This window comes from Mugil cephalus, chromosome 12 (assembly GCF_022458985.1).
Source record: "Mugil cephalus isolate CIBA_MC_2020 chromosome 12, CIBA_Mcephalus_1.1, whole genome shotgun sequence".
In the NCBI taxonomy this organism is placed as follows: Eukaryota; Metazoa; Chordata; class Actinopteri; order Mugiliformes; family Mugilidae; genus Mugil; species Mugil cephalus.
The window spans coordinates 11,221,467-11,753,674 of record NC_061781.1 but is presented as its reverse complement, the minus strand read 5'-3'; the positions used below and the strand labels follow the sequence as shown (position 1 = coordinate 11,753,674).

Sequence of the window (532,208 nt, the reverse complement as noted above, 5' to 3'; positions counted from 1 at the left end):
GTTCGTGGCTTGAAATCCCAGACGATAACACCACCTTCTTGAAAACACCACTAGTACATTTTTACTGTGACAAATGTAATCCTTGGCTTGAGCTCCTGCAATCCCCCGCTGATATGAGTGTGTAACAATGCGAATCCGCGTCTGATCCGCGCGCTACTTAGAAAGAAGGGGGAAAAAAAAATATTGCTGAATCTACTTTGAGTCGGCGAAGTCGTTTAATCATCTCATTATGACGAACGCATTAGCTCACGCATCCACTCGATTTCATAGAAATGTCCTCCCACACCGTTAAGCGCGGTAGCCGGATTCATGGAGATTTGTGGTCCCCAAAATTTCACAGTGTATAAAATATATCAGGCTAAATTTGAGGAAAACAGACACTGTAATGATATTGTCAAACTAGGTGGAATAAGTAGTTGAGCCACCTTAAAGCTAATAGGGAAGCAAATGTTGAAAATCTATATGTTAAGTGGATAAGGAATGCATAAGGCGGTGTAATAAATTGAAACGGCTGAGTTTTATTAGGCCGTGTGCGGTGTGAATTGTATGCCTAAGTGTTTCAATTCAAGCCTGCCTTCCAGAGAGTGCGTCTCAAAGGCCCACACTGTTTCACCCCATCCACTTTGCCCCGTGGTCCTATAAACCACATCCTGTATTACATGGCACACTGATTCAGGCATTTAAATAGCCCTGCTACAGCAAGGGGGGGAAAGGGATTCATTGGCTTTTTTGGGATGAGTCAGCTCGGTGGCAGTGGGGAAGAAATCCATGCGCTGGTCTCAGTTTGCTGTTGGGCCGCGGGTCTCCCTGTGATACTTATTATCCCAGCTGTGTGTAACGGTGCCCCTGTGGGTGCTGGCATTTTCCACCAAGTTAGAATAAGAGCTCTTTTCTCCTCCCATAGGGGACCTGTAGAGACTCTGTGATTCGCTTTTCTCCGAAGGCTGACGGTGCTTCAGCAGCTCCAGGGAGGTACTCAGCACCGAGACTCTGTCGCCGTGGTTGGTTGCCTTTTAATGACTCTGCTGCCTTAGACATGCAAATGGAGCTGAAGTGGAGAGAAGGCCTAGAGGGACACTTTGGCATATGAATCAAATGCAATATTCTGGATTTTATGGTGTAATATGGGACTAAGTTGTATGAATGAATGACTGCATTAATTGAATACCAACAACGTGTTCACGGTGGTTATGACGTAATAGGGTTATGACAGGTCTGCGTTTGCATGAGGAGAGAAATGCTGCAAATTTCATGCATTTCCTGATACCGTACACCAGGGCTGGGCAGTTAATTTCTACAGGGGACCACATGAAAAATCTAAACTGTGTTGGAGGGCCGAATCAACGATAACTTGCTCGATATTAATTTTCTCCGCTGTTACTGCTAATTTTTATTTAAATTCATCAATTTTGGTGTAGGTCCAAGAGGAAAATAAAACACAGTCGATCTGTAGTTTTGTATATAACGCACTGGAATGTTGGAGACTTTGTGCTCTTTGGAAAGAGCTTTGGTGGACCAAGGAGGGACCGTGTAGCTGCATGAGTTATTTTCTGTATCTCAATAAATCTCAATAAATGTTTAATAGAGAGCAAGAAGCTGTTTCAATCACCCTTTTGAAGAATTAACGAACGCAGATTCTAACAGCGCGTGAATAATTCATCATGTCTTTTCAAAATAAAAGCAGCACAGTTATATTGCATGCGCAGCATAAATACTTGTTCATTTGTGCTTATGACTGACATACCGCGGGCCAGACAGGGATGCCCAAAGGGCCACATGTGGCCCGTGGGCTGTAAAATGCCCAGGTCTGCCATAAACAGTAATATCTACTAATCCCAAGCAGTAATTAATATTTAAAACACTGTTTTCAGGAGATAAAATGTGAAGAAATGACAGCTGCAGTACGTCTTGAGTTGTAGAGATAGCTCCTGATATTAGCATGCTAACCAGCTAACCCTCCAAGTACAGTTCAACTGAAAGTACACGGCTGACCAAGTCAGGCCCAAATAACTGAATGTGTTCTTGCATCTTGTCTGTTCCTAAGTACAGATATGAGAATTGTTTTCTACAGAAATCAAATAAATAAAACATTTCAAAAGTATTGAGTGTTCATCCCTGCGAATGAATTCTCCTGGGGACTGGAACTCAAATCTCACTGGCTTAAGTAACAATAACTAGAAATCCAGGCTCGCAAGAGACTTTTCCAACAATATGCCATGTCTTCATATCTTTATATGTTTAGATTAATACAGTATATCTACTAAAATCATTGTTTATTTCTTAATGAGAACCCTCGAGGACCATGGTTGAGTTGAGAGGTCACAGCTGTCTCTGATTTGAACACTTTATGAGCAACAGAAGACAGCTGAAATACTTGAAATGATGAATTTTCTGGACAGTGGAGTGGATGATGTAGGTACCTGCCCTTGCTGCTCACATTGCATGTCACACTGTAGTGGATGCAGGTTTTTCACAGAGCGAGGACAGCAACTGCAGGAAGACGCTTTGTTTGCTTCTGACCATAGAAACAATGGATAAGAGTCGAAGCCAGCGAGCAGGACTTTTACCCATACATGAACGTCCATTCAAGCCCCTGCCAAATGATTTCACTCAGTGCCAATTAGGCCCATGAGCACCAGGTACAATTCTCTGCATATGCGCGGTGTACTGGAGTGTTTAATCAACCGACAGTGATTGGTTTGCCAGAGCTGAAGAGGAGAGCGGTTGTGAAATTCTTCTGAAACAGAATAGCCTACAGCAACTAGAGTATGATGGAAAAACTACAGGTAGAGCTCAGGAAAGGTTTCCGATGCGCAAGATTGAAGCGAATTTCCCCGTTTATTACAGTATATGTAATCAGGAATGTCATACCAAATATAGTGATATTAATCACTGCGTGTCTGCTCTGGAACTAGTTGTCGGACATACCAGCTAATGCTACCAACCTCAGGTAGGAGTATAAGAGATTAGCTTTGGGTTCATGCCTTTCAGGGTTCTGAGGTGTTGCTGTTGCTTGTTTCTTGTGTAAGACATCTCTCACACGTTGCTATTTTGGAACATGCATTTGTTTCAGTCCTTGGAGCGAACTTGGCCACATAACCATGCGAGCCAGCCAGGTTTTGGTTATCTTTCTTTCTGTTTTTCGAGTTGAAGACCACTTGCCAGTTCTTCGTGTAAACATCTGCCTGGATGCTTACACAAAGAATCTCCTGGCAGCGCAAATATTAACATGCAAACGGCATATGTTGAGTGGCAAACACAAAGTATTATCAATAATGTACAGTCTTAACCGTAATTTAAACGGCTCTGCATGGGTGGCCCAGCCACTTACAGTAGACTCTGAGCACTACTGCTGCACAGGGAGATGTCACGACGGCTGCCATCAACTGCTTTGAGTAAGGTATTAAATGATTCTGCTTCGGCTCTACACGGGAACACGATGTGATACCACACGAACTTTCTCCAGTTCCACAATACTCACAAGGCACTAGGGAGGTGTAGTGCTTTCCAGCATTTCGGCAGCCAATTACATTGATTGTCTCAACACACAAAGGGTGTCAGTCATGAGCGTAATGTATTCTGTAGACTGTAATCACCTACAATTACACTAACCCCCGGGGATGCGGGAACTACTCGATTGTGGTCTTGGTACAGTATATGTGACAGAATTCTCACCGTTACAGAAATAATTACAATGCCCGTCAGGGCAAAAAATAAAATAAAATTGGAAACCATTTCAACTTTTGATTCTCTGTAAATTTTACTAAACACCAGTGTTATTAACCGCCAATGTCAGTGCCTCCTAATTATAACTGAGCGAAACCTTTGACCTTTGAATGCTCCTCATAACAAGCATTATGCGTGCATAATGTATAAAATAGGTCATACTATGTCATGTGGTCTTTATTGATACATACAGTATGACGTATGGGAGTGTTGGTAACCTCCCTGCGGACTGACATCTGATCAATTCCTGTCCACATGGCAGTTGCGATGACGCGATTAAGGCATTAGGCACGTGTCTCCTGCTATCAGGAAAATCTTGCACAAACAGCAATTAGGTGATACAAACAACAATTAGGTGATCCCAGGTTCCGCGGGACCTAGGAAAAGATGTGTAACTCGTTCACAAAACACTTAAAAACATGGTTACTAGGCAATCAATACTGTACTCATATCCCATCTCAATCCTCAACCGGCCACTATGCTTTTATTTTATGTGTTTTGATGTGCTAATTTTCTGTCACCTTCTGTCTAGTTCTGATTCCGTCTTGCTTTGTTTGTTCTCATGCGTCATACGGTTCTGTGTTCTGTGTGATGCCATGAACCGGGAGCGTATGTATGTTCCCTGGGTCCCTAACCCTAACCTTTTTTTTAAAAAAGGGTCCTATGTTCCCCGGTCACGTACAAAGCAGGGAACATAGGACCCAGGGAATATAGGGATGATCCCCCATGAACCTACCACGGACTACAGATGAAAATTAGAAGGCCCCCCTTTCCTATCCTGACTTTGGTGCCACTGGTCACAGCATCTACCTGTGGACTAGTTTCCAGTAATCGATCCATCCATCCATACATCCATAGAGCATTTCCATGGCGTGTCATCAACGTGTCATCAATCCGGAAGCCACCATGTTGGAAGCACTCGGCAAGGCAAACAAAACGCACAGACTAAAGTAGATTTTGGAAAATGGTGAATTATTGCCACGTTTTTGGCATTTTATAGAATTTTATAGACTGACAAATGTTATTACAAATCAGCGACAAAAATGCTAAAAGTTATCAGAGGAAAGCAGGCACTTGTGGTTAGCGAAGCTAAACCGAGATCTACAGGCTGAAGTCTGGACGACATCTAAATTTGTTGAGCCCATTTCTTGACAGGTAATTGAAACGTCGATAGCAGAGGTTCTTAACTAATGTTCTACTATAATGATAATAATATCATTCTTATTAAGCTACAACATTACAAGCTTCTATCTGATTCTGATCACATTTGAAGGCCTGCTACAGTAGCAACGCTGTTTGTAGAGCTAAAATCTGGCAAAAAGTCTAACTTTTATCAAAAGCATGAACCACATTGGGTGTTCGAATAACAGGTCAGCAAAGAAACCAGTCAATAATTCCACATGTGGTAGCTTGATATGAATTATATTATTATCATTACACTAGATTAGTTTCTATCAAAGTTTCACTGACCTGACGAGAAGTTCTAATGTCTTCCAGACTTCTGCCTCGTAGATCCTCATTTAGCTTCATTAACCACAAGTGCCTCCTTTCCTCTGATAACTTTTGGCATTGTTCTCCATGGTTTGTAATAACCTTTGGCAGTCTATGACATTCCGCATGATTTTCACAGTCTGCCCAATTGGTACAGACAAAAATGCGGCAATAATTCACCATTTTCCGCAATCTGCTTTATCCGGTGTGGTTCGTTTGCTTTGCCGAGTGCCTCCAACATGGCGACTTCCAAATTGAATTCCGAATTGAAAACCCTCTATTGTCTTCCACTTATCTAGAGGATGAGTCACGGTGGCAACAGGCTAGTTTCCACCAATGTAACAATCAAGAATCAACCTGCAGTTGGAAATCTCTCTTACCACTTGGCAGCCATCTTAGTAACACTCCTGAGCGGTTATTTCAGACCGGTTATCCTTGTACTAAAAATGCACAAGGGTCATCATCAACATAATTTAGGACCCACCCCAATGTGTTGCATGTGACCAATGTCTCGAGCACATCCCACCGGAGAAACTCCACACTGTCATGACTCTCCACTGTGCGATAGCGCAACAATATGATTGGCTTGCTCTGTTCACTGGTTTGACTGTAAATCTAGTGTTTGGCTTTTTTTATTTGTGGATGGGACAGTATATGTGTAATGCAGTGGCCATCTGTGAAATTCTAACATTTTACAAAAAAAGATTTTCATTCAGGATTCTTTATGTGCCGTCTCTCTTCTTCATATCATCTCTTTTTATGCTTCAAACCTGTAATGACAGCGTCAGTGTCTGGTTTCCCCCGCTCAGCATGTGTGAACCACAGAATATTCAGAATACTACTTCGATTAGGCTTTTTGTAAGACTAAAGCTAAAACATTTTGTATCAGTTTACCCATCAGGTGTTATGGATGCTATTATTTTCTGTGTTTGCAGTTGAATATTCTCCACGCTAATGTGTGGCATTAATCTAATGGTGTGTGGCAGATGCGAACAGCTGGCTATTCCTTGCTGGACTGATAATTAGCCAGTAGCATACTGAAGAGTAGTCGCTGCACATGGCCCCTCTCCATCCTTCGTCCCATTTCTGCCGCTCCGAGCGTCCCCAGGGAGCCTCCAGCAGTATCAAACCCCTCTCGCTGCAGGGATTTTCGCCCCCTCCATCTCTCATTCTGCTCACCCCCTTCTTCATCAGCTCTCATTCTTCCAGCTAACATCAGATGTAGAGGTGGGAATAGTTACCCGCCGAAGTGCTGACATCACCGCTGCAGATGGCAGACTGTGGATTTCTGCGCTGTGCTAATAAGACCAGGTGTTCCACCGCAAGAGACGCTGCATTTTAAGTGGGACTGCGAATGAAATGCAAAGCCATTTAACTGTTAAGCGCGTGTAAGGTGCAGCGAGCCTAGCATCTGGGACGCTTTTTATTATTCATGCCCCTCTCCATTTGTGAAAGTACTTTCCAAACATACACACCCACTGATTCCTGGCTTGTTGACTAATTGTTTAGCGAGAAGAGCAATGACAAGAAGTGGAGAGCAAACTGTGACAAATAGAATTTCCCCAGGCGCCACATACTCTATATACATTATGAACAAGGTCAACATGCATCCCGATTTGTTATTGTACAAATACAATAGCTGCTGGGCTGCTCTCCACTGCTGTATGTTATCACCCAGGACATGAAACAAACTGCTGTTTTTGCGGGCGCTGTGGCAGCGGAGTCAGAGAGTTGGTGTTATTTACTGTGGTGCATAATGCAGAGTAATTTAATTAAAGTGGCTGCAACTGGAATTTTTATAATTACAACGGATCAAATAAAATTAGTCATATTAGTGAGAATTATCAGTCTAGTCAACTGTTTTGCTCAATGAAGACCAAAATCAGAATAATGGTGCAAAACACCACACCAAAAGAATGAATGAATGAATGAATGAATAAAAGCTACATGGGGAAAATGTGGCCCTACATCTTAAAAGGTGAGACTATGTTAATGTTTATGTTAATGTCCTAAGATAATAAAGCACTGCAGTGAGATTTCACTCATTTAGAATCAGATCTCAGTCACAATCGATGCAGGTCAAACTTCAAGGTTTGCTTCCACGGTGACAAGAAGAGGAAACACTTGCTTGGAGAAAACGTAAATAAGATTCGAGGTTTATTATTGTTGATGACGAAATACTAATCTGCCTCGATTCTGTCAGTGGTTTTTCTTGCAATTTACATTTGTTAATGAGACGCACAATTAATACTCGATAAGCCGCACATTACAGTTCATGATGGTTCATAAAATCATTATACAAATGATTCATTCTTCAACATTCACCCAGCTTTTCACTAATAAGTATGTTATTAGTGAAAAGAGATGGGAACGCACGTTGAAACACGGTGCTTCGTGCTGCAAGGCAATACCTCACGTAATCGGGTTGATGGTATTCAGAACGCAGCAACAGGATTTTCATCCCGCTCGTGTCGAGGAGATATAAACAGGCATATAGTTGATTATGTTTTCCCAGAGCTAAAAATGTATCCTCAGTGTGCAAATGTCCTCCGGCTGAAATATGAGAACTGACACAGCCTAAAAGAAATTCGTCTGACATTCTTATTTCTTCATGATTACATTCACTGTGATCGAGCGGAAATGTGTGCATGTGGTAAGCGTTTATAGACGAGGCAAAACAAGCTTAGACAAGATAAGTTGTACCTTTATTGATCCCCTGGCTAGTTTTTTGATTGGATCTTTTTTGTCATAATAACTTAAACACTTCCTCATAATAGTGAGAAACCAGAAGGCCGTCAGAGCCTGTTCTACTATTTGCCGAAGCATTTTACCTCTTAGTTCGCCATGAAATCTATGATTCTGCATGTGAAGAAGTGCCTCCTAGCAGGCGACACACCCCCTCGCAAAAAGACGAGCCTGCTCTGATTGGCCAAACAACAGGCTAGCACATCCCTCTCAGTGCAGGATGTGTCATCAGCATTTTGGAATCATTTTCCACTTTAACCACATCCCTGCAAGTCCGTACTGCAAGACAAGAACACAGTGCCACAGTGTGATTTCAGAAATAGGTCATTCTGAAGCTATTTTTAGTCAATAGTACCAAACAAATCACTTTTCATAAAAATGTGCAATTCTGACAAAAACAGCAGTTACAGTGTGCTTTAAGTACAAACCCAGGCACTCCTCGTTGCTCCAAATTGATGCTTTGTCGAAACCAAATGGAACGGAACATTTATTATGTTTCAAAGCCAACCAATTTTTTAAAGCCAACTTGATTTTTTTTTTTTTATTATTATTAAGCTGTGCCTGTACTTCAAGAACATCTATTTTAATGTTCAGCTGACACATTGATAACTCATCCTCCTTTCGTTGGAAAGCTGAAGCTTAATCAAACAATAACGACGAAAAATTGTCTTTTAATCAGCAATTTGATTATATATTCATTTTCAATATAATTATGATCGTACGCTGTCAATGGTAAGTTGAAAGAAACAAGTAAAGCATAAATATCTTTAAGCTGCATTCAAGAACATTTTTGTTTGGAAGATACTTCATCATGCTGTTACTTTGTAGGGGCCGCACACTGACTTACTTTGTTGAACTTCTAGCGCTGCTCTGCTTTGATTATACAGAAATTCTGTCTTTTCTTTAAGTGGCAGTAGAAATATTCTGCGATCATTTTAGCCTTCTGAATAACACATTCATAGAAGTTTCGCTTGTAGTTTCCAGAAGTTTGATCTTGATGATATTTACTGTGGAAGACATCTAACACATTTGAGTTTCTTTATCCTGCAGCTGCTGTTCCTAATCCCCCATACGTAGTATGCGTTCCAATCATTTTTACTGCACAGCGCAGAAAAAAACAAAAACAAATATGATTAATGGATGTTGTTTGTTTAATAAATGTGTGTGCATATGTTAGTACAGCAGCTAATAGAGTGAACGTGTAGTTTGTACAACAAGCTCCTTATGCTGTGCCTGTGGTGAATAGTTTTTCGCGTGACTTGCATACTAAAACCACACGAGACAGTCTTTCTCTTAAATCCGCTTTATTAATTGAAAGCACGCCTCAAATTAATTGCCTTTTTCTGAAACTGGGGGAAATCAACACTAACCCATCCCTAAATATCCCTAATAATCACCAGTGGTGGTGAAAGAGAGAATGTTTCTTTCAGGCATAAACCGCATCACTCTTAGCCACTCAAGCCTATCATGAGAATGGGAAATGTGAGGTAGACATCTGCCTTAATTTGCATCACAATCATCCCACAAATTATTTGTTAATTCATATTTTGGCATTCCACAGGTCCTGTGTTTGCGCCGAATAAATTGATGCAGGACCATTAACAAGGCTCTAATAAGAAGCCTGCATGGGAATAGGGCAGACCTAATGTTTTGAAGTCGGCTGAAATGAGAGAGCGTGTTATAAAAGCCCGCCTGGCTGCTTAATTATTCACAACTTTATCATGCTAATGAAATAAAGCACTCACAGCTCCTACCATATAGCAGTAATGAAAAGACACGAATCAGTTGTTCCCTTAGAAACGTTTTAGGAAGACACTCGCTAATACAACGGCCTGCATGAATAATAAAAATATATGTTGCATTGACGAACGCATTAAATAGTCATTTAACAATTAAATGTTTGTTTAAGCAATTGTCAGGTCCCTGAATTTTGCAAATACATCTACCTATGCTATATTGTTCCATAGTGATGCATAGTGCCTTGCAACTTAAGCTTTGTGTTCCGTATTTATATGTTTAAAGCTCACGATAAACAGCATCTCACAGTAAAAACAGAAGAAAACATGAATGATTAAGACCCTCCGTGGTCTAGAAACCTTTGCATCCGTGATTTATTGCATGATCCGACCACTCACGGAAAAGATAACATAGTGTTGCCCTGAACAGCGGCTATGTGATGGATTTCTAGGTATGCCGCCTTCCATTCCAGCAGCGTAGTTTTTATTGGTCCTGACGAAACACAAAGAACAAACAGATGAGGCGGCCCCGAAATGAGAGTGTGCTTTGACGTAGGCTCATCTGCAGTCAACAGATTGAGCTTCCAAAGCAACAGCCTCATCAAAACAAACAGAAAAGGAAGATTGGCTCCTCATCTGAACAATCTCCTAATGACAAACCGGATGCTTTATTGCAGCTTTTATTCTCACCAGTCTTTGTTGGGACACGGTCCATTCAGCCAAGTAAATTCAGCTCAGTTGAAGGGCTATTAATTATATAAATGTGATGACCAACCAAGTCCTCGCAGACAGAGCAGTCACAATAGTGGCCCCGGCTGGCTGACTCATTTGAAGGAAAACCTGCTGACTGGAGGCTTTTTCACTTCACACGTTGCAAAGGTGCCCAACTGGAAGCATATCAGAAATGGCTTATTGATGGAAGCCAACCAAGAGCAAGTTCAGGCAAGTGAGAAGAAATACACAGATGTTGTGTGCCGACTCTCCGGGGATCAGGCACAAATTTATTTTGATTGAACACATTTCAGGAAAATGTGAGATTCCTAAGACGTAGTCGAGGCTTTGATGCTGTTGCGACAGAGGGAACAAACCCGAATCAAAAGCAGCAAAAAAAAGAGAAAAAAAGCCAATGGACGTGTGGTTTAGATATCCTTTCAGTTACGATGGTTAGGGCGAGTAGATGGAAAAACCCCACAAACATATAGAGCTCACTAAATAACTGAGACAACATGCGACGGGGAAATTCAATAACTGATAATTAAATGGGAGCCACCAGTGAAACATCTACTATTTTACATGCTGATTTTTATTGGTTATCAATAAGCTCTCTGGCCTTTGGTCCTTATCTTATCTCTCTACTTACCAGTTTGCTTCACATGTGCATACATAGCGATGAGAAGACCACGATACGACCAGCGGGAGAAAACCAATCCCCCAGAGGATGAATTTGCAAATTACAAAATGCGGAAATTACATGGAAAACTACTTAGGTGGTATTCCTAAAGGTTCTTAGTGCAAGGAGTTGCTCCCAGTGGCTAAATTCTAAGACAATTCAATCATGATGTTTTCTAAGAATTTCCCGTCAAAGTTAAGAGTAGATCCCGGTAAAGGTAAAAGGTATTCCTAAAGAATTGTAGCTCCTCAGGTGAGATCTGTTAAGAGCAGGGACTTTGGACTTCTAAGAGGCTTAGGAGTTTCTTAAGCAGAGGAGAAAATGGCGTAAAGAAGAGGCAGGAGAGATTTTCTCCAAATACTGAATGACAGTGAATGTATTAAATGCTACAGATTGGATCCTGCAGGAATCCGGCCGGTTAGCAATCGCAGAAACCGATGAAAGCTGAGCCATTAATGCCAAATGGATGAAGTGCAAAAATTACCAGCATGGTAAATGAATGTAAGCAAATAAATAGAACTAACAGCATGTGAATACTGAGCAAGTGGGCCCGACTTTTCACACATTTTGTAGGATAATATAAAAGTATAGCTTACTATTTATTTAATAGAGATTTTCTTTTCATGTGGAATATTATTTATAACTACACAGTCTTCATAGTGATTACATTCTATGATTAAGTCTACTGATTTGATGGTTCATTCTATGCCCATTATACCAAAAGTGTATTTTTTTTAACTTATTCTTTTTTATGTTTCTCTTCCCCTTTTACACCAAGAGGGGTTATTTCATGACAAAGTATGTTTACATTTTACAAATAACCATATTGTTTGATTTGTTATTTAGCTTAGTTCTGGCAAATCAGAACAAATCAATATATTAGATACTAAAAAGAAAGACAAGACCAACAATAATAAAAAGTAACTAGAACACAAACGGTACCAATATATCAATGAAAATGAATAAAACAAAAAGATAAATAAAACTCCTGGATTATGGGCTCACCCTGTATTGTCACACGCTTTGTATGTCCTTGTATGACATGTATAATAGCTGCATATCTCTATCCAACAACACAGATAGGAAAAGAGATCAACTGAACATCTCGTAAAGAAGATAACTATCAGTTGCAGACCAACTGATAGTTAAATCAAGTGTAATTTTATCTAGCTGTTACGATTAACTAATCACACCTTTTGAAGTGATGACTCACACGTAGCAACAGGATCAACTACACCTCCTCACTAAGATCAGAGCCTCTGAGAATGTGCTGGAATCACTCGAGGAATTTAGGAGCTGTCTGAGGGGATCCTCAGGAATACGGGCCCTGGTATTTGGGGAGGTTCGTTAAATACCTGGAATGTCTTATGTTGAACACAGTTCGTGAACGCACCACAGTCTTGTGACGTAACCCCTATGGGCTGGTGTCAGTCTGTTTGATTGGCCAATTAGTGACGTTCAAGTCAACCTTGAGGGTTTCCAGGTGGGTGGGACTCAGATAGGACTGAACGAGAAAGAAAAAAAAAGCACCGCTAAAACTTAGTTCAGTTAGTTTTATAGTGTTTTAAGTTAGTGTGATTTAGTTACGTGTCCGCCTGCACGATTTAGCGTATTTGTTAACTAGAGGATTCTACTTGATTGATGCTAAACCGTATGCACGCAGTGGACTGTTGCTCCTCGTGCTAGCAGTACCAGAGACCTGTTTCTTCACCATAGTGACGGGACATTGTTGGAGGACGGTTTTGACAAACTATTTCAAACAGCATTCTTGATCCCAGGAACTGTGAGTACTGTAACTGTAAACTGGATTCAGATGAGCTCCAATATGCCAACGGTTTGGTACCATTGACCAATTAACCAAGCATCTATTCACAATAATTTACCCGTAATTCAAATTTAGTTGAGTTAATTTTTTTTAATTTTTTTTTTTAAATTTGTATTCAAAAGTAGAGACCACCTGGCCAACAGCACATGTTGTGTGTACTTCCCCCTTTAATTTTACATTCCAAATCTACTGACTGTTTATATTTTATTTTTCTGTATTTATACTTATTTATTATTATTTCAGTATTACTTTTTTTTTTTTTTTTTTTTTTTTTTTTTTTACCAAAGGCTGCAGGTACCAACATACATTAAAAAACTGTCTCATCTTATATGTATGTAATTCCTGGTAACAAATAGGGAACTGTGTGTTTCCAGTGGTTTTGTTGATGCATGGGAGGCTGATCTCTCATGGGCAGCATAGCTGTATATGAAGCTGCACGTCTCTCTGCACCCTAGAAAGACTCACACATTTCAGCAGCTGGTATGCACACATCCCAGATTTAATACTTTAGTAGACCTGTCACCCGTTCACCTCCCATGCAAAGTATGATTCGTTTTACGGCGGATTAAGTGACTGCTGCTCCTCATTTGTCCACTGTTTTAATAAGAGTAACGGCGGAACGCAACATCCAGACCTAAACATCAGGCGGCACTAAAATTGCACTTTTTTCCCCAAGACATTAAAAGTTGTTAACACAATATTTGTTAGTTTGTTTTAAAAAATAGCTCAAAATAAATGTAAACCTTTTTTAATAATAGAATATATATATATATATATACATATAGTTTCTGGTCTGCTTCAGATCCAGCTGTAGGTGACTCCTGAACTAAAATGAGTTTGACACAGGGAATTCCATTCATGGATCCTTTTGTCACCATCTTTGCTTTTGGATTAATTTTTTTTCCTTTCTATATCAACAGCTGTCAGATGAACTGATGAGCTATTTTAGCACGTACATCATTTTCACTGAAAATGTCCACAAAAACAAGCAACAGTCAGGCCAAGGACTTCCAAACAGATGGAGACATTAAGTAGGGACCCCCTACCTACTATGTGTGTTCTATATTAAACTCGGCCTAGTGCTATTTATAAATATAAATCATTATTGTCATTTTGCATTTAATATAAAGCTATTCAAATAATACACAGGTGCAAATATTCATTTTTCTATTTCAAACATGTGCAACAGTAAGGTGGCCGTGCAGCTGCCGTGAACATAAACATATCTATGTACAATCATGCGCTGCTAGCTTCTCTTCTGCTAATACTGCAGCGTGCGTCTGGGTTTACACCTGGGGACTGAATAGGCTGTAACTGACAGAGTCGGCGTGTAACATGCAGCCTCATGGTTGGCTCAGCGACGGTGGGGGCCGGTCCTATTGTGTACAGGAGGCTTAGACTGACAGGTTTCAGCTATTGTGGCGCTCTGTGTGAAATGGCAGCTCCTGTAACGCTGAATGTAGTGAAGTGCTGACTGAAAGATAACGTTTTCTGCCTCCATTTATCCCTTTACTAAAATATGTTGGATTCACATTTAGGTGTATTTAAATTAATTCAAATTTGTGCGGATAATACTAATCAACCAAAGAGTTTGCGACCCCACTGCAGTACCTCTGTTGAAGACCTGTGCACCAAATCCTTCCGGTCCGGAACAGCAAAACAAGACCTGGTGAGATCTGTTATCTGTGAAATTCCCGTATTATTTCGGGGCAAATACTTTTTTCCTTTTTTAAAAAAAAATAAATAAAAAATGTGATTACTACAGCAAATACATTAGGACGTGTTCTCCACCAAGCTTAAAGAGAATTTCAGCTCTATTACCCACAGATGTTCAGTCTATATTTGTGATGGGAGAAGACAGGCGTGTGAAAGTGACTTGGGCCGTTAGAGCAGATGCCAGCACTCCCCTGCATTCACATGCATAATACATCCCAGCCCCATCTTTCATTCCCTTGTCTAAATAGGAGGCTTGCCCTCATGACACAAAGAGCAGGATGGAAACAGGCTGAGCTGGCAGGCCTTGGCAGTGGACACCTTGGATCTATCTAATATATGCCTGAACTGTGATCCTGTCAGCTTCACTGAGCCTCCCAGGTAGGGATACAATATATCAAGCTACTGACACTCACTGCTGTAAGCCCACAGCACATATGGAGAGCGGAGTTACCAAAAGTATAAATAGACACAACAGTTCAGAATCGCCTATGTTAGAGCATGTGCAATTATTACAACAATTACCTCCTTAACAGAGCAGTGCCACCTTCTCTGAACATTACAGGGGTAATCATAGTTATTACCAGGATACAGGAGAGACCTGGGTAGGGTTAGGATATGATTTTAAGCTGACAGTGAAGTAGAAGATAGTGGACTGTTAGCTAAGACACGCACTTATGAAATAACTCAGCCTAAGCATGGAGCTATTAAGGAAGCACTGTCCTTAATTAGATGAAGACATAAACTCTTTAGATGAGTCGATAAGAAGCAGCCGCCTAATGTGATCTCCAGCAGATTGAAAAGCATTTAAGGGAAAGTACCAGTGACTGCTCAAATGGGATTGCGGCCACCGCTTGGTCCCATCAGCATTTAGCCGCTCTACCCCCTGCATTGTGGCTGACCCGGGGAAAAAAAAAAAGAAGAACGACAGAGTGATTACTGATTCACAAGGAAATTCTTTTAGTAACTGGGAGGGTTTTTTCCTTTCTTTCTTTCTTTTTTTTTTTTAATGTTAATTCCACTCAAAGAATGGATAAGGGAGCACATTCGACCTATTTGAAAATCTTCACCACAGCCTTGTGCTAAAATTCAACAACAATTCCACTTCAGTTTAAATTAGAGTCGGGGCGTGTCATGTCTTAACATAGTGTGTATTTTACCAAACTCCCTGAATAAACTCCTGAATGTCTCCGATGTAATTGAGAAGCTGCTCTATCAGTGAGTCCCTATAAATGTATATTCACACAGCTTTAAAATACCTACCAGTGCTATCTAAAAAGGTACTTAGCAGATGTATGGCAGGTTGAATTATTGTCTTTACTGTTAAATGTTACTTAACCTGCCAGTAAAGACAACAAGAGTACAGCTGCGCTAACGTCTCCGAACAGATGTACTTAAGCGCATTGTGTCGCCGTGCTCACAAATACGGGAATGATTTAGCATCTAGCAGTTGCAGCCTATATTTCTGAGTTTGTGGTGCAGTCAGCAGCTACCTGGGCCAAGCCCGTCCGTTCAGCGTGCCAGCTAAAACGTAGACTTAATTGCTGCAATTCTATTGATGTTTCTATGAGCAGACAGTTTATATTTATTTACCGCTTCAGAACCACCACACAGCTTTAAGGTATCTTGACAAACACAACTTTTAACCTGCTTGTTGACATGGTGTGACATGTGTTCCACCGCCTTTTCTCTCTACATAGAGACAACGTCTTTGGTCAAATACAACTCTAACTGAAACCACAATGATTCAGCTCAAATCTTGTCCCTTCCCTAAAGAGTCTGCACAGTCATATATGCACATATCTGTTTATCAAGATTCCCCCGCAGACAAGGCAAGGCATAGCGTTGACAGTGTTCACCAGCTTGTTTGGGTTGGCTAACTGGGCATAGAGCGAAGTATTTTCAAACATGTCAAACTTTTCACTTGATCATGGTGCCAGAAGAAGACTCGGTTTACCCTCATAGCATGAATGTGTGGTTTGCATGGTGGTGTATTTATAGACTCAACAACTATCTCTGACTTTAGCGCATAATGCGGTTGGTTGGTCCACTCCAGCCAGTAGATGTCAAGGTATTTTACAAGATAAGCAAATACCTCTATCTACTGGCAGTATCACAATAAAAATGTTAATTATTACAGGTTTGGGAGTTCATCCATGGGCACCATAAATATCTGTAGTCATGGGAATCTTTCTAGTGGTGTATTTAACTGAAAGCCAAAAATGTCAGCCTGGTTAAACGCAAAACACGCCTGAGAGCTTCATATATTTGCAGATGTGTTCAAAGTCTGCTGTAACTGTTAGGACAGCATGAGTCAAACCAGAGAATGTTTCAGGGAAATTAAATGAGAAATCCAGGAGAGAAATCTAATCTGTTATATTATCAGCGTGACAAATGATTGATTTGCATGCTTGTTTATCCATCTACAGGAAGCTGCACAGGCCTCCTGAGTGTCTTTGTCTGACAGCTTTGCAGCCTGTCATGTCCCCTACGAGGATATACAGTTGTAACCTAATCTACAAATAGTTCACACCACAGTTCACACAAAATACTGACACCACTGAACTGAATACAGTGCAGTATTAATCAGAAGTGCCACACTTATCTCATACCAGACAAATGTTTCCAGTGGCATGACTCAGTATTTTTTAATGTACCGGTTTCAACTGAACCTGAGCGATCACTTTAGTCTTTTAACGGTAGATTTGTCAGCATGTCATGTTAGGAATAACCATCTCACAATGGAAAAAGGGGCTGTTGAGCTGTGTCCAAATTGTTTAATGTTATTCTCTCAATGCTGCCTTATCTGATCTGTAGTGTTTCCTAAATTGGAAAATGCATCTTTGACAATATGAATGTATTTAATCTCAGCCCAAGTTCATGAATTAGAATTGAAGGAAGGAAGAAAAAAAAAAAGAAACGTTTTATTATCAAGCTCAGTGTGGCTGGTGAAGTGTTGTCAGGGCAGCTGAGTAGTTCTGATAAAACTGAGTGGCAGCTCAAAAAAAAAAAAATAGAAATACAGACACATTTTTCATTTTTGGTGCCGCTAGAGATAAATCTGAGATACTGTATATCAGGTGGATGTGGTGCATTAGGAACGAAGGAATATTGCCCCTACTTCAGTGTAATGGCGGTTTTAAAAAATACTCTCAGAGTGGAAGGACAGAGAGGAGTGCGAGAAGGACATTTTAAAGACCACAGTTTTATTCATGAAGCATGCAGCTCAGGCCGATGAGCACCGACATTGCATGGAGATTTTTTTGAGTACACAGCAAGGAGCCGTGTGAGAGACGTCCTTTTCTTGTTCAAACACTGAGGATGATTGCATTTATTTCTGATAGCATTCATTCTCTCCCATCCTTGCCAAGGGGTTGTCAAGCGTTACTTAAAGCTATATTGCAGGACTTTTACATATAAATGAACAGCCGTCAATGTTGAAGCCTTGCCCAAACGAGTTTGCACAGCTCTGATTAAACAAATAAAAGCAAGGTAAATCTCTCAGTATACTAGAGTTTCAAATCTGTAATCTGTGGTGACATTCACACGCTTGGTTAGGCATTGTTGCTGTCAACCAGCAATTATTGATTTCTTACAAAGATGCAGTGGCCTACACTTGTGATGCTGAGGCTTATGGATGCAAGCAATAATTACAATCTGAAAAAGAAAGTGATCAACAGCGAGGATAAATAGGTATCACAACTGTGTGGCTTTTTGTTGTTGAAAAGTACTCAAAGAACAGAGGGGACTGAGGACTGATTGTAGACTGCAGGCATAAATCATGCATGACATCAACAGTGTTTGTGTAATTACTCGCAATGCCAGAAGGGGTAGACAAAAGTTCTACACAGTAACTTTGTTAACAACTTTGTTGTTGATGTTTAATTTATTTTTTTCATTATTATTATTATTATTGTTGTCACAGAACTTTAATTTTGCTTCCTCGGTGTAAGCGGGGATGTTCTCCAGCCCCTCCATGAACCTTTAAGGATAAGCGGTAATAGATAATGGATGAGTAGATTGTCCCTCTTGGTCAGTATAATGAAATTTTTTTTTCTGTTTTCTGTAGAGAGTGTTTTATTTTCTGGCTTCTCCTACTATATGCAAAGAAAAGAGACCATAAACCCACACTATGCCTATCACTTTGTTTCCCTTATGATTTGCATTTATTATTAAAGCATTGCTTGGATCCTTATAGATTGTCATCATTCCACATGTCTGATCCACTGTAAAGTGCGAGAGCGCTGTTGTAATATTTATTAGCATATTAGTGTCAACGGAGGTGGTGGGACTGATAAACAGCAGGCGGCTCCAGATGCCGTTATTGTCAGACCGATGCTGTTTCACTGATATGAGTGATGGGGAGTGCCGTGGCAATTGTGTGCGGACGTAGATCTGGTGCAACAACTTCTCACCACTAGGGAATGCCAGGTAATATTTCCTCCTCCTGGATCATGGATGGTACATTCCTCCATGCTACACTGCCTCCTCTGCCAGAGCTCAATAATAAGTCTGTCAGCTTGATTTAAAAAGCCCGTGGCAGTATTATGAGAGACACCATCAGATTTATAATAATTCATAAATCTCCAGCAATAAAGGATAAATCAATAGAGGTGTGCGTTTAAACTGTTTTCAGTTTCCTTTCTCTCTGTGTCATAGCTCAGAGGAAAGACACAATTCAATTGCAGACGCATTGCCTCACATTTCACAGTACACTTCTGCTGCTGTTGGTGCAATGAGACGTACCCAGTTTGTCCGTAAATTGGCAGGATAATACTTTTAAATCTTTGGATGTGATTGGAAAAGTGTTGATTGTTGGACTAACTGGATCACACTTACTGGAATCACATCATAAGCTGTGGGAACTATGTGTTTCACATCCCCTGCCCACACCTAAAAGAAGGAATGATTTTTCATGCTGCATGTATCAGTTTTCTTAGTATTATGATCTCAGAAGGGTGGTTTTGATCTGTGTGACTGTTGGAAGGTTTCCAGCTGAACAAAAAAACAAAATCACTGTCCATCTGATACAACTTATCTGGGGCCTCTCTTCTATTTTGTGAATTTTCTTTTCTTTTTGGCTTTCTGACAAGTTGTTAGGGAGTTTAAGCTACGGTAGGGTAGTGATGTGTGTTGGTATCTATGTGGTTATGAATGCTACATTTCATTGCCTGGTAATTGTTGGGAAGGAGCAGCCATATCAGAGTCTCTCTTTTGTTTATTTCATGCATCGGTTGTTTTTTTTAATTCCAGAGGTGCAGTAAACGCACTTATCAAACACAAACACGATCATTACCCGCGCCGATGAGCAACCTGGGCTGCAGAGAGAGAGAGAGAGAGATGAAAGAAAATAAGCAAATAATTTTGTACCTTATACTCAAGATGTTCAAAATTATTCATTTATTTTTAGCAGCGTATGATTAGGGCATATTTTGCATAGCAGTACATCATTTAATACCATGTTAACAAAACACATTTATCATCACCAAACTTGGCTTCTGATATGATCTTGCCAACGCTTAGCTTTGTGACAAACAGTCTTTCTTTCCACTTATTTTTGCTTTGGTCCTAATTCAAACAACATCTGATCTTTACTATTGCGCATCACATATTGGAAGTACAAAAAAGGAAAGAGGGTGAAAGCTGAATTCATTACTAACCCATAACCTGTGATGTGTGAAATACCAAAACCAAGCTAATTTTGATAAAGGCTCTAACAGATCCTTCAATATGCACTTCCTGCAGCATTGGTTATAGTCTGGCCTTCACCAAAAACCTCTGATTCTGTTTTTGTCAGTGAACTGGCACCATTAAGTGGCATCTATTGTCTGTCTATTTCTGCCTGGCAAACCATCTATTCCTACATAGCCAGCAGTCTGTCGCCTGATTACAACTTGCATACAATGTTACAAATTTAAATATACATAAAACCCGCAACAAAGTTTGAAATAATGAGGGTAAACCTATAAAAATGATCTCTTTAAACGGTCAACTGCTCCAGACAGAGTCTGCCCAAAAAATCAAGCTGCACCCTTTTTACTAGATGCATTTAATATACAACCAAGCCGTAATGGTGGGTGTTGAATCTACACAAATGACCACTGTTATGTTGTACAGCCATAGACTTGTAAAGATTATAGATTATATACAGTCAACATTCACAACATGCAAATAATGAGCATAATCTCTACGAAACAGACGTCCTGTTGTAATCATTGTACCTGCATTTGTTTGTGATGTCCATTCTCGTGTTCCAAACAAGATTCAAACCTGAAAATATGCACATAGATGGTTGCTAAAAATAAGGAATTATTGTATTTTTGCTTTCAGAACTTCCATGTGGGCGTTGGGGATTTCGTTTCTTCATTAACTTGTGACTTTTAGCTGAAAGCAAAGGCTTCCACAAAGCCTGCCAATCAGAAGAAAGCGGCCTTTTAAGAAGCGGGGGCTTCAAGAGACAAGACCTAAAACTGCTAGACAGTGATTGAACTGAGCGGGCTGCATAAAGGCTCGGTGCAAGATAAATAAAGATTATCTTGTGCTGTAAGCCATGCATAACTACTTCAGTGTACACCCCGAATTACAATATAGAGCTGGAAACAAGCCTAACGGATCCACTTTTACAAAGTTGTTGTTGTTGAAAAAGTTACATAATGTCAAATGGAATTACATGCTGTTAAACATTTGTAACTGCAAGACTACACACTGCAGCTACAACAAAGCAGTATGACGTTTTGTGCTAGTTACGAATGCAAAGTTACGAACATGAAAAATCATAAATATTTTACACCCTACAGTTACATTAATTAATACAACAAACTCCAAACTGGCAAGCCTGCGATGTACCACTCAGTGGGTTGCCATTGTCGCTTTAATAACTGTAGTCAACACAAGCATCATCTTGACTGAGCGGCCATCACTTACTGACTGAGTGATTTTCCTGATGATGAAGAACAGAGTCATGGACAGCTTTTATTTTTATCAAATTAATGAACATTTACTTGACAGTTTATTGCATGTCCATTTTCTTTGTCAATCAAGTTGGAAACGCAACCCTTTTCAATTACCTGCTAAGACAGCACTGTCGACTTTGTCTGTCTTGTGTGCGCGTGCTAAAGTAAGTGATGTCTTCATATACTTGAAGTGGACTCTCTCCACATGCGAATAAATTATTATCCACTGTTGATTGGATTTCTGTCAAGCGAGTGGGCAGGAAATGAAAGCCTTTGCGTGGGAAAGGGTTACAGTTGGGGAGAAAATTGTACACTGTTATTAATGGTTTTATGCATTCATGCAGCTGTTTTTTAGCTCAGGCTCCACGATGTAAACAAGGCCATGGCCGAGCCTGCTAATCCTCTGCATCATTCAGTTCTTGGTATCCGCCTGAAAGGGTCAATGATTGAGTCTGATTTAGTCTGTTCCCAGTTCAGAGGAAATGAATAGATGCCAATCGCACTCCTGCAATTCTGTCAGCAGGACTGCCCGTCTATGAATAGATGCTGCACAATACCAATCCTGACTTATAATTAAATGCTACATGCTATGCAGGATATACAACTATATAAGTCCCTGTAATTTGTTATATTAATATAAAATGATGGGTGTAGCATCATCTGGTATTTTGCGCTTGAAAAAGATGTATAAAATCATTAGTCAGTAAAACCGCATTCAGTTTTTCAGTGAATTTTTAAGTTAGGGAAACACTGAGCCCTGAGGGTTGAGCCCTTCCTTTTATTTAAATTTCAAGTGAAAGCCACTCAGCTTACAGTGAATGACTTTTCAAGGAGACACGACTGCACACCAACACGAGGACCAGCCCCTATTGCGTACTTCAGCATACTTTCATGTTATGAGGAGCTGTTGGAATATCTAATGTCTGTACTCTCTGTGTGAGAGTAGGAGTTATGTGTCCTGAAAGAGATGCAATCAGCAAACAACCTCACCATGCCTGCTAATGTTCGTTGGAATGCCACTTTTCTGCCGTCACATCACATTCAGGCCACTTTGATGTTGCTTGAAGTGTTGAAGGACATGCACTGCTGCATCCCTCTCCAGGAGGCTGTCCTCATCCTTCATGTTTGTTTTCTGGGATGCATCTGAGAGAACCACCACATACAAGGAGTAGCAGGGGATGCTCCTGAGAAAAGAACACATGAAAACCCAGAATTGTTGTTGCTTGTTAGCTAGAAATGAGTACATTTCTATGTCTGTGCCTGTTTCTAATACACAATTGTGAAATGTCCTAGCATGTAGCTAGCACCAGAGAAATCAGTGGATCACCATCCACCTTAATAGTTTGCATTTTGAATAATAATTTCATCAAAATGCACAAAGGTTACAAACCTCAAGTGCAAACAGTGGTAGGGCTCAGCTCCATTCATGTTCAATGCCCGCAGGCTGGGCAGTTGATTGAACTGGGTGAGGTGCAGCACAAAGTGGACTGTGTGGAGCATCTCTACTACAAAGCCTGAATCATAATGATACGGTTTTCTAGATAAAAGATTCTCATCACAGTGGCCATGGAACCTTTGCCAAAGGGCCAGTGTTTAGCTGAGTGAAAATGTATTGTATTCAAAAGATTAAAAAAGCAGAGGAACCTCTGTGAGTCACCAGAAGATATAAGTTAGCATCTATGTAGCCACATAAGCCACTGTGAGTATGTAGGACATCCTTCTACTAATTAGAAATACTAAAAAAAAAACAAAAAAAAAACACTTTTACTATACACCTACAGACATAACATCATGACCACCTTCCTACTATTGTGTAGCTCCCCCTTTGCCTCCAAAACAGTTCTGACTCATCAGAGAATGGACATGGGCCTCTGAGGGAGTCCTGTGGAGTATCCAGGTGGCTGGTACATGTCTAAGTAACATCCACACAAATGGCAGATCATAAAGTTTCCCAGCAGCACATTGTATTGTCGCAACATCGTCGATGTTATTTACTTTCAGTGGCAATCTTGTTTTGGAAATTCTGGTGGGGACATGCAGGACAAGCTTATAATGCAACCTATAAATACCACAACCAATACCCTCACAATAAAAACTGTAGCAAATGAGCGATGGGACCACCGCACCCGACAACAAACAGGTGATGACAAAATTGCAGCCGAATAATGCCATCACACAAACAATGCCAGCCTGATGACATATATTACCATATCAATAGCACCACCAAACAGTAGTGTTTAAGAAACTATAATGTGACAACAATAAAAAAAACACAATGCATGGCTCGTGGCGTGAATGGTGCACATCCAATACAATCAATATACATCCAATACAATCAATATACAAAGTCACCACACACAATATACCACAACCAAGCAGCCATTTCAGCTCCACAGACAGATGAAGAGGTCAATAAGGTTGTGTCCCCCACACACATATTGCCAGTTATGCATTCCACAAATGCCATTATAATTCAAACAATATGTAAACTACTTTATCAATTCCATTTATATTAAAACTAAATTAGACTCAAACTTACCAAGTTTTCTGCTAAACTACTGGTTAAATTACCTAGTTTTGTCTGTTCCATCTTGATAACTGATTAAATCCTCCAGTCAATGTGGTCCCAAACATTTTATCTCCAACTTCTGCTCAAGTGTTAAAGTCCTAAATTGCACACTAGCCAGGTAGGCAAATCAATTCATTGTGTAATTTATGAATGAAACATGAATTAGCTCTTATGTTACATACGTGAGAGGAGCTAGCAAGACCTGTGCAGTGCCCGCCTGCGCTTCATATCTGCCAATGAGAAGCCCTCTGGGGCTCCACTGGCCCCTAATGCAAAGACGCCACTGTTTACTTCACCTGTCAGCGGTCATAATTGTGGTTTATTGGTATGTAGTGGTGGTTGAATTTTCTCTTTCCCAGCAGCAGTGGCAGATGTAGCACCCATTGACTTATCAGTCCTCACGATTAATCCCACATCTCTTTACATCACCTCTTGGATTGAATGTCTTTAAACATATTAAATCCAACTTGTTTCAATGAAGTCAGGCCTGATTGAACTCATGCAAAGAAGAAAACAGTGCCAAAGCAAATCACCTTGTTTATTCTCTGTCCAAGCCACTTTGTGTTATTACGTGTCATCTCTGCAGCGAGGAGCTGACTTCATACAGCCTTTATTAGGAGTCTCATCACTGTGAGTCTGCGTGCTCCACCCCATTGTGATTTTCAGTGAAAATCTTTGTGTTCCAAGTTCTCCAGTATTTTGTATTCTGGTCCTGCCAAAGAACCTCATGCATATATTATGCCCAGACAATTGCAGGCATACATATTTAAAAGAATAAAATACTGAGTCTAAGGTTATTCCAGATTCTCATTTGAGTCTTTAAAATGTAAATGTAAAATTACATGCACCATCAAGAAACTTTAAAGTGCAACTGATGCATGAATGCATAATTTGATGCATGTATTTAGGGCTGGGCGGTATGACCAAAAATGTACATCATGGTATTTTTAAAAATTCTGACGGTATTTTTTTTTTCATACATAGTTACGTGTTCACAACATTTACTACTGGATGAGAGAAGAATTAATGCAGTAGATTGACTAAGGATGGACTATTTTACTATAATGATGAGTAAATATTGTAGAAGAGTCCCGTACCAGTAGTAAAACAGGTTTGCATTGCCCCATGTTACTGCTGCCTGCTGATGTGAAAATCCAGAGATTGCAGTTGCACCATGCGTGTTTAGAAGCGCTACATTGAAAATGGTGTAGTCTGAAACAGTGTCTTTGTGACGCAACGTTCCAAACGCTGTGTAATCAAATACACCAGTATGTTACAAATTCATATAAGATAAGATAATACTTTAGGCAGCAAACACAACAGGCAACACAAAGTACACAGTTTGTAAGCAGTCCAAGTTCAATCCCACCACTGAGCAGGCTTTCCTCGACTGTTTGTTTAGTCTGTTGACCTCACCACTCTTGGCACCACCCCACCAGCACACCACAGCAAAGCAGAGCGGGCTGGCAACCATAGACTGGTAGAAGGTCTTGAGGAGTCTACTACAGGCACCAAATGACCTCAGTCTCTGTAGAAGGAACATCCTGCTTTGTCCTTTCGTGTAGAGGGCGTCTGTATTGTGTGACCAGTCCAGTTTATTGTTGATTTGGACCCCAAGGTACTTGTACGAGTCCACAATCTCCACCTCCTCACCCTGGATGGTGACTGACACAGGTCTCCTCCGGTTCCTCCTGTAGTCCATCACCACCTCCTTAGTCTTCCTGTTGTTGAGTTGTAGGTGGTTCTGGTAACTCTACTCAACAAAGCTCTCAATCAGTCCCCTGTAATCCTCCTCGTCATCATTGGCAATACATCCAACTATGTAAGAGTCATCGGAAAACTTTTGGAGGAGTTGTAGCGGAAGTCGGAGGTGTAGAGGGTGAAGAAGAATGGTGCTAGTACCGTTCCTTGGGGCATCCCTGTGTTGCTTGTCAGGACCTCAGGTCCACCCTGACATACTGCGGCTGTCCTGTGAGCTAGTCCAAAATCCAGGCAGCAATGTCAGGGTGAAGTTGCATATCCAGTACCTTGTCTGTCAGGAGGATGGGTTTGATTCTGTTGAAGGCACTGGAGAAGTCAAAGAAAGTGACTCTCGCAGTGCTTCCTGCACTCAGATGAGACGGGGCTGGCGGGGTGAGTGGGGACTGTCCGCTGAAACCGGTGATGAATTTTGTTGGGGAGGGGAAGCAGAACCCACAGCAGAGGTGTGAATGGGCACCGTAGTGGGGGATGGAGACACAGATTCACTGTCAGAGCTTGCAAGGGTGGTGTCAAACCTATCGAATAGATTTAGCTTGGATGCAAATTCAGGGCCACCATCAGTTCCAGACGAGGCTTTCCCACAGCCTTTACCTTTTTCCCCTCTTTCCACACCTCTTTTGTGCTGGTCTGTCCCATCTTGGCCTCAATCTCCTCCTTATAGCTGTTCTTGGCCTCTCTCAGTTCCCTCTTCAGCTCCTTTTGAACAGCTCTGAGCTCCTCACGATCTTTGGCCATAAAGGGTCTCTTCTTCCTGTTTAGAAGGCCTTTAATGTCTTTGTTTATCCATGGATTGATATTGGAAAAAACAACTGACCTTTTTTGTTGAGACAATGTTGTTCTCGCAGAATTTTATGTAGTCCGTAAAACACTCCTGCAGTGCCTCTTCTGATTCTCTAGACCTTACCTTTACAGGTGCAAGGTTGTGTCAGGGTATACTAGGTTATGGTCTGGCATGTGTTCCTCCATATCTCCTCAGGAATCTGCACAGCGGGAAGTCCATTGTTGAGACGGAGTAGTTCCTTTCAGGTGTATGTTAACATTGTTAACAACAACAGAACGAGAAAAGTACTTCAAAGATTACTACAACTAGAACGCTGCAGTATAGAGTAGTTAACGCACAAATTTAAAGTTCAAAAGGAGAGAAAAAGGAAAAAAAAAAAGTCAGACCTGCTGCAACAGGCTGCTGCCTCCCTGCGCCATTTTGGATAAAAGGAAAATCATAACGGGGAAAAAAATTCCAGTATTCAGCATGAACCAACAGAATCGGAAAAGAACTATACGCACACTTTTTTATACTATAGCACCTCTAAGCAATAATTTCAAATTTGAAATTATTAATTGAATGATAGCCTTTGTTTCGAACATATAAGTAATGAAAACAATGGTATTAAAGATATAAGGTGTTGATTTGAGTGTCCAGAACTTTATTCCTCAAGCAGATTCCAACAAAGAAATTTCACGAGAAAAAGCAAATGTATAATAAATGCCCATACCACTACAGTATTGACATAAACATTTTAGCCACATTTATTTGGCAGTACTGAGTGCTGTGAGGAATCACTGGATGGGTTGCTGCGATAATCTTGGACGCTATTCAAATCTGGGCGTACAAATCTGTTACATTTTCGTCCCAGTGATGTAAGTTTTAGACAGCACGGGGTAATATTGCTGTTGGAGGTGAATCAAATTGTCTTCAAAACTTGCTGTGCCCTGCCTTCTTCCTTCTCTACTTGCTTCATTATCACATCCTGTTAAAACACTAATGGGAATGAGCAATGGATGGAATTGCTGCCATTCATGTCCCCTTTCCTTTTTTTTCAGGAGGATGAAAAACTCTAAAGCTAATATGTGACTTCTGAGTTATGGAAATTACACAGCTTTACACTAAGAAAATGTGTGGCTTAAAAAGTAATTCTGACAAGGTAATACACAGAAACAAACACGTATTAAGATTGAAATGCTGGAATTACACCAAAATTATGGTTTGATGAAAACGAGAAATGGCTAGACCATGAGGTTTAGTGTTCCCCTTTAACATGGCTTCGTGTTAAACTGTAAGATAAGAATAAAAGAAGGGAATTTATTGAAAAAAAGACTGTAAGACTAAAATCTATAATGAGCAATATTTGTTATCATAAGTCAGTGAGAGGGCAAGGGAAAGTCTGTTAGTATGTGATACCTCTGAGAATCAATTATCTAGCTCTGGTCTGTTATGCTGAAGCAACACTGATGTTCCAGTTGGTTTGTGATGTAAGTGAGCAGAGATTTCTTTCATTTTATTTTGGGACTTGTTGTTGTTTGGCTTTTGCTTGCGTGCCTACTGTGGTTTGGATGTTGTTTTAGTCTCATGTTACAGTGGCGTTTTCTACATGTTTCAAGATGGAAATCAGGAAACAATCCTGGTTGAACTTCAGTGTTGGTTATTTCAGTCCAAAATAATGGATGTTTGTATCCATAGACACATTGCAGTTGACTCATTCCTGTGATAGTTGGCAACTAGTCCAAATGTTAAAAGTAAATAAATTAATAAAATTGTAGTGTTTTGCACACTTTTACTTTTTGGACCTATAGAGCATGTATGCTGGCTGAGGCATATGATGTCATACAGCGTGTTGCATTCATGTGTGCAGAAAGCCAAAAAAAAGAGAGAGAAAATGAAAGAATTTAACTTAACTTTCCAAATATTATTCGATTGAATATATCACTTTCTGAAAAGAGACTGATTTCACAGGGAGTGCAACTGAGAAAAATGTACTCACTATTTCATGGCCGCTCTTTTTTCCAGTGATTGCAATGGGGAATAAAAAACTTTTTGAAACAGTATGCATCATGTGATGAATGCAGAATCTGAGCCCAGCTCCCTTAGGCTTGGACAAAGACACCATCTTTACATGAAAGTCATATAGGTATACTTCCATTAGAAAAGAAAACAAGTGTAGTGTTTATTAATTCTAGACTGCGTGCTAATGTTGCTTCAGATAATGATGCAAAATGTATTTATTTTGAACACTTCTTCCATGTTCACCGGTAGCCCCTTCTGTGGACTAGACCATTCATACCTGTCAGTGGGCCATAGTAACCCAATAACTATCAAATACATTGCCTTTGTAATTTTCCATGGCATTCTATGAAATATTGACAAAAACAATATAAATTTCGACAGTTCAAATACATCACCCAAACCATGAAACCTAATACTAGTGTGCTCTACACAGTGATCACCTACCCATATTAAAGGGAAAATATTGCTAAAAATTAAACCTGCTGTGCAATAACTCAGATTGCCTCTGATGTCTTCAAACAAAAAAACGAAAAAAACAAAAAACATGTCAGTTCAACTTTCAGAAATCGGAGTGCACCTTTCGGGGCTCTGCTTGTGTATTCAGCTTTGGCTCAACTATCAAAGAGAGCTAAGCCAGCTGATGATTTAGCCATCGGCTATGAAGACACTGTAGAACTTCATTTTCCTCAGTTCGACAATCCTTTAAAGTCCATTACAACGTCTGTGTGTACTGGGCAAAGCAACAGCAAGGCGGCGCGTGGGGGGGCATGAATGCTAAGTCTGAATTACGCAGTGACACTTTTGTTTTGTTTTCCTATTTTTGTGTGTTGTTTGTGACTGCAAGACCTTCACACTTCTGCTGGGGGTAAAATATTCCAAGAGGATTTATTTAAGAGGTAATGCTCTGGTTGAGGGTAGGGGGGAAAAGAACCTGAAGCCTTCCTTTACTTTATATGTGCTTTGATGAATTCCGTTCTAGTGCTGCTGTTTTGCGGCAATTTAAGGATGGATGGATTTAAAGGCCTTAAACACTAAGAGCACAGATTTTCGACCAGGCATCTCCAAAATAGATTTATTGTATTTTTTTTTTAACCATTGCTGGAATCCATACAGTATGCATCAAAAGCCCAAAGAATACCAAAGGAGGACTTATAACTTGTGTATCTAAACTCTCACAAGTTTCTTATTTTAATATGTTTTAGTGATGTTCACCGATCAGGCATAACATTATGATGACCTTCCTAATATTGTGTAGATGTTCCTTGTGCCTCCAAAACAGTTGTGACTCATCAGAAGGTGTCCTGTGGTGTCTGGAAACATAATGTTGTTAGTGGGGGGCTGTCTAACATCCACATGAATGCCAGGTCCAAAAGTGTCCCAGCAGAACATTGTTGTTGAAGATGGTCATCTCGTGACAGTACAATATTCCTGTATGTCTCCTGTCGGTGATGTGGTTTGTTAGAATATGTGACATTGGATCCAGAAAATGTTATAGTAAACAGAGGGCACAAAAAAGAAGGTACAATAGGTACAAATCTGGATTTCCAGCTGAAGGTCATGCAGCAAACACAATGGTTTTCCTGCCTTTAACCTGTTCACCTTGCCCAAAGAATTATATATATATATATATATATATAAAATGCTTTGGAGAGCAGCATATTCAATTCATGAGGGTCACTGCCCCAGCATTTCAGCAGAACAGAGGAATATCACAACCCTTTTGCCCTCTTTTTGCCCTGCTGTGTTTGTGCAATTGTCCTCCTATGGTAGCCTACATGTTAGTCACTCCAATCTGCAATGGCCAGTCAACTGCTTACAAGCCAACCTCTAGGGGAGACTGCAAAGCACACATGGGAGACCTGTGGTGTTTGTCTGGACCTTGAACCAACAGCCTAAGCTTTGCCTTGAGGTTAGCATTCACTATTAAAGTATATACTTAGGATTTCACTGCACATATACATGCACTACATTCTAAAATGTTAAAATTTAATGTGATGTGTGGTTGTGAATCTAAGACAATTAAACCCACTACATTAAATATGAGCTGCTATAAAGCAGCCATTGTAAACACATATATCAACATGAAAATGCTAAATGATTCTAATGAGACATTAATATGTCATTAAATCTGCAGCACATGCTGAATCCATTTATAAAATGATACACTAAATTCTTAATGTGATTGTTTCTAAGTTCCATTAACTGATGGACAGAGGCGCCCCAGGGGATCGACAGAACAAGAGACTGCACTGACCTCATTCCCACACGGCTCGAGCTGAATGAGCCACACACCATCTCCTCCCCACGGATGTTTAAAGAAAAGTTGTTGTTTTTTACCGCAGCCTTGGCTTTGACGTTTGATTTCTTTGGGATTCCGATTTGTATGCAAATGGGATAAATGTTTGATATCAAAGCATTGGTGCCGCATAGAGATTAATGACAGCTTGGCAGCGCAATGCCTTGTGAATTAATATTCCCACTCCTCTTGGCTCCATCCGGCTCCTGTCTGCCTGAGAGATGATATGTCTGGCAGACAGGGACATCCCTGAAAATGTGACACAGGCATGTCGGCATTAACTGTTAATGCCCGACAAAGGTTCATTTTGAACTTAGTACATCTGCATTGTATATTCATGTCAATGAAGCACTCAGCAACATATGCCCATGTTAGAAATGGGCCTGGTGCTACTGAGTGAGTGCATTAGTGACATTACTATTAAAATACAACCAAACTGCATTAAGATGGCCTTGTCGTGAGGTCCCATTTGGAATTTGTCTTTTTTAAAATTCAATTTTCTAAAGCAATGTTAGATAGACCGGTATATAAGTGAGATTTACTTTTTGTGGAGTGCAACAAAAGTTTAAGAAAGAAAAAGTCCATTACACTGGTCACTTAGAAAGCCGTACTGAAGATTTTATTCAGTCTTTCAGTCCATATTTATTGTCTGAATCCCCCTCTCTTATTAGACACGTGGGGCTCTTTGGGACATTTCTTTTGTACAAAATATTCCTTTTGTGTTTGCTGGGGATTTGGTACTCTGGTGTATATGTATAGGTATACACATATGTCCTTATATATTTTATATACACTATTTATGTTTATTTCTGTCTGTTGACTTGTGATTCCTTCTCTTTCTGTGTACTGATGCTGCTGGATACCAAACTTCCCATGGGATCAGAGTCCATGAATCTATCCATCTTCTGTAGGCCACTAGTATGTTTCAGTCGTCCTTTGCATGCACAACATATATTTTTACTTTAATTTGTGAGTCAGCTTTACAAAACTCCCTTGCTAAAGATTTCCCCATTTGAGATAAACCCAAACCTGCATCAGCCCTGCCACATGCCGTAGACAAAGGCAACCTCACAGTCCCCTCTTTTCTGTTACCGCTCATCACTGGATTTACATCATTACATGGTATCCAGACACCGTGTAGTCTATACAAAAGCCTTTATAGCGCAGCGGAATTTATGGTTGTCAATTAGCTGCTAATTTCCAATGTCTTTTCTTTCCAGCCGTGTGAGTCTTTTTGAACCCACTGTACCCTCTTTAATTGCACACTCTGTAAAATCTTCAATCCTCGATTCTTCTGTTAAAAGCCAATTAAGTTCAACAATAGACTTCATGTGACAAACATGATAGTGTCCATCTTCTATAAAGGAAGTCTTGGACAATTCAAATGAGAATGCTGCTGCTCACGAGTCAAATTTCTGTTGGTTCTTTGGACTGGAAAGTAAAGACAAGACGCTCTCCGCAAAAATGGTCGCCTCTGAGTGCGATAGGAAAGTGCTAGTGATGAGATCTGTGTGAGAGGACTGAGAGAACTTGTCTTGACAGGTATGTGACACAAGCCATGAGAATGAGCAATAAGAAATAAATAACACATATGCTATACACTGTACCTGGAAAGCATGTGCACCTTATATATATACACACCTCTCTAGTTATTGTTCCCTGTCCTTGTCCACACAGTTCTCAAGCAATGTTTACTCTCTTTCAGTATTAATATGTCCCTCTAGTCCTACTGGCTTTTGCAGTTGCTGTGTCTTTGTGTGGTGCGTGGAATTCATTTTCTTAACAGTCCACACCTGATAAGGTGACAAAAGACATGTCTTGGCTGGCTTGTGCGGCCACCGCTCTGTTGGTGGTAGAACTAACAGTGCTTTCATGGTTTCAAGGTTTTGCGTGTTTCTCCCCAGATCCTAACTGAGAATATTTGTTCATTAAGATAAAAACTTTACTTTGTAAACACTAATCTGAGCCTCATCTTTATGCTGCGACCCCTAAACTGGATCATAACGATACAACAAAGGAAACTGTAAAACCCCAACCATGATAAAAAAATATATATTGAGATAGAAATAGTAATAAGGAATTTCTTTGATATCAAGATAAAGGGAGCATTAAGATATTTATGAGTTTAACTTTTATTTTGTATCTGTTCTTTTCTTAAGTAGTTAAAATTCTATGTTTATGTTTAATAAATGGCCAGACATTGATCTGGGTCTGCGGGATAAATAAAAGAATCATCTTATCATGTCTTTGAAATAGCCTTAGTCTTTGAGTATTTCCTGTAGCTGGAACAAGTTCATCTACTTCCTTTAAATCTAGTCCTCGCTGACGTAGATGCTGCTTGGCATTAAATAATAACTGTGTTGCTAATTTTATCTGATATGTATTTCCCATTTCTGTGGGCTTATTAGGTTCCAATGATTTTCAATTCCAGCTGTTGTTCTTTATGTTCTCTGTCAATGCTTCTGAAGGTCCCAACCTTCAGACATAACGTACTTTTTGTATGGTCTGGTTTTCAAGGTTAGCATTTAACAGCTAGGATTTCTGCAGCTGTCATCTAACTAGATAGTCACTTCACTTAGTTCTTAAAACTGTGTCTGTGGTTCAAGGCTTTGGGAAGCTAAACTGTTGAATGGGATTACTTTGATGCCACCAAATCATCTACAGCAGCGGTTCCCAACCTTTTTTTCTTGGAGCCCTCCCTAGTTGTATCTAACAAAAGCAGGGCCCCCCCATCCCATACAAGCTGAACTATTCTGGTGGGCAGGCTAAACTGCAAACTTTACATCCTAACATTTTACATTAGTTATTATTTTCATCATTTTGAGTCTTTGTTTGTAGGACACATTCTCTTAGCTTCATAAATAGCTTCATAAATTTACTCTCCATCTTGCTGACAACAGGTACTTCGATGAAAAGAAATGCTGCCTTAGATGGTGCCTTCAGGAAAATTTGGCAATCCCACACAGTGCTGGAATACTTGAAGACTGGTGAAACAGGTGAAAATAGATGGTAAACTCGGATCAGACAGGTTTTGGTGCACCCCCTGTGATATCTGGCGCCCTCCTTGTTGGAGCGCTGATCCCAGGTTGGGAACCACTGACCTACAGGACAATCTGAAGGTTGACACTGTTTTAATAGTGATATGGTAGATACTTGACTGAAGGTAAAGTTATCTTTACATCCAAAGCACCTCACAGTCACATTGTGATATAGAATGATATAGAACTAACTTCACTGAATAAAAGATCCGACCGATTTATGAGCAAAATACACTTTTTTATACTATTATCATGTAGACGCATGAAGGATGCTGAATCCAACCTTGCGTTTGCTTGTACAATGATCAGGCGTAACATTATGACGACCTTCCTCATATTGTGCTGGTCCCTTTTACTGCGAAAATAAGCAAAAGGGACCAACCTTGACTTTGAAAGGTATAGACTCCACTACACTCCTAAAAGCGTGCTGCGATATCTGGCACCAAGATGTTAGCAGTAGATCCTTTAAGTCCCGTAAGGTGTGAGGTAGGGCCTCCATAGATCAGACTTGTTTGTTCAGCACATCCCACAGATGCTTGATTGGATTGAGATCTGGGGAATTAGGAGGTCAAGCCAGTACCTCAAACACGTTGTTGTGCTGAACCATTTTTGCCTTGTGGCAAGGAACATTATCCTGCTTAAAGAGGCCCCAGCCACCGGGGAATACCATTTCTTTGCAATGGTATATATGGTCTGCAACAATGCTAGGTAGGTGGTACGTGTCAAAGTATTATCCACATGGATGGCAGGATCTGCAGTTTCTTAGCAGAACATTGCCCAAAGCCTCACACTGCCTCCTCCTTCTTCCCATAGCGCATCCTAGTGCCCTGTAAACGACGCACACGCAGGTCTTTAAGGAATACTTTTAGATATATGTTTTGTCAACACATCAAACACTTTGTCAGAGGTCATTTTGAGAATGTCTGTTTTACACTGCTACAGCTTTCACCATTAAAAGGCAGCTGAAAAGACTGAAAACTCAGGGCCGCTACATTGTATGTATACTCTGACCAGTGCAAACACGCTCTGTCCTCAGAGAGTTGGCATCACAGCGCAATAATCCTGAATGCATTACATCGATCCTCAGGCTTGGCTGCAAGGAGCAGAACTGGAGACTGCAGCAGAGGGGCAGGGAAAATATAGATGCTATGCTGAGTGTTTTCTTAAAAGCCATCTGAAAAGTTTGATGGACTAAAACACTACTTTTTAAACGTGAAACTAACAGTCACAATCATGTCCCTTGACTATGCAAAAACGTCCCCTGAGGAAACTATGTCTTGATGAGTTGAAATCCATTTGATACAGGAAAAAGGAAATTATAAACAGGCTTTATTCCTCAACCATTTAGTCTGTGGTTCCTCTACCACCAAAGACCTTAATAAGCTCCTCTTTGGGACAGGTGCTGTGCAAATTGCTGTTACTAAATGATTAATGAGGGAACCTCAGTTCATGTTGTGGCTGAGAGACTGAACCTTGCGTGATTAGATCCAGGAGGGGGAAGAAAACACACTTTCTTTTTTTTTTTTTACGTAAAGGATCATCAAATGTGTACAAAGCTACCTCAGACTAATTAACCTCAGCTTAGGTAATTGACTCAGCTGACGGGTCCCTGGTGCAGCCCACATCCTATAAGGCACAGAGGTGTGTCATTGACATAAAAAAATGTCAGTATTAAAGTCAGAGATGAGTTGGCTAGCTAATTAGAAACAGAGACTTTCTCGGTCGGTTAAGATGTTACTTCCAGAGTTTTGAAGTTGAAAGAAGTACAGTACCACTCAAGTCACTGACTAATCTCATTTTGTGATAAACAGGAGGTTCAAATCTGTTACACCTGTAGTGATGCATTTTACGTTAAAGTAGCAATGAGTGGTTTCCAGAGCTGAGGGGAGCAATCGAAGTGATGAGATAAAGGCTGCAGCAACTTGGGCTGTGATAGAGCCAGTGGTAGGAAACCTAAGTAGCACTGAAGAACTTCTTTTATAACTAGATATAAAAGAAACTTGCACTTAAGCATAATTTAGGCTTCTGCGTGAAAGTGTTGCAGAGGCTCTGGTGTTAACGCACACCCTTTCATGACACGTCCCTCCCCAGAAATGTAACTGTAATGTAATTTACTGTAGCGACGCAGAGAACAAGAGCTGGGATTGGTCCGCTTGGTAGTCACGTGTTTCTGGGGAGGTCTGTAGATGCAGACATTTGAATAACTTGTGTTTGGCACAACTTTCAGTCACTATTGTTGAAAGTGAAGCAGGAAGTAGAAAGTGAAGTGGATAAATTATCACACCAGCGTAGGCTACGTGCGCCAGGTCTTTGCTTCGCCGTGGAACATGGAAGTGCAGTTCCTCCAATGGCCACTAGAGATCAAAAAGTGTTTTTCCCCATGGGGACAGCCTGATTCCAACTGAATGGCTATTTAAATTATATTGGTATCATCTGTCCCCCCTCTTTGCTCATTTTTTTAATAGCAGAAAGTTAAAAGGAGATGGTGATAGACAAGATGGAGACAGCTGTCGCTACCCAACTTCAAAAACACTCATTAGAAGTGAGTGTTCAAATTTGTTTGTGACTTGTCCTCATTGGAAAACGCTAAAGGTATATTTATCGTTACTGTAGTTAATTTCCCAACCTATATTTATATTCAACATAAGAAAAATAAGTTTACCTCTTCACATGTATACCCAGTAACTGTATTATCCTCCAAACCACAGTAACGCTGACCCCTAAACCTAAAACCACAGCCATCAGCTCTTTCTTTAACATTAGGCGAGAGAAGAATTCCCCTTCAAACTTCAATGTACTGTAGGACCAAGGGTATATCACATTTGTATTCCTCCATTATACCATGAGAATTGAGGTTATGTCTCCCATCAAGTACTCGTCACCCCTGCTGTCCTCAACACCTCCATTTCTGCGACAACAAGAGGGCAGACTCTGACCATTACCCCCGTTTTTTTTGTTTTTTTTTTATGTGTGTGTCTTTTCTCAAATGTGATGGTTTTGTAAATACTGTCATTCCTCTTTGGCGGGGTTTTTATCTCACAGACACAAGCCATGAGCGCAGTCCGATCTGGTCGCACCAGTGCAGCTCTGCAGCACAGCAGTGACCAGCTGCGTTTATTTCCTCAAATATTGACATATTGGCATTTATATGTAGACAATCTGCTGTAGGAAACCTTACATTTTGTTTCTCCAAAGCCTGCCACACTCGCCATAAAAATCTGTAGTAATAAAGGTGTTTCCAATTCATAATAACTAGTAACGGAGGCTAACAGAATGGCTCTTCCTTGGTGCAGTGGCATAACTTTTTTTTTCTCCAAAAAGACACACATCTTCAGGGAAATATTGTCCTGGTCATAAGCTGTCGAAAACATGAGTGAAAGTTTTTAAAGGAAATGCTGCTCCTCACAAAATGACTTGTCAAACCTGGTAAATCATCTCCATTGCCCTCAAGGTCTCAAACAACCTAGGTACCACGGAGCAACGACCCTCCATATATTGAGAATGTCATACTTTTGACATGCACACTCTCGGAGATGAGTCAAGGCTGTAAGACGTCTTGTTCCTTTTTATTACACCCCCCTCAGAAAAGCAATATCAAATACTGTATATCTCAGTTATTAAGGGGGAAGATTCTTAGACAGGCAACAGTTCTGTTTTCAGGCTGCGCAAAATATTGTCTCTTAAGTAAGCAATGTAAAAAAATAATCTTATAAATGTCTTCTCAATGAAAATGAAATGCTATTAAGCAAATGCTGTGTAGGCTAAAAGATCTGAGTACCAGTCACATTAAGTCAAAGACAACTCAGCAGAGCAGGAAAACCACAGCTCACCACAGTCCAGCTGTGCACATTGTAATCACTTTCAAATGGCATTTATGATTACAGGGAGTTACAGACACCATGACACTCATCATCTTCATCATAATCGTTAGTATTTCCTACGGTTTTCAAAGTACAACTGTCAAACTAGAGTCAATTGTTGAATACCGTGTACTGACTTCTCACCAATCTGTAATCTAAACAACACTCTCACCTCACTGCTCGGAAAGCCTGTTAGAGAAAGTCAGAAATAGACAATGCTCAAGGGCAGGGGGAAGTGTTCGTGCTGATGTCAGACATGGATGTGTTTCAGTGCATATAATGTCTTCTCTCGGACTGGTAATTATGGCAGTGTGTGACTGGGCGTTATGGTAGGGGTGAGGTTTTTCTTCCTTGGGCTGGTAATCACGGGATAATTACTGGCTGGCTACATCAGCCCTGTTTATCTACTCCTGCCAGCCCCAGGAAGCCGTGATGACTCACTACTGAACAATAAGTCATAGACGAACAACCCTGCATCTCAAGTCGATGTCGATGTGAGTCACGGGGGATGAAATTTCTTTGAGTCAAATCTCAGTCTCTCCGTTTGGCTTTTAATTTCAAAACTATCAGGGGTTGCACAAAGTGTGAAGAAAATGGAAAGAACCACACCAAATTCCATTTTATTTCAATTAAATATTTCTTGAATGGAAATGTAACACTGATGAACACTGAGGGGGGACGGGGGGGTACGCTGGCAGTTTTTCTTACAGTTTTTTTTCTGAACACTAGGATGTTTCAGTGGGATTTACTGCAGGTAATGGCATTCCATGGATGATTCTCCTAATTGATGATTCTCTTAATTGTTGCTTTCACAACAATTAAGGCTTTCTTCTTGATCAACAACATTTAGAGCAGATTTTGAATCACACCGTATGTACTTACACCGTGGTTTGCAGGGCAAGAACGTAGGACAACAATTCTATTTGGATTTAAACAGCATTTTCCAATCCAAATCAGCTTTTGCTCTTTGTTTAATGTTACTGACTCTCAGAAAAACATCCTCAGGTGAAAAGAAATCTTCCCAGTCAGTTTCTTTTCAGTCACAACAGGCTTCTGTAGGAGATTAGACTTTTGTTTTCGAAAGAGACAATTTTCAATTCATGATTAATTCCAGCTGGTTGCCAGTAGAGGTAAAATGCATTGCTTTTGATAAACATGGAAAAAGGTTCTGTGCAATCTTGAAAACCATTGTTATGGGTGTGCCTTAAGCCTGGTTCACGCAGGACTAGTGTTATCTGGGGACCTCTGGTAATTTGTAATAACGTCGGAGGTCATCTGTCACAGTGGTCCTCGGCATCGGCATCTCTGTGATTTAGGGGTGCATTTTTACTTTTTAAAGACTTTTGTTTGATTCACTTCACTTTTACCTCTTGTCACTTAAGAATTATGAAGCAAGAGATCAAAGTTTGGACAAACGTTTGGGTGCAAAATTGAAACCCGTTTAGATGGGTAAAATCAAGCATGAATGTGTTCATCGGCAAAGATGGGTCTGATTTAAATACCGACAGGTCGTTTGTAAACTCTTCTCTGGGATCAATAGTATCAAAACTATATTTCTTATTATACATTAGAATTTGGAAAGTAACTAAAGCTGTTTCTTCTTCTTGTGAGTTTCTCTCCCAAGTCTGCACGGCAGGAGCTTCTCCATCCCTGCCTGTAGCAACAGCAGCATTACACAGCTGGCACAGACCCACTTCTTTGGCGGGAAATGAATGAGCAATTTTTATTATTGTTACCTGTTCTGATATTTCAAGTAAAAGTATCAATATCGGCATCGGTGATACTAGCCCTGTGTTTACTTGGTATTGGATCGATGCCAAAATTCCCAGTATTGCCCACCCCTACTGGCTTCCTTTTTGTTCCTTTTTTGGGATTAAAAAGTAAGAGAGGTCAGGAGTGTTGACAAAACAGCTCCATTCATCAGATCATGTGTAATTTAAAATGCACTGACATTTCTGAGCAGCCTTTAAGAACCACAGAGGCGCCAGTCATCCGATTCAGCTGTTTGTTCTACTCATTTCGAGGCAGGGTCCGAGATGTCTGGTCACATCAAAGAAGTGTCTGGATTAAAGTCTGGTGATCAGAACTACTGAGGATTGCATGCAAACTGCGGCGAGCAGTAGTGAAATCGCACAGAATTGTCGCCAAGAGAAGAGGCTTTGAAAAACAGACGCATATTAAACCGAGGACAAGGGATGGGTTGGGTCTGTGATGCTAAAATAACAAATAGGCCAAATATATGAAAAAGTTTCTCCTCTCTGTGCTTCTCTCTACCAATTCAAAGCATGAACATAATTATTAACTAATTAGTCTTCAAAAACATATCATAAACATCCTTCCTAAAAGTCTAAATTTGTCCTTGTGCCTGTGTCTGCCCTGAAATGACTGCACACTGTGAACGTAACAACACTGGTGCAATGTGATGGATATAACGGGAAGTGCTGAGACGGCAAGATTAAATATGAATCCCTTCCAAAGCCGGTGAATCCTGGCACCTGAAGATCTCTAGTGTGTAAAATCCAGCAAGTCTAGCAACTTTATGCGCGGTTTCCCCTCCTTAATACATTACTCAGTCCACTCTGATCTGTCTTTGGTGCTGTGCAACATGCAGCCTCGGGGAGGGGATCTGCAGGGATGGGATCCAAAAAGTTGCAGTCCAAGTGTCAGTGTAATTCTTTCCTACTTGCCTAGTATTGTGAGCAGTGTGCATGCATCTGACTGATAGCAGGTATGTGATGAGACTTTATACAGTAGTATAACCCTTTCATGGCCTACGTCACTGTGACGCCATAATGTTAGCTGGAGGCAAAAGAGGGAATTTTGAGGTAAACATTGTCACTTTCAACCACAAAAATGTCATCTTGCTTTATTTTTTGGGTGCCAAAACCAGAAAAGCAAAAACACTAACTTGAAGTTTTATTGTATACCAGCTACTGGCAGTTGTAGACGACTTTGGTTGAACTCAATTAAAAGATTGGAGTGAGACAGTCACAACAGTCACAACAGTGCTTGTGTTTGCAGTTTACACCTCATATCAGGTCAGATTAATATGTAATGTATCTTCAGTTTCAGCCTGGATAACATTATGGGTTAGACTAAATTGTGACTGATATTATGTTAAGTTACAGGTTAATGCTAACAGCTAGGCTCGCAAACGCAGTGTTAGTTGTATGTTTCAGGGTTATCCAAGCAGAAGTTGCATTTGCTACGTTACCCTCCAGAGTGGTTCTGCTTACTTCTTGTAATAACTTTGCAGGAGAGGCTTCATTTGATAAAGAGGAGTGAGTGAAATATCAAATACCATTGAAATATGCTAACCAGCGTTTACAGGCTATGGCATTTGAAATGTTTTGCCTCCAGCTAAGCCCCGTCCCTCGGAACGTCACATTGTTTACAAACCGTGAAGGGGTCTATATGGACTAAATGAAGAACACATTATGCTGTTACCTCATACTTCAGCTAATAATTCCTCTCTTAGCTTTTGCCTTTAACATTCACAACCTAACATATCAGCAACCCTTGCTTGATCATTTATCTCCCACTATACATAAGCTGCATTAGAGTGTGTTCTTGTTGCTCTTTTGAATTATCAATTATTTGTTATATGTAGTACAAGGGGTCATTTAACTCTTAATGAGATTTTTTTTATTCTGTTTTATTATCAAATTGAAGTGAACATGCTAATGTTTTGGACATTTTTGGTATCAGGTGGTTTTCTGAAAAACTGGCAGTTCTCTGCCTCCTCCAACAACTACTGCATGTTCCTCTGATAAGGGTTGGAGCAGCTCAAGGGTGAATTTAGTGTCTTTTTTACTTTTTTTCTGTACAAGCTTTTTCCTGGCAATATTACCCCAAGGACAGCCTAGGTGATGCACAAAAGTGTATTGCACATACATTTTTTATTTACACTCTATCAAACGGGTATACTCGACTTGAAAGCCAATTCTGAGATTTTACCTTGTAAATGAAAAATATGAGTTCGCTATGTGATTCCAGCTTAAATTTTAATCATGGATCCCATGGCCTGCGAATTGCACATCGACGCCTCATTTGTTCTTATGAAAACAAATGGACTGGGTGTATGGGGAGCCACAGTAGCGTCTGTAAGTATCTAAACTGCAGACAATCCTGCAGCACAGCTGAGTCTTTGCAGAGCAGCAGGTAAGTTTTTACTCAAGGCAGTCTCACTCCCTGTGAGACATGGAACTGTAACTGCACTCACTGCTGCTGAATGCCTCTGTCTGTGCTCCGACTGTGCTGTCATCTGAACCTACCCTTCTCAAAAACAGAGCATTATTAAAATATGCTACCTCCCAGCACGCTGGCTGTTGCGCGACAGTCACCTTCCTAACCTGGTGGCATTTTCTGAATATGACACAACAGGGAACGAACATTGGTAGTCATGCATCACAAATTATGAGAATGAGAATTTATTTAATTATTCCAGCGCCTTATCAAGGAGATTTCTCATTTTACGATAATTTCTTGAGCAATTTGATCATTTAGTGACAGCTCTGTTTCTGCGTTTTCAGATACGTCGTGCTGAAATTCTCGTGGTGACCCGCTTTGCTTGGGAACATATTGCATTGGATCCTCAGACTTGACAATTGAGCAATGTTCAGTTTTCTTCCACTTTTTGTGTTGTTGCCATGGAGCCTGTCAATCAGAGCCCAGCGAAACAAACCTGTGAATCCATGTTCAGAAACTGAATCCAACCTTTTTTTTGTCTGTTTATGCTGTCAGCTGCTTTGGCATATGGTCTGTCAAGCGTTTCCCCAAGTGTCTGCGAATAGCTCAGCAGCTGTATACAGATAGCGGCGGCCTTGTATAGTCGCCTGAGCCATGTGTCGATGAAGACACAATTATAAATGTAAATAAATTTCCTGAGAATTTGGACATTTGTCACTATCAAGTATGTGAACTTCAGAGTTCGGTACTTAGCTCACTACAGAAGTACTGACTCTGGAGGACAATCTGGGAAAAATTACCTTGCAAAGCATCTCATAAAAGGGGCAAGTCAGGTGCATAGTTAGTATTGGAACAGTACTTGTTGTTTTTTAGTGTTGTAGTGTAGAAATTGAAATGACATTACAAAAAAATTTCATCTATTGAAGGGGACTGTTAAGGCTAGGCGTCCAATATCTTAAAATTATATCTATATTTGTTTCAAGTGACGTTGTGGGGTTTTTGGCTTTCTTTATAGTGTATATAGGCAACAGTATATACATTGCATTACACACTCACTGAGCACCTCATCAGAATCCTAATACCAGTTTCAGCGTGACATTGCTCTCAAAACATCCTTAGTTCTGCCGCACACGACTTCCACAAGTCGTCGCACATGGTCAAGAACGGTATTCAGGATCACTCGGGATGCGATTCAAATGCTGATTGATTTATTGATCAAAGTGTTCCACAGAAAAAACCTTCCAGTCACCATTACATCTCCTCCCCTTGCCTTGATCACATTATGAGCCTACAATCTGCATCCCTCTCAGAAATCAGGATTCACCAGACCGGGCTACATGTTTACATTCTTGAGCAGTTTCTAAAAGCCTACTGCGACACGGGTTGAACCCAGCGTGGTCTTCGGCCACCAGGCTGAGCTGTGCATTCTGAGTCGATTTTCTCAGTTCAGTTATCTGGTTATCTCAGTTACCATTTCTCCTTGATTTTCTGCTCTGACCTCCCCCATCGACGAGGCTTGTCGGAGGTTTTTCTTTTTTCCTGATTATTTTTGCCGCAACTTTCCAAGTAAACTATAGAAACTGTCGAGGTGAAAATCCCAGATAACAAACAGTTGCAGGAAAATGGCCCCACTAGCACTAAATCATTTTTTTCTTCCTTTGCTGCACTGCTGCCACATCAATGTCTGGTTGTATTGTCTGATTTATATTAAATGTCTGGTGAACAGGTGCTCCTAGTGAGCGTACATTTTATACATTCTATACAGTACATCTTTGTTATAAACAGTGCAGAGACTTCAATCATCAACTCCCTTGCTTCAGCCTGGAATGCAAAACAGTTTTCTGTTTAATAATACAGTACACAAATAACATAAGCCTTTATATAGAGCTCTGTGGTCATTCATAATTCATAGTGTAACGGTAATAAGGCGTCATGCACCCAGCTCCAAGGGGAAGAAACTAAATTCTAGCTGTAAAGTAAAGAATGTGACACTCTCAGTCAGAATGAGTCATAATAACTTGCATTAAATAGATACCACATTTAGCATTGATAGAAATGAAAAGAAAAGCAAGTTTTTTGAAAAAGTCATTGATATGCATTGTCGTACTTTTATATATTCAATTACATAGAATTAGAATTATCATTGTCACATAAGGCAAGTAATGCAACAATTTAATTAGCAGCTGTTAGTGTAATTTTGAGTAAATATTTCCTTGAATGTGTTCTTCTTTCTTAGACCTGTGAAACTAACATTTAAAGCACAGGTCTTCAAGCGGAGGCGGCAAAATCTTTGCTTGATTAGACTTTTTTTTTATATATTTTTTTAAAATTTCCCCCCACTAATTTAAATTTCTTTAAATACACATTAGCATGAATCCAACATATTTTAGTAAAAGTATAAGGGATAGCTTAACATTGAATGCAAAATGATAATAATATTGTATATTTGTAAATAGCACCATTCTGTGCAAACTTTGCACAAAATATTTGCCCGCGCTTTATTAGTTGAGGAAAATCCAAACCAATTCCATATAATGGAAGTGTTTTTTTTTTTTAGTTATCAACTTTCAGCCCAACTTTCAGCCATGGAGCCATACGGCTACCGCTACAGGGTTCTTGACCTGAAAAACGCTGAAGACCTCTGATATAAAGCAACTAAAACCTAACTGGATAAGAATAATTAGAACTGCAAAAATTAGGATTCTAAATGACATTGCTATAGGGAGAATCAGAATATGAGTCTGGTAGCACGCTGTTGGGATTTCATCATGGGGCATGCTTTAACTCAGGGAAAACATATAACTCGCTCAACTGTGAAACCAATCGGAGGCATTTTGTTGCAAACTAATTCAACTTAACAGTGCTTAAATGACATATCTCTGTTGGCTTCTGGCTATCCCTGGATAGAGCCCACCCGAAGTATTTCCCCAGGTTTTCCCAACGGAGTGACGCCAGACCAACGTTCCACTGAAAAATAGTGGGAAGTTGGGGCTGGATTCCAGGCTGTTTTATTTATCGATTGAACACATGCCTTGGTTATTATAGTAGGATTCTATGTAACTATATTAATAGTAACTGCGTCTGCTTACATTGCTTGGTTCTGCATAAACAAGCCTTTAACAAATAGCCCACTGCTCTGTATAACATAGCAGATGTTAAATATTACTGTTAAATTCGCACTCATGTCTAAAACTACCGTAATGTACTACAAATCCACCTGAAACTCCCCGGCAGCTGTTCTCATCTCATGCAGGCAGTTGGCAACGCTTATGTGATTCTGATCAACAGTGGTTGTTTTGCTTTGAGCAGCCGGGACTGAAATGAGAATGTGCGCATCCTTAATTCAGAGCAGATGGAATCTAAATGAATGTGCCATGGACTGTACAGGGTCACATTGAAAGACTCAATTGGAGTGTTTGGCTTATTCAATTAGCTGACTCCTCTGAGTCTCACAACAGCCAGGTGGGACTCTTGTAATTCTATTTCAGTCAGCGGTGAAACCCAGCCGCATTTAGTTGATGTGAGGGGGGAAAAAACAAACAAAAGAAAAAACAGAAAAATACATTATTAGAAATTTTAAGTTTAGAGCATTTGCAGCATTGTACAGCAACGTCTGGTGATTACAATAGTAATGACTTTAATACAGTTTTTTGCGACTTACCAATGTTGTTCATCCAATATGCTCATGTTTAGGTGCTGCAGTGCACCTGTCTAAAAATATAAAAATAAAACATAACATGAGCATTCCAGCCCTTGCGCCCCATTTTTTCATTCTACCTTAAACCACAAGGTGAATTAATCTGGTATGTATTTATTTTAGACTGCAGTGAATTCTGTGGAATCGTGAACAACAACAAAAAAGTAATAGCAGTAATTGTGTTTAAGCCTTCCTCCCAAAGATCTTTTATTCACACTGCAGTTATCACAGGAGGCAACGGAGCGTGACAGGCTTTTCTATGGATTTTACTGGCTATCAGGAGCTCTGATCACACCAAGAATTTATTACTGGACATAAGGTGCGTTAAATAAGACGGAGAAAAAATACAAAACTATTTCCCGCCCAGCAGTTAAGACGCAGAAATTAGTAAAACATTCTCGTGACATAATGTGAGGAAATCCAAGGAATAATACACAGTACTTTTAAATATCCAGTCATAAAAGTGGATTAATGGATGTATCTTGGTGTTTTTTTTGTAGTCATTTGATTGAGTATGTGACAGATTTGTGATTATAAATCGGCTCTATATGCTTTGGTCGGATAGTTTTTTTTTTTAACGGTATTTTATTCGTTGTGAAAAATGACTGTACATGCCGGTTTTTACAGCTGAGTACCTTGTGTCGCTTTCAGAGCTCATAAATATCAAAGTGCATTTCATTGCCGCTCATTTCATCTGACCTGATTCCAAGCTTAATAATAAAACAGTGCTGTCTTGCTTCTCCAAACATTTCCTACCCATAAATCTAATTAGAACAAACATCCACCATGGCTAAATATATGCGGCAACCCTGGAGCTAGCTCCTGAATGGTATATGCAAAGAGATATCTGGGCTGCTAATGGGGAAGGTTAGAGAGCTTAGGTCAGCAGCTTTAGCTGAACTCCACTCTGCTCTGTGCTTTAAAACATTCACTGGAAGCTGGACTGTAGCCTTTAGGGACTTCCACAAAGTGCTTAGAGAGGTGATGACTGAAGGATTGCCCTTGCTGCCGATTGGAGAAAGAGAACCCTTTGACTTTCTACTTTTTATGAGACTGTATAACTTTTGAATAGATGCATGCATGTCACTGTGGGGGAGACAGTCATGAGGCATGAGGAAGACATTAACGGACTTGCGACAATGATGTGAACATGAACAACTGTATCCATGCAATTACTATCATTGACACATTTGTCTACACATGGAACAAATTAGTAAATAAATGATAAAATATAAAGTGAATTACACAGAAGAAGAAATAATAAAAAAAACAACAACAGGCCTACTAGAAAGCTATAGATACACCAATCAGCCACAACAGTAGAACCACTGACAGGCGAAATGAATAACAATGATCACTGTCAGTGTCCCTGCAAAACATTCGGCATTCGTGTGAATGTTACTTATACATGTACCACCCACCCAGACCAGACCAGGCACCCCCACCCCATAGCAATGACAAACACAAAAACAGTGTAGGAGCAAAGCACAAAGTGTTGACGTGGCCTTCACATTCACTAGATCCCAAACTGATCAAGTATCTGTGGGATGATCCACAGAGGCCCCTCCCCTCAACCCACAGGACCCAAAGACCCCCACTAGACTCGCTGTAGCATGTAATCCATTTCCATCTATTTGTTATCGGAACGGCTAAAGGACTTTGACATAAATACATAAACAAGGGCAGAATGTCAAAATCCCCCCGGACATCCGTCCGTACAGTTGGCTCGACAAACCGCTCCACGAGGCACATGGACGTGTCAGTCATTAGTCCACAGCGAGCACTGCACTCAGTTAGCATCGTGTCAATACATAACACCCCTCTGATATTATTGGTGACATAGAAGAATCAAGATACTTCAGTTGCAATCCCATAGGGCTTAAATCCAGATACAAACCAACCTTCCTTTTGAACGGCTGTTGAAAGTTGGAGGAATTTTCGCATTTGTGGACCATAACAAGTAAATAAATAAATAAGGCACTGCGAATTTCGCCCAAGAAATCAATCATCAGCCCACATTTATCAAATGAATCTGCTGTGTGAATGTGTACACTGAGGGAGATGGCTCAGGTCATTGATCAGAGGATTTTGTACAAGAGTTAAGTAATTTTTAATTAGATTATTGATTTTTAGCTTGCTTTTAACATTATTCCCTTTTATTTCTAATGTCCCCACTATATCAATAGCCTATTATTCACTGTGCTTAGTCGCTAAAAGCCACTGAGAGCCTTCCATGGTGCTTAGTTGAGGGTATAAGCTGTTATATTTGCCAGTGAACCCGCAGAAACCAGAGATGCTGTATATAGCGATACAGGGTTGCTTTGCATCATTTCGTTCAAGGCTGCAATGTACTTTGGCGTTAACAAATGTGACTGACAGTTACAGGCAGCCGCAGTAATTATGGTCTTTGATTTATTTATTTATGTTTTCATTGATTGGCTTATGTCAACCAGCCACTAGCGACGGGACTGATTAATTTTAATTCTTTTCAACAGATATGCTACCATACGCTGATCAGGTATGACATTAATATATCATCTCATCACACGTTACAGACATGGCTGACCAGGCACCCACACACCACAACAATGACACACCACATATTCTTGGGAAAAGCTAAAAATAATTTGGATAATAGCCCAAGGTTCTGCCACGGCCTCCAAATTCCCCAGATCCCAAAGTGATCGAGTTACAAGATGATATGGGTGTGGATTACAGTATACATGTTTAATGTGCAAAAGCACTATGGGCTAAAACATAAGAGGTCATTTATTCCATGCTCAAGATTTGAGTAAAACATTTTTTTTAAAAGATAATTTTGCAATGCCAGAAGTGTTCAGGAGTCAGGTTAGAGCATTAATGGTTTCCTGTCATGCAGACAGTGAAGCAGTTCAGCATTTTTCTTTCTTTTTTCTTTTTTCTTTGTCACATATGATACCATATTACTGTTTCTGTCACAAGCATGTGGCAGACAGTGCAGAACACAGTCGAGAGGTGTTGTGAATACTGGAGTTAAGATGACTTGATGTGATTTGCAGCAGGCAGTGAAGCAGGTAGTGGCGCTGAAATGGAGTCTGATGTGGGTGTCTAATGGCTGAGAACTGGCAGTAGAGGTGATAGGATAGGATAGGTAATGATCCTGGGACACAGAGACAGACTGGTTACAAAAACTGGACACAAAGACAAGTTCCAAACTCTAAATGAGAGACCAGAACAGATGTAGTGCAGAACTCGATGGATACATAGGATTCAGGTGTGCAGGCTGATGACAGCGCAGGAGCCGACTGAATTGCCACACACAAAACAAAGACAAGAGACATGAGGGAGAAGGAGCACACCACAAAGACAAGAAATAGGACAGAGAAAACAAAAAGTTCAGAAGCACATTGAATTGTTTTTTTTTTCTTCTGAACTATTACAACAGATCAATAGAATTTAGACTAGCTATCAGCACTACTTTGTGCCAACATTGCCGATATTTTCACTTACTAAATAATATGTAGCGTGTTTCCGTCACAAATATAACAGCTCAGTTGCAGGTCCACTCCATAGCATATTTTTGTGTACTTGCCTGTGTGCACAAAGTGTGTCCTATAGGTTTGTGTGTTCGTGCTCCAATGAAAACTCGATTACATCCCGGAACTTGACATGGCTAGTATATTGATATTTCTGTGTATAATCATGATGTGAAGTTTTCATATATAATTCTGATTCATTACACGATGCTGTCAAAAATAAAATAGTCTTAGACTTCCTACGTAAAGTGCGGAACTAAAATGTTAATTTTATTAAATGAATTCACAATGACAGAAATGTCAAAACCAATTATCTCACAGCAATAAATTCCTGTGTTCAAATAAATGTGCATTGAGAGTAGCCTTTTCATGATTCATAAAAGATCATAGAAGTGAGTCATCACTTCACCAGAACTGTAATATCTTGTCTTGAGTAGCCATAAATACTCTTTAGTTTTTATTTTATGTGGCAATAATGCATCAAACATGTCAATACAAAATACAAAAATCCCCTAGGGGATCCGCAGAGGTACTGCAGGGGGAAAAATCTTTGGTTGACTGGACATTTTTCATATATTTTTCGAATTTTCCCCCATAACTTTCTCTCACAAATTTAAATTTCTTTAAATATAAGTTAACATGAATCCAACAAGACCCGCCCCTTTCACTGCTCAGCCAGTTACGACTCTGTCAGTTTCCCGCGATTCGCAGAGGGCCTTTTCAGATCTATTAGCAGAAGAGAAGCTAACAATGCAGCGCACTCCCATCAGCAAACCACTGAGGCCAAAATTGCTGGTGATTCAAGGTCGATATTAAATTTAGCTATGGTAAAAGCTAATTTAAAACTTGAATCTGTCAGATATTTATACATACACCAATTAGGTATGTTTATGTCAGGTATGTTTACAGCAGTTGCACATGTTTGAAATAAAAAAATATATATATTTGAACCTGTATATTATGAGAATAGCTCGAAACTGAGTGCAAAATGACAATTATTATGTATATTTATAAATAGCACTAGGTTGAGTTTAATAAAGAACACATATAGCAGGTAGGGAGTCCCTGCTTAATCTTTCCATCAGTTTGAGGGTCCTTGGCCTGAAAAATGTTGAAGACCCCTGCCTTAAGGTTAATACCAAAGGTATCAACTGGTCTGATCTACAGTCCTGATTAATCTACTGGTCCTCAAACAATCCTGAGGTTGACTGATCTGAAACCATCGAGATAATTTCAGAACTGTCATTAACGTCCACTTATGTCCTCAAGGTCACCATGAAAAACAGATGGCAGATTAAAAGATGAACCTGAAAGTCAAGCATCACAGAATATTTGCTTTCTCACAATCAAGGTGACGTTTTCTCCAATTTGCTGGTCGCGTGCCAGTTTCTTTGATAATTGCAGCTCTTTATATTCAGCTTCTGAAGAGGCGGGGGTGGTACAAGTCATGGAGCCAGGCGCTGCATATTAGCCTTGTGTGTGGGATGTGGTGAGGTGGCCATTGTCATCACAGGGAAGTCAGAGAACTGTTTTAACTTAGCGTATCATATTACCCCAAGCAGGCGCGAGCATGAAAAGTCAGTTCCCATATGTAAAAAAGCACTATGCTGATAATTAAAGTGTAACTGTACTTAGCCAGTATAGTATAGCTGACCCATGAACAACAACATCTAAATGAGAGGTTAAAGGAAACAAATATATTTAATGTTTCCTTGTTCACATGCATAGAAACAAGAATTATCATTACATGCACACAATATCTGTTTTTTTGACCTCCTTCCAAAAGAGACAACATTTCTATAAGGCTGAAAATTAATATTCCACTAAAATGACTTAAAAAGCAGCTGGATCTTTACCACCTACGGCAGACTCCTTCTTCCACATGAACTCAACCTCCCTCTTTTATTCCTTTTGAAAAACAACGGTGATAGGCATCCAAAAAAAAAGGTGATATTCATAATGTTTGACAGTAGCTGTATTTCTCCTTCCAACCTTGAATGTGGACTTATGTTTGGGGCATGCATCTCTACCTCAGCCTCACAGACTGCAACAGAAACAGGCCAGACAACGCCACCGTCAGTGTGTCACAGTATGAAACCCTAAACGAATTCAGAGTTGATTTAAATTCAAATCGCTTTATTTGTCTCCAAGGGGCAATTTAAAAGGGCATAAAGCGGCTAAAAATAGACACTATCGCAATCAATAGGCACAAAAAAGAGACATAAACGGCACACACTGTACGACATCCAGCAGTCCCAAATAAATTACAAAATGTTTCAATTGTAACATGCATTTGTAAAAACGGTTTACAGTGTTTAACATGAGACGCACATTCTCAGTGAGTTGCACACACGTCCGTAATATTGCCACAAACCACACGTCCAGACACACCAAGGATGCTAATAGAGCCTCTCAGCTGTCACCATGATGCACAGACACACATCAAACGAATCTAAAATGACTGCAACTACCCCAGATGCTCAGAAGGAAGACATAAAACAGGAACTGAGTGTGGCGCAATTTGTGGTGGTGAAGGTGGATGAAAATACAGTCGTACCAAACAAGGCGTACGTCTCAGTCGCAAACACTGGCATCAGTGAGCCTGATAAGAAAAATACGTATGCTTCAAATAAAAAACAGTAGGTAAATGCATTCCGATTGCAATTGTTTTTACAAGGCTTCCAATAACAGCCTCAGTTTATCTAGTGCCATTCGTGTTTTGACACCAGCGAACTCAGCTTTGTGTTAGTAAGTAAGTATTCTAGCTCAGTTTGTTGATGAGATGACAGAAGGATTTGTTAAGAAATATTGTTTTTGGAAATGTACATACTATTGTGAATCCAGAAGCCCATTTGTTGTCTTGCTGTTGTTGTTGTTTTACATGCTATCATCTGCCAGTTTGTCTCATCCCACAATCTCACAATCCCCCGTGGTTGTGAAATGTACCAGGCTTTGTAATAAGTTAAATAGTGATATTATAAGTGCTTGAAATTCTCTCGCCAGTAATGCATTCACCTACGACACGACGTAGCAGTTTGAAAAGTTAAACTGTGCTTTAAGCCTCTTATTCTTCTCCCTTCTGCTTTTTGTCACTTCCATTCCAAAATTTGATTGTAGGTCTTCAGGTCTCTCGCCGCCGTCATAGTCTGATACTTTCAAACACTGCTCGAATTTGTCACAAAAAGACTGTGGAGGTTGGGGATGTAAAGCTATCTAATTTCTGACTAGTATTCAGTGACAGTGAGTTTCATCATTTAACAATGCCATCTTTTAATTGCTTAACCTTCGCTGCATCAAAATCCCACACGCAGACTCTCAGAAAGTCATTTAAAAAAAAATGCTGCCACTAGTTCTGAAGAATGACAATGACAGCATTGTTCCTAGACAATGGGTTGATTTACTGGTAATTCAAACTAGCCTGCAAGTTTCGCTCGATTTGCTAAATAACTCTCTGGCATCTCATTAGAGGATGCACAACAACACAGACGCATACCTTTTCCGTAGCTTCGCCTGTCTGACGTTGACAAAAACCTACTGCAGTCTGAAGGGATAAAAGCGATAAATTAAATTACAGTAACCGGAGGAACAAGGAGCTAAGGCTTCCTGAAATGTGTGGTTAAAAGAACAGTGGAATAGCATTTACAATATACATGAATCTACAAGGCATATGCACTTATACACTTTTTCATGTCTTCATACATTATGTTACCTTGTATAGTATTGCAGTCAAATTTTAATGGTTTAATTCATTTATTTTATCTTTGACAGGACGGCAATCTCGTCTTTCACATCTTTTTGCTCCTGCAGCCTAGTTATGCTAGCGCAGTGGCCTCTCACGGTAACAATGAATGAGAGGGCTGGGATTCTTTTTCATGCAGTGTTAATGTCTTTGTGAACACAACCTCAGAAGTGTAAGGCAATGACAGAAAGGGGTGAGAGGAGCTCTCTTGAGACCGGCCGAGAATTAATTATGTAATTATCTTCAAGTGTACTGGAATCTCCAGGCATAATTACAAAGTCCCTTCATTTTTCTTTCTGACACTGTTTCCACTCATTTTTAGTTTGCTTGTTTTTTCTGAAGGAATGGAAGACATATGGCTGGAACTGAAGAGCATTTCATTTTTGGAAATATACCAAGTGAGCCAATGCAGACCTCCATGGAAATACACAGATTAGGCAAAACATTATGGCCACCTGCCTAACATTTTGGATTTTCAGACCTGGGTCGACTCGCCTTTGATGTGCTTTCACACCGCCAGCAGTCCCAAGTCTGAACTCCCACTATGAGAACTGTGAGCCTGTTTTTTCCTCCCCCCTCACATGTCATTTTCGACAACATCATTATTATACATTGCCACCAAATCTCCTCTTTTCTATGTGTGCAGAGCAGCTTGCGGATCTCATGGTCTTCCCAGTGCGCTGCCATGATCGATAAAAAGGGGTGCCATATCGCTCTACAAGCTGTATATAAACACAGCCACGCATGTGCAGTTCACTATACCTATGCGCTTCCATTAACAATTGTGTAGTAGCACATTTGATTCGTTGATTGAAAAAAATGGGCAAAAAATGTCTGCCCTTAAGAGATCCTTTGGGAGTAGACCAAAACTTTGCTCTGTTTTTGAACCGCTCGCAGCCCTGGAGCTTCTACAGTGATACAGTCTGACAGGCCGTCCAGTGACATCAGTGTACAGTGTTGATGTACAGTGTACATCGACGTCATTGTGTAAATTAGTGGGTCGACGTGGCATTCCTGTTCACATTGAAGTCGAGCCAAGCCAATAAAATCCCGGGTCAATTGCTGGGTCATTCGTTCCGAAACCTGGGTCAACCCTTTCACATCGCACAAAAAAACCATGAGAGGGGATTTAGTAAAATCCACACAAATGCCAGGTCCAAAAGTTTTTGTTTTTATTTACATGACGGCAAAGAATATATATATTTTTTTCTTTATCAGCCAAGTTAATGTTGCTGCATGTTTTGCATTTCTTTTTATGGAAAGATCAAGTTGAAGATCTTGGGGCATTATATCTGACTTTATTTACAAGTCAACCACAGAGACTCTTTAGTCATTCTCAGGCTTCTTTTGTGAGGCCGCGCGGTTTGGGGAGCACAAACAAAACATGACTTGTGTGAGCTCTGTAAACCCAGGTAGCTGCTCATTAACTCCCATTCTCTTTCATCCTACCAACTCCAGGGCTTGTTTCTCTTGTCGGCCTCTGCCCCCCTGGCAGTCCCCACCTGCTGTGCTGACGGTGAAGTTTCTTTGGAGTGAAAGTCTCGCACTCATCTCTCTGACATCTCTGGGGGTTGGAGCTTTGCAGAGAGAGTGTAGTGAAATACTGAAAAGGGAGCTGTGGAAAACATGTGTCAAATATTAATTCTTTTATATTTTAATCTAGCGTCCTCTTGAAAAGTCAGAAAACGTTTTAAATATTCCACTATATTGCTTTATTAGCTGTGGTGTTTCTGCTGCTAGAGCAGATGATGCTTCTGTCAAATAAACAAACACACAGACAGAGGGCCGTCTGTGTCATCCTAGTCCCCAGACTTTAAACAACAAGACATTATTTCCATCATACAAATTTTCTTTTCTTCCCTCACATAAGTAGTGATGGCAAGCTGCCAATTACCCGAGTGTAGATATAGATAAATGTCAGTTCAAAGGCTAGTACAGAAGTAACCTTGATTAGTTGTAGGTCATCTTCATGCCATCCCAGGGGCAAAGATCTCCACGAGAGCCTTACCACACTGCCAAGTATCCACAGCAATTATCCAACAAAGGAGCCTCTCCTTCAGAGTTGTCATCCGTCCTTCATTAATTGGGCCTGTGATGGGCATTCTCGTATTGAGTGCTCTTTCACCTGTCTCTGCTGTGGCAAGGTCACTGTCAGTCACACACTGACTATAAAAGCCTCTATGACATTAAAGGCACATTTAGCATTACATCACAGGAAACGTGCTTCCTTCTGCCATTTAATAACTGACTGACTGGTAGAATGTCAAATATTAATGGAATGGAAGTGACGTGGTTCTTTGACGCAGAGTTGGGGACGAATGAGTCACCATGTTCTTTGACAACTCCGACACCCAATTTTCACCAAAATAACACCTTGCTCTACCTCCCACAATAATTCTTCTTCCACCTTTGCACCGTGCATGCTGTGCAAGGCTCAGTGTACCACAGGGAGGGGCAACCTGCAGTCCAACAGGCTTCATTATTTGCTCTGGAGTTTTCTCAGTAATGGAGTTAGAATCAACCAGCACTAACAGGTAACAGGCACAAACATGCCTACCTTTGATTTCTTAATGCAGTCTGTAATGTTTTGCCAAACATGCACTTGCCAAAGATACTTCAGGATTCCTGTTACATTATAGTAGCAACATTATATTAAATTAAAGTGCCAATCTTTCAGTTTTTTCATTCAAATAAATGTCTGGTAAGTCACTATCTAATTGAGCCTAAAGCCCACTGTTGAAATCATTACAATATCTACATAGTGGTGACACTCATGGAAAATGTCTTATTATTGCTGCTTAGATACACAGATCACTGTCAGACCATAGCTGATGGTTTTTCAAGATTGACATTATGAGCATTTAACTCCCCATATAGCCTGACATCTGTAATACAACAACTACAGTTTGCCTTGCTGGCCCAGGTATTAAATCCTTAGCTGTTGTCAAATACACCAGGATCAAAATGTTCAAGATGAATTCAAATTTATGTTGTTTTGTTTCTTTTAATTTAATTGCGGACTCGGTCACAGTCATATGACATAATAAGAAAGGAATATTAGACATTGCAAAATGGGCCCAGCCAGTGTAAATATGACAAGATGGAATTTATAGAAGAGCATCCTATAGGCTTATAAGGAAAGTAAAGCAAGCAGTGTGGCATTTTTACACTATGCTTGCAATAAATTAATCCAAAAATACGTTTTTGGATCTAATAAAATCTCATGCAACTATCCGGATGTTGTCTTCGAGAAGTTGTTAATTTCACACTTCAATGCATCCTTCTCTTGGCATTATTCAAATTTGAGGTGAGAGTGTCCCTGTTTTGGTCAAATGCTTCCTACCAGAAACACAGTGATGTGGACAAACAATGCAATAAAATTCACCGAATACCCTAATTCTTCAAGAAAAGAAAAAGATTATATAATTACTGGAGAGTGGAGCACCACTGCAACAACCATGGTAGAACTAGACTTATTTATCTCATGGGGCAGTTGCAGTGTCAGAAAAATATATAAATAAATTTTTAAAAAGTTTTTAATTTGTAAAATAAGCATGCTGTCGCATCTCTGGTTTGCGTAATGGTTTTGTGGAACTAAATGAAGAGGTCTCATAAAATGCAACTTGATCAATGCTCATTTGGAGTACTGCGTTACTAGACGCCATACCCTACACACATAGCCTACACCAGTGCAAGGAAGTGCTAGGAAAAATATCTAAGTCAGTAGCAATCCTGTATAAATGTAGAGATGTATTAAATTGTAAGACATTACATTTAATTTATTGTTCACTAATACCACCTGACATGCCATTGGTTTTATGGGGCTCAACCTATAAAACAGTTATAAACTTAATAGTTCAAAAGTGCAAACAAAAGCCATACCTGTCGGTAATAAAACTGATTATTATGCTCACACAAGTTTGTTGTTTCTAAATTCTCATGTTATGAAATTTAATGATTTACTCTATTACAAAATAATGCAAATAGTGTTTAAAATCAAAATCACTGTCAGACCCCATACATAAGTTCTTTTTAATACTGGAGAGCAACTGTAACTGGAGTTAAAGTTTGGAATGACGGAAGTATAAACTTAAAAATGTGCGGCTCATTTTTTGTTTATAAAAGAATGGTTTGTGAAGCTGTTTTTGAGAGCTACAAATGTGAGTGATTTATCTTTTGAAAGGTAGCTTAAATTGTTTACGGTGTAGGTTAGGCTAGGTTGATTTACATATTTATTGTGCTGTGGCTGAATAAAAACACTATAATAATTTTCGTTTCTATTTCACTTACAACAACGGCGACTGAAAGACGAAATTTCGCCGAAGACGATTCATACAAATATTTCTATCTTCGAACCTCCTCAGTTAACCTTTCCTCCATGTGTTCCATATCCCATTCTTAGCCAGGGACCACGTATTCCAATACGCTAATTAGAGGTATAAGTTATCCAAAAACATAATTTTTTTTTTAAATAAAGTAAATGTAGTTACAAACAGGACTGAGCAAAGCTAAAAAATGTTGCTTGGTTTATCATGATAGGGGCAACTCTGTGTTTCACTATCCACTGCGCCTGTTGTGATACGTTATGATACAGCTCATAATTGCAACATCACCGTTGAGAGTTTTGGCACCGCTCTTATTTAAACCAGAACCTCTGGGGGAACCAAATTAAATGTCAGAAGACTCACATTCAGACCGAAGCCATTTCATTGATAAGGACAGCCCTTCCCTTAGAATTACCCAATAATTTAAAACGCTTTTGAATAATCCTGTACAGAGCTGTCCCCCAGAGGTTCTTTATGATCCTTTAAAAGTCATCACTCTCCCCACAACCTCCAGTCCGCTCTGTCTTGTGTTTCACAATGATCCATCCGTCAGACTGTAGAAGACATATTTGTCAGCAGAAAATGAAAGCCCCTGAAAAAAAAATCCATTCCAGTATGACAGAAAAGCACAGGAACACGTCTGTTTGTTTGGAGGGTGGTCTTGTTTTTGAAGAAAAGTCCAAATTGTATTAAACATATAAATACGCGATGAATAATGCAGCCCTATAAACACAGTTTATATCTGCATATCAATGAAAAGTGTGTGGTTACTGCGGCTCTTACGGGTCATGCTTACTAAGCAGGGAGACTTTCTTGAAATGTCACTTTCCGAATAAAGTGTTCTTTTTCTCCTCAAGAATCATTAGATTCTTGTGTTCTGATACAAAATAGCTTGATAATTCAAATAGAAAAACCTTCGTACTGATGATATATCGACATGTTGACCAGTCAGAGGACAGAAAATGGCCACAGACAATACATGCAACTATTTTTTCCCCTTTAATGATGCGTGTGTTCAAATAATATCACGTTCAGCATCGCTGATGTGCAGCGTGACCTGTGCTTTGGAGATAAAATGCACAAATAGCTCGGGGCGGTAGTGGATTTAATGAATCACCCGCCGCTCATTTGTGTGTGGGTACGCGAACCATCCAACACTCCGGACCCACGTTTTCTGAGCCGCGTCTGCGCTCTCGCTGAGAGGTCCGACTGTTAACGCCGCACGATCTGGTGGCGAAAATCTAAATGCAGGTGCGGGCATGTAAACATGAGGCGGATAATCAACCGGCGCTCCCTCTAGTGCGAGAGGAGGCTCACAGTGTGGGAGGGTGGCATCTGTGAAGATCGTGGGCAAATATGTTGTTCATTTATTTTCTCATCTCCAGACATCCAGCCTACAGCTCCCGCAGCTTTGTTTACCTTCGGAGTCCCTGCAGATGGAAGGGAGGCTGTGGTGGCAGTGTGTGGATTTCAGCTGGTTAGATGGAAAGATGTGCTGTAGATTCTCTAGGTAAAGGCTGATCAAAATTACGATATATACGCACTTAAAGAAGCGTACAGCCGCACACATACAGTGCTACATAACGGATAGGATGTTTTGATTATTATTGCTGGCTCTACAGTGTAATGCTACATCAGGCCTTTCATTCTGCAGCAGAAATGGTACACTTAAGTGGCAGGGCACCCAGCCCGATACCACCATCTCCCTCACCATCTGCTCTCTGTTCATTATTAAGCACAAAGAAAAATGAAACACGTACAGAGAGAGGTTCAAAACAGGAGTGCATGGTTTCATGACAACACTATCGAGTTAGGAATACTGTTTCTCTACGGCACTGCTGGTAATTTTGGATCTATTTTCAAGCTGCTGCACAACACTTAATTCATTTCACCAGAATGCTGTTTTGGTGAGTTACCATACGCAGCAGAGGAAGGAGGTGGCGCAACGGAGAGCCCATCCGTTAGAGAGCCAATCCTCGAGGCCTTTAATGCAGCCAGGGGAGTCTCTTTTCTGCTCCATCTGCAGTCTCTCCATGGAGTGACTGGGAAAGCACAATTTTGTACTGCACAGCCATGGGTTAAATGTTATGCCATGCACAGTCTGTTACAATTACCAAAGAAAAAAAAAATAGATCTAAAGGAAATAGAAAACTATCATTGACACATCTCAGACATAATTTCCTCTGAGAAAAATTCCCCACAGAAATGTCAAGCTGTCAGTGTGTCGTGACGAGTGTTTTATTTAAGCCGCAGTTATATAAATAACGTCTTTTTGCTTTAGTGGTTTACCAAACAGCTTTTTCACAGCTCTCCCGTCTCACCCACACGCCAGTGGCAACGGAGCTGCCGAGCAAGGTGGATAAACTTTGGATTCAGTGTCTTGACCAAGGGCATTTGTGGGCAGACAGACTGGAATGTTGAAATAAAGGTGAAGGTCGGTAATGTGACTGACCATTGGCACGATCTCTAACAGGGTTAATGCATGGTAATGTCCTTTCCGAATTCCACCTCATGCTCAAGTGCACCAGGAGTGTGAACTGGACAAAAGAACAAAACATTTGACCGCACTATTTGTCATCTGTCTAGATTTAAGAAAAATCTATGGATGACTCCGGGTCGGATTTGTGCCGATTTCAATATTGGCAGACATTTTCTGTAAGACCTGGGATAATTATTATTAAAAAAAAAAAAAAAAAAAAAAAAGCAGTCTCGCTTCCACTGAATCAATTTTTATTTTTTATTTTCTATGAATGACAGTGGAGGATTACACATTCCTTTAGCGGCTGCAGATATTCATGCTTGGATGCTGCAGATTAAATGTGGAAACAATTACAAATCAAAGTGAAAAGTACACTGTAATGTATGTTGGAATTGGATGGAATTATTGCAGGTGGGGTTCAGGGATGCGACTTAGATTGCAGTCACATCTGAGTCCGGGGGCTTGTCTGCAGGAGCAATTTGTCTTCTGATAAAATGGCCACACTATAGCAGAATCAATAGCGGCTATCAAACGCATTCAATCAGACCTTTGTGCCAGTGAAGGCGGCCATATGTCAGCATTACCTTTCTTTGCATGTACTGGCTTTCTCTAACAATTAGGTGTAGGTGCTTGACCTGTTTTTATGCTGTGTTGTAACACTGCTCTGCACACTGTGTGGTCTTGTTGTTGCAGGTTTTAATAATAATATTAATTTGACTCACCATTCTAGATGATAATTTATATACATGACCAAATCACTTGGCAACTGGTCTCTACCTACTAGTGTGATCACATGTGATTGCTTAAAAGGTTGATAATCCAAGAGTCCTATAGAAAATTATCCCTGAAGAGTCATCTTGTATGCTTTTTTATATATAATGTTACTCATTGTTACATGTATCCTAACATCTTTTAATTTATTTATTTATTTTTATTTATTTTTTTTCTGTGAGAATTTTAGAAGGCTCACATCTACATTCAGTTTCTCTTCTTTGCTGCTTTTCTTGGCTGGTTACCACCACCTGAAGATCAGTGGGATCTTGTGAAATCATTGGCAGGGATGTATTACATCACTGTGTGTGTATGTGTAGCAATCCCGGTATAATAATAATAGGAAAAAAAGAAAAAAACATTTCTCCACACGGCTTAAGTGAAAAACTCCACAACGCAAATGCAACTCCCATGAAATCACTGCACAGAGCTGCTGCCTGCATTTGCTAAAGGGCAAGTACGCCAAGACGCAAAAGGAAAAATGTAATGATTCATGTATTTTTGGGAGCAAAATTTGTCAGGTGATTATGTTTCCCTACATTAACGTCCTAGAACACGAATCAAGCAATTTCCTTGCTTTGTTGACTGGGGCTCAGTCAGACCTCTTCAAATGCAAGTGCAAAAATACTTACAGAATTGTTGTAGACAAATACCTGGAGTTCTTCAGTTTATGAACAAGTATGAAACTTCGAAAAGCTTTCCTTGTTGCAAGAACTATGTATTACCGCAAATCAGATTCAATAAAAGAAAAAGTTTATTGTTGACCTCCGTGCCTTCTCCTGTCACACCGTTCTTGAAGTTTTGCAGAGTTCTGAAACTAATTGTTGATGCAGCTACATACGATGCCGCACCATAAACGCCTGCCATTGTGACAGTCTCAGTTAATATGGCTTTGTGGCCTTTTCCATAGCTGTTATCTAAATAACGCTCTCCATCACTCATCCATTAGTCCCTATTTTCACTTAAGCAAGATTAAAGTGAAGCAGCAAATTGATATTTCCGACGCGTATTAATCATCATCAGCGCTAATTTTGCCAGCCTAAATCACGACGGCAGACTATTTTTCACGTCAAAAACAGAACAAATTAAATAAAACGTGATACGTGAAAACAAGAAAAGGGATATTAAATGTATTTTACCACACTCATATATACACAGGTGTTTGTATGGCTGTCTTTGTGAGGATATTTATTGATAATGCATTCCTTTTTTTTAGACTGTAAGCTAATTGTACCCTTCACCCAAAAACCACGTCTTAACCCTCAAACAGTCTTGTGTAGAAATGTCCTCACTTTGCATCAACTCGAATCGGTCCTCAGAAAGATAGTTGTACAAGAACACACAAACACAGTCAAACACTGCAGCCTAGCCTCTGGTGAACCAGTTCACTCCTCCCTCAGTAATGTTATTTGATCATTCCTTGCTCAATAACAATTTGATGGACAATTCATAAATACACAGGATAAGATGTTACAATCCCTTGTGCCATGATCTGAGGCAAAACACATTTAGAAGCCTAGTCCAGCTGAAAAGCCAACCAGCAGGCTAACAGTCAGCTACCAACAAGCACCCAACAGACACCAGCTCACTAGCCTAACCAAGAGCAGCAGGTAAGAAGTGATGGGACATGCACACTTCAACCAACACTTCTCCCTTTGCCTAAGAATCTCCTCCCACTTCCTAGTTTCAGCTGTGCCTGGCCACTTCTCCCTTGCTTTCTGACCGCTGATTTTCTCCCTCCTTGGACGGAAAGTGTATATATTTTTTTAATTATCATCAGAACCGTCAGCAGTGGTGAAAACTACAATGCGTAAAGAGCACTTCTGCATTAAGCCTGTCTGTCGAATGCCATACTACCTGACTGATCATTGCAAAGATCCAATACATGCAATACATCTGCTCCTTGTTGCTATTTGTGCCTCAGAACCGGCGGTGTTTGTCTCCACTGCCTGCCAGTGACAGGAAGATTCACAAGATGCTTTAATGTGCTGCTGATGTGATGGGGTGACCGAGTGTACAAGAGATGGCCCAGACACTTCCCTCTATCTAAGAAGAGTCTAATGGCTTTTTGACAGCCCGGAGAGGAGCAGCAACGGACACTGTGGTGATTAAAGCTAGATTAATAGCCTGGCAACCTGAGGGAGAGATGAGGGACCCGCTTTGAGTCGAACTGGACCACTTTTCCGCCTTCATCATTTCCTGATTTGCTGTCAATCAATTGATTATAAGTGTTTGTCCAATCATAACAGACTGAAGCCTTTAGACGAGGCGGGAGTTGGCAGACGATAGACTTAACAAATTTTGCATATATTATTTCCATACAAAAAAAAGTAAAACACACACTGGAGTTAATCACGAGAAAGCATTAGGTAAAGACCAAAACTGCTGAAGTGTGTAAACAACCCCACTGCTTTTATTTAAAAAGCACAATCGAAAAGAGAAACTAACTTTTGAAAATGAGTGCATTTTTCAACACCGCGTTGCTTCCAACATACAATTGTGGCCATTTGTAGAGTGCCCGTGGAGGATATTGGGAGATATTGGGAAGATATTCGGGATAAGCAGCTAATCCAGGAGCCAATCTGCACCCTGGGTTCCGGTATGTGATTTGAATTCTCAGCATGACAGTGGTGAAGGTGAAAATGATTTGGAGGCCATTACTATGGCCTCGTGTCGCACTGCCAAAGAACTGAGAGAGCAGGAGGACACTAGGTCAAGATAATTACAGCCTCATTGCCCAGAGATTATGCCTTTTCTTTTTTTTCTTTTTTTTGAAAAAAAAATCTGACATCCATTGGCAATACGCACTTTCTGCCTGTCAATTGTGAACATATGGCTGTTGAGGAAGCGGGGAAATAAGCGCTATTTTGTATTAATCTTTCAAAGCTGTATTTTTTTTTTCTTTCATTGAACAGCATGGTAATGGGAACACTCCTAGCTGAGTAAGCCCACCAATTTCAAAATGTAATCACCGCTGCCTAGCGGCGTACGCCTGGGTCACAGCCATATATACACATTCACAAGTGAGCTTTGGGGAAGCGTCTCCCTTCATTCAGTTCCACAGCAGGGGCTCCCATTTTTCAAAGTGTCTTGAACACAAGCTCCATGTCTGTGAATTGGAGACATGCACATTAAGGAACAGTTCTCCACTAAATTACCTGAAACAAAATGCAACATTAACGAGCCACAGTGGGCTGCCATTGTTGCTGGCATTTCTGTGTGAATTGTGTGGCAGAACTGGCACGCTCTTGCCTAATTCTAAAGGAATAACTGTATTGATGTTGAAAGAATGAAAAGGTATTTTTTATGGGTGTTATCTCGGAATGTCAGGGTCAGAGCTGCTGCGCACGAGGATTTGAGAAGCTATGGCATTTCGGGTTGGCAGTGTCGAAACACTCAGTGAAGGTTGCCTGCTGTCTGATAATATCAGCTTCTGGCCAAATGCCTGATGTTGCACAAAAGAATGGGTGAAATAGTGGCAATCACAGGTGGATCCCACAGGTTAGACTCTTTTAGACATGAAGTTAATTAGTTGACTAAATGTCTAATGGGCTACACGCACAGATGTTCCCCAGCATTCCCTTAGAACTGAAGAAGCTAATGGGATGAGTGGTGAAACGTACTCAAGACACGCCAGTCATTATCATCCATGTCAATATCCAAAATTCTCAGATATAGACCTGGATGACTGACAGTCTCCAACCAACTGCTCTCTACAACCATTCAACCTCTATTCCCTCTTTCCCTCTTCTTTTCAGGCACCTTCTGGGGTCCATATTTTGCTCGGCCAGCCACTGCCCAGTCCGCACTTCTTCCCATAAAACTTTTAAATCTCACTTTGACTGAACTTTGTCAAAAACTGAAATCGAATTCAAGTCGAAAATATTTTAGTGCCATTTCCTAAAAGCTGATGATCTTCCCTTGATTCGTTCATATAAGAAAACGTCCCCGCAATCAGATGTAGAAAACTGTGTACGCCGCCTTTCTGTTGCTTCAGACTCCGGCAAATTGAGTATCCTTTTAGTTTGGTCAAATTGGGTGAGAGTGTCTTCTCGGCAGCAAATTATTGTCACCCAGATGTGCCTGACATTTCTACAGGAGAAAATGAACGCGTTATTGGTTCAGTGATGTCTGAAATTCAATACTGCTATACTTGCATAACTTGGGTAAATTGATGTAAAATGCATCAGAGGGGTTGAGTGCGCCAAGGTTAAAAAGACATAATCTACTAACATATTTGCAAGAACTCATTATTTTCCCAAACAGGCCAAGAAACCTGACAACTTGTGCAAAAGCAGGAAAATCACTAGATTTGACTTTGACGCTAAACGCACTCATTTAACCGGAGAAAATAGACAATATAGTTGTTCATATATCAAGTCACTAATTGTAACTATATGTACTCCGTGAATGATGAACAGGGTTTGAATGTGGATCAGCAAGTCTCTCACTATCCTGTCAACTACTCCAATGCTTGCACACACTCTTCATACATTTAGCCCACACAGTTAGGTTTCCCCTCTTATAAATCTTCACTCATTAATCATTTAGAGGAAGCAATTTGTGGAGCACCTGTCCCAAGCAGAAGGCCATTAGGGTTTTCGATAGAAGGAGCACAGTGGCTCTAATGGCTTTTCAGTGGATCTTATTGGAAGACATATTGGATTCTGTGCTTCACTGTGCGCCGCTAGCTTTAAGATAGTCGGTGCTGAAGCAAGGCCCCCCAGCTTGAAATGCTGCAATACATTAAACAATTACTTTTAGTCAGCATTTTTTCCCAGACATTAAAGGTTCAATTGGTTAATTGGTGAATTGTGGAGAAATGTAAATTGGATTTTCAGCGGTCGAGTTAAATGCATCCATCAGTCGACCTGTGCGGCTGCGTGTGTTTTCCCCAGAGGGCTTCTGAGACAAACCCAAGGCCTTTACTGGGCAAAGCAGTGACACCTTGAACATCTTCCCAATAAGGTGGCAGAGCCAATGTCAACTTGATAAGCTGTTGACAGGCAATAAAGATTTGGCATGACAGACATCATACTGAATCTGTCATGTCATACACCAATTCAGTTCTACATGTTCGCTGCACACGTGTGTAACCTGTGATAAATTCTCCGTCTTGCACAAAATAGCACAAGCATCAGCCCAGTACCAGACCAGACACCGTTCCCGAGCCTCATCAGGTGAGGGGATTTTTGTCGATAAACACCAACGGCCTCATTTTTGTATCAGTATCTCGTTACCAGTTCTTTTTCTTTCCCCAGAGGACTGCTCTACTGGAGCAGCTGGCTGTCAGTTTTGCTGTGCGGCCAAGTCAAAGGGAAGCCCCGGGGAATGCAGTGTAACCATGCACGCCTGTGTGCGAGGTACAGTATCGGCCTGAGCAAGGACAAGACCCATCAATATTAGTCTGTCATCTTATCTGATAGAGACAAGCTCAGTGCTTTGCAGGGTTTTGTAATGCACTCTCCTCCATGAATATGAATGGCCTCCAGACTCCCAGCGTCTCAAACTTTTCTTCTACTTTGCAGAATGTTAAAGTAGAATGTTGACCGAATACATGCGCTAGGTTTGCTATATATGTAGCATAGCTATGCTGCTAAACTCTTATTTTACAAAGAGATTTAGATATTGTTTTACAGCATTGCAAAAGAATGTATGACAAACATATGTGACGGTACCTTACAGCACCATTATACCAGCCTATACTAGTGGAAACCTCAATATAATCCATTCATTGACATCTACGGGGTGGCAAAGTGCAACCAGTGCGCTGCACTCAGATACCATACAAGAGTAATGAGTTGTATTTTGCTTTCAGCTACATTCCACCGTTCCTGACTTCTATGATTAAAAGCTTTCTGTCCCCAGCTTCTCACACCCTTTAAGTTATGTGTCTCTCTTAACAGGGTGACAGAGGAGTTGCCCCGAACACCCAACTTTGTTAAACTCCAGTCCATCACCACCACTCCCCCCCGCCTCGTCATCTATCTTCTCGCTCGTTAAGTACTATTAATTGGCCGCACATGTACCATGGGGCGTTGTTTATTAATTCACATCCTGTGCCCATTAGGTCCCATCTAGCATCTCTAGACAAATGACCACCCATTAAGGAGCTCAGTCTTCAAATGAGAGACAGTGGGGCTGCTGCAGTTACAAACAACTCCCGGGGATGTAACGCTCACATTTCTCGGTTCCCCGTCCCCAGTGGTTGGAGTCACTGCGGTGATTTGTCATCTGGAAGTTAAAGTGTCGATGCACTCAGAGTAAATAAATGCACAAGTGCAACATTCCTGTTTCACAGGGTTCTGTTTGTCTCCTTCGTTTGATGTTTTGAGTCATTTTATACTTTTAAGTGGGGCTGTATATTAATAATAGTAATTATTATTATAATACAGCGATCAGCCACAACATTAAAACCACTGATAACAAAAGTGAATAACATTGACCACCTTGTGACAATGCAATGTTCTGTGGACAAACGTTTGGACCTGGCATTCATGTGGATGTTACTTAGACATGTACCACCCACCTAAATCAGACCAGGCAGCCCTCACCCCATAGAAATGAGACTCCTTGATGGCAGCAGCCATCCCCAGCAGGATGCGGCCTGCAGTTATGTAGGCCTTGTGCAAGCAATGGTGCACAGTTCGATGGTGCACCAAAAACCCTGTTGTGTTTCCACCTAGCAGTTTTATCCCAGAGTTGTCTTGGTCTTCCAGATATTGTCTTTATTTCCACAGTTTTTTTCTGCCTCAATACGTTTCCCCTTGTAAAGCCAGACGACTTTTACAGTGCACCGACATCCTTCAGATTCCATCAGTTCCTCATGCCTCGTCCATGATATATACTGCATATTACTCTGTGCTGCAGAGGCTGTATATACTGCTTTTCTTTTCAGAAATCACAACACATGCCCGTGCGTTTCTAGACTTTTTGAGGTTAAGAGGGATTTAAATGCAAGTCAAGGTGCAACAGTACACTGTATGTGTCTTTTTTGTGCAATTTGTGAGGGTGTTTGATAGAAGACATTTTTCGTCTATGGCTATGCTGTTATTTAAAAAAGAATTTCAAGGCATAGACAAAGTCAGAACAGCTCAACATAATTTCATCAAAATTGCCTTTTAGTACATTGTCTCTGATTTGAGCAACTTGTGAAATGTGTTTTGGGGAAACTGCAGAGGCGTTGCTCTCAGAAAATAATAGCTACTGAGAAGATAAAATATAGGTAACTGAACTTGGTTTAATTGTATTAAAGATAAAGAATTTAATGATGCACGTACATCTCAATTATGCGAGGCTGAAACAACAGGCATGCAGGTTTGTTGAGTCTGATGATGAATCATGAAATGTGTTGTAAAGGATGAGCAGGGGAACGGCAACCAAAGGGAACTCTTAGTCCACTAATTTTTGATGATTAGTTAAATCTGCCCATGACTGCTTAGCTTCAATGGAGCTTCTCTATAAGTAACAATAATGATTATGTAAGTGTCAAATTATACATTTTCATATTCAACCAAGATTGAAAATTGATTGTTATAAAAACAGAAGTTTAGATCATACAATGCAATTCTTACTTTGCAAGTCTCCCTTAATAACAATAGTAAATAATTAAAATAAATGTAAAACCTACAAATAACAAAATATGTAAAACTTTTACTGTTATTATTAATGATAATACTAGTGGTGGAAAACCAATGCTATTATACATTCAGTACTTGTCATGAGCATACCTTACCTTGAGCATACCTTACTGTAGTTATTATTATATTAGTCAGCATAAAATAGAGAATGAAAACATATCTGTTCTTTATGTAATGTCCTGCTGTCCTTCAGCTTGGTCACTCAGTCCGACGGTTTCATCACTTAAAAACTGCAACTCAGGCCATGCTATGACCTCTGCTGTAGGAGTAATTTCACTCGGAATAATAGTTTGGCAGTTTCATTATCTATTCACTATGCAAAAAAAAAAAGCACTGCCGGAATTAGAAAGTGTATAAAATCCCAGCATTTTAACTGTAATGTATTAAATCATTAATCAAACAAATAGCGGCCATTCACAGCTCAAAAGCCAAGCTGGAATTTGCCACCTAAACTATAAATGTTAAATTAATTTAAAGTGAGAATATGATACAAGAAATGATCTTCACAAAGGTTCTGTTATGTGGTGACAGCAGCATGTGGTACCCAAGGACATGAAGAAAAAGGCGTTTAAAAATGAATATTTACTACAGCGCTTGAAATATGCGTGGAATCCTGATTGTCTTCAGAACGGACTTGATGACACAATCTGAATCTCCTGTTCCATCTCATTCGATTGAGATCTGGTGACTGTGGAGCACCGTTAAGTCATTGTCATATTTACGGCACATTATGCTGCTGGAAGTAATATCTCGCAAGATTTACTGTGAGCAACAGTCCTCATGTAAGCTCTGGCATTTCAGCAGTTGTCAGTTGGTTCCAAGGGGCCCAAAAGAGGGCTTAGGAAATATCCTCCACACAGTCACATGACCACCACCAGCAGCAGCCTGAGTAACTGACACAGTGCAAAGTGGACCAATGTTTTCACGTTGGTTACGCCAAATTCTGACCCTATCAACCTAATGACATGGCAGAAATTGAGAGGCTACTTTTTTTTTTTTTTCCCCTTTTTCTATTGTCCAATATTGGTGAGTCCTTTGCAAATGGAAGCCTTGGTTCCTGTTTCTGAGCTGACGGGAGTGCCACTCAACGTGGTTTGCTTCTGTTGCTGTAGCTCTTCTCCTTAAAAGTGGTGAGATGCACAGTATATATCCCGAGGACGCAAGACTATAGTGTGTGTGTGTTATCTATTCTACACTCCGATTTTGTTATATTTTTAAGTTTCTGTTAAAAGGGTGTACAAGAACATGGGGTTTTTGGACCTGGAAATCGTGTGGATGTTTCTTGGACGTGTACCACCAATTTGGACCAGACCGGACACCCCCACCCCACAGCAATGACGCTCCTTGATGGCAGCAGTCATCCCCAGCAGTATGCAGCCTAACACAGGCACACACACGCACACACAAAAAATGGTTTAGGAACAACTCAAAAAGCATGGACAACAGTTCAAGGTGTTTACCTGGCCACCAAATTCACTAGATCCCAAACTGCTCAAATATCTGTAAGATGCAATCTAATCAATATTAGGAGGGTGGTCATAATGTTATGCCTGGTCCGTTAGCACATTTTGTTAACACAAAATAAAACCTGAAACCTGATCAGTGTAAATGCGTGTGTAATGTTTTTTCCTTTGGTGTGGATGGGCCGGGGTGCTACTCCTCAAGCTCAGCAGCACACTAAAAAAAATCGCTTTTAATGTTATTATAATGTAAAAATATCAAGTGTTTACTATTCCATGTTTATTTTTAAATCATGAAATAAAGCCAAAACACACTCACAGTAAGGATGACTAAGCCGGCCATTTCCAGATGGTTCTCATGCAAGTGCGTCTCTGTAAGGATCAGAACTGGACTTTTATAAATGTAAAATGATGGAGTTTGCATAGACCTGTATAGATGTGTTTTTTTTCGTTAAATCACTACAATAAATCCAATATGTCGATTCATTCCAGCACTATCAGCAACAGGAGAGGCACAGAAAACAGATGTAGGTGTCATCGGTCCCATTTCTTTATAAAACAAAGATGCATGTGCCAAATGTCAGGAACTGTTTCTCATGTTTTTTTTCCTCTTGTACTGACCTGAAAAAGATTCATATTCAGAATGAGGTCAGTGCAAAATGCTATTGAACTGATTTCAATGAAACAGTCATTTTGCCTTCGGCTCATCATCTCCGCATTGTTTGAGAGCTGAATGCTGGCCTTGTGGCGATTGTATTCTTATCCAGTGAGTCTCAATAAACCTAACCAGACAGGGAGCTGTTACATGTCTTTACTGTGATTTATCTTCATTGTCATCCGTTGCATGTGGGACACGGCCTATATTTCATGCACCCCCAAAATTGTACCAAGGATGACACAGCAACCTAAAAATATAGAGAATTAGCACTTCAAAGGGAACTCTTCGTTCCCGTAGGTCTCTGATGTGCATTTTCAACTTACACTTTCTAATCCAAACAGACAATCACGAAAGATTTTTGGCCATGTTACAGATGGAAGGTCTTCAATCACATCAATTCGTGACGTTTGTGGAATGTCCCATGTTCAACATGGTTCCTGAACGCACCGCAGTCTTGTCTCATAAACGCTATGGCCAGGTGTCAATCTCTTTGATTGGCCAATTACTGATACTCAGGTTCACCTACCAGGTTGTCGGGTGGGTGACAGGAGAGAGATGGGCAACAAAGAATATGCACCTAAAACTTCGTGCAGTAGAGATATTTTTAAAGTTTGTGTGCTTTGGTTTCGTATCGGCCTGCGCGGCTTAGTGTATCTGGAGAACTGAACGCTACGAAGTTCTACGTAATTGATGCTAAACGTGACCACGCTGTGAACTGTTGCTAGTTAGCATCCTGATGCTAGCAGCGTGAGAGATTGAGTGGGAAACACCAAGCAGCTGAGAACCTATCGGCTGTCTCTGAACGCGGACGGAGCCCGAGTACCAGTTTCTTCACGACACTGACGTGAATCAGCTAAACTGCCTAACTACAGCATTCTGCATCCTAACTGTGAGTACTGCCTGAACACCGGAACCAATGAGCCCCAACATGGGCGCCAACGGTTTTGGTAGCGACCATAGGTTTTCGACAGGGGGTCGCAAAATGTTTGATTAGACGTTTTTTTTTTATATGTATTTTGTAATTTCCCCCCACAAATTTAAATTTCTTTAAATACACATGAATCAAACATATTTTGGTAAAGGGATACACGGAGGCATAATATTTATTTTTATTTATTATGTTTATGGCGGTTGCATACCCACCCTACTGCTGCACACATTTGAAATAAGAAAAAAGAATATTTGAGTATATGTGTATTATTTGAGTAGCTTAATATTAAATGCAAAAATACTTAATCTCTCGATCAATTTAGGGGTCCTTGGCTTCAAAAATGTTGAAGACCTCTGCCAAGTACCATAGGTGGCAAAAGTATTCACATTCTGTGAATCAATGTTGTTTCTTCATTTACTGAAACTGAACAGTGACCCCAAAACTGAGGTACTCTAAAATAATCTCCCTTTAAAATATGATCCAGTTTAGTTTTAACTACACTATAGCATAGTTCAAATCACCCCACATCCAGCAACAACAACGATTGTGAGTTACTTTGGAAATGCGTTACTTATAACAGAATTTGTATCTTTTACACACTTTATATTGTAAAACCAGGAGGTTGATGTCTTGCTTTACTGTGCAAACACAGTTCTATTTCAGCAACAGACCTTGAAATGAAAACAATCAACATGTCTAATCAAGTCTTTTTTCTTCTGTGAGAAATTCACTCATCTCTACAGGACTAGCAAAATCTTTTATTCGGCATCAGCAGAAGCTGGTTCTCAAAGTTCTTTGAATTAAGGCTTGCACGTTTGGGTCTGAAAATTAGTCTTGCAGTGCTAAAAAGCCTCTCGCAGACAGCCGAGGTAGGTAAGGGTGTGTTTAGCTTGTTGCAGGCTGCTGGCAAAGGATTTCCATGGTATCGACTGGGCTATTAATAGGCCTATTGTTTGACCGTGCACTTGAAAAAATGTCACGTTTTCCAGCTTTGCAACTTCGCAATACACTTTATTTTTTACAGCGTTTCAGTTAAGTAAATAGTCCGTTACTTTCAGTAACTTTGACACAAACATACACCACCAGAAAACAATGTAAAATCGAGCACAGTCTGTTTCCACATCAGCATCTTTGTTATAATAATCAATTAATTTAAAACACCTGTAGCGACCCTCATCCTGCAATGTAAACACCACTTGGCTGCCCTCTAGTGGCTCAGAGGAGTCTTGCGCTTAAACATAAATAATGGCTCTCACACCCAATAACCATCACATTTGTTTACATTATTGTCGTGGGTTGAGGAGATGTGAACCTAAATGCAAGACAAAAAGGTGATGGTACCGGGGTCCCAAATAAATGTATTTAATAGAAACAAAAAACAAAACCAACAGAAAACGCTGCTGCGGTGGCAGGATTACAAAAATGGCAAAAACACGGGAGAAAATCACGGAGACTAAAACACGAAGCAACAAGACCGAAACTAGGGAGACGACTTAACAAGACTAATGACACGACAGGGAACAAAGGTAAAGGCAGGGCTATATATGTACACAAGAGGGCTGAGGGATGACGAGACACGCACCGGGGAAAAACCAATGAGCAATCAACGGAAAACACAAGGCGGACAGGAAAACAGACAGGAAACCAAGGACCTTAACAAAATAAAACAGGAATCTCAAAACATAATCACAAATAAAGGACAGACACAGAACCTTGATACATTATTTCAGTCATGTTGCGTCCTTTAAATCATGTCATCCGCAGAGATTAAAAAACTAACGATGTTACTGGCCTGTTTTTCATATGTAAGCAGTAGAAAGTACAGATATGTCAAATAACTAACTGAAACAAAACCGAGCCAAAAAATTGATGGTTAAACATGCAACAGCATTACAATAACTACCTAAAATGAATGAAACCATCCTGGAAAAAAATATTTGACAGGTATTTTAGTGTTTTAGTTTAGCCTGAATCCCATCCACAAAGAGGTAACCTATACTACAGCCAGTCACCAGGGGAGCTCTACCGGTTTGGCTTCACTTTTGAGGAGCTGTTCTGCCATTCACATCTATGCATTTAACCAGAAGCACAAACAACAGAAATACCTTTGTGCTGATGTATTTCCTAGTAACAAGTAGGGAACTGTGCGTTTCCAGTGGTTTGGTTAATGCATGGAGGCTGAGCTCTCATGGGCAGCATAGCTGTATATGAAGCTAACCAAGTCTCTCTGCACCCTGGAAAGACTCACATTTTAACACCTGGTAGATACACATCCCAAATGTAATACTTTAGTAGACCCATCAGCTGTTCACCTCCCATGCAAATAGTGATTTCTCAGAAAAGTTTTGAGGCGGATTGCCTACCCTCCTGTATGAGACTCGATTGGGTCGGCTACGCTGCTATTAGTAATGAAATCATTTTAAGATTTAATCATCTTTAAATGTTTTATTAAAGGATAGTTCATTAAGTGCTTATGCACTAAGACAAGGGAAAAAGTTGGACTTGTTGTTATTTATAGGTTATTGTGCTAATGTGTTACTGATGGAGACCAATTGGGCTGTATCCTATGTGGCCCTTTAACTAAAATGAGTTGGGCATAGAGACACTTGAATGCGGTAAGCCTTATTGTTTTACGAGAGCGGTAACTCGTTTTCTGGTTTTCATCTAGTTTTCATCTAAAGTTGTCTTTGTACTTATCCTTCGAAACTATATTAGTTATTTTCTACTCGATTTTTTTGCTTAATTTCTTTATTAACACTTTGTTGTTATCAAACTCATGCTGATATACAACAAGTATCCTTGTCTAGCACTGAATTTGGTTTGGTACAGGACTGGAATTAATCTTATCCCATAATTGGAAACTGTGCTTGTATATTTGCTTGTTGTCCATGTTTGATCTGTCAAACAATGAAAAAGATACATTTTTGTGAAAAAGTTCTGAAACCCTGAAACTTGACTTTCAAAATTCATTTTTATTTTTTATTTTTTTCCAGTTTCAGAATATGGCCTGATATCAGTCCCACAGTACTGCTGTTCAGCATAGTGCAAATTATGTTTTTGTGTTGTTGGTGATGTTAAAAGAGAGGTCAGGGAAATGGCAATACATGTAATGGATGTTGACATTTTTTAATCTCGACCAAAGTACTGGTCTAACCTACTAACAGACTGGCATTAAAATCTTGACAGAATTTTTTCACGAGAGTGAGCGGTCATGCAACTGACAAAAAAGCAAATGTTTTAAACCTTATTACTTTAAAAGCTGTGACACATTCCTGGTAATACAATAACTGGAACCGGACTTTGCAGCAGATCTCTGCTGTATTTACTTTGGTGGAACCACATATATTATATTATTTTATTTAAGTGTTGTGGAAAAGCTGCCTCTTGAAAACAAATATATACAGAAAACATGACATTGGCATGCTGCAGCAAATAGCTTGATATTCTAAATATAATGAAAACGTTTGGTGGCTTATGGTGAGGAACGAAAACACGTTCTCAGCTTATGTTGACGTGGTCGTGGAATGTGCAGTGGACATTGCAGTGGATTATTACATTCAACCAGTCTCACAGGTTGTATTAATGAACAGAAAGCATAGATAACAAAACTGCTGCAATACTAGAAACCTGATGAAGGATGTTGTGGTTCTCTGTGGATATGGCTCATCAGAGTTTCAAGAAAAAGAATCTGTAAATCAGTGAAATCCAGTCTAAGCGGCTGCATCGTTCCAATTAACTTGGTAAAAAGTGATAATTGATACTGTGCCACCCTCCTCTTTTATTCTCTGTTTTTGGAATTGAATGTTTTTTTATTTGTGTGCAGCATTGGTAGAAGTGTTTTTTTTTTCTTTCAGTTATTGATGTTTAACTTTTTAAACCATGAATTAAAAACAAATTATAGGATGATGATGAAGATGTGTCTGCGAAACACTGGCCTTGAAAATGACCCCTTCATTGCAAGCTGAGTCATGAGCTGACTGAGATTAATGGTGGACGTTATGGACAAGAACGCTGAATGTTCATTTGCTGACCAACATCCTGCCCTTAGCACAGCTCATCCATTACAGTTAGAGAGATGTTCAGAGTAGCAAATCTAATTATGATGAACAACCGTTAATTGAACCTGGTGCGCTATCATTACCGCTACACCACATTGCGTCACATAATATATTAAATCATGCATCACAGGAAGGTTGAAAGTTGCAATCCAACGGATTTGCAGCGTCAGAAGACGGAATTGTGCGAGTGTGGGTTTCATCACTTGCAACACCGCCGCTTGCACTGTGACTTACATGTTGACATGATGACTCTATAAAGATATCATGTACTTATGGAGAGCGAGTGGCATTACTGAGGCCACTGTGAGGAGTATTATTTTATGGAGAGCAGTAAATGCATCACAGAGCTCATTCACATTTCACAACCCCCATTATACTACAAGGCAACTTCCCTTATCCTCTGCCCTTTTCCTGTGATGTGGCCTATCAGTCACGAGGGAGTCCTGAAACAAGGAAAAGATGTTTTATCCCCATCCCCATGATAAGCATAAATGTGGGGGGGGGGTAGGCTCCAGCAACCCCCGCGACCCTAGTGAGGATAAGGGGTAGTAGAACATGAGATGAGACGACTACCTGGAAATTAAAAACAAGTACCAAATTTGAGTAGGAGGCATTAATGTGTAGCAGCACACAGCAAACTAGTTACTGGCAGCAGGCCCGACTAGAAAATCCAGGACATTTTTCAATAAAATACTCCATAAGGAAAAATATCTCCTCAAACAGTGACCTACCTGTCTCCTTATAACATGGAAATACAGGTCAGATATCACAAAGCAGTATGCAGTTTGAACATATCTTTATATACAGCACTTATACAATGCTCCCTGTTTTGTGAATATATGAGTCCCTCAGCAACCACTTTTTTTTTTTTTTTTTTTTTTGGTACGACAGGCTGGAAGTAGCACACATTGTCCTCACTACTTCACTCTTGTAAAGTGTCAACAAAAGGCAGAGGAGTTGAGAGAGGGAGTTGTTGTTTTTATATCTGTGCTGGTTAGAGCAGCAAGAAGTGTCGTAAAGCCTTCTCTGCTGGCCTAAACTTTATCAAAACCACTGACTTACATTTTAATGTTTTTCCAATAATCTTATTAAATTAGTATAGCTAATTCTTTGCATTTTATGGCTTGTCTGTCTCTCAGCAATGGTGCTTCTGGCAGTGAAAATAATCATATTTATATTTTGACATTGATGCTTCTGCTGGGTTTGACATATGGACCACTGCTGTGGGTACAGTGAGTGAGAGGTGAGTTGTTCTAAGTGGGTTTCTTGCTTCAGTAATGGCATTCATCTCACTATATGAGATACCTGTTTACGGTGCAACGTTGAAGGTCATTGAAGGACTGGGTGGAAAATATGTGGCCTGCCAATGATGCTGTGTATGTGATGACTGATGAGAGGACAGTGATGCTGACAGTGGGGCTAGAAGCCACATGGCTACAATCAATGCAATGGTGAGTGAAGAGTAAGTTCTAAATGGAAGAAGACAAGATCTCACCATTGGCCAAACAGCAGACTGGGAGTTCTCTCTCCACCTCACACTGATCAGGCATAACATTATGACCACCTTCCTAATATTGTGTAGGTCTCACTTGTGCCTCCAAAACAATTGTGACTCATCAGAGAATATACATAGGCCATCTGAGGGTGTCCTTTGTTGTCTGGCAACAAAATGCTGTTAGTGGGGGTCCTATAGGTCCTATGGGTTGAGGGGAGGGGCCTCTGTGGATCAGGCTTGTTCCACATATACTTGGTCCGAGGCCAGGTCAACACCTTGTGCTGTTTTGCATATTTTCTTAGTTATTTCTAAACCTTTTTTTGTGTGTATGTGTGTGTCTGTGTCAGGCTGCATCCTGCTGCAGATGGCTGTTGCTATCTGGGAGTGTTGTTTCTTAGGGTGGGGGTACCTGGTCAGGTCTAGGTGGGTACTACATGTCTTAGTAACATGAATTCCAGATCCAAAAGTTTCCCAGCAGATCATTGTATTGTCACAAGCTGGTCAGTGTTATTCACTTCTCCTGTCAGTGGATTTAATGTTGTGGCTGACCATAGTCTACATTTAATGTAATCCATGACACTGGTTGGAAGCCAATAAGATGATCATTTAGCAGAGGTTCTCAAACTGGTCAAATATTTCACCTCACTCTGGAGATCAACTGTTACTGACATGTTGCATCATGCGCCGAATTTAGTTCTTGTTCCAGACAAATCATCTGTAGTTCAGCCTGGATTGCTGGCTACAAACTAAGAAATGAGTCGGCTCCCTCAAGGAATCAGGTGCTGGACATCGACAACCATCAACCACACACTCTTGCTCCCATTGAGCAGCGCACCACTTTCAGCAGCACTTGCTGATGCAGATTAGCTGCATGAGAACATGATTAATCAGAGACGGGTTCGTATAAACATGCAGAATATCAAACAGGGTGCAAATTGCTGAGTCATCAAAATCTGAAGGATGTACGGCCTTGTTGACTTATTCTGTACAAATAAGTCATCACAATATGCTGCGTTAGAAGACCTACCGGGGTATCTAAGAAATTGTTCTAAACATGTTCTAAATTTTGAGCATTTTTGCGCCACTCTTCTGTGTTTTGAATAATTTGCCTGGTCTAGTTTTCACAACTAAAATTACATCACTTCAAGTAACTTTTGTCATTAATGACTATTGCATCATGCTTTGCTTTGTGAATGAAGACACACCAAGAAAGAACTTTATGCAGTCAGGAGGCCAAAGAAACCTGAGGGGTGACTTTATGATTTCTTGGAAGATTTTTCCCTGTAGTGTTCTGAGTCCTGTTTTTGTCCGTGTGTCAGTCCTTCCACCCACCAATCATCCTCATTCTGTCAGTCTGCAGCCAATCACCTTTGTGCCACCCACCTCACCTGCTTTTAATTCCCCCAGTTAACTCCCATTTAGACTTCCTACCTTCCTCGAGTCCAAAAATTAAAAAGGGTGTTATTTAAAATGTGAAACTAAACTCCATATTGTATTGGACACAGCAGTCGGTGGCGTCCACCACAGAGAACACACCCCCTTGTTTTTCTGTTCAACAGGATCAGTTTACACCATTTTACACAGCAACAAACATGGATATTAAGTGTCATGTGAATGCCACAGCGTTCAACCACAGCAACAACTAGTAGAACACAACAGAACTGGACTTAAACACATGAGGTATCAATACTGTGTGCCACACATATGTAGGCTATATAAATCGCCACCGTCAATAGCATATGACTTATTGCGGAACATCTCTTAAGTCTCGTTCGTGTATAAAGGTCAAAGAACTTTGACCAATTCACTAGCAAATTTTGGTGTGCAGCTTCCATCTCTCTGATAATGAGGTTGTTTATCGACTGCCATAGAAGGAATTTGTTCTCTGCTAGCATTAGCAGGAGCTGTTTGTCCTGTGTCTTCTCTGAGGCATCCGTGTTATCGTCATATGATCGGACTCGTCAACTTCCCACTTAAAGTGGCATGACACCACAGTAAAGTTTATTTAAAAAAGGAAACGGTAGTACGCTTTGTATTATATAATACTAAAAAGTTACCCAATCTTAGAAGTCGACATGTTTTTTTGTTTTGTTTTGTTACAGGAGGAAAAAGATCAACAATTTATTTATTTAACAATCCCTTTGCACAGGCTACAAGATATATCGGTCTCAACAGAGCAGCCGTCCTCAAGGCACACTACCTCTGCTTTGGTGACGACGTCTAACATAGTAGCATTGTAATCTTTTGTCAGCCACATCTATAGTCTTATAGATGTATATAACCACTGGAGTCATTTTCAGTGTCACTGCATTTCTTCTGGGCAAGAGAGAGGTGTCTAAATCTGTGTTATGTAGAAAATGTCTGTGAAGCACACTCACTAAAAACGTCCGTCCAGTCACAGAGCACTGTAATAAAACAGCTCTCCTCTGATGAAGCTGTTACTGGTACATGTAGATTGGTAAAATAAGGACTGTTTGAATATATTTGGTACGGTTGAGATGTTTACCATAACTACTGGTTAAAAGTAATTATATTGGAATAACAGGAAAGGAGATTAGGCCACTACTAGAGGCCATAAATCCTCCTCTGTCAGACCTATAGGACCTAGTGTGCAAGTCAGTGTGTATTTGATTCCTGAACTCCTCTCCAACATTGTCAGTCTGTTTGGTGCAGACAGGGATAACACTTTTACTCAGGAATGGGTTAAATTCTAATTTCATGCAGTTATGATATCTTATCTGGCAGGTGTGTCATTTCTCTCAGGCACCAAATCAGTTTCTCTGCTTTGTGGAGCCATTTCAGGTTTTGCACAGATAAATTGATCCATCTAAAAAATTGTTACGTAGAGCATTGTCCCCGGCTGCAGACACCATTGGGAAATCACTGGATTGTCCTCGGCGATGACATGAATGACGGCTCCGGCAGCCACAGTGAGAGAGTTTTAATCAGGCATGATGACAAGGGAGAGATGAAGGTGTGTGGAGGAGAATACAAAAGTAACACGGTGAAAAAAGGCAAAATAAAAATCCTGACACTGAAATGTTTACTCTGACTTATCACTGATTTAAAGATGCAGATACTTTGTGAACCATGTAAGTGCACATTAGCCTTAAGGGGAGAGAAATATGAACTGTAGGTTGTGAGTAAGATATATGTATTTGCTTGCTCACTGAGGGAAATAATTGGAATCGTGTGCTTTTGGGACAGATTTTTGGCAATCTTTGGCTACTGCATCTGAAAGGAGGAGGGGAGGGGGTAGCAGCATTATTTAGAAATTACAATTACAAATTGTTGCTCTAGTTGCGAAATCTGTCTGAAAATACAAGTTTGAGACACTGCATGTTTTCTGGTTTTGTGTCAAATACTTGTTTTAATGTTTTCGACCCATTTTTTGTGTTTTTACTCAATCAATGAAAAAAAAAATATGAACAATCTGTTTAAATTTGAAAGACTGCTTTACAGGATACTGAACAACTATACAGAGAAAGTCAAAAATACTTAGTTGGGTCATCATTAATATGATTTATTTAGAAATATTCATTCACCCTGAGGACGGTTATGGATTTGGGGAGAAATATAATTAATGCTTAAAAAAGAAGATAAAAAGCAACTAACTATGACAAACAAAACAAAAACAGATTTTCTCTTGTGTTGAGCTACAATATATTTAAATTCATGTGTAATGTCTCCACAGCAGAAATGGTGAATGTTCTATTGTTAGAACTTTATAATCTTATATTGGAATAAAGTGCATCTAATTTTCCCTCTTAACACTCGCATACATACAGCGGGTAAAATAAGTATTGAACGCACCACAATTGTTAATAGTAAACATATTTCTAAAGGTGCTATTGACATGGACTTTTCACCAAGTGTTGGTAACAACCCAAGTATTTTACCTTCTTGTTATCCCTCTGTTATTTTACATTATTACACACTTAATTTCTGAACTTATTTGTTTTGGGTTCAATACTTATTTTACCTGCTTTATACGCACACTTAAATTATTTTTGGTTATTACAATATTTATTTAGATAGAATAGTAGGTAGAGCAGGTTGTCCACCAACCAGATGGTTAGTTGAGTACTAATAGGTAAAAAGGCACAAAATACAAAAAAGAACATTTAAATCAGGAAATCTTAATTCCCCTTCAATCGTCTGAGTACCTACAGTATTTAGTTACTGTTGCCACCCCAGCAGTGTCAATGAGCAGCTCTCGTAAACCTTTCTGTGTATCCACATCCGCACTCTGTTGTCGCACAAGATGCATGTAAATTACCCGTTCACAAAACAAAAGGACCCTGCTGCCTTTTGGAAGGAAAGCTCATTATCTATAGAGGACATCTTCAGTGGTATGTTCATGTCCCTCTGTGTCTGTTAGATACTGTGTGTAGGAAAGTATTGTTCGCTATTATATTAACCATATAAATGTCTATGGCTGTAAACAACAACTATATCAATCAAATTGATAAGTTTGTTTTGATTTTACTGCTCTGCCGTGCTTGATTATCTCTTCATGCAGCTTTAATAATGTGTTCAATACATATTCAGGGGACTTATTTGTTTCAGTCGCAGATTGCCGTTTGGAATTTCTGATTAGTTGGTAGTCTCACAATGGCTACTCTCATTATTATTCTAGGACTCGGGGGAGGTGAGTGGTGGTGTCGGTTCAGCTATAGCTTATTTGTATTTCTTTAGGTCTCTTTGAATTAAGATGACGGGGGTGGGGGGACTCCTTGGGACAGGTTTTAGGATTGCATAAAGGTGGATAATGACCCTCGTATGTGCTGCCTTTTACATGTTCATAAGACAAAAGATTGTTGAGTCTGTCGCTAGGATTATTTAATTGTACATTATCTGTACCTGTATGGAGAAACTTGCTAAGCTTGTCATGTACCAAGCCTCTGAAAAACACAATAAAAAAAATAAAAAAGTCTCTTCCGATCGTCTTTGACTGCACTAAACCAAGGAATTATTGACAGAGGTGGGAGCATTTGTACGTAGGGTGGTGAGCACTGCTATTGAAATGGAGACTTACCTGCAAAATAAAACATTACAAAAAACTGAAAAAGCTTTAAACTATGTTATGTATACATACCCACACACACACACACACATAGGGCTGTCAAAGTTAATGTTGATTAATCCATCATCCTGATTAATGTGATTAATGCAATTAACCCATCTGAATGTCTCTGGCAACACATTTTGGGCAATTTGTCCGAGTAGAGTTATCGTTGCGCATGCACAAGGTGTAGGGGTAGTGACAGGCAGTAGAACCGACTGATAAAGATGGAAGAAGCTGAGCTGCATGTAGGCCCTCTCCATGGGAAATTTGAATACAAAAAAAACAAACAAAACAGACAGAATAGTCAGCTGACAAAGTATTATGCACTCTCTGCAAGATGGCGTTTTCTTCACCGAAGTGCTTCCAGCTTGAAATACCACATTAACGCTTCACTTGGGCTAACATCGCGCAACTTGCGACAAACCAACCTGGCTTGCAAATATCCCGCCATTCCTGCAACCGTGAGACTGTTCTCAGTTTCAGGTAACATAAATAAGAAGCAGTCAGCTCTCCTCTCGGACAATGTCAACAAGTTAGGTTGTGTTAGTAGCTGCTGAAGAGGAGTAAGAGGGCCACGCTAATGTGGATAAATTAGTGAGATATAGTTGTTCAGTTGTTTCCAGTTGTTGAAGGTGTTTAGTTAACACATTAAGTACAGATACATAGATTTTTTTCACACAGTTGCTGCAGATTTGTCGGCTGCACATCTATGATGAGAATCCCCTGTTCCACCACATCCCAAAGGTGCTCTACTAGATTGAGATCTGGTGACTGTGGAGGCCATTGGAGTACAGTGAACTCATTGTCATGTTCAGGGAACCAGTTCGAGATGATATGAGCTTTGTGACATGGTGCATTATCCTACTGGAAGTAGCCGTCAGTAGATGGTACACTGTGGTCATAAAGGGATGGACATGGTCAGCAACAATACTCAGGTAGGCTGTGGCATTTAAACCATGTTCAGTTTGTACTAAGGGCCCAAAGTGTGGCAAGAAAATATCCCCCACACCATTACACCACCACCACCACCAACCTGAACTGTTGATACAAGTCAGGATGGATGCTTTCATGTTGTTTACACCAAATTCGCAATGTCACAGCTGAAATCGAGACCCGTCAGACCAGGCAATGTTTTTCCAATCTTCTATTGTTCAGTTTTGTTGAGCCTGTGTGAACTATAGTCTCTGTTTCCTGTTCTTAGCTGACATTAGTGGCACCCGGTGTGGTCTTCTGCTGCTGTAGCCCATCTTCTTCAAGGTTGGACGTGTTGTGCGTTCAGAGATGGTATTCTACATTCCTTGGTTGTAACAAGTAGTTATTTGAGTCACTGTTGCCTTTCTATCATCTCCAACCAGTCTGCTCATTCTCCTCTGACCTCTCACATCAATAAGGCATTGTCGTCCACACAACTGCCGCTCGCTGGATATTTTCTCTTTTCAGGACCATTCTCTGTAAACCCTAGAGATGGTTGTGCATGAAAATCCCAGTAAATTGTCCGTCTAGTACCAACAACCATACCATTAGTTGTCTTGATCACCTCGAATTGCTTAAATGCATTGAATTGCAGCCATGTGATTGGCTGATTAACTATTTGTGTGAACAAGCAATTGAACAGGTGTACCTAATAAAATGGCAAGTGCAACAGTTATATTGTTATTTATAAGTGTTATTATTAATATTGTATTATCACTATTATTAATAATAGTATTTATACTCAGTTGCATTTAATCAAAATGAATCCACAACCACCCTGTGATTAATGTCAAAACACAACCTTCGTGCAATTGAAAACTTCATAGTTTACTGTAATATCAGACTGTTTTTAAATGTCTTCACAATCATGTCTCATCCCTGTTTTCTGCACTGATTAAAAGACGTTGGACATCAAGTCAAGCAAACACACAAGCCTCCTACAATGGTGACTGTATTGTTCCTAGGTGCACAACATCATTTGGACAGTCTGCCCTCTCAGTAAAAGGGGTTAACCTATGGAATACTCTACCCGCTTACTTAAAAATAGAGACTGATGCAAACGCTTTCAACAACAACAATGGTCACATGTATAAATATGGCCGTTTTTCTTATTTTTTTTCTTTCCTTCTTTTCTCTCGTTTTACCATTGTTCTTAATGATACTATTATGTTAATGTATCCTGTGTGTTCCATTTCCCAACATTGATTATTCTGTGTTTTTAGAAAAAACGCCTCTGGACTGGTGTTGAAAATTAGCATATCTGCTGTATACACTCAAGCAAAGCATCTGGTCTGTCCACTGGGACAGTGTCAATGTGTTTGTGCTGTCCACATCAAATAAAATAAACATAAACATGAAGTCAAAGACAAATTGACCACAGATGATTTTTTTTTTACTGAGTGTGAGGTCTTGCTGAAGTGCATTAAACCAATATCACAGAAGCTCTAGTGAAGTGGAACAGAGCCGTACTCTGGTCAAATCACTGTATAAAGATGCCGCAAATAAAATCTGACTGACGGTGGCTGTGTCAGAAAATGTGGTTAGATATCAAATGTTGTAAACAGAATCCTTACAAGCATCCAAGCAGGCCTGAGTTATTACACAATATAAACCTGCTGCTTTCAGTGTAGGTTAGCTTACTTCTCTTGCATTAAGACACTGAAAGAGACAACCATGCGAAATGTTCACCCAATGGCAAGTTTTATCACAACTGTATGTATCTGCATGAGTACAAACATTCTGGTCAGATGGAACAAGGAGCAACTTGTATGATATCTTAATGGGCATCATATGATAACCAAGACAGTGTGCGACAGCCCATTAGTGGCTTGAACAGAGGAAAAGATTTAGCGTTGGTAACTAAATCCCTTTGACCAAATCACATGTAGTACATGTTCCAGGATATTTGGTATTATATATTTTCCTAGTTTACAGATGTAGTCTCGTTTTCCAGCAAATATGCAAAATCTGCTGCAGAGATGCATCTATTACCTATCAAATGTTTAATCTGTCTGCTCTGTCACCTACTCCCTACACATGCTGGAGATCAAAAGTTTCAATGCAAAATACAACATCTACACTGTCCAAATCAAATTTATTCTTAATCTCAAAGCTTCCACCTTGTTTTTTTTTTATTCATGTTAATTGGTGTTTGTTTGAATTGTGTGACGATACTATACACTCCCTGACCAAAAAGTCTTTCTTCTCGATTTTTTGCTGAAATGTCTTTCAGCTGACAACATGTTATTTAACCCCCACTGATGTAACGAGTAGCTTCTCATTTCTTAAACAACCATGTGGAACGACACATTGCGTGGTTGTGGAGAAAATGTTAGTCTGTTTGAGAAGAGTCAAATCATTGGCATCCATCATGCAGGGAAAAGGGAGATTGCAGAAACTAGGTAAAGAACTGTCCAACACATTATTGGAAACATCATCTTTGAGGAAGAAATTAAGTCAGAATGAACAAACATAGTCCAAGATGACAATGCCAGGATTCATAGGGCTCAAATTGTGAAAGAGAGGTTTGGGGAGCTTGAGACATCATCTTCACGCATGGATTGGCCTCCACAGAGTCCAGACCTTAACCCTATTGAAAATCTTTGGGATGGGCTGGAGAAGGCTTTGCTCAGTGGTCAGACTCTCCCAACATCAATACAAGATGTTGGTGAAAAATAAATGCGACACTGGATGGCAATAAATCTTTGTGGAATCATTGTGGAAGCTTATCGAAAAAATGCCACAGCACAGACGGTCCAACAAAATATTAGAGTGTGCGTCCTTTCTTTTGGTGGCGACTTTTTTTTTTTAAATTTTTTGGTCAGGCAGTGTATTTGAAACCCTAAAATCAGATCATTCCACTCTCCTTCTACTGTTGGCTTTGTTGAAAAAGGGGCCAAGTCAGGACTAGGCCAGAGTCACACCTGTCCAGTTCAACCATGCCAAAACGTTTGCGCGCCAACACAATAAATATGTGTAAATTGGCTTTAAGTGCACAGCTCAGAATGTGTGACACGAGTGATGTAGATGTCACAGCACAGACGACCATGACGACAAATAGCTTAGCCCTGCTAAGTCTCCACAGGGACAAAGAGAGGTGAGATAAAGGGTGCGAAAAAAATCTCTATGGAAAGCTTAAGCTTTAGAGACTGATGTCCTATAAGCGTTTGTCTGTCCCACACAGTCTGACTCAGTCAGACACCATGAAAAGCGGCTTAAAGCTATTGTTGCGCTCTCAGCTGTTAAAGGTTGTATGAAAGCCTTGCACAAGGAAAAGCCGGAAAGATGACACCCTGCTCGTGGATGTTCCGCTGAATAAGCCTTAAGTGTACCAAGGTATTTGCTGTTGACATTTAAGCAAAGAGCACGCTTTGAATATTAAATGTCTTCATGTTGTTTTCTGGCGCCAAAACAATTGTTTACAAATGTTCCTTTTCTCATTGCAAGATGTTTTCATTTTTGAAAGAGCTCTTTCAATCACCCATTTGTTCATTCACTCATTCTTTGACACTTTCACAGAGCTAACAGAGGTAGAGTTTGTATTTTTCTGAGTGCTTGTGCATGCATATCACCAATTTTAAGAAAGTTAAATATTATATTTCACTTTGTAGTCAACTCCATGAGTGCCTGTAGCTTTATGACTGTTTAAAGAGAAAGGCTAAAGTGCGGCACTGATGTCACAATAAATAAGGCTGCAGAAGAAAAGTGCTAGACGACTGATTCGAGGGGACAGCTCTGCGCAACTCTTACAGGTCTTCTGCTGCTTACATTTCTTCTTTTCATGAGATGATATGCATTATTTACATAGATATGTAGTACATGATCTGCCCCAGTCACAAACTGCGGGGTTTCTCATTTACGCATTCATACAGAAAAAGCTAGAGTCAAAGGCAAAGGAATATGCCATGTCTACATGAATGTAATTCTTTACAAGACTTGTAAAGACCCTTGACGCATTAATTTCTAATGGAGTGCATCTGTGCTGCCTCTTGCAGTTCACCTTGTGACCAAGAAAGGAGAGCAGTTTACTCTAAGTGAGTTTCTGTAAAATTATTTACTTAGCAGTTGTTACAGTTCCTGGCTGACATGACTAACTTGCATAGCATATACAGGGTGCATTCACAAATTGAAAAAAAATAAAAATAAATTTTTGTTTGTTGACCTACCATCTCCTCTTTGCATCCTCTAAGAGTAGGAGCTAGCATGCAGGGGACATGGATTGTTTAGCTGAATATGTTATTCTAGTGGACCTGACTTAATGACCATCAGTTGTGTTTACATGGACAAGATTTCTTCAACTTGATTGAAATAATTTACAAATAAACACTAAATTAAATCATCCTTTAATGTACATGCTCCAAAACATCAGTCCGACGTTGTCTTGCACAATGTTTGCTGTCACATCAGCTGTAAATGTAATGGAAGATTTTTTTTTTTTATTAATTTTTTTGGGAACACCCCCACCCCATAACAGTGACACTCCTTGATGAGATGTCATGCCTGATCGGTGTAGGTTCTGTCTTGGTTCATCTCTTAATTTGAACGTCCATTTATTTTCTGTAGCGTCTTGTCGTGTGGAGGGGTCTCCAGTCTATCGCAGGGCTAACACAGAGAGACAGGCAACCATTCACACTCGCAGCTACGGCCACATTAGAATCACCAATCATCCTAATGAGCATGCCTTTGGATATTGTGAGGAAGACGGGGCGCCCAGAGAGAACTCGTGCAGGAGAACATGCAAACTCCACGCAGACTGGCCCCAGTCAGCCAATTGCTTTGAATCAGAATCTTTTTGCTGTGAGGCATCGGTGTTAACCGCCGCACCACGCCGCCGTCCGCTTGTTTGAAGCATCACGTATTTAATCCAACCAGAGAGAAATGCCTGTATAAAACATGGTTTAAGCGCTTATTTTCCTATTCAACACATCATCAAAGGTTTACACAGCCCCTCTCGATGAGAATTTCTTGCAGTTGAGCCATGAGTCTGTTCTGATTGAGGCGGTCATATGAGGTATTTGTAATCTGACTGGGATAGTGTTGGGATGACTAGCGTACTACTAGTGCCATGTATACAAAGCCATTGATCCTTTATCTGACTGAGGGTTTGTCCAAGGCAGAATGAATCTATGGTTCCAACTAAAGCTCTGACATATCAGTATCTGGTTGTGCTTCACTGTCCATGGTGCTGAAGTAGCAGATTGATTTGTAACTGCAGTTCTTTTGGAGTAGACTCAAATGTTGCTCTTGTAAACCCTGGCCAGACCTATATTTAGTATCCCTCTGTTTATAGCCCTTCTGCAGACGCATGACATCCTTTATTCCAACTTTAAAATAGCAGTAAATTCGGAGGGTTGTTGCATCACAGAGGAGCAGGATTTCATCTTGATAAAGAATTCAACAGAGTTCTTTTACTGGAGCCACATTTATAGAGGCTGTATGTTTTTTGTGCTCCAGTTAAGGCTTGCATTTTACAAAGTGTAATATCCCATAAATAGCATTACATACTACTACTCTTTGCGCACACACACACACAAGCACGCGCACACGTACTCACCCTCACGAAAGAATAGGACGGAGCGTCGGAGCCAGAGGGACTAACTGTCAGAGGAGGCTCCTACATGCATCAATGCAACCTGATGGTCCAGAACCTACATTTCTTTATGCGGGCCTGCCTGGGAGGAAACAATCTCAGTTCAAGCTGAGACTGTCCCAAGCAGTTAGCGAGAGTTGTTCGTGCCAAGCAAGCAGTAGAGTGACAGGTTAATTTGATCACTCAGGTACAGCAGAGATTGCCGCATTACTACAATCAAATCAATGTTTGAACTAACAGAACACAACGTCTTCAACCAGCCTTCTCCCTCAAACGAGTTGGGCTACTGAAGCACGTATGTTCACGCTCAGACATGGGGAGAAAAGAGTAAAACACAGCAGAGTTGCGTGCAGTAAAGGATTACTTTACACATGCAAAGATTGCACTCATTATTCTTTTAATTCATAGGGCACCCAGCTATTTTAAGTTTCCATCTGTTTACAAGGTGCATGCTTTGAGGAGGATGTGCTGGAGTAATTCATCTACGGTCTGATGGATTCCGTGGCTCCGGGCCTCTATTCCTATGAGACCACACTCTATTTGAAGAATACTCATACTGCTTGTCATCGTCCTCTCAGTGCGCACAGTGTATTTTTCCACACTATCTCATGTGATGTGTGTGCCGGGAATAGGAGCATGAATAAATTATCGATGCCACTCCATTCCGTATTTAGCTATCAGCTCAGCTTAATAATGTCGTCTGCTATTCCGGTTCAGCAGAGGCCTAAATTGAGGTGACTGACTACAAAAAGTAGCAAAAATGGTTATTTTCCACAAAGTGCTTTTGTCTGTTTGAGCCAGTTTGAAAGAAATGTTTATGAACATTGTGGTGCTCGGCGAAAATTTCAGAAGCTTCAGAAACAAATTTCTGTATGAAGGCATGAAACTGTCATATTAGTAATATCAGTGACGGCACAGAAAAGGGAAGAAGAAGAAAAAAGAAAAACGTTGAAAGGGTTAATGTGGTTACTTTTTCCCCCCCAAGATACGAGGAATCAGAAATGAAAAGCTTTTTGAGAGCTTCAGAATGCTACTAACAATTTGCATATTTATATTGCTTGTTATGAGAACAGCAAAGATTAGACCCACTCTAACAGATGGATCTTTTCAGTCGCTGGAACTTGAAATTGTTATGCAGAGAGCAGAGCAAAGTCAATTACTTGAACTTGGATAAGTCTACTCTGGGAAAGTCAGCTGCCACAACAAAGCCGCATAAGTTTTTGTGTTACTTGGTATAAAGGATGTAATTGTATTTCTGGTGCTCAGTTGATGCTAATAAGGGGATGTATCTATAATGGTGAGATTTAGTGGCTTAGAGTTGTAGCTCCTCACATTTCACAGAGCAATAAGAACAACACTTCAACAATTGGTGAGCTGCCATGCATAGCCTCTTTTATTTTACAGTTTTTTGTTTGTCTTCATAAATTACACAATCACCAGGCTATGAAAGCTGATTCCTTTAGCATATGCACAGATTAGTTTTACAGTACTAGAGGTAGAACAAAAATCTCAAATGACGCCGGAGAGTCCTTCACTTTGAAACATAGCGGCGTTCACAATACTTCGGTGATTGGTTTTCCGGCAGAAAAGACGCTTGAATACAGCTGCGTCTTTGATATCAACCTTCCTTTCCAACAGAGGCGCACCATTGTTTGAGAAATAATCATAAATTTCCGTAAATTGCTCCGTGTCCACAGACTCGGGTTTCGCATTTAGTTATGACTCAGATAATACCTGAAAATAATGTATCCCTGTTGGCCGCACCTTCTGTGCATGAGCTGCTTCTTTAAATGTCAACCAGCAATCTCTGAAATAGTTTGTTTAAAAAAAAAAAAAAAATTCAACAGTTTATTTGTGTGTTCGCATTGGCAAATATCTTATTGTTGAGTCACTGTCAGGAAGTTGAAGGTGCAGAACATGAACGGAAGAAATATCAACAGTTTAGGCAGCAAAAACACTTGAGGTTTAGAAAAAGGTCACGGTTTGAGTGAACGTACACCTGCACACTAAAATATATATAATGATCTTTGTCCTGAATAAAGAACGCAGATCACTTTAAATTCTCTTCCTCTTTCAACCATGTCCCTGAGACAGTCATTTTGCCACAAGCATGGATGGATGGGTTATTTATACCGTGCTGTGTCTATGCTTTGCTTTGTAAGGAAAAAAAATAAAATAAATGATCTCATCAATGTCTGCAGAATGGCCGCAGTCCAGTTGGTTCCTCACATTAAGGCGTTGTAGAGTCTTGCGGTCTGAGGCGCAAACAACTTCCTCAACCGACGGCAGCCTGTCACTGATTGAGCTTCTCCTCTGCCTGACTACGGGGACGTGTAGAGGCTGGTGGACATTGTTCAATCTAGTGATTTTGATGTCATTCAGGGAAAGAAACAAACAAATTACCAGGAGAGGAGAAAGTTAACTACCCTCCACCTTCGCCATTGGAGGTAATTACACATGTTTTTCAGAACATGCAGATTTATAACTTGCGCTACAATTATCCATCGATGAGTCATTTTTCAAAGAAAGATAATCATTACCACATCTCTGTAGGGAGGTTCTTTATTTTTTCTCTGTGCCTTTGATGCCCCGTGCTTGGTAATTGTAATTCAGTTTATCCTGAATCATGTAAAGCTGGTAATACAAATGTTAAACAATAGAGCTCTGTTTGTGGTGTGGTAGCCGGTAGCCATCATCTGCAATAATTTTGTAGTTAAAGGGTTTTTACAATAACATTTAGATAGCTTGATTTTTACCATGGCACCCAGATGTTCAGCTCTAAGTATCAGTGACTCAGTGACACAGGATTAAATTAAAATAAACTATGGGAGCAGATATGCGCTTGCGATAGAAAACATTTATTCCAGTTATCTCTTCTCTCATATCCAAGTGAGCGTCCCAGATGAGCAGTAGACTACTCTTACATCATATATTACTAAAGGGGCAAAACAAAACTCCCAGTCTTCCCATTGTAGCGGCCTTTGAAAGAATGTTCAATTGTATTAAACATGAACTCCCTTAATTGCCATAAAGGGAGCAGTATACAGCCAGTCCTGCATGACCCTTGTTTGGTGAGTTTTTTTTTTTTTTGCATTTCGTGCATGTGTCTGAGCTTCCCATTAAATGGAGCTCCTGAATAAAATATTGATGAACATGCTCAGAGCGGATTTCGCCTACACACGTTTACTGCACTGCGCACTAATTTTTATATTTAATACAAATGAAAGCGGACTAAAATAAACTGTTTGGACCAACATGAGAAGCCATGCATTTTTAAATAACACTTAGGCAGAACAAAGGAGGCGGTTCCAGTCATTGCCAGTTCATGGTAAACAACTTTCTATCGCCTCCTTTAAATGGCTCCTCGAAGACGGTGGCCGTTTCCACAGTCATCACCAGGATTGTCACTCGTGGCTGCCTTTTCAAATTATGATGGATTTGCATCTGGGACTGAATAATTGACTGAGGGGAACTCTTTTGGGGTCAGTGCATTTGAAATATGATGACTACACAAAGTAATTAGGGAAAATACCATCAACCTCTCGTCTTTCCTTTGGACTCTCATTGCACATGATAAAATGTGACAAAATGCCTTTTCATCCATGGCAGTCATTTCCCCTTTATGTATAATTTCACTTTGTGGTATCACTGGCAAACAAAGGCTGGCTAAAATAAAATACAAAAAAATGAAGAAAGGGAAAAAAGACCTGAGATATTTTTTAACACCATTTTTTGAGGAAGAATCTTCATCTTCTTGACCGTTCCCTGGCCCTGGTAGACACTTGAGATCGCTCCTGTCCAATTCCAAGTGCATTTGAAGTCCCCCCCCCACACCCACCACCCCTCCAGACGAGCCCTGAAGCCAGAGACAGTGGGGAGGCAGCTGTGTAGATAGTGGGTCACCAACCAGAGAAGTGGTGCAGGGTATTAATCACTGAATCAGAGCACAGGCGCTGCAGTGACAGTAATTGGGAGGGAAAGCCTGCTGACAACAGAATGGAAACTTTGTGGACGGACTCATGGCTGAAAAACTCGAGCAAGAATCAGTGGGAATAACAACCACAAGGAGATAATCGACCGTAGGCGTAGGCGCAGAAATAATATGGCGAGTTTAAAAAATTGTTCGGGATAAGTTGCGATGCCGCAGAATCATGAGTTTGTAGGTGATGTAAGTGTTCACTCTACTCCTCTTTAAACAGTTTGTCAGTTTGAAACAGGCCCGAAGGCAAACAACATGCTTTTTATAACACAGTGATATGGTAAATTGAGCCCCGAAGGGCAGAAGGAAATAAGTGTGCGCCTATTTTGTTTGCTTCAGTGTGTGCTCTTGGATGCCTTGCTGTGGATCTTTCCTATAGTATGACAGCTCTTTGCATAATGCATCACTGGCTGCATGTGACATCAATTCCACTTCTTTTTTATTTTTTTTTCTCCCCCCACTCTCACCAGAGCTGGAACCTTATTATTTATGTCACGTCATATATATTTTATACTATTTTAGATTTTCTCTGTTGCACTTTTATTTTCTCAGCGGAGTTCGCATCAATCAGAATTTAAAAGCGCGCCCATACTTGCTGCTTTTTATGTTACAAAGCAGAGCTGATTGGGAACTTTCGCATGTGGACCTGTATTTTTATGTCTGACACATAGAATTTTGTCAAAACTTTGTGAAGATAGATGATCCATAGCACTGTGACATGCTGGTCTGCAGACGAGGCTGAATCCTCAGCTAGGGGCATGTCAGTGGTTCCAGAAGGAAGCATTTCCAGTAAAATTTAGATTGTCATTGTACCTTGATTTGTTCTTGAATTAATTCACCTGGAACTGGAAAAATAACATGATTTACGAGCATTTCTCTCAGACACAACTTGAGCAGTGTCCAAATCCAACGAGGCATTCCGGTATCCCGAATGCTTGTTGTTTCACAAGCCATAGACTTTTTATACTGACAGCTTCTCTAGCATTATATACCATGAGTGAATTAAATGAATGCACCCATCTCCTTTCTGCTGCTGGACCATATTTATTAGTCTGATCTACGCTCATAAGTCTTATTCTGTGTCACAGCTCCATCCTTTATGTTGCCGGTCGAGTGAAAAATTCAATAACAGCTCGCTACTTGTCTGATGAACAGATATGCATATTATTCTCGGGTCTGTGTTGGCCAAAACATTGCCCTGTCAGTATATTCATCATGTTCTGACCTTGACTTTTCTTCTTCTGTCGTCATTCAAGATTTATTATTGAACAGACCATGCCTAGAATAAAACAAAAGCTTCCCATATTGCACAGTGCAGTGCACATTACACCCATTGTACTGTTAAAACAATAAAAGAAAAGAAATAATCATTCTTTCCTTATTATCGTCCCACTGGAGAGCGTTGGCGTGCTACTTTTTGAATGATGTGCACGGCGAATATACTTTGTGACTGCGCAATGAGAACAATGCAGGCCAAGCCTTTTCTTTTGATACATGGTAGTCTACAATCCCATTATCTGCTCTAGGTAAAGATCAGAGGCTCGTCTCAGGAGAATATCCCTTCAGACAGGTGCACAGGAACAGACGCTGGTGTTGATAACCAACACCGACAGCAAATACATTGAAACGGTTTCTGCACCACACAACATGTGACATGACTCCAAACAGGGTCTATTAGAAACCAAGATAGATGTGATGAGATAAGATACCTTTATTGCCATTGTATATACACTAATCAGCCACAACATTAAAACCACTGAAGGGAGAAGTAAATAACATTGACCATCTTGTGACAATTCAATGTTCTCCTGGGAAAGTTTTGGTGGCATTTGTGTGGATGTTACTAAGACATGCACCACCCACCTGGACAACCCACTAACATGCTGCCAGACACCACAGGACACCCTCAGAAGACCCATGTCCATTCTCTGATGAGTCACAGCGGTTTTGAAGGCACAAGGGAGACCTACACAATATTAGGAAGGTGGTCATAATGTTATGTCTGATGGGAGTAGAGTATAATACAATGATAATACAACTTACACAGTGACACACATCACAGTGATACACAAGAGTGCATGTAAAATGTCTATACACTTATATGGAATCAAGAGGTTTGAGTGCTATACAAAGAAAATCTAATAAAGACGAATCATATTAGAACTTGTGCACTGTTGTGTTCCAGATATGTCATACTGTTCAGACATCTCTATTCATGACAATCCTATGGTCTCCCCACAGATATTCTATGGGATTCAGGTCTGGGCTCTGGCTGGATTGTTCCACAACATTAATCTTTCATTGCTGAAGTCATTCAATTGTTGATTTGGATGTGCGCCTCGAATCGTTCTCATGCTTTCTAGCAGACACCAGACGATTTTCATTTAAAATATATTGGTTCACGATTCCCCACATCTTCACCAAAGCCACAATTCTTGGTGTCATCGGACCAGAACACATTTTCCCGCTTGGTTCTGAGAGATTGGATGCATGTGTTTTCAAAGTTCAGCTGGGCTTGGAGGTGTTTTTCATCAGAAAAGATTGCCAACATGCACCATAACCTAGACAGATGAAACAATTAGAGATACATCACATGTGGGGACCAACCAGAGTTGTGTACTACTTCACAATTTGATTCAGGCATTCATGCATTTCTGCTCTGAATGTGTCTTTTGTTGTTTTCAAATAATCAAAAGCTTAGATAAGAGCAATCTACTGGGTGTATATAGTAATTAAGACTCATTTAGGTTTATCTAAAAGTGCTAAATATCAGTAAAGATCCAAGTCTGCATCTAATCAGTTTTGGTACTAGTAAATAGTGTGTGTTCTCAGAGCAAAGACAGCCAGCCACAATTATTTATTCTGCTGGTCCTACACACAATCTTTTATGCGCCCTCCTCCCCAAACAGTGTGTTGCTCCTCTGTTGAAAAATAGATGAATTTGAGTGCTTGGTTTGGCAACGAAATGGATGGCACACATTAACACACATAGTTCCCTGTTTGTCCAATGCATTACAACTGTGCCACATTCATCTTTTGCAGTAACCTTTTCAGTGTAGGAAAATGGAGGAAAAAGGTTGACTTTATTGTGTAATAGAGTGTTGTGTTCAACTTGTACGTGCAAAGGTGAGTATGTGTGCATCTCAGTCGGAAGAGTTCCCATTCAGGAAATTGCACTGCAATACGTTGCATCAAACTTTGCTTTCGCCAAGTTCCAATGTTGGATATACTTCCAGTTCTTTTGCAGTGTCTCCTGTCGTGTACTTCTGAAGGATAGAAGTGGCTTAGCCTCTTGTCTTGCTGCATACATAGGAATGTAACAAGCGTCATGTTTACAATGCCTGTATCCCCTTGATTATGATTAATGACGTTTTCACCAAGCTCCGTTGTGTGAAAAAGCCACAATTACAGAAGGGCTGCTGTGTTAGCTACAGGAGTCCTTTGGGAGATGTCACAAGGTGCTTGGAAAGCAGCTACAAAGAAAAATAATACTTGTCATGCAATGTCATCTGCATCTCAACTAAGTAGTTGTTGGAAACACCGGCGGTAGAGTGAAGAGAAATCACAGTGCTAGTGCATTTTGATCGGCAGTTTGACCTGGCAGGTTTGTTAATCGGCACAAAGTCTTTGCGATTACAATCAGTCATTCGTGCCTCCTGCCGTGGTGATGGCAGATTTATGGAAATTAGGGCATCATAATCCTGATCAGGTTGTGTCGGCTTACTGTGCGCACGAAGCTCCACGACCCTGCAGTAATTGCCTCTTCCAATCTTCTAAATCTTGCTTGACATACCAGCAAATCCACGGGTCTCTGTTGTTTTTTCAGTGGTGACCTTGGCTTGGTGTCAAAGCTTTGGCGCCGGCTTCTTCTGAATGTGAAGGGAATAGGGTGTTCGACTTAAGATTCCATGTGCATTTCACCAGCAGTTGCTGCTCCTTTTATTTCTATATATATATATATATATATATATATATATATACATATATAGATAAAAAAAAAAAAAAAAAACTAAAACGCAACACTGAAACGAAGCAGTGCAATACTGGAATAAAAAACAAAATAATTCAGATTAAGGAGGACCTTTGCAGTGGAGGGATGTGACCTATAGGAACCTGTCCAAATCTTTAACTACAAGATAAATTAGATGAGAGGGAGGAGCTAAAATCTGAGTCCTCAAAAGCAGACTAATTATCCTAAAACAGTGATAACGCTACAATCCTCAGTTTCCTGGAGGCTATGCATAATGGCTTATTAACGCTGCATAATTGACCATAATTAGAAAAGAGGTCTTAGATCCTTTGTGTAAGAAACAGCAGCATTTTGCCATAATGTTGCCTTTTAATGTCAGAGTTGACACTAATTAACTTTTCTTTTATGGAAGTATGAAAGTTAACGGTGTCAGTACAACAAAGCTTTGTCATTGGTGCAACAAAGTGAACTGTTATCTGTTTAGGAAATTATAACAATTTAATTTTGCTTGGTTTAATGATACCTGTTTAGTTTGCGCCAAAACACGCTTCGAGGTCCTGCACGCCTAGACCAGTATTGTCTCTTGTAGTGAGTGATTAGATGTCTCCTCAGTTTGAAGTCTTGCAGGAATTAATCTCATGTAAGTATCTGTAAAGAACAGGACAAGTTGTCTTACCCCAGGAGGTGTAAGAAAACTAACGAGAGTGAGGAAGATGTCAGTCAGTCTCGGTCTGTCAAACTGTGGCCTTGACAGTTCTGTCAGACAGGGTTTCGTAGTCGAGTAGAATTCACTGAGTCCTCTGTGAAAGGTGGTACAGAAAAATACGTGGCAAGCAAAATAAGTGGCAGGTGGGACACAATATACCAAGAGACTTTTAACAGTTAACTGATGCAGCTTTGTCATGCATGTCTATCAGCATTGCTGTATAGATGCAACCAAATGCCGTCGCTCTCTGACGTCTGGTTTTATTATTTCAGTTGCAGTATCATAAATAACTACTAAGTGAAGCTGTGTCTAGGCCTGCAGTCTTCTGGGACTCAGATATTACTCCTGCAGCCTGCTGGAGCCAGTCACTCAGTTTGGTGCTCAGAGCTTTTAATACTCCTACTCCGACCGGGAGGACTGTGGTCTTCGCCCTCTGTGTCTGTTCTAGTGATTCCTTAATCTTGTGGTGCTTTTTGATCTTTTCAGGCTTCTTCCTCCTGATATTGCCATCATCTGGGATTGCGACATCCATCACTACTGCCCTTGTCTGCTCCTTCTGAACCACCTATATGTGTGGTTTGTTAGCCAGTGGGCGCTTGTCAGTCTGGAATTTTGAAGTACCGATGTGTGTGTGTGTGTGTGTCCCAGTAGGACTTCCACCCTACACTTTTCACGTTTGTTCCTGAACACTTTCCTAGCTACTTTAAGTCTGTCCCTGCCTTTAATTCCATGTATTTATAGATGATAGACAGATGATAGATAATTCTTAGCTAACACGTACGTCACCCTCTAAGAGGTGTAGAATGCTACCTCAGCTTTCTCTTGAAGGTGCATTCAATGCTGTTGTGATTTGGATTCCAAATCCCCCTGACAATGGCAGCAGAGGTTGGACTTGCTAGAATTTGCACTCTCGTCTGGAATAGTGGCCAAGGACCATTTGGCTTTCCACACTGGAAATTACAAAACATCGAAAATGTTTCACTCATTATTTGTCCTAAACTAAACACAGGGATATCATCAAGAGTTGTTGGAGCAAGACACGTTGCCCTTAGGATTTCAACAATGCCTCTGCAGTCCAGTATTTGCTACATGATATAATCTTTACAGTCAAGTCTGAATTGAGTTTAGAGCTTTTTCATAACATCATTTTCATTATTTTCCTTGTACATACTGTCTCAGCATTTTCAGTACAGTGTATAATACTGATGATCTTGGTTAGCTCAGCTTGGTTGCGAGGCGGTTGGACTTGATCTGGACATTAATGAATCATTGTGTGTGGTGTTTGTAATCAAACCTGAATCTGCATAACTCAACATTTTCCAACCTCTGACATTAAACTGTGTCATGGATATCATGGAGAAAAAGACATCTAAGTTTCTAAATCTAAAACTGCCGTAACATAAAATTTGTGATAGCATCTGTTAGGCTGCCTCATGTGTGGGTGCTTTGTCTTTGTTTTGTTGACGTATGTGAAGTGACTGCAGTGCTGAATGTTCAATTGTCTAATAACTAGACAAAGGAAAAATATTAAGCTTTTCACAACCGGTCTTTTGTTTACATTTTCCATTATGCACCTGGAACGCTTGGAGACTGAGAAATTCCTGCGTGTTAAGTCGATCAGCACCGTCATCTACTGAATGGTCCGGGTTGCATTGGAAATATACTGGTTTCCTTGAACTTTCGAATTACCACAACATTAGCAAAAGGCCTGGAGATAGTGCTTTGACATTTTCTATGGTAATGCGGGGCCAAAATTAGTCTTAATCCAGCCAGCAGGGCGTCAATTGTTACAGAAACAGATTCCTTTGTGTGATATAATGGGAGAAAAATATGGCACCAGTTGAAAATAATGTTAGAATCACGTTAGCAGTCAACAATGCTTTTTGGGGTATTTCCAGATTTCGTCTCACATGGGCCTCTCCTTGTGAAGTTCTGATAAAAGCAGGCACTGTGTGTGCAGCACTGCAGTATTAGCTGCCATTATTACTCCCTCCACATCCAAGAATGTCAGCACCCAAAATTAGCTGAACACAACGGTGCCCCTCACAGACTGCGGTTGTGCTGCGATAGGCTCACAGTAGCCCACCGAAAGTATCTCATGTGTGTCTTTATTACGTGGGGGGGGGGGGGGGGGGCAGTCACTCACCTGTGACTCAATTACTAGGAGACAACAAAGAGAGCAGTATGATCAGTTTTGTCTCGAATCCACATAGCAATCATATTTGCTGCTTGTAAATTGAATTACAGGACAGGAATGGGAGCAGGTAAAAGGCAGACACAAGAGGACTCTTTGCTCGTCAAGACTAATTGTGTCTCTGAGTGACACAAAGACTTGAATTGAGAGAGCGCTGGTGTAATCAGGGGGCTGTGTGCTTGTTCATCAGCCCAGAACCTTTCTGCACCATTGGCTTCTCTGTCTGAGCCTGGGACAACAGAGGGAACTGCAGTAGCAGCAAAATACAGTTATTTTAGGCTACATAATGGTCAGGAAAAAAAAAAATGCACCACACAGAAAGAAAGCCATTTTGTCAAGCCTGCTGGGTGACTACCGCAATAATCCTAAACTTGAACAGTAGTCAATCTGATACCAACAAAAAATATAATAGGAGGAAAAGATAATAGGGGTGTTTTTCTGCCTCGCAATCATGTCATTTAATAAGAAACACTAACTCATTTTACCATGAGAAAGCAGAGTTTATCTCATCACAAAGCGATACACTGTTTTTATCTGTTGGCTTACGACATGACTTGCCGTGGCTCTATCTACTGCCTCGATTTATTTTTAGAAGCGCTATTTATGCTGCATTTTCTGCTTCATTGATTTGTGCACAGTAGGTGAAGAACCCAACATGAACTTTCCACAAGGATACATATTGTAAAATCTGTGTAAGCCCAGTGGACCATGGCGCACCCCCGACTGAGTGCAGGGCCAAGATAGAGTAAGCCATCTGAAAACTTTTTTTTTGAGCCCGCATTTGCCTCTGTGTTGGCATTTTCACCTGGCTTAGAGTCGGTGTTGAGGAATCACGGTGTCAGAAACCCAAAGTCATCCAAAGTCTGTGATCTCTTTTCCCTTCTGTGTATGCAAGTGCACGCCTGATTGCAGTGGAAAAAACAAAATCATAGATATGTACAGGAGTGTGCACAACTTGGATAGTGTTGAACAACTCAAACGCCCACAGCATAAGTTTTATATTCCATCTGCGTTTATTTCTGCATACATTATACAGCAGTTTTGCAATATATGGGCACAGTCTCCAGTAAAAACATCAGCAGTAACGGCACTGAATGGAGAGGTGTGCGTCACTCTGCAATTCCTCTGGCAACTCAAATGATTATTGAGGTGGTAATAATCGCATTAGAATCACTGAAGACTGGTGAGGCAGGCGTGAGGGTAGTCAGATACGTGCAAAATATTTCATTATGTTGAATACAGTTGCGTTGTAAGTAGGTGGAAGGTGGTCTGTTTTAACATTACCATTGTGTATGCGCTCCATTATGCGCAAAGCAACAGTAGTAAGAATCAGTAGAAAACAAGTTAGTCCAGAACTGAAGCACATCTCTGGAGGATATGAGTTTGACCTTGTTTCACGGGTTTTTGATTCTTCCAGAGCCTGAATATCCATTTGTATCTATGTGTTTGGCTAAAGGGAAAGTCACGGACTCAGTAGCACAGTGTTCATACACTGTGGGAAGATTGTCCTTTTGTGTAGCCAGTCCTTCCAAGCTTATTGGTCTGCAGGCCATATATCTTCTGTTTTCCTTTGGGCCGGTATATCTCGCCCCAACGTCTTAGGTTCTTGTAGGATAGTACACAGCAAAGAAAGTGAAAGGAGCTATGTGAGACAAAATTAGAGTCGTGTGTTGGGATTGTTTTCTGGCTTGTTATCTTTTCATTTGATCGCTAATGTAAAACTAAAATTTTTCCTCTTCTTGAAACCATCTGTAGGTCAAGTCTTTTGTGCAAGTCTGAATATAAAATAATAAATGTGTATATAATCAAATGTATTTAAATATACGTAGCAAAAATTTGTAATAATAATCTCTTAAAGGCAAGTTGTCTTTTCTTTCTCTAATGAATAAAGCTCTGCTCTTTTAATGTAAACTACAAGCAAGATTGCTTGTCATAAAGAATCTGCTTAATCACTGCTATTACAGTAGCACTCTGTATAATCAGTTTAATTGTGTGATTCAAAACAAAAAAAATGAAACTAGGTGTTTCAGGGGAGAGTGTCATCGGTGTAACCTGTGCACAGAATCCCAAAGGGGCCCAAAAAGAAATATTGAATTTGTTCTTTGTCTTTCTGAGGGATTTAATTCAAAACAGAGAAATGCTGAAAGAACAGTATGGCAGTGAAAACAAACAGACTGGGTGACCTCAGCTGAGAATGACTGCATTTCCTGGGGGACTGCTGTTTCTGATCTGCCTCTCTGTGCTCTTCGCAGTGTGAAAAGCCTTTTATGATTTTTCCCGTTCAATATCTTTGCAAATTATGTTCAGCTCTCCCATACCATAATCCATCAACAGTATTATTTTTCTCCCCTAGTATGCCCCAGCTACATAATGGCATATGAAATTTTGTTGGCATAATAACAATAATAATAATAATAATAATAATAATAATGTTAATGATAATAATAGTTGGTTTCGAGTCCAACTTGGGCCTCTGCATGTTGCTTTGTCTGTGTAGGTTTTCTCTGGGTATTCTTTCTTTCCACCTCCAAAGACATCTTCATTAGATTAATTGGAGATTGTAAATTGACCCTAGGTGAGTGTGACTGGGAATTTTTGTCTCTGTGTTAGCCCTGTGATAGACTGGCGACCTATCCAGGGTGTCTCCCGTTTCTCACCCGATGACAGCTGGGATAGGCTCCAACAACCTCTGCGACCCTGGTGACGATAAGTGGTCATAGAAGATGATTATCAGTAATGTATCCCAGCATAATTCCATGTGCCATGTTGTTGTTGTTATATAACGTAGATAACATATCAGGTTCTGTGTAGAGTCAACAGAACGAGCCCTAGAAATGAGCCCTGTGGGATGCCTTTTACATTTTGCTTAAATTCACATTTGACATTCCCAACAGCCCTGAAAGACTCAAACCACTTATGAGCAGTCTACTTCTACAGACCGCTTATGATCTACTTAAATCAAGTATGTGAAACCTTTTTTTTAAAGCAGAGCATGATTAAATGTATTTAACTGTTAAAACCTTTTTGAAGGACCTGCACACATTCTTTCTGAATATGTTTGTATCAGCAAGAGAGATGTGCTTCTCTAGTGACTCAAACTTGATTGGTGTATAATTTGAATATAATGTCTAGGGAGAAATAATTAGAGCTCTGCACAAGGATTTAGTAGTGCAGTAGGCCAGTCATTGCTTGTGCTGGATATTTCAATTGGGAGCCTCTTAGACCTTAGTAACAGAAAACAGAAAAAGTTACAATTGAAATTCATGTATGTAGAGGTTGTTGGACTAGATGACTAGTCGATTAGAGGACTTATCACATGACAATAACTACATGGTCGCCTCCTAGAAGACAGGTGAGAAGCAAATCAAACTCATTCATCAAATGAGTGGAAATACTTGGCTAAAGATGAAGCCCATACAACTGTGTTAGTCTTGAAATACAACAAAAATACTATTGAGATACACACTCATCTGAAAAGTCATCGCTAACCCTAGCAGAAGAACAGTCCAAATCCTCTCCAAAGCATCAATTAACAACTTCACTAAACACCCTGAGGTTGTAGATCATGTTTTTTTTTTTGTCCTTGCTCTCACCATGCCAGAAGTTATGCCAGAAGTTATGGTTGTGTTGAGAGTTTGTCGAACTAGAGCCACATATTGGGAGTGTCAGACTGACAGCGTTTATGGTTTAGTCTGGGCTACAGCTGACAGTAGCCTGTGTTTAATCTTCAGTATGTTTAAGGCACAAATACAGATTTCATTGTGCCAAAGCATTACTTTCTACTGTGTTTATATTGGTGACATCATCAACGAATAGTCAAAAAAAAAAAAAAAAAAAATCATCCAACTCCTGTGTAGCTGAGTACCCGTGAAGTGGTAGCCTTTAAAGTGTACACATTATATGTATACAGTTGTCTTCTGCTTGTGTGTCATGAAGACCTGTGCTAACCTGGAACACTGCTCTGCTAAGTTAGTCAGTTTTTGCTCTTGTTGCTGATGTTAACATATCGATCCTATCCTGAAATGACAGGAGAAATTTATGGGTTCCAGCAAAGACCAAAAATATTAACCTTAAAGTTCAATTCGGTTCAATTAGAAAAATACAATGTTGATGGATGGATGTCAAGCCAAAGTGGATTGAATTTTCCTGTGCCTCTCAAATTGGAAGAAACTTGCTTGTGTGATAAATGATGACATTTATTTGATTTGGATGATATTACAGTAGGTACTGTCAAGACATATAAATGGATATAGTGCTACAATCATATTTTACCAGAAGACCAATACTCTATTGTGGATGTGCAGCCAAAGGATGGCCAAGATGGGAGCGGCAGACAGTTTTAATCAAAAGGATGCTAGAGAAAAGGGGATATTGCTCAAACAGTAGCTGTATAAAACTGTTATATCCTCAGATGTATAACTGTAAAATCCAGCTATACGATTTACCTGTGCTATATTTAACTGTGCTGCAAATTAGAGTTTCTGAATATGAATAGATTTTAAATATGTGCCTCAAATTAAAGCTACAAAGACTTTTTTTTTTTTTTTTTGCAGGCAGCAACATGTAGTAATTATTAGCTGCAGTGTGCTCCTCTGGTACACTGTGGTTCACAGCTGTCAGTCATTCTGATAAGCTAGTCTGAAACATTTAGCCTGCAGGGCAAACAGTACTCCAGGTATGGTAGAAACACAGACTTTAAATAACTTTTTTTCCCCTTCTATTCTTTGGCCTATTTTGTGGCCAGCTGCTTCACCATTAGACAAATTATCCAGCTCATTCCTTACCAGCTGGACGCGTTCACTTACGAGCACCGCAATCTTCTGGACATTGAAAAAGAATAGTTTAGTTAAATTAAATTCAAGTACACACACTACACCACAGGTCTTAGGTGGACCTTTACCCCTTTAGGCATTTTTTCCATTCGTTTCCATGTTTATGTTAAAAGATTCATTGGTGTCATCAGTCTTTTCAGTTATTTATCCATCAACCTTTTAGTTATGTATCACATCTTTGACAAATACGAAGCTCTCATGCCATGTCACTGCGCATGATAACATGGATTAGCGCCTGTAAGACCACGCGCTTTTAAGGATATGTGCATTCTAATCTCGCAGCAGGACACATGGAAGACTTTGTGCTCTTAATAACGATCATTTGTCTCTGTCTGCTTGATGGCCCATTCTTAATATCCAGTGAATGTATTTAGTTTGAGTTTATGCATATTTTGCAGGCACTGGGCTGTAAAATTTATGGGGTATAATTGCAATTCTTCAAAAGCCGCGGATCAAGGTCACTGAGGTGTTATTCATTCAAAATTTGACACAATAGCATGGTCGTAACTCAATACATTTTTCAAATAGAATTAAATGCGGGGGGTTCTGTGCTGTGGCTGCACTAGAAGAGATGAAGCACCCGGCGGTTGTTTGTAATTGTCCAGAGATTCGCGCAGGATCTTCACCCCTACCTCATCAGACACCATTGTCAAACAATAGCTGCTATGGACGCTGACTTATTGGAGAATGGTTTTGTGTTTTTCTTGCAACATCAAAACCGACATGTAATGTTCTAGACATAGGCCAGTAAATAAGAAAAAAAAAAAGGAAAAAAAGCATTTCAGTGGTGCTCCCCAGGCCACCCTATTACTGTGGGTGCATTCTAGCTTACCCATTTTAAACTCTGATCTCATCAGGATTCCAGTGCGGGGGATGAATATCAGTACTGCAATAGTCTCAAATGATACGCTTTTCATTTCTCCTCTCTGATGGTTGTGAAAAATCTGTCACAGAAAAAGCTGCCAAATCTTCTCAAATGGAGGCATGACGAGGCTCACGGAGATTACTGCTTTAAACTGACGGATTGTATATCCTTGGGGTGCTAATGATGCATTGTTACCGCAGGAAAAAAAAAAATGAAAATGTGTGCGTGTGGTCTATGCCTGTCTGCATGTTTAACGTAATGGTGCTCTATAAATCGTTGGCTCTCAAACGCACATCGAAACTTAACCTTAAGAACCAAAGACCTCCAAAGGGAAAGTGGGGATAATTGAGATTTGACAGCTTTGAGGAACATTTTACCCATCAGAAATGAGCTGCTTCTACTTTGATGATTCCCAGGGGAAGGAGAGTACTTACCAGTAAATCCAGAGATAAATCCAAGGGCATACAATTCTAGCAACAAGTAGAGTACACATTTATTTATTTATTTATTTACAAATAACTGCAAGAATACTTAAAAACAAAAAAAAGAAAACAATCACATAAAACATTTCTCCACTGTGTAGTAAACTGCCTAGGGTAATCTGCACTCTGTACAAAGGAGCAGTGAGCATTAAGAAATTCTCATTTTGCATATAACTAATTAGAAAGTGTATCGGTTTAATGACAGATGAAACCCAGAGAAAGAAGAGAGCAAAGGAAAAAAAGCGGAGAGATAGAAAAGTAAGGAGCCACTGTAGAGGTGATTGACGGCATTAAAACTTGTTTATCGTCAGTCTGCAGATGTGACTGGAGGGCAGCCATTCTCTTATGCTGGTCAGGTATCGCGCTCCATTTCCTAACCTGTCAGCGCGGACAAGCTAAACACAGGGCTTTTTGACATCGGCGTTTTACATCGCTCATTCTCACTGACAACTCCAATCGAAAGGAGGCTTGACATGATGTCATTCCCAGTGGACCCCTCCAGCAACCTATGTGCTGTGCTTACAGTTTGAGAGGGAGATCAGTGCTGTCTATGACAGTTTTGTTTCTCCCAGGTCTAAGAGAGGAAAAATGTCACATTTGGCATCCAGGCTCCAAGCAAAAGTTGTCCTAGCTTATGATTGTTTTTTGATGTGGGAGGAGATCGCCATTTGAATTTTTTTTTCTTTTTCTGAAACCATGAAGGTCATGTTTTCTGATGATTGTGCTGGGAGGGAAAAAGCCAGGAAGCAACGCTGTGATTGGTTTTATTTACTTCAAATATGTGTTTTTCAAGATTAGATAAGGTACAAAATAGTCGACTGTTTTGGAAAATAGGCCTGTTCCCCTTTTCATGTTGAGATTTAGATTAGAAGATTGATACCACTCTCTCAAGTAGAGAGCCAGAGCTGAATTAAGATGGAAAAAGCTAGAATGTGGTCGCAAGATTAAAGCAAACCCAGGTATGATATGTGTGAGGGTGGCTCCGAAATCCTAGCAAAGGTGACCGCAGAGTAATCAAAAGAGGCTGAAAAAGAGAGCGTAGTCCAAAACTAAACACCACAGCGGTGGTTTGGGTGAGGTGAATAAAACACTGGAATGTTTTTATTGCATAATGAAGTTGAGATTAAGACTGAAAATACATGTAAACATCTAGTGGCTGCAACATGTTTTTGGAAGGGTGCCTAAAATGTCAGACAAACAATCTCCAAAAATGTAGTTGTGCAAGGCATGTGACAATTTTCCATTAAGTGCATTTGCTGTGTTACTTGTAGAAATGTGCAAAACCTGAAAATCGCAATAAAAAACTGGTAATGGACACTTTTTTTGCAATTTCCCCATCACCAGCGTCACCGTAGATGACGAAGGGCGTCATGTAAAAGGTTCATTTGAAGTTCATCCTCCTCAAAGATAATTGTGGGATTTTGTGAGACAAGACAAAACACGCACAAAACGCAACTGTACTTTATCAAAATTTCAGGAATATCGTTTTTATAATTTTGCATAATGGAAATGCAGCTACTGCTTATGTCAATTTTTACACGGGTCTTCTTTTTGTTCAGTAGTAAACCATTTTATGCTGTTGCATCTGTCTGTGCATTGTGTGAATGCTTGAGCACCGCAGTATCAACGCTACAGGTGGAAAATAAAGTCCTTTTATATCCAGTTGAAAGATTAAACCTCGGTTGAAGTCATTATGGCTGAACCCAGAGGGGTGAATCAAAGTCCTCAACCTCAAGCAGATGCGAGTACACAAACACACGCACGCTGACATGTGTTTGTCAGTAAATATCGCCCTCCAGGGATCAGGCGAAGCAGCAGGTGAGTCAGCGTGACTTAGAGGTTCTCGGGGAGAAAAGTTTTAGCAACAGGCTTCATCACTTCCATTCTGTATGTAACAACGAAGCACTCAGGCAGTCTGAGTTCTAATGCACCATTGGAAAAACAAAAAAAAAAAGACTCACCTCTCAGCCCAGCATGAAATTTAAAAATGATGGCATCCAGAAATGTACTGGTCCATAGCCGTAATAAGCTACAAAGTAGAGCCCCATTCTGAAAAGGTTTGAGGAATTGTCGAGCATGCTAGGAATTTAAGGGCTGGACGTTTACTAGCTCTTACATTACAAAGTTTTTCGAGAAAGTTAGGGCATTGGGAATGTGGGCGTAAGTGTAGCACTAAAAGGTTTGAATCCACTGCCAACCTTGAAATTTGGTGTTTGCATGTTGTGCCTGCGTGGGTTTCCTCCAAGTGCTCCAGCTTCCTCCCACCAACACTGAGCGATTCCACATTGCATGTGCGTGTGATTGGTTGCTGGTTTCTCTGCGTTAGCCTCGAGATGGAAAGGTTAGCAGTTTATCACAGGGTGCACCTGGACATTCATCCAGTGCCATGTGGGCCATCGGGAAGAGGTAGTTCGAGGAAGGGGGGGAAAAAAAGAGAATCCTTTTAAGTGACAAAGAACATCTGTATATCTCATATTACGCTCATGACAGTGAAAGCTATTTTGCATAAAGGGAGTTGTAGCTTGTCTTAGAGCCTGAAAAAGCCTGTGCCATTGTGAAGGCACAAGGAGGGAACCCCCCAGGCTAATACTACATCGCTACTCACTTCTGCTCTCATCTTATTTGTCACTTTATCATTTGTTGCACATTGTGCATTGCCTGTTTTGGATGTATTCAGTGAGTCATGGTTTACAAATATACACATGCAAATACGCTCACCAGTTCAGTGCGATTTACTGAATAACCCGTCACCCACAGTCATCTGGAAGCATACCATGATGTGTGCTCCCTCTCAGACAGTTGATAAAATCATTAAATGCAATCTCTGCTTTTTAGAGAGAGAGAGAGAGAGAAAAAAGCAATAGGTTTGTTAACTGCTGCCATGACTGTGTAGAATGTCATAAGCCAAAGAAAAGGAGCCAGAAATAAACTTGGCCGTGAACGGCTCCCACGTCAGCTCCCCGCAAATGAAAAATGTCACTTCAATAATTTGACTCCCAGGGGTGAGAGAGTTGGGAGTGAGGGGACCCTTTTCTGTGGACAGAGGGAGTGGGCAGCTGGGAAGATTTCAATGAACACCCAGAATGGGATCCATCTGGGGTGTCAGGGGAGGCCAGAGTGGCGGGACGAAGCAAATGGCCCTCGGGCCTTTGGTGGTTAGCTGGAGCATTTCCCAGGAAGGAGGAGAAGGGACGCGAGACTCAGAGGGTAAGAGAGAGAGAGAGAGAGAGAGAGAGAGGGATGGGGCAGACTCAAGAATTAGTTGGGGAAAAAAAACTAGGGGAAGATTCATCTGTTTAAAGTTTCTTCAAGCTCCGCTGCCTCTTTGTTTTATCGTTGTCTTGATGTTTCCACTCGCTTGCAACACGCAGACAGTGCATGATGCCATTCGCCTTTTCTTAACAGTCAAACGTGATTACGTGTGCTACTCCTCCTAGCTATTTATAGCGCTTCAGCGGTTAACTTGTGGCACTGGTTTAAAAATAGCAGCTCTCTTAGCTCTTTAAGATACATGATGACAATTGTGTTCACTTTATTTTGGTTAATGTCGTGCGTAGCGGTGTCACACTGTTTCCTTGATCTACGAATAGCGGAAACATGTAAAAACGCTGCAATGACTGGCTGCCATGTTAATTTAAGTGCATGTATTCATTCATCACATGTGGCATATTGTAATTGGCAACGGTTACATTCACGTACATGTCGGTTCATCAACCCAATTATAAAAAAAACCCCACACCCCCCCACACACACACCTTAACTGACAACACTGAATTCATTCAAAAGTAAAAGAGAACTGAGACAGAATTATATTTTCAACATTGCTGTCCACTCACTCTGTAAAGGCCGAAACGAAGAGCTTGTTGGGTTTTACTGAAGACATTTAGCCACTCACCCAAGTAGCTTCTTCAGTTCTAAATGATAAAACATTTCGGGGTGTGATGTGAAGTCCCAGCCAGGTATCCCAGAATGGCTTATTAAGCACAGAATGACAACCCTGTGTCCTCCTGAGTCTTTACTTCAGAGTCAGTGTGTCTTCAAAACTGTTGTGACTCATTAGAGAAAGGTCCTGCAGTGTCTGGCAGAATATTCTTCCTGGGGGTCTTTGTGTCCTATGAGTTGAGGGGAGGGGTCTCTGTGGACCAGGCTTGTTCCAGTGCATCCCACAGATAATTGATCAGTTTGGGATCTAGTGAATTTGGAGGTCAGGTCAATCTTTTGTGCTGTTTTTCTTTTTTCTTTTTTTTTTGGAGTTGTTCCTAAACCATGTTTGTGTGTGTCATTGCTATGCGATGGGGGTGTCTGGTCTGGTCTAGCTGGGTGATACAAGTCTAAGTAACTTCTACACCAATGCTAGGTTCAAATGTTTCCCAGCAATATTGTCCTGCCACAAGATGGTCAATGTTATTTACTTCCGTTGTTATTGGTTTTAATGTGACTTATCGGTGTCCATTGAATACTGATACACAAACACACTAAAATTAGTATCTAGCTATGTAAAGGGTGATTGCAAGACATTGTTTGCAAAAATAAAAATGGGAGATGGAATCCCTCTCAAAAGCAGCAAACTACTTTATGCCGTTCTCGCCACAACTAGCAGATTTCCAACAGGGAAAACGAAAAAAAAAATGAATATTTTATCGCTCAGAGTTTTGTAATTACACATAATATACACATACATAATATGGAACATGGCACAGTATGGTGGTTAATTTCCACATAATATGCTGAGGGAGATGGTTTTCCCACAGCACTGCAGGCAGCGCATCACATGCGTCAGCAGTTGACAGGGAAAGAGTTGGCTCCTTTGTCACTGCTGCGCCCGTGCAGAATAGTTTTGTCTGATTAAAAGAGATCCATCTAATAACCCGGGGAAGAGCATTGCCGACAGCGGATTGAAGACCTACTGATGTGATGAGGCTTGCTCCCTTAGTCTCTGGCGCCAGCTCCATTTCTATATTAGAAAGGCAATGGATCATTAGACATGGTGTGGGAAACCACTGCTTTATTGTCAAATTGGATTTCATTACATTTTCTTAAGCCTTAATTAGATTGGGGTCTAACGGACTAATGCAATTTTGAATAATGGAGAGATCAAGACAGGAAATTAGTTAGTGGTAATTTGATCGGAATGGGATAACACAAAATATATCATTAATTGTCGGCCACAAAAGTTTTAAGGGACAGATCCTTACCGCAGTATTAAAATAAGGCTCGGTGTAGCACCTTATCGTGTGAATGAGAAAATAAACCCAAAGCAGAACAGTCGAAGCATTTAATCACAGATATTTTCACCAGACTTAAACGACTACTCCGCGGGGAATGAGCGTATATTTGTGATTCAACTTCGTGAGTCCCAATTAAATAGTGACTTAATTGCAACCTGGTCATATCTCAACGCTTTCAATCTCTTTCGAGGACAGCTGGTGGTGGAAAATCTATTTTACAATGCGCAGCGTGGCGCCCTGCTTTGACAACATGTACTGCATGTTGAAGATGTTTTATGCGAGGCAGCGGCAGCTCTGGGACTCGAGCGGTGGAACAGGCGGTGCGTATTTCAGAGGCTGAATTTGTTTCATGGACAATGAGGCAGTTTTTTTTTTTTTTTTTTTTTTTTTTTTATGAGCAGAAGACTGAGATGAAACGACTGATGTTGGTTGGCTTGGAGTGAGCTTGGAGGGCAGGGGTCCGTGTGGAATAAACTACCCTCTTGGGAGTCCTGATGCAGGAAGAGACGGTACGCAGACGACTCTTGAAGAGGCTGTAGATATAACTCGAGGAGCTCCAGTTTTCTTGGATGAATTTCCGCGTGAATTTTGTCTTGAGGACGAGCCACTGTTGGAACAGCGAGATTAAAAGCTTCCTCGGGTGGAAAGGGCTAAGTGCAGAGCGCATAATAAACTAGATGAGCTGGTAGATCTGTGCAATTTTCAAAAGATGTGACATGAGAAGGATTTCGTGACCATAATTTCATACACACATGTTCTAGAAAGCATAAATCTTTGAACATGGATAATTCCAGAGAACACACATGCACGGCACCACAACAGCAGCACTGATTTATCTTATTCAAACACAAGGTTGCCCTTAAACGGGCCGAAATATTTTCTTATGTTATTATTGATAGCTTTCCGACTTCACAGGGTGCATTACTGATGTAACAATTTGTGCTCCAGGGTCAGCTTGTCTTCTCACTTTTTGGTTCTGCTTGGAATAACAGCATGTGTCAAAACACGATACTGGGTTATCGGGGAGAGATGCGTGTTCGGTCAGGCGGAAATACAAATTCAAACATGGCCAAAAAAAAAAAAAAAACGGCAATCCCTCACATTGATTTGATATGAACCATGCAGGATTTATCATTTTATCTGGGAATGTGTTTCTGTTCCATTCCCATGAATATCCAGTCTAGATTATTCTGTAAAAAAAAAAAAAAAAAAAGAATGAGGAGGTTGAAAGGCGCAGTGGAGAAAGGAATATTTGTTTTCACAGATGCCAAAAATCCCTGGTTCTGTCTTTTATCAAAGTGAATGTTACTAGGCCGTGCGTCCAGTTTTCATATTTGGGAAAAAAAAACAAAAAAACTTTAGACATCGTATAAATAAAGTTTTCACTCGTGTGCACAAATATAACATTTTGTAGTTATTTCATAATTGAGATTATTTAAATCAAAAAGAAAAAAAAACTCTCTCAGGCCTTTAGAAACATAGATTGTCCAGGCATCTGTGTCTGGCACAGGATTTAAGGATATGAAAAATGGAAATGAATAAATAAGTAGAAGATGTTGAGATGGTGAAAACACAGCGGGGGGTATGATTGGCTTGTAGTCAAACAAAGTCTGAGTCTTGCACCGATACGGAAGAGTAGTGAAAAATGTCAAAATCTGGTGCAAACCATATTTGCAGGCTATTCCTGCTGAAGGCTGTTTAAATGCCACAGAACTTAATTTGTTTTCACTAGTGAGCCAATAGACTTGTCTCACGGTGGACAGTCTGCCTCGTCAAAGGGGAAGCACGGGCATAATTAATGAGCTCGGTGATGGCCGAGTTTGTCAGCGGGCACCCAAATGTAATGCGGCAATTATTAGTGTTATCATGTCCTCTGTGCTTTCGCTGCTTGTTAAAATGTCGGCCGTGAGAAAGGTATTTTCAGATGATGAAAGTACGGATTCTCCCAGAGCTCAGTGAAAGCATATACACGCACACTCAAATAAAAGCTGGTGTCTGGGACAGCAGGAGCACATGTTGTGTTGCACTGTGTCCACTTTCTTCATTCCTGCCGTCGCTCCTTCATCGCCAGCCTCCATATCTCTCTTGACATTTCTGCTCGGGACAATGATGAAAGTATCTTTCGGTGAGTGAACGGAGCTCGGAGTTCTCGCTAAGAAAACAAATGAGTGAAACGGAGCCACAGCTGGTGGAAAGGACGCGCTGAACAAATCATCGGTGGCCCAGTCTTGGGTGATAATGCGTGTTAATTAACCAGTGGAATAAATGAATATATAATGTAAAGCATCACGTGATGGGAGTATCGCGGTCTCCGGCAGCCTCAATCATCAAGAACAACTCGATTTCCTCCAGGAAGCTAGACTGTTTTCAGGTGCACCTGTTCCATCACATTTATAACCAAAAATATTTTTATTTGCTCGAGCGCATTTATTTTGATCATTTATTTCATCCCTGACTGCTCTTTTCTGACTCAGCATAGTCGCTGCTATTGTTCTTGCACTTTTTATTCTTCAAGCGACAGCTTGGTTCGGAAAGTTTGTGGGGTCACATCCACTCTGTGTTGCCTTTTGTGTTAGACTTATAGTAGCTGGTCTTCAAGGTTTTCCAGTGGTTCCCTAATTGTTCCACGCTTCGGTCCGTCTCGGCTTCAGTTATTCATTTTTGATGGACCCATTTAAACAGTATTTCTATTCTTTTTTTTTTTCTGCTGTCTAAGCATACAATAATGTCTAATTCTTTCAGAGTTGTAATTAAAAACACTTTAACGTCACTGCGCATTTATATCAAGACAGAGCATGCGCGCCCCTGTGAAGTTTGGGCCTGTTTTGTACCGATTAGGGTGTTTATACGTAGCATTTTCATCTGGTGAACCATTTGTAATCGGATTATATGGCTTTATGTAAATCCAGCTAGTGACACCTGAGGACAGGGACAACATCCATCAACATCCAACAACCATCAAGACATGAGCAATACCTTATCCACAGCTCACTGACAGGAAGAAAAGCCCACTGTACTCCATTCAAATTGCCTCAGTCGGTACCTGAAAGCTTTTAGCATGTTACTCTTGCATGTCCAATTTGCTTTATTTAATGGTTTCAGGGATATGCAGTGACTTTCATTTTTCAATTTTAAAAACTCAATAAAAAACAATAAAAGCAGTGTAACTAAATCCTGCACTGCCTCCTCCTCCCTCCTCCTTTTTTGTGTAAATGCCACACTTCCACTCCCTCCTACTCCCCCTTGATTGGTGGAAAACTCAAAAAAACAAACAAACAAACAAAAAACATGAAAAAAGGTGTTGACCTGACCTCCAAATTCACTACATTCCACACTGACCTACACAATATTAAGAGGGCGGTCATAATCTAATGCCTGATCAGCTTTTGTGTATCAGCTTTGTTATCATCTGGAGTGCTGCAGTGAAATTGTGGTGATTTATTTTCCCATTTATTTTCACACAGTGGGGTGTGAGACATTACAAGTGGCCCTTTTTACTGTGTGGGTAATGATATGCAGGGAGGAGGGCTCTGGCTTGATAAACTGAGGACTTTATTTATTGCACCGCAGAGAAGACAGAAGTATTAATTTCACACTCTGCCTCACAACTCCCCCGTAAGAGCATATTATATATTATTGTTATATTAGGGGGGCGTGTCTAAGTCACTGCAGAAAACAATTACACCTGGCCAGATGATGAGTAAGTGTGTTCTGGTGTAAAGGTCACTCCTTCAAATCAGTCAAAGCGCAAATAGTATATCACAAAATATACTTTATAACAACGATAATTATAACAAGCATATCGCTGTGATTGCTGCGATGTTCCTGTGATGTTTTTTTTGTCTTTGTCTTTTTTTTCTTCCTGTGGATTCTTTGATTATCAGTGCAGCAGGGGGGCTTTTTTTTTCCAGTGCCAGTCTTTGGTTTTCTCCCTCGGCGCAGTTGTTACTTTGTGCCGTGACAATCCATTTCTCTCACAGCAGAAATAAATTGATTTTGTTACATGCTGTTGGGGTGGGTGTTCAGGTCAATTATAGGGAAAAATGGGTGACAAATATAAATCACATCACCCTGGAGTGACTTTTACACCGCCGTGACATGAGTTTATATCGTTCGAACAGTAGCGCTGCTTCACTGTGCCCACACAACATCATCATCATCATCATCACGCCAAACATACTGTGTGTTCGTGTATTTCGTGCCACGTGAATGGTAATATAGTAGAAACGTGTGGAATCTCAGGACAGTGGCCGTCCACTAAACTGTTGTTGGCTCTGAAGCAGGAGGAAGTACAAACAAAAACGTTTGGGTGGGATTTTAACAGGAGCCCACCATACAGCCCAGCGTACACGTATAAATGGCTTTCACCGACGTTGGCTACATTCGTAGGTGTCTGAAGAATAAACCACACTAAAGAGTCTGCAACCACATTAGTGCCTTACCTTGGAGATAAATGCTGTTTACCAAAGAGTGATTATCCACATCATCTGAAGTCCCAGGAACAGTGTGAAATGAGGTAATCTCAGAGACTTGTTGATGTAGTTCATACAGTTTCCACAGAGAATTCTCAATGCCAATTAGCAGCAAGGTGTTGTGTTCGTGTCACGGTGTAGCTGAAGGCGGTGGAAGTGTCACAAGCAGAGACGCTGGATTAATTAGAAGTTTGATCTGATGATGATGCATGATGAAAGAGGGAAGATGGAGTCATTAGAGTTTAGACATTTCAATTCAACAAACTGTATACTCATTGGCTCTGTAAATGGCAAAGCATCTCTGTGCCTTTTCCTCCTCCCCGTGAGCCACAATGAGCCTGATGCTTTGGACAGAACAGATTAACATGTATATTGCAAGAGAATTCCCCTGAACGTGTCCAGTCCCTGTGGGCATACAAAACTTGAGATATGGAGATGGTGACGAGGTGATACGGTTAATTACTGTTCATGTATCTTCTTAAACTGACTAGTGGTGAATGGAATGGATCTGTATATTATTAGTTTTTTTTTTTTTTTATTTACTCCGTCATTAATTAAAAAGTTGTTTATTTCAGTTGGCTGTTCAAACACTCGTGTGTGGCAAGTACATATTTGGTCATTCTGCCTCCTCTGCTGAGCATTTCATGTAGTGTGATGCAGGAGAGCGAGGTACTTTTGATATTTGTCACTCTGTAAAAGGTCAATGAGTCAGATTGGCATATTTTAATGCCCTTATTATCAACTGAGCCAAATTCAACCGAGCAGAGCCATGGAATGAAAGATTGCGCAGCGTGTTGGGAAAAGGTCAGGCTGAATGCGTTTTTCTGTTCAATGCACGGGTGTAACTTTTTCACTTTCCACCCTGGTGACATCTGCACTTCAGGGCAACCTGCTGGCATGGTAAGTATCTGTTATGTGGGGATTTTAATGGTAATCATTAAATCCAAATTATACCAATGCGCATCACGTATGCACATTATTTATCGCCTACAATGTTTTTGAGAAGATTTTAACTATAAAAAAAAAAAGTCTTATTCATAATCCTGAGAGCAGGAGTAAGTCATTCGGATGCTGAAGTCTCATTACTAACTGACTTCAAACTAACAGATATGGATCAGCCACAACATTAAAACTCAGAAGATGTAAAAAAAAAAAAAAAAAAGAGTTCTGCAAGAAACCTTAACCACCCACCAAGACCAGACCAGTCACCCACACCCCAGAGCAGTGACACTCCTTGATCCCCAGCAAGATGCAGCCTGATGACACAGACACACACAAAAAACTGGTTTAGGAAGAACTTAAAAAAAACTGCACAAGGTTTTGACCTGACCTCAAGAAAGACCCAAAGACCCCCACTAACACATGACAGGGCACCCTCAAAAGGTCCATGTCCATCACAGTATTAGGCAGTTGGATGGGTATCCCAGTAGACACATGTCAGTCATATAATTCAGTTGCCCTGTCACGCTATAGATAAAATCATTTTATCACACCAGTTCAAAGTTTGAAGTTTGAAAGATCTCACCGCAGCAATGTCGGGATTATCTAAGCAATCAGTCAGTGAAGAAAATGGGTCAGAAATCATGAAGTTCTATTGGAATCAATCCCAAGCCCGTTGTGCAGTCCTACCAGCCTGAAGCTGCAGTTGCCGTGATACACAACTACCATCAGTCTCCAGTGGAATGGAAAAAGGGCCACATGTTGTTAAAGAAATGGACTAAGACGGGGGCTGTCAGGCATCCTGAGGAGGGAGTCACTCTTCTTATTACCCAGGTAGGGGGTTCAACCCATCTGGCAGGAGACCTGACTTACAGCCACCACAGCTTTTTCCCATCCTCTCTGTGGCCTCTATCACAGTGACTGCTCCCCCTCCCTCTCTCCCTGTGTCATTCTCCTCTCTCTCTCTCTCTCTCTTCCACCTCCGTCTTTTTTCATCTATCCCATGGCAAATGATCTCCTCCTCTTGTCTCTTTTCCCTGTGGTTGCCACTGCTCCACTATGAGGGTATGTTTAATTAGAACAGGTGATGAATGGTCTCCTGTCCTGACTCAGAAAAGAAGCATAAGTTCGAAAGACAGAGAGCGAGGGAGAAGGATGGCAGAACATTCACCAGAAAGGGAAAGGTTTAAAAACTGGGAAATGTTAATGTGTTCAGACAGCAGCCTGCTTGAGTGCTGAAATTTGACATAAGTGGATCTGTAGTGTTTTGTACATGTGGAATTCAGTGCTTGCCATTAATTTAAAAATGGAAGTGCCCTGGAAACAGAATCAAGGCCAAAGCCAGTGAGACAGTTAAAATATTAAACACGTTTGAGATAATTTTGATGTATACCTCATTTTACAAATATAAAATGTACATCCATTATATAAAACATCTATGCTTTTTGATGTGCGGTTAAATGAGGCAGGGCCAGATGACCAACCGTACTAAATGAATGCCGGCTGGAGCTGTCGTTTCTGAAATTGATTACCTATCCACTCGCCGAACATGTCATTCAGATGTCAAAGATAGATAGTTTGAGACTGGTAGGAGATGCAAACTTTTCCGGTCTGGAGAAGCTATTACTCAACAGAGAAGGGTGGGCGCAGGAAAGGTTTCCATTCTTGGTTTGCAGTCATGAAATCTCAGGGCACATAATGAAACGGAGGTTTTAATGTGTGGATGAAAAACTTCCTCAAAGCCAAGTTTTGACCAAGTTTATGACTTAGGTATCCTGCCAGGGGAAAAAGGTGACCAAGAGTCTCCACAAACTTAAATAAAATACTGTTATTCACCATAACTGCATCCTGTATGTCTGTGTGTGATATAGCTAGCATGTCTCCAAAGCCAGAAACACTGCATATGTTGACTGTTGTGTAACCACAGTGCAAAGAGTTCTGCTTCAATGGTTATTTCTGTAGAGCACAGTTTCGGCATCATTATTATCTCCATACCTTATCTGTATGGACTATCTGTAGTTGCTGTAGTTTCCTTCCACAGTTTGTCTCTAGATACATTCTCACCTCTATGTGGAAAGTCTGGTGGACCCTACCGTCTAGTTTATTAAACACTGAAGCTCAGAAGATAATTCGAGGTAGCTGCGTGGATGGAATATTCACTTTACAAATATGCTCAGATATGGCATTAACATACGTCCGTATAAAACTGAATCACAGAAATGATGATTATATTCAGCGAAAGTTAGGACTCTCGGGAGGGAAACCATCCGAAACACTCGTGGTGTACTAGGACATAACATGAAACCAGGTTTGAGATTGGTGGCAATAACAGAAAACGTATTGTTGGTGTTTTAAACCAACTGTGAAACACTGTGGTTGGAATAATCAAGTGCTAGAATGTTTGGGTTTCCAACTCTAGTGTTTTGCTTCTCTGAAGTTGGACCCCTGAAGCACTTTGTGGTGCTGTATGAACTGCTTGAACCTGAAGTTCAGTTAGGTCTTGCAGCAACCGAATAATACCAATGAATTAATGAATAACAATACCTCCACAGTCACATGTTTGAAGATCTCTTGAACACATTTCGGAGTGCAGTTGAGGTCTGAGAAATATGGAGAGGTTCTTTGGAACATAGTCACATCATGGCAGGATAATATTGATTAGGTATTTCAATCAATAAAGGCTTGTGTCATTAAATCAAAACGGGAGTAAAAACAAATGACATATTTTGACAATTGGTTGGCATTTCTGGTTTAGCAAGTTGTTAAACTGATAATTGTACTGAATTGGAAACTCGTACATAATCTCTGCCTTTGGGCTCAGCTCTATACAAATGACCTCAATACTATGTCCATGAATTGCTGGTCGAACTACTCTCAAATTATTGATTTGACATTATCAACTTGTAATTATTATGAACTTGCTCCCCCTCTCTCTCTCTGTATGTAACAGCAACATTAATCTGTATCGACGTTTTGTTTTGTTCTTTTACAGCAGCAGTAACTCTAGTCTACTGCTGGCCATCCATCAATGACAGATAGTGAGCTAATGTTTGCATTCCTGATTGTTTATTGATTTTATAAGACAAGATTATGACTACCCACAGTCTAGCCAGCCGTGTATCGGTCTTGGATGCACTCATTGACTGTGTTTGGGACTAAAACGGCAACTGGACTGCATATGCAGCAATTCAGTGGAACTCATTCATTTTCGGTGAAAGGAGAAACATTCACAACTGGATAATATGTTGTGGCATGCGACAAATTTAGAAGTAGATTTGTTTGAGGTGCACGCGGAATAAGGTCTGTAGCTCTGCAGCAGATGCCTCTACTGATTGCTGTGTATGAACTGCAATGTGACAGTGGGTTTAAGGGCACACTTTTGAAATAACATTCTTTGCAATCTGTGTGCCTGGTGAAAAGCATCAACCACATTTAAGTCAAGAGGTGCTTTTCCAAATGCAGTCACAAATCGTTGGTTTTAAAGTCTCTTTTATACCTCTGCTACTTTCTCTTGCATGAATAAAGTAGCAAACGGGGACTGCCTATGAAGGACTGTATTCACCTCAGTGCTTATGTGACGTAACTAATGTTGAATGCAGTCACAGCACACCTAAGTGTCTTTTTACTGGCCATCGCAGCACACCGCTGGAGCTGCAGAGGTTCTACGTTCCTACATTCAGAGGGTATGGATTACATTACTGCAGCCGTCAGCCTTGTTCCAGGTTCCATCAGTGGCACTAGCTGTGTTAGGCATAACCCAAGCGCACACTCAGTGTACATGTCCTAAGTCACCCCAACGCAACATTTGAACAAGCCTCTGTTCCTAATCTTGAGGCCAGCAATGCTTGTTGCTCACTGCGCTGACTCGTATTTCAACGCAGGCTGTCCAGTTGGGGAATTGCCTCCTCTGCCTTCAGCGGGTGACATCTTCAGTAGATATTAGATATGTTCATAACACGGGCACACAGTTGACTTTAGTAATTTCCAGGAAATGTTCATGATGTTTATGTGATTCATAATTGTAAGCTGATGAGCCCTCATTATAAAGCCAATTTGTCTCAGAGTTTGAGCTCTTCTTCTACAGCATATAATTCCACTCTGTTGTTCTTTGAACTGATGATTCATGAATGCTATTTGAACAGATGCTTCTTATCTGTCAGGGTACAAGTGCTTTGAATTTCACAGCACTAGTTGGATTGAAGCACACAATACGATAGATGGTTGTATTGAAATATATATAAAAAAACTAAGAATGTAGAAGTCTTTATACATAGCAACAGGCTGTATATGCTAACACTGTACTGTGGATCAGCTGAAATACTAAATATTCTCTCTCAGTCAGTGTTGTAGTGTGAAAATGGAGACCGAGTTCGACAGCAACACAAACAACGATCATAATAAGCAGCTATGGTATGCGATTCTCTGTTTGAATTCGCAAGGTTTGAATTTATTTGCAAGTAGGATTTTGCAGCTATCAATTTGATTCTGGGGCTACAGTGTATGAAGGTTTCATCTTTACTGCTGATTGTTCTGTGAGTCTCCCACAGGTTTAAATCTGGCTTCCTTCTCCTTCCTCTGTTATTGTATAGACCCAATTAGAGCCAACTGATTGATCACCACATCAATCGGTATTTCTTCAACCTGAGTGAAACCCTGCTCATCAGATATTCCATCTGAACTGTTTACATGGATGCCAAATAAAACGACCTGATATGATGTACAGGATGTTCACAGGCCCCAACACAACAAGTTAGAATATGATCAGTTTTTTTTTTTTTTACTTTGGCAAAGTGATTCTGTTTGTTGTAGACTGTGGAATCTGATAGAAACAGAAACAGCTGATGTTTCATTGAATCCACACAGTAAAAAAAAAACATCTGCGTTTGTGCCATCAAGTTTTCCCACCTCGATTTTTTTTCTCTCTCTCGCATAAAATAATAAATGCAACAGATTATCAGATAAATGGGTGACACCAGCCCACTCAGCCCGAGTTTTCTTTCTGACTGAGCTATTATTCCGATTATTATTGGAATACTAGACACTAACCATACGTAGCCAGTGACGCTAACCTGCACCTGCTGTGTGTCATGGAATGACCTGTGCCATGTTTTACATACAAGGACCAGGCATAACATGATGACCTTAGCAATATGGTGGAGGTCTGCCTTGTGCTTCCAAAACAGTCCTGACTCATAGACTGGATGAATTCCTTCACTTCCTTCACTTCACTATTCTCTTGTCAGTGGTTTTAATGTTGTTGCTTATTGGCACATGGCTGTAGGGATGTGCTGATTCCACTGTTTCTCAGACCAAGTACTAAGATTTGGGATCTCGCCAGTTCAGATTATTGAAATGAGTACTTAAACAAACCATTAGGGTTTTCATGTATCAACCCATTATTCACAATTGAGAAAGTGATTGTGTCCACAGATCGTGTCATTGCTCAAACTTGCAGTCTCTGTGACCCTCTACTTGATGAAGTTGACACAGCTCAGTAACGGATGGACTGTAGCCTAGTGCAATACACACGATATCCCAAATACCAGTTTCAGCCACATTTGTATTCACTGAGAAATGATGACGTTATGAGGGTGCCCTTTTCGAGTTCAGCCCTTCAGATGATAAGAAAGAGTACCATGTGTCATATTTTTATCAGCTGGTGATATAGAGTGGTGATTTATTCCTCTTCATTTAAGCGTGGCTCCTCATCCCTAACCCACCAAATCGTGTCTACACACCGTGCACGGTCCAGCCAACGTGTACACAGATGTGCACAAGCCTTCTTCCTGTGGTGACAGAAATTAATACTGAAGCCTGGGAGCATGAGAGGGAACAGGTCCTGAAGATTTACTCTCCCTGTAGCTGCAATAATTCTTAGCCTCTCTTGGCATCCTCTGGTGCTATGGTGATGAAGGCGCGATGAGAGGAAGCCTCTTTTTCATCTCTCTCCCGTCTGCAGAGTATTGCCTCCAGCTTTTTTCAGCTGCCAAGCCGGGGCTGTGGGTTCCTCTGCTGAACTTGACTGCTGACTGCTGATTTATTCAGAGACGGATCGGTCGCGCTTTTGAATTGTGTTGACTTGGAGTATATTACAACATGCATGATGCGGTATTTATGAGGGCGAGTCAGCCATAGACTGACTGCACATTGTTTGGCGTGGCAGTTGGTTCGTAGATGCCACCGTGCACTTTGGACCAACAATTTTAAGATTTAATTCACAAAATAATCATGGGCTGTCTGAAGCACATTTAACAACTGTCTCCCACTGGGATTTATATTTAAATCAGGGTTTATGTTTGCCTTCATTTGACTCAAACTATGTGTTGACCTCAACAAAGAACAAAAGTGCTTGTTTATATCCAGATTGAACAATGCATAAAACACGAGGTGGGACCAATTCAAATCTCTGGTCCTCCAAACAGAGGCACTGGTGGGTCAACACAGCTTCCATTGTTGTCGTCCTCATTGAAAAGGGAGGTTACTTGGGATGCACTGCTGGTGTCTGACAGCTGTCTGCTCCCTGGCACCTATCGGCATGTGCTCTCCCAACGGTGCCTAGAGGTACTGAGGATGTGCTATCCACATCTGTCTATCAGAGAAAACAGCATGGTTCATCAACAGATGGGACAAGCACCATGACACTGAGGCAGCTGAGCGACTTGTTAAAGTGATGGACATTTATATAGGTGTGACAGAGGTCATTTGTGATACTTTGTTGTATGTTGTAATAACAAAAGTTGGTTTTCTTTCACTTTTTTGTAATTGTGGTGATTTGATGATTTTTCCAAGTGAAGCCACATGTTGATAAAATTAATGGACTTAAGGGATATCAGTGATGCAATGAACTATAAAAATGTGTTAAATACTGCACCAATTCATGCTCCTGAATGTGAAATTCTGTGATAACGATAAGTTGGACCATGTCCTCCTGATGCTCCGAGTCAAGAGGTGCCAGCTAACTTCCACAAGCGGGGTATAGCCTGTCACGCCTGTAACATCTGTAGCAGCTTGTCTTGCCTGTCTGCCTTTGTTAGTGTGGTAGGGTATACTGTTGTTGACTTGTTGACGCCTTCTTCATATCATTTAAATGCTGGGGAAGAGGTTTGCTGTTGGTGCATTTGATCTTTTGGTGGTTGTTTGGAGGTGGGCATGTGCTGATACGGGAGACAGCGGAGCCGTTCGTTCTTCAACTGTCCAGGCACTTAGACAGTGCTAGTGTTTCAGCGGCTCAGCCATCAGTCTCACTCAAGACAGACTGCACGTCAGAGCTGATAAGATGAATTGTATTGATATTGAAAACAAACAAGTAAGCATTTCATGGACAACGTGGTTCAGCTCTTTTAAATGACCAGGGAATTCAACATGAATCCAATCCATCAAACGATGCATTACTGTAGCACATTAAAAATGGTCATGGTCGTAGCAGGGCAAAAAGCTTTTCTGATTATCCACCGATCCACCATTGATGTTTGTATGAATAATGACTCTCTCAAAGGCAAAAGAGGGAGTAGTTTGTGACTCATAAAGCAAGAGTTTTTCTTAATGTTTAAGCAGTTTAATAAAATGAAAACCTTAAAGGAGAAACGCTTTTAAGTACAGCAACCCTTGTAACCAGCTGACCGTAGGACTGTTGGCCACCCTAAACTAAAATGTGCCTCAATCTGCACATGAAATATAGAGACATGTCCCCTGCACTTGTAATACAATTTCTTCAGGTCAAATGGTCAAATCACACTGTCAGGACCTTTGGACAAAGGGAGAGCTGCCGCAGTTTCATCCCAGAACCAAAAATAAAGTTAACCAGATGACTGTCGGACCTCGGTGAGAATCATGACGCAGTCTGCACCATGAATGGGAATTAACCCCGAATTAACCTGCAAAAGTGAGTTACAAGCGAGCAACTTTTAATGCGGCCATCTGTTGTGTTTTAGCCAATGCTCAAGGCTCCACTCGGAAAAGCAAATGAACTGCAGAACTTTCGAAAGTGTCGGCCAAGTGTGGGTTTAGCCAAAGTTCAGCCACCTGACAGACTGGCGTGAGGAGATGGTCCTGCGGTCTGTTTGCCACTGGGCAAACCTGAGTTTGTGGTTCCCAAGCAGAGTTGATGTATAAATGACAACTAGCCTGGTTTTCTGTTGATCAAAAAGTAACATTATCTATACCTGTAATGAACTTCCGTAATCGTTAACCTTGTTAATTTAAAGGGGTAAAAATATAGTAGTTTTTGTAGTTTTAAATAATAGACTTATAATAAAATAGTAATAATCTGAAAAGCTTAACTATTTTGTATTTCTTTTAGGGCTGTCAAAATTAAAGCGTTAACAGGGATTAATCCATCATCATGATTAATCTGATTAATCGATTGATTTTAATGCAATTAACCCATGACTCTGAACATTGAAACACATTGCTATTGTGCCATAAAGTATTTCATGAAGTAGATAATGTAGTAGTTACTGTCACGCATGCACAAATGAACAGTTGATAAAAACACTAAACAGCACGTTTGCCCTCTCCATGGGACATTTGAGTTAAAACAAAAAAAAAAAAGACGGGACAGTTGAGTGACATAAAATATTATGCACTCTCTGCAGGAAGGAAGGATTTTTCTTTTTGAAGCACTTCCAGCTTATAAAATACCACATTAGCATGAAGCATACATAAGTCTGGGATTCTGATAGCATTTCAGCTAACGTGTCACCCATCTTGCGACAAACCAAGACAAAGACAAGCTGGTAATGATGGCCTGCAAATATCTGACCACTCCTGCAGCCACTGTTCCGTGTGATAGACAGTTCTGAATTGCAGTCAACATTGTAGATAAGAAGCAGTCGACTCTCCTCTCGGACAATGTCAACAAGTTAGTTTGTCTTAGTAGCTGCTGAAAGAGAAGTAACAGGACCACACTAATGTGGATAAGTTTCTTTACTATCCAACGTCTGCTCTCAGTCGCAGTGTGAAGTCTTAATTTTTTTCTGGTGCACGTTATTGTGAGTCATTTTTTTAGCCCACCGCGGAGGTAAAAGACGTTTTCACTCCTTTTTGATTAACTTAAAATACATTAAATTGCCGGTCAGTGCTGCGAAGCCTCGCTGGGTGCTAACCTTGCTCTGGGGAGGTTTGGCTTATACATCTTATTTCTATTAGGCCCTGCGAAACCCAGGCAGTGTTCTAAAGGGGAGATTTGTGTGGCTTTCAGCAAGCCATCATCCTGAGAAGCCCAGTAATCCATGTTGTTTATCTAAAGAGTACTTTTGGCACAACCTTCCAGGGGGGTTGCAAAGCTAATGGAGGTGCTGCAGCATTATTCTGTAGGCAGATATGTTTTGCTCTTTTCCCCTAGCTGTGTAAATTACCCAATTATGTTAATAATGTAAGTTTGGAAGCACAGACTGTTATTCCAACATGAGACGGAAAGAGACGGCCACTGTTTCTGAGGCTGCCGCGTACATTATCCCTCAAAAGTAAAAGCCTTCTTTTGGTTACATATCCTGTGCGTGAATGCACAATTCTTCTGAAAGTTTTTACAGTTTGCATGTGTGCAATTTAATTTCCTCTGTGAGGTGATAGTTCTAGTATTTGCCATCTCGTCCTTGGATGCCTGCCTCACAGATGTGCATTTATCCATGTTCTAGCCAAAAGTGAAAACAACAAAGCAGTACACACAAGAAAGACAATAATAATACCCTCAGACTAATTTCTGTACATTTCCTGGCTTTTAGAGGCAAGTAAGAAACCCTCCTCAGCTCTTCATTAGCTTGTTTTATCAGGGAGTTGTTGCTCAGAGATACTAAGTGGACATTACTTTTGAGTGCAATCACTGCAATATTTAGAGGTTTGTTGAGGCCCTGGAGTGCTTACGCTCTGCCAAGAAAATAAGCCAGGGGACACAGTGGCATTTTACGTGCGAAGGTCAGCTTGTTAACCAAAGTAATTGGATTTTGCAACCCTCTATGTGTGATGGGAGCCTTTAGCCTGCTTTTGCAGCACAATTCTTCCCCAACTCTAATTTTGGTATTGATTCGTCTTCATTTTGGATTCAAAGTGAAGACAACGGCAGCTATCTCTGAAACTCTGTGTCATAAAGAACTCCGACATGTTGATTAATTAGCATCTATTATGGATTTATGTAAAGAGTGAATTAACATTATTCAGTCAGACACTGCAGTAGCATCCAGCATTATCTGTGGTCACTGTACTTGGCTAGAACATTTCTCTGCAGTAAAATATTTAAATAATAAATTGGTTGCAGATTAAGTATTATAATATGAAAGATTAACAAATGAACCATCTGTAGTATATCTCGACAGTCAGGCGTTTTTTTCACATTTTCAAAGTTGTCTAAAAGGTACATGTAATCTCTTGCAGGCACAGAAGAAAGTAAAGGAATGGAAAGGAAGTATCAATAATTCAAAATGCTGAAACGTAAAAAGTTACAGCCACAGCGTGCAACAGAAAAGGAGGAAGTAAATGTTGCCCTTGGCTATTTTGAGCAACTTTGGAAAGCTATTCATTAAACAACAGCTGCTAAGAGGGACAGCTCTGTCTTTAGGTTAAGCGTCTAGTCTCCTCTTGGTTCAAAAACTACAAATCCTCGCTCACTGTGGTTTGTGTGTCTTATTATGCATGTGCAAACCTCAGTGACCTTGGGAGCAAAGCTTATTTCCATAAAATGTGTTTGCTTTGTTGGGTATAATGTTTCTAAAATTTGTGAAGGTCATCAGTCAAGACTATGAAAGCGGCTGGCGGCTGCTGAACAGGTCAAATTCAGTCTGAGCACGGGCCTCCGCTAGAGCTGCGTAATTGTCTAATTATTTTCATTTATATTACACTGACCGGGCATAACATTATGACCACTGACAGGTGAAGTGAATAACAGCCATCCCCAGCGAGATGCAGACATAGACACACACAAAAACAAAAGTTTAGGAACCACTCAAAAAAACATGACAAACACAAGGTGTTGACCTGGCCTCCACATTCGTATCTGTGGGAGGCACTGGAACAAGCCTGACCCACAGAGGCCCCACCCCCTCAACCCACAGGACCCAAAGACCCCCAAGTGTCCTTATAATGATAGGTCTCCTTCGCAAAACAAATGCCATGAAGTTTCACAGGATCACTCAGATTAATAAGTGCATGCGTCTTTAAAAAGTATACCCGTATACGGTAAAGATTGTTGAATAAGTCAGAGGCATGGTGTCTTGATTTCTAAAGTGTGTATAAATAATGTAAGTGCCGACAGCTGCTTTCCTTTTGCACTATTTTGGTGTTTCATATTTACTTCACGGTGCTGAGTCATGCAATAACATCAATAAGATTAATATAATCAAAGCCTAACTTTACCTCCATACCCAGGCTGTAAACCTCCATGCCCCAAGGCTCTTCTTCTTCTTCTTCTCTCCATACAAATCCCAGTTAAACCCCGGGTTACAACACAGACAGTCTGCACCAGACAGAAGCAAAAAGACAGGCTTAGATGGAACACCACATTGGGATACCATAGTTGTAATTGAATGACACACACAACATATGTCGACTTATTACTAAAGAGCAGCTCTGATTCTTTCCTGTGATGACTGGATGTTGCCATCTTGAAACTCTGCCTAATTCTTTTGCCTATTCATAACAGTTTTTCTTCATTATTTCTGTGTTTCTGTTGTTGGTCATTTTAACAAGCGAGCCCATGTTGGTTGACCAGATTATAAAGTCAGAATCAAGTTGCCTTTGCCACTAGTCCCTCTGCTTGTCATCATTTTCAAAATCCTCTACCTGTAAGTTAGCAACACGCACCCCAACAATGGCAAGTTTTGACAACTATTAGGATCCTGGAGTGGGTGCTGCCATTGTACGGGCTGACTCTGAAGTCATAAAAAATAAGAGAAACAAATGTCGGGGCTAACTAAATGCAGAGTTACGAGAACAAAGTCAAAGGAAAATCCTTAAAAAAAAAAAAAAAAAACCTGCAGCCAGATGAATGAAAGCGATGCCAAATTCACTGCATACAGGAAAAAAAAAGGGACTTCAATGTAATGTAGCGTGGTGCCAGGGAAGAGGAAGCCACCAGGCTAATCAGGTGAGGGAGGCTATGTAGCACTATGTAGATGGTGGCCAGCTCCACACACAGGTCATCCAACACACTAAAAACTAACACACTCACAAGACGGCAAGTGCTGTCGGAGAGCCTGGGGCTATAAATATCTATAAAAAAATATGTTTACAACATTAGCTGATTCCCACTGATTATGGAAAAGGGTTATTTTTTGCCGTATGTATTATCGAGCACCATTTTTTGAAAGCACCTAATGAATGCCTGGAGTCTTTCTACGTGGACTCTGATGCCACATGTTTTGCTCCAGTATCACTGACTCGATCCTGAACCCTGAACGTGCTGATCCGCTGCTGCACATGACATGATCTCCTGTGATATCAGTTTAACCAATTACTACAAGACCCCCACACACCCAGGCAGTCAGCTGTGGGTTTTAATCGAGAGAGTGAGCTACTCGGTGCAAAAGCAAAAGGCTTCCCTGTGTGGCACTGATTGCACCAGAGCAAATTATGTCACGATCATGGTCGGCATACTGTAGGTCTTTTACTTTTTTTTCGCACAGGGACGCTCTCTCTGCATCCTGGCCTTGGCCCTGGCCCTGCCCAACAGGAGTGTGATTGGTTACAGAAATAGAAACACTCTGAAGTGTTTTTTTTTTCTTCTTTTTTTTTTATAATGTAGCAGCATGATAATGAGTGCAGCCAGATAATTTTCCAGATAGTGCTCTCTTCTCCGTGCCTGTTGCAAAATAACAAATTTTCCCTTCCAATTCAATAATTCTGTGTGAATAGTAAAACAAAAAAGATCAGGGTGCAGGTCTCCAAAGACTGGTGTGTAGTATTCTCCAACGCTGACATGACATGCAACCCAGTGCCAGTCAGTTTTGTCAATCTTAGTTATTGTAATACATTTTTAGACATCACGGTGTGTTTGGAAGCACAATTCAAATTTGCAACACCTTCCTTTGCTCATTTCCTGCCTTTGAGTATCTGATGTCCTGATGGGCATTAGCTATCAAACGTGTAATCAGGTAAGCTGTTCGGGTACTGCACCATTTTCACACCCCTGCAGGGCACGCTCTCATAGCTGCTGGTGAGGAAGTAAAGTCTCCCGTTTTTTATGTCTCTCCATATGTCTTTTGCTCTATCTCTATCTAGATAGACAAGAGTGAAAGCTCTGTGATTACTAAATGAACAGATGCTTCGGCTAAGTGTCTAAAAACACTTCCTGCATTGCAGAGAATAGGGCCAAACAGCTGCTGCCCAGGGTCCTGACTGCAAGAGATAAGGAGGCACTTTGCCAAAACCACTCGGGTTGCTGCAAACGATTGTGGACAGTACGCGGTGTTCTACAGGTTTTAGAGGAAAACCAGTTTTAGGCCAATCCGCACCCCTTACTGCAGAGAAATGTGTTCAACTTTTTGTTGTAATGACTTTTAGATAACGGTGTCAAAGCAGCAGATGGCAGCAGAAGGTGCGTGGGTGTGTAAGGAGGCACACACCCGCACATGCACATAGATTATACCGTTTATAGTACAATAGCCTACTGTACTGTTCCTGAAGTGTCATACGCCAAATTACATGGGTGGCATTTTCTGTGCTCCCGTGGAATTTCATGGTGTAACCCATCGTCTGAACTGAATGACAAACCGGTTCGATGTGACACAAAGTGCTGTCTGATCTGTGTCTGTTGGCAGGATAACAATCATCTGCCTTGAAAATATGAATCGCTGTTGAAACATAATGCTGTGTCAGCACTGAGAAAACAACTTGTCAGGTTTGAGTTATGGCTCACTTTATTGCTTTTCACTTCTAATGTACCAGTCTTGGTGGAATCTAGCAGTCGATCTCTAAACCTGGTGAAGAAAGCACGGTGGGCATTTTCCAACAGGTGATATAGTGCCACCAAATTCAAAAGAGTCAGCGTTAAGTTTGTCCATTCTGGGCTACTGTAGAAACGTACCTGAAAAAACATTCCCACTCCCTATATACAGACATGAAGGGTTCATTCTTAGCCACAAAAAACACTATTTTTATAGTTACAGATAATTATACAACAAGGGGAAACTAATTACCAATTATATGACTTATTGCTGCTAATAGATCCCCATACCTCTTAGATGCTGTTCCATTAGTCTGAGCACATGTTAGTTTTCCATGAATGTGCAGAAGAGAAGGTTAGCGTGATATAACTCTGATAGTAAAATGTGGTTTCATTTTCATTGAGACTTTTGTGTTTACATTGTTGTCTAATCCATATCCTTGTCTAATCCTTTAAAAAAAAACTCAGTAAATAAAGTTTCAATATGTTCTTATTTGTTTATAATGTATAACAATGCATTCTTGCTTTTTCATATTCATTTGCATAATTATTTATTTTTCTCATTTTTTTTGTAAATCATAACACATCAAATATATTATTGGATACCATATATACATATATATAGAATATTGCACGAGTATCTATTTATATTTACCACATATACACTCACCAGCCACTTTATTACGTACGCCTTGCTAATAAAAGGTTGGACCCCCTTTTGCCTTCAGAACTCCTTTAATTCTTCGTGGCATACTTTCAACCAGTGCACGTCTGGCACCAACAACCATACCACAATCAAAGTCACTTAAATCCCCTTTCTTAACCGTTCTGATGCTCGGTTTGAACTTCAGTAAGTTGTCTTGATCACCTCAACCTGCCTGAATGCATTGAACTACAGCCATGTGATTGGCTGATTAGCTAGTCAACAAGCAATTGAGCAGGTGTACCTAATAAAGTGGCAAGTAAGTGCATATCTCCATACAGATTTCAACAAACTAACCCTAACAAACTCAATAGGCGATCTGATTAGAAATCTCCTAGATATTGCTTATTACATACAAATTCATACAACCACCGCAGCCTTTCACATGGCGATACATTCCTTTGCTTGTACATATAGGGTACATATTTCACAATGTGTAAGTAGTTTTATTGTTTATTGTAGCACTGACAGCAACCACATTCGTTTGGAAAAAGAGAAGGAAAAAAAAGAACTGAACAAAGTGCCCTTTACCCAACTTAAAAGACGTCTAAAAGGCTGTTTAAGGAAGACATCAAATACTTTGTTGCAGTATGCTCTGAGAGAGTTACTCAATGCTGGAGCCAGTGCCATGGGAAAGATTAACGCTTGCTGTAAGGGATGAGACAGCTTTGAAGCAAAGGTTCCCTCAAATCAAAGAGAATCGAATATGCTGTTGTATTGTACAGTGCGTGTCTGTAATTATGACTTAGTCTTCCCTTCACCCACTTTACGAAAGGCCGATAAGATGTTGCATCACCATGTTTTGAATGTCTGGTTGAGTTCCCCATAAAACAGTCAACTGCAGCTGAACGATTGCCCCACAGCGTTCAACACGCCACGCAGACTCAATAAAATTGACGTACATTCAGAGCACACAATCCGCGTACCGTATTTTATTTAATTTAATGTTATTTTGATCTAGCTCCTTTAAGCCCCCTGCTGTTTCAACGCAAACTGAATACCGTTGCTTAATTACCGTCTGCATTCCTGTAGAGATAGTCTGCTTTAAATGCAGAGACACGACATGCCTACCTCTCTAATGCTGGGTTTTATGCGCGATGGAGGAGGAGAGTAATAGTAGCCTGCATGGCATTTCATCTGTCACATTTTGCTGGTGTCACACTGTGCCGTTTACAAGAGTGGGTGCTGAGTTAAATGCTCAGGAAATCTCAGCGCAGGCGAAGTGCTGGAGCTCATAATCCCAACAATAATGACGAACTCCAACTAAGGCAGACAACAGATGTGGCCATGTTGCTCCTTAATAATCGCTGAGACAAACATGGCTGAGCGTTTAGAGTGGGGAACGGCTTCACACTGAGTGTTTCCAGTTCATGAGCACTATTGGGAAAGTAACTGGAATCAATTATTCATTGAAAATGAATCCTCCACACACGCATGTTGCATACTGAATTTAATATGTGGAGAGCAGTGGACAGCGTGGCTTGGCATGCAGGCGTCTCGAATTGGATCCATGCCACGTAAAATGACTACACCTGAATGATTATAACGCCGACTACGTAACTACTCATTTACAGAAAATAATATGGGGACTGATGAAGTAAACAAAAACAATAGTCACACCAAATAAGCAGTGAAAATTCATTCCCTGCAGCAAACATATTCAGATAGTTCACTTCAAGATTCTCCAGAAGGTCAGTTAAATGGTGTCTGGGTTTGCATGTTAGCGATGTACGAGTCCTGTGTCCTGAGTCCAATGAATTGTTCAATACTGAAGAGTCACCTTGAGTCACTGACTCATCCCTGCTACTCCTAGCTAGCTAACTGCAAAGAGGAGACCAGACAACATGTCGCTATTGTGCAATTGCTATTCTGACTGCATTGGTATAAATATATCAAGTTAATCGCTATAATAGCCCTGAGGGAGACACAACAGCTCTGGTTTCTCCACTTCATATGCGAGTTAGAGAGAAAAGAATGTTGAAACTGTTGATCTTTTACTCTTTATTTCACAGTGAAATGGATCATTTTCTCAGTGGGGACTGGGACTGGGTGGAACTTGGGTGCTCATATGAATTTCCACACATGCTGGGTGACTGACTCTGTGACTCAGATGACTCAAAAACCCAATTCTCTTTGGTGAGTCACTCATATAAACTCAAATCAGTAAAAAGAACCGAGATTCCCTATTCCCTATTTTGAAGGGTGGCTGGGCTCGGCCGTAGAGACAGGGTCAGGAACTCGGACATCTGGAGGTGGCTTGGTCCGGTCATCTGGTTCGGATGCCTTCTGGGCGCCTCCCTTTGGAAGTTAACTGGGTGCAGTTTGCCAGCAGGAGACCCCTGGAGTAGACCCAGAACTCGCTAGAGAGGGATTATATGTCCCGTCTGGCCTGGGTACGCCTCAGGAACCTCTAGGAAGAGCTGGGATGTGCTGCTTGGGAGAGGGACGTCTGTAGCCACCTGGTGTCCATGCACTTTTTTTGCCTTAGATGTTTGTTAAATTAATGAAATTTAGCAAAAGCAAAGGGACTTGTGTCGGCTTAGCTTCCTCTATGTGTGCTTTTAATCATGAATTACAATGCCGCAAAAAACGCTCATAGATTCTCCGGAAAACATGCTGCTTTGCGCTGTTGGCACACTTTTTTAAAATTTTGGGCTGCACACAGACTTAAGCACATAACAAAAGCAGACTGACGTGGAAAGCATGACATGACAGGATTCAAGTTCAGTACAGGTGCGTTTGGTGAACTATACCCTTTATGTAGTTCGTTAATAAACGCAATCTTGGAGTCAGTCCAAGACTTCCAAAAAACATGAAAATAGGTCAAAAGAAGGTACACAACATGCACATGAAACTAAAGGAAAAAAGTTTAACTCAAATTAGTTCCCTTGATACAAGGAGGTTTCTAAAACAAGTTTTGTGAAAGCTCCGAGCATTTTCCTGTCTCGACTTGAACATTCTGATGAGTGCCTTTTCTGGAGCTCTGCCTACAGTGTGAATCATTAGCGCTACACAGTGTCAAACTGTAATTTCTGGTCTTTTATTAGAAGCTATTGAGGCCTTAACCGTTTCCTCGACCCTTTTGCCGACTGAATGTGGAGAAGCCGCACTGATATCAAAACCATTCATCGAACTCCAAGTAAGGCGACGTTCTCGCCGCCGTGATCGTGTGCAAGATCAGCGGTTAATGTTTGTCATCTATTAAATTAAAACTGTCAAAACTATCATGGGCGTTTCAATGAGAACATATTTTTTTTGGATTGCGCCTTACCTTGGCAATGACTCCTCTGAAGTGCCTATGAGGAATACTCTCAAAATTACACAAAAAGCTTTGCTTTGGAGCGCCTGACGCTCAATAAAAAATAGCCACACCATACTGTTTAGTGAGCTCAATGAAATCCACAAAGAGGATTGCTCTTCATTTTCTCATCATATATTTGAACATGTCCTAAACCAAATATACGTGTAAAAAATAGAATAATAAAATTCCCCATTTTTCATTGTCATTTGAGGGTAGCTTCCATCCTGGAGGTACAGCAAGGGTAACCAGAGATAAGAGGTCTGACTTCCTCATCTAAAGAAAAATGTAAAGTAGGACAGGCGTTCATTAATTATGGAGTAAACAGATTAAGGAAGAAGACTCAAATGTGATTTAAATGTTGCTGTGAAATCTGAATTAGTTTATATCTGTGCTCTCTCAGGAAGGCACTTCACACAACACTTTAAACGCCATTCAAAATTCTCCCTGAGCTCAGCTCCACTTCGCTACTGGCTTATCAACAAAAACATGGAACTGTATGCATATGTTTTAAGCTGAATCCCCAGGACTGTTTTTTTTTTCTCTCTCTCTCTCTCTTTTTTGCAGGATGTTGAATCTTCAAAAACTACAGCTGCTACTTCAAAAAATATATATTGGGCCTATTGTTGACTGCGTATTGATCATATTTAATGTTAAAGCTGTGCCACACAAACCTATGGGACGGGGACACGCAAGATACACAGCACGTGTTTGTAGTATTTGTAGCTGCCAGTATGTTAGGAACACTAGTGAAGGTAAAGTTTGTTGTGCTTTTAAAGTGGATTTAATTAAACACAAAAGTGAGGCTGAACAAATAAAAGAAACGTGTCGACACAACACAATACAATTCAAGTACTACAGTTCACAGCCTTTGAATTGAAAACATTTTTTTAGATTTTTATCCACATAATCAGGTATTTCTGGTTTACCTGTTTACCTGTTAAATACAAACCACAACACTACCAGAACCATTATGTTCTCTAAAATGACCGGATTCAAAGCTTGTGGAAGGCTTTTAGTATTTTGGAGGGAAAAAAAGAAAAATGCTAAGGTTAAAAGCATACAAATGCAAATCTCCCTTTTCTTTCTGTTTGTCTTTATTCATCTTTCATCCAATTTGTTTGGCAGGTTTTCAATGTTTAAATGTTTGACCTTCTGTTCTACTCAGAAGTCGTATTATGAGTTGTTCTATTACATTATTTGCACAGTGTCTGTAAATAAATGAATAAAGAATTCCTTTATGTGCATAGTTACACATAATACATATATAACCAGTGAGCCTTACTGGTACCCAACAATGTGTTGTGAATTGACCAGCTAGCATCGAGTTTTTAGACTGCTCTGCTACATGCTAGCTTAGCATAAGATTTAGGAGCGCATCGGAGAAGTGCAGTTCCTGGTTTCCTGATTCCTGATTTACTAAGTTTAGCAAGTTAATGTGAATACTTTTCTACTTTTACTTTTAAGTTTCATGTAAATGTCACCATTTTCAAGTACCCTGCCCAACACTGATTGTAAAAAATACAAAAAAAAAAACTACCCTCCATCGTTCCACCCTCAGATACTCAAGCAAAATGTGGACGGCTCAACTTGTACACCCTTGAACTGCATCCAAGCGAGAAGCCGTTAGCGAAATGGAAATCTTTCCCACATCCGTTACATTGTATCATTTCCTTTTTCTCTACAGAGCTCCATCTGTGTCTGTGAAAGGCCCCTATTCTGTTCAATTGGACCCAATGTGCTCATGTTCCTTGGTCACATCTGCCAAGCAAGTCTTGTCAGCTGCCACTCGGACCTTTCCAATTGCTTTCCAATTTGAGGCCAGAAGGGTAGACGGAAGGAAACACGGATGGATCGACGGTCTGGTCGGACGTGATAATGAAACATGTTACGGGCGTTATAGTAGCATGAGAACGATCAGTACCACGCCTTTTAAAGTCAGAGGTTTTACCGCCCTGTGATCATGATATGAGAGGCGCGCATTTCACAAAGATTTAATCTGCGCTCCAACATTATCGCTCTCCCCTGCATCATGTTGAAGACGGGCTTGCAAAGACTAGTGGCTACATTGCGTTTGTCCTAACCATAAATCTGTAAATCCAGGGATGAACCTTTGATACATTTAAGGGGGTTAGTGTATGCATCCAAGACTTAGACCCAGATTTATGGAGGCCAAAGCACTCAGTCCCTGAGAGACACATTTACTTTCACAGAGCCTTTGTCATCAATCACAATGCAACACCAAGGACGTCCTGTTTTCTCTGACATCTGCTGTCTGACAGTTTCAAATTGACTGACACAGCAGACCAGTTTATTACTTTCTCTTCATTTGCAGGTTGCACGTTGAAGACACAGAATACTGATTTGTGTGTTCCTTGGCCCATCTTCTTAACAAGATGATTGTGTCAGGAAAAATGTTTCATTAATTATTTTACATTTGAGGGGGGAAGAAAAAAAAAATCCTTCCGAGAGTTGCATTTGTAACGTTGCTCTTCATTAGAGTGCAACGCTGCCGACTTATTTGCATGAAAAGACGGGCAGACAAGTCCAAGTTAAGAATTTTAAGGATGACTTTCCATCGTTCGGAAAAGCTGAGCTCATTTGTTTTGATGCTATACTATCTGCAGTATTTCTGCTATCGGGGAAGTGCATTAAACGAATGCATCCATCTTCTCGCGGCTGGTGGGCATTATTTATTGGCCTGATTTGCATCTGTATCTCTTATAGTGTCACAAGTCCTTGCTCACTGTACTGTTGTTAATCCCATTTCCTTTTATACTAGTCACATCACATCGCATTATCGCAGTACTTCTTGTAAGACTCCAACTTTTGACGTATTTATCATGAACGCAAGGTTTTTGCCGCAACACAACGTGTCCAAAGTTGTCACCTTATTCACTTGGAAACGCAATTTCAATACATCAACTACAGCTCTCACACACACATAATAACAACCTGAGCAAGACTGGGGGAAAGTTAGCACTTGGGTTTGTTTTTTATTCAGGTCACAGGCCGTCTGCCTTTCATTTTACAAGCTACAGAGGCTTGGAAGAACTTCTCCCTCAGGAGTTTCACGGGTGGCTCATAAATGGAATACTGGGTTTCAGTTTAAACAAAAGAAGCCAAATTAAGTGAATGATTGCTTATGCAAATAGACATGAAAGTCTAAGTCAGCAAACATTATGGTAAGTCATTTATGAATGAGTCTTGAGTGCTGCAGAGGTATTTTGTTCTTGCTGTTGTGGGATTCACTCATGAGAAAGAAAGGGGGGAAAAAAAAAACAAGTTCTAGTTCTTATTTGTTCTGTGGTTCTAGATGGATGATTTAGTGCCTTGGCAGAGGAGACGTGGCTTTTCTAAGAACTGCTTGTGAGTTTTGTGCAACTGTGTATTTAAGCCTGTGTGCGTGTCTGAGTGTGTGTGTGTGTGTGTGTGTGTTTTGTGTGCGATTTCTGTGAAAACCGCTTGGCTCTATCATGCTTCCGATTGGCATTACATTAAAAGACTTGCGGGGATGCGCAGGGGTTCATCAATAACCACCGGCCTCATGAAAATTGAATTCATTCAGGGTTTGAGAACAGACAGCATGTTCCCCTTTGGTATCATGCTGATGTAAGACATCTTTTAAAATCATTCTCTCACACTGTCGCTACTAAAAAATAAATAAAAGAGGGAGAAAAAAAAAGGACAAACAGACACTATTAGAGCACTGCTGTTTCAACGCGCATGTGTGTGTAAAAGGGAATAAGAGGGACCCCAGACATCCCCATCTAGAAATAGCAATAATCCTTCCTCATTAAGTTAATCATGAGGCGTCGTTGTGCATAACTTAATGCACGTTTGGCATGAATTTTAAAAAGGTAAATGCGGTGAGATACAAACTTTCTTACAATTTATGGTTAAAATTTTAATAGCTGTTCAAAGGTGGTAAAAAAAATAAGCATTCACTCTGTCATGATCAGGTTAATTCAAAATTCAGTGTTGAAAGGTGAAATCCACCGTGCATCTACGTCCTGCTGCCTCATAATTAAACCTGTTAGGATTCTCTCTGCTAATGCAACAGTGGAAGCTAGAAAGCTGTTAAATTCATGGAAGATCATCACTTCTACGCCCATTTCCTGCCAAATCGTTCAGGGAGGGCAATGCTGCCAGCGTTGGACAGTGTCGCTAGGGTGGCTTACCATTCAATTAACGACAAGCTCACAAGAAATCGTCAAACTGCAGTGAACAATTAATTTTTGCAGTTTAACACCGGTGGCAATACCTCCAGTAACCACTACATGGATGGAATTGTTATCGTTCAGCAGCTTTGGATGTGAAGACAACTACTTTGGTCAACAGAATAAATAAATTGACTCCTAATAATTATCTTAATTCAGAGCGTCACATTTCAGTTTAGCTGCAGCAGATCCTGAATGAGGAGCGGTGGCAAATAGGTTACAGTTCACCCTTTGCACCTATTGTATAATGAGTACTTAGGTTTAATTACCCTAAATAGTAGTGGTGGGCGATAGTGGGAATTTGGTATTGAACCGATACCAAGTAAATACAGGGAAGCGTCATGATCATTGAATAAGTTTGTAATTTTCCCTTTAGTTAGGCAAATGTTTAGGCAAGTAATCATGCTTTTTTTTAACTACTTACAATGTAAAACAATTTAACAGTGTACAATTTAAATAATTCCTTTTCCTATACACAATTGTTTTTTTTAAAAAAAAGTAATTAGTGCAAAAAGGACCAGTGTAACAAAAATATAACAATGTAAACAACACAACAACAATGGAAAATAAAGTCAGTAATAGCAGTCAGTTGACCAAAATAGTGAACAAAAGCAAAAAAAAATTGCTCCAGGAGGGAAATGTTGACTCATTCATTTTCCACCAAAGAAGTGGATCTGCATCCCATGCAATCGTCTTCTCTTGCAAGTACCGATGCATTTCAAATTGGGATGCTGAGATTTGAGTGTCAAACATTGTCCATTTCCCAACTTTTATCGATCCGATACCGATACAGCCCTACTGGAAAGCAGCATTCAGACATCCCAGATCCATTGTCCATGTCCTTCTGGTGTACACTACGACATAGTTTATGATTTGATCAAATGGGTTGTGTCTAAATTCAAATGGTGCTTTATATTTAAAGAAATGTGAGGATAAAAGAAGGCAAATGCTATTTAAAACTTGTGCAACCATTTCAAGTGGATGTTAATTAGATTAACCAGACTAGAGCTTAGTAGAGCCTTTAAATACAAAGTCAGGCTGAAAATGTTAAATTATATGAATTAGCTTTGTTGCTATCTTTTTGCTTTCCAATGATCGCAGCGTGAGTTTTATTTTTTCCATTTTATAGCAATAAGTTTTGACATGTTTTAAATTTAGCATAATGTTCACCCTCATTAATATGAACAATGAGGGTGAACTGTGCTGTGTTGGCCCAGTTATCATGCACTGCCTGTTCAAGGAAATGCTCTATAGATGCTAGAGGGTGGGGAGATGATGTGACACTTTACATGATGCATTTATTGCTCATTAATCCTTTCAAAAGGCTGAGCTGTGAACGTATACACAGATGCTGGCTGTGAGCATAGCTGCAGCTGCTCTGCTTGACTATAATGGATGAAGCTCTGGATGTGGCAAGTAACACAAAATGTATTGCATGGTGACCCAACAAAAAAAATCATATTTTATCATCATCAGTGACAACAGGTTTACTTCTTGTAATTTGGTTACCTTATATTTTTTTGTTTCACATGAGTTCCATCATCTAATCACCTGTGTGTGTGTGTGTGTGTGTATATGTATATATATATGTATATATATATATATATGTGTGTATATATATATATCCATATCCATATATATATGTGTATATATATATCCATATCCATATATATATGTGTGTATATATATATATATAATATATAATATATATATATATATATATATATAATATATATATATATATATATATATATATATATATATATATATATATATATATATATCCATACACACTGATCAGCCAGAACATTAAAACTACTGATAGGCGAAGTAAATAACATTAACATATAGCATCCATCTTGTGACAGTTAGGTGTTCTGCTGGGAAACCTTTGGACCTGGCATTCATTGGATGTTACTTGAAATGGACCACCCATCAAGACCAGACCATGGCACCTCCACCCTACAGCAATGACACTCCTTGATGGCAGCAGCAGCAGCAGCAATGGCCTCCAAATCCACTATCCCAAACTGATCAAGTATCTGTGGGATCTACTGGAACAAGCTCGATCCACAACCCATTGGACCCAAAGCCCCCCCCACTAAAAAAAACCCTGTTGTCAGACACTTCAGGACACCATCAGAAGGCCCGTCACAACTGTTTTGGAGACACAAGGGAGTCCTACACGAAGGTGGGCATAATGTTACGCCTGATTGATGTACTGTTTTTCATTGTTCAGATACCCATTTCTCTTTGTAGCTTGTCATTAAACCTTCCAATATAAACATTGTATTATTTTCTCCTTTTGTTGAAACCTTGCCTTACCTGACTTGATCTTTGCCCCAACACTGGTAAATGTGCCAGCTGGTTATTTTTATAAGTTCCTGTGACCTGGTTCACACAATATCACCTGTTGTGAACACCATAATCTTTTCAGAGACAGAATAGAATATAAATTAAATAGAGTGGCCACAGTAATGACAGGCTGCAGAAATTGACAAAAGAATTCCATCAGGGGAAGTATCCCAAGACCAAGCCTTTATCATTGCAAAGTCAACTTTTTACTAGATTAGAACATGGAACATACCATTCTTCAGTTCAGTGAAGAAGCTACTCGGATGTGTGGCGCGACGTCTACAAGAAATTCTTCGAGCCCAGTTGCCTTTATTCAATGCCTTTTGGATTACCATGACCTGGATGACTAAGCACCTTCACAGACATACTTGAACATTGTTGTACTTGAACTTGGAACCAGTGGGGCAAGCTGAAATAATTAGTAACAATAGAATGTATTAGTTTAATTTTGCTTCGCTTTGTCTTTCCGACACTAATTGTTGAGTGCAATGTTTATTGTTTTCTAAGCTCATACTTTTGTATAGCTGCCTGCTATCTGTAAGGCAAAGCAGGACGTAATTTTTGCCGTGCGTTGCCATCAGCATCTTGAGCAGAGTTTAATGTCTGCAGGCCTGGCTGCATGGATTCCTCTTAAGTGTCAGAAAATGCCTGAGGCAACTTGTGAAAAGTGCACAGGCCACATTTATTCCAGGTATGACAGCAATAAATAAAACATCAATGAAATATGATGATGAATGCAGGCTTTATTGAGAGTCAAAGAAATTCGGTATTAAGGAAAACAAAGACTGGATGGACCAAAGAAATAGTGGAAGCATGAATTTTCCATGCAATAGAACGGGGAGAAGAACGACATTTGCCTTCTTCAGCTTTCACAAAACCATTATGGTAAGTGATGATTACGGTCACTAACAATTGAATTATTTTCCTTCTGTGCTTTTAGAGTGCTACGGGACCTAGACGCAACCTTCGTACCCGCCTATGCCCGTGTGAGTCATTTATACCTATCTATATCTCCAAACCTCGTTTGAGTTGAGTTAACCTCAACAGTTCCTTTTTAATCCACTTCAAAAACTGCAGAGAAGGAGAAGCAGCGGGAAATACTAAAATGGAAACACACTACTACCAAGCGGGCCAATCACACCTCCTGTGCTCTGCATCACCATGGTTCCTTTTCTGGGGAGGTGTACACCAGCTACAACGCTAGGCTCTGCAAAGACGTCAACTCAACGCTGAAGCCTAAACTGCAGGTCAGTCCAGACTGAATACAGACTGGAGTGTTGAATACATTTGGGCAATCTCTTCACACCTGCATGTGTTGTTACTCTTGACTGCCGTCACCCACTTATCTCTGTCATTTTTGAAGTCATCTTTACTGTTTCTCTACTCTCGCAACACGTTACATTCGTGTGTATTTAACACCTTGACTGACATGTTTTTGCTATTACTGCACTTCTGTGTACAACACTGCAACCTCTCTTCTCCACACTATGCCTATCTGTTCGAGGTGGTCTCCAGAGGCCTGGTGTTTGTGATGCTGCTGCTTGTGACTGTTGACAGTTCAGACTACATGTACTGTACACCAGGCACTAAATGTCTTTTCAAATTGTCAGTTGTCTTTTCCGACTCACCTACAGCTGCAGTATCAAAATGACTACAGAATTGTTACTATGTGTGCATATCTTGTGGAGAAAGGTGGATTTTAGGAAGATTGAGTGTTTCTTTACATAGTTTGCCTGAATCTACTACTCAGCACTATATTGATATGCGTGTCCATAGTGGATTTGGCTGATCGCTAGGATGAAAGCTGCACATTCCATATTCTTTCTCATATGAGAAAGTGACACGCGAATCCTCTGATCTTCCCAGTTTATATTCAGACCATGACGCCTCACCCCAGACCACAAGGGAAATTAATAAATGATTAAAGTCTAGTGGAGTCAAGGGAAAGAATGGTAAAGAGGGATAATGGTGTATTGCTCGATGATGGTATCTCACAGCACTCACGGATATGTCTCTATCTACTCGTGTGTGCTTAGAGGCATCATTGCCTGGAAGTTGTTTTGTTGACAGGTGTCCCGAGCAATAAAAAGGATACTGAACCTGATTACACGAATAAAAAAAATAATAAAAAAAACTCCCATGAGTCTCATTTAAACCTTAAAACTGCAGTACAATTTGAACACGGCACGCACCCAGCGACCACACTACCGACATATTATTATATATTATTATGTTATAGGCTATGCATGCAAATAAAGTGGACAGCATAGTATTGCTAAAAGGTAGTGGCGAAGACTACATTACTCATGGCTGTTATAATTATACAAGAAGAAACATGGGTTGTGAACCAGAAGCTAAACTAAATCTTGAGGAAGAAGAACCAAATCCAGTTGCTTAGCCATTACAAGGCAAAAATAAATGGTAGTTTACATTATTTCCTGACAGTGCCTTGCATTTGGATCTTTCAGGACATTGTAAAAATTGTAATTATGCTTCACCTTCCTTCAACACCCCTTCAATCCCTGAGTGTCCCTTCAGACTCTCATCGTGCTGACCTTTTTGTAACTACGACTTCTTTGCCTTTTTGCATTTCGACCTTGGATTCATTTGCCTAAACTCTGCTTGTGCCAGTGATTGCAAGTGTGCCTACTGACCAGAAGGCCTGCGCGACCTGTCTGCTTAATCTGATTTTGAGCATAGTGCCTTTTCGCACTTCATTTAATTGTAGGCTTTCTAAATCTTCCCTTCTGCAGGGCATGCTATTCCAGTTTGGTGATCAGACGAAGTCCCAGCGGGTTTTGTTTTTAGTATTGATTCAGAATGGAATAGCAATCAGTGATGTTCTAAGACTGCACATGAGCATGCAGGGACTTAGACTGCAGTTAGTGATCTGGCAGGGACGCAGAAGAAACCTCAACACTGATCAATATTGAATCAGAATGTTGCAATGCAAACTATTCAATACGTATAATTACCATAATTGTGGAGCATGAAGTGTTTGCGATCGCGTTTACTTTGAAAGGCCTTTTTTTGACATTATGTACCTGTTGTTTGTTTGTTTTGTTTTTCATTGTGTTAAAAGGATTCAACAGTAAGCAGTAGCCCAGAGAGTTATTGTCTGGGAATCCCCCCATTCAGCGTTTGGAGTCTGATGAGATCTTTTTATCATGTGGAAAGGTCTTGAACATGCTTTCACAGGCATACATAGATCAATAAAGCTGTTTATTAGTCAGGCCAATCCATTAGCCATGGTTGAAAAAGCCTTGTACAGCAGCAGGATATTGTCCAAATCCTCAATATAGATGCTAATGGCCTGAGGCCAAACATTTACATTGTAATTATCCTCTCAGTAAAGACAATACACAAGTGTGTATTCCTGCTTTAAACTCGGAATAGAAATACCCACTTAGTATCTCTAGTATCCCGGCAATAAAATCTGAAAAATATAAATTAGAAGCAATGATTAGGTTCTACAAAGTTGTTCTAGAAGTCCAGCTAAAAAGGATGACCTGGGTTTGGCGACTAAGGGAAAATGCAATGTGACACCACTGACAAGCTGTGCTTCACTTCAAAACAGCACAGAGTCCTCTGGGAGGGGCGGGTTCTGATGCGAAGGCCGGCACACTTCACAGCTAGAAAAGCCTTTTATCAGTCACTCGGGCTGACTTTGAGAACAAGGGGGGCATTTGCAGGCTCTCTAAGCCCTGGAACACACTGGAAGTTAGTATGGAGTGCTGTGCAACAGAGGAGAACACTCATAATAGCGCCGGCTCACTACAGCCTCTCACCAGGAGCCATCTACATCATGTTATTTTGACCTACTTTGAAACCTTTTCACTAATGGGCTGTTGATATCACTTTACATTTGTTTGCATGCATTTTTTCTCCTTACTGAAGTCAATAGTCCTGATAGTGTCCAATCCCTTTCTGGTCAATGCCAAAATAATATTAGCATTACACAATCACTATTTGGCATTGTGAGACTTGACAACTATCCAAACTTCTAGCTTTCTATGCTAGATACTGTAAAATGGTTACAGCCCATAGAGGGCTACATAACCAGAGTGAAGTAAAATCCCAAGGAGGCTTTTGACACAGCCAACTTCCTTAGTTCAGAAAACCTCTTTCTGCATAATCAGAAAAGGCCGTGTACTGTAGCTGCAGCATAAGTACAGTTCATACAGCAGGTGCCATTTCTATTGCACCATCATTTGTAGTCATGGAATCACCACAACCTCAGGGAACCTGACTCAAGGTTATACAGACAAAAGTAGGTCTTTCTTCTTCCTTCTCTGGTTTAAATTGCTCCAGAATATGGGAGTCAACACTATAACAATTGTGAACACTGTTTTCCCCCAATATCTCTAATTAAATCTAGTCATGGGAGTGAATTATTAGAAATGCATAAGTTTGAGATATTAGCTATGGGCTAATAAATCCAACACAAAGCTGAAAAAAACGGTTATGGTTCACCCAGACAGGGACACTGCTGAATTTGAATTAGAAAGGGCTTTAGCTCCCAATGACCTAGTGATCTCTTATTCATAGCGGATGATTATTCACAGGAATGATTCAACCAAAGCTACATAGCTGCTGATACATTCTGAAAAAGAAGATAATTGTGACACTGTTGAGACTAATTATTATTTCATGTTACGGCTGACGAGTGGAGCATATTTTTCTCTAAGGGAGCCAAGCTGGCAGGACACACTGAATAGGACAGCCACTTTCTCCATGCTCAGCCAAAGGCTACTCTGTGTTTAGTTTTTGGAAATGCATCTTGAAACTGGACCAGCTTTGGTCGCATACTAAAAAGAAAAACTAAAAGCGAGGTCCGTAGAGGAAAACATAATCTGTTCTTTTAATTTTTCTGTACTCTCAACATTATTTTGACCACCTGCAGTCTGTCAGTTCTGTGATCTCGCCTTTTTAATTTTTTAGCTGCTGCAAGCTCTGACAATATGTCACGCTGCCATCTTTCCATCTCCCAGGAGATCCAAGATAGCTGAACTGATAATGCTACCATAATATTGTTCTGTTTTAAATCAGTAGTGATTTGTTGGAAATATGTAAAAACCCAAATTAACCACATAAACAAGGTTACATTATGTAACGTGTGGGCCTATATGTATACAACACCCCAACTTATGACACATCAGCTCACTATTTATACATTCAATGGCAGTTTTGACACCCAGCATTTACATGCACAACCTAATCGAGCTATACTCGGAATTTGACTTTCTGAATGTGGTCCCTGTCCCAGTTTACATGCAACAGAGAAAATCAAATAACTGACAGGAACATGTCCTCCTCCTCCACACCAGGTGGCGATATGTGTCTTTTCAGCAGTATAATACCATGTTAATATGGCCCCCTTTCCGGTTGACCTATTACGTCATATATTCATGTGGCAGACCGGCATTACAAACAGCAACCACATGAATAATAGTTCAGCCTTTTTAATTTCGCACGTAATGTGCGCGCTACTTCTGGTGTAGAAAAGATGCGCGCCATCCCTCGGCCGATTCTTCTACTTCTATTCATCTGTTTACCTTCATCTTGTTCTGTGGCTGGATTTCTTGAATGTTTCTGTTCCAGGGTGACACGCCAGCACAGCGGTTCTGGAGAACTCCGATTTTAGTCGGGGTAATGTGTTTATATGCAGTTTTCCAGTTACAGTCCGATTAAGGCAATAATTAGTTTTTTTCTCATGCATTTAAATGTACTGAGTGTGATTCACCAAACTTGGTAATAATACTGTGAGTTAGGGTTGGTCCAGTGTTTGTAGTCCATAATCAAATTCTGTGCAAGTACAATGTACTGTAACTATTGGCGAGCCACACAATGAGTGTACACTAGGGGTTGTACAGACTAGCTCACGAGTCTTCTTTCCTGTGCCATGACGGCGTATTAGCATCATGTCAACTAGTCAATGATAATGTGACAATTACAACATGGGCACCTCCTAGAAAAGGGGTCTTCAACGTTTATGTGTTCTATATTAAACCCAGCCTAGTGCTATTTATAAATATTCATTATTGTCATTATTATTATTATTATTAAGCAAATAATACACAGGTTCAAATATTCTTTTTTTTTCCAAACATGAAACAGTAAGGTGACTGTGCTGGAACAGTGTCAGGCATTTTTAAAAAAAAAAACATATATAAAAAATGTCATAATCAACTAACGACTTTATGACTCCGCTGCAGTACCTCCACAGGGCCTCTAGGGGGCGCTGACCCCCTGTTGGAGACCTGTGTCCTAGAAGACAGGTGAAGAGCAGATGAGGAGCCCAGTCAGTCATTGCAGCGATTCATCAAATGTGTGGAAATACTGAACAAAAGATGAAGTCCATCCTGAAATACAACAAAAGTATTAATATGATGCACACTCGTCTGAAAAGTCATCGCTAATAGTTCCAAATAACTTCACCAAATTCTCTGCAGCAACAGAGAGAATGAGGCAACAAATCAACAATGTGCTATTAGACTTTCATCTGCAGCACACGAAGAAGGCCTCAGAGAAATACTGTAATTTTATCCAAGCTACACTATCCATTACTATTAAACCATTGCTAATAAACGCTGTTGATGGTGCTGAGATATATATAGGCTATGCATATCTGTAGCCCACAGTACTGATAAGCGCACATGTTTATTTTCAGTTCTGTTGTGCTCTTTTAGCTGACATTGTTGCTGTGGTTGTAGCGCATGTTTTAGCCCGTGTTTAAGCTCCAGTATGTTGCAGAAAAAGCGCCCGTGGCTTCTTTTGTGAGCGGCGCTACAATGTGTATTCAGGTCAGTAATATAGATTGCGTCGGTGGAAAGCATAACTTTCTGCTACTGTGTTTTTATGTGTGACGTCATCGGCGACCTGCCCTCCACAGCAGTCTCAATCTAATCCTCAGCATTAATTCACCAAGTCTTTGGAACTTTACTAGAGGGACTGAGTCAGTCTTCTAAGAATATTCCCTTTTTTGATGTTTTGACCGTGGTTGAGGGTGCTGTCTTTTATCTGAAATCTCTTACAGTGTCCAGTGCAGTGTGTTACGCTGAAAGTGCAATGGCGGTACAGATTGACATTAGGGTTTCTTTGTGGTTATTTAGGGTTGACTCTTACTTTGTTTAGAGAATGTGCATCTCCTGAAATCTTCCTGCACTTTGGTATTTTTGCGAGTGTGGATGGAATGCCTCTGAACGCCTCATTTTGATTGACAGATTGCCCGCTTGACTGGAATTCATAAAATATATTTTTTTTTAATAAGAAATTTACATTTCTAAAAAAAGAAATATGTTACACCAATTTAATCTAGCATTGTAAATAAATAAAAAATTCTCTTTCATGGCTGCTACTGTAGACGGTCCTTAGTCTTAAAAGGTGAGATATGATGACATTCTAAAGAGACCAGTAAAACGTTATAGTGTGATAAAATATTCCTTGGCACCATAAAACTAAAGAAAATACGATTACCCTTGAAACCTGCATGTGCTGTAGATCTCCTTGTCCCTTCATTTGCTGCGCTTGCTTCCTGTATTCTTCTCTCACAATCCAATTTGATGTTCGCATCAATCAAATGAATGAATGAGAAAACAGGAGCGTGACGCCTGACATTTCTGCCTTTTTAGACAAATTTCCGAGTTCTAATTTAATTGGTAATTTATTTTTTAATTTTTTCCCAGACAACAGACCAGAAACTGACGAATGTATCCCCGTCGGCTGCCGGATGAGCCCTATTTGTCAGAGCTCCATGACAAGGTGTTTTTGATTCATAACCCTGCTGAAATCTAATTTCATTTAAGTAGAAGTGGAATCTCTTCATTCATCGCGAGCAGCACAAAGAGAAGCGTGGTAATAACAATGTCATCAACACAAGTCTGAGTTCACAAAAACAATGGATTAGATTGAGCTGCTCTGAATAATCTCGTTGCTGTGGCTGTAAAACTTCCCATCCTTTGGTTGCAAAAACAAAACCAAGGCTGCAATTCTCAGTTAAATAATAAATAAATAAATAAATACAATTTTCAGATGATTTAAAAAGACAAAAAAGCGTGAACATCTACAAAAGGCTTCAGTGGCGGATGATATCACGATCATTGGTAAAGAAATACTCCATCACAACATCCAGTCTGGTCAAGAACCCTCTTGAGGAGGTAGACTTATTGTTTTTCCAGTCTACCATAAAGACGAGACTTCAAAAGAGCAAATTCAGAGGGTTCTACTACAAGAAGCAAACCATGCATGAACTTTAAAAATTGAAAGCCCGTATCAGACTTTTCCAAATAAACAAATGCCGGAGCGTTCTGTGAACAGGTTACACTCAGATGAACCCGGGTGGCGGAAGAAAGTCTGGGGAAGCCTTGGGATGGGTCATGATCTGAAGCAACATCATCTATAAAACACAGTGGAGGCACTGTGAGTCATTAGCATGGCTGCCTTCCAGAGCCACTGGGTCACTAGTCTATATTGATGATGTGACAGGAGACGGAGGCAGACGGATGAATTCTGGAGTGTATGGGGATATATACTGTCTGCCCAGATTCCTGCAAATTAAGCGAAGTTGAGTCTGCATGCTTCATGGACCAGATGAAAAATGATCCAAAACATTGGAGCGTTTTTTGATGGTGAGAAATTAGAATATTCTGCAGTGACCTAGTTCGTCACCTGGACTCAAACCCATCAAGCGCGTCTTTCACTCAGCGAAGACAATCAGGTTTACTGTGTGCAAAATAATTTAAAATTTAGAGTACGCACTCTAAGCTTGCATTCATTCATTTTGAATTGGAGGTTTCAACAAAAGGAGTAAATACAAATTTACATTGGAAGTTTTGATGCCAAGCTACAAACAGAATTGGGTATCTGAACAATGAAAAACAGCACACCAATCAGGCGTAACGTGACCACCTTCCTAATATTGTGTAGGTCTCACTTGTACCTCCAAAGCAGTTGGGACTCATCAGAGAATGGACATGGGCCTTCTGAGGGTGTCCTGTGGTGTCTGGTAATACGATGTTGTTAGTGGGGGTCTCTGGCCTCCCCTGGGGGGCGCCAGAGGACTTCAGGGGAGGCGCGGCTTGAGAAAAAATTAACCTGAAACCAAAGTGTTAACGTCATTTTAGTTAACTATAGTAGGCTACCACAAGTGAAACTAAGAGACGACCCAGTGTCTGGGGAAAGCAGAAAACAGAGGAAGTGTGACCCTGATTATTTAAAGTTTGGCTTTTCACGTATTGGTCCTGGCGATGCATGCACAGCTTTATTGAACTATGCTCAAAATTTGACTTTCTGAATGCGGCCCTTGTCCCAGTTTACATGCAACGGAGAAAATCAAATAACTGATGGGAACATGTCCTCCTACACACCAGGAACAAACCATGTCATGCAGAAACATGGGGGTAGTTGGTTAATAATATTTACCTTCTGATTAGCAGATATTTAACTTTTACTGTAAAAATCAATTGAAAACAAAGAAACAACTTATTTTACTACTACATTTTCTGATTATATTACAAAATTATATTTTTATGATGATGATTTAATAATTATCTCCTTCTCTCTCTCTCTCTTTTTTTTTACCTATTTTTCAGGGCCCTTGGAATTGTCCTTACTTCCCCCCCCATTAGGCGCCACTAATTCCAAACAATTTCTATCAGAATTAAACAGATAAAATTAAGGATTCCAGCTCTGCCAAGACATTTGTATTCATCAGTTTCATTGTATTTTTCAGTGGTTTCCATAGCACTTTTAATTTCACTAGTTTTGAAAGTTTTAATTGTATTTGATTGTTTCGTGCCACACAAGAGCCCTTCATATTTGTATTTGTTGTTTGGTTTTACTGTTTGGCACTTAAATGAATCTGTGTGAGGATGCTGCTCTCGGTTTCAAGAAGCCCAAATCCATTTCCCCAAGAGACAATGAAGCATGTCTCCATATCGATATCAAGGCCCCTCAAGACAAAACCAGCTTACTTACACAAACACAGTCAAGCGCAATATTTCTTCCATAGTATTTTTCACTTCCTCCAGGACTACAAGTCAACATTAATATCAGTTCCACAGTATACAGTTTTTTCTTGTGATGGGCAGCTGCTCGGTAGGTAGAGGAGGTAGGGGGTTCAGATTACAGTGGGTAAAGCACACAAGGGATTGTTGATGGCACCATTTGATTAAATGTGCTATTTCAGTGAACCAATATACAATATGAAAGCACAATCTCTCATTAGTGGAATCCAGCCCACCGCCCCATATGCAGGTGGGGTTACAGGTTGTGCAGCTAGTTCTTTCACCCTCAGGTGGTGTACAGTAGTGGTCAGTTGACTGGAAGGAGAAAAAAAAGAAGACAAATGTGGTACTCCACAGCTTTCCTGAACACAGAAAACACTCCTTCCAATTTCGCCTTGTGGCAACCCTCCTCCGCCTGTCAAACATGATTAGCTGCACCTGGTGGGGAACCTGGATAGTTGTTGTTGTAATATCGAAAGTTACCAAATTTAACTATGTTATTAGCATATTTATTTTGCGTGTGCAATTTTCCCAGCATTTTCCGTTTCACATTGATCACTGGTTTATTATCTTTGTTTAGAATAGATTGAAAAAAACGATTGTTGCTTGAATTTATTTTGTGCATTAAAATATGTAGCTCCATGTTACGTTAATATAGTTTTTACTTTGAGATAGTAAAAAAATAAAATAAAATAAAAAAGACCTCTCAATTCATTCTTATGGCCCCTTTCACAGAGATGAAGGAGTCAGATGACATGGAACTGTGTTTCAAAGCATCTGTTTTGCAAGTCCTTACCAGAAGGTCGCCTGGTTACACATGAGGCGGGGGGAACAACACGAGCCCCCCTGCCTGGAACAATGTCCTCCTCAAGTACAAGCACTACATGCTAATTAAGCCTGCTGTCTTCCTCCCCCTCTTCTTTTGCACTCCAGCCTTGTTGTGTGCATGCTGGCCTTCACAAACCATTTGACAACGATTATAAATTTGCTCCATAGTTCAGCTTCAGCTCCTGCCTCATCTACAGTATGGGTCTCCAGGCTACCCTTTAGCCAATAGGCTATAAATCCAGCAGTGGCGTTCTAAAACATTCAAAACACTTTCGCTTGCTTGCTCCCTTCCTTCGTTGCTCCTCCTCTTCTTTGCTCAGTGTTGGCCTACTTTCCCTCTTGGTCGATATTTTTGTTGTTCACTTGCAACCTTGATTACTCTCAAGTACCCTTGCCACTTTAATTGCGCACTTCCTACCGTTTTCTCTGTCGTTTGATTGAAATGGACAAAAACTTCTGCCCTTCAGAGTTCGGTCTCTTATGGGAGTAGACCGAGACTTTGCTCTGTCTTTGAGCTGCTCGCAGCCCTGGAGCTTCTACAGTGGCACAGTCTGACAGACCGCCCAATGACAAAATGTGACAGGCAGGTACATCAACGTCATCGTGTAAATTAGGGGGTTGATGCGGCATTCCACATCAAAGCCGAGTCGAGCTGATAAAATCCCAGGTCAATCGCCGGGTCATTCGACCCGGGTCGAAAACACGGGGCTCTGCTTGGATGCTTGCTTTAGCCCATGCATCTTCCTTACCTTGCTTCTTCTTTTCTCCTTGTTTTTCTTGTTGGAGACTTTCTCTGGCCTTTGGCCTTTTTTTATCCCCTTACTCCCTCTATTCGATGCTCCTTTATTTCTTTTTACATTTAATTGCTTCCTTGTATCGTCCTTGACTGCTCACTTTCTCTGCCAGTCCGGGCACCCTTGCTGGCCCCGTTGTACCCTTGCACACTCTTGTTGGTTTATTATAACAATTACCATAATAATAATAACATAAAGCAACATACAGGGACACAAATAATTTACCAATAGATATTCTAAGTGGTAAAGCAATTGAAACAATTAAGACACATTGAACAATTAAGACAGACTTCCAACGGATTTCTTTTGTTTATCTGTGGGGCGAAAAACTGCTTCGCTTTATAGCCTGACATCTCTAATCGATGGTTCAGTGGACGTATCAGCACAGTCTGCATGCTCTGAAAATTCTTCGGATATGGAAGCCATTCAGTGCCTCTAATGAAGCCATTGATCAATGTCAGCTTAATGGCATTCCCAAAGTGGACTGTATACTCACCCAAATTGATAGTGGTTGTGGAGCTCTCTGACATATTATTTAAAACTGGAAAACCACATTGTATTGTTATTTCCACACCAGAACCGGACGTATTATGACTCTTAAACTACTCATGACAATTTTGCATTTTATTAGAGTTCACTCAGCAGAAACTTTGAATAGGACACTGATGACAAAGCATATTAATCCTCCCCTCATTAGGTAGATTGATCAATGGATTGAAATACCTCCAGCCTCAGACGAAAAGTCCACCAACTCCATCCCTTTTGCAAGATTTAGTCCACTCCATCTGCCAAGGCCAAAATGCCACCGAGCCTATACCTGGAGTATATTTAAACCAGAGGTAGGTAAAATGCCTCAAGAGCCCTTAGCGCTAGCATGCGCTTACTAAATAAATTATAACAATAACCAAAAGCACCTGTCAGTCACTGGTACTACAGTTTAACACAGAAATCTGAAGTAGTAGCTTCAGTCCATGTTGACCACTGATGGTACTCCAAATGTGCAGTGAAAATGAAAGTTTAGTTTTTGTGTTGGACACAACACTTGCTTCAAATATTTGAAAACGCCGTTATACAGGTACGTGGCAACTATGAAACATGGAATCATCTCAGGAGCTGGTTGTGATATAGTGACGGGCTGATGACGGCCCTTCTAACCCTTTTTAACACTAACCATGTCCCTTGCTCGTAAACATGATACAGCATTTGTAATTGTGCAACATTTAGCTGCAGGGCCTTTCTCCCGAGAGCCTCCACCCTGTGGTGAATCTGAAGAAACCAATTAAAGAGCAGCCTCTGGTCACCTGCATGCCAAGAGCTGAAGCACCTACATACAGTATGCGCCAGGTTCCCTCACATAGGAAGTACATGTAATTCATAGAGAAATTGATTACCTGTGGATAATTAAAATGAGATGCTTCCCTGTGCTTTGCAGTGGAATAGATATGTAGGGCCAAATCTATTCATTGTTCCCTTTTGTAATTTTAACACCAAAAACATATCATTAGTACTATTTCAACAAGAGTAAACTAAACCCGAAAGCTTCCAGGATCATATTATTGTCTCTTGCAAACAGATCTTCCATATATATTTGTAGAAATGACCAAGGTGCATGAAATACATGGGGTCCCAATCCTTCATTTACCTTATTGGTCCATGGCGCACCTTTAAAGCTATAGCTATTCTATTATCTCTTTTTGTATTGTTTTTGAATCAAAAATTCAAGTTAAAAAAAAAAAACTTTTTACTGTCCAATTGAAAACAAATATATACTAAGTAATCCCAATTAATGAAAAACATATACATTCGCAGAGGCCTTACTGTGCTCTGAGGGTACCTACTGAGCCTGTGAGGACCCATTTTGAATTTGAGAACGTGGGTATTTGCTCAGTCGTCACTTTCTGACCCATCTTCAAGGGGCAATTTGGGTTAGTCATTGCATTTAGTTGTGATGGTTAAGGACTGGACAAGGACCAAGAAAGGCCACATGTCAAGTGAATGTATGTGTGAACATTAAGATGTGATACTATTTCAAATGTGTGATTGCAAATGTGTTCGCCCACTTTAAAGTGACTGACCTAGTTCCAGACAAGTGGTGCTAGTAGTCTCGTAAAAAATCGTGAAATGGAAATCACTTCAGTGCAGTGAATGTGTTCCAGTGGGAAGACACCTGTGTCTGGGAGGACCAGCCAGTGGTTAATACATAGGCTACAATTACACCATGCAGAACAATCCAATCAACTCAAAGAAAAGGTTATTGGAGCAACAGGTCAGGGGATGGATACAAAAGAGTTTCCATTCTCATTCACATGGCACACCAGCTGAGATATACACCAACTGTTGTTGTTGGGGTTTTCACCAGTGAAAGCTGTATGGGAGGAGAGAAATTCAACCTTGACCAGAGTTCACCCAGAGGTATGTGGGAAGTCACATAGAAGAGGGTTCTTTAGTCTGATGAGGCCGACATTAAACTTTTCAGCCATTGGACTGCAGAATATGACTGGCGGACACCAAAAACTGCAAGTCACCACAAGCACACCATCCTCTCTTGGCGTCAGGCCCTGAATGGCTTGAAAATGCCAAAATACAGGGATATTCTGGAGGGCAATCCAATTCAGTCTGTGAGAGAATTACGACCTTGTGAAGCTGTTCCTTACAAAGAGACGTTATTTTTAAGATGCCAGTCTTTGGGTAACTTGTTTTATCCTCGAAATAACCACAATGATATGGTAAGATTTGGATCAGAAGAGAAATTTGTGAGAAATTTGATACACACCTGGTCCACTACTTTATTCATCACTATACCAACTACAAGACAAGAACATGTGCAACTCTGTTAAACACACAGAACAGAACAGTCGCTTTCAAGAGCTGGTCAATAGATTTTGTTTGTGAACGTCACAGCTCTGCTAATTATGCTCATAGCATTAGCTGCAGCATAGTTACACATTACACAGTTGTATTACAGTAATTTTTTTAAAAAAAAGTTTTTTTAATCCATTTTTATATTTTTTGAAAACATAAAATGTAAAAATTTTGTAAATTTTTATTATGGAGGAACATCAACAGATCATGTAGCGTCGGTCTGATGAGTTTTTCAGTGAGTAAAAGGCAGTGTAAAGGTAAGAGGGAAGGAGTACGTGAATGAGTGCATTAATGGCGAGGGTTATGAATCAGTGGCTGTCTTGGCCTGAATAAGTGTGACAGATCGATTAATGGAGTGAGCGTGTGTGGGATTGATTGAGGAAGAGGAAGTAGACGAGTTAGTGGGTGTGTGAACAGTTGCGTGTGGGAGGCTAATAATTGCGTTTAAAGGGGCAGAAATTTAATATTTGTGTTATTGAATCGCCAGATGACTCAGACCATATGTTGATCCTGAAGTCAATGTGATGAACAACAGCATTAAGAATCTGCGTTTTGCAGATCCAGAACGTTTTCAAGTCTCATTTACAGTCTGTCAGTATGTCTAGCTTGAGGGAGTTGGACTAATTCTGCCGAAAAATTATTCTAAGGAAACTGAAGGTATTGTTGCTCTCAAGCAGGGTTTAGCAAAGATTTGTGGGTAACGGCGGTGTCCAGCTGTCCGGGGGGCAGCTGCCAGTATCTTTTTAATGCAAATGGATCCACATAAATGCTGAGGACAACAGCTGCTTATGTGGGATATAGGGGGTGGAATACAGAGAGATGGCAAAGCATCACCAGGAGAGATGAGCTTTTACTATTCTTGGCCAAGGCGGGGATTTATACGGAGCAATTAAATCGTATTTTGGGGTTAGAAGGAAAAGGCAAGGTTTTTGTATTGATTTAAAGTAGGGGAATGGTAGAGACTGTTAAGGGACATCTCTTTTTTTTCTGTGATGTGCTCTATATCTCTTTGCCGGCATCTTCTCTTTTGCTGTCAATTATTGAGGCCTTCATGCACTCTTATTTTGCCTTAGCTGCTGCCGCTGCTGCTCAAATTGTTCCTGTTGGGACACATAAAACACAGCCTCTGCTATGGAAAGCATTTCATTTGGTACGTGACACGTGTAGCGGCGTGCCTTTAAAATGCACTTGGAGAAACTTTCCTACTTAGGCAAAAATGATGGGAATAACTTTGGGATTCCTGCACTTCTTGTTGTTATTTTAAGTGCAGCAGAAATTGCCCTGTAGAAAAGAATGATCAAACAGCATGGAATCTACACATTACCAGGTGCTATACAACATGACAGTTAATATTAATGTCGACAGTAAAGAAAATCATTCAACTTAAAGACATCACAGGCCCCTGCCGTGATTAGCTCTACTCTCCTCCTCCTCCTGCTTCTATTACGTGACTTCAAATATGATCCCCCTCCCTCCCGACTCCACCACAGCATCCTAGGAGACCAAAAGGGAGGCAGCGTCAGCGGAACATTCATCATGATCAAAGTGGAATCTATGTATCCTTACAATACCCTTTCTTTGACACTCGGCTTCAAAAATCCCTCTGTTCATCTGTACCCAATCCTACACTTTGTCCTGTCTTACAGAGTGCAACCTCGGAGGAGACGCACACAAGGCGAGGATGGATGTCAAACGCAATTAACCCAAAGAGAATCCAACACTTGGTTTTCTCCTTTTATCTCTCCTCAAAGGAAGATTTCTACAAGGTCCCCTCACGCAAGCTGTCACTGTCCCGTACCCTTCTTCGTCCTCGTAAAGAAATCAGCCAGGGAAACTAAATGAAGTTAAGCTCGATCTGTTAGAATGGATTTCATTTAGAGCGTCTGGTTGGCAAAGAAAGGCAGTTATTCATTGAAGATTTTCTTTTTTTTGTGTGTGTGTGTGTCTACTTTAATGAATTGCATTTACATTCACATAGTGTTGTAGCTCAACAATGGCAATGTTTCTTCTTTAGGTAACCAGTTTCACCTGAAAACTTAATATACAGCATATCGTAGCGCCTCACAAAAAGGGAGCTACGGATGATTTTCTGCAAGTTTACTGAAACGTGATCACAGGCTTGTTGCATGGTGCATTCACTAGGGCTGGGCGGTATGACCAAAAATGTATATCACGGTATTTTAAAAAAAATTCTGACAGTATCACAGTATATTACAGTATTCTTTTTTTCATGCATAATCATGTGTTCACAATATTTTCTGCTGGTTGATGGGGGAATTAATGCAGTTTATTGACTAAGGATGGACTATTTTACTGTGATGATGAGTAAATTATTGTAGAATAATCCCACACTAGTAGTAAAACACGTTTGCATGGCCCCGTGTTAGCACTGCCTGCTGATGTGGAAATCTGGTGACATTTACAGCTCGGAGAGAGAAAAAAAGAAAAAAGAATCAAATGTTATCAAGATGAAATAAAGACACAGGGACAATTATGGTTTAATTTATGATAACATATTTAATCATATTTAAACTGCTATGTCTGTAATGTCAATAGCAGCGTGAACGGCTACCGTAATAGTTGTAGTCTGCGCGCAACACTTATTTTCTCATTCATAAAAAGCTAAAATTGGGAACACCTCCGTGGACAAGCTATCACCGCATCGCAGGTCATCCAAAATGGAGAATGTCCCCAGAAATCGGGGACGTCTCGTCACCCTAAAAAAAATACCAAACAACCGACACGTCACCTTTTTTCTTCTCGGTCTGCCGCTTAATTTTTCCGACCTTTCCATCTTCACCACGCCTCGCAGTGAAGCAGTCGCACCATACGCTAAACACACATGGTGCGACTCTGAAAATGGTCCGGGTCAGAAAATGTCTCGAAGCGCTGCGTTCTGAACATTGTGTAATCAAATACACCGGTATGCTGGTATATTAAAAATTCATATCATAACGTTAAACTAAAAAATACCAGTAATCGCTGTGAGCCGGTCATTAGGAACACGGAAACACACTGTCCATAATACAATATTATGCTTATCAAATGTCAGCTGGATCATTACAGTGTGTTTTCTATGTTCTCTTTCACTTCTATGTTATATTGGATATGTTTCTTGAGTAGTATTGGAGAGTTCTTATGTGTGTTTGGAGTTGTCTTTCAGTTACTTGATTACAAGTAACAGTGGCAGACCAATTGACCACGCCAACGTAAAGCTTGAATATCTAAACAAGTCACATGCAGACAAAACGTTATATTACTTCCTTTATTGTTACAAAGGTTTCACTGGTGAGCTTAGTCAAAAACTCTTAGCTTAGCTTAGCTTAGCTTAGTTGCTTCTTTTCAACTTTTTGACTAACCATCTCGACACCTGGCTGAATGCATAATCAATTCAATGAAGTGTTTTTCTGATAGAAAGTCAAGTGTTGTGACTAGCAGATATGTGCTGGTATAAGTTTGTGTCTCCTAGCGAGATGCTTGTCTCCGCATTGTTAAAATGCCGTCAACCTGGCATTTGACCAGGCCTGAATACTAAGTTTGCTGCCTGGTCACTAAATAAATTAGGTGCTTAAATGTCTGACTGGTTGAATGTCACTTAGCTGTTGGTTTGGGTCTCTGCATGGTTGATGAGAGTTTGATTAATTGTTTTCTGGCTAATTGTGGCCCTGGGGTGTATGAAAGAAAGGCACCAGACCATGGCGGGATCCCAAAGAGACAAAACAGACAAGAAATCTTTGAATCAAAGTTTTGAATGTGACATCAAATGAAAAAAAAAAGTCTTAATCTGCAATTAATTTGCTCTCTTTTCAGTTGCTCTTTTTCTATGAGACTCTTTGTCATGTCTGAACCTTCCTCGTCCTTCCTTGAGAAGGATATGGAAGTCTAAATGTCTCTCTCCACTTCAGGTTATTATGAATGCTCAATCATTAGACAGCGATTTGCCCTGTCGGCACAGTTCACACACACAGGTGTTATATTTTACTTCCAATATGGCTCCGCTGCCACTGAATCATGCATAGACCTTCAATAGCGCCCTGAAATATTAACTTTTTTACAATTCATGAGGAAGAAAAATTTATAAAGTCCTTGAGAGGTCAGATGATTCAGTGGCATGAAATGTGTGGTATAATGATTCACATTTGACAGTTTTAACTGTGAAAATCACAAGGTTAAAACATGTGTTTGTGTATATATATATATATATAATCTCACATGGAAAAATGCTTTAGTTTAGATCCAGGTTGTCAAACATACAGATAGCCACGGGTTCTAATCTGGCCCGTAGCATGAATTTAACTTTTTTTTTTCAACACAACTAACATTTGTCTGCTGTTTTAGTAAGTAGCAGTAGCAATGTGCCATAATTTCACTCATTTTACCTAATAAATTTCAGGTTGTTTGTAAGCTGTTCTGTTTGTGGCCCCTGAACTAAAACAAGTTTGACACCCCCGGTTTAGATAAAATCAGACGAGTTGCGACCAAACCGAAAGGCAACCTACAGGACTGAAAAATGAAATCACAGATACACAGATACACAGATTGAAATCTGTGTATCTAATCTGTGTTTCTCACTACACATTTAGCCGTTTTGAATAATGGGTGTCTGCCATCTACGCTTGCTGTCTGTCCGCCCACCTCTGTTCCGTGCCAACTCAGACTCTTTGCCCACTTTTGAACTATACACTGCTTAAGTGCAGTCAGCCAAGATGACACCAGGAGTCATCACACTGTCAAGAAGCCGACAGCTGGTGCGATGCACACTGTGCTCCTTCAGGAATCCTATCGGTTGTGTCACGGAGGGTTTTACCATCTTTATATGCAGTCAGTGGACCAGATAGAAGAGTCAGGTCTCAACGTTCCTCCTTAAGGTCCTGTGCACTTTAAATGCATTAATAAAACTAGCAGCTGTGGTTTTCAGCACAAGCATTAATTATTAAATGATTATGCATAGCCAAGGTTTTTTACTTGGCTATAGTTAGCCCTGATCAAATCAAAACAACATTTATTGCAGAAGCAGTTTGTTGTTTACTTGGGCTATTTCAAGAATGTTGCCAGCGTTAGAGACAGAATACCAGGGGCTTCCTAACTGTTGACTGATGTAGTCTGAAGTACTTAACAGTTCTTTTAAGTGTCGTGCTAATGTTTTCACTAACTCATTGATGCCGTTCTCTCTGTACATACCATCTTTTTGGTGGGACCAACAATAATAAATTTCTGTTTTGGCAGACAGATGTTTTCTGACAAAACTGGCTGATAAACCCACAGTTCACCATCTGTTCAGCACCAAACAGCACAATATAAATGTTGCAGCCTGTTACGTCAACCCCGAACGGCCAAAAAGCTAATGCTGCTTTAAGTGAAACTGCAATAGAAAAAGACTGGACCGTCTGCAATCCTGTTTTAAGTTTGCATTCCAGGCTCCCCTGGCTGCCGATTTATAATGAATCGTGAATCTAAATTCGCCAACTTCGCATCTTGGTGAGAATTGGGGAAATGATGCAAGTCAGGTTCAAACATATGTAGCGGCTGTGATGCAGAAAGGTTAAGGAGACGACGTCTCTCTGTGAGTGTTCATTCTAAATGCCATTTTAAATGTCACTGTCGCCGATAGTTACGGCCTCGGGGGGGCCTTTGGGGGCCTGTTCTGTTGTGGTTCGCTGTGTACTGGTTGTGTGTGGTTTTTCTTTCAAGTGCTGATTGGTAATCAGGTGCACCTGGCTATTTAGGCCCGCCTACCTTGATGCCAGCTCGCTCCTTTGGCTTCCACCATAGCATTCGTTAAACACACACCACTGATACTGGCACTCAAGCTACCGCTTTCATAAAATAGTCTTTGCAAAACCTTCACCGGAGCGTGTGCATCTCCCTCTTTGTCGCTGCTTTCAAGCCGGACTGTTATTAACCTCCTTGCTTATTTTGTCAGACAACTTTGAAATCATATGGAATAGAGTGTAGAATGTATACAGACACACATTCATTTTATTTTTCACCACCTCCGTCGCTGCTAGGTATTGCTAGCGGTCGTACCGTGGGCCCCGATTGATTTTCGTTTGTGGCGTTCACGGCAAAAGCAGCTCCGCTCGCTTTGAATGGCTGTCTGTGGGTAATATGTTTCGGCGAGGCCACAAAACTGGAGTGGACTGAGAGATCTGAAGAGCTGAAAACGTATCTGTTGCTTGAGATGGATGAGTGACTGATGTCTGAGAGTCTCAAACCCTTTTTAAAAAGTTCTAGTGGATGTGGATTGTTTTTAATATGCGGTTTACCAGCATGCTGCCTAAAAGAGAAATGAAGTGTAGGACAGTCGGCATGGGGGATGACTCACTGAGATCTGTTTTTTATTTGATTTTGATGTTGTTATAACAACCCTGATTTCTCCGCCGCTATGACTCTTCCGATTTATACCAGCGTAAACATTGATCTTTGTCATTCCACATTCAGACGGTTTAAGGCAAACATCAATAAGGTGGTGTTATGGTGGGGATACTACACTGACGATTGAAATGCATAAAGCAGTGACGGCACACAAAGCTTTTGCCGCGCCGCACGCACATTGTCCATCCACACACCCCGGGAGGAAAAGCCTGTGTTTCTGTGTATTTCTCTCCCACATCCTCTGCCACATTCTCAATTCATCTCTGCCCTCAAAGTAAAAACTTGGCAGACCGTGGACTTGGTGAGAGTAGCGAAAGTCTCCTGTCCCTGCTGGCTTGTTGTATATTAAAAGGAGAAGTGCATGGCCTTCAGAGATTACTCAGCTATTTCATGAAAAAAAAATACTCTTGAAGGTATTACAGAGGATGGAGAGGATAGAAAAAATAAAATTACAATATAAAGTTCTCAGAAGTGTCTCCTTCTTGTAAACACCAGTGAGCTCAAAATTCTCTGTTCCACAGAAGCAGATTCTGAAGGAATATCTCTAAGCCCAAGTATATGTATGATCTATGCTGAAACGTGTGTCTTTTGAGCTGCCGTTCATTTAACAATCATATGAAAGGCATCTTTGACCAAAGAGAAACAAATAAGAAAAAAGAAAAAATCCAAACCAATTAGCAAGAAAAGCTATTTATGCTTAAGAATTCAGATTTCTCTACAGCTGTTTCATAATAGGTTGAATTAATGTATCTGTCCAATTATTTAATTGGGGGGGGGGGGGGGGAATTGTAGCTTCCTGTGATGAACTCTACTGTTTCATTAATTTTAATAAGATGCTGAAATCTGAAAACAAGTGAGTCTGAACATTTGGAGTGAACTGAGTTAATTAATGAAAAGTGCATATGGTTGGAGAAACGCTTATGCTGATATTATAAAGTTGCATGTTCTGGCAAATAAGATGCAGTTTCCAATCCAAAATAAATAAATAAATATGAGGGTGTTTTTATTTTTTTGAGTTTATCTTTTCGAAAGATTAACTTTTTATTCATTTGGGTCAAGCTCCTCTCGAAAGCAAATTTGTGTGAGCTGAATAAAACTCGGTGACCCCTGCCAGATCTCCCAGATAGGGCGATGCCGGCAGTTTTGGACGGTGTCGCAGAAATTGGTAAGGTAATCCGTTTAATGGGTGAGTTAACAGTGGTCAATTGACAATCTACTCATTGTCAAGCTGCACTGAACAGTTGTTTTTGCAGTTAAACTGAGCTAGCAATACTACCAGTGACCACTAGGTGGCTGTCATTTATCATCACAGGCCTATTGGATGTAAAAATGACATGTCTTCCTAATGTTAATGAAAAATAAACTCATACATGTAATTGTAGATGCAGCAAATGAAGAGGACATTTTTTAAGTTGCATAACTTACTTATTTTTAAACCTTTATCTCATTCCTGTTATATAGCAAAAAAAAAAAAAAAAAAATCCTGCATGTTCCTGACTAGTTCCCTATTTATGGAGCATATGGTCAGTGCTTTCAGGCGTCATTTTACCTTTTCAGTTTGCAGGACTGCTAATGTCAGCTTACATTCTGTCCCAGCGAGCAGAAGAAAAATGTATTTATGACAAAAGTTGATCGCGGCTGGTACTAGACCACCTACAGTCAATTCAGATTACACCGCAGCTTATTTTTCTATGTGAGAATCCATGAGAGAAGATTTGCAGCCGCACTGAAATTAAAATCACCTTCACTCTTTATTTTACATCGCACTATGCTCAGAGGCTCTTGGGGAGTCTGCAACAGTTACAGTCACTGACAAACATTGAGGTTGTATGTGGCAGTAAGTCATTTTCTTTCGTGTTATCAGACCCATAAGAGAAGCTTGTCATGGTATTGACTTGAATCCTATTTGATTTTTCTTGCGTTTCCTGTTTCTGTTTTGCTTTACTTCCTGTCTCCCTGTGTTTTCGCTCCATTGATTATTTGATTGTGTCCTCCGTGTGCGCTCCTCTCTCAGCATCAGCATTCTCACCTGCGCCTCATTAGCCTCAGCATGTATATGGTCCTGCCTTTCCAGTTTGTCCGTTCGTTCGCTGTTCTTACTTATTTTTTTGGTTGGGTTAACCTGTCGCACACTCCTTCTGTTATCTTCATCGTGAGTCCTCATTACACCAAACCTTATTATTTCATCCAGCCCTTTGTTCCTTGTCCGTGTGAATAAATATGCGAGTGCACAGAAGTAGTGGCGGAGAGGTCAATAATCAAAAGTCAATAACAGGGGTTTGTTTCTTTCTAAACATAATATTGAACGTCGCCTTCTATTATTCCTCCCTGTACACACTCTGACCCACTGCCGGTCTCCAAGGATGCAGCGGATAAAACTCCAAGGGTAAATTCTTCCGAATAATCTCTGACCTCTCTACATACTGTAGACCACCTTGAACCGCCCCGCCTTCCCAGTGGATGGCAAGCGTGCAAATCAGTTACTAGCTAATAGCCAACAGCTTTGACCCAGTCTTGTCTTTGAGCTCACATATGTGGCCTTACTTTCTGCCTCTCTTTAGTTATTGCTTTGGGAGGCTACGTAGTAGCAATAATCATGGATTATGATGGAATTCTCCCGACAGTCTCCATCAAAATGACCATAAAAATCGAATGCACCTGCTTAGTGGAGCATAGAGATGTTCAACTTACACAAGGAAAATGAAATGTATAGGATTTGAATAAGATATTCCATTAAAAAAAAAAAGAACAACTTTATTTATAAACCTGCACCGTAAAAAGGGAAATAATATGAAGGAGAAATGTATGTACAGCGTGGCATTTGCTTTACTCTTCATAGGCAAATTTTAGTAAAGGTTAACATACTAGTAGTGACATGCGTGTGATCTCACTGAGCCCGCACAATACACGGCCACAGAATATTCAAACAGGGAAACGTGCATTGACCTTTCTCTTTTCCCTCAGAGTCCCATCCTGGACATGTCTCCAGCAAGCGCAGTCTTAATGAGGCTGCCCTGTGAACATCTCAGGCTGATTGGGTTTGATGCACATTGCACTGATTTATAGCACAGTGAGCACAATGTTTAATTTTTCAACATGAATGGTAAATTTTAACATGGCACCCATGGCACCCATGGCACATGGCACCCCTCGGATACTGCAACCTAAATCTTGGCTAATGGCTGATTAGGCATTTATATATATATATATATATATATATATATATATATATATATATATATATATATATATATATATATATATATATCTTTAAATACACATTAATATGAATCCAACATATTTTAGTAAAGGGATAAATGGAGGCAGAAAATATTATCCCTCTCAACAGCACACTGTTTCACACAGAGCGCCACACTAGACCTATCAGCTAAGCCTCCTGTACACAGTAGACCCCGCCCCTATCACTGCTGAGCCAATCACAAGGCATATTACACACTGACTCAGATTCTGTCACAGAAACTTCAGTGATTGCCACTTGTTCCAACTGGGCCATGCTCAGTTATTATTTGAGCCTTATTGCAATGTTTTCTCTGTGATGTTGTGTTTCTCTGTGAAGCTTTGCTTTGACAGAGAGAGAACAGGCCATGTCACGTGCCACCTGCTGCCTTTAAGTTTTAATCTTTGGTAGCTTTGACATGCACTCTATTGTAATCATTCGAATGTGTCCACATGAAGGAATGAAAATTTTAGTTTTCTTTAGGTTTATAAATCAAATCTCCAGTCTAAAGGGGGCCTGTTCAGACCAACCTGGCCAATATGAACTGAATGTTGTGTGTGTGAAGTAACAGCTAAAACATAAATTAATGTGGGATTCTCAACTGAATTAATTGAATTCTGTTGTCTAGGTGGAAGGCCAAATAACTTAAAGTTTCAGGCTTGTACAAAGTACATTTGCGATTTCACCAGAGACACATTCATTTGATTCTGCACTGGTGGAAACACTCCACATTTGTGTATGTCGATGACACTGTTAAGCTAACGCATTCTCTTTCCAGTAGCATCATGGTCTAATAACCTCCACCTTGTGATTCAGTGGATGCCGAGAGTCAAAAGTCAGATACAGAGCGGCCGGACTCCAGACCAACGGCTAGACGAGGAAAGAACCGAATCTTTGATACTGACCCTTATGAACTCTCCGAGACTGCTGGTTCATCATTTTGGCTAAGCTAATACAGCTGGTGGAAAATTCATCCACCTCCAGATATCTCCTTTGACCCCGTTCAACAAACTGCAGCAATAATCAGCTCCAACAAATATAGGGGTATTGCAGCAGGCCAGAAAATGATTGAAAAGAATTTTTTATTTACAATATATTTAATAATATCTGTTTTTTTGTGTGTGTTTGATCTCTGATGTATACGCCACACTATGGATGACCTTTCACCGAGTTAAATCAGATGTGGCTAATTTGCATTTGCATCTTTCACACAAGCTGAGAATGCGGTTGTAATACAGGCACAGCTTCTGTCATTATAGATACTTATTTTCTAAAAGGCCCTGTCTTCAAAAGGAAGATATGAAGAGAAATAATTATGCAGAACTGAGTTTAAAATTAGTTACTTTAAGCTTTTGATTTTATTTTTCCTTCGGCGATAACATCTGACAAATCACGCTTTGATGATTTGCTATAAAGTTGTTATGCATGACTGCAAACAGTCAATACTATATATTTTTTTCTTCTTAATGTGATTCTAATGTGCCTGTAGAGGGAAATAACTCTGCTTCTCTCTACTCTTTATCCTATAGAGGCCAAGGTAAGCTGCCGCTGGCCATGCTAAGATATGCTAAACCCCCTTCTGGTGTCAGAGGAGCTGATACTCTTGAATTCTATCTTTTGGAAAATGTCCACTCATTTTCCACAGCTTCATAAAGGCGGGGGGGGGGAGGTAAAGCAGAGGTTTACCACACTTTTAATCCACAGTTCTGATTATCTGCATGTTAATTTAGCACCACATATTATCTTTTGCACGAGTCATGGATTCCTTTCAAGGATTTTATTCCATCATTCACAGAGAAGAAAGTACCTGGTACAGATGTATAAAAAATAAATCTGGCCAAGCCACATTATTTATTTACCTTTTTTTTTTCAACAAGGCGTGGGTTGCTATTTACCAGGAAGTGAACCATTGCTGGTATCCAGAATTTCTGAGGATATGAGATGACATGAAACCCAGCACAGTAAACATATAACATTATCATCTATTTCTGTGACATTTACATCTCTCCTTGCTTCAAGTTCCCTCACCACAAGGGGGTGCTTGATGATAAGGATTTTTGAGGAGCTACACAGAGTTTTTTTTCAGAGGAAAAGACACCACTGGTATTACACTTCAGCAGCAACAACAACAGCAAAACTTGTGTGTGACATCTCCGGATTGCTCGGTTGACTCAATTCGTCACTTTAAGGGGGGGGAGTGACGAATGTCTTCAAGGTGGCAGATAAAGTGTCTGCATTCAAAGCCAAACTGGATGGAAGTTTGACATGTGTTGTGATAGCTGTGGTTTTAGGGGAGCCCAGTGCTGGACCTCATCCCAGCTGCTACACAGGCTGCTGACTTTGCCGTTGACAGATCTGATCATTACTTCCCATCTGCCGACGACTCAATAGATGCAAATAAATGGATCCGTAACCAATGCGTAACCAACCCAGTAAATTGTCCATGTCAGAAGAAGAGGAAAAAGATCAACTCCACAAGCTTTCAGATGAAGGCGTTTACCCATATCACTGTTGGCCTTCCCGGATGAAAGTCAGTGTCACCTTTGTTGTTTCATTTGTTTATGACTAGGATGAGGAATAGCAAGCCTCTAACATAAGTTGTGATGATATTCTAATTATAGTGTTGCTCTAAAGTGATACTGGTCTCGTTATAGGTCGCTGGAATGCCATTCGCTGCTGACCCTGCCCCTTTAATGTTGGCTTCTTGGACAGTACTCCTTTCTGAGTCTGGGATGTTCTGACCACCATCTTCTGTAGGTAATACACTAACAATGGCTGAGTACTTCACACAAATGCACTTCAAAGAAATTTGTTCAAGTATTTGTGATCCACAGAGGATGCATCCTAAAGTTGGCCTTTGGTTGACATTCTTTGTTCAGAGTGAAATACCTCAATGACTTTTAGGTGGATTATCAGGACATTTAGTCATCACCCAGGGATGACTTAGACATGATTTTAACCTAGGCCACTAGAAGATCATATTTGTCACTTGCAAGATGGATTAGCACAGAAATTCATGGATCCAAGACAATAATCCTTGTCTCCTTGGAGATGCATTTAAGGGATTAGTGGTTTCATTACAGTTGATTTGCAATGCACTTAAATAATAAGGAAAGAGTGCACTGCATGTTGAAAGAGGCTAATTTAGTGCTTTTCAATTTGTGGGCTGAACGTATGAACTGAAGTGAATGTAATTGCATCTATTATGGTTTGAATTACCATCTTCATCCTAAAAATAGCCTTGCAGATTGTAAGGCTCATCTAGCAATGTCTGCTTACAACCACCTGTTGATTTTTGTTGACACTTGATTATTTGCTCCTCACAGAATTTCCACACACATATCATAAAGGAGCGGGGAAGTAGTTTCAGTATTTCTCAGGAACCACATTCACCACCACATTCTCTCCTCCTTGCCTTTGGCAAATTCAGAGAAAACTATATCCCTGCAACATTATGATGGAAACTGTTCGGCGGGCAGAGGCCTTGTCATTGTGATTCTGAGCAGCGTGCTCAGCCTGATGTCTTTTTTGAACTATAGGATTTTAAGTCTATATTAGAAAATCAGCTTGAGACCCATGGCATTCACAACACAGAGACGTTGTTGTCGACAGTCTCACCTGTGTCCTACAATATTGTGTAATATTAGTACAGTTCTTGTTATAATCCATTTTAAAGGTGTTAAAGTCGTTGGCAGTATGCATTACCGATACAGAGACATTTTTAGACAACGCGCAAGCCTTTTTTCAACTTTCTGTCCTACAATTTCTCAAAGTAAAAAGTGACCTTCAGTTAAGTGAATAAAATTCTTTGATGAGAATGAGGAATGGGAGTAGGGTTAAATGTCACTCACATGACATTAGTTCTCCACAGAGCTCTTCAGTGAGGCATAATTTTCTCCTTTTCCCTGACATTCTCCCTGCACCTTCCACACGACTGGGTATTTCGCACAGCTTGTGTAAGGTCATTGGCTCTGAGATGCTGGAACAATTTTGCCCCCTACTGACACATTCAGAATATGCTCATGTCCTGCAAGTGTTTTGCATTTCATCAAATATGCCTCGGAAGGCTAAATCAATGAGGTTTCTTCATTCAAAATCAGCGTGACGTTCAGATTTCTTTCTCGGTTATATAGTCCTTTATAGTCAATACTGTGTCCTTACGAGGCATTTTGTTTTGCCAGTGCTTTGACTGACTTTGAGTTGGAGGTAGAGTGGAACCTTAAAGGGCAGGATTATAACAAGATCATCAATGCCGGTGCTACTACTGAATTCAAGACACTAAATTATAATTTGTTGTATTTGTTATCCGATGTGAGAGTAAGTGATGTGGAAGAAAAGTGAAAGCGTTTCCTTTCTTTTCCCTAAGTGTTGTGTTAAAGCTATGATATATAATTTTATTCAGTCATCAGCTACTGTACTATTACCATTTAGGAGTTTTACACATAAGCTGCCAATGCTTCTGCTGCAGTGTGTCCTTAGTGTATAACTTTGACTGCACCCTTGATGACAGTGTCCTGGAGCTGCTGGTTTGGGGTCCGGCCGTTTAACCGTGAAATGCACATGTAGCACCAAATCCAGGAGGAGCATGACAACAGCGATACATCATGTACTAACAACCAGGACAGATGAGATGAGTCTGCCCCGACCCGATCTTAACAATGATGTATGTGTGCTTCGAGCTATGACAAGAGTCATTATCAAGGAGTAAGAAGTCTCTGTGGGGCACTCAAGGATATGCCGCACCTGGGACTGAAGCAACTCTTTTCGATTTAGCAACAGTATCCGTTGCTGTGCTGCGAGAGGAATGGTTTGGCTTAGACCAAATGGTAACAGTCTGCTGATTGAGTCAATGTTTTAATTTTATTCTAAGTGGGGTCATCAGTGTCGCCCGCCATCTGGTCTGCAGCAGCCCGGAACAGATAAACCAAATATGTTTTTACATTGAAGCGACATTGTCGGTCCAGTGGTCTGCTGGTTTCTGGTGTCAGAGTGTTGTGAGAGCTTGTGGCCCTAGTTTTTCCAATGTCTCCAACACCGTTGACACAAGTGGAACCTTTATTATTGCTTCGGCAATCTCTTTGATTGGATGTTCAGCTTAAGCAACATTCACACTACACGATTTTAGCCCAATTGGCTGGTCACCCACTGGTTTTTGCTCACATTACTCGACTTCCAGGGTTGTCGGGTTGCCGACCTCACGCTACGCGACTTTTTGTCATCTGGTGGGGAGCCTTGAGGTCTGCGGTGTGTTGACAGTGGTTGGCAAAGAGCGTATTCACACTATACAGTTCTCCATCAGTGTGGCCGACACCTGTATTTGGTCTCCAAAAAAACGTTTTGCATCAAAAAATCACACCAGAAGTGACACAGGAAATGCGTGAACGCAATGCATGAGCTGATGTTTTCATTGTAAGCACGGACGTGGAGCAGGAAGGAGCCCTCCAGGTCATATGTGCGCTAATATCTAGTGAAAAAAGAAAGAGAATGAATGGATGAGGACACGCGGCCAGCACAGACTACCTGATCTTGCTTGCAATGTTGCTGTGGTTCTGGTCTGTCTTAAGTTAAACTTGCCCAGGAAGAAAAACAACACACCAATGTGATGAAAACTACAAGTCTAAAGGGCACGCAGAAGGATCTCCTGTTACATCTTCACATAATCTGAACATTCAAATATTTTCACAAAAACACGATCAGCTAAAATGAATAAAATGAAGACCAAGTGATCTCCATGATTCAGGAGAGACAGTTTGTCGCTCTTCCTAGCTCCCTTGTCTCCCTGCTGATAATAGCTTTTCGAGCTGGCCATTGCCTTTGCTGTGTGTTCAAGTGCAACTTTTTGGCCCAGACAAAGGTAATGTGAGAAGACCAGTAGAGCATAAAACCCTGAGAGCAAGGTGGTAAAGAGTTTTACAAAGACCCACTACACTAACTAAAGCCCACCAGGAGTAGATATTTGGCTCACTGAAAGAGCGAAAGCTGTGAAAAACCACAATTACAAAGAATACTTAGTAAAGTAGCTTATCACCTTAAAGTAACCCTTTTAACCCTTTGTTTAGATTAAAATATGTGCAAGTGGTGTAAATTTTGCAAGAAGTCAAGGCTGACAGGGTGGTACTGATAGGAATTTCAAGAAATCCGAGCCAGTGAAGAATAAAGACAGTAGTGTGTGGAATAATAGTGATTTTTTCCCCCTCCTCACATGCTGATCCAATCGTCCTTACTGGATTTTCGTTTCTCTCGTTTTTTTTTTTTTTCTTTTGGGGTCTGAACCACGAGTGGTTTTCCTAATTGACCCTTCCACTCTGCCAGATTCTGCCATCAATAACATCTTCCCGTTGTGCCCTCCATCCTCTTCATCTACTCATCTGCCCTCCCTTTAACAGTCAGGCGGAGATAAGAGTTGCCTCTTGCCCTGCTTTCCTCAAGATTGACAGACTGACACGCCATCTCTAAGGTCAGCCAGGCTAATTGGTTTGAGCACATCTGAGATGGAGCTTTAGGCCTCAACACTACTGCTAAACTGGAAACATCTCTCTCTCACCCTCTCGATCTCCCTTCACTCCAGGTTAATCACATCCATTGTAATCTGAGGGTTCACGTATAGTACTCTACGTCGCAGGCTAAAATGGATGACTCTTTAATATTAGAGTGGTTGTGATTGTGTGTTGGCTGCAAGTGAATGCAGTATATTCAAATAAACCTGGATTTACAGTTTATGCAAGGGTTGGTTCCCAGTAGACATATTGTAGTCTCGCTAGCATGTGACTAGCCTATTTGGGAATGATGTTACTGTGTAGACACAGCAGAAAACAGATGTTGTCCGTTATTACTTTTGACCCCGTCAGTCAAATACTGGACCAGAGTCCTGTGCCAGACTATCTTGGAAGGGGGTGATGTTTTGTGTACATTAGTTTTTTAGTAATTTAGTCCTTATTGGATGGTCTGTTGAAGTTCTCAGTCTTCCAGGTCATGGTAATCCAAAATGAAGGATCCAAAAGGTGTTTAAAAATGCAAGTCCAGTTACCCTTTTAAACACCATTTGGACCCTTACTTTTTTGTTTTCTGTTACAGTTTGGTAAAGTTTGAACAACTTAACTATTTCTTTTGGTTTAGGTCCAAAACAAAAAAATTAAATCCAAAAGAATAAAAATTGGACTTGTAGATTTTCTTGAAGGTGTTTCGCCACTCATCCAATTAGCTTCTTCAGTTCCAAGGGACTTGTGGAGAGTTGAGGTTTAACAGGAACAACAGAAAGTTGCTTGACTTCTTTATAGACTCTGTTAATAACTAGAAACTGGCACGACTAGTGGCCATTAATGGCTAGATACTTACCTGTCGTTGGGGGTGTCCCTGTCCTCCTTCCTTAATGAATGGTGCTTTAACGACCCATTATCAGTCAGAGGCTCCAGTCTCAAGGTGTGAATGGGACTGTAGCTTCTAAGTAGGACTATATTGTAGATTGATGGCAGATTATCTCTCAGTCCAATTGAACATCACTGGCTTCCTTTACTCCTCTTTCAAACCATCTGTCTTATCGAATTAAGATTGGATATACCATGACCTGGATGCCTGACAACCTTCACAGACTATTAAACTTGATGTCACGAAAACTGATGTAACAAAGAAAACTTGTCTTGACTACCACGGCGACGATTCTCATGCACCGCCTGATTCCCCAATCGCTGGGTGTTGAAGGCCACGGAGCATTTGCTACCGTCAATATCAATGCGGGGAAAAAAGATCAACACTTTAAACTTGCAAATGATGGACTTGAAGGGGTCAAGTGCCACATTCTGGCTTCTACTCAGACAGTCCCTCTGGCAAAATCAGCCAACCCAGCAATATTTGTAATATCTTTGACAGTTTGCTAATGACGTGGCTTTTTGAATTGTGGTTCTTGGCCACACATCTTTCTTCACACCTTCATTTTAGGCAGACAATAGATCTGATAAGCCACAGAAATGGAGGTGGACCGGTACTGTTGCTGCCTCAATTTTACATGTGAACAACAGAACTGATTCAGTTCACATACTCACAAATTTATCCTTGCTATACAGCGTAGGTCTTCTGCATTGAAGAGATATATGTGAAATCCAAAGGGTTGAGTCAATGCCTTTGTCACACGTACCAACTAAATAGGTTGATAGTTTTACAAGGGTATGTATGTCATAGGCATGTGGATTTTCACCACGTATTCCACCAAGTTAGCCACCTCAGCTGCAGCCTGTAATTGGGTGTGGAGCCTGGGAGGTCATGTAGTGGACAGCTCAGTGGAGTCATTTACCAGAGCTGACAGTTCAGTGGAGAGAAAGGTACACCAGAGACACTGTGGTGATCTTTCTGAGCGCTATAAAGGAGACACAATGCATGTGCTAGAGTGAGACCAACATGCTATAGTTTTTAGTTCACAGTAACAGCTAAGGCATATTTCTCAGTAACTGTACGTGTAGTGGTGAGATGCAGAGGAGAAAAAATGTGAAGGCTGGTTATAGAATGGCCATCTCTGTTTTGCAAAGGCGACGTTGTGTAAAGATTTCACATAGTTAAAATACATGTCTCAGTTCTGAATGTCTTGTGGCTGCACAATGCACCAATGTGTCATTCTGGGATTAAACAGTTCAGGGTTGTTTAATCAGGCAGTCTCGGGAAAATTTTGCTCCCATCACAACTGACAGGATTTGATTCATGAGGATAACCTTGACTTTCGCTGGTCACCCTGACATCTCTTCCTTTCCCTCTCTGCCTTCTTCACATAATCAAGAGTGCAGCTGGATTAAATTCATTCACAGCTGTATGCATCACTATTCAATTTAACATGAAGACAACTTAGAATAGATGAGTCTGTACCAGACAGTGCTGAGCTATTGTTTCATCACACAAGCGACGTGTTGATGGCTGTGTTCAAATGAGCCCTAGCCTGACAGCAGAATTAGGCAACTTTTGGTGAGTGGCAGCAATGGTGACCTCTGTGGTCATAAGATGTAATTACAAAATGACTATTTCATGCAACAAACCCAAATGTGGCATTTGTCCTATTAAAAGTCAGGATATAATTAGAATGAGTTTGAAGCTGTAACTCTGAAGTAAACTAACAATGCTGCTTCAAACAAGATTTATGAGTAGTTAACAATATAAAAGCCAGATAGTGCTCAAGTGGACGTTTTACTGGATATTGGATATTTTGGTGGAAACAGCATTGTTCCGTTAATACTCTATATGCAGTTTGCCATTATATGTTAACGGATACCATTCTTTTATTACATCGCTTCAGTCCTTGGAGAAGGCAAATGTGGGCCTGATCTTAGACTTAGATAGGCTTTAATCATCCACAGGGGAAATGAATTGGTTGCTGAATTAGAACTTCTGTATCTCATGTTTATGAGTTTTTATCTCAAAAATATGACAAGAGACCCAGTAATTACAAATTAGCTCAACTTAATTATGGCATAATTTCTCATACTTGAGATAGAACGTCGTTATAATAAGATTTAAAAGTCCTAATTCATCCACATTTGGTGTTCTGTGTTTGTTGCAATCCACTTTGGCAAGCTGCCATCACATTTCCTTCAGCACACATCTGAAAGCTGTCACTTCATTAGTACTATAGAATGGTATTTGTTCAGCGTGGACCCCGCACTTATGCAAAACAGATGATTGTTGTCAGTTCATTTTGTAGAGAGACAAAGAACTAAACATAACTCGTCTGCTATACAATGAAAAACACAGCTTTGCTGCAGTGTAAGCAGCAGTGTGCACACATGTGCTGCAGAAATCTAAATAAATTCAACATCAATTTCAACTACTGATGAGTTGAGAAGTCTGTCCCTGGCTTAAGTGAAGGCAAAACCGTTGGGTGGCATTTCTTTAAACTGGCTAATTTGAGAACACATTGTTCAAACATCACTTGAGGTCTAATTACTTGGACACAGTTAATGATCTTATATGTTGATTTCAGTGGCAAACATGCAGCAAGTGAAGGGTTTTATTATATGCATGCTGTTACAAGCCATTAGGGTGACTGGAGGGTTGGATACTAATTTTGGTTTTCACACGGATGCAGCAGTGTAGGTTACAGTGTGTAGCAAAGTTACACAAGGCGTAACAGTGCGTGCCGTAACTGTTAGTAGAGCAGTTTCACTGCTCTGTGCATGAAATGTCTTTATTAAAAAAAGAATGGTGGTACTGATCAGATTAGCACGCCGTCGTCTAGAAATCATCCCACCAGGTTTAAGATTAGTTGAATGTAATGAAAAGATTACCTGAGCACCAGGATATTTTAAACTATTAATGACATTATACAAGCCATTCTCTCTCTGCTAATCCAATAGAAAACAGGTGCAGTGCACTTCTGAAAAAAAAAAAAAAAACCCAACCTATGGCCACACACAGAAAAGAATGTTTCATCAGTATTTTGATTTTCTTTGTTAAAAAGCTTTTTCCTGTGACCTGTCCTACTTTGATTCCTTTTCAGAATGAATACTACTTTTTGCAGCGTTGCGTGATTTGTGTTGCACTGAGATGACTTTCTTTAGGAATATAGCTGAAAAGATACACAAACACAATATAAGATCCTTTCCGTTTATGTGTTTTAACCACCCGCCCCCTTCCACACACACACGCAACTGCCAGCCGACCACAAAATCCCTTTTATGTCAGGCGCTGTTTTCATCAGATTTGAAGATAAAGTTGCCATGCTTCAAACCTATTGTGGGTATGCAGGGGGAGTCAACAGAACGTGAGAAGGTTTCACTTGTCATCACGGTTTATCTCCCGGCTCTGCAGTAGTGAAAGTAGTCACTGTATGGGAAATGGGGGTCCACAAATTGTAAACACCTCCACACATCAAAATTCCCAACATGGTTTCAGTGGTTTTGTATGCGTAAGTGTAAGCGTGAAATTTGTAAGCACAGAAATGCAAACAGTACCCAGCCCTGAACTTATCATCTGTTACTTCTGCTGCCTATGCACAAAGTAGTGGTGTTGTGGTGAATGTGAAGCCAGGATGTTAGCATCTTCTTTACACTAGGGAAATCAGAGGAGCACTCGAAGATGAATTATATTTGAACTTGGAGTGAGCTGTTTTTTTGTGTTTGTTTCAGCTTTAGGAATGTTGTCAATTAAAGGACTGTACAGAAGAACTGTTATCTGAACAATTTTATTTGCAGAATGGGAATTCTGTCGTCTGTCCAGGTGCTATTTACAGTCAGTCACCTCTTAAGTCCAAGAATCCAAATTTTTTCCAGTACTTTGGTTTAAATCCATGCTCACTGTGAACATGCTGCCAGCATAGATCTAATTTTGCAAAAAAAAAAAAATCTGCAAAATTATGAATGAATTCATATAATTTAAAGACACTGCAGGTCCTTTGTTTGTATATTTATAGCCAACTCGCTGTAATCCACTATTTATCTAGTCCTTCAATGAGACATGTTCAGTACAATCCAGAACTAGCTTGGACACTGTACACTTTTATCTAATTAATACCTTCACCACTTAAAAAGAAATGTCTGATTATACACTGTACTTATTTTTATTTATTTATTTATTTAGTTTTTTACAGCTTCACAGTTCCTAAAGCTTTACAGAGCGGTTGGCACGGCAACTGGTGGTCGCCATTATGTCATAGTGTCAAACTAAAACTAAATAAAACCAAACTCATCCAAAAAATTGCCACTTGAACATGCATAAACATCATATTAACTACCTAGGATAACAGAACCCATCCATAGGCATCCTTGCTGTCCTCTGTTGTGAATCATTTTGTGTTTGATGACCTGCCTGTAACAATTTGTGTTGCTCTACCGGTTTTCTCGAGTCGCCCAGAACGGATCAGCTGATCCTTTAAAGGCCCAGTTTGTTCATCATTTACACTTTACATTAAACCTATATTCACGAGTACAGCCTCAGGTTTACAGCGTTTTCGATTGGTGCGTTCCCTTGTTGCTGTTTGTAATGATGTTGCTTATGAGAACTTGAGTCATTATGGGGCATGATTCATCCGATACAGCGAAAAGAAAAAAGCAACCTCTGCATGCTTTTTGATAGTCATCAGAGTTGTTTTGTCCACAATCCTCAGATAACATGGATGACTATGCCACTGTTACTCATCTACATGTACAAGAAGCCCACCCAAACGACAGTGGGTGGCTTCCAGGATAACCTTTTTTTTTTCTCTTTTTTTTTTAATGAAAGATTACTGATCTTGACAAACTGTACATTATATTGTACTACACATTCCCTTTCATAAATATTCCATAAACCATTTTTTTTCCTCCACATAATTATTACACTTAGTGATGTCCTCAGTTAAAGGATTCATTGATCTCATGGTCCTGCTGCAAAGCAATGGGGCTCTTCGGCCACATCCGAGCTGTGACCAATCAGATTCACAATGCTAGTGTAATGACATCGCTCATCCCGTGCCCTTAGGCTACTGCAGCTGACTTGTGTGTGCCAAATTAGATTTTTCTCAAACCTCTTGAAATATATTTTCCCTCTGCTGTGACCCAAATCTGATAACATTGTCAAAGCAAATTGTCTCAAACCCTTAAAGAAACAATTTTTTTTAGTGGATATTTTGGAGTGTTTTGGTCCATTGCTTATCCATGCACATTAGAAGACATACCTGCCATGTGATTCACAAAACCTTTCATGCGAAAACTGACAAGCTGTAGTGACAACCGGCTGAAGTCTTCTCCTGTCTTGTGACAGAGATTACAATAAAACAAGGACTTAGAGACACTGAATGTGATAATGGAGGGCTGTGCTGCAGCAGGGCTGTTACAGGTCCTGCTGTCTGAGGTGGAGGAGCATTGATCAACAGAAATCAAATGGTTGTTGTGTCATAGGAGAGCTCAGACCCTTCCTGATCAAAGTATCATAGCCATCGCTAAATGTGCCTGATAAATAGGTGATGGGACACGACTGGACTCTCGGGCCCCATCAACAAAGAGACTGCTTAGGAAGCGGTCATGACGAGAAGTGAGCAGGCACGCGTCTTCATGTTTCTAAAGCTGGAGAGCTCCTTGACCTTGTGCATGATGAACTGTCTGCCAGATGCATCCGCATGGTAATTCGGTTTGTTTGCCATCTCAGCCTCTCTCTAGATCTGCTGAGCCCTTGCAGGGCACCGAAGCCATGATTATAAATCTCGTGTAAACACTGCGCATCAAAACGCCATAACAAATCCAGGGGGCAGTTCTATGAGTCCACGTGTGATTGGAGTCTGATGTACTACGGAGCAGGCTGATATGTCATTCCCTCAAAAGCCCTTTCTCTAATCTGTGAGGCATTTTTCACAAGGTCAAGGATGACTGACTTATGTTGGCGTCTGCGGCAGGAGTAGAAAACAGAGGCCCACACACAAACGTGGATTCGCCCATTCTGGTGCGCGCACGCGCACGCGCACGCGCACGGCAACAAACAGCATAAATGAAGGGGGCAAGACTGGTGGGGGTATGCTCTGCAGGCAGATGTGCCTTCGGAGTGTTTTCAAAGCCTCCGCTTCTGTTCTGCAATTTCACAGCCCAGGCTCTGCAGACACAGTGAGAATAAATTAAACAGTCTATTGACCTTACTTTGTCTGCATCCAAGTTTAAAAGGAACTGCGATTGCTCCATGAAAAATGAATCAAAGAGTACAACATAAATGCCAACAAAGGACTGCGTTTTGATTTAATTTATTTATTTGTCTTTCAGACGTTGCACTTGATAGATGGCTTCAGAGCAAATTGAACAAAAAACTCTCCAAGGAAGAGTTTTGAACTTTCATGTTTCTTTCCCTTGTTAGTCTAAAGCACCATAATGATTTCTGACAAAGACTCCATGAAGTTATGAAGTTGCATGAAAAAAAAAAAAAGATTAGAAAACAGTGTAGAAGATCAGTTTTCATAAACTACCACTGGATAAAGTTTCAAAAAAGCCTCCTTTAAACTCCTAATCATCTACAGTATAATGCAGTCTTAATGAGGGTGAATTTAATATGGATGCTTGTCTGTGAGCTGGGTGTTGGCATAACTACACTGGCTCTAATATACTATCTTCTTATTTATATAAATTACTTTTGGGGTTTCTTCTATTGACTTTACGTATTCAGGGGAAAATGAATGTGGTCACGGAGAGAGTGGAAAACTTCAACTGGATTCCGGTTGAATCCGATGTAATATAAACATAAATCACAACCAGCCTCTGTATAGAGGGCGTCATGCGTGTGTCCTAAATAACGATGTGGCTGAGCTGTTCTGGTACGGCAACGGTCTGTTGAGCACTCTACTGTACATCGACCCCTTGTCTTCAGTTAATAGATTCAGCAAAAAGCCTGGAGTGCTTCAGAAAGGTGTTGGTGTTATATGGGGTTGAGTGGCTGTCGGTGAATGGGAACTGTAGGTCAGTCACCCATGCGAGTGTTGCTTGTGGGGCTAAGGACCCGGTGACTGTCGATGCTTAACAGAAACATCTTTCTTAAAGGTGGTGGAAGGTGGATGCTGGCTCCTTAAACCTGTTCAAGAAAAATATTGCAGAAGTTTTGTATGCGCTTGTTAGGCATGCAAACATGTACTAAAATATTTTCACATTTCTTTTGGTTCATTTCTATGTGGATCAGGGACGTATTGAGTGGAACTGCATAACATTTCATTCAATTGAAAGTTGATTAGTGGTTCTTGCGCTGAAGAAGTTTTACAATTATCCAGGAAGAGGATTCACATTGGTGTCCTTCTCAGTCCAGCCCACAGACATTGGTGTTCCTAGGGCCCGGGAGAACACTTATTCATACTATGCATATTAGCAAAGTTAATCATAGGGCAGACAGACTAGTCTACGCGCTGTAGGGCCTTCTTAGGATTAAGGGAGCTGTCACTGCAAAAGCACATGGGAGCCATCTGAGGGCCTCCTACTTCGCTGCATTCAAGGGGCCCAAAGCAATTGCTTGGTTTGCTCATGGGTGTGGGTGGGCACGCACTGTGTTGGCTGACTTCCTCTTGGCCCACACATGGGATGAAATAACATGCAGTTCCACTGGACTGTCTGAAATATGAAACTGTGATTAAGTCATTTTGAAGGGTTTGTAAAGCAGAGGGGAAAAACATTTACAGTTTTGTAGCTGTTTCTTCTGAAATGACTGTATGTGTGGGATTACAGAACCACTCATTTGATGAATTCAGAAATTGCATTATGTTGACAACTACAGTAAGGCCACGGGGCTCATGGGGGCTGGGTGTGAACAGGTGAATGCCAAAGAGACTGGAAAACAGTTTTACCGACACCGTGTTTGCAAATGATAGGTGTTCCAAACTGAAAGTAAAAGATATTTTGTTGTCACAACTGAACCTTGACTTTCTTGCTCACATCTGTCGTAATTTGTAGAAAACATAATAATAATAAAGTAATAGCTGCAATTGCAGCAAACCATTCAAGGAGGATGTTGTGTGAGATGGTGTCAAAGGCTGCACTTAGATCAAGGAAAATCAGAGAACTTAAAAATCCAGACTCAGCTGCCGTGAGGAGGTTTGTTAGTGACTTTATAAGAGCTGTTTCTGTGCTGTGGGAGAGGCTAAAACTGGAATTGTTCAAACATATTGGAAGTGCTTAAATAGTCATCTGAGTTCAGACTCGCTTTGCGATTATTTTTTGATAGAAATGGCGAGGCAGAGACAGGTGGGTGAGATGAGGAGTTCAATTGCTGGTGAATAGTGTCAATTTTAGTTTTAAAGAAAGGCATGAAATTGTTGCACTGAGCCGTTGAGTAGAGGTCAGCTGGAGGAGTATTTGGTGGACGTAAAATACCCTACTTGATCAGATCAGAGTGGTACTTGTTTTTTGCTGTGGAGAGGGCGTCCTTATAATGAAGAAGATGGTTATGGTGCATTTGTCTGTGCACAACAGCTCCAGTTTTTGCGTGAAGACGTTCTAGTTGATGACCTTCAGCCTTGAGTTGATGCAGCTCAGGGGTGGACCATGGACCACTGAAGGAGACAGTCCGGACTCTTAGTGAAGCGTGAGTATTTAAAAGGCTGGGAAGATGGTTGTACTAGCGGTGTACTGTAGATCCAGTGCAGTAGATTCATTCATTTGGGAAAGTCATTAGATTGTTACTAAGTTTCAGTCAAGTTTATGGTCATTCAGAAGATCCTGGGAAAGATGACCCTGGACCCTGTTTGACATTCTTAGTGGTCAACTTCCCAGCCAGCCTTTCTTCGGTAGAGGGGATTTGAGGACCGTAAAAGTTTTATTGGTTTGGTTTTGTTTAAGTTGCAGTTCCGATAGTACCCACAGTTGATATATTTCCAACAAGAGACTCGAGCGACGTCCGGGTGGAGCTGGAGTGTCACCAGGGACTCAGTGGACACGGAGCTCAGCCACGGAGTACTGGATCATTGCTGTTGATGGATGTAGTATAAAAGACAAGACGATCCATGCAAGCTCAAACAGTTTAATGATCCAAACAGTTAATCCGACAGAGGCTCTCTGGAGCAGTCAAATGTGAGGCCAGAAAGCGTCAGGTAATCCAGGCATCCAGGCCCAGACGACTAGGACACATTTCACCTAGACCACATTGGTGATTGTCTGTTGAGTCCGGAAGAAGTACAGTGAAAACAGTTAAAAAGGGGTTTAAGAACGAAGGCCTCCAGAGAGCAGCGGCAGCTAATCGCGCCTGTGTTCACTCATCCGGAAGTCAAAATATGTGGTATATGTGGTAAAAGCTTGCTGGGTTACATAGAGTACTGCACAATGGGGCTGGATGTAACACGTGTTTTTGTCAAACAGCATCTGGCTTCTACTAAATAGTAGTTTGAAGATCCAAATGCAGCCATACTTTAAAACAATAATCAATAAAATAAGCCTGTGTATAGTGCCCCTTCCATGTTTTATTGCCAGCATATTCTTATATATATATATATATTTGTTTGACTTTATGTGATTGGAAAATTAGTGACACTGGTGATGTGGTCCACATCTACTTTTAGGACTCGGCAGCTTGTTCATTGTTATGTCAGTGGAACATTTAAGTTTGAAGCACAAGAATTGTTAGTTTTTACTGTTTAAATTAATATTGTGTAACATAGGTCTTCAACAGGGGCAGCAGTGCAGGGAGGTTGCAAAATCTTTGGTTGATTAGACATTTCTATATACATTTTTTTTTCACCCTACAAATTTAAATTTCGTTGGATTAATGCATTTTGCCTAAAAACCTATTTACTCCCCATGTGGAATCCAGAAGCACTCTGCAATATTAAAGGAAGACGTTAAAAAATTAAGAAATGTTTATATATACACACACACACACACACTGTGTATGTTTGAAATAAAAAATATAAATATTTGAACCTATGTATTCTTTGAATAGCTTAATATTGAATCCAAAATGATAATAATTTTAAAACTGGGCAATTTTCATCCGTCAAAAGAAAAGTGTTTCACAGATGAGAAGCTGTCTATTTTGAGAAAATGGAGGGAGCATTCAGAGTTTTTTTTTTTTCCCCAGAGGCAGTTAATGACAAAGTATAAGATATTAAAGTATCACTGAGATATGGCGGCAGGGTGGCAGCCACAGAAAACACGTGGCAAACAATCACCTGCTGTTTTTAGCCATGCCAGGGACTAGCTTAGTTTAGCTTTACATTATCATGAGAAATCATATACACGGAAAACAATTACAAACAAAATATTCCTTGTAAGGTAACTGCACTTATAGCCCCAGGATGCATTTGGTTTACCAATCCTCCGTGTTATATGAGTTACAATAATGCCCAGTGTGCCTCCATCGAAATTCCATCTAGGTGTGACCTAACAAGAAGTAAACAGTGCTGAAAGTTGTAGCCACCTACTGCATACCGTTCCGTTAATGCTTGCATCAGGAGAAATATCACGTACATAAAGTTAGTCAAAATATAGACTGTCAGAAAAACATGCCACTTCTGCACCAGCATTGTCAAAAGGCCCCCGATCTCTTTCAGTTGCTGCATCGATGTTTCACTCAAGACTAAATGCAAGGAGCACAGCGGGTGTTTGAGGCAGCCTGATTAGAGCAATCACAACAAAAACAGAAATGAACTGCTTGTTTGGAGCCGCTTTAGCAGTCAGCGGGCAAAGCAGGACTGTCCGACCTCGATCAGCAAGAAGATCGCGGGCTTAATCTTTAGGTTCAAACGTAAAGTAACGTGTATTGGCAGCTCGAACAATTAGCCTCCCTCCTCCTCCTCAACACATACACACACTCCCCTCACCACCACGGTAACCACACACCCACGCGAAGCATTAAAACCTAGAGATGGAAAACATCCGTTAAGATCTGTTGATTCCTCACTAATAATCTGATTCACAGCGCATGCACACTGCAAGCGTGCTGAGAGCCAAAACGATTGGTTCGAGATACGAGGCTTTGAATTTAAAGATGCTATTGTGCTCAGCTTTTGATTTTGGCATAAATATCTTATGGCGATGAACGCACCGCCCAGGCCTGACACGAGACACGCGATGTGAAACTCAACCGCAGCGTCCACTGCTCCGATGCTTCACTGCTGCTTCTCTACGCCGCGACGAGCCAAGGAAGGTTCAGTGTGCTCGCGCTGTTGCTTAAATGCTGTTTTGTTGTTACAGCTGTCGGAATGACAGTTGTGTTCATCCTGGGATATGGCCCTATGTGTAAAATATTCGGTAGACCACCAGTGCCCTCTATCAGCCTCAACAAAGAAAATCACATATTAAACATTTCTGCTTCTCTGAAAGACTGCAAATCAAGGTGAAACCTTACTGTTAATTGGAGATACGTTTTAGTGTTTCTTTCATTTCTCTTCTTCAGTGTAGAATTTGGACGGGACCGAGAAACTACATATTTTTAGCAGGGGGATTTTCAGTTGTAGATGTGAGGATATCAGGTTACCACAGAGTCGTGCAGTAACCAAACCTGTGGGTGTACATGCAGTGGGCCTATTTTGAGGTGAAAGGGTCTTGAGGCAGTTATTAGCGTTAGTTCGAGTGTGTGTGTGAAACTGAGAATTGTTTGTGGGAAAATAACCAAGCGTCTTCTAGAGACTTGATGGTATCGTTATCTGCTCCGTGCTAGACATTTTCCAGCCCTGGGCTGCCTTTTTTTTTTTTTTTTTTTTTTTTTTTTTTATAAACTGCCTTGTGCTGCGTTTAGACCAATGCAGGTTCGTGTCCGATCTGTGACTTAGATATGAGGCCGAGTGCACAACGGAGAGGTGCTTGTATGCAAATTTTAAAAGCAGAGGGTGCATTTGTTCATTTGTCCTTGCAGGAGTTGTCGCATTAATTTCGATTAAAACTGTACACCCGAAACAGTGTTTATGGTCTTAAATAATACGTTTTATTTTAATCAGGAGGCGTCGCTTTGCATAAATTAAAATGAAGAAATAATTGCACAAGCATGTGGGTTAATGATACATTTTAAACCGTGCTACAAACCTTTTTTGCGTAAAGGACGTTTTGAGTGGTGTAACAAATACCGCTGACATTTTGATTACTTGCAGAACTTTTTATAGCAGAAGAAACACACGTGTAGCTAGCATTACACATGCACAACGTAAAAGCAGTCATCAGCGGTACTATTAATGTGCATGGGTGGTTTTGAGGGAGAGAGAGACAGACAGAAAGAGACCGTAATTTAGGAACTTGCGACGCTTGTGTTGCATGAAGTAGAACTCAAACTCATGATGACAAAAAAAAGTGTTTCATTTAAGTTTCCAGAAAAGTTTTAAATCATTTAACACGCGGACAACAGGAGGAACTTAAATAGAAGTGTGTGTGTCATTGGCTTTCATAACAAAATTTAAAAATGTTGTACGAATAAACCATAAAGGCTTCTTACAGTATAGTAAGCTGCTCACCACAGTAATAAGTAATCGAGCCCGCATTAAAAATGTAAACGCAAGAAAGCCAAGATTATATTTTTAGATAACACTCAAGTTGAAATTGCGCGCACTGCATTTGAAGACGAAGGCGGCTCGGATCATTTCTCCTCATTTTGTGATTTGAGTAGAAAAAGACAAGTTGAATGCTTTGCTTTAACAGCATCAGCACGTTAGCCTGCATTTACCACAGGGGGGAGCTGCAGTAAAAGAAAAGGGCCAAAGAAGACACATGAGAGAGAATGGAGCTTCTATATACCTTCCTTCCTTAGCTGAGAGACCCACTGCTGGCTGTCACACTTATTTCTAATGCTTCTACACATCTTACTACTTCTGCTTCTGGTCTCACTAGTGTCACTTTTGTTCTCCTTTTTTATATTTGTACTACTACAAATTTTATTGTCATCACTACAGAAATAACAGCTAATATGACAGCTATTACTACAGCGCTGCTCTTATCACTGCCATGGTGGAAGTAACATTTACTTAAGAAATTTAGTAATATGAAAACAGTGGAAATATTTTATTGCAAGTATGCCTGTATCTGACATCTCACCAAAGTAACACTATAGTTATGTTGATTAGTTGAAAATGAAACCCTGACATGATAAATTGTGCGTAATCTGATACGTATAAGTCTTAAAAATGGGGAAGATTTGATTTTGGTGGAAATCGCGACAACTTATCTTAAAAAAAAAAAAAAAGATAATAATAAACGCTGTTTTATGGCAACGACACAAGCAAGTGGCAAGCGTTTTGCCACACTTTAAAATGTTCACAACAAACTGATGAGGTGTGTTTATCTAAAAGTACAAATGTAACTAATGACTAAAGCTGTATAAAAGAATAGTAGTCTCCCACTGAATGGGCAGAAATCAAAAAATCTAAAAAGTAGTTCTATAAACAATGGCTCCATATAAAAAACACAAATTAAAAAAAATTGATTTTGCGTCTTTGTTTTACTCAACCTTATTTATATAGCACCTTTAAAAAAACAGCTACAGCCGAGACAAAGTGCTGTACATGGGTAAAATAAAACAAGCAATTAAAAAGCAATAAAACGATAAAAATAACAGAAAATAATTACAAAAAATGCAAAAAGCACCAAACAAGGGCAGACTCTCGCCAAGGAATAAAAATGGGCTTAAGATGAGTTTTTGTAATATAAAACAATGCAAATAAAAAGATACTTCTTAACGCGATATATATTGGGTAATGTTTAAAAGAGGTAAGACGACTTCATGGTCATTATTCAGTCACTTAATTTTTGCCTGCCACTGAGAGACTCATTTCATTCTAAATCCAGCTGCCTTGGAAGTTATTTCCTGATCAACTGCTCAGCTATTGCCAATTCCCCACTCGGTTTCCTAGTACTTATACCGTACCGGTTTCACCCACTCTGCCAGGTTGTAGCCGCGTGCTGTACCAGCTGCCAGCCTCAGCTCCTTCATCTGATTACCTGTCTGTGGTTTTAAGTGAGTTTCTTACAGTGCAGAAGCTGCTCCACCACTTAAGATAGCAGTAACCACCATAGTTGGACAAAGGGTTATAATGAAACTCCGTGTTCAAGTTTCTGTCTCTCCGTTGTTCATCATTAAATTTAAATTTCTGTAACAGTTTAAAGCAACCTCAACCACCAAATCACATAATGACAGAAACTGATTTTTATTTTTTGTGTGTATGTTCTCTAAACAACAAACTCACTACAGATAATGGCTTAATAATTATACTTTTTTTATTATTGTTATTATTACTTTTGCTTCTGTGCTGTGCTCTCTATGGCAGAGACAGCGGTGACTGTCATAAGTGACAAGTCAGCATACAGATTAGTTTACCATGTTAGAGTGCAGTAACAGCAGTCCAAGCAGGGTACAAAGCCAGACTGCAATGACTACACAAAGCACACACACTGTGTGTCATGTTCGACCGAATTTGCCTGTATTTGCCTTTGTAGGACAAAATGAATATTTGTACTATTCCACATTCAGATTAATATACAGCACATAACAAAGTGATGAGCTCCAGTTCATGGTAGAATGATGAATGTGTCTAACCCCCTAACCAAAAAAGCAGTATTTCAGGTGAATTTTTTTCAGCATTTTGTACTTTTATTTCTCTCTAAAACCCTTGGACCTTTAAGTCTACAATGTGAAAAAAAAATGTGTGACGCAGAACGTAGTTGTCAATTCTTTCCTAACTCCTAATCTCACAACTACTCATATTTATCATGTGACTCCTACGGGCAGCGCTGATCTCATGGTTTAGATCATAGGTTTTTAACAGCGGGGTCTGCGATCTCTATGAGGTCCGCGGAGGCGTCAAATCTTTGGTTGATTAGACATTTTTCATATATATACATTTTAAATTTCTTTAAATACATATTAACATGAATCCAACATATTTTATTAAAGGGATAAGGGGTAGTTTAATACTAAATGCAAAATGATAATAATAATAATAATAATAATGTATGTTTATAAATAACACTAGGCGTAGTTTAATATGGAACATATGTAATAGGGAAGGGGTCCCTACTTGATTTCTCCATAAGTTTGGGGGTCCTTGGCATTGAATACCCCTGGTTTAGATGACCAAACTCTGTATGAAGTAAATACCTATGATGCTACCTATCTACAATGGCAAAGTTGATAATATTTCAACGAATATTTGGATAACCACAGAACGACGTGATGATATTCAACAAGTCGCCAGATCTGAATGACCGTGTCGGTTCTTGGCGGGAAATATCCCTAATATTTGATTAGGTTTAGGTACAAAATGCTAAGGTAAAGAGAAGGATGTTTTGGCGCGAGGAAGAGGACTTTGTCATGGTTACTATAACAGGTGATGCATGGTTAAGGTTGTACAGCGGTTTCCTGTGTGAAAGCATACGACTTGTACCTGGCCAGCGGTGCAGCTGTACCAGTTGTAGAGCACATGATATAACAAAATGTGAGTTTTTCTGCTTAAGAGAAGCACAGTGGATTTCATGATTCTGTCACCATCTGGCATATTAGCACTGGAGTCTGTGATGGTCACACAAAGTGCAGTGTACACATCCACCGCTTTAAGCGTACCAGGACATAGTTGATTGATCCCTGTCCAAATACAGTATGCTGTGATCACACTAGACAAACAAACGCAACTTTGATATCAAACGTGTTCAAGGTCGCACGGTGTCAGTTTAATGTTTTGTTGATCCATCCATCAACCCTGACCTCCTCTCTGTAGCTCTGTGACAACCTTATTTTGTTCATAATTTCTGTCTCCTTTAAAGGCCACTACATGTAAAGTACGAGTTATAATAACTATGAGTTCCACTAAAGACCTTTAGGATGTTCTTGTTTCTTTGTTTTGCCCATGAGAGGATAATCGATGAATGCTTTTAACTTCAGATACATTTTCCTGATGGCTCTATATTTCCTAGGATTTTAGAATTTGTACAAGTTGTGGTGTATTTTCATCATTGGCTGGACATTTAATCATGCGTAAAGCATCCATGCACTTCTTTTAATGCGAATCCAAGAGGAAGGCTGTGAGATGAAAACAAAACAGAAAGCCTTGTTTGTTTTTTTAGACTACCTAATAAAATGTGATAAGTTGGCATAAGCTGAAACATACTTTGTGGTTATAGTGGAATGTGGCATGTTTGCCGCCTGACCAAACCTGGCCCAGTGGCCTGTATCAGAGCCCCCCCTCCACCCCTCCCGCCTGCACCTGCAACCTCATTTTGGTTTGATTCCATTTGTTTTTCACACTTAAAAACACCCTTTAAAAACATTATTCACACATATGGACATTTACATCGACGGGACCTTCAACTAGAGCTGTACAACTTAATTTACTCTGTTTCTTTTATATTACACCGGTTCATTTTAGGAGGTGTGCTTTCACATTTGGCAGATTGTCATTTTCTTTAGAATTATCGTAGATTCAAGTAGTAGTAGTGGTAGTTCAAAAACTTTCAAAATAATTGATTAACTGATTTCTTATATTTTGCCTGCTTGTCACACTTACACATTTAAGACCATCAAACAAATTAGTCAAAGATGACACAAGTACATACAAAATGGTTTTTAAATGAATGTTGTTGTTATTAAGGGAAAACAAAATCTTTTTCCTGAGATGGGGTGTTACTTTACGCCACCTTCCAAAAAGTTCAGCTTTTGTCTCATCCATCCACAGAGTATTTTCCCAAAAGTCTTGGGGATCATCAAGATGTTTTCTGGCAAAACTGAGATAAGTCTTTATGTTCTCTTTTCTCAGCAGTACTTTTGGTCTTGGACATTTACCATGCAGACCATTTCTACGCCGTCTCTTTCTTATAGAGGTTATAGAGATGAACACTGACCTTAACTGAGGCCTCTTGGATGAGTCGTTGCTGAGCTGTTGGGGTAATTTTGGTCGGCCGGCCACTCCTGGGAAGGTTCACCACTGTTCCGTGTTTTCTCCATTTGTGGATAACAACTCTCACTGTGGTTCACTGGAGTCCTAAAGCTTTAAAAAAAGACTTTGTAACCTTTTCCAGACTGATAGACCTCAATTAGTTTCTTTCTCATTTGTTCCTGAATTTCTTTTTTTCTTTTCACTTTGTCAGGCGGGTCCTATTTTAGTGATTTCTTGATTGAGAACAGGTTTGGCAGTACTCAGTGCCTAAGTGTGGCTGGAAAAATTGAACTCACACAAGGTTACCACTTATACCGATATTACAACTAGGCAGCCTTTTGTGACCTGATGAGGAAATACTTGCCATACAGGACACTGACAGTGCACTTGTCTTCTGGGACAAAAACCATGACAGATTCTCACAACTCCACAACTTGATGCTGACCAGTTCTGCACCACTGGAGAAGGTATGAAGGTATTTAGAAGAGGAGGCTTCATCATGAGGCCCCACCCAAACCCGTTTAGGTCATTTTTCTGCAACAAATCTTTAGTTTAACCTCATAATCCCTAGAGCCAGACAGGACTATCCCAGAAAAGAAAACTTGGCCCAGAAAAAAAAAAAAAAAAAAACTTGTTACGTTCAAAAGAATTATTAAAAATACCTTGCTGGAAAAAAAATGCCAGGGTTATCTTTTCACTTATGTGATTTCATTTAGGCGTAAATTCCTTACTTTGTCTTTGTTTTTTTCTTTCTTAAATGACGTATGGCTTTGCCAGGACAATGCAGTTTTATAATTGTGTAATTTGTATAAGAAGTGAAAAAAACAAATTTGCTTTTGTATTTATGTAAAAGCAAACTCAATTTTAAAAAAAGTTCCTGTTTTATTGTGATTTTTGTCTTGGTCTCTAGTTCCAAAGCCGTGACAACCGAGACTAAGACAAGACCAAGACGGTCTTGTCTTAGTCTCGGTTGTCACGGCCTTGACTACAGCACTGGTGATCATCATCATCATCATCTTCAACCTAATGGTTACAGAGTAAAAATGTCTGACCAAAATATAAGAGCCAGTATATATATATTAATTGTAGTTTGCCTCTGTAGCCTATTTATCTATTTATGTTACAAATCCTAATCATATTTATCATATAGTTTTTTTCAAAAACATATTGTTGCCAGATACACTCGTATCATGCTGGTACAATAAATCAGCATGTGCCATTCAACATTTTATTTTGTGTCACAAATATTTATTGCGGTAAATCTGCTAATAAATCCAGTGATGCACACGACAGCAACAGCATACGGGCTATAAAAATGCATATGGTCAGTTTATGTCACTGAATACGTAATCCCTATTAGAGTATGCCACTTATCTTTTTTGTCGCCACGGGGATATGTAACCTGGCTGCAGCCTCAGACATTAAGAGGCCCCCTTGTAACCTAATCGATCGCCGAGCAGAGAGGCAGACTGGGTCCACGCTCTTGTGATCCGTTTCTCTGTGTCAGACCAAGTTCCCAGAATAGCAACTCGTGCGGAGGAGATGGAGGAGGAAGTCAGCGGTGGATTTAACAACTGTTGCTTTTGCTGCTGCTGCTGCTGCTGCGGAACCGACTACCTTTCAGTCCGCGCTGCATGGCGCACGTCGGACAAGAATGAATTCAATACCAAGCCGACAAGACATTCAGTCTGGATCAGTGTGCAAGTTCATGGGGATATATAAACTCCTACTCCTCTAAGGTAAATGAAATAGGGGGCGAGAGAAGCCCGAGTGCGCGGATCTGTTTCCTGCTTTAACTGTGCTACTTTGATAGAGCCATTCAGTATCGTTCGGGCGATCAAATTGTCTACAGACGCTTCAGAGCTGCCGCCGCTACCGCCGCCGCTGCTGCTGCTGCTGCTGGAGGCGCATGTCTGCAGCAAAGGCAAACAAGGAGCGTCTGTCTGATGAATGGAAAGCCAGACGGGCTCTGCTGTAGACCGCCGCGGTGATCGGATAACCTGTTGAATTGCAGCTGTCAGTCAGCTCCAGAGCCGTGCAGCCAACACATACGGCACGGGGGAAAGACGGCATAAATTAAAAAAAAAAAAAAAGAAAAGAAAAAAATCACTTTACACGAGATACACAGCGCGTACACAATAACAGCAAAAGTCGCTTTATTTTGTGCGTGCGTGTATGTGTGTGTGTGTGCGCGCGCGCGCAGCTGATGGTTATTTCCAGAGATGCGCTGCCCCCCCACCCCCCTCCCCCCCGTCCTTACATCTGCAAAATATAGTTTCCAGTCCGCGTGTTCTACATATTCATTTGTCTTTCTGATAAAAAAGTGGTGGCGAATCCAGAACTAGGAAGTAGTGCCAGAAGTGATAGGCCTATACATTTTATTCATTTTTTTAAATTTTTTTTTAAATTTTATGATGGGGTAATTCCTCCCATGAGCGATGGGACACTTCGTTGCTGTGGTTGTCGTGCCTTTTTGACGGTGGCGTTCATGAGTTTATTTTGCCACCGCATCACATTATTCCCACTCTCTCCGCAGCAGCAGGTAACAGGAAAAAAAAAAAAAAAAAAAAACGCGTGAAGCTCTACCGGTTCGACCTTGAGTCACATTTCCTCAGCATAGCCTACCCACGGATTTCAAGGTGCTTTACTTGTTGAAAATAGCTTGGCTGCTCCCTGTCGCTATGGCTAATTCCTTAGGAACCGGTGGATCCAGTTTGATCCATCCCTCTCTTTCTCTCCCTTACCAACTTGTCGAGTCTTCCCCCTCTTTGTTCCTAGTGCAAAAGTTCACTGTGCATGCTCAGCGGGTAGTTGTGCGACTTCTGATGAAATATTCGTATCGAGCGAGGGTTGAAGTCGGAGGGGACTGCGTCGGCGTTGCTCTTATAGTGGGGAAACTCGACGGGACGCACGCACACGACGCTTTGACACAGGAACTGTCACCTGTAGTGGGACACTATAGATGAGCAACTTTTCTTTTTCTTTTTTTCATTTTCATTTGGGCTGCTACCGATCCAAAAAAGTATTTTCCTTCATAGCGAGGCAATACTGGACCAAGTAGGTAAATTGGACTTTTTTCGTTTCTTTTAAGGGAGGTGGAGACAACTGTCCACCCCCTCCCTCCCTCCTTGACTGAAATTACCAACAAATTGTACACAGGGGAGACACTTGAAGGTAAATATGTGAATCTAGCTTCTTTTTTTTTTTTTTTTTTGTATTTATTAGATGTTACTTTCTTGTTTTGCTTTCACGTTTCACTTTTAATTTTAGCTTACTCGTGAAAAACACGCCTTTTTCTGAACCAAGTGGTTTGCCAAGTTGCTGTGACTCTACAGTGGCCCAGGTTTCCCCCATGTAGCTGCAGATGGAGGCTCGTTTGGATCTTTCAGGGAATTGTTGCTGGCTCTTGATAGCCTTATAACGGAGTTATCTGCTGTTCAAATATAAAAATCTAACCAAAAGAGACTTTTAAATAGATGGGGGCCACTTTGTAGTTTGCCTTCCTGTTTTTTTTTTTTCCTAATTAAAAAGTTGAGCTTCATGTTGTTCAAGGAAACCAGCGGTTGTGCTGCGACACAGCACAAAACTTCTGAGCGACGGTATCATATAGTCACTTAAGCTTTTTTTTTGATGCAAAGCTTTCTTTGAAATTTAAATTCTGATTCACGGTATGTTGCTTGGCTCGAACAAAAAGGTTTCTAGAGAAAAAGATAAGGAATTCACAAAAATGCCAGTCACCTTACAACTAAATTCTAACATATTTACAACTTCTAAGAGGCACGCAGACTCCATATATTAACTTTTCTACACATTTCGATCGTTTTTGAAACGGTGAAGTCAAAAAACTTTGTGTGTGTGTATGTGTGTGTGTGCACTGTTAAATGCCCTTTTTCACAAAAAGCCGAAATGTAACTCACTGAATTTTTGAGATTTAATTTCACTCCCTCTTTTTTTATGTTTGAAACGGCACTGCTCAATGCAGTTGAGAGAACTTTTTTCTTTTTTTCTTGTCTTTTTGTTAATCATTTGCTCATACTTGATTAGTCACCATTGGCATCATAGCACCTCCGTTAAAAGTGCGGGAGATGTTCGCATTTCAAACCATCATTGCACAGCTCCATGGAAGGAAAACTGCAGCAAAACCGAGGGGCAGTTGAGGCTATAATTGAACTTACTTCAAAGACATATTACTGTTGTCATGCACATCTCTTCTGGAATCCATGCATCTATTGCTATTAGGCAGCTGTGAATGTTGATATTAGGATTTATACCAAGCTGTGTTTGTACAAAATTCACAGTTGCTTAGATCCATGGCGTTTGGGTGAATACTTCATTAAAGTTAATCCCAACGGGTCACATTGGTTTTGACTGCTGCTCATGCTACACGCCGCACTTAGCTCATTCTGCACTGCTTTTTGAAATGCACACATCTTGTGAAACAAAAAAAGATGAATAGTTCGTGCAAAAGACGTTTGCATTGTAGTTTTATAACTGATGCATTAACATTTCTCTTTATTTTCTGCAGCACTCCGACAGCAATGGAAATGGAGGCTACCGAAGACTACCGTGCTAGTAAGTCCTCCTATCAGTTACCCATTAAATCAGCTCTCTGACCCACACTTTACGAACAACGATGACACAAATGTAGTCTGTGTGTGTGTGTGCGTGTATATATATATTTTGTATGTCTGTGTTTTATTGCACTGATGCAAGGTTTATGATGAGTTAGTGCATTGTTAGCTCTGAGGACTCTTTGAACATTTAAAAAAAGAGTAAAATGCTGGTCCAAAAAGAAAACATCAACAAGACAAAATTGCAATCACAACACTAAAGACATTTCAAGGGATTTTCCCCTGAGTGCAGCCTTTTTCCTGTGCACCCCTTAAAGGTAGAGAACACGAAGCATTAGCAACATCCTGTTGAATGCAGCAGATACTGGATATGCACTTTGTGGTGCTCCATTGCCATTTGCTGGTTTCCTTTGGGCAGGTCTCTTGAATATCTTCCCCCCGCCGTATTTCGCTTCGGTTTGCATTTGTCAAAACAGGTAGCATATTGTTGATGACATCAGCAGGGACTTTTGAGCCCTCCATTGGGGGTTTGTGTTTGTAGGAACACTTGACAGGCGGGGTAAGGTTGGAGGTGGAGGAAGAAATGGAGGCTCGTCCTCGCCATGTCCGTCTGTGGGTCGCTTCTGAGATGATACTTTCGGAACATGTGATGCTCTGTTCCATGAAAGAGCAGAAAGCTTTCTGTAATGCAGCAGTTTACATCCACGTCGCTCCCATGTATTTTACTGTATCCCCAAGGCAGCGCTGTCTGTGAGAGTAAAAGTAGTTGAGACATCGTGTGATAGATCATCATATTGTTACACGTACGCCATATACTCTACATATCCAAACAAATCTTTCCACTCGTCATCGTAAAACAGATGATGATCATAGCGTCCTATCGTAGTAGTCTACGTTTGACACACACTGCTTAAATCTGAAAAGTATAAATAAATGCAATATAATCGGCAATTGGAAGTTCTACAGTTGAGGGCAACTTTTGCCCAGGATCGATGTTGAATGTGGAAAAGATCGTGCTCATCCAAGTCTTTATGAGCACTGGTGCCATTTTGGGCAGTTCTCCGTTAATTTGGACGACTTTTAACACTTCAGATTTTAAGGCTGCCTTGACATAGTTCAAGTCTGGCAACACCGTGAGTCCTACTCATGAAAACACACAATTGAGACAAAAACAGATGAGGAATATGAAGGTTATTTGCTGAAGCTGAAGTTTGGGGTCGAAGCCATTAACGTGCTGAGGCCGCCACGCTACATGCTGCCGGAGGAAGTACGAAGATGTTTTACTCAAATAAAATGAAAAATGTATGCTACTGTATAAAGGCTAGACTATAAAGGCAAATGTTCTTAAAGTAGAAGTAAAGGTACTTAGTGTGACTGTTAAGACTTGCAGTATTAAATTGTCATTGCTGCATTTGGTGGTTCCGTTTGCACTGAAAAGAGATTAAACAGCTTTCAGAAAAGTTGCCAGTTCGTTTATTTTGTCAGTCGAAAACTCAGAATATTGTCCAGTCTCTTTTAAGTACTGTATAATAGCGTGTTTTTGTGAAGGCCTTAGTTATACTTTACCAGTGTTACACACACACACACACACACACACTCATGGCTAGCTGGATACCTTGCCAGTTAGCTTTGGCTAACGTTGCTAAACTGGGACAAACTAAACACTCCACACGTAACTAAACAATGCTCACATATACCAGAGCGGAATATCATGTGTGTCAAACGGTATGTTCTACATGTAGGATCATAGTATCTGTGACTCAGATACTAGTAGTAGTAGTATGAGACATGCAGCCTGACAGTGGATATAATTCTATGAGACTTGCTATTTTTGGTTTCAATTTGTGATCGACTTTTTTATAGAACACACCATGCACGTAAAGAGGGAGTGATTTTATAGATATATTTATATAATGAACCCACCAACACCGTTGCATGTGCTAATTTTTGTCATGCTGTCATAATGGCTAATCATACTTTCACACGCAGCCATAGCTCTTCACACACATGCTGTATGTATAGTTTATCAAACGTGTAATTGTTCTTTCACACAGATTACCCATTGTGCTTTATGCCTGTTCACATGCTGTGCCTTTCAGATGACACAAATTACTCAAGCCTTTGATTGAGATATAGATATACACACACACATATATATATATTTGCACCTCCACTGGCTAGCAAAAGAATAATCTACCAAGAATAATGCATTGTTTTGTTTAACATGTGTATTCCTATTCAACATAGAGAATAGTAATTATTAAGACGTGACATATTAATAAACATTGTGCAGTTATTCTCCCCTGAAACCAGGTTATGTACTCGGTGTAGTAGTGCTCTTGGCCATCACTCACATTGTCAAACTGCTAGATGCATTGTTTTGTTTCGATGTCTTCTTGCTTTGGTTTGCTGGCAGCAGTTCAAATAGTACGGACAAGTGCCAACGCTGAGAGCAGATTTGATTAATGACCCGAAATAGTCCCTCGCTTTCTCGGGATGAACTGCTTGCCTAGGGAGGACCACTAGCTAGCTAACCTCAATGTCTTTGTTGCACTGGCAACTTTATCTCTATGTGCATTTAATCAAGACTGCAGCGCTGGTGCAGATTGTGAGGTTATTCACCATGTGGAGTCCACCATAAATTCTTTATTGTTTTCACTCAGCTCCTGAGATCTTCTCTTTATATTCAGTTATCTGTGCTCTGTCCCCCACATACACAAATGTAACTGGCTGTAATTAGAACATGACAGTGCACGGTAGGTGCTTCTGAAATGTCTCTGTAATAATGTCAACATACAAATGCTTCCCTGCTGTGTGCGTATGCACGCGTGTCTTAATGAAGATTAAAGATTTGAATGTTAATCTTCCATGTAGTTAATGTGAAACAAAGCACAATGGATGACCTAGTCACTCCAGGGAGGAATATCTTTTGATTCCTCTGAACAAGGGCTTTTCAAAGTCTGGATCTCGAGTCAGACAAAAGGACAAGTGAATCCGGACCCAGCCCATACCTTGAGTTCCTAACGCATTGCGTCATTACGGCGTAACATTATCTGCCTCGAAAAATAAATTCTGTTGATTAATACACTGATAATCCTGTTCAATATAGTGTAGCTGGAGATCCTGTCCCCAGTTGAATTAGGTTTTAATGGTTCTTATTTCCCTGTCATTACCATTGTTGCCATGGTGACTACTGGAGTGAGATAAGTCCAAGCAACTGCTTGCAGGCAAACAATGCCATACCTCACACTAGGCTCCAACGTATTTCGACTGTGGTGTTGAATGTATGTTGCCTTGTATAAATTCAGATGAGGACCTCCGAGAAAAACGTTTCAGAACCTAGACACACAGTGGGTGATTTGGAGCCATTTCTTGTTAATCTTATCTGCCATCAGAGGCAAGCATGTCTAGCTTGACCATATCTAGCTCGGCTTACTTTTCCTTAACCAGCAGTAGATGCAGTCATAACTGTGTGTGCGTTCTTCCAGTAGTTGTAGTTGTAAGAGAGGAAGAGAGGATGACTGTACCTTAGAATATAGGCATTCATTTCTCACAGATGAAGTCAGCAATTTTTTACACCTACCAAGTTTCATGTGTACACATTTGTTCCTTTCCATTTGCCCGCACATTAAATCATCCCAATTTGGTGTATTACTCAATGTACCATTTCCCCGGCAAGCCTCAACTGTTTGATATCCTGATCTTAGTGTTCATACAGGTTTGACTCGGCAAATGCGGGGCACCGACGCAAACTTTCAGTTCAATCCATGAAAGCGTGTGTGTGTGGCTCTGCGCATGTTTCACCATGACTGAATTCATAATATACTAGCATTAAAACCTCGTATGTGGAATTCTCTGTGGGTGTTTCTGACCATTGTAGTCAACAAACCAGCAAAATATAAGAATTATACCTTATTTTGCCCCAAAATTGGCCCTAACCCTTGATGACAAACATGCCTGATCTTATGTAAGACAGCATGGTGATGGCACTTACACTAATAATTTAAGGCCCTTTGTATTTAAAATGTGAAGGAAGTTACCTTAACTCTTTATCATTATTATTATATACAATAATAATAACTATTTTCTTAGCATTTTGAACCCAGAAAGCCCTAGAGCTATTAGATTATGCCTGAGACTGTCTAAACTGTGGCGCTGCTAGGCATCTGTCAGCATCTGTTACAGTAATGGAAAATCCTTCATGACAAATCTGGGCCACTCCTGTCTCCAGGACAGCATTGCCAAGGGATAGCCAGCGTCGGTCACCTGAGATTTCCTCCAACCCCAACCTGTGCAACCCGAGCCCGGGCCCAGGGATTGTGTCATGGACAACGTCTCCCAGTAAGCCCCACTCAGTGAAGCCGCCACTACAATGGAACAATACAGCAGAAGAAGCTGTCAGCTCATGACTGACGCTGTCGCGGGGAGAAGAGATGTGACACAGATTTCTTTTTCATGCACGAGGGGGTCATTTCAGACATATTGAGCGATGACAAATTGTGACAAGGCGTCCTCGAACTGGTTTCAGATGCAGCATGTTTTACGGGAGCTGCTTTAACTACCGCTATTGATACCCCTGATTTTAAGTGCACGAGGTTGTCTGGCAGTGTGGTGACGCTGTAATGGTTGCTTTCCTGCTTTGTACAGTTGTCAGGATGTTTGAGGAAAACCTAAGTAACCCAGTAGTGCTGCAGAAGTAAATGATGACTCACTGTGGTTCCTAAGGGATCTGACACCTGGGTCAAAATGAGCGTTTGCCTGTTGCCACTGTATTGTTGTAGTGACCCTGATGGGGCCGGCGTGTAAGGGGATAAGGGATTGGTTTGCTCTCCCTCTGAGTGGACACTGGGCTATCCATAGCCTGGGTTCTGTACAGACTGCTGAGAGGATGCAATCTGATCTACATTTGGTGGACATTTGGATCCCATAGGTGCATAAAGGCCGTTTAGTTAGTCGCCTTCTGCATTCTGTGTCTTGACCTCTGCGCTGACTATTCGGGTTAAGCCTAGAAGGAGGTCTAGAATGAATTGTTTGTAATTGGAGGAAAGATGTTACACAAGGCTTCTGTTTCTCTTTTTGGGTATCATGTGAAATGTCTGCTCACCTTGACGTTGGATTTACTTCAATTTTTTTCGTAGCCATCGCTGTATGTATTATTTAACGTCACAGTTTCTAAGGTTAAATGATTTATTAATGTTGGTTTCTGAAAGTTTCATAAACCTTTCGTCACTGACTTGGATGTTTAACATAACAAACATCAAAGGTGCATTTTATTCACACAACGTTGGTATTTGGTGAACACTGCCATATTGTACGGCACAATGAAGATTGCTGTGTTTCTGTGTCTCCCAGGTAACGGCCAATGCTCTCCCGGTAAGGAGAGCTCGAGAATGTTGGCGGATATGTCAGCACCTAATGGACAGACAGTTCCTCAGGGTCCTAATTCCCCCACTGGTGAGTGCTCAATTAATAGATGCACATTTCTGTAGTCTGCCAAGAACAGCTACAGCGTGCACACACTCAGTTTCTCCTTCTGGAAATTATACAGCTCTAACCAACAATATGCGTTCAGTTTTATCACTGAATTTGGCTTTATATTAACCCCCCCCACACACACACACACACACACACACATGCCTATGCAAAAAATACCTTGTCACAGACATCTGTGACTGTGTTTGAATGTGAATGAGAGAAAACCGCAAAGCACTTAAAGTAAAGCAAAGCAAAGCATCAGCTATAATAATAACTGAAACTGATGGTGAAATTAAGTATATAAATAAACAAATAAAATATACATGAGGATGGACAGTGTTCATAGTTTTTACATAATAGCTTTGGGACAAAAATGCACCACATTGCACTTGTGCGGTGATGCACTCAGTCTTAAGTGTTGCTTGGTTCCTTTCAGTCTGTCGACCTGCTATATCAAACTATCTCAAGCAATGTCACAGTGAGGCAGCAAAGACAGAAAAGGGGAAACAAAGAGAATTGAAATGAGTGAGAAAAAGGGAAGCTTGTTTCCCTCAAGTTTACAGATACAGGGAGGCGGCCTGGGCAATGCTGTTTTCTCAGAGAGATACTCTTCGCCGATAAGAGCTTTTGTCATTCTGGAAGTTGCCCAACGTTATTTGCTATTTGAGGTTTTGTTACAAAATAAGGTCTGCATCACATTCTATGTTGAGAGTCTGCTTAAGGCACCGAACTTAGCTGGCAAGGACAGAAACAGTAGAGCAGTTATCTCTGCATTGTTCGCTGTGTCGAATGAACAGTAGAAGAATAGAATTACACCCTGTAGCATAGATGACAGATTGTGTGGTGAGGGAAAATAAATGTCTTTATTATTTGGATTTTATATATATATATATATATATATATATATATATATATATATATATATATATATATATATATTTTTTTTTTTTTTTTTTTTTTTTCAGTCAATTCATAGCGATCTAGGTTCCCGTTTACTTCGGATTACAATAAACTCAGATTAATCACAGACAGTACTGCAGTGCGCGCGGAAAACGTGAAAACTGCATCCAAATCATTTTCCTCGCTGCCTTCGTCGTGGCAACCGCTTCGAGTGTATCCTCATCTGACCACTCTATGCATTCCACTCTGCCACACTGGAGAGACAGATGTAAAGATGCAAGGAGCTGAATAGCAAGGACGTTCAGGTCTGCTCCGTGTTGCCAGGATACAGCTGTCGAAGACAAAGCTCAATAGCAACTTGGGTATTGGGATAAGTGTACGTCAGTAGAAACTGTGGAATACAGCTTCTTTATTGAGATTCATTTCTATAGTCTTTATGAAGAAAATTTGTTTTTACTGACCTCCAACAGTTCAATAGATGCAGCCTTTCAAAGCCTAAGGGGACAGTTAAGAATGCAGGCTAATCTGAGGCTTTAGGAAAACAACCACATACGCTCAAACTATGATTATTGCCCCTTGTAAACCCCAAAACAGGATTATCAGGATCAGTGAGTTGTGTTGTGAAAGTGTCCAGACGTTTATTTTCACCACATATAAAGCCTCTCTCGTATGCATTATGGTAGGATTCTTGGAAATCTTCAAGCTGTCTTTGCTGCGGTGGGAGCGAATTCACTAAATAGAACCACATGAAGTCAAGTTTTATTATTATTTGGTCCAGAATGACGTGTTTCTCTCGGAGGGTTTTATAAAAAAGCACATTTGAAAGCGTTGAAATCAGATTGTGTGAACCAAGTGGTCTTAACACCGCTGCACATGACATGTACAGAGACCACGACATATAAAATGATGCGGCATCCGGGTGTAAATGGCTAGACATGGGGTAAATCCCAAGGCGAGGCTCAAGCACACCCTCTCCTTTCTTTTTCATTACTTATCGTCAACTCTTTTGCATAACAAAAAACTTTGCAAAGCCCTGCACTCCTCTCAGAAGTGCGTCGCTGGGAGACATGTGAAGACAAAGTGGCGTAGCGTTCCGTTTCATTCTTCTTAATGTTCGAGAATTAAAAAAAAAAGAAAAAAAGAGGGGGGTTGAGTCAATAAATAAATAAATAAAGTAACCAAAAAGAAAACCATAATGGATATCTCTAGTACCTTGCACATTATTGGATTGAGACTGGAGGTCAGCCAGTGTGCGCTGCACAGTTGCACATGTCTGGTTTTCGTTTGAATTATTATTTTTGCGTACAACCAGGCCTATTACTAGCTGCTGCTGACTGATAACTAAAGACTGCACGAGGTAATAAATAGTTTCCCGCCACCTCCCACCTCCACACACACACACACACACACACACACACACACACACACACACACACACACACACAACACACAGATAGCACACACAATAAATTACTCAATCTTTTTGGCCTTGTCATCCAGCCAGTCTCCCACTGCTAGTCAGCAGCAGCCACTCTCTGACACTCCTTTTCTCCCCAGGGACAGCCAGAAACCAGACGGGCCTGTTTCTTTTTCTCTTGCTCTCTTCTTGTCAGTCCATCCTAACGCTGTCTGCGAGTTGAGCTGCGAAGTTAAAAATGATGCCCCCTCCACATTTAATGATGTGTTAGTTTGCGCGTCCAAGCCACTTGAGGCGTCCCCTGTCCATCCCACACCCAGTCAGCTCTGGACACACCGAGGCCGACCCAGGTTATCTCAGATCTTTACCGAGTTCACAAAGTCACGCGGCGCGAGGCCAGGCCTCGGCCCGGGTTGCATTTCATTGTCGCCGTGGTGTGTCAAAAGTGCGTTTGCCGCGTTCTCTTAAAACCTGTATTTGGTGTGGTTGAAATGGCCCGTCAGGATTGCTGTATGTTTGTTTACAGAACTGACAATTAAGCAAGAGGAAGAAATGGCGGAAGAGGCTGACAACAGAAGCCCAGCACCTGAAGAAATGGGCCAAACAGGGGACGAAGGAGTCGCACTGGATGAATCCATGAGTGGCAGCCCACGAAACGCACAAGATGGACTATCCGGCCCGAACGCCACAGCAGATGGAGGAAGCCGACAGCCAAACGGTACTGATTGTGTGTTTCCAAGGTCATGACTAGGGTGTAGAGCTTAATGGTTGACAAATGTCTTATGTTTTTTCTCTTTGGGTTTAACAATACATACAGATGAGTCTTTTTCTAACCATTTAAGTCAGGGCGTTGTGTAAGTTTCTCCAACTTTTCTAAATGAGTCAGTAATCATTTGTTTTCCTCGACAGTGGGTGTGGAGTGCTTTCTGCTTTTTGTTCTCTCTGTTGAAAGACAATAGTTTAGTCTTGGAATTATTATCAAGGAAAAAATATCCTTGGAATCCCCCGCAACCTGTTTCCAATGACGCCACGACTGCTCTGGTTGTCACAGCATTAGGATCACATTTCTCTTTTCCAACTGGCTACAGATCTAAAGATTTGCCACTGGAACAGTAGTCCACATGCTAGACCGAAGGAGATATGAGAGAATGAGTACAATAGTCACTCTCATGGTGACCAGTACACACGATGAACTTAGGCTTCGTATCACTCAAGGTCTCAACATACATATCTATAGTGTAACAACTTGTGTAACATGTATGTCTTTGAAATTAAGTGAATGCAAGCTCAGCTACATTAAATTTGATTTCATCCAAAACGATAGAGGTATTATATTTATTTATTTTAACCACTCCACCTACACTGCTTTTGCATTTGTGCCAAATATAGACTCCATCTCTGGAATTCCACACAGACCTAGCTACTTTTCAGTGTCACAACAATATACAGTTTAGTATATACAGTAAATACTAGTAATATTCTTTCATGTCTTAACTGTGGACGGGGTTTCTAATAAGAGATTGCACTGAATAGCTGTTTGGTTTCTTAGCGAGCACCTACTGGGAGCAGTTTATGGACATGTAGAACATTATGATAGGTGGGATGTTTCATTTCGTTGCCCAGATCTAAAGCAGCTGTCAGTGGTTGCTGCACGCATGAGGTCTGGTGTCAGCTACAGTCTAAACTGGTCTAGTTAAGAAGAAGCAAACCCCACCGATAGAGTCTAACAAACATCTTCCACAATGAGCACGGCACTGACTTCCTGTGCCTGCCTTTATTAGGTGACAGGCCGTTCCAGTGCAACCAGTGTGGCGTGTCGTTCACCCAGAAGGGAAACCTGCTGCGACACATCAAGCTGCACACAGGTGAAAAACCCTTCAAATGCCCCTTCTGCAGCTACGCCTGCCGGCGGCGTGATGCCCTCACCGGTCATTTGCGCACTCATGCTGGTAAGCCTCCTTTCCTTCCCTTTTTTGCTCATCCACTTCTGCTGCCCAGAAGAGACTTTAACAGCATTCAGTTTAAGTGCTTCAGAGATCTGTCACAAAACCCATAACGCATAAAAGGGTCCGGATTGACTTCATTTTAGAGGTCATTCAATATGCATGGGATCCTAAAATATTTGCTTTGAAATGTCATGCTTGCATTGCATGCGCACATGCAGTCACCTGCCTCTGACATTACGTCAGCGCGATGGGTCTTAGGACCACAACGACGCTTCATGAACCCAAACAAAGCGAGTACATTTTGTAAAATTCTCCTGCGAGATGTATGTAACCTAAGAGGCAAAGGCGCACACGCATGTTTGTGACTCTCTCGCTGTGTTTTTGGATAGGGGGTGTTTTTTGTGTTGTTTTTTTTTTTCTCATGTGCGTGTTATAGACAGCACTGTGAGTGCTTTGTGGTTAGGTACCAAGGACATGCTGTTACTTAGTCGCTTGACTCGCTAAGGAGGAAACTATGTGTTGAGAAACACATGGGGAGTGTTGGCTGTCTCTCTCAACTGTAACCCACTTTCCTATCAGAGGATGTGCTCTCCCCTCTGTTGCACCTTTGAAATCAAGGTCAGACAATACCGAAATTTCTGCCTGTGATGTCCCCATGGGGGGTACTCATACATAGTTCTCTTTTTAGACCTTCTTTTTTCGTGTGTGTGTCCCCGTATTTGCATCCAATTCGTTTGCGTGTCTTGTCACCGCTTTCTTCGAGCCCATCTCATTATCTGTCTTCCACTGTCAACCGTGATCATTTTCCTGCTTTCACTTCCTTAATAGTTTAGCTGAATGTGTTAGTAGCACACACCCCAACCACCTCCTTCTTGTAAAATGATGGGTGGCGAGTTCCATGCCATCTTCTGATCATTCAGTGAGAAATGTGAAGAATGCGACGTTGCCGGGTTGTTCCATCCTGACTCTCTTCCACGTCCAGGGACTCGCTGCTCAGTCTCTGAGCGCTGTAGACCGGGCTGTTCTGCTCTGCCGCACCGCCGGGAAGAATTGGTGTGGTGAAAAAAATAAGCCAAAAAAAGAAAGAAAGAAAGAAAAAAAGGCACAGAAAGAGACGTCGGATGTGTAAAAATGGAAGTGAGAGACAGTAAAGAACAATAGATTGAACATCACGTTGGAAACTGGCATTTTCTGTGGTGTGGACATGGTTGATTGGTGGAATAATAGTTCAAGAAAATCATGACTTGAGAGGCGTACACTTTTACATATTTTAAGATCTAAATTTGACTTAGTTCCATTTCATTAGCCAAATGCAATCAGTCAAGTGAGTCTGACTTCGCAGTGTGGACCATTTGCATGAATAAGAATAGCAGCTGAAAGGTGGACTCTTCAGGTCCATCCAACATCTGCACAAAGGTGGCATGTGGGCGGTTATGAAATATGAAAAAGTAATAAAGTCTGTGCCATGTCTGTGTGGAACAGAGAGTGTGTGGACGTTAGCCTCTGAGAACAAGGCGTGAATACTTGGTTGAGTGCTGTCTGCTCCGCTGGCAGGAGTTTCACATCTGAAAAGCAGCAACAAAAAAAATAAAAAATCATTTCCATGATGACGTTTCATTTTGAAGTAACCCTTTAATTACTCAGAGTGAATGTTGCTATAATGACCCTGCATATACTCCTACCTGAAACCTTGTGTCATTAGCCATTTCATTTGTATTCATACTCAGAAACAAATGATAATAAACCAGAGTTTCGAGTCCTACAGATATAATGTCATTCATAGACCACAAAGGCAGCAAAACCTTTATTATCATCCTACATGATTCACCCAAAAGGCATTTAAAAAAAAAAAAAAAAAAAAAAAACACACACGCACACACACACATATGCTGATGTTAGATGTTAGGCAATGACTGGTCATGTCGTGTAAGCAAAGGGCTAATCGTCGTGAAGAAACTAGTGAAGACAATGTAACATTTAAAAATAAAGGAGATTCAGTTCCATAACTTATTTTAGAGCATGTTTTTTTTTTTTTTTTTTTAGCTCAACTTACCTGTTTGTGTGAGAAAGAGTGCTTATTTTCACGTGTGAACTATCACCCACCTCTAAATGTGTGTGAGTGTATCTGTGCTAGAGCCTCCCGCCTCAGACTGAAACGTATTTGGTTTCTCTGTTCTCACACTGACAAGAGCACCGGATCATCTGCACATCATCTTCTAGTAATAGGTGTCACCGTTGTCCCATTGATTATTTTACTATACTGCGCTGCTAATGACGATGTATGGCTCACAATTGTATGCTGATGTGGCCTCCAGTTCACTCCCTTTATGAGTCATTATGTTGGTTTTGACAGTAACCTAACATAAGTCACAGACTTGTTGCCTTAGCATTGTCTGACTCTGTGGGATGTCATCTATTGTAGAATAAATGCATATATAAAAATGTATTATTTCAAATTTAACCCTGGTTAGTCGACAACTAAGCGGTTTCCCAGGTCTAAAAGATGGATGTAAAATGGATGTGACTCTGAAAAGGGAAGCCAATGCAAGAGAGGCTTAAAGTGCAATGGGACTGATAGATGTCTGGATCCATAGACTCACATTCAAAAAGTTAATCCATTTAGGTGACCTAATTAAGTACAAAGAAAGGTATGTTTGAGGGCAAGCCCAGCTCCCATGATTCTCAGTCAGATCGAACACTTGCTCCTCCTTCTTGCCCAAATATAGTCACTTCTGAAAGTCAAGATGGCAACGCCAAAAATGCACATTGTCCACCAACCAATGGGGATGTTACTGTGGCTTTGAACCATCCTTCAAACTTATGCCTCAAACCACAGACACTTTAAAACAAAGTCAACAGTGCAAACAATTTGTAAGAGCTTGCTGGTATATCCTTTGGACTTACGTCAAGGTAAAATTTTGTCAAATTTGGGGAAAATAGTCTTCCCAATTGTTTCCATTGTTTCCCATTGTTGAGGCTCTTCTTGTCAGATGGATAGAAGGATACCGAGATAGATGTAGAGGATATGTCTTCGTCTTTCCACTCGTGTAGATAGGAAGGGATTGAATAAAACAGAAATGGCACAATGAATCACACGCCACCTCCATAGCAGCAAGTTTCCTAGTTTCCTACCGCCATGGGATGCATGAGCAGCTCTATTATCCACTCATACTGTGCCACAACTGTGGGAGTTCTCACAAAGAGCCGCAAACTCCATGGCCGACTATCTCTGTCGCCTACAAGTTGTCTTTGTGTCTGGCTGCAGTTGTGTGGAATCCTCACACTAGTAGTGGAATCTCCGTGATCTCAGAGGCTCGCTTTTGGTTTGTGTGTACTACAGTATTTACTACTGCTTCGACCTGAATACGGCAGCAGTGGAGGCTACCCACTCTCTGTCTGTGTCATGGTGAGTGAAATTAATACACTTTCCCTTGAATGTCTGTACTTTTAGTTGGCAAACCACACAAGTGTAACTACTGTGGGCGAAGTTACAAACAACGCACATCTCTGGAGGAGCATAAAGAGCGCTGCCATAGTTACCTGGAGGGTATCAGCTTGGATCCCACTGCCAACACTGGCCCTTATCCAGGTAAAAAGGTTTGAGAATTAACATAAGCTCTAACACAGTACAATGAGGAACTTTATTTTAAATCAGTTTAACACACATACACCAAACACCAGGTTTTTTTTTTTTTCATTTGTGCAGCTTCTGCCATTTTTGTAAAACTGTCTATTAAATAGTGCACCCATTCATTGGCTCATTATTTATTTAGTCTTCTAATGAAAAACCACGAATTGATTCACACATAGATAGATTCACAGGTTCATTCTTCCGTTTAAGGTGAGGTTCCAAAAGAGCCAAGGCCAATGGCAGAGCCTAATACCATGGGTACCTTTGATCGACCGCCCGTTATTGAAAGGCTGCATGGCAATCTAGGCAAGAGGAAGAGCACCACGCCACAGAAGTTTGTGGGTGAGTATTTCAGGTATAGCCAGACAAGTGACTGAACTAAAGAATTATTTAAGTTTGCTTTTAGTATGCAGTTCTGCAGCATTTCTGTGATGTCAGTGAAATAAATGTATCATTTGTCCAAGCAGACATTACTTTTTACAGCATTTACAGTCACTAAATTCACATTATATAATGAACTTTGCACCTAATTTCCCTTTTATGCTGCTGGGACTGACATACTGCGTGTTATTAACTTACCTGATTTCTAGATTTTGACCTTTTGAAATGGGTTTTCCCTTTCTTCTCAGTGTTGCGTCATACAGTATTATATAATATCACACAATTGCCCTGCCCTTCTTACGAGCACAGATTTTTTTTTTCTTCAGTATACTTTTTTTTTATATATATATTTGCCACACTATTAGAAAAAGAGATTGAGCAAGCTACAGCAAGCAGATGACTTAGAGGCAAGGAAATGTTTTTCACTCTGTGGTTAGGTACACCTGTAACTTTGCCCATAGCTCTTATCGAGAGAAAACAGCTTACCGCATCCCTGTTCTGGAGGGGTTAAACAGTGCAGTAGATGGATGGGGCTTTCCACCCCATTAGACTCGAACATCAAATACAAAATGTGAAAAACAAGACCTAAAATATCAGCCAGACATAAGTCTTACTGGCTAGAAAGGAAATAGCAAGTAATGATCATATTAGTGCTCATTATTTGTCTCTCTTGTTCAGCTAAAACTAAAAAGCAAAAGCGTTTCCTTCCGCTGCTGCTGTTGCGTCTTTATTTATTATGTTTGTGCCCCGTGATTTGGAATAGTTAATTACTCACAGGCAATGTTGCTGTATTATTTGCAGGTGAAAAGATGGTTCGCTACAACTATCCTGATATAGGCTATGAGATGGGCCTTAAGTATGAAAAGCAGGCAGAGCTGATGCCAGTCCACATGATGGACCAGGCTATCAATAATGCCATGACATATCTGGGATCAGACAATCTACGTCCCATGCTCCACCACCCGGGACCTCATCTTTCCATGGCTGACGTCGTGCCTGTCGTCAACCCACTCTTCCACCATGTCATACCGCTCGGCCAACGAACAGAGCGGCCGGGTAGCTGTGACACACTGCCACCGCAGCCACCTCAGCCCCACGAGTTCCCCACTCATCTCACCTCAAATGGCCCCACTGCTCTAGCTAAGCAGGTCAAGCCACCCCAACCAGGACAAGAGGAGTCACCCAGCAACAGCGGTGTCGACTCTGCTGACTCAGCTCGCAGCAGCCCCCAGGAAAGACAGGGCTACCACGGGAGCAACGCCCCTCCCGGCTTCAGGTCTCGAGCCAGTCCGGCGGTGGTCTTTTCAGGGGAGCGCGTTCGAGACGCGTCACCCAGAAGCGGGGCGGGAGTGGGGGCCGGGATAATGCGACTGGGCGCGGAGAGGCCCGTCAGCCGGGAAGGACTGCGGGTGTTCGCGCGGGAAGGCCAGGAGTTGCGGGCTTTCCAGTGCGAGCACTGTCGAGTGCTCTTCTTGGACCATGTCATGTACACCATCCACATGGGTTGCCACGGATACAGAGATCCACTGGAGTGCAACATCTGCGGTCACCGGAGCAAAGACAGATACGAGTTCTCCTCTCACATAGTCCGCGGTGAGCACACCTTCCAGTAAGAGGATGGGTTTAAGGAAAGACAAAGAAGTGAAAGGAGCAATATCTGTTCTCATCCCTATCAGACTGCACGGTTTGAATGGCACTGTAGGCAAGTGTAGCACAGTCACAGACTTCTTTTTAAGCTACTTATTGTGAATCTGAACAGTTGAACAATTACATGAAGGTATGGGCCAAAGACACATTTTCTACTTATTTAATTTTAGTTAATTCAGAAGAAGGATGGTAAGTTTATTTCCTGTTAATGTATGTATTGTATTTTCAATTCCTGTTGATGAATTGTGTAACAGAGCAGCTGAAAGGTGGCTTTCACTAGTGTTTTATTTTAGTCTTATTCAGAAATCTTTCGTGCTTTTCCCCTTCCCCATGCTTTAATTGAATGTTGTCATTCTTAAGACATAATGAACACACACAGATACAGTATACAGGTGCATGCCTCTGCTTTGTGAGCTCAGCAGGATTGGTGAAATGAAAAAAAAAATAATTAAAAAGGTTTCACTGCTATGAGATAGCAGTGTACCAAATCCATTTAGATTTACCAGATGACTTCATACTGAACCATTAACCGCCATTAATGAATACAGCAACATACAACTTTCAAAAGTATTTTTCCTAGAGTCCCGTAAATGTAGCAGCGTATAACAATAAAGTTTCGTGATCTACCAAGAGAAGTTTCAATACAAGCGCCAAAAACCCAGAATTACAAACCAGGTGTGCAGATCTGTGGAAATATAATTTTTGGTTATTTGGCTAACGTAGCAATCATAATGTAGAAAGGTTAATGCGGCATAGCTAAACGCTAAACTTTCTGCACACTATTAATGAACAAGCTGATACCAGACAGCAACAACTTGGCTAAGATATTTCTGAACTGACAGTGTTCATTGACAATGTATAATGTAAATTACATTATGTTTCCAAATGTCGCGCATGTTGTAGACTGTCAGCGCTCAGTCTTTACTCACTGAGGTATCTCCAGATGTCAGTGGTTTGAAAGCGCTGTTGAGCCACTGGCGCTGAAAAAGAAAACCACCTACTTCCTGTTTATGGCTTGTGAATTTGTTTTTTTTTGTTTTTTGTTGTTTTTTAATCTGATTAAATTAAAAAAATATCTATATATATCTGACAAATAAAAAAAAAAACAAATTCACATCCTTATTTAACAATTTGTAAATCAATTCAACAGTATAAAACCAAACGCTTTGTGCAAATCGTAATACGCTGAAAAAAAAAACAGTTTTAAGCGCAAATATTTTGCGAGGTCGCTTAACCCCACGTTGGAAATTGAACACACTGATCGAATGTGTACTTTACTTTGCTATACATTTGTAAATCAACTTCAGGAAATTTGAAATCCAACGTGTTGCTCTCACAGAGACGCTCCTCTCCATTATAGCCAGCCTCTATTCGTTTTGCACTTACAAGTCAGGAGTATTGATCACAAAGCGCGCTGGAAGGTGAAGAACGGTGTCACCTAATCGTTCTCGTCAGCCCCGTGACTTTGAAAGCGTTACATGTGTCTGTCTGTTCCTCTTTCTTTTCTGAACTTCCAGGACGAGTGGCACAAATAATTGGCTTTTCCCTCTGTTTCTCCTGTCGCTCTTACAGTAAATGGTCAGATTCAGGTGACTCACTGGGGGAGTTGCGTGCGCTTCGGGCACACCAGTAGATTTACAAGTTTGGTTGAAACTGAGAGACAAGGGTTGGTTAAGAAAACGGTTTCCTAATTATTAATCTACAAGTTATTGAACTACCTGGCAGCAGTATAATAGATGGGATCCTTTCTGATGTACCTCACTTTATGCTGTATGCCTCTCCTTTTCATGTAATCCACCTGTGGTTCAAACTGGCTGGATGTGTGTGTGTCTTACATGCTAGTTGTAGATTACAGCCAATACAGGGAAACATTTTTTTTTTCTTTAGCCGAATTCCTGCAGTTTTGTAATGTTGGCTTCCCGCTGTGGTATCCCTAACCTGACCTTGTCTGAACAACGCTGCTCTTTCTCCTCTCCTCTTGAACACCGCCCCGCACACACACTAAAAGTCTGTCGCGCATCCCCGCTCTCTTGACTGCCGCTCTTTGCGTTGCCATGATGTCATCCCAGTCACGCGTGACCTTTGACAAAGGGGAAAGAGGAAAGAGACGGCGTGGGGACGAGGAAAAGTTGAGAGAGTGTGGTTTCCATGCTGTACCACTCTGAAGGCACTTCCCAAAACTGTAGCATTCCAAGTCACCTCTATGAGCCGCTAACATTTAAGGTTCGTGTATATAAAATGTAAAGTACGTTGAAGGATAACAGATTTCGCTCCTTAAGGCCAGTTTTTTCATGCCTTACATGAAAGGACACCGACTGTGCTCGGCACGGTTGGTCATGCACTTTATGTCTCTTTAAAGGCAGCATTTGTGTTTCTTTTTTTTTCTTTTTTTTTTCGTTTAAAAGTGTAAGCACAATGGAAAACAATCAAACACAGGTTAGCCTTTTGTTTGAGGGAGTGATCTCGGAGCAGCGCGTTGTTGTCGGCCTCGCTGCGCCGCCCAGATGAACGCGTTCGTTTGATCGGATCAAAACTCACAGGTCGAAGTTTGGCATTATGGGTTCCACACGTCAGTTTTCCAACATCACACTCGTTCGATGATGCTCTAAAGTTTAACTCAGTGATCTACTCTTTTATGCTCAATATCTACCGGTAATCAAAAGGCAGCTTTTTTCCTCTGTTTACATGTCGCTTCTTTTTACGCGCAACTGGTGCCCAGCTAGCATAAAAGCTCACTGTCTGTCAAAGTTGTTTGGCACTGGAAATTGTTTACACCTTGCGGCTGTGATATGGACCCTGTACGTTCCTCTGTCATGTTGTTGCTGTATATATTTGTTATCTGAAAAGCCTTATCTGATCTCCTAAAACAACATGTACTTTTATTTATCCTGTGGTAAGATGTAAGTTAATGCTACCCTCATTTTTCTTTCTTCATGGCCTTCAGAGGGAACAATTACAAACAGTGGAGAAGTTAAACTGAACTGGAAATGTTAGATGGAGAGATAGAGAGGGAGAGAGTAGATTTTGTCTCATGGCGATGATTGAAGAGCCTTACTTATACACAAATTCTTTACTGAAGCAGCCATATGAACAAAAAAAAAAGGGGTGGGGGGGGCAAAGGGACTTCTGTCAGCACTCTTTGCGAGTGAGGGCTTTACTTGAAAATCTAAATCATTGCTATTGTCGCAGGTTGCGGGGATGTTTTCTTTTGTACATTTTGAAAGTGAGTGTGCTAAACGTCTATTTTTCTGCTGAAATGTTAATGCAAATAGTTTTGTGACCTTCGTTTGTTGTGTGTGCGCGTGTGTGTGTGTGTTTTAAGTTTTAAAAAAAAAAATGTTTACAAAAATGTAAAAGGCAGGGTTCGGGGTGCATTGTATTTTTTAAGAAATAATGTACAAACGGTGTATATTTTGGCACTGAACATTGATTTTATCCAGAGATGTGTGCTGATTGATCAACTCTGATATTGATACCAACTTTCCGATCCGAGGGCTCTCAGGTATTTGCATAGGTCGTGTATTTTTATGTCCTAAAATATGTGATTTATTTATCAAAACGATGCACAGTGATTTTAAATTCTTTCGTAATTTCTCTTGAATTTAAATCCCTTAACACTGAATGTGGTGAAGGAAGTCGGAGGATTGTTCAGCCCTGTTTTTCTACGTCAATATCCTTACATGAAGACACACTGCTGTGAAGAATGCAATGTATATTTTAAGGCATGAGTTTCTCTCTATTAAAGAAATGGTTTAACTGCCTGGCCTGTTTTTGTGAATTTGGAAAAACAGGAAGTCAGGCATACTGTTGTATCGGTTTCTTCAAAACATGCAAACTGTACATGCAATTAAAAGATTTTATTGTGAAAAAAAAAGAAGTGTTGACGTCTTGTGAACAGGGTGTGATTTTGTTTCAATCTTGCTCAGTTCAGCTGCAATTTTTCTAAGAACTGCGTATGCAAAATGTAAATGATGCTGTCCCCGCAGGTTTTTGTGGTGAAACTCAAATCCATAGTCATCGATCTAGGGTCGAGCTGTGAACTGGTCGTCAGGAGACGATTTAGTCACTTACAGAGTTTGCTTGAGGTTTCATCCCATTGTGCTCATTTTCAATGGAAGGCTTAGTCATCAGAAAATGGGGCCTGATCAGATAATGTCATTCTCAGGGCCAAAGGTTGTCTAAGGTTAAGTTTATCAAACAATTTACAACATGTGGAGGAAGATTTCTTTCAGCTCCGTCTGTCTATCTGGAGCCCACCTTAATGAGAGTTTGCTCACTCAGATTCATAAAACTAACGCGCAGGATGTGTGAATTGTATTGATTTCTATGAATCGTCAGCGCATTGCGCTGTAGTAGGCCAGTTTCCTTGACGTGAAGGCGTACAAGGAAAAAGAAAGAACAGAAATAGAATTAGACAATTAAGCCCTGACTGTCACGCTGCCAGGACAACTCCTGGGTTTGGCCGGGTGCATGAAGCGAGCGCTGGCTTTAGTTTTATGTAAGGTCAGATAGCAATCAGTCATGTGAGCCACCCAAAGCACAAAGAAAGAAGAGAAAAATTTAAACAAACACTGTACTCGGTGTGTTTTATTGTTATTGAGCATTACTTATTACAAAAAAAAAAAAAAATGTTAAAAATAAACCAAGCAGAAAGTACTACTGGGCCAGTTGCTGCTTTCCACTGGTGTGCAGTTTTTTTTCCATTTATGAAAATCCTCTGCAAATAAAAAATGAATTTCTCTGTCATACTGTACAGCCTTGCACGGGCTTGCCTCGGTTCACGACGCAGTGGCTGGTGTTTGTTCCTCCCCAGTCTTTGTCTATGAACAGGTGGGCGCCGAAGCCTCTAAATGTCAGAGCAGTCTTCTTCACCCCCTTACTTCTTTAATCTGTGTGCCGCGCGTGCACACCCTCACACGCTCACACGGCAGACGCACACCAAATCAAAGCTGCCTGAAGGCGGTAGCAGAACTGAGAAGTGTGGAGCTAGAACAGACCCCAAACTGTATCTTTTCATCTCCGGATTCCTCTATTTACCTGCTTGTCAGTTGATTGTTTGTTCCCATCTAGATCATATCTCAGTTTGAGTCATACTTTCAGCACAGGAGTGATGCACCTGCCCTCACTTTGTGGTGCTCATCTGGCAGGAACACGCTTTTCGTCATACATTCCATGTATTAAGGAAAAAAGTAATAATTAGCTGAGAACTAAGTTCTCGAGAGAAGGGTGCGACATTTCGACAGAACGGTCCAGAACGCTTAGTTTTCTGGAAACTGAAGCTGCCGCATCCTGTCGTGACTCGGAGTTGCGTTGGGGTGACACAAGAGATTAGCGAAACAATTAATTGATTCAATTAGAATCAATTAATTGTTTGTTTAAAATATTCTTCTCTCACTGAGAGGTAAACACAAGTATTTAGAAATCAATGACGTTCTTGTTTCAGGGGAGATGATTAAAGACTGGTGTGAAAATGACGCTTTCCATCTAAGTCAAAGCTCCTTGAACTGGTTAGTCAGGGTTTAGTCTGTAGTAGTAATGCACCAAATAAATGTGAAGGATCTGTTATTTGATACAATAAGAACTCGGGTCGTCCGGCTGTAGCCTGAGATCTTACTTCGAGAAGCCGTTCTCCTATGACCTGTCCGATCAATAAGCCATTTTAACTGCTGAAGATCGCCGTGAAGTGACTGTTTCCCGTTCCCCCCAGTCCTACTCGACACTGGAGTCTGGAAAATATAGCAGAGCAGGCTTTATTTAGATGCTGTAGCCAGCATTTCTAATAGTCTGTCATAAAAAAAGGAAGGACGTTTGACATTTTCACCGCGCTTTGTTCTCCCGCGGTATATTTATGAGAACGGCTGCGAGTTTGTGTAACCTGGGAGCTCACACCGGAATGACAGCTGAGCGTTAAGTATGTTTGGCAAAATATTTCAGACCGAGGGCTACTATTAGTGTTGTTATTATTATTTCTCTTTTTTTTTTCCTCCTCGGGATAGCCGTCTGACAGCTTCATGGCTGCGAGACTTCCTCTGTCGAGTTCCACTGCCCATGCCACTTCTTCTGCAGATCCTGTTAGAGAATAAGAGCTGCTGTGTAGAGGCGTCAAAAGCGCTGGAAACTACTGACATGCGCACCTACACACACACACACACACACTTTTTTTTTTTTCCTTCAGTTAAAACCAAAGCACACCTCATAATGGCACCGGACAACTTTTCAAGCCAGCGCACAGCATGTCAGGAGACGTACTGGGAATCATTATATGCAAGCGCTTTCTTTTCTATATCAGCAGAAAGTGTTTCCCTCCAGTGCTCCCAATGCAACTGATAGTGAACGCGATCCCGGTAACGTACGACGCACTAGTTTAAAAAAAAAAAGATGCCGCTTTAATTCACGAGCGCCGTGGAATCGGTGTTGGTTTTGTCGGAGGCTCGAGGAGGAATGCATCAGCCTGTACTGCTGGTTTCAAGTTACAGACCAGGGAGCAATTCCAGATCTTTTTCAGCCGAGTGTGAATCCTCAGCGAGGTTGTGCAATCGCCCGGTGACAAGTCCTATTCCTGTTTTTCCTGCCAGGTAGTGGAGGATGTTTGGACAGGCCCTTAAACCTTCGCATACGCCAGCAGAGATATGCACGCACGCACACGCACACGAGACAACAGCCCGCACGCCTAGTTGGTTTCTGTTACACGCCCAGATTTTACAAGTCAGTAACTCCCGTTGAACCACTGTAGAAATTTGGTATCAAATACAGCAGCTCTGTTAATTTTTTTTTTTTTTTTTTTTTGCTGCTGCTGCTTTTGTTTGTTGTAACGTGAGTTGCTGGGAAAAAAGATTAATGAAATTCTGCGAGCGGCTGGTGCAATGTCACTGTCGAAACGTCGGAGGTGAGGTTGTGGAAGAGGTGGTGCTATCGCTCTTGAGAATCTCTGGACAGTGCTGTCGCCTGCTCTGGCACTGGTGGGGAGGTCATCCGCGCCTCTGCGGTTCCTCCGAATATGTCAACACACTCGGCTGACGCAACGGGTGCAGCGCCTGCCGCTGCAGGCTTGCTTTTGTGCAGTTTATGCAAATAAAAGCCGTGAGCTCCCCAAATTTTACTCGATGCACGTTTTTGCAGGCAGCTGGAAATTACCCTGCTGGTTCATATTTTTGAGGCCAACCTTTTTCTTTTTTTTTTTTTTGACACCCTTGTGCAGACACCATCTTTGTGAGGAAGTCTTGGTGTCACTGCAAAGGCCTCTGGGTAATTTGGTTTGTGGTCTTAGAAGAGCAGGTCACAAAAATATTCATGTGGGGAGGAAGTAGGACTGTGGGGGAACTTCCACTTTCCTTCCTGCAGCCTCGTCTAGTGAAAAAGCAGCGAGGGGGGGAAGGCGGGTTTGTGGAGAGTGAGCTGAGAAGCACATCAGATGCTTGTTTGGAAGTCATACTGAAAGAGCAGGGAAGAGATACAGAGAAACAATGATAGAGAAACTGAGAGAGAGAGCTACAGAGACTGAGAGAGAGGGATGAATGCATCTGACACAGGAAGATAGAGAACGTGACAGAAAGAGAGAAAGTGGGGTTTTGTAGAGAGGTGCACACCTGCTGATCAGCTTGAACTGTGAAGAAGAAGAGAAAAAATGTACTGGGAAGCGAGATACAGTTTTGAGGGCTGGCACCTAGCTAGGTTTACTGTAGGAAATCGGGATGTGCGGCTCCAGACACCGGCGGTTTGACATAAATGGATACACAGCTGCAAAGAGCTGAACTGAAAACAGGAAATAAAATGTGAACACAAAACCTCTTTTTGACACAGACAAATAAAAAAGAAGGAAGTTTCCCCAGTTCAGGCCTATATTCAGTCAAATGTGAACGTCAGCCATGGACTGAGAAACTTATGACGGCTCCAAAAATAGATTTGTAAATAGATTTTTTTTCTCTTTTTTTCTTTTTTTTTCATCATCATTTTCAGGTTGACTCTGCTCAGCCACTGCTACATGTATTAGCTGTTTTAGGGGGTGGAACCTAAAAGGGGTCGGCAGAGGGAGTTCAGAATTATCGCAATTGATTTAAAGGGCAGCCACACATACTGTAAACCAAAGTGCAGAGAAAAAAAGAAAATGTCAGCCCTTGATGTTATTCCATTTGCATCACATTGTGTGCTGCTCATTGTGGGCCGGGGAGACACAGTATGTCAGCTCCTCCCTGTGTTTTTCTCCGCTTCATCATCCGTCAACTTCAGCGCCAAACTACTACCGAGCCCGTGCCATCATAACAATGGAGTCGCCGTTAAAGCGTGTTCGCATTCGCGATGAAAGCGTTCTCACACGGCGGTATTACTAAAACTGAAATCAAAGTTTGAATTATGGCACCTGTGTGTCCCACTTTGCAGTCAGAACGCAGGTTGCTGTGCATAAGGTATCAACACAGTGGGTCGCACACACACACACACAGTTGTTTCTGTACAATGATGCTGACGGGTTGTCAGAAAATGTGAAAAAGGTCTGGCTTTACTGTACTTCTCAGAAGAGGCTGTGATGACACCCAGTTAGTCAAACTGAAATGCAGTCATTTCACGCCATTAATTATTATGTGTAGGATTTCTCAAGTAGCAACAACAGCAGCATGAAAAGGAACTACCGTACATGAAACGGACAAAATCGTGTGAATTTTGGTACAATTCACAAAAGCATGAAAGGCGTCGCTGCCTTTGGACGAAGTTCCAGATAAGAACACATTAATCAAGCGGGTCAGTATAGTGATCAGCTCTTCACTTAGAAGAGTGGATGGCCTCTGCCAGCGCAGTTCACACATTCGAGCTTGTCGCGCTCGACTCACGGAAAGGGAGACAGAGAGACAAAAATAAAACAGTTGGTGTCAGTACTTTTGGCACGCTTCTCACTTTTTGTTTCTCAAATGTCAGTGCTTTTCTTGTGGTTGCAGGCTCTGGGGTCAACAGCAGAGTGGGAGACTCAGATGGAAAGACTGACACACGTCTAACCAGATGCCTACCTGGCTGGGCCTCCTTCTGAACGAACGGCGCCCTGTGTAAACAAAAACATTTTCTGGGAGCAAATTTATCACCAGCGTATCTCCTCGTCTCCTCGTCGAAACCACAATTCTCTATTCTCTAATTCTCATCAGCTCTTTGTTAACAGCTATTCTTTTTTGGGTGGTTTCAGCTCGTACCACACAGTGCCATAAATACAGCCTGCATACTTGCTATTGCTATAGTATGAGCTGAATCCGTTATTTTGCCATCATCCCTTACAGACTTCAGTGCACTGAGCGTGGCTCTCATTATCACCACTTTCATAAAGTAAGTCTTTCTCTGGAGACATGACTGCAAAGGCTGAGAAAGTGCTACTGGCCGTTTAGATTATGTTTGTATGTACACTGTACTCCAAAATGTTAACGTTGTGCCAAGTCAGCAGCATCAATTATGTTGAAGAAATTAGATTTTATTTATTATATTTATCTAGTCACTAAAAGAAATATGAGGGGAAAAAAGTCACACACATGGGTTTATTTTGGTACATGATATGCTTTCAAAAATGAAATTATACAGAACATTGTGGGTACGTCAACATCCAAAACAGAAAAACATGACCTAAATGTGAATTGGGTTTACCCGCAGGTACTTTAACTAGTCTTTGAATTTTTACATAACAGATACTGTAAGAATGTTTATTTATCAAAGGTGCTATCTCACACCAGCAGCCGCATTTTGTTTCTTCGTACATCCTCTCGAACTGTTTGTCTTTTGGAGACTAGAAAGTCAGTCCTGGGGGTTCTACAATTTGTTTTCTGCTCAAAATGATCTTGATCTTTGCTGCTGACAGAAGAGAACTTTGACTTGGGTGCTGATCACTGCAAACAATCAAGAAAACTTTGAGGTTTGAAGTTTTTCCGTCCGTCCACCCAAACAAAAAGTAACACGCATTTTGACACGCGCAAACAAGCATACGCAAAGGTCTAGTCAAACATTATCATTCTTATTTCTGTGTTCATTTTGGAGTTCACCCTTAGAGACCATTCGCTGTTGAGATGCTTTCTGTTACTGCCATCCAGTGGTGACTTGTTGCTATCAAACACAAAACAACAGCAGTTATATATATATACTGTATATATTACCAACATGTACATAACAATGTTACCATGATGTAAAATGATTTTTTATTTCAGGTTTTCTGAAGCTCTGAAATTAATTATTATTATTTTTTCCTTTGTCAAAAATTCCCCACATCCACCTACAAACATCTGGACTCTGTACATATGCAGCATCAGGAGGCTCATCTTAAACCATCATTTACCACAAATAACTGTTTGGAAAAAAAAACTTCAGGGTAATTTTTTTTATAATAATAAAGTCTCCTAATACACTGCAGTTATTGCTTGAAGCATTCAGTGCGGCTTTGAATGTGTTTCATAATACACTGGAAATGAGTTGAAGGTGAACAGCTATCTCACTCTGGCCCTGTGGAGACTGAAGATTACGAAACAGCTCCACTTAATAATAAGCAAAAACTGAAAGAGACTTAACCGGGATCATGTTTCATTCGCAGAATTAAAGTGAAGCGCTCTGTGGCAACGGAGAATTTGCATAATAACACTTTTAGAAATTTGAATTCTTGAATCCTTCTTCTGGCGCTGAAGGGCGTTTTGCTCCAGTAATAGTTGTGAGCACAGGCGTAAACTGACTGAAGCGATTCAGTAAAATACTGGAATCGCAAGTTATTACAGCAGAAAGATCGTGGTTCACAAGCATCTTAATAGTATAATAGTTTTTGTTCCAAAAAAGAAATTTATGTTAGCGTTTCAGTTTAGACTTGAACAGACTGAAAGGAGTAGAGACAATCTTAACCCAGTAGGGTTATTCCCTGTTAGGACGCAGAGAGACACGAGCTTGTGACCGTTCGTTTCCCAAGCTGCTTCTTTAAGAAGCACTTGTATTCACTGGTTGCCTTCAGATTTTATTTATCCTTTTATTATTATTATTATTATTGTTTTCCATCTACTACTATCTACTGTCCATCTCAATGCAGGAGTGGACTACCAAGAACACACGGTTCTGGGATGATGGCATCCTCAGCTCTTCCCTGAAGATGGCAGCATTGTAAAGTGAACCTCCTAACCACTGGCTCTCGTGCCTGCTCCATACATCAGACTAATCGTACAGCAGCAGAGCTCATCTAAGGCAGCATTAATAACTTAAGAAAAGTCCTCCCTCCGCCTCATCCTCAGGTCTCACTTGACATGGTTGGCCTCATTTGAACTTTTGACCGGCCTGTAATTTGCAGTGTAAGCTATCCAATTTACAACACCTTCACAAGGGCACATGCCAACGATTATTCATTGCTGCAGTGCAGGCTTCACGGCGAGTGTGTATGTGATGCTGCAGATAGAGAAAAGAAAGGCTGAAAAGAGATGCGAACAAAAGTACGCGCGGCGTGTGCGTGGAATACCTTCCCGTGAAGCTACAGCGCACAAATAAGAACACGCTGCGCAGTGAGAACAGCACATGAAATCAGGAACCCGTTAAGCATCAGACCGCATTTTGAGGTACGGGGACATTGGTAATGACGTCTTAAGTCAGTGAATCAACAAACATCTAAACTCTTGCCCTGCAGTGAAGATAAAAAAAAAACATGACGCATCAACCTCACCCCATAACGGATCTGGTGGTTTTGGGGTTTTGAGTAATTCCGTCACAACTCAGAGCAGAATTAGCCCGATTCACTCAGTGGACAGTGAACATCCGTCAGCAAACTCCGCAGTGAGATGGGGACTCGATGGCAGTCAACATTTCCCCTAATGGGAAACAATTACACACTCAGTGGCTTCTTCAGTGACTTCTGATGAGACTCATTCGCTGAGGAAATGGCCACGTAATCATGTGTGTGTAATGCGCTAACGCTGCTTATTGCTCACTGAGTCAGTCTCATGCCGGGTGCAGGAGTTTCAGTTGACTCTTTAGCCACCGCATGAGTCTGACGACGAGAAAAACGGAAGGGACAGGAAATGGCTGTCGAGTGTAGAACCTGCACACTCAGAAGAGTATCTATATTATGGTGGATTTGACACGTGTGCACACAGGCCGAGTAATCCCTGATACTTCTCAGGGGGGACAGTTTGAATAAATTGTGCTGGGAAATAAACAGATTTTCACAAGACTTAACCCATACAAACTAAAATTTTAACTTTTATTCAGGCATGCAGGTTATATTTATTTATTTCATTTTTCCTTTAGAGTACTACTTATGCTCACTGACTAAAGATGTCTTTCCAACTGATAGAAGCCAGGATTGTAAATCCCAAATAATCTTTCAGTAATTTAAATGAATAAAAATGGTGGGATTGGCAGCTACAACTGAACTCCGAGCCCTACCATTCTACTAAGTGGTCAGACAAAAAACAAACAAAGAAACAAGCAAACAAAATAAAAAACACCAAATACAAACAAATAGATTTCATACACCGAATTATTTACACTGTCACCTTTAAATTTAAATTGGTAATTTGCGTCAAAACTGTTTCACTCGTCTCATTTAAGTCCATTAACTTCTGTTTGTATGTGCACCCCTCCTAAATTAAACACTTGGTTCCTTCCAGAACTTTTAAATGGAGGTCAGGCAGCACCTGGAATCTCTTAGGCCAAACAAATTGGAAAAGGAAACAGCAAAGGTAAGAAACATAAAACTCCCTTAGCATCATGCAAAACTAAATGTGAACATTAGTCTTTCAGTTAATCACCCTAATCGAGGTTGAGCAATGAAGATTTTAATGATTTTTTTTTTTTTTTAGCATAATCAAACGTGTCAGACCTACATGAGCTTCTTGTAAAGACAGGCCTTCATCAGTGGTAGCTAGGACATCATGCTAACCTACGCTATGCGTTCCCTTTAGTCACTTTAATAATAAAGAGGCACAAACACATTTATACACGCAACTGAATAGATTGAGCTGAGTTTGCAAACTGGTGAAAATGCAGATAACTGTTGCAGTGAAAGCGGTTAAAGCATTATGAGCCAAACAAAATGTTTTTCAGTTTCTATGAAATGATTTGGACCTCATGGAACATAACTAATCGCATTTAAATTCATTACCTTACTCTTGAATTTGAAAACATGCTTCTCGTCCCTCTTAAATTAATCACTTGGTATCTGCAGAACTTTTAAATGGCGGTGAGTCTGTTAGCCCAAACAAATTGAAAAGGAAACATGACAGCAAAGGTAAAATAAATAAATAAAATTAAGATTGAGATGTTCCACTCACTTGGCATCATGCCAAATTAAACCTTAATATCAATCCTTCAGCTAATCACCTCAAACGAGGTTGCGCATTGACAACTTTAATTTTTCTTTTTGCATAATCAAACCTGTCAGACCCTGCGTGAGCTCATTGTACAGGGAGGCCTGTAGCAGTGGTAGCTGGGATATCATGCTAACGGACGCAATGAGTTCCCTTAAGTCACTTGAGTAATAAAGAGGCACATACGGGCAACTGAATAAATGGAGCTACATTTGCAGGCGGTGTAAGCATTATGAGTCAAGCAAAATGTTTGCCTTAAACAGAAGACGTAGAAATATGATTTGGACCTGACGTAACATGACTGCGTGAGGTTATTTGCTGCCTGAACCTTTGCAGCAAGTGTAATTCCATGTAATCCTGAAGGAAATTAATTACATCATTGTGACTGCTGATAACCGTTATCTGTCATGAGCAGCTAAAATAAATTTTGACATAATTAAAACTACTGCATGTTGTCCGCGCCGCCTCCACTGATATGCATTTCGATATTTTATAAAATGGTGAAAGTCTCATGTGAATCACAATATGAATGCATATGAATACCGATCTCACAAATGTTGTATACTGTATGTTATGCATTAATTAATATACACATCAGTTAAGTGGGGTTAAGTAAAAGTTATGTATTAACTGAAATTACTGACATAAAAAATGTGTGATATGATTTTTGATCAACACCTGCTCCTACACGCGCAAGAGACGATATGATTACACGTTGACTTTGTCTACTTTTTTAAAATATTTTTTTGTAGTTTAAACGACCATAAATATTATATTGACAATTTGATTTTGGCTACTTCGTTTCTCCAGTTGCATGGTGTCTTGGTGCAAAAAGACAAAATGTCTAATGAGATGAAGTTTAGACGGAAAGAACACTTCGATGTCCGTCTTAGTTCTGGATCCTTAAAGTCTTTACTTTAAAAAAGTGCGTCAGTCTCCTTCAAGTATATAGTGTCCATAACGCGTTTACATTGTATTTGGTACCCATGACATGTAGAGAAGCACTGTATGCAGTTCAAGACGAACGATTCAAAGTGCACCGCTCCCTGTGACTTGGAAGGGACTCATGCCTCTACAGATATCGGTATCAGTCAATATGTTGGCACCGTTGGCTTAATTTTGAATCGGAGAAAAAAATCTAAACGTGAAGACTTTGTTTCCTAAACGCCTAAACGTTTCCATTAACAATGAAATGAGGGTGGGGGGTGGGAGAGTCGCTGATTGAATTTTTATCAACTGCCATGTCAAATGATGTGTCATCTCTGTTTATCTACCCACTGACTTGCATGACTTGGAGCAGCCTGCAGCCTGAGATGTCAGCTGACATAGATACAATCAATGGCAATCTACGCTTGGAAATTCTCATTATTGCTGTTTGTCCTTGTCATTATGGAATGAGAATCTGTCCAGAACCCCCCCCCCCGCCCGCATCTGATCCGCAATGATTAATATGTCTATTAATCCGCATTTTAAATGGAAAAGCGTTTGCATTTGTTAATGGGGGAGGGTGTAAGATTTCTATTATTGAACAGCAGTTATCAGTGTTCACAGCGATTAATACAGGCAGCCATATTGATATTGATTTTTTTTTTTTGCTTGGCACTATATAAAAAGTGTGAAATACTCTGGTGTGGGTGTAATAGTCTTTAAGCTCTTTTTGTCGCTTTCCTCAGACAACTCCGGTATTATCTATTCAACCGACCCATTTTGTTTTGACAATAACAAATACCTCCAAGTTTTTGCAGCCCTGGCATCTCAGAAACTGAGGGTTTTCTTGAAAGAAGCATTCATCTTATTGTTTGGGGAAGATAGATGCACTGAGGAGGCATGAACGAAGACCTGTTGTGATAGATGTCATCGGAGGGTCCCGTGCGTAGACGCGACTTAACCGTTAACTTCCTGTCTTGTTTTAAGACTGTGTTAGCATTCTGCTGGCCTTCAGGTGTTCATGGCGGACGTCGTTTTATTTATTGAAAGCTTAAAATTCGAAAGACATTTTGCCACTCGTGGAGATTCGCAAATCTCGGAGTATGCTGCTTAAGATCTGATGCTTGAGGAGCTTTCTAACGCGGCTCAGTTGCCTTCTAGGGAAAATCTGATATACAAGAAGAATAATGTTAATGAAAAGTCTCAGTTGTGTGTGTGAGACTAATAATCTGAACAAGGCATGCATTTCAGCCTTAAACTTCCTTCATCTCTGCAACACGTGGATGGGACAGTTTATCATATTGAAGGTTTATCTAAGTGTGTGTGTGGGGGGGAGTGCTATGCTGCAGGGAGAGATTGCCTTTACTTGCGCGGCACCAGCAGAGCAAAACAATGTGCCGCATGATAAAAAATTGCTTCATAACTCTCACATTGTGTGTCTGGCATCATTATGAGGCACAATAGCCTCTGGAGGGCCTGGCTTTTATTGGCGTGCCTCTTGCAGCAGCAAAGTCTCATCCATTAAACAAATCAGGGGGTTATGTATTAGATTAGCTGTACAGCAGGCATTGGGGAACGCCATGAAGAACACATGAAACCTTGTCTCATTCCCGCTCGTAATCCCTGGAATAAATTACCTAATTGACAGCATTAGGTTGATACTGTCAGAAGGTGCCTCTTAAAGCGTAATGCATAATGAAAATACACAGCGTTGCTAAATTGCATTTTCGGTATTAAAAATGATAAACGACGGCCTTTTGGGGCACATTCAGAGTAAAGCCTCTCCTCGTAACATGCTGCCAGATCTCATTTTTCCATATTTCTTAATAAATTTGCAGTGTCAGTGATATTAAAAGCTCATTTCTGCTGAGGAATATTTAATAAAGCTTCTGTGTGATAGGAAGCCAATGTCAAACAGAGTCAGGAAGCTGGTTGGTGGCAGCTTGAGTCGCCCACCCCCCACGGTGCCCTGTGACCTATTTGGTGAGGAGTGGACTGCCCCCCACTGGCGAAGGGTCAATACTGCAGCACAAGTTCAAAAAGTGCCCCTCACAGTTCAGTGCATTATTCATTCTGCAGCCAAGCTGAAAACAACACGGAGTTTTGACTTTCTTCAAAGTGAAAACTGGAAGTGTCTGCATCCCATTTTCCTAAAGTGTTGGGTACACTTGGATCAGGGAAGTTCAAGTTCAGTGTTCAGGACCAGAAACTGCGCCGGGCCAGGCAGTGGGTAGAAAGCAGTAGGCTGTGCATCCCTGTTCAGGCGAACAAAATCTCTAAGGGCCAGTATACATTCTGTTATAGCCGATATAATGTTTGATAGCTCAGGTATAAACAGATTTAATGAAAAAATAAAATGAAGGTTAACCGTCTCCTGTGGTCATAGTAAAGCTAACAACCACTCACCTTTGGAAGAGCGTAAATATTTGTCCTTTTAAAGATCATGTAGCAATAGAACTTACTGGTATCTTATAGTATGAGAGTTTTACGGTACTTATATATTCATTCTAATGGCAAGGTGGCCAACGTCCATGATGCATGCACTTGAAGATAAAGTGCAAGAATTGTACTGTTTTCTCATACACTAAAGAAAATGGACTTTAACTTATTTACCCAATTAAATACAGTTTTGCCCCTTACCCCACTACCCTTTGATGCTTTGCCAGGGTATTGGCCATGCGTGTCAAAAGATCTTGGGGGTGGGCGGGAACAGTCAAGACCGCATCATATCTGTCCAGATGTGTGGACATATTGGAACTGCAGGAGGCGTTCAACCTTCCAAAGTGCAAAAGTAGGCAGCAGCTGGTGAAAGTAATAACCTTTTGTCACGTTGTTTCCTACACCCCTCCCATTATCTTAGTTATTTTTCTGTCACCGCAAAGTCACTGCTTTCAAACTGTTACAAATAGCTCAGTGGGCACAATAATATCACTATCTAAACGTTCCATTTGACTTTTATTTGTGTCATTTACACCAAGCCCTCCCTGGGTGGGGGGGGAAACGATTACCCTGGATGTGGGGAGATATTGCCTTCAGCGGTAATGGGGTCTGATAACTGAGGGAAAAATGGAAATCTTTTCTTAAAGTGCTGCGTGAAAAAAAAAAAGTAATCTGTTGGGTTTGCTGACAAAATGTCATTCTTTGAAATTGAAATAGTCGAAATTGAAATATCCAAATATTTTGACACACACACACACACACACACTTTAATTCCTAGTAAACCTGATCATGTGGTGTATTCTTGTTCTCCAGGCATCGCTTTAACCACTGTCCTCAAGTCCATTGCTTTCGGTTCAGTATTAAATCAACGCTCCAAAATCAAACTATATCTTCCGGAGAAGACACCTTTAAGTGTCATTCTATTTGACTCATTACACCTATAAATCCTCCTGGCAGAAAGGATCTCTGCTGTGTTCAGTGTGACAGGTGCAACAGAGACCGACGCGCAAACTCATGGGCTTTTGGCATCTTGCGTCGTCCAATGGCGTCGCGCCTTAAGTTGTGGCTGGCGGGCTTTAGGGTGATGGTCGGTCACCTGTGCCAATCGCAGCGCCAGTAGGAGGAGTTCTGGGACTCGGAGGTGTGTCTGAAGAATGCGAGTCTGCAGCTGCACAGTGTATCCAACTCGGGGAGTAATGGCATGAGTACTGCTTTACACTATTTAGACGAGCTTTTCAGTGCGTGCGTTGGAAAATAATATTTCGTCATTTCTGCCTTCGAGTCGGTCCTGAATTTGGGCCCGAAGAAACGGAGAGGTGAGGTAAGGGACCGTCGGACAAACTGTAAACTTGGCCAAGAGCAACTCAAGTCTCCAAAGTCGCACGCTGAAGAGGCGTGAGACGCAAGCGACTTCATCCTTTCTGGCTGCTTCAAGGAAGGATACGCTGCTGGACATGTGAATTTTAAAGGAGATACTTGCTAAGCACAACAATGAAACCAACGTCCGCCCCGTGTTGCCTCGGCTTTCTTCTGACTTGCCTCTTATTTGGGTTCAGCACTTCACAATCAGGTGAGTGAACGCCAGACGCTTGGCTCTGCTGTGTGCGCGGTTTTGAGTGCTTGTCAATGCGCGCTGAGCGCAGCACAACTATTCACCGGGCACACTTTCCCATTCTTCCGCGTTACGCATGTGAGGATATTGGGGTTTGCCAAGTCCAACCTCTGTCTTTTCCATCAGCGGCATCGAGTTCTAATGTTGGAGAAACGTCTAAAATAAAAAGCGGCGTCATCCCTCTGAGAAGGGGGGATGACGTACGGTTCACTGTTGCACTGAAACACAGGTGTTGGTTGGAGCAGATGGCAGGTTGTAGCCGTGCATCTGATGAATCCAAGCGAGTGACTCGCTCCGTCTTCTTGCACAGAGCGGCACTGTTGAATTTGGAGAGAAAGAGGAGCATTTGATGTCCTTCAGAGTGCAGTTGGACAAACGCAAAGGAGTGCCAGCCTCGCTTTACAACATGCTTTTGTGCTCTTTCTATCTCCTATGGATAGACAAGCTGTCAAATAAATAACTGTCTCAAAAGTTGCTCCAAACCCAGTGTCTTTGATATAACAGAATAAGTCTAAACACATAAACCCGTGGTTATTGTTATTAATGCGTTTGCCTGATGGGACAGGGACTGTATGTAGCAGCTGTACGTATGAACTGTCAATAAAAACACGCTTATTTGTTCAAACTATTTTAATTTAAAAGTCCTGCAAGGGCTCCTATGGAAACAGTCGATCAGTGTCATGTTTTTTTTGTATTGATCCGTGTAACTCATCCACCTGGTGACATTAATCCATGTGCCGGGATAATAATAATAATAATAAAAAAGCAAAGCGGATTACCGCAGAATTCCATTATTCCTTATTTTATAATGAGACCCCTCAGGGATGCGTGGACCACAGTTTGAGGAGCAGCGATGCAGCGCACCAAGACTTTTCACACTGACAGTGGCAGTACTGTTTGTACAGTGCAGGGGCGCTCTTTGCGCGCGGGGAGGTAGAAGCGCACCCAGCGACGTGTTTGTGTGAAAGAGGGAGAAAGACTGGATAGACAAAAAGCAGCACATCACCAGCATCATCATAATCACCTTTAGGAAGGACTAGAATTGGCTTAAGTCAGAGTGCCGGGTGCGTGGAAATAATATGGCGTTCGCTTCTCTATGTCTCCTGTTTGAAATGATTTTTGGTCACATTTAACAGTTTTATGGCGATGTGGGAAAATGGAATCAAGGCAACACGTAGAAAAAATATATAATTTTAATTTAATTAATCTGTTGTGGCTGCTGGTTAATTCTCAGAGCATCATTCTCAGTTCGCCAGTGAACCCTGTCGTGATTTTAAGTGTACATGTTGTCTCTTGTACTTAGTCTTATTGCTAAATCTTAAAAGAAAAAACTTTTCAAACATCGGTTCCCCTGTCACACACATTTTTAAGAAAGAAAAAAAAAACCTGACCACAGTTTTGCGTTTGGTCTGAAATGCGCACGGACTAAGACAAATGTCCACCGCTCGATGTTTAATCAGAGAGGGGGGAACAGTGGGCGATTGAGTTAAAATGTTGGATGCGGTGTAGAAGACGGAGCGGGGAGGGAGGGAAAGGATGCGTCCGCTTGTTGCCTTAGCTCATCGTTGCTGTGTTACACACAGTCGAAATGCGTTTCCTAAGTAGTATAATGTATCTGTATCCTTTAATCCGTTAAAGGAGTGTTTAGTCCAGGTGCCCGCCCCCACTCATTCTTTATTCCATTTATTTAGATTTAAATTTCGATTTTCAGTCTTAACATGAGTTTGTACCGTCCAGCTGGATGCACTTAATTCTGCATATGGAAAATAAAAGCGGGGACTCTCGGTGTGGCTGTTTTACGCACGTGTTTCAGTGCGTAATTCTAAGTCAACGGGACACAAAAAGACAAATATCGAATTATTAAGGAATCCCTGCACACTGCGATCCAAGTTCTGCGTGTAAGGAGCAAATGAAATGTGGTGATGGAACAGTTGCGCTTGTGAATGAGTATTAAAGTCGCTTTTTGTGCGTTGTGTAGCCAAGGGCTTATATTACCTATGATGTAAAATGTTAAATCGAGGAGGGGAGTACAGGAGCATTTTCTTGCATTGCAAGATTTTGGATGCAAGATTGCCCTCCTTAATGAGCACTAGGTCTAAATTGTTCATCTCCCTTTACTGCTGGAAATCATACATTTCATTAAACGTCTCCAGCGAAACCAGGGTTAATATATATTTTTTTTAGATGTCGCCAGGGCACATGTCTGCAATATGCTGAGTGTGCCCCCGATGAGTCCCTGCACTGCTCTCCAATTCATTTGACTGGAGCTACAAACCGAAGCTGGGGGAGGTAGGGGAATGCATAGGCTACAGCTGCCGATTTGGTACCATATGGCCACACTCCCAAACTTATCTGTGAATATGAATATTCATGGTTTTTGTGCGCAGGAGAGCAGCGGAGTCATCTGTTGAATGCTGTGTGTGCGAGGAGCCAGGTGCCTTTTCAGTTTCTCTGCTGTGTGGAATGAACTAAATCCTTAAATCAGCCCGATTTACAGCCTCAGTGCTTTCTTTATTTCAGCCTGACAAAAAAAAAAAAAAGTGGATGGGGAGGAAGAGAATGGATGTCGAAAAATAGTTTAGTGGCTGCATCCTTTGTCTTCTACTGACACCCACTGTTTATTGGATCGGAACTGACGGTGCTTTCCCGGTGTGTAGCCGATGTGTGAGTTCATAGTATATCAAAATGTTTACAAGGGCCTGAGTGAGGATCTGAGAGTGACTCCACTGGAATTGCAGAATGAGATTCTGTTCTTTTCTTTCTTTTTTTTTTTCCTTCTACATTTTGTGCTCTCACCACACAGACTGGCACTTCTTGTACACTTCTATTCATTGTGCTTTTTTTTTTAATTTTTTATTATTATTCCGCCAGTATGAAGGGTAGGGAAAGAATGGTGTCACATTTAGCGGCCCACACAGCTCAGCACCGCGACAAAGCCCTCTCTTACAGTCATATCTGCCGTCGCCTGTTAAAGGGACTTTGACCCTCCAATGCCACCAGGCTTTTCATTAGAAGAATGGCGGCCTTTGATTAGGTGGCGATCCACTTCCATTTTTTTTTTTTTTTTTTATTTATTTCTGGACGTGCAGCCCTGTGCTTTTGCCCACTCCGTCTCTGTCTGGCTGAGAGGTGAGAAACAACATAGGGCCGTTGATCCACTGTAGAGATTTGTAAACAATTTCATCTCAAATCCTCCGCGTTTGCCTTTTAAAGATGGATACAAGTAAATACATAAGATGGTACCGGTGTGATAAACTCTTAAGATGTGGGTCGTCTCGATTGTTTCCTTCTCTCTGGCGAGTTGTTGTTGTTTCCTGTCACTGATAAAAACTAAAACCCAGATTTTGGTTTATTGTGTTTTACCCTCCGGAGGATGTGAACGTGCTGCCGGATGAAGGATAAAAAAAATCCTTGTGTTTAATCTTAACTGGATTTAGCTTGAGAGAAGCAGAAACTGTTATGTTTCCTATTCATTTCTCCATTTTTCTTTCCTTAACCCCTGTTATTAACAATAAAATGTGCAGCAAAGGACCACATAAAAATGTAATATTCCAGTAGAGACTAGAAGTATGTCCAGGGCCTTAAATTATTTTTTTTTAAATCTATAGCTATATCAGAGCAGTATTCTTTAATACCACCACAAAGACTAAAAACTTTAATGCTGTGTCATACATCTTCTTATATCATCTGCGTTTTCCTTTAGTTTTTTATTATTATTTCTGATGACACAAACTGGTGACACTGTTTCCCAGTTTTGACTTGTTGATGGGCTCATAAGCAGTCAGACTGTCTGCGGCCGAGCAGAAATGATTGGATCATATCCTCCGCGACCTTTACAAACCCCGCGCCCTCATTTATCACCCGCAGTTATAAACGCGCCGCACATGTGCATGTGTGTTGCCGTGTGTCATTGTCGATTTGGCTGTAAAATGTCATTTTAGTGAAGGATGTCATAATTGGATCGGGGCATCACCCATGTCTGCGCGCGCTTAATTCGGCCAGCTGTTCATCACATGTGTACTTAAAATGCAAATTCTGTGTGTGAGGCACGGCTCGCAAGCAATTAGATCACCGCGGGTTTGGTGAGGTGCGCTGAAAACGGAATGCTTGTTTCCTGTTTATCCATAACTCCTGCTTTTATGGTTCTGTCTTTTTTTTTTTTTTTGTGCTCTTCGTAAATTGATCCAGCTTTGAGTTTTTGTGCGAGAGAGAATGAAAAGAGAAGGGCGCAAGAGCGAGAGAGGGCGAGGGGAGGGGGGCGCGCAAATAGAAATACTGATGGCCTCTGTGCAGCGCAGGCCCTGAGTGCTGAATACACAGCAGCCAAAGTCCTTCATTAACAAGGTAGTGCAACAAACGCGAGCGAGGCCCCGCTTCATAACGTTGACAATATTCTGCAGCTAGTTTAGACAGATTGGGGACTGAGTTTCGAGAGCGTGGGGGAAATCAATCAGCTGCGTTTTAATTAGGTTGGCAAATGTGCTTTTAGGACCACCAAAAAGGTCTTGCGGCGGGATGAAGCCATAAAAAATTCTCGGTGCTTTTGCTGCCATTTAGTGTTTTTGAGTGTGTGGCAGCGTGATTCACACACACACACACAGACACACACAAAAAAAATCCCAGATAAAATGATGGATTTCAGACACGTGTCAGTCAAAAAAACAAACAAAAAACTTCTGCTAAGGTTTATTCTTTGTATTGCTGCTGCAAGATTCATGTCGGCTAGAGTGGAAATAAATTATTTGGACAAAACAAGACCTATTATTCATGTACAGAGCACAAATGGCAGGCTTTCACTATTTGGTTAACCCTCTCCAAATGCCATTTCTTCCCCTTAAAGCAATTAGTTATTGAGTAAAACCTTAATTTAACTCAAACAAACTGACGGAAAACTTCAAACGGTTTAATACTGTCTTTGTCGGTGCCATTCTGATTTGTTTTTGTGTGTTTTGTTCATCTTTTGTTGCCTTTTTTAACATTTATTATTCAGATTTTTATGATACAGTTTTGGCATAAAATTTTATTCTAAAAAAAGAAAAAAGTTTTGGGTGCAGACCGGTGCCAGCGTACGTCATACATTTGCGTGCACGCTCCAAAGACTCACTCCCACACTTCGCCACACATGCCCCACGCTCTCCCACTGCCTCCACCCCGAGCCGTCACTCCGAAAAGTGTGAGGCGAATGTGCGAGATTCCCGGCCCTTTGCGAGGCTCTACCCTGTGTTCGCTAAACAATGTAGATGTCGGGAGTGCGAACACGCCGTGTACGCCTGTCACTTTTGTGAGACTTTTGATCCCCTTTGTTGTCGCTGCTCCTCTTCGAAACAAGAAGCCCGTCCGTCCTCCGCATCCTCCTGGAGGGGCTGCAGGAGGCTGTCAGCCACCGACCCCTTTTGACAAGCGCGTTCGGAGGGTTTCAAAATTCGGTGACAAAGAATGCGGGGAAAATGCGCCGTGCATATGCTGTGCGGTGTTTGTGCGCGCGTGCGAGGGCTGTGTCTGTCAGCGCTCGTGTGCACGCGTGCTTGGAGGGATAGCGGGTGACTGACAGACTAACCAAGCTCCAGAGACACTCTCTCTTTCTCTCTGCTCCAGTGTCTGCCTGTTCGCTTCCCTCCGCCCACCCTCTGCCTTCATCTGTGGCTTTGTAAGCCTCCACATAATGTGGGAGCATTAAAATGACAATGGAAATTATGGCTAATCTTTGTTAAGGCACACTCATTACCGCCACGTTCTAGAATGAGAGTCCGACGATAAGAGTTGGTCTGCCATGTTTTTTTCTCTCTCTGAAGAGACAGCCTGACACATCGGAGTGACGTGTTTTATTCTCACTTTATATATTTTTTTTTCCCCCCCCGTGTGTTATTTTCCTATTCCCGCTCCCAGTTAATAATGGTGGCAAACATATGAAAGGATGATAATAGGCTGACAACTTGGGCATGAAAGACTAGCTCCACCTTCAAACGAGCTTTTCATGCAGTTCGGCATGTGGGTGTGTGTTAAAGGGCTGATTTCTCTCGGCTCTCTCCTTCTCTGTCTCTTTCCTCTTTTAGTAATCCCCTTCTAAAATATTCATTGCTAATCTGCATGTACAATGTAATTACAGACGGCTTTGAGTGATATCGGATATGGCCGGCGGAACACGCGCTCCACGCAAAATCGTGATTTGGTGATTTGTGTGCCGGAGTAAATACGAAAGAGGCTCGGGATGTGTTATGTGGGCTGAGACTTTTTAATGCCTGTTAAAACAAAAATTATGTTTTGAAGTACTCGCTTGGTACACTCAGAGCAGAGGTTCCCGTTATTTTGCAAAATCCACATTTAATTTATTTTAATTTTAGGGAATTTATTTTAATACACTGTGTTGGTGCAGTTATTAAGAGTGAGAGCTGCGGCACGGTGACTGAAACGTGCCATCAAACCATCTCTCCGGTCTTTGTTTTTTTTCTGTTTTTTCTTTTTTGCCCCCGCCGCTCGAGCCCCCCGTCTCCCATCTTTTGGGTGCCGCGTGGCCTCCGTTGAGCGCTAATGGAGCGGCGTGCCCTGTGTGCTATTCTTGCAGGTCGATTTTTCACTTGTGCAGGAGGGGCTGGAGGGTGTGGTGTCCTTTTAAATGAAGCACTTGGCCGTTTGTGACCTGTAATAAATGAGTTTGCAGTCCGTCATGGCAGCTGTAAGGAGACATCTGGGAGCAAAAGAGAGGAAGTAAGGGAGACGTTCAGGCTAACAGTTTATCTGCGCGGGAATGACAAATGCCTGCACCAAACACGCTATCACTTATGTCGCGAGTAATAATAGAACATTAAAATTAATATTGCATTATTGCTGGATGCGCAGCACCCTTATAAACTATGACTGAGGATCATGAACACAAAGTCAGTCTCTGAATATTAAGCAAATGGTTCACATTCGTCATCGATGTAGAAGCACAGAATGAACCACAAAGTCAAATTGGACTGCGAGAAAAAAAGGTAAGTAGAAGAATTTTAAAGCCAGTGTTTTGATTTTCTATTTGCTTTACTCTCCATATCCAACACGTAAAAGGTTGCATTTAGTTAAATAATTCTGAGTTATAATTTTATATATTTTTGTGCGGTATAAAAAGTTTTCAAGTTTTCACACATTTGTTTTTTACTATGTTAACACCAAAAGAGCAGTAGAGTTCATAGAACAGTTTTGTGAGTTTAGTAATGGAAAATTGATTAATTCCACAACAAAGTGTATGAACCAGAAAGAATCTCACATCTTGGTTGAATAATCATTGAGTTGTTGGTATTGATCAGCTGCTCTGTAAAAGCCAACATTACAGCCATTTATGCTCCTTAATATCATCAAAGCTGCGTTCATCTATAGATTCGGAATGAATCCTTTTGTTTAGTCAGTTTTTTTTTTTTTTTTGGAAAGATCAGAATCTACAAGGCGATCAAAGCCGCGGCAGATAAAAGCTGCACTGTATATTTCGACTTTTATGTAAATACGTTTACTTTGAAAAGAAGACGACCTTAAAGGAAATGTTGGGTACTCTTTCTAGCCTGCATTAGCGCGGCTGTCACTGCTGTGAAGCAGCAGTCACCTTGCAGCTGAGCAGAAATAGCGCAGCCCTTTTTTTTTCTTTTTTTTTCTGGATGTGAAGGTACATAAAGCACAAGATGAGAGAAGCAGGAAAGGCAATTGACCTTGGCTGCTTTTGGGGGCTGGCTCTAAAGCCACCCGGATGGATGCTATGGTTCTGTGGCTTGGCAGAGAGGGAGGAAAATAAAGGGACAATGCTGAGTTTGGATTATTGTCGATAGTATAGAAAAGCAGATTTTTTTTTTCTTTTTTTAAATTCATGCACAATTTTTAAACGTGAGCTGCAGTAAAAATGTACGATCCTGAATATTCTTCTTTGTAGAGTTAAGCCGCAGTTAGGCTTAACTCCTCAATTTACCGCAGATTCTTTGTTAATCAATCAATTTGAAAATCGTAGAGACTCTGCAACACTTTAGCACAGAAGCCTAACTTGCGCTTTAGTTACTGGAGATTGGTTGAAGTAGAATGTCTGATATTTTTTCTTTTTTTGTCGCACTTCAGTGTGCGATTAAATGATGAGTGTGACAATATGGGTGGGTGGGATGAGAGTGTACTAAATATATGTGTATCAAATGTGCAAGGAGCTGACTAAGTGCAATTCAGGTGCAAAGTCAACCGAGCCATTTTGTACTGCTGTGCTAGACTGTTTACCTGAGACAGGGGTGCTTTATCTCAGCCAGTCACCAGAGCACATGTAAACACACAGGGGGGACACACTGCACATCACGCTGCTTTCAGCTCCCCCCTGCCTCTGTTCCGAAACCTCACTCCTACCGAGAGACATTATCCCCCGATGGCAAGGTGAATGGGGTGCTGATGTAAGATTATTTGTAGCGGCCAGAGACAGAGGAAAAAGAAGGGTTGAGGGGGGGATTTGAAAGAGGAAATTTCCCCTCATTTTAGCCGTAGAAGGGCAGCCAGGTACAAGGGAGGAGATGTCTGTTGGTGGGGGATGGGAAATGTCTCGGGAGTCTTGGTTAAAGTGCTATCACAGGAGCTGGACGGACAATTAATCAGGAGCGGCCCGGGGGGGCGAAGCTGGGGTTCTGACAGGGACGCTTCATTCTGCAGGACATGCTCACCCACACCACAGCGTTGTCGCTTCTTTCTTTTTGCTTCTGCGCTATGTCCCTCTCCTTGCCCTCTCCTTTCTGTCCTCATCCCCCTTCTTACTTCCTTTGCTCGTGTCATTCCTTCTCCGCTCGCCATCGCTTCCCCCTTGTGAATCTCCTCTTGTCTAACATGTGTTCAGGTCCATGAACCTCTTGATTAGGATTGGTTGGGAGTGCTTCTTGCAGCCTGACAGCTGATTTCAAACTCTGTCATAGTTTGAGTTTCTTGAGGCTGTAGGAGAAGAGGAAGACAGGGAGGTGAAAAATAAGGCGGGAGAGGGTGGACTGGTGGCTATGCTTTACATCTGCCACCCCTCCCTCCTTTCCCTGCTCTCATCCCTCCGTTTCTGTCATTTCCATCGCTTCTGTCTCTCCACGGCTGGCGCGGAGTGATTGATGGATTCAGGTCTGACATGGCCCGGTTCACCCGAGGGCGTCAGCAAGGACACTGGTGAGACTTAGCCAGATGCTGGGGAGAGGCAGACAGGGAAAGACAAAGAAAGGACAGAGGGCGTATATGGTGCGATTGACCGTTGTGTGTTGCCGCAGTGGCAGGGGTGAGGAAGTTTCTCAAATGGTGCACCTGTTCTCAGTCACCCTGAGGCTTTCTCACTGTGTCCCAGATGTAATGAAGGAGCTAGATGATATTTGAAAAAGCATTTTTGTCTTGAAATTTCAATTTTGTTTTTTAAACAAAGACATTGTATGAGTACGTCTACAGCCAGTCCTGGGTACATGTTTCTCTGTGTTGATCTGAGTGCAGGCAGTGTACTGATTCCCCCTCCAGGGGAGTCCTGGTCCTCCTAGTAAGCAAACACCCACTTGACATGGAGCTAGCCAAGGGGGAACAAGGCCGACACTGTGTCCCTGCTCCAAGTGCTTTGTCCTGGAGGAGGCTCCCGCTGTGGTTCCCGGCTCCGAGCCCCACGTGACATGCCTGGAGATGAGAGAAACACTTGTCTTATGAACATTGTCTGCGCAGACTTGGACAAAATAAATCTGTATGTGGTTCCAAATGTTTACACTTACTCGTGGGATCTGGAGTTACGGGAAGTAACCAATGTTTTATACAAAAGAAAAGAAGCTGGAGGTAATTCAGAGGACTCTTGCATCACTGCAATAATTTCCCTTGCCTGCGTATTTGAAAAACACATAAATAATGAGCATACATATTTTATATGCAGTAGAAATATCGAGGTTTTGTTTGCTAACCAGCAAGTTGAAAGGATACAGTAACGCCAGATGCGATGGTTTGCAGAACTCTGTGCGACTGAAATGAATTTGCATCACTGATGAACTTTGAATATCTCAACCATCTGTCAGAATGCTAAGTAGGATCAATATTGACTCTTTCAAAACAAGTTCATCAGACAGCATTGGATTAATAAAGCTTAAAGCATCCAAGGTGTGTCATTGCTATGGGTTGGGGGTGTCTGGCCTGGGTGGGTGGTACATGTCTAAGCAACATCGACACAAATGCCATCTCTGTGCAGATGAACCTACATGTGCAGAGAATTCCAGCCTCGAGTGTCTGTAAGCTTTTCCCACTTGTTAGATGGCAGACAATCCAAGAAGTACACCTATTTCACGGTGTGCAGATATATGTTCTGCTGCTGTACCGATGACTCTGTCAGATAATTGTCACTGATAAAATCTGGGTAACGTGCGATGAACGACACCATGCCAAAAAGGTTGATGGAACATAAGGAATATCAATAATACCTCAGTTTTTCTTTGAGGTAAACGACAGCTAAATGCAGAGTGATGGCCAAAGCGATGAGAGGAATGCACCTTGTCAAATGTACCTTGCATACTTGGGTTGTTCTCTCTTTCTTTTGACACAATGCAGCAAAGTCCTGTCCTCCATGAGGGATGTAGTGCTGCATCTTTACCACATCTGCCTCTCTCAAGTCTTCTCAGTAAATAGACAGTTTCATCCTCTCAGCGCTTGTAGTATCTCCAATCTGTGTCTGCATGGTGATGAGTATATTGTGTATGTGTCACCCAGCTGTCTCAGAGCTGTGTCTGACTATCTGAGCAGTAAACATAACAACAGGTATCTTCTGCTCTCCCTCTCACTGCCGCCTACCACACTTCAGGCTTTTGCTCTCTGTTGGGCTTGGCAGCAATGTGAAGTCAATAGGATGAATAAAACATACCTGAATCAGAGCCCTCTACCCTGGGAAATGTCAAGCTGTCAGTATAGCTTAATGGGAAAACATAGGGCCGGTCCCAAGGGTCAGACAGTTTATTGTGCACCCACAAAAAAATGCAGCTCGGCCAGTTGGTTTCTTTGTAAATCACAGACACACAAACCCCTGGCTCGCCTTACTTAAACTCGCCAAAGTGCAACAGCCAGACATGTTTCTGAAAAGACACGGCGCTTGATGAAAATTGTAGCCGTTCATTTACAGTTCTAGAAACTTGTGTGCACTTGTGTTACTGTAAGGCACACTAAGGAGGAAGGAACATCCTCTAAACTGCATATGGTAAGTGCATTTCATTCAACTAGTGTGTCACTGAGAAACTACCATTTAACACGCATTACTACACATATTACACTCTCGCAAATCTCTGCCTGTGGTGGTGGAAGCTAACCCCTACAGCTAATTATCTTTAAATTAGAGCTGAGGTCCAGGTTTAATTAGGCCTGGCCGTGAGGAGGTTTGAAGCTCAACACTAACTCCAGCGACTTCAGCTGCCAAACCTCATCAGCCTAATGGAGACTCAAACAACGAGGGCCCTCGGGGGCCTGACAGGCGAGTTTGACTTTCCTCCTTATGCCAAATAGGACCCGGACTGCACACACAAACAGACGCTGCTATCCAAACAGGGCCTTGACGTCAAGGCAAAGTCAGAGTAGGGCAGGATGTGCTTAAATGCGTGCAGCAGGGAATAACTTTTACTCATAGTTTGAAAAGCTGCTTAGGTGAAATGTTTGACCTCAACACCTACTATACTCCGTGAAGCATGCACATGTAAATCAGATTTTAGATGCTCCTTTAAGATATATGGTTATGTGTAAGTGTGCGTTAATGCAGCATATAGCTCCTCTTCTTCAGCAAATCTGTTACACGTGTTGCTCTAGCGGTTCTTCGTATCGGTCTAGTGAAAGCTGCTGAGTGTCAGAGGAAAAAAAAAAAAAATCCTCTCGGAAGAAAACAGGAGGTAGTAGCCAACCAGAGCACAGATCTCAGTCTTCCATGCGAGTGCTTGTTTCTTACCTTTATTCCCCTGCCATCCCCTTCTGCGGTGGAAATCATAGCTCTGCTGTTAACACTCCTAACAGGAAAGTCTAGAGTGAGGAAGGTGTGCACAGTGGGTTGCTTTTTTAAACTCTGAGACTGTTGACAGCGTTTTCAGTCTGTTTGAGTAAAACACACAGAAACTGTCCATCAGGAAAAAATAAAATGCATGCAGGCTTTTGGATTATGTCGCGGACTGTACGTCTTTGCACACATGTATATGCAAACCAGAGTCTACACGTCTAAAGAATGTATAACATCTAAAATGCGATTTGGCCTTGAGCTCAGGTTGAGCCAGGAAAGGGAGGCCCGTAGGATCAGACTACAATATTTGTGGAAAAGTTCAACGTTCCTATACAGTATATATATTTAAGGGAGCAGGGTACGGTGCAAAAGAACAGGACGGAGATTTCAACTTGAGTCACACCAGTTTTCCATAATGAGCTCCAAATCAAATAAATGCACATGAAAAGGACTAAACTCATGGCATCACAGAGGTGTCATTGTCAGAAGAGAGTAGAGGAGACCTGTGGGTATCCCGTCACTACAAAGCAAAAGCCTGAGAGTTTCTCAGTGAACAGGTACTGAACTTTGGATACTGTTAAAGTCACTACTGATGTCTCCAAAACCTCTCCTTCCAGCTGCCGTTCACTGAAAAACAACAATAATGATGTCTAGCAGGTTGGTTGTAGGGAGGGTGTGAGAGAGTCAGAAAGTCAAGATTCTTGTAATTACTTCACCGAGACATTATATGGTAGCAATTATGAAAACATAACCTTTTATTGGTTGGCAGTGAATTTGTCTCCCTCAGTATGCAAATTACCGCGCATAGATGTTTGTTTGCTTCATTTTATGTTTTGGTTATGCTGGAAGGTAAAACACGAGCATTCGTAGACATACCATTGGAATATACACCGATCAGCCACAACATTAAAATCACTGACAGGGGAAGTATGCTTGCCCCATATAATATTAACGTCACGAGATGTGATTTGCTGGGATTGACACTGAAACAGGCTAATAGCAAAACCTCAGAGGAAACATAGGCTGATGTTCAAACAGGTGTTTGAAAGGGTGAATGGAGCGAGAATCAATGCGAAATCTCTGATCAGGTTGAAGAAATATTGTCTGTCAGAACCTGAGGGAGTTTAAACATGAACGGTTTGATGTAAAAAACCTCTCTACAGCGGATGAGTCAATCAGGACGGTCTAACCCGGGCTTCAGACAAAGGATGTTTGCAATTCATGACATGGCATTGTGCGTTATGAGGCAATACTCTTCTCATCCATCTGTTAACCTGTCCTTTATACCTCAGACGCAGACAGTCGGCAAATGGATAAATAAAGACTGAGCAAAAATTGGCAGTGGGTGTGTTTGTTCTGTGGGGCACGTTGGCCGCCTCTCCTCGCCGACAGCCAGCGTGTCTCAGAGGATTGAGTGACGGCGCAGGGCAGCGGAGCTGGCAGGACGTTAATGGTTGTGATGCTAATGAGCTCAGAGCCAATAAACAAGCCCCCACCCCCACCACCCCACCTCCCCACTTCTGATCTCATCTTTGTTTAACAACCTCGCAGGTATGATGAAGTGAATTCAACCATGTTGCCAGAAAATACTTGAATGGGCTGATATACTTTGCCTAACTACAAAAAGAAAACAGTTGGCTGAGATTTCATTAAACGTTGCTATAATTAAGTATTGATTTAAGCACATGTATTCATACACCTTTTTAGTATTTCTTTTCCTTTTAGAAGAAAGAAATACTTTGAAAAGCACTGTACACGTGTGCGAGTGCATTTTACAAAGAGTTTTACACAAATCCACTGCTCAAGACATTCTGAAGCAATATTGAGAATCATCCACATGAGCATGACATTTTAGAGCACTTCACATCTGGTGAAAGAACATAAAATTGACTTGGAAATCACCATCTTAACCGCCACCCTTTATGTTTATGGATGCCTTCCTGTGGTTTCTACCCTCTTTCTCTTGAACAACCTGTGATGTCTCACACTTTTTTTTTTGGTCCCTTCTCTTTGCTACCCTGGAGAAATGTCACTTGGGCGGGCATCGTCCGTCAAACTGGCATCTCTGACAGAGCGCTCGACTAAAAGGCCATGCTCCGATTGGCATGGGATCCCCTGGCTGTGCTGTGTCAGGCTTCTGCCTCTTTCTCCTTCCCCATTTTATTAGCATTCTGGAATCTGGAAGGATGTCGACTTCCTCCAACACACCACTTTTCTGCTCTCATTCCTCTGGGCTTTTTCCGTTTGAGAGGACGTTTATTTACATGGACACACATCTATCTGTCTTTCTGTCTGTCTAATCAGAAATTGCAACGCTTTTCAGGCACTTAGTCCAAGTGGAGGTATCGTCACACATGCGCAAATTGGCGGGTGATCCGGTAGTGACAGGCAGCAGAACCAACCGATAAGGTTGGAAGGCGTTGAACCGCATGTTGGCCCTCTTTGTGGGAAATTGGAGTATTTAACAAGAAATTCTACAAGACGTAATTTTCTTTTCACTGAAGCACTTGCAGCTTAAAATACCACATTAATGCTTTAGCTGAAGTGCTAGCAGAATCCCAGATTAACAGGTCACCCAGATTTCGAAAAACTAAGGCAAAGACAAGCTGGCAATGCTGGCTTGCAAATATCTTGCCACTCCTGCAACCGCTATGGTCAGCTCTCCCCTTGGACATTGTCAACAAGTTAGTCTTGGTAGCTGCTGAAAGAGGAGGAACAGCGCTACGCTAATGTGGGTAAATGGTGGTTTAAAAACCAGTTGTTTCCAGTTTTGTTGAAACTGTTGGATGTAAGTGCATATATATATATTCCCTTCTTTCTTGAGTCTGTTTGCTCATGCAAAATGAAACGCGATTAATATAGATTATATATGAATGATATTTAATCGTGATTAATCGAAATTAATCCACAGCAACCCTGTGACTACATATGTATGTACAAACAGATGGTTATTGTTTCAAAGAAAAAAAGATTTTCTGCGGAGTAATGAACAATCAATATACTCATGAACTGCAGGCAGAATCCTCTCAGCAGGCTGACAACACTATTAATTGTTTATCTCCCTTTAGCTGCTCTCAACTCAGTTTGACAGGAAAGAGAAGTGACCGCAGGCTGTTTATAGTAGGTGGAAGACGGCCTCAGTCCATCTCCTCTGTTTTTTTTTCTTTCTCACTTCCAGTGATTAATATTGATTACTCACAGAAACTAATACAGCCAAGTCCCTTTGTGACTCTGAATGCAGGTTAGGGCCACTTGTCTTCTTTAGGATTCACTCCTTTTAATTAAGCGCGAGCCACTTCATTTGACCAGTACTAAATGTAGTTTAAAGGTCTCTGTAGTTTATTCGGTTTCAGTGTCTAAAGGATTTCTGGCACATGCAAATGTAGGTGTTCATTGTCTTTATAAATAAATACTCCTGCGTTTCAAGTCCTACACAGATTGAGATCGTGGCGTAGCCCTGATCTGATTTCCAAAATCAGATGTAACCATGCTAATTTTGTGTTTGTGGAATGTGTTGAGGCATCAGAGCTGAAAAAAATTGGCGGGCCGAGAAGACACTTGGCCGGATGTGTCTGTGTGATTACGCACCGTGTGTGAATTCACTCGTTCAGTACATTAATCTGTTTGCGCACTTACAGATGTGCCCATGCAAACCAACGCTGACTAAGGCATCTGTGGTAATCTGTTCAGAACACAGTGTTATGCCTCTACATCTTTTTAGAGCATGATACGGTGTCTGGCGTGTGTGTGTGCGTGCGCGAGAATGTGTTTGTGTGTTTTGGTATTTGTTGATGATGTGGCAAACGTAATGAATTCCACATGACAGGTGAATGTGCTCGTCCTGTGTCCTCTGCAACCATACTCACCCAACATAACCTGGGTTAGAGAGGGACAGATGGGGTGAAAGGAATAAAAACATTTATATAAATGAACATTTTGTTCATTTTATTCCATTTTTCTTTGTTCTCACACATGTGAAGGGGCACACTAAGAGCTCGAAGTGAAACGTTTAACTTTGAAAGTTCGGCTTCTAATTAGCAGAATTAGCGGTAGATCAAAGAGGACAATTAAGGGAGGGGGGGCAGTGTTTGTGGTAGCGAGGGCTCATTAGCATCACAACACACGGACATGGCCATGAAAAAGAGAGTGGCAGAAGGAGTCTCATTACGGAGCTCCGCTGCGCTTACGCTGGGCCACATGCAGACAGATTGGCCATCAGGAACGAGAGGAGAGAGAACAACCAGTCGTAACACACACAGACAAGGGTATGCACTCACACATCTAAGTAAGGAAGGAAGGATGCACCAACACCTATGGGTATGGGCACGGATGCAAGAAATGGTTTCCTCGTGCACACGCTGAAATACGGCTCGTAATGTTTGCTGGCACAAAGGAAAACAAAAGCTAGTCTCTGTCTGTTCTCATCCAATTTCAGCTTAATTAAGAGGGGAATTAACTTTGATCTGTGCAGTGTAGTCGGAGCTTGGTAGCCCAGCCTGCAGAAAAGAACCAGCCCATAAGTATTCTTCAACCTCACCCTCAAAGTCAGGCCCAGGTTGTTTTCCATTCATTCCGCACTGTTTGAAGTCAATACAGATAAGAGCAGGAAAGATTCTATTAGGACTACCTGAGCCTTCCTCGTTAGCCAGATCTAACAAACTCCTGGCAGCGAGCCGCTGTGTGTGGCTCTCCACACTAATGGTATAACCGGAACAAAAGATCAAAGGTTTGGGGATGGGCCTTTATTTTAGTGGCCCCAGTCACTGCTTCTTAGTCCTCGGTCCAGTGGCATCAGTTAATGATGTACTGGAGAAGATTATTTTAAAGAGGGCACCGGTTTTGAATGTGTTTCCTTCCTAAAACGTGGTGCACACCAAGATGAGAAGGTGTATCTTTTTCCTGCGAAGCGCACATTTAGATCTAATATTAAGTCTGTGACTGTAAAGAACGTCTCTCATCTAGCCTACACACATGTATATTTATTTATATTTTTATGAATTTAATTTTGCATTTTATTTTGTTACTTCCAGGACACAGAGCCCTTCTTGTGGTATCATAAAAATGCAGTGCTTTATGCTGAGTTTATTTCACTTGTTTCCTTTGTACATGCTCTATAAACATTTGTTTGAAGCTGGGATAAATAATTAAAAAAAAAAAAAAGTCCAACCACTCCACCAACTGTAAGAATTTCACTTTTATTTGTCCGGGAAAAATTGGACTCCTCCATCAATAAATGTGCACTCAAAGGGCTGTGCACACAACTGTTTTTTTTTTTTTTTTGTATTTTCCCTTGAAATGTTGTAAGAACGCCGCACTTCGTGAAATCGACACGTCTGCGAACAACTTGGCAGATCCCGTTTGATCTTAAACTGAATCTACAATGTGGGGAATTTGTTTTTATGCATGCTAAAGAGCAGCTCAGAGCAAAGGGCCCAGAGAGACAGGGAATATGTATGATGGTTTAATCTGATTGATATTGGTTTAATTAAAATAAATAAATAAAATAAAACTCATAAAAAAAAGGTTTCCAAACAAATGCGATGTCAACCACAACTGAACAAGATATCATAAAATATTTCCTCCAATTCCAGTGTTCCAATTGACCCTTCAAAATATTTGCAGGCGAAAGAAGGGACGTCGGCACATGCGTACCTAGGACAGAAATGGTACAGATGAGTAATGCAGAATAGCATGATTATACTTTTGGATGTCATAAATTGAAGTTGTAGAAAGGCAGACAGCAGACACTAGAATTTTACTTTATCGATTTCCAGTTTTTATTTGAGTAAATACAGTAATCATGACATGCGGGATGGTTTCTCAGTGTCTGACTTGTTGCTCAGGATGTACAATTGCCTCTAGCTGTTTAACTCGGCAGACGGTCCCGACAACATAAATCACCACTTTCTCGGGCGCTCACTGGACCTCATCCATATCATATGAGCTGCCCAGAAGAACTCCAGCCGAGTGCAGCAGCAGTTCTCTCCTTCCTTCTCCCTCGCTGCTTTTCTTTCCTGTTGAGATATTGAAAAGCGTCCTCTTGCCTCTACCATTTCCCTCCATCTCGGGGGAATGCCGGATCCGTCTATCAGCGCGGCCCCCCAGGCCACAGATGGGGTGGGACAGTGGGATCGAGAGGTGCGGGCGGGTGCTCAGATTGACAGTGCTGATAATCACTGTAATGGGTGCCGGGTGAGGAAAGTGGGAGAAAAGTAGCTGTTTCCTTAAATGCCAGCCCGAGTGCCGAGCAGCGGCACCCTTCACTCAGCTGATACAGTTCTCAGCAAGTGAGGAACAGGAAGGAGCGGAAGCCCCGGGAAGGTAAGAGGAAGGATAACAGGAGGGGTTGCTCACTGAGAGCTGTCGAGATGTTTAGTCAGAACAGATGAACCTCGTTCACCTTCTTCTGGGGGGACTATTCACTATGAAGGAACACAATTCTAATGCTATCTGGAGAGAAAGTAAGGTGAGGCAATTAAACACCTGAAAATAACACATGTTGCAAACTTCTATGGCAGATTATTTAAATTGTAGATGTGCTCATGTTATATTTAATCCTAAGAAGATCTGCACAAAGTAAATTGTTATGCTTTTTTATTCTTGCAGCATTATTACAATGCGGCTCATTTTGCATTTACTGCAAGAACAACCAAGGAAAACAAGTCGACAGACCAAGGAGAGGTTTGTACAGAGTAGAACCTGGGAATTCTGTAGCTTCGTGTTTAGAAAGTAAATCAATAAATAAAGTTCGTAGATATAACTTTACCAGGGACACGTCCTCATACATAAAGGAGTTGCTTACCAATGATTCCTGAAACGACATAGATGATTGCACTAACTTCCTTGTAACATCCGACTGTTTAGAGGGTCAGGTGAGTTAGCGTTCTCCTCCAAAAAGGTGGACAGTGGAATAAGTGAAACGCTGGACAATGGACACGTCACCCAGCAGATTGGGCTTTGTCTCCATGGTCTCCATCTACAGAGGGTATGCATGTGACGTCACAGCAAGCGAAAACTCTGCGGTCACGGTCACTGAGTGGCAAAAAGTACCGCTTGAGCATGGGGATCAGCCACATTAGTTTGAATCACAGGCTTTAATAGCGTCTAAATTAATTTTAAGAAAAAAGGTGAAGAGCTGTTGTGCCATTGACTGGTCCAACATATTTGAAAAGAAGTCAGACATATATTTTTATGGATACCTCAAACTGCCAAAGAAAAGAGAAGTAAAAGGATCGCTGCATTATGAAGAAACACCTGGAATCCAGGCACCGAAACCTGGTGTTGTAGTTCACATTTAGTGCCATTAAATTATACTGTAGTTTTTGATGAAGTCATACCTTAAGTTACGTTATGGAGGGCTGTCAGATAAGTTTGTGGATGTTGTTCTTTTGGTGTAGCTAACTACTTCAGTCCCAACAATAAAACAATGAACAGAGTATTTACGATCACTCCTCGTCATCCTTTTAACTACAGTATTTTATGTTTACTGTTACTACTCAGTGAAGCTTTTGGCTACATTTATCATAACTGAAATGACCTAAAACTAACTTAAACTGACGATAATTCACTTTTCCAAATCTATACTAGTTCATATGAATCATTGTTGAGTCAAGTTATCCTTAATTTGGTTTGATAATCCACATTTTCCACTTTCTGGCTGTGTTTACTGCTACACTTCACCATGTTTTTGCCAGTCAGGGGGGCGTGGCCCCAGACTGCAGTGTCATCAGTGCATACCCTCTATTGACACTGAGCCATTGTATTTGGATGGGCTCTATGCCATTTGTCACACCATCAAGTAAGTAGCTATTTACTTAGGTTATGGCACTTAAACTATTTGATTAAGTTTAGATTAAGAATAAGAAGTATGGTTTTCATTTCAGTTTTAAACACTTGCTAAAAGATAAACCTCTTCAATCTTTAGCAAGCTTTTCTTTTAGTTACTTGGCCACCTTGGGGCTACATAAGACCTGGTTGTTTAGCTACATCAATTTAAACAATGCTTTAATCTTTTTCCATGAAGGGTGGTCTTAATTGATGTATTAGTTACAGTCGTGGTTTCTAGGTTCAGGGTTAAACCTATGGCCTTTACTCCAAACAGGAGGATTAGGTCAGTTTTAGTGATGTTCACTGGTAGAAATAAATTTCATCTCTTCATGATGAAAACAAACTCAAATATGTTTCATAGAGACTGACATTGACATTGCCTTTTGCGTTGCCGTTTGCCTCTTCATGTGCAAGATGCACTTGCTTTTCATAGGGTTTGTTACTGTCTACGTCAAGGACGTGAGCGAATAGTGTCACCGTGCTAAATGTAGTGACTGCGCTGTGGTGAAAAAAGACAGTGAATAGAATTGTCCCATACTTTAAACAGCAGCAAAGTCTAATGAGTGTCTGACACTATCGGGACAGAAAGAGTGTTCCTAATGACATTTTTTGGGAAAAAAATAAAAACTCTTCCTTTCATGGGTTTAATGTCTGTTTAATGTCTTTATTTTTTCTCTTTATTCTACCTTTTATCATTATTATTTTTCTGTCATTCCACTCCTCTGTGCCCCTCCGTTTTGTGCTTTCTCATTCTCCCTTTAATATCTGCTCATTACACTGAATAAATAGTACTTCCGTGCAGAACGTGTTCAATATGTCGGTTATCTTTAAAAACACAGCTGCGAACGTAGAGATATGCCTGCACGGAGCGACTAGAATTTGTGCTGGGCCTTTGAACTACAAGCGCAGTTAATCAAATTTTGTCTGCGCCACTGCCAGGGCCTGATCATTGTTTATATAATACAAAAGTGCCGCTTAAGTCCCTCAGTGTTTCTGTTTGGATGCCTCTGTTTTCTCCTGTATATAGAGGGACATCAAATTGACAGACGTCCAGCTGACTTCCAATTTAATTCTGTGTTTACGGAAACGTTCTCAGTGAGGCTCTGTTTTAACTTTAATTGGGGATATACATATATATTTTTTTCCATTAGAACATTACATTTTTAATCCAGTTTTCTTTGATTTATTTTGCTTTGTTGCTTTGACCCTGAACCGTGTTGCCACGTCAAGTAGCAAATTGTGCACTTGGTGTGCTGGACTGCATAGAAAGGCAAAATAGTTAGAAAAAAAAAATCATTTCAGTGGGAACCTTTTAGTGTGAAACAGCAAAAGCAGGAAGTGAGCAGTTTTACCGTCTACGATAATCCATTTCTACTCAGTTAAATTGTTTTCCTAACTACGTACAGTTCAGCGTAATTTAACAGATGCAGCCCTTTTTTGAATGACCGAACAACCACAACTCAGCAGAGTCGTCAGTAGGTAGCTGGGATGGATGGTGTGCTAAATGGACCTCTTGAACACCAGAGATCAAGATTTGCATCTAGACTACCACCTCCTGTATGCCATTGTGGACTCTTTGTGTATTAAAGCAGACCACAGTCTTTGCTTAACTTTGATTAACAAATATGAAGTCAGTGGTGCTGTGACAATATATCCTTTAGAAGTCACGTAGCGACCTGCCAAATAGTTTAAGTAGTGCCATCGTTACATTGACAGGAAATGGGTCGCGAGACATTTGCGCCAGCAGTAACTTAACGTGCATACAGTCCAGCTGAAAGTAGCCATGGGAACAGAAAAATGGAGATTAGAATCAAACTAAACCTCAAACAGAGATTCTGGTAGAAGCAATAGAAGTACCAGGGGCTGAACACGGGCATACGGCTGTGTGAATGAGCGGGGCGACAGTTATGCAGTATGACAATGCCCTGTTGTGAGGCTGGAGTGGAAATGCATGTCGTTGCAATTTGCTGCATCTGAAGCTGACCAATCCAGGCTATGCCAAAACTCTGTCAATTTCTGTAAAGGGTGTATACCCCAAATATAACTTTCATTGCCTTGCTGTACTGGATGTTATACATACCTCGGTGTCGTGGTGATTCGTTCCCTGCCTGGAAACCGGCCCAAATCTCTCTTGCCAACGATTTACTTTGGATGTACAGAAGAGTCACACACATCGTCGTTGAGTTTGTTCACAACTAAATGACAGATTGGTTGTAGGACTATCCAGTCGTGTGTAGAGCTATTTTTTTTTTCTCTAGATCAGCTAAATCACTCCCCGTAATGAAATCCTAACAGTGTGTTAGAAGACTCGTATTCTGATAAGAATTGAGTCCGGCTAAGGCGAGCTACCTGCTAGGTGCAGATGACTTCATTCCAATTTTAATAGAGAAACCAGACTGTGGCCGAGGGTCACATCAGTGATTCACAAGCCCTGACATCCTTGAATATGTTAGTATCTGCAGTACCTGGATGAATTTATTAGCTGTGAATATTTGCAAAGACTTGTCAAATAAATCCTGAAATGATAAGAGACAGACAGACAGACAGAACAGGACAGTGCAACTATTTGTTTGTGTGTGGCATGTCCAAAATAGCTTTCGGTTACTTTGCGCTGGCCAATGAAAATCAAAGCCTTCTGGATTCTCCATCCCTCTCCTCGCCTGCCCTGTTTTATTAATATTTCCTCACAGTGTTGCCCACTTTCATTCTTTGTTCCAACTTGTTATCGCTGTCTTTTTGAATTTAATTTGCATCCATTTAGAAATAGATGAGATGCCAGCTCTCGCTATCTCTCTCTTTTTTTTTTCTTTTTTCTTTTTTCTTTTTTTTGTTTTTAGTGATGGGCAACTCTCAGCCCCGTTTCTCTTCTTTATCCAGTAGTGATTAGTCTGGCCAAATAGCTGGAATTAGCAATGTAAAAATCTGCTCATCCACTGCCAGCTGGAGCAGATGCTCAAATTAAGCATCAGAGCCAGATTTTCGACTGGCATGAAGCTAAAGCTGGAAGGCCAGCGCCGAGGAGGGAGCGAGGAGAAAACAAGAAAACAGGTTGAAAAGCGGGAGAGGGGAAATGCGCTCGTGAGAGAGGAAAAAGAAACAAAGAGAAAGACAGAATGAAGAGAGAGGAGAGGAGAGAGTGAGCATGGGAATAAGAAATGGCAAATTCTTTAGTTTCAGCCAATTAGGCTGAGAAGCCACTGGTAATTAACTCTCGAGGGACCCACTGAACAGTCATGCACCTCGTTTACATAATGAGGATGAGAGGAGAGGCTCTTTTTCTCCTCTTTTTCTTTCTCTCTGCTTCCTTCTGATTTTTATGTCTTTGGCCTGTTGAACCAAAGCAAAACAAAACTTCCTTCTATTCCGTATGACCAATAATGCACAGCTTTCATTGACCTGGTACGGCACGCGACAACGTAACGTATAATCATTTGAGGCATTCGACTCATGGAAATGGTAGAAATGGATTTTAACTCAACTCATGATTGGTCATCAAATGCCATGTCATTTAGCAGACATGCCTCTATGTTTGATTCTCCTCGGATTTCCAAACTTTGCGCATATGAAGCTGAGAGTTTGACCATGTAAATTTATGATAATCCATTTGACTTTCTCCTGGCCTTTGCCCCACTCCAACACCTTTCATTTCCTCCTTCCAAGATATGGAAAGTGATGGACTTAACGCCAGGAGCCTTTTGCTTCATTGAAAAGATCGAGAGCTGTAACTTAAGTGTTGAAGGGCATACTTCTAGTTCTCCCCAGTTACAGATTGAAGGGGAAATCCCCCCTTTAATACAATACAATAAACTCTTCCAACCACTTATTTTATTCTCAAATTATTTATGTCTCACTTTTATCCGTCCTTCAGGCAACTACTGGCACGAAAAAATATTTTAAAAAGTATTTTTTACTAGGGCTCTAACATCATTACATATTTAGTCTGCGATTGTGTTATGAAATGCTAAAAATCTCAACCCAGTGCACAACTCATCATCATATTCCTCATGTCCTCATCATATCCATTACTGCCAGTAGCCTGTGAATGTGTGGAAACCTATTGAGATGTAATTGACACAGCGAGGATTGAGCACTACAGCAGATTTCTTCTCAGTAAATGTTTTCCCAGCATGCATGCTAACACAAGGTGGGTTGTATTGTTTTCAAACACTGAACTAATCTTAACCTCAAAGACAACCCTGAACCACATGCCCAGAAAAGTTGTTTCAAGAGTTCCGGTCCTCAGCCCCTTCACTTTTTTAAAAAAAAACAACAATTTGCTTCTCTTTTATTTTTTTCACCACGCGAGGTTGAACGTAGCTCAGGGGTAGCATGAATGTATCGTAACAGGAAGAAATTCATATCTTCAGGTTGTGTGTTTTCCCTACACTGCCTTACTTTTCCCTCTTCCTTTGATGGTAGAGACGGGATAAAAGCGCTAAGTTCACTTCCTCTTTTATTAAAGGAGGCCTAATTTAATTAGCTCACACTGCGTGAGCCTGCTATCAGGCCCTTCTGTTCCCAAACCCAAGGTTTCTGACGCTCTGAGGAAGAGAAGTGAAGAAAAAAGAGAAGCCGTCGGATGGTCTCCAAGGAGGAAGTGTCCTTTTAATCAGACTTCTGCTAAGATCCCCATTACCATCTCCTGTGAGAGAGGGAGGGCAACACATAGACAGATGGACAGACGTACAGTGGAGGAGGACAGAGAATATATTCAAGAATATGCAACAGTCAGGACACCGAAATCAGAGGGAAGCTCAGTTGATGCTGAGTGTTGATAATACTCTCTGGTGCAGCTACCCACGACTGGCTCTACTTTTTTTTAATTTATTTATTTATTTTTTATTCATGCCTTAATGTGAAGTGATTTGATTTGTGCCATAACAGAAAGACACAGTACACAGAATGATCATTGGTGCTTGTTCATGGCCTTACTAGAAATAATAAAATATTTTTTAAAATATTACTATGTATGTTGTCAAGTTTGGTGTCATCAAAAATGGTCAGGTATGAGATTTACACTCTGAGTGCACACATCCAGTCATAGTGTCGCTAAAATAACAATAATACTATGAATACAGTGTATATTATCTAAAACATTAAAGATATCTTTTACCAGAAGTTCTCCATATGTGTTGAACACTAATATACACTAATAATCCAAATACAATGAATATGGGTTTAAAATGCAGACTTTTGAGGGTACTTGCATCCAAAAAAGTTGTAGGAAGTGCAGCTCCCCCTTTTTCAAATGGCTGACGGTAATCGACAGCTGACTCCAAAGCTGTTTTATGGGCAGTTGAGTTATTTCCTAATTATTTCTTCTTCGGTTAAGCTGGTAAAAGGTCTGGACTTGTTCCCAAGTGAGGCAATTGCATTTGTAACTGCTGTGAACCCACAGCATGCATTCACTCGGGCACTCTGTGAACAAAAAACAAAACAAATCCATCACAGCAATAGGAGGAACATCGGGAGTGGCTAAATCAACCTTTTAGAATATTCTGTGAAGACGAAAGATAACGAAAACAACATAAGGCAGCAGTGGTGGGTGATCCAAGGGTCGTTTTTGCGGTAAAGAGAAAAACAAATCCTTCACAACAACTCGGTAAATGAGGAATACAACCCAGGAGGTAGGCAGATCATTATCAAAGTCTACCATAAAGAGAAGGCTTCACGAGTGCAAACATTGTACATGAAGACAAACCATTCATAACCCAAAACCACATGAAAAGGAAGAGCAGGTTAAACTTCACCAAAAAACATCTCAAAAGGCCAGACAAATAGAAGTATGTCTTCTCAGTATGGGGACGGCTTGGGTTCATCTGTTGAGGAAGTGTGATGGCATGAGCACGCGCTGCCAATGGCTCTGGATCACTCGTGTTTATTGACAATGTGGCAGGAGATGAACTGTGAAGTCTATAGGGACGTACTGTCTGCTTAGATTCAGTCAAGTGAAGTAAGGTGAATTTGACATTTGACAGGCCACCGTGAAAGCAATCCAGCTGTTGTTAATGGTAAAGAACTGGAATAGTGAGTCAGTCAGCTGACCTCAGCCTGGTTGAGAACGCATGTCACTTGCTGACGATGAAGCTAAACTTGGAACAACCCAACAAAACCATGGATAACAGCCGCAGTAAAGAGGTAGGCTTTTGTTCCCTGCAAAGGGTTCTGAGCAAAGTGTAATTTTTTTTTTATATATATGATTGAGTTAATTAGATTAATACGTGAGACCTTCAAAATAAGGAGCTATGTTTTTTTTAAAAAAAGAATATATATATATATATATATATTCCTCCTCCTCCTCCTTGATACAGTCAAGAGGTGACAAAGAGGTCGTAATTAAAAATACAGAATGCAGCGTGTCTGTATGGACTGGGTCGATTATGCCTGCCCTGTGAATGGGACTGAGGGTCCAACTCTGGTGAGGATAAACACACAGCCTGATTCTGTCAGTGCAGGGACATCTCTGAGAATGCATGGCCTCGTGATTGTCACTTTCAGCCCTTAAACTGGGACGGAGTCATGAGTTTGCATCAGGGCTATATATAGGCTTATGGTCTGTCGTGCCATGACCGCTATGAGGTGACTATGTCGGGTTGGACTTGGTGTGATTGAAGCATTATATTGTATTGCTGAGAAAAACTGTTACAAACACATATATAAAATATTATTTGTCAAGCATTTTGCAATTATATGTTGTTTATTATTTTTTTTAAAAAAAGCAATATTACAAGAAATGTAGGTTTAAATATGTAATTTTCAAGTCAAGGGTACAACACTGTAGCATAAACATTCTTGGAAACATTATTCGCAGTTCCACGGACTCTGACAGTTTGACAAACACCATATATGTTCATTTCAGTGTGTTTGTTTCCAGCCACATGTCAGACAAACCCATCAAAGTAGTTGGTCAGGAATTTAGAGCACAGACTGAGCGTACTTTGTACAGAGATCGGATGGCTGCTAGGTGCTCACCTCAAAAAAAAAAATATGGAATAGTAAATCAATGTTTTATTGACTGGCATATAAAGATATATATAAGTAGATATTAGACCTCAAAGAGACATGATTGGGAGAAAGCTTTGCTTGATTGACGCTGACATGGATTTATGGTTTTCAAGCAGATTTGCCCCTTAGCAAGATTCAAACATGAGAATACCAGAAAGACATACCAGTATTTTACTTTCACATCAACCCGCTGCAACAACAAAACAACCTCTCGTGCATTTTTTTTGGTTGTTGTTGTTGGAAATCCAAATGCTCTCTGAAGAAAAACAAATGTTAACAGCAGTGTTGGGGTTTCCCTGTAGTTCCAGGCTTGTGCCTGTAAGCCTTTGTCTCTGCTGCCTTTTTTTTCGTTCTTCAGTAAGGCAAATAGCATACCAACAGTGGAGGCCATTCCGATCACGTTTCATTTGGTTTATGCTAGAGCTATTGATTGTTAATGAGTATAAATGTCTCCTCCATGCAAACTCATTCCAGGACACTGAATCCTAGTTGTCTTTATTAGAACTTAATGAAATGAAAGAAAAATCTCCGTATCTGCCCCAAAGCCTCATTGTAGTGTTTAGAAAATGCTATTGTCAAGTTAATTAGATGTTTTTCATACTTAGCTGAGAGAGAAGTTTTTGTATGAGATCCCCAAAGTTTAGTGATGTATGTTGTAACTTTTTAGAGCAAGGAGCCAGGCTACAGTTCTGTTAGGAATAAGTTGCTCTGTTTACAAATGCTTCAGTGCAATTGCCTGATAGCGTTAAAGTGGTGAAACCAGTGTTGTGCACGTCATATTTTAGTGCACTGCATACTGAAACTGAACGTATCAGTTTGTTGTTTCACTCAGTCTGGAGGAAAATAACAACATTCAACCCCATCCAGGAAAAATCTGCTGCCAGTCGATGTGCGGTTTTACAGCACAGAGTGCGGCTGGTGCAGCTGAAAGAGAGGCCGCCTCCGGCGCCGCAGAAGCAACTGATTCACAAACACAAACATTTCGTGGCGGAACTGTCCAGTTTGGAGTCTATGAACATACTTTGCGATGTGACCTATGAACTGGAACTAGTTCATCTGTGTGAACTGAACTTTGAGCTAGTTCTTGTTTAGTGCGAACATGCACCGGATGAAACACAAGTGTGAAAAAACAAAAAAACAAGGTCAGTTGTGTACAGCAGGTTTCCATCGTCTTGACATCCATCTGGCCCATATACTGTACGTTGCCCTCCTAACCCTTCAACGATCCACAATGACACCAAAACTAACAAGTCTCTCCTGTTAATGAACAGGCTGCAAGATGCTGTCTTTTATTTGATCTATCGTTGTGTAAAGGCGGGTGGTGTCATGTTCCCCACTCCCGTGCGACTCCACAGTGAAGTCTGTTTCCGACGTGTTGCTCTCTATCCCTTTCAAGCTCCACGTGTGCACATGCTCCGTGGATCCAATGCCATGTTTACTGATTGATCCCACATTTTTAGGCATCTATGATCAATTAATAATAAAAGGATCACTCTTAGTCGTGACCCCACATAGAACTCCTGTATCGCTCAGTATTATGGAGTATTATTTCTCTGGAATATTTGGTTCAGACATCAACGACGATTGTGAAGTTCACCTTTCATAAGCGGCAAGTTTCATGTGAACGCGTTGATAACGTACACGACGTGAGGCCGCACTTATTTTTGAAACCACTTGTTAAACACAGACTCGGCGCGCTAACCCCTTCAGAATGCGCGGTCCGATCCACCGTTTCCATAAAAGCCAAACGAGCGCATGCACTGTTATATGAGCGATCCACCAGACAGCTCTCGTACATCTTTGTTCGGATGGGAAAGGATTGTTTCATGCCGCTGTCTGTCATCTTTGACTTTTTCAGCCTCACAGTGCCTCTATCGCCTCTTTTCTCCGTCTCTCTCTCTCCCCCTCTCCAAGCCGTCACACCGCGGAGGCTCGAGGGCATTCTGTCAGATAGACATTACTGAAACGTTTTGTTTTCTGATGTCTTGCAAATGCTGAGCTCTGCTTTTCAAGATGAGGTGACAGAGCTGGTAGATTTAATATCGTCTTGTTTTTGTCTTTTTTTTTTTTTTTTTGTAGTGGGCATCCTACAACAATTGTTTGTTTCTGCTTTTAATGTTTTTTTTTTTTTTTTATTCCATTCAAATATATTGATTGAATATGTCCCGCGAAAACAAAAGCATCACAAGATTTCCTACTGTCTGTCTTTGAATCAATTTTGTATGATTATTTTGTACAGTTGACAGAGGAGACTTCATTATGGGTAGTAAGCATTAATAAAACATTTACTGTGCATCTACATCTCGTGTGCGTTCAGGCTGTTTGTACAGTGTGCTTGGCTCTAGATGTGGAACTGTTTATATGTGTGTTTGGTTCATTTAACAGTACCTGGGTCAGAGTGTGCTGGACTTTCCTCCGCCTTATTAATAACATGCAGTAAGTGCACTTACCTGAAGTCCATACAACACAGGATGTAGCAAACCTCGATTAAATATTTATAAGAAAAGTAAATATAGTTAAACGGCAAAGCAAGACTATTGAGCGCTAGCTTTAAATCTTACACGGTGCGCCGCTGAGTTTTCCAGAATTGGTGGAGCTCGAGGAACAAAAGCCTTCTTGTCCTGTCAACAGGTATACTTTTCAACAGAAATATAATGGTATTACTTTTATTTTATAGGACCTCCAGTGACTTTTCATGTCTCTCGGAAGGCCAGTGAAAGTGCTCGAAATTAGTGATTTATGGTTTCTTGGATAATGCATAACAGAGCTCTGAGGTTACTTTGTAAATTTATAGTTTGAGGAAGAATGGTAGTGAGGGAGTCGGGCTGTTGAGGCAGCCATGGTTTTAGGCAGCTACACACACACACACACACACACACACACACACACACACACACAGAGCATGGTTGCACAGTGCAAATGCGGTCGGAAAGCCAAAAGTGCGAATTTTCTTTCGCTCGGAGCAAATTTTATCATCCGACTCTTGAGTTAAAAAGAAATCTAAAGCACAAAGTGGTTTCTTCACAACAGCCATGCAATAGTTTTAATATAGTGTAAGGAAAGATATACAGAATATAAAATGCCACTGGTGAAATAGTCCATAATGTAAAAAAGAAAACAAACAAGCAAACAGACAAAATAAAAACATGCTGTGGTACAGTATGACTTTATTAATCTCAGTAGGTTGATCTTTGTGTGTTGGTGCAGAGCAGACAGACGTGAGGGGTGGGTTATAATATATATGAAATGACACGTCAAAGACTTTATCTGGTAGATCAATATTGAAGTTATCAGAGAGCGTCAAGCAAATGAGTTATGACAGCCTGGTGCTAATGGCCTCTGAGGTATAAATATTACGGTGGGGACTCGTGAGGTGCGGGACACGTTGCCTAGACACCTTAGAAGTACTTAGGTGAAATTAGATGAGCAACAACATTGATTTTGTAGCTGACAGATGGTGTGAAGTTGGTGGTTGGTGGCAAAAAATTTGTAAAGTCCAGACACGAACGGAACACTTCCTCCTTAGGTTTTTCTATATTTTTCATGCAGTCCCTTTTGTTTGCCGTGCCAGTATGGCGTGAGTTATTGATTAGTTCAGCTAGCCCTGCTCTCCACTGCTTTCACTTTGTTTTTTTTCCTCTATTTGTTTCTTGCCGGCCAGGTCGGGGTAGTATAAACCCCAACGATGTAGCTGTTTAGTTAAGACATTGATTGTCTCACAGTTCAATAGCTGCATCGCACATCTTAAAATCGAATAGAGGGAGGCTGTCAGGGCCTCTGTGTGCAGTTTGAAAAGTTATTTTTTCCCCCTGTATTAGGAGAAATAACCTGCGTGTGTGTTTTAATTGTGATGCAGGCTGATGAATATGCAGTAGTAATTATGCATCGCTTGGCAAGTTTTTATTTACTTATTTGTACTTGCACCAAAAAATTATACAAATTCTATTACAAATGATTTATTAACATTATTTTCGTGATGCTGTATTTATTATTATTTTTTTTAATAAGTATGACTGAGTGGGTTTAAACACCTACTCAGATTCAAACTCTGGATGCTGCATTAAAGATAATGCTGTGGTGTTGTTCCAGTCTTCTGTATTGTGAAATGGCGACAGGTTTAACGCGTGCCCATGTGTGTTTTTGTCAGTCAGACAAAGGTCTCTGCGAATGTGCGTGGCAGTGGCGAAGGATCAAGTCGCCTGCAACCACTGAGATCTGAAATGCACCTCATTACTTGCAAGCAGCGAATCATGAACACAGTGAATGTAAAAAAAAAAGAACAAAAAGGAAGAAAAAAGTGTCATCTTAAAGTGTGAGAATGTTCGACAAATGTACTAATTTGGAAATATTTTCATGGCATTTGCCACAGTTTGAGTGACGGGCCGTGGAAGAAGTTCACTTGGAAAAGTTTCTGGATCTGTAGTGCTTATTTTTCTTTCATTGTGGCCAATTCATTCCGTCTTTGCTGTGACTAAATGCTGCTCAGACAGTGTGAGCAGAAAATTGGCTTTTCCTTCTCCACATGTGTTACCGGAGTTAACGCGCGCTCGCACACGCGCGCACACACACGAACGTACGAGCACAAATGCTGTTTCTCATACCCTTGTTTATTGTGCTCTTCCGTAACTTGCACTTGCTGGAACCGGCTGCAGCTGCCGGTCGACATAAAGATGCATTAAGAAGAGTTTCCATTGTGCCTTTATGACCACTGTAAAGATATGCTCGGCTTTGTCTCATCCTCTCTCTTAGCCTCTTACTCAGAAGCCCGCAGCAGGGTGGATCGAGCCTTCTCTGCAATTGGCAACTGAAAGTTTTCTGCTAGCTGCGGTATACAAAAAACAACAGACATAAAAAAAAAACAACAACAAAAAAAAAAAACAACTCAAACAGGGCAGCGAAGATGCACTGTGTAAGAAATACAGGAACCAACTGCTATACTGTACTGTAAACAGTAAATATGTCGACTTATATTATGAATAAACTAAACGTTTGGGGTTTGCTTTAATGGAACTTCATAATTATTGTCCCTCTTGTTTCATAATTGATCATATCCTATAATTGCTGATCATACGCCCACAGTATTCATTTTGTTCCCTGGCATTATATTGTTTCCCAAACTATATCTCCACTACACTACTATGCCTCATTACAAGTTAACCTGTTCATTCTCTTGTTTTTTTTTTTTTGTTTTTTCGTGTCATCCATTTATCCTACTGTTTTTGTACATACAAATATACAAGACATCAATCAGCCACAACATTAAAACCACTGACGGGCAAAATAAACAGCACTGACCATCTTGTGACAATCCAGTGCTCTGCTGGGAAACTTTTGGACCTGGAATTCATGTGGATATTACTTAGATACGTACCACCCACCTAGAGCAGATCAGGCGCTTCAAACCTATCAGGTATCTGTGGGATGCACTGGAACAAGCCAGATCCACAGAGGCCTCTCCCCTCATAAGGCCCAAAGCCCCCCCACTAACAACAGTCTGTTCCCAGACACCACAGGACACCCTCAAAAGGCCCATGTCTATTCTCTGATGAGTGGCAACTGTCATAGAGGCATAAGAGAAAGATGGTCATAATGTTATGCCTGATCAATGTAGTATCATGACGGACAAGGGAGGCAGAAGAGGTACCTGCACAATATTAGTCAGGTGGTCATGATATTACGCCTGATCAGTGTATGCTGTGTATACTATAGAGTAACCCCCCCCCCACTTCACTTCTCGCATGTCAACTTCCAGCCAATAACTTTTGTAAATGACAGCAGATCAGTAGTGGATGTTCTGCCCGCTCTCATATTTAGAACTACCTACTGACAAGAAGTGATGCTGTTTGACAAGAAAACGCAGTGAATGGTGCCACTGCTATATCTCCAAAGTCACTATGACCATGGTGAATTTGTTGGTAAGAACCAAAGCCACAGTGTCTCCTCTCCGTAAATGTTTGACGATCTCTGTGTTTGACGTCAAACAGCTGTAGTTTAATCAGTACTGACATGACATTGTCGAAAGTCCTCATCAATCCAATCCTTTATCAATTCCCTTATCAATAACTTATCAGCTTTCTGTATGGAAAGATGTAGTCGTGCATGATTTTCAGCACCAAACCAGCAGTTTTATTGTCTGTTAGCACACATCTCCTTGAACCGGTTAAATACTGTAACTCATGAAAGTAGTTTGGAGAACCTAATATGAATGGATACACATGATGAATTTGACAAAAAACTCAATGGATGTGGTAGCAGCATTGATGTAAGCATGTCTTAACCAGCCAAGATAAGTTTCGCCTTTAGTAGTTTCACCTTTACCACGACACTGTCACAAAGTTTTTTCGGTTAATTAAGACATGGAAGTGGGAGAATCGTTTTGAGGAATCCATAACGTTGGAGGCATGCAGAGCTCATTAACTGTAAAACTTGAACTAGCTCTAAGTCGGAACCGGTTTTTGGTTCCCACCCTTAACCAACTGAACATGCCTCTCCCACTGGTTGTGGCCTCACAGTCCAGATTAGTTTAGCTTGGCACCCACCCATTTTTTTTTCAGGCTCTTGTTTTCCAGATTGTATATTATTTTTGTTGCATGGTTGGTGTTTAAAGTCTGTTTCTTCTATTTTATTGCCAGTGTGTCTGGCTTCACTAATTGGGGAAAAAAAAGAAAGAAAGAAAACGGGCGATAAAACCTTGAACCCATTCAGTGCAGTATCATAAAAGCACCCACCTGCATTCTTCATGTGACAGGGACGCCGGGCTTGTGCAAGCGGCTCCTGAAGACATAGAAAGAATGAACCATCATTTAATCTGCCTGCGACTGATACCAAAGGCCAGTCTCCCCGTCATGCAGAATGATCGCTTTTACAGATTGCTGTGCCAACACGTCTGGCAGTTTTCATTCCTAACAGCCAGTCACACTAAATAATAGGCTGCGTTGGGCAACAGTTATGATGCCATTTCCTCTATTGCCGACACACTCAAAAGAATGTCTTGAGTTGTTTGTCACCTAGCTTGGGATGCAGCTGCCCTCCTTGAGCACCCTGCAAGCCTCTCCTGGATAAAACTCATTATCCCAGTCTGCTGCTCTTCAGGAAACTCATTATCCCATCCATCACCAGTGGACTCTCAGACAACACGATGAATATGCCCTCTCATCGTTTAATTAGATCGCTTTGCCTAGGGTTTGTGGGAGAGCACAACAGCAGCCCACGCCGCTGTATCAGCTGTAATTATCTATCTAATATGACATCTTTAGTTTGACAATGGATACTTCTGTTGGTTATCATCGACTCCGTGTATACACACTTAAACCTTCTGACAGTAACATATCTGTCTGGCAGTGATTGCGGTAAGAGCTCAACCTGTGTCCTCCTTCACACTGAGACAGGGGGGACGCACTCTATCCAGATTCCTACTCAATGGAGGTCCCACAGCTAAAGTGTTGTTTAGGACGCTGAACACCTACTGCAACCATCCAAGTTAATTTCAGAGATTAGTGTAGGCGAGGAAATACAACATGGAGAGCACTGATTGCTATGACAGTTTTTCCTCATGCTGTGCCAGAAAGTCTGATCATCTGGATTTGCTGAAGACTTGTAAATACTTGAGGCCAGACAGGGAGGGCCCCCCAACCTGACTTTTACCAGAACATTAATGCTGCCTGTGTGTGACGCTGGCTTGCATTACGACCCATAATGAACTGTGACCACAAGCCATTGGGCAGATGGATGGCCTCTGGTTTCTCCACTTCACTTTCTCCCTCTTCTGTCCGACCCCCTCTACGCACATTCATCCATCCTCTGCCAAACGGATGTCTAACGACAATGGAGGACCCTTGGACAAGTTGGAGAATAGATTATTGACTGGGACCAGAGATTTACACTGGAGCCACGGGGCTAGGCGGCCCCACCGGAGATAAATGGGACATGTAATTGAGTTTGGTCACTCAGTTGTGTTGGAGACGCCGAGGCCGGTGTTGAACCCGTGGTGGTGCAGGGCGGATGGTGGTACTTGCAGAGGGGTGAGAGGCGTGGAGGTTTATGAGGCATTTAAAGTGGCAGTGGAGGGTCAGGCAGAGGGCAGTTGGACACTTTAGTTGTATAGATGTCAGGACAGTGTCACAAAAGATGGAAAAGGGGAAGAGAAAAATATGTCTTATGGACCTGAACAGACCACATTAAGGACAGAGGATTCATTCAGAAGAGTGACAGGAATGGAATTCTGAAATGTGATGTAGTGCTTGATGGTGACTCTGAATGTATGAAGTAAATTATTTTGAGAATACCAAAAAAACAGTGGAACGTTAACTATTTGGTTCTTGTTGACTTTGCCTTACAAAGGGAATAGTGGGAAATCCCAAAGTAAATAACTCAGTAAACCAACAGGAAAACAATGGTGCTTAAAAGGCCAGTTACACTTTTACTTTGAATTAATGAATCATTACATAATATGCTTAAAATAGAGCAAATATTTGGTAGATATGAGACAGTTCTGTTCAAAATCCCATCGTTTTTTAAAAATGAGTTAAGTCAACTTCCACTTGATTCTCAAAACAATAATGGCAGCTTCTGAGCATTTGAATGCCAAATGTGGTTATTGTTCCCTGCTGCTATTTTTTATTATTCTGTCCATCAGACAAAGGCTGGTGTGTCCATAATGTACAACTGCAACCTTCTAACTACTAGTTATGTCCACTGTCCCCTCTTATCTTATGTGTCAGTGTCATTCTCTGCAACACAGCCAGATCAGAAAAGATACACTTTAGTTTTTATTCTGGAGTAGGGTTCAGCAAGGACTTAGACCAATGGGAGAGATGCACTGTTACCACAGTAACTGGTGCCCTGGCAGCAAAATGTATGCGAGTGTGCTTGTATTATTCATGTCGTGGGGAAATGAATCTATTTACACCATCATATTGCGGGGTTCTTTTTGGGGACAAGAACCCCAAACGTCCCCAATTCATAAATCATTCAATTCTTCAGTGACGGTTTGATTTTAGTTTACAGAGAAAGGATTAGGCAAGAATCAGTTTGCGTTATAAGAAGTCTCCTGGATGTGAATAGAAGTCTGTAATGCCCTCCGTATCCGTGTTAAAACGCGTGTATGGTGGTAGGCAAGACGCTGTCTGGTTAGAGATTTGGTTGGGTAAGGGATGAGGGATGATGCTCGTAGAATAACAATAAGCTCAGGCACCTCTTTACACATGAGTCCTACGGCATAATCACTAAATGGTATGCACAGTCTCGCACGCTTAAGGAACACAATGATTTGACCTTTGTCACTATGTGTCAATGGTTTTTCACTTGTTTTAAATTTTCAGTAATACAGTATTTCACCATTTCATACATTCTGTTTAATTCTATAGTTTTAGTTTGTTTCATTTGCATGTATTATGAATTATGTGAGGATTTTATGGGGATAGAATGCCTGTGCTGTTGCGATATCTACACGAGCAGTTGGGGACTCCTGTTCGTCTAAATTTCATTTTAATTGGCTCAAATTTGGCTCAGTGCTGAGTGTCATAGGAAGCTCTTCGTGTGAAACGAGGTATGATATAACATATCTGCTTTGGCACGGTCGGCCATATCACCTGGCATGTGTTTCCTAGCATGTGTGATGCGGATATGAGTGAAAGGATTATCAGTTAGCCCCGCTGAGACCATATGACCACACCCCTGTCTACAAAGTGTGTCCTTAAATCAAATGAGGCCAAGATTCAGTATTAGTTTGAGGGCTTTTCTAAAGCAGTTTTTGTTGATTTTCTATTGTGGTGCAAAAGCAGCACGCGATATTGTAATAAAGATTAATTATTGGTGATATTCAATAAAAACCTACACTAATGAGGAGCACTGTTTCAAGTTATTGCACAGCACATAATAAGAAATTTCAAATTCGCTTAAATGAAACCATTTGCTTGGACTCTGTTGCAGCCAATACAATGGGTGGGGGGTGGTTGGGGTGTGGGGGGTTGCAATGCTTTTCTTCTTCTCAGCTTTCCCACAGCACATACACTAGGCTGGACGGAGGCCAGGCTTTGACATGTGAACACAAGTCGCAAGTGTTATTACTCACCTAGGTCTTCAATGGCGTCTCTGTCTGCTCGGACAGTTGGCCGGGCAGAATGCTGAGGCATCTATTGAGGCTTTACAGGGGAATCCTAAAACTTCCAAGGGGGCAAAAGAGGAGAACACTCCACAGATGCACAAACAAAGAAAACCAAAAACAACACACAGCCTAAATTACAAAGATGTAAAGGTGCACGGTAACGTGTAGCAGAAGTGGTAAAGAATAATCGACGTTCCAAAGTGCTTACGCTTATTCGAAGTTATATACACATACTGCTAACAAGTGGATATGTGTGGTCCATAATGGAAGGAACGTTTCCCTCTTTTCCCACATTTTTTTCTCCGTACAAATTTTCAAGATTTGCTCATTACCTCACAGCTATGTCTGTGTTTTCTGTCTCCCATTCAAACATTTAGCAGACACTGAAAAACATTGGCATTTATTTCTTGAAATCAACTGTTGTTTCTGTCTCTCTCTTTTATCACTTCTGTCTGCTGAGAACAATTTCCAGCTCTATAGCTGCTCTTTGCTGTCGGGCATGTAGCACTTTTTTTTTTCTTTTTTCAGGCCTGCTTCTGCTGAAAAAGCAAGGTTAATGGGAGCGGTGAGAGTAAAGCCAAAAACGGTGAACTTTGCGATGCTAAAATGCACCACAGAGCTGAGATGAACTGCAGAATAGATTAATTTAATCTTTGGGATGAACAACACATTCATATTTTGCTCTTTTAATCCATTTCTGATGTTACTGGAGCACTTTAATTGGATTTTGTTTTTACTTGAGGTTTTTATTTCATATGTTTTTCATCTGTTTTAATCACCAGCTGCAGTTCGTCTGAATACACACGGTGATACCTCTCAGCAATGTCTATTGTGAGTGTGTGTATGTGCCTGCACATTCCTCACCATACTGTATAGACAACGCAGAAACTTTTTGTGTGTGTGAATATTGCCTCATGGCCAGTGACAGTGCATTCCATTGTGCTTGAACTTTTTTTGTGACTCATATGTTCTCATACTCATATGTTCTCTGTGGGTCATTTTGTGCTCATGTAGATCGCCCTAGATAGGTCGTCTGCTCCTAACCGGCTGCAGGGTCACTTCCTCAGGCAGGACAGACTTGTGGACTGATTCTAGGCTCTGTGCTGAAATCATCTTTAAGCATGAAGGGGGCGCTATGTTTCGGATGAAGTGAGTATATTTGTGACGGCCTTCTTTTCACTGTGATTTAATTAGTTTGTGCAAAAGCCTCGATAGGACAACTTTTCAAATTGAACCCATAAGTAAGCTGGCAGTAGCCTGACCTTGCCCGTGCAGGATCAGTGCCCCCTAGTATCTTGAGCATATCGTTCTAAACTATAGCTCACAGTGAATAAATGAATAAGATCTTGAATACAACTGTAAACTGTAGTACCCTCACCATCTAGGGACTGTGTTGTTTATGAGTTATGATCACTGTGCGTTCCTCTCAGGTTGCATTTAAATTTGGTGCACTGCGTGCTCACTGGATCCAATAAGACATCAAAGCTTGATTTATTCATTCACCACAATTTTTCACAATTCCCTTCCGCACCCCTTTTGCACTTCCCAATCAGCTCCTTAATGTTGACCCGGCTAATACCGGGTCATAGTATGGGATGCGGTGATGGAGCCGCTTATTGAATTTATCCTGCTTCCTGCATGCATACAAAATGCATCAACCTCGAAAAAGGGCTTAGCAAGGGGCTGAGATTGCAAGCGCTAACCCCTGCTTTTTGTTTGTTTGTTTGTTTAATAATATTGACCTGTTTCAGACTTGGCTGACTTTTAATGAACTGTGAACTAGCACTATTGAAATCCAAATCAATACTGGGAAACACAATGAGGTTTTTATTTGTGAAGTGAATTGGACTACACATGGAGATTCCAGAGGAGAATGAAAGAGCCAATATGTGCAGACAGAGACATGGCTTAGCTGGATGGATAGCCTTGCAGTTTTCTTCCATTGACTTAATGCTTTAGATGCATGCTGGGGCAGGGGAGATTAGTCCTCTTTGGACAACTTGGATGTTGAGATCGGTTTTTGGGGCCTCCATTAAGCTATTTCATTGTTGTTATTTCATTCATACAAAGTCAAACCTGTTCTTTCTTAAAATTCTTATTATTTTATGTCTCCTCTGCCGCTGATCATTCTATATTTCACACACGTATCGCCCATCAGCACCACCGTATGTTTTCAGCATATGAACCTCATCATAAAGAAATTATTTCCATCACTCTTTCTGAGCCCAAGATACATGTTTGTGACACAATTGGCAGCTACCTTCATTTAGTTCAGCAACAGAGAGGAAGGATCTTCTTTTCATCTGGTGGTAAATTTCCTGTGTTCTTTTATTAGTCTGTGAATATTGCTTTAATAAGACGTAAACATTCATCAACCGCGGAGAATATTAACATGAATATTAAAAAGAAAATGTCCCCACTAAGATGTAAATCAAAAGGACTGAAAGCTTTTCAGCATTTCAGGATTTGGAGCGAAATTACCTCATCCTCCTGTTACGCTGCATCTTCACTTAGCGCAAAAGCCTGAAGAGTAACAAATATGCTTTCCCATTTCCCATCCGTAGCACAGTCTGTTTCTCTCTCTTATCTAGCAGACGGGTGCTCATTTGGCAGAGTTGGAAGCGTTAAGTCCTTAGATCTGTAGTCAGAGCGCTTTACCAGGTGGTTTTATACTCCACTGCCTCACCAAGGTGACTAAATTGGTCTTGGATATAACTCGTCATGACAGTGTTTCATTTTTTGTTCTAGTACCCAGCTAGTGCCTTGGTGCTCACTAACCTAAGCTGCGAGCTCACTAGGTTTCCTGCAGCATGCCCTCAAGGCATTTGTATGTCGACCCACGCATGCCGCCAGTGGCAGTCATATGTGTTTGATATGTTGGAACGGTGACGTCCCAGCCGACAATGGATGCAAAACACATTTTGAGTGTGCAACAAGTGCTTTCATTTATATATATCTAAAAAATAAAAAACAGTATTGGCACTGTTTCATTTCTTGTTACGTCCTTGGGGTAATACATTAGAGCAGGCCAAGATACTTACCAACTCTTGGATTTGGATACTTGGACCGGGATTCAATGCATCTGGTAAAATTATGGAAGTGGAAAACTGTTGCCAGGGCAAATACGAGTCCAACTGATGTCTTACTTTGCTTGTTCATGCTGCAGCATTTCCACTGGATTAACACCATTCATGATTCCAGTCTGGCCTCAGAACCACGGGTTCTTTCACATTGCCTACTGGACCCCTTAGATTAATGACACAATAAACGAAGAATTAATATATGAAGGTTGTTCTCGAGAAAGAGAAACAATCTGTGCTCACATAATATATTTAATAATTTAATCGTTTGTTAGGAGCTGCGAAGAAAAGCCCCGCTTCAGTGGTGTTGTGACTGCCCTGACAACACATAACCACCATCTCAGAGCTCTGTGAGATACGCTCCTGTCATATCAGTTATGGTTAACGTGGAAGAGCATTGTTTTTAAGACCATTATAGATGTGTCAATGGAGTTTATTTAACCTCATATGAAGTATGTATAAAAATAGGGAACTGCATAAGATTAAAAAATCTCCACCGTGGCCTGCCGGTGTTCCCTACACAAGCTGAGAAGATGACGATTTTAACAGAGCCCGGCCGAGAAGCGAGTGAAGTAGGTGTATCATTTCTGGAGCAAAAATTCCACTGTCTGCCTTTGTGTCCAGCTCCCATCGGGAATGGAAGGGTGCCTTTTCTGCACAAATACTCCAAATAAAGTGGTCAAACCTGTCATGGATCTCAGTGTCACTTACAGTAGCATACACTCTGTGTAGCCAAGTGAGAGCCCACGGCACATCAGTTGGTGTAAATGCTCTATCACTTCATCCATCTGGGACTGTCATTATATGGTGCTGTTCTTAAATTCAGTTTGATTTGCCAAATGCATGAGCAAAGTCAATCATGCCTAATTCAAATGTGGTGGAAATGTCACATTTAGGCAAATGCGGGACGACGTGTAAAACTTCACTTCATGCATTCAGTTAAAGCATCATGGTAAACACTGGGTGGGACGTGCTGGACTTCTCACTCCTCCATTTACATATTTAGACAGCACCTGTACAACTTCCTTGTTGCTTATCCACGGATAAGCTCAGGCACAGAACGCACAGTCTGTCACAGCTCGGTGTGTTTGAATTCTCATGTTTATATAGCTGAGATGAATTTATCCTCCTAAGAAGAAAAACATGTGGCATATTCTCCAGTATGCCACATATGGTAATGTGGCTTCTCTGTTCTGAGGAGTTGGTTCATAGTTTGATCAGGGTAATATTAGAATCAGCATCAAGGGTTTGGCATGGTCCCCTTGCCAAAAAACACTGTCCATACACAACACTGTCGGCAATAATCGTTGTGTACACACTCAGCCTAGTTGTGATTTTCATTTCTGGAAGAGTTGCTGTTCCTTCCTAACAACATTCAAAAATTAGTGGGCACTGTTGACAAATCTAGCAAACAAAACTGAAGCCCATTCTTGTAGCTGACAACAGCTGAGAAAAGAACCCCATGATGTCTGAATGTTATCAGTTGTTGGTTTCTTCCACTTTCCTTCATGTTCTTCTCCAGATTAAAATAAGCCTCTCTGGTTGCTAGTGTGTTTGCGGAAGCGGTAGAAATTTGCATGGGAGTATCAGAGTCTAATAAGCCGACCATCAACGAGGAGATGTACGTAGCCAGTGTTTCACATATTGCGAAGCCATTTCTGCCATTGCCGACCAGAATTTCATAACAGTGAAGCCTGCCTCATATGTTCAGGGATTTGAGAGGCTGACCCGTATCACAATAAAGGACATCACGTGTCTAAAAAGATGTTAACGCCAAGGAAGACCGCTGGTGACAATTATGACAGCAATAAAGTATGAAAAAGCATGACACACTTGTATGACTTTGATTTTGAAAATGTATGTATTACAGAGAAACTCCATAACAGTCAAAGGAAACTGGGGTGGATGGATGGGTCAGTAAAACATACAATTTAAACAGAAGCAGAGGTTGCTTGTTGCTTTGAACTGACAAAATAGTTTTCTCATTGTTTGTTTTTTTGTTACCCTTTTAACATTTAAATTAGGTCGTGTTTTACCCTCATTGTGTACTTTAATTTAGAGGACTTGTTCATATTCAGAGGTGTGCACTACTGTCTGTGTGTGTGTGTGTGTGTGTGTGTGTGAGTGTGTGTGTGAGCAAGAATCCTATTGGGAAGACGAGAATAACCGGAATCACTTTTTGATGCTTAAATGAATCCAGATACAATCTCTCTCCATCAAATTCAAAGCCCCTCCCTTTCTCTCTCTGAACGCTCAATGGATGTGGTTTGTAATCTGTCTCGGGGGGAAACCACAGGAGTTTGCTCAAAACCCCATCTGTTTAGCTCGCGAGTAAACCTGATGAATGGGATTCTCTGGTGTCTCATGCTTACCGAGCTTAGCAGAGGAACAGAAGGAGAGTTGTAGGGTGAGTTAGAGTGCGTATAAGGGAGAATGCCTTAATAAGTTTTTTTATGTGCCGGTATAATTACTATAGAGGTGAGATCACGTTCAATATCTTAATACTGTTATTGTCAGACTTATATGTAGACAAACATAGTAGTACAAACAATGGTTAAGCTTTCTATAATAAATGTTAGTTTTCATGAAATAAATGTTAATATCTGACAACTTTTCGGAGGCATATCTACCAGTTGATCTTCTCTCTTAAGCGCTAATTACTGTTTGGACACGTTGAGATGGAAAACAAGGTTCACGATCAGAGTGAAAAATACACAGAACACAGGATATTCCTGAAACCGGTCAATTTGTTCCGCGCAAAATGTTCCGTCCTTAATTGCAGACTCTTGTGTCTCTGATCTGCTCTTGCCTGGCAGCCTCATTCTGATTCTCTCACATCAGTGTGTCTGATAGAAAGACTGTAGTTAAACATCAATACGTGGAATCAAGGGAGCACGGGGGAGAGGAAGCTCTAACTTTGAAGTCCAGAAAGAAATTACACTCAACTCTGATTAAGCTGTCCCATAGTGGACTTGTCCACTGAAGTCGTTTTAATACTCTTGAGTATAAGCAGAGGGGAGCATCATGTTTAATTGATCACATTTTTCTAAACCAAAAAAAAAAAAAAACAGCCTTTATGACTGAAGAACATTTATTTCCTGTTAACCCATAGATTCACATCATGTCTTGTTTATGAGATGAGTCTAAACTGAGTACAACTGTCTAGGCTGCACAATAATGAGGAAAGTTCTATTTGTTTTCTCTGGTATTGCCCTTCAAGATGTGATTTACTGATGACACACAGATCATGTTTGCAAATCATAATGTCTGTTGCATTTGACGGACATATTTAGGGATATAAATCAAGGACTACGTTAACTAAGTCACTACAGTCGACAGGATGAGGAACACCTTTCATCTATGTCCTTTTAGCTAAAACAGTGTGGTTTGAGGCAGTTTGTTCATACATATTCATCCTAAATCGTTGTTTTGTTACTATGAGAACAGCAGAAAATCAACTAATTTGTGCCAAACATTTTTCCAGTTCAGCACATATGCTTGTTTCTTTAATTCGCTGTGCTTTGAACCAACCGGCAACGATCAGAGAGCTTTGTCTGCACTGCTTCGCTAACTCTTGGAAGACACCGTGGCAAACACAATTATCTGGCGCTATAAAACACAGAGTATAACACCCAGGAGATTTTATTACAACAAAACTCATTGCCTTACCTTTTCCGCTGAGCGCCTTCGTGCGCTCTGCATAAATAGTGGGAATGTTTCACCACGAAATCACCTCGGGAGGGCTGAGAAGTTTTTTTCACTCTGTGTTTGGGGCTCCATGTTGGAATACTTGAGCAGATGATGTTGCAGATGGCAGAGTAAGGAGTAGGTTTTTTTTTTTTTTTGGTGGGGAGGGGGGGTAAATTTGGAAAACCGGTAACAGACTGGTTTTCTCCCCGGCTCACCAGGCTCTGGCCGCAACAGTAGCACAGCCTGTGACCGAGATCCCCAGGGAGACACATGGCGAGACAAATCCCATTGAATGGACTGAGTTGTTTCTGGGCTCCCAGTTGGCGGGGATGCTACACGCTCGTGAGTGTGTGTGAGTGTGTGTGTGTGTGAGCAATGATATTAATAGCACAATACTCTGTGATCAGCCATTTGCTGCACTTGCACACTCTCGCTGTCTCTCTCACATACACACACGCACACTGACACCTGCACACAAGCTGTCCACTGTCCCTCACACGCACACATACTTCGATGCACAAACACACGGCCTCCCCCCTCGGTGGCTTTTTGTTTTTATTTTCCACCTGCGTTTTCCCCTCAACCTTCACAGTTATCAAAGCCCATATTGCTTCTGCTCCATTGTCTAGGGCAAAGTGATTTGTCACGATTTGTGTGGACACAAGAATTCTCTCTTTGCCTCTGTGGATGTGCTGTCTAGACAGCGCGCTCTGCTACAAGAGCATTCATACAGCTGCAGCAGCATTTATTTTATTTATTTATTTATTTTTTTTGAAGCCTTTCTTTTATCAAAGACACCGTACACCCTGGAGGTAACTGGGTGTGCAGACTGTGCACTGTAAAGAGTAAGTGGTGCTTACTTTTATCCAAAAGTGTAGTACAGATCCTGAAAGTTGTGTGCAGTTAACAGTTTTGAATATACACAAACAATTCAAATGTGATCACACTGAAATCAAATCATAACAGTCTGCGATTTCCCCTTTGAGCTCATGCCAGACAGTTACCACAGGACTACAGCATAATCAATGGAATTTCCCAGTAATTCAACCATTATTATCACATAAATGACCCATTTTAAGGAATGACGTATTCATCAATTTAGTTAAAAGGCTTCAATCAAATGTGTCAGGAGAATCTGTTCTTGGAAGTCAGAAGACAGAATGCACACTCCAAGCTCTGTGCTGTGATGAGACCATTTTCTAATTGACTAGAAATGCAGATTTTATTTGGAAGACATGCGGCCCACTGATATTGCTGAATTGCATGTATATTGTATTACATTTAAGCCTTAAGCCGGGCTGGTGTCCCGTGTTTGGTCTTGAAATTCACAAAATATTAACAACTAATGACAGCGTGAGGTCTTAACTTACTGGCTGCTTCTTCACATACACCAGTGGAAATGAATTCATGCTAATGTACTGTTTTCATATTGGAGGCTGTGGTTTGTAGAACAGTTGTGTTACACTGTCAGTTTAGTCACTGGTATAGTCTAACACTTTAATACAATCCAGTTTAACAGCACTACAAATACTATCCTCCAAAATGATCATACAGTTGAATTACAAACTTTCTTACGCTGTTTCATTATGAGCCCATCATCTCAACACTCAAAGGGGCATTTAGCGTAGGACTGTTATATTAGAATTCATTTGTTTTCACGAGTACACCTAATTAAGTGGCCGGTGAATGTCCTGGGATTTACTTGCTTTGGAGCCAATCTCAAGTCATTCAAAGAATCGTCACTCGTGTTTCCTTTTGTCAGCCCCAGAAGTTTCTGCTGGGTTTACCAACAAATCCACGTTTTGAGAGGTGTTCCCATTTTGAAAAATGCAGGAAATTAAAATCCTCCACAAAATAAATCTGACTCTGAAACTCCAGGCAGGAGAGGCGCCGCGTTTTCTGTAATTATGACTATTAGTGAGTAAGTCTGTCCAGATTGAATCCCTGCTTAACACAGCAGTGTTCGTCCATCTCACGCTCTGTGGTTATTGATCGGCTCTGTGAAACTCCGATGACTCCGAGCCACCACAGGTCTTATCTGATCTGATGCCTCGCTCGCTTTATTCATCTCTTCTCATCTACTCTCAGCTGGAGCTCAGCGATGTGTGATTCCATGGATGCTCGCGCGCACAGGAATTCGCACACACAGTGCACACACATGCGCGCACGTGGGAGAGTTTGATACCCAGCTGCAAAAGAATCAATAAGTCTCCGCATGACAGCACAGAACAATAGAGGTTAAGTGAATTAACATAGCTGTTTGTTTCTGCCGCTTACACCTCCACGAGTGTATTCTCATAGATAAATCAATCCGAGGCTAGATGTGTTCTATTGTGTTTATTCCACAATTCCCGTATGCAGCTACAACATTACATCCTCGCAACCTTTGAATTGTCTAAGCTGTTATAAGGTGATGTGCATGCTTTACCTACATATACAATATGAAAACAGATTCAGTTTTTACAGGGAGATGATCTTGCTAATGCAATCTAAAGTATTGCCAAAAGTGGAATTTAGGAAGGTCCATCTAAATTCTAACTTTAAAATGTAAACCACTCTTAGATCGTAGACTTGAAATGTTTTTTATCTTTCTATTCATGGAGATTCGAAGCGGTGAAAATGATCTGCTGCAACTGCTACAAACCTAAACCCACTGCAGCTTCCTATGCAGAAGCAAACCTTTTAGCACCATCTGTGTTGCCATTTTCTACTCAGGTCACAGTTTTGACAAACTATGAAACTAACTAAAAGAAAAACTTGGAGAGAATAAAATCTAAACCAACTAAACTTTTCTTCCACTGCTGTGCCTACATGTGATTACCTTTGTGCCCATTGCTTATATAAGCAGCAAACCCTGTGGGTCCCATACACACCAGAAGATGGTTTACCATGACTATTGAACCATAAATAAGATGTAGTCTGCTGCAGAAGCTCCAGAGAGTGTTGTCTGCAGCTCATTTTTATTTGCACTTCTACTTTCAGAGCAGCTGCTCGCTGACATTATGTACAATAACAGTAATAAGAGTCAGATGAATGGAAAATGATTGAATTTTTTTTTTATCCGTCTCATTGGGATTCAAGCAGCCGTTCACAGACTTAGAAAAAGATGCTAATTTATTAATAACACTGTAGTTATAATTTGACAGTGAGATATGCTGAAACTTCAAACTCGCGTCCGATCACGTGACGTAACTGTGGCCGGTTCACGATCGATGCAGCTTTAGGGTTTCTTTTCTAAATGTCACACCTTTCCCAAGACACAATGGATGGCTAACCTTTCTGTTGGAGTTAGTCTTTACAACGATTGTGGATTATTGACACTCATTAGGGGAAGCTGCTAATGAGTAACTGTGTTACTTTTCTGCATAGTGGAGAGGGCAGTGGCGAAAGCAACACCTACCCTACAAACACCACTCACTACTCCGACCCCTTTCATTGCTTACTACTCTGTCTCAAATTAGTGGCAACTCAGTGATGGAGGGCAAACTCAATGGAAAGTTTCATGTGGATTGATGTCTTTGCCGATTTCTCCTAATTGCCTCTGTGCAGCTTGGTGTGAGTTGAGTAGATAAAAGAGGCACCTCCGGTCGCATAGCTTTCCAAATATGCACAAACCGTCAGATATATAGTTTCATATTCTCAGCCATTCTTTTAGTTATTTGGGTCTTGAAATGAAGTCATGAATTACTACTTTCGTGCACACAGAAAAATGATGAAATTAAACAAAATGTATATCCAAAAACAAAGCTGAAACACAGGCATCTGAACTTGTTTGGTTTTCACCACTCATCCAAGCAGCTTCTTTAGTTTTAAGTGCAACTGGTGGGAACCTAACAACCATTACTCACCTGTAACTGGAAGGATTTGTTCTGATGCTGCTGTTTCCCTAATAAATGGTACTTGGATAACTCATTAATGACCAGAGACTCAGTCCACTCAGAGAGGTTTCTCCAGTATTACCTAGATGGCTTGTGTTTGGATGTCCATTGACCTGGCTGATTTATACACTGATAATATTCTCAGACATCTAATCCAATTCCATACCAGCACACGGCTTTTGTCTTCAATGGGAAAGTCGACAAATTGGCGTTCACTCCTGGGTAGAGTAACTCGGTGATAGTGACGTATATGTATTGATGTGACATAAAACCCAGTTGGACAACTTCCTTTCCGGCACTATGCTATGACGTTGAAATTCAGGAAAGCGATGTGTGATACATAAATAACCAGGAACGTTCAATGTTTTTTCCAGGCTGTGTGTAAAAGATGACAGGTGGATGTGAAAAGGTTAACATACCGTAGTCGCTGGCCTCCTCGTTCTGCTTTGATGTTTGCTTTCTGGCATGTTTGTGTCTTTGAATGTGTCAAAGCACACCAGGGAAAAAAAAAAGACGAATGTACTGGCTACTGGAAAGGTGTCAGTGATCTAATTGGTAGATTTACTAACACAGAAAAACAAATTTTGCTGTAAAAGGGCCTTTAACCGTAACAAATTATGACGCCATATGAGTGTATGTAAATGAAATAAATAACAGCGCTATGGTTATTGCATGTGCATTCATGTCTTAAGTCGGCCAGCTGAGCATCACAGAGAGATTTTCAGTGGAAGCCTTTGTAATGATAGTGTCATGGGAGGATCCCACTCCCCTCCACACCTCATCTCCAGCCCTGCACCCCATCGGGCTGTTTGTCTTGTCACCTGCTCGCTGGCAGTCTGGAATGTACAGTAGGGGAATTCACCAGCACCTGCTCGACTGTGTGCAGTAAGCTGACCTTGCCAAAAAAATACCCAAGTGCTTGGCACTAGTCTGCAGACTTCTTATAGGCTGTAAACATCCAGAGCCAAAAACAAACACTCCATAGAGGAGGGCTTGCAGTTTTCTCAGTCAGGGTATAATATAACTGGAAATATGGATTTTGGTAATGCTTGTGTTTATTTGAGTTGACACCAGAGGATATGTTGACTCTACTGGGGAAAAAATGCTAAAGTTGCTTCCTTTGGCAACTGTCGTTTTTGTGGTGTCCTTGTGTAAGGCATGAAACCCTTGCCCACTCAGCGGAGCTACAAAGAGGCCACCGGTGTAAATGTCATTGTACTGGGACGCCCCCTCAGGCCACACAGTGAGACACTGTGGTTGTATTGAGCACTTACAGTCTGTGATCGTAATACCGAAAAGGAAAAATGCATATGGATAGGATTTGTTAAATCTCATGTGGTCAAATGCGTGCACAAACAGCCCAATGAGCAATTTTGACAAACAAAAGATATGTATTCGGAACATGTTTTTGCAGGGAATATGTATAAAATGAGGCTTCAGCTGTGACTGCGCCCGACTGATATTCCTAGGATTCCCATGAAGTCCATTGCATTCATTCACACCTCTGTTGTAGCAATATCGGTATGAATTGAATAAGAATAGGAATTGTGCCATTTCAGTTGATTTCATGAAGGATTTATGAAGAATGTTACGCCTCTTTTGGTTTGGTTGGTTAGGGTTATGTAAGTCACCTCATTTATAATAACTTAATTTGAATAATAACTAAACAGAACATTTCTGTTGCATTCTGCTGATATTGTATAACCCCAGAAATACCATCATTTTATTTATATAACTCAGCTCATCAGTTAATTCATGCTTCATGTTGCAGAAATCAAGAGCATTTCTAGATCAGCAGACAGATTATGGCTTCCGTTGGCATCCATGCCAAAAGAATTTTTTTGTTTTTTTTTGGAGCGCAGGGAATGAAATATGTTTTAAGAAATGTTAATGACATCATCAGTCAGTTACTTGAGGACATGACAGCTGCAGCACTGGCTTCTTAATTTGGCAACTGTAAGTTTGTTCAAATACAAATTAAGTAGACTTCGTGAAGGAAAAGAAGATCAGCATGTAGTTGCAAAATAACATTGATACCATATATGGTAATGTATATGACATTATATAGTAATACAGTAGAGTCTATGGTAATTAGGAGGTCTCCATAAGAGCGTAAGTCTCCATAGTTTTCCTGATGAGCGATTGTGACCACTTTTTTCACCACTCTGACACCTCTTAACCCTCAGACTAATCCCAAAATGAGGAACGAGCTGGAATGTGGATTTTGCCATGAGTGGCTTTGCCCATTTGCACAAGAACATTGAATAAAAAAAAAAAAATCACTTTTTTTTGTACTAGGCTGTAAATATGTGTGTTTTAACACCCTTTCAGGGCTAGTCTCTCATGGCCATTCAAAGAACTCCATTATGTGGATTCATTTTTCAGTCCCTGGAGTAGGTGCCTGTTGGTGCTTTTTAACTACGCCTTGTAGCTAAACGGCTGTATTGTGAAAGTACTTATTCACATGTTTGCCTGTTCTATGCCTGTATTGCAGGAATACCTGAGAAGCCTGATCATATAGAACTTCCACTTAGTGTATTAATATAGTGGAAAATTGGTTTCAGTAGACCAGTGATTGACAAAACTGCTTAGCCAGCTCTGGTGTCTGATGACTCGTGGACAAAACACGCCATCGCCACCTTCCCCACTCCATCATTCCAACATTCCATCGTCCGCGGGCGTAATGCTTTCTGACCTCAAATACTGATCACTTTTCAGCTATTATAACACACATATTTGTCACTGTGTGGCAGCGATCACACAGCGTTTACTGACTTCACATCCCTGTACTGTCCCAATCATTCATATATGTAGTGTTATTTACTGATGATGTCTATCGCCAATGCTCCAAGTGGTACAAGATACAGAAGGCAGCTCTTGTTTGAACATCCTAAGCTTTATAGCGCTTTTCATGGTTGTTGAAATGTTGTTACTTTTTGCATTATAATGCTTTACACTATCTAACATGTCATCCCTTTTAACACACACATGGCCCACAGGAAATAAAGTAAAAGTTCTTTTGTTTCCAGACCTCCCAAATCTTTTTATATATTTGCCTCAGTCGTAACAGATGATGTTGTGCAGACATGGTCCCACGTGTTGTATTTGCAACAGTCAAACATGTAATTTATAGTGCTGAAAAGCGTCCTGATGTTGATGGATAGGCTAACAGGGCTGTATAATAGCACATGTTCAGATCGAGGGCCTCGGGACCTGAAAACCAATCTATGGATGCGGTTCTCCAGAAACCTCAAAGCAAGATAAAGACAACAAATCTCTCACTTTACTTTGGCAACTTTGAAATATCACTCCTCACAGGCATCTTTTATTTTTCTTTTTGAGAACACACAGGAAAAAAAGGGAAAAACTCCTGAGAGACTTCCAAAATACCTTTTGTCAGGTCTTTGTTTTTATCCGTGTGAAGGCCTTATTATTATTCATGTCATCTCTTTGGGGCTGTCACATTTTGCAATATCAGCTTTTTGGAGAGACACCATTTCTGAAGTCCGTAAATTTGGAAAAGGCTGTTTTATATATATAGAGAGAGAGATTTTTTATTTTATTTTTCATGCAAGTTTATTTTAGGGAAAAAGCCAACTACAGACAGAAATTGTGAGACCACTGAAGCCTCCTGGATCACTAATGAAGATGCAAACCTCAGTGCTAATTCAAAGCTACACATCCCTTTGAATAATATATGAATTAGCACGAGTGACCTGATTTTGATTCTGTATGTGTGCATACTGTTTGAAAGTAGACTTTGAAATGCACTGTAGATCTTTCACCTCGCCCTATTGTCATTACAGACTGGACATTTTTTGTAATTACATATTAACCCTAATTATAAGGTTTCTGAATAAAGACTTGCTTTGAAGTTCAGAACATTTGATCCCCACTTTGACTTGATTCACTGGTATATCGACATTCATTTGTACTTGTATGTCTTGATCAAAGGGGTTGTGTGCCTGTATTCCTTCCTCCGGGATGCATTTATTTTTAGAGACAAAGAAACACACCATTCTGATCAAAGCATTAATAATGTGCAGTTGCAATGTATACAAAGCTTCTAAACGGATTTCTCTGGTGTGTCAGTGGCCATGTCTTTTATATCTACTTAATGCTTTTTATGTAAAGATCAGAAAATTGATAAAAAAAAAAAAACACACACATTTCAGGGGTCAAAAGGCAGAAGTCACTCAGTACAGTGGGTGCAAACAGAAATGAAATGGAATTGCAGTGATTATACATGTCTGTTCTTCACTTAATTTATTTAGGGGCTCACAGCCTAACTTTTAGCCTGGCTGTAGACAAGCCTGTTAAGTCATTGGTGATGCACTGTAGACATTTAGCAACTGCAACTATGTAAAACTGCTTGTTAATATGTAAAGGAGAAAGAATTACTTGGTTAGTTTTCTAGTCGATCTATCAGAGATGTTGCAAGGGAGCAACAAACAAAACTCAAGTGTCCATAATGGAATCAAAATATCAAGTCAGTTGCGTCGCTGCACTGCAAAGCCCACAGTTGAGATTCACAAATCAAGCAAGCTTTATTTTCCATATACAGCGATCAGACATAACATCATGACCACCTTCTCAATATCTCCCTTGTGCCTCCAAAGCAGACGCAGCTCATCAGAGAATGGACATGATCCTTCTGAGGGCGTCCCGTGGTGTCTGGAAACAGAATGTTGTCAGTGGGGGTCTTTGGGTCCTAAAGGGGTTGAGGGGAGGGACCTCTGTGGATCAGGCTTGTTCCAGTGCATCCCACAGATACTTGATCAGTTTGGGATCTAGGGAATTTGGAGGCCAAGTCAACACTAGGTGCTCTGCATTTAATCCATCCAAGGTGGCATGCTTCTACCTACCATAGCAGGCATCTATGTTAGGGAGCAGTTTGTTGTGTTTAGGTGCTCGGTCAAGTCACCAAACTAGTCACCTCATGGCCCTAAAGCTGCTTATCTAACCACTAGTCCCTAGCTCGTTTACAGTTTCAATTTGTGGTGGCAGGTGGTATTAGTGGTGGCAGGAGCACGTGCTGACAGAACACAGGTACATGTATTCTTCTTGGCTTAATCTAGCCATAATGGGAACTGGCATTTGTTCAAGCGCTCTTGTGGGATGAGTCAGAGACGTTGGTAACTTCACGGCACCATGGAAGGAGCCATAAAGGAAATTGAAACATCTTCATGTGTAGCAGAGGTATAACCCTCGAGGGAGAAAAACAAGAGCACCTTATTTTGTCACAGCATCACCAAACATTTTTTTTTAGCATTAATTTAAATGAGAACCTGAACTCGGTGGTCTTTACTAACTGCCTGGGGTGTTACCAAGATGGAAGCCAGCTTGCAACCTTGCCTATAAGTAATTTGGTATGATGACTGCAGTAATTATAAAAAAAAAAAAAAATGCCAAAGAAGTTAGGATTGCATGGCTAACCAAGCTGACATGTCATTAAGAGTCTCCTTCACTGACTCCAACTATAAAACATAATGGCATGTTATGTGTCGTTATTAAACCACCTCGGGCGTGATAGTTTAGATCTGAAACTGCTTGATGCTTCCTCCATCAGTGTGATTGTACAGTGCTGATAAATGTTCCGTAAGCTGTACAGAGGATCATCTTTTGTCAGCCTTGTATTGCATATGCATTCAGGCCTTCTATTTCTGTGTAATTTACCACATTTGTCACAGACATTTTTCAGCTTCTTATTCATCACTTCTCTCTCTTCTTTTTTTTTCCGGGCATCATTCTTCTCTTGTATCATTGTCCCCTCATTCACAGTCCTTTGTGCCATTCTTTCTGCCACCCTATTCTTTTGTCCTCATTTCTTATTCACGCTCATCTTATTTCTACCTCTCTGTACATTTGTTTTGTAATACCTAAACATCCTGCCTCTCTTTTTCACCCCCTCCTTCAGCCTCTCTCTCCCTCTCTCTCTGTGTGTCTCTCTCTCTATCTCCCTGCCTGTTTCCTCTGAAAGAAGGTGATAACACCTAACTTTGCTCCACGCTGTTCACTCAGTCAGGGTTATCTTGTTCTCCCCCTCTTATCTCTGTAATATGACACCACCTCTTATTCCTACACACAACAACCTCCACGTTGACTCAAATGGCGTCTTTCTGCACCAGGCATCCCATAAGACTGAAATAATTGTTTACGATTCACTGCCCAGTGAAGTTTGCTTTCAGACAGTGAGAACCATTTACTGAGGCCCAGCTCGGTAACATTGATATTTCTCTCAACCAGAGTATCATGGATGAATTCATTACTGTAATTCCTTAGCCAGGCTTGTCCTCATCTGTTGGTTTTAACACCCTGACAGAGACTGAGGGACGCATTGACTAATCTTAAAAGTAAGTTGCTTGCCCTAATTTGACTCTGCCTGGTGCGTGCGCTAGCTTTTAAAGAATTTAAAAAGTTTATATAACGAGATACGTGTTAAAATGTAAAAAGTGCGAGGCCGTTAAGATGTGGAACGAACGGATTTTTCGTGTCCTGTGCAATTTTTATTTTATTTTTTTTTTTACAAAATACCTCTGACCTGTATTAGAGTACTTTTGGCACGTCACAGTTCTCTAAAACTGCACTGATGTTATTGGCTTAAATCGCAATTTCTGGGAAATAAGGCTCAAATTGAAACTTTATCTTAAACTTTCTTTTTTCTTATTTCATTTGTAAGTCTCCTCTAAGGCTGTTTTTTATTTTCCTCTTTTCACAATACCCTTACTTCTGTGATTTACTTCTGTGCTGAAACACCTCCGGATGTAATGCAGTTCAATAAATAACAATATAGAGAAGGATGACAGATCGTAAAAAGAGCAGCATAAGTTTCTTTGTAAATTGATCAGCTGAGCTTACCTCAGCGCTAAGTTTACCTCTCCCTATGGGCTCACTTTGCTCCTTCCCCAAGATATTTTCTCATTGGTGCTCAGTTCGGTTTCGGTCTGGTGGCTGTAAAGAAAGTAGCATAACATCCACATTATTTTCAACCTCATCAAACCATCCAGTGACCCTTCAAGCCCTGTGAATGGAAGTCTACTCAAGGGTCCCTCCGATCGGGATGGCGGTGCGAGGTTAAAGGTGACCAATGTGAAAACACTTTGTATTGATTCGGGGTGACCCTCCCCTCCGCTTAGGGGATAAGTGGAAACAACCATTTTCTGAGGAGCCTGCGCCACGTGTCACACGCCCGGGTTTGCATCATTTGTAAAAATGTAAGATCTTTTTCTCTCGCTTTCTTTATCCGAAATTACTAGTGGTGCTCCCAGATGATGGCAGAATGTCAGTACCCTTTATTTTATCATTTACAAAACGTTAAGCTTCAGGAGTAGTTTCCTATTTTATTAAATGATGTATTTGCATCTGCGGTACGAAGAGCTATTACCTTTACTAAGACAGGTTTCATTGTTGCATTGCCATCCATCGTATTGGTGCATCTTATGTTGCTAACTCGCAGTTAAAAATTGCACCTGGCACAGATTTAAAGGTGACACACAACGCCTTTGTGCACGCGCCGTCTTATCGCTGTCGCACCCTGCCCTGGATGATTTACTTGCCTGTTTGAGATCGGTCAGCAGGATGAGCAGTCACAAGGCGTTAGGTTATGACCTCCTAAATCTCGTGGGAGCGTATCGACTGCCTGCAGTGAGCTAATTATTGATGCTAACTGCCTATAATTCTGCCAATGCCTAAAGAATTACTGGTGCCACACAGATAAACCTCTCAACCTCTGCTACCCTGTCACCGCCGAACACTCGAGACATTACGTACGACACACTGCAGCGCATATACAGGCAGGGGAAGGGAAACGAAACAAACGCATACTCTGATGCTGAGTTTGGAGAAGGAGGCGAGGTCTTGATTTTAAGTGCATTGCTTAATAGGTTAAAATCTAACTTTCTTTCTTTTGGCAATAGAGTGGAAGGTCTGCTTTTTTTCCACTCCATACTCTTTTCCTAGCGTGCTTTAAGTGAACTGTTGTAAAACATTGCGTCGCAACGTTTTAATTCAGCTCTAACAGAACTGCCGACATGAGACATTTGCTTCTAATCATCTTGATCATGTTTTCATTTGTTAAGCATTTTAAATTTAAATAGAGAGAAGGAGGGTCTGAAGAGAGAGACCTGTCTTTTTGTTTCGTTATTTTCCATGGTCACATCTATTCAAGTCCCTCTTCACGCACACACACACACACACACTCTTCATTTCACACTCAGATACCCCGGGTGTTGTTAATAGAGGTCACATTGAGATGGGTCTCCAGTGGGGCTTTTACCCACTCCTGTATCCAGCAGTTCCCCTTTATGATAATGAGAACCCCTCTCTCCCCTCACACACGTTTCTAGACTCGAGAGTTATGTGCGACAGCAGAGTGTGGCTCTTTTGTGTTTGTGCGTGTTTGTTTTGTGCTTTTCAAAGTTGACTGCATGCTTTCTGAGTCTTTTACGGGTCAAAAGATCACGAGTATGTTTGTCTACGTGTTAACCACGGTGTGTTAACCACGGTGTGCTATCCACCCGCTTGTCCACGCGTCTTTTTCAAGTTTTATGCCAAAATCCGCCTTCTATCTGTCCCTCCCATCCACTCCTGCTCTCCCCTTACCGTCACTGATACGCCAGACTGATCGGTTTGGCCCTGCAACATGTTGGACCACCCCACCATCTGACACCATCGACAAATAGATAGCCAGCCAGTGAGTCAGGCCCATGACCCTGTCATTCCTTAGCTAGACTGATTGGATTCCATTTGTCCCTGCAGAGGAAAGGCAGCGATTACAAACAGATAAACAGAGTGGGACTGCATGGCGGTTGGCCAGCGTTGACTGCCCGAATCCCCTGTGACAGAAGAGGAGATTGAGAGTGTGTGAAAGTGGTAGGCTTGAGAACAGGAACTTCAAGGCCAGCTTGTTTACTGCGGCAGTGCGGCAAGGATGATGGAGGCAGCGCCGGCCGTGACTTGACGGACAGTTTAGAGAATTTTTATTTATTTATTTTTTTTTTTTGAAAGCGCTAGACTTTCCAACACATCTCACATTGTGGACTTCGTGGAATGAATTTACCAAATAATTGTATTGCTTTTTAGGACATTTTGAGGTGTGGCAGTTGGTTGGACAGATTAGATACTGACTGTTGTTAACAAAGATAGTAACTGTTTTGATGAATCGATAAACTTTTTATAGAGATCAGAACCATTGGTGCAGAATAACATTTCATCCCACCTTCTTGTATGAATTCCTTATAAAAATTGAAAAGTTCTTTTCTTTTCTTTTCTTGTGAGTGAATATTAACAGTGAATATTAACAGCTAGATTTGTTAATTGATTGTTAAGTTGATTTCTTAGTGTCAAATGAAAAAAACGTGATTCCTGTAATTGCATCCTCCTTTTGAGGCAGAACTTGAAACCTGAAATGTTTAGAACTGATTCTGTGGTGTTGTTAGAGGACTGCCTTGTGTATATAACAGGTTTGTAATGATTATTATTCGACCAATGTCTCCCGAATGTCAAAAAATAGGGTTATTATATTTTCCAAGCCAGAATTTACATTTATAAAATATGTAAAATACCCCAATACTCTCATATTCACACATTTTCTTTGGGAATTCTAAAAAACTGATTAAAAAATGTTGCTTGTCAACGTCGTTGCCCATGAAATTTTCTGTTCTATTAACTATTTATTTTAGGTGTAGTTAGCAAAAGCTCTGAGCCATTTGCTTGCTGTGACCTAATACGTAAATCCTTGTTACATGAACAAACAGGCTAGGCGGGTTACTGGAGGTTAGGAGCTGTTGTTAATTCAGCCATGGTCTGAAATTATTTTGTACCTCGGTTGTGTACTCTGCTGTCTCTAAGGTGGCTTAATGATGAAGAGGAATATCTCTGGTGCTGGTGGGGCAAGGACAGGCCCTGTTAACCTGGCTCTCTGGTGAGCCGCAATGACAAGAGGCTTCACGGGCCATAAACCCAGAGGGATGAGTCGAGTCGAAAATGGCCGACTGTCTCAATTTTCTGCCAGACTGCCTCTCCCTCCCTTTGTGTTCACCTCTGTGTATGTGTGTGTGTGTGCGTATCTCTTATTCAGATTATCTCATCCTGTTGTTTAATTCAGATTTCCAGTTCGGTTCATGTTGACAGTCTCTTCTCTTTTACACACCTCCTCTATTTATCACACTCATTCTCACCACACACATAACAGAGTCTGACAGAGGGCTGTAGTGAAACTTCACCCTGAAGGTTAGGATAAGCGTTAGCAGAGGACCAATTCAGAGTTTGAGCTGAGCTGGTGCATGATACTCATACACATGCGCTATCTTGTGGTTGCTCATGGAACACTGCGGAGCCGGCTGAGCAGAATGGCAGCTTCATTATGATTGCTGCTGGCGTATCAGGTCGCAATTATCAACGCTGGCTTATTCACTCTTTAATTGCCTCATTTAATTTGTTCACATTTGGAGCCGAACAATGTCAACCTGCTGCAGTAGAAAGCGATTGCTCCAAGCAAATGTAACACACACCACTGCAGACCGTCTGTGCGTGTGTTTGTGTGTATCTATGCGCGTGTCAACATGTATCAGTGTATTGTAGACGCTGCTAAGGTTCAGGCTAGGTGTTAATCCCTACAATCACCTTGCAGGACTATTTGTTTTGCCGTTTTTTTTTTTTTTTTTTAAACAAATACAAACTGTTCTTTAAAAACTAAACGTAATATGGCATATTTTTAGATCTTCATGTTAATGTGCATGTGCAAATGTGAGACTCCTACAGAGGTGACGTTAAAAGAGTTTTGTTTTTTTGCTTTCTTCAGACTGCAGGCAAATTCGTTTTGTTTTCAGATTTTTCAAATAGACTGTTTAAACTGTTATTTGTGAAAATCGGATTTGTGTATCCATATATTACCGACTCATGAAGAAGTCTTGTAATGAGGCTTTAGATTGTCTTGTTCTAGAGGAATCCTGCCTCCTTCATTTTGTGTTATTGTTCTCAGAACTTGAGTTTGGAAACCCCTCATTGAGATTTCATTACAGGGCATATTTGATCCGATTCCCTGAAAAAATAAATAATAATAAAAAAAATAATGAAACCACACGGCGCTCAGATGACTACATCGCAGTTACTCTTTGGTCCATCATGCACAGCAAAAGACCAAAACACAGTTCCCAACTCGGCTGTCCCAGACCAACTTTCCACCACCCAAAAAAATTGTGGGGAGGGAAGTTAGTCTAGATTCTAGGTTGTAGGTTGTTCTCAGCAGTATTTTTCGACTGTGCTGCGAATGACACTGTAGTTTCTTCCTATTCCAATCTGAGCGACTCAACGGATGCATAACTACTCAGTTAAGTCTACTTTGTGTTCGAGATCCTGTTCAAACCGTGCTTTAACATTCATACTGTGGATTCCAATCACAAGTGATCAGCGTAAAGTACAGGTGTGAACACACCCAGGGCAAATTGAGGACGTATTAAGAGCCGTTCTTTGAGCATTTTTGGAGGTGATCTGGGTGACTTTTTTTAGCATTTGTCTGCATTTCTTTGATAGTCTCCACAGGATCTGACTTGTAAAAATTGGATTTTATGACTTAATGAAATTATTCTGGATATATTATGAATATACTAAACCAGGAGTCTTCAATGTTTTTCAGGCCAACAACCCCCAAACTGATGGAGAGATTAAGAAGGGACCCCCTATCTACTATATGTATTCTATATATATTTGTGGTGGCAGTCTGATCATGACTTTCCATCCTTATCATTTGTTAAGCATGATTCCCTAAGGAAAACAATAAAGTGGTTTATTTCTTCTTTAAACTTAACAGGCTTTTAAAAGTTAGTTATTAATATTTTTTTTTCAATCCATTGCAATACATGATGATCACAGTTGGTTCACAAAAAAGTGTAATGTTAACAAGGACCAGGTACTTCTCAAAGAGGTCACGTAAATAGGTGAGTGTTGAATAGAAGAAGTGCCTGCACTGTTGAAGGGTCAAGAATATTGAATACCAGAATTTGGATTTCTTTGAAGGTTTTGCACACTTGTGCAAAATGAACTGAAACTGAATGTGGACGCAATTACGAATTCATATTTCAGGGCCAGTCCACTAGGTTGTTCATATGTTTGCAGCAGTTTTAGCCAGATTTATGATTTATTGTGAGAACACGCAAACTCATGTAACCCTTGAGAATGTGCCTTCACTCCATCATATCCGTCACCCAGAGGCAAAACACTGCCCTAGAGAAATATTGTTTGTCGTCATATTTGTCTTTTTCTTCTTCTCTGCTGGCATCTTCTCGTTCTAAAAAGTGGAACCTAAACCCATGACTGCAAACAGAGTTACCATTTCAGCCTTGCTTAGCTCAGACCAGATGGAGTCGTAAATGTGTCTAAAAGATTAAAAGCAAAAGTTTTAGCTCTGGTCAGTGTCCTCATGAAGCATGTCTCCTAAGTGGATTGTGCAGGCCGAACCATGATGACACCTGGCAGCAGTATCTCACTCGGCCTGATGAATGAAGACACATTAAATTAATCACTTGCCGTACAACTGGTTTTCTAGAGCCGGAGGTAACTTGTATTCTTCGTAATAAATGATGTATTTCATTAGAAAGTGGGAACAGGACCTTGTAACTCCTAGCTTTGTTGGTGAAGGATGAGCTTACACTTACTGGTCTTCAATCAGAGTCTCGGGTTTCATTTGGTCCTGGCAGGTGATAGGTACAAAGACAGAAACGCACACTGTTGGATTTATGCCCGACAAACAGAGCAACAAACTGAGACAGAGCAGGTAGTAACCCAGACTCACCTGGAACTGAGATGGGAGCTGCTGTCATGGTGGCTCTTGGTCATGAAAGGGTGGTTGGCGATATCACTCACCTTCTCGTCCCACTGGAGCATTGCCTTCAGAAGCTGAGTGCATTCCCTCCTCTTATCAGCTCATCATCTGACGACTGCCTGCCTCCAGCCTTATCTGGTTTAGGGAACACTGGGAAAATACAAGTGTGGTCAGGGCATCTTCCTAACATGGATAGCGGAGACAATGAATGCACAGAAGCTAGGTACAGCTTTCGTTTTCATTTCGTCCAGATGGTGGAATGTGTTACACCTGCTCTTATTAAGTCAGTATTATAAATGATAAAATAACCATGGAAATTTTCACAACATGGGTGTTGTACCTTCAGCTTAAAAAAAACAAAAAACACTTGGGATTCCCTCCCAGCACAGAGCACATGTCCTGGCGGTGGTCCCAGGAGGGCGATGATTAATCTTAGGGGCAGACAGAGGCCATTATCATGTTAGCCATAAAGCTTTGTGTCATGTGAAAAGTTCAATGAATGTCAATACAACTGGAATGGTAAAGCAGAATTCAAAGCAACTGTTAATGTAAATAAATGCAAATAAAATAATCTAAGAAGAGATTCATAATAACACACTGATCTGAGACTGACCTTTACTCATATTCTGAGTTGTTTGTCTTTGTAGTCAGTGAAGATGGTAACACTGAGGTTCCCAAAACTGTGCTTAGCTATTGGGTAAAAAAAAAAAGAAACAAAAAAGAATCAAAACTGCCCTGATTGACAATCAATTAATGCACATCTTTATGCACTGTTAAAAAATAAATAAAATACCAGCTTTCAGTTGAAAATAGGTCCTTGCTAATAAAAAAAATTCAACCCAAGCTTGGGCCACTTGCTTGGAAAATATTTATCACTATAGAGCATCTTTTTAAAAGTGTTTACAGTGAAGAAAAGTGTCAATCTGAGTAGCAGTTGGTCAGTGAAACATAAATGTAGGTGGGTGTAGTTATTTCTACCCATTGCTATCCATTCAACCACTTCAATTCACATCAATGTAGACAACTTACAATAATACTCAGTGTCTGAATTGCATTCAGGAACCGTCAATGTCGATATTTTGGCAGACTAGACACACACCAGAAAGACTACTGCATTTTGGTTTTAAAACATATGAGGGCTAGTTACTTTTTGCTTAGAAATGTTCACACACAGTGGAAAGGGCAAGTCCTAGCAGCTCGGTGTGCAGGCATGGATTCATGCACTAAGCAGAATAGGCTCAGGGATTCGAGGGATCTTATATTTTGTAACTTGAGAAAGTAATTAGGCTCCTCTTTTTGCACACTTCATAGTGTTATACATTTTATTTAAATTCTTATCATTATTATTTCTACATTTGCAGCTGTAAGTGATAAATGTATTGGGTTGTTTGGCTATTGGGTCTGTTTGGGTTGTTTATCCCATTGTTTTTGGCAGTTTATCTTAAGCTCCTTCAGATGAGCATTAAGGCGAGCTCTAAAAAAGTCCTGCTTCATCATAATTTTACTTGTTTACCCATGTAAACGTGTGGCCTAATTTCTGTGTCATTGTCAATACCATGTACCAGCATCACCTTCCTCAGTGTATCTAATTACAACTGAAAAGATGAAACTGTGACAACAGTTTGTGTGTTTGCACGTGTTCATTACTTACTACATGCATATCGGAGTGTGTCACTCGTGTCCTTGGTGTGTGTGAGTGAATGAGCCTCATTGTTAAGTCCAGTGGTGATGCTGGCCTCATTAAGATTGATGAGGAGTGTCCAATGTCATGGCTGGGTTAGCAGCCCATTGGCAAGCCAAGAAGAGAGTGGCCCTGCCACCGAGCTCTCGGCTCTGCAACGCACCACGTAATTATCTGGTTAAACGTCAAATGAACAGGGTAATTTATTCAACTGGGATATTTATGAGAGGGGGGAGGGGTAAAAAAATGTTTCTCATCTGCCCTTTTCCAAAGGTGAGACAAACTGTTTTAGGTTCACTTTGTTAATGGGAACAGCCGGGCAACTCGGGAAAGTATTGCGACAGAATTTTAGCAGAGTCACGAGATGATCCGTCAATTATCAAGCTTGTGCAGAAAGTGAATAATGCATACTGTCCACTTTGATGTGGTAAAAATGACACAAAATGACTGTGTTTCACATGTAAATCATGCACTTGAATTTTCACTGCCTTACATATAATATCTTTACATAATTTCAGATATTATACAAATCTCACCCATTGCAGATAATCATTTGATGCTCTGCAATTTAAAAGAAACCCAAAAAGACATAGGAGTAGTGTTTTTTTCCCCCATCCCATCCTGATATGCACCTGCCTTGAGTTAGGGGCTGAGAAAAAACAACACCTAGTAGAGGGCTTTAGACAATTGTTTCTCTCTTTCTTAAATCCTTTTGTAATGCCTCAGCTCGGCTAATAAGCTTCCCACAGTGCACATTGGATTGACCGAAACAGAGACTCACAGCTTCAATGATTCAAGGAGACTTTCTTTTACAAAGTGGGCCAACAATGTGCAGTGAATTCCTTATGAGTGGTGAGGAGCGGGGGGTGTCTTCCTGTGGGTAGAGGAAGTGAGAGTAGAATACTGATACCAGCACCCAGGGCCTCCTCATTAGGAAACACCATATGGTATCACCACACAAGCCTGTAAGCCAGTGAGCTGAAGCCTGCGACTGGGTTGACGTAGACACCGCATTGGTGAGGTCTCTCCATAAACGGATTAATCCTAAAAAGTTCAGCTTTTCTGCTTTGCTGATGACTTTAATTACGGATGGGCATGGTAGAGCAAAGTCGGTAGAAACGCAGGCCTCTTAGTAGCATGAGCGACCAAGTGATTTTCCTTTCAAAGCAGGGAGTCAGGATTCCCACTCAAATTGGGATTTCAGCTGATGTTCAAGTCAACTTATACTGATTGAGGGCGCCGTCGTTGGTACGTGAAGTGCAGTTTCAGTGTCCAATTGAACCATGAAAAAAATTGAAAATTGAATTGATACCATCCTTGATGTGATTAGACAGCTAGAAGGGAGGTTAATGACAATGTGTCCCTGCTGCAGTGTTATGCTTTGATAGCAGATTGCTCAAATACCAGAAGTGTTGATTTGGAGTGTAAGGAGTTGTGTATAATAAATGTAAGCAAGGAAAAAAAAAATAATTGTCATGCAACAGGAAATAGTAAACAGGATAATCCTAAGTATTTAAAATACCAAATTAATCAGGATGAGAAAAGAATATAAATGCTAGCAGTTTAGTGATTAGTATTTGGAGAGCTTTACCTGAGAATTTTTTTAGTGTACTTTTCTGTGTTTCTGGCTACATCCTATATAATCGTGAGTGAGATTCTTCCTCTGCCTGATCCGCAAGGAGGTTGTGACCCAGTATGGCTGAGAGGTTGAAAGAGAATTCTTTATACAATTCATGCCCTTCAGCTGTTTTTCTTGTCGGACAGAGCTGGGAGAACAACACCAATATGGTTGGCATTACGGCTAGATCTCTTCTTTTCATGGTTCAAACCAGTGGCCATCAACAGTGCAACAGTCCTCTGCTGATAGATAATGAGAGCATGGAATAAAAATGTGCGTAGGAAAGAAAGAAAAAGGCCAATCTCTTTCAGCATGATCGCTGAGGACGCCATCTAAGCTGAGCGCTGTTGCACTATGCTGCATCACTTAGACATCGTGGCTCATGGAGAAGTCTTTGTGTTTCATGTGAAAGTAACATTCAAGGTTCCAGAGACCAAAAGCTTACCAAATGGCTTTGGAGGGAAAGCGGCAGCCCGATTGCTCTTTTTTCGCCAACGGCTTCAGAAAGTGAGCTTTCGTTTTTTCTTAGAGGCGCTCTCCATTAAAATTTGTGATTAAAAACTGTGCATTTAATTCAACTAGAGCCGCATGTTCCTAGAAGTGGTAACCACAGTGGATCTTAGGCCGTGTAAATGAAGCTAATGCGTGGCTAATTCGTGGTGGGTCAAGGGGTTATCCCAATCCTTGAAATCTTGTCCCAACATTTGCCCAATCATTTATCTAAACATCCTTGCAGAAAATGTCCTGACATGGTGATTACTATGAATATCCCGTGGTCTTTACAACACACAATAGTGTATCTTACTGAAGAAATATTCCTCACTGCCCAGGGAAAAAAAAAAAATTTCATTCCAACAGAGCGAAAAAGCATGACCGCCCGTTGGTTGGAGTCTTCAGGTGCCAGACATTCCAACTGGCTTCGGGTAGGCAGAGAGTGGGGAGTCAATTGTAATCTCTCTCACTGACTGTCTCTCCATCTACCTTCGTCTCCGTTTCAGTGGAATGTGGTGATATTTCAAAAGATAAAGTTCATGCGAGTGTGGGAAAGCATCTAACTGGCCATGTCTAGTTTCTTATCTATGGAGGTTGTTTACCGCGCTCAACAATAACGTTGGGGTTCACAATAATTCTCTGTGACGTTTATTTTTAATTATCACGTTATCTCCTCGGGAAGTGTCACAGGTGTTTGAAATAGAGTTGCCACCAGTGGTGTAGTTTTGTTTTTAATTAGACGTACAATTTTAAATCAGTTTAAATCAGTGAATCTGACTTCAGGAATGACTTCTTGAAAACTGTTGACCTCACAATGTTGCTCACTCTGTTGCGTATTTTGATTGAGAACATGAATAGGTTAAAGCTTTAATAATTCCATTCCAAGTTTGGTCATCGCAATGCCATTTGATAATGTGGTCGTAATTATATCTAGTAACTGTTCAACCTTGCCACAGCTCATAAAATGACTGGTTCATTTAAAAGGAGCAGGCCTCTGAGGTGTTCTCTTTTTAATGCCACACAGCCTTGCCTTAGGACTAATCCAGTCACACGGGGAGTTTTTCATGACTGTCGTCCGATCCCTCGACACCCTCACCTTTGCACGGAGGAGGTGGGAGGGGGGGGCGGGGCTGAGAATTGATTCGCATCATTATTGGTCCCAATATCACCGCTGCACCCACAGCTACAGACCTGTAGAAAGGTCAGAGACATTACCTCTCCTGTCTCTCCGTCCGAAGGGTTTGGCTGCCTGTGTGTCTATTGATTTCTGAATTTGATGAATCTGTCAATATTCCAGCTCTGTATTTTTGCCCAATGTGTGATTTATTTATTTATTGATTTATTTTTATTTTCTTGACAGAAGTACTCATCAGGGCCCATTTGCCTGTTTTGCTGGTGCTCCCACTGCAAAGTTGCTGCTTTGAACATGCTCTCAGTCAGATGTGCCCATTCCAGCGCAGTGGTTCATTTGAGGAACTTGGTTAATTAGTGTGTCTGGAATCGAGTGGGACTCGGTTGTTTTCCTTCCGCCTCCACTCGTGAATGTGTAAAACGCAAGATTGTGTGTTTGTAGATAATATTCCTGTTTGCATTTGCGCCTGTGTGGTTGTAAGTAGCTCTCTCTCATCTTTAAGATTTTAATAACCATAAATGAACTTTTCCGCGGTGGTAAACATTGACTACTTACAGTATAAACTAACCTACCCATCTAAACTAACCTTTTTTCTTGTTGACTCTTAAAAATGGAACATTTCTTGTATATCCTTACTTTTTTTATTATTACTATTATTTTTTAGTTTTTTTTTTAGTTATTTTACAAGCCTGCAAATATGACACAAATTCCAGATACATATATTTGAGTCAATTCCAGAGTGGGATACTCTGTCCGGACAGGCTGAGCAACATTCTGGCCTGGAGCAAAGTGTGTTCAATTGCATGTTATGTAAATTTAAAGGCATGTTTGAAACAATTTGTGTTAAACAAACAACAAATAAAAGGTTCTCTTTTGTGTGACTTAAGCATTTTCCTTACAAAACACCCACTTGTCCTATCTGAGCACATTCTTGTCACATGCTGGTCGTCGTAATAATTGCTGTTCCCTCAAAAAGCCGACCCCGTGCAGCAACGACACCTCACATCTTTCAGAGTTCCCTCTTATGTTCTGGGAGAAGAGAACTGTGGTACGTATACGTTCGCACAGATGCCGGGTGTACTGCTTGCGTCCCCAGGAGTTGTCTCAGATCAATAGGTGGCGGACGGGGCAGTCATCGATCAGCTCAGTGCATGGAGGCTAATTTATGCCACTGCTCCAGCGATCCCCGCGCACCGAGGCAGCGGAGTGTGAAATTCAAATTATTATTACAGCCAGGCAATTCCATTATCTGGGGGAAGGATATGTCGCTCTGGCACATATTGGCTGTCTTCCTTGTGTAAAGTGAGAGAGCAGAAGAGGAGGAATGGGGGCCAAGGCTAACCCTCTGTGGCCGTGGCGGTGGAGTGGAATTATTACCCCTACGTTATCACGGTGGCCTCAGTTCCTCCTCTTACAGTATCCCCTCCCACGACCAACAGCATTAAAGCAGTCGCGCGGCCATTTTGTGGCTGGTAATTTTTCTGTTTCTTTGCTTTCTATGCATACATGGTGAAATGAGCAGATGGTAAATCTTGGATGTCATGTATCTAAACTACAGCTGGATGCATTCTCTGTGATGTCTAATCGTTTCATATTTAAAGATGCTATGGTTAGGGTTAGGGTTGAACATGCACTCCATACAAACCTAACTGGCAGTGACCCTAGACAGTATATGTAGCTAGGGAACATGTAGCTCTCCATCAAAGCTCCTGTATGTTCACAGAAGTAAGGCACATGGGACATTGAAGTATTCCTGTTTGCATTCACGCCTACATGGTTGTAAGTAGCTCTCTCTCATCTTTAAGATTAACTGTAAATGAACTTTTCTGCAGTGGTAAACATTGCCTAATTACAGCAGGGGTCTTCAACCTTTTTTTTAGGCCAAGGATCCCCAAACTGATGAAGAGATTAAGTCGGGACCCCCCTACCTATTATATGTGTTGTGTATTAAACTTGGCCAAGTGCTATTTCTAAATAGACATTATTATCATGTTGCATTCACTATTAAGTTAACCATTATCCCTTTACTAAAATATGTCACATTCATGCTAATGTATATTTAAACTCCCTATCCAAACTAACATTTTTTCTTGTTGACAAGAAGCTATGCACGTGATTCAGTATTTCACTTCACTTGGTGTTTGTTGAACCAGCTTCATTGGGCAGGAGGTGATGCATCCTATGCCCAGTTTCCCAGAGGCAGATCAAGTGCCAGACAATTATTATACACCACATTTGGACTTTATTTGGGTGACCTGGTACGTCCCTCACAAACATAGCACAATTTAACCGCTCCTCTGTGAGCTCTATCAGATCTTGAAGGTCTTTCGTTTGCTGCTGCTGTGTGCGTCAGTCTCGGTACGATAACCGCTTTTATAAGGTGAACCGCAGTTTATTCTGATCACCTAAATCAGCACTGTATATGCAAATTGCAGCGCCTTGCTCGGTAGGAGCGCGTGGACGAGCCCGCCGAATCCCTTTAGAGGGCCCCGTCTCTCCTCATCAAACCTGGGTTAATAGGTCTAACCTTTGTTCTTTTAACTGGCACCCGGGGAGGACTAACCGGTTGTGATAGGAGCACACTGTAGCTCTCACAGCTGGCGAAAACCTTTAACATCCGCCTAATATTAACTTTTTCATCAGCCAAGGGCAATTCATTGACTATTCCCTCCCTTGCCAGTAAAGAAACCGTTCAAATCATTACTTTTGAATCTCGAGATCTGGAGGATTACACCTTACACTAGTTAGTCCCCCCCCCCCCACACACCTAAATTATCTAATCATAAGCCACTTTCTTGCAATGGTTGTAAATGGCTTAGCCAAGTCATTACAACCCTACTACTCAATAATATTGCAAAGTCATTACATTCCTGCCATTTCTGCCTGTCTGCTTCTGTGTTGGCTCGAACTGCAGCAGCGAGTTATTTCACTCTGCTTGTGAGTCTCTGTTAGGGTCTTAACTCCTGTCGCCGTTGCTATTGAACCGTGACAACTTTGGCTACAAACACTGCCGCTGCTTTGAATTAATCGAGTGAAAGCACAAACAAAACACAGGGCCGTGTTTCTCTGTAATCTCCTTAGCATTCAGGAGGGCAAATTTGAATTTTGCGGGCATGCTGTAATAGTTTTGCACTGAGCAGTAGTATTTATCCCCTTTTAGGCATAAGCCAAAAAAAAAAAAAAAACTACCACTGACCACACAATAGATAGAGGCATCAAATAAAAAAAAAGGACACTTGTCGGCAGAGAATGATTCACTGAGGAGAAGCGTATGGTTAAACAAAGATAGAACAGATACGGAAAAATATAGAGGTGGAGGGACTTTAGAGAGACTCATTAAAAACAAGAGCAATGAATACTGGACAGCGGGTTGCTCAATGAAGAGGCTTGTTTCTTGGCCCTGAGTCACAATTAATTAGCACTGCAAGGGGCATACTGCTTTGTATGTGCTGTATTGGAGTAAAAACAGAAGACAGCAGATAATGAGTGAGACAAGAAAGGCTTATAAACAGAATTCTGAAAATTTTCAGCCATGCACGACATCGAAGACGGGGCTTAGGGTGTTGTTGTTTTCTCACACTGCCCTTTCATATTCAGATATTTATGTTAAGTTGTCAGGAGCCATACATTCCAAATAAACATGTTCTTGTGGAAGCTTTCAAAAGAGTCTTTTGTCTTCGCATCAACTAATTTGCAAGGCCAAAAATACTGAAGCTCATGCCAAAAGGTAGCATGCTCTGACAGTGATATGACATTCAGACCAAACAGTTGCCAAACATTTTCTGAATGGGAGGTTTTACTGGTCGTTATCTTGCTAGTGATCTGTCTTTTGAAAAGTTAAGGACCCAATGCAACATATCTGACATTTGAAAAACATGCATGTTTGTTCACGTTGTTTTCCAAAGCTCCAGTTTCTCTCTTTGTGTGCAGATACACAAACATGCTCTTAAAGGCCTCTGGGGAAAACCTTGCGCGAGGAATGACGCCACGGGTTGTTTGTACAAGCACATTACACGACATTACATTACAGCACGCACAGTAGTGTGCGAGCAGTTATATTTCATTGTGAAAGTGCCACCTAGTGGTAAATGAAATTCCAATTGGAACAAAGGAAGATGTGAAGTTACCAAAGACACAAAGTGTCCTTAGGGAGGAGGTTGGGGTGGATGGATGGACTCACAAAACACTGGATTTGAATAAATTAGTTAAGTCACTATCTATCTCTGAATGAGGCAGATTTTAGTACACAGTGGAAGTATTGGAATAATTACATATTAGCATTATTATGATATGGCTGTGTGTGTTGACCTTTCAGGGAAAATGCCGTATCAATGATAATCCATAAACAAACACTGGGAAATGAATGCAGAATGCTTAACTGTCAGACAACAGCCAATGGATTCAGCCGAACTTTGGCTTTAAATGTTGCTGCAGCTCTGAATTAACGTTTCCTGCTCATCTCATCTTCTGTAACCGCTTGTCCTCCAGAGGGTTGCTGGGGGGTGGAGCCTATCCCAGCTGTCATCGGGCGAGAGAAGGGGTACACCCTGGGCAGGTCGCCAGTCTCTCGCAGGAGACACAGAAAAACAAACAACTATTCACACTCACACCTACAGCCAGTTTAGATTCACCAATTAACCTAATGAGCATGTCTTTGGACAGGGAGGAAGCTGGAGTATCCGGAGAGATGAAAATGAAATGAAATACAAACTCTGCACGGAAAGACCCCAGTCGGCCAATTTGAACCCAGGCCTGTGGGGTATCAGTGCTAACCGAAACACACTGTGCCGCCCCACATTTCCTACTTGTGCAGCTTTTTAATTGAAAGCGCTAAATCGGCAAAACACACTGACATTTATTTAGAAGTAGTCCCCGGAAATGAGATGATCTTAACACTTAAGTTTCACAAAGGAGGAAAACTATGTGTATTTTTGACTTTTCCACTGTTTAAGATATTGCAGGGAGTAATGGAACACATGGAGAGCTGTTAGATGAAAAACTGCAAGAGGCAGGCTCCATGACTCCAGTTTCCAAGTCCAGCTGGCTTTGTTTCAGTTTGTTTCTTTGTGTATACTATGACCTGAACCTTCACAGATATATTTGAACCAACTCCTTTAATAACTATGATCATTTGATATGCGACATAAAAACAGATAATGATGCGGAAAGTTTTTTTTTTTTTTGTTAGTTTTTTTCTCAATGAAAATTGTTTGTTTAGTTGCTCATGGAATTTGGTGAGTTAAATCACTGTGAAATCACATTTACCGTTCCCAAGAGAAACAACAGGTTTTTGTGAAATGATTCAGGACTGGAAATTTTACTCATCCATCCAGGTCATGGTATGTCCAAAAAGCATTTAAAAAAGCAAGTGGGCTTGTTGTCCGATGTCTCAGAAAAGTGGCGGAACGTCAAAACTCAGGAAGTCCAGTTGCTTCCTTAAATGCTTTTTGGAGAGTTTTTTTGTTTGTTTAGAGACTGCTGTTTTTCTAGCCAAGCCTATAAAATATTTGATCCATCTACAGTATTTTTAGTAGTAATATTAATGACTTCCAGTCATTGGTGATTGTTTGGCTTATGCTAATAGAAATGACACATCAGACATGATGAAGGCGAGGTAGCCAAAAACCTTTTCTGGAGATTTGTCTGGGTTTGTCACTAAATTTGTCTCCAAACCCAAACAAACCCTACTGTTGGTACTAATTCAGGAAAACATTCCACTAAAGGTTATATCAGAGCACCTCAGATATGTGACCTATATGTTACCAAATTAGAAGGTAGGATGTTTTAAATCTGTGTTTCAGGATGTTTGTTTCATTGTATGATGCCGGCTGCATTTCCTGACACCAAAGACGAAGCATTGAAATATTGTTTTTTTGTGACATTTTGCCATGGTGGCTTAAATGAGTTCGACCTCTTTCTCCCTCCCATGGGTTTCCTTTCCATGTCAGCCAGCCACACGGATAGGTGTTAAATGGACAGCTGGCAGAATGGGCTTTCTTTTTTTTTTTCCTTTAACTTGGTGATTGATTTCCCCATCTCCCTGCCCTGAATGGGTTAAACGCCACGGACCTCTGTAGCAGGGAGATTGCATTTAGCTGCTGCTGCCAAACCAAATAGGCAACCAGTCCGTCTGGTAAAGGAAGAAAGAATCAGGGAGCGAAGGAAGGGAGGCATGAAGAAAGAAAACAAAAAAGACAGACTGTTACCTTACAGTCTTAACCCCTTTTCTTCCAACTGACTCTTTCCTTGCCCAACAATAAATCCTGGCTTATGAATTACCCAGATTGCTTTGCATTTGTTTTTTCTATCTCTGTTTTTGTGACACATATTTGTACAGATTTACTGTAACAGGAATTAAAACTGCCAGGCTATGTTTGCTGTAAACACAAGATGCCTACTCTCTATTCTGTTTTGAACATATTTAGTCCAAAGGCGAAAAAAAAAATAAAAAATAAAAAATATAAATATGTTTTTATTATTCACATGGAATGTGTGCAAATGCATTTAATGCACATATGTGTCACCTAATGCTCTTCTTTCTCGCCTTCTGTCTTGCAGGTAACTGTTTTTATTCCTCCCCGTGGGTTCACCCTGATTGATGACCGTTCATGTGATGAGTAACGCAGCTTTTCTTTGTCAACTATGCACATAGTACGGGACAGACACAGATATCCTAAGACAACATGCATTATCCTGTATGCCTATGAACAGGCAGCACACTGACACACATGGGATATGCATGCACATAAATGTAAAATCTGCATTGTGCAAGACGGATAAGAAACATAGAAACATGTGGACTACACGGAAAATACCACAGGAGCATAAATGGTCTTGCTTTGACCTGCGTTGTGTTGCACCATCTGCTTGTATGTCACCTTGTTAAAAAAAAAAAAAAAAAACTGTATAATTTGATTGCATTTATTTTAATGGGATGATAATTGATACATCCCAGCATGCTTGCGCACGTGCCCACGTTTTATTTACACTGGCACAAATTGGTTTGTTTGCCTGATCTGGTGAAAGCAAACACGGAGGCAGTCTGTGTGTGATATCATTCGACTCATGTGGTCGGTTGAAACAATATTTGGGTTGGTTGACTTCCTTCAGTTGGTAACTAATTGAATCAAACATGAAGGAACATGCCTCCCTGCCCGTACAGTACAAAGTATAGTAATTTAAAACCAATATTGTTACATATCAGTACTGTTGCGTAATTCAGAGATGGTCATGGGGTTCATCCAGATCTCAAGGGTTAACTACTGAAGTGTTTTGTTCTTTTCCTCTATGCTGTAATGCGGTGTAACTGGTTGGACCTAGACTGTAAAGGATTTGACTTGCACAAGCTTGACTTGCAGATATCTAGGTTATGTGCACCTTAGCTTTTGTTTTCTCCCCTTTTACAGTCGACAGTTGTAATTGTCCACCTGCTGAGTGAGCCCAGATTCAGACGGGAATGACATACTTTTCTCAGTTGTTACACAAAATCCTCACCCAATACGCTCAGAAAATAGGTCATTCAGTGGGTGCACGAGAGAGAGTTCTTATCAGGTTTTCCGTCTATATTGCCGTGTGTAGGTGCTGCTCAGAATTGATGTGGGTGTACGCAATGGAGCAGGCAGACAGGCTGGCCGATTTGAGTTTGAACGTTGGTGGTAGTTTAAAAAAAAAAAATGACAGAAAAAGTTGAAAATATGTCATCCTCAAAGTTGACATGGCGCCTACAATCAGGAAGAACATTTTTCTTGTCTGCAAACTTCAATTTCAGCAGCAGCCAATTAAAACTCTGCAGATAACTGATTGCAAACTAAATTGCCACTTAAACGAATATTTTTAGAAATTTGGGGGGATATACATATTGCTTTCTTCTATTCCAAGTCTCGGATGAAAAGGGTCTCGCCACTTTCATGTCTGTGTCCTAACTGTCAAGCCAGACTCACCAGGGAATTATCTTAATTTAAAACATAAAGGGGAAACCGATCCTTCCAAAGTTCTAAAATACGCTAGGACCTCTAAAGATGATTACTTTTCATAGTGATACCAGATTCTTTAATCTGAACGTGAAGGGAAATATGATTAAAAATCAAATTTCCCGTGTTAAGATCCAGATGATTCTATTGAGTTATGGTATTTTCTTAGGGTAAACCAAGGATTTCCCCAACACTCCTCATGTATACACGTCATAATAGATCAGAATAGAAGTACTGCAACCTCAAAGAAGACTCTCCTCAATTTTCTTCCTAATATTGTGTAGGTCTCACTTGTGCCTCCAAGGCAGTTGTTTCTCATCAGAGAATGAACATGGGCCTTCTGAGGGTGTCCTGTGGTATCTGGCAACAGAATGTAGTTAGTGGGGGCCTTTGGGTCCCGTGTGTTTACGGAGGAGCCTCCATGGATCACACTTGTTCCAGCGTATCATGCAGATACTTTATCAGTTTGGGATCTAGTGAATTTGGAGACCAGGTCAACTCCTTGTGCTGTTTATTCATGTTTTCATTGAGTTGTTCCTAAAAAGTTTTTGTGTGCATGTGTCAGGCTGCATCCTGCTGTGTGAATGCCACGGGGTGGGGCTGCCTGGTCTGGTCTTGGTGGGTGCTACACGTCTAAGTAACAACCACGCTAATGCCAGGTCCAAACATTTCCCAGTATAACTGCAAATTGTCACATTGTCAGTGCCATTTACTTCTCCTGTCAGTGCTCATAATCTTTTGGCTGATCCATGTTATGTTACTTCCCAGCTGGGAGATTTTACATGCACCCATTCACACGGCTGCAACAAGCCACACATGTAAACATTGGCCATTTTAACCAGTCGACCACTGTTGTTCTTATGCCGAGGTCGGGAAGTTTTTTCTGCTCCACTGATAAATCCTGAATTAGCCTTTTTTTTGTTTTGTATTGTTGTTTCACAAGTTTAACTGTTGGATATGCCTCTTGCAGCGCTGGGATATTACTCTCGATATGTGCACAATCCAAGTTTTGGGTTTCCACATTCCGCTTTTATTAGGTTTCCTAGTGCACTAATACTGCCTTCCAAACTAACTGCAAATCCTGCTTGCATGCACACACGTGAGTGCAGGAAAAAAAAAAAAAAGTATTTTCTCCAGAAGGCGATACTGAAAATCTTCCTCAAGTGTCAAGATTCATCCTTCCTCGTGAAGCGAAGGCCAACCATTTGCAACTGAGAGTATCAGAAACGGATCATGCATCAAGAAAAAGAAAATGTGTCACACTCCACTTCAAGCTAGTTATTTATCGAGGCGTCCAACGATGTGTTGTGTGCAAACACGACGGCACGGGAGGAAAAAGAACAGGATTATCTAAAGAGGATTTTGCATTGTGAATCTTGCTTGTATCCTGCGCCGCTCAGCCTGCATCGCTGAACTCGGCGCGTGGAGTGTGACTGATAAACTGACACCGATATTAGCCTCGTAGGCTTACAGGCGCAGGAGGTCGTGTGCTGTTGTGTAAAGGTTTCCGGGCCTAGTCAAACTCCCAGAGTCTGGTCTCTGTGTCGGAGCCGGTTTAACGTGTGTGGGTTTCTGGAGGTATCACTTGCCTGCCCCCTCCCCTACCCCCTCCTGTCAGTCGTTATCAGCATCGGGAGCTGAGGGGAGATTGCAGCACGATGCTCACTGTCGAGTGAGGTGCACTTTATCTGGCTGGCTCCGGCTGCGGTTGTGTATGGTGCAGGTGAAAGCGTTTATGCATTTTGTCTAAAAATATCACACAAATATGGTGGCGCAATTCTGCCCATGCATCCTCCTTGTCAGTCAAACTTTACCGGATAAAAACTTTCGCTTTTGTACTTGCACATATAGCCATTTGTCTTATTCCACTTACCCAGACAATGGGCTTACTGTGCACCCCTTTGAGAGCGTGACAAACTGTACTCCTTAATTTTTCATAAGAATGACACATTTATTTTTTTTTGGTGTACATGTTGAATTAATAAAAGACCAACGAAATGTATGGCATGGATTTTGTTTAGCGTTTTTGTTTTTCCTTCTGCTGTATTATTAACAGAATCAGCACCACCTACGACTGCCTCCCATTTTCAAGGCACACACAAGGCAGACATCGGCTCAGCGCTGGAGAAAGCCCTCATGCCGAGATGTTGTTTATCTCGACGTGAGCGCGGCTGCGTGCGTGGCTCAGAGTGGTAATTCCGGTCATGGTATCGCACGAAGATGTCAACACGCATACACCCCGCCGTTCCATTGTTGACTGCTGGCGTGGTTACGTGGCTCTCGGCCAGCAGACGTTGTGTTCGTGCGTGTCGTGCGTGGTTTCTGCCGAATTGTAAACAGTGAGTCTGCAAATCCCAGAAGCTCCAGGAAAAAAAAGCAAAAAAAAAAAAAAACGGGGAAGCAGATAGAGATCAGAACAGCATTTTACATCGTGTCAGGAAAACAAAAAAAACAATGTTTAAGGAATGAATGACAGCGAAATATGGAGCGAGAGGGAGAAAGGGGGCATGAGGCAAATGCAATCACAGGAAGTCAGTTTGCTTTGATTTGAGTCTCATCTGGATATATCGTAGTTTCAGGTGATGTTTAAGATCAGTTTGCCGACGATGTGCATTTGTAAATGTGCGTGTGTTACATAAATTAGTTTCTCATATATCTTGCCGCGCAGAAAGGCAGATAAACAATGGTAAGAATTAACACGGATTATCAGGTGTCATAATAACAATGACAGTATTGTGGCGTGAGATCTCACCTTCAAACCTGCAGTACTCCTACCCTCTTTCCTGTATTTCCTGATATCGCATGCCATTTATCAAACATGTCACACAGACATCAAACTTGGTGAGTGATAGCGATGGAGTCCAGACCAATTATTCAAAATCGTGTTGCGTGGAGACCGATCTGATCTGTCAAATCTATTAAAAAATGTCTTTTGTCGCTCTCTCCCTCTGTGTGCTGTGAGTTGACCTACGGAATCTTTCTTTACCTTACACCTATCACTCCACACAAACATTTCATCATATTTTTCTATTTTATTTTCCCTTCTTTAAAAAAAAAAAAAATATATATATATATATATATATATAATCAGTCATTACATCAAAGCTTTGGCCTTCCCGCTAGAGTGGAGGGCAGCGTTTGTTGACTGGTGTGTGTGTGTGTGTCAGCGGGAGGTCACTAGGACCTCAGGTTGACCTACCTTCCCATTCTGCCGGCCTGCCACTCATTAGCGCTGACCTGTGGTTTGCTGGTGAGAAGGTGAAAGGAAGGGTCGCGACCTGAGTGACAGTCTGTTGTATGTCTGCCTGGACTTAATAACTATGTAAGGTGACAGATGCAGGTGGAAGAGACACCAGCCGCAGAACTTCAAGATGGTACCAGAACTAAAACTAAGGCTGCCAGTAGATTAAAACATAGGTCTTCAACAGGGGGGCCGTGACCCCTAGGGGATATGCGGAGATACTGCAAGGGGGTCACAAAATCTTTGGTTGATTAGACATTTTATATATAGATATATATATATATCAAATTAATTATTAACTTTCTTTAGTTACAAATTAACATGAATTCAACATATTTTCGTGAAGGGATAAATGGAGGTGGAAAATCAAAATAAAAAAATGAATATTTGAACCTGTGTATTATTTGAATAGCTTAATACTGAATGCAGAATGATAATAATAATAATGTATATTCATAACTTACAGTAGGTCGAGTTTAATTTAGAACACAAATAGAAGGTAGGGGGTCCCTGCTTAATTTTTTCATCAGTTTGGAGTCCTTGGCATGAAAAACAATGATGACCCCTGGATTAAAATATTAAATCACAATTAATTGCACAATTTCCGTGTTTTTTTTTTAATTACTTTTTTATTATTAATTTTTAAAGTGGTTTTAAATGTACCCAGAAGAGACATTTTTAAAGATTTTATTACTCTAATTAACATCTCAGTTGCTTGGTGTAAGGCTCTCTTTTGAGGAGAAAACTCTGCTCAGATCAGGTGGCAACTCTGTTCACATCGACTGGAAATTTAGATGACTTTGTTCTTGATGAGGGACCCATCTGGCAGGACTTTAAAGCTGAATGTGCTGTTCAAAAGACACTTTCTTTATAAATTCTATCTAATCTATCTAATCATGTCTATGTGCGGAGTTTGTATTTGCAGTCAGATGCCGCACGAACACATTAAGAGCAGGACGTTATACGAGATTAGATAGAAATCTCTGTTGGCGAGGGCGTAGCGTGTTAGCTGTTGCCTATTGTCTTTACTGTCTGTTTTCTTTTATTATTAATTGAAAGAGTCGACATCATCTGCGTGATTCCATTCAAATGTGCTCATGAACGCAGGTTCCCTTTGTTCTCCTGGGCAATGGAAGAGATGGAATAGAGCTGCAACAATTACTGTTACCGGAGTTCATCTTCATCTCATTCATCACTGGCAGCTAAGTGGTCAGCTACCGTCATTGTGCTGAATAGCAGAGTAGAAGTGCTGCGTGCCGGCTGGCTGAGTTGCTGTGGGAAGTGATTCTCCTCATCAGTACGTGTCACGCTGTGCTTTTTTTTTTTTTTTTTTTTTTTTTTTTTTTTTTTTTTTAAATATAAAATATATATAAAATTCCTCTTACCTCGATGTCAGACTGCGCGAGAATGATGACTCCGTTTACCAGGAAGTTGTCTGATTAGGTGGTGAAAATCCAATACGTTTTGGTCCATCCTTTGAATTGAACTTGTTCCAGAGCAGGTCAGCCGGGCATTATGCATTTCCATGGTGATCCGCCATAGCTGAAAGACTGACAGCTTTGCTATGCAACTCTGAGTTTCTGGCTGGCAACATTTTGATTACTTATATATTACATGTACAGAGTGTTATCAGTTGTGGTTTGCTTTGGTGTGTGTGTAGCGGAGGCAGGCTTTGCTGCGTTTGGGCCAGCGCTGTGGCCTCTGGCTCATAGTGCAGCAAAACAAGTCAGAGACGGCTGGCAGATAACAAAGAGGATCCCCTTGGTGGCTAGAAAACAGTTTCTTTTGTTAAATGTGTTTGGCCGGACAACATGATAAAGTCAGAAAAGAGAAAGCAGTGTCCACCTCGCTTTAGAATAGAGCCTTGGATGTGGATTGCGTCCTGAAACATGAAATGAACATGCGCTTTATGTTGTTTTCTGACACGCTGTCACTTGCGGTGCAGGCTACATGTTATCAGAATTCGGAGGTCTGCAGAAGGGCCTGAGTGGACCCTTGTGGACAGGGACGGATGAAAGTTCACGTCACACAGACCCATAGCTTTAAATACTGAAAGGAATCGGTCAACAGTTTAGAAAATATTCCCATCGGCTCTCTGTACTTTCAACAAATTGTTGCATAAACTAAGAAATGACAGTAAATAGCAAGTGCCACCGAACATAGAAGAATACTAAACCCTCGGCTATAAACCCCTCCCCACCACTTTATAGCAGCTAATAAGAACCTAACCTTTGTTTCTTTCCTTGTCATATTAACTTTTTTCTTTTTTGGTGCACTGGCAGTCCTCAAATTAGTGTCTGCCATTTTGATCTGATAGCATTTGACTTTGCCCATAGGGCTCTAAGTAGTCTTCCTCTGAGATGGTCATGTAGATAATTAAGACGCAGCCTTTGATCATCACATCCAAAAAAAGGATTTAAGGGTCCAGTAGCAGCAACAGATCTATCCGAGTAAGGAGCATGCTTTTTTTTTTTTTTTTTTGCTTTTTTTCTAACTACTCCACGGCTTGTGCATGAAACTTTTTTTCAGATCATAAAGGACATCCCAGGGCTTTCAACATCTGTAAAATAAATCCAAAAAAGTTGTCAACAGAGCAATAAAAATGCATGTGGACAAGAGATCAAGTGCCATCAATGAGAAACCATTGACTCTATAAACTATGGACAAACCAATCATGACGTCACCCATTGGATTCTGAACCTTGAAAATGAAGCCCAGAGGAGGCGGAGCCTGCGGTCGCCATTTGGATGGACATGGGGATTATGGACATGGGGGGGATGAGAGCAGCCTGGATGTCGAGACCCCACCTACCCAGCTCTCCGCTACCTAGCTCAGGCTACTGACTGTCAATCAAAGCTAAAACCCCTTAATAAAAATAAACTATTGAGAAAGAAATAGTTTTTTGCACCAGGCTATGAATATGTTTAATATTGCTGTAAAGTTGGGCTCAAGCGGCCGCTCGATGAACTGCAATGTATGCAATGTTTTTTTGGCACTTCTGCGTGGTCTTGAATCGTTCAAACCCAGAGGTTGCCGCCTGTGAGAAACAAACAAACAAACAAAAAAGTCATTTGTTTCAGCAGCGTCAATAGCTTAGAGGAGAATGAAGAACACCGTGCATAAACTAGATGTAAGCATGAGTGCGAACGGGTTGGGGAAAGGGGGAAGGGGTAGTTGTGGGGGATTGCTTCGCTATCCAGCAAGAAACAGCTGGATAGTGAAAGCTCATAATTTAATAGCAGAGTGCACAAAATCCATTTTACATGTGGGCTTTAACATGCAGATAAATTAGCATATGAGTAAACAGAACACCTCACTTGTGCATATTCTCAGCCTCCCTGCAGACTTGTCTCCTCCGGTTCTGCTTTTATTTTTTTCTACCTTGTTGTGGAGTAATTAATTAATGCGGATACACTTTTGTGTACACTTAAATCCTTGACATTAAAATGCACGGCAAAGGTTGTCTATCAGGTTTTTTTTTTTTTCAATGTACGTATTTCTACCTTGCAAAGGAACGGTTTTAATTAAGAATGACAATTGAAGAAGCCTTAAATTGCTTGGAATTTCATAGTGCTTCACAGAGCCTAACGGGAGAACTGTCATTTGCACATGTGCAAGAGCAATACAGGCCTGCAGTTTACACCCGTTTCCAGCGTCTATGCCATGATCAATAAAGTTCACTGGTCCAAACAAGGAAGTCTCTTTTGTTTCTGCTCTACTTGCTTTTACAAGGACAGACCCATTAGGTGCATTGCAACTGATGGCAGACAGTCCAGCCCATCAAGGCCTCGCTCACGTGTCCCCTTTAATGAACTAAAGCAATGTGCTGTCTTGCCTGAAGACAGCATGGGGGTGGGAGGAGGTTTAGTAAGTGCAGCGATCCAAGCAAAGGTACAGGTGTGACTTAGGAGGAGTTGAGAGCATTTTACATGAAGATAGACGACCCCTCTGCCGTCACCCGGTGCCTTCCCGGAGAGCGGTTTCGTCATCTTGGGACAGCCAGATTCCCTCCGACGGCTGGCTAATCCATAAATGGGCAAAGATGTCAAGTTTGAGGGAGATTAGTTGGGCAAGTGACACCTAGGCAGATGGCTAGCAACCTCTGACAACACCCACATGTCACTCAAAGCGGGCATAATCTTAATTATGCATAAACCTTTTTTTTTTTTTTTTTTTCATTTTTCAGCCCTGAAGGTTGCTCCTTGGTTGAGTGTTTTGTTTTTGTGTGACAGAGTATATTCATCAGGTTTGTTAGACCCTCTATTTCCCTCTAAACATTACTCTTTTTGACTTTCCTTATATCAAATTGCTGCTTATCACCCGCTGCCGTTGCCCATCTCAGACGACTTGTCTTCATATTGTTTTTTATTTTAAAACGCGCTCAAGCAGTTGCCGCCTCCTAGTCTCCAGCGTATGCTCATCCACATCTTTCTTTCTTTCCGTCTTTCTTTCTTTCAGCGCCGCAGTAATGTCCCATTATGCAAAGTTACATTGTCCCCAGCATCAGGTTGCCTTTATTAGGCGTTGAATTGCTCAATTTGTCCTTGGTCTGGGATTTGTGCGTCCTTTCACTGATCGCTCAGCGGTGCACTTTATCGGCATTCAGATCTGATCTTGATAAGGGTATATAACAAATGTAATCATTTACTGATCGCCTTTCAGTCTTTCAGTGGCTGTTCTAAAGTGAATCCTTCCTGGAGGAGTGATAGCGCTGCATAGATCTAGCGCAGATCACGGTTCTCCGCTCAACATCTGGAGCAATATGGAAATGGTCACATTGGGAAATGAAACTAGACTAGTGCTGCTAATTTGCATTGAGCAGATCCAACTTTGGGTCTCTGTGTGAAGGCGAAGGTGAGGGAAGGGATGCTCTTTTGGGAATAACATAATAACGAGAATTCATGCATCATGAAAGCAGTGTACTTCAACGGTGGTTGACTGCTATGATTGATGACCTCCACTGAGCAATAATCAGTTATAGGGGTGATAAGTAGCCTCAGGGATATAGTTATGAAGAAGCTCCAGTAGCTTTTTTTTATTTTTTTAAGTAGGTGATATGGGAACATTTTGACCAGCTCTTTTTACGTTACCTTGGAAAAAGTCTTCACTAAATGCACAGATGATAGAATTTATGGAGGTGTCTCCCAGACACCTGAGAGTAAAACTAACTCTAAACATAAAAAACTACACTGAACGAGATTAAAGGACATTCAAAGCACAAATGTGTTAGTCTGGAAAACCACTGTTCATGACCTCTCTTCACCGGTGTGATGTGTCTTCCAGTTCAAATGTCCATTTGCAATGTGGAATCCACAATATCAACACACAACTCAAGATCAAATACAACAACGAAAAAGTGTCTTTCCACGTTTTCTTTCAAGTGGCTTGTGTTTGTTCAAATACCAAATTGGGTCGGTAATAATGTTTTTTTTGTTGTTTTTTTTAATTTTTTTTTTAGAAGCATTGTATGTCTGCCAACCGCGTTGCTTCGCTGCTAGCCCTTTACCCATTTTTTTTTTTCTTTTTTGGTTGTAATTACATGTGAAGTGTCTCACATGCCGTCCTACAAAACGTTTCCGTCATATTAAGCCGCGCGATCACAGAGGCGTGTGCTGACGAGACGCCAGTGCCGGCTGACATGTTTGTCTTTGTTCAGTCCTTCATCTGAATGAAGCTTCATCTGTTCTGCCTCCCCTCCCTCCCTTCCCCCCCTCTCCATCCTTTTAATTTGACGGCAGTCTGACTGACACTCTTCATTGGCTGTTGAGAAATGACAGTGCCCACGCAGACACACGTACAATGCGGCTGGCTGATTGATTTAGCATCAACCCTCGAAATTCATCATAAGTGGCAGACCCCTGTCTTGTGTGTGTGTGTGTGTGTGTTTGTGTGTTACTGTGTGCCAGTAGGCATAAATATTTTTATGTGCTGGTGTGTGTGTGTGTGTGTGTGTGTGTGTGTGTTTGTGTTTGTGTGTGTGTGTGAGTGTGAGCAATATGCGTGCATGCATGTGCAGTTTGGACTATGCAGTGCTTGGAGGGTTTGCAAGGATACTATGATTGATAGTGCAGAGGCCAGGGATGTAAAACCGCAGGTTTGAGTTGACATGAATAGTCGCCTGCAGTCATCAAATATGATGCATGTAAGTGTGATGCAAAAGGGAGATAACCCCCAGTAGGGAGGTGGACAAGAGCGGTGACACTAATTTATCCATTTGACTGACTTCTCTGTGTTTCAAAACCTTGGGGGTGCGGTGGTATTGTGCTGCCACACACCACCGTAGCACTGCTGCTCTGCAGGGGAATAAGGAGAACAATATTAGATAGTGAGCACTTTGATAAGGCATTGACAAAGAGCTGCAAACTCAGAAGTGGGGTATTACGTTACATTTTAAGAGATGTAAACAAGTTACAGGATATTCTATCGGTGGTGAGGCAAGTGTGAGTTTGAGAAAGAGACCAGGGGGAAAAAAAGTCAAACACAACATATACAGTATATTACCAGGGCAGAGCTTGCTGATTCATCTCCTGGAAACTCTGTAGCTTTGTTGAAAAGATGAAGCCGCAGGTACTGGGTTATTTCAGTAGCTGCAAACAGCTAAGTGCTGCAAGTGAGTTGCTTTTTGATGTGTGAGATTAAAGGGATTTAGCACTTGAATACCTTCTCGTCTGGACGCTCCTGAGGGTTGTCTGAAAGGGGACAGGAAGCTAAAAGCTCCTCTCTTCCTCATCTCTACCTCTTCCCGTCTGTCAGATTGATGAACTCGGGGCTTCAATTAAAGCAGTTTCCTCCCCCCCTACATTATCCTCTTTGCGTTTAAATTTAGGTAGCGCCCCAACGCGATTTAGACTCGCGAGCGGACCCCTTGACATGTCTTGTGGGGAAGAGATTAGCACAGCAGCCTCCCATTCATTTTTGGTGCTGCGAAATTATACAGTGTCCAAAGAGGCGGACATGTTGGTGTAATCATCTTGAGTACGCGTTATTTTAATTTAGGTTCTCAACGTAGAGCCTTTTCACCGCAGACGTCTTGACTTGTCACAATAGGGAAAACACAGGTGTATTAAAGAAGGCTCGGTTCCATTAAGTGTCCCGGTTATCCATGACAGCGAGTCAGGAGGCACAAAAGCAAGACCTCCGCTAAGTGGAGTCCCATCAGTAATACACCTGCGCCTTCCCTACTGTGACAACTTAAATTACCTGCTGTGAAAAAATGGTCTATTAAACATTTGAGACTTGATGAATGACAGAAACAGCAATGCGGAGACACGCTGATCAGCCATAACATTAAAACCACTGACAGAGAAAGTAAATAACATTGACAGGATGGATGGCGGAAGCCGTCACCAGCCTGACACAGACTCACACACACGAAAACAAACTGATAAAAAAAACAAAAAACTTAAAAACAGCACAAGGTGCTGACCTGGCCTCCAAATTCACTCAATCCCAAACTGATCAATCAGTTAGGATGCACCCCCTAACAATATTGTGTTTCCAGACACCACAGGACGCCCTCAGAAGGCCCATGTCCATTATCTGATGAGTCACAACTGTTTTGGAGACCTACACAATATTAATAGGAAGGTGGTCATAATGTTATGGTTGATAGATGAGTACTGTGATGCAAATGTGGAGTGACCTCTTCTAGACAGGATGTTGAAATAAATGTTGTGGATTATGTTGTGGCGAGCCCGAGAGCGCTTTAGACTCTCGTCTTATCAAAGCAGAGACGCTGATGTTTCTTAAAAGCACGCGCGCGGCTGAAGGTCAAAAGTCCGCAAAAGGCCAGACGGGGAGAGGTGCGCCGTGCTTAATCTATGAACAGAGGAATTAAGTTGAACACATTGGTATTCTTGTGAACTCCTTGTGAAATGCATTAAAAGCTACTTCGTAATCTCTCTGTCATCATTATCTCTCTTCTGATCACAAAGAGCAAACAAAAGCTCGGCAAACCTCGATACAATTCATAATTCATGGACAAACTTTCATTTTCTTTTTTTTTCTTCTTTTTTTTTTTTTTTTTAACTTCATAACATGGAGACGTGCAGAATCCTCATCAGCCTGACAACAAAATCCAGTTTGCGAAGCGGTTTGTTAAAGTTTCCATCCAGGCTCTGAAGACAGCAATACTTTGAAGATTTGACTGGAGGTAAAAGGATTGATTGTGCCCTGTGTTCTGTGCCTTTCTTTTTCATCTCAGGATTGATTTATTACTGATTGATGAAAGCTCTCTCTTCTCTTTCCATATGAGGATGGATCATATTGAGCTCTACAGTCAGTTCTCATGGCCTATTTATGTACTGTACATATGTGAGTGAGGCTCAAATGCATCTTTGAGTTGATGATTGCATTTATGTGCACTCGATGTGCACTTGCTTAAGGGCCCGTGGGTGTATTCATGTGTGTGCATGTTCACTTGTTTCTTTTGTCATATACATTCATGCCTAAAAGTGTAGTCGTCATCTTGTCGGCGCAGGCAGTGGTTGCTGGATGAGTGATGCTGGGCTCAGGTTCAATTGAGATGATGCCAGATGGTCTAATCTCTGTGTGTGGATATGAGAGAGTGTGTCTTTGCGATTACACAGAGAGGCTATGAAGCTGCAGAGTGTGCGCCTTTGTGTTTGTACTTTTGCTTCAATCACTGGGAGAGCCAAATTTAGTTTTTGAACTTAGACTAGGGATTTTTGGAGGAATTTCCTTTGAGCAGCTCTTCGGATTATATGGTTTCACTTTTTGGTTCTGGGGTCGACGGAATTTGCACTTTCATTTTGTATAAAACAATCCTTTTATCGTTCCACCTACTGGCATAAGAAAGAAACATAATATATTTAGATTCATTCACAGAAAGACTCGGGGAGGTCATTGAGGCTTTCATGTAAAAATGTTTGTAATGTTTATACATCACTTTGATCTTGAACTTCATTTTGCCAACATCAGTACTCTCTAATTTAGCCGCGCTCGTAACCCTCATCCTGCGTCTTTTAAATGCTGCCGTTTTATTTTCTCCCCATTGTTGCTTCCTGAAGACTCGAAGACACCGTTTATCCATTTATTTAATAATCTGTTCCTTCATTCAGTTACCTACAGAAAGTCCTATTAGCCGCTGAACGGGTCCAAAGTGTACGCTTTCGTAGGGCCGCTGTGCATTTAAATTGCTTGGAAAATGTCTCACAGCACAACGCACACAGTGTCGGAGAATAAAAGGTTGCATGTCAGTGTGTTGCTTGTGTCAATTACAGTGCAGCCATGCAGAAAAAATTGCAAATCATCTCACCATAGTGTAGATGAAACCTGAACATTTCCAGTGTGATAGGAAAGGCCAACATTTTTTTTTTTTTAAATTAATGAGACGTTTTGGCCATAATATTAATCACTGCATTAGATCAATACAAGACTGTTTGGTCTTTAATATATCAGAAAAAAAGAAAGAAAAGAAAAACATGTCTCCTGTGAAATTATCATCATCATTTCACTGCGATGACTTCATGAAGCTGGTTGAGGCTGAAGCTGACACAATAATGTGCAAAGCTGTCACTAAGGCATATTCTTGCATCTCTTCAAAGTTGTTGTAAAATCAGGCATAAGCAGGCATTTACACCGATCAGGCATATAATAATGACCACCCTCCTGATATTGTGTAGGTTTCCCCAGTGCCTCCAAAACAGTTGTGACTGGGAAAGGACATGGGTCTTCTTCCCACACGGGGTGTCTGCCAACAGGATGTTGTTAGTGGGGCTTTGGGTCCTATGGGTCGAGGGGCCTCTGTGGATCAGGCTTGTTCCAGAGTAACCCACAGATACTTGATCAGTTTGGGATCGAATTAATTTGGAGACCAGGTCACCACCTTCTGCTGTTTTTCATGTTTTTTCTTTGTTTCGTTGTTTCTTCCTAACCGTTTTTTGTTGTCAGGCTGCATCCTGCTGAGGGTGGCTGCTGCAATCAAGGAGTGTCATTGCCATGGGTTGGGGGTGTCTGGTCTGGTCTAGGCGGGTGGTACATGTCTAAGTAACATCCACATGAATCCCAGGTCCAAAAGTTTCCCAGCAGATCATTGTATCGTCACAAGATGGTCAGTGTCATTACTTCTCCCGTCAGTGGTTTTAATATTGTGGCTTATCGGTGTATATTTTCACCAGGACAATATTGTTTAGTTCATTAAATCTTCTATTTCTACTGATACTACTGCTGACAAAAAAAAAAAAAAGTATTCTGTACTGTGGTGTAAAAATACAAGAGCGATTACAACCTTGTCCTAAAGATGGAGGACAAAACAAAATCCTGTTAAACTGAAAATAAAATAACAACATGTCACCACCCACCAGGTTACTAATTAAATACAAATCTCCTACCGCTCTACTTGAACTGTAAACCCCCTCTCCAAACCTGACGCTCAACTCTTTTTGCCCTTTAGCCAGTGGACCCACTGGACTGTAACGGTCTGTAGTTATGAAAACATGCCCTGCACCTAGTGTCTGTTCAGGAAACGAAAATGAGACACAACTGTACAACAGACCGTTTCTGTGTGTGTGTGTGTTTTTCTGTGTGTGTGTGTGTGTGTGTGTGTGTGTGTGTGTATTATTTCGTCCCGATCGAGCTGTTTTTCTGTTTCTGCCTCGGCAAGACCAGGCATGCAACGATCAAGAATGCGTGTGCCGACTGAGATTTGAGGTTTTATGTAAACCGTTTTGCCTCAAGCTGACAGGTTGATGTGTGTGAGGGTGTGTGTTATAAATGATCCTTGGAAACCGGCCCAGTGCTTTAGTCTGTTCAGTTCCATGGACACCAAGTTTATTAGGTCAATATGGACGCGTGTGTGTGCAGGTGCATGTGTATAAGGGTGTTAATTGATATTCACAGTAGATGTGTAAGCGCTTGCCTTTCTGTGTGTGGGGGTGATTACATGTGAACACAAAAGTAAAAACCAAATTTGGTATTAATTTGGTTGTGTAGTATTCTTTTTTTTTTTGGGGTGTCAAATTTATGTAGTAAACTGGTTCATCTGGATGTTTTGCTGTCATAAATCCAAAATGAATTGTGTTTCTTGCACTGCAAAAACAACACTGCACCAGTTTCAGGTAAACAAGGTCTTTAAGAAGGTTACAGCAGAATGCACTACCTGTGTTTCACAAAATAAATTCAAAACTTTTGAAGCTTAAACCACTTTAGTCAGCAGCACAGTGGGATAAATTGTGGCAATCAGCATTTTGCACAGGTTGTTAGACATGTATAGTTTGATGTGATACTGTAATTATATGTAAAGGGAGCATAATGGATTGAAATGCAGTTTATTTACTTCCATTGTGCCTTCCCTGTCTTAGCACAAATATGAATGTAAGAATATGACGTAAAGCTTCTGCTAGAGTTTGCGTCACGCTCAGAAGACTATTTGCCTGCCTGAAGATCATTTACCCATGAACAGCCTGAGTCACGGATAAATCTAAAAGTAAGCACAAATTTCTGCTGGCCTAGAAAGTCTAAAGGTATACTGCCTTGGAGTAAGGATGACTTCTTTGAATCTGGCATTATTCTCTGATCCCTGACCTGTGCCACTACTTAAGAGAGGCTTTGGATGAAATTCTGGTTTTAGTATACTTAAAGGAAAAAAAGAAAGAGAGCACCTGTAAGCATCAAAGTGGCTGACAGCCAGAACAGTATTTTCGTTCTGCTGGAGCTTCACCATCTTCTTTCTATATACAGTGGTGTGAAAAAGTGTTGGCCCCCTTCCTGAATTCCTTTTTCTTTTTTCTCATGTTTGCCACACTTAAATGTTTCAGATCACAAAACTAATTTAAATATTATTCAAAGATATAGAAAGTAAATACAAAATGCAGTTTTTAAAGGAAGGTTTGCCAGCATGAACCACTTTTTTAAGGTCATGCCACAGCATCTCAATAGGATTCAGGTCAGGACTTTGAGCAGGCCACTCCAAAGTCTTCATTTTCAAGGTGAACTTGTGGGTGTGTTTTGGATCATTGTCCTGCTGCAGAACCCAAGGTCTCTTCAGCTTGAGGTCAGGAACAGATGGCCGGACATTCTCCTTAAGGATTTTTTGATACACAACAGAATTGGTTCCATTTCCATTTATCACAGCAAGTCTTCTAGGTCCTGAAGCAGCAAAACAACCCCAGACCATCACACTACAGGTTTTACTGCTGGGATGTGGTGTTACTTATACGCCAGATGTAATGGGACAAGCACCTTCCAAACTATTCAACTTCAGATTGTCTCATTAGTCCGCAGAGTATTTCCCCAAAAGTCTTGGGGATCATCAAGATGTTTTCTGGCCAAACTGAGTTGAGCCTTTATGTTCTTTTTGCTCAGCAGTGGTTTTGGCCAGTTTCTTTCTTATGTCATGAACACTGACCTTAACTGGGGCAGTGAAGCCTGCAGTTCTTTGGATGTTGTCGTGGGGTCTTTCATGACCTCTTGGATGAGTCGTCTCTGAGCTCCGGGGTAACTTTGGTCAGCCATCCACTCCTGGGAAGGTTCACCACTGTTTCATGTTTTCACTATTTGTAGATAATGTCTCTCACTGTGATTCACTGGAGTTCCAGAGGTTTGGAAATAGTTTTATAACCTTTCCCAGACTGATAGATCTCAATTACTTTCTTACTCATTTGATTCCTTTGTTTCTTTGAATCTTGGTGTGATGTCTAGCTTTTGAGGATCTTTTGGTCTACTTCACTTTGTCAGACAGGATCCTATTTAAGTGATTGCTAGATTCAGAACAGGTGTGGCAGTAATGAGGCTTGGGCGTGGCTAAAAAAAATTTAAGTCATGTTTGAACTCAAATTGAAATTATGTTTTCGCAGGAGGGGCAAACACTTTTTCACACAGGGCCATGTAGGTTTGGATTTGTTCCCCTTAATAAAAACCTTCCTTTTATAGCTGCATTTTGTGTTTACTTGTGTTGTCTTTGTCATATTTTTAAATGTGTTTGATGATCTGAAACATGTAGGCGTGACAGAAGCAGACCAAGACTTTTTCACACTGCTGTATATTAATGTGATCTTTAATAAGAACATTCATGTACTGGTTTGCTTTAAAAATCCATTTTAAAATTTGATACTCATGCGGACCAGAATCATGCAAATTATTTTTCCCATCTAAAGAGGAGGCTCATTGTCATCTGTGCCTGCTTGTTGGAGCATGTGCACCTGCTCCAAATGGAAGAGATGGACTGAGTGCAGTGTTTTCTACTGCTTAGAATGCTATTTTTGAAATGGAGGTAAAACCAGGATCTAATTTTCTAAAGCCCGTTACCAAAATCATGAAATCACATTGTGCTTTCTCTCTGTGACATAAGTTCTTGCTGAAGCTGTCGGTGTGCATGCCGCATAGACCTGGTGGTGGAGTGAAAGCACTGAAAAGGCTCAGCCATCATTGCTCTCACTTCTACCCCGCCTGCAGGTAGCATCATTTTGAGTAATGTCCTGGTTTCATAATTAATTTTTGCAATTGTAAATATAAAGATTTACTGATAGGCTGCAAAAAAAAAAACAGTGTATAACAGTGTACCTGTTCACTACGCTAGACCAAAGCGTACCTTAGTTACATCAGTAGGATGAGTGGAAGTGCACATCCGGTGTTGTGTGTGTGAACGGCACATAAATAGTTCTGGCAAACCAATTAATTTGTCTATGAGGGTGCTCAGGGAGCTGTGTGACCTCAGTGCCAGGGAGAGTTGGAGTGCATTTAGCGAGTTGATGGCCAAGTTAGAACTGGTTTTTAACTGTAAAGAGACAGGGAGGAAGTGGAGCAGATGGACAGACCAACGGACAGGTACATACAGTACTGTTGAAAACCATGTTTAACTTTAAGTTTTGTCGTTCATCAGTAACCTGTGTAAAGTGCAGGAACATTTGAATTGATATTTAGTTTGACCGCACTTTACCTTTAAAGCTGAGCGTTTTGTGCTAGGAACACTTGCACATAGTTTTTCAAGGTAACTGGTAGGCTGTCTACATTTTGTGTGACCCATTCCAAGTTGGGATGTTGTTTTCGGACTTTCTTGTGTTCATGCACATTTAAATTTGAATATGCAAAAAACATTTTTAGTAAAATGTCCATGTTTGCCACATCCAAGTTAGTGGTTGTTCATGGTAATCTTCCCTGTCTGGATCACATTTCTCCAATTGTTCCAGCATCCCATGAACACAGTTAGGCTGTCTAATTTGCTGCTTCCTCCTCATGTCATCCCAGATTAACTCCTAGTTATGACAGAGGTCCCGAGAGAGCCAATCAACCTGTGCACTCAGCTAGCTTTGGGACAGTGCGATTGTGGAGCAATCAAAAAGTAAAGTCATTCACAGCTATGTGAATTATGTGAGTTATTCATAAGTTTGCCATGCAGTGTAGTGCCTCTCTGCTTTTCCCTTAACTTTCAACTTATTATTTGGATATCATGGTGTGCAACCGTAGCCTTTTCTTTTTCCTCAGTCACAGCACTGTCTTCAGTTCCTTTAGCAGCAGCAGCAGCAGCAGCAGCAGCAGCAGCAACAACAACAGGGTTTTTCTATGTCTCTATCAATTGTAAACCGTTGTCCCAGAACCTGATGCTGGAATATGTAATATAAGAATTTTAACAAACCTTTGTTAGAGTTTGTTGTCCGAACTGTGAGCTAAAACCGTTCCATCCTGTGACAATTCTGCAGCAGAGGTAGGCCAGCCAACACACAAGGTTTAGCCTAAATGGGGCTGTGAATCACATCAGCTATAGCTACTGTTTTGGAAAATTAAGTTTTTATTTGTTAATCTTGCTGCATCTTAAGTCTGCCCGTGCAATCTTCTTGCAATTTCTCAGTTGGGACGGTTCGTTAAATAAACAAGAAAAGTCACGTCTAGTGTTTATTGGAGACATCCCCACAGTTGATGCATGCTTCTGTAAAGAGAAAGGGAAAGATCATTTGATTCAAGGTAAGACTGCTCTGCCATCCATGTTAATGTTTATTGGAGTTTAATAAGCAGTAAAACACTTTGATCAAAGCTGTGCTAATTGGCAAGTGAACCAGAGCAGTCGTTAGAGCTTCGGGATGTCACTTTATGCCAATAATTCAGGTTTAGTAGGATTCAGTATTTTATCCTCTTGAGAAAGTCGGCAGCAGTTGTAAGGTGACTGATTCACTAAATCAGACTGTTCCCCAGTTTATTATAAACAAACAAAGATTAAGCCGTCCTGTTTTTTCTTGCAAAAATAGTTCTAGTGATTAAAGGGACGTTTACACAGGAAGAGACTATAGCAGTGATGTGGCAGAAGGAGACCATAGAAGTTTAGCAATCACCATATACACGGCTATTTTTTTCCCTTCTCTCCTTAGCATCGGCATTTCATGTGACATTCATAAAAGGCAGTTACCAATCCACACATGCAGCAGTTGTTTTACAAGGCTGTCGATCTATGGGAGATGAGGGTAGATTTCCACTTTAATCCAAGTAGTGGTGACAAATACTCAAACGCCCAGGGGCTTGTTTGAATGGAAATCATGTCGTGCCATTTGAATGGACACACATCAACTCTATGTTCACTGAAGGGAAAAAAAAGGGAAGATTTTAAAGAAGGGAACAGCATCCCCCACTGTGAAACATGAAGGTGGCTTAGTTATTTTGAGATGTTTCTTTGGCACCTCAGTAACAGGGAGCCTTGAACCTGTGGAGGGCACGGTGAAATCAGGGGATTATAGAGGCATTCAAACATAACCTGCTGACCGGTGTCAAAGATCTCCGTCTTGGTTGGCCACCAAGAATAAATGGAAAAATATAGTAACACATAAGTGCTCCAGAAAGTGATTTGTTGCAGTGATTGTCTCAAAAGGAGGTGCTATGACATAGTTTGGAATCCCAGTATTTTGTATGCACTCTCATTAGTTGTATTGCATATATTAAGTAAATTAGGTAAAAAGCCATACTAGGATTCAAAGAAAGGGTAATGTAGTAAGGAAATCGTGCAATAGTGAGGAAATAGTCTGATTTAAGTGGAAGGGTACTGATGTCAGCAGTCTGTAACTCACGCATAACTACTTCAGAATTGGCGAATATCAAATAGACACTGAATATAATCGGGGTGAGTTGAGGTCCACAACTGTGGATTGTGTCTTGATCTGACTGTGGTGAATGTCTGGCCACTCAAGCTAACTCAAGAAGGCCGGAGAAGCCTCCTGCCAGCTTCTTTGAAAGATTGTTGATGGGATACAGCAACATGACAGTGAACAAGGGAGAAATCATTTTGAAAGAGAATAAATCCTTAATGGAAGCATCTTAAGTTGATTATTAAGCTCCTAGTCCCCATTGTGACTGAATGGCTCTGTAGATGTGAAACCCATAAAATCTTGATAGACTCATGCCCATGTAATAACAGTTAATGTAAATATTAATATTAATGGCCCACTCAAAACGCTATGTGTCGCAGCATCAGTTGTTGGGTTGGTATGTTCAGAAATGCAATTAAAATTTTAAGTGGACAAGAGAAGGCAGTGCAGAACAAGTTGTTGTAACTAAAGGAATTGGGAATCTGCCGCGTGGACCCAAAATCCTGCACAGCGATGCATGGGAACTTCTTTTCTGAATGAGGACCACTGTCAGCATTGGGACGGCTTATAATTGACACCGTTTCTATTGGGCTGTGATGGATTGCCTGATTAGGAACCCTGGCAGTAGTATGGCTCACAGATGGCAAATTAAACAGTAGACAGATGCCCCCCAGCCTTCCTGCCACCCTCTTACACATTGCTCTGTCTCAGTACTCTGTCTCCTAACCTCTCTGCGTCCTAGGCTGGGTTGCACAGCTTTATCTGTCTACTCTTTTTGCGCTGCCTGTCATTATTGCTTTCCATTTAGCGTGTCAGAATTTCATGGAAGTGATCTTGTCTGAAGGTGTGACTCGTTTTTTTTTTTTCCCCCTGGCTGCTGTTATTTCTTTTGATTCTACAATCATTCAATAATAACAATATGGTGCGCTTCCTCATCAAGCTACAGTTACTGATAAAGTTAGTAATATCATTGGATCTGTTCATTTACAGTTATTTTACTAGTACTCAGTCAGTAATTTTCAGTTGTGTTAACAAAATGGGAGCACGGACTGAGGTGCACCCACTAAAAGATATCTTAACTGCGAGTGTGTGTAACGCTGTGTCTTTGTGTGGTTGCTCGTGTCCACGTACTGCACAAGGGGAGCTTGTAACCACGGCCGGTGCATCGTTAATAGTGTCTCCTGCAGATGTTCCATCATCCTTGACAAATCACTGGGGCCTACCATCAGGAGCATTACATTCCCCGCTACACATCAGATATACACATGTACAATGAAAGAGAACACAAGTTTTCTCTCTCCGAAATGGTCGAGCCTAGGAGGTGGAGGGGAGGGGGACGAAAGGCCCTGGTGTCTCAGTGAGGGCTAAGTACTTGCATAAAGAAAGTAGGCCGGCTTTCTAATGCGCAGCTAATCAAGCTTTGATGCGTGCCATCGCCTTGTAACTCGTGCGTCTTCGTCTTTTTTCCGCCCCATCTCGAGTCTAGCAATGCCCTGCGTGCTTGTCCAATTACCCTCAAGCATGTCTTTGTTTTATCTCGCTTGACTGAGCATGTTTTTTTCTTAAATTATTTTCTTTTTTTTCAATAAAGGCCAGTGCTTTAGCCAGCAAATGCCCTCTTCCCTCGGTAGGAGAGGATGTGGGCGACAGAGAAACGGTATTAAGTCCACGGCACTAATGGTTTTTACCTGAGTGTAACTTTTGCGGCTTGCCGCTAAAGTGTCCCGTCGCTCCATTGGTTTGGAAAGCGTCCATTATATTCAGCCCACAGAGCAATCATGGGATGCAGATGGAGCCGGAGCTTGTCATGTTTAAGGCTTCCTGCAAGTGCCCTTTGCAAAATGCCACAGACAATGATGGGTAGGAGAGAAACTGTAGCCCCATCTCCATCTCCGTCTCCGTCTCCGTCTGTATGCCTGACCAAACCAGGCGCTAGTGTGTCAAGCATTAAACTTACAGTGAAATGAGCTTTGTAATCCAATGATATCTTGTCAGCTCAAATCTGTTGCTTGTGAGGTGAAGTGAAACCATTTTATAATAATTCTTCTTTTTTGTGGCTGGAATGCCAGGCAAACAGCTAAAGGAAATATTGGGGTATCATACAAACAATGCCAAAATGATGACATACAGTATCAATAGCACCACCAAATGGCAGTGTTTAAGATGTCACTAGATCAAATACTCAAGATCCAAGCTGTAACGTGACAACAATAAAAACACAATGCACAGCTCTTGGCTCAAATGGTGCACACCCAAAACAGAGCAATCAATATACAAAGTCACCACACATAATAAACCACCGTGAGCTACAGGTATGTTATGATACTACATTAGCTGAGCTAGTGAGCCCTCTGCAGTTCTCACCCCCTGCTTCAATCAGCCTATGAAAATCCTCTGCCCAAACTAAAGTGTATGCTGTACACGCACACAACAATGCATGCCAGGGCCATCTCAGCAATTCTGCAGCACACTCCTCCGACTGTAAAACACCACAATACAGTATTGCAAAAAATACTGATGCACACTGAGACTTTACCTCCTCAGTTATTTTTTTTTTGTCATCTTTCTCATCACATCCCTAAGGTGTGCGCTCATACACACGTTTCGTACTTGCTGAAAGAACAGCACAGGCAGATGGGAAGTGATCTCAAACAAGCGCACACTCACAAACAGATATTGCATTGTCTGGGAGGTGCCATTGTCCATCTGCCATCATAGGTTTATGAGTGGGCACCGAGTGTGCGTATGTCTCATCTTCCTTCATTCCTCCTTCCACTCTGTTACTTATCCTCCCACTCGTACACGCCTGCACACTCTTCAGCTCTCTTTCCAGACTCTAGTTCCATTACCCCTCGTCCTCCTCTTCTTTCCTGCTTTCCTTGTTACTTTCTTTGCACATTGCATTTGTTCAAGGAGTCTCTCTTTCTCTCTTCACTTCCTCCTTCCTGTTACTCCCCTGTTCATATTTGTTTTGCCAGGATCGATCAGCAGGTTAATCCTAATGCTGGTTGAGAGCTGTTGGCACACACACACACACACACACACACACACACACACACACACACACACACACACACACACACACACACACACACACACACACACAAGCAGTCATGCAGTTTGTACATGGTGCCAAAAGTCTGCTTGTAAGTGGGCTGTTTGGAAATCTAGTCAGTTTGCCTGTGTGTTTGTGAGAGCGTCATCGTTTTAGATTTCCACTTCCCATCATTACTTTAAATCTGTATATCTTTTTCTCTGTCTCTCTCTTACACACATGCACCCAAACAAACACACACATTCAGAGTCTGCAGCTCCTCTTCATCCTTTAAATGTCAGTCTACCCAAGGCCCATGTAAAATGAATTCTCTTCCTGCCCTGGCACAGGTGACCTTGTCCTTCATGTACTTCTAAATGGCATTAATGAGAAAATGTCGGTAGACATGGGTGAAAGTAGGGCTGTTTTTACTGTGCGTGATATTCCGACGTTTAAATACAAGTGAACAGGGAATTTCGCAAGTTCTTTCTTGTTCGGGAACCCTGCATCAAAGTGTGTTTATTTCTTTGACAAAGTGTTGCTCAGTAGATCAAGGTATGTTTTCTAAGACTGCTCACCTAGACAGTGAATAGCACACAGAGAAGTGGAGTATTCTGGGTGTTTACCTCCAAAAAAGGGCAAGCCTTTTGATCTCATTTAGGATTTAATGAGTCAATAATTAGCTTTGCAAGATGATATATTTACTGGTGCCGCGCTTTATGAGGAAAAAAACAACAACAAAAATAACAAATTCAACTCTGCTGAGGTGAAGAAAATAGGTTCATAGAAAGTGTGATTTCAAAAGCCCCGTGCCCATGAGGTGTTTTGGATAACTATTTCTTTCCACAGTGTTGATGAACCATAGAGGATGCTCCACATTACTGGAAACACAACATTATGGGCAAGGGTGTTTAAAATACTGGTATTTCGTCAGTGATGTTGTTGAGCAAATAAGAATAAAACAGTAACATATTTATGGGTAGTTTCCAGTTTATCTCAATATATACATGCTCCATCTTTGCCTGCATATTATTGGCCACTGCCATTCAACTTAAGATTTTATTTTTTGTGACAGCACATGGGGCAAATGTAGTTTTTTTTTTAAAACAATTTCCTGACATTATTTTTTATTTTTGTTTAGTTTTTTTGTTTTGTAGTTTTTTTAAATCCTGCAAGGATATATAATAAAAGACAAATAAAGGAATCTCTATTATCTCACAGGTCTTTGAGTCTTTCTGCTCAACAGAAAATTATGAATCACTGCTTTTGCCTCATATGCAAGGTAACTGCGAGAAACATTATTGTTGGTTATTGTTTGGAGAATTTTTGTGAAATTTGTCTCTGGATAGATTTTTTGTTCAAGTAAGATTGAAATGATGAGATAATCTTTGGGATGTTCTTTATGTGGCTTACTATTTTATTTGGACATTGTTAATGCTTTACAGCCTATTTTCCGTTCCTAAAATGTTGTGAAGTGAATGTGAAGTGAAAACAGATGAAATCTGTTACAATTAAAAGCTAAACCGTAATGTGAAATATGGACAAGTGCATGTATTACTCTTTAATATAGTGTGTTAGTGTTCAATATAGTTCAGTGTGTCTCATTCAGTGGCCACCATTTGTCAGTAGAATCAGAGTGACTACTAAGGCCATGAGAGTTAAAAAGGTACTATAAGAAGTCTGAATAAAATGTCACTCTTGCAAACTAACAAGTCTTTGAGGACTATAGAGTAGATAGATGTTTCAGTCTAAAGACTAAAACTAAATCAAAGTGCTCTTTTTTTTAAAAAAGTTTCCTTGGTCCAGTGATCAGTACTTTTGTTTCACTCTTGCAAAAGAGACCGCCTGTGCTGTAGTGAGATTTATGCATCCTGCCACCTACCATGCCACAGTTTCATACTGTATTGTGAGTGTGTGTGTGAGACACAGATGGAAGACCAGTCAGCAGCAATCGGTTATTTTTGCCTTCCACCTGGTGAAATCTTCATACGGCTTCTCTGTCTCTCGCTGTTCTTTTTCTTCCTTACTTTCATCTGGTGGCTCCATGGAATTGATTTCTACCCGCGTGTCTGCTGCCTTTGTGAGCAACGCGCAAGCTAGGTAAAGGGAAAAAAAAAAAAAAAAAGAGAGAGAGTGATGGAGAGCCCTATTTTTCCTTCAAGGAGGGTTTCACACTCCTCCCTCGAAGGAGGCTTTTCGTGCTCACCCCTCTCGGTTTTTGGACGAGAACAGAGAGAATATGTGGGCACAAATGCATCAGGTTCGGTCTGGCTGGGTTAGCTGGAGGATGCAGAGGAGACGGGTAGCCTTCAGCCCACAGAATCAATTCACCAGCAGAGAACTTCTTCACCGCACTAAATGATAACACACCTTGAGAGGTTTGGCCCCTGACATGGGAGAAAAATAGCTGCATGAAAGAACTGTGGTGGGAGATATAAACATATTTTTTGACAGCCAGCCCAAAGTTGGCTCTATCATCTTGTGTAGGCATGCTCTACCTTTGGGGGCACCACTGTTTTTCCTGCGTGCTTTTGTCTTCTGAAGACAGAACCATTTTGCTTTTTTTTTTTTTAATGTAATGGTGATTTTTTTTTTCCTATACTGAGCTAGTGCTGATAGTCTCTGTGATGTGTCTGTGATTTTCCTATATCATTTCTTATAGATAGACGGGTCTGGCCTGCTTGTGAAGCAGTGTCTCCTGTATACAGTACGCCCCGAGTCTTGCTGTTATCCAGAATATAGCCAAACTTAGACTTTTCCATAGAATTTCAAGGCATAGGGTTTAGTTGAAACATCGACTGTCATCTGAACTTGACAGTTCAAGTGAAGAAAACTTCCTTCCTGCAGTCACAGGGACGGGCCATATAAGGTCAGAGTACTCCCGTGAGAAAGAAACAACTGAACAAACTGTGAAATAAAGAAGAGGATGACCGTTAAAAAACTGGACTAACAAGTGAATGAGCCTCACACATGTTATATATATGTGTGTGTGTGTGTGTGTGTGTGTGTGTATATATATAAATATATATATATGGACCAGATCAATAACAACTTCAGGAGAAAGGCAAGTGATAATGTGGTCATAACAGCTCAGGATAATAAGTCGCACAGATAATGAGGAGAGATGCGGGGTTAGACTGTGGGAGCAAGCAGGGGAGAGAGTGCACTAGAGTGTGTCTGTGAAGGTGGGAGCAAGAGTGAGGTGAGCCAGTGTTCAGCTGTCTTAGAAATACAGTCTTGTGCTGTTCAAAAGTGGTCAGTTTTAAACTGATAACCAACCATTGACATATAAATATATCTGGTTTGCTTTTAATTTGATGATATTCCTGCTCTCTTGTTGCACTTGGTGTAAGGATAACAATACCCTTTGAGCATGTTCTGAAATTATAATGGGGGACATTGAGGGAAATAACAACCTGGACAGGCTTTTAGTGAACTGCTGGCTTAGAGGTCGGAATATTATGGCGTAAAAGCCAGTTTGCTGCGGAAGAACCTGAAATGCTCACACAAGGCATTCACCACAACAACCTGATCAAAAAAACAAAACAAAAACAAAATAATAATAATAATGAGTCCAGTCTAGTGTGAACTGGAGGTTATTACCCCACATAATACCTGAGCTCACTGATGGTCTTGTGATTGCACATATGGTTGTAATATTCCTGTGTTATCTTTGTGTCCATACTCTACATGCCACCCCTACTTAATAACCCCAATATTTACATGAAAGCAACAATATGGAATGGTGTCATGACTTCTTCTGGGGATTTGACCCTGTTCTTTATCAGAGGCCAATTAGGGAGCACAACATCCTCCTGAAAGCCATATCCCATTGCGATCCACTTTGCCAGCAAATACCCTTGCTCAGCATTTTTGCCATAGTAAGGAATGGTCATTGCCCTGGTGCAGCATAAGGAATAAGTTTAGCTAAAGTGAAGTTTATTACGTATTAATAATAGAGCTAAACAGCTGGGTGAATTTGGTAAAAGGAATGAATGTCCAAATCTGGTTTGTGCACATGGGCTGTTTTGACTGGCAATATTTGAGTTACTGGGAGAATCTATAAGAAAAGTATAACTCCAATCTAAACACATTCAGCAAGCAAATATCCCAACAGACTTAAACACAGAACAGGACAAATAACATTTTAGAAAACTAGCAACAACTGCCAGTGGTGGTTCTAGCTTGAATGCCGCACTATGTACTTTCAGTTTCACCTTTTTTTTTTCTTTTCCCACACACTGATTTTCATTAAAACAACAACAATTGTATGTTTTTTTGTTTTTTTTTTATTGTTATTGTTTTCTTTTTTTTGCCCTCTCAGTCAATGTTTTGAGTGGTAGCTGTCCCCGGTGACAGACAGGTCTGAACTTTCTGCTTGTCTGTCCAATCCAGAGTGGCCGAAATGTCACTGGGGGGGCAGGCCCTGGCTGGAGCGCAAAGTGTTTTTTGTTTTTTTGTTTTTTTGTTTGTTTTTTTGTTTGTTTTTTTCCTCGTGCCCTCTCGTGTCACCCCCTGAAAAAATGCCGTCCTGGGAGGCTGCCCACATTTCCCATGCCAAGAACCGCCTTTGACAACTGCTGCGACGTCCTCGAGGCAAAATAATGAACTGTGCCTACTGAGATCAGATCAGATCAAGTGACACCCACTGAGAAGTTCAGCTTAATCCACAAACACTTCATTGTAAGTTGCTTATTTATAGAGTTAAGTCTTAGACATGCAAATATATTAGTTGAGATATTAATAAGGCACATGAGGATATTTTAAATATTGGGCTATTAACGCTGGTTAATGCAGTTTTATTTTACTTGTTCATGCTTTCATTGTGATGGCAAAGCCCAAATAGAGCTGTTTAATAAGACGAATTCACCCATGGTTCTGTGTATGTGTGTGTTTTTGTTACTGTCCCTCATGTGTGACGTTAATTCTTGTGGGAGGGAAGCTTGTATTAAATGTCAGCCAGAAAGAGCTGACGGTGCAGCCACATCTTTAAGGGTCTCACCTGCAAAGACATTTCAAATGATAAGCCTTTTAACGGAAGCTTACTGACGCATCTGTACTTTTTTTTTTTCTTTTTGTGCACACACAAACATCCGGGATTGTTTTGAATCACCGTAGCTAATGTACAATGTGCTTTGTTTCTCTTCTATCTTTTAATGTCATTTCTGCTCGATTGCACGGTATAACTACGTGGGTGACTGACGAGGAAGGGAGGGGAGACGAGGTGGACGGAGGAGATGAATAATGATACCTTCGCCGGGTGCATCACAAGCTGTGTTTTTGCCCTCTACTTTATGACATTTACTACAATCATAGCCTAGTGTTGTTAATGTATTTTGCTCTCCAAAAACACTGCTCCCTTTTGCACACGTGCTTTTTCCAGTTTGTGTACAGGCGAAATAAACTGTGATGTAGTGCATACATTATGCAATCAAGCTGGCTGTGACGCTGGTATCGTGTGCTATAATTCCAAAAGCTCAACATTTAGAAGTAAAATAAAAGCAAATATGTACACAGTTTAAAAATTCACTGTTTTGTGCACTGTCGGAATTTTAAACCTAAATGAGTTTGACTTATAAATGCCATTGCTGTGACTCTGGTCCTGACCTTCCAGAGCCAGTGGATTGCGCCTGTGATTCTTTCTCAAAGTCATTGTGCTGAATTTGGGAGGTGGTGGGTTAGAGAGAGCTGTGATTGCCCAGATCAGTGGCCTTCTGCTTTGGTCCTCTGCCAGCTTTGTGGTTTGACTTCCAGTCGACTTCAGCTCCAGATGTTCCCAGATATGGTGGCGTGTTTGTGTGTGCGCACAGTGTGTGTATGTGTGTGTGTGCGTCGCTGGATTCCGGGTGGATTATGGATGCGTGGATGTGACCATATGCAAATGCATAGGGGCGCGTTGCATGTGTGATTGCGCTTTCACTGGGCTGTCCCTCTTTCACTGCGCGTTAATGGAATTGGAGCGGTCGACCGACATTAGTCAAATATCACGGAGGTGGTAAATAGCACAAAATGTCTCATATTACCGCAAGTGTGAAATAAGTTCTTTCCAATAATGCAAGGAAAATGTTTCAAAGATGCATCAACATAATTGATGGTAGTGACATATAATTAATTGTGCTCTGTGGACTTGGTTAAAAAACGAAATGCCTCACCACGGCAGCACAGCCGCTATGTGTGAACATTCCAAAAGGAAATATCCTGGGATTTTTCCAACCGCAAACTCCACGATGGCAGCACAATGTTATAGACTATTACGATGGGTTTTGGACTGTGACAGTAAGTTTTGGGCTATTACAGTGAGGTTTGTCAGATTGTTGGCTGGTTGCCAGTGCCCGAGAGTCGTCTTCGCATATTTATCTGTTCTGTTTCAGTGACAAGACTCAGCAAAGACTCTCTGCAGCAGATGGTAATGGCTAGTATGTCAATGTGCTTACCAGCGCATTTGAAGATTGCAATTGTTTTGATGCGTGCACTGACCTACAATGCTGAAGGATGTGGATTTCTGTTTAATTACAACATTTTAGAACTATCTTTAGTAATTAGAGGAGAAATATGTATTTCATATTTATGTTTTAGTGGCAAGTTAAACAAAGGATTAATTGACAGAACATAATTAATATTATCATTGCATTCTCCACAAACACATACCGTAACCCAAAGCTGCTCTGGGGATTTATGAAAGGCTCTAAATATAAAAAGTCGCTGATTAATTGCCATATTAAACATCACAAGTGTGAGCTTATGTGTTCCTCTTACTGCCATAACTCTCTCTGAAAGTTTTGAAAGCCATTATGTGGTATTTTTTTTTTTTTACGGCATGCCATTTGCCATTGCACACGTTAACTCTATATCTGTGTTTTGTGTTGTAAAATGACTTTTTTTTTAACCACCGCCCCTTTAATGGCCTTTTACTTGGAAAATTGCTGTTGTTTAGAAATCGCAGATTCATTCTCGGCAAAAGACTTTCTTTTCAAAAGTGTTGATCTCATTCAAGAGTGCGGTCATTTTCCCATCTGTCTCTCTCTTGCTTTTTTTTTTTTTTTTTGGTCTCCATTGAACCTCTTGAGCTGCCGGAAATGGGCTATTCTTTTTGCAGAGTAAACAAAACATCCTTATACCAAGCTGGCCTGTGACAAAACCACAAAGCTGTTTGGCCAACTAAGGTTTCAAACATAGTGAAAGCTGATTGCTGCACCTGCCCGAAATGGAAAGCAATTTCCTGGTTCCTGGTTATAGCTCAGTCCATACTGCACTTTATAGTCATTTTATATAAAACGGTATCTGCTAGCCACCTCAACATCTTCATTTTTTTGGCCTCTCTGTTTCTGATCTTTTGAAAAATATCTGTATATTTTATATTGTGGTTGTTTTTAGGTTAGATCAATCACGTCCGAGTCCAAACCGCCCCGGCCCTTTCTCCTCAGCTGCCTGAGGTGTATTAATGGCTCAGTTGATTTGCATGACTGGCGCTGAGGCTCTTGGGTCTGCATCCAATACTTTCCGGCATAACACTAACACAGGGAACACCTAGTGAGGACCACTCCGGTGGTATGAGAACTAACCAAATTGATCTTATTTTTCGGAGGTGGAGGAAAAAAAGTTACTTTCTTTTTGAAGTTGTTCAATGTGATTTTCCACTATTTATTTAGGTTTCACCCTGTTTTAGTTCTTTCGGAGACAGTATTTAGTCTATCAGGTAGAAAAATACTGGGGAAAACTGATGTATATAAAGCAAATGCATAGCGGTGCCAAAATGATTATGCTACTAAGTTTTATGTGTTTATGTTATTAAAAAAAATTGCAAACTCGCCCATACGTACTTCTGCTATACATGGGTTTGTGTGAGTGCGCACGTTTCTATGTGCGAGCGTGGACAGGTGGGTGAGATCCAAATAAACAGACAGATAGAGGTGATGAGAGAGGGAGGCGGACCCCCAGAGGGAACAGTTAAAGGCTTTGAATAGGCGGCGGTATTTGTCTTAAACAATCTCCCCTTTACAAGTTTACTCAAGCCATGCTTGCAGTAATGCGTTTTGGACTCCCATTGACTCTGAATTGCATTTCATTCAGCGCGCTGCAATTCACTTCCCCCTTCCTTGCTCCCTCTCTCTCTTTTTTTTTATTGCATCTCATCAGCCGTGGGGAAACAGCCCAGCTGCCACTGTGATGCCACTCACGGCCAATGCGCCCTGACAGATTCCAATTAAGTTGGAAAATGTAACGTATGAATATTAGAAAGTACTCTGACACAAACATCATCCCCTTCTTTTGTTGCATTATGCATCTTGTAGTCGGGGGGTCTCCGCTGGTCCGGCATTTCCATAAAGTTTATTCTTTCTCTACCTCCCACTCCTTTGACTCGGTACCCGGTGCTCCCTCCCTCTCTCCCCTAAGGCTGTTTATTAACGGTTGTAAATATGCCCACTATCTTCAGATAAACTCTCATTTGAGGCCCAAGATGTGGTTCTGCCAATCAGTGCATCTCTATTTGACTTCCCCCTGCCCATTCCGATAAACATTTGTGGGTAGTGGAGATGAGTGAATGGAGAATTAATGCAGGGGAGTGTATACAAACCTGTATGCTATCTTATTTCTATGTGCATTTAATTATATTAACATTAGCTGAATAGCAAAAAAAAAATGTGATTTGGTCAGACAGCGATACACAGCATTGTGTGTGTTTTTGTGACTGAAGTGACACTTCTGAAGTGACACTCGTGCCAACTCTGTGGTAGTTACATCAACGCGTAGATCAGTAGAACAGTTTCATTCTGACAGACTTCCGTTGCCCTCGGAGCTGAGAGCATTCCTCTGAGCTGCCAGTTCCTGCAAGTGTGTGTGTGTGTGTGTGTACGTGTGCGTCCCACTGTTACGGCCATGAGGCTGAGCCAGGGTCCCGTCGATGGGCTATAGACCATGTGTGACCTCATCTCAACCTGGCAACCCATTTTGCTTCAGATGGTGATAAAAAGGTTTGCCAATTTTAGTGTCTGTCTCCCCACTGGAGGTGCATTTGGTCCCTTTAATTCAGGGTGCTCCGTGGTAAACTCCTCTTTAAACTTGATTATACTGTAATTATGCAAGATGTGGACTAAGGAAAAGAGAGAAATGTAATGAAGGTCAGTTAGAGGCAGAAATGGCTGCACTGACACTTTTGTCCATGGAATACAACAATATTTAAAAGTTATTTATAAGGTCGACTGTCAATTTCCCCAAGCTAGACTTGGGAATCTTATTGGATATGAAATGGGTTTAGACAGTGCTGCTACTACTTAATCACAAACGTTACAGTGGCTGTGCTTTCAGACACAGTTATACATACACTACCTGATTTGCAGGTTTTAAATTTAAGTGTAAATCTTAAAGATCTGGATTTTCATCTCCTATAGCAATAAGTAGTTGTGCTTTTCAACATCACTCCTCAGAAGTCCTGAGAGTGTCGCCTGTGTGATGACTTTGGTCATTTCATTGTCCCGTCTCGGCCTCATCTTTGTGACACAGATAATTTGCATGATGGATCATGCATCACTAACTATGCACAGCTTTGGATTTAATATATTTTCATCAATGAGTTTTAGGCTCAATCACCATTTCGATATCTCATTTGGCAACAGACAGTGGCCTAACGACACATTTATTCAAATAAAACCAATTTAAACAGCGCAGACCACGGTCGTTTAAATTTCGCTGATCTACCACCAGCCTTCAGAAGACTGTATGCCGTAGCATGAAAGCAATACGCTCTTTTTTTCCCCTCAACTCAAGAGACTTAAATAACAGTCACTCTGTTTTATAATATAATATCGTAGCACACAGTTTGTACCTCCAAACGTCAGGACTAGGACCTTTGGTGAATCTGCCGACTACAAGCCACAAGTTACAGCTGTCATAGTCGATGAGTTTGAAAAGGCAGGGAAAAAAACGCTGACTATCAAAAAGAATCATCAATTTAAGACCTTGACAGGAGAATGTGAGTATATGACCAGAACACAGATACACAAATGCTGATTTTACCTGTTTGCCGCCTTTCTTTGACATGAGAGAAAAGGGTTAAATGTTAAGGGTTTTCTTCTCCTATGGAAGAGAAACTTACAAAAAGGTCTGAAACAGGACAGTGAGAGGTTCATTGACTTATAGCCAGACATCGACTGTGGCCTCGTCTCCTCAGTAAAAACACTGGTGGATTAGATGCACTAGACATACCAGTATATGCATTTAGCAAAGGGTAATTAATCACTTTTAGGTTTACTTGTCATCTGTGGCTAGGGATTTATATAGACGTTAGTGCATAACATGGTTCAAAATATTTAGTTCCAGCAAGCCCAAAATATGGCATTGTGCTTCATGTTGCTCCAGTTAAATTCAATGATGACGCAGGTTTTAAGTGCACATACGTTCAAAATAAATATGTGGGCGGCACTTAAGAAAGAAGTGCAGAAAAGCAAGTGAACATTTTACCTGGTGTAAGTCCTTTTTTAGTAATAGTCGCGTCCGTTAAAGCTGTTAAGTAAATTGCTGCAGTTGTTAAGGACACTTGTGTAACTTTGGATTCAGAAACCCTGGAGTTTAAATGTCTGATGTAGAAGATCAGTCACCGGTTTGCTTTTATAATTTATCCTTTGGCAGAACGCTTCATTGTTACCCTCACTCCCTCCTCTCAGCTGGTCAAGTTTCTGCCCAGCATTTGTCACTCATCATGACGAGCTCTTCACCCCTGAAAGGCATTAATCCTGTCCAGCCTGACACCTTAGCTAACAGCCTCTATTGGCTCCACAGGTAGTGAAGAAGCAGCCTATGAAGCCGGCCAGCAGCCAGACAGACAGTTTTATTTACTCCCACAATGTAATGTCTGTCACAGCAGATAGTTAGCTATTGGCCAATATGCCTTAATTGTCTCATTTGTTTGGTTAAAAAAAAAATACAACCTCAAAATTACCAGAGCTGAATCAGCACTCTCTCAGACACTGTCAACAAAACTGGGAAACCTACTGGATCGCAACAGACTGTAGAGGCATAAGCTGGCAATTTTGTGTAGAGATACGCTCTCTCCTTTTATCCCCTCCTTCTCTCCTCTACACAATTACAGTTTCATATGAAAACGCTAAGAATAACCTGCACAGCCACAGACACAAACAGAATTTGCCTCACTTCGGAGATCCCACAGTCGCATGAAGCACATGTCATCAAGTCATGAGGGTGAGTTGTAATACGCTGGCCTGTCCTGTCTCTTTAGGGCTCCATATTAAGACAAATTCTCATTGCTGACATTGCCTGGGGTGGAAAATGGAAATAATCAATACGCATAGTGTGGGAAATGGTTTTGCAGTAAACAAAATCATTAAGAATTGCTGCACAGGCAATTGTTTTTTATTATTATTTTTGTTTGTCTGTTTTTCCAAATATCCACGTGCAAGTTCATTTGTAGGGTTTGTTGCATGCAGTTATTTCTGCCACTGCTACTAATAATAAATCAATCTTTGTTCATAATGCAGATTACGGTATATTTCGGTTTGTGAGTTTTCACCAGGACAGAGAAGTTACCATTCTCCAGGAGTAATTCAAAGTTCAAATTGTGTGGAAAGCGGAGCTGTTTGGGTGCAACGGCACAGTTTTGCTGCCTTGTTCCAAGTTTTTATTTGATTTGGTGGCGACATTGCAAGTCTTGGAATATCCGGAGGAAAATTTTACCAAGATGTCTTTGTAGGAGAAAGTGCATGCGAAATATCTGGCTAAATTACTTTCACTGGCTTCGATGTTTTCCCCTGGACATCCTCCGTGGCCTTTCTTCTCTTAGCGATAGCGGACGACAGTGTGACGGGGGCTCTGGCAGGGTCAAGCCTGACAGCCTGGTCACTGGTTGGACGGCCAACTACAGCGCCAGAAGCTAGTGCCTTGGCTCGGTATGCCGTGCGCATCTCTGCATGCATCGAAGTGACTGCTAGTTTCGACTGGACCGGGGGAAGGCTGGAAGACGTCTTGCAAAGGGCAAATCAAAAATAGCAGTTTATCATCTTCAAAAGCGTTGCGCATAGATATGGAGGAGAAGAGAGCAGCGGGAGGAGAATTACGGGTTGGCAACACATCCTCCCCTCCTGGCTAAAAGAACAGGAGATTGAAGTGTGAATATGTGTGCGCATCTGGGGAGTGCGCATCGGCGTATATCAACAAGGTGTGTGTGCGGCGTCCATCCAAGAGAACCAAAGACTGATTAAAGTAGGACATGAAATCGCTAGCATTCTGCAACGCTCGTACAAATGCTTCTTTAGACGGCTACCTGCAGCGCTCTTTAAATCTCTCTGCCTGTGTTCTTCCTGTCGACATCCAGCATTATAAAGGAGCATACCAGTAGAACACATCCCAAAGCGACTGTTGAGTAAAGACCATTCAATGTCAGAAACAATGGGGACAGCTTTGTCACCTTGAGGCACAGAAACTGCGTGAATTGAGGGAAATGTCACGTTTTGGTGCCAAAAACCTGGCAGGAGAAGGGAGGGTCGGGTGGGCAGGGGGGGTTCCAACATGGAACATTGTTTGTGCCTCTATCTCCATTACCATAGGCAGTTCATTATGTGTTGTGGCATCCTGCTGCTAACATTGCCTTGCGGTGATAGATTTATAGTTCCTTAGCAACATTCGGCTTACAAATTACGGGCTCGGGGTGGACACTGTCAACATTTCTCTCTGTTATTTGTTGGGCCTTTTTCTTTTGGTCTTATTCTCACTCAGTCTCAGTTTCTAGCTCTGTGCTGCCCTTTGTCTTTGTACATGCTAGTCAATATTTCTTTCTTTGTATCTCTATGTTTCCAACTATGGGTTCCTCTCTCTCACTCCCTCTCTGAACTCTATCAAAAGGGGGCCAGCAGAGTCCATCACCTGAATGAGAAAACTGTATCTGGACACACAGGGGTTGTTATTTTGGCCAGGAGAGCTTCAACAGTAATATGTGGCCTGCTCTCTAATGTTGGCCTCGACCAAAGGTGGACCTCAACAGCCCATTAATCTTTGGAACACACGCAACCGTGTCCTGTAAACACACTAACATCGGTGCCAGAGTGCGCCCTCAAATACACACATGAATGCACAAAAGACGAACACAGTCTCCGTTTCCTTCCCTGTATCCCTTGCTAAAGCCTGTTGACCTTAGCACTGGGAAAACAGGTTTAGTAATGGGATCAGTGGCCAGTGGCGGGCCCTTTCACCTGCAATCTCATCACCCCTGCTTACAGAGGATGAGAGATGGGCTGAGAAGAGGAGCGCTGGCAGATGGGGAAATGCACTCATTTAAGGCGGAGATGGTGCATTTGGCTTCAGACAGTCCGCGAACTGGGGCAGAAGCAGCTCTGAAACCGAAAGAAATAGCAGAGGGTAACCGGTCTCAATAGTGTGAATTACTCTGTTTTTCCGTCTAATGTGAATATCAATAGCACTCCTATGAATTATACACCGATCAGCCATAACATTAAAATCACTGACAGGAAAACTAAACATCTGGTGATAATTCATTGTTCTGCTGGGAAACTTTTGGACATTGCATAGCAGTGACACTTCTTGATGGAAGCAGCCATCTCCAGCAGGATGCAGTCTGACACAGGCACACATACAAAGGGATTCAAGTATTTTTATTTGTCATTCGCAACCGTACAGAAGCATGAGATGGAACAAAATTATTTCATTCAGGGCCCGGATTATTTCTCAATAGTAATTATAGTATATAGATACTAGATTCTAAAATAAAAGATAGTCTTACAGCTTCTGCGAAGAAGCTGTTCCTCAGTCTGGTGGTCTTGCTCTTTATGCTCCACAGCCTCTTTCCTGAGGGGAGAGGGACAAAGAGTGTGTGCGCTAGGTGAGTGGGATCCTTTTCTGATGCAGGTTGCCCTCTTCCTACATCTGGAGGTGAAAATGTCCATTGTTGTGGAGAAGCTAACTCCGACAGTCCTTTGTGCAGGCTTCGCCACCCTATGCAGAGCTTTCTTCTCTGAAACTGAGCAGCTGCCATGCTACACAGTGATGCAGGAGCACGAGACGCTCTCCGGCACGTCTCAGTTGTCTGAGGATGTAGAGGTGCTGGTTTGCCTACATGACCAGCCCGGAAGTGTTATTACTCCAGCTGAGGACGTTATTACTCAGGTGGGCACACATGTATTTGTAGCTGGTAAACACTTCCACCACAGATCCTCTGATGTGCAGGGTGAGGAGGAGGTGACTGTCCTTTCAGAACTCCACAATCATTTCCTTCCATCTTCTTCACACTGATGCAGAGGTTGTTCTCTCTGCACCACCCTTCCAGGTGTTCTACCTCCTGTCTCTAGCCGGACTCATCGCTGTTACTGATGCATCCAACCACTGCTGTGTCATCCACAAACTTCACAATATGACAGCTCGGGTGTCTCGCTGAGCAGTCATATGTGAGCAAGGAGAACAGAAGAGGGCTCAGCACACAGCCCTGGGGGAGCCAGTACTGAGGGTGATGGAAGTGGAGGAGATGTTGTTGATCCTTACAGTCTGCGGCCTGTTTGACAGGAAGTCCAGTACCCAGTTGCACAGGGTTTAGGAACAACTGGAAAAAAACAAACAAGAAAAACAGCACAAGGTTTTGACCTGGCCTCCAAATTCACTAGATACTTAACTGATCAGGTATCTATGGGATGACCCACAGAGGCCCCTCCCCTCAACCCTTAGCACCCAAAGGCCCCCACTAACAACATTCTGCTGCCAGATATCGTAAGACACCCTCAGATTGATATCTGTTTCGGAGACACAAGGAAGACCTCATAATGTTATGCCTAATTAGTGTACATGGATGACACGGCTTAACATATCTAACTTTGTCTTGGCTCCTTTTCTGCTCACAAAACGTATCAAAAAACCAAAACCTAAAATAATTTTCTACAAAGACTATTATCACCATAAAAGCAGTTTAATTGTCATTCGTAACTATCAGAAAGGAGCATGTATTGAATGAAATAGGCAACACAATTCCTAGTGGGTATAATTGCAACCCCTACTGTTTTGAAAGAACACAAAGTCTTGCATGAGAATGTACCAAGACAGAGAAAGACATCCTTCACAAATACATTGTTTTTTGTTTAATTATACTTCATTTTACGCTTCAAAGTAAGTAAGCATGCCTCTATAACGACGCAGCAATATGAGAAAGAGGAATAGTGTGAGGAGCAAGATATTTGGGTGAGGGGGTGGAGGACACAGTCAGTCTGTAAGAGCTTAGGGGCTTTATATTTATCTCAAGAAACACAGTACCTCAATGTTTGAATAGTGCGAGCAGACAGCACTCATTTTCATGCTGGCTTTAGACTTTGCTTAAAAATACATCAGTCAGTGAGATGAAGGAGAAGGTCTACATAGGCGTTATAAAAGAAGACCCAAATGGGGATTCGTTGACAGATTTGCCCTTTACTCACAGCTGTTACACAAGTCTCAATCATCGTGGAAGCAAGAATTTATATTTATATTTTCGCAAAACACCGACACCACGCAGGCCTCTCTTTACACCTCAAACCGGCCAGCCTCCTACCCCGTGTTAGTTGTTTTAAAGTAGGTTTTAAGAGAGAAGTTAAAAAAGAAGAAAAAAAGATTCCCTGTGGTGGGTTGAAATCCCATTTGCGAAGAGAGCGGTGGTACACGGATGGGATCAAGCGTTGCTGCTAGACAAAGGAAAGTGAAAGCGGGGCAGGAACACTGAGGTTACAGACAAATCTAATTAGATGGAGAGAAGGGCAGTGATAGAAGAGAGTGAGGGAGAGGAAAAAAGAGACACAAAGCCATAGGGGGAGCTGACTCATTCAACCCCACATTCTCTATTTTCCCTTTTAACTCCTTGGGAGTTCTATTTTTTTTTTTTTGACGTCTGTGAATGCGCATTACAAGTTTGTTGAGTTAATAAAGTTAAAAATAAATGTCAGAAGAATAAAGTTTGCCAAGACAGAAGGTTGCTTAACAGGTGGTGCCTCCATCCTCCAAGACTCTTTCTACATGCCGCGTTGCCTCTTCTGACTACGTCTGGTAGTTAAAACAACCAAAGCGAGCTTTCAAGTGATTATGAGACAGTGTTCCCGAGGATGACAGTGAAGCTTTGATTAGAGACCAAAGTAGAAGGACAAATCCCCTTTCATCTGCCTTTTCATTTGATTAAACGGAACTTGGTGAGGCCATCTGTCAGACTGACTCCGGTCAGTTTGACCACAGACAAACAGAAAAACAATTAAACGGCCTATAAAAAGTTGGTCTTAGCACTTGCAAGAATCAACTTCCTGAACCATTTTTTTCTCTGTGAAAAAAATAAATGGTGGCCTTGGAAATTTACAGCTCGATCTTTCAAATGCTATGGATTCACTACAGCTGTGATCCATTCTTTTCAGAGCTACCTTTTGTGCCTACAAGAGATCAGATCAAGCTCTCAGCATACACCGATCAGACATAACATTAGGACCTTCCTGATATTGTGTAGGTCTCCCTTGTGTCTCCAAAATAGTTGTGACTCATCAGAAAATGGACATGGACCTTCTGAGGTTGTCCTGTGGTGTCCGGTAAGAGAATGTTCTTAGTGGGAGCGTTTAGATCTTATGGACTCAGTGGATCAGGCTTGTTCCAGTATTTTTTGTGGTTTTTTTAGTTGTTCCTAAAACGTTTTTGTGTGTGTGCTTGTATCAGGCTGCATCCCGCTGGGGATGGCTGCTGTAGTCAAGGAGTGCCATTGCTGTGGTGGTGAAGGTGGGTGGTACATGTCTCAGTATCATCCACACTAATTCCAGGTGCAAAAGTTTCCCAGAAGAACAACATCTTTGTGGCGGGTACACAAATATTTTCTTCTCCTTCAGTGGTCATAATGTTATGGCGGACCAGTGCACATATTGGTGGAGTATATCTTCGAGACTTTAAGTGCAACTTTTATTCACTGAACAGGCTCATCAAGCGGTGACAGACAACACGGCGCCCCATAAAAAATGCTACAGTTAATTGAGGAAGGCAGTCACTCTTCGGAAGTCTGTACGGTTTAGTTTGCTTCACTCTGTGCCCACGGATGCCCTTTGCCACCACTGAGGCGAGCAGCAGTGCAAAGATAGCCAGCCACTTTCTCAAGTGACGGGAAAATGTCACGGCGAGGCACATTTGTGCCCAGACTGAAACGGGAAAAAGTTGTACAAAGTACTCTGCAGTGGACTGCACAAGTCTGAAAAGACAAGTGGGTGGGAGTCGGGTCTCTTATTGCTCAGCCTCTATCCTTCTTGGTTGTCAGCGTATGACTGCTTCTGTTGAGCAGACAGCTGTAGTGCACTGCTTGCTTCAGGGCATTCCAGTTGATGCAGTATCACCCTCGTGAGTTCCAGCTTGTGGAGCTGTGTGCGTGTGTGTGTAATGAAGTTTTAAAACAGAGCATAAACACACGTGACCCAGGTGCGCATGAACTATTTCCATAAAGTGTCAGTCATTTGAAATAGTGCAAACATTTTTTAAGGATGTAGCTGTAAAGAAAAGATGCAGCACTTTACGTTCCCTCTTCTCTCCTCACCGTTTTCCTATTCTCCACTGATCTATGTATTGTCATGACTTTTTTTTTTACAGAACAAGGCAGTTTTAGTTAATATCTGTAACATCCTTGAATCCTCCTAACACGTGTTCATTTATTCTCATCCTTAAGTGTTACTGTCAACAGCCGTTCCACTGGCTGTAATGTAGAGCTTGTCCAATAATAATAAAATGGCAGGTTTTACAGTAATGGGAATGATTGTGCTTTTCGGGTGTCGAAAGGTTCATTGTAAATGGCTACTAATGGCAGGGTGCACTATGCACATAGCTCAGCGTGTTCCTGAGCTGCTCTATGAGGTTTCCTGTGGTTTCTCATTGAGTGCCATCATTAATTAACATATGGTTTCAGAGGCAGCTGCCGTCGTGCAGGCTTTAATGTGGGTTCAAAACCAGCTAGCGAAGACGGGGGAAAGCCTCTTTGTTTTTCGCTGGAAACCGAAGGAAATGCCAGACGTCACCTTGCGTACAAGCTTTTGATGTGAACGTTCGCTTGCAGAGTCCTGCTCCTGAGTCGTCTCCGCGGAGTCGGTGGCAATCTGTAAATAAGGGCACCAAAGGGGAGAAATGTCTAATCGTCCTTGAAAAGGATGTGCCACAGTTTTTTAATATCTTCTGCCCCGATGCCCAGAGGTATTGCAGCAGGGTGGGAGGAGTCGGTTGGTCTGTGAGGCAGGGGTGCTGTCGGTGCCGGGTGATGGGGCATTACTCTCGCGCCATTGACTTCATTACAGCCCCTCTCACATATCCATCCCTCACCCTCTCTAAATGCCCTTGCCAGCCTCTAATTCACTTAATTCCTTGATTATCAATTCTAACGGCACTCGGGCAGAAAGGTCAATACTCTTCGTGGCGGGTACCTGAACTTTACAACAGTGGCTTCGAAAATGAAGACGCCGGCTTCATCCAAAGCGACGCCGCGAGGACGGAAACACCATGTATTGCAATCATACGGCGCCAGTTGGTTTCATTAAATTTTCATTGTTCACACACTCACGGGCATATTTTAAGAGCGCACCCAGAAATGTATGCATCAGCACACACAAGGACAGGGATAAAAAGAGCATGAACACAGACATGGACCCTGCACTTGCTGCAAACACCCATTTCTCTCTCTCTTTTTCTCCCCCCAACCCCACTCTTTGCCCATCTCTTTGATGAGATCGGGGTTGCCATGCCGTGACTGTACGCGGCAGACGCATGAACAAGTGTTTCCCCCCGAGGAGATGCAATCTAAATGGGAAAGCAACATGACAGCTATGCCACATAATCAAACGCCACACCCACAGTTGCACACCACCACTTCTGTTCGGGAGGCTTTCCACTCGTCTTCGCCTCATGCATGTAAAATATACAGTACAGTCGACTGGCATCCTAAGTTCCGAAAATCCCGGCAGGATATCCTTTTCTCCGCTTGTTTAAACTAGTCACATTTGTACTTTTGTTTTCAGTGTTTGTTCGAGGGCTGTTTGATGTCCGGGTTCTAGGGCTGCCGCTCTGATGCTCTGGCCACAGCAGCGTCTATTGAAAGCACAATGTCACAGTCAGCTCAATGTTTTCCCACTCACACTAGGTCTGGTGGCGTGCTTTATCTCTTTCTGCCGCACATCTTAACACCTCTTTGTGTCATCCAACTTGTGCACAAGACCGCAATCCACAAACACTGGCGCTGGAAGACTGTCCTCTTATGGCAAGTATTAACCTAAAGGCTTTGGTTCACCATTGAAAGGCATGTGCACACGTGTGTGTGTGTGACATGCAACCTTTCATGTCAGTTCTGATGTATTTATTTTCCGTTAGTTTTTAATTAAAACTTCAAGGTGCCACATTTATAGCTTTATCTCACGGAGATGACAGATTGCTTTATAGATAATTGGAGTGTGCGGTTATAGCCAATTAAAAAGTGGGCTAAGTGGTCACCTAGGCATAGTCTCTGGTTTGCCTGGCCTACCGCAGCACTTTAGATATAAACTGATTTCATAGCTGGTAAAAATGTGTCTTGCTGCATCATCTGTGAGAGAGATGTGATCTGTCATAAATCTGGAAGCCGCTGTCTGGAACGCGAGGATTTAGCTCCCATGTTCAGAAAAGCTGTCACTTTGGGTGAGCGCGAGCAGCACTGTTTGGTTTTTTGTACATAATGTGCGTGGGTGTTGGGTGTGTGAGTGAAGGAGGCAGACACGTAGCAGACAAATGTGCATATGTGTGCATGAGAGGGAGCGAGATAGAGAGAGGCAGAGAGTGTGTGACAAGTGGATGGCGTGCTTTTTTTTTTTTTGCGAGACAAGTGCGCGTGAATATGTATACACTGACTCAGATATGCGAAGAGTAACGTCTGACAAGTCTCAGACGGTCAGAGCTGGTAATCCCTCATCACCGCGCACACTCCTGTTTCCATCACTTCAGAAGTTTCCATAATACTGAGCCTGACCGTAATTCTAATCAACACTCTTAAGACTGAAGCTAGAACCAGCTCCTCATGCTACGATAAAAGATTTATGTTATGAGGACTTGGTTTTCATCCTAATTGGAGAAACGGTCCCCACAATGTCACTGTGTAAACACATTCATATCTTCGCAGTATGAGTAATGCAAGCGCGCACAAACCACTCCAGACAGGGACATTAGAGTGGGATCTGTTACACTACATGCAAAACACTACCGAGCCTCTGACAGCTTGGCTCGGCTGACTTTCTTGGCCAATTCAGCCGAGTGGTTTGGCTTTGTTTCTCCCCCTTGTTTATTCTCGCTCCCCTTTTTCTTCATCAATCTCATTTAATCAGTCTTTTCAACCTGAGGACGAGTCTGCCCACCTGGTCCCTTTCCCCGATGACGGTAATAGCAGAGTCCTAACAAAAGTTTATAAATCAGTTATTATAAAAGAATGAAAAAGCCTTCTCTTGTTACTTGCGAACAATATGTCTGCTGTCTGTCTGACAGACTTGGAAAGTGTGTTAATCTCTGGTGTTGCTAATGGGATGTACTAGTGTTGAAAGACAAAAGGCCTGCAGACATCCAAGCACAGAAATGCTGTAAACCAAGTGTAATTCCCATGTACAGTTTTAACATCCTGATAATAGTTCAGTAGACGATTTCTATCATTGCAATTTAGCGCGTTTGTGCTCTTGTGCTGTATTTGCTAATTAGCACTAAGTAGCGGAAGATGAAGGCAAGGGATCATCCTCACATGATAGTCAATAAAAAAAATACGGGTTCATTCATTCTAGATCCATGCAATACTTTAATTTTAGCTGGTGTACCGCACGTACTCATTGTATGTACATGCAATTTGGATAAAAGGCTGTGCGCTTGAATCAGGCTAAATCCACACTCTCCTCATCCCCCCCTGGCCAGGTGCAATGTGCCAGGCACTTCATTAGCCTAGCCCCGCAGATGGACGCCGATGGAAACAGGCTTTTTGAGCTTCATTCTTTGTGACTTGTTGTTCATTAAAATCAAATTATGTGTCAGGAAGCATAACTTGTACGTGCCGCAGTGCTGTTATTGCTCAACAAGCTCTTTGTCTTGCATCAGTGCGTGTCTGTGTTTGTCTTACACAGTCTGCCAGACTAATTCTGCTCATTCTGCTCATTCGGTGCACCTGACGGCAACATTTGTGACAAAGTTTTTAGCAAAGATGCTCAACTTCAGCCTCTGGAGATAAAAAAGGGTTGTATTTAAGTTTGTGTGATGCTGCTTTCAACGCAGCGTAATTTAATCTGGGGCATAAAAGCACATAATCAATCTGTTGGTCAAGTAAAATAAATATTACTCAGTAAATATTACTAATATTAGTGAATATTGCTCCCTCTTTTTTGTATAGAGAGCAAATAAAAAAAAATAAAAAAATAAGAAAGAAAAAATACTTGGGACCTGCTCACGTTAATCGACAATTAATTGAAATACACAATATTACCAAAAATGTGATTTACTCTTCCAAATCCCTTTTGCCTACATGGACGGAAAAATGTTTCCAGAGCTTTCACTGGAGCACCTGGGGATGTAATGAGAAGTGACTGCTGCAGAGGTCTGTAGTTTCTGATTTAAGAGTCCCATTAACTCTCCCCTTGAGCTCCGTATTATACCACTAAAAGTAGTCCAAAATTCTGTTTGTGTCACGTTAACACCGACTCCCTATACCTGCCTTTTTGTCTTCCTATCTGCCTCGTCTTCTTCATAAAGTCGCAAGTTTGACGTTTACGCAACACTGTAAACACAGATTGACATATCACTTGCTATATAACCAGAAGTGACAAGCAAGAAGATTACGTAGGGATGGTGGCTTCAGTGTAGACCTTGTAAATGTGCTAAATGCAATACAAAAAAAAAAAAAAAAAGAGGAGGCCATGCAATAAGTAACATGTACTATTAAAGTATTAAATTAGTAGTAGTAGATAATAATGCAATTCACATGCAATGTGGGGGTCATTGGTCATATCATTTTGCTACTGCTAATGCATATACCGTATATACACTAACATAAACACACACAGTTTTCTAATACTTATAGTGCCAGCTGTCTCCACCACGTCTTCAGCAACAATACAAAAAGTGCATAAATGTAATGGGTTCTGATTCACCTACATCTCCGCCATTACCGAATTAGCCAGCACGGGCTAGTCTGAATCAATATCAATGTAATCACAGTCCCCCAGGTGAGCAAACTATAAAGAGAAAATCAGGCGTGACAACATCTCCTCAGTCATCAATAGAGTAGCCTCCTCTCCTTTTCCTGGCATTGACCAGATATTGACTGTTGATGGGCGAAGAGAATTGATCTCCACCGTCGCTCCCTCACGCTCAGAGGTGAATCAACATGGGCAGTGAGCAAAAGGTTATCAGAGGAAAATAGGTGATAGACAGAGGATGAGAAACAAAGACGGTGAGAGGTACAAGGGAATTAAGCGATCCAAAGGGGAGTAGAGTAGACTTTAATTGGAGGCATCAGGGGGGCTCCGAGGTAGCCGAGGTAGCCGAGGAGTGGAAAAACTGACTCGAGCTCTGACCACAACCATTAGCAGCAGACACTAGAAAAGTTAACAGGCTCAATAATGCTTATTCACTGCTGCTGTATGTAGAATTCTGTAGTGGATGTCCCCTTGAAAGTCATTTTCATACCAATAAAATAGCTTACAATTAACACAGTTATGCTAATCGTGCCAACTAAATTCACGATTCACAGAAATGTGACTGATTTATCTTGATTTAAAAAAGAACACAACCTTGAAGGTTAAAACTGAAAGGAGAAGAATAGACAAAAAATAAAAAGCATTTATTTGAGTGAGATCACGCTGCAGTTTTCAGGGCTGAAAAATAAAGAGAGAGTCTGGCCAACTAGTGAAGGGACCGTCTGAGCTATCCCGCTATGCTGATTGGTTCTGAGCTGGTCATGTGTTTCATGGGCGCCATGTTAGATACAGCTAACCAATATTCACCCATAAAGAAGTGGCAATAACAGAGAATAAAATTGGATTAAAAGTTAAAATATGCCACAGTGCTCAGTCCACGGCTTGAGCACAGAATCAGGAAAACGCAGAACAAAAACGGAGGAATTAATGAAGAACTGGATGTCAACTTATTTCTCAATATTATGTGAGGTAAATATCAGTGTCTCTCTCTGGTGTTAAGATTTTATATAGGAAAATAGTCTTATGCTAACCTTATGCTAGCTAGTTATCTGGACTAAAGGCTTAAAAAAATAGCAGCTACCATAATAAATATTGTGAAACCCACATGTGTATGTAATTTATATTAATGTAGATAGCCACACTTAATTGACACATAACTTTGCCTTGGTTACTATCAAGTTATTATTGCTAATTTATCATTATTGTTTATTACTGCTAGCGCCCATGTTTTGAATTGGCCAAGCTCTCTCTAATATACGGCTCTGATCCTGGCTGCTTAACAGCAGAAACAAACATGTTTACAGTCTGGTATCGAAAACTGTTTTGATCCGTAAAGCTGATTTGCCCTTTCACAACTGTACAAGGGGTGGATTTTTAGACATCATGTTTAACTTGTATGATGGTCTAAATTTATGCATAATTAAAGGCACTTTGAGTGACAGATGGGTGTCGTTACAGGTTAATTGCTGTTTTGCTAGCTGCCTGCTTCAGCTCCACTCTTGCTCCACCTCTTTTTTGAATGAGCTGGGAATTAGTCAGTATCGGGCACTGGTAAGATGGCTACAGCCAGAGTCACCGCACTGAGCTTCAAACCTACTTTCCTGGAGTAGAGCACCTGCCCCATGTGTTGAGCCTATAGTCCTCTCTGTAGACGGCCCCGGTTCCAATCCCGCACCGGTTGTCCTTTCCTGCATGTCTCTTCCCCCCTCTCTGCCTCCATTTCCTTTCCATTCTCTCCACTTGAGTTTCAATAAAGGCTAAAATAAAGAAAAAACTTTTGTGGAAAGTTGAGGGTCAGTCCATTACACACAAGTTTAAGTTTCGCTTTTCTTTCATTCTTTCATTGTTTGGTTGTTTAGTTGGGTTTAGAAAACAAAACAAATGCTTGGTCAGGTTTAGAAAATCATCCTGATCAATATAATGGCTTATAAAAACTTAGACTGTTCATGTTTGCACAGGTCAAAACGAAATCAAGTTTTCAAAGTGAAAATGAATTCAGTTTCTTCTGGGAAGAGGTATCTGGGAATGTTTGGTGATATTTCAAAAATGCTCATACAGCGATACAGGTCTGGTGGCACAAGTTGTCCTGGCACCCGACCCTGCTGGCAGTATCTCATCCTTGCATGCAACAGAGCATATTGACAGCTGAGAGGCAAAGCAGACTGTGAAATCCATAGCTGCGTGTGATGAATGACGCAAAGCATTTCAGAATCAATCAGGATTTTAAATGTGTTCTGGTGCGCCAACGAATTTATTGAGAGTCCATTTCGACCAGATGACATTTTTATTTTCTCTACTTTCCCTGCATCTTGATATTCATGTCATGTCTTCAGAAAAGCCCTAACAGGGAATCATTGGGTCTTGTCAGCCAGCAGGAAAGTTAGACCATCAAAGATAATTGCATGCTAATGTTCAATAAGCCTTGTAAGTCGCTGCAGATAAGTGTGGCTGCCAAACAGCCTTGCCAGGGGAAAGCACATCTAATCCCTTGGCTGTGGCCGGGGAAAATTAATACTAAGCTCCTTTGGCCAGCCACTTCCAGTGTGGTGGTAGAAACAATTACACAACGGTCCACCAGAGCACAATTAATGAATAACTGAGGAGCTGCCTCGTATACACATTCTAACAAAGATGCATCTACCCGCTAGCTGTTGCAAACAATTACAAACTGTATGGAAGGAGCAGAAGCGGGTTATTTGTTTGAGATCTTCGGATGATGGAGTTTATGCCCAAGGACCCTGTTGTTTTAGGATTGTGAAAATTCATCATTTTCTCCCCTCCTTTCTGATCCTCTCTTTACATGGTGGCCTGTATCTATATAATAGCTAATTAAAATATGCCACAAAACAAACCAGGCATGAGATGGATTCTTAAATCGCGATGTTAATGAAAGACTTTGTGATTTATTCGCAGGATTTGGGACATTTGTTCCTCTCTAAACTCATTAACATCAAGAGCATGTTTGCGAGGCTTCACTGGCACTCATATTTTGGACCGGGACAGTTTATTCACAGCTGGGCACCTCAGTCTCAGTCCAGATATAGTTTGGCTTGGAGAACGCTTCTGTGATTTTATTAGCTTTGATGGCCGAACAGTTGCACTTCAAGCAGGGAAGTCGCACTGTGCCTCACAGTCCACATAGTGATATCAACAGGATATTGTAAAGCTAGAGGAAGCAACAGTCGGAAATTGAACAAGTGCACACTAAGGCAACCGGGGGGATGCTGTCTGCCGTCGAAACAAAGAATGAAAAAAGGACAATTAAAAAAAAAAATTATTGATTGTTTTGTGGTGTGAAGGTTCAGACTAAAATGTCAAACTGGTGGCAGATGCCTACCTTCTCGTCTATGGAGGCACTACTCCACAACCCCACCAAGCCAGGTTCATCACAGACAAATGACGGCTTGGATGGCTGAGAAGATTCACAGACATAGAGTAGAAAGGGATGTCATCTTGGATTACTTCTAAATTAGAGAGGACATAGAGAATAGAGGGTATGTGACGTCACAGCAAGCGAAATCTCCATGGTCACTGCCAATGAGTGGCAAAAAGTGACAGCTGCGCATGGAGATTCGCAGCATTCGTTTGAATCGTAGGCTTTAACAGTGTCTAAACTGTAAAACTAAATAAAAAAAATGGGGAAGAGCTCTTGTGCAATGGACTGCACCAACACATTTGAAAATGTTACTTCTCGGTAAAGCTCTTTGTGAATAGCATCTTTTATTTAGCTACATTTATCATAACTGAAATGAACTAAAACTAACTGAAACTAACTGGAGCTAATCAAATTATCCAAATAAGGGTATACTCTAGCACAAAGCCTTGCAGCTGTGTTGTATAAGGTACCAAAAGTTCATAGTATAGTATTTCTCTGTGTTGAAATCAGGTCCATATAAATATTAGGATAAATGATTTCTGGCCACATGTCAATGTTCGTTCATGGACTTGGTTGTTTGCATGGATCATTGTCGAGTCTGATTGTCCTTAATTTGATCTGATAATCCACATTTTCCTCGGTCTCGCTGTATTTACTGCTACATTTCACCACTCAGGGTGGGGGGTGGCCCCAGGCGGCAGCGATGTGAATGCATACCCTCTATATGACTTTCTCTTTTGTTATGCATGTATTCAGACATACACTAAGACAAAACAAAAAAATAAGTATCCCCTTTTTCTGACCACTGCAGATCTATGCCACTTGGCAATTTATTGCTGAGTCCGATATTGTGCTACAACTCGTATTCTCTCTCTCTCCTCTAATAAGAGCATAGATTACAAGCAAAGCTGAATTCACTAGCTGCATCCCGGCTGATTGCTTGGCCCGACTGTGTGTTGGCTTATATCTTTTTTAGCGTCAATGCCTGGCTATTTACATTCATCCGCTAAGCCTTAAAACAAATTATAATCGATCTGGGGCGTGATGAAAGGGGTGGGCCTGCTGCAAATTAAAAAGAATGCAAGGTGACAAGGACAGCAGAATCACGGCTCCACCGCAGAGAGTGCAGTGCTGTAAAAGAAAGCGCATTAACCCACACGCCTGAGATGTACAAGCAGTCTGAGACGTACTACCACTAGGTTTTCATCAATTGGCCAGACACGAGTTTTCTGTTATGTATCTCTACTGTGAGCTGTCAGCGGCAGAAAAAAGTCATTTCAGAAAGTGCAGCAAACAGAAACACACAATGTGCGCACATTTATCAATTTGTATGTTAAGCTTGAGCTGCACTTGCAAGGCCCAAGCCAGAAGTTACCCAATTAAATTATACCAATCACAGATTCTGACTTAACTATTTAACACCGAATAAAGCAGACTAGTAAGATATACTATGTATTTACATGCTGCAAAATGTCAATCCAAATACAATATTTTTGGCAAGTGCATGATGTTCCTGCCTTCTGGAAATATAACAGAAGAAGTCTTTTAATTCCAAAAAAAAAAGAAAAAAGATTCAATGGCTCTATCCTGATCCAGCTATGTGTATCCTTTCAAATCCTTCCACATTGTATCTGTCCGTCTCACCTAATATTCACCCCGCCGTGGGAGAAACATGTGCAGACTGAATGTTTATTATCAGCAGGTTACGCCACCCCTGTCCATCCGATTGATCGTCAATCCGATTCTCAATCGATTCTCTCAATACGATTGATCGTCAGTCCGATTCTCAATCCGATTGATTGTTCCTTACGCTCTAGCTTGATCTGTTCTGACTGAGGTGGTTAAATGAGGTTTACTTATTAGCTGAATGCTAGTGTCAAGTCCATGTCAAGATAGCCAGTGTTCTCCTGCCCAGTATGTGTGTAGATGTAGGACCCTTTCTGTAAATTTGACTTTCACTTTTACGTTATTGTTGCTTATTTCCTGGGTGGCTGTGGCTCAGTAGGTAGGTAGAGCAGGATGTCCATAAACCAGAGGGTTAGCGTTCCATCCCCCGCTCCCCCACGTCTGTGACTGTAAAGTGCTTTGAGTACCAACAGGTAGAAAAAGCTCTATATAAAAACAAGACCATTTACCATGAGCACGGCTATAATTATAATTTATTACACAATAGGAATTCATCTCTCAAGTTGATTAAGTATTAGTTGACAACTAATTCCCGTAAAAGCTATTCTGCATTTCTGCAGGAAAGTAGCTGAAAGTATCTCACCTACTATTTCAAACACTTTTTATCATTTGTGGCAGCTGCCCTTCTCAATGACATGAAGTGTCACTGCTGCAAAATGGCCACATTAATGAATACTTTCAGTTGTCTGTATAGATAGATAAACAGAAAGATAGGGAGATGGATTACAAAACATACAATAAGTATAAAAATAAGTAAAACTCCCTGAAGGTTTCAGCCTCTTGAGACCATTTGGATAGTGATGCACGCTATAACTAAGACTACATTTGAATGAATGAACTTGCATTTGCATTTGTACACTCTCATTTCACACTCAAACACATACACAGGCAGCCTGTTTACAGCGTCACTAGTATGCATGTGCCTTCATGCAGACCTCCAGCCAAGACAGCCTTCTCATCAAAAGCCTTTGCTGAGGGTTATTGGGCCTTTGACAAGCTGAATCTCGTTCTCACAGGCTTTGCCTGCAAGCAATGCCTCCAGGTAGATGAATTGGCTGAAATGCCTCTCACAAGGAAACAATATCAGAACAATAGCACAGAACCATAAAAGAAAAATGTAAAACATTTTTGGCATGCTTCACTGGGTCCAGGTATACTGCATATTACTTGTCCAAATATTAAAAGCATTGTTGCTAATCGCATCGCAGACCAACTACAAAGATAAGAAAGGCCAATAATGCATTCAGGCAATCACATGCCTTCCAGCAGTGCCTTCAGTGCTTGATGTCTCACACGTGAACATTCAACCTGTCTGTTTGTCAGCGTGTTCCAGCTGTTTAATGGAATAAATTATCTTGCCATGCTGACAGCTTCAGACATGTCTGTAGTATGTAACACGCAGTCTCATGAATGACAAATCACGTCACTGCCTGACAGGTTGAGCAAAGAAAAATTCGCGCTGGTGGAATAATGCATAGATTTTAGTTGCTGTTGTTTGAGATGCAGTGATGCAGTAATGTTGAGGCAGCACGGTAAGCTACAAGCATGTTTTGATGCAGCTCATTTTTTTTTCTGGTCCACTGAAACACCAGTAAAATAACTACTTAAGTGAAAATACTTGGATTACAAGCGAAAGTTTTGTAGTCCACCCTCACGCAAAATGAGGTCACGAGATGATTAATAGAGAAAAGAAAGTGATATGGAAAGTTCTGCAAAACATCTTTAGACATCTGTGCATCTTTATTTTATGAAAGGATTTCATGTATTTTGGCCAAAAATGATAATTTAATGAAACTATCTGAAAGTATTCAAATGAATACATTATTCCAGCTATTGTCTACTCTGCTCTGGAAAGAGGAATCATCACACCTGGAAGGAAAAAAATAAAATAAAACACCTTGTTTTAAATGGCATGATTTTTTTATTTTTTTGATTTAAAAAAAAAATGCTGATAGCGTGACTTACTTTGTTCCTTCTCTTCTGCTTTAACGCTGTGAAGTCTGTTCTTGCATGACCCGCTCCCGGAGTTTCTTCTGGCAAAAAAAAAAATATACTTATGCAAACACTTTTTAGCAACCCATCAGCTCACACGCGGAAACACGGGATGTTTGCGCTCACGTGCGCAATAAACACATCAACGCACACACGCACGCCCATTCATTTGTTCTACATGTGGAAAGCACGGGGTCCACACGCCTGCTGAGAAATCATTTCCCAGGCAGGCGTGCGAGGCAATTCCGTCGCAGCAAGGAGGAAAAAGGGCCTTTTTTTTTCTTTCTTTCTTTTAATGGGGAAAAATGGGAGGCAGGGGAAGAGTTAGCAGTAGCAGCCACGATAATTGATGGCAACTGTTTGGGTACAAGATTAAGATTCATGGGTAGGGCCACACATGGGGGCTGGAAACCGCTATGCGCTGGAGGCATGAAGGATATGAAGTAACATTTTGACTTGCCTGCTGGTTTAATTGATAGAGCCTCGTCCCAGATGCAGGGTAAAAAAAAGAAAGAAAGAAAAGCTATCAGAAAGGATTTCGCTCACCTCTAGAATGGATTTCAATACCTGGAACTGAACTAAGAACGACAAGGGAGAGGGTGGGATGGTCCAAGAAAGCAGAGGAAGCCCAGAGGCAAGAGAGGCAGGTTTGTATGTGGGAGGTTAGAGGTTCCCATCCCCAGACTGGCTAGAAACAACCTGGGCAAAAAAGTAAAGTGTGTGAGTTACACAGTCATCATCCACTATCCTGGAGGAGCCTTTCAGCATTGTGCTTAACACACAACTGGTGGAGCTTCTCAGTGGCCAGCAACAGACAGGACAGGACAGGACAGGACAGGACAGTACAGCTCCTGCTGTGTTTGTAGGAAGAGGCGAAGAAGAGAAAGTTTTCCCGGGCACACTTATGTTTAAAACATATCACCTTCTGACATGACGAATACCTATCAGCTCCTCCCTTCTCTTAATTTTTATTTTCTTTTGCGTCTTATTAAAGCAGAGAGCCTGCAGAGGGGCCAACTATAGAATACCTAATACTTTCTATTATGAGCCATCTTTCTAGCAGTAATCTGCAGGTTCACCCCCTGGTAAATAGCTGACCCACTGAACTGTGATTTATACTGTGGCAGGAAGGCTCGAGAATACAAAGGGAGCCAAGCACAAAATTTGTAATGTTTTGTAAAATTTTGTAATTTGTAATGGAAGTATACGGGGCACAACTGACAGGAGGTGAGAGGAGACAAAGCAGAGGCACTTACAGTACGTGTTGTTTCTCTGTCTGTTCCGTCCGTCGGATTTGCCAAAGCTGCATTTGAGTTATTTAAATAAAGCAAAGGGACATATGAAGAAGTGCTCTTAAAATTAAAAATAATCAACCCTGCAATTGAGGCAAAATGAAAAGGACTAATAAGATAGCCCTGACGGGAAATTATCTGCATCATTTTCCTTCATTAATATTACTTCCTAACAGTTAAGTTGATAGTGATATATGAATGTGTAAAATAAATGCTATGCAGCAGTGAAGTGTGTGAATTTAAATGAAACTTAACAAAAATTTAAAGATAAGTAGTGACAATGGACTCTGACACGGACAATGTGATTCCAGCATTTACTTCAGCTTCAAATCTGCCAGAAATATAACATATTTACATCATGTGTTTGTTTCTTTTGGAATCTCATCACATCACCTGATGTTTAACCAATGTGGGGAAAAACGTGTAGGAAGAATCGGGTCCGGCCGTTTAAACGATTACACACCGGTCATATTTCCTCCTGACCTGTTGAGGTCGGGCCAGTCTGTCCCCAGCTGAGACGGTTACACTTCTATTCTGTTTGGGCTATTATTGTGGCAACTAGCAGAATGCAAGTGTCCATGTACATGTAGCCAGTAGGCAAAGTCAGAAGAAGATAACCTGAACTTAACGATCGAGGCATCACCCCTGTCATCTCAACATTATTCACCCAACCACTGGTCGTAAGTAAAAACAAAACAAAAAAAAGAACACACTACGTTTTACATCTTAAGAGTGGACTGTTTATGCCATCATTTATGTTAGCTCTGTGACAGTGTGTGTGAATGTGTACGGGTAATTATCCTTCACTTTATCATCCACAGCATTTTTTAAGATGCAGTGCACAGACATATTGTTTATTTCTGTTGTCCCATGATTGATGTGGTCACTTATGTGAGTCCACATTGTAGTAAACCATATTTGATCTGTAAATACCAGCGATGTGTGTGGTTGTGCCGGTGCATTTTACTGATCGCCCCCCTGAGGTCAGGTCAAGTGTGTTCGCATGTTCCCTGAAAACAAAATAGCTCAGGGCCCCCATCAAGACACATGACACCCCCCCACCCACCCACCCCCTTATGTGAGCTTCTCATTTGACCCCATTGCTCAGCCTATCTTCCATCTCTTTTTAACAGACTACCGGGACTACCAGGAGACGAACCACCTCAGGGGTTTACTGTTTCTAGTATTAGCATATAAAGAGCATAAATTTCACTCCACCTTGTGCTAGGAGGAAGCTTCTGAGACTGCATGAGCAAAGGCAAAGCCACTAGGGAAAAGTTAAAAAAAAAAAAACTATCTGTGACTGGGAAAGTGCTGCCTGGAGCTCAAGGAGAGTCAGGTGGTTTCGCCACTGTGTTATTATTTTATGAAATAAAAAAATAACACATAAAGTGTAGGTGTCTGTATATATGTGAAGATATGTGCACAGACACACATTCACAAATAAAAACCACAGTTGGGTTTGACTTTAAAACAGGTCCAACAGAAAAATCACTCTTCGTATCACTGTTCCTATATAGGCTTTCACACTGGCATCCTGGGTCATGATAAATCTAACAAAACTCCAGTGAAAGATGGAAAGTGCAGGAAAATGAAATTCGGCTGTGATTAGAAAAGAAAGAGAATGCATAATCTGCTAGTAACCCTGTTTTATTGTTTATCTAACCACGTTCACGCTGTGAACAAAGTCCGCTGTGGGGTTCTTGCAGGAGCTGGCTCAGTTGGAGGAGCTCTGAGGAAGCCTAGGTGAGAAAAATCTCAAACTTAATCAGTTTCTCTTCCAGGCACATTTCATCAAAATACAGTTGTAGAGAAGAGGCACGGAATAAATGTTGCCCGACAAGTGGGTCAACACTTCCTCTCTGCTCCACGAGCAGATCGGAAAGGAGCCGCTCCTGTACGCCTGCTTTTTGAGAAGCCTCTCCAGGCCCATTATGGAGGAGGTTAATCATCCACCTCTCTCACATGAAAACCAAGGGCTGAAACCACATTGTGTTTGTGGGCGCACCTCAGCGTGCCTAAAGCAGCCTTGGAGGGTCCTTTACAGGCTGCTTCAGTCTTTGCTGGAGCAGCAGCTGATTTCTCCAGTAAAAAAATCTCCATCCATCTCGTTCTGGAAGATCCTGGATGACGTGCAGAAGTCGTTTCTAGTGCTATTTAGTTGTAAAATGCTCCATAAATGCATATATGCATATCTTGTTGTCAGCATCTCATTCTCTCTGGTTCATTTTGCCCTCCAGTGGCTGAACCATAATTGGTCTGATGGCGGGTTATCAGCAGCTGGTGGTCATGCACTCATGCTCCGGGACAATTGTCCAAAGTTAATTAAAATGCTTTTAAACTGCATACAGTCGATGCATAATATTTGAGTTACTCACTCTATACTCTTCTCATAAGGTTACAACTCTGAAGCCGCACCCTATTCCACTCATTTTGCTGTATCTTGACATTACTGCGATTTCGTACAGTGGGAGGAATCTGTGGGCCCTGACTTTGTGCCAGTGCACTGACCAGTGCAAATATCGCCAAGGCTAGTTACACCCGGATGCTTTTCTTTGTCTGTATGTGCGGTATTTCATTTCCAGGTGCAGAGTGTGCGGAGAGGAGTGGAGATGTACAAGCAGGTACATTTAAAGGTCAAACAAAATGGGCTGCTTTGGTAGGAAGTCTGTCTTTGAGGGAAGAGTAACACCATGTCTTGCTCCAATCAGCTGCCAACTTGAAGTTTTTTGACTGCAAGACTAAAAACACAGAGCAAACGCACGGCATCAGCACAGTAAAATAATCAGTTTATTCCAATATTTTGTTGTTGTTTAAATGACAAAAATATATATATTCAGTATATTCATACCCATTATGACCCTTAGAGTTCATGTTACTAACAGCAGAAATCATTTGAGGGCAACGGGGCAGATATGTTGATAAAACTACTGCATTTAATATGAGAAGTGTGGCGCCAGAGCGCAGATACATTACACAAGACCACCCGCCATGTTTACTTTAATTAAATCATGTGCAAATTACATCAGCCTGGTTTCAAAAAGGCGCAGTTCACCTTAAACACTGGCTGACTAGAACTCACAATTCTGAGGTTTTGTTTGTGAGGGCTTACAAGTGCTCATTAATCCTGCAAATCAACGCCCCTTTCCCGGCTTTTCAAAGAAAATCATCTGTTTTTACTATTGAATCATCCACAATATCGCTGAAAAGGCTAATCAGAGATTTAATTTTTCATAGATGCAAGTCTATTGGTTTCTCCTTTGTTCTGAGACAAAACACTTTAACAACCTCTACATTAAGTTTTCCACTCACCCAGGAGCAGAAATTGTGATGTCCTAAATGTGGGGAAAATGTAGCTGGGTTATTTTTCTGTTTTAAATCGCCAAAATTCAACACAGATGCAGCCGATTGCTGTGCCTTATCCCTGCAGTGGGTAGCCTAATCAAACAATATTGAAATTTAGTAAGACGGAGATAATATTGATTATTTTTCTTATTATCATAAGTACTCAGACTTTGAAGAGGTTCTGCTTATTCTGAGTGTTTTAATCATAGTCTGTTACCCCAGAGGCCCAGATTTAAAACTCTTAACCTGACCCTAACTGTTTAAAATAGGATAAAAACATGCATGCAAAACAGCTTTCTGCAAATTAATTCAGACTTTGGTCAATACCCCTGTGCGTTACAAGGATAAACCAAAGCAGAGAGTCATGCAAACAGATTTAGACACAAACAAACACATTTCTCCTGGCCAGTTGAAGCTCTAGAAGGCTTTTCACCATACATACTGTCAGCAGCGCGCTCTGTCAAGAAGAGAAGAAGCTAGAGGATTTGGAGTAATGAGGTGTGTGTCGGTGTCAGCCAATCTCTCCCCTGTGACTTGGATGGATTTTTCTTGGCTGAAGACAAATTTAAATCCCACAGAAATACTGAGAGCAAGGTGGTCAGAGAGAATAAATGGGCTTGGGTGAAGTACTTAGACCAGGGGTGCCCAAATTCTTCCCAGTGGAGGGCCAAAATTGAAACCAGTTGGAGGGTCGTGGACCAAAATGTTAATGTACATTAAGTTAAATACTATCAAAAAATTATTTTGAAAAATGGATGACCCTGGTTATTGTTATAAATTATAGAATTACTGAATATCTTTCTTGCTACTTTAAAAAACAAAAATAATTGAAGCACTCTGAAATATTTGAGGACAGACATGGAGCATTGCTAGGCCTTGGACCAATATCTTCAAATACAAAGACATTTAGCACAATAAGCAAAGTAATATGGGACAAAACATGCCCCTATTAATCATCCAGGCTTCAGTCATATAACGTACACTCCGGTGGAATCGACCTTGGTAAAAAGATAATCGTTTCCCAATGTTTTGTTGTTGTTGTTTTTAATTTTTTGTGCCACTGCCTTATATGCTCCAACCACATCCTCTGACTTGCTGCTAGTCTTCTAGCTCAACAGCGCCACCCTACCATCAATGCATAACAATGTAATTCTTTGCTCAGTAGTGGAAGTGCACCACTAAGTAGCATTCAGTGATACAAATTGGACAAATTGGGCAGCTCGGACTTAGACTATGGAATACTGTATGTTGTGTTAAAATCAAAATATACATTGTACACATGTACAGCATGTTATAAAACAATCCATCTCCACGTATGTGCAGCTTATCCTTTTGCGCCAATCGTAGCTACAATGTTAGCCCAGATCCTATGCAGTCCCTAATGCCGTAGCCTGATGCGGCACCTCCAGAAATGTAACTACACGTCACGGTGACGCAAACCGCAAGACCTGTGATTGGTCCACATGGTAGGATTGTGTTTGTGCTTCTATATTTCCAGCTGCTTCTCCAAAGCTCTGGAGAAGCAGCAGCTAACATTTGGGTTTTTAAGGACACATTATCTTACAACGTAATGCTTGCAAAATCTCTGCTCGGCTACTCTGTCTTACTTTATTATTCAGGACCGACTTGACAACAGATTTGAAGGATGTCAAGAGAGTGAAATCATGTTGTTCAGGTACAAATTCCAACTACCAAAAAAGGTTCTTCTCTGTTGGTCTTCTTCCAGCTCCTGAGATATCGAGGACGTAACTTAATGTATGTTTAGCTTTCTCTACCCTAGAGTGCCTTGATGTGCAGGTGGCAAAGAGTTTATCTGAGCTTGTTTGCTGAAAATGGCTATCTGACACAGGAAAGGGTGTTAATGAGATGGCGAAACTGAGCAGCACAGAAAACCGATCATGGCGCTGATCAGCTTATATAAGCCCAGGGTGAACACGGGCAGCTGCAAGATAGCCTGTGTGGAAATTTCCCACAAGGTGTTGGGCCTGTGCGCGGCAGTGAGAACATGAATGCTAATTTATGGCAGACCATATGGAGACAGCGACAGCGTTGTTGGGAGGTGACCAGAGCTCAGAGGGCAGCGAGAGGTTGGTGTTACTGGACCGTGGCGTCATCATGAACACTAGTTATTGTTTCTGATCCTTATTAAGCCGTTCAGCAGATGGACGATAATCGAGGCGATGATTACAATGAGAGGCAGTGGCTTGTAACTCATACTTAGCCACCGAAGCTCATCTGGGGAGGGGGGACATTACAGGACAAAAGCACAGCTCTGACCTCAGATGCAGTGTGCTTTTCCGTGTGTCTGATAGAAAATGTAGTATTTTGCCATGTGCGGGGCGGTGTTTCCGCTTCAGCTTTGCAAGGTCCTCCTGTTTATTCAAGGCACGTTAGCCAAACTCAGCTATTGAGAGTGTTTACTTGTGTAAGTGACATTTGCAACTTTATTTAATTCAGTCAGTTACTGGCTATGAGGATGACCTTTTGTTGGCTTCTCTGGCAGAAACCTATAAACCTCAGAGACTCGCCAGCTTTATAGGCATTCAATAATCGCACAAGGCACTATTGATGAAGTTGTTTTGTGTGCTGCCTATGAGATTGAATGGGAAAGGAACAGAAATCATAACAGTGTGCAGCCTATACATTCCTGATTAAGATATTGATGAAATTAAAATTGATGAAATGTGGCTCAGGGACATTTCAGGCAGTTTGTCAACATTTAAACATCTGCTGTTTGCTGGTGATTATGTCAAAGACAGTTAAATATGCATTGTGGTACTTTCTGGTATAGATACATAGGAGATATCTGTCTGTTTATCTGCCTGATAAATATGCGGTATTGCATTATCTGGATAGTCACAAGCTTTCTGCAATGTAAAAACAGTGCAGAAAAAACCTTCATATGCCTTTCCAGACCATATAAATAAGCCCAGCCGTTGGCTCGTAATCTCATTAATTACATATATTGGAAAATCTTGAATTATTATGATTCATTGCCTTAATCTATCACCTCTGAGATGAAATTCCCTGAAAACAAATGAAATCAATTTACTCACACGGGCAAATATGCTATACGTACGGAACAAAGACGGCGAATCTCATTGGCATTCTCGGCCTTAAGTGCGCCAGCGAGTGAAATCCGTCAAACAGATAAGATAGATTTTCTTTTATGGAACAACCGTAAGCTTTAAACAATATGAAGATTCATCTGTTCTTGCAGTCTATTTCTGCATCCTAGGCAGTATGTTAAACACTCAACAACTCAGCGCCTTATGGCATGTGCTCCTGGGTGGGCAGGTTGGCCAATGCATAAAAAAAAAAAAAAAAAAACAGAGACTGTGTTTTATACAACATTTACTGTGATGTACAGGCTCAGATGTAACATATTGAGCATGGAGACAAATGGATTCGATCATGCAGTGAGTTGTGTGTGTGTGTGTGTGTGTGTGTGTGTGTGTGTGTGTGTGTGTGTGTGTGTGTGTGTGTGTGTGTGTGTGGGTGCACGCACGCACGCACGCACATCCTGAGGTCTATTATTTACAGCCTGCCCACGTGCGAGCACACACATATCGCCAGTAGGATCACCGAGATTTAAAGCGGACCCGCAACAGTTCACACGTCCTCTATATGTGTTCCACGCAGCACAGATGGTTTCGTTGTGGTTCCCTTGGCAGCCGGAGCAAGATCATGCAGAGCTTTAGCATTTCCTGGCGTTTAATAAGAGCTTCCGTGTTTAAAAGTAAAAACATATATATTTCACAGTGCACCAGGCGGCTCTCAAAAGTCTGCAGACCCACGGAAGGCATGCTGGAGGAAGCAAATAGGTATAGAAAAGTAAATTTCAACAGACATCACATGCCACAATGCCCCTTTCCTCTGATCTCGGCGCCCTGCCCCAAGGGTGCAATAACAGTTTATTACACCTATCTTTGCTTTATGACCCCCCCTTCCCATCCCCCTCCTTACCTCCGCCCCGCTCCCCTCAAGCCCACGCCAACTGTTATTGAAAACACCCAGGTCTGCCATATATCATTCCTGAGCAGCGCAGTATGCTATGTGCAACCTAGCTAATCAGCACCGGCTCGTACGGGTATTGTCCAGGTCACATTGGAATTGCTGCGCTTATCTAATATCTGCTTAGATGTGGAAGTATTTAAGCACAATCCCATTTGTCTTTACAGCCGCTGCTGCCCCGAGGTGGAATTTTCTTCGCTCTTTCCCTCGCATGTATCTCGGTGTAAAGGAGGGGAGTGAATAGAACACATTTTTTTCTTTCTTTTTGGCATATTGTGCCTGTGCAGAAGGGGAATAAATGAGTTTAGCCGAGCTTATTGTTATTGGTAGCCGAGGGTAGTGTGCACTCAGGGTGGACAGAGGAGTGTAGGTGTGGATGTGTGTGTGGAGGGGGGGGTAAATGGATAGCGTGGGATGGTGCATAGTAGGGTGCGTAATGGATCTCGGATTAAGATGCAAAGCGTCAGTGAAGATCTTTCAAGGTGGAGGTGTTCACAGAGAGAGAGAGAGGTAACAGCTCATGGGTGACAATGTGACGAGACTCGGGGAAGGACCCGTCACCCCTTCGTCACAGTGATGCCTCCTCTGTCCTCAAGCGCAAAGACGAGTGTGGGTGGGAGGAAGCACGCCGCCACGGCAATACAAATGAAATTATTGCTTTGAAAGAGCAAATGTCACAGGCCATATTTGTGACAGCACGCTTGTGTTTTAAATCCAGCAGTAGATACGTCGGCTTCCAGGAGCCCAGACTTAAGGCACATCGTGGGGATTTGTATGCTTCCACTTAGTCTGTGCCCATGTACTGCATGCATGTGAGCGTGTTCCTTCATGCTACACTTGGCGACACCAGCTGATTGGGCAGATGGCTCGTGTCATCTTGGGTGGGCAAGGTGTGTGAAGGGTGGACGTGGCTCTGTTTAATTACATGTCAAGTGAACAGCTCAGCTAACCACTAAAGAGCTCTCGTATGTCCTGTGGGCACCAAGGAGCAATGGAGGGAGGGGTTGAGGTGCAGTGGGGTCCAGTGACTTCTTAATGTTACATGACCAGCTCGGTCTCTCCCTATGGACCAGTGTTTACAGCACAGAAAGATACTGAAGTTGCAGTAGTTCCCATACTTTAGATGCTTACATTGAAATCACCAGAAATTCCCATCATGCTTTCCAGGAGCGTGGCGTTTCTGGTGAGTGTTCAACTTGTTTGCTTAGTGAAAGCCGCTGGGAAAAAATGAATGGGAACCGTTGTCTCGCAGTGGCGCTTAATCCTTTTCTATATCGTCGTCTTTACAAAACCCAGATACGACATATCTAACAAAGCTGTATTAACACTGTCTTATCCTTCTACCCCTGTCTCTCATTTCCCTAGTATGTCCCGGCACAGAGAACAAGCTGAGCACGCTGTCGGACCTGGAGCAGCAGTACCGCACTCTGAGGAAATACTACGAGAACTGCGAAGTCGTGATGGGCAACCTCGAGATCACGAGCATCGACCGCAGCCGCGATCTCACGTTTCTCAGAGTAAGGACAACACAGACTGATGCCGCAGACAGGCTTTTCTTTTCACACCTTTCACACATAAATCCCGAATGCAAAGCGAGAGCTTCTGTACAGAGTGCAACAGTTCAAAAAGGGCCAATCTTGAGTATTTCAGTAAAATGTTAACTACTCATCCATTTCTTGCATGCGCCTACATACACTTGCTGTATACGTACAGCAATATTTGAACAGTTTTAACACGAGTTTATGAGAGACTAGGATCCACAATACACCGTTTCACATATTCCTTATTGTTAATAATGGCGCATGCACTGCTCGTCTTTCATTAAAATGTACTGACCATCCACAGCGCACTACATGTAATTGAGTTAAAAAAAAAAAAAGTTCCCAATGTGAACTTCATCATCATTGTCTTCTCATTTGACCTTGAGAGCGCTTTGTGCTCAGATCTCTTTCTACCAATCAGCGCTCAGATTAACGCCAGCCAATGATAAGCGCAGAGGAAAGTTGTTCTAATCAGGGGTAATCAGACGCCTCCGAATGTCTAACTGATTATATGCGTGCCATCGTGGTCTGAGGCATAGAATAATCAAAATTCAAATAACTCGATCCTGCAAAATCCCTTTTTTTTGATTGAGCATGAATAATGGGACAGAAAAAAGGGGGAAGAGAACAACGTCGCTGAACATGTTGTTTAGTGATTTTCATGAGCATCGTTTCAATAACTCCATCAAATGAGCAGGTGAGCCTGTTTGAGGTAGGGTAGGCAGTGGCGTTACACCTGGGAGTTCTATTTGGATATTGCACATGTCAAATGTCGTGCTCCAATGCTGAGGAAGCACATGTTTGCATGGGAGAGGAAGAATTGCTTACATATATGTTTGCTTTCATTTTGGCTTAATGGATACACACATATACGGTGTCAGGTGTTGACGGCCCCCCAGGTCCGTAGGTGCCAAAGCAGTAATAGTTTAGCAATGACAGGTTAGCGGGAAGTTTCCACAGCTGAATCTGCAGGAGAAGGAAAACACAGGCTGTTTTTCGGTGAAATCAGCTGCTCCCAGTGACCTCTTCTGGCCCTCCACTTCTCAGAAGCATTACCCTAGACTACACTGGCCGCATTCTGCACCGCTGAAGCCATTCCAACTCCAATTGATTCCAGTCCATCGGGGGGTAGGCTTGGGAGATCCCCTGGTGTTTTGCTAAAATGCTGAGCACATTTATGAGCTGTTACTGCTGCGCGTATGAACTGTTCAAAAGAGGCTTTGAAGAGAGGGCAGTCCCCCCAACAAGGCAACCTGTGTTTCCATACTTTGCTCCCTACAGAGGCGGTTTAACCTTATTTTTTGGTTTGTTTACAGGTAGAAGTAATGTGGCAGCTTGTGTTTTCCTGCGTGTTTAGTCTGCATGCATCAAAAAAAATCTAAATTGAGATTGATCAAAACAGAGTCATTAAGTGTTCTGCATTGCACAGAGCAATTCTGATAACACCCCCCGTGCTGCAAAACAAAACCAAGATGGTAATAAGAAAGACGGAGCAATGGATGTTAAAGTGCTACCATTAGACTCCTGCAGAGGTAATAGGCCCCACGGACTTATACGAAAAAGGTTTGTAAGACTGGTAGAGATTTCAGTCCGAAATGCAAGAGTGACTGTTGCTTAACTCAACAGAAACCGATGTCAAAGCAGCCGTCGCATTTCCTGACTTAGTTCAGGTGTTCAGGCCTTTGTACTATCGTGTGTATATTTGCGGGTGGAGGTTAAAGTGCATTAGTACAATCCCCTCCTTACGTGACTACATTACGCCACTAATCATTTACAAGACGACTCCCTGTGGCACCGACTTGCCAGGTTCCTCCACCTTTCCGTGGTCGGCAATTAATACGGGTTAATTGAAGATGCTAATTAGGAACACGGGGTGCCAAACAGCAAGGGAGCGAGAGGACAGGGTGCGGTGTGTATTTTTAGGGCATATTATTATTATGAGAAAGCACATTAATAACAAGCTTCCCTGGGGAGGGGAAAACATTCACCTTGAGGTAAAGAAGTAGAAGTAAAAAAAAAAAAAAAAGATGGTACTATTGTGCTGCAGCTTACCATACCACCTGTCTCTGGGAGGTGATTGAAACTGATGCCTGTGCATTGGCTCCTTCTTTTGAAGATAGCCAAGAGATTGATGGCTGCCTCCCGAAGCCCCTCAAACTGCTTTAGCAGTAAATAGAGTCCATCTTCCAAACTGCCTCCACGACAGATGAATCGACGCTTGCACCGTGATTAATAACTGCATCCCCCACCCACCCACCCACCCCCCATCTCACGCATGCACATTCAACTGCCTGACAGAGAGCTTTAACCACATGAGGTGTTTACAATGCCGGTGTTTAAATCACTACTAAATCCATATTCTCATTCCTTTGAACCTTCCCTGCGTGTTATAATCAGAACACGCATTTGCATACTGAAATTGAAACGACGCGTCGTGGGCCCCGCGTACTGCGGCGTGACGTTGTCTTTTTGTGAATGGGACAGGGAAGAACAACAAACACCCCCCCCCCCGCGTCACTTTCTCGTGCGCGGATCTCATGAGCAGATCGGTGATTATGAAATATTAATTCTTTCCTTCTCCTCCCCTCGTCCTAGTCTCAGTGGGAACCCACAACCGCACGGTCGGATTGGATTGTTTGTCTCGCCATTGCAACCATTAGTAAACAAGTAATCCCCCCACCCTGCCCCTTCCCGCAATATAAATGTGGCGATCAGCTCGCTTATCAGCCCAGTGCCAGTTCACTGACTTCTCATCTCCATCCCTGCAGTTGCAAATAAATTATGGACTTATCATTTACAAATAAAACCATTTAATGTCTACAACGGGTCAGTGGGAGAAAAGAATAGAGAGAATGTAACATAAGGTCTGACAATGAACAAACACTGTATATTCAATTACAAATACACCTTTTAAGACGGGTTTGCACTGCTCCAAGACTCCCTTTACCTCTGCTACTTTTTTACCTTGTTTAACATTGTTTTAAAACTATTCACATCAGTCTTTATGTCTATTTAAATCTATTTTTTTATATATGTATTTCATTACAAAGTAACTATTCTTAGGTTTTATTGTAGCATACGGTGTTTTATTGTAGGTTCCTTCATCATTTAACAGCTATTCTCTTATTGTCTATGCACCAACGGGGGCTTTTGGGAAGTGATGGCGGTGGTCCACTAATTTGGCTCTCAGTGACACTTGTGTGAAGCGCTCACTTGACCTTGCACTTGTTCGGATAACTCTCAGCTGTCACTGTGATGCATGCCAGATGGACGCTGGCGTGGCCGCCCCAGCGAGTAGGAATAAACGAGTGGCTAGAGATATGGCTGGTTCATTAAGAAAGAAAAGAAAAACACGTTCGTGGTATGCTAGAAGGTTATAGCTGTATGCCAGCGAATCTGCTCAAGCTGTCGGATCATGTAATTTCTCAGTGGGATCGGCGAGTGCGGTTTAGAGAAAAGCGCAGGTAACAGTAGCGTCCTGCGATCTGACCCCGCTTTGCTTCGGAACGAAGGGGATAGTCGTGGGTCAACAGGGATCAGGAGTGAGCAAAGATTTTGCTAAATGGAACAGCACTCACAAAACAAAAAATAAAAAAACAACAACAACAAAAAAAAAAACATTGATGATATAAATATTTAAAGTGGGGCCCCGGGAAAGCGGCAATGCATTGAGTCTAACCTTAGCTGTTTCTCTGTGTTGTAATGTGAAAATCTGATCTCTCAAGATGGATGTTTTGTTATCCTGCACCAATCGCAAGCAGCAAGACTGAGAGCCTTCACAGATATGCTATGCGAAGTTTTTTGGGGTTAGCAACCTGAAGGTTATAAAAAGGAAGCTGCTTTGATGATTCTTGTTTTTTTTTTGTTTTTTTTTTGCGCACTGCACACTGCTCGCATGTGAAGGAATATATTAGGCAGAGCTGGTTAAAGTGGCTCCAACTGCACTTGAGTAGTCTTTCACTGCAAGAATGAGCATAGGGGTAAAAAGAAAAGCAGTCATGAAAGTAACTAAATTAACAAGTACTCAAAAAGTGTTTACCAGAAGAAGATTTTAAACCACATGCACTATACACCAGAACAATATGCTCAACTATATATAGCTCTCATATACTCATACATCAATATGTATATGTTCTGGGTGTGCACCTACCGGGCGGCTGGGACCTTTCTGTGGTTTTCTTTCGTAAAATGGTCAGGTGATCTTCCTTTCTTCCACAATCCAAAGACATGCATGCTAGTCTAGTTAGGTTTTTTAATTTCACCAGGGATGCGCATGCGGGCGTGAATGGATGTGTGAGTTTGAACCAGGAGGAGATATTTTGGACATGTTCTGAGGTGGTATAGTGAATGTGCTAGATGAAGGGCGCTGAGGTTAGAGCCGCGAGGCAGGGGGTGTGGAGGAAGACCAAGGAGGAGGTTTATGGATGTTGTAAAGGACGAGGACATGAAGGTAGTTGGTGGGAGAGGAGAGGGTACAGAAGACGGGGTGAGATGAAAGCAGGTGATTCACCATGGTGATCCCTGAAGGGAACAGCTGAAAGAAAAAGAGGAAGGCCACTTGATGAAGCAGAGGCGGTGTTTCTTACCAGATAAATCATACTGACGATCTGGATTTGTGGGAAGCAACCATCTGAAAACCCTACTCTGGAATGATCATCACTTGTACAAGACTTGTACATTTGTCTATGTGTCAGATGTCATTAGTTTTATCATCTAATCTGATCATAAAACTGTTTTACTTTTGTGAAGTTATTTAAATTTTTCAAGATTAGTGATTTAACCATATATGGTTCACTGTCCTGTGTAACATGCATTTAGACCATTAGAACATAAGAGCTGATTCAGGTAATTGACAGCTTACACATTATCACATTACAATATTATGACACGTCATCATGGTGCCTAAGAAAAACCCTATGCTTCTAAACCTCACTGAGAGACACAGGGACACCATTTAAAATATGTGCTGACATTACCATAAAGTGTTAATAATAATAATAATAATAAGTTCCGTAGTTTATGTTTCTGTCCTATGTTTTGATCATTCATATTCAATTTACTGTAATTTGAATTTACAGATAGATAGATAGATAGATAGATAGATAGATAGATAGATAGATAGATAGATAGATAGATAGATAGATAGATAGATAGATAGATAGATGGTTTTTAATTGCTATTTGAAACAGCATTTGTTCGCATGTCATCCTGCTCTTTGTCCGCCTTTCTTTCTGACTGGCATATTTGTCCCGCAGGCGCCATCACTGCCCTCCTCGGCTCCCTAATTTCTGATGCACAGTTAGATGAGTGCAGATTACGTTGGCCCCCTGCTCCTCGGCAAACTCCTTCAATATTAATGAAGACTGATGAAGTGCTAGGGAGCCCCTGTCTTTCAGCCGCGACCTAGATTGGATTGACAATTGCAATTAGCGTCTCCTCAAGTTCATTTCCATCACTTTAATTTGACATGAAGAAGGACAGTGTGGGGTTGGAAGGGAGACCATTGAGAGAAAGAAGTCCTGAGGAGAAACGCTGTCGAGGGAAAATGGGGTGAAAGAGTTTGACCAGGAACTAGTTTGAAAGCTTCACAGGAGAGAGGAAGAACGTGCCTCTGGAAACACAAACTAGAAAACCATCTTGCTGTGGGATCACCCAAGCTGTGACATTAATGTAATCACACCTGTCTCTGCACTCAGCCCTTATTTTGTTATTTTGTTGTCGACTACAAATGAAACTAAGTCTTGTGCCTTCATCTTGCGCAGTTGTGACACTAACATCATCATCTTGACCAGAGACATCAAGACAAACAACAGAACTACCTCTGTTGTACTTGCTTGTACCTGTTAGAGTAGATTTGGTATATAGGAGCACATTTTGTCACTACTGCACACAGAGAAAGACTCAGAAGGTGAAAACAATAACAGGCAAAATGGTGTTGCAGCTGCTAAATGTTACTGTATGTGTCTATTGACCATACGGGAAACTACAAATACACCAAAAATGAAAAGGAATGTGGATAAATGGTGTGAGCCCTTGGCTCTCCTATTTCCATTGCCTTTTACTGAGCATTGTTGAGGTCAGACCACACACAGATTGGCTTTCATTTTGATCTACACACCTGTAAAGTTTTTTGACGCTATTGTGGTGGCCGAATCTGTCCACAGAAGTCCAGACAGATACTGAACAAGAACTACTGATAGAGTGCTCAGAGGGGCCCTTGATGTAGTTCCTGCTGCTGTAGGCTTCTTTAGGACCATATTGTGTCATGATGACACACATACACAAAGATTTACAAGGTGAACACAGAGTGTTAGTGGTTAGGTCCCAGGTACATGAACCCCATGTTGAAACCTATTTGTGCATGAGTGCCTGTGTGAAGTGGGCAGGCGTGTCATTGTAGATATAAAGTGCTTTGAGTACCGATAGGTAGAAAGTCGCTATATAAAAACAAGGCCTTTTACTGTTACAAAAATACAAAATTACAAAAACACCCCAAAGTAAATGTCTAAAAGAGTCTGCAAATGGAGCATAGTGCTCCTTACTCTGAATTTAGACCACACTAACCACCTTCATTTAGATGTCAACTGCACACTTAAAGTTTTGCCATTGTGTGCTGTATGATTGTGGCACTATTGTGATGGTTGTCCACAGGCAGACCTGCTAGTAGTACTCCACCTGCCTTTACGGTACAGTGCATTTTGCCATTATCCCACGCACACATCCTCACATACCAAAACCATCTTTTTTTTTTTTTCTCCGGCTTTCCTTGGCGTGGTTTAGAGAATTTAGGGGCACTGGTTTTTATGACTGATTATCATGTGCCCTTGCACTTATTGTTTCCTCGGCTCGCTCATTTGTTTATTGGATTGATTGACTGTGTATGGGATGCATGTGGAAAAGCCTTTGTGACCAGTAAAATTTAGAATTACCTAGAAATTTTTCACAGATATCTGTCTTATCTTTTTCTCTCTTACCTTTTCTTGTGTATAGTAGCAGCCACAGGGAACTCCCTGAGCCACGTCTGGGTTTCAGTCTACATCATGCAATTGTAGCTATCGCCTATGACATTCTGTGTGTTGTTTTGGGGTTTGGCTAATAACATTTCACTTCCCACGTATCCTCTCTCACCTGCACCGGTAACCAAATGGATGGCTTGTCAGCGCGTCTGTGAGAGAGATGAATGCGTGAGATACGGAGACGGCAGTGGCTGAAAATGAATGATTCTGAATCCTAGTGCAGAGGCAAAAGTAGCAGTGCTTGATAGTCAGAGGTTGATGATATGTCATAGCTGTGTGTACTTCTTTGCAAGTTATTACTTGTGCATGCGTCCACGATACTGTGTGTGTTACTGCAACCGACATGAAATGTGACATCCGCAAACTTTTCTCTTTACCATTGTGACATTGATTTTAAACTCATGTCAAACCCTCTCAAACTGACATGATCAATGGGTGGTATCTGCCTCTGTCTGCTTGCTCGTACTCAGGTCTTTTCACAAATGCCCAGGACAAATAACTGTTACAACAAAAGCATGGGAGTGGAGAGGTTAAAAGTCTGTTTGTTGGATAAAACAGAGAGGAAAAATGATAAAAAAAATATATATATATCCTCTGCAGGCTCTGTTTTACACCCCTCAAATGAGCCAATGCACAATTTTCTGACCTGTAGATGTTTGCAGGGCAATACAAGTTTTGCTGAGTTGTGCTGTCATGCTGGCTGCTGTAGGGAAACCTGTATTGGATTACAGAGGTCGGAAAACTGCTGTTGCGCTAACTCCCAAATTGTGAAACCTTTTTTTTGCATTACACATATTCAGAAATAATTAGGTAGCTAGTATTTAAGTCGTGATTATAAAACAAAATAGCACCTGTTCCTGAGGTTGGGAAGTGTGTGGATTTCATGCAGCCAAGATCAAGGCAACAATCACAGGTCAGCTGTGGTCAGCATGGTTCACCCCTGCATGAATTCTGAGCGTACCTGCTTTATTAGGTTCCACTATTGACTGTATGTACTATGGACAAACCCATCATGATGTCACCCATTGGATTCTGACCTTGACCTTGACCTTGATTCTGCCAAATGAAACCCAAAGTGGTCGCCATGTTGAATGTTCTTTTCTCCGCCCACAATCAGATACTCCAAATATGTACTCATAGTGGGATCAGCCTTAATTATGCAGAATTTTAAACATTTATATATATATATATATATAAAAAAAGTAAATGAATGAGTTAAGAAAAAAAATCACCCCCCGTACAGTTGTCATGAATAGTGAAATAAACTATTGAGATCAAAATATCTTTTTGTACCAGGCTGTAAACATGTTTATTAAAGTTGGACTTTAACATGAGGGTCTATGAGCAATTGCTCCCTTTTAAAGCCAGCCTCAAGTGGCATCATCCGTTTCAGCCAAAGTTAATCATTATTTGGGGGAATCTTCTTACATGTTAATGCTAATGCTAACCACAAGCTAACACAACATTAGTTTGTTTCAGGGTGTCCAAGCCGAAGTTGCATTTACTGTGTTACCCTCCACAGTGGTTCCACTTACTTCTTGTAATATCTTTGCCGGAGAGGCTTCACTTGATAAAGACAGATCAGACTTCGTCCCCTCTTTGTGTCCTCCTTTGGTCAATTCGTCCATCCGATGAGTGAGAAAGTAGTCCCATCAGTCAGAGTGGTCAGTCAGCTTTTTAAAATAACACTCACAGTCTCACGAGTGTATTAGTATATTCTCTAAAATATGCGTTTACCGTTCTTGCCAAAACAGTGCTTTGAAATATGCTAACTGGCGTTCAGTGTTTGAGATGTTTTGCCTCCAGGTAAGCCCCACCCCTCGAAATACATCACATTGTTTACAAGCTCTGACTTGGTCTATAAGACTGTAGGGTTGAGCTTTAGAATTCACAAGTATTTCAATGAGTGCCTTATGAGGGATTAAGCATTTGTGTTAAAATAAACATAATGTAACGTATTCTCTTTTGACCACTGTCCTTTTTCTGTACATGTTTTTGCCACACAGGCACCATTAAAAGCTCTTGTTTTTACTCTATCCATGGATATATAGACAGTCATCACTGGATTACTTCATGAAACTCAACTGAGCCTTAGTAAGACATGAATCCTCCTTTTGTTTGTTGAGCACCTTATCCAGCTGCGTTCCTACTGGAAGTTCTGCGGAGAGCCCAGTTTTCATAGGTTCTCTACTGTCTCTTAAAATAATGATCTCCTCAGGAAGTTTAGTCGCACTAAAGGATATCAAGATGGATTTCATGCCTATGTGTTATCATTTTACTGAGCTATGCCTCAGAAGGAGACCCATTTTTGTCTCGAATTCGCCTCCTTGCCTCCCATTCCCCTCTCTCCTGTGCTCCTTGGCAGAGACTCGTGGTTCTCTTTAGACATTCTCCCGTTGAACATCCACACCTGTTATAGATCACCTTCAGTAATTTCCTGCTGGTTTAATATGTGGAATGATGAGTTAAATAGGAGAGTAGCACATTCATTTCTTGCCTCCCTCTGTAATGGGGCTCTACTCCATCTTTTAGTATATGGGGGGTACATGAGGGGTTAAATATATCTAATTGTAATGGCTCCTTTATAATGCATCACGGAAAAAGCCGTAGCATCCAATCATTTAGAAGTCACGCTGTCTTATAGGTGCAGTAGACGCATGAGGCTTTCTCACCTCGTGTGCGCACACAAACACACACACACACACACACACACATTCTCTCTCTTGCACAGACACGCACACACAAACCAGAGGTGATAGTACTTATCGTAACATAGCAGTGCCAGACTGAATAGAGAGGCAGTCGAGAGGAGAGGCAGAAGCGGGCTGTGACAATAGCCCACCCTGCTTCTCTGATGCCTTTCAAACTTCATATCTTCCTCCCTCTGCAGCCTGCCAGAAAAAAAAAGAAAAAAAAGGTGAATAATATAGACCAACTTCTCAGGAGGATCGAAATCAATTTCCACCCACTGCGACTTAGATGAGCGAGTTCTTTTCAAGGCTGGCTTTGAGGCTTAGATGATGGCCGGAGTAGAATTGGAACCAGATTCTGTCCACCTCATTAACAAAACCTCATTGATAACGTAACTTATTGAAAACAGACACCTGCACGTATAATCCTCCCCCGGCTTTTTTTTTTTTTTGGGCTACCACCCCTAGCACACCCTTTTTATGCATTCCACCTGTGCTGGGAGGTCTATGCATGATAATAAGGGACCTTGTGGGTTTTTGCCTTGTTTGAATATTGAGACTGTCATTTCTCTACCCAGCTGTCATTTTATTATTCTTAGGATGAGAATATTTTTGCTATTGTTCAAACTCTGTAAACCATAACCTCCTGGACTCCTCAACAGTGCACCACTGAGATTAGCTTTTTCATTTGCATTCTCCATTTCTATTTTCTAAGTTGAGTGTAAAATTCAACCTTGTGACGATAACACTGCATATACAATTGCTAAACTTGTGCGCTGATCATCATGACCTTACCTCTCTGTCTGACCATGTTTCTACACCAATCAGGCATAACATTATGACCAACCGCCTAATATTGTGTAGGTCTCCCTTGTGTCTCCAAAATAGTTGTGACTCATCAGAGAATGGACATGGATCTTCTGAGGGTGTCCTGTGGTGTCTGGCCACAGATTTTTGTTAGTGGGGGCCTTTGGATTGAGGAGAGGGTCCTCTGTGGATCATCCCACAGATACTAAATCAGTTTAGGATCTAGTGAATTTAGAGACCAGGTCAAAAGCACAACACCTTGTGCTGTTTTTCCATGATTTTATTGGTTGGTCCTTTAATGTCATGACTGATCAGTGCATCAAATTCTACGTCACCTGGATAGGTGATATTTCACCCCAAAATATTTTTTTTTATCAAGCACTGATCACTTGTGTTCAAAGCTCTAAATGGTTTCCTTACAGTAAGTTTTTCCACATGTAAGGTTAAAGTTTGCCCTACAACGTGGTTAAACTTGCACCCTGTTTTAGTTTTTCTTCCACTGTTTAGGAGAACTCATCTTTCCAATGCCAGACACTAACTAAGGCTAGACTTTCTATAAACAAAACAGATGTATGCTCCACACTTTAAATGATAGATTGACTTGAGAGTTTATGTAAAATATACTGGGCCAAATATTGAGTTTAGTTGTAATGAATTTCCTGCTTTCTAAAAAGAAAAAATACTGCCTGCTTTCAAGTCAAGTACCATTTTAACGCTCTGTGTCGTACCCATCAATCAGCTCTGTGATAATGGCTGCAGAGGGTTTTACTCACTCGTTGCTTACTCATTTAGAGCCCCCCTTTTTTCCTGTCATCCCTGTGCTGATTTATGTGCATATTAAGGGTTCGGCTTATGATTTTTTAAAGTCGACTTATATGTGGTGTAAGTCAAGTCGATGTCGACTAGTCAGTGACGTCACGCATAAAAGCACAGTAGAAAGCAACAATGAAATCTATGTTCTTGTCTCACACAAAAAGCCTCTTCCATGTATAGCAGCTAAAGGTCTCATAACTAAATGATGATGAACTGCTGCTAGTTTGCTGCAATGAGCCACTGGCCTCCTCACGTTTTCTCGGAGGCATCCGTGTATCTGTCACTTGAACCCCAACCAGTCGACTTTTTGCTTAAAGCAGTGAAGTCAATTAGTCGGTACAACCCCTAGTCAGTGGCCCTGCCATATTTTTATTTTTATTTTGAGGAAGTCAAATGACACAGACACTCTAATCTGTATGCTTTTTAGGGAAAAAAGGAAGGCATGGCCAGAATGGATTTCTGAAATGAAATTGGAGAATAAAAAAACTGAAGTGAAACTATTAAAAGGAGTGTTTTTTATTTAATGACGGCAACATAAAAGAGAGTGAACATGGCTTCCTTTGGCCTCCAGGAGAAAACTGCCCTTAGTGCATATCATGTAAGAAAACAACCATATGATCTTTTTATGTGTTATTAACACAAGTATCAACATTTTTTTAACATTCAACACAGTTTACCAGAGTGGTCCATTTTATGTTGACTTATTTAATACTATGCTCCCATACATTGTGACCCCCACACATCAGAGCAACAGACCGCTGTCATGGGCAAAAAAAAAACTACAACACATGACTGGTTGCATCCAAACAAATGAGAATTCAAAGCTAAGCAACAAATACTACAAAGAGTTTCTTTTAGCTATTACATTGATTCCTTGCTCTTTCCATTTAGTGCTTGCCTTTGCCTCACCGAATTGATAAGTTAGGAGAAATGCTGGGCATAGAATACAATGTGCAAGTGGTTGTTTGAAAAGGGCAAAATAAAAAAAGATTTTTAGGTATGATTGAATTCAGTAAATATAGTGTATCAGGAAAACCATTTAGAACTGTTTCTTCTAGACTTCTCGTCTCACACACCAGGAATCCAATGTAGAAAAGGGGAAAATGATGAACTATTCTTTTCCTTGAACACATTGTTGGCATCTTGTCCCTTTATACAATTGCATGCAGCATGTCAGCAAAGCATACACTCACAAAACCTCTGAATCCTTACTATTTTATTTCTGCTCATATAGAATACACTACTACCTGCAGTGGCCCATAAAACAGTCATTGGGTGCTTTGCAGTGTGGTTGTATGAGATACTTATCCTGACTCAGTGCATTACCTACAACAGATAGATAGTGGTCGGCACGCCCCCAGCGCAGAGAAGCAGACAAGGTTAGCCAAGCAATTAACTGCTGTGGACGGGGTCAGCAGAAAAATGTATTTAAGCCACATACAACAAGGCCTGCCCCTGAAAAATCTATAACAGCTAATATTCACTGCATTAAGAATATTAACAGTCCTTTACATTACCATCAGACAACCTTAACCAACAGGGATCTGAAGCTGTGCTCTCTTGAGAACAACCAGACTTGGTTGGTTATATCTATAATGTCCAGCACAAGTTTTCATTTTCGCTCCCGCACACCAATGTACCGTCCTGCATTCAAATTCTAACTTATTTAAAACGATAATAGGCACTCAGCGTCATACTCACCAAGGCTGCATTCCTGCTGATTCCATTCGACAAGAGCAGCACAAATTCATTATGTTATTATTTTATTTACCCAGCATCCTCCGCTCCTTCTTTATCCCCCTCTCTTTTCTTTCTCCCCATGCAAGTGTTGCTTCCCTTTTTCATTTCCACCCCTGCTTCCTCCTGCAACCATCCTACATCTCTCCTTGCGCTAACTAGTCAGTGTTTGAATAAAAACTCATTAGGATTACATAGCCATTTAGCTAAGTGACACAGGGTGTAATTGTACCATCCATCAATTCCTATGTAATAACACACTCGGAGGAGCTAAATGTTGATTAGCTGTCAGCCAATTTCACCAGTGGGTTTGGGGAATAAATAGCGATGGGGACTCCGGGTGGGGTGATGGGTGGTGGGTGGCCTTGGAGGGTGTTGCGGTCAGAGTTGCTGACCCGTACACGCAAAATTAACTTGGCGGGGATTGAGCAAAGTGACAAAAAAACACACACTTTCTGTCTCTCTGTGTTGGCCTTTTTCTCTTGCTCTTTCTGACCTCCCCACACTCACCACACTGATTGTCTTGGATCATGCACAGTTACCATTAGTTATCCATTTTACTGGGAGACAGTTATCACTTTGCTTTTCTAAAAACTTAATACCTTGATGAGAAAACCTCAGAGGTAATAAAGGATTGAGGGCAGGAATTTGAATCGGCACAAACTGCTTTCTTTCTCATCTTCAATCATCCTCTCATTGGCAACGCTAAATCCACTTTATTTATTTCATGTATTTCACCTGGGTTTTCTTCCTCATGTTCTCATGTATTGTTATATATCACCCTCACCATTCCCTGCCCTCTGGCGCCGTCCTTGGCATTATAGCATTGAATTAATACAAACATGAAATGCTCTGTTAATCCCTCATCTTTTTCACACCTCCTCTATGTGTACATTCGTGCTGACTGTCTCGAAATTGCATCACTGTTTTTTTTTGTTTTTTTACAAGCGTAAAGCCCGAATGTGATAAAGTCTGAATCAATCAATTGCTCAATTAGTTGTTCTGTTTGCCAGACAAGGCTTACATACGTATGTAAGAACCTATGGCAGTGGCGATCCTATAATCTGGATCTCCCATCCATCCAAACTGTGCTTGAGAAAATGTCATTTAATTTACTTAAAGATAAATAACGCCATGCACATGCACTAGTCTGGGTATTTGAGCAAGGAAGAGGAACAACAAGTAAATATGTCTCACCAAATATCAACTCGCAGTTACTGATGCCGTTTTACTCACCAACCATAATCCCTATCCACGTGTAATGTGATTCAGTTGTCGCTCATGATAAGCCGACGGCTGAGAGTTTGTAGCTTGTGGTCGTTCCAGGCTGTGTTTATGTGGGTAACCCTCAGTTATATTTCTACACTGAGTTTTTCCAAGTGAAAAAAGCGGCACACAAAAATATTGCTGGACTATCAACGGAGACGGCTTGCTCTAAAACAGTGACGATTCACCCGACCTTCCAAGCCCGCTGTCAGCACAGTGAAATTTTGCTGAAATTCTTTGTCGTATGTCAATCAACCGTATCAGTCCCTCTCACTGGTCGTTACCTCAGTCGTAGCTGCCTGGTTTGCAGTGCTTACCATTGCTATACCTCACTGAGTTTCAATAACTTTTGTTTCCTGTCCCTTAAGTGTTGCCTCCTCCAGCGATTGTATTATAGGTGGGGCCCATTTCTAGTTACTGTTACCCTGTATGGATGGAAAATTAGACAATGTGAGTGGCCATTGCGCCCTTTTTGCCGGGTTTCCTTCTTCTTCAAACCTCTATATTTTAACACTGTAATATTTAAATGAATATAATAAAAACTAAAATGGCAACCTGTCCAGGGTGTGCCCTACTCTCGCCAGATGACAGGTGGGATAAGCCCCCTGTAACCCTGTCGAGAACAAGTGGTTATGGGAAGTGAATGAATACGTGAATAATAAAATACATATTATGTTAATTAATAAGATTTTCTCTCAAGCTAAACAAAGTTTACATTTAATATGTAGGCTACTGAAGGAGTTTTTCCTTGTTTTATTCTCAGACCCATAGATGCTGTCAGTCAGGAAATTCCCCTTTCACAGTTTCATAGGCTTCTTTGACAAGTCCTCTCCAAGTCCATGTCTTCTGTGCAGCACCGCTGAGTAATCCTTGCTCAGCTTATTTAATACCATAATGCCTCTAGCCTCTGCCCCCCTCATTCAGCTGGGCATTTTGATCAATCATGGATTGTTTGGACAGGCCAGGGGCAAATAAAGGTCTCACTATTTTGACTGAAGAAGAGACGAGACCTAGCACAGCCAAGCCTAGCTTCTTTTAGGCCCATGCAACTGGAGACGGCATTGTTCGAATCTTTCTTTCAAAAATACTGCTGTGCCATCTGAGGGCGAAACACAAAAGAAGTCAAAAAGCTCAGACACCAATGGTGACAGAGGTGGTGGGAGAAGAGAAGTTTTTGTGTTCTATTCAGAATGGCTCCGACTCTTTCTCTAAATAGATGAGAGAATAACTTAATTGCCCATTGAGTTAATGACACTGTTTTATGCAGATAATATCCCATTGGATGACAGTGACATCGTGAAGATAAAGGAACGGCAAAAGAGATGGGAAGGGAAAGAGAGAGAGGGTGTATAGAAAAAGAGAAACATAAAGAAACGGAGCAAGAGATAGAGAATTAGAAAGAGGGTCTCTTTTAGTATAATTGCAGCTTTTACCATGAAATGAATGCATTGTGTGAAGCTAACGGTGCCAGCTCCACCCATGTGAGCCATCGTGTCTTTATCACTAATGGACCAGTGACTACTACTGTAATTACACAGGCTTTTGTCTAGCCCAGCGCGCAACTATCTGCAAAGCGAAAATTGCTCTGACTTTTACGGCTCTTTCATTGACATCTACAGTGCATGGGCTAGTTCCAAAAAAAAAAAAAAAAAAATGGAGAAAGCAAGAGAGACATGCTAATGAAGTTGTTGGAGAAAAAGAGACCGAGAGAAAGTAGGCAATGTTGAAAGAAGAGATGGAATAAGAGAGACATGTCGAGAGAATGGTTACTTTTTTTTTTGGATACTGATATGTCCTCCTGTATGTGGATCCAAACACCAGAAAAATAGGAGAGAAATTATAAATAATGGATTAAACTCTGTGTCTACTCTAATGTGCCGTGGGCCGCTTTCAGCATGCTATGGCACCAGCCAACCATTACTTCTGAGGTGAAGAGTTAAGCTAATAAGATTGAGAGAGAAAAAACCTACATGCGTTCTGGTTAGACAGAACTTTTTCCACCCAATATCTGATTTAGCCCCAGAGGCGGCACTTCATGGCACTAACTTCTGACCGACCCTGAGCTAGATGTTAAAACATCATTGCACGGAAAGACTTAAAACCACAGAGGATCCCACTATAGCTCCAGCTCCTGTTTGCAACCAACTTTTCACCATGAAGTGCTGTAGGTAGTCATACAGGGGATGTCCATTAAAACAAGTGAAATATTTATCATTTTTTGGACGGGTAACTGTTCCTGACTTGCTTTCTGTGTCTGCTCAAGAATAAACTTCGCAACAATCCCATTATCGCTTTAAAACACATGCCTCAAGCAGCTTTTGTCTCTCAGGACAACATTGTGGGGAAAAAAAAACACAGAATTGCTTTAGGTCTACCTTGGAACCATCTCAATCTGTTTTTAAATACATTTATTTATTTTTTCTGAAGTGGAAGAAAATGAAGAACGGTACTGTAGGTGTAACTCTTCCTTTTTTTTTCTTTAAAAGTCACCTGACGTTTATGACATTGCGGGACGAGCACTGACATTAAAAAGTAAATCAACTTTACTGGCCAGATATACATATACAGTACTTGAAAATTGTTCTCTGCTTTTAACTTATCCATTTGTCCCCACACAGTAGAGCACTGGGCAGTCTTACAAGCCCAGGGAGCAGTTTCTAATGGGCTAAGTGCCTTTCGCAAGGTCACTTCAGCCATAGACGTAGATGGGACTCGAATCCTGTTGATGTGTACATGTACAGTTTCTTTCTACAGCATTTGTACTTTTCCTGCTGAAAGGCCATTCAACTTCCTAAATAATCAGGCATCTCATAAATGGTTTAAGAAGGTTCATCAGAGTTGGCAAACAGAGATATCTGTTTTTTTTTTGTTTTTTGTTTTTATTGTTTTGTTTTTTCAAAAATGTTCAAATGTGACTTAGGCAATTATGCTATTAGGCAGTATGGCTAGTGATACAAGAAAAAGTTGATCACACCAGTTATATCAAGTGCAATCAAGCGTCACTGTTCAAATGGTAGACACATCTCTGTAATTAATTATCCTGTACTTTTCACAGTTTTAGTTTTCATAGCACTTTCGACACATGACCTGTGAGGCTTTTCACAGAGACAGTAGAGAAAATCTCTTTCTCCGACATATGTCTCGGCTTTGCTGCATTAAATGTCCCTTGAAATTCTACGGATGGAGTTTTACTTTCCACAAAAGCAATATGTCACTTGTCAATTATTGTTGAACATGATCGGCAAACAACATGCAGCGATTCACATAATTTCCAAGGGCTCTGCTCTAATTCCGCCCTAAGACTAAGCATCTTAATTAAACATGGTTATGTGGATTTGTTCAAGTCTTAGAAATGCTGACGGTCTTGCTGCCAAATAAAACTACATGGACAGGATGCAGACACTTGGTTGCTGTGTGCGTGTGTGTGCGTGTGTGTGCGTGTGTGTGCGTGTGTGTGTGTGTGCATGTGTGTGTATGTGTGTGTGTAAGCACGAGAGACAGAGCACAGCCAAGTGGGTCAGAAAACTGATTTCTTAGTTCCATGTGGAGACAGCAAGACCTTTATCTTCAATTTCAGAGATTTCCTCTGTGGTCAGAATAAGAGGCCACATCACCTATTTCTCCTCCATTCATGTACTTGTTTTATTGGGCCATCACTTAGCTCAGACAAGACAAGAGACTATATTAAGAGGGTATTTTTAAGCAAATATTGGCAGATATTACCCAGTCAATCTTCCATTCTCTGCTTTTATCCACACACTGATTTTATCCAAACAAATAGCCTGTCATTTGGAGTGCTTTTATAATAGAGAAATTGAATACTGTAATATTGTTTACATTGGTGATGTTATGCTGCTGTATACCATTGGGGCTGAGTTATATTGTGAGCAAGGACAAAAAGGAAACGAGTGAAAAGTCTGCATCTTCTCATTCAGTTTATACGACATCAGTGATAACTGAACTTATGTGATTAATTTCCTACTAAACACAAGTGAGTTTGTGAGTGAATCTAAGAAAGAGATCCTACGCAGAAGTGGTTCACATTATTGTCAATATCTTAACAAGCTTCATGATCCAAATGTCATTCTGGAGAGAACTAAAAGTTCCTTCAATGCCATCATGGAATAAAAAGAAATAAAATGAAAAAGTTATCTTTGCTGTGCAGTTTAATCAAGTATCATGCCTCAGGAATTACCTCCTAACAGAGCTCACATCAGTGCATCCCATAGTTCAAATAGCAGACACGTTGCGGCATCAGCTATTCAGATGAAAGTGCGTGAATCAGGCCTTCATGGTTGAACTGCAGAAAAAGAACCAGTACCGAGAGACCGCCAAGAAAATTAAAGGAACGGACAGGAGAATGTCAGAATCTGTGAAAATTATAGATTTGTGGTTGCCTTCGTGAGGTACAGAGAAGGTGAAGTCTTATAATCTGTATGTGTGCTTTCCACCTTGACACATGAGTGGGAGCAGGAGGTGTGATGCTGATGTCAGGTCTTAGCTGGTGACGTTCACCTATTCACAAAGTAAGGAAACAGTTAACCAGCAACCCACACCATTCTGTAGAGACAGGATCATATCAAACATAAGTGAGTGGATGAACAGTGACGTGACCTAAACCCAACATGGGTGGTTCGAGATGGTTTAGACCACAGATGAGTGAAGGAAAAGCACCAAGAAGGTGTCAGCATGTGTGGAAAGTCACTCCAGACCAGTGGTTCCCAATCTTTTTTTCCTTGGAGCACCCCCTACTTGTATCTAAGAAAGGCCTAACCTTAACCGTAACCCTAGCCCCCCTCCACCAAGTGAACAAGTGAAAACTGACGGTGAGCTCAGATCAGACAAGTCTTAGCGCACCCCCTGTGATCTCTGGCGCCCCCCTTTTATGGGGTGCGGACCCCAGATTGGGAACCACTGCCCTAGACGGTCGGGAAAAACTACCTCATGATGCTGGTTGAGAGGTCGCTACTTTGAAGAACAGGGATTCCTTTGGTTTGACTTTTTGACTTTTTTTCTCTCTTGCTCATCTTCTGTAACAACTTGCCCTCTAGAGGTTGGCGGGGGTTGCTGGAGCCTATCCCAGCTGTCATCGGGCGAGGGGGGTAGTACACCCTGGACAGGTCACCAGCCTATCACAGGGCTAACACACAGAGACAGACAACAATTAACGCACACACACCTACAGCAAATTTGGAATCACCAATTAACTTAACAAGAATCTGATAGTGGGAGGAAACCAGAGTACACGCAGACATAAACTTTTTTCTCTCAACACTTATACAGTATTTTTCTAACTTAACTAACAAAGTCTCGAATACCTAACGTTTTGCATTAGTAAATCTTACTCCAAAGAAAATATACATTAATTTCCAATGTACCTTAATTACCAATAGTTCAGTGTGTGTGTTGCAAATTCAATAAAGTACAGTCAGTTTTATGACTTTGAGGTTTGAAGTACTGTTTTTACTTAAATGCTGTAAGTAACCCCTGAACCCTATAGTCAATGAGAAGTGACAGTGTTCATTATTTAAATTTTTTCTAGACAGCATCTGTTCAGATAGATTGAAGGTCGTCAGCTTTCATATTCTCATAATTGTCCCTAACAAAAAAATTTTTTTTCCTGGTTCCATACATATGCAAAATAAGGCCTAGACCAGTACAAGAGAGACACACATTCTCAGACTGAGACCTCTACCTTAACGGCCACTGCTTCTTCGTCTCCTGTCCTCCTAAATTTATAGAGCCGCGAGGCCCATCAACCTTTATTAGCTAATAATGTGGTTAGGGCCATTAAGTGTGGCTGAGGCTCCCCCACAGCAACACTTAACAGTCTCAGTGGGGTACTGCTGGAGGATTGAAGTAACAGGACCGCTGTGTGACAACTCTCCTGCACCGGTGTCTGACTAGACTTCTAATTTGACCAGCACAGCAGCCCCAGAGGGTGATTGGTATGTCATTTAAATCCAGCCAAAAAGGCAAAAATGACTCCTGGTAAAACATCGTCATTAGCGAAAATAAAAGTGCTATTATAGGGGTAAGTCTGCCTTTTCTCCCCAAGCTTTTGTTTCAGTTAAACGAGTGATGTTACTGCTTTCACGTTGCACTTTGAAGAAGAAAAAAAAATCCACCAAAGTACGTGAACAGTCACTTGTGTCACACAAGTTAATAAAATGAGAGAAGTTATAATAGGAATTCAAACGAGATTATTTAACTCGTTTGAATTGAAATATGTAGAAATGAATTATGTAGTGCCCTGCAAACAAACCCCCCCACTCCTCCCAAGAACATTGTTTTAGAACATCAAACCAGACATAGGTGTACACTTGCAGTTTGCCGCGGTCCACTTGGATGAATTAGTGTTGCTGAAGTGTACCTGAGGGGTGAGAAACATCAGTTACGCCATGGCACTCTTGACTGAGCCTTAAATGAAGTTGCTGTCGTTAAAACTTGTGCATGCATTGTAAAAAAATATAGCCTGTGGGGAATAAACAGTCTTTGTAAACCTTAAATTGGAGCAGAGTTCCCAAACCTTTTAAGTAGATTTTTTTTTTTTTAATCAGATCTGATTCTACAAATGCAGTCGTTACGACCGAGTGACGACTGAATCTGCAGCTAAGGCTGCCTTTTCAGTCATTTAGATTAGAGTTTAGTCTTAGGGTGAAATATGAAATTACTAAAATGGCTGCCGAGTGGTGAGACTTGCCTATAAGTTCCTTTGTGAAACCAACTAAGACTCGAGATAATTCCTTGGCTCTTGCTTGTGGATCCCAAAGATGTCTGAACCTCATTTTGAGATTCACTGTTCAGTTCACTGCAAAATAGACAGTGCAAGTGCCCTATAGAGAATGTAGACTGGAGATGATGTAAAGCTCCTGCAGGCGCTGTTCAGATTGTCACAATGGAGTCTGGCTACTCCCATGGAGTAACCAGGGCCATGGGCCATGGATGTTTTTTTTTTTTTTTTTGTTGTTGTTGTGCTGTGCGAGGTCCAGACTCCTAGAGAATGGTTAAAGGATGGCAGCTGTAGATCAAAGCAGAAAAATAAACAACTGTGAGAGAGACAGAGAGAGAGAGAGAGGGTGAACCCTCTATTTTATGTTCTCTCCTTGCTCAAGGCAAAAAAAAAAAACAACCAAAAAACAAACTGACTGTTGTTGAACTAAAAGTTGATAAACGGAAAAGGGGTGTACAGTGTGCTCTCCACTTATTATTTGAAGCAGAAATGCAACGTATGGTCTATTCTGATGAGTGACGTGGACAGAACTCCTCCTTGATATACTTATTTTTGTAGTGTGCACTCAACATGCAGGGACCAAACCGGGCTTCTTACTGAGTCTGCAGCCTCTTTAATTGTGTTGTGTTGAGTTGTCACGCGGGAGGAAGAGAAGCACTAAATAAAAAATCCAGATTATAATTCTGCTCCCTGTTGGGGTAAAACACGTCTGAGTGTTGCTATCACTGCACACAAACACTCATGCACACTGGTGCATGTTATTGTTGATATCTCCAAAGAGGGACTCTGTTTTCAACCAGTCACACACAAGTATCTCTGCAATTAAAGTGTTTGTACCTCGGCTCTGAAGAGAGCTTTACCCATGAGGTGCTTTCACCTCTCATATCCTCATAGCTCTCAAAGTCAAAGAACGTTTGGATGGCAACGTCATCTCTCCAGGAGTGAAGGTCTTATGCGTAATATGTGTGACGCATTCCATTCCTTTACAGAATATGGTCAAGTACATGTTCTATGAAATTGCATTTCTTATTATATGTCAATTGTAGGCAGCTGAACTTCAATATTGATTTTATGTATTTCCTTAAAAACACTGTGATTACAGAAGTCAGAGTGGATATACAGACAATAAAGCTTCAAGGAGAAACACTTCTTAATGCTTTGACATACACATATCGCGTTTAAAATTACTGACAGGAGAATTAAATAAGGTTGACTGTCTAGTAACAATACAATGTTTTGCTGGGAAAAGTTTTGATCTGGCATTAGTGTGGATGTTACTTAGACATATACCACCCACTGAGACCAGACCAGGTACCCCCACCCCATAATAATGCATCAGTTTTGTATAGCGCTTTATCATAGACACTCAAAGATGCTTTACAATGGATACAATATTCATTCCCTCACACGGTCACACCCTGGCGGTGGTAAACTACCTTGGTACTCACAGCTGCCCTGAGACAGACTGACGGAAATGTGGCTGCCAATCTGGCCTGCGGCATCTCTGACCACCACCAAACATACTCACTCGCATTCACACACCAGTGGAGTTCACACTGAGAGCAAGGTCACAACGGACGGACTAGGGAATTGAACCAACCTTTTAGGTTAGTGGACGACCACTCTGTCTCCTGAGCGACTCCCACCACATAGCAATGACACTCCTTGATGGCAGCAGCCATCCTCAGCAGGACGCAGCCTGGCACAGGAACACACACAAAAACAACTTAAAATGAGAAACAGCACAAGTTGTTGACCTGGCCTCCAAATGCTGTATCTGTGAAACAAGCCTGATCCACAGAGACCCCTAAACCCAACACATAGGACTCAAAGGCCCCCATTAACAACACTATGTTACAGGACACCACAGGACACCCCCAGAAGACCCATATCCATTCTCCGATGAGTCAGAACTGTTTTGGAGGCACAAGGGAGACCTACACAATATTGAGAAGGTGGTCATAATGCTATGCCTGATCGGTGTATGTGCTACATGTCCTCTCTTGCAACCTCTGTGACAGGCTGAGCTCCCTCACATGGAAACTTTCACAAACTCTGGAAACTTTCACAACCATGCAAAATTTGCTTCCACTGCTGTGAACCTTTACAAGCACCAATGAGATTTGGCTCCCAGACCTGATTAAGCAGCTAACCAAGGACTACATGAATCCAGGACTAGCACCCCCCTCCCAACCACCTCCACCACCACCACACATACATCAGCTCATAGTGGGGGAGCGTAGGGAAGTGATTACTCCCGGATTAAGACTTGCCTCACTGCAGATATGTGTGCCATAATTAAATAATGGCTGCCTCACCCGAACAGTCCCAATGCAGACGGGCCTCCCGGCCTCGTCAGATCGGCACAATATTAACCATGACACAGGCGTAACCAGGCCAGTAATTAATGCACTGAATCAATTACAAATTAGTCAATTTGGAGAATTCCCCACAGGAGTCCACTCATTACCAGTGCAGTGATGGAGTCACGAGTTCTTCTCATGGGAAGTGGTGTCACTTCACTGTTCTCTTTTTATATCTGTCTTTATCTGTTTTCTCAAGGTAGGATTTGGAAGACAAATGGAGTATGAAATTGATGCGGCCTGCCACTCGGCATTGCTTTGCAAATGATTGCCAATGAATGACAGTGGATTATCGGTATAACCCATCTGACTCTGAAGCTTATCAAGGCACTTTTGGAAGGTGGCTGTTGGGTACTGTTAGTTGACATGGTGTTTGCAGCAGGCTATCTTCAAAATAGAGCTGTATAAGCCGTTGTGGTTCTTATTTTGCCCATTTGCCACAACATATTGCTGTGGGCTTTTTGTAAATGTTTATTGTGTATCACCATTTGGCTACAGAAGTGGAAATGGTCATCAGGTGCTGCATCCACTGCCTCTGGATAGTTATGGATAAATACTGGCTCTTTCTCCTCACTCTGTGTTAATGGTTCTCCCAGCATTGTGTCAGGTGTACATCACACTTTCACCCAGTGAGGTGAAATGTAAAGGAGCTGCCATAATGAAATGCAATTGTGTGTGCGTGTGCATGTATACAGAAATAAATACATGATCTGGTCCCACATACAGTACAGGCTAGTAGGGTCTTTAAATGAATGCTTTGAAAGTATAATTCAAATATATTTCATCCACCACATTAATATACATGAGGAGGACAAAATATTAGGAACACTTCTGCACACCTCTGCAATAAACATGAAGTCACATTTTTGACAATGTTGACACAAAAGGTGTATGGAGTGTAAACTCCAATGGACTGTGTCCATCCATAGAGTCCCGAAGCTGGGCACAGATGCACTGTGGTCCGTATGCACCCAGGTCTCCAAAGCACTTCTCCTGAAGTGTTCGGTGAGTGTCATATGATTTAGAAGGATCGCACAGTCATCCTGAAATTTCAAGGGAAGCATCGGATTAAGAGCAATAAAGCGACTGTCAGACTAATGGCTGCTCTCCAAAGCGACCCTCATGCATCAGTGTCAATGACCGATGGAATCTGTCTAAAACAGAACTGAGATTTGGCCTGAAATAAAAAATAAGTAAACCACTTGCTTGCCTTTGGTTGGGGTTCAATTTACAGTGCAGAGATTGAATCACTTTGAAAAAAATAACTAAACTAGATGCCATCCTGAGTCAGAAATGTTGCTGAGCTCGTTTGTTACATTCTGCTCCCACTTGCCATTCCATTCAAAAGGTCATTTTCGCAGTCGACTCATTCTGACATTTGATTGATGCCCCTTGGAAGGCATTATTCTAGATCACCCACACCTGCAGCAGATTTTTTTGTGTAAAAAGCCAAATGCTTTGATTTAATCTCACAATGTTTTCCAAACACAGTAAAGCAGACACAGCACCATTATTACATCTGTATCCAAACCGACCAAAATACATGAATAAAAACTGGAACATCTTAAATACATCAGCCAGAACAGAAGGCTGCTTGAACTATGAATTGATGTCATGGCCAGTAAAGCACTCTGCCATAATATTAAAAGCAGGACTAAGGAAACGTTCATGTAACTTCTATCCAGACCTGATATCGAGTGATCCGACCACAGGTATCCAGCATTCAGTATGTGAGTTGAAAATCCTCAGATTTTTAATTCTCAGAGTGGTGGATCCAAAGTTTGAGATTTTCTGTCTTAAACTTACATTAGAGGCCAAAACTCTTAAGTAAATAACCATTTGCTTTGCTGCTTTCATGTAGAGTAGTGGTGTCTGGTCTCATCAGCTTCTCTGCACAGCGATTGGTAAAGACTCCTACTCCCCAGCGCGTCCTACTTCAAGAGGTTTGCACAGAGGATCAAAGTTGGGACTTTTCTCAGCAAACAATAAAGGGAACTTTAGCTGAAGCAGTTGAAGTGTTACATTCCTGACACAGAAGCTGTATTTTGTCAAAAGTTAACTATAGCTTGTGGTTGTGTGTGTGCGACGGAGAGAAAATAGGATAAAAAGAATACATTTACTATTTACTGATATGCAGAACAACATCACTGTGATATAATGGATTAAAGAAGTTAGATACGAACATACAGTACATCTTTAAACTGTAGTTCTGCAGTAGTGTACACTTGAAGACTCTCTCCATAAATTAAATATGTATTTATTTGTTTTACATCAGTCTAACATTCTAATTTAAAGAAGATTGTGCATAAAAGTAAACATTTTTGTAAATCAATGTGCATTATACACCTCAGATTTACAAAAGGAGAATTGGAATGGAGAACATTTTGCTAAATGACTCCAGACATCAGGCAACATTACCTGAATGTTAGGCAGTAGACTCTATATTCATTTTCAGCAATATCATTAAGCACAGTTTTATTGTAGTTCCAAATTATGCTATGATGCTTGAAAAAAAATAAAATAAATAGTCAATAGACATTATGATACTCATTACACGTGTATCTTTGGATTAAATCATCAATAGGCAATGACATGGCATCAGAGTATTAGCTTTTCTGTTTACCGCTGTGGTAGAAAACGCTGATGGTTTAAGGAAATATTTAGCATAAATGAAAATGGAATTGAACAGCTCAATTATTATAAGAGGAAGTTTATTTTTTTATTATTCGTAATTCTTTTGGCCCTGTACACATGATGACATAGGCTATTGTGGCAACGCCATTGAAATGCAAGCGGGAATAGAATGCCTCTCACACGTAGCCGTGGTAACACGAGCCAAAGCATGCCTGAAGGGGAAAGCGCCACTTTACAAGAAGCTTTATGTCTCCGCAGTAAACCCAACACATGGGGCCATTGATAACTGTTTTCGGAGCATAACAAGATATTAGGGGAAGATTAAACAATAACCTTGATGAAGTACAGGGCATGGCTGTAAACCGACAGAGACACATACAGTACACCGGAGAGCATTTTGTCGTCGACCTGCTGGTTTCTCTACGACACATTTACCCACACAGAGACTCCTAAAGGGACTGTCAAAGCTCTACTCCGAGCTAAAGTGGACTTTGCAGGAGACTATTTTCTGTGTTTATTCTGTCTTCGACTCAGGGACAATGTTTATTTGGGAAGCTGTTGGAGGACTGGCCTTGTTGAAATAACCTGGAATTATTCTTTAAGGTGCATCTATGCGAGCTGAATGTTAACAGGATCAACTGGTTTTCTCTGCCTGGTAAACAAATGGCCGTCCTGTAAATGGACCCAAATAAAATAATGCCCCCTCTCTATTAAAATGAGGGAACCCCACTGCCACATGTATAGATATTCAGATGTTACAGAATTTTTTTTTTTTTTTTTTTTTAGTTTATCTTTCTCTGTTCACATGATTGTCTCCTGATCATGGTGTTTTCTGTCAATGATGCAGGCACCGTGCAGGGCTTTCTTGTCATCATGCTTGACAAGTAGACTGTCATCCTGTCACAACCGATGACACTCAAACATCAACTGAGTACTGCACATTGCCTCTGTGTACATGACATGCACACTCTGAACAGTGACTTCTCAAAGTCACCTATTCATGCCAACCTCATTAGCAAGCGGCAACTACTCCGTGTCTGAGGCAAAAGTCAAACCTTTACATAAACTGTCGTGCGAGACAATGCGAGATAATTCTAAGAATTTTGCATCTTGTATTTATTCACTGGTGGCTTCTTTGCCGTGATACGCATATTTTAATAAACTGAAAATTGTTACCCTTATCATACAGTGCATAGTTTCGATGTTCATTTTCCATATTGAAATCTTCGGTGAAACCCGTGTTCCTAGAAAGCGGCAGGCGCTGACCCTCTGCCGAATCGAGAGGAGTGCATGGAACGCCAACAGAGAGGTTTCGAATGTTTCATGTCACTCGTTCTTTAATGCCTTTTTACCACAGTCAACAACAGAAAAAAAGAGAGAAATCCTTTATACGGCCACACAAACGCGCACACACACAAACACGCACAGATTTGTTTCATGGGAGCATAAGAAGTGTGGTGTAAAAAACAGAAGGGATAGCTTCTCTTCATCTTCAAAGATGACTCATCATAATCATCTTGTCCGGGCAATAAAAGATACTTCTGTGACTTGCACACTCACACTCTGGCGCATACACGCTTTGCTACACACACATACATCAAAGGCAGCATCACCCGCAGGTGTTTGAAGTGGCTCATATTGAGTTTGAGCCACTCCACGGGGATTGAGGTGATACTGGGGAGCTGGCAGGTGGGAGGTGGGCACTTTGGCAACTTAAACCAAAGCGTGGCAATGCTGCCGAGTTAGAGCATGGAGAAGAAAAAAATAAAAAAATAAAAAAATCTTACAAGTTTCATCAGAGAGACTGCTCCTACTGGGAAATATTGTGCTCACGCAGTGCCAATATGATGACATAATACAGTAATATCATAACCGTCTGTAAGTGATGTGCGTCATATATCCATGGGGTTAACACTCATTTATAATTTTGTCAAAGCGGCAGCGAAGCCTTCACTTTCCAAAATGAGACGATTGCTGGTAATACTTTCTTTAGGATGTCAGTTACACTGAGGATGATCTCCTGGGAAAACTCCCAGAAAGATTTTCTTACTTACACTTGTAGACACTCCATCCGGATTGTGTGTCTGTTTGCAGATGTGGATGTGAGCTCAGAGAGAGGATTTAGAGAAGTGATATGGAAATGGAGAATGGCGGAGGGAGGGGTTAGCGATGCAAACCTTAAGCCTTCCCTGTGTGCTCCTGTGTATCTGACTTCAATGACCACAGCCCCGAGGATCACATTTGCCTCAATATGTATGGAAATTAGAGGCAATCATGCTAACGTGTGTTCAGTCTCTTCAAACACGCTAACGCTGTCCACTGGCCCGACAATCCCACCTCAGCCTTTACTCCCCTTTGCTGTCTTTCTGTATCTTCTGACCTGGAACAGGTAGGGTTTTAATTATGCATTAAAATATACCTAGCCAGAGCCCAGTCCACTTGACTGCCTCTCCTGGACTCCTTCTTCAGGCTCCCTTTCTTCCCCTACCCTTTCTCCTTCCTTCCTTCACTGATTCCACCCCAGAAACCTCCCTCTCGCCCTCCCTTAGGAGTCAGGGATTGAAGGACTTGATTTCAAAACCGCGCACGTCTCAGTGACTCAAGTGAGGGGTTTGTTCCGCTGCCACACTTCCGTTCACAAATGCTCCAGCTTGGGGAACGGGGAGAAATCCTTGTTAATCTAGTGAATCCGGCTCTCTCGGTCTCTTTTGTTCACTGTTGCTGAGATCCTGACGGAACTGATCTCTCGGGAGGCGCGTGAGGCGTGGGGGTTGGATGAACTGGCAATGGCGGCCCTCGTGTCACCTATAAGTAGTATTGACATAAACTGCCCTGAACTGAAATCAGGACAGGATGGTCATGTGCGCCCCCTACACCCGTACCAAGATGTTTGAGGATCTATTTTTATTTGGAGGAATCCAGGACAACAATGGGTCATGCTGTTATATATAGCAGGTAATTTACTGCTCTAATTGCACTGCAGCTAAATGCAGGTTTTAGTGCGGAGGAATAAATTTAGTGCTTGCGCAGACAATTAAAATACTATTACATTGGCACCTGTGTCATTGCTACTGTCGTCCACGGCGAGGATTGGTTGTGTATTAACACCTATTTGAGCGTCATATTTCGTCTCTGTTCCCTTTGGGGGACTGAGGGGATATGTTAAATCTTGACGTAATCCAGGGGCCCCGTCTCCCTCAAGTGGGCTTACTTCGCACTCGGCCTCTGCCGGCGGTGTTACCAGAGGGGCGCTTGTTTTGTTGATCTGTGTTTAATGAAAGTGACCACGCACAGCCGATTTGGCCATTAGCTCAGCAAGAGCCTGTAATCACTACAAGTTGTACCCCCCGCCACCCCTTTCATGCGGTTCATTATTGAACAAACAATCTGTGGGGAGAAAAGCGTGTGTGTCTGCCATCTTCTCTCGCCGTTGTTTTATTTCCCTCTGCAAGGCTGCACTTTGCAGTAAGTATTGATCTCGTGGCTGGAAAATAACAAACCGACAACGGTGCGAGAGGGGTAATAAACAGCCTGAGAAGAAAAAAAAAAAAGGGTATAAAAGCACCCAATAAGTATGTGCCCTGAAGTAATTGTTAGCTACTGTATATGCCTGGCCAGAGTTGGTTGCTCTTGTTCCCTTCTTGCTTTTTGATATGAAGAAAGAGTACCTGGATTGCAGATGGATAGGGAGGATATTGACAAAGCTATGTCACTGTGCCACACAGACTTAAGAATATCTAGTTGTGTGGCAGCACTGAAAAGACCTTCAAATCCCCAGCAGCGAGAAAAAGGGTCATTCAAAAAACCTTGTCTGTTCAGACTGAGGACACAGAGTACAACATACAAGACACACACATCAAAAAAAACATGTGTAAACCCATGTGCGGCCATAATGCATCAACTAATCATTATTCCCTCTTCAACTTTTTCATCTACACAAAGGAGCTTAATGCTGATCTTCTTTTCCGGTTAGTTCCCAAACTGATAAACACACACAGAGACGCACAGTGAATATAAAGTCCCCGTCAGTTACTCGTATAAATACGCGGAGACTAACCAGACTCGGGCCCGTCTGTTTCTATTAATGGTAATCAGCAGGGTAATGATGACAGAGCTCTGACTGCAGCTTACTTACTGGTGGCTGATGGCCATGCTCTCTGACAGCTGTCAGCAGCCATGAATACACTGCCAGGGCCCTCCTTAGGTCTTATTTCAGCTCAGTACATCAGCTGCAGCGGCACTTCACACACAGACTTGTTGATTATCGGCATCAGCGGGCCGGCATGGAAAGACTTCTCTGACCGCCTGTCCGCTAATGACAGCCACCACGATGGTGGATGGGAGAAAGAGGACACAGGCTGTCACTTTGATTCATGCAACAGAGGCTCCAACTGGGTGGCTCCTCGCCAAAGTCTCGGCAGTCGTTATATCCCCTCCTAAATGACATTTAAAGTGTGAAGCAATGGCTGTCCTTGTGGCTCCGTCACCTCAGAGGCCAGGCCCCGGACACGAACGCTGAACCTCTGTGCCAAGTTTCGCAGCGAGGTCGCAAGCCCTGGAGCAAATTCTCTCCGCTCAGATGTTCTAACTCCGCTCGCTGGCATCGCTGAATATGTGGAGAGTGACCTTGAAGACAGATGCTGTCAGTGATCTATGACTTTCCTTGCCCTTCATGTTTGTTTCTTTCCTGCTGTGTTCTCTAGCACAATCAAATATAGTTATTTCATTTCAGCGGGACCTGTCCGTAAATGTACACACACCGACGTCTGTGATGGAAGCCCTATATCCAGATATATAGTGAAAATACATCACAGTGCCACGTAGATCAACGTGCTGTTGTTTCTTAACGAAAACATATAAATTGGAAATGATAGAGAATGTAGGATGTGACCTTCAAGTTCAAATTCTGTCAAGTTCTAACCTGAAGACCACTCTGTCTGGTCCAGAAGAATTATATCGAAGTCACAGCGACTGCTCTTATTTTCATTTTTATTTGAGGGAGATTTTGTGTTTTTTTTGTTTTTAAATGTAATATTTGCTCTGATTAAAGAGAAGTCTGATATTTGGCAGCTTGTTTAATTCTTATACAGAGGTATAAAATAAATTTGTTCATAATTACATTCACATAAAAACATGTTGAAAAGTCATATACATAGAGCAGACATCAAAAAGTATCGATTTTGGTATCGCAATACTAGCTTTGGTAGTACTTGATATCGAATTGAAAGGAAAAATAATGATATCGCACGTCCCTAGCTTAACCCACCTATACAGACCCTATGCAGAGCCTAGCTCCGAAGCTGCCGTGCACCTCCCCAGAAATGTTCTGCATCTCTACGATTTTCAGATTGTTTTGGATCAATAAAGAATCGGCCTAAATTTCAGATAAACGTTCCAGCTGCCATTGTTGATTGTGAAGCAGGAAGTACAAACAAAAATTAACCCGACTGGCAAAAAAGACACAGGGCCGACAAGCGTTTGGGTGGCACTTTTACAGAGCAAGCCAGACTGACGTCCACACAAGTATAAAGGTCTCACACACGGCCGAGGGTCCCTGTGTAGGTCAGCGCAGTGCTGTAAGTCTGACTGAAAATAAAATAAAGTCACCATATAACACATACATTTAGGAAAATGGAACATTCCATTTTCTTTTTTTGTATCTACACAACTACAAATACAAAAAAAAATTAGATAATCTAAAAGTAGGTACAATTATATTTTGACAGACCTGAAGTTGACAGGTTATTGTCAGAAACAGCCTGTTATTAGAAAACCCTAAATATATGGAATCAAAGAGATTCAGAAGAGGCATATTTCCTTTGAAATACATTATTATGCCAGTCTAGAAGTTCTTGGTTGAAGTGAGCAGACTCTGAAACTCTTTAGATGATGCGCATGTGATGTGAAAGAAAACCAAATACACCATTCAGTTTTTCAACTTCAGCTAACAGCAGTGTTTGTCATCATCCTTCAAACTTTCTTTGTCATTATATTTTATGAATGTTTTTGGCTAAACGCTGACCTTCCCAGATTTACTTACCGGGGAAAATGAATCATGAAGTCTCTGTTATCCTTGTTCTACCTCACTTGTTGAGTCATTTTAAATTCAGCAAAAGAAACATCGTTATTTATTCATTTTCCTTTCATGTTAACAATGGATTTGTTTCCTTCATTCTTATTTATGCAACGTTAATGTTCACAGCTACTGCACACACTAACAACTCCTTCTCCATCCGCAGTCTATCCGAGAGGTGACGGGCTACGTGTTGGTGGCTCTCAACCAGTTTGACTACCTGCCTCTGGAGAACTTGAGGATCATCCGTGGAAACAAACTGTACGAGGACCGCTACTCCCTCGCGATCTTCCTCAACTACAGACGTGATGGAAACTTCGGCCTGCGCCAGTTGGGTTTAAAAAACCTCACAGGCAAGTGACTCATTCATTTAGCTATTACTTGCATTCAATCTGTGCTGTCTTTTCTGTTGTTGTTGTTGTTGTTAGCACAGTAAAAGAATCAAAAATCTTGTATTTAATGTTTTCTAATCCAGAATAAAAAGCAGCAGATTAGGGCAAGCCACTGTGTGACACTATTGACACGAGAAAAGAAGGTGACGGTCAAAAAGACTGGATTGTCTTTTGAATTACAAAGGTGACAGCTCAAAAGTGTATTCAATTGAATGCACAGAAACCTCAGAAACTGTGTTATTTACTTCATTCTCTTGTTTCACTTTTCAAGGTTAATGATTGCAAAAGGTTTTATAGCTAAATTCAACTGTGATCAGAGTCCCTTGTTGGGCTACCAGTAAGTCTTAGCTGTTTGTAATCAATAGTTCTTTTGTAACCTATTGTACTCTCTTCCTTTTGAAATTATGTTTACTGGCAAAATGCTTTAGGATTAGTTCTAATTAACCCAACAGTAAGCTGATACGAATTTCCATAGCAGTTCTAAGAAAGAATCTCACAAAGGGCATACCAGGTGGTACACAATAGCATACACAATAATACAATTGCAAACAGGAAACAGGTTGGGGGGTTCAATCCAGAGTTGAATAAATACATTGGCCACTGTACTTGTTTACAATTTTCTGTCACCTTCACACACTATGAGAATATTATATATATAATATATATTGTGCCTTTTCTTCTAATCCTAAGAACCCAACTGGTGCCGTTATCGCAATTAACCCTCTCACACTATGTGACGCTGACTCACGATGGCGTGAAAAAGACTTTATCCCTTCTGTCATTTCCAGCCATCACTCAGACTGAAAGTATACTACTCACATGATTTACAACCCACTCGGCAATCGGCTCAAGCCTTTTTCCCTCAGAAGCTGGAGAAGACAGTGAATGTGATTGCTTTTAAGTAGTGTACTAAGTAGAAAAACATTGTGTGGGCGGCTCTGTCTCTTATGAACAATGGATCCTTGTGCTGGGTTTTCTTCGGGACCCTGAGGTCAATATGAAATGAAGCTCTTGACTTGCAAAAAGAGATGTAGAGCTTTTCTACTAAAGGGCTAAGTGTGGTGCTCCGGGGCCAGCTCGTGGTGTGTGCAACACAAGATCAAAGGTGGATTTAACTTATTTTGAAGCTAAATCCAACCTTATAGATCTCTTGAGTGAATGGCAAAGGAAGGAAAGTGAAGCAATTCATGCTTCTTTTTTTTTTTTGAAAAACAGCAAATAGAAGTCGTGCCCCAGCGACCGTGCTTTCAAGTGATGCCAGAACGATGACGATGTTCTGAGTAACGTGGCAAATGCAGGTTAGCCTGACCTAAACGTGTCCCAGTTTTGTCCATCTTTGACCTTTCAGGCAATACAGATGCCTCCTCTAATTAGGTCTCTTTGATTTTTATAGTCACAAGTACTGGAAATAATTCTAAAGATGTCGTTTCAAACATGTTTTTAGCTTCTGTGAAATGTCTTGTCATGTCATGACTAAAATCACAAGCAAATACAGGCTTTAGTGAAAAGACTAAATCAGCCTCAGGAACATAGAAGGGAAATGTAATATAATTGATTTATTAGCTGGTGCAACAGATTGCCATGCGTGCCCCGTTTATGAGCGATGCTGGTAAAATGCGGTTCAAAATGGCTTTTACTGCATATTTGTCTCTGCAGATGAGCGTCAGTCACTCACCGCACCCCGAAGCTTCTTTTAGGCTAATCATGCTTTTAGTGCAACATAACCGATGAATATATATGATGTTGTCGACGTCAAGGACACTTCGACAGAAAAAAGAGACAGAAAATCTCATCAGTTTGCACCAGAAATGTAAAAATTCTCCCTATCTTCAAATATTAAAATGTATTTCATGACTGGAATTTATTTAGATTTCTAAGGAAGAAGCTTGGCACCGAGCTTGTGTCTCCACCTCTTCCAAACCTCCTTTCTAAATAATTCAGCCGTCTCTCCTTGTTCTCTTCAACTATTCCTTCCTGGTGAATCCCCGGAGTTGAGAGAAACAACACAGCCATCAGTCAGTAAGTGCAGCTACAGTATGTGCCTCTATGTTCCGTTGCGTTCCGTTCTCTGTTCTTTTCCGCGTGTTGCGCCACGCTCAGGGAATTGCATTTGTCCACCACCACCTTTTTGCCAAGCCGGTCCTTTTCATTGCCGTGCCAAGTTGAAGGCAGCGCCGAGGGAGCACGAGCTGGACTCTGTGAGGAGCTGCTGTTTGATGTGCCATCCATGGCCTCGAGCCATGAAGTGGAGGGGAAGTTATGCACAACAGTCTGAATCTGCTCCACTTCTAACTGTTTGTGTTTCGCCACAGTGTCAGTCTTTCAAACAAATAGAATATCAAAGAATCGGCTCAATTCCTCGTTAAATGGAAACCCCATACTTGTCTCCTTATCAGGATGAGTCTTTCACGTTTAGAGGCTACCTTGTGATTGCATCACACAGTTAGAGATCTTCTGCGCTTCCCTTGGTTCTTAGTCAGTCTTAAAGAACTATCTTCAGGGACGTGAAGTGGATTGACCCACACAAAACCTTCATCATCACAACAATATGAGTGTATATCACATGGAACAGGTGCTGCTTCAATGGCAATTGGTCGTCCCAATGAGTATTTACGAAGTTACCAAATAGAGAAATAAGTGTACAGTAACATAAGAACCTATCAATTGACCTGTTGAGGCTGATAAGGATAAGGACCAATGAAAACCTCCTCCTGAATGAACTCATCTTGGAGGGTCCATCACGTCACTACTGCACAGGCCGACCTGACAGCCAACCGAGCTCTTGCTGGGGGATAGAAACCTGTGCAAAGTCACTCGTGCCCCAGTTTGTTCTGCGCAGTTGTCATCATCCTACAGGGTGCTGCTGAGGAAGGAAATAAGCCTGAACCATCAGGATGAATCTCCTTTTACACATGGAGCGGCACAGATCAAACTCCTTCCTTCCTCCCTCCCTTTAAGTGCCTTGGCAAGTCCAAGGCCGGACGTCTCATTCATTACGAGACCTTTGATGTTGCTGTCATATTAGTTAATCGTTCCTCTGCCAGTAGCGCCTGGGAGAAGTGTAAAATGATCAATATAATCCATAAGCAACATATATAAGAGGATGAAACTTATTAAGTGCATAAGGGGCTAATCGAAAGAGGGCACGGTAAGACCCCTTCAGCGCTGGAGCCCACATGCGTTTCTATTTGGGTCGAAATTGCCTTGGGATGAAATCAGTTTGTCGCTGGTGTATTGTAGCATTGCGCTTATTGATTTTTTTTTCCCCCCTTGGTTCCCTCCCTGCAAGCTGTGAATGGACTCTCCGGATTTGAGTGGACTTGGAGGAGAGGGTGGAGGAGGTCTTTGGCTGAGAAGGGATAGGACTCCCTCTGATGCACCTATCAATCAAGCTTAGCTAAGTTATCCTCATGAATATGAAATATAAGGCACAGTCAAGCCGGGAAAAGTTGAGGGTTTGTACGTATGTGTGTGTGTGTGTGTGTGCACAGGAGTGTATAGAATAAGGAATATAAAAGGCACTCTCTGCCTCGTGTGGATTGTTAAGTTTCGTTGTTTGTTTGACTTTCTGGGGACAAATATAATAGTTTAAAGAGTGACAGTGTAGACTCACTTCCCCTGTGAAGAAAAAAAAAAAAGCCGGCCCTGAAAAGACTATCAATTTTTAAGGCTTTTTTGTGGGTATCCAAGTCAGCTTTCTGATTGCTGCCAGGAGAACATCAAATAAGCACATCCTTTTACGCTGTCTCACCATATCCAAGCGAGATAAAGGTTAAACAGAGCTGCCTTCTGACATTTTTAAGGTTCCCTATCTGTTTTCGGATCTGTGCTGACCCGCGGTGTCTTCCTTCTTGCTTAGGCAAACATTTTCAGTACTTTTGTCTGGAGTCACATGAACCCTGGGCTGCCTCCGTGCTTTCTCGTGGTAATTACGGCCCGCTTCCCTGGCAAAATAATAACAGCCTCAATAAGGAGCACAACACAGATGAGCTTTCTGATTTAACGCATTTCGCTGCCACCCCCTCCCTTCCTCTTGTTCCATCCAGTACCTATTTTTTTTTTTTTCAGACTTGCTTAGTGTTGATTCATTTTTCTAACCACCCTACGCCTGCACTGCGTCTGTCCAAAATGAAGCATCCAATCTGAGGCCCCATCTGCTGAATGATCCTCTCTCATCGCATGCATGTACACAAGCCTGCGTTTTACGCCAAGGCGTTATCCACTCCTTCATGGCCCATCTGCTCTCTCTTCTATCCCATTTTCCGTCTTCCTTCCATCTCTTTCTCCCCCTTTCTTTGGCTCTCCGTCGCTCGTCATATTTTAGTTGGCCGTCTTGATTTGTCACATCGATGCCTTTCACACAAACACATACAGCGTCGTGTTTGCACCACTCAGCACTGTATGCGCAGCTCTGCCGTACACTTGAGCCTCGCTGTGAGAGTCCTGTAAGGGGTACTGCGCGATTTCGATGGCAAGATTTGTGAATGTGTGCTATCATCTGCTGGACGTGCCTCGCTCAGTGCCCTGTGACGGCGATGCACAAGAGAGGAAGGGAGGGGGTTGGGACGGTAAGGTGAGCGGGACGATCTGAGCCGGTGTGTTTCCCCAAGACAAGAACAAGAACACGGGGCTTAAAATTGCTGCCTTATTCTGATCCCGAAGACTTTCATTTGCCGACTAACTACTGGGGGACGATAGAGCAATTCTGCCACAGGAGGCAGGCGTGATTGGTTCGGTGCACGTCACCAGAATTCAGTGGAGCCTCTTGCCTGGCAGCCCGCAGCCCTCAGGTCTCCTTCAATTGTGTGTCTAATTGATTACTTCCCATGCAATTACTCCCGTGTCACACTCAATATTTCACCACTCCAGGAAGGGGGCAAAAGGGACTTCTTTTTGAAGGACGACATTCATATTGTCACATTTGTGAGCCCCTAATGTGGATCGTGAAGAGGCACGTGTTAAATTGAAGCCCGGAACCAGCTATCAGTTGTACTTTGAGTTAATTGATTGCTGTGTATGAGCATGGTGAGACAGCTGAAGTTTTTTTTTGTTTTTTTTTACACTGGGGGCTTTCTTCCTCCAGAAAGTTTCTTTTCATAAATTTGCTTTATTTTGAGGAACTGCACGGATTATCAGGCTGATGCTTAGTCTTTCCTCAACTTCGGCAGTCTGCACCTAACCAATTGTGCAAGAACGTTTGTTATGCGGAATGATCTGACAAGTCGTCCTTGGAAATTGTTTGGAAAAGAGCAGTCACTTTTAAAAAATCACTTTGTCAGGTGATTCATGAACTGTCTGTCTATCAGCGCTATGACTGCCTAATTTAACATAACAGATCGCTTCTCACTGTCATCACCATAAATTGTCTTCACAATTACAACACTCCCGTAGCTTCAAGTAGTTCCTCATACTGTGCAGACTGTGAATTTGAAGTCGAAGTACACTTTTCAAATGGTACAGTCATTCCTACTACTACTACTACTAATCTCCCATATGGATTTCCTCCACTTAAATCACGCGTAATTCAGCCTCATACAGATTATTTTCTCTGAAGGACCATCAACATACATGTCGCTCATAGCGTTGCCTTAAGGATGCATTGTTGTGGTGTCTTGCTCCGTGCCTTTCTTATTTGTTATGCTCTCCACTCTTTAATAACGCGATCCCTGAGCATTCATAAGCAGAAGATAACTGTGCTTTATGAAATATTAATGGACAACAATAGCACAACCTGCCATGAGAGCGGAGTAATAACTATACAAAATAGATCTTGGCCAATTAAAAATGTGCATGTGTGCGTCTCCGTCTGTGTGTGTTGCATATATTACAGCGGTGGGTTGTGTGTCTGCTGCAAGTTTTTGCTCAAATTCCCTCATGTCACGCCGTGTTCCTTTCTCCCTTAAACCTACGACAAGTCTTAACGCTGCAAAGTTTAAGCAACCACGAAAGCCCCCATTATTACACCACTTTATGTATACAGCATTCTCCCCTTGATTGGCGATGGGACCCTGAAGCTTTCCCTTACCTACCTCCTGGCAACAACAGACCATGAGAACAGTTTGTAAAAACAGTATAAAAGGATCTATAAAATAAACAAGAGAAGATCGGTTAAAATAATATTCTGACAGCATCTGAAAAAAGGTGGAAGGCAGATTAGAAATTATTAATTTAAATAACTAAGATCAAATGGACAGGGACACATCCTTGACTTTATTTCCTTAGAGGAAGCGAGTTGCTTGATTGATCAATAATTCTGTTCTTTCAACAGTTTTCAACAAGATAAAGGTTGGGCCGAAATAAAAAGAACATGTTTTATTTTCTAGTTTTTTATTCATGCAAGCATGCTGGCATGTGAATACATCAGTAAAATATTGTTCGTATGTGCAGCGTGTGTCTCTTTCCAATAAATAATTCACATTACCTATGCTTTGGATTACATTAAAGCGTAGCCTATGACGACTACCCTCACTGATTAGAGTGATCCTCCAGTCCAGGCTTCAACTGCAGCTTCACATTTTTTCAACCAGAAAAATATCTGGACCTGCCTAAACACGACTGCACCTCCCTTTTATTACCAATTTGCCATCCTAAGTGGACCTCCGCGGCCTGCTGGAAGTGAGAGTTGACTTTCACCTCATTAAAAGTTAAAGTAGGCGTGCAAGGAATTTTAATGCCAATTAATAATCAAAACACAGCCCTCTTCTCTCCTTCTCCAAGATTTCCATCCCCCTCCAGGCAAATGCTTAAATCAGACCAAGATGACGCTATGTGTGTGCCGGCACATGTAGGACTGGTTTAGGTTCCTGTGTGATTCTGTCTGAATGAAGGGTGGCTTCTCCTGTTTGAGTGTGTGTGCTGGGCAAATTTTATGTGCTCTGTGGGGTATGTAAATGACCATGTGTGTCTCAGCCGCTCTGACTTTACAATACTGAAAAGCACACAGTGCTGTAGAATAAATGTAGATATAAATAAGTAGGTAGCATGTATCTGCCTAATGTAATGTGTTCATAAAACTGTGCTGAATATTTTTGAGCTTTATAAGTCTCTCTGGTACTCTGGTACTGTCTGATCTGTGTGATCTTTTTAGTTTATTTTTTTTATTTTTTATTTAAACAAAAGTGGAGGTACATAATAGGAATCTGCACTGAGCCTTGAATACATAGGCATTATGTAAAAAGATAATGCAGTTGCTGCTTTTGTGATTTTGGTAGGATGTTTACAAAGAGAAAGAAAAAAAATAGATATTATATTTTTGATTTTTTAACCCTCTATGATACCGTGGTCAATGGTGTCTCAAGGGAGGACAACTCTATACTTAATACTATCGGAGGAGGCGATTAGATGGCCCACAGTCATTCATTGTGCCTCTTCTTTTGGAACGAGCGCACACGACACCCAGTGCCAAATAATAAAGAGTGCGTTTTTCCCTTCTTTTTTTCTTTCTTTCTTTCTTTCTGTCTTTCTTTTTTTTTCTTGTTGGAGGTTGCACGGGCTTTGTAAAAGTACAGAGTTCAGAATGTGCCCTTACCCTCTTGTGCTGAGTGGAACTGCCTCTGCAACCTTCGTGAGCAGAGAAGTGCATTAGCGGGTGTGTATGTGCATGTTAGGATAATGTCATAACAGTGGGTACCACAGAGGGTTACACATGTTGGAATGTAAAAGGAAGCAGAGAGGGATTTCAACTTTGTATAGCCCTGAATTTGTAAGATAATATTAAAAAAAAAAAAAAAATGGTTATTTCAAGTGGAAGCAAATGAGTAGGGCTGCTGTTGTTTCTCGTGAGGATGCCTCCCTATGCACAGCCGTACGCTTTCATAAAACTGTCACTCACCAAAGCATATTCAGAGTCTTCTAAAAGCTTTGTCCAGGTTCTACTGTACCCACTTTGTTCCAAGTTATTACTGTGTTTTTGAAACTGATCGTAAACGTGATTACGGAGTGAAAACAATCACACTGATTGGCGTGCGCACTTTCTGTCACTGCCGCCTGTCACTGCTGCTTCACCATGTCAGCGCATGACTGTGCAGCCTTGACGTGCCGTCTTTACTTTGACTCCGAGGGCCAGGCTGTGTTTCAGACAGGTCTTTGATGTCGGCAGCACTCGGCGCTCATCTCGGAGGAGGAACAAAATGAGTGGGAAAGCAAGTAAAATACGAGCTGACTGGCAGCTCGGTTGGTCTCAAAAGCCACCGAGGAAAATGTCACTTTCTATCAAGTTAGTGATGAAGCCTAAAAGGGCACCTATGGACCGATGTTAAAAGATTGTTCAGTGTTAAAGGCAGGAGGTGTTTAAATTGGTTTAACAGGTTCTGAAATGACACGGAAAGCGGTGCGTTTTCTTCCTGACATCCATTTTCCCTTTGACATGATATGAGATGAAAAACGTAGAATTAAGACATTGAATATGTTGTTTCGGCTCTGCCTCCTTTCAGCTGTAGATATACAGTTTATACTTTACACAACGGGAAAAAATAAAATTATTAACATGGAGATTTGCTGTCCGGGAGTTTTAAAGAAACTCCCAAAACCAATTTAACAATTGCATGAGCGCCGACACACACATAAACACACGCATTAGCCTCCAACCCTACGACTCCTCCCCTTTCTCCCCTGGCAGCTTAATAATTAATATGCTTATTTTTGCCTGTTAGGCCAAAGCCTTGGGTAAGTGAAACACTTATTGATGGGGGCAGTGGTGTGTAATGGGACATGAAAAATACTTTTTTTTTGTTCATCTCAGGTCTCCACAGAGATATGATGGGTGTTACTACATGCAACGCAGGGTATGGCTTCACCCCTTTTGCATTATCACAAATGTTTCCCCTTCCAAAGCTTTGCCATCTCTTCACGGTGCATGTATTTATGATGCCGCTAAAGAAGGACTGGTGTTTTTCTGAAGCTCTCTTTTATGGAAGTTATGGAAACAAAGAGGTCAGTTTGGTCAGGGATGTGGTCTAAGGCACTTGCTCCACCGCTGTGCTCACAGAGAGATGTACTGATCGCTGACAGCAGTGAAGAGGGTAAAAACGACAGAAGGAAATTTAACCTGTTTGCGGTAAAATGTCTACATAACGGAAAATGAATCACGCCACGTGCTAGTGTTACATATGATTTTGTTGTGTTGTTTCACATTGTGTAATCTCACCAAGGCCACGCCTTCACCATGCTATAACTCTGATAATCTCGCTTGTCACTTCATGTGAAACATAAAAAAAAAAAAGATTAACTTCAGTAATGAGCCACCATATGTCCCTGAATCGGCGTGCTATTTACACACTAACTATCAAAAATGCGGCATAAGAGCCGGAATTTGTTTACAGTACAACAGTTTCATTTCTTAATTCAGTGATAACTTTCGCCTCACCTTATGTGTGCTTATATCTGAGCTACAAATTAGCGCTTTCAGCTTCAATCAACCAAGCAGCAAAAGTGGAAATTCCCAAAACACTGCATACAAAGATTTATAAATACAGTACATCATAATTAGCCTAAAGCATAAAATCACTCCTAATGCCTGTTCATTTTGAAAGAATTGAAGTCGCAATTTGATAACAGTAATTGGTAATACTTTTAGTAGCAGATCGAGTTTGCTCTAGTCTCAAAGCCACTTTGGTAAACAAGTTCAAAATCTGAACAGTTCGGAAACTTGGCTTTGCAACACGAGAACCTCTACATTGCAAGTTTGATTGGAAGATGTTTGCTCCTCCTGTGTGTGGTCTAAGGGCCAAGTTAACCCATAACCAGAAAAAGAATGAGTACTAAAATATACACAGGGCAGGCCAGCAAAAATACGTTTTAGTTGTCCCAAATGGTCACGATAAAAAGCTGGAGGAGGGGTACACGCAATCATTAAATATGGGAATGACACTGTCTCCTGGAAGTCAACCGTAGTGTTACACTTACTCACACCAAGTGCCAGAAGTAGTTGTGTAACGAGTGAAGGGCTTGATAAAGAAGCTCAGACCCTGCTTACTTTCTCACTTGGCTGCGTGCTTGGCTGCTCACTGTTGTGAAGCGGGTGCGAACGTTGGCTTGTCAGAAAGTTACCGAAAAATGATATGCAGCTCAAGACAAGTTCACCTCTGCAGAATTTTCCCCTTATGTCTTTTTGCTTGTTTGCGTGTGTGAGTGTGTGTCTTCTTGGCTTGTGGTTCCCAACTTTTTTCTCTTGAAGTCTTACTTGTATCTAAGAAAAGCTGTGCCTCCACAGCTCACACCAAAATCTGTACATTTACCAGTTTGGCACGTTAAGATTTGAGCATTTTGTTCCAAAACTGTCATTAGCTGTTTTTCTCGCCACAAGTGACACCATTTGCCGGCCAAGTTTAATCTTGTCTATCAATAAAACCGAAGTTGTGATTGCTCTTGTCATGCCGCCATAGCTTTTTCAAACTGTCCATACCTCTACATTTGTGAGACATGTTGTGTCAGTTGTGGGTAAAACCGGTTGAGGTGATGATGTTATCCTGCTAGTCGGAAGCAGTGTTGCCGATTTCATAGACAGTTGGGTTGATTTTTATATTGCAGGTAAAAATGGAGAAAATCGCATTCATATACTCTTGCCAAGATATTATGTGTGTCTCTGAGTGGACTACATGAAGTCATCAAATGGCTTCGTAGTAGCAGACAGATTTGAGTTGCTGTGGTGGTCCCCTGCTGCGGTTTGTTGCGGGATGCCTTCTGTGCCTCAACTGTGTAATCTGGGTGGTGGTCAAAACACTAAACAAAATATCAGTTGAACATCTTTGGCCGTTTTGTGTGCGAGTTGTTTTTGTACAGCTTTTGCACTACAAACCCTCAGATGTAACTGGCAGCTCTGGTCAAACAAACCAGTGTCCTCTCTAAATGCTTTTTGGTATCCCTTTAAACCCATTTTATGGGCTTCCGGATGGACTTTTGCACTAGGGATAATGCCACCGCAATCTTGAGCTGTGTGAACAAAGTGAGAGCCGTGGCCTGTAGTGTGTTACTGACTGTCTTTCAGTGGACCTGAAAAAACAAGGCCTCAGTAACGTGTTGTTGCCTTAGCAAACCATGCGCCCACTAAAGCCAGCTTCCTCTGTGGTAAAACCAACATACTTGGTATGCGTGTGGTAAGATACGCGCTCTCCCTGCTCAGTCTTTCCATCTTTCCCTCTTTTTCTCTGCCTCTCTCAGACTCTGGTTTGTTTTGTCCATTCCAGAGAGCGTGGCTCATTTTAATTCAGCTGGCAGGCCGATCGCACATCAGCCTTGATAAGCTAAGTGGCCCTCAGCAGCAGCCATTGAAGGTCCTTTTACTCTTTTATAATCACTCACTTGTATGTCCCCTTGATAATCTTTCCTGTCTCACTTCTTTCGTCTCTTTCTTAATTTGTTTTCGTTGGTTTTGTTTTTCTCCCTCGCTCACAGAATTGTCTTATCTCAAGGTATTGTAAAATGATTTTCTTCTTCCTCCTCCTCCTCCTTCTCCTCCATCTCACCCATAAAGCTCAGATTACCAGGGTTTTATCACAGTTTAAGTTGGAAATAAGCAAGGATCCAACCCCACACCCCCATAACCATTCTGTCCCGATTTTATTTTTTGCTTCTTCTCATGTTTAAGCAGATGCTTTGCTTTGCTCGGGTATTATTCCATAATCCCTAAATCTCAGACATTTTTCATAAAGACTCATAGGAAACAATTGCGTGAGGGATGGGCCAAATTTAATCAGCAGCCTGTGAATGCAATTATCTTGGCGGAGGAGAGGCGTACGTTCGGGGGATGGGGGGGCCTTGGCCAACGCCCCCTCCCCCCACCTGACATTGACTATACGGCACCTCTGAACAGATCCCAACATCTCTCCTTCAGAGAGACACAAAGGATGAAACAGATGCACAGGACTTCTAAGATTATATTGATCTTAAAGATTGAATATTTGTGCGTTTCTAATAACAACTCTCAGTTGTTGTTTTTTTTACAGGGATTTCCGTTGAGTTAAAACGAACCTCTCATAGAATACAAAAGAGTGACTTTTTAAATGCACGAGAGGAAATGATGCTTTTAGGAACCACTGGGAGATTCAAGGATTTCTTTTTCTTCTGTTTGCGACTGGATCAAAGCGTTTCGAGTTTTTTGTGTATTTTACATACAGCAGACAGCAGGTCAGACAGAAAAGTGCAATGTCTAATGAAAGTAAAGCAATAAATGTAATTATTCTCCAAAACAATGTTATTTCCAAGAGGCAGTGTAAAGACAGTGTAAACCTGGTTTCTACCTAACCAGTGGAAAAAGAACCAGTCATTCATTGGTTATGATACAGTTTGCATTTAAAATACAGCAAAGGGGTATAGATGTAACTGTGATGAAGTTCTAACTGTGTACCTTACTAACTTTTATACCTCAACAGTCTGCAGTACTCCATTGTTTCGTTTCGTTCCCGGCCATAATTTTTACACCGATGTCCAGTGACTGCTGCGCATCCAGACATTAATTTCTGCTTCTGTCCCCTCAGACAGCCATTTCTCTCGGCCTATCCGCTTCCATTTGTTGTTACTGTTTTACCCGCAGTCCTCTCAAGAAAATGTATGTCTCCTCCAATGCAGTATTTTTTTATTATCACCGTCACTTATTTTCAGCTGGCCTATGCAGCCTGTTTTCCTCCCAAACACTCAACTGTCAGGAAGGGGAAATGGGCCTATACGTCTGAATGAAATAAAAGGCTTTGGGAACAGAGTTTTTTTTTTGTGCGTTGCTATCTGGAGTTTGTTTGTTCCCCCGAAAATTTCGGTCCGCATTTGCGACACTGCCAACGTGGATAGCCGTGTACCGGTGCAGCAGCTCAAGCATGGATGTCAGTCACAGTGTTAACATTAAATATGTATTGAATGTGTAAAGCCCCTCCAGGTTATTGATGTGGAGCACGCACCGTACAAATATACTCATTAATAAAACCTCGTCCGTGGCTGTGTGTTTGTCTTACCTCAATCTCTTTCTTCTTCTTTTGGTCCAGTTTTCCAATCACACAATTTCAACTCCCATTTTTCTCACAGCCAAACCATGTAAGACATACTCTCTGACACACACATGTGCACTGCCCGTACTGCTGCTCCAAAACCGCAGTACTTTCAGGGACGATCAAGTCCTCCCCTCTGCTATCTCTCTGGTGAGCCTCTTGTGAAGCACTTTTATGTTGCCGAATTAATGCAGTTGTTCTTTTCAGGTCAATAGTTGAACACATAAAAGTGCAATTACAGTTGAATGGGTGCTGCCATTTCACTTGGGGGCTGCGTTAACGGTTCTACAATTCGGTGCCACTCCAGTGGGAGGTGTCCCACCCATTGATCTTACAGAAGACGTGAAGTTTGTGATGTCTGCGGCGGCTCATTCCACACTATAGAGCTCCTATTAAGGAGTTCATTGTCTGAACACAGAATTGGTCTTGTTATTACATTACTATTACCAAAAGGTAGAGCCAAACACTACTGTGTTACAGTAGCCAGCCCTGATAGATATAAAAGAGTTTATTGGTTTTGTATCGCTGTTTACAAGGTTTAACATGATGGCCGCCACTTCAAACCATTCATTCAGATTAATAGACTAAACCTTTCAGTATTTTATTAAAAAAAGATAATAATAATACTTTGGTTTGATCATGAGAGATTAAATCTACTTGTGGTATCTTAAAGAAGGGGATATTTCCAAGGCATGAGGTATTTTTGAGCGAACATTGTTGAGTTGCATTATGAGAAAAATACAAGGGTTCATAGCCAGTACAGATACAGATACAAATACAGTGCAACCTTGAGTACTGTATCTGGGGATGTGGACACCAATCCGAGACAGAAAGTTAGCCATTTTTCTGGATGCACTTCTTTCCATGGTTCTTTTGTAAGTGTTTAATGAAGTTCATGGTACTGAATTTTCAAGCGCTACTGCCAGTCTTTAAAATGCTCTGTAAAGCTGTTTTGGTTCGTCCGTCCTTGAGTTTAAAGGGAGTTCACACGGCTGACTTCACAGGGCTTCCTCACATGCTAGTTGCTAGCATATTCTGTCATTACACCATGCATCACAAAGTTTAGCAAAATATTTAAGTCATGCTTTAGACATATGGATTCTTCACCAGTTGACATATTGACCAATACCTAAAACTGGACCAGTGCATCCCTATTATTGCAGGTTCCACTGTTTGTGGAACAGATGCTGGGAATTAAAAAGTCAGCTTGTCTTGGCCTCTGCTGCCTCAGTTTAGTTGATTCTTCTTGATTCTTTCCTCAAAAGTAAATTTTGAAGTTTTTCATATGAGATGATAATCTATTGAGACAAAGTAATTTTTATCACTCACTCTCGTGAGGTAAAAGCTGCAGTCAACATACCGTTCAGCACTCTTTCTGGAAGGCCACCGATACATTTCAAAACATAATGTAATGTTATGAGCACATAATTGTTCACAAGACAACCAAACGCATTCTCAAACCATCCCTGAGCTGGTGCAGTATTAGAAACTATTATGGTCTGCTATGTCATTGTCTTCAGCGGTACGATGTGTCGCACAGCACGTGAAAAAAAAAAAAAAAAAAGAATGTGAATGTACACACAGACACTGCATTTCCTTGACAACGCCAGGGACTGGAGGACAAGGATGGAACTGTGTGGTTAGCGGCAGATGATGGATGGGAGGGGAAATCACCTATTTGTAGAGCAAAGGCAGTGATTTGCTGTCCTGACTTCTACTGTCAGTAGCCGGGCAGCTCAAGGCGCAGTGATTGACGTAGTTCTGTGTGGCAGCATGAGCAGTGTTTTCAAAACTCCGCCCGATAAAATGTTCTTCTTATCTTGGCTTATTGGTCGTCCTATTTGTGGGGAGCGTGTGTGTGTGCTGGTGGGCTGTTATCACACCTCTGTAGTGGCTCCGTTTCATCAAGCAGTTTTATTCTGTAATTTATCATCCCCTCAGCCTTTACAGGCATATTTTAGACAGTCTGTCTTTCTTATTTGTATTCTCTTCTGAAACGATGCACTTTTTTTTCAGCAGCTTTGATGCTTCTTTAATGCAAAGCTGACCCGGAATCGGACGATTAAATCACCTTGTTTTCTTCTTGAAGTGTTTCTCCACCTTCTCTTTGATCGTTTGTTGGTTAAACCGTCACTGATAGAGCGTCTTTCTCGAGCTATTCATACGACGCGTGAAAGAGGGACAGCTCAGCATTGCTGACACACTCCACCCACTTTTCCCCAGCTCTTGTGCAGGGATTCAAATTAGTGACCTTCTGGTTACAAGCTCACTGATAAAGAAAACTGGTAATTTAATTGATGCTCAAGGCTCGTATAGTAATGAGGGCCTCATTAGTGCCAAGCCCGATCCGCGCGTTAGTGCGAATGCGTTTTTGAGCGTCCCCTCTTTCTCTGTGTGTGTGTTGCATGTGGATACTCGGCTCTTATTTTGTTTTTTGTGTTTTTTTTTTTTTCCTGCCTGAGGAGTGCAGCCTAGCAACAACTCCAGCCTTCCAGTGCTGCTGGGGCATCCAGCAGGATCTGTGCCCGAGCATTTAGCCCCTCTGACCCAGAATGCATCCTCATCTTCCTGCAGAGTTTCGCCCCTCTGTTCCACTGAGCTGATAGCCACTGAGCCGAAACGGAGTTGAAGCTCTCAGAGTCAATAAGACGGTGGCGACCCAGGCTAAAATCCCAAGCTCCGCAGCAAGAGGAAAGAGGAGCTGCTGCTGTATTTTTGATTGAGTGCTTGTCTGTCTCCTGTAATTGCCTGACTACAGTATTTGAGTGTCTCTCAGAATCCCTCACTTTTTGCCCATCTTTCAATGCACAGTCTGGCTAACTGCGATAGCTCTTACTTATCTATGCAGCCAGTATGTTTTTGTTCATGCCTCCGGAAGACAATAGTGCATACTGAGGGTAGTAGTCCCATAATACTGCACTCTGATAGGGGGTGCTTGATAATGCAATCCTTCAACACTGGAGCAATCAACGTTTTATTATGGGGTTTCTGTTGTCCTGCATATTTCTTCATTAAACAGTCCACACAACCCCTATTAATTCACTCTCACAAACTCATTAATATGCCTTTTTTTCTGATCATTGGTTTGCTATTTGCCTCCCGGTCTTAATCAAACTCATCCCCACACTGGCAATAAAGGAAAAAAAAAAATATCACAATAAGCACTTACCATCAAAATAATTGCCTGCATACATTTGTTCTGCCTCTCTAAATTTCATATTGTTTCCCTCCAACGGTCATGCATCCTGATACCAAAGACTGCTGCATCTTTCGTAGCTACGAGCTCGCTGAGAGGTGCTCGGAGTTGCTCCCGAGATGAGGCAGTTGAGGGGTCTGTTCTGAGAAAACGAGCGGTAGCTACACGAACAAACTAATTAAGGCGTTTTCTCTACCCACTAAACAATCAACAGTAGGATTTAACCATTGATCTCCCCCTGGCCACCAGGCTGCACAACCCGGCGAACATGCAAGCCAAGCATTTACTTCTAATGAAAGCAAAGCCTGCTTGAGCTTTGCATGTTATCGCAGGTATTATGAAATGCTGCGTTTTGTTAATTATTCATTTCTTGATGAGAGAGGCCAGTGTAACTGCGCTGGGCAAAGCGGATACCGATCTGGACTTGAATAAGTGGAGGAATTCTGAATTTTTCACGTTGTTCCTTGTAGATTTTCAGGTTATATCCATGAATTTTTGTGGCTGTTGCCAATTTTTGTAGCTGTTGCCAACTCAACTTTACAAGTCTAGGGGGAAGCTCTGCATGTGTTACTCAACCCTCAAATATAGAAGGTCAAAAAGAGAATAAAGGACAGTGTCGTTTTGGATCTTCCTGCTCCGAATGTCACAGAAAAATAGTAAATAACAAAACAGATCTTGGATTTTTACTCCTCATCCCATGTGACCAAATCTGGTTTGTTTGCCACTTAATTTGACTTGATTGTGTCTCCAGTTTGAGTTCACCCAGCCAGGACGAAAGTGAGCATGCTTGGACGATTTGTTTATCTGATGTTGAGATGTCCTGCTGGCATTTTTATCACATCTACTTCGCGTTGTTTGTTGGTTTGTTGTCCGTCGCCGTGCTTTGTCAACAGTTCTGTTGTGCAAGCAGTTTGAATTTGATTCATGGCCTCCTCCAGGCTCGGCGATATCCCTCCTGCGGTGAGGAGCAGGATTAATTTATGCCGCTAACTCACCCCTCACACAGATAGATAGAGCCGAGTTTGTGGGGAGGGTGACCTGTGCAGGTAATATGCCCGCCACCTATTATCCAGGGAGTATCATTTAATCGAGCCGTCGCGAGACTATATTGTATTTGCTTGCTTCTGTGTGGCGCTGGCGGGATGCCTCGTGTATGATTATGTGTCTCATCGGTTTCAGCCCTGTGTCAGTAATCTGTTTGTAGGGAGATAGAGAACACACAAGCTCTGTAAATAATGCAAATCTGCTAGTGGGCTTCTCTCCTGCCATCCGTCTCTCTGTGGCTTTCTTCCATTTTTAGTTGTCTCTCTCTTTCCCTTCCGCTCTCGCATACAAGTCAGGATTAAGCATTCTCTGAACTCCTGCACAACAATAATCTGAGCCACCCTCCGTATCCAATCAACAGACGTTGTGTGTGTGTGTGTGTCTGTGTTTGTGTGCCATAAGGAATCAGTCCTCTCTCTAAGCCTGACGATCACTGGTTTGACAAGGTAATGAATATTATGACGGTGAGATACATCACCGTCTTGATAAAATATGAAATTACAAACTTGTTAGGCCTGCCGTCCCTTACCAGGGCTTAAATCCCAGATGGATTTAGTGTTGTTGTGCTAGAGGGAAATAATTGACTCTGTCTGCTCACAGCATGGGGAGATGTGGATGAGAAAAACAACGAAATGGGAAAAGATCAGCGGTTGTAATAACAAAAATCTGACATGGCTTTGTCCTGGCTGCCTCACGACAACTGTCACCAGATCTGTGTGACTGAAGATGAACTGCTCACCCCCAAACAGCCCCAGCCTAATTCTTCTCTTCCGATGGAGAGAAAAGTGACTGTTCAGTCTTGTTTGTTCACAATTTTGACTTCAGCAGTGTTGTCATGTTTGTTAATTAGGAAATGAGAAGGGAAACAATCAATTAAGAAAAACTGGTTCGACGAGTGCTCAATTATATAGACGCTCTGGGCACAAACAGATATGGTAAGCAGTAAGTATCCAGAGAGCCTTGTGTGTGTCTCTGCTGACTGTGTCCCCTCTCTGTTTTCCACAGAGATTCTGAGTGGAGGCGTGTACGTTGACCAGAACAAGTTCCTGTGCCATGCAGACACCATCCACTGGCAGGACATTGTCAAGAACCCACGGATCCACCCTTTGGTGGTTCCCACCAACAGCAGTGTCACATGTAAGTAACACAACAAGCGGAATATTAATCAAAATATGTGATATGACTTCAACACCCTTTTTTTTTCTGTCTTTCTAAGTTACAGTTTTGATTAAAACTGTAAAAGTGTAACATTTGTCTGTTGAAAGGTGCTAGGGGACTTATTCTGTTTTATGTTATGAGACACTCCCAAGTGTCTGTTAACAATGGAGCCTTTCAACACTTTTTTTCTGCTGTTACGTATAACAATTTAAGGGGTAAACTTGTATTTTTCTGGTCGTTTGGGAACTTAAGTGCCGTCTGCTATTCATTCGCACCTGGAAACTGCAAAGTACAAGCACAGTTCGACACGCTGGACACCATGCAGCAACAGATTACTTGAGAGAAGTCTTCTTTTTTGGCAAAACCCCCAATTTCCTACAATACAACGTGACCACTGACAGTCCAAGTTGGAAGCTGTGGATGTGTCACTCTCCCGCTGACTGACCAGTAGCAGCTAACATACCTTCAAGCTGCAAACCTTAAACTTCACACCTCCAGATTTTTTTATGTTGATTAAAGTTGTAGTCTTCAGCGGCAGATACACAGATCAGGAAAAACACAAAGACCACTGACAGGAGAAGTGAATAACATCGACAGTCTTGTGACAATACAGTTTTCTTGCAGGGAAACTGTTGGACCTTAGTGTAGATGTTGTCCTTGATGGCAGCAGCCATCCTCAGCAGGATGGAGCCTGAAGGTGGTCATAATGTTACGCCTGTATCTTCCTCAGCTGCCACGACACATTTTATGCAGATTTTTGTGAATGATGTAAATTTATGTGAATGATCGGTACCCAAGACCTTATCTTACTTACTAACCCTAACGCTAAAACCCTGCACATTAGTCATTTGTACAACATGGATCTTTTTGATTATGAAAGCTTGAAGCTTATTATTAATACTGCGTTTCATAAAGTGCAACTGGGTCTTTTTTCTCATGCTTTCTAATTATTTAGCTGTGCCCTTGCGCTTCTTTTTCAAATGTCCATTTTTTTCTCATCCAAGTTCTTTTTCTTTTCAAACATTGACAACATTTTTTTCGTTCCTCTCAATTTCTTTCCCACTTGCCATTTAATTCATTTCTTGGCTCTATTTTATTTTTATTTTGTTTTCTTGAGATAGCCAGGGCACTACACTGTTCTAATCAGGATGGATGACTCATTTGGATAAACAGTTCTGACTGAAAGCATGCATCGCTCAACCGGACGCTTCCTATAGCTCAAATTCGACAGCGCCCTACAAGATCGGACGCAAAATTAGGAAACATAAATCCAGACGCCTCTCCCAGAGTGGCAGCGTGAGCACAGTTGTGACAGGGGGCAATGTTCCAAAGGGACACCCCGCATCTTAACCTGCTCCACTCACAACAAGGGGCCAAGTGTGAACAGCAAAGCACTGTCATCACAAAACCACCCCCTTGACCCCATTCTGTCAGTCCGCTTGCGGCAACAATGACTGCTCGGACATGCCGCTTCAATGACACACTGTGGCCGCCTGGGAGACGATTTAATGAACACGTGTGACGAGTTATGACGGGATTTAATAGGGTGGAATAAACATACTTAATCTGTCGGGAGGGTGCAGGGTCTTGATGGTTCAGGTGGCTGTCAGTGAAGTTAACGCCTCTGACCCATTTCTGTTCATTCCCCGACTAAACCTCTTAACCCTCCTTCCCTTTTGTGTTTTGATTCAGTGCTGAAGCTGATTTTAATTTAAACCTGTTTTGTCTGTCTCATCTCCATCATCATATAAATAAAAGGCACTGCTGGTATGAAATAAATAAAAACACGGCCTTCGCAAATGTCCTTGGACATTACCTCACAGCTCTCGCAGAGGGCTGTAGATGCATATTAAGAGCTCCGAGCATTGATATTCCGCTCAATCCCCCTCCTCCCTGCAGCCCTATTAGCCCCGGATCGACCCCGGCTCCTGTGCAAGTCCTCTACCCTCGCCAAAAGATCAAGGGTCTCCAAACTTGTAATCCGCAATTGAGAACATAATCTGTATTTCATTCTTAGGGGTTGACACAAGCTTTACGTTGTTATTGCTTGGGACTTTTTTTGTGTCACACTTGTCTTGTGTTTATAGCTTTCTTTTCAAAAACACAGATTTGAAATCAATACGCTGCTGATTCAGTTCAAACCCCTCCATCTGTCTTTGGACGCCGGCGTGCTTTCACGTCCCGACATTTTCACCTTCAGGGGCTCTTTTGGGAAAGCTGTTAAAGATTACGGTGCAGGAAAAAAGGGGGGTGGGACAGGTTTATTCTAGATCACGGACAATTTGGAAGATGAGATGGCGACAGCCTTGGGCAGTAAATGAAAACTCTTCGACTTCTTAGGGCAACATGAGATACAATTAAGCGCGGCAGAGCTCCTGCACACTTTGCACTACAAGACAACCACTTACGGCTGCCTGACATTTATATTATTATCCTGCTGGTGCGCCGCTTTTCATACAGTCAAGGCTGTCGACCTCTCTCTCAAGAATTGTCAAAGTGCTAGTTTGAAGGGAGCAGCCTGGAGAAGCAGAAAAACCGAAGGGCTGAAGACAAAAAAAAACAAACGGGGATAGACATTCAGCACAGGAGAGCCACAGAGGAGAGAGGAGCATGAAAAGAGAGAGGCGAAATGTGTGGTGAAGAGGCTCCCAAATGACGAAAAGGAGGAGGGCAGGGGATGGAGAGGCTCATGTTGGGCAATAGAGCCGGCCTGATGCTAATAGCTCTCATCTGGAGAGTCTGATGGACAGAGGACAGCACTTCTGCGCTCATCCAGACTCACTTCCCCCCGCAGTCAATTACCAGACAGTCAATTAAGTTCTCCAAAATCCCAGAAAAGGCACTGGTTGCTGCTTACCGCGCCTTTGCTGCCTTTATCGCGACCTGCCTTGCGCTTGTGTCGTGCTGGGCTGATTATGCGTGGAGTGGCGGAGGGAACGATCTTATTTTCGCAAAACAGCCTGTGCCGAAGTTACTTAAGATTTTATGACTGGAACAGCACGTACCAGTCAGAGGAGATGCAGTGTTGTTACAAGAAGACGGCACGTTTCATCATTTTCCTCCCGCGAATCGGAGAATACCTGAAAAACATCCGATTTGAAGTGGATCTTGAAAAATAACAAATCTATATTACATCAGTGAAAGCAAATATCGCCAACGCAAGACTATATTACGCACTGCACAGTCGTCCCGGTACCTGCATTTCTTGCATGTTTATTATGTCTGATTTTAATTAGAATAATTTTCAAGTGCTCCCAGAGTGCTTGGAATGGATTTTTAATGAAGCACCATAACATTCATCACTTGCAGCTAATGTTGCGTAAACACACAAGCTCCCACAGATTAGGTGTAAATTTGAAAGGTAGGTCAAGATAAGCCATGGGCCGGCTATGTTGTTGCTGAGAAGTTTGTTCCTTCTCTGGTGTTTTAAGGTTCAGCCATCATGTATTTTTGGATGTTGCTGATTATTTTACCAAAAAAAAAAAAAAAAATGCCAATCACCCATTTTCTTGATCTTGTGTGCAGGTCAAAAGTGCCATCGTTCCTGTAATGGCCGTTGCTGGGGAACCAAAGAGGACCAGTGTCAAAGCCGTGAGTACAACAGTGTTATAAAATGAGGACACGCCGCACATGACCTTATTGTGGCTGGCAGTGTAGTTTTGCATCATTATGAAAAGACTGAGACACTTGACATGCAAATACACACACAGTTTTCAAATTAATCATACTTATTTTATTGATTAAAAAACGTATTTTTGTGTTAGTCATTGCATCCGTGCTGCTTTCTCTTTTTGTGTTGCCATCCATCCCAATCCATACGTAATGGGACATGGCTTTTCTAAGCTGTTAGATTGAATCTTGAACTTCACATAATGTTAGCCTAATAGCATAAATGCCTAAGTCATATTTTAATGTTTTTGGAAAACAAGGTAAAAAAAACAAACAACTATTTTGTAGCAAGGACATTGTATTTTTATTGATATTGGAGCAGTCTGTCAAAAAATGGCTTAGGCAGTTATGCTATTAGGCTAACGATATACAGTACATGACATACACCAATCAGGCATAAGATTACGTCCTACCTTACCTAATATCGTGTACCTCTCCCCTTTGCCTCCAAAATAGTTGTGACTCATCAGAGAATGGACATGGGCTTTCTGAGGGTGTCCTGTTGTGTCTGGCAACAGGATGTTGTTATTGGGGGTCTCTGGGTCCTTTGGGTGGAGGGAACCCAAAGGCTCAATGAGGCTCTAGGGTGGGGGTGCCTGGTCGTCTAGGTGTTGTCTGATGTCTGATCAGTGATTGTTTTCAGATGTAACATGTCTGACCAAATAAATTAAAAAAAAATAAAAAATAAAAAAAAAAATTTTGGAGGAGGTGCTGGTCTGACAGGAAGTCAGATTCCAGTAGTCTGGTCCTTGTCTAATGCTGGATCACTGTTTTTGGAAGTGCATTGTTTTTTTATGTCATGCACTGCTTCAATCTTAACAATTTAGAAAACCCATGTCTCTGAATTCAATTTACTGTCCATTTCACATATGGATTGGGATAGACGAAAGTAGCTTAACTTTGATTTTGGAGTATTTTTCAGTATTTGTTCATTTTGTTTTTCTATTTTTCGCTAGGTTTCAGCTTCTGAACTACTTGATTAAGTTTCGAAAAAGATCACAATTTGGGTTAAAGGAGAATACAACCTTAATTCTGTCCACTGTGCCACAACCCTTTCAGACATTTTCTGGCTACTCTTGTGACCAGTCCTTCCTTGGCTGTAAGAATTTATATACACTTATGCGCACTGTCAAACGAAGGTAGCTCAGACTTTCACTCATGTCAAACATTCAATTCAAGCAAAATTAATTAATTTTGTAATTTCGGCGAAAATCCTTATAAAGTTATCCTAGTTTACTAGGAAACTGGAAATCAATGTTTGTTTAGATTTTTCAGTAATTCACAGTTTAAAATAAAATGCACATAGTTTTACATTTCATTGTGAGCTAGCCATAAGTGAAACCTACTGTCTGGTGATAAAGTTCGTTAGATCAAATCTGGAGCTGCAGTATAGCACAAGGAGATGATATCTAATCATGTTCATTTTTCTTCCTGTTAATTAAAACTATACAAGTTAGCACATTTTACTCAAATTTCATAAAGGAAATTGAGAGCATACAAAAGAACTAAAATTCAAGCCGTAATATATTTATCTATTCAGGGTGTTAATTAGGAGGACAGAAAGGTTATCTGAATATTTGGTTTTAATTAATTTTAGAAAAGATTCCTCCCAAAACACAGACGGTGGCCGCAATCTCTAAACGCCGAAGGTTTTCTTATGTGCACAGTTTTATAATCCAGGACTAAATTTATTCCTGAGGCCTTCAGTTTGAAAGCAAGGAATGAAAGTGCAATCTCTACACAAAATGGAACAGTGATTCTCCTATTCACTGCACTAGCACCAATTTCTGAAATACCTCTTGCATTTTCTCAAATGTAGCTCTTGTACTGGACGCTAAGATTTGAAATTAATTTGCAAATGTATTTTGACCAATATCTAATTGTAGACTGACCCTTACCCTTGTAGACTGAACATTTCATGACAATTTACATTGTTTTTTGTTGTTGTTTGTTTTTTTTTTCCATTAAATCATCAAAAAAGATTTTTACTTCTAGTAGAATCAATATACAAGGAATGTTTCTGTCCAAGCTTTTAGTTGGGACACTGTTGCTTTGCAGTGTGTGATAAATCAGAATCAGCACATCAAAGTAAATTGCGTTATCTATGTGTTTTCTGGGTAATTTCTGCGATTTATCAGTCCACTATAGTTGCATCAATTCATGGTGGGACTCCATGCAACATACCACTTTATCACACTTGTACACAAACAGGGGACTTTTTATTGCCACCATGTTTGGCTTTTCTGTAGTGGAGTGTCGTGTTTTTGGGCTGTCTTTCCAGAATGTAATATCTCAAGAAGACTTGGGGTCTGGTGGTTCATAATCAGAATTCACATTTGGTGAGAACATCCAAATTCAAGTATCCATACACCAATTACATTTCACCCAGATGTGCAGATGTCTAACAGGAGTCCACCTCCATCTCTTTCTCTTCCTGCATGAAAACCTGGGCAAGAGACCCCCCGGTTTCAATGTTAGTACCCCACAAGCTTATTGCTTGTGGTAAGCTTATTATATAGACTTTAAAGTGAATGCTGTTGCACTCTCTGAGAAAATCTCAGTCCTATGCACTCTATAACAAGAGTCTCTTAAAGAAGATGTCATGTCAACACGGTGACGTCCCTCATTGGGGCAAAAGAATACATTTGATGCCTTTGATTATATTCCTTCCCAGTGTTTCCTTGTTCTGTCTACTGTTATATGAATCTGGGCAGACACTGACATAAAATTGCGACAAGAAAGCGTATAACTGAAAGGCAGCAGTCCCCGTTTTTCCTTTTATCCGTCACAAAATCTCTTTGTTGCTCTCTTCCTTCTTTCGGTGTGATTGCACTCCCCTCTCCACCAATTTCTTCCTCTGTTACCATCATTCTGCACGTGGACCACTTCATCTGCGCCTTCCAACATGGAATGTCACGTCTTTTTTTTTTTTCTTTTTTTTTGTTCTGCGGTTGCGATCTCATTAAGATAATGAGGAATGAACCGCTCGACCAGGTCCTGTTAACAACATGTCATGGACCAGTCCCAGATAAGCCCCTGGCCCTGTCTGTCTGAACTCCTCATAGCCATTATCACACTCTGTCTCCATCTTCATCCGTGGACGTCGTGATTCATAAGTTTCACCAGTGGAGATAATACCAGGGAAGTTCTATGTTCCACGAAAGTAACAGATGACAAATATTAGTTGTAAATCACATTTCACCCTCTATGTCCGTTCAGCTGATGTCACTGCTGCGCACTGCCCTCTGGTTTTGCAAACAATGCCCTAAATCTCATGAAGAGGGGGTCTTGAGGGCTGGGCATTTCCTGAATCGATTCGATTGCCATTCATAGGTTCCTGATTTGATTTAATATGAATTCATTTAGAGATATTTCAGTTGTGAAATATCTTTTACCTCTCTTTTTAACATCTTGCATATTGCTTTGCTTGGATGTAGCTCATGTTTGTCATGCTTTTTGAACTGAATCAGCTTTGCTGACGGTACTCTTTGAGTTGTAGCTTCTACCTCACACGTGAAATAATATCATTGCACTGCAAGATTTGCAGTGTGAAACCAGATTTGTGATACTGCAGCAAAATTTCTAACAAGAGGATGCAGGAATTGTCGTGTATACCCAAATACACCCAGCCCTAGCTTAAACAGGGTTCAGGTGGACATGGTATGCCTCTGGTGAGGTTGCTAACCATGCTCAAACTCAAAAGAATTGGGAACTTCACTGCAATATTTAAGAGTATTATTACAGCTGATGAAAATATGTGGCTCATTTACTGCTAAATGTCCAACCAACTGACCTGGACTACACTTGAGTCTATAGCAAATACAAGCAGGAGATCATTGCTAAGTATTTGGTGCAGTAAATACATTCATGGATTGACCTTTTGACTTGTCCTCATACACTACAACTACTTGAATACTGACTCTATCTTGTAATGAGACATGGTTGAAACTCAAAATCTAAACCACCTGCAAATATTTAATGATGTGGAGTTAAAAGTGTTAAAAGGGAAGCTTGGGATATCGCATGATGGTGTTGTTCTGTTAAACACTGTGGTTAAAAGAAACTGGCAATCTCTCTTTGTGTTTGTCTTAGGCCTACTAAATACCAACAAAGAACTCCAAAGAGGAGTACAATGTCTCCTAAGCCACAGGAAAGAGTGACACACTGAGATTGAAATGGTGACTCTTTAACTAATAATCTATCAACCAGGAAGCAGGAGGGAAGATCTAAGTTCTGTAGTGCTGCCATTTTCTTCTTTTTTTTCTTATAACACTATACTATCAAGAGTATTAGTCAGTATTAGTTTCTACTAGCTGGATTAACCACAACACTTATCATGCATACACTGTAACTGTAACCACTGAAAATATTAGCTAGTAACCTTTCAAGTTTTCATATAGTGAGAATCCCCGTAAGCAAACCATTTGATCAAGATTGTAAAGATGATATTATACAAAATATGGTTCTATGGGCAATTCGCACACACCCACACAAAAAAATCAATAAATATATCTTTACTTTTCAAAACCAGATGTGAAAAAACTCTTGCTCATGTAAATGGGAACCGAAAAGCAGTGGTTCCCGTGAATGATGCCGCTGTCCACAGCCTGTTGAATTGGAAGCTTCCAGGCATATTTCATGAGATGGATTCCTTCTGTGTTTGTTGTCGCCAGTTATTTTTTTCCTGAAGTACAAGTTTAAAGCCAAATTGATAAACAGCATTGCGTTTCTCTCTGGCAAGGTCATTTGTTTGACAAAGTGTCCTTTGAATAAAGCGGGCCGTTTCATTTTAGCCCTGGAACTGTTAATGGAATGCCACTGATGGTGCGTTAGGCATCGGGTGACGTACGTGTGTGTGTGTGTGTGTGTGTGTGTGTGTGTGTGTGTGTGTGTGTGTGTGTGTGTTGGTTGGTTTGTTCGTTCGTTCTTGCATGTCTGTGTGGTGACTTATCTGTGGCTTGTATCTATCATGGTGATGGTGTCTTTTCACAGCTTTGCTCAAGGGGAAACACAGAACTAAAAAAAAATACGTTCATGCACATAAAAAGACACAATAACATTAGGTTTGTAATGCTGCACATCAACACTGCCACATTTCCTAGAAATTAGAAAGGTTACAATTTATAATTTCAGTCACAATTATGATACCCCTGACTAATTTGCTCTCACCTTTATCAGCAAAATGGAGCCGAATGCTCCTGTAGCTGTTGCTTTGTCTGTTGTTTTACACACAAAAGAGACAATCAGAAATTAGAGTATGTTTGATTTTCTCAGGAAAAGGTGGTAGGATCCAGATTTTTCAGGACAAAAAGGATTTTGGGGGCAAGTAAGCTCAGACGTTGTGCATTCCTTGGGTGTCATAGCAAACAAGTGGCGTTCTATTGACAGTAGGGGTGGAGCCGAACTCGAATATGGTATTTGGAACAAATTTTTTACATATACTCATTTCAAACTAATAGTTTTCACATTATTTGTATTTGAGAAGAAGAAAAACATCATATCAAAAAGCTGCCTTTCATCATGAGACTGCAGTGAATATTTGTGTTTCTGCCCGGACTGACTGATGTTCAGGAGTCAGGATGAAAAGTGTCGACTCTGAAACAGGGGAGCCTCTGACTGGATGAAACACAACTCATCTGCAAAATTCTATCATTTTGTCAAATAGATTTTTTATTTTTATTTTTTTTTACCTCAACTGGGTTATAGCATATGACTTTTGGGAAGCAGAGTTTGACCGGGGGATTATTCCATTAAGTTACATCAGTATTGAGACGTCTGCAGTCAGGTTCTCTCATGTTAGCATTCATCTTAGTTAGCATTCGTTAGCTATTGATAACGGTAAATGGTCTTGTTTGTATATAGTGCTTTTCTACCTGTTGGGCCTCAAAGCACTTTATAGTCGCAGAGGTTCAGTGTCTTGCTCAAGGACACTTAGGCATATGGTACCTTCCAGGGATCGAACGCTAACCGCTCTACCTACCAAGACACAGTCACCTCTGTTGTCTCCCACAAACATCATCATCACAGTCATGTTCTGCCCCTTCAAGTCAGCCTAAATCAACTATATTAGCTGCATTTAATGCAAAACATCAACCAATATTCAATAAACATCCATAATTATTATAATGGTAATAATTAATAATTAATGGTAATAATTAAAGTATACTTACTTTAACACTTACGTAGCCTAAATTAGAAGTGTAACTCAAAAAAAAGGATGGGTTTCCTTCTTTTCCTCCCTTTCTTTCCCTGTGCTAAATTCACAACTTCATCCATCCCTAATAGCTCCTGATTTAGTAATGCTTTCCTGCGTTGTCACACAATGTCCCTCGCCGACGCTCAAGCTGCGTCTCCTACCAGATGTCTTCATCTCTGCGAGTCCTGTGTTCTATGTACATTTACATATGGCTGTCAGAAAGAGAGGCGCGCGGGCATACGGCAGCCCATATGACTACGACGAGCATATGAGGAAAGGGTGGACAGATGTTCACTGTGAAGGTAGCGCACCGACATGGATAGGAATCGCTATGTCACTGTCACATCCAGCCAGAGACCCTCAGGGGAGCGCGCAGGGAGACGAAGATGTGATTGAAGATAGGTAGTGGGTGGGGGGAGGAAAAAGAGCTTCCGCTGTCAGCGGAACTCACCACACACAGATACGCACAACAAACATGCATGCATTATTCCAAGCGATACAAGATACAAGTTCAGGTGTTAGACAATGACACTTGTGACTTGTATCCTTATTGTGAAAGAATATGGTTGGACATTACATTTAGATGTAATCTGTGCTCTAAATCCACTCTGCAGCCCTGTACGAATCGTGGATATATTTTTCATTATTCATTCCGAATCCTTGCACATTTTTCCCTTAAACTTTTTTCAAAGACCTGCTCTTGCTCTTTGGTTGTTTAAAGACTCCTTCAAATGCAAGTCGAGTTTTTAACCATGTTAACATTTCCATATGCTTCTTTTCACATGCTAGAAAATGTGAGTAGAATGAGCAGCAAACAACATTGTTGCTTGGCCTGCTCCACTTTCCCAATGACAGCCCGGGTTTCAGATGTAACAAACCCAATTAACCAATCCTGTCAAAGTCAGGGGTGGGGCTTTCAGTAGTTATGGTGTGCAAGATGCCTCAATGCTCAAAGATTTTATTCCTGACATCACATTTTGGTTTTTGCCAAGGTCTGTCGATCAGCCGAGCCGAGCCGAGCCTCTCGATAGCTGCTGTAGCACAACATAAATACACAAAATACACCAACCTTTCAATTACGTCGGCTTGTTGCTGAACCTGTACAATTTGCCCTTCTTATTTTTTGTCTTCAGGATCACTCTGCATCGTATCGTGGAGTGATTTTTACGTCTCAGAATCTAAGGTGACCAGGTGTGCTGGAGATGGAGGCGAGCCGCATGGGTGTGGGCGGGCATAGAAGCGGGAACCCAGTTGCATATTGATAGATGCATACTTAATGAGGCAAAGGTGTAGAGTCGCATCTAAGCTATTTTAAAGCATAAACAGACTATTTTTATGCAGAAAAACAATACATATGTGGTTTTGATGAACTCAGATGAGAATTTAGAGGAGCTGTAAATACCGTACAGATGTTGCTGCCGGCCACCCGCACTGATTAGACAGGCATAATTTTATCTCGGTGTGCGGTTCATAAGTCAATTTGATGCATTGTTTGTTTGTGTCTCCCTTTTCCACGTCTGTCCCTCTACAGTAACTAAGACGGTGTGTGCGGAGCAGTGCGACGGCCGGTGCTTCGGCCCCTACGTTAGTGACTGCTGCCACCGTGAGTGTGCAGGTGGCTGCTATGGCCCAAAGGACACAGACTGCTTTGTAAGTGAACACACACACACAATGCATTCACTTTACATAATTCTGGAAAAGAGGAAGCGAACTGTGAACTGTGAACGCCCCTGGTGCTGTAAATGTTAGATGTGGTAGCCCAGAAAAAAAACAACAAAAATCCTGATCACCATGTGCGTTACATTTTCAGTCTCTTCACTAGTCAGTCTTATTTTACTTTTCTTTTTCTTGCTTTGATTAAGGCTACCTCCGTGAAAGGGTTTCTCAGTTTTCCGCCTTGAAATGCCACATGTATGGCAAATATCTTCAGATGACATTTGATTCCCATTTCTTCCCGACATGAGTGCCATTGTTAAATATAGACGTCACCAGGCAACCCTACATCCTGGCTCTTCTCCATGAGATTTATCCATTTTATCTTCTCCACTGTGCATGTTAAACTTGCTTCTGCCATCACTCTGACTGACTACAGAAAGGAAAGCTCTGTACTTGTAGATTTTTTTTTCTTTTTTCGGTTTTTGGATGCTCAACACTTTGAATGTACTGACGTGTTTTAAAGTGCATTCTAAACTGTAATGATTCCAAAACTATGTTATTACCAATGTTCACACCCTCTCTGTTACTGTCAGTTGTAATCTCCCCTGACACTTGATGTTTTCATAAGAGTCGAGAATAAATAAATCTGAAAATAATTGTTAGCAACGCTTCAATTGAGAGAGCAACAGCCTTGATTGACTCTTATTAAATTCGTTAGGCTGTGCAATGAGAAATGCATAAAATCTGTGGTTCACTACATATCTCAGTTTGGGGATTTCTGTTTGGCGTCTTTTTCGGGGAGAGGGGGGAAAAGGCACAAAGAGCAAAGACAAGCTCTTTTGTTTACTTTGAAAAATGTAAATTTCAGGAATTATCGGTCACGGTTCTTATTACGATGTCTCCAGTGGTAAATAGTCAGCTTGTGGTGAGGAAAGGAATACCTTTATATTCATCTTCACAGTTTAAGGTCGCACAGTTTTCAGGTAAAATGCTTGCGGTACCCTTGCAGGTCGACACATTGGTTTTAAGACCCGTTGGTTGTGTTTCCATGTAAACAGAATTTCCATGTATAGCCACAGTTTTCCACATGCATATTATTCTTCATCTGCTTCTTTCAGCAATGTCACCTCTGGGCACAGGAACAATAATTCATTCAATAAGTTAATTTGAATCCAGTGTAGAAATGTTATTTGCATCTTCTCGACATGGTTGAGCACAGGTTTTAGAGTATATAGTGTGCTATCTAGTATGGAGTACATCTGTAAAGACACACAATTACCCATATAGACAAAATCCAGTGAATCCTAGGGCCTGCGCTGTGTGTGTGCTGCAGAAGCACAAAAGATAAGTGAGAAAATCAGGTTTGTGTTTGGATGAAGTGACCCTTTAGTTCAAAATCGAAATACTTCTTTCTGTGTGTCTTCGCAGGCCTGCACCAACTTCAATGACAGCGGGGCATGTGTGACCCAGTGCCCCCAGCCATTTGTTTACAACCCTACCACCTTCCAGCTGGAGCACAACCCCAGAGCAAAGTATACCTATGGAGCCTTCTGTGTCAAAAAGTGTCCTCGTAAGTGTTGCCACCTGGACAAACACGCACACATACACAAAATCACATACACAAAATTGCTTTCCTAAATCAACTCCCTCAATGATCGGCATAGCCCAAAAGCCTGCTCTGCTCATGAGACGATGTGTTGCAGGTGCATTGTGTCAATTATAGATAGCAAGGTTAACGTACGGACACCATCACAAAGGATTTTTGTTTTACTTTGAAAGCTAAAATACTGACAGATGTGCATCCATACATACATACATTTACGTGGTCGTATCCTTAAATATAATGAAAGATGAATACCTGATAAGTTAAAGACCCACATGAAAGACGCAACAGTGAAGGATCAATAATAGTGAAGAATAAAATAAATACCCCTGCATGCAAATGGGCAGTCCCTACAACCAACCACAGCACTTTGGTTTGGTTTGGTCATGGTTCGTCCATGGCTAGTTTTGTAAGAACAAAAGAGATAATGTCTTTATTAGTTGTCTGTTAATTGACTTCCTTGTCACATTTAGGTGTAAATATTATTCCCATGGAAAATAAATTTAGAAAAGACATTCGGTTGCACGCACCAGCGCTGAGAACTATATAGGAGCTAGAGAAAACAACTAAAGAGACATGACAGCGCGCAGTCAGAAAACCTTATTTGATGCACATCTGTCAAAATAAACCATATTCCTATTTGCAATGCCAGGATAATACTTAGACATCACAACAGATGCACTCGCATGCCAACACCTGCATTCATAGACTGATTATCACGCCACATACACAAGCATTCACAGTGTGGAGACAGCGGCGAGAGCAGTTATGTCCTTTAAATGCCTCATTTGCATTGGAACCTGGCAGATAAACGCAACCACTTCTTCCTGTTTTACCTTCTCGTGCAAATCAACGCATTGCCACGAACAAGAACAGCAATTACATACTGCAGGAGCTTGAATTGCATTTACTCTTTAAGCATCTCATAACCTTCTCATTACTGATGGTGGATCCTTTTTCAATGCAAATACTGCTAATATAAATACAGCTTGTTTCCTCAGATAACCTGCATGTGTGCGACTGAGCTCCAGAATGCCTATTTTTCTGAGAACCACTTTGAGTTTCAGGCTTCAGGAACAAGGAGATTTTGAAAAGTGAGGACATTCCTCGCTTTAGTATAGAGCTGTTTAAGGATTAAGACTTGGTGTCGAGATTGGAGTTAGAATCGGGCTAGGTTAAGTTAGGGATTGACATTTAATTAACGTCAGGGTAAAGGGCTAGGGAATGCATTATGTAATCATTGGTTCTCACAAATATAGAAGTACAAATGTGTGTTGCTGTCTTCGAAATCACAACGCTGTCGCTCTGTATGAAGTTGATGTATCACATGTGAGTTTGCTGGAATGTAGGGCCATTCACTGGGCCCCAATACCATGTCTCGAGATTTGGGAGAGGAGAGTTTTTTACATTTCTGCACATTAACCATTATGAAAAAGCAGGGTACGTATAAAAAAAATTACAAGACCACCAAATTTACAGATGAATCACAGTTGGTGCTGTCAACACATTTCCATTATTTTCCCAAATTGATGCCTTGATTGTGATAGATACGAGTGCTATTTAATTAGTTTGTCAGAAATCTTGTCAGAAACAGGTGACTCGCCAAATGTTTTGGCAAATGTCATTTGGGCAGACACGAGTGTCATCGTCTTCTTCGGTGTCTTGCCAGTGACATCTGCCTTTGTTATTACCTACTGTAAAGCTCAGGGGTAATATATCTGAGGAAAAATAGCTAAACATGCTAATTCATGCTAATCATGCAAATTAACTTATAAAGAAATATTTAAAATCCAATGTCATGCCTCATTAGGTTGCATTCAGTCCCTTTGATTTAGTATTTGTCTTCAACTGGGGGTCTGCAAGGGGGGTCATAAAATATCTGGTTGATTAGACATTTTTTAATTTTCCCCCACAAATTTACATTTCTTTGAAAACACATTAACACATTAGGGTATAAATGAAGGCAGAAAATGTTAATACAGGAGCTATCTCCACAGCGCACCATTTCACACAGAGCGCCACACCAGATCTGTCAATATGGGCCTCTCACACATAGTAGGACCCAACCCATTGCTGCTGAGCCAATCATAAGGCTCCCCACAATTGGCCGAGAGTCCATTCAGTCCCCAGGTGAAATCCAGATGCATGCCGCAATATTAGCAGAAGAGATGCTAACAGTGCAGCATGCTCCCATCAGCCAGCTACTAAGGCCAAAATGGCTTCACTGCTCCTACTACTTTTAGCTGTGTTTAAAATTAAAAATGCAAAATGATAATAATGTATATTTATAAATAGCACTAGGCCGAGTTAAATATAGAACACATATAGTAGTAGAGGGAGCCTACTTAAGATCTTCATCAGTCTGGGGGTCCTTGACCTAAAAGACGTTGAAGACCCCTTATTTAGTAAATTGGAACCAATTGAGTTTGCACTCTGTTGGCGTAAGAACACATCCAAACGTGGACAAAACATGTACATATTCAGTATTCAGCCATGAAACCCTGAACAGCAGCTAGAATGTAGAGGATGTTTGTGTAGACCTCACCGGCCACACAACCCACGACCAAATCCCTTTTTGGTAGCAGTTCTTCATTCATTCAACACACATCTTAGCCTTGTATGTATCAGTCATTCAGGTCTACATCTTCCTATCCAACCTGAGGTCGCGACGCTGGTGTTCACAAGGTTTGCACAGGTAGTGAAGCAGGTGGTTTTTGTCTGCATCGGCGCCACATCTCCCTCTCACTGCTGTGCACCATTGTTAGTTGTGGTATTATGGCGCTGTTCTGTGGCCCTACTCATCTAACCGCTCACCAAGCTCCACAGCTAATTGCGGACACCCCACGCTGTTCAGTAAAAGGACAGCCAGCAGGGAGGGAAAGGAGACTTGGATGTAGTATAACTATAAGACAGACATAAGGTACAGTACCTACTTGTGCTTCTGGCTTGCTGATCAGACTTATTGTTAGGTCAAAGGTTAATTCTTCTTCACACCTAATTTCACATATGAAGTTTTGATGTAGCTTATAGTAACCTGATTATTATACTATATTCTCCGGTTCGTTAATATTATGATGTGCCTAATATAAAACTGATGGTTTTATCCTCTAATGCAAGTCCCTGGCAAAGTGAACCAAAGTGACTTTCAGCACTTTTTTGTTTTTATGTGATTGCCTACACTCCACTCCCACTTATTGTACTGTATGTTCCTGCGTGAAAAACAGCAGCCATCTGTATTTGACATTTACGGTGAATTGTTTTCCAGATAACTTTGTGGTGGACCACAGCTCCTGTGTGAGAGCGTGCCCCAGTAACAAGATGGAGGTGGAGGAGAACCGCATCAAGATGTGCATCCCCTGTACTGACATCTGCCCAAAGGGTAAAACCACAAATAAAAAAAAAAAATAAAAAACGTAACTACAGATAGAGTGTTGGAATATTTATCCATAATATTCTCATTTATTTAGCAAAAAGATCAGAAGTGTGTGGCATGTGAAGGGTCAATCATATTACATAAATTCTAATTCTATCTGCTTAGCTGAAATATGCAAATATGCTGCATATGATAAATACAAGAAATGTGTCCCCTTTTTAAACACTAACAGTATCGAGGACATGAATTTTAAATAACATTAAAATGGTAATTGAAAGTTGCACACTGACACTGTAAAATACACTAACACCTTGAATCTACATTTATTCATTCATTCATTTATTTTGCCTGCAGGCTGCGTTAGGAACATTTAATCAAACCAATGCTTTCCGCTGTTTCTCTGCGTGTTCTGCAGCATGTGATGGAATAGGCACAGCCAGCCTACAGGCGGCTCAGACAGTGGACTCCAGCAACATTGACAAGTTCGTCAACTGTACCAAAATCAATGGCAACCTGGTGTTCCTCATCACCGGAATCAAAGGGTGAGGCCTGAGAACTGAATTTTGTGTAGTTGTGCAATTGTTTGTCCGTTCTGTGTCCTGTGTAAGGGTTAAGCTTTTTGTGAACAAGAAGTGGTATGAACCTCTTTCACTCCCGGAGTCCCTCTTCCTGGACCTTGTTATAAGTCTGTTCTTTGCTCTGTGGGGTGCACTTTGGATGAGGCAGAAGTAAAAATATTACTTTCTCTTGGAGCCTCTTAACGGTCTTTTTTGCCTCATGACAAGGAAGCATGTTGTTCTTCTTAGCTTATCCGTAGAAAACACTTAGACGGAGGCAACAGGATAAGGGTTTAAGAAAAGGGCGTGGTTTGAATATATTTTTAAAAAAAAATGTGGTGCAATGCACTACTCTTAAATACATGCTCTGTGTCAAAAAAGAAAGGACAATTTGTACAGTTCAGCTTTCTTTCCTGTTCACAGAGACGTCTATCATAACATTGAAGCTTTGGATCCAGAAAAACTCAACGTATTCCGCACAGTTCGGGAGATCACAGGTCAGTATATGATACGAATATGCATATGCATCTAAATTGTTACATAAATGCACGCCATTTTCTTTTGACTCCTATGCTATATATACTGCTCATATATGTGACGCTTGTGTGTGTGTGTCTGTGTCTGTGTACTCAAGTCTATCTCACCCTCCTCCCCCTTGAGACTGTCCACACCAAGGACAGACATCGCAGCATAAGATGAATATCGTATGAGTCTTTCAATCTCCTCTTTCTCTCTGCTGCTTCTCCCTCGGGGAGCTCCTAGCCTTGAGTCCCTCAGTCCCAGCTCTCCCTTCACGCACCATGAAGAAAAGATCCAGAACATGTGGTGCGCATCGTTAATCCGCCCGCTCCCCTATGCCACCGCCACTTTTGAGCTGCGTGTACACTGTCATCCTTCTGGACGTACGTTTGGCGGTGCCGCCAGAAAGGAAGCTGATGTCTGATTCTGACTCCCTCTCCAAATGTTACCTTTGAAATATTTTTGAGCGCTATTTATTAGTTATGAAGCCTCATAAAACAATAAATCTCTCTTGAAATAATACTTTCAGGTTGAAGTTTTACCTCTACCACTCATACGTCTACAAATACTGCTATAATTGCTCTTTATATGTGATATACAAGGTGATAAAAGCCCGCAATTAACTGCAGAGATGAATGTAGTAGTATAGTAGTAGTTTTCCTATTTACTCGTTATGCCGCTCGCGCTCACGCTGCGCCACACACACGCCAGCATTATCTAAATGAGATTCCAAGCACGCCATTCTGCCAAGAAAAGCACTTTATTTAGAGAGCAAACAAGGTAGTTCAGGCTTGGAAGTAAAACAATGAATATCTGATGTGTGAAGAATATATTTTTTTTTTTTTTCCACTGATGTGAATTACAGACGATTTGTATACAATTGTAACAGTGAGACAACAAGAGGACGCAGAAAACAATATCATGTTCCAAAGCATGAGAAACCATCAAATCAGGATGGCTGAGTGTGCAAAAGGTGCAAAGCGTGGAAGATAGAACGGTTTTAAACTCTGGCAAAATGCGATTGGCAAGCGGTCGCAGTCATTACTGCGTAATTATCCGCCGTCTTAGTAAATCAAGCGTTCATCTGCGATTGTGAGCTCTAAGTGTAAAGTACACAGCAAAATCTGTGGTGTGCCTTTTAAGTGGTGGCCCCACGCGTATATATGCCCCTGAATGCATTTCAAAGATCTTATGCAGCTGAAGCAAATCTGAATACACAATGGAGATGCTAAGTGCAATGATTTAAATAAAGTTGGCCTTCTGAGAATTTTGTATTTTATTTTTTGCATGCTTCCCCTCTCCTGATGGCAGTTTGAGCAGCAGGTGATGGGGCATAAACCAGTGGCCGTGTAGTCAGACATCTGTGTCAGCTCAGCTTGTCATCTCCCTGAGCTGTCAAGAGAACGTGACTCCTGACGGAGGCAACCAACCTGCCTCTGTGACCCTGGGGTCACAGCCGGCATCGCACTAGCTTTCAAATGAGCTGCGTGAGAGGACAGCTCCACACCGCCGCGCCCGCCCTTCCACTTCCAATCCTTTGCCTCCTTTCCCTTTGTGCTCTTTCTTCTTAACTTGCACTATTTTGCATAAGTGGTTTTCTCACTGTTGTGACTCGGGGTGTAATCACCACAACGTAAGCACTGTTAACCTTTGCTTGTGAGCCCGCACCCCCTTATCTAAGTGGCTCCATGGTGTAATTTGCTGTGTGCACTGGGGTGTTGCGGACGTGACTCTCGGTCGGACATGAACCTGTGAGCTCTGTGATATTTTTGCATTTCCCGCACAAAAACGCTCACTGACAGAGGAGAGAAGGTGGCATAAAAAATGAAGATGAGCCTGGTTTCCCCCCCCTTCAGAGATAAGATCAGTTTCATTCAGCATACATTTCTCCTTCTGTTAGCAATGTTCAAACAGTACATTATATGGACAGGTACCTCCTTACTACCTGTTCTACCATCTGATGTGTCGTAGGTGGAATGTGCATGAAAAGCTTCATATTTATGTATTTATTTTATGAATTACTCATTGCATTTTCTTGAAAAAAAAAACACCAATATTGACTTTCCATACCATCATTTTAAAATGGATCACAAAACTAAACTGCTGATTTGTTTTTAAGCCTCAGATACTTCACGTCACTGAGCAGCATCTAATTCTAAAGCAATGCCCATTAAAGTACCAAATCGAAACCATCATTTGACTTTCAACCGCGGGAAAACACTGCCGTGTTATGGTGCTGCGACGTATCAACCTGCAAAAGTGCAACAAGAAAGCATGTTGTCTGTTACTGAGTGATATCTGGTGTAACAGTCTGGAGGAGGATCTGAGTGTCTCGTCTTTTTGAAAAAGTGGGCCTGCGGTTGAATTGCTCTAATCTGTGTTGCTGCGGCTTCACCGAATCCTCACTGTATTAAACATCATAGTTCCCGTGGTCAGACACTGAATGTTTTTTGTAGTACTGCAGCATTTTTATATAAATGAGCTCATACACAGAGCTTGTCAGATGCCATTTTCGATGTAGTCCATGTAACTGTGATGTAACTCATATAACAGAGCCCACCTGTCAGTCACAATAGCCTCTTGTCTGTTTTCCTTTTTTGCTACACTGCTTTTCATTTGAGCTATTAATTTCTTTTTGTTTTGTACTATTGTGCCATAACGTAGACTGGTTCGGCGTGATCTAGTAGCTCGCAAAAAAAAAAAAAAAACCTCACTATCCACCATGTTTATAGTCAGACTCATATTGAGCTCTTTCCTCTTTCACTGTGTAATACTCCCATGCTGAGCCTGCTTCCCTGTTTCCCATGGACCACTTCTTCCCGTTTGGAAAATTCTCAACAGCAATTGATGAGTCAATCGACTAAATCTGGCCCATCTCGCTTCAGTTTCCCTCCATGTAGATTCTTCTGAGAGATGTTCTGTTGAATGGACGTCAGCAAACGTAATGCAACAATTATTTATTTTGCTTCATCTGTACAGAGACTACTCTGTAGTGTCCAATAACTACCTCTTTCATCTCTTGCCTGTACACTCTTAAATTTAAAATTGGAGTTATTATCTTGAGTCCAGTAGGTGTTGACGGGGAGGCCAAAGACTTTTTCTACCAGCTTATTTGTAACGGTGGTGTGAATGGTGAACGAAAGAAAAGCTGAACCAAAATCTAAGAACAATGTTGGCGGTGGAAATGGCATCCTCTGGGGATCAGATGGGCCTGCATGCAAAACGAGTGGGATCTAGTGAGATGAGCAACTTGGCTGTGATGTGACTTTTGACAAGCTCTAATACCACAGGGTGATAGGACAGCGCTTGGCGCTCGGATGGTGGCCGTGCCTTTGAATATGGGGACAGTTGGTTGGCTAAGCGAGATGTTAAAGAAGTTTGTCAGTTGTGCTGAACACTCTCTGAACAGGCGATTGGGAATGTTATCGGTTCCTGCAGCTTTCTGTGGGTCAAGTCTTCCACACATCAGCAGCAGCCACACCGTGAACTAACTCATTAGGCAATGGATGAGTCATTTTTTCTTTGTGCACTGATGAATGCTTTAAGGTGTGCATGGAATAGTGTAGTAGTTTTTTTTCTCCTAAATATCCCCCGTTCAGTTCTCCTGTCTCCACATGAAAGATCAACTCCTGCTGACTGGAGATGCCTTGTTTCTTGATCAGAGGTCGGCATCGATGGCCCTTAGTAGCACCTCTTTTGTTGTCCATGGCTTCTAATCCTGTGGTGGATTGCATGATGATAGCATCTGGCATCCAGCCTACTTCTCCAATCTGTGTGTTCAAAGCAATCTTGTAAAGCTGAAGTGGATCCTTCTGGCCAGACTATGACCCATTTACTTGTGGCCCTGGGGAAACCACTTAAGTAGTGGCTGGTCAACATTATAGATATCAGTCAGAGTGACCAAAGCGGGGATGGAGGAGGACTGCCTTCAATGCCTCCTGGGCCGTGGTAGTGTACACAAAGTCCAGTATGTTCTCCCCTCTAAATGCCCTCATGGCATTTGGCACAGTCTTCAAAGTCGTGTACTAAAAAAACCTATGGGGATGTATACACACAGATAGTTAGGAAGGAATTTTACCATCAGGAGCTCCTGTTGGAGGTAGCAATGTGAAAGCCATTACAGCACTAACACACCAAGTGCTGCTGACAAGCATACAAGACCAACCATGACTGGCCTTACAGCTTGAAGTGTCTCGGCCGAGCTGAAGGAAATAATGCTAGGCCTTCCATGTGGGTGGCTGTGTTTGCAGTTTTGTCATGGACCCATGCGGAAGGTTTCTTCTTGTATTTCACACTGGGTAGCTTAACAATGATCTTAGCTGTTTCCCTGCTTCCCCTGCCTTTCACTTTATTCTCCCTGAGGGGATGCAGTGGGGAATACCAGTATCGTCTGGACTACACTACCGGTCATAGGCTTGGACACACCTTCTCATTCAATTCAATGTGAAGGTGTGCCCGAACTTTTGACTGGCAGTGCAGGTAAGGGAGACATGGCCAGGAATGCAGTATTACAAGGGTGGTCCCCACGTGTCAATAGTCATGTGAGTTTGAAGTGTGTTATTTTCCACATAGAAACTTAAACTCCCTCAGTCAACAAAGTTTTGCTATATTTTTCACAGTTATCAAAGTTCTTCTTCTTTCTCATATTTGTTAGAGTAGTTTTTAAAGACGCCCTATGCATGACTAGAAGATGAGCTCTGATGAATAATTTTATGTATGTAATGTATACTATCAAGCATAAAATTATAACCACTTTCCTAATACTGGGTAGGTCTACCTTGTGCCTGCAAAACAGTTCTGACTCATCAGAAAATGGACGTGGACCTTCTGAGGGTGTCCTGTGGTGTCTGGCAACAGGATGTTGTTAGAGGGGGTCTTTGGGTCCTGTGGGTTGAGGAGGGGGCTCTGAGGATCAAGCTTGTTCCAGTGCTGCTTCCATCATGGGCAGGTGGTACATGTCTAAGAAGATGAATGCCAGGTCCAGAGGTTTCTCAGCTGAACATTGCTATGTCACAATATGGTCAATGGTATTAACATCACCTGTCAGTGGCTTTAATGTTGTAAAACACAATGATGACTTTTAAATTAGACACAGCCTTTACATATTATCTCCTTCACCTGCTCTCTGAGAATGTGTATCCGCCTTGTACAGTTGTAACAATGTGCAAACGTATGTGAATCGCTAGCCCCTGATTATATTACCACAGACAAGCATTCAGGAGGCAGTAGACTGTTATCTTGATTAGGGAGAGCCCCCCCTCTGAAATAGCTGTATGGCAGAGCTGTGAGGTGCCTCAGCACTGCGGGTTTTGTCATTAAGACAATTAGCTTTGACAAGTACAATGCTAACGATTCTATAGCGCTGTTGCCTCTGGGCTTGGAGACCCTTACAGCATCATAAACTGCACACCATGAGAAACAAGATGGACAAATAACAAAAGAGCAATTAGCTTTTACAAGCATTTTCCTGGAGTATATTTAGCGTTTTAGATGGATGTCTTATAACGCTGTGCAAAGGAATTGCAGTCTTGAAATATTTCTCTTCAGTGAATACGTGTATCAAATTATCCTCATGTTGATTACATATTAAGCCCGGGTGTGTGATTCCTCACAATTAACTGACCTTTTTTTTTCTCCTTTCTTCTTCTTCTTCTTTTTTTTTCATACTTCCTCCTCAAACAGTCTTAATAAGTGTTCATTCAGAGCTTGCTGCCGCTCTGCTGGGATAAACAAAATGATGTCCGGGAAGCGATAAAGGTGCTGGTGAAAGTTATTGCTTTCTTGTCAATGAGCCAAGACGGCCGTCTTTCACCACGACTCTCCTCTCTCCACCATCACTTCTTCCTTTCTGAATAAACAAAAATTATGTGTCCCATGGGAGGAAATCACACGGTTTAATATAATGGAGTCAGACACTGTTCATTGACTGGAGAATGCATCATACTGCACAAAAAGATTTTTCACCACCACGACCTCCTCTTCCTCTGCAGTAAAACCACAGTATTGCTTTTACTTGAAATAACTCTTGACTTTTTGTTTTTCTTGTCATTATATTTACTTAGACTTCCCTTCCTTCCACATTCTTCCTGCTCCCAGTGTGGGTTTTCCCTTGGTGTCATAGACTCATCCAACTGTTTTGTTTGTCCTCTGGTGTTGGCGTGGGGTTTGTGCTTCCCCACTGTTCCTCTACTAAATATTTCATATTTCTGAATCCATTATTGAATATCCTAAATGAGCCACAGCCACCTTCTCGACTTTTCATTTAATCATTTAAATGATTCAACAGTGGAGATCCTGATGAGGGAAAACGCACAAATATTGACACGTTAGACTTAACACTTGTTGTAGCCGGCACCTCTGTGGAGTTGACGTGCCGCACTGTGACATCTTTCTGACTTACAAGTACTTGGCTGTTTTCAGGTTGGGCTCAGGTGGTGTGGTTACTGTGAGAGAGGAATGCCGCTAATTCTAGAGAGATGCCAGTTCTCGTTTTATACGTGTCACTGTTGTAAAAAAGGACTCATATGATTGACAGGTGATTCTAGCCTGTCAGTACCAGAAGCTCATTATAACTGACGTGTCTTTGTGTGTGTGTCTGTGTCCCCATTTAGGCTTTCTTAACATCCAGTCTTGGCCTGACAACGTGACAGACTTGAGTGTTTTCTCCAACCTGGCAACTATTGGGGGACGAGCGCTGTACAGGTACCTGATAACATAAGAGCTTTGTTGTGATTGCATGTGTTAGACTGTATGGTGTAATTGAAACTTGTAAAGCTGGATTCTGATTTAAGTTTTAGCAAAGTGATGCAAAAAATGTCTTCTCTAGTAAACAGTGTATCATTTCAGTTAGAATGATACAGTTAGAATAGCTTTGCTGTGATTACATTTGTTAGAGCTCATGGTAAATTAATAAGGTAAATTCAGAATTGTGCATAATTAATGGACACACAATGACGTGTGTGTTTGAACATAGCTCGCAGCTAATCTCACAGACTTTAAAGCAACGAAAGCATTAACAGTCAGAGCATTTTAAGGTGCATAAATTTGTTTTCGCAATGTGCAGTGACTCATATTACTTTGGCATTAAAGCAGTAACACAATGGTTGTGACATGCAGATAAAAATCAATTCTGCGACACTCAAACCAGCGTGATTGCTGTCCTTCTAGTTGTACTGCGTACGTGCACGGACGACTTTGGGTTATGCATAATTTTTATGCAAATCAACAACCAATGTGGTCTGCTTGGCTATGCTCCTGTGGTTAAGTGCTGTGGCTTTTGCCAAGAGCGGTTTTTGTTACAGCCAAAGAACACAGAGCCTCAAACACATTCAGTTTTTTTTGTTTTTTTTTCTTTCTTTTGCGCTGGTTTTGTTTTGACATTTAAGAAGACAGCTTGGTCTTTTTAACCCGGCTGATAGAACATAATTATTTATCATTTAGATTTTAGTGGTCTCCGCGAGAGAGCTCTGCAAATTTGTAGTGGCATTTCGGGTGGAAACAAAGTGTCAGCTGAGGATATACTGCGCCCCGGTGTTTGTGTGCGTGCCGGGGGTGCGTACGCAAGAAGTGTGTGTGTGTGCACTGCACCTGCCTGCAGATGGAAACAGCAGGCTGCAGTACAAATTATAGCCTGCCACCCACCCTTGCCCCGTACTTGATCCTGCACACTCTCTGTCTATCTGATGGCTCTGACATCCCACTGGCCTCCTGTCATTTTTAAACTGTGCAAGTGGGGCACATGGGAGAAGCTGACGGTCGGCATTGAAATAAAAAAGAAAGAATGAGAGGCTTGCAGGTAAAATGATGAAGAGAGAGCGATGCTGAAGGGACAGTATAAACATATAGGCATGCAAACGCGCTGTGCATGCTCTGCAATATTAAAGACGTTAACTGGAACACTTTAAACATCAACATGCTCAATTCTCAGCAGGTTTATATATATATATATATACACATACATACATATATACATATATATACATACATATATACATACATATATATACATATATATATTGTCTTATATATATATATATATGTATAAGGCCACATGCTGTAAGAATGCTGCTGCACGTTTTCCCGCTTTCTCACTAAAATAACATCTCTGTCTTTGCTTGAATGTAATACACCGACGTCGAGCATGAGGGCAAGTATCCCCAGTTCAACTCCTGTTTTGTGAATCTTTAACGCGTATAAGTTAAACATTTATTTAAAGAGCCTTCGCGAGCCAAATAAGCAGAAGCAGTCAAATAAGCTGCGATGTGCGAGGTGCACTTTTCAAGAGCAGAATGTGGAACAAATGAACAGCCTCCATGTGCGTTTTTTTTTTTTTTTTTTTTGCATTAATCCTATCTAACACGGCCACATGCAAATATTCTACAAATGTGTGTTAATTCAGTGTGAATTTTAACAGCTAAACGAGGCATATTCAGGGATAGGATGCATGTGTTAGGGTTTCCGTTTGATACCGGTGGCTCTCAGCCCGTATTCACATATTTATTATTATCCTTTAGCACTGTCTTGCCTCAATGTTAACCATATGGTGTTAACTATATGTTCATAAATCATTATGCCAGGTGGCATCACGTTTTTTCTTAAAAGATAGTATGCCAACATACTCTGAAGTGTGATGTCTTAAAGGTATTCATACAGATTGCATGAGTATTCACATTATAACTTCGTAAAAACAGACATTTTACTAAAAAGCCTGTGAAATTAATCCATCTTCTGCGTTCTGCGTCTTTCTTTTCCCTGTTCTACCTCATCTCTTCTCTGGCCGCCCCATCTTCCTCTCACTTCCACCCATTATTTCCCGTCTCCCTTTCTCAGTGGGATCTCCCTGCTGGTGTTGAAGCAGCAGGGCATCTCATCGCTGCACCTTCAGTCTCTGAGAGAAATCAGCGCGGGGAACGTCCACATCGCGGAGAACAGCCAGCTCTGCTACTACAACACAGTCAACTGGACACGGCTGTTCCGCGCCGCTAACCAGAAGGTCCTGATCCGCAGCAACCGAAGCCCACAGGAGTGCTGTAAGTTCATGCAAGAACAGGGGTTGAGGTTGGTCACTGGCATCGCGTTGGGGACACCAAGCCTTTAAATACACTGCTCCCAGTTAGATTTTGTACCTGAAACACCAGAAAAAAACACATTTTAATAAAAATATTTATTAGTAACAAAACTAGGGATGGACCGATTCTTTAACAGAACCGGTTCCAACTGGTTCAATTCATCGATATCATTGCCCTTTATGCTTTATCGGTTCGTCCCAGTCCAGAAGGTGGCGGTAATGTACCTAAATATTGTATATATAACTGCCATAAAACAGAAGAAGAAGAACAATCTTCTTTAATCGCATTATTCACATCATGCAACGACTAGAAAGACGCAATGGCAGAGACTGAAATGGTCAAAAGTGTGGCTTCACTTCACCAGAAGGGAGTGTAACAACGTAACGTGCAATTTATGCAGCACCCTCATTTCAAGCAAGGGCAGCAACACCTTAGACACGATGAAGCATTTGTTGATGACGCATGGCATTACAAACCCAGAGAGTCATGCGTTCGACAATCACCGGTCAACAAGCACAGCTATCACTGAGTCTCAGCAGAGCTAAGACGGATACATTGACCAATTTCCTATTTGTTTACTTACACAAGCTCTTATCTCTTGTTTAGAAACTCAAAAAAATGTCATTAACCATGAACACCTACACACACACACACACACACACACACACACATATATATATTTTATAATCAACCACCGGGACCATGTGGAGAGTGCACGGATTTGGCCACATTTAATTAGGCAAATAAGATGTGATGAGCTAAAGAATGTGTTTCTAAAAATGGCGAAGCTTTTATTATATCAGTGCCACAAGTGGTAAGACATTATTCATTTATGTTTAATGGTCATTAATGAACCAGTATTTGCATTATTGAGTTGGCCCCCCTTTCACCGGGCATGTGCTCCTTTCCCCTGGGCAGTTCCTTAGTGTTGAGCGCACACACACTTCTTAGAGACTTTGAAGATTTTGGGATGAGATTCAGGAGTCACATCCTCGGTGCGATTTTGTGTGTGTGTGTGTCCTGTCTGAGCCTGGCAGGGAGTGGAAGAGGGCAAGTATCACGCTGTTACAGGGCAGCGAAGACAGAGGAGAGGGGAGCCTTCTCATGTTTCAGTGTGAAGATGCATTAAGCTGAAGAGGAATGCCGTAGAAGCTGCATTAAATATACAAACATATTTTGGGTGCTCAAATGCATTTTCATCAAGTCATTTCATCCAGGTAGTAAAGGAACCCACTGGAACTCATTCCAAAAAGCTTTCTCAGTTAACATTAAGCAGTCAGCCCTTTCACTCTACGTGCGTTTCCTTTGGATTTGATTGCAGTGGATTTTCTCTCCGTAGCTTGATAAGATTCTCTTTAAATAGTGCGCTCTCTTCAAGTACGTCTGGCGTCGCACGAGGCTGCTTGGCTTCTTTTAGTTGCACTGTAATTTGACTGTGAGCATTCAGATGAACAGTTCTGCTGAGAACCTCTTTTGATATTCGACTGAGCAAATGCTCGACTGGGTGGCGGGCGAGACAATTAAACGTGTTTACATTTTGTTCTCGTTTTCCGAAGTTCCTTTTGCACAAGGAGGGATCGGCGCGCTTAGCTCTAGCATTTAACAATAAAGACGAGCTTTCTGCCACTGCAGCCTCGTCAAGTCAAAAAGCTGATGAAAGGGAATCCCGTGATGGAGGCCTTCAAGTCTGAGTGATTGCTCTTTGCAGTAAAATGTCAGCGGTTTCTCGGGATGTTTCATTCTGCAAATTTTTTAGGTTATGCAGGAAGAGAAGAATCAATCAAGCCCCTGAGCTTGAAGGTTCACTGTTATCAGTGCAGGCAAATGAATAAACAGATTTTTTTCTTCTCTGCACTACACACGACTTGTAACCCAGTATGTGATGATTGAGTTTTAGTTGATATGTAAATATATGCGTTAACTAACTATATTCATCTGTAACATTACGTTTCTCTACACCTCTGTAAATGTCACTGATGAACCCAATGGTCAAAATGCTGAGACAGAGGCAAATAAATGAATAAATAAAATAGGTGCTCTACTGTGTGTTGCATTACTGAGATACTGTATAGTGTGAGTGACTATTGGAGCTAATTTGTAATAAATGGCCTGTAAAAGCTCAAATAATCCAGCTAATGGAAGCAACTGCAGACATTTGATCTCATATAAAGTATATTATTAGTTTTAGTTGGCCATATATGTGACTGTGAATGGTTGTCTGTCCCTCTGTGTTTGGACTAGTGACCTGTCCAAGGTTTACCCCATCTCTCCTCCAATGGCAGCCGGGATATGCTCGAATGACCAAATGAACTGAATGTGAATGGATTTGTTTCACTTTTCCTCAACTGCCCCTTTACACTCTTACACACGTGTAGCTTTTCAACTGCTGTCCTGCATTACTTTCCTCTCCCTTCATGCAGTCCTTATTTTAATCATCATCACTGCCTATTGTTCTGTCTGGCTTGAACCTCAAAGGCCTTCCTTCTCTCCCATCATCTCAGATACATCTGACCCTCACGCCCACCTTGTGCATATTTTTGTTTTTTTTTGCTCAGCACCCATCATCCCTCCTTGTCCTCATTTCTGACTGCGCGGTCAGTTTATCTTTAGCGCTGGAACGCAAACAGAGGTGGTTTGAGAAGTTTGAGTTGAGTTGGCTTGGAGCCCTCGAACGGAGCTCGACTTCTCTTTTCTCCGCGTATCTGCATCTTTCTGTCTGAATTTGTGACACTGAGCGACACTGAGGCATAGCCCCTGGCTTACATGTCACCTGGATGGCAGAAACAGCAGGGGGGTGGGGGGCAGTATCTGCAGTGCTGTCACCGCATTACCTCAACACTCTCATTTTGTCACTGCAATGCTCTCGGTTGCTGTAAACTTAGTGCTGGGTGTGGAGGCAAAAAAAGAGAGAGATAAGGCAACCGGGCCGTTCAAGAGCAGATGTAACAGCCTGAGTCGATTATAAAAAACAGCGAGGCAGAAACGGAGAGAACAGCATACAGATTGCTGAATCGAATGAGAGAAAGGGGCATTTTGTCTCCGTTGCTCTTACGTGTGAACGGCAGCGAGGGGTTTGTGTGTTGAGAGCAGCTGTTATTATTTTTTAGTTCTAATATTCTCCGTCTAGGTATTTGAATTGTTGATTTTCATTTGTGTTTTCTTTTTTCGCAAGTGTAAATTAAATCAACAGGTCTGCGTGAGTCTCTCTGGGCCTCACTGGTGATTTGTCACTGTTTGTTCAGCATTTTATAATGAAGCAGCGCAGCAACTTTTCTGAGTGCACGATGGATTATATCACACAGGACTGTACACGTTGAGACCACTTATTTAGATCCCACACTCGCAGAAAACTGCCAGCCCAGCCCTGGATTGATCACAGTTAATTAATGCAACGTCTTTTTTGTTGTTGTTGTTGTTGTTGAAGAGGGTTTTGTAAAAATGAAACTGGGTCGTGAGTAATTATTTTGCAACTCTTCTGCGTTTATTGTTCACCCGAAAGAAATATTTGAATCCCTTGTCACGGCTTCCAGCACCACACCTATTGTTCGGGAAAGTTGTCACCTCGGAATCATGACTTTTGTAGGCCACCGCGAATGAACAGCTGCTCTGTGGAGGCGGAGAACTCCAGTGTAAAAATAAGCCCTCGCAAATTGCATGTGGCTTAGTACATCCAGCCCCGTGTCCTTTCATAAATAATGGGATTATTTGGGGTAATTTTATACCCAGCTAATTTGGGGGGAATTTGGGGGGTTTTATTCTCTGCGTCTGTACCGGTGGTGAGTCACCAAAACACAACCGCTTTCTGCATGAATGGAAGCGCTTCCTCTCACGCTGCCTTTCTTTGTGTGTGCACCGAGCAGCCAGGGAGCGCATGGTGTGTGACCCGCTGTGCTCAGACGCCGGGTGCTGGGGTCCCGGCCCGGACCAGTGTCTGTCCTGTCGATACTTCAGCCGTGGGCGAACCTGCGTGGACACCTGCAACCTCTACGAAGGGTGAGTTGCGCAAGCTCGCACACAAAGCGTTAATAAGACTGGATAAATAACAGATGGATAAATGGAGGGGTTCAAGGCTGGGTGGCATTCTTGCTACTGGACAGACTGAGGGAGATGGAAGATTGGGAACTGACTGAAAAAAATAAATCTGTTCTCTGTGATCTAGCATCCCCTCAGAGAGAATAGACTTTCCACACATAAACACAACCGCGTCTCATGCATTTAATACCATGGCAGACTTGTAATTGCTTTTTATTATAATTGAGAGGAAAAAAAAAACAGCATTTATTTCACTCTATCAATTTTTTTCCATTTTATTACTAGTGTACAAATAAAATTAATAATGCAGAAAAAACAAGGTTAATATTTTTGTCACTGAGATTGTCAAATGTTGTTTCCTATTACTGCGTTGAAGTGTTAACCCGACTGGCCGTCGGCCCACACAAATGCCACACAGCATGTGAATAGTGCCGCACTCTGAACCTTCTCATCAGCTGCGACCCGTCAGAGTTGGTGGCGACAGTAGCCCACAGAAAATGTTTGTCAGATCTGCAAATCAACAAGAGGCTTTTGAACTAGCGGATGCATCTGGAGCAAACGGTATAAATATACACACCAAGAGAATATGAAATTCACGTCAGCTGCATGCGCACAATCAAATGTGCACTTTGCACTCAATGAGGTAAGGACGAAACTGAACTGTCTTGACTTCTGTCCCCAAGAAGTTTTGAAGCCATTCACACCTTGAGGCTGGAGGCTCCCACTGACAATAGTTTCGTTAGAGCACCATTCATAGGGTAAGAAGCCCAGGCACACAGTCCCCCTCCATAACGACAGGTAAGTACCCAGCCATGATGTGGCACCAGTTTCTGGTTCTGCGAGTTTTCCTATTTGAACCTCAACTTCCCACTAGTCTCTCAGAACCAGAGAACCTACTCGGATGAGTGGCGAAACATCTTCAAGAAATTCTACAAGACCAGTTGCCTTTATTCAATGCCTTTTGGAATATCTTAGCTGTAGATTGTGATTCTGGAGTGTCATCCAGATTGTATGTTGCAACACGCAGATTGTCAAACGGAGGCCGTGAAACACAAAACAGGTTCTTTTCAGCTGAAAGTATAGTTCTGCTTAAGCACTTTAGTGAACCAGCATACCCAAATATCTATAAACCTGTATATCAGAAACCACAGAGAAATTCTGTTAAAGCCATTTGCAGCTCATAAATTGACACAGTTTAGAAAGTTTGAAAAGTTTTAGTGCAGTTTTCCCATGAATATTATTAAATAAACTGTGCGCAGTTATACTGTACGCCTGCTTTCTGCTTATTTGTCGTAGATATCCAACATCTGTCCTCGTAGTTTGAATAAAATAAGTATGCTTTTGATCGTCTCCTTTTCAACGTTCAGCCTGAAGTGCGGTAAAAACCAGAGTCCAAGCACTCGACAGAAGGTCCTGCGGTTGCGTCCTCTACAGGTTTCAGGAGAATGATGCTGCAGTGAATTTTGGTTCCCTGATCAAATCAAGGACAAATATAGAAAAACAAATCAACCCGTCGTGTTTTTGCTAAACTCGAAGGGATCCTCTGTTGTTGGACGGCCTGCTGCATCACCCGCTCATCAAAAGTTTTCAAGAACAGCCCAAGGCTCTTTGTTACTGTTTGCGAGTTTAGCAGTAATTTTTTTTTTCTGTTTACTAGGGATAATATCAAGAGCCAGAGGGGGAAAAAAAGAACCATTTAAGAAGCGGTGGTAAATCTTGGTTTAAAAGGCACCCCTGCAGTGTCATGACAACAGGGGTTCCTTGACTTTAAAAGGAAATTTAGCTTGATGCTACCTACCTTGCGATGAAAGGTGAGAAGACCTGCTCCCCCACAGAGTTTCATTAATGACATTTTAGGGTTTTTCTTTTCTTTTTTTTTGCCCTCGTGGAGATGCTAGAAAGATGCTTTGAAGTTCGGTGTCCTGATTCGATCATGAAGTTTTGGAGGATGTGCTACAGAGGAGCGAGGAGGACGAGAAGTTAGGGCAGGGTGGCTAGGCGTGTCACTGCGTGTCACAGTCACTGCTTGCGCACGGGGCCACGCCCTGCCTACCTGTCCACCTGCACATCGGCACCAGCTGCACCGTCTCACCGTCCACCAAGTGCAAAGACCCTAACACTTCACCCTTGCAGCGTTGCACAACACTGCGCTTCACGAGCCTCAGTTGAACTAATTCACATTTTAACATTGCTTGTGACTTTATTTGGTCATTTCTCTGTATTCACCTCACCGATCAAACCCTCACGTTGCCCTCTAGTCGAAGTTTTTGTTTTGCAATTTTAGTCCAGTGTGGATTTGGTGGGTGACAGGAAATGCACTTTAAGAAGTGAAAAAATGCATTTAAGGTGAGATGTGTATTATAAAAAACATGAAAGATCCAGATACTTCAATTCCGTTTTATGACGGTTTACAGAAGCTAGATCCTGAAACTCCTAGAGAAAGCACAAATATGACGGTGGTGGGGAAACTTATTGGAGTTTGGGGACCCGTCTGCTTGAGGATGGGCCAATAGAAAGACAGAAAAAAAATAGCGAGGTGGGAAAGAATAAAAAGGAGTGAAGTAGAAAAGAGGAGCAGGAGCAAGCAGGTCAATTTATATACCCATCTGGATAAAGCGTGTGGAGCAACATACATCATAGGTGGTGCGTCATACATGGGGAAGGGGTGATAATGAATGCAATGAATGGATAGGGACAAAATTCAAAATATAAATTATAGAACAGCTTAGTGGGTGTATAATGTGCTAATAAAGTTACTGCTATAAGAATAAACAGGCAGAGGCAGAGAACTGTGTCAGAGATGAAAGTCATTTACATTAAAAGTGAGTAGGCCGGCATAATGTATGCATATACTGTATGATGTATGTAAGAAGCACAGAACTTTTATTAACATTCAGGTAAGAATGGATAAGTGCAGGCAGTGAATATTTGGCAGCTTGATCATATCAGAGAAAGAGGGACGGGAGATAGAACCAGCCCAAATTATAGCATTTATCAAAAAGAACCGTTTCAATCCTTCTACGTTTGGAAACTTTTTTAGGGAAGTGTTTTATTGGGGTACTCATGAAGGCTTCAGGGGTCTTGTATATCAGGAATTTTCTATTAAACTTCGTTCTGAAGGTTAACTGGAAGTCGATTAAGGTAAAAGAAAGTTGGTAATTCCCATCAATCCTCTTGCTGCAGCTTTTTGGATCAGCTGGAGGCTGTTTAGGGAGTTATTTGGACTTCCTGAAAATACGTCAGTTCATCCCAGAAGTATAACAGTTCTGTGCTAGATAATATTTTCAGTTTTCGTTGGAAAAACACACGCACAAAACGCTGGGTTACTGCCAGCTCAGCACGGGGTCAGAGGTGATTTGTTAATGGTTCTTGAAAGTGTTTGCAAAGTTGAAACTATTTCGTCACTGTTAAAAACGCCAAGTGTGCACGTTTACTCGTCTGGGAGGACGTACAGGTTTGTGAATGTGCTGCTTTATCTTTGTCCTTTGCAGAAAGAAAATGCAGGAAAGAACAGCCCAGCAAAAGCCACCTGCGGCAGCCTATAAGCGTCAATGATATCTTGCAGCTACACTGCCCGCCTCTATTATTTCAACCAGAACACGCCCAGACAAAGACTCACCACCCCTAACTCCTGAAAGGTTTTACGAAGGCCAGATGAGGCATAATTAATACTAATTTGATTTAGTTCCCACCGGGACAGTTTTTCCCACCACCTCTAAGCAGTTTTTTCCTTCTCTGACCAGAAGAGAGGGACCCAAAATTCATTCACCTTCTCCTGTGGTGACAAAGGCAAAGTGCCAGCACAGTCGCAGTGTGGTCACATTTAATGACTTTTCGGGGCCACTCCGGTGCTCTAATATTAAAAGGGGATTGCAGAAATTGAATAACAAGGCACTTAATTTAATTGATTTTTGAAACGTTGCAGCCCTCGCAGGTACGGCACCTTTCAACTGCGTCGACCTCCTGAGCGATGGTATCAGTGTTACGGTTAGCTAATTAGCTGCAATGCTCGCGGGCAGAACTGGAGAGTGTGTGTGTGTGTGTGTGTGTGTGTGTTTGTTTGTGTGTATTGTGTGTTTTGGTTACGACTAGATGTTCTGACCGCGACTTACTGACTAAGGCTAATAATTCCACCATCTGTCTCAGCCCCTCCGTCTGTCGTACGCGCCCTGGACTGATTCAGATATCATTGATTGGTTTACAACCGTGTGTTCATTACGGTGAATGAAATATGGAGATGACATTGAGGTTCGTGATTTGCATTCAGCTGGAATTCAGCAAATCTTTAAATTGTGTGCGTTTTTTTTCCCTCATTTTTCCAGACATGCTTGAATAGAAATTGAAGCCTTCTTTCGTAACTGAAACCCAGACATTTAGGATGTTCAAGGTTTTTGTGCTGTTTCTTGTCTGTAACCCAAACTGCAATATATTGGTTGGTACACAGCAGGACTAAAACATCACAAACGCTACCTTACATACTGTATTTTATGGCCATTTCTTTTTTTATGGGTGCATTATCAGCAGGATCAGTAACATGAGAAAGGAGTTGATGTTGAAAACTGTCGAGCAACGAGACGGCGGCTTTTAGTGTTGGGTGAGGGTTGATATTAAAACACCAATCTTAGATTCTCAGTCAGCTGAGTAAATGGAATAATAGATAAAAAGGATCGTTTAAGAGACTCTTTGCTTTTTACAAGGGCAGACCAGTTTGCTGGAGCTTTACTTGCTTTACACAGAGTCCTATATTAAGTAATCGTGCAAGTGAAATGGAGGTAACTGCAGTCTAATGGTTTTTGTTTCGTCCGATGGAGGCATTTTCATAATAAGGCTACACTCAACTGAGTAACACAAGCTATATGTTTTTTCCCTCCTCTACAAAATCTATCATTGTTGTTTTCTCACTCTTGGTTTTCTTTCTCACACTCCCTCCCTCGCTCCCTTTCCACAACCTCTCCCAGGGATATCCGAGAGTACGCCAATGGGTCAGTGTGCGTGGAGTGTGACGCCCAGTGTGAGCGAGCCGACGACGACTCTCTGACCTGCCACGGCCCGGTAAGATCACCGCCACTGACGACAACGTTGTGACAGAAAGGAAGCGTTTGTTTTCTGCATGTCTTTTTGCGAGGAAACAGTAGTTCGTTATTCCACAATTGCCTGTGAGCTGCACTGGGTTCCGTCTCAGAGCCATAAAACCGCTAGCTTTCTTATCAACTCCGCCAGCCCACATCCCTCCCTGGTGCGCCATTGAACTTGCACTCCCGGCCTTGTCCACATCATTCATTCGAGAGTTTATCTGAGGCTGATATGGATCTCGAGCAAATAAATAGTCTCCCAAATTTCCATCCTTTTTATTGTAAAATTTCCCCCCTTTTATTACAACCGCTGAAGTCTTATATCAACCCAAGATAAAACTTAAAACAATTACGTGTTCCCCCTGTGTCTATATCACCGCCTCAGCATGTGAATATCCTTTAATGTCAACAACACTGAAACTCCAGCGGGTGACCAACGGACCAAATCAACTAAACACATCTCTAATTAAACTGTACTTAAAGGATACGCCTAACCATATCCTATACTTCTCGTACACTTCTCTTGTTGTCGCCAAAGTCGCAAGACTACGACCAACAATTAAGTGAACCAGCTCCAGCAAAAGGCAGAATCAGTTTTCTGTGTCAGGCCGCTCCAGTATAAAAAGACAAATAAAGGATTTGCTGCAAACATTCCCTGTGGTCATTGTAGACTATGATGAATTATTGTATTAGCAGTCAAAGTGAGCCTTTCGGCTGAGCTATCGATTACATCTCACGTCGTGACATTCACCGATACGACTGCTTGTTTAAGCTTACATCAGCATTATTTGGCACGCCAAACCACTGTGGGTTTGTGCGTTATGTGTGCATGTTTCCTTTTTCTTATATATGTATGTACACCGATCAGGCATAAAATTATGACCACCTTATAGTGAGTAGGTCTCGCTTGTGCCTCCAAAACTATTATGACTCATCACAGAATGGACACAGGTCTTCTGAAGGTGTCCTGTGATGTCTGGAAACAGAATGTTTCATTGCTATGGGGTGGGGGTGTCTAGTCTGGTCTAGGTGGGTGGTACAAGTCTAACTAATGTCCATACGAATAGCAGGTCCAAAAGTTTCCCACTAGAACATTGTCACAAGATGGTCAGTGTTATTTACTTCTCCTGTCAGTGGTCACATTGTTTTGCCTGATTGCGTGTGTCTCTTGTGAACGCGACTACGCCCACCACCACGGCTGTTTGATAGAGAGGCATGATTTGCAACAGACGCAAGGCAAAGGGGGCCACATGCTGTCTGTTGTGCCCCCATCACACCCCGTCTAACGGCTCTACCAATATAGTTTCTGGAGCGGTACCTAAAAGAAAACAAAAACACTGCAATGTTTGTGTTTGTGTGTGGATTCTGGGAAGTTGGGAAGCCACATTCGTGGCTGTCAGCTTGGGAAGAGCGCGTTTGTTGCTGCTGGAGTAGATTTGCCGTCTTGATTGGTAGCTTCTAGCTTTGCACCTGGCTTTGTCGGGCAAGTGAGGGGAGGGTGGCAGCTTTAATGGGAGTAAAACCACACAGAGCCTGCAGCTTACTTTCAGCAGATTGAGGAACAAAGGCATTAAACATTTGATGTCGACATTTTTCCGGGTAATTAGAGTAAACACAAACGTGCACACTGCATCCATGCCTTTATTATCTTCTTCTTTTTTTTTTTGCCTTGAAGTTTTATTTTATATCTTTTGTTCCAAAACGTACAGCTGTCTATAATGGAAATGGTCCTACCTGTTGGACCCCGTACAGACATCACGTGTGCCGCACAGGCACACAAATGGATTATAGCAATCATGTTATAGCCACAGAGCCCATAGCAATTACATTACAGCTTACACACAGTGGTTTGATAGGCCTAATGCCCTCTGTGGAGAGAGAGAAAGGGAGGGGAGACACATATGCGCGGGTGATGATCGGAGAGCCGGAGCAGTGGCTGATCAGTAATACAAATGCACTTGACATTTCATCCCCGGCAGACCCCTCTGTTACTATGTATTTAGTGAACGCCGAAAACTCCCAGCCCAGGTGTCCTGTTGAATGCCTTCGTCTTCTGTAAATGGCAGGTGATAGCAGACATTCGGTGTAAAATTAAAAGTGGGGTAGCTCGTGTATGCGTGGATTTACAACACTTTAAAGCAGCTGTGTCAATAAAGTGAAGTGATGCTGTGGCGTTTAAGTCCAGTTTAGGCTCAGAGCCGAGCAGATGGGTGGCGTGAGGATAAAAAGTCTCGTTCAGCCTCTCAGTCTTTGTCGTCAGACAGCGGAAACGCCAGTCTGGTGGCAGCACGGGGGAGGAGAAGAGAGAGTGTCCGGAGTGGCTGGGCTGTGCCAGGATCTTCTTTGTGCAACCTGCAACATTTTGTATAAATGTCCTGCAGGTCCAGTGTTGAGAGTGGGGGGGGGGTCCGAAGTGTGGTGACCCACTCAAACCACCTGGGGTCTGCCGGAAGCTGTAGACCCACCTGCGCAGTGAGGATCCAGACCCAGGTCACACAGCTTAGAGACCAATCTGGAGGGGACTACGGCAATGTGTTGTCTTTAATGTCCTATAATTGCCCAGTTAAAAGTGCAACATATATTTTCGTGAGGAAGGGACAGAAATATTCCTCCACACACGCAGGTAACAAACCGCGCACAAACCTCGACACACAGGCAGACCAATTTAAATTTTCAGCAGGGCGCTCTGGTCGGTGCCCCGGTTGCCCCAGTACCCCGCCGGACCAAACACTGTTTGCTTGCGCCGTCACATAATTTAGCATGCTGATGCGATGGGACTATTGCGTACGCACACACGTGCGCACACACACACACACACAAGCGCGAGCAGCTACGGGTGGGAAGACACTCATAAAAGCAAAGTGCCAGGCTCAACGGTGAAGCCAGTAAGAGCAGAGAGGCTTTCAATTTGCATAATTACGCCGGGGTGAGTACATGTTCACGCGCGCACAAGCAACGAAGGGTGCGTGCGGACTCATTAGCGTATAGGCACTCACATAAACACACACACACAAAAGCATGCATGCAGGCCATGTGAAGCACTACGTCGAGTTGAAGCGCTCAAACCCTCTCGTCCACTTTCCTGAGGACGGTTATCTGCCGTCACTGCCTGTCGTCTTTGTGTATTTGCGGCCCCTGACCAATAAAATATAAAACGTGTTTCCCGTGTATTTGTCATTTGTGCAGTGTGTGCTAATGTATCAGTACCTTATTGCGTGTGTCCAGTTCAGACATCTAGGTAGTTGTTTATGTGACTCAAAGGTATAGTTGTTGATTCAATTTCCGCTCCCTGTGTGTGTGTGTGTGTGTGTGTGTGTGTGTGTGTGTGTGTGTGTGTGTGTGTGTGTGTGTGTGTGTGTGTGTGTGTGTTGTTTGCCAATGAGATGTTCTTTAGGCCCGCTGATGTTACGAGGCCTGTCTGGGAGAGCTCTCCTCTCCTCCCCTCCTCCCCCACCCCCTCCCTCGCCTATATTAGCTCCATAAATCCTGTTCTAGGCGGATTGTTATGGTCATTGTGTGCGCTGTGAGCGATGGTTATTATCTGCCCGCTCTGCTCACACTGCTTTATGCGTCTCGTCTGCCTCCTCCCCCTTCCCCGCATCCCTCTTTTTCCCGCTCCTTTTCGCGCCGCACCTCGCCCTCTCTCACCGTCTCTCTCCTCCGCTCTGTTGTTCTGCATCCAACTCCGGTCTGTCTCCTTCACTCGCCTTATTACTTTACCCCGTTTCCCTCTTCTCACCGTTTTTTTTTTTTACCTCCCGTTATCTCTCTCGCGCGCGCGCGCTCTCAAACCCTCACCGTTACACAGATGCTAGAACGACGGCTCTATCTCTGCCGCGAGACATTCCCGTATAGATATACCAGTCAATCAGTCTGTGGCTGGAGCACATATCTCAAAATCTCAAATTTGTGACAGTACAGATTTGTCCTTTATGCTGAACTTAATGATATCAAGTTTAGCCACAGTATATCCTCCTACCGTAGGAAGTTTGGCATAAACACCTGGGGGGAAAAAAACTGTCACCTGTGAGAGGAAGCAGTCCAGCACAAGCAGCAGCGACAGAAATCTGTTTCAGAGAATCGAGGTTTTCAGTCCACCCATTTGGCAGTCATGAAGAAATCCAGGAATTTCTAAACTGTATATAGTGTAACTCATCATGCAACAAATTAGAAACTTATTTCCAATCCGAGTTGTTATTTACTCACGCTGGAATCGCGCCGGCTTGGAGGTTACGTTTAATAAGCCAAAATATGCATTTTAACTATTTGTTTGCTTGCACGTTCCCTCTTGTCTTCCCGCCGCCTGCAGGGCCCGGAGCATTGTGTGCGATGCCTCCATTTCAAGGACGGTCCAAACTGCGTGGAGAAGTGTCCCGACGGCGTGCAAGGTGCCAACGGCTTCATCTTCAAGTACGCCGAAGCCAACAACGAGTGTCACCCCTGCCATGCCAACTGCACCCAGGGGTGAGTCGAGTCGGGACAAGGGCGCTCGTCGCTCCGCGAGACGCAAAGACACTTCAGCTGCTCTTTCCTGAGTCTGAGGCCAATATGTGAAAGATTAATGAGAGCAAACGGCAGTTGAGGCCTATGGTGTTATCATTTTACTTGGGGGGGTTAAATAAACCAAATCAAAACATGCGGTGTGATTCTAGTATTCAGCACACATCGTACGGGGTGATGGCCAACTAACTAACTGCTTGATCCAAACTCTAAAGGCCTCATCACTTAGCCTCATGCCTTAGAAGAGCCTGTTTCATTCTGGTGTGCATATTTTCAAGAGCTTAACTGTTAACTAATGGAATACATAATCACACTGTATTTTCTCGTCACACGTATTTGGAGACTTTTGATTGAAAGGCACGTGTTCGCAAAGCTTTTACTGTCCACACCGTCAGACGGAAAACGCTACAACCAGCGCGCTTCAAGATGAGTGAGATAAATTGGAGGGGGGAACAAAAAAGACATCAGAAAAGAGAAAGAATCAAAGCGAGAGGAGTCGGTGAAGTACCCACTCCACTGCTCACTAGCCACTGATCGCTCAATGTAATATTCAACAAGGTTTGGTAAGACATCATTTTGCATTTAACTCCGCGGGGAGTTTATGTCACTTGCCAGTGTGTTGTTTCTCCTCTCCTGAGTGACAGGCTGCGGCTCACTTGAGCATAACAATATAGTCGTAAATGGAAAACACCAGCCTGACACTTTGTCACAGGTAGACTTTCATAAGCGGGTCCGCCGCTCAAAAAAAAACAAAAAAAACAAGCTGATGCTGAGGGAAGGCAGGCAGAGAAATACAGAGAGAGAGAGAAAGAGACAGGGGCTTCCAAACATTCAAAAGAGCCACTACATTTCGGAGCTATCGTACATAGTGCATGTGGCATTTGATGCCACTGGTGCACACCGCTCATAGGAGGCTCGAAAAGCTAACGAGTGGTGACTGGTGGAACCTCTAGCAGAGATCTTTGCTTTTCCCCAGAAGACAGTGCCGCGTTGTGATCTGTCACAGCCACTGACGTCTAGCTGATGTTCACTGTGTGAGTTCTAGAGCAGAGATGAAGCCGAATAAGAGCGAACAAGACTTTAGTTCAGAACACATTTCCAATTTCAGTCAGTACATGGAGTCGTCGCCGTGGTATCGTGATGTGTTTAGCGCTGTCTCACTTTTCGCTTTCTTTGTTTGCCTAGGTGCATTGGGCCAAGACTTCAAGACTGCATTGGCTGGATGGACAGGTATAAAATTCCTTTAATGTATTGCCTTTGCACACGTACACAGAGACAGACGGCCAAAATAATCACAATAAGCAAAGCCTGTGATTAATGCCTAGCTCTGAGGCCCCAACTCCCCTCGAGTGTCCTTAATGTCTTTCTCTGCATGGATGTTTGTGTTTGTGTACAAGTGGTTTGTCTGCTTCTTGATAAATTGATAACGTTTCAGCCTTTGTCGTGAGGCTTGGGGGAGCAGGGTGGGGAGGAGGAGGGGAGAAAATGCTGGTCACAGTTTACAGCAAATGGATTCCAGACTTAATAAGTGAAACAGTTTGGCATCAAGTGGTGCTGAGAATTGTTAGGTGGCATTTAGAGGATGATTAAAAAGAGAGAGAAAAAAAAGCAAAGGGAGCAGCCAACACCGCACAACTTAGTGATGGAGTGTGGAGATCTCCTGCGCACCAATAAAAACTCACTTAGACCCAGCTCTGGCAGGGTAGCACACGTCTTTGCATTCGTGAATGAGTGCAATCTGCATAAAGATAATCAGCCAAAAATCGCAATATGTTCCCCCCTGAAAATGAACTGATCAGTATTCGGTGTCTTGAGCGAGGCCGCGGCGCTGACGTCGAACGGGGTCTCGCGTTTTCCACGAAAACAAAAACCGTCAGCCATTTGAAAAGGCCGACCAAAATCTGCACATTCCCTCCTGGAAGTGTGTGCGCGGGGCGCTGCCGGCAGGATGCAGAGGAACTGCAGCAGATGGGAGAATGTCGCTATCGGCTGACCCAGTGAACAGATCAGCTTTTATCAGATCTCCGATGGCTCCGGCCAGGATGCAGCCGTGTCCTAGCCACGGCTATCAGGCTTAGCTGCCCGCTCTGAGATGTCGCACATGTTGTTAAACCTGTCACCTGTTGGAGGTGTCGAGAGTGGCTTATCAGGAATGATTGCGCAAAGCCTTTCTAAGGCCACCTGACATTATCTCGTTTCTTTATGTAGGGATTCCGTTGCGTATCTGGTTAAACTAGATTTATCACTTCCTGTCACTTACTCGTGTTATATTTTGTCTGATAAAGCTGATTAATAGCTCATTTATTTTGCAATTTATTTTTCACTTAATGCGAGATTATCCCGCTGCCTGTTTCCTGATATCTCTGCGATCACTGATTGGCTCCTTGAGCGTGATGAATTAATAATTTTTTTTCTCTTTCTTTTTTTAAATACTCTAATGTTGCTCTAATGGTGCGTAAACATTGCGTTTAATCTGGCCAAATGCATCTCTGGTCATGTGCAACGGATGCTCGCTGGGTGATCTTTAGAAGTGCACGTCTCGAGCACTTTTCTAGTCCAGCTGGGTTTCATCCGATCGCTCAGGGGACCTGTTAATGTCAGCTGGAAAGACCACTGAAGTGGAGCGTATGGAAAGAATTAGACTTCTACGGTATGTCTCAATGTTAAGATGACATTTGGCATCGCGTAATCCTCGGCGGCTGCTCAGATACTGAACCGATATGTGTCTATTTGCAGCTACTGTGTATCTTTGAACGCCGGCCATCAGTCATCTTTTCCCTCAGCAGTATGAGATATGAGCGGGCACACGCATACATCTTGTAGTGCATGCCCTTAAATCTAATGATGCTTCGACTGCTCACTTTCCTGCATAATGACGGTAGAGGCTCTTTATACAATGCATAAATTAACATTATCATAATACATTATAACAGTTATCATTCTTCCTTAAATTAGGTCCTTGAAGGAGCAGTTTGACATTTTGTGAAGTAGCATATATTACTGGGTTCCGGTATCAGTACCGCACATATGAAGCAACAAGGAGGAGACAGTTAAGGGGATAAAGACCAAACGAGGGGTAACAATTAGCTTTGGTCGTTTGCAAAATAGTCCAACAGAAACTTTAAAGGTCATTATCACGTTATATCTTATTTCATTTGTCTAATCCATACACAGACTGTGGGAAAAAAAAGCTTTCACAATGATTATGCGTCGGGATATTACTCTGCTAATCCACAAACGCTGTACATTTCTCTGTGGATGTACAGTCACTTGAAAATTAATTCTAATATGACAGTCCTGCACTAAATCCCCCTTCACGACTGTCATAATGCTCGGTTTATGTACAAACAGTGTCAGAAAGGTGGTAATGGAACTCTGGATTGAATTATGCACGAAAGCATTCCGTTTATTAGCTCTCTGACTGTAACGGGGTTGGCAAAATGAAAGAAAGATACACTGATCAGACGCAGCATAACATTATGACCACCTTCCTAATTGTGTGTAGGTCTCCCTCGTTTCCTCCAAAACGGTGTTGGTTTTTCGAACTGGATTCATTGGGTGACAGGTCCAAATGTTTCCCAGAAGATCACCCGCATTTGTTTTCACTAGTGTAACTGATAAACTGACACTAGAAGCCCAATGTGTTAAAGCTGCTTCTAAGCTAAGCTAATACTTGCTTCCTGTTTAATAGAGATGTTAGAGAGTGATATCCATCTACTCTCCTCATAGGAGAGCTGTGATCATGACAGTACATTCAGCAGGATATTTTGCAATCCATTAATTATCTAGACTCCCTGGTGGATAATCCATAAATGGTCACGCACGTTTTCTAAAACTTTTTTTTTTTTTAATGACTGGTAGTATGTGCATACATACAAGTATGTGCGGTAAGCTTTTCGTCGGCCCGTGCAGTACATCCGCCTGGCTGATTTATCGGTCGAGCTCCGGTACTCGCCAGCTCTCAACCGTCACATGTTCTAAAGTGATTTTCTCCCCGTGCGGCCAAAGAGAGAGATGTGGGGGAGATACGGGGTTCTTCACTTCCCATGAAAATGGCTGACTGGGATAGCATTTTATGGGCTGCATCTTTGCAGCCTGACATGTACAGCCCTGAATAACGGCCTTTAATTTATTTATTTTATTTTATTTTTTTTGCACTGATTCAAAGCCCGAGACGCCTTGACCAAACTTGGCTTTTTAATATATCTAGAATAAGAAAAGCAGGGTTAGGCTAGGGTATGGGAATACCAAATTTTGAGTGCTTCTGTAGTGTCTCTGTAGACAGTTTGGCGAGCATATCAAAAAATGATTGAGTCTTGATTTCGCATGGCAGTGTCAGCGTGGTGCCGAGAATTCACTTTGATGGTGGTTTCCATGTTTTTGATCTCAGTCTCAATCTTAATGAGAGGGCATGGAGAGATATTTGTTACCAGATAAAGTTAAAAGTGGGAAAACTGACAAAAACTGAAGCAGAGGAGCTTTTTTTTTTCATCTAATCATATGCTTTAGAGACATTTGCGTGTGTGTGTGCAGACTTGTTTTGTGTATGCGTATGTACAGACACGATTCTAATTTGTGTTATCCAAAAATCTGCACTGCTACTCAACCCATTCAACCCGCCCGCACTTCCCCCCCTTACTTTTCTCATCTCGTTACGTGCATCCCGTCCGTCATCACCCACTCTTCGCCCACTTTCCCGTCCGCAGGACGCCCCTGATTGCAGCAGGGGTGATCGGCGGCCTCTTCATGGTGGTGATCATGGTGCTGAGCGTCGCCGTGTCCGTGCGTCGCAAGAACATTAAGAAGAAGAGGGCCCTTCGTCGCTTCCTGGAGACGGAGGTAAGCAAGAAAGTGGATGAAAGATCAGCTGGAAGGAGGGACACGTTTCTGTCCGCCGCACTCATGAATAACAAGAAACAGAGCACATGAGTGGCCTTACTTACTTACTTACTACTTGAAATCTAGCTGCAGTCCTTACAATATAGGCCTTTGATTTTATATCATTTTCACATCTGGACAATTGAAAGCATTAAAACAAATAGGAGGAAATACTTGAAAACATTTTAGAAAATTAGTGGAAAGGCTCAATAAAACAGTGGCAGAATTATATCTGTCAGCCTTTAGGGTGAATATTGCTCAGAACTTGGAAGAAAACTTAGAAAATGTCTTCTGTGTGTCTGTGTGAGAGAGAGAGAGAGAGCGTGCTTGTCAGTTTATTTGTAGTGGAAGGGAAAGCCAGACTAAAAGGGGAAGAGACTCCACATTTCCTAATGGTAATTGCTGTAGTGGAGAAGGTTTCAGAAACTCTGAGGCTCAGATATTGACTTTGCCGTAGCGTGTTGGAGAGCACACTTCTGTTCGTCAGAAGTAAGGGACCACGCTATTAGAAGAGGAGAAGGCACTCTTTCTTGGCGCTGAACGGAGAAGAGTACATTATCCAATGTAGTCGTGTGTTCGCAGTGAGAATACGGTCTTGTTTCACTGCTTTCTTTCCCCCCACTACAGGTAAGTGTAAGTGAAGTGGCTTGGTGAAATTGCACTGATAAAAGGTGTTAATATACTTCCTCTTTTATAACGATACACTGAGTATGTTACACGGATGTATTTCAGTGCAAAACGACGCAGATGCAATTTCACAAAGCAATTTGACTATGTCACCACAAGTTATCTCTTTGTGCACAGTCAATGGAAAGAAATCGTCTTACTTATTCCACTTACGTGGAAGTGTGAGTGTACAACAGAGGTGGCACGTGACAAGAAGAAAATGGAATACAAATGAAAACTAAAGATATAAACTATACTGGTTCATATTCATAACTATAAGTAAGATAATTCTGCCTCCGGTTGTTAAATTTTGCATTTAATCTACAGTAATTCCAATTCAGATTCTACATTGACAGTTTTTTGATTCATAATCACATGCTTTAAAGGCCCGGATACATGTTTAACCCTTTAACGTTCCACTGGGTCGTAAAGTAGCAGTAGTTTTTTGAACCAGTCAGAGCTCTGTACGCGGGTTGTGTTTGAATAAATATTGCATGCAATATGTCATCTTCTTCTAATGTTTCTTCTGATTTCATTGATAAAATGAAAGTATGAAATGTAATGAAAAATGTAATGTAACATTATGAAAAAACGCAAAAACCAAAAATTCAGGCGAACCCAGCACCTTCTTATTTATTTATTTTATTTTTTTAGCTGTGTGCCAACTTCTCTTACTCAAGAACAATACCACTAAGAGCAATTCTAACTTTTGTGATAGAAACTTCAAAATAAGACTAACACAGTTAGGTCTATGGTACTGCACATCACCTTAAAAAAAAGAAAGAAAAAGGAAGGAAATCAGCTGAAAAAACAATGGTAAAAGAGAATAAACTGCAGTCGCACACTTGTAGCTCTGACATAAAAAGTAAAGCTTATTTTAATGACAAACTTTCACATCCATCCAGCCGAGATGAGTCAAAAATGTCCAGTGTCACCTCACACAAACATCTGCAGTCACATACAGCTGGTTTCATTTCCTTTTTTATAAAACTTGGTGTCTTGTATATTCAGCTATGCCTAGTCGCCCATCAATCTGCACTCAGTGATAATCCGCACTGACAAATGGCAGCATGGTTTTAAACATTTCGCAAATATATTCGAAAATGTAAATCATTTGCAGTTCTTCCTGTCAGATTACTGCCTGTAGGCTAACTTCATCTATCAGTCTAATGCTTCCACTGCCAATTTGACCAGACCCCCGCAGCAATGCTAACTTTACTGGAGAACAGAAAAATATATTTGAACCCGTTTTGTGTTCCTCTTTGTAGGCGCATGTGTTTATCCAGAGCAGCGTGTCTGTGTGTTTTCTGATTAGTCTGTTTCCACTTGTAAAGTCATTTGTCGATTCGTAAGATAGAACGAACATTTCAGTTTGTTTTCAGCACCGCTCTGTGCAGTGGCTTCTATGCAGGCTCAGCATCTTCAGCACCACGGCTGCTGGACAGCTCCCAGCACAGTGAAAAAGAGCTCTGCCTTTACTGTGTGTGTGTGTGTCGGTGGATCATTTCAAAGACATCTGCATTATCCTGTGTGTGTTTGTGGATCTCCGCCCTGCTTCTTTGCACCCTGCAGTAGCTGATTTGTTATTCCATTTAAATGAAGAATGGCTATTGTTTTTAATCAAATGGTAACCATAAGCCAGAGGGACAGACGCTGCCGACCACAGCCAGGCTGATTTACGCTCTCCGCTTTCCTCTCTCTGCCCTCCCTCCCTATCTAATCTTCCACCCTTTTCTGTAATTCTCCTTATATTGCTCCCTCACTAATGCTTTTGCGTCCTCTGACTAATTCAGCAGCTCGCTTCTCCATCGCCGTCTTGTTGTTATTGTTGTGGGGGGTTTTTTTTCCTGCTCCTCTCCCTCTCCGCATTTCTCTCCCTCCCCCTCTCCCCGGATGTAATCTTTCTCCCTCTCTCACTGTTTCATCTGTTCGTTCCTCCACTTGAGCAGTAATGAGACAACAAAAGTGTCAACTCCTGTTCAGCCTCTGCAATTATCCACCTCCCCCAATCTTTTTTATCACTTTTTAGCCAGCTTCCACTTCTGTTCACCCGTTAAATGTCTCTCTTTCACTTCACTTGCATTAAAATGGTAATGGCAGTTCGTGGTTTGGATCTGTCGTGTTGAAAAAAAATTATTCATTCGTAACCCTACTGTCACAGTTAGCACTGGACAGCATGTGTAATTAAGTTTAGGTATTTGACAGGATGGTTCTCGGAGAAAATAAATCATGCCTTATTTCAAGTAGCTACATGGTAAGAGTGGTCGCGTTTTAAAGCGCAACTTCTGAGACATAAGGTTCCAGCCTATTTGTTGATCGTTATTATCAAAATACTTACAAAAGCATTTGGAAAAGGTGCTTATTAGACATATTGTTAACCATTAAAGTGTTTTAATGACCTGCATTATATCCACTGACAAGTGAAGTGAAAAACATTGAAACATTGATCATCTTGTGACAATACAATGTTCTGCTGGGAAATTTGGCATTTATGTGGATGTTATTTAAACATGTATCACCATCATGTATCATGTATCACAAGGTGTTGACCTGGCCTGCAAATTCACTAGAACCTAAAATGATAAAGTATCTGTGGGATACACTGGAACAAGCCTGATCCACAGAGGTGCCTCCCCTCAACTCATAGGACCCAAAGGCCCCAACTATCAGCATTGTGTCGCCAAACACCTCAGGACACCCTCAGAAGGCCCATGTCCATTCTCTGATGTGTCACAGCAATTTTGGAGTCACAAGAGAGATTTACACTGTAAAAGAAAGTTGAAATGTCATAATGTTAGGCCTGATTGGTGTAACAGTCCTGCTGTAAACCCACCTTCATGACCATAATGATGTTTATGTTAAAACAACACCTGAAAGGCAGAACAAGCACAATACAGTGAAAAAACAATTCAATTGAATAGCACTACAGACCACAGCCTCCAGAGTGAAACACAGTTAATTCAGCAGCTCTCTCAGTTCTTTTAAACTGCAGAAATTAAGATAAGATTTAGTGCTGGGCTGTTTTTTAGAATGCATGTGCCGTCACTAGTGCATTTATAGAACTGGCAAGTGAGTGTATATAATTTCGGAGAAAAAAAAACCTCGAGCAATAATAAAAGAAGATGAGCGTAACGGATATACAGTGGCATGTGTAGCACATTTCACATCGGGTCATTGAATTAATGAGACATTGTGGAGCTTTGTGTCCTTGTTTGTGTTACACGCTGACTGAATGAATGCTCTGTGTTACTGAATGTGTTTTCAGTTGGTGGAGCCTTTAACACCCAGCGGAACTGCACCCAATCAAGCCCAACTTCGCATCCTGAAAGAAACAGAACTCAAAAGAGTGAAGATCCTCGGATCTGGGGCCTTCGGGACTGTCTACAAGGTGAAACACAATCAAAGGCCGCGTGCTAGCGTGCTAAGCGTTTCTGTTGCCAAATAAACGAACACGCCGCTAAATTTGCGGTCGTCTTCACCATCCCACATTGTGAGAGGGAGACAAGAGAGAGACGGATTGCGGGAGCATTAATGACAGGAAATGAGATGGAAGGCTAGAGGCGGGACATGAAAAGAATAAGTAATAGCAGACACTGAGACCCCTGGGGTGACAGTGAAATAAGAGGTAGCTGAGGTTGCTGGCAGTGCGGTGATGGGTTGGAGCGAGAAAGGGGGGCAAAAACACAGCTGAAATTAGAAAGAACAGATTCTGCCTCCCTGAAATTATAATTGGTCATTTTGCGGATCCCTCCGTTCACAATATGGCACATTTTTAGCTCAGAGCCTAAGTCGCACAAGCACAGACGCCCTCCTTCAAAGCGTCGCCTCGCACGCTCACCTGGGGGAATTTCAAAGCACCTCTAGACGTGAGCTCCAGAGCTGATCCACGTGAAGCTAAAATCTTCTGCCACTGGATCTTCTCAGAGCTTCAGAACGTTGGTGAAAATTTGAGATCCATCCTCATAGTGAGCAGAGAACTCTCACCTCACCAGCATGATCTCGTGATCTCAGCGTTTCAACTCGAAATCAATGGCCATTGTTGAGGCTCGGCAGTCAGACTCAATAAATGTATTTATTGAGCATCGAATACTCTCTGAGAGCATCGGACAATTTATATGATGAGATGATGTTAGAGAACAGCGTGCTTAGATTATGAGGTTTTAACCTGCATGTTAAAATTTGAAATGAATGCAGAGCACGGCATTCGATGTCTGCATCTCAATTAAACGATCATGCACCGAGGAGTGAAATCAAACTGGGTAATCACCTCCTCTAGGGGCGGAGGTGTCGCTCGTGCCATCACTGAGGGCTTGCAAAGGGAGGGGGACACACACATTTTAAAGGGTTTGAAAAAGTTGAGAGGCACTTGATTTCTCTCCTCTCTTAAATGCTTTGGCAGCCACTAAATCACTTTAATCCGACCTGAAATTAGATCCTTCAGCATGATTAAACCGATTAACTTAGGTCTTTCTGAAGGGCAAAATAACCTTAATCATACAACATGCCTTGCATTCACACACACTGCCAGTCAGAATATGGAACATGATTACTTTTCAAAGTTGACAAATAAAATTCTGGGGTGAATGTGTTCAGTGCATACATTGCAAATCCACTTTTTTTCTGTGTGGGAGGTTTGTGAGTTTGTAATAAGTGTATTGAGTGTCCTTTTTCTTTTTTGTTTTTTTTCTTTGTGTGATCATCCTTCAGGGTATTTGGGTCCCAGAGGGTGAAACAGTGAAAATTCCTGTAGCCATTAAAATCCTAAATGAAGCCACCGGACCCAAGGCTAACGTGGAGTTCATGGACGTGAGTATCTGGAAACCCGAAAAACACAAATAAATTGTTATTTGCTGCTGGTTTTATTTTGGTTAAAACCTTACACATTGTTTTTTTTTTGTTTTTTTGCTTTACTACTGACTTTATTACAGTTCAGAAATTCCTTTATTTAGTTTATTCACCTTTTACTTACGTTGTCAAAGGAAGAAAAATCAAAAAAAGTCCCGGACATTAAGTGAAAGCATCAATGGTCAAAAACATGGCAGAAAATACAACAATCCGTGAAGGCGTCACCATTCAAATTCACTTTGGGATATACAACAGTAGGTGGATGCAATACCATTAAAAAGGCACCAGTCTGTCGGCAGCCCAAGGTGTTTACTTCACCTCAGTGAAAAAACAAGCCTACACGGCGCGTAAAGTGAGAGTAACACATCTGAAAGCTTCTTCGATTCCGCCATCAAAACTGTTTTTTAATGATATTTTTACACGACAGATAAGATCAGGTAGAAGATCAAAGATCTACCGGTCGGGGCACTGTTTTGAAAATCCCGTTAGTCATTAAAATCCTTAACAAAGCCATTAGACCCAGGGGAGTTCATACGGAGTTCATGGACATACGTATCTGCAAAAACAGAAAAGAATAAAAGGCTGCATCTGCTGCTGGTTTTCTGTCGGCTGAAACCTGAAACCAGTTTCTTTATTACAATTCAAAGATTCTTTTTTTATGCAGCTTGTTCACCTTTTACCCAAGAATAACTCAGCTCAACTGAACACAAATCAAAAAGACTTTGTGACGCATGACACCAAGTGGAGGCATCGCTGGTCAAATACAATGCCGGAAATACGACAGTAAGTTCAGGGCGTACAATGATTAGTAAAGGTGTCGCAGTTCTAGTAAAATTCAGGATGCGCAACAGGAACTGAATGCACCACGTAGTCCGGTATTTAACACATCATTCCTTCAGTACAACCGGACCAAGATGTTAATTTTACTTCAGTAGGAAACAAGCCTTCAGAAGCTAAAAGCTACTAATTCAGTCAGCGCCTGCTGTGATTCATTTAAAACACAAACCAAAGGTCAGGTGGAGGCTATGAATTGTGTTGGGATATGACGATCTAAAAAGCAGCAGCCGGAACATTGTAGCCTCGATATCTTTGTACACACGTCAGCTCCGCTGACATAACTTCTACCCCGTAGACACCCCGCTAGACACCAGCGGCCCGTAGGAGCTCTACATACCGGGCACATACGCAAACATCATGCCACGGACTCCCAGCGCAGCGCACAAGGCCCCACTGATAAAACATTCACAACTTGGCTCATTTCAAAAGGAAAAGTGGAAGGAAAAAAAAATCAAAATTACTACCCTGTGATGATGCAAGGCAGATGAAATAACTCCCATCAACACACGCAGACGAAAGACACGCGCACGCGCGCAGGGAGAAGCGCGCAGAAAGCGACCCACTTGCGCTCGTGTTCGCCGCGTAGTCTGGCGGTTTCAAAAAGGAAGGAGTTTAGCATTTCTATTTTCATCACGACATCTTTGATGAATAACCCATGTGTGTTCGGTTTTGTGTCGTACGTTCGCCGGGTGCCTGTCTGACAATCGGGGAACCAGATGCCGCGATGAGGGGACAACGTATAGGAGACGTGGGAAAATAGTTAAGGGGCACGCTGTGCACAGGGAGGGGGAGGGATGTGGTAGTATAAACAACGCTTATTCATGAAACAGCAGAAACGACACGTGGAACGGCTCCAGCCTTCAACGTTCTAATTCGTCGTCTCTTTGTAGTTTGCTATGCACAAAAACAAATACGTGTAACTGAGAGCTCCACTAATGTAAAAGCAGAAGAGATGGAGGATGTGATTGGCTGAGCAAGACAGAAGAAAGACTAACTGACCAATAAAAGTGGCAAACACTAATAAATAGTCCTCCCAGGGAAATAATTTGCGTTTCATCGTACTCTTGACCGATACCTCCCTTAACCTTCGCGTGCTTCCACCACCTAGTGCTTCTATTGACTGACGAGCGGCTGGGGGCTCAGCTCCGGCTCCAGGGAACGTCAGCGGTGGCTACAAAGGGAAAGCAGAGTGCCATTCATTTGCTTCGCCCATCTAATATTTCCCTACCGGACTGGGAATTCTGACTGGTGACCTTCTCGTGGGCAGGCCACACTCACTTGCCACTGACTGTTTGAAGAATGTCACAGAGGATTGATTGTCTCTCAGCGTGTGCGTGCGTGTGTGGAATTTCCTGCTCTTTACCTGTGGAGCACTCAGAGAAAGGAAGCTTCTTTTGAAGAGCAATCCAATAAGCAAAAATATATAGTCCGGCAGTGAAGTGTCCTCACTTCCTCTTCACAAGTGTGGCCATATATCAGCCGCAGCAGCAGCACGGTCATTCAGGTCCTCATATACTTGCTTGTAATCATTACACTGGCTACAACATTCCAGGTCGTCGTTACGTCTTTTCGTTACGTTTCTCGTCTCCCGTGTGAAAGAACGAGACGGTCTTCTGCTATCTTAGTGTTTTGCTCAGGTATTGCTCTCTCTTGGTGTCCAGCAGTTTTCTAAAAAAAAAAAACATTTAAAAAGTGAATTCATAACCAGCACTTCTCAAAACAATGTGATGCAACGCTTCACAGGAAAAAAAGATCAGTTTTGTTCAGTTTTGTATTTTGTGCATGTCAAATTTAAAAATATTAGAAAATAACTAAAGCAGCGACGTTTAACGTGCTTTAATGCGGCTGGATTTTAAGTGAAAGAAAAAAAAATTAATATAGACTATATCCTCAATTTAAGTTGTTAAAGCAAACATTTAAATTGAACTTTACATATGTTGGCTGTTAATACAATTTTAAAGACTTTAGTTGAGATTAACTTTGTAGAGAGGCAGTCAGATGTTCAGAATTAAGCAAATATATTATTACTTTAGATAATAATTATCATATGTAGTGTTTGTGGAGCCCTCCCTTTGTTACAGTCCGTCACAGTCTCTCCCTCAGTTCACCATCATCATATTCCCAAAAATTAATTTTACATGGCACATATTTTTTTTTCTCAGTATACCCTTTTTTTTTAATTTTTATAAATATTACATGTTGTCTTAATGGATCAAAAACTTAAAATCATGAGTTCATTCATTAGGAACATTGAAATATTCCAGATTTTCATGTGGGGGATGTCATCAGCCCAAGCAGATGGAAAGATCCGGTCTCTCCGACTTCGGCCTGATTTACCATCGTCCTTATCGCATCTACTAACGTGGCTAGACATCTCAAGCACACGAGCAGGGATCTGATTATGCAATCATTGTGATGGAGGAGCAACATAAATTCTCGACAGTGTAGTGGTTGTTTCTCTTTGTCCATGTTCAGTGGAGCTTTATAGGCTGTATATCTGTCTCCTCCCAAAACACACACACACACACACACACACACACATCTACCTAGCTTGTGTATTTGGCTACATGGCTATCCATCTCATGATGAATTGTTACATTAACCAATAACCCTTGTACAGTGTGTTGTGTTTGTGCGTATTAGTGTGTGGGTTGCTCAGAGCTGATGAAGGCCCATATTCGTCTTTGCTAGGTTTCTGTATATGTTGAATAATAAGCGTGAAGTTTATCATAATGCCCTGTTGTGCAATACTGCAGACCTTAGGTGTACCTTCATGGAACAGGTGTATTATCTATGTACCATACAATGGCAGACAGTATTGTACAATAAAAAAAACAACACTTTCTACCGAACAGTAGACCACAGGAAAGAAAACGATCCCTACCATACTGAAGGGCAGACGCTTTACACCACAACAGCCTCACCTTGCTGTGTTTACTGTATGTTTAGCTCGCGACAAAGAACACTGACAGCGTTGAAGTGCTGAGTCGCTTTGATGCCGAAGGTTTTGAATAAAATTCTCCTGTTTCTGACTGAGTGGAACCTTGCTGCTCACTTCAAGAGGAACTTCAGACTTAAACAGAATAAGGGCTCCTATGATCTCTGGCACTTCAGCCTGCACTGGTAAACATGATGAACTCTCTGGGAGCGTGTGAGTCTTTGAACATTTGCTCTGGCATTTGTCTTTTCGACCGCTTGGATCGCAATGTAACGTACCATGAATCCGGCATGATGGGCATCTAGATGTGTTTTGTTTTGTTTGGCCTATGCAAACAGACATTAATTTTAATGAAAGAATTATTGACACGGCCAGCGTACTCCCTCCACCTACGTACACTGGCCTGCCTCATGGTTCGGGTGCAGTCAATAGTTAATAAACATGCACACCCTTTCCTTTAAAGAATATCAAAACTATTAAATGAACAAATATATAAAAATTGAGATTGAAAAGCATTCCTGAAGATGATCGGAAGACATTTGTTGTCAGTAGCTTATAAATGCGTATAAATGCACCCAGTGAAATAGCTAGCGTGGTGCTATTTGTTTCCATAAATTTACATGTTTCCTATAAAAACAGATCTATGTTCTGCCTCCTTTCCGCCCAGCCCGCTCTGACTGCTCAGCTCCGATGGCCTGAGCAGACCCCACTTATGCATGTTTGAGCCGAGTGCTTCTTTTGAACAGATGGATACTACATTTGGATTTGTTGGAAAAAGTATACACCCCAGTGTGCAGGATGAGTCAGCAACATTTTTTAAAAATATTTTCAAGCAACTGGAAGTTAATTTAAGTCAAGTTTTTTGGGGGGAAAAAGCAACTCACAATAAAAGAAAGGGGGAAAAGAGAAAAAAAGAACATCAACTTATGACTTTGTGTCACCAATTATTGGCATTTCTGGGCGGGCTGCCATCTTTCCTGAGGGACAGGTTCCCCTGGTACAATTTACCACTGTAAGCCACCGTATTTAAAATGTCCACTGTACACTCCACAGTCACAGACGTAACATATCAATTTGCTTTATTCCACGGTTTCTCATTTAACGGCTGGCTCAAGCGGCTGCTGCTACAAATGGAAAAATTGCATCCGTAATAACCCTGACGCACTAGCGCACATTTTCAACAGCCACTTTACCCCCACATGCCTCAGTGTGTATCTGTCTCATTCAGGAGGCTCTAATAATGGCAAGCATGGAACACCCCCACCTGGTCCGGCTGCTGGGCGTCTGCCTGAGTCCCACCATCCAGCTGGTCACGCAACTGATGCCTCACGGGTGCCTGCTCGACTATGTCCACGAGCACAAGGACAACATTGGATCGCAGCTGTTGCTCAACTGGTGTGTCCAGATTGCCAAGGTAAGGACATAAAAAAAACAAAAAAAAAAACATCAATTAGTTGCTTGAGTGGCGATACAAATGGCTGGTTGATATGTTTGGTGTATTTACTTGTTAACTGAGTGGCTGATTTGTTTGGTGATAAACCCGGTCTTTGGCAGGCTGGTTGAGTGAGAGATTATGGTATCATTCATTCATTCATTTGTTTTCTGTAACCGCTTGACTTCTGGTAGGAGGCGGGGGAGCTGAAGCCTATCCAAGCTGTTATTAGGTGAGAGGTGGGATATACCCGTGGGATATACAGTGGACAGGTCACCAGTCTATCACAGGGCTGGTATGGGATATAAGCTGTATGAGAACTTCTGTAAAACCACCAAACCTTACATTACGTCTCTACTAGCACAGACCAGGTGACATTATTTGTAAGGTGAGGAACTGTTATGTTTATGTTGGTCTGCAGCACATGGACTAGAGATGTGGTATGTGTGCGTGTTGGTGGATTCAGCAGAGCCCTCCTCACCGGCCTCTCTGCAGAAATGAAGTAAATAATTCAAAAATATTGGTTGACTTTGGCGGGGGGGAGGGAGTGTGGGGAGTGTGGGGCTGAGGGAATGCAGTGTCACAGGATCATGAGCGCAGGAGCAGATTATAATCAGATAAAATCATACAAGCTGTCAATAGTAATAGGTAGAACATTACCGTTAGTCGTTTCTGTTTCTCCATGTCTGTCTGTACCTGCATCTTTTTGACACAGCATAACAAGCCTAATAGCATCTTGTAACATCTTATTTATTATTCATCAAAATCCATTTGCTGCAGGACCATTGGATTTGATTGTGATAAATCCTACATGTGTTACAATGTAATTACGCCGCATCTCATAAATGGCTGATGAGATCGCCACACGCGATAGATTAAGCCAAGAGGAGCAGAATGAAAACGGCCTAGCAGTAGCTACAGTCCCAGATTTAATATCTTAGACAAATACTTCTGTTGCTGTTTTTGGCGGAATCGGAAGCAGGCACTTCTCCAGTGAGCTTCTGAGCTGCAATATTAAGCCATCAATTAAATCTGGACACAGTTATGATCATACAACCAAAAAAAAAAAAACAAACAAACAAACATTAAGTCTGTCTTTTTCTCATGCTGTGTAACACCAATATTTCAACAGTATGGAATTAATCACACAAATTACTTCTTGGAAAAAAATAAATAAATAAAAGATGGCGATCAGCTGCTTGCACATGAATAATTATACACCCGCTGTGAACAGTTGTCAACATGGAGAGATGTTTAATTGATAAAGGGTGGATATGATGATGTATTATTTACCACTGTGTTGAGTCTGTGTTGCCCGCGTATATATTGTTTAGTGTTTTAAATAATTGGCTACAGCTCCTGCAGACACAGACGGCCATTAGGGGCCAGGGGGTTAATAAGGTGCCACCACTCGGGCTGATGTGCGCACACAAACACAAAGTGTCTTGCACAATGAAGTTATTTGAATACTGTCACCAAGGTGATCTGGGACACTTGGCCTAACGCCATAAATATTCCCGCGTGTGGCGCCTATAATAACTTGTTGTAGCAGCCTTGAAATATTATTTCATTATCTGTAACATCAATGTATGCGCACGCTCTCGCAGGGTCTTACATTGCGTTCAAGGCTCTTGCAAGTGACAGCTCTCCACTCAAAGGCAACATCCCTGTGGCCCTGCCTCTCTGTCATGGCCACCATCACCGCCATAGATTATTAATAGAGTGATATGAGAGTCATGCTAATGAGCAGATTCATCAGAGCTACTACACACACAGGGCTCTGATGCCACAGAATTTTTTATTTTTTTTTCCAAGATTCCCTTCCTGTAACCTACTATATCACTTTCTCCTCATTATGTCTGCTAGGTTTTTGAATCTTCTAGTTAGCTAACTTTTCTCACTATATATACAGTTGCATTATTGCAATAGTGTCATAAGCTTTGACTACTGCAGCAAAGATCGTATGAAAATTAGGGTTATCAAAGTTAACGTGCTGAATTCCTTTTAACAACACAATGATTTCAACACGCGGTTAACACGTGCACGTTCTGTAATTATGACCTCAGCCTGCCCCACAGTTTGGCAAATCAGGAATCCATCAAAGCAGCAGAACACGCTGTGGAAAGCAAGCGGAGTCTAAATTTCGGTTGTAATAAGTTGTTTTAGCTTGCGGAGGGCAGTAAAACATCCTGTAGTGTCAAAACTGCTACAAATTCCTAATGAAGCAGAAGAAGAAGAAGCAGGAAGCAGAAACTAATGAGCGGAAATGGATAAAGATAGGGAGCTATTGAACAGCAAGCTCATCTTAAAGTCTCTGCGACTGGCTTCTTTCAACAAGAACTTAGTTGTTTGAATTTACTGCCAGTGTGAACTGAGTATTGAACTGATTTTGCTAGATTTTCATTCATTACTATGGAAATCATGCGATTATCATATTTCAGTTTTTGAATCTACTTGCAACTAGAAATGTCAGACAATACATACTCCAGTTAACCTTGAATAATCATAGAATGCTTTTCCTGGAATACATTGGTTTCTCTAAATAAGTGAATGGTTTCTTCATTTCTTCCTTAATATGTCAACTTCCTTAATATGTTAATGGGCTTTTGTTGACGTTTAGCACTTCTGGTAACAACTATATACATTTGGAACCAGTACAATTACTGCTTATTTTACTTATACTGCTCTAATAACAATATGTTTCCTCTTAAGGATTTATTAAACTATGGTAAAACATTGAAACTGACATCAGTGTCTTGTGTAACGAAACACTTTATTCCTAGCTTTTTACCATGCCTTCCATTGCTGCTAAGATGAATTATCTCCCTGGAAAGTCATACAAGAATTCACCTTCGGGCCCAGCTTTTTGCATTTCGAAGTTTAAACGAATCCAATGTGCTGCCTGAGGTAGTAAAGACAATGACACACATTTTAGTTCCATATGGCAGCTGTTCAAATTCACAGCTTTAGTGTCTTTGCTAGGAATAACTTCATTATACCAAAGCAAAAAAGCTGAAATTAAATGTTAAAGATGAAGATATTTAATCTAAACAAAAACAAAAAAACACCACACATGTTTCATAGTGGATTTAGCTTGGTAATTAATTCAGTTACAACCTTTTTGTGTGGTAAGTAATACACCGTGTTACATGTGAGAGCAGTGTGGTTCTGACTTTGGTCCAGATTGTCATCTTGGCAAATCTCGAATCGCCATGAAATTATGCGCACAAACTTTTTTTTCTGAGATGTGATTCAGTTTAATTCTTCTAATTTTGGTGAACTTCAGTCCCTTCTTCTTGCCCCCCAGCTCACTGACACTCATATACAGTGATGTACTGTATATGAGTGTGTGCAAGATGGATTGGCACAAAATTAACGGTTGGAAAATGACTGACTCGGTTGGCCATTGTGAATGTCAGTTTTGTCTGAGGCATTAGAAGGACTGTCATTAAATTTCAGAATGAAATGAATGAATCCCACTCGAAACCACCAAACTATTGTCAGACTAATTACGTCTGTTATAAATCCAAAGTATTCCATGTTTTATATAAAAATGTTAATTAACCTTTAAAGCAAATTGAAATTTCTGACAACTGAGTACATGTCTATTTGTCCTCTTCTCCTTGTTTGAAAACTAGACGCTGATCAAAAATTGAATTTTGCCAGGAACACAGGTTAAGAGAAGACAAAATCAGTATAATTTAAAGTGAACGAGTTTCATGTGAATGAATGTCCCAGTTATTCCAGGAATATTCTGCGGTGTGAAAACAGGACTGTTAGTAAGGCCCTCTAGGCTCCCTCTTATGAAAAAGGTTGGACCATAAGCATCTACACTAATTCATCAAAAGAAACAAGATGGTGTCATCTGCACTTGCTGCTACGGTTTGTATATAACATTGATGCTTGGTGCCCATTGTGATTTAGTGTGAACCACAGGCATTTTTAGTTTGAAGGAGAAAATGTCCCACAACTTATGAGATGGTATCCATTCAGTGTTAATGGATTACATGGTAGGAATAACCCATCGAGGCGAGCTTTACAGCGAAAATTGTTTGTCAAGCACACCAGCAAACCCTCCCTCCTCTCCTCGTCAACATTACCACTAGCAAGTCATGTGCGTGCGTGTGTGTGTGTCTTAAGGGTCATTTCTCTGTGTATACCAGGCTAGGCAAACATGCCTCTCTCCAACTCATTACGTACATCCCTAGGGTTCCAATGAAAACTGAGTTCACTACTATTCCCTATTCTGCTCTGTCTATTCTACCTTTCCTACCCGTATGCTTCTTTCCCTCTTTCCCTCCACCTTTCTCTGGACATTAAAGCAAGTTCAGTATACTGTAGGACTGTAGTAGAGCTGCACCCTATCATTTCCAATTTTTTGCTTGGCACAAATATTGCTCCGTTCTCACGTCAGTAATAAGATCTGAATTTCCCAGCCGCAGACAGATTTACCCACAAATTATTATTTATTTATTTTTTCATTTTGTGTCCAATGTATGTACCCCCTGCTTCTATGAGAACCTCAAATAGTTTTACTATTTCATTCTATGAAATGTTGACAAAGACTTTTGTGGACTATTGTCCTGTAAAACAGGCTGACTTTATTCATTTGTTTATTTTTGTTTTAATATTTCCAGCAAATGGGTTTGCGATGTTGTTTCTACTTAATTTTCACGTCAGGAGTAAAGCATTTATGCAAAAAAATTTCCAGAATAACATTTACAATCGGGACACAATTGTTCCAAGGGCAGCCTCTAGCTCAGGGCGGCCAAGATCTGCCCTTGAATCAATCTGATTATTATAATGAATTCAAATTACTGCAGCGCTGTTCTATCATTTCTTCTTTTTGAAAAGGAGATTAAAGCACTCCCTCCAAATTTAAACTCCTGAAGACAAACTTTTCCGACAACTCAGATCTCAGCCGGGCCAAAATATTTACGACGGTACCTTAATGCCGTTGGGACTTCTCAGACTTCTGTTTTATTTATTCGGTCTACTCGCCCTGATGTAAAAGCCAACTGATACTCTCGTTTCCAGCTCCAGTATTCAGATCACATTCAAATGTTTGATTCCAGTCGGCACTGGTAGATCACATCCCCGCTCTGAGACTACATGTTAATACACAGAGTGAGGCGCAGATCACAGCCGTTGAGCCTTTGATACCACCAACCCTTAGAAATGTCAACAAGTGTCCGCCTATCTCCCTTCCCCCTCCTCCATCTCTCGCTCTTACTGTCTCTCTTGCTTTCATGTCCAAACTAATTAATTCGGAAGCTTTTCTTCCCCCCCTTTTTTGTGGTCTTTCATGACTGAATAAATAAGTGTTATGATTCAGTGTTAGCGACCAGAGGACCTCCTTTTCCCTTGGGTAAATATCACAACAGGCTGTTTAATCTGAGGGCAGCTCTTTGCATGTTTTCATTTGTTCCACTGCTCATCAGAATGGAGAACTGGTGAGGTGCAATTCACGGGTGCGCGTGTCCAATCATCAGCGCGTTGCTGATGTTGTAGGAGAACCCACGATGATAATGAAATTGATTCGAGGACCTGGATGTTAACTGGCTTCACACACTGACGTGTTGAAACGGGGCGGCTTTAATGCGCTCTTGTCCACTTGTCTTGGCTGTGATATATTTTTAGTTGTTGTTATGATGTCACTGATACCACTCAACTTTAAGTAACCTTCTGAAAATGGCAGACATTTGCCGTACAAGGATACACTTGGTCAGCAACAATCCTCAAGCTGGAGCTAGACACGCATGAAATGTTATCAGTACCTCATTATCTACTGTATTTGCCTAATGATGACGTATTATGTTTATGCCTCCACGTCGTCGACAGCGTTATGTTCTCAACCAAGTTGTCTGTCTCTTCATATCTATGCGTGGCCCCTTCTTGTGAATGTGATATTTCTGAACCATGTTGAGGGAAATTCTTCAAATTTGTCCCAAGCATGAACTGATTAGTTAAGAATTAAGTCAACAAATCAAAATCTAAAAGTAGCTGGATTTGGATTTTGGAATTTTGAACAATCTTTAAACTATTTTTGAATATCAAACAATCGTATTTCAGTCTGACTTTGCAGTACAACCTCTGGAGGAGAGGAGGATACAGTATGGTCGGCCCACGGGATGCATTCATGGATACATGTTTGTCCTGAGTCCACACAATGTACCGCCTTAATGCATCCTCGACTCGATCAGAGGCGTACTTTGAAATGGAACAGCAGTGAGTGAGGACATTTTACAAATTCCTTTTGTTTCAAAAGACTGTCTGGACAGACATGGATGCAAAGTATATCTTGAGTGGCTGGCGGAGGCAACCAACAACCAAGGTCATTATTCTCTGTTCCCTTGTTTGTTATTATTTGGCTCCAAACTTAAAATTTTAAGAACATAGATTTCAAACTAACCTTTATACACAAGGTACTGGGGACTACAAAGAGTTTTTGTTCTAACTAAAAATTTCTGTTAGACTTAGACAGACTTTAATGATCCACGAGGGAAATTACTTTGTCACTGCAGCTTTGTTGCACATAAAAGTAAACGCTCGAAAGAAGCACTGTACTGGTTATGTCACACTCTCAGGAAATTGACCACACCTGGCTGGGATGGATCACTGCTCCAAGAGAAATTCATGTTAAGAATAAGCACTAGGCTGACAGGTGGACTGGTGCTGCATCAGTGGGATTTTACGTCCTTTGTTGGACTGTTGCGGTGAAAGGGAAGAATGAGCCTGAAGCAGACACTCTTGATTTGCCAGTCGGTCTGCTTTTCGGTCCTCACCTACTCCAAAATTGTGAGCTTTGGTTAGTGGCAGAAAGAACGGGAACACTTTCGCATATGAGCAGCCAATATGTTTTCCTCGAAGTAGAATCGCAGCTCATTCCTGTCAAAACGTGCAGGTTTAGGTGGTTTGGGTATGAGCTTCGGATGCCTCCAAGACGCTTTTCTCTGCAGGCATTTTTGGAATATCGAACAGGGACAAGGATGGGAGGGCAGAACATGTTGTAAGGATTACATATCCCATCTGGCTCAGGAACGCCTTGAGAGTTCCCCAGGAAGAGATGCAGGACTTGGCTTGCACGAAGGGAAAAGGACATCTGGGTTAAATTCCTCAGTCTGCTGCCACCGTGGCCCAAATCAGATAGGCAATGGAAAATGGAACAGATGGGAACTGAACAGATGGATGGCCTTGTGGTCTTAGTAATAATCGTAGTATTTTTTTTTCTCTTACCTGCAAATAGCTGATTTTTATCAAGAAAACATTAAAATAAAATATCCTTGCAGTGAGACATGGTCACCTGGCATAACCTCTGAATGCAAAAGCACAAACCTTGAGGCAGCAGACGGATAAATATTCATTGCAAAGGACAGAAGGATGTACAATGACTATTCGGCCTGCACTGGCTCATGGTTGCCATGTTGTCAGTCAAAAGTGCACACAAACAAGCCAAGGGGAACTCACTCACTCAGTCAAACACGCACACACACACACACACACACACACACACACACACACACCTGCAGCAGTGACACAGTTTTAACAGTGTCTGGCTGAGCGGAGATGGATGTGGCCAGGTAGGGCGGTGGGGGAAACGGATGACTGCAGGCAGCCCACACAGTAGATGAGACTGGCAGCTCAGAGAGGACGGCTCGGCGCTAATGAGTGACTGCCAGACACACACTCACTCGCAGGTAAATGACGTCTTGTAGACATCCAAACCTGGAAACGCAAACGGTAACAATGTGAAAAGAGTTGATTGGATTGCACTTAAGCGCGCGCTCACGTACTGCGATGCCCTCGGGTAAACAAGCACACCCACGCGGACGCCGTTTGACGTATGCAACCCTTGATTTCTCTTTCCTCTTTTTGTTTACTTCCCTTTTCCTCTCGCGCTGTGTCAAACTACAAATGAACCCGGTACTTCTTAACCTCTTCTTAAACGCTAAACCGCAGGAACCACACTGTGCCGGAGATATCTATCTTTACCGGCTGCTTTACGTCAAGCCTTTGGCCTATATTTTGCTCCCCCTCACTTCTCATTACAGAGCAGGTTCACCCTCAGATTTTATATTTATTTCCCAGAGGTAATAAATGTACCACCGCTCACATCTCTGCAAACAGACATCTGTTTGGAGGTGTGTTTGTGTGTAGGGATGTGTGCGTTAAGACTCTGTGTCGGTCTTTTTGTATCATTATGTAGAGGCTGCAGAAGTGTGCTCTTTTGTTACATTTGCAAATTTACATAATAGAGGACTGAGCTGCAGAAGAAAGTTTTTTACACCGCAAAGACGGTTATCTACGTTTTACTGTTATTACCGTTATTGACATCATTGAAAGTGTGACTTCAAGTCTCTTTCACGACAGCCTTTCTGAATATATATTTTTTCTTTTCCTTTTGTGCAGCGCGGAGCTGTGGAGAGCCATCGAAACATTTAGTCAATTGTTACACATTTTCACTTCATCGATGCAGAAGTGGAGGCAAATATGTCGAGTCAATGCAGCAATACAATACGCTTGGAGTACACCACCGCAAAGTTCAGCTTACATATTGTTTTGTAATTTTTCATCTGTATCAGCAGATATCTGTTTCTCATCGGCTTACCTGAGTCAATATGAATCCAACGGCTGCAAACTACTCAATTTAGAGTTTTGGTATATATTGGAAATTTTGTTCTTCTGAATATCTATAGGATGACCTTGCAACATCAGTTTTTTCTGGTTTGATTGGCTGTGGGTTTAGATAGAAACATAATATAGGACACTATTTTAACTGGGCGCATCAACAAGTGCAAAGCTGCTAGTCTTGGTTGCACGGACAGTTTGTTCTCTGAAGATGCCAGCTATTTTCACTTATATTTATGTGTAGCTGAGCTACAAGGCCTGGCTGAATATAACCCAGTGTGGTTAATACATTCCCTCATATCCAACCGTATCGCTCTGAAACACCTGAGTCAATAGCAGCAATGCATCATGACTACATTTCAAGAAAGAGAAAAGGAGGCTATTCCGACAGATGGTATCATTGTCTAAGTTGTGCAGAGTAACCAGCATAACGCCTCTAATCTGCTACCAGACCAACCTGTGCAATTATTACAGAAATAATTAGCCATGCAATAAAATGCTGATTTGTGAAGCTGTTGCAGGTAAACTGGGACACAGCCTCATTCACAATGTATTTCAATTCATGACGAAATCATGAAATGCTAGTTTGACTATAGGGCAGTTGGAAAGGAGACACATAGGATTAAATTACCATGTGAGCCTATTTTTAGCAAGTTAGCACCATTCTGCCTCCCATGCGAGATTATAGATGATGACGCATCAGGTCATTTGCTTCTTCTGAAGAGAATCCCTTTCTTTAGGTTGTTTTCATAACAGAGTGATAATATCCTTTAAGTCGATCCTTGGCCTCCAGCTGTGGTGTAGGCGACTGGAGTGTTGCTATAGTGTGTCCCTGTCTGCATATTATTGTGTTATCATGGTACTCATTTATAGAAGAATGACTCTGAACACTTAGAAATAAAAAAGAAATGTGGCTGGGTGTGCTGTGTTGAGCATGCTGGTGGATGCGGTAGCTTCTCCTTTCTTTGCGAGCGCTGCAACAGCTCAGGCACCCTTCATCTCCGGTTAGTCACGTGTCCACTGTAGATGCCTCCCCATCAGAGTTCCTGGAACCGACTCAAATCCTGCATGTGCAGGTGTGTGACAATGAGAGAGTTAGTGTGTGTGAAGTGCATTGTGGGATGTGGGATGGGAATTGTGTGCATGACTAAAATGCACTGACGTGCTTGTGCATTTGTGCACTCCCTGTTGAAGGGTGGATAAATGAAAGCGTGCCTTTGAGTATGTGTGAGTGTGTGATGACGTCTGGTTTCTCAGCCCTTTGCCAGAGACAGGTGTCAGGCTCCGTGACATCTCACCTCCCGGGTTGCAACAAACCTCCTCAACCACGGAATGAAGTATTGAAGTCACGTAGGACAATCTGATTTGGGTGGAACTACTTCTTTTTTTTTTTTTTTTTTTTTTTTTTTTATCTGTATTCCTTCTGTGTCTGTATGGGGCTTATTACCACTGGGTTAGTGTTAGAGGACACTGGTTGGCTAATGCAATGCTTGTAGATGAAGTGGCAAACTTGAATGATCTCCATTTTGTTTTCTTCAGTGGCACAAATGGAAAAAAGCAGAAATTTCAGGTGTGTTTTTGAACATCATCTAGACTGGCAAAAGGGGGATCTGCTTGTATTGACGCTGTTTCCGAGTGTCAAGCCGGAAAAATAGAACAGCTGCCTATATTTAGTGAAGTGTGGGACGCGACCAAGAAAGTTTGAGAAGCACTGCGTCAGCCCCACATGCCCTCTCTGGCAGCAATTTCTGGCCAAGCAGCAACCTCTGGGGCTGAAAACTGAAGCCAATGTGGAAGCGCCAAAAACTCGAATAGCCTCTTGAGGCTGGCTCCAAAACTAAGACAATGTCCATGGACCCTGATATTATAAAGCCAGGTTTAGTTGCACAATTAAAACATATTTACAGCTTTCTCTGTGAAGAAAATGTTTTGGTTTCATATCCCCTTAAAGATAAAGTATGTCTTAAAGGTGTTAATGAGGAGTAAGACAAGGCCAAGATGACGACGATGGGAGTCACCACACTGAGCTTCAAGACTGCTCTCCAGGAATCCTAATGGTGCGTTCCATTTGTACTCCGAGTTGGAATTAATGCCCCCTGAATTTGGATTTCCTACTCAGAAAGCCGAAAAATCCTCACTTCCCCCGAGTTGACTTACCAAGATGGCCGCCCCGTGTGCAAAAAGCAGTTAGAAACTCCTGTAGTGTTCTATTCATTAGTTTTCATTACATTAAAATGGTCGTACAACCAGTATTTTTCCACAAACACGTGTCAAAATGCTGTTACAGTATAATTTAAGTTTTTCATGTATTATATGGGAACTAAAAGCCCATGTCGTGCTAACAATGGCGAAACACCATAATGGCAAACTGTGATTAAAATTGTATTTTATCTACATTCACAAACATTTTGAATATTTTTATAAATTTCTGCCTCACTTGGTCTAGTGAATTTCATCACTGTAAATAAGTCTAGTAAAAAAACTCATGAGTTCATTCAAGTTGTCACTTCGATTTACAATTTGTGTAGCTTAAATAGCTTAAATTTAGTTTACCATTATTACAGTCATATCAAGATGTGACCTCAGGTGTGACGTCATTCCCAGAGCCAATTTCGGCCCTCCGAGGTAAATGGAGCGTACCATAAGACTGACAATGGGACAGTGGGAAACTTGTCATTCTGCACAGTGAATGCAAGGATTATGCTGAGTCACTATTGTGTTACCTCATTTGGTGATAGACAGTGACTTCATTTACTTAGTTAGTTTACAATCTTTGAACATTATGAATGGAAAAAGGTTTGACCAAGAAAATAATGTTTTGAGGCATTTTTCATGTAGTAAAAGAACAAATTGGACACGATAGCTTCTCGACCACAAAAGTGCAATGGTCTGTCATGTGATTTAATATCAGCGGCTGTGTTGTCAAGCTGTCAAACAACCACTCGCAATCCATATTCAGTGCATGTCTGTAGACTAAATTATAAAATATCTTCTTCACCAAGTTTCTACAAAAACTCACACGAACAAGGCATTAATACATTTTTAACTCTCCAAAGCTTTGAAATGCTGAGTTCATATTAATAGTTATTATTTTATGAAATATGTGGTAACGACTTCACCAATTAGCCTGACCTGATTTGCATAAAACTTAGTTTACTGTGTCACTGTGATTGAGGCGAGACATTAAGCAGGTTGTTTTTGTAATTGAAAAACTCTTGAAACTGTGACGACGGCTGAACATATTTCTTATCTGCTAGAACCCATCCTTGACCCAACATAGATCAGCTCGCTCTATATAAAACTCAAAGTGTGTTAAGTGCCCTTCCCAAGCTATCAATTCAGGAACAAGAAATCTTTTTTTGGTGTTGTAATGATCCAAGATGAGAGAGAGTTACTGTGAGAGGGGAAAAGCAATCAAAGTCAAGTACAACCAACATGGCATTAAACCTTTTAATGATCTCAACCTCTCCATATTCCAGTTCACTGCAATTAGCAATAAAATTCTTAACGGGAGGGATGTAGTTGTTTAAGTGCGGGTCAAGTTACCCGGTCACGAATATAGACCTGCACCGTGTGTTATTTCAGTGGTCTCTGACTCATAGATAAGGCGAGAAGCTTTCAACAAGCAAGCAGTCAAAAACGCAAATCATAAATTTAAATTTTCTGTCGCACTTATTTCAACACGTCCACGACAGAATGGGTCCTTTGCCAGTTATTTCAAAAATGACATATGTCATTGGTTGTGGAGACTGGCTTCACCTGTCTGCAACGAACTTTATTCATACCACTGATGTTAACAAGTGTAGATGAGCACTGGTCAGTTTGATAACCTTTACCAAGCATACTTTAAAAAAACAAAACAAAACAAACAAAAAAAAAAACATCTGCTGCACACTAGGATACATAGTAACCTGAATAACTTTAATCCATGCACCCAATTTACTCTACAGATGCTCTTCCTACCGTGACACAGACCTTGGAGCACTCGCTTCCATTCATTCAATAGAACATCATTTTTGATATTGGATTTTGAATGTACAATACATTCCCTTGAAATACAAGAGCAACACAACACAAGGGAAGAGTGAGGCCAGCAGCACCTGAGAGACATGCTGTTAAAAAAAAAAAAAAAAAATATATATATATATATATATATATATAATATATATATATATATATGTGTGTGTGTGTGTGTGTGTGTTTTTTGTGTTTTTTTTTTTTACTTTGTGAATTAAGAGTTTATTCCCTGTTGGGATATTTTTGTACGCACTTTGTAGGCCAATTTGGGAGATATTTGAACAAGACTGCAGGAGTCCAGTTTAAACTGGATTCACTCACGAGAGTAGTCATGTGTGTAGAAATAATAAATCAACTCAAATCAGGCCTCATTTCTTTCTTTTTTTTTTAAAGTCTCCCTTAATTAACCATAAACCCAGTGAAGTCACGCTCAACTCGCGTTCATCATATTACTTCGTGCTGAATTATACGTGAGGAGGTTGGCAGAACTTTACCAAAGATCTGAGAAGAACACGGTACTCTCTTATTAGATACATGTTCCAGCAATCATGATGAAATCCTGCACAGAGGCAGAAATGGCCAATATCAGTTTTAACTCCACATAAAATTGTGTCAGTATCGACTACATCAGTCACCCCAAATCAGCGGGGTGTTTTTAAACAAAGATTTGCAAAAGACAGTTTGAAGAAATCCACCGCCATTAGTTATTTGATGCACACAGTTGACGCTATGACATACATGCAGACTTTATCTCTTATGCTAATGCAAACCTGCTAATCATGCTAATCATTTGAGTCATCATAAAATCTAATTGTTTCCTTAGCTAGTTGCACCCCTGTGCCTGCAGTCAGTCCAAATGTATCTAAAAAAAAAATCAAAAATGGCATATTTTGAAACCTCACAGCTCTTTTCAGCCCCTCTCAAAATGACCCATGGAGTCGTCACGGCTCAAGGTTGGTACGGAACGTCACCGCTATCATCGGAGAAATTAGACTAATAAAAAGCTAAACTATAGAATACCTGTCCCCCCCCTCATTCCTCCCGATCAGGACACAAAGTTTGTCATTGTTGAAGCCGTTATCACTGCCGAGACAGGATCCTCCTGTTTCAATGTGGCTTTTGTTAGAACTCGGGAACGGGGTGGAGGCACGTCTCGCGCTCCCTTCGGCAAACTGGGGCTGGCTGCAGAGGCCTCGCACATTCTTGCTCGCATACACACACTTGTGCACACATCCCAAAGCTCGGCAGAGTAAGAAGCACAATATTGATAGCAGCTTCCAGCCCTGAGCCTCTCTGAGGCACACAATCACCTGCAGCCACACCCAATAAGAAGCTCCTATGTTCACACAGATGAGAGTGCACACTTGCAGGGAGGTTCAGATGCACACAGCAATATACAGACACAGGCTTGTGTATATACAAACGCACGCACACACACACACACACCTGTTGGGCCGAGGAGACACTGTATGTATTATTTACTGGAAGTACAGGGGACAACGCAAGCTCCGCATGCGTAAACACTGTCTGGGAGGAGAGAGAGGTGGGAGGATTGAAACGGAGTCAAGAACTTGAGGAGTGGATGGATCGGTTTCTATGTTATTTATTCAGCTTTCATGCAGGCTGAGTAAAAAAAATAAAATTCTCTTTTGAAGGGCTCAAGCCAGTAAACAGATGCAAATACCCTGATAGAAACTGTTGAATTGAACTTATATGCTATATTTGTGCCCTTGCTACCCAGGAGAATTTCTGTGGTTATCATATTGGGAAAAGCTGGATTGAAATTTCCACACTTAATAACTACTCAGACAGATCAACTTGGCTCTCACCAAGTACAACTCGTTGTCCATCATTTGTACCAAAGAGCTGTAGAAACAAATCAGATTGTACGAACGTAAACTGATTAAGGCACATAGCTGGAAAAATGTGGCTCAGAAGATCTAGAGCCTATTCCAAAAGTAACTAATGTAGAGACAATTTTCACAAGTCGGTAGTTTAAAAAGTACATATAATACAGAGATAATTGTGCCCAGTACATGTTGTAAAAGTATAAAGAAGCATAAAATGGAAATACACAAGTACAAATGTAATGGAGTTAAGAAGTAGTGGGATTCCACTTGCCATATAAACTCATCACACAACATGGAAACTTGTTTATCTTATGGTAATTAAATGCAGCACCCCTGTGGATGTGTGAGAGAGGAAAACTGGGACTAACCGTATTATTAATCTCTCTGCCAGGTACACTTTTCCATTCAATGTCTGAAATAAACGGCAAGGTTGACAACAGTGATGGTGTTCTTCGTCTATTAAATTACACAATGCAAAGGGAAAGTACAAAGCCGCTACACAAGCACCTTACATATGTACATAGCTACCATACCTGAGTTACAATCTTCAGTTCTTCAGAATGTGGATTAGGTCAAGAGAGGGCCTAATAAAACAGAATTGTCCATTAGCCATCGTATCTCTCTCCTTCCATTTATGGAATAACGTTTTATCAGACATTCATGATCCTCAACAAACACACTTGGATGCGCAATCTTTGCATCACCCCATCCTGGGGAATTCCTGCCCGATTACCAAGCAGCCAGCCTCGCAACAGATCAATCATAGATCACTGTTAATGTCTCCCGTTTCGGCACCCTATGATTGCCCCGTTATTATCCCGCTAATTGAGACTATCATCATTATTATCATTTCTCTATTACAGTTCATTACTCCACAGCCGCAAAAAAAGGATGGTGTAAATGGCCTTAGTGGCGGTTATTCCGTTTATTGATTGGTAGGAAGGTGCAAACCTTGTTGCATGCTGTTTTTTCTGATTCTGTTTACTGAGTGCCGGCGAGGCTCAGCGGGCTGTTCTACCAGTTGTCGCCAAATGTCTGACCAGTTGGGTTGTAAATTGGCAAACTCACAGGATAAACAGAATGGGAATGTGTTCAGAACACTTGGACTGGCTGTAAATAAGATATTTTTCATTTAGCAACTTTATGGAAATGTTAAAAAAAAAAAAAAGTGTATAATGGCCCTCAGTTTGTAGTCATCAAAGATCAAATCAATGCAGAACTATTGACAAGAAAATGAAAGAAGGCCAAGGCATGTTATTGTGCTCATAAGTCAAAATGAGAGGGCCCGCAGAAAAATATTTTCACACCAAAGAAAATTGCTTCATCTTATTTTTTGATAAGTCTTTCTTTTATCCTCTTTTCCAATGAACACATTTTCTTTTCAAACACGCATAAAGACAGATTGGTGTAAAGATCCGTGCCAACACACATTCTGGGAACTTCAGCTGAACAGCAATCTGCTAGAAGATCTGTTATTTGCGGAAAATCAATAATTTATTCTTTGTCTACTGAGAAACTTAGTTCTGGTTGATGCCACTCGCCATTCTGTATCCCACACAGGAAGACTGCCTTCGGCCAGATTTGCATCAGCCCAGAAGGACGATAACGTGTAATTTCATTGCTCGTGTTGAACATGTACATTGGAGATACACACTTGTCCAAGTTTTATTTGAAGGAGGTTTAAAAAACTACCCAGCAATAGCTACTTGAAAATAAAGAAGCGTACACTTGAAGGCCCTTCCTACGGGCAGCATTGCAGTTAAAATCAGCTACAGTTGATGTTTACCCAAGAGGTGTCTCAGCAGTGTGTTTCAACACACCCACTCCTTTGCAAACAACCTCGAGGCAATCTCCATACACTCCATCGCTGGAGAGAACAGACCGGGCTGCCTACACCCAAACAACAAGCAGACGGATGGCTCACCAGATAGGGGCGACTGTACCGTCTCTCAGAGGTAAAGAAATCAGAATAAACGTACGCTTTAAATAGCTGCTGTCTCTCACAGTCATCAGCCTTAGTCAGCAAATGACTCATAATCTGCGTTGTTTGTTGCATGCCAGATGCACAAGCTGTACCAATGCGATTAAGGACAGAAAGAAGTGTCGCATCACGCCGCGGTTGGCAGAGCATAATTTCTATCCAGGATGTTTCTGTGAGTCAAGACAAACACACTTATGGTTGGACTGACAACCATGCTTTTTAGGAAATAAAAAAGAAAGGTTCCACGTAGTTTTAGGCAGAGCGTCGTGAACTTATCACTTATGTCTTTGATGTAACTGAGCACAACGCTCGGGTGGTTCCATTTGTTTTGATCATAGGCTGTAGAAAAAATGAATGGCGTGTCTTCACTTGTTAGTCAAACTGATGCTAGCATCATCTCTGCCAGTTTGAAAGCTGGATTATACCCTGTGTTTTTTTATTAATTTGTGCTGCTCTCGCAGTGCTATGGGAGTTTACAGATTCATGCCCACACTTATTTAAATCGCACGGTAGCCCGGTTGGGGCCTCGCAGCAAGAAGGTCCTGGGTTCAAATCCTGGAGTTTGATTCTCAGGCTCTTTCTATGTGGAGTTTGCCTGGTCTCCTCGTGTTTACGTGGCTTTACTCTGGGCACTCCAATTTCCTCGCACCCTAAAAACACGGGCGCTATGCACCGGGTCAGGTTGGCGCTCAGGAACATCCCACCATCAGACCATGTGAGTTTGTTGTACAATTTCCTTGTCTAATGACAAACAAAGCACTTTACTTTGAAGAAGTTTAATGGGATTTTAATGGTTGTCAGTCAACACCAGAGTCAAATGTTGAGGGTTTTGACTTGCTATGCTACCATAAAAGCTGTGCACCATCTGTGAGCATTATTATGGCACTGAACATGTTCTTGTTTTAACCTTTTGGTGGATATTTGGTTGATTTTCTCTCCATTAATTAGTATGCTGCGCTACCACTCTTGTGATTTAAAGTTTGTGCAAATAACAGGCTGCTGTAATTGAAGAGGACACAAATTAAGTGGGTCTGTGTGTGTGGCAACAGCTACTTGGCGGATGATCAAGGTTGACCCGTCATCTGATTCTTTGTATGTACTCATTGACAAAGAGAGTAAAGGATTGGGGGAAAAAAGAGAAAGAGCATAGAAGGGTAGTAGAATATTAGACCATGCCAAATACATTAACATATCCATCTGGTGTCTCATTCTTCCTCCACTCTCACTCACCCCTTTGGCCCCTGTTGCCCCTGTCGCTGGGCTTGAGTGTTCGCATCCAGGACAAGGTCATGTTGTTGGCGTATGTTATGAATCTGCCACCTGATCCCAAAGATGCCTGTAGGGACCTGGCGCACCGGCCTGCTGGCAGGATGGCAGTAGTGACTCTGTAGTGGTGAACTGACAGGAAGCAAGGCAGGTTGGCGCAATCTGGGTCACACATTGTAACACCCTTCTTTGTTCCTGGCTTTTTCCTTTCTCCCCCTCATGTCCTTAAACTTACAGCTGCAATAGTTAGATGCTATGTTTACATTTAATCAGTGCGTTTTTGCTGCAGGTACAGTCCCTGTAAAATATTTAAGAGAGCCCGTACTAAGTGGGTGTGCAACATTGTGCACTTTCCATAGCGTATATCTTTGAGACTGAAAGAGACGAGCTAATAGACAGACTTCATTATGATAAAGACTAATAAGAATACTTATATAGCCACCTAATAGTTATGTATCCCAGCCAATTTGTCAAGTCGCGGATTATTTCCGTGTCTTTCCAGATCAGTATACTGTATGTAGTGGAGACATTTAAGGAATTCAATCACAATGAAGCATTGTCAGATATAGGGATTTTTAAAACAGGACATGTTGAGTTGACTTGTTTTGTGAGGTTGCAGTGATTTCAGCCTTTGATGACAAAAATCAAGTAAGTTCATTGTTGAGTCTGAGAAAAAAGTCAAATCGTTTTTTTTTTGTTTTTTTTTTTTTTGTATGTGTTACATTCACAAGAATAGGCCAGATGTACAGACAACCCAAAAGCATCATTCCTTTGGCCATTGCTGTCACCACAGAGGCATAAATATCAAACACTGACATATTAAAATCACCCTAAAAATTACTTTTTAGTGCAGATTCAGACAAGCCTACAGTGTATCATGTAATTTATCTCATTGATCAAATGATGGCATTTGTCCAACATGAGAGCTGGGTTTGAAACGCAGAGACTCATTTAGTGAACTAGTATCCATGCAGCCAAGGAGACAGAAAAATGAAGAACGAGTTGCCGGAACAAGCTGTTGTTTAGCTTTTCATTCTGGCCCTACAGGTTCAGTGATTCAGTTAAAAGGGGAATGATCGATGCAGGGACGGACTGGGACTAAAAAACGGCCCTGGACTTTGACTAGGCCCGGCCCAAAGCAATCGGTGCGCGAAACTCAACAACAACAACAATAATAATGCCTGGCATGAGTGTCAAAATACTTTAATTGTGCCTCATGATACTATACCATCCAAATTATAGCAATAGCCCTGATGTTGACTAGATGTTGTGTTAAGAGCATAGTGTTCTAGTTTAACTTGAATACTCGCATAGAAATGAATGTAACACCACACTGCAGTCCCTCTGGCTGGACCAATACAAAACAGGTATCTTACTGCACAAATAATAATACCACATTTTAATGAAAATATACCATTACAAATGTGACTTCTGTATTCAAAGTCTTCAAAGTCTGTAAGCATTAACTGTAACATTTCCAAAACTTTAAAAAGTGAGAGCACAACATATTTCTTAATATTAGCTACTACTGCATGTGGCATTTTACAGCTAAAATGTTTAAGTTTAGCTGTTTTAACTACTGTAATCATTATTTCATTGAATTTTTTGAATTGTACTGAGCAACACAAACCGGGTATAGGTAAAAATGTAGCAACCTGAATAACATTTCCTAACATCAGCCCTAGTACCACAAGTAACTCTCTTTCTTCCTCTCTCATGTTCCATACTGACTTGCCCTGTATCTGTCTGTGGAACCAGCTCATCTCTCTGTCCCTCATCATCACAGGTGGCCCTGTCATGTTGGATGCTGCTAATATTAAACTGAACTTCAGTGGTGCTGCTGCTGGCTGTGCTGCTGAACATTTGAGTGGCTTCACTCTCTAAATGTCGCATTTTTTCCCCTCGCCTTCTCAGCCCCACCCTTCTCTTTTCATTTTTTACCGACATTATCCATATAGTTTCTATGGCCATTGGTCAATATGCTTGAACGTCTTGGCTGCTGCTACTCCACTCCACTTCTTCTTCTTCTACTTCTTCTTGTCCTTAATTGGCGGCCAACTTAAAGGTGCACTGCTGCCACCTACCGTACTGGAGTGTGAAACAGGAGATTAGCAGGTGGAAAAAAACAGGTGATGACTGCGTGGTGGGTGGTCGGCCACCGGCCGTCCTGGAGTACCGGCCGTTCTGTGATTCTCCAGATTACACAGATGGCCAGTCTGCCCCTGGATGGATGTGTATCTGCTGAGTGTTTGTATTTCTCTGCCGTTGCCATACTTCAAGCTGCTCTTTTTCAAGTCCTTTGTTATTTGACCTTAAGTGTGTTACTGTGCTTATCATACCCTGCTCCCAACCTCACCTTAATCCCTATGACGCCATCAGACTACACAATGGATGCTGGTGATATGATGTCATTTCCCTGACAACCTCTATGCCTCTTCTCTTGGGCGTCAAACATAGGCAGGCATAACTGTACATTTGTCAAACTGTCAAAGTAGGAAAAATAAACAGTAAGAAAATAAAAACAACATATGAAAAATATGTTTTTGCTATTCTTTATACAGATGATGCTGTTCTGTCAGTGTAAGGCTAATTAAAATTGCAAACTTTTTTTAAAAAAAGGACCAGGATGTCACAGCTGACCTAGAGTTCATCAGAATGATGACGATTAACTATTAGATTCATTTATAATTTAAAAGGTATCTCTAACCTATCCAGTGTTTGCAGACCAAACCAAACTTGTTGAGGAAGGAGAACATCTTACTGTCACGTGTAGACATTAAGTCTTTATCTGTGGAAGAAGATCAGTTCTTTTCAGGTAAACCTCAAGAGTTTTGTTCTCTATAATCTGCCATGCAAATTTGAGAATTCGTAATCATCTGTTTATTATGTAGAAAGCACACAAAGAGTTTGCAACACTTGCTTCTTGCATAGTTTTGCAACTAAAACTTGTTCTTTATGGGAATCACTCCATAATGTAATCTAAAAAATATCATAAATTCTCTTTGCTATCATCTAACGACTTCAAATAGTTCAAAAGTGTTTGCTTATTTTCTGTGTTTCACGTATTTCTACATATTTGTTCTTGCACTTTAACTATAAACCTATTCACCCAGGTGGTGACTGGGCCATGTCATTTGGGAAGGTTGCTTAGCTTTGTGCACTTAATGACTAGTATCCCTAGTAACACCGTGGCTACAATAAATAAAAGCATTTGTTGTAATTGATTTTTGTGGCATCAAATTTGGTAGAGCTGAGAATTTGTTGAACTGGTTAAACTGCATCAGTTTTTCCTGTAATGAAGCTGCCTACTATAATTTTGACTTTGATAAAGAGTAAAAAGATTGTTACATCAACTCTGATCTCTTTGCAGGAATAAGGAGACCGAGTGTGTTTCAAGAGTCTGTCTTATATTACTAGGGCTTCAGGTTGGTCAAAAGGCAAATGCTTAAGGGTTAAGACTCAGCTGACGTAAATTGTCATTTGAAATTTGAAATGCACTCGCAATTATTAACTGACATTTGTGTTGATTTGCTGGGAAATTTGATATTCCAAGCTACATTTCCACGGCATTTTGCTTTAAATATTGTATATCTACTTAATTTCTCTCCATCTCTCCCCCTCTTTCTGTGGGTTTCGAGGTCAAAAGACCCCCCTTCATGCATTCATTCATAAGAGCCAGCTGGATGAAGGGCATCAAAAATATTAGCTCAACTCTTGGCTTTCTCTCAAGCAAAGAGCCCTGTGTGTTTTCCTCTCTTTTATGGTTTGTTTATTTCACTTCAAAATACCACTTATGTGAACCTTAAATCTACTTATTCAAAACAAAATTTGAATTATTAACTTGTACAACAGTGAGGAAAAAGCCTCCCCTCAGTGCTAAAAGACACACTTATTAAAGATGTGCTGAACCTGCATAATAAGCTTGAGTTAATATAAGTATTCCACTGGCAAAGTATTGTTAGAGGTAAGAATGAAGCACGTCAAACCCCTAAAGAGAGTTAATGGGGATTCCCTGTGGATTGTGAATGAGATTTAGTTTCTGTTGCTGTCTCAGTCAGATCTTTTCATTTTGTATTTGCCTAACACAGCCAGTGACGCGCAACCCGAACTCCCTCTTCCTCTCCGCTGTGTAAAAGACACTAATGAAAAGCATTTCATGCAAACAATCTGACAGCAAACACCGCATTTCCTTGAAAAATCTTTCACGAGCGAAAACTTCAGATTACACTCCGATCTGATTATTCCGCGGAAGCCGCAGAAATGAGCTCTGTCTCTGTGGTTCCATGACGACGAAGCCACGACGGCCCCGTTCGGAGTGATGGCTGCCTGACAGCTCCGAGTGGCCTCCCCCTCTCACTCAGAGTCACATCCTCACCTCCGCATAGAAGCAAACAAAAACATGAGCTGGTTCATCTCACGTAGTTGATATTAGTCACAAATCAGCCATGCCTCCTGATCTCTCAGCGTTGCCCTTGGTGATGTTAGCAATACGAATTTCTTTTTCTGCAGGCACATCTAATAGGGATCAGATGCCGCTAGTCTTGGTTTCAGTCAGAGAATCTTGTTGAGATAAGAGGTAATATAATTCTTGCATGGTTCTCGTACACCACACGTTTCCCACTCCACACATGGAAAGACAGAAAAATCAGTACCCTGGATGATATTAATCAGCATTACAATGTTATAGCATAGAGTAGTAATTTATAATAGGCATGGGGTTGAATATTTCAGCTCTTTGTGCTGTCAATCACAATTATAACATGTATGTTGGAGGTGGTGTGGGAGGTAGGATGCATGATGGCCATCTGAAGAAAAATCTCACAAAGGAGGTTGTGTGTGATAACCTTAATACATTTAAATCAGGAAGGGTCTAAATAGCAACATATGCAGTTGCAGGTAAAATTGATGTTAAACGAGAAGTTATCGTCATTCAGCAATCAGGAATGCGCCTCATGCTACTCCCACTCGGATTGATTTCATTATACAGCGGGGTGGGAATTCCCTTTATTAATCCCATTTCCCATGTAATTTTGAATCAAACGCATTCAACCATGGTGGGCTTAAATGATCTTCTGACAAACCTTTCAACTCCATGGCCGCACAGGAGCAGACACCTTTGATGAACCTTGAGGGAAAAGGCAGGATTAAGGTTGCAGAGGCAATTAACTTGAGAGAGTAGTTCAAACCGAGATAATGGTTGTGGAAACAGTCACCTTTCTTCATGTGTTATGGAAATACTACTGCGTTTTAAAGACTTTAGATCATTTAAAGCCCATACGATTAAGATCAATTTCATCAGATCTCATTCGTAGGGACATTAAACTAATTTAAACTGCACTAAAATGCCACATAATTACCTGAGAAATGGCAGTTGTATACCTTTAATTTATAATGTTTACTCCCACTATAAGTTACCATCCTAAAAAGCCCCATAAATTAAACTAAATGGTTCATTTGACATGGTGTGTTATTGGTTGTTATTTCAAGGCAATTTGAAACGGTAAAAAATGTTTTGCTGATGCCAATGGTGAGGGTGGCACTGCATACTCATATAAATGTATTTCTTACCATTCTTTATTACAGCTTTTCAGCCGAGCTTCTGTCAGAGCACAGGTCAGAAAATAGATATAATAGGTCATTTGGCCTTTGACTCCTGCTGGCATGCTAATCGGTCCTCCAATCCGTTTTATTGCGCTGAACCCCGAGACGGCAGCAACAGGAAGACACAGAAAGGCATCCGTGGATGCTTTACGCACAATTGAGGATCGTCCGAGCATGCTAATGTGTGTGAGTGTGTGTGATATCTCTGCACTTGCATGTAGAATACAAGGCAAATTAGTTTTTAAGAGCAGAATGTATTTGCATGCAGAGTGTGCAAAGAGATCACAACACAGATCATACACACAAAAAAACTTTTTTAGAGTTTATGCAGTTTAATAATAATTAATAAATAATGCCTAGGGTGGGAAGTAAAGATATTGATGTTACACATGCATACAAAGCAATACAAAGTGGCTGATAACTATTTGGAATTTTGTACATGCTACTATTGGATCCATATCATTCATTACTGTCTTGATTGTCCGGTTGTTCATTAAACATGATGATCACATGGCATTCATACGTGTGTTTGTATGTGTAACAGAAGAGAGACGAGCCCCCGTCTTCGCTGGAGGCATGCTAGTGGAATCTGCATGAAGGGTTTATCACAGAGAATAAATGCATGTGGACAAGGTTTCCCCTCACAAACTGGTAACCCAGTCTGAGCACAGACAAATGGTTCATATTCAAGCTGCCCCTTAATGTCATTTTCTAAATTCATTCTGACATGGCAGCTCGAATTGAAATGAAAGCCTGCCGCTTTCATCATTATTGTGTTAACCCCCCCCTTCCTTTTTTTTTTCTCACAGTTCCTCTTCCACGTTGGGCTGATTCGTTTCACCTCATTCCTTAAACAGTGATTCACCTTCTCTTCGGTGGCATCCTTTTTACTCTCAAAACATACGTTACACAGGCGCTGCATCAGGAAGATGCTCTGCTCATGTTGCAAACCTCCGGTATCTTCACAATGCAGCACAGTTGGGTCACGTTCACATGCTGCTGACTATTCAGTGTTGTAAGATTACTATCATTCACTGTAATGGTAGTGCTTTTACGGGGTCTGGTGCCTTCCACGTGAAAGGAGGTGTACAGTATTTCACAACAAGTGACATCCATAATGACAATCAAAGCCATTCTCATTTTAGCTGCTACGTCTGTTGGTAATATAAACTGCCACTTAAGTATTGCATATTAATCAGACATCAGGTTTTATTGCCCACGTGCGCATGGAAAAGGTATGGTGGGCTTGAGGTATATGCGAGACACAGGCTCAACCTATCCTCCCTATATAAATTCATATCAGTTAGAAGCCTTTGGAAGAAAATGTTTGGGGTTTGAACTGGTCTAAATGTCATTCTGACCCACTGACTGTCGTATGACTGTCTCTGCATGTCATATGCCAGCAATAAAAGAAGCACTGTTAAGAAATAAAGTTTTCTTGTATAAGCCCACTTCAAATGAATGTGTTTTCTCTTCTGCGAGCTGAGGTAATCAAGGCTCTGGCTAAAACATACGGCAATGCAGTGTTTTGGAAAGGTTGGCCTTGGTCAGATAGCTTCTCTATGGCGACGTAGCTGGCAGAAAATACAGCATCAGGAAGAATAATATGCAGATTAAAAGCTGACAATCAAGCCCCCCCCATCATGAATAATAAATAAAATAATGAATGATGTGACCATAGTAGTTAACGTGTACAGTATAAACCGATCTCCCTTGCGCCTCCAAAATGTTACAGGGCATCCCACAGATACTTTTGTTCAGTTTGTGATCTAGTGAATTTGGAGGCCATGTTGGAGGCCGCCACCTTGTGCTGTTTTTCATGTTTTTTGAGACGTTCCTAAACTATTTTGGTGTGTGTGTCTGTGTCAGGCTGCATCCTGCTGGGGGCTGGCTGCTGCCATCAAGGAGTGTCATTGCTACGGGGTGGGAGTGTGTGTGTGTGTGTGTGTGTGTGCGTGCGTGTGTGTGTGTGTGTCTGATCTAGGTGGGTGGTGCAGAACATTGTGTTGTCGCAAGGTGGTCAATGTTATCTACTTCTCCCATCAGTGGTCTTAATATTGTGGCAGATCAGTGTAAATACATGCATGCATCACAGCCAGCTGCCACACTGGCACGGTGACATTCAGAAATGCTTGTGATTTGTTTTGTTTTTTTGTTTTTTTAATGAAAGTCTATGGGGTCACAGTAAGCGAACCAGGGTCTACTTGAAAGTCTTCGCTTTCACGATGAGCAAAAATGCTATTTAAGTGTTTTGGTTTAATGAAATACAAGCTCGTAGTTCAAGTACTAAACCACATTGTTATGAATATAATTTTAATTACGTGCGACAGTGTAAAGTCAGTGTAAAGCGATGAATTCCTCTCATGTCACCAGGAGTATAAATCTACAGCATGAGGCATCGCTCTCTCTAAAGAAATAGGACACACAAGAGGTTTATGGAGCCTCTGTTGAATGTTCAGTCTCATTAGAAGTGTTTCCTCATGAATAACATTATTCAGGATGAATCACTTGATTATAGATTTCTGTGTGTGTGTGTGTTCACAGCTTCCTCCGTCTGCATGTGTGTTTGTGTTTCTCGGCAGTATAAACAACAGTGGGAAGTGGCAGAGCAGTCAGTGAAAATTGGGCGCGCCTCTCCTCGCCCTCCTCCTATTGATTTAATCTCCGGCCCTTTGCACCTCGCCGACAAATCTGTCTCGGCGAAACACGTCTGAGGACATCGCCGTCCGCTTGGGTTTTGCTTGCATCGCTCTTTGGAATAAGCGCTAATAGGCGTAGTGGAAGGTCAGAACATTTTCTGAGGGAGTAGTAATTCTCTTGACTGTTGGTTAGACGGTGTTAGACAACAAAGTGGCTGAGTCGTTGGAGGTTTCAAGGAAGCAATTTCATCACAAGGAGATAACCGGCCTTCATAGCAGAATGTAAAGTGTAGAGTGCGGCGGTTGTCCACATGTTCTCGAGCAAGACACTGAACCCCCTGTTGCTCCCAAAGTAAAGTGTTCATGCAGCATAACAGTATTTCTTTCAGTGTGCAACAACAGATAAGGATGGATTTCAAGGTGACTGAAATGATTGCTGTCACAGAGTAAAAAGTAAACCTACCTTGGTTTTTGTAGCACTCTGGTAACAGTTCCAGAAATTCCATTGCTGTTCATTCCAAGCATTTTCCGATGCCTCCTTCTAGCTGTTGGACACAATTTTCTCCTTTGGCTTGTTTCAAATGTAAAATCTCTGTGTGCAGGGTTTAGGGCATAGGCCCGATTCCCGCTGATTGGAAAGCACCCCTCGTCTGGGGGTGCGATCATAACAGAGTCTGAGGATTTTCTCTGGTGGCAGGCTTACCTGAAACACAGCTTCCTCTCCGCTGGCACCGGCCCGGCTGTCGCATCCAGGTTTGCTGCAATTACAAACCTCTGGCAGTGAGTTGTTCTCATCATGTCCACATGGGAGGGCAGTAAATGAGAGCAACCGAGTAGAAAAAGGAAGAAAAAGTTTGTTCCTTACGCACGTCTGCAGCCACTTCCCGCTCCGCTCACACACACCGCCGCCTCCCGCTCTCAATCTCATTGTGCTGGCAAATTAAAATTCACGGGTTGCCAAGCCATCCATTCTCCCTCCACTGCTTAATTGTCTCGAAAATTGAGGAGATTACTGGGCGCAATTTATGTACAAATAAGAATCTGTCAGAAAACTGGCAGTGTATACCATGACATGCTCACACGCATGGACTCAGTGATATGGGAGCTACGGCCAGAAAAGGATACCTTGAATCCCAAGCTTTATCCTTAATACTTCTATCCTTTCTGCAGCGCTTTGAGCTGAGAGAATGAGATACTCACATAAGGAACAAAAAACTTTTGAATGCAGCATACCTAACATCAGTGTAACCGTTCGAGCCCTCAACATTAGTATGTGTTGTGTACATTCAAGTACATTCTTGAAATGAGAAATCTGCCTGATTGTCGCGCCGTCAACATGGTTGGATGTCGTATATGAAAGGCAGGCCGCATATCACGTCACTGTAGTGCTTTTTAATGTTTTCCTTTTTGTGCCGTTATGAGACACATAAGAAGGTTACGTCCGTAGACAGAGGCAGGCAGTTCTTTATCGAGATTACAAGCCATGAAACAAGCCATGGCAAGCCAAGCCGAAGGCCGGCTGTTTTCCGCCAGTGAGCGCCTGTGGTCGTAGTTTTTCCGACATTTTTTTTTGCGTCTTGGCAGCTATTAAATGGATCCTTGTCGCTTTTCATCTTCATCTTCTCATCTGAATGCACAAATATTTTCACAATAACATGATTCTCTCTTTGTAACTTTATAGCCTCCCTACTTAAGTTTGTCCCTTCAAGCAGGTGTAGAATATATGTGCAACTTAGCCATTGGTTGTAGTCCTTGTGGTGTGTTCAAGTACAATACAACATTTTGGTCCGGACAAAGGCATCTTCATAGTTCTTTGATATCAGTTTAGTGTGTCCACACCTTTAGGAGATATGTGGCTACGGAGGGGAGATCATAGACATATTTACGTATGTTATTTGCTGTCTGGCAAATAATGGGATCGGACGTCTTAGGTACATAAAGAATTTGAATCAAGAGACATAATTTTAAAGGTTTTGAGAATCAATTCACGGTCATTAGTTACATTACTGTAACTATCTAATGTATGTGTGATTATTTCATTAAGGTCCCTGTCTGCTGTTAGTGTCTATCAACATCTTATTTCTGCCCACCCTCCCAAACATACACACACACACACACACACACACACACACACACACACACACGGAGCATGCAGCTGCACAGCATCTCACCACATGCTGCATGTGTGCAGGTGCACGCCAGTTTGTATGCAAATGTGCAGGTGTGCGTCGAGACCACGTTCCCCCTCTGAGGGGGGAACCAAATGAGGTGGTGTGATTATAGCCTTACCAATGTGCCAGTGTAATTTCACCTCTTAGGCTGCTGTTCTTCAACCCCACCCATACCGGCCCCTCCTCTCCCATCCACTCCTCCTTTCATTTCAGCCCATTCCGGGCTAAATCCAATTTGTTACGGTCTCAAACAAGGCCTCGTTTTTCTGTCTTCTCGCCCCACTTCAAACTAAGTGGCTCCCGTTGTTGTTCGTCCAATCTGAAATAGTTTCTCCCCCCTCACCCATCTTTCGTTCTCTTCAGGTCCACTCTTGCACTGATGCTCAGTAGTGCAGTGTAGGGACTCGAGATGTGTAGAACAGGATGAACAAAACTGAAAAGCTCTCACACAGATGCGTTCTTTTGTAGCTTTAGCCATTTTGTGGCAGATATGCTTTTATAAGCAGATTCAGGTTTTTGTGCACCTGGTCACATGTGTGGGTCTATACATTTTTTGGTATGGGTAGTTTTATGTCTTTGCATTCTGCAAAAATGCATTGGTATCAAGGGCATCTGTGTTGTGCGTGTGTGTGCGCGCTCAGTGTCTGAGTGCAGCCCGTGTCTGTGTGTTTCTGAAGAGATCTATAGTTTTTCCTGAAAAAATGATGCACTAATCCCCGTAAGAATTTCAGAGGGAAATACATGTGCCTGTTCCTCCCCGACAGATAATCGTTGTTAATTAAATTAAGGATGGAGAGAAAGAGCAGAGACGTGGCCTTTTAAATGCTCATTAAATGTGCTGAAGGAAATGTTTTTTTTTTGTTTTTTTTTTCCTCCAGCGTCTCTAACTCCTATGGGTTCTGTTTTTAATTGTAAACCTGCCTATGGGTTGGTGCTCATGGACGCCGCTTTTATTGCATCGCCAAGCATTTGGCAATTACGAGGACTTTTCCACAGTCTAGCTGTTTGATTGATTATAACCATAAAAATAGCAATGCGCTGGTTACGACGATGGCACCAATAATTATAGAAACTCCTACGTGGACTTGGTGGTGGTCGTGGTGTTGCCGATGACGACGATGAAGACGGATGGGGATGTTGAACAGGAGTCGGGCTGGAATCTGCCGATGTGTGCGTCGCATATAAATAAACTCGATGGAAACTGATAAATAATTTCTCGTGCATGTGTGTGTTGCAGGGCATGATGTATTTGGAGGAGCGAAGGTTGGTCCACAGGGATCTGGCAGCCAGAAATGTTCTGGTCAAATCTCCAACGCACATCAAGATCACAGACTTCGGCCTGTCTCGCCTGCTGGACGTCAATGAGAAAGAATATAATGCTGATGGAGGAAAGGTAAACTTTTAAGCTCGCTAATAATCCCTCAAATAAATAAGTAATATGCTCTGTGTGTCTTTAACCTCTTTGATTGTCACAATGGAAGATATGTTGAGCCTCTTGAATAACTGCACTTTATTTCCTCTCTGCACTGTTGGATAAGAGGGTCGCTACCACTAGGGCCAGCAGCTCCTAGCTACAGCATATTCGACTATATCTTGGCTAGGAACAATGTAGACGACAGACATAAACAGTCAAACTGCAAACACCATTTTATAGAAACATGTGTCGTTGCTGTAGCCGTCTTCTGATGTATCCATTGGTTCCTATATTTGTCTGTCTGTGGTCTGAACACTTTTGTCTATTCAGTCAGTCATCGGCCTTGCATTGTGTGCGGTGGTGATGACAAATGCATAGCTAAATTTGTATTTACATTGTTGACGTCAGTGTAATCCTTCCTTGCTTGTCCACCAAGTGCGAGCAGACTATTTGTTATTGTACCTGTCCACAGGCTGCTGTTCTTTATAATGTCATTCTCAGCTGCTAGTAGTAGCATGGGATCTGTCGTTTTTTTTTTTTTTTTTGTCCAGACTATCCAAAATCCAGAGTCTGTATAAGTGGAAGTCTGAACAAAGCATTAGGGATCTTTAGATGGATCTTCAGATTTTTTTTTTTTTTTTTTATCCGTCCAATCTGCCCATGTCAGGTGATTAGACTGAGCTAAACTTTCCTGCTGCTGCTTAAAGCCTCATACTGTTTGAACATATGAGTCTCTTTTTGGCAAGTCTTGGCAGGAACGCAGACGAGCACAATGTCAGTCTGTTTATTTTCCCCCCATTTCATTATTCTGCCTTTAACAATGGATGATAATATTAGAGGATCTACGACGTTACCGTTCACGTTATGAAACCAGCATTGATTGCTAATAAGTCTTGTGTGATCATGTGAGTCAGCAGTAAGTGACCTTGTTTATTATAGTTGTTTGTTTTGGAGATACTATATTACTGAATTATTATTTTTGCACCATGCCGTCGACCATGTTGTAAAAGACAACAATAGACATTAGCATTAATGAGGGTTTCACATCCTGAGGGAGGAACTTACCCCATCACAAAGGACATTTTTAGCAGAATGAAATACTATCCTGCTCTATTGGACCGTTTTATTTACCTTTAGGGAACGGAGATCTCAAAACCCTGTAAACGCGGTAAACAAATACGTCCTTGGGGCCCTCCGCGCGAGCGTCTGACCTCTCTTCTAATCTTTGTTTATCCTTTGCCTCTTTTGTGTTTTCTTTTCAAACCCTCTTTTCTCAAAAAAAAAGCCCGTTTCACTCTCTCTCGGCCTTCTTCCCAGCGTGTCCGTGATGGTTTATGCCGACGATGAGCACTTTGGCATTATCCCCTTGGCTGAGTAAAAGACAGGCACTCTAACCTTCGACATCCCCCTCCCCTCAGCCTCCATCACTGTAATCAATAGAATTGGCCTTCAAATCTAATCACAGTGTTAAGCTGCATCCCAGACCGCCCCGCGTTTTGCCTCGGCTTGTGTGTGTGCGTGCCTGTGTGTTAGTGTGTGTGCGTTTGTACTCTCTTTCATCAAGCCTTGTTTTCCTTCGCTTCCTCCCCACTCTCTAACGCAGTTGACACAGTCGGTTCTGCCAAAACGATTTATTATACGCCTGAAACCTCGACCAAGAAATTATTCTAATTTAGTCTGAGCCCAGACGTCTGCTGTCATTTTACTCTAACTACTTTTAATGGCAAATGTTACATGTACGTAATACTGACTTGCTCTCTTTGGGCCTGGCAGATGCCCATCAAGTGGATGGCACTGGAGTGTATCCATTACAGGAAGTTCACTCATCAGAGTGACGTCTGGAGTTACGGTAAGCTTCACAAGTCCTTTGTGTTACTGTTACAGTCTTATACGTAATTTTCTGTTTACACTTCAAAAAATGTTCAATGAAACAGGAGACAGGTTACAAAAAAGCGATTATGAAGACAAAATCTTGATTGCAGAGATCAGGAAGTTACCACACAGGTAGATGCAACAAACCGATGAGGAGCAGATCTGGGGAGATGTACTGCAGAACTTGAAGGGTAGACGGATTCATGTGTGTAGGCTGATTAAAGAGTAGGAGCTGACTGAATTGCCACGCCCAGAGATTCTCACACCGCACTCAAAACAACCAAAAGAGACATGAGGGAAACCTGAAACATGAGGAAAGAAGGAGAAGAAGGAGAAAGAACACAGACAATTTTCTTAATGCCTTACACGTTGACAGTTGAGAGATTGTGCAAGAGATCCAGTGGGGTTTAAGACTAAGAGGGTGTGGTCAAGCGCACGAGGTATCGGGACACAAAAGATGATTCTGTTAAGAGGTCTCGTTAAGCACAGCAACTAGAACAAAAATGAACCTCAGGTGCTCATGGTGTTGTGAACTCGTCCTGTTCTTTGTATAGAGGAGGCAACTTGTGTGGACTTTCATTCATATATCCCAGAATGCATTTTTGCTGGTACCATCAAGTACACTGCTGTTTCAGTTCCAATAGGTCAGTACTACATCCTCAGCTCCAGAGAAGGAGACAATATAAACAATATGAGGCTACATTAAATATCTAGAAATGAACCATTTTTTTTATTTCATTAAGGAAATCTGAAGGCACCTTCAGTCCCTACTACATCTACAGCATTATTTACATAGTTTTACATTCTGTAATTATCCATTTATTTTCACCTTAAACCTTGAACCTATAATTTAATTAAATTTGTAAAGCACTTTGATTTGAGCGCAAAATAATTCTGTAATTTGCATTTCCAGTAAACTATTTATGGAAAATGTATTGATGTAATACAGCAGAGGAGGTTTTCTCAAAGAGAGAGAGGGGAATTTATGTTTTCTTCTTATGTGATATTGTAATATTTTCAAATCATTAAAATTATTTTCAGGTTTAAGCCTACTAATGACTTTAATGCTTATTTAAATATATATATATATATACAAATTAAAGCATTATCTTATTAAGAGTCTATATGGTTTAAAGCGTCCATCTCCCCATTGGTCCTCGGTGACCTGAAGTTATCGCAGCTCCGTCTAAATTTGTGCACGTATTAGCTGATTAACACTAACGTGATTAAAACCGAACCATACTAAACATTCTGGCTTGGCTGCTGATTTCCATTGTTGTGATTAGTTCTTCTCCTCCACTCATCTCTCATCTTCTCTCGAGCTGCATTCTCCTATCTTGACCTCTCAGATTTTCAACTCTCGTCTGCTTTTTTTTTTTATCGTTCTATATTCTCATTTCTTCTCTCTGCTTTCCCTTCCTTCTGTGAACATCTTTTCTCCCTCCGCTCCTCTTCACCGATCTCTCCTCTTTTGTGCTCCTTCTTCTTTTTAGGCGTAACCATCTGGGAGCTGATGACCTTTGGAGGGAAGCCATATGATGGGATTTCCACCAGAGACATCCCAGATCTGCTAGAGAAAGGAGAGCGCCTCCCTCAGCCGCCCATCTGCACCATCGACGTCTACATGGTCATGGTCAAGTGTGAGTGGGGGCTCAGGGTGGGCAAAAGACCGGAAGCCTGCGTGAGAGATAACGCGTACTGTGTCTGGTGAAATGTGTGAAAAGCCATAGAGAGTAATGAGCAATGTCTTCATAAAGTGGAGGCCAGCTTGACTCCCCCTGCTCACAGTTTTTTTTGCGGTTTGCATTGCGAACTGATGATGCCCCAGCAAAGCTACTGGGGCCTCAAACACGGTAATACCCAGGCTCTTTAGCCTCATCCACAAGATGTTATGGTGCTAAGGAAGTTGCACCACCCCCTGCCCTAAGGTAGATACGGAGTATCTGTAATGTTGTTACATTTTCTACATCACCCTGGTCTCGTCCTTCAACCCACAATAATCTTATTTTTTGTCGTTGAAATTATGACAAGCTTTACAGATGGTTCCCTATATTCTGTACCATGTCCAAAGATTTGGATCAGATTCAGACAGCCTCTCTGGCAAGGACAAAACTAAATTCACCTAAAGCCGGGGGAAGGTCAAACGCCAGTCTAAGTTTTCTGTGGCTTTCCGAGACCTTATGTACAAGGCTGGATAATATTGGACTTGAGTTCCAGGCTGTCGGTCTGTTTAACTGCAAACAGAAGTAAAGTCAAGAGAGCCACTTTCTCTTATTTCCTCGTATGCGCGGCTGTTGTTTTGTTGCTGATTTGTACAAAGGTAAGAATTATTAACCTTTGACTGAGTAATTCTAAAATGTCACGGCTGCCGTTTCGCAGCAGAGGGACTAAGTGGCATCAAAGATAAATGTTTGTTTTGTTAAATCTGAAGCACTACACTTTTCAAATCCAAGCTGACTGTTATCTTTCAGTAGATAACCCCCCCTCCCCCCTCCCATTCCCTCCTCCTTGGCGTGACTGGTCGGACACTGCTGTCATGCCATCAGGCGCTGGGGTCACCGGTGACTCTGTAACCTCTGGCCACGGCTGCCAGGGCAAACACTTGGTGCCAGCGTCACCCCCCCACTACCTCCTCCCTCTCCTCCTCCTCCACCTCCTCCTCCCGGCCTTGTCCTCTGCTCAGCAAGCTGCAGCTTCTGGCCATCCCCGTCAAATTGGCTTTTACATTCACCCTGAACCTGTGCCAATCTGGCAACCACACACGCACCCGGCAGGGAGAGGTCACCGTCACCTGCCCGTTCCCCACCTACAAACTCCTAGTGCACACTAACTCCGCATGTGAACACGCAGTTTATGCATATTCAGTTAATCTGAGCTCCCTTGCCTTCATTGGCACCGAACCTGGACCCTAAAAATCGAGATAAAAGATGATCACGTCTACACGCGAGACCTCTTGTTTCTGGATCTGTGTGCCGGGTCCAAAGCCACATCTCTCCCTTTCGGTCTCTATGTCTTATTTCCCTGGAGACCTGGGCAGGCTCTACTCGAGGCCAGATCACATCTTTGCTTTGGCGTTGTACTCATGTGTTCACAGGGAAATTGGCAGCAGACCACAATGCTCCATATGGCCATTCTAGCAATGAAATAATATTTATTTAGAAATTGGAAAAAAGTAGCAATAAAGAGAGCTTCATTAAATATATATATATATATAATTGCTCATTATGGAACACACATATATGTCTATATAAGTAAACTACACGTAGAAGTGGGGGAAACCATTGTTTGGAGTTTTATTTTGGCACACTTGGAAAAGAGTTAGTAGGTTAGGCGGGATTATGAGAAAAGGTGCTGTAGTGTTCGGCCTCTTTACAGTTTCTAATCTAACTCATACAGACCTTTTTCACGCTGAATTATTCACCTCGTAGAGACTTGAAATGAAAAATGTATGTTATTTAGAGCTGAAAGGCTGACACCCAAGTCAAATTATTATGAATGCTTTCATGCAAAATAACACAGAAGAGAACATGTCACGCATATTTGACACAATCTGCGTAGGCGGAACCCCTGACTCCAAAGTGTGACGACTATTGAACTGCACTGCCTGATTATCACTGACACACATCCGACGTACTGCTTCTTTCACTTTGATGCAGTTACTATAAGTTCACGAAGTCAGGATATAACCGCTTCTTGATAGGTGTAGATCAGGGTTTTGCTGCTTTCTGAGAAAGACATACTATTACGGCAGGGTCAGGCAATCAGTCAATGATGGGACAAAAATATCATGCAAATAAAGTGAAATGATGTATGTACATACATATATATACTGTATATATACTGTATATATTTATATATATATATAAACACATTTTTTCAGGCTGGATGATTGATGCCGACAGTCGACCCAAGTTCAAGGAGCTGGCGGCAGAGTTCACTCGGATGGCTCGGGACCCTCAGAGATACCTGGTCATCCAGGTTAGTAAATCTGTACTACTTTTACAGTAAGAACCAGGTTCTGTTGAACTAGTTTTGGTTCCTTTTGTTCCCTCTCATTCCTTTTTATTTTATTTTAATCCACTACACAATACACTATTTGGGTCTTAACACCTTAAAATGACGGTGCTTGGATTAAATCGATCAATAAACCATCAGCAGTATAAATCTTTATTGTAACATTTTAACACAAAGAGAGCGTATTCACCAAGTTGCGTGCTCTTGTGTGCTATTCTGATACTTTCAAAAGAGGGAAGAAACAGAAGCTGAGCCTTCTTGTATATTCTTGTACATGTACGATGAATGTTAACACGCACGTCAAACTTTCTCAGGGGGACGATCACATGAAGCTGCCCAGTCCCAACGACGGTAAGCTGTTCCATAGCCTCCTGGATGAAGAGGAGCTGGAGGACCTGATGGATGCTGAGGAGTACCTGGTACCCCACGGCTTCAACATCCCACCGTTGGCATACACTCCCCGCACACGCATGGACTCCAGCAAGGTATTTTCTCTCGGGAATCCGCCGACGCCTTAAATCCAACGGCTGTTTCACATCATTTTTAAACTCTACGTGGTGAAGTTTGGTGACAGCTCATTTAATATCATTTGAGTGTGTTTGATGCCGCTGTAATTTGGCTCAGTGTTTCTTAAGTACAATACAAATTCCTTAGCCTCCGACTAGCCTCTAAATCTCTGCAGCCTTATTGCGGATATAGTACAATGTGCTTTCTCTGTCTGTAACAACACACACACATCTGGAATTCCTTTATTTTTAAAGTGTTCAAACAAAGAGTCTTAATTTTATCTTGGCTTGCAAATATTAAAAAAAAAGTTATTCGGCTGCAACTTGCTCAGCCGTCTCAGCAATTTTTGTCGGCATACTTGATATTTCAGGCTTGCAATTTGCATGTTATTTGTGTTTCTTCATGGTGATTATATTTGAGTTCCTCATTTTTTGATTTGATATAGACTCTTGTTTCTGATTACTTACCGTTTCCCCTTGAGCATACCAGCAGGGCGACTGAAAAGTGAACTGTGATGGAAAAGGAGACGATATAAATTTAAAGTAGTCATTCAGATCATTTAGACGGCCTCCAAAGTGATGCGAGAATGAGTTTTCTCAGCGGCGCGTACAGCGGGACTCTTCTGTTGGAGCACAAAAGATTGAGGTCTTAAAACCACCCTCACACAGCTGTCTTGGTTTCTCCCTCGTCTTCATCTCGCCTCTCCATCCTCTGCCTGCTTTACTCCGTCTTTCTCCATTGTGCAACCATGGTAATTGCCTTTGTTCCAAACTGGAGTGTGCGGCCCAATCACCTCAGTTCTTCAGCGGTCAGTGTCTTTCCCTGGACTTAAATCTGTCACGAAACCACAGGCAGAGCTCAGGCATTTTGCATTCCGGCAACACCCCCACCCCCCCCCCCCCCACCCCCCCACCCATCTCCATTGGTGTTTGTTGTCAGGATGGAAGTGCCTGCTGAATGCCAAATGAGAGACATGTCTCCAACTCTGTTTGGTGCCTTTCAGAGAGTGAAAGATTCTTTATTTGCATAATATTTGTAAAAACTAGCTTCCACTCTTTGGGGGTTTTCTTATTAGTTTGGATGCAGAATTAGTTTCACTCATTTCATACAGTTACACTCATCTCCATAAATCATGTTGATTATTGTAATGACCTTAATCATTGTAGTCAACAAAATATTTACGCATAAATACGAACTTCACTTGCATAGCTGCGCAGTCCAACGGAGAGAAATTAGCTTCGCCTTCACCTGTATGCGCACGAACACCACAGAGCTGCGTGTTTCTGATGCACGGAGCGGCGCGTTACACAAGGGGTCCTGGCATCATCAAGCTGCCCAGTGTTCAGGGCTAATTTTTTTTATCTATTCCTCCCTGAGGGCCATGCGTAATCCTCCAACCTCTGATATTCACACATATAGCAGCCAACTTGCCTGTAATAGAACTGCTATTGTCGCTGGTAGTTTTAGTTTTGTGATACTCACTAAACTTTCTACGGTGAACATGTTAAACGCTACCTCTATCACTTCTTTTATTTCCTTCATTTACAAATCCCCTCATATTACATGCGCCGGCTGTACCTTGCACACAGGATCGTGTTGATCCTTCATCAGATGTATGCACAACAAATGTGTGTTTCACCATGTTCCTCCCGCTGCTTTTTTCTCCTCCACTCATCTTCTCTCTCCCTCTCATTGTGTCTCTACCCAGCCAGGCCTGTGGGCGCCCCCTTATAAGCTGGGTTCTGATTAAGGTCCCTCCTGTCGAAAGTATTGTTTTCCTTGCCGCCATCTCCTTACTGCTTGCTCCGCAGGCTCTAAGTTCTGTAAAGAGTCTTTGGGCAGTTTGAACTGTTATTGATGCCTTATAAATAAAGGTGAATTGAACTGAAACATTATGGACTGTCCCTATTAAAGTGTTTCCGAACAAAAATCTCTCTTGTGCCCTAATAAAGGAACTTTTGAATTCAGTACTTTACTTGACTCTAGTAAACTTTCAGGTTGTAAGATTTATTTTCCCACCCGTGGCCTTTGGGGGTTTTGGCAAAGCCATGTGACTGTGTTCAAATACGACGTAGGGAAACTGTTTATCTCTGTCTCCAGGTTAGTGGCGGCTCGTTCTGTTAGAATACTCAGACAGGAGAAGATGAGGGATGATGAATGTAGATGAGGACTTAAAGAGGGAAATTAAGGGGATGTACCTGTAGTTACAGTGTAATGAGAACACAGCGTGAGCCCTGGAGCCTCATCTGAAAGCTTCGGGCTTACAGAGCAGAGTGCTGAAAGGGAAAGCGAGGATGAGTCCAACAGTGCTATGAAACAAATGATGCAGTTTTACACAGAAAGCGTTTGTCCCTTAAAGGTTCCTCATAGTTTTTGCTCATAGCCCTCTGTGAATTCTGTATTAAGAAGCATGAAGCCAGGACGTGCCAGTAGTGGTTTGAAGCTGTTATCTGCTGATGCTTTTTACTCACGTCTTATTAAATTAGATTGTTTTACTGCAAAAAAAAAAAAAAACATACCGAAAATACGTCTTCTCTTTCTTCTAAGAGCCTTTTGTTTTGACTCCTGCCTTGCCAAAACAGTCACGAATACCTGGTAAATCAGCTAAATTAAATTAAATGCTGCTGATCAGAAGTAAAATGTACAGTTGCACCTTTATTTACAAGCCATTAATCAAGGGCCATAAGCTCTTTTTTTTCCATTCTCTGCGTGTTCAAGAAAAAGCAGGTGCGACAATAGAATAACTGATTCCCCCCCCCCTTATTAGTGTAATTACAGATGTCTCAGACACAGTGCAAGGGAAAGTAGGCAAGGAAATATAAAAAGGGAAAACAAACCACTTGCTGGTAAAACGGGGAAACAAAGATAAATCAGAGCAAAGCTCCCGGTGAGGTTCTGAAAAGCGCGTTTTTGTTCCGAGCGTAGACACAAATGCGCGCAGCAGGGCACGGCTGATATGGCTACTTTAAGACTTTGCTGCGTGGAGCCTTTTAATTAAAATCCTTTTAATTAAATTGTCCTTGGCAGTCATGCCGCCATATCATTATTTAGCACTGCTGTTTGTCTCCCCTGTCTGTCATATTAAAATATTACCGGCGAACAATGGCACAATGTACGTGAATTGTCAGTTTTATTATTTACAGTATTTTCCGTGGCGCTCTTTCTTTAATTAATATTATTTACGCCATGCTTAAAAAAAAACAAAAATGCAATACCTACCTACATGTATTTGTCTCATCATACTTCATAAGCTGATATCTGCTGTAACTCACATGTCACATTCCTGCAGCTCTGTCCTAACCAAACCCTCCTCTGCTTCTACCCAGAGCCAGTTTGGCTGCCAGGAGCCAAGTTTCAGCATGGAAGACATGCTGGCCACCCTCCCCAGAGTGGTCTCTGTTCCACCCGTGTCTGGAGCCTGCCTCCCTCCACAGGACCTCGCCACGGGTGGGCAGATCGGTGGTGGTGGGTTTGGCCGTGGCAACCAGGACGACCCCCGCTGTAATGGCACCCTGAGGAAGCAGGCCTCCCCGAGGTCCGGCACTCTCATAGCTGGCTCATCTCTCACCGGAGGACAAGGTAAAGCAAAGGATGCTATCATGGCATTTAGTTCTGCTCTGTCATGCTGCAAAAATTCTTTGGGCTTCTCATGCCAGTGACTTTAGAATAAGCACTGAACTGAACACAGCTAAACTGGAAATTATAGCTCAAGTTGGCACACACTACCAAACTCCAGAGGAACGTCCTTAGACTTAACATTATTTTTTCTACAATTGTAAGGATAGCTATGGCCACTGACAACTGAATGGTGGTTTATTGGATTTATTTTTAGATCTGGTTAATTTCTTGTAACATGTAAAAGAAACTGTGGCAAAAACAAACTCACCCTGCATTTTGGACTTTGGGTGCGTTCACAAACCTCTGGTCCAGTTCAGAGAGTAATGTAATATAGCATGTTACCATGTTGCATTGACACATTAGACATCTCAGAATTAGACACACTTTAGAACGTAGGTCTTCAACAGGGGGTTTCGCAACCCCTAGGGGGTCTGTGGAGATTCTGCAAGGGTGGGTTGTAAAATCTTTGGTTGATTAGACATTTTTATATATATTTAATTTTCCCCCACAAATTTACATTTTATTAAATACACATAAACATGAATCCAACATATTTTAGTAAAGGGATAAATAGAATCAGACGTTACCGCCACCCTACTGTTACACATGTTTAAAATAAAAAATAACATCGGAACTTGTATTATTGAATAACAATAGTGATGATAATAATAATGTATATTTATAAAGCACTAGGCTGAGTTTAATATAGAACACATATAGTAGGTAGGGGGTCCCCACTTAATCTCTCCATCAGTTTGGGGTCCTTTGCCTGAAAAACATTGAAGACCCCTGATTTAGAGGCATACAACTAGTCTCAAAGGTCTGTGGATAACATGTGTTCTCACTGCGAATGATCCAGGGATGTACTGATACCAGCTCAGTTGATTTGTTCTGGAGCAGAGTGAGATTGCTGTGAGAGTGCAAACAAACCCAATCCCAAACAAACCAGCATGACAGGGAAGTGTTCTTCGGTTCAGGAACGGTGAACTTGGTGTGAAAGTACCCTAAAATCACTGTCTCATGGCTGGCAACACATGTCGGAATGTGATATTACAGAGTGATACTGCAAAACTCATCTATGCAATTAGGTAAATTGGCAACAGCAGAAAGACTTCTTGCTATATGACTCATCATAACACATGGGCTTTGTGGTGGTAACGCGACGGCCGATCTTTCTAGCAGATTTCTTTTGGCCTATAAAAGGGAAATCAAGCTTGAATTAGGTTTTGGAATACAGCTCTGTGTGCATTCAGTGAAGATTGGTGGTACACAGTAAGAAGTCAAGAGACATGCTGATGGCCCTGTCAAGTACTGATAGGGGTCTGTCTATTGTCAGCAGAGGAAAAATGAAAGGAAAGTACATCTCAGGCCCTCAAATCCCCAAACCAATAAAGAGCCCCTGACATAAGCCATTGCCCTGCCTGAAAGCTTAGTCACAAGCGCTGAATGACTTGCATTAAAAGGGTGACTCAGATATACTAGAAACCACAAATCTGTATCCGGGATCCACTCGTCATGGAGGGCTTTTTGTAATATCCCACTTTAAATTTCTGTCTTACTTCATTTGTGTGTTTTTGATCCGCAAGGAGGGGGAGAGGACAGCAGTGGACAGCGTTACAGCGCCGATCCAACCGGTCTTTTGGCAGAAAGAGTAGCAAAAGGAGACAAGGACCAGGAAGGATACATGACAGCCATGAGAGACAAGAACAACTCAGGTTAACAATTCTGAGATGTACTGAACATGTCCTTCAAGTCAGCCAATGTTTGAATGTTATTAAATTGCTTTTTTGGTGTCTCAAACTAAAATATAAATGTCGACTTTTATATAAGAGTTTTATAAAAAGTGATCATTTAGGAGGTTTTGAAAACACCTAATAAGAATTTCTTTTAGCTTCTGCAGTCAGCAATAGATTTTATTTAGCTAATCTCATGATTCTGTTTTTGTTTCCAGATTATCTCAATCCTGTTGAGGAAAACCCCTTCGTCACACGTCGCAGGAATGGTGACGCCCACACAGTAATTGATGGGGCGAGCTGTCACACTCTGCACTTGGCTGGAGCTGGTGCTGCCCCTAAAAGCCAGTCCGGCCACGGCGATGATGACTACATCAACGAGCCACTGTACCTGAATACCTTCCTCAATCCTGGGGACAAGAACGGATTGGCCGGCACAGTCTCCATCCCTGGCCCGTCGTCCTCCGCTGCGCAATCAGTACTGCAGACAGTCAACCCATCAACGTCAAGCCACGCCGTTTCCTCAACTGGATATGTGGTACCCCCCGGCCACCTCCCCCACCCCTCGTATCCATCGCACACTCTGCATCCAGGGCATTCAGGACACGCTCTGCACTCAGGCATCGCCAGCAGCACCATTATGTTTGATAAGAAAGGCAAGAAAGCCACTTTTGACAATCCTGAATACTGGCAGCACAGTCTCCCCCCCAAGTCCTCACTGCACAACCCTGAGTACCTGCAGGACTGCAGCACACGCTTCTTCTACCGCCAGAATGGACGCATTCGCCCTGCTGTGGCCGAAAACCAGGAATACTTGTCCGAGGCCGCTATGAAAGCCGGCAATGTTTTGCCACCCCCTCCATACAGACAGAGGAACACTGTGGTGTAGTGACCCACCTGTAGCACACCAGAGGGGTAAAAAGAGGGATACGGGCGGGGGTGAATGGACGCCAAACAGTCCTCTCTTTTCCATGAAGTATTCTCAACCTGGATTCACCTTGCACCTTCGATGGACACTTCTCTTTGTCATGTCTGATTGCAAATCGTGTACTCTCTAAGGTTCTGCTTTTTCATGTCAGAACTACTGTCAGTGACAGCCTCATCTGATACTCAGACCATCTTTCGTATCTCCATCCTTGGCCATGACCCACAAAGCAAGTACAGACAACTCGTGGAGATTGGTTCTGTCTGGAGGAAATATAGCAGAAAGGCATATGAACAACACAATCAAAGAAAAGAGGTGTTTAATAAGGGTTAAGGAGATATAAACTGAGGTTAGCCGGGAGGTAATATATCATTTTGACCTTGCATACTTGTCTTTATACATCTATGAATCACTCCTCACCATCTCCTTTTAGCACATTTTCCATCCAGCTAGATGTACACATTGTGACATTCACAAATTGCTGTTGCCTGGGAGCAGTCAGTCCAGTGACACGTGCCCATGAAGTTGTGTTGTGACTTACCAGCAAATCTGCTAAAAAGCCCAAATGTGGCTTTCGCGCCGTCCAACAGTCTTCTTCGACGACATGTTGCAGTACCTGTACCGCTATTCAAACACTGATTACCCCCAGCTCATATCGTACCTAAAACAGTAATAACCATACATTAATGTGTACGTTAATACACACTCTGACAGAGGGGCCTGCTGCCACTTGAAATGTATTTTGGAAGAGAAGCTCAGTCGACCTTGTGCTGAGAAAGACTGTGCCAATAATGCCAGTCAGATGTGCGGTGCAGGAAAGGGTCAACAGGAAAGTAAATGTCATCACCGCTGTGATAATGCCCAGTACCTGGTTGAAAGCATTTGACAGATTATTGGAATGGCTAGGTCGGGATTTAAAAGGTCGATCACTCTGAGGATGACCCTTTAATTCCCACGTTGGTTTTCCATCCTTTCCCCATCTTCACCATTGCAGTCAGAAGAGCCAGCAAACCAGTCAGTTTAATACTTGTGACTGACGCAACCGAGGCTCCCGTTCCGTTGACTCCTGGGAACGTGATTGTGGAGAACATTTCATCAAAAGATGAAATGTCAGAATCTCTGTCGGAGCATAGTTCTTGTTCTTTTTAATCAGGGATGTGTTTACTTTGTTTCCTTGTTTTAGACTACTTTTGACTCCTGAAGAACGGGATAAACAGCACAGACACCCAGCAACAAAAGAGCACTGTGGAGATGGTAAAGAGGCTGTAAATAAGCCAATTACATGTCATTACCAGACAGACACAATTGTGGGAAAAAAGGCTCAGTGGACCAAGCTTTGTCTGAAAAGATGCTAAAGAACATCAAAGACAAGTGTACATTTTTTTTTTCCAAGATATTTTGCATAAAATTCCCTTTGACCACATAGTCACGATCTGTTCTGTCTCTTAGAGTTGAGGCTGATCAGGCAGAGGAACTGTCAAAACTCTCAGAAGAGGCCTCCTCCACATTTTCACCGCGGAACACTAAGTGAAAATGGGACACTTTCTTTTGTATCGTTGTTTGACATTATCGATGCGTCATCACAACTTATTGCTGAATCTACTGATGGCTAGCTGTCTGTGCTCGTACACTACTGCCACATTAAACCCTGATTGAGCATCTGTTGTCAAATGACTTTGAAGCCTAATGTAGGCCGGGGTTAATCATTTAATAGCACTTAATGCTCTGGCACAGCCAAATGACTTTGCTGTTATTCTCGCTCTAAGTGACAATTGATATTTATGTTATTTTTTTTTATTATTTTTTTTTTTTTTACATCATATTGCAACTCTAATTTCCAATAAGGCAACACGTAGTTTCTTAAGCATTTTATTTACAATTGAGCATCACCGTTGTCTAAAGATTAATATCATAATAATAATAAGGGGTTGGGGTTACGCATAGTGATAGACCCAGGTGTACTTACTGTAGAGAGTGCAGGCAATATTTCATTGACACTATGCGGACTGTTTCTGCATGAAACTCATTGGATTATAGGGGTATTCAAGTAACTTTGTAAAGTTGGATGATGCACACGAGACAGATGAAGAAAGAATAGTCAAGATTAAAGCAACAGAATTCTCACCGGATCCCACTTATCCCCCAATGCTTTCTCAAACTGTGCATGTCCATTGTATTGCAGGGTTTTCCTATTAATTTAAAGGAAACCTCCACACTAATGGGTGTTTGGGTATGTTTTAAAATGCATAACTTTAGCTTTGTTTACACCGAGAATTTGATATTAGACTTCTGGAAACGACGCTGACACTGATGTTCAGTTTCAGATTTCAGTGATTTTTCGGGCCGCTATCACATGACCCTTTTCCAGAACAAAACAACAACACCTTTGACTAATGTCCTGCCATGGTTTATACTTCTGCAGCAGATCTATGCAGAGACTACACTGTAGCTTTGTTGAGTAATTACACTACTAAAACGCTTGTCAGCTGCAAGTCCAGGTGTATTATGTGAAGAAGTTAATGTAGGAGTTGGAGGTTACTTAAGTCACTAGCCTGCCATATTACTAGACTCAATTCTTATCTGAATATGAGTCTGGTAATACTCCATTTGGATTTGGGGCATGTTTCAACAAATACAGAAGAAATAAAATACCTCTGCATGCATTTGGATAGTCCTACACAACCAACCAGAGCTATTTTGACAATGGAGAACACATCTGGTATATGGTGTGTGTGGAAGGCAGAAGGAGGATGACTTTTCTGAGTTTATCTTAGAAATAGAAATTTGTTGATCATAATTGTTGTGATCTGCGTTGCTGCAATGTGTAGTTGCATTTTTGAGGAGGTGTTCATCAGGCTACAACCTAGATGTGTTCCACAAGTGTAAAGTGAGTCATGCTGCAGATGCATCATTTTCATTTTGGCCTCTTTATTTCATGCCATGTAGTCTCTACATGGCGAAAGTTGCCTGTGGACGCAACATGCCTGGTCTGAAAGAGCGGTTTGTATTTTCAGGAGTGAAACAGCACTAAAGTGGTAGTTATTAAATTAAATTTAAACTTATCAGTGTGGGCCTAGTCTGGGTCTTGAGCAATACAATGCTCAATTACATGAGTAAAAATGGTTGGCTGTCCACTTTAACCAAAAAAAAAAAAAAAAAGAAAAACAGGTGGAGACTGCTTAACCCCTGCTTATGTCTTTCTACTGATATACATACTGATCAAGCACTGTTACACAACCATGTGCCTCTACAGTTGAGATTCAAAAGAGCAGCGGTGATTATTTACTGTCCAAAACACAGATGCTGCGCCGTGCTTCTCCGCCTCTCAGGTTTTATGGGAAATAATAATCATACAGTTGAGCTCCAGCTGAGGCTCAAGTTGCCACATCATAAAGGAGGCATCAAAACCACTGAAATAAAAGTATAATGGAAGATAGATTAGTGCCATAATACTGTAGTAGATGCACTGACGACATGTGCAACTAAACACAAATGTGAATTTTATAGCAAAATTTGTCTGTGTTACAACCACGCTGGCATTGGTTTCTTTCTTATTTACCTGTATTTGATCTGCTGTCTTACATTTTCTTCAGATTTACTAGTTTTAATATACACATACTGTATATACACACACACATTATTTGAGTAAATCCGTGGAGGGGAATTGTTCCTTCTATGTTTTTACAATTGAAGGCTGAAGGTCAGTTATGTATGCCTTTTTTTTTGTGTCATTAAACATATAGTGTTTGTAGACTACTTTATGGCCGTGTATCTAAGGGCAACAGGAGTCACCATAAAGCTTTCTAATGGATCTCTATGGAAAACTAAAGCCAATCTTCTGGAGGAGAAAACGTGCTGGTGCTCTCCGCCTGCAACCATCACAAGGGGCTTTTAGCTTTTTGAATGCTAATTCATCCACTTTCCTCTCTTGTTCTGGGGGGAAATCATGTTACCCAACATCTCACCCGGAGCACATGCTGCGAAACCCTGAGCGACAGGCAATAGGTTGTAATCCTGCAGCGAGGTTTAAACTAAGGTATTAGCATTCAAGAAATGTTACCCAACCAATGCATCAATGCTACAAAAGCTTGGAAGGAGGAGTGCACTGTAACTGGCAGAGGAGACCACGTTGAATTGCTGTCCTTTCTTTCTCCTCAGAGGTGACTGTAGAATTGTACGTAGCAAACACTGTTCTGCAGCTGAAGCTGTGAAAATCAGCTGTGTGTAGGGTGAATACAGCCATAAAAGCCTAGGTAAGAAATCGATTACACTCAAATGGTGACAAGAGTCATTGCTTAAAAGCTGTTATGTTTGGGAAGGCTCATAGGTACAATACGACAGTTAGCTAAAGGCGCACAATCCCGATACCTGCTCATGCATTAAATTGGACTTGTATTAACAGTTATGTTTATTTTATAAATCTGGATTTATTTCTTAACAAGCAGCTTCACCATCTCATGTCTGTTACGTTCTCCAATGAATATGAAGAGATTTCTAGTTGTCTGAGACAAAGACCAAAACTGCTGTGTTCAGGTGAACCTAATCGACTCATTGGATTGAAACTGGTTGAACATGACTAGAATAAATTCCCAAATAACTTTCCATTTGTAAACCCATGTGATTATAAGGAATAAACAATTGCAGAATTTAATTTTCTAATTTTATGAGTTGGCCAACGTTGCCTGACCACTCAGGTTATAAGTGGACTTTTGGAAAAGGAGCTTTTTCATAGTTCCTATATATGTAGGAACCGAGACGGGTCATAGTTCTTTAAAACCGGTTTTTAGGGTCAGATTTAGGTGCTACAAGTTAGGTACTTTCTCAGCAAAATATGAACTTTTAGCAGAGTAGTGTTCGTTGATTGGTACAAAACATGAATGCAGGATCGGCAACTGTTTAAAAGAAAAAAAATTTGGTAAATATTAGAGGTCAAATTATATGGAACCTACTGCATTGGTGACATTCTCGTATTGTATACGTTATCCAGAACTAATCACTGGCTAATCCGGTTTCCTCTTTGCTACCATCAGAGAGACCCTAGAACTGTTTTGTCGGAAAGTGCTTCTCGAATGATGAACCAGTTAGATCCTCCAAATCAAAAGCCACCTCACTTTTTTTCAGTCTTTTGTTGGACCTTTGAAGTGGGCCACGTCTTCTCTTTCCGTTAAGACCTATCCGGCCCAGAAACGAGGGCTTCGGAGGGTCCAACTCCCGAACTGGGACAGAGTGACTGTATTTATAGTTTGGGCTCTATTTATATTTTCTGTGCTTTGATTATTTGTATCATGATGCCATTCTTCACAGCCTAAGTACATTCATTCCACCTGATCGAAGTGGTCCCAGGGTCCACACTGACACACACTACACTTCACACAATTAATAATAAAATGTTTTTTGTTCAGTGAAGCATCAAGCAAATCAGCAGCTGCTAAACACGTATTCTACCATTGTAATAGAATCAAACTGTGTATGGCTGCCGTGTTGTGATATTACACCGATTCATGAATATGTAAATGATACCATGTCACGATTAGTGGGGTAGGAGACAGTGGTTAGGCAAGCACACTTTACAGTGGATTGAACTGGTGGTAAAACTGTAAAATGGAATAAATAGCTGTCTTTTGACAAATGATGTGTTGCTCAGCAGTTTTACCATAGTTAAAATAATAATAATAAAAAATAATCGGATAATATTTTTATAGGCAGGAGGAAGGTGGCCAGGTGCATCTGTAAATAGAACAATGATGCTCTTTTTCAGCTGAAGATTTTTGTTTTTTATTTCTCTGTGCATCATTGCAATTTTAGTGGTCAACTGTATCTTTTATTTTCTTTGGGGAATATCTTTTCTGTATGTATATAAATATATATACAGTATATATATATTCTGTAAATGTAATTTGAAGAGTGAACTCTGACTTTAAAAACGCTTGCAGGGTCTTCTTGTCACCTCCCTCCCCACCCGATCATTTCCCCTGTGATTGTGTGATAGTGTATCAGCACAACTTGGTGGATTTTGTGTTTCAACCTCTGCTCTTGCTCACTTTGTAGGAGTTTTCCCTTCGGTTTTTATTACTGCGTGAATTATAACCACACTACCCTCCACTCTTCTCTCAGTATTATCCACTTCTTGAGTTTTTTTTTAAGATTTTGTACACTCTTAAAATGCTGTTGCAATACTATATATATATTCAATGTGACATCCCCCCTTTTTTCAGAGTCTTTTCCTAACAAATGTTATTAATCCATTAGTGTCACTTTACATACAGAATCTTGAGGACTATATTTTCTTGCGTATTCTCATTTCCATTTGCACTGATCTCAGTCATTGTTTACTTTCCTCCATTTGGATCAATACTGATTGAACGGTGTCACAATCCCATGTTGCAGCCCCCAGAGTGATTTAATAATATTTTGGGAAACAAAATGGAAGACACTTTTCACGGCCTGGACTGATCATCTAGGTCACTGATGTTTGCTTGTGCAGATAGGTTAGCAATTACTACACACTGGGACGTTTCCACAAGTCCCAAGGTTCTTCACAGGAAGCTATTTTCATTTCACTTGATCTTTATTGGACTTATGGGGAGTTGGGCCCAATTGTCACCTTACGTAATATTTGATGTGAATGCTGCCACCAGAATCACTGTGTTGATCTGTTTTCATTGTGGCTTTGTAGCAAATGTGTCAGTAGCAATCAAACTGTGTGGCGGACGTCAAGAGATGCCCGAGAACTGGAGCTGTTTGTTAAATTTCACATATGGGCTCACAATTTGACAATTGGAATATAACTGTCAGTTCCATTACACATTTCATTTGTAGAAGACTCAAGCACAATTTGTTTTATTTATGCAGAAAGTGGGCTGTTTCTGGTAAAACTGTATAGTTTACTAATGATGGTTACTGAGATTCAAACGACAGAATTTAAGAGTTAAAAATGACTTCAATGTTTGTCATATTTTTTTTATATATATATATATATTCACACTAAATCCCCACAATACTGTAGGTCTATTTATACACTTATTATTAAGAAGTGTATTGGCGTTTGCATTTGATGGTTTCGGTGGCAATCCTGTCAATTTACAATATCCAGCATTTAAATACTGTATATAAATGGGGTCGGTTTGGCAAAGCTCCTCAAAAGTCATTCAAACTGTCTTAAAGATCTTTTTTTTTTTCTATTGTGAATTCATCATAAATCATAATTTCTTCTTACTGATACATTAGAATGATTGAAAAGTTTTATAGGCTGCGCTTTGTCACATATTACCAGTTTTACATGTGTTCCTTTTCACGGGGTAATTGACACATTTCCCAAGCGATAACATTTAAATACATATTCCCTCTGTTTTGTTACATGAATCTGTCAAAACTATATTTTTAATTCAATATGAATAAAGATCAGTCAATATTTAAAGATGAAATGTGATGTAATCTCTACAAACAGATACTGTATCTTCCTATGAATGTGCATTCAAAGGCAAGGGACAAAATTTTGTTCAGTGAAACTTACGGAAAGTGGTACTGACCAGTCCTTTTTGGGGAGGCTTTGGCTGCATGTAGGAAAACAAAGTCGAGTGCTTAACAGGGGAGAAACCTTGTCATAACTTGTTGGCAAGCAAGATAATGTAATACATTGTGTTTGCCAAGCAAATACCTCAAACAAAAAAAAAAAAAAATGTGAGCGTGAACTGGCTACTTGTCGAAGAAAATAGACGTAGAGAGGTCGTCTGACTACAATGACCCATCATCCGATAAAAATCAGTATGCACAGAAAACTTGCAGTGGTTTGACATTCTTTATTATTCTATTTGTTCCAAATCTTATTATGTTAGGTTAGTTGGTGATTCTAACCTGGCCATGCGTATACACGGTTGTTGGTCTCTCCATGGTGATGGACTAGCAACCTCTTCAGATGTATCTTGTCTCTTGGCCAATGCCAGCTGGTATAGGCTTAATGGAGTTTAAGAGTTTACGTTAGTGGTGATTTTGTGATCCTCATTTTTTAAAAGTATGAAAATAATAAGGAAATACTTGGTCCTTCATCGAAGTTGACATCAAGATCTAGTCAGTCCTGAAAAACCGCTGGTGAATGTCAGTGTCTGGACATGACTGATGTAAAGTTGTATTCATTTTTTAACAAGTGGGCGAACTTCAAATGGAAAATAAATCCCCAATATTTCACTGGGGATTCTTAGACTTATTTCACTTTTTCAAATGACAAATTCGTTCTTTTACAGGAAGCAAAAGTCAGAAATGCAGTGTACATGTGAAGCATCCTGGTTTTTACTTACATGAAAAACCCGCGCAGTGTGAAAGGGTCGACCCGGGTCAAATGACCCAGCAATCGACCTGGGATTTTATCAGCTCGGCTTGGCTGCAGTGTGAACAGGCATCCCGCGTCAACCCACCAATTTACACCATGACGTTGATGTACCTGCTCTGTTTGCAGGTGCTGCAAGCAGCAGGTTTGGTCTACTCCCCTAAGATCAGTCTTCCTGTTCGTCTCCCAGAGGCTGATCTCTGAAGGGCAGAGATCGAATGTATTGTTACACGATTGTTAATGGAAGCGCATAGGTGAATTAGCCCTAGTTATGTTCGGGAAATTGCACCGATTGGGGAATGCATTTGCAACTTTGTTTATATACAGTTTCTAATTATCGCTATGGCACACTTTGTTATTGATCATGGCAGTGCTCTGGTAAGAGCGTGAGGTCCGCGAGCTGCTATGTATCCATGGAAAAGAGAACATTCGGTGGCAGATGTCGGGCACTGTGTGGGGCGCAGTGATTTATTTGTATATCAGGAGCCTTTTGAAAGAGCGGGGTTTGACCGGTCCATCTGACAGGTCATCAACCAACTGAAAGTGTTAAAAAAAAGTTTATCTCCTGATAAACTATACGATGAGCAGGAGTGGCATGGGACGGACCATGCTGTCCATTGTTTACCTCACAGTCTTCCAGTAAATAATGACGTTGTTGACGCGATGATGTATGAGAGGGACGAAAAAAACAGGCACACAGCTCTCACAGGGGGAAGTCAGACCTGGGACTTCCACGTGAAAACACATTAAGACTGGTCTACCCAGGTCTGAAAACCCTGTGTCAACCTGCCTCCTGGCATGTAGGGCAGCATCTTGTTTTTTATGTTTATTTTATTAAAGTGATTGCCTTTGTGTAGTTTCCTGTGTTTATCCCCTTCTAGATGGGATCCTGCGATACTTCCACTTCAGCTCTTATAGTTTTGAGTGCCTTTGTACCTCATTACTTCAAATGTCAGCCTGATCTCAAGTGGTTCAGCCAGACATATGGGAGTTCTATGTAGCCTGTAGTCACAGCATGACATCTTCATTTTACCCAGATGATGCTGCAGACATCTCTCACCATTCAGCATATTATGCCTTTAAGCTAGAAAGAGCAGAGCCAGACAGCAATGCCGCTCCCATCTCCACAACCCTAATTCTTCAGCCACTTTTTTTCACATTAAAAGCCTCTCCCGTGTGCACACACACACACACACACACACACACACACACACACACACACACACACGTACTTGTATGCTTGCCGGAAAATCACGCAGAAGCACCAATAATAAAGTGTCATTACTTCTGACACTTGCTCATTCGTGATAGATGCATCTCTTTTCCTGCTGATGACATTTTATGGCATTATCATCGGAAATCCAATAACAAGATCAGCATCTCGGAGCCCTTGCCCCATGCAAAGTCAAATCGCTTGCCTTAAGATGGTAATAGAGTGTGATCGAAACAATCTGTCACTGCCTGTCCTCCCACTCTCACGCGGCAAACCCCCAAACTATATGGATTTTTACCTGATATGAGCGATGGCCGGCGCAGTTGAATATAAATGATCTTAAATGTCTCCAGGTGAATCGATTGAGTGACGCCTCTCAACAAATAAAAGTGAAGGCTCTATTGGAGAGTGCATCACTCTTAACCACAGCCTTTTACCGCCTACACATTGCCGTGCGCAGATAATCTAATATGTGCTGATGTAAACACTTCCAAAGATAGAGGTTTAACAACTGGCTGTGTGCCAAGTGTGCCATTCAGTGTCCTGTTCCAGTCTCTGCTGCTTGAGTATTTGCCGTCTTGTCCCAGGTTAGTGAAAAGGCCACAGGAACTACACTACAACTTTCCACATAGGTACACACCGTGGATGTTTCACCTGTGCCGATGGCCACTTTCCAGCAGTTTGTGACAATAACATCATATTACCTGATGCACCCGTGGAGTCATTTTCTGGTTTCAGATGAGCTCTAAAAGCTGTTTTGCGTTGTCTCCGCTGCACCGCCATTATTGCTATCTCTTTTTCGCAGAGAGCCACTGGTGAGGTCGGCTGCCTCTAAATCCCAGCATGTTGGCAGCTCCTGATTGAATGGACTGTACAAAGCCCACTAAGCAGTGTTGCGATCCCCCATGAGAGCTTTCATTATGGAACAGCATATTGGATTCTCTTCACAGGCTGTCCGCCTCTGAAGGCTACAGTCTCTCCAGGAATGCACACACATACAAAGCATCATACGGGACAACATGCAGACAGCCTGGTAATACATCCTGCCTGAGTTTTAGTGAATCTGGGCTCTTACGGCGAAGACACAATAATTCACCACAACACTGTTGCTGCCTATAGTTCCTATGACCTCTGTGGTAAGTGGACTGCCCATGGATCAGCCAAGAATCATGGTTGCCAAGGTTCAGGTCACACGTGCACATTTACAGGCCAAGAATTTTGAACTGCAAGATGGAAGGTATGTTTTTTTTGAGGTGGGGGCATTTTAGATTTTAGCCTTTAATTGAAAGTGCAGTGGAGATAGACAGGAAATGGAGAGGCAGAGAGGGGGAAATGACATGCAGGAAAGGACACCCGGTGCGGGATTCGAGCCGGGGCACATTTACTCGACTGCTCCTTTCTTCGTCTTTTGATTGACTGCTGACCCACCCACCAGAGGGTTCCTACCACAGTTACAATTGTTACCGTTCTTCCACTAAATGAATCGTGATAACCTGAGCATCCGCTCAGCATATTTTTATTAATCGAATTGAGCGAAGTACATGATGTGTAATTACTGTGCTTCATGTTGTACTGTTCTGTTGAGTTTCTCCTTCACCCTCTTCAAATGGCCCCAAGGCAAAGCATACAAGAGTGTTGCACAATTATATCAAGACAATAAATGGATAAATAGTTTTATATGGCATAAATGGCCCCAAATCCATTTAAGTGTAATGATTTATTAGGCTACACCGCCTCTCGACCGATGACAGCTGGGATAGGCTCCAGCAACCCCTGCGACCCTAGTGACAAGTAAGCGGTAGTAGGAGATGAGATGAGATGAGATTTATTAGGCTCATTAGAATTTAATCAGTTGTTACGCAAGATTTGCACAGGCTTCTCCAGTTTGGTTACAAATAAATATTGTCATATCAAGGTTGGGAAGATCTAAAACAGTCCAGCATTTCACTAAGTAGTGTCTGACAATGCATACATTAAGATTAATAAGGCAGTCTCATTGGTCAATTTGCATTCTGCTTGGGAAACACATCTCCTGTGATTACGGTCGAATATGAGCTGCTCGGCATTTAGTGTTTATCACTCGCTTTGTTAGGCAAGGCACAGAGAGGCTGCCATCGAAAACTACAGAGGCGCTTTAAATGGTGAGGAAATGGTCATTACAAATCATTTATGTTCCCTTCACTTCCAATAATGAAGGATACATTGTGATGACTGAATATATCTTTGGGGAGAGGGTATCTGGCTGTGTGCGTATGTGTGTTTCTCCAACATTGCCAGTTTTTCCCAACTTCTGTATGTCTGTGCTGTCTTCAAATACTCCCCTCACATCAGTGTCCAATTGTGCATGTAGGAGTCCAAATGTGGATTGCAGGCAGTGCCATTTTAGCATTTCTAGATGGTCTGCAACTATTGCATAAACACAATTTTGATGATTCTTTTTTAGTAAATTTTTAACTCCTACAATTGCAAGCAAGTCTGTTTCAGTAAAACTGGTCAAAATGTGTCTCATGGGATCCTTTGGTATCTGAAATGTGAAACCAAACATGTAACCTAATACGTCTATAACCTTTAGAAAACAATTCAATAACCTCATTCTCATTATACACTCACTTGCCAGGTCATTACATACACTAATGAAAACAAATGCATTTTAATATAACAGTCCTGCACTAAATTCCCCTTCATGTATATTCAGTTGAAAAGGTGTGCAAAATTTGGTCAATGAAATGTATGATCATTTTGGAGGATGTAGCTTGTGGTGCTATTAAAATGGATTGATTTAAACAAAACAAACAAGCAAAACACAAAAGTATTTCTGGTGCTGTGTCCTGTTAAACAACCTGTACCATAACCTTCATGAAGCTGAGATTTAAGGCAAGACTGGTATATTAGAAAAAATCGTTCTCATTAGTGTACCTAATGAACTGGCAACCGAGTGTATACGCATACTGATTTGCCACATAATTAAAAGTGATCCTTTGCAACACTTTGCTTGTGGTTATGGTGGGTATGGGAAGGCACACAGGCCAAATTAAATTAACTAAATCAAACTAATGAGCGTATCAGTCAGTTATTCATTTAAATGTTCTCTGAATTGTATCACCACAATAACAATGTTTATTGTTATTGTTTATATATATATACATTTTTGAAAAATACCAGAGTGAAAAAAAAATTCTCTTGTTTTAGAAAAATTGTCACATATGACGTAGGAAATTGTGCTGTTAAGCTGACGAATACTGATATATGAGATATGATATGAAATGATATGAGACGATAGCCTACCAAGCTATCCGTTGTCAGTTGGCCTCGAGTTTAATTTACTCAAGAAATATTACCCTTTGTCCGCCTGTCAGCGGAAATAAAAGTGTATTGTTTTGAAAGTATGCTGCATTTTCCTGTCACATGCTGCTACCCTAGCCTCGGGATGCTAATGCTAATGCTAATTCGTGCGGGTTTCATGTCTTGGTGGACACACTGCGTCACAAACGTTCCTACCACTCAACGGTCGGGGCGGGGACGTCACTTCAGGTAAGAAACCTCTTTCTTTCTTACTTCTTTTTTTTTTTGTTTCTGCCAGTGGACGAAAATATGCGCAGCTGTTACTTTTTTTTCTTCATGCTGCAAGTGTGTGGCTGCACTGTATGTATATGGTTGTCTGCCCGCTGCACCAGGCTGCTGTGTTGTTACATCTGGTGGGCTGTTTGTTTGTTTGTTTGGTTTACAATTTGTGTTTTGTTGTTGGCTGTTGTATATTTATGTCCAGGGTGAACTGAGAAAACAGTGTTTTAATGTTGCCTCCTTCATACGAATTCACATGGAAACGTGGTCACGATGATTTCTGCAGCTCAACACCAGCCAGTCAAAAGTTTACACACACCTTCTCATTCAATTCAGTGAGTAAATGTGTCCAGACTTTTGACTGGCATTGTATATTAATTTTAATGAGTAAGGCTCAGCTGATTTTTATGTGAATTGTATGGCGCAAGTGTTTGTTTATGGCCTCACTGCAGACGTTTTTACTGTAGTACAGGTGAGACATTTCTTATTATTGGCTCAGGTCCATCAGCCACACATTGGCCATGAGCTGACAACATGGAACAACTAAATGAGGCCATGGATAAGGCATGGATGAGGAAGGTCTTGCTTTTCCAAATCTTTTGAAGCATCACTGTCGACTATACACCCTGGTTCATTTTCTCCCTCCATGCTGCTGGTAGTTCCCTCTAACTCTCCACTCACTCAACTTCTTTTGTTTAAGATCTATTAGGTTGCATTAAAGCACAGTATCAATAATGGAAGTACAATAACAGTAAGCAATTGATTTATTTAAATGCACGGGGCTTGAAGAGGAAGCTTCCCAAAAATAACAGTTAGTCTATAACTTAAAAGAAATCAAGACGGTTTCCATGGTTATCGGTCCCTTTTCTTCTTCTTTTGACTTTCTGTCCTTTTTGACTTTCCCTTTCTAGTCTACTGCTCTAGACATGTCCCATCATGTGATGTCTTTCACAACGTGTCATCCATGGTGGTTAAAAAAGTGCTTGTCTGTTTTTCCAATGTAAGGAATAAAAAAAAAAAAGTACAGATATTTGTATAGAAATGTAGGGAGTAAAAGTAAAAAGACGTCAAAAAAATAAATACTCAAGTAAAGTACAGGTACCAGAAAAAGCTACTTAAGTACAGTAACAAAGTGTTGTACTTTGTTACTTCTCACCTCTGGCCAGCTTACACAAAACATGGACCCTGGAAACATAGAGTGGGATGCAGCCATTTTTCTTTTATATATCTGCTCAAGTGTTTAGTGTAGCTATTTAATGTACAAATACATGGCTTTAAAGTGGACTTTAAAGAGTGCATGGATTGAAAACCCGTCGCTTGTGTTTTATCATTACGTTGAGGTCTCTGTGTAATGTGAATCATTTGTGCAAGGTGCAGTGAACATTTCCCAGAAACCCAATCTTTGTCCATGACTGGCATAAACTCATTTTAACCAATTCATAACATACGGTAGCAGTCAAACATCTGTGTATGTGTTTTCTTTATTTTTATTCTTCTCTACATTTTAGATTAATACTGAAGAAATTCAAACTATGAAGAGACATACATGGAATTATGTAGATCAAAAAAGTGTTATGGAAACTAGAATATGTTCTATCATTTGGATTCTTGGAAGTAGCCACCCTTTGCTTTGATGACAGCTTTTCACACTCGTTCTCTCGGTCGCCTTTCTGAGGTAGTTACATGGAATGGGTTTCCAGCTGTCTTGAAGGAGTTCCCAGAATCGTTGAGTACTGTGTGGTCCATGTCAGTCCAAACCATCTCAGTGTGGTTTAGGTCAGGTGATTGTGGAAGCCAGGTCGTACGATAGAACACTCCATCACTTTGCTTTTTAGTCAGTGGGGTGCACTTGGCTTGTTTCCAGGCTAGTTAAGAGCTATTAAGCATACATAAATATGGCAAAAAGGGACCATATCTTGATGGTAAGAGTTATTAATCAAGTTTTGCATAAGAGCATCCTTTTACTCAAATTAAAGATTAATCAAGGGCGCAGGAGGCAAACTAGCATTTCCTCGTGTCTGCAAAGTTAATGGCACTCAAGTAAGATTTTAAAACGACTTCCACTCGCAGAATATACTAATAACATGCGAGCAGAGTGATAAATGAGACCAATTGTGGGCAACGCTGCATTTTAATTAAGCAGCAGCCTTAAGTGAGGAGGCGTCATTGTTAAGTCAACTCTCCGTTGCAATTATGCTGCTCTATTCATGTGTAACATAATGGCTTGATGACGGTCCTTTGTTGGCTTACAGCGGAGGCATAATTGTGTCCTTTTACACATAAGAATGGCACATCTCAATTTTATATTTTGACTCTAAGTAACATGCGCTCGGGAACAAGGTAAAGGTTGTGTCTCTGTGAGTTCATTCTGCCAGAGAGTAGCTACTGTACTGTATTGTTGGTCAAACTTTAGTAGGGGAGAATAGACTTTGTTGTCATTAGGCCCAGGTGGAATGTGCATTTTATTTGTCCCTACTAATTACCTAATTAATTTTGTTATTTATCCTTGGTCTCTGGGGGCTTGGATACCTCCAGCAGGGGGCTGCATTGAGACATACAGACTTTGCAAAAGTCCTCTAGTTATATCTGTAGTCAAATTCATTTCCTAGGATTTCAAATGACGTTCAGAGCTGTTAAAGGCTAATGACAGACTTTTAGAGCTTTTTAGAAGACATTTTAGGGATATCCCAAATGACTTTTTCAATCAAAGCATTTTTAAAAATGATGAACACATAGCCAGATCTTTGTATTTGACATCTGCTGTAAACCAAAACCAAACATACCAAAACATAAACCAAAACATGGCATATCTGTGGTCTTTACCTTATAGAACTTAGAAAAGATTTCTCATTCTCATTTTCTGCTTGTCCTCTAAAGGGGTGTCAGAGCCTATCCCAGCTGTCATTGGGCGAGAAGCGGGGTACGCTCTAGACAGGTTGTTAGTCTGTCACAGGGCTGAGAAAAGATTTCTGTTATATAGTTCTATTATTCTGCTCTACATCGTAGAGCCGCTTATAAAGATATTTAAATTTCATCTAACTCTATTATTTTTGTGATTAGAGCAAATATACTTGTAGTTTATGTACAGTTTATTTCTTATTTATAGGCCCACAGTGGATTGTTTGTTGAGTTTATTGTACTTAATACAGTTGCACAGTGTGCATATGATGTAGGAGAATACAAATAAGATGGGAAAAGCCTTTCTAACTTATTTACAAAACAAGCAAAAAAAAATAAAAATGTTGGACTGGGGATTTAGATTGGCTGATACACAGTATTAAATAATTCTGTTATAATCTGAGGCAAAAACACTTGATTGGGATAGCCTTAAGACATTCCGTTGACCGCCAGTGAAGTGACAATACTAATTTCAGTTAGATGTAAATGTAATGTGCAGTCATGACAGTGAACACACTCACATCTCCCAGTCCTACTATTGGCGGAATTGTTATTTTAAACATAAAGATTTTCACAGCAGTTGTATCCCTAACCAATACCATGTAGGGGAATCAATTTGTTACACACTTAAGTGTAATAACTGCACATGACGAAAGGGGGCACCACTCACAGATTTAGAATACACTGTGAGAATTAAACAACTAATATTCGATCAATATTAATTATTAGTAAATAATCAATCTCATCATATCTGAAGCGTCAGCTCCCAGTACAGGGATCATCTGTTTCCAGCTCACAAGGACCTTTTGACAACGACTTAAGTGAAATATGTGGTTTATTTAGAAAGGTGGATAGTGAATAATAAACAATATGATGAATAATATAACAGAGTACTGGAAAATGATGAGAATACTGAAATTAAGTTAAATAAAAGTGAGAAGTATGAATGAAACTGAGAACGCAAACGGAACCTAATTTCTTAAATTAATGATTTAGATTTGTTCAAGTTTCTTTAGTTATAACACAGTCATCAACTCTGCTCAAATATGAAGGTGATGATCTACTTATGGAAACTCCTTTGATGCTGCTCCGAACAACTGGATCGGGTGACCAAACGCTGCCCTGGTGAGCTTGATCTTCCACAGCGTTACTGTCGGGGAAACCAGCAGTACCGAAGCGTTTGGACAGATTGGACAGTGATGCAGGTCCAGACCTCAGCGTCAGTTGCAGCTGGAATCTTCCTCAGCGTTATGTAGACAAGAAGTGGACAACTGTGAAGTTGGCTTGTGTTAAAAATTTGTTGTCAGCGATGGAATTGAAAAATACTTCCGATGGCTGGTCGAAAATATCTTCAAATATATTCTAATTATATGTGTGACTGTCTTGACAGTTAAAATAGAATGTAGCTTGTACTTTGAAAAAGTCATGCATTAAATGTGGCGAGAATAATTCAAAAATAAAACGTAAACACGCCAACTGGAAATTGGCAGTTGGCAGAATTGGGGAAGAACTGAAGATGAACGAAAAACAACTAAAACTAAGGGAGAACTGGCCAGGCTCTAGTTTATCAACTCTCCAGGGTGTGTCTCTTTGTTACGACACTGGTCTTCGTGCCTTTCGATGATTTATATATCAGTGCTTTCATAGGAGAGTAACTAACGGTTGTACTTCTCACAACGTTAAACTCAGAAGTAGGATGAGAGAGAGAGACATGAAATCAAACACTTTCAGTGAATGAAACATCATGTCAACATGAAAACACGTCATCAGAAACATTCATTCATTTCTACAGCTGTCCTTAATATCCTAATTCATTACAAGTAAATAATAGAAAGCAACGCTAACTAATATCAAGAAGAAGGAAAGGTAGATCATATTTGGGCTAGGCTGACCAGTCTTGCTTTGTAGTGTAGAGACGTATTAAAATGCTATAATGGTATTACTTGTTAAAATTACTTTCCAAAGACATTTCTTTAACTGGCTTCTGTATGGCAGTATGGCTCCACGGTAGAGACTTATGATTAAAATACTCAAGAGCTAACTTTATCAAATTTCGAGTTAGACAAAATGAACAAAACTGTAAATTGATACAAATCACGAGCTGAGTATAGATCAAACATTGTAATTTTGGTTACAAGTGTACATTTAATAGTTTGTAGTTCTAGTCAGAGAGAGATCTTGCAGTTTTATCTCCAGGTGGTCCAGGCGCTGCGAAGTCTGGTCGTTCTTATCTGTGGTGGAGTACACGTGAAAGGGAGAAAACCTTAAATTCTTGTTCGTTGGCATGGGAATGTGCTTAAAAAGTTGTTTTATGGCTTTTATTTTATGGTCTCAGAAATCTGCAAAGCAAACAACAACAGCCCTGTCCATCGTGGACTGTCCGACGAAGTGAGCCCTCCTGGTGGGTCAGGGGAGAAATAAAATGTTCTCCTACAACCATGACACTTAACTTAGGCTTCCAGATCTCTGTGAACGAAGCATGTGACCAGGCTGTTTGGCCTGGGTGAAGATCCCGTTCTTTGAGTGCATTTCCTTTCCTCTGTCCACTTAGTGTGAGAGACTCATAAAGACCAAGGACTCTGCACTTGAGAGGAATGGACAGAGACTGTATTTGTGGAAGGAACAGACATAGTTAATGCGAAGAGGCTTTGTTCATGCGTGCATGTGTGTGTTTTTCCTTTTCAACCTCTGCCTCAACCTGGACGTTTCATCTTGCGTCCCCCAATCGTCACATTCGGGGAAATAATATAAGGATGAAAAAACAACAAAAGGGAGTAGTCCGTCACATATACACACAACATGATCAAAGCAAGGCTGATTACAGCCATTATGTATCCACTGTCTTTGAGTGTGTTCATCAGTAACTTAATCTGCTTTTAAATGACAATATGATAATCAGTGCATGGCCATTTGCAAAAAGTAGAGCTCCCACAATGAGTGTACTGTCATTGTGTCAGCTGTGATTGGGGCCACGCAGTTATAGAGTGCATTTAGGAAGTGGAGAGTCTGTGCTGATTGGCCTTCGAAGCTTTCTCCATATTTCATCACAGTGTCGGAAGAAGAGCTCATGATTACTCACACACGATTACACACACATTTTGCTAACAAACAATTGTGTCTTTGTTGCTAGAGGAACCCATGTCAGCATCTTCCTCCATGACGCAATTTCCAGCACACTTTCCTTTTTGTTCAAAGATCCAAGCAACTGCCGAAGCTGAGGACACACTACAAGATTTTTTTTTTTTTTTTTTTTTTTCCAGATTTTAACCACAATTCCCAGTTGGGCAAAGTTTGCACCAGTCTGAGTTTGGAGACTCAGACTCTATGTAATGTTGATTTTAGTGCATACCACAACTCTCACCCTCTAGAGAATTTGGTTTGACAAATCTAGTAACCTGTGATCCCTCATCAGGCGCACGTGTTAAATGGTAATCCCCAGACTTTTAGCCATCTTACAAAAATCTGCTGAAGCCAGTCTGTCAGTGCGTCTTCCTAGTCTTTTCAAAATCTGTAAAGACTGCGAAAGCTGTGCAGTGTGTCCAGCTTAAGAAACAGCAGACGGTGCAACCCAGCCCTGACCTCTTTGCACTTTTTTTTTTTTTTTTTTTTGCTACGTGTTAGATGAGTAACGTTTGAAAGGCTTTAAGAGCCTCCCAGAGGACGTTCCACCCTCATTTAGCCCTTGACGTTCACAGAACGAGAGAGCCGCTTCGTAGAGGAGGGTCAAAGAGTGCTAAAGGCCTAGTGGGAGAGCAGAGGAGAATGTGTGGTCACCAGAGCAGGTGAGGCCAGACATTCTGCTGCTTTCGGTCAGTCACCTCTTTGTCTGCACAAAGACCTTCACTAAGCCGCTTGCTCCCAAGAAGAGAGCAAGAGTGGCATGAAAATGGAATACATTAGGAGTACAGTAGAGACTATAGACGGCCTCTTTTAAGGGTGCCTGTAAGGTTAGATTAACTCTAGGTCAAATGTATAAATCATAGAAAATCCTAGTTTCCTGAGCCACAGAGTTTAGCAACCTCAAGAGAAATTCCTTTCATGCTACATGAATTATACATGCTACACCTAAAATGTAACATCGCTCTTGGTATTTATATTCGATCCATTGTTACCCTGTTAATTATCACTTTTCATATAAATTTGTATTTGTATTTTTCAACATCAACACTATGGTATAAATTGTTTGTTGTGTTGTTGTTGTGTTACATGATGTACATGGCTAGTAACTGATTGGATTATAGCAAAGTGTCAAAGTTGAGTTTGCCGTCAAGTTTGTTTTGAGTTTGTTGCCTTCTTGTTACAATCACAGTTGGTGGACATGCTGTAGTAAACTATTTCTGGAGTATTTGGAATTTTAAACTATTTCTTGGCAGGATATTGATCGTATCTGTGTTCTTTTAGAATGATGAATTATACATAACGTACAGTATGGACAGCAGGCAAATATTTGCCTACAGACAGACCAATGCATCTAGGGACTGATTTTTAGGGACTTGGGCAGATTACAAATTTTATTTTTTAAAGTTTTATATCCACTTGTCCACAAGCACATTCATGCAAAAAGCATGAGCATTGGGTCTTTATACAACTGCTGACACTGGCTAATATTGTTATTTGTCAGCCAAGTTGGGTTCCTGTCTTTTGCCTTATGATGCACTGAGTCAGGTTTATCAAAAATATTATTTGTAGTTTTTATATATATATATCTAAATACGTAAAAATATATGCATTCATCCATATTTTGAGGTCACATCCGACCTCAGAAATTGTTTTGTTTTGTCTGAGAAATAACTAAAGGACTATTTTTCGGTGATAATTTCACAGCAAGTTCATTCTGTTTAGAAAAAAACGTGTGAAAATCGTATCGTTAACCCTAGTATTGGAAATCAAGGTTGAGTGCATAGTTACCTCCAAACCATTCTTTCTTAATCTCGAGTCCTGACCCTATTTGTGCATTTACTTAGAGCACTTAAAAAGGCGTTGTTTACATAGAGGTCACTTGTCAGATTTTTATAAAAAAAAATTTAGTTAAATGTAGTCCTAGTGTTGTCTTATTGTACTCCTTAGCATTTCTGTTAGAGCA

At 41.3% G+C, this 532,208-nt stretch overlaps 2 protein-coding genes and 1 long non-coding RNA gene across 6 annotated transcripts; all 3 read left to right on the top strand.

Moving 5' to 3' along the window:
- Window positions 1–70,916: 70,916 nt before the first annotated feature.
- LOC125017827 lies at window positions 70,917–141,775 on the top strand. Its single transcript, XR_007113889.1, has 3 exons — window positions 70,917–71,246; window positions 141,528–141,573; window positions 141,665–141,775. It is a non-coding gene; the product is annotated as an uncharacterized LOC125017827 (long non-coding RNA).
- Window positions 141,776–190,379: 48,604 nt separating this feature from the next.
- On the top strand, window positions 190,380–212,786 carry ikzf2 (IKAROS family zinc finger 2). 4 transcript variants are annotated; one of them, XM_047601189.1, is made up of 8 exons: window positions 190,380–191,486; window positions 193,470–193,516; window positions 198,868–198,969; window positions 201,834–202,025; window positions 203,089–203,256; window positions 206,705–206,842; window positions 207,095–207,226; window positions 208,067–212,786. In XM_047601189.1, exons 2-8 carry the CDS (start codon window positions 193,483–193,485, stop codon window positions 208,876–208,878), a joined length of 1,578 nt encoding a protein of 525 aa, XP_047457145.1. In that variant the 5' UTR covers window positions 190,380–191,486; window positions 193,470–193,482; the 3' UTR covers window positions 208,879–212,786. The 4 variants fall into 4 exon arrangements, with proteins under 4 accessions (XP_047457145.1, XP_047457143.1, XP_047457144.1 ...); XM_047601187.1 differs by having other exon boundaries at window positions 190,380–191,583; XM_047601188.1 differs by having other exon boundaries at window positions 190,381–190,683.
- A 13,604-nt stretch (window positions 212,787–226,390) lies between these two features.
- LOC125017431 (receptor tyrosine-protein kinase erbB-4-like) lies at window positions 226,391–518,547 on the top strand. The gene is made up of 28 exons (XM_047600584.1): window positions 226,391–227,143; window positions 361,982–362,133; window positions 394,456–394,642; window positions 412,901–413,032; window positions 416,579–416,644; window positions 424,450–424,568; window positions 426,003–426,144; window positions 429,443–429,556; window positions 429,966–430,092; window positions 430,531–430,604; window positions 437,238–437,328; window positions 439,456–439,655; window positions 443,555–443,687; window positions 448,685–448,778; window positions 453,108–453,262; window positions 454,484–454,528; window positions 458,005–458,137; window positions 462,108–462,230; window positions 463,550–463,648; window positions 468,691–468,876; window positions 498,285–498,440; window positions 500,235–500,310; window positions 501,827–501,973; window positions 504,214–504,311; window positions 504,662–504,832; window positions 508,181–508,433; window positions 510,059–510,187; window positions 510,424–518,547. The coding sequence occupies exons 1-28, from the start codon at window positions 227,065–227,067 to the stop codon at window positions 511,092–511,094; spliced, it is 4,152 nt and encodes a 1,383-aa protein (XP_047456540.1). The 5' UTR covers window positions 226,391–227,064; the 3' UTR covers window positions 511,095–518,547.
- Window positions 518,548–532,208: the final 13,661 nt, after the last annotated feature.

Excerpts from the sequence above, each read along its gene's own strand:
- ikzf2 (XM_047601189.1), top strand. The coding sequence starts at position 193,483 with ATGGAAATGGAGGCTACCGAAGACTACCGTGCTA. Across the intron at positions 198,970-201,833 it reads GGGTCCTAATTCCCCCACTG|AACTGACAATTAAGCAAGAG; the intron begins GTGAGTGCTCAA and ends GTTTGTTTACAG. Across the intron at positions 202,026-203,088 it reads AGGAAGCCGACAGCCAAACG|GTGACAGGCCGTTCCAGTGC; the intron begins GTACTGATTGTG and ends TGCCTTTATTAG.
- LOC125017431 (XM_047600584.1), top strand. The coding sequence starts at position 227,065 with ATGAAACCAACGTCCGCCCCGTGTTGCCTCGGCTTTCTTCTGACTTGC. Across the intron at positions 429,557-429,965 it reads TACTGACATCTGCCCAAAGG|CATGTGATGGAATAGGCACA; the intron begins GTAAAACCACAA and ends CGTGTTCTGCAG. Across the intron at positions 500,311-501,826 it reads GAGTGACGTCTGGAGTTACG|GCGTAACCATCTGGGAGCTG; the intron begins GTAAGCTTCACA and ends TCTTCTTTTTAG.